The sequence below is a fragment of the Peromyscus maniculatus genome, chromosome 13 (genome assembly GCF_049852395.1).
Source record: "Peromyscus maniculatus bairdii isolate BWxNUB_F1_BW_parent chromosome 13, HU_Pman_BW_mat_3.1, whole genome shotgun sequence".
NCBI lineage: Eukaryota > Metazoa > Chordata > Mammalia > Rodentia > Cricetidae > Peromyscus > Peromyscus maniculatus.
Window position 1 is genome coordinate 59,901,869 of NC_134864.1, and position 576,716 is coordinate 60,478,584.

Below are 576,716 nucleotides of genomic sequence, written 5' to 3' on the forward strand. Positions count from 1 at the left end.
AGATCTTCTTTGATCCTGGTTCTCAAGGCTCCAGCTTGAAAGCGACTGGGTGGGGGAAAGCTCTCTGGGAAGAGCTCAGGACTGTCAGCTTCCTAGCTCGGTGATGTACATTGCCGAGTCTCACTGTCTGAGCTCAGTGTCCTCTGGAATATGGAGGGTGTGATGGGTAAGAGTTTTTAGCAGAAAGAACCCTGTCATCTCCTTTGATTTGTAAGAGAAAGAGTGCTCTAACCTAATTGTTTCATTTTCTTTTGACCTGGCTTCAAACACTATCCTCGGGTGGTTAAGTTCCAAAGGCTTCTGTGAAGGACGCCTGAATGACCTTGCTGATTTCCACTTGGTGGGATCCTAATGCCTTTGTTTGTGTGGGTTTTGCTTCTGTCCTTCCTGTCCTCTCTGGAATATGACACCGTTACTACCTATCCTTTTGGGCCCATGATCTTCGAAGGAGTTTTAGGGTGCAGTACTCTGAATCAAGCACAATTCAACTCCTTCCTCAAAGCAGATCTGCATTCAGGCTCTGCACTACAACAGTGTGTGATCCAGAGGCAAGGTAGATGTGATTCAGGTGCGTAGCTACGAGCTGTGAACATTTTGTGGCCATGGTTTACTCCAGGGTTTACTCTTCTTCCTGGTGACCATGTGTCCCCCTGTGGCAGATGTTAACTTCCTTTGCCCCCTATGAGTAGCTTCATTACAGTGCATTCCATGACATACCCAGCCCAGAATAACAACAGCAACATTCCATCTTCTATTTTGTCCTCTTTCTTTTCTCACGATGATGGACTGTGAAGCTAGCCATGTCCTTTGCAATGTCAACATGACATCTTAGAACACAGTATCCAACATCAACACAGGGACTTGCACACCCAACAGTAGTTAAGTTGTAAGCAGCTGTAGAAAGGAAAGAAAATAATCACTACCGCTCAAACCTGTCTGTAAACAGCAATATGCTGGAGTCAGTAGCAGGTGAACTTTGCTAAGCCCAATCTGTTTCCTTTGGATAACTTCCAGTATGAAGTAAAGAAAATGTCTGAACATGCATCCTGTGGTTTCTAGGATTACAAGATCTGATTTGTGATAATTGCTTAAATGGGTGTATTAGTCAGGGTTCTTTAGAGGAACAGAACTTTATACATACATACATACATACATATATATATATATATATATATATACACATACATAATCCCCTTTATATATATAATAAATCCCATACACACACACACACACACACACACACACACACACACACACACACACACACAGGCTTGCAAGCTGTGGTTCTGCTAATCCAACATTTGTGATCTACCAATGGAAGGTCCAAGAATCTAATAGTTATTCAGTTCATATGGTTGGATGCCTCAACTGGTCTTTAGTATAGGCCAGAATCTTGAAGAAGGAGACTTACTTGTCAGTGAGAGTGAGAGCTAGTAGGCTAAAAGAGCAAGCTTCCAATACAGGCCCAGCGGTGGCCCGCAGAGCCCGCAGAGGTAGACAGGCCTGGCGGTGGCGCCGGCGGCGGCAGCAGCGGCGGTAGCCGACAGGGACTTAGGCCCAGCGGCAGCCCACAGAGGTAGACAGGCCAGGCAGCAGTGACAAGCAGAGGCAGGTAGGCCTGGAGACTGAGACAAGCAGACGCAGCTTGGAACAGGGACGCCTCTAACCCCAACACCCGGGGAAGAAGCTATCTACGTGGGACAGAACCAGAACGAATCTGAACACTCCGTCTGAGGACAACCCAGGGCCCAGCTGCTGATCCTGTGAAACCCAACAACTTGGAGGTGTTGGTGAGACTACCCCGCTCAGCTGAAATCCATCTGGGAGAGGATTCAGATGCCTACAGTTGGAAGTCTGAAGAAACAAGATCAGCTGAGGAGTTGACAAATGAACAAAACATGACCTGGGAACACAAAAAAAGGTGCTGCCCAGCCACCAAACCAGATCACCAGAATCATAAGTATATACTTCACCGACTGAGATCAGGTGCCCCTGAAGAAACAGCCCAATAGCACCAATTTAATCAAGAACTCCTACTAAACCAAGACTAAAAATTAGAACAAGAGAGGCACTCTCAGACACAGACACCACCTGCACTGAGCAGAGGAAGAGATGAGTAGACGCCATTGCAAAAATACAGGCAACAACATAAAGACCTATATGGCAGCATCAGAATGTAATGATTCTACACCTGCAAGACCTGAACATACCAAGACAGAAGAAACAGAAGAAATCAACCTTGAAAATGACTTTAAGAAGATGATAGAGGCCCTTAAAGAAGAAATAAAACATTCCCTTACAGAGAAAATGAAAAACTCCATTAAAGAGGAAATAAAAACTTCCCTTAAAGAGGAAATGAAAAACTCCATTAAAGAGGAAATAAAAAACTCCCTTAAAGAAATGGAAGAAAAAAACGAACAAAAAATGGGAAGAAATCAAAGAAAGCCAAGAAAAAGCAATTAAACAGATGAAAGAAACATTCCAAGATCTGAAAAATGAATTTGAGACAATAAAGAAAACACATGCTGAGGGAATGCTGGAAATAGAAATCCTGACTAAATGAACAGGAACTACAGAAACAAGCATAACCAACCGATTGCAAGAGATGGAACAGAGAATCTCTGACACTGAAGACACAATAGAGAAAATAGATTCATCAGTCAAAGAAAACACTAAAGACAAAAAAATCGTAACACAAAACGTCCAGGAAATTTGGGACACCATGAAAAGACAAAACCTAAGAATAATAGGGATAGAAGAAGGAGAAGAATACCAACTCAAAGGCACAGAAAATATATTCAACAAAATCATAGAAGAAAACTTTCCTAACCTAAAGAAAGAAATACCTATGAAGATACAAGAAGCTTACAGAACACCGAATAGGCTGGATCCAAAAAAAAAAGTCCCCTCACCACATAATAATCAAAACACTAAACACAAAGAACAAAGAAAAAATATTAAGAGCCGCAAAGGAAAAAGACGAAGTAACATATAAAGGCAAACCCATCAGAATAACACCAGACTACTCAATAGAGACTATGAAAGCTAGAAGATCATGGACAAATCTCATGCAGACACTAAGAGACCACGGATGCCAACCCAGACTATTATACCCAGCAAAACTCTCAATCACCATAGGCGGAGTAAACAAAATATTCCAGGATAAAACCAGATTTAATCAATACCTGTCCACAAACCCAGCCCTACAGAAAGCACTAGAAGGGAAAATCCAACCCAAAGAAGCTAAACACATCCATGAAAAATCAATCAATAGATAATCCCACACCAACATACACCAAAGAAGGACAACACAACACAACCACAAAAAATAACAGGAATTAACAATCACTGGTCATTAATACCCATCAATATCAATGGTCTCAACTCACCTATAAAAAGACACAGGCTAACAGAATGGATAAGAAAACAGGACCCATCCATCTGCTGCATATAAGAAACACACCTTAACTTCAAAGACAGACACTACCTCCAAGTAAATGGACCTAAGAAACAAGCTGGTGTAGCTATCCTAATATCTAATAAAATAGACTTCAAACTAAAATCAATCAAAAGAGATCAGGATGGACATTACATATTTATCACAGGAAAAATCCACCAAGATGAAGTCTCGATTCTAAACATTTATGCTCCAAATACAAAAGCACCCACATTCATAAAAGAAACACTACTAAAGTTTAAAATGCACATCAAACCCCACACATTAGTAGTGGGAGATTTTAACACACCACTCTCACCAAAAGACAGATCTACCAGACTGAAACTTAACAAAGAAATAAAGGACCTAACAGATGTTATGACTCAAATGGACCTAATAGATATCTACAGAACATTCCATCCTAACACAAAAGAATATAACTTCTTCTCAGCACCCCATAGAACCTTCTCAAAAATTGACCACATGCTTGGACACAAAACAAATCTCAACCGATAAAAAAAAATTGGAATAACCTCCTGTATCTTATCAGACCACCATGCCTTAAAGTTAGACCTCAACAACAACAAAAATTATAGAAAACCCACAAACTCATGGAAACTGAATAATGCCCACCTGAAACATCAATGGGTCAAGGAAGAAATAAAGAAAGAAATTAAAAATTTTCTAGAATTCAATGAAAATGATAGTACAACATACCCAATTTTATGGGACACTATGAAAGCAGTGCTAAGAGGAAAATTCATAGCTCTAAATGCACACATAAAGAAGATGGAGCAATCCCATACTAAAGAATTAACAGCACAAACTGAAAGCTCTAGAACAAAAAGAAACAAACTCACCCAGGAGAAATAGATGCCAGGAAATAATCAAATTGAGGCCTGAAATCAGCGAAATAAAAAACAAGAGAACAATACAAAAAAATCAATGAAACAAAGAGTTGGTTCTTTGAAAAAATCAACAAGATAGACAAACCCCTAGCCAAATTAACCAAAAGGCAAAGAGAGAGCACCCAAATTAACAAAATCAGAAATGAAAAGGGAGACATAACAACAGACAACGAGGAAATCCAGAGAATCATCAGATCATACTTCAAAAACCTGTACTCCACAAAAATGGAAAACCAGGAAGAAATGGACAATTTTCTGGATAAATACCACATACCAAAATTAAATCAAGACCAGATAAACCATTTAAATAGACCAATAACCCCTAAAGAAATAGAAACAGTCATCAAAAGTGAGTACATACCATGACTGTCTTTAGCCCATTTTTTAATTGGACTGTTCAGTATTTTGATGTCTAGTTTCTTGAGTTCTTTATATACTGTGGAGATCAATCCTCTGTCAGATGTGGGGTTGGTGAAGATCTTATGAAGAAACAATGAAAGCATGAAATTTGCAGGCAAATGGATGGAACTAGAAAAAATCATCCTGAGTGAGGTAACCCAAACCCAGAAAGGCAGTCATGATATGTACTCACTCATAAGTGGATTCTAGATATAAAATAAAGAACAACCAGACCACAACCCATAGAACCATGGAGGCTATATATATAGCATGGAGGTCCCTAGGACGACTGTGGCTTATAGTAAATTTCGGTTCTACTCAATTACTGAAAAAAAAAAATACCCAAATGGATGGAAACACATGAACTATAAACCAAAGGCTGAGGGGCCCCCAGCTGGATCAGGCCCTCTAAATAGGTGAGACAGTTGATTGGCTTGATCTGTTTGGGAGGCAACTAGGCAGTGGGACTGAGTCCTGTGCCCATTGCATGAGTTGGCTCTTTGAAACCTGGGGCTTATGCAGGGATGCTTGGCGCAGTCTGGGAGGAGGGGACTGGACCTGCCTGGACTGAGTCTACCAGGTTGATCGCAGTCCTCGGGGGAGGCTTTGCCCTGGAGGAAGTGGGAATGGGGGGTGGGCTAGGGGAAGGGGAGGGTGTGGGAGGGGGGAGAACAGGGGAACCCATGGCTGATATGTAGAACTGAATGGTATTGTAAAATAAAATAAAAGGAAAAAAAATTAGGTGGCAATGTTAGTTTTTTACAGTGTTAGAGCAGTGATCCAAAAAATTGAACAAGAAGGGTATTGGGGTAATGACTGAAGGTATAGAATTTCTTTTTAGGATAATAGAAATGTCCAACACTGATTGTGAGGATGGTTGTGTGATGCTGTGGATATACTAAAATAAAACAAAACATAGAATTGTGCATTTTTAGTAGTGAATTGCATAGTAGTTGAATTATTTATCTATAAAGCCATTACAAAGAGAAAGTAGACCAAGATATATAATTGCCAATAGCACGTCTTTCCGCTGCCATAGCGCCGTCCTTTGCAAGGGCAAGGTGATGGGTGTGGCTGCAAGGGCAGCAGTCCTGAAGTTGATCAGTTGACAGAAGGCAGAGCCTTCTATTCTTAGCACTAAGATCCCAGAGGAACTGATGAGAACAGACACAGACACACACGCACCTGTCTTCAAACTCTGATCTCTCTCTCTTTTCCTCCCTCCAACAACTATAATGTTCATAGAGAAAACTTCTGATTTAATGACAACATTTTCATTTAGGGTAGGAAACAGTCCATATATCCCTATAAAACTAAGCTTTCTTAACAGTAAGGTAATTCTGAATGTACCCAACTATTGCCTCGATCATTATCCACTTGTCTTTTAGATCCATTTTCTATTCACCCTTCCCTGTCTGTATCACAGGAAACTCCTTATGGACATTTTCATACAGGCTTGGCTTGACTTGTGGAAAGCACAGACAGGAGGCTGGAAGAAGACTTGGACATTGCTTTCTTTCAGGCCTTGGTTTGGGTCACAACCAATATCATCTTCTAGAAGCTGTCAGCTCCCTCTCCCATAGATACCCTCACAGCAGGCTCAGAAACATCATCCCCTCCTCTCTAGTCTTCAGGTTGAGAGGGAAAGAGCTTCCCATTTTATTGTTCTTTGAAAGTGCCCATTCCTTGACAGCAATCCCCTTGTTATCCTCTTTTAACTCCCCCCCCACTTCCCCCTTGAGTGTACTGTAGATTTTTGATCCCCTGGGAACCTTCTTGATTGAACCACAGTATGTCTTGTATCTGCCTAAATAAATGAAGAACTCTAACAAAATCAAGTACAACAAATCCACACAGGGTGAGACTGCTACACACTCACTTCTGAGTAGTGCCTCTTTCTGAGAAAGAGCAAAGCAAGAACCAACTGGTCACTAAGTAGTCTCAATTCTGCTGCTATCCAATACAACCAAGGGTTTGAGAGAGTGTTAGATGTAGCTGAAGTTTTCTCCAGTCCTGACTGGTCCATGGTCAGGACAAGTCTCTCTCACTCGCCAGTCCCACAGCCGCTCAGACCCAATTGAGTAAACACATAGAGACTTATATTGCTTACAAACTGTATGACCGTGGCAGACTTCTTGTTATCTAGTTCTTCTATCTCAAATTAACCCATTTCTATTTATCTATACTTTGCCAAGTGACTCGTTGCTTACCGGTACTTTACATCCTGCTCCTCATCTTGGCGGCTAGCAGCGTCTCCTCTGTTCTGCCTTCCTGTTACCCCAATTCTCCTCTCTGCTAGTCCCACCTATACTTCCTGCCTGGCTACTGGCCAATCAGTGTTTTATTTATCAATCAACCATAGCAATACATTCACAGCATAGAGAACATCCTACTATTTCCCCTTCCCAGGGAAATCCATGTGTCCCTTTTAGGGTCGTCTTTGTTACTTAACTTCGCTGGGGCTGTGAATTATAGCCTGGTTATCCTTTGCTTTATATCTAATATCCATTTATGAGTGAGTACATACCATGTTTGTTTTTCTGGGTCTGGGTTACCTCACTCAGGATGATTTTTTTCTAGCTCTAGCATTTGCCTGCAAATTTCATGATGTCATTGGTGTGTGTGTGTGTGTGTGTGTGTGTGTGTGTGTGTGTGTGTGTGTGTATTAACCACTGAGTAATACTCCATTGTGTAAAGGTACCACATTTTCTCTATCCATTCTTTGGTTGAGGGGCATCTAGGCTGTTTCCAGGTTCTGGCTATTATGAATAATGCTGCTATGAACATAGTTGAGCAAGTGTCCTTAAGGTATGATTGAGCATCCTTTGGGTATATGCCCAAGAGTGGTATAGCTGGGTCTTAAGGTAGATTGATAACCAATTTTTCTGAGAAACTGCCATACTGATTTCTGTACAAGTTTGCACTCCCACCAGCAATGGAGGAATGTTCCACATCCTTTCCAACATAGACTGTCATTAACATTTTTTGATCTTAGCAATTCTGACAGGTGTAAGATGGTTTCTCAGAGTCATTTTGACTTGCATTTCCCTGATAGCTAAGGATGTTTAACAATTCCTTACGTGTATCTGGGCCATTTGAAAGTCTTCTGTTGAGAATTCTCCATTTAAGTATGTACCCATTTCTTTTAACTTAGTGTACTTTTGAACCAGGTAAGAAGAAACAAAGTCTTGGAGGGAGAATTTAACTTGTGCTTTGAGAATTTTTTTAAACATATGCAGTAGCTTCAAGCTTGTTAGTTATATCTACACTGTTTAATTTGAGACTAAAATGATTAAAAAAGACAAGCTCTAAAACACATATAGTGAGTAGTTATTGCTCATTTAATATCAGTCATGGACATTTGAATGTCTTCTGCATTTTTAAAATGTTAAGAAATGAAATAAAATATACTGTGTTTGGGGGTTAAATGAAAAACCTACCTTATGGGGTTGGAAGGTGGGGAGGAGCTGGGAGAGGGAAAAGAATATTATCATACTTTTCATTTTTAAAGTATATCTTATAGGTGTGTGCTTGTAAATGCAAGTACACATACATGTGTGAACATGGACATCAAAGGTCAATGTCAGGCACCTTCTTCTCTCGCTGTCCACATTACAAGGTCCCCCACTGAACCTGGAGCTCGTTGACAAGCTAGGCTGGCTGTTTAGTGTATTCCAGGGACCTACTTGTCTGTATCCCCAACACAGCACTGGGGTACCGAGGTTATCTCACTTTTATGTGGGTGCTAGAATCAAAACTCCAGTCCTCATCGACCCATCTTTACAATCCTCATGTTAAAACTTGCCTGATGATTTGTTAAGAGTGGTTAACAAGACAATGGGAGGAGTCGTTTCAAGACATGGACTGAGCTACACATCTGTTTCCCCTTTTCTTCAAACCCTTTGTGTAGCACGTTTTGTTGTCTGCCACCAGCTCACAAATAATGACACAGAGACTTCTTATTCATTATGAAAGCTCCACCTTAGCTTAGGGTTGTTTCTATCAAGCTCTTATACCTTCACTAAACCCATTTCTATTCATCTACGTGATGCTGCATGGCTCCTGTGTGTCCTGCTTCCTCTGTATCTGGCTGGCAACCCTGCCTTTCTTTTTTCCAGAGTTCTCTCTCTGCCAAAAAGTCCCACCTATACCTCCTGCCTAGCTATTGGCCATCCAGATTTTTATTAGACCAATCACAGCAACACATCTTCACACAGTGTACAAATGTTCCACAATACTTCTGCCTTGAAATAGATGTAACAGCCTAGTAACCATACTGGAGGAGGAGCGTAAGGTACTTGAGGAGTGTAATCCATGTCTAAAGTAATGAAGCAAAAATTGGCCTTTGCAAACCATGGCACAAACCTAAACTGCCAATCTCTGGATTTATTATACATGACAGAATAAAGTCTGGGACGCAGGCCACTGTTCTCATCTAGGTTACTATAAGCCAAAACAGCCCTCACCTAACTGAAACTGACAATCTTGTTTGGCCATGCTACCGCACCGGTAGCTCAGACTATTTGTTGAGAGTCACTGTACATTACGTGCGTCTGTGTTACTTGTGATATCGTGGTAGATTTGGCAAGGGTGGGGGTGGGCTCCTGTCACTGATACCTACATCAAGCTTTAATCCTTTGGCTCATCATCAGGCAAGCAAGGTGACTATAGCAACACCACCTTCCTCTTCTCCAGTTTCCTTAAGTACAGAGGAATGAAGAGGAAAACCTCTTTTCCTAAAGTACCTACGAGGTCTTCTTAGGTTGCCCTGGTTCTGACGAGGTTTGTGCACATGATGGTTTAGATATAAAATGATTTGTATCCTTGAGGCTTCTAGATTCAGGGAGAGGTGATTGAATCACAAAGGCTCTGGTTAAGCACATGCATAAGTCCGTAACTCAGTGGCATCATTGGGAAATGGTGAAAATGTTATAACTATATCTGATACCATCTTATAAATGTATTTTTTCCTCTGGAGATGTAGCTAACTGTAGTAGATAATCTAATGACTGACCAAATCTCTGATGCCTGAGAATGTTACACTACATATCAGAAGGGTTTTTGTTGATGCAGATGGAGCCAATAGCTTTGAAGATGAAAGCGTCACAAGCCACAGATATAGTCAACTTCTAGAAGGTTTGGAAAAGACAAGGGAATAATAAATAATTAATCCTCCCATAACATCTACAGAGGACAGGCATGATGAACCCTCACTTGAGTTCATTGAGACTGACTTCACACTTGACCGCCACCACTGGAAGATAAAACCCCTTTGTTTTAAAGCAAGTAAATCTGTGACACTTAGTTACCATAGTGATAAGAAACTAACGAAGTGCTGGGCGGTGGTGGCGCATGCCTTTAATCCCAGCACTTGGGAGGCAGAGGCAGGCGGATCTCTGTGAGTTCGAGGCCAGCCTGGTCTCCAAAGCGAGTTCCAGGAAAGGCACAAAGCTACACAGAGAAACCCTGTCTCGAAAAACCAAAAAAAAAAAAAAAAACAAAAAACAAAACAAAAAAAAAACTAAACTAACGTAGTATGTCAGGTGAATTCTTTTCTGACCAAGGAAATAGCCCTGTTGGTTTGTTATGCAGGGGGAGGAAGCCCATATCCAGAATGGCACGTGTTCTTCAGACCTCTTGTTGCTTGGGGACAGCCAGCTTCCAAGGCTGTACTTTCACCAACACCAGTACTTTCTTCCAATCCTAAAAGTATAGTTCACTTAAGAAGAGGCTTGTCTTGCACTAATGTGCTTTAAATTTAAACTCCAATTAGCCGTGAAGGACACAGTGTGTCAGTTGGTCAGTTCCCAGGGAAGATAATCTCTGGGTAGTGATGGCAGAGTGGTATCAAGATGTAATAATAACAGCTTCAGCTAACAAAGACATTTTAGTTGTATTAGAAAACTTAGCACTAAAAGCCTAATTGTCATGAATACAATGGTCACAAAGGGGGATATTTGGACAATCTTAATCATACTGTAATTTTCTAATTTTGTAATGTTGACATTAAATGTTTGGGGAATTTTTGTATGTTGACTAACCGTGGAAGAAATCATAATAACTAGAATTCTTCCTTAAAAGAAGAAATCTAGCCGGGCGGTGGTGGCGCACGCCTTTAATCCCAGCACTCGGGAGGCAGAGCCAGGCGGATCTCTGTGAGTTCGAGGCCAGCCTGGGCTACCAAGTGAGTTCCAGGAAAGGCGCAAAGCTACACGGAGAAACCCTGTCTCGAAAAACCAAAAAAAAAAAAAAAAAAAAAAAAAAAAAAAGAAGAAATCTACAGGGTGTTTCTGTTTCATGTGATAGTTAGGTAGTGATATAAATCTTATTTATTATAAACAAACTAAACCCAATCAATCAAATGCCTAAACTAATAAACTTCAGTCGTCATCAGAAACAATTGCATGATACTACTTAGAGAAAAACAACATTTTGTTTTAGAAGAGTTAAGGCAAAATAGAATAAAAGTCACCCCCCCCCCAATTCTTTATTGTATGGTTTCTTTAGTGCTCATTAGTGATGCATCTGAGTGCTGTTTAAAGGAAGGCTCCCCGGCATGGCAACTGTTGCCAGGTAGGACTCAGCTTCCTAAGGCGTTCACAGGGAAGAGGCTCTGACTCAACCAGCTGAGGCACCCCTTGTGGCCCGTAGGGTGAGCATGTAAAGCTTGGCTTCATGGTCTCTATTCAGACACAGTAAATAAGGACCAATAGGGAACTCAATGAACTCCACCGCCAAATGCAGAAATAAGGGGAACATTAGCCCTGTGTTGGGGGCTATGAGCATCTACAACATCGTGTTTCTTTGGAGGGTCTTGAATTTGATTTTATGTTCTTTACTTAATAGCATTAATCTTTAGCTTATTTTTATATAAAAAGATGAATAAGACTTCAGAAAACAAAGTTTTACCAACTTAATCATTTTCAGTGTACGGATAACACACATTCACACAGGTAGAGCCATTCATTTTCAGAATCTTTTGACCTTTACAATCTGAAACGCGGTTCCTGTTCAACAACAACAAGCTTCCCATGTCCCCCTTCCCAGCAGTTATGGAGACCACTATTCCACTTCCTGTCTTTGAATCTGATTACCCAAAGGACCTCATTATGTCCTGTTGTGTCTGCCTTATTGTATGTAGCCTAATGTCTTCGGCGTTCAGCCTTTTTAAGGCTACATAATACTCACCACATTTGTATCCCACATTTGTTTATGTTTCATTGTTTCTGGAGGTGACTTGCTTGCACACTTTGGCTAGTGTGACTAAAGCTGCAATGCCACTGGTGCACACGCCAGTGTAAACAGAAGTGAAAGAGAAGTGTGGACATGGTCCCAGAATTTGGACAAGATATCAGCAGACTCTCTTAGCCTGTGGATTGCTGTAACATAAACTGGGTAGCTGGTAGACAGCGTAGATTCAGTTTTCCCATTTCTGGAGGCTGAAAAGTCTAAGGTGGAGATGCCAGCAGAGCGGGCACCTGGTGAAGGACTATCTCCTTCACAGAAGATGATGCCTTTTAACTGCGTCCCCACAGATTGGAAAAAGTAAGCAAGTTTCTCAGGGCCAATTTTGTTTTTATAAGATTCTTCACTCATGCTCTGATTGCTTCCCTCCACAGACTGGCCTTCTAATATAACACACTGGGAATCGGGATTCAACATATTAATGGAGAAGGTATAAACAATGAAATCACAGCAGAAACTTCACATATAGTGAGGCTTTGAGTTGGTAAGTGCAGAAGGAAATTCCAAAACACAAGCATATATCCAGTTACAAATCACTGCTCTAATGTACCAAGAACAAAATGGGGTTTAAAAGACATCAATGGAACTTTTTTTTTTTTTAGAAAGAAATGATTTCTCAGCATTTACTTTGAATGGGAGCCGAGTGCTATTATTTGAGAGTGTTGTATTTCATCTGGAAAACATCCAACAAATATAAGATGCTGATGGGAAACTGCTGTGATGTGGGATCTTTGTACTTGAGATAATACAGTGTAAGCTTTTGATATTGTTGACTGGTACCCTATTTGTGAACTATAGCTGAGTGGTAATTGGCCAGTGGGTCTACATCATTCTTCAAAATAGGAGCAAGTGCTGGTGTTGTACTTTTCAGGACATTTTACCTGAGTATAATATAAATACAAAAACTCACATCCTATTATAAACATACCCATCAAGTTTTCACAAATGGGTCCCCCTTCATGGCTAGCGAAGGAAGGGGGGACTAGCCTCCAGGAAGGCTCCTCATGACCACTGCTCTACCCATAACCTCTACCCTGACTTCCAAATGACATTGATTGGCTTTACATTTTTTGTTGAACCATAGAGTATATGCTTTTTTGAGACAGGGTCTGATGTATGTAAGATCATAACCAATGATGATTTAAACTTCTGCTCCTGAGGGTGGAATTATAGGTGTGTCGGTAAGCCTGGCCTGTGTGGTGCTGGGAATCAACCCAGGGCTTTGGGCATGCTTGGGAAGCACTTAGCAACCCACCTACATCCCAAGCTGCAGCGTACGTCCTTTGCATGTGTTGCCTTTCATTCCCCTCTTGCTTGCAGACATCACTGATACTGTTGTTGAGAGGTGATTTGCTTATTCTCATCATTTGTGCACTCACTTTATATTCATTGAAGTAACTAATCAGGTGTGTGTGTGTGTGTGTGTGTGTGTGTGTGTGTGTGTGTGTGTGTGCTTTGCCTGTGTAGCTTGTGTATGTGTGTATGTGGAGGTCAAAGAACGACTCACAGGAACCTTTTTTTCTCCCTTCGCCATGGAGGATCTGGGCATTGAACTCAGGTCCTCGAGTTTGGTGGCAAGTACCCTTACCCACTGAGCCATCTAAGTCCTCCTTGTTCCTGCTTTAAAAACAAACAAACAAACCATAAACAGACACCTGAAGGACATGAAAGCAAATTATGCAAAAATGTCCTTAAAATATCCAGTGTCTGTAATTCTGAGTGTGATAACCACGATAATATGAAACAAATGTCTGTTCTGTAAAATCTTCCATCTTATTTTCTACCAGATGGCAGAACCTTGAACTAATGACCTAAAAGTTCTAATACCAAAAATTCTTTTTATTTATAGACCCGTAAGTGGAAATGTGGACATATAATTCAGTATCAAAACAGGTAAAAAACTCAATGAAGCTAGAGCTCTGGTTACCTGATGGCCATTGATTCAGGTTCCATTGATTTGAAATCTATTGATCTGAACTTTAAAGACTGTCTCGTCCAATAGCATTTCTGTGACTATCATTTCTCAAAGTGTGAACATCCTGGAAAATGTTTTCCAGGATGCCCTGTAGAAAACTGGAGGTCGCCTGGCCTTGGATGCTGTGGGGAACATGAAAAGTCCTCCACAGAGGCTTGGGCAGGGGTAGGAAGACAAGGGCTACTGAGAACCCAAGCAGCCATGGAAAGTTGCTGTGAAACATGAGCAAAGAGGGATAGGGGAAGGCATGTCCCTAGACTCCACGGGGGGCTGGAGCCGTGGAGGGTGGACTCCTGAGGTGAGAATAAAGGAGGGATGGATGTGAGGGACACTCGACCTCCAGTGCCAGTGACTGAAGGAGCCACTGTGTAGCCTATGTGGATAAGCCTCCCAGGACACAAGGGCAGAGAATGCTGAGACCCGAATCCCGATGATTGGCTTAATGTACAGAGAAAAGCAGGGTCAGAGGTTAAGTTTGATGGGGTGTCACATTAGTCCTGGACATAGGGAGGGACAACACTTAAAAGGGTGCCACAATCAAACTTCTCATAGTTGATGTGATTTCACTTCTGCTTTTAACTTCACAGTGTACTTTCTGTGTTCCCCTTCCACTTTAATTCTTACATTAATTGCTGTGTCACCTATGTGTGACCTTGAACTAAGGCACAACCCAAACTTCTTGGCACAACTGTCAGTAATGACACAGCTTCTGGGAAAAGTGTCTTGTCTTTGGCCAAAAGCTCTAGTCACAGCCTTCTCGGTAAACCGAATCATGTCTTGGGCTAGAATTTCCAACCAAGTTTGTACTGGGTTTTCCTGAAGTATTTGTCCACCAACAAGACAATATGCAAATTATAGTATACATATTGTATTTCCAAATCATTTATGGTATTTTTTAGATATATAATAAAGGTATTTTCTTCTTTGGTGATAACTTTCCATATCTTAACTTCTTTTACTTTTAATCTTCAGAAATTGTGAAAATACAGCCAGTCAGTCAACAAGAATGTGGGGACTCTTCCTATATGACTGAAAATGCTATCAGGGTGTCTCAGGGTCACTATGACTGAGACGAAAGACCAGGACCAAAGCAGCTTGGGGAGGAAACGGTTTGTTTGGCTTACATTTCCACATCTCTGTTCATCATCAAAGGAAGCCAGGGCAGGAACTCAAGCAGATCAGGACCCAGGACCCAGGACCACCAGCCCAGGGGCGGCACCCACAATGGCCTGTACCTCCTCCATTCAGCACTAATTAAGAAACTGCCCTCCAGTTTTGCCGGCAGCTGGATCGTATGGAGGCCTTTTCTCAGTTGAGGCTTCCTCTTCTCTAATGACTCTAGCTTGTGTCAAGTTGACATAAAACTAGCCAGGACAAAGAGGCAGCAAAAAGAAGCTGAAACCAAAGAATTCTGGAGACTAAGAGGAACATTTTTTTTTTTAATTTTATACAAGGTCTTGTTATATAATCCATTCTAGTGCAGAATTCCAATCCTCCTACTTCAGGTTCTCCAGGCTGGGACTCCAGACCCAGCAGAAGGGAACGACTTAACCAAATGCAAGGGAAATCCAAGTGAGCGAGTGATTTCAATGAAAGTGGGCTGATGTTAGGTGTCTTAAGGATGTACAACCTAGAAAGCAATTTAATAACTATCTTATTTTAACACAGAGATAATATACCATGATGTAAAGCACATCGGAGATGTGGTGGTTTGAACAAGAATAGGTTCAGATATTTGAATGCTTAGTCATCAGGGGGTGATACTGTTTGAGAAGGAATAGGGGTTGGAGGAAGTGTGTCACTGGGGGAGGGCTTTGAGCTTTCAAAAATCCATACCAGTCCCAGTCTCTCGGCCTGCAGATCAGGACGTAGCTCTCAGTTGCTGCTCCAGGGCCAGCAAGGAGGCCATGTTCCCGCCATGCTCCCTTCCATGATAATAGACTAAACCTCTGGAACTTCAAGCAAGGTCCCCAATTAAATGTCTCCTTTCATAAGAGTTGCCTTGATCACGGTGTCTCTATTAGAACAGTGACTAAGACAGACGAGGCCGAGGCACGGTGATAGTCCTGGAAACGACATAGCTGTTCTGTGTCTCAGTTTTCTCTCCCACCAAGCTATGATAACAGTGAAGCCGGCTGGTTCTCCTCCTTCTTGCTCCTCCTCTTCTCCCCCCCCCCCCCAGACGGGGTTTCTCTGTGTAGTCCTGGCTGTCCTGGAACTCGCTCTGTAGACCAGGCTGGCCTCGAACTCACAGAGATCCTCCTGCCTCTGCCTCCTGAGTGCTGGGATAAAAGGTGTACGCCACCACTGCCTGGCTGTGAAGCTAGTTCTTTAAATGGGACATTATATATTGAACTTACTGAGAAATTGAGAAATTCAAAGATATTTTGCCAGTAATACAAGGACGGCATTTCTTAAAGCTCTTCTAATTTTGTCCCTTTGAGACCTCCTTAGCGCTTGGTCCCACTACAGCATTGGGAAACCCAAAGGCTCTACTGCTAGCCAGAGGAAATCCTAGAGACAGAAGGAGGAGGGGAAAGGAACAGCTTCTCTGGCAGTTACAGCAGGTCGTAGAGAAAGAAGGCAGGCAGACACAGAAGAGGACCCTAAAGCCGCAGACGCAGTCCTCAAAGCAAACGCCCTTTGTTCAGTTTGGCCCAGAGTTGTGGATGGATATGTTAAAGCAGGAATCCTTGTGTGGATTATACTTAAACGTTAGTCAGGGGTGCCACAGGTTGCCGTGAGGTCAGCTGCCTCGCGGCAAATCCCAGAAGTACAGTGATGAGAACCAGATGATGGGAACCCCCGTGCTTAGATCTGCTGAGCTAGGCTGTGGAACATGAACACAGCACATTGGAGTGACGTGTAGAGGAGACGGGAGCAACCGTGGCAATTGAGAGGAAGCCGGGCTATCCCGGAACAGCGCCCGAGCCTCTTGCAAGCTGAGAGCTCGAAGGAGGAATCTCAACAGCCACAGGCTTCCCCACGGAAGCCCCCGCTGAATGTCCAGAGGTGGAGCCAGCTGACTTTCTTCAGTTTAGGCGGCCCAGATGGCCATCCCCCACGGAGGAGGTTTGCTGGAGGTTACCAAGACCATCTGTGTGGGAGAGGCACACAGCTGCTGCCACATAATCTCAGCGGCCACCTCTGTTAGCTTGGAGTCGGGAGGAAATGTGGAAATCCGAGCATTTTTTAATGGAAAGAATTGAGAATTAATTTAAAAAAAATCTCTTTAAACGTTTGAACTAATGTGACCAATTTGGCTTTTCTTTTAGATTGAAAAATGTTTGAATTAGAATCGGGAACTACCCAAAGTAGCCCACCACGGCAGCCTTGACAGCGATGATGCCTCTGCAGCAGGACGAAGCCATCCACACCATGTGCTGATATTTTATCTGTGCTCTAACAAATAAAACTTATCTGGGTATCAGAGGACAGAGCCAGCCACTAGATTAGACATAGAGGTCAGGCAGTGGTGGCACACACCCTTAATCCTATCACTCGGGGATGCAGAGATCCTTCTGGATCTCTGTGAGTTCAAGGCCACACTGGGAACAGAGCCAGGCAGTGGTGGCACACACCTTTAATCCCAGCGCTTGAGATATCATGTCTTTGCTTGGAAAGCACACACGCCTTTAATCCTGGGAAGTGATGGCGGGGAGCAGAAAGGTATATGAGGCATGAGGACCAGGAACTTTTAAACAGTTTAATCGAGACCCTCAGGGGTGAGGACTCAGAGGCTTTTAGTCTGAGGATTCGTAGAAACAGAATCGACTGAGGAGCTGGTGAGGTAAGGTTGGCTGGCTTGCTCTGTTTCTCTGATCTTTCAGCTTTCACCCAATATATGGCTCCAATTTTTTTTAAATTATTATTAATAAAACCATTCAGCAATTTGTGTTACAACACCACACTCATGTCTTTGAGGTGGTCTCTGAAACACTTAACTTGTTTGAATAAAATGAATGAATGAAGCTTATAGAAATAACACATTGAAAACAAAACAGTCTTCAGATAAGGAAAATTACTTTTAAAATAGCATCAGTGGGTGTGGTGGTACATAGGTGTAATCTTAGCACTCAGGAGGCAGAGGTAGGGGATCAATACACGTTCCAGTTTGATTGGCGAGAGATAAGTAAGACCATGTTTCAAAATCCTAACTAAGTGACTAACAGAAAGTTATTGTGGCCTGAGGCTGTAGTGTAGGAGCAAGACCACTCACACCTACAGCCTTGTTCAGGCATCTGTGAATCGTGGCCCGGTAAGTTAATCGTAGCTGCCGGGACAAACGCAGAAGCATCTCTAGTCCCTCTGGATCTACTGAGAAATGGGAGACAGAGAGAGGAGAATCCCCAGAAGATCCAGGGCCACCTACCTCACGTATAGGGAGGCCAGACCTCGTCTCAAACAAGATAGAAAGAAAGTAGAGAAACCAGAGGTTGGCTGGGCAGGTTGGCACTCAGGAGGCAGCACCAACAGACCTCTGGGAGTTTGAGACCGGCCTGGTTTATGTTGTTAGTTCCAGGCTAGCCAAGCCTATAAAGTGAGACCCTCTCTCAAAAAGTAGCAAACACACAGGTACACACACACACACACACACACACACACAAGCGAGTGTATGTGTGTGTGTGAGAGAGAATACACATACACACATATACACACGTACACACACACACACACACACACACACACGTACACACACACACCAAACCTACTATCAATATGTTGGGATGGAAAGATGGATCAGTGGTTAAGAGTGATTACAGCTCTTGCAGAGGACCTGGGTTCAGGATCCAGGACCCACATCAAGAAGCTCACAGCCACCTGTAACTCAGGGGATCTGCTGTCCTCTGTCCTCATGGCACCTGCAAGATCATGGTGCATGCAAACTCACAAAGGCACACAGACATACACACAAATCTTTTAAACAACAACAATGAACCAGCGCTGTCCTCCGATTTTCACACGGTGCCATGAGACAACCTGCATGCCTGCATACAATCTGCAGGCACGAGCATGTGTTCATGATACAAATGTATGCAGGCATTTAAATGGATATTTTTGGGTCCCCTGATTCCCTAGTTACAACTATTTCTTTACTTTCTTCTTATAGCTGATAGACGAACTGCTGCAGAAATGGATGCTCTAAGGCCATATTATTAAATTATTAATTTCTTTAATTTGAAGTTTCCACTTGGAGTGCTAGGATCAGGCTACAGACACAGGCGAAATTGGGAACAGCTATGTGGGAACTGGACAATTCACGATTCAGAGTAATCTTCAAGAGAAAAGGTATCGTGAATACAGGAGGAGGGTCAAAAGTATTTTATTTAGAATTTAAAACGGTTCTCAAATCACATTTAAGGACCTCACAATATTTTAAACTTATTTAATTCCTAATAGGCCTCTGTGATCCTTTTTTTCATTATACTTTTGGTTTATACTCCTGGGTTTCCTTTTCATATGACCAATTTCCCCCCCTATTTTTGGTTTCAGTGTTTCTTTCCAGTGCAAAAACCACTCCTGGGGATGTCATATGCATTTTTTATTTAGTTTTTTTTTTTTCAAATTTGGAAAGTGTATGCAGTTTCTTTGAGATGTAAAGAATGAAGGTGTAGGATTCGTCAGGGACCACATCCAGTTACTAAACTGAAGGAACGTGACTTCCCCGCGGTCAGAGCCCTCAAATGCTTTCAAACTCTTCCAGTTCTGCCAGACACGAGGAGAATTATGATGAAGGAGAAGTCAGGATGAGAAGAGACAAATCTGGAATCAGTACAGGCTGCATAGGCTGGTGGATTATATGCAACAAATTCCTTGTTCGTGGTTCTAAAGGTAGGAAGTTCAAGCTCAGGGTGTTAGCATGTTGGGCTCAGGAGGTCCTCTCTTCAGGATGCAAACTGTTTTCTTTATTCTGGTATGATATAAAGGGTAAGAGCCTCCAGGGTCTCTGTCCCAGCATTTTTCCTAATCCCACTCATTAGGAGTGCCTTCATGATTTATGACCCTTCCAAAGGCCTTATCCCCGATAGCACCTCATACTGGAGTTTAGGTTTCCAGCCTCTGAATTTTGGGGGCTCCTACACATTTACTCCACAACATATGTCTTGAGACAAAAATATCTTATGTTTTAAACTTTTATAAATGTACAAAACCACATGGACACGTCTCCAGGGCCACCTCCATGGGCCTCGGAGGTCTCTGCAGTTTGAATTTCTTGAAATATGCCTTTGAGTTTTGCTCTGGATAAGGGGTCAGGATAAGCACCCACGAACTTGCTCATGGCCACGGAGAAAAAGAGATAACCGAGGGAGGATTTAGGACACTGTCACACATGTGACGTTAAGGGCCACGTAAAAATCCCGAGAAAGTGACCATTAAATGCTTGGAGTCTTGCGAGGTACGAGAAGTATTTAAATTAATTACAAAGGAACATTTTTGAGTGTTAAGCTAGTTGACTAGTTAAGAATTTTCTTGGAATGGGCGGGACAAGAAAAAGCTGAGACCCAGTCAGGGGCCTTATCAGGGGCAACCCACACTGAGTAGTGGCGGCAGTCAGGCTTTGGAGTCTTACGATTTTAGAGTGTTTTTGCTATAAAAATTTATAGCAGGGTAAGTTTTTGTCACCAGTCACTGTGGTTGATATATTGGAAGTTTTAGGCAGTTCATACTGCTTTCTAAAAGCAACATCAACAAAAACACTCCCAACCCCCCATCCAAACCAACAAAAAACCCAAATCACCACCACCCAGGGCATCCACTTTACCGCTATTCATTTTCATACTTTTTAGTTAAAAGACAGGTTGTGAGGACGGTTAATCAATAAGGGATGGTAAGGGTCCAGGTGCTGGGTCTAAATTGTAGACGGGCTCATGGCATCCCACGGGATTCCTGGTACACACAAGGCTGACCCCGAGTCCAGTCAATAGAGACTGGAATGGGACTTCTGATAGCATGTGTTCCATCAATGATGCCTGCGATGATAGATTTAGGGGCAAAGGCATCAGGGCTGTTTTTGTGACCAGTGACAGAACATAAATAAAAAGGGAGATGATTTGACACGTTTGCCTCCTTCTCGGGCCACGCACCCTCTTCTTCTTTCCTACCTTGGTTGGCTTCTTGGCTAACTCTAGCGGTCCTTGCCGCCTGGCTTAGGTCTTCCAGCTTTAGTGAGACTAGTTTTAATAGCTTTACATTTTCTGAACAGACCCGAGGAAAGCTTCACACTGAATTTTTGAACTCATATGTCCACCCCACAGCCAAACATTGCGTTCTAGAGGATGATGGCTGGCCTGCCCAGGGGTCTGCCAGTATCCAAGGAACCAGAGACTCATTGTGGGTGAGGGACCAATAGGAACCCCTGTTACTAGAAAAGGAGAGTTGAGGAGATACATAATACTCAACACAGACATTCAAAAAGTATGCATATCCGTTTCTCGGGGTGAGGAAGTATTGTTTTACTTCCTGTATTAATATAGTTAATCTAGGAACCAAATAGCTCTTTCCCATGTCTATATAGGCACCATGTAAGTACCATAGGGGTATAGTCTTATATTTCAGCATTACACATTTATTTTTTTTTCTAAAACGAGACTGACTCACAGAAGATGCCACAGAAGAAACACATGGAAAGCGCCACACATCTACATAGCAAAACTGAGTTTTGAGTGTCCTCTCTGAGCCAAGTGCGATTTTAAGAATACATTTTTTTTTCATCTTGACCCCCACCCTGTGTGTGTGTGTGTGTGTGTGTGACCTACGTGTTACTGTCTTGCCCTTACAGATGGGGAAACTGAGGCATGGCGCCCCTGATTCAGCTTTTGGGGTAGAATTTAGAAACAAGACTTGTCTCCATGACCTCAGCGGGTCCCCTTCATCCTTCGCGAAGCCTCTAGGAACGCTCCTGTCCTTCGCTCCGCAGCCTAACTCGTCCTCCGCCCAGCAGAAGCAGCAGCGGCAGCAGCGGCAGCAGCAGCACCCGCCCCGCTCGCTCTGGAGCGCCGTCCTGAGGGAGGTCCCGTGGCCGGGAGTCTGGCCGCTTCTCCCCGGGGGCTCGGCTCGGTCAAGCTCCCGGGGTCCCCGACGTGCAAGCGCCCCTCCTCCCTTGCCCAGCGCCCCCAGCGCGGTGCGAGCAGATGCCGCCCGGGCGTCCGGCGGACAGGGCGGCGCGGCTGGAGGTGAGCAAGCCGGCGGGGGACCCGTGGCGATGCAGGGGGCGGGGGAGAGGAGGCGGGCGTCGGCGAGGGGACGCGGGGCGGCCGGTGCGCGGCTCGCGGGCGACGCCTGGAGAGCGAGCGGAACGGGCGCCCGCCCGGGGGGCCCCCCGAGCGCGGGGAGACATGGCTCCGCGCGTCCCCGCCGCCGCCGCCGCCGCCGCCGCTGACTCGACACAATCGGCGGGTCGCGCGGCGTAACCGCGGGTGGGCGGCGGCGCACAGAGCCGCCTCGGGAGCGCCGAGGGTCGGGTCGCGGCGTGCCGGGGAGGATGCGGGCTCCAAGGCGAGCCGGGGACGGTCGCTGAGACGCTCGCAGGGTGCCCGGGAGCCACGTAGGCTCCGTAGCCGCGGCCACCGCAGCAGCCCCGGAGCTGCCAGCTCGCCCGCCCGCCTGCCCGCCCGCCAGCCCGGCCGGCCGGCCGCCTTCCTCCGCGGCGCGCACTGGCGGCTCGCGCGCGCGGCGACTGCGGGGCGCGCTCCCGCCTCGGCCGGGTCCCCACCCGCAGCCCGCCCGCCCGCCGGCCCAGGTGAGTGCGCGGCCCGTGCCCCGCGCTCGCCCCGCAGGTAGCTAGCGGGCGGCGGCTTTGTCTGGCTCCCTCGCGCCCTGGCGCGGGGTCGGTCATTCATTTGACATTCTGCTCCCCGGAGCGCCCGGCAGACCGGCGGCGGGAGCCGGACGCGCCTGCTGATTCGGTGATTTCCCCAGGAGCTGGGACTTGGGGGCTCCTGTGAGCATCACTCGAGGGAGAGGAGGAGGCGGCAGCTTCATTTGCTTTCTGTTTGGAATGTGTGGTGAGCATCCTCTGCTGGAGCTTGGGGCCTGGAGGAAACCCGGGCTGCAGAATTAGACGTAGACGTTTGGGAGGACGTACAGCTGCAGAGGTCTGGCTCCTTATGCCTGTGTCTTCTTCTCCGTGAGCGGCGCTCAGCTGCTTTTCGTTTATTATGATTAATTTTAGGGACACCGCCACGGGCACAGTTTTTTCTTTTCGAGTTGGGAGCCTTTGGAGTCAGCACAGAGAGCTCGCGAGTAGAGTTAAAAGGGTTCAGTCAATAATAAACTTGGAAAAGGACAGCGTCGGTGATCGTATGGACAGAGGTGAACGAGAGGCAAACTTCACCGCGGCCTTTAGCCTTTGTGGATAAGATTTCTGCTTTGCTCCTCTTGAGTCATGCAAACTCGGAATTCTTGTACGTATGTCTTTGCCAAACTGTACAACTTGTTTTTGTTTCTTTCTTTGAAGAGTTGTGTGTGTGTGTGTGTGTGTGTGTGTACTTTGTCATTTAGTAGAAAAATTGAGTAATCAGTAGTCTTTTATTAGAAATTGTGAAATTTGGTGCATTTGTTTGCCTTGTAAATATGATTTTCTTTTTACTGCCTCTCCTATTCCCTGAAGGGCTCATTTCTTCTATTGCCTAGAGAGTCAGCCTCTCTCTTTCCCTCCCCCCTCCCCCCCCAACAGATGGCTTTATGTGCCAAGAGGTTATCTTTAAAATGTCAGTCACTTTACTTACAAACAAAGCAAGCTTAGTTCCTAAGTTTGTCTCTGGAGTTATGAGGGCCAGTGTCCTAATCTGAGGGGGATGTCTTTAATGGTGTCAAGATCTGGATGTTGCTAATCTGTTTGGTCATCAGAAGGTTCCTGCAGGGATTGTTTATGTAGCGTGAGACAGATGGTGCCCCTAGCAGACAGGAGGAGCCAGGCAGAAAGGGGCATTGCACACTTAGAGATTGTCTGCCGTGTTATTGGGAGGCGCAGCAAAGTGAGGCCAAAGGCAAGAAAGTCATAATGTTGACCTCTTAAAGGGGACATTTGTTATTCAGCAACCGACACAATTTCTTTCTTTTACACGTTTCAAAACTCATCATTGAATTGTTTGTTTTATTAGTACATTGGCATAGGTAAGACAGTTTAAACAGCTACAGCAACACAGATAGATGCCTTTGAACTTAAAAGTATCTTCCACCTTGGGGGGAATAGTCCCACTTCTCTTGGTCCCTGCGTATGTTTGGCACCTTGGACTCCCAATGTCTCCAAGCTGCAAGGACCTCAGTGTTTTCTTTTATATCTCCTTGGCAGGTGGTTTCCTGACCTCCACCTTTGTCCCCAAACTCTCAACTCTTGGCATTATTTTACCTCCACGATGATGTACCTGTCCCTAGACATTTGCTTCCCTGTGACACCCATCATAGGTTGGGGTGCCTCTTGGCAGTGCATCTTTGTGAAGCGTTATGATGTCAGTGAGGAACTCAAAGTCATTCTGAACATTTGATAATCTAGCTGTAGATCTTCTGCTTCTATAGATTTCATGCTCTAGATTGCAACTTGATCAAACATTGGTTTTCGTTTGTTATGAATGTGAGGGAAAATATTTCAGCAAATTGATTTTTTTTTTAACCAGCCACGAGACTAAACTTCATGATCCAATAGCGTTTGGCTGAGCTGTGCAAGAGACTTGAGATAAAGAGCTGGGACTCTGAAGAACTTGGGCCCTGTGCTCCAAGGAGGAAAACATTCATTCTTGCTCTTTTCAGACTCTTTTCACCACTGACACTGACCTCAGCAAAGGAAAAAGAAACCCAAGTTGTTACTGTATTTGAGGACAGATACAATGGCTTTCTTTCTTGGGGATTGTTTGCAGGAAGGGATGGCTTTGGGGCTCTGCTGGGTGTTGAATGTACTCTGTTATCAATGCAACGATCTGATATCTTAAATCCTTGCTATTCAGTCTGTGCCCGATGTCTGTGTCCTCATGGGTGGCCATCCATGTCGTGATTGTTCCTTTGAAAGAAAATACGCTCCTGGCTTGGGCTTGCTCCGGACCTGGCCTGTTGTGGCGCTCAGTAGTGAACTGCTACCTGCTTAATCCTGGGTGGAGGAGGTGGTGGGGGAGTGGAGGTGGGGGTTTGCAGGTTGAGGGGGGGTGGAGGATGTGGTGGTGGGAGGATGGGGTAGTTCAGCATGGTGTGTTGGATAGGAACTAGCAGCCTAAGACACTTCGTTGTTTCTAGGCCTGGGCGTGAAGTTTAGTTGCTTCAGCAGGGGCAGGGTCCCTTCTCCAGGCCCAAGAAGCTGCCTCAGGATGTGAATGATATGGAGGAGAGATTAGAAGGGCGACCAGACCTGTTTTGCCTGCAATGGTCCATTTTGTTACTACTGGCTTATCTCCACTTTTAAAAGTTTCCTGGTTCGGATGATAAATTATATGATCCCTCTGGAAATGAAGGCGTCTTGGTGATATTCACCAACCCTCTCTTGACCTCAGTTTTCCTTTCCGTTTTTCTTTTCTTCTCTCTTCTTTCTTTCTTTCTTTCTTTGAGACAGGGTCTCACCATATAGCCTAGGTTGGCCTTGAAACCAAGGTCCTCTTGTTTTCCAAATACCGGGATTGTTGGTGTGTACCACCGTGCTTAGCTGACACCAGATTTTGAGCGTGCTTAGTGGCAGTCTCTTACTTCTTAAATATTCAGTAAGAAAATAAGACAGTTGAACCTGAAAAATACAAAAGAAAAAGACATAGTGGGGAAAAATGAAAGAATGAGATCCATTTCTGCACGTGGAGGGAAGGCGTGCTAAGTCCTGAAGAGGCTGTTGTGGTTCTCAGCCCATTACTGTCTTCAAGACAGCAAGAGTTACCTCTTGCCCTTTATTTAAGGCTGACACAAATTGGATGACTTCTGCGATTTGGGAGGACAGTTGCTCCAAACCTTGATTGTAGATTGAGTGTTTACGTGGTGCTTACACACATGAATGCCTGCTCCACCATCTAGGGTGAGACACAGTTCTTGGATATTTGCTGAGAGTCCAGAACACAGATGCTTCTGTATAGTCTTGACTCCACATTCTTGTAGTTTCCCCGGACAATAGGGGCGCTTTTGTTCTCTGTACTCTGTTCTGTTTCCAGTGGGATTTTGGTCTCAGTGTTTCATAGGGAACGCGTAAGAAAATAAAATATAGAGCCTGTGCAAATTTTCATTGTGCGAGTAACCTGATGAGGGTTTGGGCTTTGTATATATGAAGTTTTGGGCCCCTGATTCCATGACTTTTGCTGGAAAACATGTCTGTTTCTGACAGTTCACTTGTAGTGCTGGCCAGGAGGTATTACTTATGGGTTGTCTCCTTCTTAGCACTCAGGCCACCAAAGTCCTTAACAGCTTGGTCAGCAGATCTGAATAAGAATAAAATTTATTTATCTTCTTTAGAAATATGATGACTAAGTAATTTTTTTTCCAGTCAAGGACATGTTTGTGAGTAGAATGTGGTACTAACTGGAAAGGGCACCAAGCCAACCAATAGAACTAGCTCGGATTTCTAAGTCATATTGCTTGTTGCTATGATCAAATATCTGACTTAAGAAGGAGGGGTTTATTACCTTTATAGTTAAAGGGCATAGTGTCCATCATGGCAGGCAAGATGGAATTTCTGAGGTGGTTGGTTACATTGTATCCACAGCCAGGAATCAGAAACTAATGAATAACTCCTGTTCATCTGGCTTTCTCCTATGTATTCAGTCTGGGACCCCAGCCCTTGGGAATTGTTTATATTCCCATATCACTTAAGCCCATTTAGGAAGTCCCTTCCAGATGTGACCCGAGATTCATTTCCATGATGATTTTAAAATCCAAGTAAGTAAGTTTACAGTCAAGATTAAACAGTACACCAGGGAAACCAGCATGTATGGCTATCCTAATTATGATCGTGAACTTGGGGAGCTGGAGAGATGGCTCAGCAGTTAAGAGTGCCTACTGTCCTTGCAGATTAGGTGTGGCCCCCAGCATCCAGTCAGGTGGCTCACAACCAGTTCCAGGGGATACAACATCATCTTCTGGCCTCCCCAGGCAAATTTACACATGTGGTGTGCACAAACACAGGCAAGCACACACACACATACACATGTATAAAGAGAATAACTAAACCTAAAAAAAAATTTGTGAACTTTGGTCTTTTAGGTGGCTTTGGTTGGCTTGGAACTCCAGTCGTCTGAGTGGACATACGTCTCCACCTGGATTTCAGATTGCTAGCTTTTATATAAAGAATATTCACCTTAGCTTCTTCTGGATTTGTTCAACTTGTATGTTTAGGTGTGTGCTTGCATATGTTAACAGAATATTTATAGTTATGGCTATTGTGTGGATAAAACAAACCACTAAGAAGCCGTGGTCGTTAGGAAATTGCATATTTAATTTCTTCCATGGATTGGCTTTTAAACGAATTCTCTGCATTTAGTCTTTCCAAATTTTAAATCAGTTCCTGATCTTGTCTGGTTTTAACACCATTTGTTGCTACAATGTTTTTGCTTAGAATTTCGATTGCCTACAATGTTCTGTTTTAAGTCTTAAAGAAAGATCCATCCACAGATCGGTGGTTACAGGGGAAAAGGAAGAATCCCACTTGTTCACGTACTCACTCAACTGGGTTTTTATGAGTTAGTGTCCGACGTTGGTGCTGGCTGTATGCCAGAGAATCAAACGAGTGCCACCCGTGTGGAGTTTTCATGCTATGGGAGGCCTGGAGAATAAGTCAAACAAAAAAGGAAATGATGTAGCACGGCGGAATGGCAAATGTGGCAGAGTGTGCTGTGCGGAGAAAGTGACCCCAAACGGAGACTTGAAAGGAAGTCCCAGTGTGCTGTCAGCATGTGTAGGGAAGTGGATATCAGTGCCAATATAAATGCGAATCTCTATGCATTAGAACAAGGGAATCTGTGTAGTGCATATGGAAATATGACAGAGTATATACACTTACGTATTTACAGAATGGAGAAAATTGCAGGTTGAGGAAAGGGCCAATCCAAATGTTTGGTCTGTTGGGTGATCTGTATTTGGATGTGTTCAGAGATCCACAAGGAGACTGGTATGATGCTCTGTAGATACCTGGGAGGACAGGATTGGGGTCGGCAGTGAGGTCAGAGAAGCAGCATGGTGTGGTAAGTCTTGTGTAGGGCCTTGAGACAGGAGAGTCACTATGATGTCAGCAGGCATTCTATTATGTCTTCTTTAAAAACATTTTTAACATTTTTATTGTATATGTATGGATCTTTTGCCAGCATGGATGTCTGTGCACCGCATGTGTGCTGTGCCTATGGAGGCCAGAAAAGGGGGTCAGATCCCCTAAGACTGGAGTTATAGATGGTTGTGAAACACCGTGTGGGTGCTTGGAATCGAACCCAGGTCCTCTGGAAGATCAAGCATGGCTCGTAACTGCTGCAGAGCCATCTCTCCAGTCCCCTATTATATTTTTGTGAAACTCACAAAGAAGACTATCAATCAGTATATATAACCTACATTTTGTTAATGGTCCATTTCATGTTTAATATATATTCCATATTATTTTTTTAGTTTTTATTTATTAAAGTGTGTTTTACAATTTCTATCTCTCCCGTGTGTGTGTGTGTGTGTGTGTGTGTGTGTGTGTGTGTGTGTGTAGGTTAAAACTGAACTCAGGACTTCATGCATGTTAGGGGAGCAATCTACCATTGAACTACATTCCAGGCCCCTACTATTACTATTATTAAGTTGTATTTCTGTTACATAAAATTTGGCCAGTCATTTAAAAATGGTCCACAGACAGAAGTGTAACCCACAGCGATGAAAATAACAGGTTGAACATACCCAATTTGAACTCTGAGATCCAAAATGCTCTAAATCTGAAATCTTTTGAGTACCACGTGATTCCTCAAGTGGAAAGTTCTGTACCATGAAGGGGTATTCAACCTGTATTGATCTAAGTGCCGTGGTCCAGTGTGCCATCACCATGTTTAGCGAAGGGAATATCAATGCAAAAATATAAATGTGAATCGCTTTGCATTAGATCGAGGGAATCTGTGCAGTACATATGGAAATAATGACAATATGACAAAGTAACTTTTTAGCGGGTTCACCGTCCATTCATTCCCGATCTCCGTTGGGAGCAAATCCTTAATCAATGCCTGTTACGAAACTGTGCCCAATAGTGGCGTGAGGCCATGGATGCGTTTGTGTCATTTTCAAACAAAGCACAGTGGCTTCTCTGTTACCCCATTGAGGTTTTCCAGGACAAGCCATAATAACGCTTCTCTTACCAATTCCACGTGTTATATGACTATGGGCAGGTCCGAGACCATAGCTCTACTAGTCTACTAAAGGACATAAGAATGCTGAAAACAAGTATGGGCATCTTATTGAAGAGATGCTTGGAAGACCATCTGGGAAGCTAAAGACAGACATTCTGCTTAGAAACCAGAAGTTTTGAACAGGATTTCCTCGTGGAACGATGCAGTCGGCTGCTGGACCACATCACTGGACTGGAGTGTGGAAGAGTGAGTGCCATCAAGCACACGATAGCAGACATTTCACTTTGTGCTCGGGTGGAACAGCGTGTCACGTGAGCGTGAATCGGCTTTTGGCGTCAGTTCAGGGAGGAGTGCTTGGTGAGGCTTTGTGACTGATCGCTGAAAACTTGTGCTACGAGGGATGAGGTTTTCATTCTGGTTAGCCACCATTTATGAGATTAGAAAAGATACTTCGGAGGGGACTGTCAGAGCACTCACTGGTTTAGATACATACAAGAATGTGGTGGTGGTGGTGGTGGTGGTGGTGGTGGTGGTGGTGGTGGTGGTGTGTGTGTATGTGTGCGCGTGCACCATGGTGCACATGTGGAGGTCACTCCGTGGTGTGAACTCTCTCTTTTCACCTCTATGTGGATCCCAGAGAGCAGACTGCCATGTTTGCATGTCAAGCATCTTTCCATCTTTACCCTCTAACCTGTCTTGCTGACCAAAGAATGTGAAGGCTTTGTGAGGGAACATTGTAACTAGCAGCCAACCACGTGCTACCAAGGACCATGCAGCACTTTCTCATCTCGAGGAAACGCTGAAACCAAGCATGGAGATTATGGTTACAGCCGAATTTTGTTTCCTGAACTTGGGATGTACTGTGCCAGCTGTTGGGCAGTGAGTACAGATACTTCTCCGTGTTGATGTACACTGGCTGAACAGATGCTTATATGATATTTTATCTGCAGAGTCAGGTAGTCAGGTATGTGTGTATTGAGAAAGTCTTCATCATGATGTTGCTGCAGACTGACTCTATCCTATCCAGTGGCTTATCTCAGTAATATACTTTGCTCACATTAAACCACGGCAAGGGCAGGGAAAGCGGGGGTGGGGTGGGGGGGGGGTGGGGTGGGGGGTGGGGGGTGAGGTGGGGGGGTGGGGGGGTGGGGGGGTGGGGGGGGCGGGATTGCTAACAACTAAAACAGCATACCACAAGCTTCCACATGAATTTCTTTACTAGTGTTGAAGGTCCGCATGACCCCAAAGGGTCAGAGAAGTAATATTTTCAGGCACGGATGGTCTTTCAAGTAATACACAGTAGTTTTCAGTGATTCACTGAAGAATAGATGCTCAAACGAACAGAGCGTGGTACCAGCAGATCGGGAGGATAAAAAGACGAAGGAAAGGACACTTGATATCGGATAGCCTGTAGAGAACTGTGGTGGGAGGAACCCAGCGGTTGCTTACTAGGTGGGTGGGAGGCAGGTGGAAGTTGGGCAGTGTGTGACGAACGAGCAGGACCTTTCTTAGGCTTTTGCCTTACTGCTTTGCTTCAGAGAAATGGACTTGGTGCCAAGGATTTCAGGGTGTGGTCTGTGTTGCTCTTGGCCCCACCTACAAGTGACGAATGATTCCCAGTGGTCTTCCTGTGCTGCTAGAGTTTCCCTGTGTATGCCTCCCCTCTTTCTCCCTTCATTCTCCTTCATCGCTCCCCTCCCCAGCTTCCTCTGCTGAGCCTGGAGTTGACATCTTTAAGCTAGAAAAGGCATTCCAAGCACCTGTCCTGTATTATCACGTTTGCCAGCTGCTCTCCAGGGCAAGCCAGCAAAGAGCTTCCAGGAGGGGAATTGTGTGCTTTCCACGCCTTACCTGCTCCAACCAGCAGGTAAAGCACACGTTGATATTTAACCCCGACTCTTAGGAAGGTGCATTTCCTCTCCTCCCTCCTTGGGCTTTAGTAAAGATGGAGTCATGGGCCCTTGGTCTAATGACTTTTTTTTGTAATGATGATTGTTATTGAGCGCTAGGCCAAAACTATTTATTTTTCTTCATTGAACAAATGTTGTGGCTCTTTTATGGGCTAGGCTCTGTGCTATGTGTGAAATGGGCAACAGAGACAAGGACAAGCAAGCATGCGCTCATGATTAATGCACGTGTGACGAGATGGGGCGTTTCAGTAGAATATAATGCACAACCAAGACCTCTTCGATGGAGTGGCTGGATCGACCTGAAGTTGTAGTCATCACTCACTGCATGAGAGCGGGAAGGGGAGCTTTGACGGGTTTCGGAGAAGAATCAGGATGCTTGAGGATAGAACAAAAATAAGGTCTGTGAGAGCTGAGGACCAGGGATGCCGAGGATGGCAGGGCCCGTCCAAGGGAGTGAGCAGGTGTCTCTTTGTGTTTGCTTATATAGACTTTCACACATCCACAGTCTTCCCATAGGAAGGGGAATGACTGGGGTGACTCAGGTAAAAATGATATGTTAGAGGAAAACGGAAGTTTTTGTCTGGCAGTTGAGGGAAAGCTGGAAAGGGCCCCGGAGACATACTGTGTAGCCTTTCTGCATGGAAATGCTCACCAGGGTTTGTTAAGGGTGCTCACCAGGTTCTCAGGAGATTAGTCCCATGCCTCCTTTACCCAGGATTCTTTTGGTGGGTCTTCTTTCATCTCACGAACACCCCAGACTCAGTTCTTGCTCAGTACTTCTGCGACAGGAAAGATCCAGAATGTCCATCAGTCCTACTTACCCTCATGCCTCAAATTGCCTTTTGATACACAATTGAAAACTAATGGTTCTCACCCCCCGCCCCACGCCATTCTGGACAAACTCCCTCTCCCTTTCCTGAAGACATTCTTAGAAGTCAAAGTCTCTTCTTTGTCAGTGATTGACAGGAGGGTGGGGGTGAGGTGGATATCCGTGTGAGGGGAATGAGTCTAGTTTGGCATGTTCCTCTTTGATATTGATATTTTCCTTCTTGGCCCCATTATTTTTATTAATCTATTAGTGATTAAGATTTAGTCATTTTGCTGCTTTGGAGAGTTGTTACCCATTCGTCTTTTTGTTATCTAGATTTGTAATCATTGTGAACATATGGAAGTCTAGCCAATGCTCTGTATAGTGCCCAGTATTGATCACATAGAGAACATACAATAGGCAATGCCTAAGGTAAAGGAAAGATCTGTTTCTTCTTTGTGGGTCTTTATAAAAAGGCAACTATGTATGTAAATGAGATGTTAGGTCGGCACGGAATGCTAAGAGGTGAGCGTTTTTGTATTTTAAAATCGACAGACTGTGACTTGGAGGTCTAAGTCATTTACATAACTTTCTCTCAGAAACCTTCCATCAGAGGCCTCTCGGCGCCTTGCTGCTGGAAGCGGCTCACAGCTACCAGCATCTGCACCACTCTTGGGCTTTCTGCCAGACCTGCCGAATTAGAATCTGCACCTCGCACACACGGAGTATTTCCTTTACGTATTAAATATATTTGCAAATTGTATATAACACACAACTGTACATATCATGGGGTAACACGTTTTGGTCAGTAAAGTTAAACATGCCTATTTCCTCAAACATAGATCTTTTTGAAAGTTTTTAAAAAGTCGTGTTTTGAGAAATTTATATGTGAATATACTATACTTACAACATTCCCACCTCTCCTGTCCCCCTTTCCAGTTCTTCCTGTGACCCCTGCTACATTCTCTCCCCAAATTCATGACTTCTTCTATAATTACAGACAGACAGACACCCACACACATGCACACACACACACACTGTGTGTATACTCTACTGCGTTGTGGAATATTATTTTAAGATGTGTTACATTTGTTTGTGCTGTGGAACATTTGTTTAATGATGCAAAGATGTGTTGCATTCTTTTATGTTGCATTTGTTGAACTCTGTGAAGCTGTGTTACTGTGCCTGTCTAAAACACCTGATGGTCTAATAAAGAGCTGAGCGGCCAATAGCAAGGCAGGAGAAAGGATAGGTGGGGCTGGCAGGCAGAGAGGATATATAGAAGAAGAACTCTGGAAGAAGTGAAAAAAGAAGAAGGAGTGAGAGAAGGAGGAGGATGCAAGGGGACAGTCACCCAACTGCACAGCCAGCCACGGAGTAAGAGTGAAAGTAAGATATACAGAAGGAAGAAAAGAAAAAAGCCCAAAGACAAAAGGTAGACGGGATACTTTAAAGTTAAGAAAAGCTGACAAACAAACAAACTAACAAACAAAAAAACAAACCAAAACAGAACAAGCCAAGCTAAGGCTGGGCATTTATGGTTAAGAATAAGCCTCCATGTTTGATGTATTTGGGAGCTGGGTGACAGGACCCCCAAAAGAGCAAAAACAACCATTAATGTTGTCAGTGTGGTACATGGGTTTAGAGCCGAGCACTTGGGCTCAGGTGACCTAATAGGGAGACCATGCCTGGAGGAAACCAACTCTCCCTCCTCAGCAGCTACCGACTGCTTATAGCTGTTTAACTAGGGTTGGGGTCTTGCCAGCCTCTCCCCAGCTATATTGTTATGCCAGCCGGTGTGCACGTGTACAGGTTTTGTGCAGGCAACCGTGTTCTTGAGAGTTCAGGGATGCAACGTCCCTGTCCTATCCAGAAAGCGCCCTCTTGCAGCAGTCCTCTGTGTCCTCTGGCTCTTGCAATCTTTCCAACCACTTCTGCAGTGTCTCCGAGCCTTCACTGGAGGGAGTTTGTTACAGATGTCCCGTGGGGGGGCTGCACACGTCACGGTCACTTGTCGTCTGTATTTTCCCCCTGCTGTAGTTTTCTGTGATAGCGCTCACCTGCAGCTTAAAGAAACCTCTTTGATGGGGAGGGTGAGAGCTAGTTATCTGTGAATATGAGCGTAAGTGTTTAGAAGGTTAGAAAGTGTGTCCGTTTAGTACAATAGTATTAGTGAGTGTTCCTTTCAAGTCTAGGATGTCTCTAGCCATGAGTTCTTGGCTAGGTTTACAGTACCAGACAGAAATTCCCTCCCACCGAGTGGTTCTTAAGTCCAACTGGACAGCTGTGGTGCCACTACTACACTGTTGATGTTATCTTTCTAGGCAGGTCTTGTAGTTTGCAGGGTTTATAGATAGGTAGGACTATTGATAACGTTTCTTCCGTAGCACTTACATGGTACCTTCTGACAGTCCTTAGGAAGGAGACTTCCCAGTTGGTACCAGCCCAGTTCCTCTAGGTTCTGTGACTGAATGTGTGGTGTCTTCAGTAATAGGGTTTTACCCTCAAGTTCTGGCAGACATGTCACTGTCATGTGTAGTGAGCCCAATACTCAATAGTACCCCAGACCTAACTCTTGCTGAAGTGCCCTTTACCTCTCCCCATCTCTCTCTGTCCCCTGCCCAGCGTCTGACGACTATCATCTTACCCTCAATTCCTGTGATGTCAGCTCTTTTAGAGTGTGTATGTGAGTAAGACCAGTACTTGTCTTTCTAGTACTTCGCTTACTTCACTGTACAGGATAGTTTCCAGGTCCGTATGCGTTGTCACAGTGATGGCATTTCATTCTTCCTGGAGCCACAAAGTGCTTCGTGACGAGGCACCACGTTTTCTTCAGCCATCCCTCGGTTCACGAACGCTTGCTTCTGTTTCTTGGCCTTGTCAGTAGTGGCGCAATGAACTTGGGGGTGAATTTGGATGTATACACGGTATTAGAATTTCTGGACCATTGGTAGCTCTTTTTAGTTTTTAAATAAGCCTGCATATGGCTTTTCATGGGAAAGAGTCCCCCCCCCCCGCCTTTTAACACACTTTCACCAGCGCTTGTTATATTTAAAAGTTGTTTTTTTTTTTTTTTAAATACAAACAATGTATTTTAATTATGTTCTCCCCTTTCCCAACTCCTTCAAGATCCTTCCAACTTACTTACCTGGTTAACTTCATATTCTGTCTCTCTTTCTTTCTCTCTGTCTGTGTCTCTGACACACACACACACACACACATACACACACACACACACACCAAAACAAGGAAAACAAACAATTTAAAAAATGCCCAAGCAAAACAAAAGTTCTGAAAAAATATCATTGAGTTCATTTGTGTTGGCCAACTATTCCTGGGCCTGGGGTCTGCCCTGGAGTGTGGTTGCTCTACCCAGTGACACTCCACTGGAGGAAAATGTTCCCTTTGCTAGCAGCTATACATTGCAGATAAGTTTTTGGTTAAGGGTGTGACTCTGTGTCCACTTCCCATCCACTCAGTGCTAAGAGCTCCATCTGACTTGAACCTTCGCAGGCCCTGGCATGCTGCCCCAGTCTCTGTGAGTTCATATGCGCATCATCTTGTTATGTCTGGAAGACACTGTTTCCTTGGAGTCTTCCATCCCCTCTGGCTCTTACAATTTTTCTAATAGATCCACGAGCCTTGTTATCTTTAGTCTTTTTAACGATAGTCATTCCTTTGGGGATGAGTGATATCTCATTGTAGTTTTGATTTACACTGTCCCATTGGACATTTTTTTAAATGTAGTTTTTATTTGTATGTCTTCTTGAGAAACATCTTTTTAGATCCATTGTCCGTTTTAAAATCAGAACTTTTTTTGTTAGTGAATTTCTTGATAAATTTGGAGAGGCATTTAAAAAATTCACCAGAATTCAGAAATTTAGGGGAAACATTTATTTCAAAGTGAAGAGTATCTCAAAAGGGTGAGTTCATTGGTCTGTGGGTGAGATCTCAGTGCCTTCTGCTCTGTGGCCTGGAACTGTTCTGCTTTGTGTAGGAGCTTTAAGGTTGAAAGATGCCATGGAGTCCTTTATGATTGTAGATGATAGGCCAATGTTAGCAGTGTCATGGGAGGATAGAGAAGCTATGGTACTGAAAGACTAGGAGAGGCTGGAAGGGGTAGAGGAATATGGATTTGCTGTCTAAACCTAGCAGTGAGGAGAGAGACCTTCCTCTGGGCATTGAGCACAGCTTCCAGGCCTTGGAATTCTCAAACTTCATTATCGTCAGAATTAGCTAATGACAAGTGAATCGAGCTGGATGGGTTGTGCATGGAACCCCGTGGGTCACAGACCTGCACACTCGTCACAGTGGGTGGGAATGTCATTGCTTGGCTTGCACCATTGGTGCCAGATTTCTGGAAATGAGGCTTAAAATGTATGTATGTAAGACATCTTGAATGCAGCTCATCAATAAGTCATTAAAATACTTTTGGAGTAGCTCATGCCAAAGAAAATTCATGTGCTGCCCACATCTGGTTTGCAACTCAGTTCAGACTCACCAGCATGCATCAGATGACGACAATCCTTGGCTCAGTCCGTGCAAGGCACCAAACAGTGTTTTAGACCTAGTGAGCAGAAGGAATCTCTACTAAGTGAAAGGGATGAAAAGATATAAAGTAGTGGAGTTGCGTTTGCTTTGACAGCTCTCCTCGAGAACCTTAGTAGTGTTTTGAAAAAACAGAGGACGTGCCTTAAAAAGTAAAGCCTCAGCCTTGGAGAAGCTGCCAAGGAACCAAGCTTGGGGTCGAGGCAGAAGCAAAGAAATGGAGACATGGGGAGAAGCAGGCATTGCCAGGTTATGGTTGCACACTGCAGCCGGGCAGTCATGGCCCCAGGTCGTAGCTCGCATCTGCTCCTGCTGAGGAGATACTGAGTTAGGTTACCTCATCACTGATAGTTGGCCCTAGGTGACTGCTGACTTACAGAGCCGGCCACTGCATCTGTGAACGTAGGAAGGAGTCGGAACCTTATCTAGGGGCTTGCTACTCATTAATTTCTTCTTCACCTAAACTCCCCAAGGGCAAGGGCAGTCTGTTATTAGTCTTTGTGGTGTAGCATTTGGTGTGGTCTGGCTCAGTGAGTGTCTGTTGAGTGGAACTGATGATAAAAGAGTAGTTTATTTTCTGTCGTGAAATTTCTTCTGTAGGAATTCACTCTCTCTGCTAGTTTAAAAAATTAACGGCTTTATTGAAATATAATTTATATACTCTAAAAATGCTATCTTGAAACAAAAATATGAAGCGTTTTGAAACATTGATGGGTTATATCTTTTTCTTTTCTTGAGTGAGGGTCTCTCTGTGCAGCCTAGGTTGGTCTTGAACACCTGTGCAGCTACAGATGGAGTCACACGCGTGATCCCCCAGCCTCTGCTCATCATCCATTGAAATTACAGATGTGTACCTCCATGCCTGGCAATGAGTCACACTTTTGTGGAAGAAAATTTTGTTATTTTCTTTCTTGTGTAATTATAAAATGTATTTTACTTTTAGCTGACTAATCTCAATAGTTTAGCAAATCAGACGGTTTACTTTAAACAATTATTCTTCATGTCTCTTTCTTTCCCTCCTTCTCTCCCTTCCTCTCTCTTCCCCTCCCTTCCTCCTTTCTCTCTTTCTGTGTGTGTGTGTGTGTGCGCGCGCGCGCGCGCTCATGTGCATCTAAGTATGGAAGACAAGAGACAGCACTAGATCCCCTTGAGCTGGAGTCACATGGTTGTGAGCTGCCTACGTACCGGAAACCAAACTTGAATCCTTTGAAAGAGCAACAACCCCTCTTAGCTGCTGATCCAGCCCCAAGTAGTTTTCCGTATTCATTTCCTCATTCATTCCTACATTCATTTTATTTTTTGAATAAGCCTTTTCAGTTTTATTCAGGCATGGTTTACAAATAGAATCACATGTATGTAGAGTGTATAATGTTTTGATCTATATGTGTGCTGTGAAATCATCAATGTAGTAATGCTTGTTCCGTGTTCATTGCTTGCATCCTTACTTTTTTTTTTTTTTGTGGTGAGACCATTTAGGATCTGTGCTCTGTCCAAGTTTCCACAATGTAGTGTTACTAGTTGGGGATGCTGCACAGTCAGCTGCATCTCTGGAACGTTCTTCGTGTGACTGAAACGTTGCATCCTTTGATCACCATTTCCTTATATTTCCCCACCCCCAACTCCTGGCAACCATTTTCAGGTTTGTTCTATCTGATCATTTAATTTATTTTCAAAATTTTACTTTGTGTGTGTGTGTGTGTGTGTGTGTGTGTGTGTAATGTCACAGGTATGTGAGTGCCCGCAGAGGCCAGAAAGGATCATGAGGTTCCATTGAGCTAGAGTTACAGACATTTATTTGTAAGCTGCCCAACACTGGTGCTGGAAATCATTCTTGGGTCCTCTGGAAGGGCAGCAAGGACTCTTCCTGATGACCTGTGTCTCCAGCCTGCCAGTCTTATCATTTAGATCACTCTGTAGATGAGTGATGCTGTGTTGTACTTATCATTATGTCTGGCTTGTTTCACTTAGTATAGTGTCTCCCAGCTTCATCCATGGTGTTGCAAATAGCCACTTTTCCTTCTTTTGTATATGTTCACACATACACACATACAGTAGAATATTATACATTTGTGGATATACGTACATGGAGCATATTTCCTTTCCCCTTCATCCGCTGGTGGACACTTTGGCTGTTGAGAGAATAATGTTGCAATAACTGCTTGGTAACTACACAGAAATGTAGTTATAGCTTCAAGATATTGATTTCATGTCTTTGGGATATATATCCAAGGATGGAATTGTTGATTACTGATCATGTGTTTATTAACAAGAGACATCTGTGTAGCTAGGGTTTTCCTGCCTGGCCCGTAGTCAGGACAAATCTTTGTCACCCGCCAGTCCCACAGCTGCTCAGACCCAGCCAAGTAAACACAGAGACTTATATTGCTTACAAACTGTATGGCCGTGGCAGGCTTCTTGCTAACTGTTCTTATAGCTTAAATTAATCCATTTCCATAAATCTATACCTTGCCACATGGCTTGTGGCTTACCGGCATCTTTACATGTTGCTTGTCCTGGCAGCGGCTTCAGGCGGTCCCTCTTCTCCTTCCTCCTTCCTCAATTCTCCTGTTAGTCCCGCCTATACTTCCTGTCTGGCTATTGGCCAATCAGGTTTATTTACATATAGAGATATCCACAGCACTTCTTGGAAGAGAAAGCTATCTTTGTTTGTTTGTTTGTTTTATTGCTTTCCTCTGCCTGCCTCCTGTTTGCCTCAATTGGCATGGCTGCTGTGGACACGCAGGGTTAGGCGGTGGAGGACTGTTGTTAGACGGGTATGGGAGTACTTTCCCATGGGGTGGTCCCCGAGGCACATTTAATAAAGACGAGTCTTGAGAATAGGTCTTTCCCTGATGACCGCCAGGTCAAATAATGGCGACTCCCTGGGATGCCCGGCCTCTTGGAGAAGCTACCAGCCTGTTCTGACTCCAGTAGCTGCCAGGGTGCTGGCTTCCATAGTTGCCATGGCTGTCGCATCCTGGCTCCAAGGGTGCCACGATATTGTGGACTGAATGCTGGACACAGACCAATTATAAAAAGTCATACGGCAGTGTCCTAAGACACAGCCCTTTTTTTTTTCCTGGAAGGAAATGTCCATTTCCAGAGCTGTGAAATGACAGAACGCTGGGCAGGGCTGTTGGTAGGTGTTCTTGGTGTCACAGAGAAGCACATTCCTGGAGGTACTTACGTTATTTCGGAAGTGTCCTTCCCCACCCCAAACTTTAAAGTAGCCGTGACTGTTTTTCTTTTTTACATTTTGAAGCAAGGACTTTTATTTTTTGTCACTTTTTGCATGTTTATCTCCTCTTCTTGTTCGCTCCCTACACTGGTCTCCATTAAAAAAAAAAAAAATCCATGTGCAGATGGATGACTTAGAGAATGGTGTCTTGTTATGTTGCTCAAGGCAGCCCCTGCCCCCTGCCCCTCCTAGCCCTCCGAGTAGCAGCAGGGCCTATGGGGACATGCCTCTGCTCAGTAGGAAACGTGAGTTGGGACAGAACACGTGGGTCTTAGCGCTGGCTACTATAACACAGCACAGATTGAGTGGCTTAAAGAGCAAATGTTCGTTTCTCATCATTCTCGACGTTAGAAGCCCAAGGTTAGGGTGCCAGGTGTTGGGGGGTGGTGGGGGCACTTGTTCTTGGTTGGACAGATGTTTCCCTGCAATGTCTTTGATTGACTGAAAAGGAACTAGTTTACCCTGTAATTCTGTTCATGAAGCTTCCTACCCTTATGATCTAATTCAGGTCACCAATGCTGTCATAATGGGTTTCAGTATGGAATTCCGGGAAAACACAAACATTCAGTGTATCGCAACACAGAGCAGAAATCTTAGCACCTTATCTTTTTTTTCCCCCCTCACCATGTAGCTTTGGCTGGCCTGGAACTAGCTATGTAGACCAGGCTGGCCTCAAATTCAGTTATCCGCTTGCTCCTGCCTCTGAAACACTTAGATTCAGGGTGTGAGCCACCAGTCCTGACCGTCTTACCTATTGTTAAATGTACAGTGCCCTAAGTTAAAATGTTTCCCATCCCGGAGAACCAATCACTGGACTCTGTGTGTCTGGTGAAGCTGAAACTCGGTTCCCTTGAAACAAATATACGTTTCCCTTCTTTCAGTTGTTAATAACTTTGGTTCTGTTTTCTTTGTAGTGTAGTGTGCTTGTTTGTGTGTGTGCGCGCGCACACGCGCGCGCGCGCGCGCGCGCGCGAGAGAGAGAGAGAGAGAGAGAGAGAGAGAGAGAGAGAGAGAGAGAGAGAAAGAGAGAGAGAGAGAGAGAGAGAGAGAGAGAGAGAGAGAGAGAGTGTGTGTGTGTGTGTGTGTGTGTGTGTGTGTGTGCCAGAGGGGCTTTCACTTTGACTTTTGAGAAAGGATTTCTTATTGGCTTAGAGCTTACTGGCTAACAAGTGAGCCCTGGGGCCTGGGGATCTTCCTGTCCCTACCTCCCCAGGACTGAGATAACAAACTGCACCACCACCATGTGTGGCTCTTTTCATGGGTGCTGGGGATGTGATTCAGATCCTCCTGCTCATGTAACACATTCTTGCCTGCCTGAGCTATCTCTGCCCCCCACTCCCCTGTCTGAGATAGAGTCTCATGTACCCTAGGCTGGCCTAGAACTCACTGTGTAATGATCTAGAATTTCTGATTCTCCTCCTCTCCCACCTAAGTTCTAGGATGACAGGCATGTGCGTTCCCCTCCCAGGTTCCGTTTTCTGTGTCTATGAGTTCAGTTAACAGCAGTAGTTGGTATAACTGTATGCCTACACTATTTGCCATTTTGTGATGAGTTTATTTTATTTAGCCTGATCCCTTTCAATGTTCGTGTACGTTTCAATGTGTGTCAGTCTCCAGTTTTTAAAGTTGTAGTTCAAGAGGTTGAACCTGCAACCTTGTGTGTGGAAGTCTGGTACTCTCCTCTAGGCTACTTTCCTAACCCCCCCTCTTCATTTTTAAGACTGAATGCTCCTCCACTGTGTGTTTAGTACATTTTCTTTATCCGTTCGTCCATTTTGGGACATAGGCTGCTTCCACCTTTAGTTATTGTGAGTAACGTTCCTATGAACAGGGGTTACACATACGCATTCCAGACTCGGCTTTCCATAGTTGTAAGTGTATGATTGACTTTTATCTTTGTATGGGAACATCTATAGAAACATCCAGCTTGACTCTTTTTTTAACAGGCTGGTAAATGCTGTTGACCAATTCTTCTGTGAAGAATACATCCCTCAGGAGACGTGACTAGCCACTCTTCTGGTTGTTTCCAGATATTAGACATTACCTCACTTGTCCCTGTTTTTTTTTTTTTGTTTTGTTTTGTTTTTTTCAGTTAAACTTTATGTGATAAAGTTCACTGGGGTCAGCAAATGAATAAATCACAGAGCTAAATGTAATCTGACCTCTGAATCCTGGTTAAATAAATTTCTGCCTTTGTGTTATTTTGACGAAATAAAGAGAATAAGGATAAAAGTTATTGGAGTTCTTTTGAATAAGCGGTGAACAGCATTTTGTAGTTTAAATTTCACTGATGAATTCGTAGGTTATCAGGAACCATGTTGCAGGAGGGGTTGCTGCTGGAGTCATGTATAGATGTGTGGCTATGCATTCATTGTATCTTCAGGATGGAAGCATAGAGCGCCTGCATGATGCAGGGAGGTAACATAAGTTGGTGGGGCGCAGTGGGTGAGAGGCTCACAAGTTGGGCTTACAAACACCTACTACTTGCTGCTTCAGGTTATTGCCCTAAAATGCAAGATAACGCTCATTTTCCAAGACAGTTCAGAAATAGCATTTATTTGAAGTCTTCTTATTTTAAAAAAGAGGGCAAATAACTTGAAAAATTTTAAACATTTAGCTGTCAGCCCAAGTGAGTTTGTAGGCTGCATTTATAGTTCTCAGAGAAATCACGAAGTTTTGGTAATCTGAGAAATTGAACTAAATTTTTTATGAAATAATTTCTCATTTTGGAAAGGACCATAAGCATCCCTCAGTCTCTATTTTATTTGCTAGTGAAGAAACCAAGCTTTTGAACAGCGATGTGACTTTCTGTGTCGTATCTGCTAAGCTCTGAGTGTGCTGGAAAACAAGCAGGAGGGGGATTGTTCCAGCTCCTCTTGCTGTGTCTTGAACCAAGGGCCTCATGGTCATTAGATAAGCACTTCTCTATCTGTGAATGGCCTCCCCAGCTCCTGTCAGTATTTCTTGTGCTGTTTTTTAGTGTGGGATATGTTCATGTGGCACTTTTACATGCACTTTCAAGTGTTATTTCCTGGGATCAGCACACTCACAAATTATAGCTGGTTTTGTTCAGTGAAAGAATTTCCACGTTCTAAAGTTCATAGCTTAAGGTCACACAGCTGGCTATCAAGAAGTAGTGTGTCCATTATAATTTCTCTTACAGCCTGGGACACAGTTGAGAATAATAATTACATTGGAGCATCAGGCACCATTGGAGTGATCTCAGGTAGACTGGGACATAAGGCCCCTTTAGTGACAAAAATTATATTGGTTTACTTCCTAAAAACCTTTACCATCCTAGGAGGAAGAATAGCACGATAAAATACAGGTTCCTCAAGGGGAAAATACGTATGTACTGAAGAGCACGGAACGATGAAATGAGTATCGTGGGAGAAGTTGATAGGAGGTGTTTTTTGGACAATTTTTGGTGTTTATGGAGAAGTTGACATTTGTGACAGTTTTTATTTCTGTGTTATTTCTTAGATCCTCCCCTTAGTGCTTTGTGAAGCTTTCTTTTCTTCCATTGACTTTTACCCAGAATCTTAGCCTCCATTCTGGGATAGGTGGGAGTGAGGGAAACGGCAGTGTTGGGTTTACAGGCAGGCAGCGTGAACTTTCAGACACAATTGTGTTATGTAACGGGAGCCCAGAGGTAACTACCCACAGCAAAGAGGGTGTTCCTGCAGGGATGTGTGTCCTATTGACGTTTCCCCAGTTCTGAAGAGAAACACACATACAACCTGACCTTGAATGAAATTTTAATGGATTCTTAGCTAAATTTGGAAATTAAAAAAAAAATGATAATAAGAAAGGACAGACCTGGCAAAATATGCAAAACCTGTGATTAAAACAGTTCAGTGTTTCTGAAGGAAACATGGTTGAAATGCATTGTATCAATTACTTTATTTTTAGATATGCATGGTATTAAAGTAAAAGGGAATTTCTGGATGCCTGTGATGTGGAGGATGTAGCTCAGGGGGAGAGCGCCTCCGTAGTCCATTAGCTACTCTTGTGTAGTGTTGATCAGAATACTTGAAGATCACTGTGCTCCTGGTTTCAGAGGGCTCACACCATGATTCCTTGGTCCTGTGTGCTTTGGAAAAACACCACGGTGTCAGGAGCATCTGACAGGGAAGTGTCTTCTTCACTGTATGATGGCCAGGAGGCAGTGAGGGACAGGAAGTGACAGGGGGTCTTCAAAGGCATGCTCCCATAAATTCCTTCCTTCAGTTAGTCCCTACCTCTAAACCTCCTGCCACGCCCTAAAAGAGTACCATCCATAGTGATGAAGTGTTCAATACGGAGGCCCATGAAGGACATTTCCTCTTCAAACCTCAGCACCCAGCATATACAAAACCCTAGGTTGGATCTCTAGTATGGAAAAAAAAAAAAGTTAATTTTCTTCCCAGCTTCAAAGACATAAAATATTTCATGTCTCAGTTTCCAAAATGAGATCTTTTTAGTATTTTTTTGTTTGTTTGTTTAATTCTCATTTCGGGAGAAAGGGAATAAATCTAGAAACATACTAAGACATCCTACTATTGATATTTTTTGTTGTGTAAGATGAAGAACGTAACCATGGCCAGGATTTGTCCCTCATCCGTATCAGTGTTCGATAGTTCTGATTGAACACTTAGAATCGCAGAGATTTCTTCCTCGACTTTCTGAATGCTTTCTTTGGTGTGGCAGGCTCTGTGGTACTGTCCACCCTCTGGGTGACAGGTGACGGATTTGTCAACTGTTTCACGGTGACACACAAGGGTCTATTTTCAGGCCCTTTCTAGATGCCAGCGTCTGCTGTCTTGTTAGCAGGAAGCCAACTGCCGGGCCAGTGCCCCGTCCTTCCTACTCATGGAAGTTCACGACCCCACTTCCGGTACCAGTTCCTGTGGCTGGGTGAGCTAAGGTCCTGTCCTGGACATGGTCATAACCCAGTATGGAGGGAGGCTTGCTTGGTTTTATCTCTCTGGCACTTCTGTCTTCTTTACGCCAAGGTGGACAAGTGGGTCAGGGTGGACAGTCCTGGGGACCAACCACCACTGGGGTCATCTGTGGCTCTGCCTCCCTGACTGCGATGATGTCTCCTGTGGGGTGGACGCTGCCTCCTGTCCACACGGCACACGTGCCTTCCTCGTGAGCCTTAGGCGGACGATGCCTCTAGGCTGAATGAAAGCTGGCCCACGCGTCTGCTTGCTGCGAAGCTGTGGGCCCAGCTAAGTCTTTGTGACTAGGAAAGGAGAGATTCAGTTTGGGCCAAGACTAAAGTCTTGCGATCTGTCACACTTTTGTGACATCTCAGGACCTTACTTTCGTCATTTCTAAAATGCCGTGATAACTGCGTCTGTTTAGAATGGTGTCTTGAGGGTGAAATGAAGGAATGGGTACATAGAAATTATTTATAGCTTTTGATATAGTACAATAGCCTTGATCAGTATAGGCTTTCAATTATGAAGTTCTTTTTCTTTTTTGAAGTCTGATTTTTTTTTAAATTTATATAAGAGATTTTTCTAGTCATTTTACATATCAGCCATGGATTCCCCTGTCCTCCCTCCTCCTACCCCCCCCTCTCCCCCCCCAATCCACCCCCCATTCCTACCTCCTCCAAGGCAAGGTCTCCCCTGGGGAGTCAGCCCAGCCTGGTGGATTCAGCTGAAGCAGGTCCAATCCCCTCCTTCCTGCACCAAGGCTGAGCAAAGTGTCTCAGCATAGGCCCTAGGTTCTAAAAAAGCCAGCTCATGGACCAAGGACAGGTCCCGGTCCCACTGCCTGGTGGCCTCCTAAAGAGTTCAAGCCAATCAACTGTCTCACTTATCCAGAGGTCCTGGTCCAGTTCCATGGGGGCTCCTCAGCTATTGGTTCACAGTTCATGTGTTTCTGCTAGTTTGGCTATTTGTCTCTGTGCTTTTTCCAATCATGGTCTCAATATCTCTTGCTTATATGATCCCTCCTTTCTCGCCAATTGGACTCCTGGAGCTCCACCTGGGGTCTGGCCGTGGATCTCTGCATCTGCTTCCATCAGTCATTGGATAAGAGTTCTATCATGACAGGGTGTTCGGCTGTCCAATCACCAGAGTAGGTCAGCTCGGGCTGTCTCACGACCATTGCCAGTAGTCTATTGTGGAGGTATCTTTGTGGATTTCTGGGGACCTCTCTAGCACTCTGCTTCTTCCTATTCCCATGGAGTCTTCATTTATCATGGTATTTCTTTCCTTGTTCTCCCACTCTGTTCCTGATCCAGCTGGGATCTCCTGTTCCCCTAAGCTCTCTTTCCCCCGACCCTTGCCCTCTATTACCCACCCCACCCCCAGTTTGCTCATATAGATCTCATCCATTTCTCTGTTGCTGGGCGATCCCTGTGTCTTTCTTAGGGTCCTCTTTACAAGGTAGCCTTCCTGGAGTTGTCAGTTGCAGTCTGGTTATCTTTGGCTTTACATTGAAGTTATTTTTCTAATGGTAAGGATACTTCTTTTTTTTTCCTTAGTAATCTATGAATTTAATTGGTATTGTCTCCAGGAACATGTGTGACTTCTCTTTTGTTTTTAATATTTAGAGAACTTATAATTAATTCTTATCTTACTTCAGGAAAATTAGACTATTTTAAGCAGTAAAAGTCGCAGAGTTAAACACATGGAGACTATGGATATTATTGTATGATAGCATGTAGGTTTTTCAAATGGTGTTATTAATGGAACAACCTTTCACACCATTTCTTGGAATGGTTTTTAATGTAGAGAAAACATAAGTAGGTTTTGGGGTAAGTAGTCCATTAGAGTAATTTAATTTCACTTGCAAAAATTTTTTAGTTAGTTTTTTTTTCTCTTTTAAAATGGGTCATCGCTGGAAGCAATTCCTTTATTTGGCAAGATGTTCTTAGCATATGGATTTGCTGCAGAACTGAGAATTCTGAGATGGCCATGTCAACATAAGGTTGCTTCTTCGTATTTGGCTGATGGGTGTAAACTACGAACCTGTTTTCTAACTTAAAGGAAAACAGAAGCTCCACATACATGGAACTGGAGAGAATGTGCTAATATTTCAGCTCTCACAGTAGGGAAAGTGGCCTCATAGTGTGACTAGCTGAGCTACCCATAGCAAGACCCAATGTTCAAATCAGTAGCAAAATATTCTAGAACCATATTATTTTTTTCAGTAGAGGGATAACTTCATTTTGGGGTTTGGTTTCCCTATTAATTTTAGCCTCTTAGCTGTTAAAGATCATTCCTTTCCTTCCTCCCTCCCTCCCTCCCTCCCTCCCTCCCTCCCTCCCTCCCTCCCTCCCTCCCTCCCTCCTTCCTTCCTTCCTTCCTTCCTTCCTTCTTTTTGTGTGTTTGAGACTGGGTCTCTCTCTAGCCTTCACTGGCCTGAAATTTCCCACGTAGTTAAAGTTAATCTTGAACTGTTATTTTTGCCTTAGCCTGCTGTGTACTGGGATTACAGACATGTATCATCATGCCCAACTGACTGCTATTTTTAAAAGAAATCAGTATTTTGTTTATAGATAAAGATGAAACATGACTAGGGTTCATGAATTTTCATGAAACTGTATGTTAATATGGTTAGAGTAGATCTTGTATCCATTGGAAATACGTTTCCAAAAAAATCAAGATGGGCCTGTGGGATGGTTCAGTAGGTAAAGCCCGTGATGATCAGGCTTGATGGCCTGAGTTCAGTTACCAGAACCATGTGAATGGGGAAGGAGAGAACCAACTTCAGAAAACTGTTCTCTGATTTCCATACACATGCAATGGCATGTGTATACTCTCTCACACACACCTATATTTTGCACTCTTTCTTGCTCTCTCTCTCTCTCTCTCTCTCTCTCTCTCTCTCTCTCTCTCTCTCTCACACACACACACACACATACGCGCGCACACATAAAATAAAATAGACAAACATTATTTTTAAATGGGCAAATTGTTGTTTGTTTGGGGCTCTTTTGGGGGGCTCGCCCCCCAGCTCCCAAATAAATGACTACATGGAGGCTTACTCTTAATCATAAATAACCGGTCTGAGTGTGGCTTGTTTCTTGCCCGATTTCCGTAAATTATCCCATCTGTCTTTGGCCTTGGGGCTTTTCCTGTTCCCTTACTTCTGTAAATCTTACTCTTACTCCGTGGCTGGCTGTTTAGCTGGGTGGCTGGCCCCTGATGTCCTCCTCCTTTTCTGGCTACCTCTTTTCTCCCAGATTTCTCCTTCTGTATATTCCCTCTGCCTGCCAGCCCTTGCCTATTCGTCCTCCAGCCTCATTATTGTTATTGACCATTCAGATCTTTATTAGACCAGCGGGTGCTTTAGATAGGTAAGTAGCACAGCTTCACAGAGTTAAACAAATGCAACATAAACAAAAGTAACACACCTTAAAATAAAATTCCCCAACAAATGACTGTAGTCGGAAGTTTTCCTGTGATCCCACCAGGCCCCCATAGTCCCGTGACCCACTTACACAATAATCACTCAGAAGCTTATATTAATTATAACTGCTTGGCCATTAGCTCAGGCTTATTACTGACTAGCTCTTACATTTAAATTAACCCATAATTCTTATCTATGTTTAGCCACCTTTTTGGGGTACCTTTTCTTAGTTCTGCCTTGTCATCTTGCTTCCTGAGTCTGGCTGGCGACTCCTGACTCTGTCCTTCCTCTTCCCAGCATTCTCCTAGTCTGCTCGCCCTGCCTATACTTCCTGCCTGGCTATCGACCAATCAGCATTTTATTAAGCCAGTGTCCATGGGCATTATCCCACAGCAAATGACTTTTAAGTCTTTTTGTTTGCTAATCCCTTTCTCCATGAGAAGATCACGAGGAAAGGCCGGTGAGGTGGGTCAGGGTGCTGAATGAATGAGATGTTCCCCATATTCTTGAACATTTGAATACTTGTCCCCAAGTTGGTAACTCTGATTGGAGAGGCTTAGGAAGTGTGGACTTGCTGGAGGAAGTAGTTTGCCGGGGGTGGGCTTTGAACTTTAAAAGCATCCCACCATCCCTAGGTCATCTCTCTGCTTATTGTCTGACATTCAGGACATGAGTTCTCAGCTGTTTCTTCTGCCATGGCTGCCTGCTGCCGCCACGCTTCCTCATCGTGATGGTCACAGACTCCTATCCCTCTAGAGCTGCAGGCCCCCAATAAACTCTTTTTTTTTCTATAAGTTACCTTGGCTTGGTGTTTTATCTCAGCAACAGAATCCCAACTAAGACAGAAGCTGGCACCAGTGTTGGGTATTGCTGTTGTCTTAGCTAGGGTTTCCATTGCTGTGAAGAGACACCATGTCCACGACAGCTCTTACACAGGAAGAACATTTAATTGAGGTGGTGGCTTATGGTTTCAGAGGTTTAGTCCATTATCATCATGGTGGGGAGCGTGGTGACATGCAGGCAGATGTGGTGCTGGAGGAATAGCTGGGAGGCAACAAGGAGTCGACACAGTGTCACACTGAGGGAAGCTTGAGCAAAAGGCACTGTAAAGCCTGGCCCCCACAGTGACACACTTCCTCCAGCAAAGCCAAACTTCCCAATAGTGCCGCTCCTTATGAGCTTCTGGGGGCCAATGACATTCAACCACCCACAGCTGTCAAGTATCTGACCGTGCTGGAGTTTGGAGGAATTGGAAGATTTTGGAACTTTGGACTAGAAAAACAGTTGAATTCTGTAAGGGCTTATGAGGCTGCGTCCTAGGAACCAGGAGGACAGAGCTAAAAGCAAAACAGGCCCTAGAGACCCATTCTAAGAGGTTTCGTATCGAGGGAAGCAAGGACCTTAACAGCAGCTGGGCTTGAGCCCATTCCTGCGATACTTTGGCAAAGAATCTCACTGCCTTCTGCCCGTGTACTAAGAATGATCTGAGGCTACCTCAAAAAGTAATGCATTCATTTCATTGGCAGAGGCAATTTCAAGGTAGCATCATACTGACTCTGCGGTGTGGTTATTATTAATGGTTCTCGTGCAGATCTACAGTGAAAAAGAGCACACGGGGCAGAAGGGAATCTAAAATGTTGGGTTTGAAGAGAAAGAGCACCAGAAAACTTGATGTTGCGGGCAAGGCTTGTGCCGTTGCTGCCCACCAAGTTCGCCATGAAGTCCCACTTACTTCGGAGGGAGGCTGGTGGCTGCAAGTCCTCTTCACCCTGTGTCATTACATTTTGTCCAAAAAAAAAAAAAAAAATGAAGGATCGAAATTGGGTGGTGGGAAACCTTTAAGCCTGAAGCCCTCTCCCAGAGAGGCACTTCCTCCAGGAGCAAGGCCACATCGTCTAAACTTCCCCAAACAATGTCACCAAATGCTCAAGTGCCCAAGAGTATGGGAGACATCTCATTCAAACTGCCACACTCAGCAAGTGAAAGCTGCCTGCTGCCCAGCCTGTATAGGTGAGTTTTGTCTCAGGAGCCACACGATGGAAGGAGAGAACTGATTCCCCTAACCATGGGATGTGTGAGCCCCCTTGCCCCAGACACACACACACACACACACACACACACACACACACACACACACACACACACACACCTGCACATACTTATAAAATAAATATGCAACACAATTTAAAGAAAAAGAACATAAGACAAAAATAAGAACATAAGAAGTTAAACATGTGAAGTTAAGATTTTGTTTTCTAAATTTAGCATCCCTGAAGCTTCACTGGTTACATAAGCACCTTCCTTTCCTTGGTTTGCTATTTTTTTTTTTTTTTTTGGACAAAATGCTGAAAGAGAATCTGCATGCCATCTGCTTTATCACCATCAAATTTAGATTAAGTTCCCCAAATTTAGATTGAATTCTTACTAACCTGAAGCTGCCAGTCTCTTCCCCCTTGACCTCTGGGATGGCTCCTGGCTGGCTTTTGAGTTGCCATGAGGCAATCTTGAAACTTAAGACCGAGTCAGGGTGACCACAGCCACCGGCCTTATCGTCCAGTTGGACTTCATTGTGAACTTGTGACAGCAGTGGCCCAAAGTCAGCTTTGAATTAGGGAGAAAACTCAAGGCACAGAAGGAGAAATTACTACCTGCCTTCTCCTGGAAGTGTCTGGACAGGGCGAGCGGGCTCACATATCCCATGGCCAATGGCTGTGGAGGTCAGAAGACAGGTTGGAGGAATCAGTTCTCTCCTTCCATCGTGTGGATGCTGAGACAAAACTCACCTTGCCAGGCTGGGCAGCAGGCATGTTTCACTTGCTGAGTGTGGCAGTTTGAATGAAATGTCTCCCATACTCCTGGGCACTTGAGCATTTGGTGACATTGTTTGGGGAAGTGCCTCTCTGGGAGAGGGCTTTAGGCTTAAAGGTTTCCCACCACTCTATTTCGATCCTTCCTTCATTTTTACACTTTCCAAGAATAAAGACATTATCCTTCCATTCCTGATATTATTATTACTGTAGTTGTACCTTAATCCAATTAACCATACTTAAATACTATTATCATATATGTATTTTATGTTAAAATGATCCTGTTGCATATTTTGGATTCAAGATCTACTAAGTGGTTATGTATCGATTTTATTGTCTTTTCTCATAATTTCTTCTAAAATATTTTATTTTGCTTTTACTTTATTTTATTTTCATTGTTAACATTTATTGTACAAGGTGCTATGTTACACAAGGACATTTTCTACAAGCATATATTGTACACTGGACACATTCCATCCCAACTCCCTTCTGTGACCCTTCCTCTTTCCCATTGGCCCCTTTTATTCCCCTAGATTATTATGACAATCTTTGAGAGGAGTCTAGACCAGTTGTAAAATATTTTAGGTTTGTTTACTTTTCCTGGTTTTTGATGTAAGTGGAGCGTGTTTGGCAGGAAGGCAGTGGAGGTGATGACCTTTGCTGCATGCCACCAGACAGTGACCATGCAGCAGGACTGCAAGGTTGAGTGGTGACCCTGAGGCTTCCCCCAGACAAGCCCATGTGGTTTGTGGAAGTCTTTGGAGCGAGCTTGAGGACACGAGAGCCTCCTGCTTCTTTGGTCTTTCCTGGGTACTTTCAGCACCCACAGGTGATTCCTGCCTGAGGCCACCATAGCAGGACTTGCCAGAGGTCAAGATATATTGTATGAGAAAGGGATCTATTCTCAATAAAAGGGGAAAAAAAGCTGAAGGTAAGAAAAAAATAGCACACATAAAAGTAACAGACATCTACCCAATTACATTGTTTTCATGATGTCGTCATTAGATGGAGGTGTGAGTCTCTGACATAAACAACCCAGAAGAAGGAAACTCATTTAGCGTATGAACTCACCGTTCCGGAGACTGCAGCCCATGGTCCCTGGCTCCACTGATTCTGACAGAACTCCTGCAGTTGAGGCAGGTGCTGGTGAAAAGTTTGCTCACAGCAGCCAGGAAGCAGAGAGAGGAAACAGAGAGCTAACGACAAGGCGGAGAGGCCCCGCCCCCGGGGTAAAGCCCCAGTGACCCGCTTCCTTCATGTGTTGCCTGCCACCTAAAGTTCTCAGAATGTCCCCAAACGGCACCCGTAGCTGGTGAACAGTTCCTAGCCCACGAGCCTTTTGGAAGAGACCTTCCTATGCAACCTTAACACAAGTTCTCTTATTCTCTAGCTTCGCCGATGCACGTGTACCTTTGATTCATCAAAGATTATAAATATCAGGAAGCCAGTGTTTGGTGTGGTCCTTGGAACTGTGTCTTACTCGATTAGTAATTCAGAACAGAGACTGCCTAGTGCTTCCTCTCAGGACCCTTGGTGGTCCAGAGATGCTGAATGATGTGGACGCTTAAGATGGGAAGAAAGTCCTGGGCACCAATCCTTGTATGTACTTCTGTTCTGTTCCTATACTGCCTGGGGATACAGTGTGAATCCTGGTGCTCATTTGTTCATGGTCTTTCCTAAATTTTAACAGAAAGACCCAATTGCTTCTCCTCATCCATTCTGCCTCTGTATTTCCACTCTCTCTTTTAAGCATCATCAGTAAATTCAGCTTAAATAAATAGTGCACACCAGGAAAATGCAATTAGATTTTCTGGTCCTGAGTTTTTTTTTTTAAGAAATAGGAATCCAGTGGCCTGGTGGACAAGGTATCTTCTGTCTGCCATGGGAGTTGTAGGCCACCCCACTGGGCTCCTCCTTTGTAAAGTTCAGGTATGAGTGACTTTACTTACCCTTAGAGTATCTGTAGGAATTTTGGTTTCAGAATATACCATTTCTGGTGTTTTGTCTAATGTTCATGGAAGTTGGGAGGGGTGCCTTATAAGTGGAGAAGGCAATGAACTGTGAAGGGACTTAGTTGTAGGCTGAAATTGTCACATCAGTCCATTTTCTCTGGATTGTCTTGTTTAACCACCTGTGAGTCTGTTCAACTCATTATTCGTTAGGCTTCATTTTTACATTATGGATCCCAAGAAAGTTTTATGTGTGTGGCATGTATGACTCTTTGTAAGACGAATTGCTAAACGTTCTTATTAATAAAAAACCCGGAGCCAGACAATGGGGTGAATGCTGAAAGATCAGAGAAACAGAACAAGCCACAGCCAACCTCACTTTGTCAATTCCTCAGCCTCCAGAGTGTGAGTTTTTCTTGTTTCCTCACACCTTAAATACATTTCTGTGTCCTGCCATATTACTTTCTGGGATTAAAGGCATGTGTGTCTTTCCCAAGCAAAGACATGAGATCTCAAGTGCTGGAATTAAAGGTGTGTGCCACCACTGCCTGGCTCTGTTCCCAGTGTGGCCTTGAACTCACAGAGATCCAGATGCATCTCTGCCTCCCGAGTGATAGGATTAAAGGTGTGTGCCACCACACCTGGCCTGTATGTCTAATTTGGTGACTGGCTCTGTTCTCTGATCCCCAGATAAGTTTTATTGGGGTGCACAAGTAAAATATCACCACAACTCTTAAAAAATAAATTTGAGTATTTTTGAGACTTTCATACATGAGTAGAGCTTTCTTTTATACCATTCCCATCTCTTCGTCTTCCCTGTTCAACACCTTCCCCCACTCCATTTTGGATTCATGACCTCCTCTTCTATAATTATTATTGCTACACACACACACACACACACACACACACACACACACACACACTACTGGACCCATTTAGTGTTGCTTATCTGTCCTTGTGTTTGGGCTTGCCACTTGGGATTGCATCGTCTCTCGGGGGTCTTGTCACGGGAGTAAACTGGTTCTCCCTCTCTCAGCATCCATTGACTGCCCATAGTTCTTCATCTCGGGATGGGGCCTTGTGGAATTTCCCTCTGGAAGATTGGGTGGAAAGTTTGCAAGAGCCGGGGGACCCAGGCACCTGCTTTGAGATAATGTCTTCTAGGCACGACAAGATGCGCACCCTGAAATCTCTGCAGTGTGGTTGCCTCAGATAGAACCCGCATAATGACCCCGCCGCAAGTGTTTCAAGAGACACAGATACGTTGCTGAAATCTGGGCATGCTGTTTATAGCGGTGTCGTAGCTTTCCGTTCCTGTATTCCTATCCAAAGAAACGCACTGTTAGGCTTCCCTCCTTCTGGGCAAGGCCACGTGGCTGTCCACCAAATGCCTCTTCTTGTTCTGAAGTTCTCACAAGCCGCTGACTCCACTTTTCAAGTTTGGAGGGCAGGGCATCAAATTCTGGGCTTTTCGGAATTTGTTTTCCTCCTGACCATTGCCAATTCCAGACACCTCGTTCCCCTCCTGAACCTGCACGCATGCTGTTCTCTGGTAATGCACCACCACTCTGATGAAGAAGTCATTGGATGGCACTGCTATGGGAGACATCATTCTCATAGAACCATAAAGGAAATGTCTCAGAGTCCATTCTGAGAAAAACTAATTTAGTTTTCTAAATAAAGCTCATTCATTAGTCCCATAAAAGAGAAATCTTGTCATTGACCTTAATATATATGCAAAATATAAAATTCTGTATTAAATATGTTACATGTAATATATATGAATAATAAACAAACAAACATGAATATGCTTTAGGGAACTTCTTAAAGCTCAATCTCTTGGGGACGGTTCACACTGATGTATGAGATCATAAGCACGGGATGACCTCAAACAGAGGAGATGATTTTGGCTGGAAAAAGGTGGTCACTGTGGCCACATCATTGTCATTGCCATACCCCCCACCCCCCATCCTGTGGGTGTTTGTTAGAAATGCAGTGTCTGGCCTCACTCCAAACCTAGTGAGTAAAAGTCTACAGTGTGGCCAATCTCCCGGAGGTTTTCCTAAGAGAGAGGTTTGAGATGTGCTGGGGAGAATTTTCATGTGACTGTCCAAGTCATTCAGGCTCACTGGTTGAGTATACAGGCATATACTGTGAAGTCATTGCAGATTCTGAGTAAAGGACTTAGGGCATCCTGTTTGTGAAAGAATTTCAGGCCTAACAACCACTGGCTTCCTGCCGAGTGTGTGTGCAGACTTTCTCACAAGGCTCTTTCCAGGATTTCAGATGTTTCTAAATGTGAAGGGTGCTGTTTTCAAACAGCGATTTTTGTGGTCATTGGGTTAGAATGCGGACCACAGCTCCCCCTTTCCTGATTTACGTGTCTTTGTGTGTGATACCACCTGGTTATCATTGCTACTCTGCTTCAGCTTAGAGAGTCGGAGCCGGTGCAGATGCTGTGGCCCTGCCTGTTTTCATGACCTGTGTTGGGGCTCCTCTGGGGGTTGACAACACTGGAGGGCTAGGGCTGAGGTTTTGGGACCCCCATGAGAAGCCATCAGATGGACTCTTACTGAGGATTCCTTGAATTGACACAGCATCACCATCAGTGATGTTGATGGGGGCTTGATGTAAATCAGGGCTTCCTGGTCTTTTGGAAGTCTTATTTATGCCTGAGGTGAGGACAGAGCCTCTTTCCCTCTTAAAAGACAGATGGGATGTAACCCTGCAGGGCTGGTTTCCATGCTGCTGAGGAAAACGCTTGAAAACGATGCAGGACTGATTATATGTTCCTCTGGTTAGTTAGTTAGGAGGGCCTGATTCCAGGGTGATGCTCTATCAGAGGGATATGATGTATAGCCGTATGCAGTAAAAAGAGTGCTGAGTTTGTTATCAGCAGAATGTAACTGCCTTGCTAATTAGTTTTGTGATCTGTTAGCACTCAGTTGTGCTCTATGGACTATGCTTCTAAAAGTAGAGTTACATCTTCCAGTGTTATTTATCATGAGGCTGTAATGAGATAATGTGTTTAGAGCCTAATACAGGCCAGGTGCTTGCTTCAAACCTGATGACCTGACTTCAGTTTCTGGGACCACGTGGTGGAAGGAGAGAACTGACTTCTTCAAGTTGTCCTCTGACGTCTACATTTACACCATAGCACACACACATCCTAAATGAATAATAAATAAATAAATAAATAAATAAATAAATAAATAAATAAGTGTGATTTTATAAAAGAGCCTAATGTAGTCCCCAAAGCAGAGTAACTTCCGTCTGATTTTAACCCATGCTATATACATTTAGTATAGTTAGAATTACTGACTGGTTTTTCACTTGTCTGCTGAGTAGAGAGTTAAGTAACTTCTTAGAGTTTGGCCCATGGAATATATTTCCAGTAATTCTCTGCTAGTTACTGTAATGATAACAGACATTGCCCTCCAAACGCAGTGTTTTTAGTCTGGCCAACCCGTCAGCTGGCTCATAGCCGGCTGGGATTATATGTCTGCACAGCTGAGAATATTCCATCTTGCACAAAGGATATGTCAACTTGTCAGACAGAGGCAGGAAAAAGAAAATGTGTGCTTAAAACAATGAGTGACGAAATAGGCTTGGTGCATGTATCAACTGTATTTGAAGAATCATGGTATGTTTTCTACATTTGAACATGAGTATTCCATTAAGAAGGATAGGATTGCCAGTCATGATGGTGCACTCTCTGTGAGTTCAAGGCCAGCCTGATCTATGTAGCTAGTTCTAGGCCAACTAGAGCTACATAGTGAGACTTTGTCCCTCCCCATTCTCCACCCAAAAGAAGGTATGATCAGGATATATTATAGACATGTATGAAAATCTTCCAAGAATTAAACAGTGAGGTTTAGAATGGGACTCTTGGTTTGAAAAAGTGTGCTCATGTGATTGCCTGGAAAGAACATTTTTCTTTACAATTTAGAAATGGTATAGCATCCTCTATAGGGCTCTTCAGGTCCAGAACCCTGCCTACACTGGAACATTGGAAGTGCCACAGACTCCAAATTTTTCTACATTTTAACATGAATATTTAATTATAGCTGCAAAATCTTGAAAACAGGTCATCATATATATATTTCTATGCCTTTTGAACTGTTGATTAAAGTGAAATTATGTGTTTGTCTCCTAACATGGTGTTAGTGTTCAGGAAGGTGCTACTTGGAGAATCCAGGAACTTCCTTTCTCTTCTTATAAGGAATATTTTAATGTATTCATTGACAATTTTGTATATTCATACAATGTATCTTGGTCATAACCATCCCCCACCTCCCACAACCCTGCAGACCAATCTGACGTGTGCCCCACTTCATGATCCTTTCTACTTTTTTAAAAAATAGTTCATTGTGTTGAGTCAATGCTGCTGCATGCACATGGTGTGGAGCCACCCATTGGAGTTTGAGCAACCTGCCAGCAGCCACACCCTCCAAGAAAAGTGACCTCTTCCGCACTCAGTAGCCAATAAATCAATATGGTGGTTTCCTAGCAAACTGGGAATCTATTTACCTCAAGACCCAGCCATACCACTCCTGGGCATATACCCAAAGGATGCTCCATCTTAGCACAAGGACACTTGCTCAACTATGTTCATAGCAGCATTATTCATAATAATCAGAACCTGGAAACCACCTATCTGTCCCTCCACCAAAGAATGGATAAAGAAAATGTGGTTCATCTACTCAGCTGGTGAAAGCAATGACATCATGAAATTTGCAGACAAATGTATGGAACTTGAAAAAGCATCCTAAGTAGGTAACCCAGACCCAGAAAGACAAACATGGTGTGTACTCACTTATAAGTGGATATTACTTGTAAAGGATAACCATCCACAGACCCGGAGAGGCTAGGCAACAAGGAGGGCTTAAGTGGGGGACAGGAGAATCTCCCTAAGAAGGGGAAATAGAATAGATTTCATGGATGGACTGGGGGAGGGTGTGGTTGGGAACAGGAGGGATCAGGAGGGGAGAAGAGTAAATCCTGGGAGAAACAACTGGTATTGGGGGGCACTTCAGGGGTGAAGTGGAAACCTAGTGCAAGGGAAACTCCATGGAATCTACTAGAGTGACCTTAGCAATGACTCCTAATAGTGGGGGACCAGGAGCCGGAACAAGCCATCTTCTTTGTCCAGGCAAGGCCTCAAGTGGAGGGATTGGGACACCAGCCCAGCCACATGACCTTAGACCTTCACCATGCCCTGCCTGCAGAGTGTTCTGGGACCAGAGCCTAGCAGAATTGTCATCACAAAGACCAGAGAGACTTCATCCAGCAACGGATGAGAACAGATGCAGAGTCCCACAGCCAAACATTAGGCAGAGCCGGGGAGTCCTGCAGAGGAGAAGGAAGGAGCAGAGGAACCAGAGGGGTCAGGGACCATGAGAGCACAGAGTCAACTGACTGGGCCTCATGGGGGCTCACAGAGATCAGGGACCTGTAGGGGTCTGGCCTAGGTCCTCTGCATATGTGTTATGGCTGAGTAGCTTGGTGTTCTGTGAGACTCCTAACAGTGGGAGCTGGGCAGTCTCTGACTCTTTTGCCTACTTATGGGACACTTTTTCTCCTACTGGGTTGCCTTGTCCAGCCTTGATGTGATAGTATGTGTCTGGTCTTATTGTAGCATGTTATGCAATGTTTGGTTGTTGCCCCTGGGAGGCCTGCTCTTTTCTGAGGGGAGATGGAAAAAGGGTGGATCTGGGGAGAGGAGACATGGGAGAGAGAGACTGAGGGGGAGGGGAGAGAGGGTGTCTTAGTTAGGGTTTCTCTTGCTGCGATAAAATACCATCACCAAAAGGCAGGTTGGGGAGGAAAGGGTTTATTTGGCTTACACTTCAGCATTGCTGTTCATCACTGAAGGAAGTCAGGACAGGAACTCAAACAGAGCAGGATCCTGGAGGCAGGAGCTGATGCAGAATCCACGGAGGGAGCTGCTTACTGGTTTGCTACCCCTGGCTTGCTCAACCCACTTTCTTTTTTTCTTTTTTCTTTTCTTTTCTTTTCTTTTCTTTTCTTTTCTTTTCTTTTCTTTTCTTTTCTTTTCTTTTCTTTTCTTCTTTTCTCCTTCTTCCTTCTTCCTTCTTCCTTCCTCCTCCTCCTCCTCCTCCTCCTTCTTTTTTTTTTTTTTTTTTTTTTTCTGAGACAGGGTTTCTCTGTATAGTTTTGGTGCCTGTCCTCGATCTTGCTCTGGCCTCGAACTCACAGAGATTCCCCTGGCTCTGCCTCCTGAGTGCTGTGATTAAAGGTGTGCGCCACCACTGCCCAGCTACAACCCACCTTCTTATAGAACCCAGGACCACAAGCCCAGGGATGGAACCACTTACAATGGGCTGGGCCCTCCCCCATTGATCACAAATTGAGAAAAAGCCTTACAGCAGAATCTCATGGAGGCATTTCCTCAACTAAGTCTCCTTCCTCTGATGACTCTAGCTTGTGTCAAGTTGACACACAAAAACCAGCCAGTACAAGGGGGAGCTGCAGTCGGGATGTAATGTGCGAGAGAAGAATAAGAAAGGGGGGAAAAAGAGAGATTTCAGCTGCTTTGTCTCTTCCAACACATGAAACACGAAAAGCGATAAGGTACGCACTGTAAACCAGAGAGGGGCTCCTGCCAGCTGGTGAACCTAGTAAATTGGGTTTCCCAGCATCTAGAATGATGAGAAGTTAATTTCTGTTGTCTACAAGCTACCTAGTTCATGGCATTTTGTTTCGACAGCCCAACTAGACAAACCATTTGCCTAGTTTGTCTTTTTTACTTAGTCTTACAAAGGAGGAGATCTGTTCATTCCTAATGCCCACCATGCTTTTTCTTCCTGGTGTCTTTATTCTGGGTGACCCTGTAGGTTTTTACAAACTCCTTTGGGACCCTTTGAGAGAGGACCGGTGCTGTGTGCAGCTTGGAATCAGCTGTTTTACCAGTCTTTACTGGTCACAGATCTGTTGTCTAGAACAAGGGTTTTCTCATCTCTTATCTCGGTTGTATTTTTAGGGTGGGAATTTATTCCTGTGCCGTGCAAAGGCATTAAGAGTCATTTCCTGGCCAACAGTTTTGTATACTGTAATGGGGTCTGTAGCTCATTGTTTTTCTTGGGTAAAATTTTCCAGTGGCCAACTTATTATTTGTGCACCAATGTGGCCCTAGTCTCATTGCATGCTGGGACATAAATTTGATTGAAAATGGAACAGAATTAGTACCAGAAAAAAAAAAAAAAGTATTGACATAGAATCCCATTCTCAGTCACTGCTTCTCTGTTGTGTAGGACCCAGATCCTGAAAGGTGGGGCACATGTTTTGAAGAGGTGGAGGAAATTCCATTTGCTCAGCTGCTACTTTCAGTTAGCTCTGGGCACTTCAAAAATTCTGTAGTTGGCAAATATGTTTTCAGAGTTTAAATACATCATTGAGTCATTTGCCAACTTTCCAGGACTCTGAAGACATCGATGAGATAATGAAACAGTGAGCATAAATCATTGAATTATATAGGGTTTGCCTCTATAAGCCAGAAGTCAAAAAAACAAAACATTTTATAGCCACATGATAAAACTTGGAGATACCATCTTCCTGTCTTCTGAGTCACTTTGGATTCCCCTCCCTCCCTCTTCCATTTCTGTTTGGTGGGATGGGATTGCATGTACCACAGACTAGTCTGGAAATCAGTGTGTAGCTGAGGGTGACATAAAAGTCCTGATCCGTCTTCCTCCACCTCCCAAGCTTTGTAGGTATGTGCTACCGTGGCCAGCCTGGTGAGGCTGGGTTGTTTGAATGAGGTGTCTGCTTGGTTGGTTGGAGACTTTTGTTGCCTCATTTTGTTTAAGTGATGTACCTGCTTTACCAGCTGGAGACATTTGTACTGTTTTCAAATACACGTTCTGAGGCTTGTGTGTATTGCATGTTGATGATTCAAGTTAATGGCCTTTTATGCTAAAACTTACACAGTGAATCAGGAGTGGTTGTTGTATACTTGGTATCTCAGCACTCGGGAGGCTGGGGCAAGAGGATTGTGAGCGTGAGGCCAGCCTGCCCTGTGATAGCGTGTCTCAGAACAAACAAAGAGTAAAAACCTTATGTAGTACGTGAGGCAGCCTTTTGGTTCAGTATGGAGTTCTATTAAGAAGCACTCATTTGTTTGGCAAGCCAGAGGCCTTAAAGGTGTCTCTAGACAGCGGTTTTGCAAGTAGAAATGCAATTGTGTCCTGCACCAGCAATTTGCTACAGTTTTCTACAACATTTCCATGGTCACTGCTCACCCTGTTGGGGAGCCTGGTAGTGCCTGGACATGTAATTCTACGGACTGGTGTAATGTAAGCATGTATTATCATTTGCGATGCTCCGTTTCCTTGTTTACTTACTTTCTGCTCCTCGGTGAGAAGTAGCATCTCTGATTTATTCTTCGCTGTATGCCCAGACTTAGTGCAGAACCTAGTGCCTTATCTGCATTTGCTGAGTGAATAAATAGACTTGAAGTAGCCTCTGTCCTGTCAGGTTACAGAGAAATTAGAGACACAATATTTTCCCACTAACTGAAACTTTGAATTCTAAGACATCTTTTAAGTTATTGCATGTAATCCACACTGTCAGGAAGACTCTGAACAAAGTGATATTTCTGGAGAGGAAATGTGTGAAGAACATTTTCTTATGGCTGGCAAAAGCAATCATTAGCTTCTAGCTGATCTAAATTGATTCTGAGGAAGAAGTGGTACTGAGGCCAGAGCCTATGAGCAAGAGAAATGTTTCTTTCCTTGAGTTCCTGGCCGCGCAGCATTTCTGGGGTCTAGGGCATGGCCATCTCCCTTCTGGGGTCTTAGCCAGGTGATATAATAGACACAGTGAGGTGGGATAGTCAACTGGGAAGAATTTTAGTTTAGAATATTTAGGATTTTATTTAGGATTGCGATTTGAGGCTGAGCCTGGGAGCCTCTTTCTCTTGATCCTCTGAAGAGAAAGGGCAACTCTGTCCTTGATTGCCATTCTGACCTGTTCTCTTTTTACTCAAGGAAAACCTAGTGGAGACAAGGAGTGGAGACTTAGCTGGACCCAGGAGAAGGCTGGAGGGAACCTGGGACTCAGGCTCAGGAGTTAAGACACTTAAGGACTCTTAACAAAGAGGGAGGAGGGAGTTTTCGTTTGCCTCTCAAGTGTTGGTGGCTGGCACTGGCAGGTGATGCTAGGCAGAGCGAAGGAGCTGCCTTGTGCCCTTCTGGACTCAACTTGTCACTCAAGAGTCAGACATCTCTGCTAATGGAGCATCAGTGTTTTCCCTGAAGCTGGAGACTGGGTCATTTCCCGAAAGTGAGACAGATTAGAGGTTGTTTGGGAAATCTGAAGACAAGAAACAGAGAGTTGTCACTAAAGTGGAACACAAATCTGCCTGAAGAAAATGCACAAGGATTTCCAGGCAGCCAAGGGCCTGAGGGTTCCTTTGTTGGGGGAATATAAATGTGCTTGGGCCAAACCTAATGTTGGTCAGCTTCTGTGGCTATATATCTTTTGAGTTTGATTATAACTGAAGTCTCCCCTCCCGATTGTCTCATGACAACATGGCCATGCCTTGTCACGTTCTGCGATGAACCATTGCTTCTTGCATCTGACTTCTCAAAGGCAGACATTGCTTTGCTCCCTCTCTGGAGAGGAAGCCTAGGCTTGGGGTGCTGTTTGAAGGAACTTAGGAGAGGAGGGTGAGACAGGGAGACTGTCAGGAAAGTTGAGAGATGGAGAACATTAGGAAAGGACTTGAGTCAACCACAAGAATCGCCAGGGAAAGAAATCAAGAACGAGAATGGCTGCATATGGTGTGAAGTCACTGCTGGCCTGGGAAGAAAATTTGAGGCACGATTTGGATTCTGAAGTTGGATGGCACAGGCTTATGGAAATAACACACAACTGCTAAACATTCTCTTTCCTCAAAAGTTAGTGTAATTTTTTCAACTCATCTTAACTCTCTTCCAAAGCAAGGAATAATTACATCTAAGTTTAAAAGAGATCGATAATCACGTTTCCGTAAACATTTAAGCTTGCTGTGTTTGGGTGACTTAAACTGCAGAGATGTAAGCTTGTCTTTGTGTAGTGTGTATGCGGGGAAAATATACACATAAGGCAGCACATTAAAGCCAGGCATTTGTGTGTTTTCAATTGTCATCTGGAATAGCGTTTAGGAAGTAAATAGAAGCCAACTTCTGCTAGGTCTTGTCTACAAATACTAGTCTTTCCTCCTCTGGGGTGATTTAAAAGGGAATCACAGATGGCCCTCATAGGCTGTATGTTTGAAGGTTTTTGTTCCACGGTTAGCAGAACGGTTTGGGAAGGTTAGGAGGTGTGGTCTTATTGGAGTTGGTGTGTTTCTCTCTCTCTCTCTCTCTCTCTCTCTCTCTCTCTCTCTCTCTCTCTCTCTCTCTGCCTACTGCCTGTGGACCAGAATGTGAGCTCTTAGCAGTCCTCCTGCACCATGCGTCTGCCCCCACACTCCCCACCATGATGATCATGGACTAACTCTCTAACACTGTAAGCAAAACCCCAGTTAAATGCTTGCTTCTGTGAGTTGCCTTGGTCATGGTGTCTCTTCACAGCAGTAGAACAGTAACTGAGATGATTTCCTAGAGTGGAGTAAAGAAAGTAACTATTTTCCAGGGTCTGCCACTTTTTAACAATAGCTTGATTTTTTTTTTAAGGTCTCATACAATGTTTCTGAGAAATAGTATAAAATTACTCTTTTTCATTTAACTGTTCCTTGTCCCTATCCTTGGTTAAGACGTTTTTGTTACTTTGTCATAAAATGAGATAATATAGTTGTGCTCACTGTGAGACATATATTTTAGTCTGTACCAGTGGTACAGTTAAAAATGTTCCTTAATTTCCTCAGCCTTTGGAACTAGTTACTTGGTTTGCTGTGATGGACAGGATGGACATTTGGATTTCATTTAATTTCATAGTTGTCATTGAAGACAATGGAATTTTTACTGGGGAAAAAGACAAACAGATTTCACCCTAATAGAAAGTTTGAATGTTTAGTGTTGTCTTGTGTCCATGGCAGAAATAAAATATGAAGCATTTAAAACTGTCATTCAGCTCATTAGAAGTTCCTTTCGGTTATTAACCTTCCTGATTGTAACTAAAGTTCTTGTAACATCTATTGTATTTGACCGTGTCTGGTCTTAAGTTGTGAACAGATTGCCAAGGCAGAGGGTAAGAACTAGTTATTCTCATTGATAATTTTACATCTTCTTTCATGAGTTATAACACATCCCTGCAATGGAATTCTACTCTGTAGAAATTAGGCTGGAGCAATAAAATTTACCATCACAATATTGTCCCTGCAATATTTCTTGTATTTTTTTTTTAAAGTCCGAGGATTGAAACGAGGGCCTCTGTATGTGCTCCTTATCCCGTTTGTAAAAGTTCTTTTTAAAGTTCCTTTCTGTGTTATCAATTGAATCCATGACCCCCCCCCCCTTTTTTTTTTTGGTTTTTCGAGACAGGGTTTCTCTGCGTAGTTTTGCGCCTTTCCTGGAGCTCACTTGGTAGCCCAGGCTGGCCTCGAACTCACAGAGATCCGCCTGGCTCTGCCTCCCAAGTGCTGGGATTAAAGGTGTGCGCCACCACTGCCCGGCCGAATCCATGACCCTTTAATGCTAGACAAGCATGCCCATTTGTCTGTTCAAAAAAAAAAAAAAAAAAACCTTGTGGAAAGGGAATGGGTTTGAGTTTCATGTGAGTGGTTGAGTGCCAGGGATGGAACCTAAGGGTTCCCATTGCCAGGGATGGAGCTGACATATATTTTTAAGGTAGTCACAAAGTAGTATTAATATCATTATTTTATTTGGTACATATTTTTACATCCATTTTCCTGTGTATTCATGAACGAAAAGGAAATTTCAAAAAGAATGTATGTTGAGATGTTAGCAGCGGTCATCTTTGAGAATTAGACTCAAGGGTGAATTTTGTCTTAGGACGCTATAATTAATGGTAATTTTGAAAAAAAAAAGCTGTTTCATTGAACTTAATGAAAACTTCATACCTATAGTAATTTCTTTTTTTCAATTGGAGAAAAGTTGTTTTTTTTCTTTAAATTCATTTTACATACCAACCACAGATCATGTAACTAAAATGCCAGTGGGACCTCCCAACTGCGATTCATTTTGTCGGGGTGAGGCAGGAGGGTAGGGCTGAACATGGAGTTGGGAAGATAATGGTAGACCCTTGTCCAGCATTAGAGGGCCATGGATTTGATTGCTAACACAGTAAGGTCCTCTAAAAAGGAATTTTAAAAAATAAGATTAAGAATGTGACCTGGGTAGAAAGTGTGCCTGGTATGCTTAAGGTCCTGTATGCATGCATGCACCTTACTCCCCCCCCCCCCCCAGTGAAATTCCATTGCAGGAATGCGCAATAACTCAGGAGGGTAGATGCATTAATTATCACCGAGAATAACCAGTTCTTACCCTCTGCCTCGGCAATCCGTTCACAACTTAAGACCAGACACAATCAAATCCAATAGATGCTACAAGAACTTTAGTTACAACCAGGAAGATTAATAACCGAAAGGAACTTCTAAGGAGCTGAATGGCAGTTTTAAATGCTTCCTATTTTATTTCTGCCATGGACACAAGACAACACTGAGGCATCCAAACTTTTACCCAAAGGCTGCACAACTGGACTAGCTGTGCAGGTACAGGGGCACTCCAGAGTGTCTGACTGTGACTCCGGTTCATTGTCATACTGAAATGTACATCGCTAGGTGGAGATTCAAGATGGTAACAGACATGCTGTGCATGAAATTGTATCTAGAATTACATAAAATAGAACATGCTAGGAAAAGTCCGTGATATGCAGATGAACCAACACAATCCTATACAAAGATCCCCCTGCCCCAAAGCCAGTGCAATGTGGCAAAACAAACAAACAAACAAAAAACAAAAAGAGAAACTTCCATCCTTTGTACTGCATTGCCCTCGAGGCATGAAACTTTCTCTTTACCCTAGCCCACTTCTTTTCTTGGAAGTCCATCTTTTTCTAATAAACTGCCCGTTTTGGCTGTTCTCCATATCTGTATGTCAATGCCTTATCTTAGGTGTGAGAAACCAGACCTTCCTCCATGGCAACAAATTCAAGAGACTCTAAGTCGCAACACTGAGGCAGTTTGCTCTGACTTCTGTAGAACCAGTGCCAGTCCAAACAACGGCAAAAATGGCTGAAGCGAATTCCACCCCCTGTTCCTCATTGGCTGAGTGCTGGGGGAGGCACACTCTTCCCATTTTCTGTACAGCTCCCATCCCAAGTTCGCCAACGTGTTTGTTCAGCTGGCACTCTGAGGACCCAGAACCTTAGCTGGTGTATATCCTGGGGCTCAAGATTACTTCCCCTTCCCTGATACGGGGTTCAGTCATGTAGCCGACTCTTTATAATTTTCAACCCAAAGAAAAACTAAAACCGGCCAGCAGGTGCTGGCTAATGATATCACTATTGAAGCTATCATTTGAGTTGTGTTTTGAGAGCATGTCCTCTGCTCATGCTGTCCTTGCCGCTCACAGAAGCCTTAGGGAGGCCACAGGGTGATGATGCTTCTACCAGATCAAAGGGAAATGGATCCCTGAGTCCCACTTGGAAGAGAGCTACTTCAAAATGCTGGTCATTAATGAATATCTTAGTAAGGATTGCATGTGAAAGAAACAAGCTTTTATTATCCTAAAAAAAGAAAAGAAACAGGTCATTGGGACCAGGAAATAAAGACTGGGTGGAGCCTTCTAAGCAGAAGTTAGCGTCTATATTTAGAATATTGGCATAAAGGTAGGCCAGTCAGTCGGCTTCTACATGGCTAGGTTACCACCTAACAGTTTGATTAATCACCCTAGTGGAATGCTAGCTGGGCATGCAGACTGAAACACCTCAGAGTGGTGGATGTGCATGGTCAGAATGCTGAGAAAATCTCAAACGGAATTGGCAAAGGGCCAGTTTTCCTTGACCATCGAAGACCCGCCAGGAATCGGGTTCAACTATTATCTTCCCTTTAAAGGACCCTGCTCACCAGTGATGCCTGTCAGTCAGGCCAATCAAATGCCTGTCCCCTCAAACAAGTGTCAGGTTCCTTTCTCTGGCTATTCACACTCCTCGCTGACATGGATGAGCCAGTTCAGCCTGGACCCTGCTCTGTGTTGTCTGAAATGGATCAGGTCAACTGGCAAATGGAGAGGTCCTCCATGAGTATCTTCAGTTTCAGTGGGAAAATGTGGAGGCAGTTCTAAAGTGAACAGCTCAGATTATAATTTGTCTACACAATGATTAAACAATTTTTTTTTCTGGGATGAAAACTGTAAACTAAACTTTTAGTCAGAATGAATTCTCTGTGTAGAGAAGACTTTGCTGTAGACACTGAAGGGTGTGGGGATGCTGGGAAAGGGTGAAATGGTGGTATCAGAAAGTGAAGTTTTGTAGATACGTTGGCCTAGGTGCATAGAGTAGTCTCTGAAAGTATTGAAATTTGTTTTCTTAAACATTACACACAGTCTTGAGTGAAAGGGGACCATGGATAATATCATGATATAACTCATCCCACATACAGTTAAAAATGAGGCAAGACCAAACTTTTTCATGAGGGAGGTGTTTAAAAAAGGCGGAGCTATGAAGGAAGCAAAGGAGGTCACTTCTGAAAGGACAATAGTGAGACTTCCTGGAGGGAGGAAGATGTGTGACCAGGCAGGGGACGAGGGAGTCCAGGGCTGTTCTTTTGACCCGACTGGTGGTTACAGAGATGTCCACTTCTTGATTTCATTATTTGTTGTGCTGTGCATTTGTGTCTTGAGCATTTTCTCTGATGTTTTTCTAATTAAAAAAAAAAAAGCCTTAGAAGAAATGTTATGACCGATGACATTGAGTACATACTTTTCAGCCTGGGATTTAAAGACATCTAAATTTCTGTCCTGGATTGAATTATGTCTCCCCAATGTTTCCATGTTGTGTCCTACCCACCCTCACCCCCCAGGCCTCAGATTGTGGCTTTATTTGGAGATAATGTCTTTTTAGAGGTAATCAAGTTAAAATGAAGTTCCTAGGTTGGGCCCTCCTCCAGTATAACTGGGGTAGGTATTAAAGAGGGAAAATCTGTACAGAGCAGGTGCTCAGAGAAGGGATGATAGGAAGAAGCCCAGGGATGAAGAAGGTCAAGGAGAAAGGGCCTGGAACAGACCCTTCCCTTGCAGCCCTCAGAAAAACCCAGCACTGCTGGGATTATGAGCTTCCGGCCTCCAGAGCAGCGAGACAATAAAAGTCAGTATTTTCACTGAAGCTGCAATAAAGCAGTGGTCTGGGAGACTGAGAGAGATGTTCTTTCTTCATCTCTTAATCAGCATCTTGACTTGGTACAGTGACCTGGTTGAGGGAATCTTCAAATTGGAACAGGCAGCTACTTCCCTGATATGATTTGGGAATTTTTAATGACATTGATTGAGGAAGATTAGGAGCCAGGCTGTGATTTATTCTCAGGCCACCTAGCTCTGGTTTAATTATTTTATTATTTGTTTTTATTTTTGACTTCTTTTCTTGTTTTGTAAAGCTCTGTTTTATGTATGGTGTTGTAGTTTATTTCTCCTTGGTGTTATCTAAGCAATGAATTGCTTTACCAAATGAAAATCATCCAAGGTCTAAAGATGACTTTATTCAGCTTTCCTCAAGTGTTGGGAGAGAAGGCCCCCTAGGTGTGGTATATGTTAGCATGGTTCTCTCCTTTTGTACCTCTCTTGTAGGCATAGAGATTGATTTCTTTTGAAACTAGTCATGATCACATGATAAAATCCAGCCAATGAGAAAGGGTATGTCCTCTATTACCCTTGCTTCCTGTGACGGTGAGACCAGAAATGAGGATGTGGTATTGGAAGTGGAAGCCTTTCAAGCTTGGATGACTAATCTTTGTCTACTCATCACTGTTAAATGGGAAATATTAAACTATCCTTATTCAAGGTGATTGACTTTTTAATTTGTGTCAATGTGGCCCTGAGTTTATACTCACAACTCATAATGGCAATGATTAAGGTTAGGTGAAGACTATAAATCACACAGCAATGATTCTACCCCACACATAAAGTAAATCTTCCTTGTAAGAGTGCATAAAAATACATCTACAACTTGTTTTGTGAATTTGATAATAGGTAGAGTTGATAGGTGTTCTTCGATTGTTTAAACGATTTGACTAAGAGACCTATGACATCATTGTAGAGAAAGGATTCAGGGGACATCACAGTTGACATCCAAAATCTTGCAAGCCAATCCCAGCTGAGTGCAGAATCCAGCCTTTTAAATATGTGTGGGTTATAGCCCTTCCCAGAATGGTTAGGCTCTCCTGATGGGTTTCTAGGCAATTCACAGGATCTCATGTAGTCCATGGTGGCCTCAAACTCACTGTGTAACAGAAGGTGACCTTGAGTTCCTGATCTTCTTCCATCTTCTAAGCACTGTGGTTGTAGGTGTGTGTCGCTACACTTGGCTTTCACAAGCCTTGATATCCATGTTTTATAACCGACAGTTGCCTGCTAGAAGTAAGGAGTTGAAAACAAAATTGCGTCCTAACGTAGTCTGCGTTACCCGGCCAGTCACTGTAGTTTTAATGGGAGCGTGGGACCACACAAGCCTCCCCGACCCTTGCTTCTATTCCCGGTCAAGTCCCGTTCTTTGTCTGCAGTATGGTAGGCTCCCTTCTCTGAGGACTCACAACCTTTACTCGCTCCCCGCTTCTGCAGCTTTGGAGTTTCAGTTTTACACCCCCCCACCGCCCCTCCCATCTCCTGCCTGTCTGACGGCTCTTTTTGTACATGTTGCATTTACATAACCTAAGAAAGTATTACACTGAGTCACCTAATCATTTCATCATCCCCTTTCCCTCCTGGGGTCAGCTCTCTCATTGGCCGGCTTGAAGGTGATGGTCTTTCCCACACCTAGTCTAGAGGTCACATTTTTAGGTCCGACACTGAGCCCCGAGGCAGATAGCTGTATCAGAGTCGCAAGATCCATTTTCAAAGGTTGAAAACATTATGTGCAAGAAACTATTTCTGAACTCTTTGTTCTTGAAGGGATGCTGATGCCTTGCTTCTCGGTTCACTGAGATAGGGTCTCACTATGTAGCCCTGACTGGATCCCAGCTCACAGCGCTCCTGCGCCAGCCTCCCGAGGAGGGCATTACAGGCCAGCATCACTATGCCTGACCCAGATACCACATTTCTAAAACTTGCAATGTTTTTCTTGATGCTTGAAACCACACAGCAACAAAGGGCCACAGATGAGATAGTTTGGTAGAACTCTGACTAGTGTAGTTATTTAAATTCATGCAACTAATGTGTATAGACTATCTGCCAGATGCTTGATCTACTCAACACCAAGTCATCCAAGGAAAAAGCCTGGTGGAGGAAACACATAAATAAATGATGTTACTTGATGTTACTTCTTAGGAGACAATGACAGTTTGCTTCTCTCGATGGAACTAGTTAATCAGGACAAGGAGCTGGAAAGTGTCCCGAGTGGTGGTCCTCAATGAATCTATCATAAACAAGATTTGTACGTACAAGGAAATGGAAAAGGAAAATAATAAAGCCTTTATTTGTACAACCAGTAGCTGTGATAGGAACTAAAAAGCAAAATGCATAGCCTTTTGCCTTGTTCTATGACTGTCTTAGGAGCAACTCTTTGTACCTGAAGAAAATGTGGGTTACAGAACTCCGAGGTCAAAGCATGAATTGTGTGGTTAACACTGTCACCTTGATAGGATCTAGAGTCATCTAGGAGGTAAATTTCTGGGCGTCTCTATGAGGGTGTTTCTCGATTGAGTTAACTGAGACGCAAAGATCTACCCTGAGTGTGAGCAGCCCCATTTCCTGGGTCAGAGTCTTGTACTGAATACAAAGGAGAAGGCAGGCAGAGCACCAGGATGAATCTCTGTGTCCACATTGTGGATACCATGGGACCAGCCATCTCATGTGGCTACCACTTACCTTCACATGCCTGCACAGCTACCCTGGACTGCATCCCCTCGAACTGTGAGCCAAAATCGGTCCTCCTTCCTTCCACTGCCTCTGAAGTTGCCTGTTGTCACCCATTTTGGTCACAGCAGCAAGAGAAGTAGTAGAGAGCTGCGTGTTCTCCTTCATTGAAAGCAGCATAAGCTTATCCAGACGCTTGGAAACTAATGAGCGTGTCATTTTGCTACAGTAATGATTTTTTATGCTAGAATTTACTAAAAGGGATTCATGGCATTTAATTCAGAGGATTTATGAGTTCTCTTGGGCACTATAGAATTCAATAATCTATTAAGAGGTTTTCAATTACCCTCAGTGCTTGGGATCCAGCGACGCATCCATCCCCTTAAGAACTTGGGAGCGAGGGAATCTGATGCCTTCTGAGTGGCACATTTTCAAATGGCTGTGTAATAGAGCACAGACAGAACTACAGCCACGATGGGCCGACTGACTATAGAAGCAGGGCGTACGAGAGAGTGTATCAGTGGTAAGGGGGATCGGGCAGGTGTCACACCCAAAAAGATGGGCCTCAGCCACCGGGGGTAGATACCAATACAGTTGCTACTTAAGACTCATGCAATATTATAAATTATACATAGAATGGTTCCTCTCTCTCTCTTTCTTTTCTTTTTATTTTCTTTCTTTCTTTTCTCTCTCTCTCTCTCTCTCTCTCTCTCTCTCTCTCTCTCTCTCTCTCTCTCTTTCTTTTTTTTTTGCAAGATGTGGAAACTCACCTAAAAGTGGTTTAAGCGAAGAGAATACATACGTCGGTTCTCGTAAGGGAAAGCTCTAAGTCTACTTGGTTTCAGGCACACCTTGACCTTGACATTAAAGGACACTATCACACACTTATGTCCCTCCCCCTCTCCCATGTCTGCGTGTATAAATAAATTAAAAAAAAATAGATAAACAAATGTCATTTAAAAGCCTCCCAGAGCCGGCAAGATGGCTCCGTGGACAAGGCACTCAACACAAGCCTGACAACTTGAGTGTGGTCCCTGGCTAAAGGAGAGAGCCGCCTCCTGCAAGTTGTCCTCTGACCTCCCTGCACGCACCATAGCAGAAACACACGTGTGTGCATACGCCCAGGAATGTGCACACATGCGTACACACAAGTCAATATCTGGAATGAATGGCACTGGTCAGGCCAGGTCTCTCTGTCTCTTCATCCTGCTCAGCGGTGAGGCTTCACTTAGAATCGCTACACTCTCCTCCAGGTGGCCCCCTACAAAGTCAAGCTATTCAGAGCCCCACAGTTTATTGGTCCTACTGGGGGATTCAGGTTCTAGGGCTAGCCAGTCCTGATATATGCCCACGTGGCGATCCAAATGTACATTCTCACAATGAACGAGAAGTTCCCAGAAGCGAAATGCTGGAATCCTAATACAAGGAAAGTCACTCAGAGAGGCAGGAATGACAGGTGTCCTCGGGGTACGTGTGTGACTACACCACCACCGCATCCATCCAGACGTTACGAGTTACACTGTGACAGGTGTGCTCTGGGGCATGAGTGTGACTACACCACCACATCCATCCATATGTTATGAGTCACACTGACCAGTGTCCTCTGGGGCATGTGATTACACCACCGCATCCATCCAGACGTTACGAGTTACACTGTGACAGGTGTGCTCTGGGGCATGAGTGTGACTACACCACCACATCTGTCCAGATGTGACGAGTTACACTGTGACAGGTGTGCTCTGGGGCATGAGTGTGACTACACCACCGCATCCATCCATATGTTATGAGTCACACTGACCAGTGTCCTCTGGGGCATGTGATTACACCACCGCATCCATCCAGATGTTACGAGTTACACTGTGACAGGTGTGCTCTGGGGCATGAATGTGACTACACCACCACATCCATCCATATGTTATGAGTCACTCTGACCAGTGTCCTCTGGGGCATGTGATTACACCACCGCATCCATCCAGACGTTATGAGTTACACTGTGACAGGTGTGCTCTGGGGCATGAGTGTGACTACACCACCACATCTGTCCAGATGTGACGAGTTACACTGTGACAGGTGTGCTCTGGGGCATGAGTGTGACTACACCACATCCATCCAGACGTGACGAGTTACATGCACGAGTTGATCTTACTGTGAAGATGGTAACTAGTCAGATTCCATCTCTCCCGAAGCTGAGCCAGAAGTAGAGACTTGAACAGAACAAGGTCTCAGGTCTCAGACCCTGAGTAGCCCCCTGCCTTTCCTCTTTTCCTCACTCTGTCTTTTACACTCCCGCACACCCTACCGCACTCTGTGTGTGGTGTGCCCGTTTTCAAAAAGGGCGCGGCAACAGGAAGATGTGGATCAGCACAGCAGATCAGACCTGCCGTCTCTCTTTGTAGTTAGTATCAGCGCTCTCCAGGGACTGCTGATGTCGCCCGATAATTCTCCCCTTTACACAGCATGCTGTGCAGGTACATCTTGGGATGAGAGTCACTTCTCAGGAGCGGTACCCATGGAATTGCAGGATAATGTTGCATCCCATACTGTGTGGGCTGAGGATTTCTGGAGCGGTGAGAGGAGGAGGGAAGAGGTGAGACGTTGAGGTGGGAGTTGGGGGCATAGGCTGAAACAGGAAATGGGGATCTGTTTCCTCTCTCTCTTTCCCTTTCACAAGGCAAGACTCGTGTTTCCTAGCTCACGGGCAAATGAAACCTTGACTATTCTAGCCCAGCCCAGATAGCAAACATATTTTAACTCAAAAAGTCTATTGGCTCACAGAATATTTAAGTACTATTAAATGTTTTTAAATTTTGCTTCATTTTGAGAATTTCATATGTATATATGTGTATATATATACATATACATATATATGATGAAATATGATATTTTCCTCTACCTCCGTTTTCCCTTCCATCCCTCACCTTTTCTCCCTAATATACCCCCTCCCAACTTCACGTTTTTTGTTTTGATAACCCATTAGATCTAGTTATCACTGCCCGCGTGTGCAGGTGTGAGGGAACATCCACCAGAGCATGGGAAACCTACCAGTGTCCACCTTCTCAAACAAGAATGACTACCCCCGCCTCCCCCCAGCATCTGTCCACTGATGATGGCTTAGTCTGGAGATCACCTACCAGTTCTGGCTAGCTTGGTCTTGTGTTGGTGCTGTGCAGGTCAGCACAGCTGCCGTGAGTTCATGTTGTGTTCGTCATGTTGTGCCCAGAAGGCATCGTTTCCTTATACTTCTTCCCATCCTCCGGCTCACATTCTTCCCAACTCTTCTGCCACAGCAGAAGCCTGAGCCTTGGTGGTGGTTGGGGTTAATGTTGATGTACCATTTAGGGCTGAGCGTTCAGTCTCTTCTTCTCAGCACTTTGTCCAGTTATGAGTCTCTCCAGTGACTACTGTTTCCTGATAACAGAAGCTCCTCTAACTAAAGTTGAGAGCATACCAGTTCTATAGAGATAATCATACATGTTTAGAAGGCAATATGAACGGATGGCCATCTAGCAAAATAAAAATAGAAGGTTCTACTTTGGGACCTGTAGTCTCCAATGCCGTGAACTTTGGACCAGGATTACAGTCCCAGACATGAAATCTCCTCCTGTGGAGCTAGGCTCAGTTCCCATCAGAACTACTAGTTACCCCATAACTGCATTGCCACTGCTGTACCAATGGGTTCATCTTGTCTAGCATGTCAGTACTGTAGCTTTCAGGGTCCAGCACTACATCAGAGCATCGCTGTCTTTTCTTTCCCACGTTCTTCAGGCACTATGAAAGCCAGCTATCAGGGAGGAAGTTTCCCTGGTGATTTGAGATTAATTTCTCTGTCTCCTACATCCAGTGTGAGCTGCATCTTCAACAGTGGAGTCTTACTGTGTAATTGTGGTAGATAACAAGATTACTGTGGGATGGTGTTTCTGTATGCTGTGGATATATATGTGTTGCTCTCATTGGTTGATAAATAAAGCTGTTTTAGCCAATGGCAAGGCAGAATAAGATTAGGCGGTACATTCAAGAGAATGTACAGAGATGAAGAAAGGCGGAGTCAGAGGAGACAACAGTGAGCTGCCCAGGAAGCAAGATGTGAAAGTACCGGTAAGCCACCAGCTATGTGGCGATACATAGATGAGTAGAAAAGGGTTAATTAAGATATAAGAACGAGCTAGTAATAAGCCTGACCCACAGGCCAAATAGTTTGTAATTAATATTAAGCCTCTGACTGGTTATTCAGAATTCAGGCACGCGGGAGAGATTCGTCCATCTACACAGGATGAACATTTTATTCTGACCTTTGTAAGAGGGTTGGTGGGGGGACAAAGGCCAAAAACATGAGCCCAGTAACTGATTTTGTGAGGGACTAAGCTAGACGCTGGTTGTCTTGTAGGGTCCTGTGTTAGGGTTTAGGAGCAAGAACACACTTTCTGTCTTAGATTGAATGGACCTGTGTCAATTCTCCAGAGAAAAATGGATCATTTTTCTGATGTTGGCTGTAGATATTACACACGTGTATTTTGAGAATTGTTGTTGCATTTGCTTGGCCTTGTCTTTGTACCCCCTTTGCCTGGCAAAGTCCTGAGATGTGGATTGTGGGGCTATTTCGTTGCCTGAATGCCAGTAGACTCCAAAGGTGGTCTATCAGGCATGTGTAACTTGTGGCCTATGGTCAGCATGCATCCCAGGATAGCTATGTACATGGCCTCACACATTTGTAGGTCACAACATCATGTCACAGTGTCAAAGATTATACATTTTTGCATGTTTACACATTTTTCTAAGGTTAAAAAAGCCTCAAGACAAAATGTAGACAAAGAGAAACAGGTTAATTTAAGTTATAAGAGCTACCCAGAAACGAGCCTAAGCTAAGGCCGAGCATTCATAACTAATAATAAGTCTTCTTGTCATGATTTGGGAGCTGATTGGCAGCCCAAAGAAAGCCTGCTACAGTATTCAGTCCTTTTAATCTAGTGCTGGTCGTCAGTGTGTTCCCCTTCATGGGTGTCTCCAGTTTTCAAGTGTAGTTGCCAGTGTCTCCAGAGAACAGCCTGGATACATGGGATAAGGATGTGCAGGGACTTGCAGCTTTAAGTTGTGACCTAAGGAGACTTTGCACAGCTCTCCAATTTCAGCATGGCTTCTCATCTTCCCTCCCAGAATAAAGAGTATACTACTTTTTTCTAAAATGGGAATAAACTACCTGAATATCCTGTTATGAAGTTTCCCATGCCAGTTGTATTTTTTATGACATAGTTTAACTTCTGCCAAATTTTCTTTTTGAGGATTTCATACAATGTATTTTGATCATATTTATTCCTCTCTCTCCTAACTCCTCCCTCATCTACCCTCGAATCCTTGCCTCCTTACCCACCCAACTTCCAAGAAGATAATTACCATCATCTCCTCCCTCCTCCTCTTCTTCCTTTTCTTCCCCCTTCCCTCCTCCCCCTCCTTTTCCCTTTTCTTCACTATCAAGTCCAGTTTGTGCAGCCCAAATATTCTTCTTGAGTGTGGGGCCTAACCTGGAATGTGGTCAACTACCAAGTATTGCATCATCGATGAAAACTGATTCCTGGGCCTTGGGAGGAGGTGCCATTTGTAATTTGTATCTTCCATTTGCGGCTGAGGATTCTACACTCTCTTATTTTTGTGGATGTCTGTGTTAATAACCACCTACTGCAAATAAAAGCGTCTCTGAGGAGGGCTGAGAGATGCAGTAATCTATAGATAAGATGATAAGTGATTAGGACTTGTTTTAATACTGTGTCCATTTAGTAAAATAGTGTAGATTCTCCCCTTAAGCCTGTGACCTGTCTAAACAGAGGTCCTTGGCCTAATAATGGTGCCAGGCATGGGCTTTACCTTGTGAAGTAGAAGTTAAATGGAATCAGAAAATTATTGGTTGCTCCTTTGATGTTCACACCACTGTTGTGCCCGTCAGTGAGTCTTACCAGGTCAGTCATTGTAGCTTCCAGGATTCACTGCTGTGCAATTGTAGCATGAATCTTAAAAGTTCTTATTAATAAAATCAAACCCGAGGCCAGTTATTAGTGTGAACACTGGAAGATCAGAGAGACAGAACAAGCCACAGCTATCTCACCTTGCCGGATCCTCAGCTGGTCTTGTCTCCTCAGACTAGAGGCCTCTGAGTCCTCATCCAGAATGAATCTCAGCTGAACTGTGCTGCTCCAAAGCCTGAAAGCTTAACCAGCCAAATGCTTCTAGTTTCTGGTCCTCACGCCTTATATACCTTTCTGCTTTCTACCACCACTCCTTAGGATTAAAGGCTCGCTTTCTGGGATTAAAGGCGTGAGTCACCATGCCTGGCTGTTTCCAATGTGGCCTTAAACTCAGAGATCCCAGATGGATTTCTGCCTCTGGAATGCTAGAATAAAAGGCGTGTGCCATCACTGCCTAACTAGTGGCTTTTCTGTTCTCTGACCCCAGATATAAGTTTATTAAGGTACACAATATTTTGGGCAACACAATACCACCACAGTGCAATGGTGTTGATTATTTTTCTCCTCCAGCAGCATGCACAGCACCTTCCAGATCTGTGGAAGGTAGCCAGTAGGGATAAAGTTTCCAGATAGTACCAGCTTGATTTCCCCATCCCGTATGAGCCAAGTGTGAAATGCTTTAAGGAATAGGGTCTTACTGTCAAGTCCTGGAGGGTGACCAAGAGCATTGGCAATGGCCTGTACTCTTTGGATGACCTATGGAGCCTCAGTGGCTAACAGCTTAATCCATTTCTAGCATTTGGGGTTTTTATTTGTTAGCCTGTGGTATGTGTAGCAGGCTTTCTCGAACCACCAGCCCCTAAATCGTGACACAGAGACTTCTTATTAGCTATGGTTGCTAGGGCTTGGCTTATGCTCATTTCTGTCTAGCTCTCATAACTTAATCTAACCTGTTTCATCTGCATTTTGCCTCAGAGGCTTTTACCTTTCTTTCATTCTGTATGTCCTGCTTTTCTGCTTCCTCCTTGTCTGTCTGTCTGGCAGCTGCCTGGCTGGCTGGCTGCAGGCATCTCCTTCTCTTTCTTTCTCATTCTCTTCTCTCTTGAGCCTAGATTCCTCCTCCTCCTTATTCTTTCTGCCCACCAGCCCTACCTATTCCTCTACTACCTAGATATTGGCCGTTCAGCTTTTTATTAGACCAATCAGGTGCCTTAGGCAGGCAAGGTGAAGCAAGTACAACACATCTTTACATTGTTAAACAAGTCCACCATAAATAAATGTTACACACCCTTACATAGTTAAAGCAATAGTCCATAGTATAAACAAATATAGCACATCTTTGCTTAGTTAAGGTAATATTCCACAACAGGGATGTCTATAATAGGGACATTGTTGCCCCGTTATAGGGTAACTGCATTTTAACTCTTTTTAAGCATATGTTATCTGTGTTTGGGAACTGTCTATAAGAGTAGGTTTTCATATGACCTTTTCAGAATGTCTTTAGTGTTAGTTATATTGCTTCATTTTCTTGCATTTCCCTTTCATGTCACTCATTCTGGCTGCTCAGTGTTGGCTTTGCCTTTCTCTCTGTCTCATATGGTCTTAATCGATGCATCTCTTGTGTTCTTTTTTGTTTGCCATGCTCCCCTTTTATTTATGCCTTTGTCTGTCTTTATGTAATTTAATTGCAACTTGGTCTGCTGTTTTTATGTGTTCATAAAGCATACAGATAACATAATTTTATTCTACCTTTTCTTCTTCCATTATTTCTCAGGTGATTCTTGGACACGATTGAAGATATTCAGTCCTCTGAAAAGATTTTGATGTTTTTTTGAAAAGCTTTGTTTTTAAGATGTGTAGTCTTTTTTTAGAGTCTGTGACTAGATCTTTGAGTGCTTTGTTCTTGGGATATTTAATCAGTTCAACAGAGCAGGAGATGGTAAGTTGGTGGTGCCTGAGTTTTGGGTGTAAAGTCACTACGCTTCTGGTGTGGGGCTGAGGAGCTCTCTGCCTGCCTGGGTTTTCTGTGGTTCTCTGGCTCATTGTTGCCACCACACCCAGAATGCCTTCTTCATGATTCCCAGTGTCGTTTCTTCATTAGAAAAGGCAGAAAGTACTTCAAAGATTCTTTTGATGTTGTTTGGTTTGGGAAGGGTCTGCATTGACTGGCTAGGATGGCTGGTCCCTGAGCTCCAGGGATCTACTTGTCAAAGACTTGAGAACCAACCTGAGATAGAATTTTAAAAATTTAATATCTCCTCAAATCTTATGGCTGTTCTTACTTTGATAGGAATAATTTTAGATACTTGTCTTTACCAAACCTTTCTGAAGAATCTCAGGTAGTTTCTTTGGCTATAGTTACTCTTTCTTTGCTCTCAAATTTCTGTGTAGTATTATATATGATTAAGTGATGTGATACTAGTTACCTGATTCATTCTGTAATTAAACTAACAGGCAGAGCTGGCGTAAAGCAGTTCTACGGGCCCACAACCCTGCTGGTGGGAATAGTGGTGTACGCGTGACTGGCAGGGCAGCTCTCAGGGGCCCAGCAGGCATCACCTACAGTTTTATGGAACAAGTGGACTGTTGGGTTCAAGCTTGGTTATAGGAGAATGGCAACAGAATTTTCCCTATGATGGTCTTAAAGAGCATCCACAAGCTGAGGGTAGTTTTGTATTCAGTCTCCTGCCACAATACTAACTTTCCAATCTTTTTTTCTTCTGTGTTTGTGACCTCCACATTCTCTTCCATAGCTGGGATGACCAATTATCTCTTGCTGCATTTGTTCTGCGGGGAACATTTAGTGATTGTACATACTACACTTCTCCATACTGATTTCTCTTCTTTGTTACAGAAAAATGGGCAATGAGAGAAGATGCCATGTGAAGTTTAGAGTTTAGATTCTTTGTGCACAAATGTTCCTCCTTCCTTATCTTTGACTGTGAAATTTTGATTAATGTCATCGATGGCTAAGAGCTTGGTCCTATAAGGGCTGAGCTTCTCTCAGAAGAGTTTGGGCATGGTCAGAGTTTTGCTACCAACCCACTTGGTTTGTTTGAGACAAGGTCTTTCTGTTTAACCCGGGCTGGCTTTTAAACTTGTTATGTAGCTCAGGTTGGTTTTGAACTAGGGATTCTCCTGCCTCAGCCTCCTGAATCCTGGGGTTACGGATAGGTTCCACCATGCCTGCTTTACTAATCCATCTGTAGTTTTAGCTTCAGACTGTAGTGTGCTTCTGGAGTCCTGCTATTGTTGATATTGGGCAATGGTTCTTGACTTTCGCAAGTTAAAAAAAAAAAGAGAGAGAGACTCTTCATTTACATACCGCCACTTTTCACAGTTCAGAGAACTTGATTTCTCTGTTCAGGGCTATTTAGAAAAGCCTTTATATACTTTCCTGCCTTCAAAGAGTGCTTCAGCTCCAAGAGAGCTACTGTGGAGGAGGGCTGATTTGGCATAGAGGAGACACCAGTTCCCGCGTGAATACTAAACTTTTGTGTCTGGTGAGCCCTGATGGACAGCCTGCACCTTGGCTTGTATTGTCTGTGCTTACTAGATTTGACCTTCATTAAAAAAAAGAAAAAGAAATGAAAGAAATGAAGATGCCTGGGTGGGAAGCTTATGCAAGCCAAATCAGAAGTGCCAGAATGTCTTGGCTCGTGTGACCACGGTATAGTTTTAAAAACGGAAAGTTGTTAAGAGAGCTAGCAACTTTTTCCTATGTATTCGAGGCTCGGAATGAAGGCCCACTGTCTAAGCTTTGTGATGTCTAAGCAGCAGGGTAACCACCAAGATACAAGAGCAATCCAAGTGGGAATCCTTGTCTTCCCCGAGTGTGATGTGGGGCTGAGACCTCTCTGAGGACTGCTGAGTCTGTAAAGTACCTTTATGCTGCCAGGATGGATGAATCAGGGCTGTGAGTCATTCTAGCTAGCAGGTCACCCTTCCTGCTGCCCCTACACCGTTCGGTGTTTGCCGAAGTGTGGCCCAGAACAGTCTGCATCGGAGTCTGCCAGGGTCAGCATCTCTTGGGGTTTCTTAATTTTTAAACAAGAGCTCCATATGTGCACACAGACCCTGAGATCTGATAGTCACCGGCTCCATCATTTCCCTGGTTTGTTTTGGTTAGCAGAGAGCCGGCATGCAATCACTCCATATCACTTGTAGAAGTTGGTGGCAGGGTACAGAGCAACAACCTATGCCATAGAGCGTCAGTTGGAACGCCTGTGTGCCAGACTCCTTATTCTTCTGCCTGGTGTTGGCCACACCACACCATGGCTTGTGTTCTGCCCTGACTCCTACCATCTCTGGTTTCCAACTCTTTGCATGAAGCATGTGTGCCTCTTTGGTGACAGGCCAAGAGCTTGCCACCTTCCGCTCTCCAGCTTCAGTTAGAATACACACCCCTTTGATCTTGCTAGCTGGTCTCAAGTGGGATGTTCAAATTGCTCTTGGCTCTATTACCCTCTGTCTATCTAGAGCCTTTCTGTACTCCCTTTTCCTATACAGAGACCCATGGACATTGCACAGACACAGACACAGTGGCCTTTCAGATTCTAACTGAATTGTTTCTTGGAAATAGGATGCCTGTAACATCTTCTTTTATCTTCATAAGGTGGGAATATTTTTAGGAAAAATTAAACAAAATTCCTTTTTTTTTTTTTTTTGGCCAGCATAAAGTCTCCTGTTCTCCATACTTGAAATGCATTGATGGAGGTGTGAGATGTGAATGGCATATGTCCTTGGCACATTTGAGGACTGCTCTGTGTCCTGGGCACCTTGGACTCATTCAGTTGCTACTGCCACGGTCCTCTGTCCAGCACTGCCATTCATGTAGCCTCAAAGGTCAGATGAATGGCTAGGGCCTCCTTGCCTGGAGGGCTAATACTCAGTTTGTATAGGCAGAACAATGTTGGCATGTAATGACCCCCTGGCACTCAGGACCTAGTTTAGAAAGTAGGATCATGTGACCCCTGAAGATTATTTTCTGTATGTATTTTTTTGTGTTGCATGATCTCTTTACCCTCTTCCAACTGGTGGTGATTCATGGGAGTGTGGCCCGGGAAGAAAAAGGCAGATTCTATTGGTTACTAAGAAAAACTGTGTTTATTTTTTTCTCTTCTTGCTTAGAATTTTGGGCATAGAGGGATGGAGCATCAGATACTTGTGTTGGACAGGCAGAGTTCAGTGGCATTGCTGGCCTTTCCAGCTCTTATGGGGTTCTATGGCAACCTGCTGGGTTCCCTCATGCAAAATGCTGTCGTAGTTCATTGTGGCAAGCCACATACCACGAAACAGATTCCAAATTGGATAAAGGCAGAGGGTCTCATACATTTACTAAGAGAATCCGAGTCATTTTAGATCAAGTTATATGCTCATAGGATCCATTAATAATCCCTTTATTCAGAGTGTCTTACATTCTGCTTTTGGCCATTAAGAAACACAGGTATTTTCCCCACCCCCAAAACCTTGGCGTCCAGGTGGCCATATAGCTCTGAAAGTCCCACATTACTTTCTTAGATTGTTCTAAACCTCTCCGCAATTACTAAGCCTCAATCATTCCTATGTCCCTCCGTGTAGTAGTTTTGGTGGTAAATGATAGAGCAGAAAGTGATCTCGTTCTCCACTTCCATAGTACAGAGACTCCTAGGGAGTTAGGATTTTTTTTTTTTTTAAGGGAGTAACGTAACTCAGGTCTTTAGTTGATGACGCAGTGTTTCCCAATGAGAGGAACAATTTCAGACCTTCTAGACAGCAGTGAAGGGACCACATACACCCGCTGTGTGGTAGGCAGTCCTTGAGGTCTAAGCTTCTAAGCAGCTCTGCTTCCCCTAATGTCCGGTACCATTCCTCCAAGCACAGCAGTCCAAGGGCTGGGGTAAGTATAGGGGTGGAGAGAGGAGGGAGGGGAAGAATGGCCATGGCTGTCCTGAACATTCAGAATGACTGACTGTGCCACAGACATTAGACCAAGAAAGGGATATGGCAGGGGGATAAGGGATCCAGACACAGCCTTCTCATATGTAGGCTTTATACACAGTGGGTTTATAATTCAGTTTTCTTGCAATTTGTCTTTAGCAGATCTCTTTATCTTTCAGTGGGGTCATCAGAAACATGACAGTGCTGTGACTTTTGGCGTGTATATTTACTGAGGTACAGAGTAAAATGTATGAATACCCATGTTTGGGATCTTATCCTTTCCTGCCCATTATGTTGGAAGCAGCACTCCAGAAATAAGCCTGGTGTGGGCAATCTGTGTTTCTCACAATGGTGAGTGTGGTCAACTCCTGTCTGGCTAGGACCGTCCTGACCTTGACTTTGCATTTTCTTCAATTAGAACCTTTGCCAGTTATCTGGGAAAGACAGAACAAAACAAAACAAACCCGATTTCTACAAACTGAGAAATTTGCTTCCCCCCTTTGGTGATGCTGTGAGAAGCAAAGCCAGGGAAGCTTTAAACATGGCCTCTTAGGGGTCAGCTGTTGCGGCAGTGGACCTGGGTGTCCTTCTTCTGATGACCTGATTCTACCTCATCATTGTGTTGGGCAAATCGGTACAGAAGGAAGGGGCCAGACCTGGAGACTGATTGTACTTGGTTAGTTAATATTTACCATTTTAGATTTCTCTGGCTGGATGTGGGGAGCTGTATGGGAACTGGACTAGGATCTGATCCTACCATCACAGGCCGGGGGTGAGCGGATCCCTGCACCCCTGTGCTAGGACAGGCGAATGGCTCCATGTCTGACAGTGGAGAAGGCTGAGGTGCGGGCAGGCTCTTGTGTTAAGAGGGTTCTTAGGAGCTACTTTTAGCTCTTTGAAAAATTTATATCTCCAGCCCCAAATCTCCCTCCTGCGTCACAGCAGCTGGCCTACATTCACCAGAATATGCGCATTCTCTTCTGATATTTATGGGAGATGGAGCAAGGCAGGGAAGACTAGGAAGATCTATCTTTGTTTCACTCTCTTCTCTGTGAGGCTGAAAAGATCCTCACGGCCATAGGTGTATCACTTAAAGGAGAGAAAGCAGCACATCTCCTCAATTGTCTCATGCTCAGAGAACTGAGATCTCACAGTATGTTGTTCTAATAACATGTGCCTGCTTATTAAGGCCAACGTGTAAGTGCTTAGCCCATGTGGCAAGGGAGAGTGCATAATTTAAGAGGGGAAGCAAGGTAAAATTTTTTTTTCCCATAGCGTATGGCCAGGAGGTCCTGACACCCACTAAAAATTCACTTACAGCCAGACTGATCTAGACTGATGCTTTCCTGTGGCCAGGAAATACATCTCTGAAATAAGACTATACATAGCTGATTATAAAAGATGTCAAAGGTTACACACCCCAATTTCAAATTGTCTGATCTCATTCAGTTTAGGACACAGTGCTGGGACTTCTTAGCAGACACATGATCAGTAAAAGCAAATGAAATCAGATTTCTGGAAATAGCACAGCAGTAAATGTGGGAGCACTGGTTAACAAAAACAAAACAAAACAAAACAAAAAAAAAAACAACCCCAGCCCACAGCGAGGGTCCGAGTCACAGATGAGTGTATCAGGTAGTTCATGGTCAGGCAGAGACCAGTTCTGTATATTCATTATTTCCAGCGAGGCGAATACTGGATTTGCCTTTATGCAAACGAAGTGACGTGATTGTAAAGCCTTCTTTTCATGCCCTTGGATCCCCAAAGATAGCGTTGCCCTCGTAGCTTTTATAGTGCAATAAGATGAACCAGAAAAGAGCCCATGCAGCTTAAGGTAACAGTAATAGATCTAATTGCCTAATTAAGCATTGCTAATGGAAAATCGGGAATGAAATTACACCTGTACAGTCCCTTTTCTGGGGTCGTGGATGAGGAGGGTGTGATTTTGCTGAGGTTCGGGAATAGGAGCCTTTACACGCCTCAGCCTGAAAACTGATGAGGAAAGCAAGAGCATGAAGGAAAAGAAGTGAGGCAGAAATCAAGGAGGAGGTGAAAGGGTTCAGAAGGATGAGTGGTTTGTGTTTTAAGGGGAGGGAGGACTAAGGTACCGTATAGGTTATGTAGGATAACAAATACAGGTTAGGCAGGTGCTGAGGCCGGTGCAGTTGGCCACTATACTTTGGACCTGAAAAAAAAAATAGCTATGGTGACTGTTAATTTTCCTCAACTTTCTCCTCCAAATACTTAGAATAATTTGTATGTATGTGTGTGTGTGTGTGTGTGTGTGTGTGTGTGTGTGTGTATTTATATATATGTATATATGTATATGTATGTTTGTGGGGATTGAAAACATGCTCTCAAGCATGCAAAACCTACACTTTTATAAATGAAGCACACTCTCAGGCATGAATGGTTTTTTTAAAAAATAAAATATTAGTATTTTATTTATGACAGGTATTTAAACAATATTTACAATGTTAGCTACATTTTTATACCAAAGTTTTAGAAAGTAAAATCACATGTATGAATAAAATAAAATATTGATACACAACAGAAGACCAAATACATCTTGGCCATAATTTTATGACTTCTAAAGTCTTGTTAGTTTTGAAAATAAGGGTAATTTAATTCACTGGGTTGTTTTTTGTTTTTTTTGTTTTGTTTTTTGTTTTCTAAAATGCCCTAATCAAGCTGTGGTAAAGTAAAACTAAACTGACGTCATGCTGACTTAGAGATTTTCAAGAATCTCAAATATTTGAGAAATGGGAAACATAACCTGCTGTAATTTTATATTGATTTAAAATACAAAAGAAGTTTCATTTTGCTTGCTGAAAATATTTGAGTAAACGGTTTTAGAGGGACCTTCTTTCAGAGACTTGAAATACACTTCTGCAGGGACAAATACCAGGCAAAGGACATTGACGCTTATTGTGTATTTTCTCTAGAGGAGTATCTTAAATTTTCTAAGCATGTTTGAATTTATTTTGTTGGTGTTTCTTTTATAGCTTACTGTCAGTCTCTTTCCTTGCAAGAGCTTATCTCTTGAATTATCCTGTCGAATGCATTCGGCAAAGCCATGATTTTCTTCAGATTGAAATGGAGCATTTGATGCAGAACTTCCTAATTCCCATCTCCTCTTTGCACCAGCAGTCACTGCCAGGGAGGATGGCATACTTGTTGATACAGGCCGAGAACCCTTAGTTTAAAATGAAGAAGACGCAAGCCTGTGTAAACTGTTTGGTAGTCATTCTTGTTCAGGCAATCAATTCTTCAAGCTCCTGATGTCATCATGCATGGTAAATATAGAGTCCAAATCCTGTTTATACCCTGTTCTCCTGTTGAGAGGTGAATCTCCTTCCTTCCTTCCTTCCTTCCTTCCTTCCTTCCTTCCTTCCTTCCTTCCTTCCTTCCTTCCTTCCTTCCTTCCTCCCTCCCTCCCTCCCTTCCTTCCTTCCTTTCTTTTTGTTTGTCTTGGTTTTTGGTTTTTTCGAGACAGGGTTTCTCTGTGTAGCCTTGGCTGTCCTGGATCTCACTCTGTAAGTCAGGCTGGCCTGGAACTCACAGAGATCCACCTGCCTCAGCCTCCCGAGTACTGGGATTAAAGGTGTGCACCACCACTGCCCGGCGAGGTTTTATTTCTTAACATAATCTTTTGAGAAGAAATCTAAACAGGAAGGCTCACTAAGCCATGAGGAATTATGCCTAATGAAATCGTTTCTCCTCATTCCTCTCTTCTCTTTGTTCCTTTGTCTCCTCTTTTCTTACTGGTGTTACTGTAAGTAGATATAATCAAAACCGGAGAGGTGGATTTCTTCCATTGATGTGCTGTGATATTCTACAGGTTCACTTCTGGTCACTTTTAACATCATGGGGGAAATGCTCCTTGAAGGATGATCCTTTGAGAACTCAGCTGGATGGTTCTGCTCAGAAAGTACTGGAGTGTTCTACTACTACTGTAAATGCTGCAGTTTAATTAGGTACAGGAGCATTGATTCCCTGTGGTGTGGTTTCTGTGAGTGGTTACAGCCCTCATCCTCATTCCGCCTGTTTCCGAGAACACTATTCGAGATAATAGAATAGCACAGAATTTGTAGAGACTTGACTGCCGTCGCTCCTGTGTGCCTAGGACTTTGAGTGGATGTGGAGAGCTGGAGGTGGAGCGTTAGAGGGATGTGGCCCCGTCTCTCTCACGGTGTCGGCATCGGGAAAAGAACCAGGCGTGATCACATGAGCAACTGTAACTGATGAAGAGTCGGGAGAACAATGGACAGTGATGCTCTGACAAAGGCGTGGATTCGCACAATAGAAAAGCCTTCTTTTATGTTTTGTTTTGTTGCTCATTTTGAAGGAGCATCGTGTTCTGGAGCCTGGGGTAATCATTGTAAGATATCAGGGTTCTAGCTCCCATGCTTTGGCCAACAATCTTTCAGCACTGATTTTGAAAATCTGTTAACTTTTGGTTGCTTTGGGCATCATTTTTAAGTGGGGGAGGTTGTACCCATTACATTTCCAAAACTGTAGGCACTAGTATTAACTTAGTGTTTAATTACTTGTTTGGCAGGATCTATACGTTTATGTGATTGAGTCTGTTAAACATGTGTATTTGAAAATCCAGACTATGTTGGTTTTAGGAAGCTCCTGGTAAATAGAGAAACGTGAGTCTTGATTAGCACCGGCATTATAATTGCCTCCAGTCGTTGCCGTTTGAGACTGCCATGGGACTCTGGAGTTGGTTGTTTCTTTTACTCTTTACTCTTTGGCTCTTTGGGGGCCCACCACTCAGCTCCCAAATAAATCACACGCAGAGGCTTATTCTTTCTTATGAATGCCCGGCTTTAGCTTGGCTTGTTTCTTGCCAGCTTTTCTTAACTTAAATTATTCCATCTACCTTTTGCCTCTGGGCTTTTACCTTTCTCTGTTTCTGTGTATATTTTCTTTCCTTCTTCTTCCATGACTGGCTGTGTGGCTCGGTGGCTGGCCCCTTCTTTTCTCACTCCTTCATCTCTCTTGTTCCTTCTGTTCATTCTCTCTGCCTGCCAACTCTACCCATCCTTTCTCCTGCCTTGCTATTGGCTGCTGAGCTCTTTATTAGACCATCAGGTGTTTTAGGCAGGCAAAGTAACTCAGCTTCACAGAGTTAAACAAATGCAACATAAAAGAATGAGACACATCTTTGCATCATTAAAGAATGTTCCACAGCATAAACAAATGGAACACATCTTAAAATAATATTCCACAACAGGACTCAATTTCTAGAAAAGAAGCATGAAGCTTAAGAAAAAAACAACTTAATCATTCACAGCCTCCATAAACAAAAGTGTAAGGAATCTTTATCATGTTTTAATGTAATTTAACTGTTATTATTGGTGTCATGTGATGTGGTGTGGTGTGTGTGTGTGTGTGTGTGTGAATGCAAATGCTGTTTGTGTAAAGGTCTGAGGTCATTTTCAGGAGTTGGGTCTCTCTTACCATGTGAGTTTTGGAGATCAAATTCAGTTTTCCAAGCTTGTGTAGCAAACACTTCCACCTGCTGAACCTCTGGCCCTTCCTTCCATGTTTTTAAAATGTCAAAATTCTCAAAGAGGAGACCAGATATTTGTCAAGTCTTTGAGCATTAATTTAGATGACTGTTTATGCAACTTCAACCAGAGCATAAAAATCATTCAACATGTTTCATAAAATCTTCCAAAAATCATTCATTATATTTTACGAAATCTTTCACTGATCTTTTTACTCCACAGCCATCTCGGCAGCTGCTCTTAGAAAAAAGTTGTGGCTGCAAAGAAGTTGAAAAAGTCAGCAGAGCTGGCGTATGTTGGGCCTCAGATTGTCAGGGACGCAAACATTAAGTATGCACCAGGCTGCTGGTGGACTCTGGAGATCAGCTGACCCGGCAAAGTGAAGTTGGTCATCTCCAACAACTTTCCTCCTTTGTAGAAATTGGAAACCGCGTGTCCTGTGGTGTTGGTAACACTTGTGGCCCTCGCTGTGGTAGGGATGCTGTGGAACTGGGAATGGTGTGGGGAAGACAATATTGAAGAGGCACCTAGCTGTTAATGGTCCCAGTGATTCAGTACTGTTAGAGAGGCAGTTTTCTACCTAGGGGGTCGACACCCCTTTGGGGTAGGACAACCCTTTCTCAGAGGTTGCATATCAGGTATTTACATTACGAATCATAAACAGTAGGAAAATTACAGTTATGAAGTAGCAATGAAATGATTTTATGGTTGGGGGTCACCACAGCATGAGGAGCTGTGTTAGAAGTCCGCAGCATGCAGAAGGCTGAGAACCATGGTGTTAGAGGCAGGCTGGAACTGGGGGGGTGAAAAGTGCCTCATGTAAATTTTTCCTTCAGTAAAACTTCCCAGAGCTTGTGTAGCCCCTCCCCCATTCTGAACCACTCCTGGGAGTGGACTCTCATCATCCAGGGCTGATTTTTTTTCTGCAAGTTTAAAGTTTCTCTGCAATGTATTATTTACAAAGTTTCATGAAGATGCAATATTCCCTGTGTAATACACATTTTGCTTTAATATAAAAAACACTGTTTTTAAATTATTCAACATTGGGTAAAATTGGACTCTCCAGGGAAGTTTTCTCGAGATTTGCAATGACCTTAGCATCCCTCGGGCCCAGAGTGTGAGCTCCGATGTGGTGCCTGGGATTGTAATGGAAGGTTCAAAGTGAGTTAGCCAGATTCATACATACGTTTTTAAAAACATTATTGAGGGAAAGTTTTTGAAGTCTGTTTCCTTTCAGAAGTTGTATGAATAAAATCAGGTTTGCATTAGCAAATGGCGGTGCATTTTCCTTCCTTTGCCGAGGGCGCAGCGAAGGGTTGCTGAGCTCCACCGAGGGGAATGCTTTGGCGGGAGCAGGCTCCGGAGCTGGCGCACCACTCCCCGGCTCTCAGAACTTAGCCCGGTGTTACCATGGTGTCCACAGTGGAGCTTCCCATGTAAAATGGAGCGATCATCTCTACTGCCCCCGACCGTGGAGGGGAATGGGTGCTTTTTTGTGCTCCGAACCCTGCCCACCCTGATTCTATGCCACTGGGATTTTGTAGAAAAAGGAGCAACATGATGGAGGAGATGGGAGGAGCCTTCTTCCTAGCTTCAGACTCTACTCTGTGTGAGAATCCCCAAGCCACACACTTGAGCTAGCTCCCTCCTCCTGGGCACAATGTATTTTGTTTCTGACCTTGTAGATAATTTATGTCTTAAGCGTGGTGAGTTATTTTTCTTTTGTTTTCTTCTGCACGAGTTGAAAGTTATTCTAAGCTGGTTTGCTTCCCCCCTTTTATGTTAGCTGCCTTCTTTAACTGTGAGACATTGCCAGTCATGAAAAGGTCCCGTTGGGAGCCTGTTTACAAACTGACACACGCCATCTTGGTTTGGCATGACCACTGTCTGGTTCTTGGGTTCACTTCCCACCCCTAACCTCCCACAGTTAGCGGTGACTTCCTTACCAGCTGATAACAAAGGCAGGTTTCAGACCTCTGACATTTCACACAAAGATACTTGTTAGCAAGCAAACACAAAACAGTCTCACACCTGAAGTAACTCCAGGCTCTCTGTCCTCTGAAGTGCTCTCTGTATCGTGGGCACGGCTGGGTCAGGCAGACAGAACCCCACTGGGCCAGACTTGACACTGGAGAGTCAAGACTGGTGTGAGGGTCCAGGCTCATGCCATACACTATCATGATCTCTAGAATTATTTTCTTGGGAGAAAGAATGATTTGAAATTTACAGACAAGTTTCAAGGATAATAGATATTTTTAAATATATATTTGCTTACCTGTGTATACTGGTTGTTAAGCTGCTACAGAGTGTGATTGTCAAAACTAAGAAATCAGTGTTGATATCTGCCTGTGTACAAGGCATATTTGTGTTTAAGAACTTGTGCTTAGAACCCAGAGGAAAGAGTATTTTTTTTAAATAATAAATTTATGATATTTTTCCATCTTATAAAAAGAAGTGCTTTTGAGGCAAGAAGATTATGAGTTTGAGGCTAGCCTGGGTTACTTATATATAATAAATTACAAAGCAGCCTGAGCTACAAAGAGAGCCCTTGCCTCAAAAAAGGTAATTCATTTGTAAGAAAGTTGAAAAATACAGAAAAATGTAAAGTAAGTGTATTTAATTCATATAATTCATGCCAAACATTTTCTTGGCTTAAACACTCACTTCCCCCTAAATCTGATTACTTCTGTGACCGCCCTGAGCACCAAATACAGCCTCAGAAATGCTTGCAGATCATGACCCCACATTTCTCTTTTCTCTAAGTGATTTGGTAAAATGCTTTTTGCCATCAGGGATGGCATGGTATGACCTCCAGGAGCCCCAAGCACTACTTTTATTTAAGCAGAATTAATTCTAGAAATGTCTGCTTCAGCGTATTAAAGGGATGGACACACTGGGCATCTGCTTCTGAGAAGGAGGCTGATTGCTGTTATCTCTGTTGGTTGTAGTTGTTGAGCGAGTGATGTGCGTTTGGAGCAGAAATGAGTGACGGTGGCCTTGCCTGTGGAAAGGAAAGTGGGTATCAGAGGGAAGTCAGTTCAGGTGAGAGAGTTTGAGGTTAGACGTGCCCCGTGGCCCCTTCTCATCCTGTTTCCTGCTTTGTAGCGGCCATAGAGTGATAAAAGGCCACAGGTTCCAAGAACGGAGATGATGGGTATCAAGCCCGTGGGCTTAGGGAAGCTGTGATTCGTTTAGAATGTATTATCTGGAAAGAGCTGTCAGTGAGACCATTCCAGGCAGCGGCCCAGCCCCCTCTGTGTGGTCAGCTGCGGGCTGGCCCCGAGGAAGCAGAGAACTTTCTGGTTCTCGGGTGTTGTGCATACATGCCATATCCTGGGACAGTGCAGGCAGATGGGATGCTGTTGGAGGAGGGAGGGTGGGTGACTGAGGGAGGGAGGGAGGGAGGGAGGGAGGGAGGGAGGGAGGGAGGGACAGGTCACCAGGGAGCTGGGGACTATAGGAGCCTGCATCCTGTGGGATGATGTAAATAGCTTTGAACACATGCCTTGACTGCTTAGCTCTTGTTAGTTTGGCCCAAGCGTTTAATTATTTCCCATCATGTTAGACCCTGGTGTCTCTGCAGAGGCTTTTCAGCATTACGTCTGTTTTCTCTCCTGTGGTGGAGCTGAGAATCACACCCAGGGCCTTGGGCATTCTAGGTCAGCACTCTGCAGTGAGGTCCAGCCCTAGTTCAACTTTTTCTTAACACTGTTTTGGATTATGAGAGCCCTATAAAGGTAAACCAGAGAAATTAAAAACAGAAAAAGACGGAAAGCCCCAGGGTCCTGGGTTGTGTTTCTGCAGTAGATTTCAGTCTTTCTTCATCTTATCCCCCATGTGTACAACAGCTCCCTTTCTATTTTAGGTTAGGAAAACTTGATTAATGCAAACATTAAAGAAAAGCCTGAATTGTAAATCACAAGTTCGCTAAAGGATATCAAAAGGAGGCGATTGCCTCGTGGTGAGATTATCCCATGAGCTTTTATTCTTGGGCAGTGCTTTGAGTTATAATGGCAAGAAATTATGAGCCTTTAGCCTAGCAGTCGGTCCCCTCCCTGGTATCTGGTGAACTGCCGTACCCTGAGATTTGGGGCGGCAAGGCTGGAGGTGGCTGGAACCGTTAGGAGTGTCCTAGCTTAGGACAGAACAATTGTCTTACGTTTCATCCCAGTGCTGATTCTTCTTTGATTCCGTAGTGTTTTCTATTTGCTCATTTCCACGTAACCTAAGGAAATTAATTTTAAAAGACAGTGCTGTGCCGTCCTTACATGATTAAGAGGAGGCAACAGTAACAGCCGTTACAGTGGAGAGAAAACAATAGAATGAGCTTCAGTGGGAACTGAGAGTTTCCAAAGACTCGCAGCCAAATCTCTGCTTTCTTATTAAAATGGACAAGTTAGCAAGGGTTGAAAAGTGTATTAATGGCATGTCATTCAACGGAGAATTTATTTCAGAATTAACTGGAATACAACTTTTTACATTGTGGGTTTGATGATTTAGTTTGAAAGTGCTATGGTAAAATCGTGGCCTCCTCACCTAGTTCTCTTCTTTCTTTTTCCTTATTATTACCTATAGTGCATCTTTAGTTATGAGTCCAAGTATCTCAATAAAGACTTAATGTATGACTCATGAATATCTAGAACTTCAAATATTCTGATTGACCCCCATCTCCGAGAATTTAATTAGCCTCGGCGATACTAGGAAACTACTTCCATCTGTAAAGTGAGTGCCAGATTGTGTGCACAAAACATGGAAGGCCAAGGTCACCACTGTTGCCTTGTCCCCAGATCAATGGCCTGGCCTGTCATCAGGACACCCTGGCAAGTCCCAGGACTTAGTCCTTCAGGTTAGGTGATGTCTTAGTTACTCTTCCTGTTCCGATGATAAAACACCCTGACTTAAGGGAGAGAGGAAGTGTTTATTTGGGCTCATGGTTTTAGAGGTTAGTCCATCATGACATGGGAGGCAGAGGCAGAGACCTGAGGCTGATTGTCACACGGCATCTGCTGTCAAGGAACAGCGCATGAGGACTGTGACTGCTCACCTTGATCTCTCCTTCTTATCCAGCCCAGGGAAAAGCTCTGCTCAGTGAGGTGCTTCTTCCCACCTCGACTGACCTCATCAAGATAATCGTAGTCCTTCACAGGCATGCCCGGAGGCTGTCTCTTTGGTGTTCCTAGATCCTGCCAAGTTGACATTATTACCTGTCATCTTTGGTAGCTGAAAGTAACTGCAGAACAATTGGGAGTTCCATAAGCTATGAAACATTTGGTGTCTTTGGCTGAGTTTAGTCCATGGATCCATTTCATTGTGATAGCTGCCCAGTTGTAAATCGTGAAGAATTAACTATAAGTGTATACATGGCTTACCTATGATGAACAGATTTCTATGACTTTATTCCTGTTGGATATAATATATTTAACTTTAGTCTGTTACCAAGCAACACATCTTAAATTTGGGGAAATATGGTCCTAAGGGAAAGCTATAATTGCACAACTCTGGGAGGGTTTCTCCAAATCTAGAGTAGAGGACTATTTCTCAAATAATATAAGTGGAGGATTGGGTTTTCTTTTTTAAAATTTAAATTCTCAGTGCAAGGGGGGGGGCTGTTACTATGAATTAGTACAAAATGTGAGCTCAAATCCTTGAATGTTAGAATCAGTGCACAAGTTACATTCCAACAAAATGAAGGCCAAATGAAAAGAAAAAGAAAAATTATAAAAATCACAATTAGAAATCTCTGTGCATGTTCCTTAAAGGGATATGAAGAGACGACATAGAGACTTACTGCTGCATTAATAGTTTTGCTGATCTAGAATTACACTTGAAGCAGTAGTCTTTAGTGAAATAGCAATCCCCTCTATTACATCTTTGCACGCATACTTCCCACATCAGAATGTGAACACTTGGTGAGCTCACATCTTGCTTATGAGCATAATGCAAGTTACACTAATGATGATACTTCTCACAGGGTATGATGTCCAGGAAGCAGGGTTTTGGGGTTTCTTTATTTTTGTTTTTGTTTTTTTCCCCTGTGGCCCATGACAGAAATACCACTCATGCAGAGGGGTTGACAGAAGCCAAAGACACTGTTGAAGCAATTTCAGCAAGTTCTGGATATTCATGTTAAATATTCATCCAAAATGAAGCTGGTTTTCCTCAAGGCTAATCTTCCATCTATTCTTAGCAATCTCAAATCTTTTGAAAAAAAATAATTTCTTGATTTTCCGTGTGTGTGTGTGTGTGTGTGTGTGTGTGTGTGTGTGTGTGTAAATAAGCGTATTTATTTGGGCTGAGTCTGTGGTTGTCAGTTAAGCATGATATGTTATTAAATGTTCTTGCTGCACCTTTTTGGTGGGGGGTTCATGACACATGTGCTCTCCCCATGTGTCGCAGATGGTCTTGGCTGTTTAGTGTCACAGTCCTTACGCCACAAGCTAGGATGTCAGAGCAGTCTCAAAATGCTGGAAAGGCATCTGGATCCTTGCCTCGACTTCCCCGAGCAATAGCAAGCTATTTGCCAGCAGACTTGGTTCTGTGGAGCGCTCTGGGTTGACCTGATGTGGGTGATCATCCCTCTCCCTCTACACTGGGCATTTCTCTCTCTCTTCTGGGTCTGTCCAAATCCTTCACAGGTCTACCAGGCCTCTCAGAATTTGAGGCTTCTCACCGTCTCCTTCTGCAGTTCACTGTTTAATTATGTACCGCTTTGCATTGCATTCTAGTTGTTTATGGGAGTATTTTCTCACTAATGGGAATCAAGGGGAGCTCCTCTACAGTAGGGAGTTGGAATGTGCTGACTATGTAGTAAATACTTTCGGACTACTCTGTGTGGCTCACTAGGAAATGTTAATTACTACCATCACCATTGCGGTAGATTTATGTTTCAAGACAGCAAAACTTACATACAAAATATAGACTATTAGAAAACATACCATCATCAAGGCTGGAGAGATGGCTCAGAGGTTGGAAGTACTTAATGCTCTTGCACAGGATGTGTTTTCGATTCCCAGCACCTCCATAGTGGCTCACAGCCATTTTTAACTACAGCTCCTGGGGATTTTATGCCTTCTTCTGACCTCCCTGGCCATCAGGCATGCATGTAGTGCACATACATACAGGCAGGTAAAACACTCATACACATAAAATAAAATTTAAAACATCAGAAAATAAACCCCTCAAAATATACCATCATTTCTATGAAGTTAATCATGCCTAAGGTATACATAAAGTAAAGTTAAAAAAAAAGACTTAGTTGTAGAGAGTGATCCTTTGTATCTTGCTAACTATTGTAAAATATTGGAGGAAGGTTGCAAAGGAATACTCTTCAAGCTTGCTCTATGCCTAACATAGCCTTAACAGCCTGGAGAGTTCAACATGAAAGGGAAAAGGTCCAGATATTTTAATTTTTTAAAAGACTTTTAACATTATTTTTAATGTGCATGTTGCTATGTTGCATGTCTTTGTATATGTATACATATGTGCACATGAGTGCAGGTACCCAGAGGCCAGAAAAACCAGATCACCCTGGGGTTGGATTTATGCTTATGAGCTGTTTGAGTTGGTGCTGGGAATTGAACTAGGGTCCTCGGAAAGAGCAGTGTGTACTCTTCACTGCGGAGTCTTCTGTCCACCCCGTTGACTGTCTTGAAAACAAAACAAACAACAAAAAACCTTAGTGCTTAGCTCTACATGGCCTTCATCCCCACGTGTTGCAGGTACTCCTGGATGGTCTTCCAAGTCCCACAGCCCCTATCTCGCACACAGGGCTGGCAAACAGCTTCCTATGTCCTCACCTGCCTGGTCCCTTTGGGTGCTAGTTTGTGACTTCTGGTACAGAATCATGCGCTAAAATATTTTGTGAATGATTAGCGTTGGGGAGGGACGCTGTGGGAAAGAGAATCCCTCAGGTTGCCTCACAAGCGATGCTATGACCCCTTCACCATGGGTGCTGCAGCTTGTGCTGAGTGATGTTCACCTTTACCTTCCCGGGTCCCCTCCCCCATTTCTCTTCTGCATCTCCAGAAACCTCTTTGTTCTATCCACCTTGAATCTTGACTGCCTGCCTTCCTCTTATAGCTCTGCCCTTAGATCACACAGTTTTCTCGTGTGATGCTGACATTGCAATAATCTGGTTGTTGCCTTTGGGTGTCTTCCTTGTTCTGAAATAGTCTTTCATTTCTATTTGTCTCTTTAGTCATACCTGTCATAGTTTGTACTGACATGCATTTATGCGCTTACTTGCTTAACCCAGGACAGGAGCCGGATCATGCCTCAATGCTGCATTGTTCCCTGAATTTTCAACTCCTCCCTTTGAGTCTGGTGTCCAGGAGACCCTGATGTCTGTAGGAATGAATGGAATGACTTGGTACAAGGGCTTGAAGGTAGAGTGTGGAATTAATTTGCACCTCTGCACAGCAACACAGCATTCAATCATAATTGACAGTTGATTTCTATTTTAACAGTTCTAAAAAAATGGATGAAAATGTTGATTGGTGTTTTCTTGTTTACTTAATTATATCTGCAGTTCTTGTGGTTTTATGGTTAGTAATTTGGTATTTTATGATTCCAAGAATAACTTATTTATTGTTCCCCATCATCATTGATCAAAGTCTTAATTTCTAGAGGTTTCCAAAGAGAGTGAGGGGGAGCCCTAAATGTCTTCCCTACTAAATGCTTTTGGGTATAATTCTGAGAGGGATAATGCCAGTGCTAAATTGGTTTCATACTATTAATTAAAACCAGTGCTGCACAATAATTAAAAATGTTTGTCCAGAAGCTCTTTTGGGTTTTTGATCACATAATAAAAAGATAGTTAAGTTTTAAAAATATATGTATAATAATACTCGTATTTGTGGAAAATAATTATGAAAACAAAAAAATGTTTTTAGCTTTGATGGATGGAAATTTTTTTTATGAAGTACAACAATTAATGTAGTCTATTCAAAGAAAAAAAACCACAGTCTCATTTAAACCATTTTTATTTTCATACATTTGAGCTGGAGGCTTATTTAAGCATTCCATGATTTATTTTTGTCTTGAGTTTGGTAGAAATATGCTTTACAGGGCAGTAATTGTGGTTATTTGAAATGTTCAAGGTGAAATACTCATAAAAGGAAATCCTATAGGAAATACTGGCGCTCCCTTCAGGCTTGACGAAGAAGGTAGAGAGGAGGGGAGGAAGGGGAGCCCCCATCCCCTACAGGGAAGCTGCAGGGACAGAGGGTGGCAGGCAGAAGTACAGGAGCAGGAGGCTGGGGGCACTCTGGCATGGTTTGCACATCCTCACCCGTCTCCGTGGGAGGCTGGGATGAAGGACTAGAATCTGCCAAAGGACCAAAATACTGTTCTTTCCTATTATACCCCCACCTACTCGTCCTACACAGAACCCTCTGCGAACACTGGAGCTTTTTATAGTCCAAGAACTTTGAAAGTCAGTCCTCCCAGCCCATGAGTTCCAGGGAGAATCTCGTAGCTTTCTATTGCCAGCTCTGAAATCGTGATCTTGAAGAAAATGCTCAGTGGTTCATATTTTCGCTGTGACGCAGGGTGGACATAGCCAGCTTGTCTTCAGTGTACTTAAACATTGATGGGCACACACAAGCAGGCCATTAATGGCTTATTTCTCCACTGTGCTGTTGTATTGAAGGGGTAGAAAACAGGTTCGTAAAAATAGGTCAAGAGAGTTAACAGAAGAGTGTAAAGTCGTGTGTGCATGCCTCCTTCCATGTTTCAGACAGCAGCATTCTTTCACAGCCCTTGCTCAGGGATAAAAATACCTGTGTAAAGTGGCCCAGATATTTCCCCCAATACATAAACTGTAGAAATAGCAAAAGCAAACACTATTTAAAACACACTCGCCTATTACAGTTTCCCATGACAGTTTTAAATAACAAATCAGGTTTCCAGTGCTTATCAGGATCAAAAATGCATGTCTGTGTCACAGGAGAAGATGGTCTGAACAAACTCTTCAGTGGACTGTCGTAAACCATCTGATGATGGACTGGCGGAGGAAACAGTGAGTTGACCTTCCTTATTGGGGTAAAGGTCCTCCTGTGGGAGGAATGCTCCCCACAGCATGCTGTCCTCGCTCCCAATTTCCACCTTTTGGTTAGGTGTAATGTTTATGTGCAGTTTGGAGTGGGTTGTTTGAAACAGAACGTGCATGCTTTTTCTAGGGGACCTTGTGTTAATCCAGCGGTAGCTCTGGATTAAAATCCACTTGGAGTTGGGTGCTTTGTTTCCTGAGTCAAGCTCTCTCCACCTGTCACTATTGATATATCTGTGGTTTCTATTGCTGTGATAAAACACATTGTCCGAAAGCAACTTGGAGAGGAAAGGGATTATTTCATTTATGTCTGGAGTACAATTCTAGCTGTTCCGATATTCTCTTTATTTCTGGAATAAGGTCTATTTTGTCTTGCTAAATTGTTCTTTGAAATATTTTCTAATATTGTATTTAAAAGTCTTTTGCACCTGGACTCATCATTGAGCTTGGCCTGTAAAATGTTTCTCAAATAATTCATCCATGTGCCAACAGCAGATGCTTGCAGAATGTGAGCTACTCTGAGGTAGTATTCAGATAGACAGTTTCAAAATTCTATTAGTTAGGCAATTAGCTTCATTTGGCAAGTGGCATGGATTTTCCAGTTATGATAGTGATCTGAATTTCTCTTTTAATGCTTGAGAGGTGATTTAGCTGTAAAGGCACTAGCTGCAAATTTATCTTTAATGTGGTCAATTTAAGTAAACAAATAATGTTTATACACACACAGGCACACAGAGAGAGAGACACTGACACGTAGACACACACACACACACACACACACACACACACACACACACACACACACACGAGTATTGGTGATGCTAGCAGTAATGAAGTTGATACCCAAATGACTGAGCCATGGAAACCATCTGTCAATAAAGCAGGTATGTATGTCAGGCAAAGGGGATAAGCCTGGGAAACAGAGCTCTTTGTTTAGTCTTGTCTGATTGACAAGATGCTCAGATACTGTGGTAGTTTGGATAAATTGGTCACTATAGGGAGTGGCATTGTTATGGGGTGTGGCTTTGTTGGCGTATGTCTGACTTTGTTGATGAAAGTATGTCACTGGGGGTTGGTCTCAGATGCTCAAGCCATACTCGGTGTGGCTGTCATGTCCTGCTGTCTGGGGATCCAGATGTAGAACTCTCAGCTCCTTCTCCAGCACCATGTCTGCCTGTGTGCTGCTCTGCTTCCTGCCGTGATGATAATGGATGAAACCTCTGAACTGTAAGCTGGTCCCAATTAAATGTTTTCTATATAAGAGGTGCCATGGTCATGGTTTCTCTTCACAGTAATAAAAACCTAACTAAGACAGATACTGTGTGTCTCATAAATGCTAAGTCTTTCCATATAGGGATCATCAGGCCTTCAGACTTTTCAGGGGATATATGTTCTTCCAAGGATTGGTGGAATTCGTCTGTGAAACCATTTGGATTTTTGGGGGTGGAGAATTTCCATATTTTAAAGATACTTTTCTAAACTCTTCCAAATTTATTGCAGTGTTTTTAACTTTTGAGTTTTTTGTTTGTTTGTTTTGAACTTGGACTGCTTCCTCTTAGAGGTAGATTTTGTCAGGTTGTCTCTTTGTGCCCCTCATCACTGGACAAAGCTCAGCACATGTAGGCCTCTTCCTTCTGACTTCCTCTCTGACTGTTATGTTGGAAACGCAGCCCTGTTTCTTTGTCTTTTACCTTCAACATCTCCATTTTCCTTAAATCATTATTCCCAGCAACACAATGCATATGTAGATATGCATTATCTGTATGCAGTAATTTCTTGGTAGAGCTCTCTACAAGTATTGTAATACTGAGTTAGCAATTATGTCACCTTTCTTGTTTTCAATGTTGTTTGTGTTTTTCTTCTTACAAAAATCTAGATCAGCCTGTGTTTGTCTTTTCAAAGTAGTCTTTTTTTTAACTAGTTGTCTAGTTTCTTTGTTTTCTCTTTCATTGACTGCTATTTTGAATATTCTTTCTGAAAGCTGTCTTGCTATTTAAAAATAACTTGTGGGGCGGTGAGATGGTTCAGCAGGTGAGTACACTTGTTTTACGAGCCTGAGAACCTGAGGTCAGCCTCTGGAGAAGGAGAGATCTGACTTCTCCCGAGGCTGACCTGGACATGCACAGTGTGGCACACATGTGCCCGTGCTCACACATCATACACGCAGTGTGTGCATGCAGGCACACACATGCAGATGATGACTTTAAAAGTTATTTTGCCGGGCGGTGGTGGCACACGCCTTTAATCCCAGCACTCGGGAGGCAGAGGCAGGCGGATCTCTGTGAGTTCGAGGCCAGCCCGGGCTACCAAGTGAGCTCCAGGAAAGGCGCAAAGCTACACAGAGAAACCCTATCTTGAAAAACCAAAAAAAAAAAAAAAAATTTCATATTTATTGTTATTGTTGCGTGTGTGTATGATGTATATGTGTGCATGATGTGTGTGTACATGATATGTATGTGTGTATGATGTGTATGTGTGTATATTGTGTGTATGCCTGATGTGTATGTGTGCATGATGTGTATGTGTGTATGATGTGTATGTGTACATGATGTGTATGTGTGTATGATGTGTATGTATGTGTGTATGATGTGTATGTGTGCATATGTATGTGTGCATGATGTGTATGTGTGCATGATGTGTATGTGTGTATGATGTGTATGATGTCTATGTGGGGTGTATGTAACATAGTGCATGCGGAGATCAGAGGTCAGCTTTCAAAAGTCTGTTCTCTCCTTTCAGGGATGTCAGGGCATCTGACATCCTCTTCTGGCACATTACTGCCCCCCCCAATTAAAAATAAAACAACATCTTTATAAAACTGGCTAATAATAATGATAAATAAAGTTGAAGAATAAATCAGGTGAATATGAAACTATGGCAAGCCTGTTCAGAAACAAATATCTGTTCATAGAAAATAAAAAAATAGTAACAGCTGCTGCTTTTATGTGTTTTGTATCTGTGTTGTTTTCCTTCTGAGATTACAGGACTGTCCCTGAGTAAGTCTTAATGGATACCAGTTCTCTTCCACTTTTCTCCCTTTAATTTTTCTCTGCTGGATTCTTCTGGGCTGTGACCACCACACCCGTTAACAGAACACTGGCTTCCCCCTTTCCTAGCTTTTGCTGGTATTGACCAATGGGATGTCTGGACGGGTCACATGAGGGTGTCTGGTGAGGGGTCACATGTTAGCGTTGGACAGTAGATTTCCTTCTCATGTTCCTGGTTCCTCTTCTCACCTTTCTACCCATTGCTTGACCAACACTAAGGCATCTGATCTACCACTACACTGTCTGAGGTGGTTACTACTCTTAGAGTTGAGGCAGGAACTTCTCCCTTTCTCTGGCCTCTTTAATCTTGCCTGTTCTCACAGAGTCACAGGGACTTACAGGGCCATAGGGCCAAAGGAATGCATTTACCTAGAGCTAGGTCCTGCCTTCTAGAATGGTATTCTACTAGAAGGTATTCTAGCTACTTTGGGTACAAGGATTTTCCTGATGAGAAACTCCAGGCCTGCTTCTACAGCTTGTTTGGGTGTCTTCCTAGGTTCTGTCTGTGGGTAGCCTGGTAAGCAGTGTGTACTTTCTTAGGCCTAAGGGATTTCTAATGGGCAGGTATTTGCAGGAAGCACAGATGATCTTGATGAGCCCAAAGTTATGTAGGGGAGGCGGGTGTTGTCCTTGTGCTGTTGGGTAGAGCTCAGAATGGAGAGAGAAGAGTATCTGATGTTTTTAGCACCTCTGCATTCTGGCTGGAGTAATCAGTTCTAACCTTGTCTTGCAGGTTCAAGATATAAAAATAGGAATATTTATTGGTTCAGTTTACAGCCTTGAAATATTTAGACATGGATGTAGGCCTTCACTTTTGCTCTTGCTCTGAACTTTGCAAACGGTAGGGTAGAGGTAGGCCTACCGAGAACATTGGCCAGCTCTCAGGCTGGCCCACCTGCTGTTCCTAGGAGGATCCAGCTCAGGTGAAGTGCAAGCTTCTCTCACCCATTCAGATGCTCCATCTGCCAGGAACCATTGTTCCTTAGCACAATGCCTGGCATATAATTGTGGAATGGAGGAAGGGTTGGGAGATCATGGCTGAGTGGAAGGGAAGACTTGCCCAGGGAAGTGCCTTTGCTAGTGCCACTGGCTACAGTGATGCACCATGAGCTGAAAGAGTCAGCTGTTCCAGGGTGCCCTCCAGTGACTGGAGTTTTTGGCTAATCTGAACATTGAATTTGGGGGATAGTATTAGGGCCTCCTCAGGTATACGAACTTGGTGTGTGTTTTTTTGTTGCCATTTATCCGTGGTGTATTTTCTGTCTGAGGGATGGACTTCATAGTAATTTCCTGATTTTAATTTTCCCCACAAATGCCCATTATAGAGTGATATGCAGTTTAATGAGATTGGAGGAGGGAGACAAACAAAACTCCACACTACACATGTGTAAGACAAAGTAGGAGACAGATAAGTAAGACATGCATGATCAAGAAGCTGTTGTGATTTTTATTGCCCATTGAAACTACTTTTCAAAAGAAAAATGAGACAAGTGTTATGACTTTTTTTTTCATATATGCACTGGAAATTTTAAAAGTATTAAAAACTAAAACCGAATAAGCCAGAGATGAGGAAAGCCAAGACTTTTCTACTGAAGGGCACTTAAATTGATGTCCTTGAGGGACTGTGCATGTCATGGAAGTGTTTGCACCAAGATTTTCGTGAGGTCTTGGTTCATTTGGGGACCTGTTTAGAGATGGAGGCTTAGAAAATTGTTGTAGATACTGTTGTTTCTAACCTGGGAGCTTGTGCAGGAAACTGTGTCAAATGCTCGGGAGAAGTATGGAGTTTCTGTTTCCAAACCAGGAGGCCTCTGGTCTAACATTTAATTAGAAGCCTGAGTCACTTGGTATGGGCTGGGACTTGTGAGTTAAGATATTGAGAGTCGTTTACATTTTAATTAATTAATCAACTAATTTATTTATTTAAGTAAGGGTTGTCCAGGCTCACCCCGAACTTTCCATTCTTCTGCCTTAGGTTCTGTGTGCCAAAAACAGGGCTGAACCATGCCTGACTCCCTTGACATTTAAAAAGAGTTAGTTTTTAAAATAAAAAGCAGAAGAAACCCTATTCTCTCCTAATATGAAGCACATGAAGAAGTTAGGCTCACAGTGTTAATTTGAGAATTGGTAGTTTGTTCCTAAAAAAAAAAAAGATGAAAAATTCTGTTTTGTCAACTCTGTAATTGTGTGTCGCTACTGACTGTCTCTCTGATATGCTACAGTATTTGAAAGGAGAGTTTTACAGAGAAGATTTTGAAGCACTAGTTGTCTTTTATAACTTGTAATTTGGTATTGTCATTCTGATATGTGTTTTTTTAAGAGGCATTAAAAATATGTTTCTGCATGACTGCCACGGTTCTTTCTATTACACACAAAAATTCTATGCTGTGATTAATATCTGAGAACTTATCTTGTAAATGATGGTACAGTCAGCAGCTTCATTTTATTGTTATTTTCTCTTTTCTCCCTCTGTCCTTTATGTTTTGATGAGAAAAAAATCTTTATTTTGGAGTATGATTTAACCTAGCCAATTAGGGCAGGAAAACAAGGCTGTTCTCACTGTTGGAGCCATGCTGCCCATCTGGGGCCTGGTGTCTGTCCATCCAGGCCTTCTTTGACCTTGGCTTCTGCAATCTAGTGTCTTACAAAGTGAGTGTCACTGACTTGTGGGAAACTTGGGGCATGGGGGAAGCCCGAGGAGTTAACAGGAACATGGTCAAGGGATGGAGATGTAGTGAAGGACCACCTTAAATCCTGTATGGTCTAGGCAAGTTCTTCCCTAGCACTGTCCTGAGAACATTTCAGTGAGTTTAGAAAAACAGAAAATGGACTGTCTCCCTTAAAGCTTACATTATCATCATAAGAAGCTAACCTGCAAAATGAAATTAATCATGCAGCCTTTGTTGTTACTGTTCCATTTAGCTTAGTTTAATTTTGAGACAGAATCCCATTATATGGCTCAGGCTCACCTAGAACTTGCTGTGTAGCCCAGGCAGGCAATTCTCCAAATGGAGATTCTCCTGTCTCAGCTTCCTAGGAGTACTAGGATTGCAGGTGTGCACCACGGCCTCCAGTGCTAATTGTACCATTTTAAAACATCTTTGACACAGTAAAGTACCTGGAAGATGTTCTTGGGTTTCTACTACTCATTGAAACTCCCAAGTCTCCCACTTGCTCTGTTAGTGAGCTGTTGTTTATGCGTGGGAATTATTCCTGTGCTTACATCCTTTATCAGTGAAAGATTACAGATCAGGAAGGATGTATATGATAGAGACATCGACTTGAGGTCAGGTGATAGGGCCTGCGGTGTATAGGGCCTTTTCTTCCCTTAAAGGTGACATCCAAGTGTTAGCTCTTCATTAAAAATCCAAGAAAGTTCTGGTGTTTAGATCGGGACTTCTTAAAAATTTTTCACTCATCATCCCTTTTCATCTGAGAAATTATATTCGACTCTGAGCATACAGATGTATAAGGTGAGTACAGAAATCAAACATTTACTGTTCATAAATTCTAAAGAAACTTATTTGCACACGTGTCCAAACATCCCATAGCACGTGTGTGGAGGTCAGAGGGCCGCTCTCAGGAGTCAGTGCTCCCCTCCCTCCATGGGTGTATTTGGTGTTGACGTTAGGTCAGCAGGATTGGCAGCAAACTCTTTCACTTGCTGGGCCCCCAGATTCTTTGGTATACGTATAACTTTACTATTTAGTGATGTCAAGAGCCAATTTGCATATTAATGAGATCTATTCACTTAATTATCTAACATAACATGTTGAACTATACTAATTTGATTCTTGCTGAGGAATGAAGACAGGAAAATGTTAAAGTTTTTGTTTTCCATAATTGAGTCATGACATTCCTGTAAGAGCAGAAAACTGTCGTAGTGCAGAGACTGCCGTTGACACAAACAGTGGTTTCAGATCTGAACTGTGGTGTCACCGACAACACTTGTGGATGCTGCGTGAGAGCATGAACAGTGCAGAGCACACATGTTGTGTGTCCGGACCCACGGCTACAGGGAGATTGTATGATGGAACATGGTGAGCGGTGCCACACAGTCCGGATTCACATCCTGCTTGATTTTGGATTCATTTTTGATCACTGAACATTCAGACAGGTTTCCCTGCTTCAACATCTTTTGCAGCCCTCACATTGGGTTGTTCAGCTCCACATTGGGTGGGGACCTGCCGATGTGAGAGCTGTGGGTTAGAGCACTTGCGTGTGTGTGTTAATTAATTGAGTTTTACAGTTGGAATTGTAAAGGTAAAGGAAGCACCGTTCATCTAGAAATTTTAATTATGAGCAAAGGGTTTGCATCACCAATTCTTTTTTCCTGGAAGGGGGCATTTTGAGGATACTTGATGATAAAACTAAATATATTGTAACTAGCCTGGGATGTATAGAATTTAACACCCCCGTCCCCGTCCCCCCCCCCCCCCCCCCCCCCGCGGTACTGCTACCACCACCAATAGTGATATCAACGAAGACAAAAAGAGGAGAGATTGAATATACAGGGAGATCCACTGAAACACAGCCAGCTTCTTCTGAAAGGTCATGGAACAGGAGCCTTAGTTCAGAACAATTGAGAACAGTGAACTTAAGCAAAGCCCTTGAGGAAAAGAACTTTCTTGAAGAGCTTGAGATCTTTAGGGAGGGGTTAGATTTTGGTCAGCATTAATACTTAGGTATTTAATGGGTGTGTTTTCAGTTAATTTTCTCTCTTTAAAAATACACGGATTTTAATGTATTGTTGAGCCCATCAGGGAGAAACAAGCCCAGGTATGCTCTTTAGTTCAGTGTGAGAATTCAATGAATGAAGACTCTAAGTTAGCCTTTGAGAGATTAGCAGTAGGGGCAAAGCCTATGAAGCTGCTTGTAGATGCTAAAAATAAAACTGGCACCACCCTCTAAAGTAAGCCTGGCCTAAATATTTGGTTTCCTCTTGTATTCTCAAGCCTTTAAGGGGTCTCTGCTTTCTAAGTGTTAGATGTGAAAATCATTATTTACATTTATGATGTAAATTTTATATTATCAAGATATGTTTAAAGCAGTAAATATTGCTTGAAACATTAAGAATAATACTGGGTGTTGTGCCTCACTTACTTATTCCTGGTACTCTGGAGGCAGAGGCAGGTGGATCTCCGTGAGCTTTAGGTCCCTCTAGTCTACTTTAATGAGCTCCAGGTGAGCCAAGGCTGCATGGTGAGACCATATCTCCAAAAGAAAGGAAGAAAGGAAGGGAAGAAGACAAAAAAGAAAAGTTAAAAGTGCTTAGTACTGTCAAAGGTCCAGTAAAACTATACTGCATAACAAATGGGAATGAGCAAACAAATGAAGGAGTCACGTGATGTTTGTATGTTGTTTTTTTCTTTAAATGACATATGCTGAAAATGTTTAACTGAGAAAATACAGTAAAATGACAAATGGAAACCAAAACCAAATTCTAAGATTTATGCAGCTTGAAGTTATTAAGAGTAACGGTAGCTCTTGTTGGTCCTGGTGGGTAGGAACACATTGCTCTCCTTAGCACTGGCTTGGAATTCTTCAATCAAGTCAGAAGTCATTCATGTCCTATCTACTGTGCCCAGCATTGAACAGGACTGAGATACAAAGATGGATAGCCCTAGAGCTTCAGTATTTGAATGCAAACTTGATATTTACTCGTAAACATTTACTGGTAAGCTGTAGCCTTCTAGTTAAATATCACAGTCCAGATGCCTTTCTCGGGTGAGAGGCTGTGTTTGTCTTAAGAATCGTGAAGGTACAAACCAAAGTTCAGTAAAAAAAGGAAGCCAGAAGGTTAAAGTTACCTCAGGAAATATTAAATGGACTTCTTTGAACATTTTTGGCATGCTTATTTTGGGGGCGAACAATAGATCAGATCCTAGAATTGGGATTTGGGAATAAAATTTGATGTTTGTTAATATACGCACATTTCTCCCTCTTTGGGAATCTTAAAGCCCAAGTCTGGTTTGTGTTCATTGATCGGCGCTATCGATTGGGGATGTGCCCGTCTTCTTCACTTAACTGAGAATTCCTAAAGACAGGTACCAACAATGACTCATCTTTTCCTCGACTCGAACTCAGCTTTTCAGAGTGTCTGTCAAGCTGTGGGTACTCAGTAGATGTTTGGAGACGTGCATTACTGATCTGTGTACAGCTCATGCTAGTATAGATCATAGAAGTGTGGAGAAAAGCAGTTTACCATTGAAGAAGCAGTGCCAGGCATGGGAAACTTCCTTTTGAGTTGTCGTCAAGGGTATCCACGAGACCCCCTTGCCAAAATAGTATAAGCTGCTATCATTGCCCAAACAGGCAGATATCACCGCCTACGCATGCTGTCGCTCTTCGGGGGTGAACTTCTTCCATGGGCCACTGAGGTCATATAGTATCTCATGCCTACTTTCTCACAGGCCTTACCAACTTGAGACTAATTATACAGCGACTTAAGCTACTTGGAAGGAAAGTGTCATGCGCATCTGAATTGGAAATTTGGTTATTTTTAACCCTGGTGGGAGTTCAGTGGCAAATAATGAAGGAAACAGGGCTTGAGATTTGGATGAAAACAGACTAAAAAGACTACAAGCTCTATGTGTGATAGTTATAAAAAAGTGCTTGAGATTAGTCACCCTGGTAGAATATAAACATGAGAATTACTATGTATGTAAGTGTGCATATATAAACATAGATATTCTATGTACATATTATATAGCTGTTATTTAGTACCCAGGGTAGATTGGTTACAAAGTTAGATACCAAAATCTGCAGATGTTTAGAACCCTTATATAAATAGTGTGGTGTTTACATATGTTCTATACATATATTTTTTGTATATCAGATCATCTCTAGATTAGTTATACCATCTGGTACAGTATAAATGCCATGTAAATAGTTATGCTATATTGTTTAGGGAATGATGACAAAAAGTTCAGTAGATATGTAATTTTTAGAACAATATTTTCATCCTGCAGTTAATTGAATCTAAGGATTTAAAGCCTGTGGACACAAAGTTCCAAACTGTTTATATAGAATGTGTGTGTGTGTGTGGGGGGGATGGCTCAGCAGTTAAGAGTACTTGCTGCTTTTCTGGAGGATCTGAGTTCAGGTCCTGTGGGGTGTGTACCCACCAACCCCACAGCTCCCCAGAGTTTTCTTGAGTGTGCGCAGCAGGAAATATTAGATAGAAGGATTTATATTGCAGAGATAAACAGATAGAAAATAAAGGATAGCCTCGAGAGGGCCTGGAACCTTTTCCAATGGGCCCTGTCTCTGCCCCAGGGTATTTATAGAGACGCCGAGGGGTGGAGCAAAAGACCTCCTCCCCCAGCACAGCCAAGTGCAGACCATCCCAGACACCTGCATCATGCCCATGGTCCTAATCATCCTCTCTATGAGGACCTGCTGGATAAAGCCATGAGGAACCTGAAAATGGGCTCCCACAAGGTCCCAGCACTCACAATGGCTGGCTCACAACCGTGACTCTATCTCCATAGTCCAGTGCCCTCTTCTGGGTTCCGTGGGCATGATATGCGTGTGACATATACTCAAGAAGACACAAACACTTACAAATAAATAAAAATCTGTTTTGAAAAAGAAAAGAAATCTTCTCCACCCACCTCATATTAATACCAGTATTGCATGGCTGTACTTAGAAAAACAAAAGTGAAATCAGGTGGGCACAGTGGTGCATGCCTGACCTAGGAGTCATCTAGGAGGCTGACTCAGGATTCCAAGATCAAGACCAGTTTGGGCTGCACTGTGAGAGTCCCTCCCCCAAAAAAAGCAAAGCCAAAAACATGTGTTAATATATTTTCTGTGTGTTCTGCTTCACACACGGTGCTAGTGTCTCAGGCCGCTACGCTGAAGAGGTTTTTATTCTTTCTTAATCACACAACACGTACCCGCATTCAACAAGTCAAGTTAAAAAAATTACATTCAGGCCAGCAGTATAGAACTTGTAGCTAGCTTAAAAGGAAAAGCATGTTTATAATTAGTATGTTCAGCTTTTGTGCATAGTTATTGAAAGCTTGCATGCTGCCAAGCATTGGGTGTGAAACAGATCATTCTATGATTAGAATTCCTCGTATTGTAAATAGAAAGTCTGGTATGGAGAGGATAAGGGGCATGCATTGTCCTTTCCTGCACTAAAGCCTTCAGCAGTATCATTCCTGTAGAATAAAATTCAAAATTTGCTTAAAAAAAATCTCTACAGTGTGTTTTTCACTTTATGCCCTTGGCTCTGTAAAGTATATGCTGTGGTCACCTTGATAGTCCCTGTCTCCCGTATTTCTGCTAAGTTCTATGCTAGCTGCCCTGTGCCCTGTGCTGAGGATCCTGTGTATTGTGTCATAAAATCCTAGAGGCCGCTGGATGCTGCTGTTACTCTCACGTGATGTTAGCGAATGTTAGTTTTGATGTAAGGCCAGGTTCTCTCACTAGACACGTATGCCTTGGCTCTCCTGCCCTTGCGTGTCACGTGGGAGGCACTTTGGGTTCTGTTAATGGACATGTAAATCCTACCCATGTGCAGTAGACCCAGAGGTCAGGAGAAGGTGTCAGGTTTCCTGGGACTGGAGTTGTAGATGCATGGCAGCCATCAGGTGGCTGCTAGGGATCTTCCAGTTCTTTGGAAGAGCAGTGAATGCTTTTAACCCCCGAGGCTTGTCTTCAGCTGCAACCTTACTATTTCGATGCCAACATCTTAACATTTATCTTAATTTCCACATTTGTGTTACTGTAACACTGGAAAGTTACAGTAGTAATAAAGTTCAGAATTTCATATATCCAGTTGTATCTTTGAGGCAAGCTTCCAAATACATTGTGACTTTCACTTTCTCAATGGCAGACACACCTGTGGGGAGCCAAGGACGCCTTGACTGAAAGTACAAACAGCAGAGGGAATCCTGAGTGAATGTGTATTATTGACATGGAAAATATCTCAGACTCGGGAGACTGGCAAAGCCTTCCCTCCAAGTCAGGCTCAGAAGGATGGCAAAGCCTTCCTCTGGTCTGAAAGCAAACGTTGACAGTGCATGCAGTTACAAGTGTTTACAAACGATTGACCAGTGTGTGCAAAATCTGGCAACTGCAGCTTCCTCCTCCAGAATGTTTACAGACTGAGACTGCTCACCTGGAGACTTCCTGTGGAGACTAGCTGTCCACCATCCAGTCCCCCCATTGCCCTGTGGGTGGTGTTGATACTACTCCATCAAAGTACTCACGGCCCACCAGATCCCAGCTTCCCTGTGTGTATCATCTCTGTGTGTCTTCCCTTTACTCCATCAACATACTCACGGCCCACCAGATCCCAGCTTCCCTGTGTCTATCTCTGCGTGTCTTCCCTTTACTCCATCAAAGTACTCACGGCCCACCAGATCCCAGCTTCCCTGTGTGTATCATCTCTGTGTGTCTTCCCTTTATGTCCTTTCTTCATTCTCCTGCCTCCCCAGTCAGGTTTCCAGGACCAAGGCCTGCTGGATGTGGTACCCACCCTTCTTCTGCGTGCACTACTTCTGCAAAGGGCATACTAGCTACTGTATTGACCTATGAAATCTGAAAATCTTTCAACACCTGTATTTCTGCGGCCATTTCTCCAGTTGAGTTCAATTCTAAGTACTGAAAATTGTGTGCATTTAAAACGGTCTCTTGAGTCTGTACCGTCTTCTCAGTTCCTCCGGGCTGTTGCAGTTGCCTTCGGGTTTTGCTTTACCATGAGAACCTAATCTTATCTATATGTGACTCTGTTTCAGTGCCTCCTCAACTCCAGCTAATTGTCACTTTTATGACCTGGATTCCAACTTTTTGCAACACAGAACCATTTTCCTGAATATGCTCTGCTATCATACTCCTCTGGTTGCATGATTGGAATTCCTTTTCCCTAATATATATATATCTACCTGGCTAATTTCTACTTATCCTCCAGGTTGATGTTTGGGAACATTATGAACCGCTGGAGGGGATTAGTCACGTTCCTGTGTTTCTGTCTCACTTCAGACTTGGAGCTGAATGCTAGTAGACCTGTTTACATGGCTACCTCTTCCCTTTGACTATGAACAACATGTCTTTGTGGCCCAATGTTGAGCAGATAACCGCTGAATGTTGTCAATCCACGCTTATCTCACGAATCCAGTGGCCAATGGTGATAGCTAGGATCCTTCTCCTCTCAACTGTAAGAGCTACCTGTGGGCTTTTGTTGATATATAACTGCAGTCTCACTCACCTCTAACCCCAATTTGCTTTTCCAAAGCATTCAGAGCACCTGGGAAATGTTTGTCCTGTTTCTAGCTTCCATTATGGTCAGGTAAGCCTTTGACAGACAAGAGAAGCATTGTCTATTTAAAGTATCACTGAAAGTTGATCGGTTTTCATCACTCTTGGGTGAATTAGTTTCCTCACAGTAGAACGACTATGCTTCCCATGAAGGTTGCATTGCCCCGCTCTTGCAGGGAGGAGGGTGTATGTTTTTTAAGAGAGAAATGGGCAATACCCAATACTCCAACATCCCTATTTTACTCTGAAAAATAATTGCATTGAGAAGTGATTAGAGTGAAGTTCAATAGTACTTCTCTTGCTGTCCCCTCTGCGCCAGAGACACGTCTGGATTTCTGTTTATTTTGTTATCTAATTCCGATCTCAATGGAAACATTCAGGCTTGGTCTTCTGAAATACCCTCGATGTACTGGCTTAATGGAGTCATCATTATTCTGCCCACCCGCCCCAGTCACTTTCAAGCCGCCATTATTCTATCTCCGGGTAACTTGAAAGCAAGGCTTTCGTCTGTTTTGTTTTCGAGCTCAAGGCCTTTGTTACTGTTATATCTCTGCTTGTTCGCACCTCAGACTTGAAGAGCCTTTGTTGTTTTGTCAGTAAAATAAGTCTATTCAGATTTTTTAATGAAATTTTTTTTCTTGTCGAGGTAGCGGGTTCTCTGTCTGCTTCAAAGGTGTGTAGTGCAAGATCAAAGATGCCCAGAACAGTAAAAGAAGCGACAGCCCTTTTCTTCCTACGCCTGGCGTCAGTCTCCTTAGAAGTTTCTCCGAATTTTAGAAGAGGGTGCTTGGGTAATAGAAGATGTTGTCTTAAGTGGTGCAGTCCGAAACTTCTGGATTCCGCGTATAGTCAGTTGTGTATCGGAAATCCTCAGCATCCAAAAGTATCCTCACTGTAACTTGAGCACCTGGGAAAGAGAAACGTGCTTTATCTGGGCCGTTACCCTGCTCCCTTTGCCCGGGGACCTTTGGCCTGTGACTGAAGGTGATCTACTGAAGAGACTAATACTTCGTCCAGCACTTTATCTGGTTTCACCTAAGTGGCTTGCGGATTTGCTCCCCATCTTTGTTTTGAGGGCCGAGTGTGGGCGAGGCAGGGCTGCTGACATCTCTTGCAGTGTTGTGGTTGTAGTGGGGTGTAAACTGGACAAAGGGTCGCACAGCATTGGCTTTGAAAGTTATCTGCCCCCCGAAGCGTGAACTGCAAGTTCGTTGGTCATCCGATCAACAACTGCGTTTCCTCTGACTTCTTGGCTCTGCTCTCTCTTGGCATTCTTCACTGTGGATGGCTACAGAATCTCCAAGGCATAGAGGACAAAAGGGCAGTGGGTCTTTATCCTCATCTGTTTCTATGGCATATATTCCTTAGGGTCTCTGGCTTATTTTCTCATTAACAAGACTCGCTCTACAAGCCGCGGTGGCTAGAGACTCTGAGAAAAGCCTATGAACCAGCTTGGAGTTCAGCCCCTTCCCACTCGGGGCCTGGTTGGTTTTTGAAGTTTTACATGGTATGTAGGGCAGGGTTTGGAGGACGTTAGCCTACCGAGACTGTCGTTTCGGTGTGGATTTGTGCTGTAGTTTCTTCAGATTGTTTTTCTTATGGTCACTCATTAGTCCCTTTTGGATTTAGCTATGTCCCTCTAACACAGCATGGAATCACAACAATGTCTCTGGAAATAACTAGCTTTGAAGACCTTAGGAGAAAAGCAGTGTTTGTTACAGAAAACCGTAGGTTTGTTATGATAGGGTGGGAACAGCTGTCTCCTTCAGTCCTGGGAAAACCTGACTGTTGCCCATAGCATCAAAAACAAAGCACACTTCACGAAGTGTGTGCGTACCCTCCTAGGGGCCTCCTAATTACAGCCTCATGCTGCCCCTGGCCAGCAAAGCAAACCAATGTTGAGGACTCGCTGCTTCTGTAATTTCATGTTTCTTGAAACCGTGTCCTTGGGTCTGAGATGACTGGAAGACAAGCTAGCTCTTTTTTGTTTCTGTTCTTCCAAATCTCCTGCATTTGTTTTAGTGAATGTGTGAGTTTTAGTATGACACAGCCTGAAGGTAATATCTTACCCTTCACTTTTGAAATTACTTCTTTATGAACACAGTTGCTTTGATACCGTTTCTTCAGGAGCTGTCTACCTTTTTTGTTAATTGTTTAAAATTGCATTTACATTTATTCATTGTGTGTCATGGTGTGCACGTGGAGGCCAGAAGACAGCTTGCAGGAGTCACTTCTCTCCTTCTCCCATGTAGAGGTGGAAGGGACCCAGGGATGAACTCTGGTATTCAGGCTTGGTGCAAACACTATTCAAGAGCCATCGTCATACCCCACTGTGTTTTTTGTTGCAGGGCCTGTCATTGAGACCTGTGCCCACCCATCACGCTAGGCTGGCAGGTCAGCTAGCCCCAGGGACCCTTCTCTGTGCCTCCCCAGGACAGGGGTTACAAGTGCCTGCCAACGTGCTCACACCTGTCATCATGACACTTGGAAAACTTAGCAGGAAGATTATCCAAGAGTTGGAGGGCATCCTGGGCTACAGAGAAACTCTATCTCAAGGAATCAAAAGAGAAAGGAGACATAGCCAATGGGATTTCAAAAACAGTGATTTTTAAGACTCAATGGTTAATTTTAAATGCATGTTTTATTAATTTTAATATATATCTAAAATTATTTTTTGAGAATTGCCTATGTGAGTTGACCATGTTTATCATTTCCGTCCTTTCCTCTCACTCTCCAACTCTTCTCATGCCCCCTCCCTCTTTAGTTCATGACCTCTTCTTCAATAATTATTATTGACTTATACGAACACACACATGTACACACATACAAAACCAGCTGTGGTGACTCTAGGTAATCAACTCAAATATAAAGGCGTATGTGGCATTTTTTTCTTTCTGTGTCTTTGTGACCTGACTCAGTGTAATATTTTACAGTTTTATCCATTAAGTTTCATGATTTCCTTTTTCTGTATAACTGACTAGAATTCAGTGGTGTCTGTCTACTGAATTTTTGTCGTCCATCCATCAGCTGATGGGCATCTAGGCTACTTTCATTTCCTAGATATTTTGGAGAGAGCAGCATGGTGGAGCTCGTATCTCTGGGGAAGGTTATCAGGTCCTTTGGGTTTATGCCAAGGAGTAGTGTCACTGAAGAGCAGTGTGCTTACTTTGAGCTTTTGGAGAGGTCTCCACATTGATTTCCATGGGAGTAGGTCTATTTTTAGCTTTTTGAGAATTTTCCACATTGATTTTCATAATGGCTGCACCAGTTTGAAATCCCACCAACAGTAAATTGGGCATTCTCCTTTCTCTAATTCTTTTTTTTTTATGGGGGGAGGGGAGGGGTGGGGGAGGAGGTGAGGGGTTGAGACAGGGTTTCTCTCTGTAGTCCTGGCCGCCCTGGTCACTTTGTAGACCAGGCTGGTCTTGAACTCTGCCTTTGTTGTTGATCTTAGTCATTCTGACTACGGTTAGATGGAATCTTAAAGTGATTTTGTTTTACATTTCCCTGATTGCTAAGGATGATGAACACTTTAAAAAGATATTTCTTAGTAACTGTGCTTCTTTTGAAAACTCTGTTCAGGCTCATAGCCATAGGGTTGTTTTTTTGTTTGTTTGTTTGTTTGTTTGTTTTTTGTTTTTGTACTGGGTCAATGGTTTTCTTTATTCTTTGTATATTCTGGATATTAATGCTCAATAGAATATGTAGTTGCTGAAGATGCCCTCCCACGTGCTGGGATTCCTCTTCATGTGGTTGGTTGTTCCCTGTGCAGATGGTTTTTGGTTTTATATACTTGCGCTGTCAATTAGTGGTGGTGTTCCTGAGTGAACTGGGTCATATTCAGAAACTGCCCTTTACTATACCTGTGTCTTGTAGGTTCCATTTTTTTGTTCCTGTTTTTTCCATTAGTTTCAGGTTTCACATTTCAGGTTTCACATTGAGGTGTTCGATCCATTTGGTGTTGATTTTTCTGCAGTGTGATAGATATAGGTTTAATTTCATTCTTCTTCGTGTGGACATTCAATTTTTCCAGCAACATTTGTTCAAGCTGCCCTCTTTTGTTCACTGTGTAGCTGGGGCGTCTTTGTCAAGTATCAAATGTCTGTTATTATATGTGCTTAAATATAGGACTTTTATTCAGCTCTGTTCACCTGCATGTCTGCTTTTTATGACACTACCGTACTGTTTTTATTACTATAGCTCTAATATAATTTGAAATCTGGTATGGCAATCCTCCTAGCAGGATTCTTTCTGCTTACGATTGCTTTGGCTTTCCAAGGTCCTTTCTGCTTCCATATGAATTTTAGGGTGCTTGTTTTAATGTTTGTTTTCCTATTTCTGTGAAGAATTTGACTGGCATTTTGATTTGGGTTGTATCAAATCTGTAAATTGCCTTTGATAGTGTGAAAATTTATTTTCTTTTAAATTTTAGCCTAACAAGGACTTGAATTTCTTCACCCTTCCCCTTCCTTTTCCCCTTGGTGCCAATGAGCCAATCATGTCAGACTTTGAAGGAAGGCTACCACCAACGGGATGAGGTGCGGCCATGGTGTAGAAAGTACAGCCCAGTTGTAACAAGGGACCCCAGCAGTTTTGGAGATGAGCTGCAGAGGGTGGAGCCAGAGAAGTGATCTAAGCCCTATGGAGGAGCCTGAAAGATCATGAGTGGATCACAGAGTAATTTACAGTTGGGGGTTGTTTATGCTTTATTCAGATTGTGACTGTGCCCTGGTTCTTCCCTCTTGAGTAAGAAAGTATTTATCTTATTTTTGATTTTACAAGAGCCCACCATTGAGAGACTGAATTTTTAAAAGAGAGTGTAGGTTTTAAAAGAGACCAAGGATTTTTAAAGAGATTAAATTTGTAAAGACTGTGGAACTTTATAAGTTTGTAAGATGTTTTATATTGTAATGTCAATATCAATGTGTGATCTTGGGAATGGATAAGAAAGAAAAGGTTGTGGCCTAACAGTGAAGTATTTGTGTGTCCAGTTGACAAGGGGCCAGTTGTGCTGGTTACTTTAATGTCAACTTGACACAGACTTCTAAGAGAAGGGAGCCTCAGTTGAGAAAATGCCACCGTAAGACTGGGTTGCAGCCGAGCCTGTAGAGAATTTTCTTAATTAGTGATTGAAGTGGGAGGGCCCAGCCCATTGTGGGTGGGGCCGTCCCTGGGCTGGTGGTCCTGGGTTCTATAAGAAAGCAGGCTGAGCAAGCTATGAGGAGCAAGCCAGTAAGCAGCACCCCTCCACGGCCTCTGCGTCAGCTCCTGTCTCCAGGTTCCTCTTCATTTTCTCTCCTCACTGCTTTTGGCGATGACTGTTCTATGGAACTGTGAGTGAAATAAACCCTTTCCTTCCCACGTTGCTACTTGGTCATGGTGTTTTATCACCACAGCAGTGCAACCCTAAGACAGGCCTGGATCTCTCTGTGTATCTCAGGCTGGCCTAGAACTTGCAGTCCTCCGGCCTCCATGTCTTACCTCTCCTGTGCTGGGGTTGCAGGCACATACCATCACATCTGGCTCGATGATTATTATTTGAGATGTATTCATTTTCCTAGGCAGCTACTTGAAGTGTAAAATACCCTAAAGAACCCGAGGGCTCCTGTTAGAGCTGATATGTTCTTGATGGATGTCTCTGGTACTGACCCAAAGGCTCCTGGTAAAGCTGGTGTGTTTTTGATGGATGTCTTTGATACTGGTCCTTAATACTGTCTGGTTAAATGTGCTATAATCTGTAAATTTTATCTCACAACGGTATCAAGATATGTGAGCTCATGGTCAAAGCTAAGTTGTTGAGATGGTTAAATTCATGAGTCTTTGTGCCCTGGCTTGTCAAAGTCACATGCTCTGGCAAAGCACTGTTTTGTGTGAGATATATGGTAGGGCAGTTATCCGGAGGCTCTTTTGGATGGCGTGCCTCATTTCCTTTCCTCTGAAGTCCCATGCCCACGCTGAGGTCTCACTCTCTGTGGATTGGGTGAGACACCAGTGAGCAGTGTCTGGCTGTGTTTAAAATTTGCTAGAAATAAACGGTGGGCCGTGTGTGTGTGTGTGTGTGTGTGTGTGTGTGTGTGTGTGTGTGTGTGTGTGTGTGTGAGAGAGAGAGAGAGTGAGTTGACATGAGCTTTAGGACCCATCAAGCAATAACACCAGTTTATTTAGATCTCTATGTGAGGATGGAAGAGCAGTCCCAATCTTCTGACGTCACCGAAAGGACTGAAGGTGCTTACGTTTCTCTTTCCATTGGAAGTCAGGTAGCTAAGAGATGGAACGCAGACCATTTCTCTCTGTGCTTAGCAGCTCCCTTGGATGCTCTGCTCTAGCCTTTCCTACTATGTTTAAACAGCATTTTAGTCATTCAGCCTTCCTAAAAATAGAGTTTGCAGTAATGAACATGGGTGCCTCCTCCTGTGTGTCTTCTTTCCCATCTCTGCCCCTCATGGGGCTGTCCCCACAGCATGGGTGTTCGCAGGATGCCCATTGCCACTGCTTGATTTCTGTGTTGAGCACACTCATGCGTGTCGTGCTGGCAGAAGCCGTGGCCTGGAGGGTTTTCCAGAAGCACTGTTTTGCCCTCAGCCCGGAGGACTTCATCTGGTGTGTGACCAGACGAAGACAAAAGGCCTGCTTTCTCAGATAATGAGATGCTCTGTCAGCCCCACCAGGCAGCATTAAGGTTAGGCTACAGGCTTAAGGCTCAACAGGGAGCCTCTGGAGAGCAAGAAAATCCCATTCAGTCTGCAGAATGGCATTGGGATCCTCAGGGGTTTCTTGCTGGACTTTCCTGGGATGCTTCTCATGCCTTTAACTGCTGCTTGCCCTCCCCATAAGTCTGTCTCTTCCTACTTTCCCCCTTGGATCTTGGGCCTGGGCTGGAATTTGCTCCCAAAAGAGACTATTTCAGAATGGAAGAATTGTTCCATGGAGCCCAAATCAGAATCCACAGTACCTCCATGCCCTTTACAGAATACATACGAATGTCATGCTTCCAGCTCTATGTCCGTGTTTAATAGTGGGGAAATTATGTGTACTATCTTGATGTTGCTGAGAGCGAGGAGGATGTGGTCTCAGAGCTCATTCTGAGGGTCTCTCTCCTTGTGTTTGCAATGTTTCTCTGCACCCTTCATACTGTTTGTTTGACTTTCTTGCTGTTTCATTTTAGATAGGGTCTCACGAGTCCCTGTAGCCAAGGATGACTGTTTGCTTTCACTTCCTGAGTCCTGGGATTTACAGAGAGGCATCACCATACCCAGTTGATGTGACCCAGAGGCTCACACTCAGGGCCTCGTGCATGTGAGGCCAGCACTCTGTTAGCTGAGCCACACCCACACCTCACTTTCTTGTTTTTCTGATTGTCCTTTTATGCCATACCTTTGATCATTTTTTCTTCTTATGATTCATTTGTTTGAATTATTTTTTAAAGATAATAATATAATTATATCATTTCCCTTCCCTTTCTTCCTTCCAGACCCTCCCAGATGCCCCTCCTTGCTCTCTTACACATTCATGGCCTCTCTTTTTATTAACTGTTGTTGTTGTGTGTGTGTGTTTTCCCAATACATAAACAAACCACCCACTCTGTGTAATGTTACTTGTATGTATGTCTTCAGGGCCGACCTTTGGTGCTGGATGACCAGTTGGTGCTCTTCCCTGAGGAAGACTTTCTTCTCCTGCAATCAGTATTCTTTTGTTGTCTTGGTTCTTTGTGTAGGACTGAGGCCTTCTGGGCTTTCCCCATCCACACTGACATGTCTGCTGTCATTTTTACTTTATTTTAATTATTCTTTGAACCCTGGCTTTTATAATAATGTCATCTCCATATTTTCCTGTTATCATAGTTTTTTTTTTAATTCACTTTTATAGGCCTATCTTCCTTCGTTTGCTTGTTCCGTGGTGATCTTTGCTATAGTATAAGCTTTTTTTTTTTTTAAAAAAAAAAATAAGTTAATTACCACATGAGAGTATGACAAAAATGTAGTTTTAGGATGGCCCTATTTGTAGATGATGTCATAGAGCGGTGAAGGGAACTGGCGTAGGTCCTTTTCTCTCTTGCCTTCTGCTCTGCTGTGGGAGAGCGCAGCCGCAAGCTGCCACCTTGGGAGCAAAGAGAGCGCGTCCCCAGAAGCTATCAGGGCAACTCATACCTTCGTCTTCAACGCTTAGTCATCAAACGAGGAGAAAGAAATCTCCGTTCTGTAAGTTATGTAGTCGCAGATGTTCTGAGAGAGCAGAATGCATAGACCAAGACAGTCCCTTCTTCTGTTCTTGACCCCTTTCCTCTTCCGTCCAGGATGTCAGCTCTGGATAATGCTCCTGTCAGTCCCTCTCCAGGCCTCACCTTTCTGGAAATGTCTACGTTTAAGGTTTCGCCAGATACCTCAAAGGGAGACTTAGCATTTTCCCTCCCCCTGTTCTTTATTTTGTGGCATTGTTCTTCAGAAAACAGGAAGTTGTTCTGTATTCGTAGTCCTCGTAGTAAGCATACCCTTCCCACCTCTGAGACCTGGTGGCACTTCCTACTTGGTAGAGGTGACTTCTCTTGTGAGTGTCTCCAACCCTCATGCTGAGTTAGACTCCTTCACTTTTGACTTAGAATTCCGACAGTTTCCAGTGTTGCCACCCACCCAAAATACAGACAGAACTCACTCGGCATACCCAGAGCAGCACTCGGCACACCGAGTGCAGATCTAGCGAATCTCTCAGGTGTTAAAGTTGAACGTCTCCACTGTGCCTTCGGAGCCTGTCGTCACTCGGCTTCTCAGTACTTCATCAGTGTTCTCTGTAGGTGCCTTGTCATCCATGTCCTTTCCTAAATCTGCTTGTACATGTACAACACACGTATGTACACAGCTAGTACATTCAGGTGAACACCACACACACACACACACACATACATGCACATACATGCACATACACACATGCACACACATGCACACACACATATACACACATGCACATACACACACATGCACACACACATACACACATATGCACATACACACATATACATACACACATGTACACACACACACACACACACACGTCTTTCCTTTGCAGACAAACAGAGCATTTCCATGAATGTACCATCTCTTCTTATTCTTTTGTGTTTGTCGATTGGGTTCTGACCACATACGGCTCTTGATCCTCCCTCTCCCTGTGACTGTCTTCTTGTGGTTTTCCTTTAAGACATTGTCTCTGCAGAGAGAAATTCCTTCGCATTCTGAATGCTAATGCTTTTATTCTCACGAAGTCAGAATCCTTAGACACAGAAAATAGAGTGATGTTTGCCAGGGATCCAAAGTAATTGACCAGTGAGTGTAGTAGTGTTGTGTCGTCCAACAGCGTGCACATTGTTAATGTTTGTGTCAGTTACGTTAGGCTGTTGGACCCAAATGCCTGACAGGGAGACTGCAGAAAGGAAAGGTTTGTGCTGGCTCCGGTTTTCAGAGGTGTTGGTCCATCGTGATGGGGAAGGTGTGGCAGGGCAGAGCAGTTCATGTTATGACTGTCAGCAAGCCGAGATGAGGGAGACGTGGGTGGTCTGTCCGCTTTCTTCTCTGTTGTTGTTGTTTCTGTCTAAGGTCCTTAGCTCATGGAATGTTGCTGCCCACATTCATGGTGGGCATTTTTCTGTAATAACAGATGAGTTTGATGTTCACTGTTTCTCCCATCCCTCCACACTAATGTAACGAGGAACCACAAAACCCCAATAACAAGTCATCCCTGGTGAGGAAGAGAAGGATGTGGGTCTCTGGGTACCCCAGGGCCCATAGAGTATCCAGGCTGTTTCTACTGTTGCACCTACTCTGGAAATGGATGTGCCATGACCGGAACCCAAGTTAAAAGTCTGTTTTATTATTTGGTCTTCTGCATGCTGGGATACCTGCTGGTCTGTGAGATTAAAACTACTGGCTTACCTCAACGGCCTTCTGTAACGATGGTCTTTGTACTGGGCTTGTCAGCTGCTGGGTTTGTTGGTATTTTCGGGTTTGTATGTCGTCACACTTGGTCCCACACTTCTGAACCAAAGCCACCGTCCTGCCTGCTGCTGCTTACAGGCTGGCTACTTCTGCTTTGACAGCCCGTGCTATCTGCTGCCATCCATGTTGCAGGAAGTCTACAAGTGCCGGGAAGAAGTTAGTGGGGCTTTGATGCTCAGAGAGAACCCCTGTCTTCTGTGGTCCTCTATGCAGTGTAGGTAGGCGTAACTCGAGTGGCCCAAGGGCCTTACATGGGAAGGGAATAGGACATCTGTCGTAGGCTGAGTTTTTGCTCTCCGTCCCTTACTTCATCTCTGAAGAGCGTTGTAATTCCTTAAGAATCTGTACTAAGTGCTAGAGTTTAGTTCATTCTGATATGTGACACAGTAAAGGACTTCTGTTAACGTAGGCAACAAACGCTCGAGCATGTGTGGTTTTTCGTTTGCTAATTATGACGTGCGTTAGTTACTGTTGTTGTTGCTGTGACCAGAGTCCCTGACGGGAAGCAGCTTGAGGGAAGGAAAGAGGATTTATTTTGGCTCAGGGTGTATAAACACGTCATCCATTACGGTGGAGAAAGAGCAGTGATGGTCGGTTACATCACCAAAACCATGAGGAAGCTGGAGGCCCAGCCAGTGGCGTGGCTGGAATCCTCAAGGCCCCTCCCCCAGCTACCCACTGCCTCCAACATGGCCCCCGCCTCCTAACCGTGGTACAACATCCCAAGACAGCATCACCCCTGGGGACCGAGTGTGCAAAACCATGATCACGTGGGGGGACTTGGACATGTAAGTGATCAAAGTGAAACAGTCCCCCCTCTGGCATCGGGCAGCTGCTGCTTTCCATGAGGTGGCCCCATTCTTCTTTCCAGGATTTTTTTTTTCTTTGTTTCACTCATTTGTATAATACCTGTGATTCTCAGGCTGTACTGCACATTAGAGTTACCCTGGGCATGTCAAAACTCTGCAGACACCCGGGCCCAACCCCAGAGAATCAGTTTTAATTGGTCTTAAGAGAGACGGAGGTCCCGTGTGTCTCGAGCACCCCACTCCATGTAATTGTTATGCCTAGCCAGCGTGAGGACCCCCGCCTTACTCCCCATCCTCTGTTAGAATGGCTTGGACTTCTGAGCCTACGGATACCAAGTAAGAACCACTCCACATCTTGTGGGTCAGTGATGACAAGTGGCTATTCAAGACATGCAAAGGTTCTAGGTGCCATTTCAGTGTTAATAATGCCGAGCCTTTGTGATGATGCAAACCAGGATATGTGCAGACTTGTTCCTGAGAGAACTTGCTTGGCAGTTCTTAGTCTTTGCCCACGTCATGATCTTTGCTTTCTGCTCCCACACACTGTTAGATTTAAACAGTCGAGTAATGTTGGCCTGGGCTGACCAGTTTGTAAGGACAAATTAAATATTTGGTGAATATAGTAATGATATGCATCGAATGCTTCTTGGTACTTTGAAAACACTGTATGCTTTAAAAAGTAATAGGAGATTATTTAAAATAATAATAAGAGATACTTTACACTGGTTATCTTAATCCCCACAAAAATTCAGTGAGTTAAATAGTAATACTTTCATTTTATAGATGAGATGCTGAGTCCCAGCTCTTTACATAGTACATACAAGAGAGAGAGAGAGAGAGAGAGAGAGAGAGAGAGAGAGAGAGAGAGAGAGAGAGAGATTTTCATTGCTGTGACAAAATGCCAGAGGACAATACTTAACCAAGGGATGATTTATTGTGGCTTGTGGCTTTAGGTGTTTTATGGAGCTTGTGATTACTTTGTTCAGTGTTACAGAAGGTGGTGAGGCAGAGTATCCTGGTGGAGAGGGCATTGCTGCAGGATGATCAGAGCATCCTACTTCCTGGTGTGGGGGTGGGGTGGCTGGGAGGGGGCAAAAACAAATAAGGAATATCTTCCCACAGTGTACCTCCCTACTTAAGTCAGGGAGGCCACACCCCTTGATTTTAATCATCTCCGGAACAGTACTGCCGAATTATGAATCCATCAGTGGGTTTGTGTGTTACTAAAATAGTGCTGTGCCGGGACTCAAGACGTCAACATGAAAGCTTTTGGGGGTGCTTCATATCACAACAGTTTATGCAGGAGACATCAGGAGTGGCAGTTTGCTTTTCTTCAGTGTGATAGCATGCACAATGCTGGGCTGGAAACTGGGAGATCATGCAGTAAAAGTACGGGGTGGTAAGGGTTTTGAAAGCTAGGTCATTTTGGAAAGCATACCAGGTTATCTAGAGCCTAAGATCTCATTTTCACTTCAAAGAGAAAAAAATTATCTTTGAAGCTAAACATTGCTTACATTTTTTTTTTCATCTTCATCTTGTAGTTTTCATTGATATCAGAAGTATCCTTAGAAGGATGCTCACCGTTTTTCTTCTTAATTAAGTTGTGGGGGATTTATAATTGAGTATTTTATAATGAGCTTACTCTGCATACCTGCTTGTCTTAGGCAACCGAGAGTCACAGAGTTTGGTGAAGGTGACAGACATTTAGCGTTACGCAGTGGCAAGCACTGTGTTCAGGTGCTTTCCATGTGTTCTTTTAACTATCATTGTACCCTGAGGTCAACCATTTGATGATGCAGCAGGAAGCAGTCCTGGGCTCACACTTCCTCCCATCGGGCTGGCTGTGGGAGGCCTCATCCCTGCACTAGAGACGCTAGAACTTACTTTAGGGTTTTGGGGAGGGTCAGCGGGTTGCCCCTTGTGAGCCCTACAGTGTCCGAGGCACCGTGAAAATAAAAAGCACATGCACTGAGGTCATGGGAGTGACAGTAGACCTCATCTAGTAGCATTTCTAAGTTTAGGAACAAGGCTGACAGATTTAGCCGTCTAGGTTTTCATTTAAAAGCTGATAGAAACAGCACACTAGTGAAGGCCAGGGGTGGCGGCTGCTTAGACAGGCCGGGGGTGGCAGAGGCAGGAAAGGTGAAAGGTGAGAGGCTCCAGACCCAGAGCTGTGAGTACTGTTTCAGTGAGGTACAGCAGTTCTGAGATGTGGCCTCTTACAGGCTGCAGGCTGAGGACCTCACTTTGAATAGGAGGAGTCAGGTTCCTTAGTGCGAAGTGACAGATGATGTTTAATCTGGTTTTCTTGTAATATGCTCAGGTATATTGGAAGGGAAAATATCTGCATTCCAGTTTTTAAGGTAGTATTTCCTCTGATGGCAATGTAATTGTTGTAGAAAGGCACCAGACAGTAACACATTTACCTAGACTCTCACTGCTGGCCTAGTGGATATCTAGTATCCTATCTCTATCATCTATCTGTCTATTATCTATCTGTCTTTCTGTCTATATGTCTGTCTGTCTGCATAGCTAATCTATCTATCTGTCTGTCTGTCTACCTACCTACCTTCCTACCTACCTACCTACCTGTCTATCCAATCTCTATCATTCATCTACATGTCTGTCTATCTATCATCTATCAGTCTATCTGTCTGTCCTTTTATCTATCTGTATATCTATCTATCATCCATCTATCTTATCTATCTATCTATCTATCTATCTATCTGATATCTATCTATTTGATATCTCTCTGATATCTATTTGATATCTATCTTCATCATTCTCTATTATCTACTGTCTATCTGTCATCTGTCTATCATTCTCTGGGAATTAAGTGAGTCAACCGTGGAAGAAGGCATTAGAAGAATTTATATGTGTAAGACACGAGACACATAAAGTTGCAGAACCACTGATGTAGATAAAAGGGAGGAGCCAGGGAGCCTGCATGTGGCTGCCTTGGATTCACACACCCTGCCTCCTGATAGCTCACAGCTAGAGGAATTCCACAGTGACCCAGCTGGCCTCCAGGAGTTACTCATTTTAATGTCAATATCAGGCTTTTATAATTCTCAGGTATTTTGACAGATAGATTATGGGGATTTATCTCAAGCAGAGATTAAATTCTAAAATCAAGAGTTCAAGCAAAATGTATCTCTGAAATAAATGCAGTGTAGTAGAATCAGTGGGGTCCTGTTGGAGTGCAGTTTGGGACATTTCAAGCTTGAAACGTAACTGTAGCTTAAAGGTTTGCCATGTCATTACATAATCTGAAGTCATTTCTTCTTCATGTGCCTCTAGGAGTCAATGTTCTTTCTAGATGTGTTATAAAATTATATGAGTATGAGCACTCAAATTGTTATGCAAGTCTTTAGGGAAAATTCCTATTCATGGACTTAGGTCAGTTTTTCATGGCAAATAATTTAATATACACAGCTAAATTTTTATCCAGAAATGTGATACTATTTTTCTTTGTTGCTATTGTTATTCACATATTAAACATAATGAAGTCATTGTTTTCATGAAATTAACTTAAAGTTCTGATCTAATTTTCTACTTAAATCATTATTTTTTTCTCCTTTAAGTCTATAATGAATAAACTTATGGACCCAAATGGGTGAACAAAAAGAATAAGGAAAATCACAATTATTGAGTCGTAGGGCTCACAACATAGTTGTAAGGCCATAGTGTGAGGTCTATAACCCAGTCAATAACCTGGTATTATTGATGTGGCGTTCCTCAGAGCACAGAAACATGGATGTGGTACTAGGTAGTTGCAGGCCCATGTGGGTGTATTTACTTCCTAAGTAAGGGAAAGAACACAGTCTTACTGATCTGAAGTAGGGAAAACCAACCTGAGCTCTTTTTAATCTAGATTGTCCATGTTTAGTGCTATTCAATGGCACCTGTTGCTGCTGAAGCCAATGAGTTTGTAGTGGAGACCGAGAACCTGTGGGCAGTGACCAGGATGAAGCTGGTCATTTGGTAGACAGGACACATAGAACAAAGTTAGCTCATTCCGTCCTCCACTTCTCATTTCTTTCTTATTTCCCACACTTCTTTTCCAAGACGGTCGCCTTATTATGTGTGGCAGGCATGTGAAAGATCATAATGAAAAGTGTGTGTCAGTGAGATGATAAGGGGCTGGTGTTTTGAGTCTTGTCAGTATTCCTATACCCATTCTATTGTCTGTCACAGAGTGGGTATATTTTATGTGCTGTCAGAATTTCTGTGTGGGTGTCCTAAGACCCAGACTGTCTTGGAATGAGTTCATTTGTGCTGTGGAATATTTAACTATGTAAAGATATGTCACATCTGTTTATGCTGCAGAATATTACTTTAACTGTGTAAAGGTGTGTTGCATTTGTTTAGTTATGAAAAGATGTGTTTCTGTTTTACCTTGCCTGCCATATAGGCACTGGACTGGTCTAATAAAAAAGCTGAATGGCCAATAGCTAGGCAGGAGAGGGGTAGGCAGGGCTGGCAGGCAGAGAGAATAAATAGGCAAAGAAATCTAGGCTCAAGAACAGTGAGAGGAGGAGGAGGAGGAGAGAAGGAGGGAGAAAGAGAGGGCGACATCTGGGGCCGGCCAGGCAGCGGCCAGCCAGCAGACACAGAGCAGGACACACAGAAAGAAAGGTGAAAAGCCCCGAGACAAAATGGAGATGAAGAGAAACAGGTTAAGTTATAAGAGCTATTAAGAAACAAGCATAAGATAAGGCCGAGCATTCATAACTAATAGTAAAAGTCTCCGTGTTATGATTTGGAAGCTGGTTGGTGGCCCAAAAGAAAAAGTCTGGCCCAAATTTGGAAAGAGAGTCTGTAAAGAAAGTGACTACATTACAATGAAGTCATGGAGCAGGGTCATAATCCATCTCTCTAGGTCATTACACCCCCTTCACCCCCCCACACATACGGTAGGGAGGGGATAACCGTTTATATATCAACAAGGGAGACCACAAACCAACCTTACTCTGACTCCTTGATTTTGGAATTTTAGCCTTCAGAATTTTGAGAAGACAGATTTTTGTGTTCAAGTCATCCAACCCTGCCTGGGGCACTTTGCTATAGCAACCTGAGGAAATACCACAGTGTGTTGTGAACATTTTTAGAATGAGTATTATTCTTTCAGATTTTCCCGTGGACTGGCTGCACTGTGGCATTTTCCCACCCTTCCCCCGCCCTCCTCCCCTTGGTTTTATATGCAGCCCAGGCTGGTCTTGAACTTGATATTCCCTCGCCTCCACCTCCTCAATGCTGGGATTCCAGGCATGCACTACCATGTGTGGTGTGAAACTTTCTTAGTAAGACTGTGGACATAGCTAAGCAGTCATCTTCCTGGGAAGGTATTACTAAGCCTTGCCGACAGTGATCGGATGAGGAAGCTGTTGGAGGAAGAGATACGCTCCCACAGATGGCCCCTGTGTAGCTTTAAGGACTGAACGTCTTGCTTCAGAGACTACTCCATGCTTCCATTCAGGTTCAACATACACGTCATTATTTCTTTGTGCCTTTTTCCCTTCCTCGCTTTCTTCTAACTACCTTCCTTGTTTTTAAGGTTTCTCATCCTGTGTGATGTCTAAGAATTGTAACCCCAGAATTTAGGACGTGGGTGCTGAGGCTTCGGTTTCAGTTTCAGAAATGGAAGAAGCTACTTTTGAATTTGTTGTGATTATTCCCTCTCTCCTTTAAAAACGCCCATGTCAGATCACTTTGCATAATAGTCAATGTATTCTCCTAATTCAAGTGTCATTAGCCCCTGAGACTGGCTTGGCTGTCCTCTGGTATGTGCAGGGCACATCTCTGTGTTGAGAATTTGTCTCTGTGCTCCAGCTGCTGATAGGCTGGTCCGTAGGCTCCACGATACAGGATGGAATTCACATGTTCCTGGACTCTGTACCTCTGATCATAGATGGGCACTTGCTATGTGACTAAATGATTAAGGTGTTGGCACCTGTGCAAATGATTTGGGGTCACCAAGAGAAGTCACTTTGTAAATTGCTTTCTAAGCACCGTCCAGTAGCTAAGGTGCCGGGAATAATTTAGGCGTGTTAAGCCAGGTGTTCAGCAAAACAAAGCCAATGTATAGATACTGATACATAAAAATAGATTTCATTCAAGGTGCTGGCTCACAATATTCTGGAATCTAGAAAGTGAAATTGCCTTCTCTCTATAAGCTGTAAACCCAGGAAAGTGGTGAGAAGATTCCATGTTTTGGAGCCCACCGAGGTTTCCCAGTGGCTGTACCCAGCAGGACTGCCTAAGAGGATGATTGGGCCACAGGCCTGGATAGCAGATGTGTGGAGGGTCTACACTTGGCTGTATCTAGCAAGGGGGAGGTCTTTTTGCATTGCCCCTTGGCATTGTCATAAAAAACCCTTTTCTGGGCTGGTGGGTTTTGACCCAGGCCCTCCTGAGGCTATCCTGTGTTTCTGTCTTTCCTCTCGTCATCCAGGTATCTCTTTCTATCTAAATATTTCCCACTTCTCCCTGCCCAAAAGTACCCTGGTCGTAAAAGTGGGGGCTGGTCCCCCAGCCATGTAAGATCAAAGGTCTCAGAACATGGTGTGGGGTGGGTGTGTGGCCATGTCTATGGGCAAGAACAGATGGCTGCCCGAGTCAAGGAGCCAGAGTGAAAATACACCCCATGCATGCTGGTTCTATTTGAGACACAAGCAGATTGAGCGATGCCCACTCATATTGGTGAGGGAGGATCTTCTTGATTCCAATCCACCAATTCCAAAGCCAGTCTGTCTCTTCCAGAAACACCACCATAGACACTTCCAGAAATACTAACATAAAATTAACCATCACACATGATCAATATATTTTTAGATTAAGATCAAAATAGGTTCATTAAACTATGAAGGTTATAAAAGAAGCCTTGTAAACTCAAATTGAGACTTATGGAGAATTTGCAGAATAACAATGTTGCACACTTGAAGCTGTGTATTTAAAAAACAGCAAAATTAGCTCAGTGTGTGTAAGATCATCTCCATACTCCACCACAGCAAGCCTGCAAGCATATCTGCTCTCATAACAACATGAAAATATTTAATATGAGTCATAAAAATGAAGCCATTGATATAAATAAACTGCTTACACACTTTATCCTGCAATATCTTAAAGGATAATAAGACAAACCTGTCCTTAATCAACTGATTACAACTAATAATCACATATAGACACACACACCCATATATATGTACATATACACACATATATATGTACATATACACACACACCCATATATATGTACATACACACATACCCACATATATGTATATATACAGACACCCATATAAATGACATATACACACACACACCCATATATATGTACATATACACACACCCATATATATGTACATATGCATACACACCCATATATATGTACATATACACACACCCATATATATGTACATATACACACATACCCATATATATGTACATATACACACACACCCATATATATGTACATACACACACACACACATATATATATAAAACTCGTGGTTATATGTGTGTGTGGTTAGTGTTAATTCTCAATGGCTGTAGCACGTAAACCGTTAGGCACCCTGTGAGGAATTGTCCAGATTAAGGCTAGCCTCTGGGCATGCCTATGCCAATTAATTGTTTTAATTGAGGTGGGAATTAATCTTTCCACTGTGATGGTCCCTTGTCCCTTACATGGTAAGCTGCTTCAAGGTCCTTGACTTCCCTTGAACTGAGAGTCCCTTTAGTTGCCTTTGTCAGGGAATTTTATCACAGCCACAAAAAAGTCACACACACACACACACACACACACACACACACACACACACACCATCGCCACTCCTACCCCCACCCACCAGAGGGAAGGTGCTACATTGTCGAATACCTAGGACATTCAAAGGTGAACACGAAGAAGTGTTTGTGGTGGGAACATAGATGCCGTAGAGACTGGCGTGGTCAGTTGGAGAGTTTCTGACCGATAGGTTTGGCACTGAGCTTCTGTCTTCCTGTGTTTAGTTCCCTAGTCTGTCTGTCTTTCCCTGCTTTGTAAGTGTCTGTAAGGAAAACAATGGCTGGGTGTAATTTAGGTGAAATTCTATGTGTAATCACTGCACTTAATCGGGGCTGGACACTAACATTGATGGTTCCTAAATTGTCAAGATAAGATTTAGCCGGAGAAAATAAGTGTAGCACGATCCTAATTAGTCTTAATAAAAACTCAGAGTCAGATATGGGGGTAAAGGCAGAAAGATCAGAGAAGCAGAGCAGCAGCCATACTTACCTCTTACCCCTCTGACTCCTCAGACTGGAAAAGGTCAAGCTCCTGCCTCCGCCTTGCCTTATCACTTCCTCTCTCCTGCCAGCCATCTCACTTCCTATCTCCTGTCTGTACAGGCCTCTGGACCTCTATGGTTAACTAGTGGCTAGCTCCACCCTCCGACCTTCAGGCAAGCTTTATTTGTCAGACCACAAACAAAATAGCGCAACAAATAAGAACACAAACAATGGGCAAGTTTTATTTTATAGTAAATAAATATATTTAACACAGCCAGGCTTGCTAACCTATGATACAGCCCACTTCCCCTCTCTAAATATTTGCATATAACCTGAATGCTCAGCAACATCAGAGCTTACGTTAGAGACCTTTTTTGTGTTTGTGCCTCAATTTCTCAGGTTTTAATTTCATTTTTTGCAGTGATGGGGGGTTGAACCCAGGGACTTGTGCATGCCAGACCTCTACATACACCTCCCTGCCCCATCCTTTCTTGTACCCAAAGCATAAACTAATGAAAGCCACATTTTGTTGTTGTTGTTTTGTTTTGTTTTGTAAAGTTCATAGAAGAGTAGATCAGAATGAGTTGTTTTATAGTTACTTAAATTGCTAGGCTTAAACCTCTTTGAAAATGGTCTTTACCTTAAGGGATTATGAAATATAAAAAGGATAAAAAGCAGTCTGTGTAAAATGATTGGCCTTTAGTATTTTAATGGATTTAATTTAATAGCCAATGAAGAGATGGAGGAGTATTTGTTCTCATTGTCAAGTCTTTTATTGTTGTTGTTTAGTTTTTTTTGTGTGTGTGTTTGTTTACAAATCTTAACTTATACCTTAGGCAGGACTGCAACTCCCTATGTAGCCAGGCTGGCCTTGAACTCCTGATCTTCCTGCCTCGGCCTCCTACATGCTGGGATGATGGGCACAAGCACCACATTGTCCAGCCTTTGTGGAAGGCATACGTCTTGAGAAGAGTTCTGGGAAGGACCTAGGATACAATGGAGGTGGTACGGAAGCCTAGTGCTCTGGAATCTTCCAGACACTACTCCTTGCTCGCTGTGCCAGACTTTAAGATGTTTGGACTTCTGGGCTTAGGTTTGAAGCTTTCATTATGCTTAATACAGGAATAGCCAGTGCTCGTGGGTCGTGGAAATGAAAGGTGTCTACATCTACAGAGTGGATGGAATAACACCCAGTACGTAGCAATGGCATGGGTAGTTTCACATGGCCTTGTGTTGAACTGTCATGTGAAAGAGGAATTTGGGAAGCCAACAGCATCCAGGCATATGTTATCAGGCTGTGGGGACAGTGACTCATTTCCCCGGAAGACTACTGACTGGGTTCAGCCACTCTCAAGTGTTGGAGAGAGTCTGACCAGTCGGGGCTGATACCATGTCTGCCCAGTTCACTGACACTTAAGTTTCTGTGTAGGTTACTGTGAGTTCTAAATAAGACAGGTTCAACAAATGCATATGGAAGTCTGCTGTGTGTATTGATTGGTATGAAGAGGTTTCCTGGGAGTCAGGATGATAAAGGGAGCGATGCTTACCATCCTAAAGAAGTTCGCGCTTTAGTGGACCTCCTCACCACACAGCATGGTGCCTAGCATGTAGCAGATCCTCAGTGAATGTTCTCCTTTTCCCTTCGTGGCGTCCCCTTCCCCAGGGGACCTGTGAAGATCAGACAGATGCCGGCGTGCCATGCATCTCTCAAGAGCTAGGAGCCAGCCTGTAGGTAATAAACATGATGGGGTTTGCTGGTGTGCTGTCCCTGTTACAGACGGAGAAAGCAACCACACTACTCAGTGTCTGAGCGAGTACATGGGAGTGTGTGCCAGCAAAATTTCACCTGTGACTCAAGGCAGCAGGCTATAGCTGTGATGACCCGGGCTGCTCCTGGCTGAACAGAAAGGCAGCAGGCCCAAGGGGGAATCGCATTTTAGCTGTTGACTCTGACCTCTTTACTCACAGTATGTGAGTTCATAAAAACAGTGCCTACAGTGGTAAATTCCAACCACATTAAAGGGGTCCGGCGTGAAACCGAGAGAGGAAGAGCTTTTCTAAGTAGGAAGGGTAAAATGACTTCCCAGGGCTGGGGCTGGGGTTCAGTGGTGGAACATTTGCAGGGCATGTCCAAGGCCCTGGGTTTGTGCCAACCTTGGCATTTGACTGAATGTCACAGATTCACACATGCTGGGTTCACAAAGGATTTCAGAGGTTGCTGGTTTCATCTTCTCGTTGCAGAGCTAAGGAAACTTGAGAGCCAGAGAAGGGCAGTGACTCAACCAGTCGAAGTCTTTCTTGATGTAGAGCTGGCTCTTGAGCCAGAGTATCCAGGTTTTCTTCCATTCTGTCTTGCAGTGGTGTGATGTAGAGGGACGCTAACTGTGGCTTGATTTCTGTCATCAGAATGCCGTTTCTCTGTGTGCGGCCATCCTTCAGTTCCCAAGTAGTGCTGCTGTAGCCTGTTAGGAGGGGTGGTGACAGTTGTAGCTTGATTTTTCTCCCGAAAGTACCCTCCGATCTTTATTATAGCTGAGGCAGATTTTTGCTGGGGCATTTGGCATATCTCGTCTTCATATGCCATAATAGCTCTGTGATTCATTGTCACGGAATTCCAAGTCCAGGTAGAAATGTAGATTCCAAAAAGGTCCCACTGGGAAGGATGCTGTGATGAGGTCCTTCCTACCAAATGGGCTGTGATTTTATTGACAAACACTGAATCTACTCCTTTTCCGTTTCCTGGAAACTTTTCTGCCTATGGTTATATGTTACATCCTTGGCTGCATTCTAAGATGTAGGTAAGCCAACCTCTGATGACAATAGTTCTTATTTATACCTACATTTCAGGGAACAGAGGAGAAGACATAAAAGGGTGTTCAGTTCAGCCGAGGCCACCTCACTGTAGCAAGTCACAGTCTCTGAAGTCTGACCAAAGTACTGTTGGTGGCAGAGTTCCTAATTAAAGGGCTGACTCAGTAGATGTTGGGTTGCCAGTCACACACAAATTATCATGATAGAATTAAGGCCATACTTAGTCTCCCAACATGGACTAGATTTTTGTGATAACAAATTATTGATCTTAAAATTATTACTGTTATTTTACTAGATGTTAGCTAATAATACCTATGATGTTTACACCTGCCATTCAAATGTCTGTATGGCAACTCAAATTTGTATTATAACAATATTAGAATTTATAGTAGTGTTGGTTCTTTTTAACATCCTCTGTAGTCATTAAATGTTTTTGAATAATGATTATTTTAAGAAGGGTTCCAGTGACTGAGTCTTGCTATATTGGATACAAGATGGAATCTAGTGGCTTTATTTTATTACTTTTATTTTTTTTCTGACAGGGTGTCATGTAAACCAGGCTAGCCTCTAACCTATGTCTTGAATCTATGACCATCCTGTCTCTGTCTGCCAAGGGCTGAGATTATAGGCACATATCATCATGCCCGGGGTCATGTGGTGCTGGGAACTGGACATGTGCTTCATGTTTTCTAGTCAGGAGCTCTGCCGGCTGCAGTGTGTCCCCAGCAGTTTTATTTATTTAAAAAATGTTTAATTTTCTTTTATTTTGAGACTATCTCATCATGTAGCCCAGGCTGGTTTTGAACTCAATCTTTTTTGCAATAGTCCCTCAAGTACTGGTATTATAAATATAATCCATCATGCCTGGCTAGTGGCATTATCTTTTATGTTTAAAATCATATTTCTAGAGTTATTAGGGTCTCTAGAGACTGTATACTTATATCACTTGGTGTTAGAAATTAGGCTTGGAGAGGTAAAGTCAGTCACTTGGAGGCCTAAGTAATTAATTAGTAGCAGAAGTATGACAAAGAGCCCAGGACTGTTGCTGAGGTCAGGGGTAGTTGGAAATTCTGGTTTGAGGGGAGCAGGTTTGATAGATAGATAGTATTACCCCCTTTTACTCAGTTCTCCATGAGTTATACATAATGTTTTCCAGACCCATCCAATGTTAGACTTGCCTTCCTTACTCAGCAAGGATTTCTGTAATTCTTTAGTGTGGAGGCCACCATTTAGAGGAATGACAGAGGTGTCAGCCAGTCTGATAGGTAAAGGACCCCCAAGTGCAGGACAAGGTGGGGGACTTTGAGACTCAGAAGATGCTCTGATAGCCTGTAGGCCGTAGACCAGCAGCAAAGGATGGATTTTGTGTGTCGCATTCCAGAACAGACAGCACAAGCCTTCAGTGGAAGAAGAATGAACTTGTTGCTTCCCAAGATGGAGTTGCAAGGGGCGGTTCCTGTATCCTTCAGCGCATGCTAGAGGGTGGATGCAGGACTGGAGAGAGGTTGTGCTCCGAGGAGGCTAAGCCTAGAAGAAGAACTGGAACCCTGTTTGAGAGACTCCTGGGATGGTACCATTCAAGTCCACAGGGGTGACGAGGGGCAGGAAGAAGCATGCACGTGTTTGCACCTGGAGACTAGTGGTGGACAAGGGGAGGGGCGTATGGAAGCGGTGGTCTGCTAAGTGATGCTCTGTAGGCTCTGGGTGTCCTAGACAGCCTAGGGTTGGAATCAGTTATTTTGGATGCACATTTTGAAGGAAAAGCTGAAATTTGGTGACTTAAAAGTATGTGGTATTTGGAAGATGTAAGAAAAATAGCTCAGCTCTGATAGAAAATTTGTGAAGCAGTTCTTAAGTACTCTATGCGTCCTACGTATTGAATGATATGTCATGGGAACCAGGCACATGCCCATGTCACACCTCATGGTCCTCCACTAATTTCCTGAAGCCATATTTATTATTATCACCCACTCCTTTTTTGGCAGGGGGAAAGAAGCCACATGGCAGGTTTCTTGGCTCATAAGCCTAAGGACATGGGCCATGGTCAGTTAATCGTAGAATGAGCAATACCTGTGGGTCTCCAGAGAGAAGGCGGTCGTCCACTGGTCTCCGCTGCAGGTTGCCAGCACTGCTGTGTGGTGGGGAAACTCTGCTCATTGTTCCCCAAAGCGTTTTCACCTCGGGCATACGTAAGAAGTGCATTCACTTGGACCTAGAACGGAGCAAGCCTGAATGCATCTCTTTTTTTTTTCAGCACTGAATAAGCCCGTGGCTGCTTAATACAGTGTCATTAATGTGGCACTTGAAAGGGTTGGGGAAGCCAAGGGAGAACGGTGCTATCCTACCCAATTTTAGAACGAGAAACACGTTTGTGGTCTTAAAAGATCTAAAAAAAGAATAAAATAAAATAAAAGACATTCGCTGCCAAACACCTGCTTTCCCATATGCCACCACGTACTTAAGCGATCTTGAAAGCAAGGATGAGTTTTCACAAAAAAGAGTTTAATTACAAATTTAAAGCCTTCTTGAGGCTCGCTAATGCCTGCCATTGTCTGCCGACTGCAAGTAAGAAGGCTAAAATTAAACCCGTTGTTTCCTTCCAGATAAAATATTGATTCCCCAGCTCATGTGGAAAATGTTGAGGAAAGCTCTTGATCAGTTCTGTGCATGGATGCCTATGCACACAGGTTTAATGTACAATGACCCAGTGGGGCTAAGCAAGCATGGAAAGCCTGGCAAAGGTCTTTCCATGGGAGGCGTCCCTGGTGGGCCTCTCTGGCTGTGAGGACTCCCAAACTCGCTTAAGCAGCAGGATGGTATTTTTTTCCCCCATGTCACTGGAAAGTCTGGGATGGATGTGGGCTTTTGACTGGTAGGGTGCAGGTGTCAGGCAGATCTTCTCAGATGTAGGCTTTCCGCTTTCCAGTTCTGTGTCCTGCATCCCATCCATCTTTGTATCCTCCCTAGTCAGCGGAAGAAAAGTCAGGGCTGAATTGTAACTGAGGAAGACTGTATTTCTTAGTCAGAATTCTCTAGAGCAACAGAACTGACAGAATGATTTTTATATATGGTCCATTAGAGTGGCATACAGGCCATGGTCTGACTAACAATGGCTGTTTCCTGGTGGAAAGTCAAGAATCCAGTACTTGTTCAGTCCCTGAGGCTGGATGTCTCAGCTGGTCCTCAGTGTACACCATAATCCCGAAGAAGTAGGCTCTAATACCAATGAAAGAATGGATTTGCAGGTGCTAGTTAGGGCTAGCAGGCAAAAAACAAGAGTTCTTCCATGTCCTTTATATTGCTACCATCAGAAGGTACCATCAGGCTTAAGGTGGATCTTCTTACCTCCAAAGATTGGATTTAGGATGTGTCTTTCCACTTCAAATGATTCAACCAAGAAAAATCTCTCGCGGGTTTATCCATCCTGTAGGGTTTCAGTTAATTTCAGATGTAGTCAAGTTGACATCCAAAACAGCCATCATACAAACTGAGCACTGTGTGATGTGCACAGAGAAGACTAGAAGAGCATGCTGCGCAGATGTGGCTGGGATCCTCTGTTCTACTCGGAAAGCCTTGGGGGAGGTCTCACCCAATTTGAGTGGATTGAGAATGGAAGTCATGGGTTGCCAAACAGAAACCAGATATATCTCTAGGATGTAAGACCCCAACTCAACAGCTTTTAGTTAAAGCAGATAAGTAACTACAAAGCAAGTACGTTATAGTGAGAAAGTATAAAATGTGGTTGGTGGCTGTGGTGGTACATACTTGTAGTCCTAGAACACAGGGACCGAAGGCAGGAGTGTCATAAATTTGGGGCCAGCCTGGGCTCTATAATGAAACCATATCTCAAAAATTAAAAATTAGGAAAAGCAAACTCAAGGAAGGATAATGTGTGTGTGAAGAGAGAAATAAATCTTACGTAGGGGAGGTTGATGATCTCATGTAAAGGATCCCTGAACTGGTGTGACTTGACTGGAAACGTGGAAAGAGTCATTTCAAGCAGTCACTGCTGTTCTGAGAGATGGAGAAAGTATGGCTGACATGGGCACTGGTTGGGGAAAATATACGGTATGGAGAATAGGTGTTTTTTCAGGCGTGGGGGTGATACTGGTGAGGACCCCTTGTGTCGAGTTATGAAGGGCCTGAAATGCTAGGTAAGTTTCTCGGGAGGCAGCAGGATGTTCATGAGTTAGAGGCGTAGGTAGCGCACAAATAATGATGGAGATGGGGATAGAAATGGATCAGTCAGTTCAGGAGGGGACTCAAAAAGTCGCACTTCCATTCTTGTCCTTGGCAAGAAGCAAGAAAGTCCTTGGTCCTATCCAGACTGGAGGCCGGAGCTACCACTAGAGTTCTGGCTTCTTGTTGTCTCTCTTCCCTAAATGAGCAGCCTTACCTGGAGGCTGTGCATGAGGGCGGGACTGAAACTCCAGTCCAGACACTGGCCCCTTCTGGTGAACGGCTTTGGAACTGAATTTTCATGGTGGTCATTTTTTCCCCCCAGCTTAGCTATCTCCTAAATGATTTTAGGGCCTCGACTCCTTTTTTTTTTTTTTTCTTTTAATTGAAAATGGATTCTTTTCTGATACAATACATCCTGACCGAAGTTTCCCCTCTCCCTGCTCCTCCCAGCCCCCACCCTGCCCCTCTCCCCCAAATCCATCCCTCTTCTGTCTCCCTCTTCAGAAAAGAGCAGGCCTCCAAGAGACATAAACACATCAAAACAAAATACAGTAAGATAAGGCAAAAGCCCTCATACCAGGGTTGCTGGACAAGGCAACCCAACAGGAGGAAAAGAGTCCCAAGAGCAGGGAAGAGAGTCAAAGACACGCCTGCTCCCACAGTTAGGAGCCACAGAAACACCAAGATAACAGCTACAGCACATCCCCAGAACCTGGTGCAGACCCCTGCAAGCCCGGTGTTTGTTGCTTCAGTCTCTGTGAGCCCACGTGAGCCCCGCTTCGTTGATTCAGGGGCCGTGGTCTCCTGGTGTCCCCCATCCCCTCTGAGCCCACATGAGCCCTGTGTAGTTGATTCAGGGGCGGTGTTCTCCTGGTGTCCCCCATCCCCTCTGAGCCCACGTGAGCCCCGCTTCGTTGATTCAGGGGCCGTGTTCTCCTGGTGTCCCCCATCCCCTCTGACTTCCTCAGTCCTTCAGCCCCCTCTTCCATACAGTTCCCCGAGCTCCAAGGGGAGTGACCTGATGAAGACCTCCAGTTCAGACTCTCAGCATCCTGTATGGCCTTTCCCATCTGCTGCTGGGGGAAGCTTCTCTGATGGCAGCTGGACAAGGCACTAATCTTATTTGTCTTTTGGGGTCTGAGTTATCTCACTCAGGATGATTTTTTTTTCTTCTTGCAACCATCTGCCTGCAAATTTCATGATACCATTTTTTTTTTAAACAGCTTAGTAATACTCTGTTGTGGAAATGTGCCACATTTTCTTTATCTGTTGTTTGGTTGAGGGACATCTAGGTTTGTTTCCAGTTTCTGGTTATTATGAATAAAGCCACAATGAACATAGTTGAGTAAGTGATTTTAGAGAAGGATGGATCGTCCTTTGAGTATATGCCCAAGAGTGGTATTACTGGGTCTTGAGGTAGATCGATTCCCAATTTTCTGAGGAACCACCATACTGATTTCCAAAGTGGCTCTACAAGTTTGCACTCCCACCAGCAGTGGAAGAGTGTTCCCCTTACTCCACATCCTCTCCAACATAAGTTGTCACTTGTGTTACTGATCTTAGCCATTCTGATGGTGTAAGATGGAACTTCAAAGTAGTTTTGATTTGCTTTTCCCTGATGACTAAGGATGTTGAATTCAGGTTTGGGTATCAGGTTAACTGTGTCCTCATAAAATAAATTGGGTAATGTTCCTTCTGTTTCTATTTTGTGGAATAATTTGAAGAGTATTGGCATTAACTCTTCTTCAAAAGTCTGGTAGAATTCTGTGCTAAAACCATCTGGCTCTGAGCTTTTGGGGGGGAACTTATAATGACTGCTTCTATTTCACTAGGGGTTATAGGCCCATGTGAATTGTTTATCTGATCTTGCTTTGACTTTGATAAGTGGTACCTAGTGAAAAAATTATCCATGTCTTTTAGATTTTCCAGTTTGGTGAAGTACAGGCGTCTAAAGCATGTTCTTACAGTTCTTTGGATTTCCTCAGTGTCTATTGTTGAGTCCCCCTTCTCGTTTCTGATTTTGTTAATTTGGACATTCTCTCTTCTTCATTTAATTAGTTTGAATAACAGTTTGTCTATCTTATTGATTTTCTCAAAGAACCAACTCTTTGTTTCATTGATTCTTTGTATTGTTCTTTTTGTTCCTATTTTATTGATTTCAGCCCTCAGTTTGATTATATCTTACTGTCTAATCCTCTTGGGTGAACTTGTTTCTTTTTGCTCTAGAGCTTTCAGGTGTGCTGTTAAGTCACTAGTGTGAGATTTCTCCAATTTTTTTTTAATGTAGGCATTTAGTGCTGTGAACTTTCCTCTTAGCACTGCTTTCATAGTGTCCATAAGTTTGGGTATGTTGTGCATTCGTTTTCATTGAATTCTAGAAAGTCTTTAATTTCTTTCTTTCTTTATGTCTTGACCTATTTTTCATTTAGTAGAGAGTTGTTCAATTTCCATGAATTTGTAAGCTTTCTGTTGTTGTTGATATCCATCTTTAATCTGTGGTAGTCTGATAGGATGGAGGGAGTTATTTCAACTTTCTTGTATCTGTTGAGACTAGCTTTGTGTCTCAGGATGTGGTCAGTCTTGGAGAAACTTCCATGAGGCACTAAGAAGAAGGTATATTCTTCTGTGTTTGGGTGAAATATTCTTTGTATTGATGAACAAATATGTCCATCCATTTGGTTTATAACATCTATTACCTCCAGTATTTCTCTCTTTAGATTTGTTTGCATGAACTGTTCCTTGATGGGAGACAGTTATTGATGTGCCCCATTGATTGATTGATCAGTGTGTAAGGGTCAATATGTGACTTGAGCTGTAGTTGTGTTTCTTTTACAAAAGTAGATGCCTTTGTGTTTGGAGCTTACCTATTAAGAATTGAAATGCCATCCTGGTGGATTTTTCCTTTGAGTATGTAGTATCTTTCCCCATCTCTTTTGATTAGTTTTTGTTTGAGGTCTGTTTTATTAGATATTAAAATGGCTAAACCAGCTTGCTTCTTAGGTTTATTTGTTTGGAATATTTTTCCCATTCTTTTACTCTGAGGTAATATCTATTCTTCATGTTGAGATGTGTTTCTTGGGTGCAGCAGAAAGATGGATCCTGTTTCCTCATCCATTCTGTTAGTCTGTGTCTTTTTATTAGGGAATTGAGACCATGGATGGAGATATATCAATGACCAATGGTTGTTGATTCCCATTATTTTGTTGTTGGTGCTGATAGTGGTAGTGGTGTGTGTGTGTGTGTGTGTGTGTGTGTGTGTGTGTGTGTGTGTGTGTGCACGTGCGCACGCGTTTGTGTTTCCATTCTTTTGTTTTTGCTGGTGTGAGATTATTTCGTGTGATTCTATGGGTGTAGTTAACCTCCTTGGGTTGGAGTTTTCCTTCTAGAACCTTATATAGAGTTGGATTTGGAGATAGATTTTGTTTTTCGAGACAGGGTTTCTCTGTGTAGCTTTGCACCTTTCCTGGATCTCACTCTGTAGACCAGGCTGGCCTCAAATTCACAAAGATCTGCCTGTCTCTGCCTCCCAAGTGCTGGGATTAAAGACGTGTGCCACTACTGCCCGGCAAGATAGATTTTTTTTAAAATTTTTATTTATTTATTTATTTATTTTATGATGGAATATCTTACTTTCTCTGTCTACAGTGATTGAAAGTTTTGCTGGGAATAGCAGTCTGGGCCGGCATCTGTAATCTTTTAGATTCGGCAGCACTTCTGTTCAGGCCCTTCTGAATTTTAGAGTCTGTTGAGAAGTCAGGTGAGATTCTAATAGGTCTGCCTTCACATGTGACTTGGCCCTTTTCCCTTCCAGTTTTTATATGCTTTCTTTGTTCTGTATGTTTAGTGTTTTGATTATTATGTGGTGGGGGGTGGTATTCTTTTCTGGTCTAATCTATTTGGTGTTCTGTAAGCTTCTTGTACCTTTACAAGCATATCATTTTTTAGGTTAGGAAAATTTTCTTCTATGATTTTGCTCAATATATTTTCTGGGTTTTTGAGCTGGAATTCTTCTCCTTCCTCTATTCCTATTATTCTTGGGCTTGTTTTTTTCATAGTGTCCCAGATTTCCTGGATGTTTTGTGTCAGGAATTTTTTGATTTAACATTTTCTTTGACTGATGTATCCATTTCTTCTATTGTATCTTCAATGCCTGAGATTCTCTCTTCCATCTTTTCCATTCTGTTGCCGAAACCTGCAGCTGTAGTTTCTGTTCAAATTCCTACATTTTTCATTTCCAGAATTCCCTCAGTTTGGGTCTTCTTTATTGCTTCTATTCCTATTTTCAGGTCTTGAATAGTTTTATTCATTTCCTTTAATTGTTTGTTTTCTCTTGGCTTTCTCTAAGGGATTTATTCATTGCCTCCAGTTGTTTGTGTTTTCTTGAATTTCTTTAAGGGATTTATTGATTTCCTCTTTAAGACCTCTATCATATTGGAATATTTAGGGTCTGCTATGGTAGGATAGCTGGCCTCTGGTGGTGCCACATTGCCCTGGTTGTCGTTGATTGTGTTCTTACTCTGGTGACCAGGCATCTTGGTTTATGGTGATGATAGGTCTAGGAGCTAATTTCTGGGTTTGTCTTTGTTGGGTGAGTGTTTCCTTCTTTGGTTTCTGTTTCCTCTCTGGGTTTTCAGAGTGGGGTACCTGTGTGTCAGCTGTTTTACTGGCCTGCTGGGCTGGCATGTTCACAAGGGATGCCTGCTGGTTTGGAGACTGGGCTGCAGGGACAAGTCGGCAGGGGTGGAGGGTGGAGGGGAGGTCAGAAGGGCGTGGTCTGTATGATCGTGATCCGCAGTAGATGTGGGCCGTGGGGAAGGGAGGCCGCAGCTGGTGTGTTCTGTTGTAGTGACATGGAGAAGCCTGAGGGGATGGGTCTGAGGGAAGAGAGAGAGAGAGAGAGAGAGAGAGAGAGAGAGAGAGAGAGAGAGAGAGAGAGAGAAGGTCTGCAGGCGGCCTATCTGGTGTTCTGGCAGGCGTGGCAGGAGGTGTTGAGTTGGAGGCTGGGGCCCTACAATGAGTGGGGGAAGAGAGAGAGCCTTAACTCTTAATGGGGACATTTTCCAGTTGCTTTACAGGTCATCTAGAAGGGATGCCGAATTCCCTGTTGTCAAAACATAATGTGCTTGGTGCAGCATTGGTTAGTGATGCACCCATGGAGAACAGAACTAGTAGCTGTGGTTCATGGTACTGCATAATTTTTCCTGGGGAGACGTAAGCAAATGCCTGTTCACCCCAGGTAGACACCAATAGCACCCCTAAGTACAAGTTCACCGAAGTCCAATTTGATGAGACCTGTGAGTTTATTGGACTTCCTTAAAGGACATGGGGTGAGGGGATACACAGAGGAACACATGTGACCCCCAAACAGCTGCATCACTGCAGAGTTTCACTCCTCCATGGATGGAAACCTCATGGAAGCTGCACCATGGAGCTCTGCCTTCAATGAACCTTCTCCTTACTATCCACTCAACATTTCCCAAGATTGCTTGCAGCTGAGGGATGGGATTGGAGGAACCATAGCTGGAATCTTAGATGAGGGCCTCTTGATCTTGTCTTCCCCCATCTACAAGGGAAGATTAACCTCTAGGACCATTATGGTAGACCTCACTATAGTTGTATCGGTCTGTTCTCGTTGCTTTGGCTGCTGGAGTAACAAAGCACCACACAGCTTAGGGACCCACTGATTCTCAGTGAGAAGCAGTCGGGTGACTTTAAGTGTGACTGGGAGTTGCTGCTGGGGGTTAGTGGGCACTGCCCTGTCTTACTCCATACATCCTACACAAGAAAGACCTGTGTGGCCCAAATGTCAGTAGTACTTCCCGTTCAGAGAGTGAGAACTCCTCAGCGAGGTTCGTCAGCCTCCGTAACTCGGCAGACAAGGAGCATGCAACCTTAATGCAAGCACGCCTTCTTGCTCTTGTTTATGGTTATGCCTATAAGTGGATTAGAAATGTTACACCAGGGACTGTAGATTCTTCCTGCTTTTGGATAAGAAGCTTCCTATTGGGGAAGGGGGAAGACAGCCAGCAGAGAGAGAGAGAGAGAGAGAGAGACAGAGACAGAGACAGAGACAGAGACAGAGACAGAGACAGAGAGACAGAGACAGAGAGGTGCTGAGAAAAGCTCCGGGTTCAGTGTCTCGTTCTCTGTCTTGTCCGGGCTCAGTCTCTGCACCTCTTTCTCCATCCTCTGCATATACGAAAAGGAGGGGGTGACTCCATGCACCGTGCACCCGGAGAGGGCCTCTGTTGTCCTGTGGCCTCCTCTCAGACACGCATCCCTCTCTTTGGCCGTGGTACTGGTTGTGCTGCTTTTACGAGCAGGGGTTTTAGTCGGTGTTCCTGGCGCCAGTCATCATCAGGGTTGGTGGAAGTTGGCCCTCCTCTGTATCCTGGAGGGTATGTTTGCCTTGGTCTTGGCCGCTGGCTGTTTCTACAGGGACCGTCGATGACTTTCCACGTGGAGGCCGGGACTGCCCCTGGATTGACAGTGTGGGTGCAAGACTGCCCTGCGTGTCTCAGCCTGCTCTGTCCTCAACTGCAGGGATGGATTGTTGCATCTGTTAAGAATTATCATTTCCTCTGGCTCTTCTGACATCCCCCCCATACCTATCTTTATGAAATGTCTTGAAGATTAGGAAGGGAAGCTGTTGAGAATAAAGGTAAAGTGAATAATGCTAAGAACAGTTCTTCCCAACTACCTCTTCTGTCCATTTAGTTGCCGGGTATTAGTAGCAGGGTATTTGAACACATGCTAAAGAACTATAGACAAGCAGCCGCTGCAAGGCTCCTGGGACTACAAAAGCTGCCTTTGATGCTACTGAACGGTGGAGAAAGTAATAGTATTGCAGGCAGCATCAGGAGAAGAGTCAGCAGAAATGTGTTTGCATCACTAGAACCACTGTGAGCTGAGCAGAGATACCAGTGTGGGGTTTTCTACCTCTCCGTTTTCCTGTCTAAATCTCTCTGCTCTTCAGAGCCTGGGTCGAGTCCTCTCTTTTTGCCCAAACCCATTCCCCATTGCTAGTTCCTGCTTTTAAATTCTCTGTTGTTTCTGCATATTCCTTGCTGGAACCCAAGTCTCACTGGGTACTTGGTTCCTGAGTGGGACTGTGCCCTCCGTGAGGTGCTGAGCTCCAGAGATGCTGGGTGGGCTGTACCTGCCCCCATCCATCAGACACACAGTAGGCACTGGTTTCATTTTAAGGGGGTAGGAAGCGTCCATTCAGGTGTCTAGGCAAGGACATTTGAAAAGAGCTGATGGGAAATCAATGAGTAGCAAAGACTCCCTTTAGATTACGGTGCCGTTTCAGTTCCTGTAACCCGTGAAGGGGCTGGAGAGTAAACGCCTTGTGCACGTTTGAGAGTTTTTCTCCTGTCACAAGTTTTCATTTCCAAAGAATAAAGCTCTCTGTTCATTTCCCCTTTCATACAAATGTTCTATTGATTTTTACCTTTAACAAACAAACACACCTTCAGATTGGGTTTGATTTTTGTTTTTCTTTTTCAGTGGCAACGATTTGATGAATTGAGTGACCAAAAAAATGTCATTGTGCAACAGTTGATAAAGTTTCGATTGCAGCATTTGCCTACACACTCAGTACGACAGGTTTCTCCCGTGTTTACACATTCGTTTTACTTTTAATGAGTTAAGGATATATTATTATTTTATATAGATTTTTTTTTTAAGGAGGAAAAAAACCCTCAATCTTTTAGTAGTTCAGAGTTTCACTGTTTGTGTACTCTAGGCTCTACAATTGTTTTCTGGGTTTATCAATAACTAAATAAGATAATAGATGATGCTGATGCTGCCTCCTCCTCCTCCTCCTCTTCCTTCTTCTGAGACAAGACTTCTCACTTGGCTCGGAATTCCAAGATTAGGCTAGTCTGGATGGCCAGTGAGCACTAGGGTCCCAGGTCTTTGATTCCCCGGTGCTGGAATTACAGGCCTCTGCAGTCATACCTGACTTTATAACCTGGGTTCTGGGGGTGGAACTGGGGACCTCATATTTGCACAGTAAGTACTTTATTCACTGAGGCAACTCCTCAGTCCTAAGATACCATTAATAGTTATTAACTGAAAATTTTTATGGTGACTCTGAAAAAGGATTAAGCATCATTACCCAGTTTGGTAAGGAGATAAGAAAACTGCCTCCTTTCTGTATTGGTGGGGAGTCTGTAAATTCGGAAGGATAATCTTAGAGAAAGTGCTCCCATTATGTGTGACCCAGTACTTAAGTTATCATTTCCTTAGGTGATATCTTTATACATTACAGATTTTTTTGTTTGAGACAGCGTCTCATGGTAGCCCAGGTCGGCCTCAAACTCTCCTGTCTCTAACTCCTGAATATTGAGATTGTAGATGTGTGCTCCCACACCTAGAGGTTCCGGATGAAGCAAACATGACCATGCTAAATGTTGGGTATCGGTACCTCTTATTGAGAGATAACTGTGTTGGGCACAATTGTAGGCATTTTTGCATGTGTTGTATTTTTTTTTTTTTGTCCCAGCAACTTGTATTTGCTACTGCCACCTGCCTTTAGTTGTGGTGGGGAAACTGAGGCATAGAAAGGTTGTGCAACTTGCTCAAGTGACAGAGAGAGAGAATGAGGACCTGGACCTTCTGACCTCGGGCCACTCCCTTCACCACATGGCATTTTCCCGTATTAGGGAAATAGTCGAGAAGTCCTGTGCTGAACAGACGCATTGGGGATTGAACGGTCCTGGAATGGCAGAAGTTTGTGAATGGATGGGAGACAAAGATGGCAAAAGAAGAGCCCTAGATCTGCTGAGGGCTGTCTAGTGCCCTTCTTCGGTAGCAGCACCCACCTGGTGTTTTTTTGTTTTTTGTTTTTTTTTTTTGTTTTGGTTTTTCGAGACAGGGTTTCTCTTTGTAGCTTTGCGCCTTTCCTGGTCTTTTGACGCTGCCCTTCCTTCCTCCTCTGCCTGGGGAGAGGGGGATGTGACCCTGTTCGGTCCCCATCAGGAGCGTCCTTGGTCCTCTCAGGCACACTGATGCATTTGTACGTGGTACCAATCCACAAGAGCCGGTTAGAACCAACACCTTAAAGCGGTTCTGTAGACAGAGAAGATCTTCTCACTGTATTGGAGGCCAGGAAGATGGGAGCTGCCGCTGCTAAGGCATGTGTTGCCATCACTAAGGTGAGACCCTTTCAGAAAGGGAGGACCACGGAGAGAGCAGCATCCTTGAGAGATGACGGCAAATCCAGATCTGCCAAGATCTGATCGAGCTCCGAGACCTAGCTGAGAGCTTCAGGACGTGACCCTCTTCCTTTGACCTCCTGATCTTTCTCTTCTTCTTCACCTTCTTCATCTCTCCTTCTTCCCGTCTTCCCTTTCTTTCTTCCTTCTCCTCTCCTGATTTCCACCTGAAACTGTTCTGAGATAGTGAATGTTTCTGAAGTATTTTGTGTGCACGTGTGTGTTACTGGAGCGGGGGTGGGGGGTGGGGGTGGGGGTGGGGTAGGGGGCTGGCGAGGGGGGTCCATGCACGTGTGTATTTATTAATATCCAGAGGAGGATATTGGGTGCCCTCCTCTGTTGTTCCCTACCTTCTTCCCTTGAGATCAGGTCTCTCGCTGACCTGAGCCTCACTTCCAGGCTGGGCAGAGGGCTCCTGCGATCTGCCTGTCTCTGCCCTCCAGCCCTGTGGTTACAAGCATTTGCAGTGTTTCCTGGCTCTTGCATGAGTCCCGAGGCTATGGATTCAGGTCCTCAGGCTTGCACAGCAATCGCATCTGAAGGATTTTTTTTTTTGAAAAGTACTTTTTAATCTAATTTGAAAACATATTATCATTAAAGTAAAATGTACTAAATTATGTATCCTAATAAAGACATCAATTTCCTTTAATTTATTACTTGATGACATTTGTAATATCCACCCACTTTTTTTTTCCTTTTGCTTCTGCTAGCATGCAAGCCTTTATGGTGGCTGGTGGATGTGCATATTGTTAATAAAAGGCATCCCATTTTTTATCAATAGGTATATTTAAATATTTGTTTTTCACCAATGATATGTTTTATGATGCTGTAGCTGGAGTTTTCTCTCCAGGTCCCACCAAGCTCCAGCAGTCCCACAGCCCACTTATAAAATAAATACACAGATGCTTATATTATTTATAAACTGTATGGCTGCAGCAGGCTTTTTGCTATCTAGTTCTTTCATCTTAAATTAACCCATTTTTTATAATCTATACCTTGCCACGTGGCTCATGGCTTAGCAGCATCTTCACATGTTGCTTGTCATGGCGGCGGCTGGCTGTCTCTCTGACTCAGCCTTCCACTTCCCTGAATTCTTCTCCTCCTTGTCCCGCCTATACTTCCTCCTGCCTGGCTACTGGCCAATCAGTGTTTTATTTATTAGCCAATCAGGGAAACACATTTGACATACAGAACATCCTACAGCATGATGCTTTATAAAGCATTTGATCAAACTATATTCTTTTTGCTGTGAATATAATTGGCAGTAATCACTATCACTGGTGTGCTGGCTATATTTGGTGTTTTGGTTATTTGGATTTTTTGTTTGTTTCTTTGTTTCCTGTCCTGGGGATCAAGCGTCAGGCTCAAGCGTGTTCCACAGAGGCTGTACCACAGGGCCACAGAAGGCTGTGTTTTAAAGTACAGCTTCTGTGAGCAGCTATTTATAATAAGCTGATGCTACTCTACTTCATAGAGTTGTTTAATAGAAGGCTATATTCTAACCTAAATGATTTAGGAAACAGATTTCTTTTCTGACTTAAAAAAAAAATTCTAGCCACATTGTATTAGGCAAAAATCCTACACTCCCACCCACATTTCCTGGTGATGTGCCATTTTCTAAATATGTCCTGTCTGTTCCAAAATGAATATCAATAGCTGGAAGCAGACTATGTTAAGCCGGAGAATGTTAATTTTGCACTTGCATTAAAGAGTGGCGCTCAGTTCCTAGACTGTACCCTGTTCCTGCACGGATGTTCCAAAGGACGCATTTTCCCTGTCTGTTCTTATTTATGGGTTGTTTGGTTGTGTTTCAAGATAGAGTCTCACTCTGTATCCCAGCCTGGCTTTCAGCTCTTGGTCCTGCCTCGGACTCCTGGATCACTTGCAATTCCACACCTGACTTTGGTATAGGAAACTTGAGTGAACAGTGTTCTTCGTTTCTTTAACTTTGCATCCTATCCATTAAAAACTTACTTTTTAGTTCCTTGAGAACTACAGCGTGCTTGGATCGTATTCGCCCTCCCCACTCAGATTCCTGCCTCCCCCGTCTCCCTTTTCCCTTTCCATCCAACTTTGCTTCTTATTTTCTCCCCTTGAAGGCCAGCGTGTGCTACCCAATGTTCTTGGATGTGTGGCTTTCTGTTCAAACATGGCTGGTTGTGGGGCGATACAGTCCTTGAGAAAGCTGACCCCCACCCCCCACCCCCAGCAGCTAACAACAGCAACAAAACTTCTCCCCTATGGCTGGTGCTTTATGCCCAGATCCCCTCACCATGCCGGGGCTTGGGCTGGGCTTACATCAGTCCTGTGCATGTTGTCACAGCTACTGTGAGTTCACGTGCGCAGCTGCCATACTGGGTCTCGAAGACACTGCTTCCTTGTAGCCATCTACCTCCTCTACCTCTTACGTTCTCTCTTCTCCCTTTTCTACAGTGAGCCTCATGGCCCTTTGGAGAAAGGGGTACAGTGTGCATGGTTACATTTAAGGATGAATATTCAGTCTTTTCTGTGCCTTGTCTCGTCGTGGGTCTCTGTGTTGATCACTATTTACTGAAAACAGTTGAGTGGTGCGTTAATCTGTGGGTAAAAGTAATTAGGAGTTGGTGTAATGTACATTTAGCAGAGTAATAGGACCCGTGATATTTATAGCCATAGGTTCTTAGTCTGATAATGGTGTTAGGTATGGATTTCATCTTGTGGGCAGGCCTTCCTTAAATCCAATCAGAGAGCAGTTGGTTACTCCCGCGATCTTTGTGCCAGCATTGCAGCGGTAGACATGTCTTACCCGGCTGGTCATTATGGTAGCTCACATACATGAGTCATAGACCATGGAGAAATCAGGCTGATACTGACAGGGAAGGATCATCCCTGCTGCTGGCTTTCATAGTGCCAGAGGAGAAAAGGAATCATCAATCAGCTATGAATCCTGAGAACTACAAAATTTACTTTTAACTGGCATATGCACACCAAGTAAGTTAATTCATAGATCTGTTTATTATATATAATAAGTAGACCAGTGGTATAGTGTTCGCCTAGCATTTGTGAGGACTTAGATTTCATCCCTACTTTGGAAGAGAAGAATAAAGAGAGAGAGAGTGCTGAATTTTTCTTTTTTTTAATTGTTCAGAGACAAGGTCTCATACTGTATCCCAGGCTAGCCTAGAACTCCAGGTGATCTTCCTGCCTCTGCCTCCTCAGTGCTAAGATTACAGTTATCAACCACCTTACCTGGTTCTCCAGTATTCTCCTTTAAAGACCATTACCATCATCTTTGGACACTACTGATATATGACACACACATACACAATTATTGATTGATTGTGACTGAATGGTTCTTAAGCTATAATACTAATTCTAGTTTGATTACAATAATTTACAACCATGCCGGGCGGTGGTGGCGCACGCCTTTAATCCCAGCACTCGGGAGGCAGAGCCAGGCGGATCTCTGTGAGTTCGAGGCCAGCCTGGGCTACCAAGTGAGCTCCAGGAAAGGCGCAAAGCTACACAGAGAAACCCTGTCTCGAAAAACCAAAAAAAAAAAAAAAAAAAAAACAAAAAAAAAAACAATAATTTACAACCTACCTGTATTAGTCAGGATTCTATAGAGGAAAAGAATTGATAGAATAAATTTATATCTAGATATATACATATAGATTGATAGATAGAGGTATTTATGATATAGATACAGATAGAGAGCTATAGATAGGGTATTTATTAGAAGAATAGCTTACAGCTATGGCCCAGCTCGTCCAACAGTGGATGTCTACCAACGGAAGGTTCAAGAATCCAGTAATTGCCCAATCCATGAGGCTAGATGTCTCAGTTGTTCTTTGGTACATACCGTAATCCTAAAGAAGTAGGCTCTAACGTTAGTGAAGGAGCAGACTTACTAGTGAGTGTAAAAGCAAGCAGCCAAAGAGAGCAAGCTTCCTTCTTCCAAGTCCTTTATATAGGCTGCCAGCAGAAGATGTGGCCCAGATTAAAGGTTTATCTTCAAGAGATCTGAGTTAAAGTTATATCTTTCCACCTCAAAACATTTGGACTGAAACTGTGTCTTTATATTTCGAATGGTTTTGCTGTGGATATCGCTCTATATAAATAAAACACTGATGGCCAGTGACTAGAAAGGAAGTATAGGTGGGACAAGGAGAGAGGAGAATTGGGGAAACAGGAAGAAGTGGGGAGAGACACTGCAGCCACCGCCAGGACAAGCAGCATGTAAAGACGCCGGTAAGCCACCAGTCAAGTGGCAAGGTATAGATTTATGGAAATGGATTAATTTAAGCTATAAGAACAGTTAGCAAGAAGCCTGCCATGGCCATACAGTTTGAAGCAATATAAGTCTCTGTGTTTACTTAGTTGGGTCTGAGCAGCTGTGGGACTGGCGGGTGACAAAGATTTGTCCTGACTGTGGGCAAGGCAGGAAAACTCTAGCTACAGGTTTAATTAAGGAAAAAAAAACCTCACAGGTATACTCAGTCACTTAGGCTTTAGTTAGTTCCAGATACAACCAAAAACACCAACTAAGTCATCACATTACTCAAGATAAAATTTAGGCTGAAATGAATCCTAAACCATTACTTTGTGAACCCCTAAGAAGCTCAGAGTCAAAGGAGGAATGAAGAGTGCTTATGTCTTAGTCAGAGGTGTGCAGTTAGTGTCCGGATGACCCAGCAGCACCCTTGACGTAGGTATGAATCCTGTGAGTCCAGCAAGTCTGCATACTGAGGGCTTGGGGTCGTTGGAGATCGTAAGTTTAAGGGCTGGAAAACAATGAGTTGAGCAGTATTTAAAATAATATTCGTAAAATACATCATTCCTCTTTTCACAGAATTCTGGAGGCTCCACCCACCTGTCCGTAGCCCTGTCCTATCCCTAAGTCCGTTTTCAGCTCATCTTGCTCCTCCTGCCTGTTTTTCCGTTTCTTTTTCCACCAGGGAGGACAATTTGCACTCTGTGGCTGACAGAATCCATAACCACCAATTACCATTGACTTCAATCCTTTTCCTCTCTGAACGCTCTACTGTGATTCGGATTCCTGCTGTCCATCACTCTCATCAACATGCCTCTCAATATAGTTCCTGTATCTTGTCCCTCTGAGTACTTCCAGTGTTCCTAGAGAGCTAAGCATTGTACTTTCTCCTTACAAGTCCCGTTTCTTAGGAGTGGCACTCTCCTAACGTGAGTAGTTACCCTCAGAGTGCCCCCAAATCAGCATCTTGGATAACGTTTTGGAGATGGGACCATTTGGAGGAAAGCCACACAAGTGCAAAGCCTTTCCTGGGAGCTTATTTCAAGCTGCCAAGTTAGGCTCTCTGAAGGCTAGGAAAAAATGGCTCCTGAGCCGGGAAGAGCCAGCCCTTTAGACCACTTTATGGCTCATTTACAGATGTAGTTATCATGATTTCCTGCATTATCAACACTAGAGAGTGGGGAGGGCCAGTTGTAATTGATCAACTGGCATATTTTTGGCATATTGTAGAGGAGAGAATTGCTGCTAAAACTAGTTTTGTGGTTTCTAAAATACATTTTTACACGATACTATGTTAGTGAGCCAATTAAGAGGTTATGGGATTAGGTTTGAACAAAGATTGATGGCTGTATATTTGGACACTCCATGGAAGCAGATTTCTTTGAAGGAGAGTACGGAACAGATGTATCAGTAAGTACCAGCTAGAGGATCATCTAAGGAAAGAGCCAAAGGAAAAACAATGATTCCATTGTATATCTGGTGGGAAAGAGAAATACCGTGGAATAGATTTTTTGTTTAACTTTGTAAAGGTGTGTTACATTTGCTTATGCTGCATTTGTTTAACTAGGTAAAGATGTGTTATATTTGTTTCACCTTGCCTGCCTAAGGCACCTGATTGGTCTAATGAAGAGCGGAACGGCCAATAGCTAGGCAGTATAGGGAGGGATAGGTGGGCTGGTGGGCAGAGAGAATAAGTAGGAGGATGAATCTAAATGTGTGTGTGTGAGAGAGAGAGAGAGAGAGAGAGAGAGAGAGAGAGAGAGAGAGAGAGAGAGAGAGAGAGAAGGGAGATACCTAGGGCCAGCCAGCCAGGCAGCCATCAGCCAGCCAGACATGGAGGAAGCAGGAAAGTAGGACATACAGAATGAAAGACAGGTAAAAAGCCCTGAGGCAAAATGTAAATGAAGAGAAACAGGTTAACTTAAGAGCTAGTGGGACAAGCACAAGATAAGGCCGAGCATTCATAATTGACAATAAGTCTTCATGTCATAGTTTGGGGGCTGGCGGTCCAAGAAAGCCTGCTACAGAGAAAGGTTGAAGAAAATAAAAAATTGCAAACTTCCATTTTTAGTCATGTCTTTTTGGATTAGTAGTCAACCAGAATGGGCACGAGTTTGTCTAGGAATCTTAGGGAGCTTGAGTTTAATACAGACACAAGTCTTGTAGAGAAAGTTTATTAATTTTTTTTTACCATGGACAATGTATACAATAAAACAGATTCCCTGAAAACGATTAATGTGGTTTTTTTTTTTTTTGCCTTGAGAACAACCCAAAAATCATGATTGGGCATGGCTCATCTGGTCTTGGGCACATGTTTATTTTTTAGTGATTCCTCTTGTTTTGTAGAAAAAATACACACACACACACACACACACACACACACACACACGAGAGAGAGAGAGAGAGACAGACAGACAGACAGACAGACAGACAGACAGACAGACATTCAGTCCAGTTTTATTTTAACTATTTGAACCTTAATTCCTGATTAAGACTAACTACTGCTTCATAGATTGTTCTAGATCAAAGTTAAAGTAATGGCTGCTGCCTTTAGTAAACACTGCTGAATTTGTAAGGTGATTATATTAGCCAAAATTCCATTTTTATAACTTGAGCTTCTAAAAAGCAATTCAAAATCAACCCCTTAGCATTTCCCAAAATATTCCAATCCATCTGCTTAAAAAAATTTATTGCCAAATTCTTTAATTTGTTAGTAAGAAATAAAACCTGCCTACTCCTACATCTGTTCTTGGGTGTTCATTTTCTACTGAGAGGGCCATCAAGCCATCTTCCCTGGAGCACTTGAGGATATAGGCAAATACACCCTATGTGAGGGTCATTCTCTTTCCTAAAATGTGCATGAAGAAATCATGGCAGGAACCTTTTTTCTTCCCTGAATTCTTACAGGGCTTAGCATTGCCAACAGGATAATTATAGCATTAGGTTTTGCATATTGTTTTAAAACGGTGGCCATTATACTTCAAGATTTCCTTTGGCTGCTTCTCCTTGATTGGTTTTGTAATAGAAAGAGGATGGAATGCCCAAGCTTAGTCACCAAAGCCTTGTCATTTGATACCTTGAGAGGCAGGAGGCCCTGCTTAGGTTTTGGTCGTCTTCATGGTTGGTAAACTAGATGAAAACAGTGTGTCTACATTAGAAGTCTAGCTCCTAGCATTCCTGTGGGGTTTAGCCCTCCACTAATTTCTACCCCCACCCCCCCATCCTATTCTACCTTTACTGTTTCACAGATGGGAATTCTGGGGTGTCGACAGGAAAGGCCTCTCCAGTGGGAGTTGTGCCTAGGCGATGGCAGCGGCTGACACTGTCAGCCTGTGCTCCTAGCCGCCATTTTCCTTGCATTTCATGTTGAAAGGCGCAGAATGAAATTGGAAGCCATTGAGTGGATAGTGGGCCCCAAAGTGGGAAGCAATTCACATGGACCTGCTTCAAAAATATTGGAAAATATGTTTGGGAAAACTTAAACAAGGGTTTGAAAGTAAAAAAAAAAAAGGGGGGGGGACTTTTTTTCATAGGAGGATGTGGAGGAGGAGGAGGAGGAGGGAGAGGAGGAGGAAAGGGAAGCGGCACAAGAAACTTTAGTTCCTTGGGTGACATTTCTGCTCCACTTGATTTTTGTTTCCTGGGTCAAAATGAAGCCCAGATGATGGCCTGGCCGCTGGCCTCTGGACTTGGCCGCCCCTCTGGACTTTCAGCGGAGGGGGAGCACGTCACAGATCCCCACCGAAGTGTCTCTGGGTGAGAAAGCCTGCACAGCGGCGCTCACAGCACAACGGGATGAGGGGGTTCAGTCCATTATCTCAGGAATAGTTTCACTTTATGACAGAAAATAGAATATTATATAAGCGGGGTTAAAACAGTGATGGAAATAGCTCTCTCTCCACAATCACTACCATTTTAGTCAGAACACAGACCGGTGCCAGGCTACATTAGTATTTTGAAAAAGCCCTGCACATGGTTCTGAACTTCTGTTTCTATTAAATTCTCTCTTTGCAGTTGCAGTTTTTATTTTCTTTTATTGCAGGGAAGGGGTTGGTAGTGGGTGGCGTTCAGCCTGACTTGCATGACAAATTTTCTTTGGATCGTTTTCAGCCTTTTCCCAAACATTCCAGGCACAAAGGCAGCTCTCGCTCATGTGCATGCTCTCTCTCTCTCTCTCTCTCTCTCTCTCTCTCTCTCTCTCTCTCTCTCTCTCACACACACACACACACACACACACACACACACACACACACATACACAGAGAGAGAGAGACATAAACAGAAAAAAAACAAATTAAATAAATAACACCCTTCAGAAAATCATACTAACAATTATGTTTGACAATGTAATGCATGTAGTCATAATTCCTGTTGCTTTTTCTCTTTATTTATGAGAAGAGGTGAAATACCTTTTTTACCCCCACAGGACTCATAGTGAGATCACAAGTGGCCATTAAGGAAGATATCATTTGGTTACTGCATACACCAGGATTAATTGCAGCTAGCCACTCTAGGTCCATTTTATAATCTGTGTGACCTTAGATAAAGCTGTCTAGTCATCCAACACCCATAGCATCAAGTAGCGTTATTCAGAAACATGTGGGTTTGGCCAGGCTGTCTGCGGGGCCTTCATCCTAAATTTCTGCATCAAGCTGAACTGATAGAATACCAGTGCGACTTGACGTGCTCAGAGTTTTATAAAATCAGAGGCAGACGTATCAGTGTCTCTCTAAGACATGCCAGCTGAGCAGGTTCAGAATTTTATATCTTTTTTTTTGTTTTGTTTTTTGTTTTTTGTTTTTCGAGACAGGGTTTCTCTGTATAGCTTTGCGCCTTTCCTGGAACTCACTTGGTAGTTCAGGCTGGCCTCGAACTCACAGAGATCCACCTGCCTCTGCCTCCCGAGTGCTAGGATTAAAGGCGTGCGCCACTAACGCCCGGCTCAAAATTTTATATCTTAATTTCATAGTGTATACAAAGTGGACACTATGGGTACCTTTTCTGAATATTTTTAATTTGTTAGGCTTAATTCAGGTATTTTTTTTTCTTTGCTTAGAGCTTAGACCAGGAATGTGAATTCTAGAAATCAATCTACATGGATCAATAAGCCTATTACTGGAGAATCTCTTGGCTCCTCCAACTATGTATCCACATTCACAGTAGATATATTAGTGCACTGGGGGGCAGAGGAAGCTAGGCTGCTTACATGCCCACTATCTTTGTTCAAAAGCATTGAGACTATTCTGTGGACTAGTTTTCTTGTTATGTCTTAGCTGATACGATTTCCTTCATTTGACATTCTGGACAATCTACAGATGATTAAGTCCAGTGCTTCTTAGCCCTGCTCTGTCTTGTTCAAAGGATGTGCCCCATGAGAGCAGTAAAGAAAGTGGAGGAGTCAGGAAGAGTGGCTGGTCACACTTGGGAATCATTGTCCCTTGCCTGCTTTCATACATGCTGGGATATGGTTGCTTCCATTTGCAGACTGCAATGGTCCCTGGGTAGTCTTTTATTAGCCCAGCTCTAGAAACTGAGGCCCTAATGCAGCATTTCTCAACCTGTGGGTCATGACCCTTTGAAGGTTGTTGACCCTTTCACAGGGGGTCACATATCAGATATCCTGCATATCAGATATTTACATTAGGATTCATAACAGTAGCAAAATTATAGCTATGAAGTAGCAGTGAAATAATCTTATGGTTAGGGGGTCACCACACCATGAGGTGTATTAAAGGGTCACAGCATCAGGAAGGTCAGAACCGCTACTCAAAGGCTTCCCCCACCTTTCTGCAGAAGACAGATGGTCACTTCTGACTCCCAGAGTGCCACTTGCAATCTGCTTATTGAAAGTGCTTCTGGAAGACTGTGTGCCCAAGACAAAGACAAGTCCATTTTGTGGCTGTTTCCTTATTGGAGGAAGGTAAGGTGGTGGATGATAGGTGTGATGATGTAAGCTTATAGCATAGGATCTGACTCACTTACTCAGATTAGTAAATATGTTTTCATTTTGATTTACTGTTGGAGCCCATCTAGGTTTCCTAGTGGCTTTACCCAGTAGGTCTGCGTAGAGAGGACAGAAACCTGAGTGCAGATGTCTAAGATGGTCTGCACTTGGCTGTGCTGGGGGGAGGTCTTTTGCTCTACCCCTTGGCATTCCTTTAAATATGCTAGAGCAGAGACAGTCCATGCCCTTCAGAATCTATTCTGTGTTCCTGTATCTCTCCTCTCTTCATTTCTAGCTAAGTCTCTTATTCCTCATTCCTCAAGAGTGAGTCCCAGGGGTAAATAAATGTGGGCTGGTCCCCCACAATTTATAATTTTTCCCTTAGATGTATGACCTTCTTTTGTGTATTTTATCAGGATTTATAGAAGATCTAGAATATTTGGTTTAGCATAGAGTTTTAATACAGTTGTTTAATAAAGCACTATTTAAATATTTTGTGACTATAGTACCTTGATTTTGGTAATTAGCAATTGGAAGTGTGCTGTGGGATGGTCTGTATGTCAAATTGCTCTGATTGGTCAATAAATAAAACACTGATTGGCCAGTGACCAGGCAGGAAGTATAGGTGGGACTAACAGGAGAATTGAGAGAACAGGAAGGCAGAGGAAACACTGTCAGCTGCCACCATGACCAGCAGCATGTGAAGATGCCGGTAAGCCACGAGCCACGTGACAAGGTATAGATTTATGGAAATGGATTAATTTAAGTTATAAGAACAGTTAGCAAGAAGCCTGCCATGGCCATACAGTTTGTAAGCAATATAAGTCTCTGTGTTTACTTGGTTGGGTCTGAGTGGCTGTGGGACTGGCGGGTGACAGAGATTTGTCCTGACTGTGGGCAAGGCAGGAAAACTCTAGTTACAGAAGTGTGATTCTTCCTGAAGTCTTTTATGTGTAAAAGTTCATGCTCCTTCTCAGGGGTGGGAATACAGGCTGTGTGTTGGGAAATGAGGTCTTCTGAAACATACATTTCTACTTCAGGATGAAAACCGAGGAACATAAAGTACTAGACCATGATCCCAGCTGTTCAGGAGGCTGAGGCAGGATGATCAATGTTTGAAGCCAGTTTGGCCAGCTTACTAAGGCAATCAGTGCTGGAGATACAGTGTGATGCATATTCAGTTGGGCCTGGGATGCTGAGGCTCTGGGGCCTGTCCTCAGTATTGGAGGCTGGGCACCGAAGTATAGCCCTCTATAAATAAAGGGTTCAATATTTTTGGTTGTAAATGGTGTTTTTTCCCCCCTCTTATTTATAATATACATTTGTTGAAAAAAATAATCGATTGCCAGTTCTTAGACATCATCCATCATCATCTTTTGGCTTTCTTTTGCCTTGCAAGTTAGTTTGAGTAGTGTATTTTAAATGTTAAAACCATTAATCTTTTGTTATGATCAACCACGTGAGTCTATTTAATGGGTAATAGGGATTTATTAGGATATAAATTGAGGAAATACACTCACGAATACAGAACCGAGTAGACAGCTGAAATCATCCTCTGTTCTGACTGGGAGCGGATCCACCTGGTAGTCCGATCATGCCAGGAAGCAGGAACCAGGAAGGAGGGCCCTTGTGACTGACCCCTCTCCTTTTCCTTTTAAAAGGTCACATAAGATGGCAAGAAGCATCACCTCCTTTGGGTCTTATAGGTCAAGGTCATGGGCAAAGAAAATCCACTACAATCCTTGGCATTCTTTTTTTTTTTTTGAGACAGGATTTCTTTGCGTTGCAGCTCTGACTGCAGACCCTCTGTAGACCAGGCTGGCCTCAAACTCAACAGAGATCCACCTGCCTCTACCTCCCAAGTGCTGGGATTAAAGGTGTGTGCCACCACTGCCTGGCAATCTTTGTCATTCTTAGTGTTTAAAAATTACAATAACTTAAGTGTGGTATGGTGGCACATACTTATCATCCCAGAACTTGGGAGGCAGAGACAAGAGAATTGCATGCTCAAGACCAGCAAGGGAGACACAGTAAAGCTATTTTCAGTTTTCAAAGAGAGACTGTTGTTGTTGCTAGGAAAATTTACTATAGTCTTTATTGAAAGTATACATTAAATTTGGTTAATAAAGATTATTTTAACTTAAAATATTCATAACTCCCCCTAAAACAATGCTCTAATTTAGAAATAATACAGTTTGTAGCTAAAGAAACTTTATAAGAAAACATACAGAAAAAAATATCTTACAACATTTTACAGTTTTATAGCTTGAAACATTTAGTGTTTTTTATTATATAAATGCATGGGGATTTTTATGATCACTGCTTTAGTCTATTATTTTAGAAGTTTAATGCAATTATCAAAGAAAAATAAATCAAGATTTAGTAATCACCTTTATTTGTAAATGATGATTGACTAATAGATGTGGTGAGGCTTGGAAATGAAGATAGTTAATAAAAAATTAATCACAGCACTCTATAATCATTTCCAGGAAGAATCAAAGAAAATACAGATTAACTTCCCCTAGTTTTTTTTAGCTGTTTGGCGGCCACCATCTGGTCTAATGAGAATGCAGTGTATTGAGAGCTTCGTGTATGCGGTGTCATCGCGTTTAATTCTGATAATGACCCGTTCAGGCAGGTGCAGTGCTATGAGCAGCTGAGGAAGATCATTGAGCTGAGTTACAGCAAAACTAGGATGTAAAGCTGGTTATGGTGCTACTTCTAGAACCACAGCGTGGCCACGGAACAGTTCCCAACCATGGGAGAACACCCCGCATTGTTAATGGTGTTGTGGAGAAAATAGTTCCACGCTCTGCATGTTCTGTGCTTCTTCCCTAGAAGGGATTGTAGTGACATTTATCCTAGCCAGGAGTTGGTGATTCCAATCCTTTTTTTATTTTTAGAAACTATTATTTATTTTTAATATTTTCATTTATTCTCTGGCAATTCCTTATATATACAATGTATCTCGATCGCCTCTGACCTAAATGCTTCTTCTCTTAGATTCCCCAAAGAATGCTTCCCTCTCTCACTTCATGTCTTCCTTTTCCTTTCTTTTTTAAAATAACCTATCTAGTGCCGCCCACATGCTCATGGGTATGGGACCACCTGCCAGAACATTAGCAACCTAACCGTGGTCGCACCTCCAGTGGCCAGTAGCTGCTAGTAGCTTCTCAGCTAAGGATGGAGCCTCCTTTCATGGTGGAACATCGGTTCATTCGATCTTGGGCTGGTGTGAACACCTGGGTGTGAACACATAGCTGGTGTGAATACCTGAGTGCAGCAGGCCATGTCTTGCACAGAAACAGCCTTCACCGCCTTCTTCTCCATCCTCCAGCTCTTACCCCCCCCCCTACTGTGTGAAACCTTCCCTGAGCCTTGTAGAAGGTGTTAGTGGACATCAATGTCCCCTTTAGAACTGAGCACTCGGGGCTGGAGAGATCGCTCGGGTGGTTAAGAGCACTGACTGCTCTTCCAGAGGTCCTGAGTTCAATTCCCAGCAACCACATGGTGGCTCACTGCCATCTGTAATGAGATCTGGTGCCCTCTTCTGGCCTGCAGTCACACATGTTATATACACAGTAAATAAATAAATCTTAAAAAAAAAAAAAAAAAAGAACTGAGCACTCAACAGGTACTTATTCTCAGCACTCTGAACAGTTATGAGTCTCTGCATTAAGTACTTGCAACTGCAAAAAGAAGCTTTTATGACAAGTGTCAAGAGTGGCATTAATCTATGGGTAAAACCATAAATATTTAGAAGGCAGTTGGTTGGACAACATGTCCATTTAGTGAAACAACGATGTTTCCTCCTAAGGCCTGTGGCTGCCCATGGGCTTTTGGCCAGATTTACAGTCCCAGATTTACAGTTCCAGATATACATTCTTTCCTGTGGAACAGGCCTTACATCCCATCAGGAAATGGCTGGTTACCCTCATTCGACTCAGGCTACTATTGCACCAGTAGACACCTGAGGTTGGCGCTGTAGTATGCAGGGACCAGTGTTGGTCAAGTCCGTTGATGGCTTCCCTTCTCTGTAGGCCGTCTGGAACTATTGAAGCTAGCCAGAGGGGAGGAAGTTTTCAGTCTGTTCTAGCTTGATTTCTCTATGGTCTGCAGCCAAAGTGTGTTCTGTTTCATCAGTAGGGTCTCATCATCCAGCCGTGGTGAGAAGCCCCTCCCTGATCATGGCAATGGCATTAGCCTGGATTTGTTTGTTTGTTTTTGTTGTTTGGTGTGTGTGTGTGTGTGTGTGTGTGTGTGTGTGTGTGTGTGTATGGAGGGCTACAGCTTTCCTGCTTGATAATTTGTAGGGAGGTATCCCACGCATGACATTAAGATTTTTTATTCAATAGTCCATGTCTTCTAGGTGAAGCATTATTTTCCACATCAGGTACTTCTGTCCAAATTTTTTAAAAAAAATTTTAATTAAGTTTTGAAGCAGTGGGTTTCTATAAGGCCTTTCCATACATCCTTAATTTTTACTTAACCTACCCCATTTCAACACCACCCAATCTCTACTCAAACTTTTTCCTTCAGTAAAAGCCAAAATGAAAGTATAAGGTTGTATTTACACTGATCATCTTGAGGGAGTTAAATTTGCTATACCGTATGATGACTGTTTTTAAGGATAGTATGGTGTGCTGTTTGTTAATATGAATATATGCATTACACTTTTGTAAAAAATAGCAAGCTCTAAAGTGAGTTAGCTTTGTAGTATGATCTCATCTATACATAAATAGCTGTGCATCTATTTATGGACCAAAATGCTGTGGGTTGTCATGTCTAGGGGCTGGCCTTAAGGAGTTTTCACTTCTTTTTTTAATCTTTTATCTTATTTTTTGCAGTGTGCATGTGTTATTTTTAAAATTGGCAAAGCATCCTACAAAGGTGTTTCTTTTCCCCATCTTACCACTCTTACTTTGTAATAAATTTAGGTTGGCAAGTTTTCATTTGGTTTATGACTTGGGAATTTGAAGTAAGTGGATATGGAGTTGGGAAAGAAGTTCCCTGTCACAATAGATTTTTTTTTTTAAGTTTTGACTCATAGGGCTTATTATTTTCTCCTCAGAAACTACCCCAGAAACTGGGATGTGCTGTCACAGGGTGGGGTTCCTCTGAACTTCAGGGCTATGCTCTAGTTGGCCTCCGCTCCTAATCTAAATGTTCCTCTGCTGTGAATTAATTTATACAAAAATAGAACTCTATTAAGTGAAATATAAGCTATCACTGAATATGAAAGCAGATGATATTTCAATGCAATTTAAGTCAACAAGTGTTATCAATAATCAGGGATGTTGTTCATTAGAATGCTCCTCTTGGGATTTTCTGTAGGTCTTGGTTGAAATTCCTGATGCGGACCTTCCATCACCCTACACAGCTCACCCTGGATTTGGAGTCTGCTGGTACCAACATGTCTGGAGAGTTTGTTTTCTGCCAGAGATTTGACACATTGCCTTAAAACTGGGTTTATTTGGCTGTATTCTTTGAAAGTCCTCTTGGGAAGTTAATTACTCATCTGACAGATTTTAACATCACTCTAGTCTGACAACCTAAATTTCTTTGGTGTTGAGGATGAGAGTTATTACTTATTTCCTACAGAAACTTCCAAGCTTGGGTGACAGAGATCTTTGAACAACGAAAGATTATTATTTCTGCATATGAAAGATATCAGTACAAATTAAGCCCCCACTGGCTCATTCCCAAGATCAGGGTGCTATAATTACAAAATATTGAAATATTGTTCTATGTTAAACAGCACACTGTATTAAAACTCTCTGTTAAGTCAAATACTCTGGTAGGTATTTTGGAAATCCTAGCAAACTACATGATGTTGGAAATGTGATGCTTGGGCCACATTCCATGATGATTTCATCAGTATAATGGTCAGTACCTGTGGGTGGGAGGCCTGATTGTGGTAGTTTAGCATGTTGTCTGTTGTCATGTGTAGGTAGTGATATTTGCTTACTTGATTTTTTTTTGTTTGTCCTCAGCCTAATTCCCAGGGAAACATGCGCCTCATACTTAATTTCAGCCCACAATTTCCCTTTAGTTTTCTTCTCTGCCCCTTTCTGGCTGAGCAACATGTTTTGAAGGTCAATTCTACTCCATCCCTCTTGACATGAGAGACAGACTTTAGTTTCTCAGCCTAGGATAGACTGTCTTAGCCACTATTGTATTGCTATGAAAAGGCACCATGGCCGTGGCAACTCTCGTAAGAGAAAGCATTTAATCGGGGGCTTGTTTACAGTTTTCAGAGGTTTAGTCCATTATCATTGTTATAATTTATAAACAGCAGAAGACAACCTTGGTGAGTTGGAGCCAAGGGGCCCCAGAAAGTCACACCACATGACAGAACTTACCTGGAGGGTTTTATGGGGGGGGGGGGGAGGTAGGAGAGAAAGGGAATGTAGAGGTGGCTTTAGAAGCAGTGAGGGGAGAGAGAGAAGAAAGGGAGAGGAAGAAGAGACAGGAGGGAGGAAGAGAAGGGGGTGCGGATGTGGCCCCTGGGGACGGAGAAGCTGTGGGAAGAAAGAGAGAGAGATGGGGAGGGGTTTGCTTTTAATAAGAGGATTTAGCACATGTGCATAGAGACTACACAGCGGCATACGGTATGTGCAGACTATATAATGATGTAGACCGAGTAAGACCCGGGTCTGTCTAAGAATTTGCCTGAATGTTAGCAAGTGCGTCCTGCTGGGTCCCCAAGGGGCAGGCCAGGTATGCCTGTCGGCCAGCAATCATTATGGTGGGGAGCACGGCATGGTAGATAGGCACAGTGCTGGAGAAGTAGTTGAGAGCTACATCAGCTACATCTTGATCTGCGGGCAGAGAAAGTGAGACTAGATCTGGCACGGTCTTTTGAAACCTCAGAGCCCACCCCTAGTGACACACTTCCTTCAAAAAGCCACCAAGTCCTAATCCTTCTGGACCTACCAACAGTTCTCCCTGGTGACTAAGCATTTAAATGTATGAGCCTAGGAGGCCATTCTTATTCAAACCCCCACATTCCACTCCCTGGCCTCCATAGTCTTACAGCCATATCACACTGCAAAATGCATTTAGTCTGACTTCAAAAAGTCCCCGTCATCTATCACAGTCTCAGTATGATTTAAAAGTCCCAAGTTCAAAGTTTCTTCTGAGATTCATGGCAATCTTTTAACTATAACCCCCTGCAAAATCAAAATGAAAATGCAGATCACACACTTCCAACATACAGTGGCACAGAATATACATTACCATTCAAAAGGGGAAAAAAAAAGGGAGCAGAGTGAGGAAATCCTGGACCAAAGGAAGACAAAAGAAATGAGCTAGGCCGACTTCAAACCCGGCCATCTTCATCTCTGATGTCCAAACACCCTTCAGATCTCCAACTTCTTTCAGCTTTGGTGACTGCAGCACACTTCTCTCTCTCGGGCTGGTTCTGCACCCTGCCTGTGGCTCTCCTTGGCTGGTATTCCCAACTCTGACTTCTCTAGTATTTTGGTGTCTCCGGCACAATCCAGGCTTCACCTTCACAGCTTCACACAATGGCCTCTCTGAGTCTCCATACAGGGACACCCCTGACACACACATAGCCTCATCATCTTTCCTCAGCCGTGGAGGAAGATTCCATAATCTCTTTTTTATATCTTTGACTCTGAAGCCAGAACCATGTGACCAAAGCTCCAAGTTCTGCTGCTTGATGGACCAGGAACTTGGCCCCCTCTTTGAATTACATTTGCACCAGCTTTCTGGTTTTTTTTTTTTTGTTTGTTTGTTTTGTTTTGGTTTTTTTTTTTTGTTTAAGATTTATTTATTTATTATGTATACAGCATGTATGACCAGAAGAGGGCACCAGACCTTATTACAAATGGTTGTGAGCCACCATGTGGTTGCTGGGAATTGAACTCAGGACCTCTGGAAGAGCAGTTGGCGCTCTTAACCTCTAAGCCATTTCTCCAGCCCCAGCTTTCTGTTTTTGATGGTTTCCTTCACTACTTAAGCTTTCCTTTCATTTCCTTTCTCAAGTTGGAAGCTTAACTGTGTGTGGTCTTGCCCTGAGGTCACCACTCCCTTTATTCTATTTAGCATCAAGCTTTCCTTTAAACACTGGACTTAGCTCGATTACACTTCCTAGCTGCTACTCCTTTCCTAAGAATGTACCTTTTGTATTTCTTCTTACCCCACATGCTCCTTTCCTTTGTAGATCTACATAAGAGTAATTACTGATAACCACAGAACACAGTCCATACTAGGTTGTCTTGATATCTTCTCTGTCAGCACCATTAATTCACAACTCTTTAGCCCCAGGCAAATTTTTAGGACAAGGGCAAAAAGCAGCCGCATTCTTTGCCAAAATATCAGAAGAATGTTCTCTAGGCCACTTACTAATATTTTCCCCCCTCTGAAACGTCTTGATCTGGGCCCCAACAGTTCAAATCACCCTCAGCACTGTCTTCCATGTTCCTTCTGGGATGACCCATTTAATCCCTGCTTAAAGTGTCCAACAGCTTTTCTAGTCCAAAGTCCTAACGTCTTCTGTATTTCTCCAACAAGCAGCATGGTCAGGTCTGTCGTCCCAGAAATACATACCACTCCCTAGTACCAACTATTCTATTGCTGTGAAGAAGCACCATGACCAAGGCCACTCTCTTAAGAGAAAGCATTTATCTTTTTTTTTTTAAAGTTTTTTTTTTTTAAGATTTATTTATTTATTATGTATACAGTGTTCTGTCTGCATATACACCTGCAGGTCAGAAGAGGGCACCAGATCTCACCATGGATGGTTCTGAGCCACCATGTGGTTGCTGGGAACTGAACTCATGACCTCCGGAAGAACAGCCAGTGCTCCCAACCTCTGAGCCATCTCTTCAGCCCCAATTTGGGGGCTTGTTTACAGTTTCAGAGGCTGAGTTCATTATCATCAGGGTGGGGGGCATGGTGACAGGTCTCACAGGCCCAGGAGTGGTGCTGGAGAAGCAGTTGGGAGCTACATCCTGATCTGCAGGCAGAGAGAGGGAGATGAGGTCTGGCATGGGTGGGCTTTTGAAACCTCAAAGTTCATTCCCGCCCCCACCCATGACACACTTCCTCCAACAAGGCCACACCTTCTAATTCTTCTAATTCTATCAAATAGTTCTACCACTGGTAACTAATCATTTAAACATATGAGCCTATGGAGACCATTCCTATTCAAACCACCACATAGGCTCTCTGTGTATAAAGTGATAAAAAGAAAACCAGAAATTTACTAAACCTAAGGACAAGGATTGGAAGCTAGAAAGAAGACCTCGAGCGAGGGTATTTGTCTAGGTTGGATGGTGTAGGCCTATAATCCCAGCTACACTGGAGGCTGAGGCAAGAAGATGGAAAGTTCATGGTCTGCTTGGGCTACAGAGTAAATCCAGGGCCCATCTGGGCAACTTGGTGAGACTTTGTCTCAAAATTAAAAGCAAAAAAAAAAAAAAAGGCAGGAGATGTAGCTCAGTCAGTGGTAGCACACTTACCTGGCATGTGGAAGCCCCAGGTTCACTCCACACTACTGTCCTGCAGAAATTAGGGAAGGTAATCACTGTTGAGCTGTGAGTGAAGCCAACAGAAACTATTTTACATTTCTAATTGTATATTGAAAGCGTTACTTAATCCCATCATAACCCAGGGTCAGGACCTTGGTACCCTGTTTATACATAAACAACCCGTCCACCCCAGCCAGTCCAGTTCACCTGTGGACTGCCCACCTATCCCAAAGCCTTTTCTGTTTTACATGATCCCACCTCTCCACTATAAACGCCAAATGTCTTATTTTTCAATTCTTCATGGTAAGAAATTTCTGTTAGCTCTGGTCCAGCTGCTGCTTTGTTCTGATGCTGAGAGTTGTGGTAACTTGGTCCCTGAACCAAGTCCTTTCCCTGGCTAGCATCTATAATGACTCAAGAAGGTTTTCTGAAATCTCTTTTTCCCCTTTTCAGAGAAGCGTTGGCCTCAGTAATTGGGTGTAACAAAATGTCCATGTGTCTAGTTTACTTCTGTTTAATGCGTCGTTGTTTTAAAGTAAGATGTGTGAAAGGGAAGGGGCAAAACCATTCTGACTTGTCTTGGTGTTCTTTGGTTGGCCATCAGCAGAGCTTCCTTTAAGCCCATCAGTTATGCCTGAAATCAACGAGTAGTCGGGTCCAGGGAGGCTGTCCTGTGGTAGAGAAGTCAATGCCCCTCGGTAGCCTTACAGGCATATAAAGTTGACAGAATAAATCTGTGGCTCACAAGGAATCAGTAATTATTCTTTCTGTGTCTGCAGAGCACAAGGATGTGTGGAGATGGGGCCGAGATGGAGTGGTTCGTGGGCTTTCTGTAGGTAGATTGGGCTTGAGATTCAAGGTGTTGACTAAAGTTTGTAAGTCATTTATTGTGTTTTTCTTTCCGAACTTTGTGTTAATCTGGGCACCACAGTGCTCTGGTTTGAATGTGTAATTCCCAAATTATGTATTAGAAACTTAACACCCAAGTTCATTGCCGGTTCTGTTTAGAGATGAGGCTTTGGGGAGGTAAGTAGGATTGGGTCCTAGTGATGCTCTTTGTGGCTTTAGAAGGCGGGGACCCAAGTTTGCTTATCTCAGCTGGTGATGCTTTCTGCCCTGCTACGATACAGCTGAGGAGGCCTCACCAGATGCCTGCACTGTTCTCCTGGACTTCCCCACATCCAGAACTACCAGCCTGATACACTGTTATCAATGAACTACCAGGTCATGGGTGTTTTGTTATATCAAGAGAAAACAGACTCATCAAATCCTAGGCCTACAGAAACCACACAGAGCTGCAGACCTTGGGAAACTTTAATGACTCAAACACTGGTCTTGGCCAAGTCACCCTCCGCTTTGATATCCTCATCTGGAAATCAAACCTGGGATTAGAAAATCCTTGTGGCACTAAAGGGAGAGTGAGGTGGGAGCAGCATGGAGGCAGACATCATCAAGCTAGTTCTTAAAGAGACTCTGTACCAGAGAGCCAAATTTCATAATGACTAGGAGAAAAGGGGTTTGAGCCTTGCAAGTGAAAGTTCAAATGATGTGTATCTGTTTATTTTATCTTACAACAAAATCTAGATTATAATCATAAATGTAAGCTCATGGTTAGAAGGAGCAAATAATAAGTAAAATGTTCAATTTTTAGAGGTTTGGAAGAATTAGTTTCTTTTAAGATTTCTGACTTTCATCAGAATTGTAAAGGAATTTTTCATTCAGACACTATACCAGGATTCTGTGGCAGAGTCCTGTGGTGTTGCTCCCTTTGGGGGAGGGGGCCAAGTATGCACAGAGTCAACAACACAGACTCTGGGAGAATGTCGAAACAACAAGCTCAGTTTATTCATGAAGAGGCAAGCCTTATATACCCTCCACCCTACCCTGGGGGGAGATCTGATGAATATGCATCTGCTGGTGTGACATGGCTGCCTCTCATTGGTCCAGGTCATCTCCAGATCATGTCTTAGCTGCTGTTGTTAAGGCCCTTAGGCAGAACCCAGGTTGGCTCTCAGAAAGTATCTTTTTTTTTTTTTACCGGTTTGGGCCAGCTGGCCCTCAAGCCTTTTAGGGATAAGTCATCCCACAGGATTCTATCTTTCTCTACTTCTTTTTAATTCCATGATCTTTAGATTATTATTTATTCTTCAATTGTAAATTGCTCTAGTCTTCCCAGGTCCTCTGGACTTAGTGGTTTTGCCTGGGATCCACAGAGTTCTTCATGGTTACTTTCTGACTTAAGAATTTCAGTGTTTCAGCAGTTCATTCAGTTTCTTTTTGGTTTTCTGAGACAGGGTCTTCCTGTATATCCCCAACTGGCCTGGCACTCATTTTGTAGCACAGGCTGGCCTTGAACTCATATTATCCCATCTGCCTCAGCCTCCCAAGTGCTGGGATTGCTGGCTCATTGTCCCTTCATAGTCAGGGTACAGTTGGGACAGCTGGCTTTCTGCAGAGTGACTGTCAGGATGGACTTGTGGCTGCTTGGACAAAGCAGTTGAATGAAAATTAACTTTAAAAGGCTCCAGTGTTTTGTGCTACATTTTGCTTTCATTTTCTACCCCCTACGAAGATAATGAGTCTGAACAATGAAGACAGAGACAAAAGGATTTTAAAAATAAAAATTATGTGAAAACAATTGTGTTATCTAAGTGGTCTTTTTGGAAACAGTAGTGGTGATTTTTAAATCCTAGTACTTATATTAAAATTTAAATTTGGCATCAATAAACAGGATCACATTACTGAATAGAACTGCTTTCTCACTACTCACACACTGTGTATTGATTTTTCATTTAATTTTTTCATTCTTCCAAGTGACTCTGTGTAGGATGGAGAAACCTCCCTCCTTCTCTCTCCCTCCCCCCACTTTCTCCTTCTCTTACATTCTCCCTCCCTCCCTCCCTCCTTCCCTCTCCTTTTGAGACAATCTCCCCCTGTGGCCCAGTCTGCTCTGGAGTTCCCCATCTTCCCGACTCCACAGTATTGGGGTCACATGTGCCATTACACCTGGCTAAGATGCCTCCTTTGTTTCTAAGGTAAGTCTCGCCTCCGTTGAGACTGGTGTCTTTTTCGTTTGTGGTGTCCCTGGGAGCTGAAACAGGGCACTCACTGCCCTTTGCAGCAGTCGGTAACTGTCATCCAGACACTCTGGCAGGCCTGGCCCTCCACATCTGTGACTCATGTTTGCTTCCAGCCCCTGACCTGATTGCTCCTTATTACTTTATCTCATTCCGTCCTCTTATTTCAAATATAGGTGTGTTTATGGTGTATGTGTATGTGTGTATATGTGTGTATATGGTATAGTTGCATGTGTGTGTGCAGCTGATTTCAAATGCCCTGTTCTGTCCCTTTGCCCCTTTAGTTTCTTGAGACATGGTCTCTCACTGAACCTAGAGCTAGACAGATCCCCGACAGCTTCAACCACCCTCCTGTCTCTAACCCCACAGCACAGCATTTACAGGCACGTGCAGGACCACACCTGCCTCTTTATATGGACTTTAGGGATTTAATGTGACTGTGTGGCGAATAGACTTATTCACTGAGCCGTCTCCCTGGTCCCGTCTCTTTGTTTTTCAGCTTTAATGTATCTTTTATTAATTTATGTAGTGATGATAAACATTGGTCGGTAATCTCTGCCATTGAAACTTAGCCTGTGCTTGGCCCTTTCTCTGGGCGAGGTGGGGCAGCCCCTGGAGGATCTAGCATAGAGAGCAACAGGAGCTGACTTTTATTTGAGTGAGTTCCCTCTGGCTGCTGTGTTAAAGCTAGCCTGGGCTGCGTCACAGAGCACCCCCCCACACACACACACGCACACATACATACACACACCCTCCTCTCCGAAACCCAGGCAGACAAACCTGCCTTCCCAACACAAATGAGCTCTGTGCCTCTCTTGCATCCTGCTCAAGTCAACATTGTAAGGAACAAAGATTGAACCTCATCATTTGTCTTTTGATAGGTATCGCTGGGGTGATGGATGGTGGCAGAGTGTGACTGTTGGAACTGGGATGTATGGCCACAGGACAGTCAGTGCAGGGGGCTGGATACTTTGAAGGACCAGTGTAAGATGAGAGACAGTATGCAGACTCTCTAGCTGCCTCTTCTAAAGTATTTCACAACTATAACTTGTGGAAGAAGACTTTAATTCTTACAGAAGATGTAGCTATGAGACAGAGAAATAATCAAGAATTGTTCCGTTTCGGTGGAAGAGCGAACTCTGCTATTTCCTGTGCTTCGGTAGCACTGAGGGTCTTCTGCATAAGCAATGCATTGAATAAAATTTCCCGGGATTAGAATTGCAACTTGAACATTGAGAATGCTTGGGATTTATTTTCCCCCATTTTTATATAACTTTACAAAGTTTTTTGTTTTTGCCTTCTTTAAAGGGTGGAGTGGGGGTGGGGGGGTGGCTTTTTCCAGACAGGGTTTCTCTGTGTAACAGCACTAGCTGTCCTAGAACTCAGGCTGGCCTGAACTCACAGAGATCCGGCTGCCTCTGCCTCTCCATTGCTGGGTTTAAAGGCGTGCGCCACCACACCTGGCTACAAAGTAATTCTGCATGTGTTATTTATTTAGTATTACAGAAAATGAACTCTAAAAAATACATTCCATTTTCTATGTGGGAGAAATCAGCTTTCAAGCGGTTTTGTAAACAGTTCCTCGTGGTCAGTGGTCATGCAAGCACTCCTGTGTTATTCCTTTTAAAACTGATGTCAGCTGTGAGAGTAAAGCATCATAAGGAAGATTTTAAAGCCCTGCTGAGCTCTGCAGGACACATTGGCACAGTCTATTTTAATTCATGCTCAGGCTGTTGTTAGGCAGGAAGTTTCATGTTGGTCTTTGTTTTATCCCTCCTTCTATAATTTCTGGCAGTCGTGGCCCTGTTGTAAGAGTGCTTGGAACGTACTTGTGTGTATCTCTCATAAATGCACCCAAAAGGCTCATGTTTTCCTCAGTCTTATCAATGTTTCTGGGGTTCTGTTGTCACTGAGATTGCAGATCCTTTGTGCTCTTTAAAAAGAAAAAGAAAATCTTGATTTATGATTCCTTTCCGTGTTACTACAGCCCATTCTTCCCAAGTGTGACTCCAGGCCCGTGGAAGCTCAGGACTGTTTTTGGCATGCTGGAGGCCAGGAGCCGTGGGGAAGAGGAGGAGGCAGGGAATGCCTACTGTCTTCTGCTCGCTGAGGCCATCCTGAACTAGGCAGCACTTGGAGGAATCAAAAGAGACATGATTTTTGTTTTTGAGACAAGGTCTTACTGCGTAGCGTAGGCTGGTCTTTTTTGTATGTAACCTTTTGACATTATGATTACATCACTTCTCCCCTTCCTGGTTGCTGTGCCTCTTACAGTCTTCCTACCCTCTCTTCCTCAATGATTTCCCAGCCAGAGGAGCAGGAGATGTATTATAGATGGAACATTTGGGACAAGGCTCCACAACCTGGTCTCCATCTCTTGCAAAGAGAAGTTTCCTTGAGGAGAGAGAGGTGAAAACCACACTTGTCTGTGGGTATAAGGAGTTAGCCTGGTCTTGAATTCACAATCTTCCTGTCTCAGACTCCCAGGTGGTTGGGACTATAGGCTGATACCACCTTAGAGTTTTCTGGTTAGTGTATCCTAACTGTAAAAACTAACCAGCTGGAATGCTGGGCATGTGGCACACAATTGTAATCCTAGAACTCAGGAGACAGAAGCAGAAGAATTAGGAGTTTGAGCCCAGGCACACCTACTTTTTGAGCTCCATTTAACCTGGTCTACATGAGATCCTGTTTCAAAAAACCAAAACCAAACCAAACCAAAGGCAAAACTGCCACCATCTCTAATAGGAGCAACACGAAATGGGTTTCTTTATGATGTTTCCATACATGCATATAATACACTTCGATCTTATTTACCTCTCTCTACCTTCTCCTCCTCTTCCTGTCATGTCTGTCCTCTTCCTAAATAGTCCCACTCCCACCCTCATGAGTTTTTCTAAATATGTAGAATATTCCACACTGGAAAGAAATGATGTGATATTTATCTTTCTGGTTTGTTTACCTCAATAGGATGATCTCCACTTCTATTCACTTTCTCTCTGATGATATCTCATTCTTTGTGGCTGAATAAATCTCCGGCACTAGCTGCTTCTGTGGGATATACTTGCACACTTCCAATCCATCTAACTTCTACAGCCCTTGACTCCATGTAATAAATGAATATATTGAAGCAACGTGAAGTTTATACTGCTGCCATTGGTTTATGAGTGTGGTACTTACAGTTAACCTGTGTTCTCTATATGTTTTATATCTAACTGGGTTATTTATAGGTGATATATTGGTAAGCCACTTAGAAGGAGTAAGTGCTCTATGAGTTTTTGTTAAAGAAATCCGCAGATAATCACCATCATTCCACTGCTTTGTTGGCTTCTCTGTCACAAGCACCAGTGGGCATTCTTTACTTGAAGACTGCAAGCTTTGAAGTAGGAGCTAGAGGACAGCATAGGAACCACTGAGACTTGCCAGCATCTCTGTCTTCTAGTCTACTCCGGGAAAGCCTTCTCCACAGACTGGAAGTCCTCATCCAACGGGAGAGTATGATCCCCAGTTAGAGATCTGACTGAAAAGGCGTCTTCATGCCAAGATGCACCAGAAAGGCCCTTGGGCAGATTAAGGAGTCCATGCCCACTCCTGGTTATATCAGCTAGCTCAGCGAAGATGCTTTCCTCTCGGCTGTGTGGTGACTGCTGGCAGTTAGCGGAAAGGAGGAGAGCTGTGTTAGGCAATATGAGCACCTTCACCATTTAGGTCTGCTCTGTGTGGGTCCCTCAGGAGCCCCGAACCCACATGCACCCATCGAGTGCTCGGGATGTAGTTAATTCATCCCGTGTTTTCAGTAAGACAAAAGCCTTGGGGAGGGGGCACAGGGGGAGGAAAGATTTCAGTAAGACAAAAGCCTGGGTGGTGGTGGTGGTGCTGGTGAGAACAGAATGTCTCACTTGTAATGGTTTATATTAATGCTGAAATAGCAGCATTGTATATATTGAGTTAAAATAAATTGTTAACATTTCTTCTTGTTTTATGTTTTTAATGTAGTTTTTAGAAAATGTAAAATTACACATGTGGATTGCATTGTATTTCTGTTAGACAGTGCTGGTTTATACTCCTTCACCTTTCTTGTGTGCTCTAACCTGTTTTTTGTTTTGTTTTGTTTTTTAGTTATCTTACTCATTGTATGCTTCCTCTTTCCTACATATTCTCTTCATTACGTACTTTTCTTTCAGTTTCTATTCAGGCAACTAAAACATCCTGAGTTTTTTTGTTACTGTGCCAATACTATAAACACGCAAAACTCCCTGTCATCCCAAGTCACAAGCTGACTAGCCCAGCTCTGTAGTCATCCACACTCCTCTCTCCATGCCCTCTCTTTACTGTGCGTTACTCTTTTAGGGGAAGGACTTGTTACCCCATTTCTCATCCTAGCCTCCTTCCTCAAACCTCAACAATCTGGCTCTTAGAAATTACGTTTACTAGTCTATTAAAAGTGTTGTCCCCAACTACGCTCCTAGGTTCCTAGGTTCTTTTACCTTAGCCGTGACATTTGTCTGTCCTCTGAGAATCACCCCTCTTGGACCCCCAGTGTCCCCTCATTTATTTGTGTCTGTGCCTTGAGGGTCAGTCTCCAGGGACGTCCGTGTGCTCTGTGCCAAGCTTGGGTTCACGGCGTCAGCTGCCAGCACCAGCCCGCCCCGCCCACTCCAGAGACTTCCACTTGAATTCCTTTATAGCTTTCTCATCAGCTTCATGATCCGTGGAGCCTGTTTTTCCTTCCTTTCCCCGGTCCTCTCTCTTCCTTGGTAGTTCTTCTGTCTCCATGCCTCCAACCAAAATGTTCTTCATACTTTTTGTCTAAGGTCCACCTCAGATATTTTCTGTCTCTTTCAGTCAACCCTTTGCCTTCTGGGTCGATTTTCTTATCTCAAAAAAGGTGATGATGAGGACAATGAGGATGATGAGGATGATGAGGATGATGCCCTCAAGCTGAATTCACAGTATTTCGGGGTCTCCCTTTGGACTGCGGCTATCATGGGGCTTTGGAAAACACACAAAACGTGACAGATCTGAGGGGGCCACTGTGCTGATGCTTCACAGCGTTTGTTGTCTTTTTTTTACATGTTTGTTGGGACAGATTGTGCGTGTGTGAAGTGATATTGGTAGCATACTGAATTCTCTCATCTATGAGCTTTTGGTCTTCTCAAAAAAACTCAAGCTCCTAGAAGGTGAGAGCCATACCATATGCTGGAGGAAAGGAGATGATCTGGGGGGGAAAAAAAACCTCTTAGGTTTTTATTGTTTAACATTCTCTCTGGCCTGATACTAGGCACATAGTAACACATGCTTCAAACATGAGGCCCTATTCCATTAAGATAGTAAATTCACCTATCAGCTTTTTACTTTTTTACTGAGATACATCATATATGATGTGTTCAGGTTTTGATTTTTTATTTTATGTCTTTTCTTGGTACAGTATGGTTCCATGGGTGGGACACTTGTCTTTTGTTCTTGGCATCCTTGACACCTTCCAACTGGAAGGTGCTCACTTTGCATTTTCTGTGGGTGAGAAAGTCAAGTCTCAGCCTTTATTGCTGGCTTGAGCACTGGAGAACAGGGCTGGCTTGAGGCAGGAGCCCTAGACAGGTTTCTTGAGAGTTGAGTTTCTCTGTACTGCAGGACTGCTCTGTCTCTGCTTGGTCCTGTCATTTGGGTAGGTATGATATTGACAGCCTGCTCTCCCAGTAAGTAACAGACAAGGGTTGGGAATAAGAGCCTGGAGAATCATGGGAATGTGCAAACCAGTTCTGTTTGGTGAAATTAAACTAGAATGCAGTGATGTGATCATATTAGTGGCTAAACTTCATTGAACACTTAGTTTTTGCTAGTCATTGTTTTCAGTTTGTTTTCCTACAATGGTTAATTTAGTTTTCTCCAAAGTCCTGGGGGTAGGGATTAATGACAGTAGGCAAACAGAATGTCACAGATTTCAGAGGGAGTGAATAGTAGAGACATGACCAAAATCCAGGTACATGGCTTTGGACCTCATCCCCTAATGCACAATGCTAACCCACTTCTTTGTCTAAATATAGGTCATGCTAAAACACACAATTCAGTTGTGTGTCTGTGTCTTTTCATTCGTTTCTAGAGCAGAATAATTGTCAGTTGTGGTCTGTTGTGTTTCTAAGCTTTGAAGGCTCTGGCCTATTTCTTTCAGGAAAATAGTTTTATTATGTACAGCATGCATTTGCTGTTTGCCTGCAATGTGTTAGGAGTTAATTATTTATAGTTCTTGCCGGAGCTGATGTGGCACTTGACTCGAGAGTTTATAAAGAAATAATGGCTTATGGAAATCCACTGAACTAGAAGTGGTGAGATGTTGACCTAGGTTTTAGGCTTCATAGGTCAGATACTGTCAATAGTCCTGGAGAATATAATAAAGTCGGAGTTCCTGCATAAACCAAGCAAAACAGAAGTATTCACGTGAACAAGCACAGAACTTAATGCCATTTGTCTGGAGAAACCAGCTTGTCTGTTTTTATTTTTGTCCTTTCCACATACAGCTTCTTGCCTACCAACCCAAGTTACTTTACATGTATTTATTTATCTGCTGAGCCACCTCACTGCCAAGTTATTTTTGACTCAAGGAATAGTGAGTGCTAAAACCATGCAACCAGCTTCATGGCGGACATTACTTGAATATATTTGCGAGTACAATAGCTGTATTAATGGAAACATGAGCACTGGGATGGCTAGTCTTGATTGCCAACTTGACACATCTGGGAAGAGAGGACTGTCTTCATGAGGGCTTCTCTTGCAGCGAAGCAACACCATGACCAAAAGCAAATTCAGGAGGAAAGGGTTTATTTTCCTCACATTTCTACGTCCTAGTCCATCATTGGAGGAAGTCAGAACAGGAACTCAAGCAAGGCTGGAACCTGGAGGCAGGAGCTGATACAGAGGCCATGAAGGGGTTCTGCTTACTGGTTTGCTCCTCATGCTCATGGTTTGCTCAGCCTGCTTTCTTATAGAACCCAGGACTACCAGCCCAAGGGCAACACCACCCACAATGGGTTGGGCCCTCCCACATCAACCACTAATTCAGAAAATGCCTTACATCGGGATCTTTTGGAGGTATTTTCTCAATTGAGATTCCCTCCTTTCAGATGACTCTAGCTTGCGGGGTCAAGTTGACATGAAACTAGCTAGGATAGGAACCTCAACTGAAAAATTGCTCCTGTCAAACTGGGCATGTCTGTGGGGCATTTTCTTGGTTGCTACTTGAGCACACTGTGGGTGGCAGCATCCCAACCAGGTGGGCATGGGCTGCATAGAAAATGGAGTTCGACATGAGCCAGGGAGCAAGCTAGAAGATAGCCTTTCTCCATGGTCCCTGATGACGGACTGAAACCTGCAAGCTGAAGCCAAGCCTTCCCTCCCCTGGTTGCTTTCTGTCATGGTGTTTGTCATCATAGTAGAAAGCAAATCAGAACAGGCATTTCCCCAACAGCATGAAATGGACGGGGAAAGGGGAGAAGTTAGGGAAACTTTTCTCCTCGTCTCTCTGCCCCCAGACTCAGTGTCCAAAGTTGGTAGCTGTGGTACAGTACGACTCTGGAGGGTAGCTGGTTTGCTTTCAGGTAGAATCTCATGCTGACTTTCCAGGAGTCAATAGGTTAGCTTTAAATGAAATATATTAAAGATTCCAATAAAGACTGGTGGTACAGAATAAATGATAAAGCCTGTAAATGTACAAGTGGATTATTGTTTGGAAAGGAGTGTACAAGAGCAGATTGACTCTTTATAAACCCAGTAGGATCTGGATGATGTCAAGTGAACCCATGGGCAGGGTGGGTAAGTACTAGGAGACAGAACCTCACGGGGACCGGGCTAAAGGACAGATACCTTATCCAGGGGCTCATAAGCAGAGGAGACTCCAGGGAACAAGGAGGCTGGAGGCAAGGCCCAACAGGGAAGTCCGTTCCTTCTTGGAGGCCAGATGGGAGCTGAAGGAAGTCACTTATGATCTGGGCGGTAGGAAAGGCTTCAAGGTGACAAGAAGCAGGCTCAGAAGAGAGACTGGAGATGTAAGTCATGTCACAGGGTCTCTAGGATAAAGATGCTGTCCATTCTTCACCTGTTCAGTTAACAATGGGTCCCACCTGCTGTCTTCCTGACACCATTGTGGACCCTGGGAATTAAATAGTGACAAAGCATGAAAATCACTGCTTGGTGAAACTTACTAGACAGTGGCCAGATAAGTAGTCATAGGGCAAGTCAGATCGTAGAGAAACATGAAGAGGGACTTTCAGGGTGTTGCCATTCTTCATATAACACCCCCCACCCCCATACATTTAAGCGCAGAGGTGACATTTGATCAAGCTCCTGGAAATGACTTCAGGGAGCTCCATTCCTCGTGGCAGGGAAACTGAAACAGTGAATGTTACACCAGTAGCATATATCCACTGTATTTAGCGTGTATCTCGCTTGTTGGACATTTAGTTTTAGTGGGATTAAAAAAAAAAGGGAAAGAGGATGCTGGAATATGTGTGGATGCATAGATCTAAAAGGGATGCTAGAAAAATCCTTCTTCCTCAGCTTCTTGGAGAAGCTATGCCAAAAGAAGCTGGGGGCCACAGGTGTGTGACGGCCTGGCCATCATGCCACCTCTGTCTGTAGGAGTTATTTCTGATATCATCCGGGGACAGTAGCATGGCGTCGTCATTTCCACAGCAGATTATTGCATGCTGGGGCGTTGATAAACTCAGGCTTCATGTCCGGGATGATTAATCCTAATTTCTCACCTCGTAGCACTAATATTTTATGCTTGTCTGTCTCTCGCAGCATCGTAGGAAACCAACCTCAGAGAGGCAAACAGGATGGCTAGCTCCGCCCGGGAGCACCTGCTTTTCGTGCGGCGTCGAAATCCACAGATGCGGTACACACTGAGCCCAGAGAACCTCCAGAGCCTCGCAGCCCAGAGCTCCATGCCGGAGAACATGGCCCTGCAGCGAGCCAACAGCGACACGGACCTGGTGACTTCCGAGAGCCGCTCCAGCCTGACTGCCAGCATGTACGAATACACGCTGGGGCAAGCCCAGAACCTCATCATCTTCTGGGACATTAAGGAAGAGGTAGACCCCAGCGATTGGATTGGCCTCTATCACATAGGTGAGTCAAAGCAGAGACCGGCGTGTGGCTCGCGCTAGATTTTCACTCTGAAGTCGAGACACTCTGTGTTTTCTCCTGGCATGAAAAGTTCTTCAGACACAAATAGACAAAGTAGATTCTGGGAGCTTGCTTTCTTACTTGAGAGGAGAAGCAACTGTGTCTTACTTATAGGCATCCTGTGGTTCTATTTCTACCAAATTAAATGTCAAAATCTGCAAGCACCACAGCATTCTCTTTACAGTGTCTCACTGCCCTTGAGACATACTCATGTCTTGGAAAAAGAGAGAGGTTATTAACACTGTGAACACTGTTCAATTGATATGAAAACAGTGTGCTCTCTAAAGGTTGACTTTCTCTTAGAACAGTCTGGAGTCTGGCTATCTTTTTATGACTGGGAAGTGTATCTACTTGTTTGGATAAAATAGTCCCAGCTTTGTTTAACCATATCCAGATCTGTTTATTCATAGGTGAATGAGTGATGAATGAAACATCGCAGAAAATAAAAGTAGGTATTATTTGAATAAAAAAATGAAACCTACCAATTAAGCATAAATAAATTTTAAATCTAACACAATAATAAAAATCTCACATTACTTAAAGTTGGAAGCTTTTGTCTCCGAATGAAGAAAATTACTTTACAGTTGACATCTGATATTACTTTCAATGTCAGTTACTAGTCAGGCATTCTTTTGATTGTTGTTTAATGAATAAACATGGAGAAGTAGCATGTTGATGGCCCATATAGCTAGGGCTTCTTAGGCAGGGCCGACCTTGCCCCCTGGAGGACACTGGGAAGTGTTTGGACACAGTTTTGACTGCTGCATTTTGATTTCCTCTCTGTAGAGGGATGAGGCTAAGAGGATGCTCCACAGCACTGCATGTACAGGAGCACTCCATCCGTCCTAAGAGTCGTCTGGTCCCCGATATCAGTAGTCCCACTTTGAGAAACCTAGTTTAAGGCGAGCCTACGTCCTTGCTAAAGTTTTGTTGGAATGTTAAACCCACTGAAACTTGCATTCTTTTGGGACTGATTAATCATGATGCATAGAAAAAAAGATCTAAAATAACAAAAATTTCAATGAGTTAGTAGTTTTCATTCCCCCCCCCTCTTATGATAACTGAAGGGATGACGGCAAAAGTCTTAAATTGCATATTTTCCTTGGTGTATTTAACTATATAGTCAAAGCGAGGAAGGCATACAATTGAAAGTTCTTGTTCATATTGTTATGACCATAAAAGAGCGTGTAGATTTTGTGGAATGTCGGTCTCCCTTTGGGCTCCATAAAACTTCGGTATTTACTTGTCTTATAAATTTTTTTCTTTTAGATTTTATAACAAAAAAAGTCTTCCTATGATATTGCAAAATAGAATATGGTGGTTTAAAATGTTTTATATGATATTTCTTTGGAAAAATTATTAATGTTTACTTTCTCATGTAAGATTAATTTTCATATTTGGGTCTAACAGTGTGTAAGATGCTAGAATTATGCCAGTATTAACTTGCATTATTTAATATTTTCTCACTCTTTCTTTTTGTTACACTACTCAAACTGTTGTGTCTTCCTGTCTAATCAGGAAGAACTAATGAATCAGAGCCAGGTGACCAAAGCCATAAGGTTCCAGTGGTCTTATATTTTACCGTTTAGAGGAAGTAGTGTGTGTCGGAGTTACATGTCTTGAATTAACCCATGACTCGAGCTAGGAAAGCAGAAATGGGAAGTGAATCCCTTGAGGACTTAACTCTTCTTCAAGAAGCTTCTATATCTTCCTCACATAAATCAGCACTGCTTTGGAGTGGCCGTGTGCAGCACACTGCCAGCCCCCAGCCCTGGCCACTTTATATTTGCTCTTTATTTTGGTTTCCATCAGTGTGACTATGACATTTCCAGGTGTGATTTTCATTTTAGCTATCATGGTTGGAATATATGAAATTTATGTTAATGCTTTTGATAAATCTTGGAAACCTCTTTGCCTTTTTTTCTTAAAATGCATTTTTCTGACTAGCCTTACTTTTTCCTGAGACCTGTATTATATTAATTAGTTCACATTGTTCTACAAGGTACTTGTGCTTTTGATCCTTTTTTTGTTGATTTATTTCCTCCATGATATTCACATTTCATAATTTATTCTTATCCATCTTCCTCCTTCACACACACACACATTGGAAACAGGGTCTCATGTGTCCCAGGGTAGCTTGGAATTGCTGCAGAGCTGAGGATGACTTTGAATTCCTGCCCCTTTTGCCTTCACCTCCCGAGTGCCCAGATTATCGAGTGGGCCACCACACAGACTCTATTTATCTATCCTCAAGTTGATTATCTTTTTCCTGTATTCTGTTGTCAGTCCTGCTTGGTGGATTTTAAATTTTCAGATAGTTGACTTTTAACTTCCAGAATTTTCATTCAGATCGCTTGGCAGGACAGAGTAGCAAGAAGCAATCATCTGAAACCTCTCAAGAGATGGGGCTGACACAGCCTGGGATGTACATTGAAATGCCAAGTGCGTAGACTGAGCTATTTGGTATTCTTGCACATGCTGTTAATCTTAGGAGATCTTCCACAGTAAATGGTCTTAAAAGGTGTGGGTGCCAGGTCTGTAGCATTCAATATGATTTATTTCTGGAGTTGCAGGGCTGCTGCTGTATTTGAAAGTGAGGGATGGGTGATTTGATTTACCTGGGTCCTCAAACCGAGTGGATGTGGATGGAGACCAGACTTTAAGCAGAGGCAGCCATTTCTCTCCAGGGATGGAAGGTGCTCTTTCCCCCTTACTTCAGGAGGAGACTAGGCAAGCACAGGCATCCCTTGTGGAAAGGGGTAGGAGGCATTAACTGATAGCTGTATCCTACTGTTTCCTATGTAACCTGTTCAGTCTGTTTAAGGTTACTTGTGTGTATGTTTTCAGGACTGACCATTTGGTATTGGGTAACCAATGGATGTGCTCTTCCTCGGAGAGGCTTTTTCTCCCATTCCCAGCATTCTTTAGTTGCTTGTGGTTCTTTCTGTAGGGTTGAGGCCTGGTGGGCTTCCCTGTGTCTATCATTGTCCTTGTTCAGTTCACATTTGGGTAGCCATGTTGGTGAGACTTTGTGGGTGTAGCTTCTGGTGTTACCAGGAGACACAGTCTCAAACTCCCTATTCCTCTGGCTCTTCCCACCTTTTGGTCCCTCTTCTGTCACATTCCCTGAGCCTTAGGCATGGGAGTTGTTTTGTAGACGTATCCATTGGGACTGGGCTCTACCGCTTTGCAGTTTGGGTTGGTTGCAGTTTTCTGTAATAGTTTCTGTCTGTTGTACAGAGATGTTTCCTTGGTGAGGGGTGAGAACATCTGTGGGTGTAAGGACAAATATTTAGAATGTAGTTGGGCATTATGCTGGTTTAGTAATTTGGTGGTTATAGTTTTATGTCTATTATCTGTGACTTCAATCATCCTGGGTAGTTGGCTAGAGTTTCAGTAGAGGTGTGGTTTCCCTCTTGTTCAGTGGGTCTCATGTCCAATTAGACAGCTGTTGGTTTCAGCCAAGGTATGCATGTCCACTGTTGCATCTTGGGATTATCATGCCATGCTGGCCATTGGTGTGATTCATACACAATATGGCTGGGTAGGACTATTGGTTACTTCCCTCATTTGGAAGCTTACATGGTGCCTTCTGATACCCTGAAAGCTAGCCCTCAAGGAGGAGGCTTTCAGGTTAGTTCCAGCTCAGAAAACCTCTGGGCCCTGTGTCTGAAGTGCAGGGGATCTTCTGCAGTAGGGACTTACCTTCCACCTCTGGGAGGGGGGCTACCAAGGGAAATAGCAGTAGTCTGTAATATTCTGGGAGCCTCTTGAACAACCCTGACTGCCTTAGGTAGGGTCCCTATTGCTGTGAAGAGACACCATGACCACTGTAACCTTTATAAAGGTAAACGTTTCATTGGGGCTGCTTATATTTTCAGAGGTTTAGTCCATTGTTGTGGTGGGATATGGTGCTGTGCAGGCAGACATGGTGCTGGAGAAGGAGCTGAGAGTCCTACCTCTTGACCCACAGGCAGCAGGAAGTGGTCTGAGCATCACACTGAGTGAAGCTTGAGCAAAGGAGACCTCAAAGCCCCCCTCCACAGTGACACACTTCCTCCAACAAGGCCACACATCCTAAAGTGTCACTTACAATTGAAAGACCCTAACCCTTCAGGCTTACACCCCCAAGCCCCAGGAGAATAAGGAACTAAAAAGAAAATTAGTTCCAAGGACAACCGGACTCAGCCATTATTCAACCACCCCTGCCACAATATAACAATGTAAAGAGATCTCTGTTAAGAGATGCGCTCAACTGTGACTGGGATAGTTGCAGGTGTTCCAGGAAGGACCACTGTGACCTTTGTGTAAACTCCACTCCCGCCCTGATACCCACCTTGAGGTTTTGGGAAGAATGTACATGCGGACGTGACTGTACCCACTCTGTGACCAGACCATGATCTTGTGAAATGAAATTGTATGGGAATTGTAATCTTATGGCTTTTGTGGGTTTTTCCTTTAAAAGTACCCATGTGATTGCAATAGGCGCGACTCTTGCTCTTTGGAGCTGAGTTAGCCTGGCTGTACAGCCGCATTAATAAACACCTCTTGCTGTTGCATCAACTGGATTGGAGTCTGGGTTCTTGGGGCACCCCCTCGAGAAGGTAGTACCCTGGGTTGGGGTCTGTCACTATGAGCTTATGGGGGCCAATTACATTCAGACTACTTCACTGGCCAATGACTCAAAAGAAGTCTTTTAATGTTCACTGTTGGGGCTTTTGTTAGATGGTCTTTGGCTCTTGGAGATAGTGAAGATTCCATTTAAACTATATATGTGTACTTATCATCAGACGTGTGTAGTATAAACTTATTTTTAAGCCCATAGTTAATATGACTCCTTAAGACCTTTTCAGACCTCCTATTGTTATTTTACTCTCTTCCTTCCTTTTGTATTTCTCTCTCCTCCTCCCTAATGAGAGACCCTCCCTTTTTCCCAATTCTGTAATCAGATCACTTGTGGTCTGCTGTTCCTCTCACTCCCCACCCCTTCCCTGGCAGTGATCCCTTTTCACTTTCCTGCTTTCTGTAGTAATCCAGGATATGTATTCACATTTGGAGATAGGAGCCTCAGGTGAATGAGAACATGTGATATTTGTCTTTCTAGGTCTGGGTAACATCACTCAGTATGACCTTTTCCTGATTTCATCCACTTACCTGCAAAGTTCATGGTTTCATTTTTCTTTGCACCTAAATAGTGTTTAGGGAATCCTATGCACCACGTTTTCATCATCTAACCATCTGCTGAAGGATGTTTATGTTGTTTTCATTTCCTAGCAATTGTGACTAGAGCATATCCATTGATGATAACTGAGCAAGTATCTGTGGAGTGGGCAGTCCTTTGGGCATATGACGAAGGAGTGGTACAGCTGGGTCATATGGAAGGTTTATTTTAGCTTTCTGAGAATTCTCCACACTGGTTTCCATGGTGTCTGTACGAGTTTGCGATCCCACCAACAGTGAGTAAGAGTTCTCTTTTACCCCAATCTCTCCATCATTTTTGTCGGCTGTTTTGTTGGTATTTGTCATTCTGAGTGGGGTAAGTTGAAGTCTCAAAGACAGTTTGACTTTCGTTTCCCTAATTGCTAGGGACTATGAACATTTTCTGAGACACTTCTTGGCCATTTTTTTTTTTCTTCATTTGAGAACTCTCTGTTCAGGTCCCAGGCTTATATTTCAAATGGGTCATTTGTTTTTGTTTTTGCTCTGTGTGTGTGTGTGTGTGTGTGTGTGTGTGTGTGTGTGTGTGTGTGTATGTGTGTGTGTGTGTATGTGTGTGTGTGTATGTGTGTGTGTGTATGTGTTATGTGTGTGTTCTTTGTATATTCTGAATATTAACCCTCCATTAGATATATAGCCAAAGACTCTCTCCCATTCTGTGGGTTTCCTTTTTACCTAGTTGATTGTTGTTTTAGCTGTGCAGAAACTTTTTAGTGTTATGAAGCCCCTCTTGTCAATTTTTGGTCTTAATTCTTTGGCAAATAGAGTCCTGTAATAAAGTCCTTTCCTACACCTTTGTCGTGTAGGGTACAGCCATGTTTTCCTCTGTCCGTTCCGATGTTTCAGGTTCACATTAAGGTTTTGATCCATTTGGAGTTAGTTTTGTGCAAAACGATAGAGTCTAGTCTAAGTTCCTCCTTCTGCATGTGGACATCCAGCTTCTTGGCACTAGTTGTCGAAGATGCTTTCTGTTCCCTAGCATGTTGTTGGCACCTTTGTCAACTATTAAGTGGCTGAGGTTATGTTTGGGTCTTTGATTTTGTTTCCTTGGCTTACATGTCTGCTAGCGCTGTGCTGGTTTTGCCCAGGATTGTGTTCATTCTCTGGGGTCTTTAGTGGTTTCATATGAAAGCAGTTTCTTTCTATTTATTTATTTATTTATTTATTTATTTATTTATTTATTAGGGATACAGCACTCTGTCTACATGCATGCTTGCTGGCCAGAAGAGGGTACCAGATCTCATTATGGATGGTTGTGAGCCACCATGTGGTTGCTGGGAATTGAACTCAGGACCTCTGGAAGAGCAGTCAGTGCTCTTAACTTCTGAGCCATCTCTCCAGCCCCTGAAAGCAGTTTCTTAACCCCCTCTTTTACTTTTCTTGAGGCTCTTGGGAAAGGATGTGATGTCTTGAGCTTCTCTGTCCATGATGAAACTTGACATAGCAATCCAGAAGATAAAAAGCTAAGGATTGTAGAGCAGGATGATAAAGTTTGGAATGGCACTCCAAAGTTTGTGTTATATGTAGAAGAAACACCCCCTCTTTGTCTGCATCATCAATAGTAAGATGTGTGTGTATTTGTAGCTATCCCTCCCCTAAGCCGAAAGCACCACTAGACAGACGAGAAAAGGCCTAGGTGGGTTTCTCAACCACTGCATTCCAAGGAAGATGGAGGAGATTGTTGCTTCAGTATTTAACGACTTCATGGAATGCTTGGGACCACGTTAATATTAAATACAACGGAGCTGGGGAAGATGGATGGGCAAGGACCTCAATTCAGGTAGCCAGCATCCATGTAAAATCCCAGCAAGGTGGTGTGCCTCTTTAATCCCAGCCCTGAGGGCAGAGACAGGCTGTTCTTAGTGGATTTCTGTCCAGCCACGTTAGCCAAATGAGAGAGCCTCAGGTTGAGTGACAGACTCTCTCGAAATGGAAGGAAGACATGCAGTGTCAGCCTCTGGCCCTTACACGCACACTCGTAGATGGTACAAGTGCGTGTGCATGTGCACAGCGTTTCCCAACCCCTGCCAATTGAGAATAACAACTGTGGGGCCTGCAGAAAATTTCAGAAGATCAATAGGACCCATAATGTGATGGGAAGAAGTTTTCAGTAATTAGGCTTTGAAAATTCATAAGAATTTATCGGTCCCGTTAAACAAAGGTAGAGAAATGATACATTTGGAACAAGTAAAGAGAAAAGCAGAAACACAAGGCTAGTGTGGGAAAAGATGCACTGCAGGTTAAATCACAAATTTAATGCTGTTACAGATGAACAGGAAAATGCACAGTCAACTTTTGTTGATTCTTGCCGGGGTAGGGGGGGCGGTGGGAGTTGGGGGTGGGGGGCAGGATCTTGGCTTGGTGCTCAGGCTGTCCTTGAACTCTTAGGCTTATGCTGTCTTCCGCCTGAGCCTCCTTGGAGGCTGAGATTACAGGTATGTGCCACTGCACCTGGCTCCGTCACCTGTTCTTCTTAGGACTGGAAAATAGATATTCTGAGAACCCAGGTTTCATAACAATATCACGTATATCAGGAATAGCTTTAGCTCTCTCTACTGCTGGGTATGAAACCACTGCACCCCTACAGTTGTGTCTTGAGAAGCTAGACTGTCTCCTAGCAACTTCTGGTTTTATTTATGGAGCAGAGAGATGGTCTCTATAGAAATAAGTCCCAAAGGGGAAGGAGTTTAGTGGAACATTTAGCTGGTGACGTGTGGCTTATTGGCACAGACTACATTTTGATTGTGTTTCTTTTGGCTTACACTTCCTACCAAAGTGTGAGGTTGTGTTTTGTTTTGTTTTGTTTGTTTTTAATAGTGTTTGGCACTGTACAACTTACTCCAGATGACCTTTAGGAGTATTAATCTGAAGGGAAAACATATACCCCTGGATCAGAACAATAAATGTCTTAGAAGCATGTTAGTTAGTAAATAGGTCCTATTGGAAATACAAAGGAAGAAAAAGTTGAAAATATCAAAGCACTATTTTCAGAAACTTTGAGAGTGAATACAGCATTCAAAGCCATCCTATATTTTCTTTCCAGCAAATCTCACATGGACCCTGAGATTTTTAGACATGATTTCCCTACAGATGGTTTTCAGAACTCATGGAGTTTGTGGTTTACTGTTGTTATACAAAATTAGAATTGATCCCTTACAAATTTGATCGTATTACTCATTGAGTTCTCCTGATCTCATGAAATAAAAGCCACAGAGATCATGCAAGGACAGGGTACTCAAAGGACAGGTACTGGGTTAGCTGCCTCCTGCTGCAACAAAAATGCCGGATAAAAAGCCACTTCTAAGGGGGGAGGCTGTTCCAGATTACAGTTCTGGGGGACACATTCCAGCATGGTAGGTGATCGCCATATGACTTACAGTTGGAAAGGAGAGAGTGAACAGGAAGTAGTGCTGGCCTCTGAAGCCTCAAGGCCTGCCCCAGTGACCCACTTCCTCTAATGGTCTTGACATTGTAAAGGCACAATTTTCCCAAAGAGCACCACAACTTGGTGACCAAGTGTCCAACACATGAGCCTAAGCTGGTGTGGGAGGGGCCCAGGGACATTTCACATTCAAATTACAGCAGCACTGATAACTTCCTCACAAAACCAACTTTAAAGAAGAAGCTGACACTTGAAATTAGGTTCAGCCTCACTATCTAATTCCCTTTGACTTTGGTCTTGTGGAGTATTTTTTTCCCCATGGAGTATTCAAAAGAAAAAACACTTCAAAAGGCCTGATTTGTCATTTTCTCATTTCTGGGCAACTTTCGGTACCTTACAAACCAGGAAAATGTTGCATTATGAATATTTAAAGCTATGTACTGTGCTCTGAACTGATGCTGCCCCGCATGCTGGTCTGTACCGTTGCTGATCTCTGGCTAGTGTAAGCACTTGCTCCAGCGTGTGAGTCAGTGAGCCTTCATTAAGAAACACTTGGTATCAGTGAGAAAAATCACCTGAACTAAGGCATGATGTGCATTTTGTATATGGCTCAAGTTTCTTCTGTCAATATGGATCAGAAATAAGTCATTGACCACTGTTTTTCCAGACTATTTGAAGTAGTGTCTATGCATTGATTATATAGTCAAGGATGGATGATAAAACAACTGTATTTTGACTGTTAGTCTCCAACAGGTATTGTGGTTGGTTAGTGTATCATGACACTGTTCATATTTCTTTGCCCTTGGGGACTACATGAAGTAAGATTACAAAAGTGAGCCAACGCTGAGATCATTTACTTAGCTTTAAGATCCCCAAGTTTAAGGAAATGTCTCATTAACAAATAAAGCCTGGCGTGGTAGTGTCCTGCAGCTTGTTCAAGGTCATCAAGGCCACTCCAGTGTCTATGCACCAGTTTTCATTTTCTTTCTGTCCATGGAAATTTGGCCAAGCATTGCTCATTAGTTATTTTCCCACTACCTTCTTGATGTTTTGCAAAGTTGGATTATTAACAGTTCTGTCAACGTTTTAAAGTCATATGATCAACCAGAGATCTGAACGGATGTTTATCAAAAGAAAGCATCTAGGTGACTAACAAGTATATGAAAAAGTACTTAATACAGCACCAGCCATCAGAAAAGTGCAAGTCATAATGACAATATCACCTCACACCTGTTTGACTGGTTCCAGCTGGAGGAACAACAGCTAAAGAATGCTAAGGAGGAGATGGAGCCAAAGGAATGTTTGCACACAGTGAGAGTGAGTACAAACTAACCTGGCCACTACCAGAAACAGTAGAATGACCCTGAAAACTAGAAATAAAGCTAGCATGTGATCCTGAAACAGCACTTCTGGAATAGCCAAAGAAGATGAAGTTTGTTTGTTCAAGAGACATCTAACATCTATGCTCATTGCATTATTCACAGTAACTAATAAATATAAATAAATCACTTACATGCCTGTGGTTGTTGGAATAAGAATGGTTTATGTATTTGAATGCTTAGTTATCAGGGAGTGGCACTACTTGAGAAAGAGAGGAGGTGTGGCCTTGTTGGAGGAAATGTGTCACTGGGGGTGGGCTTTGAGGTTTCAAAAATCCAAGCCAGGTCCAGTGTTTCTCTCTTTCTTGCTGCCTGCATATCCAGTTGTGGAACTCTCAGCTACTTCTCCAGCCCCACATCTGCCTGCATGCTGCCATGCTCCCCACCCTGATGGTAATGGACTAAACCCCTGGAACTGTAAGCCACCTAAGTAAATGTTTTCTTTTATAATAGTTGCCATGGTCATGGTGTCGCTTTACAGCAATCGTAACCCCTTTAAGACCATGTCCATTATCTGCTAAAGGAATAGGAAATATGGTACCCATAGGCAATGGAATACTATTAGCTGCTCTTTCTTTCTCTTTCTTTCTTTCTTTCTTTCTTTCTTTCTTTCTTTCTTTCTTTCTTTCTTTCTTTCTTTCTTTCTTTCTTTCTTTCTTTCTTTCTTTTTTCTTTCTTTCTTCCTTCCTTCCTTCCTTCCTTCCTTCCTTTCTTTCTTTCTTTCTTTCTTTCTTTTTCTTTCTTCCTTCCTTCCTTCCTTTCTTCTTTCTCTCACTCTTCCTTCGTTCCTTCCTTCATTCCTTCCTTCCTTCTCTTTCTTTCTTTCTTTCTTTCTTTCTTTCTTTCTTTCTTTCTTTCTTTCTTTCTTTCTTTCTTTCTTTCTCTCTTTTTTTGTTGTTTGTTTTGTTTTGTTTTGTTTTGAAACAGGGTTTCTCTGTGTAGCTTTGCGCCTTTCCTGGATCTCACTCTGTAGACCAGGCTGGCCTTGAACTCACAAAGATCTGCCTGCCTCTTCCTCCCGAGTGCTGGGATTAAAGGCGTGCGCCACCACCGCTCGGCCCTGCTCTTTCTTTTGTAGTGATATGGATGAACTTGGAAAACATCCCATCTAGTGCCATAACCCGCTTGAGTGGAAGAGAGAGAGCCTGTGAGGTGGGGAGGTGTCCCAGTGGACGACAGTACTTGCTGTGCAGGAATGAAGATCTGAGTGAGGATCCCCCACCCATAGAGAGGCACGCAGCACCAGTTCTGTGTTCCTAGAGCTCCTGGATGGGAGGTGGGAGGAAGAGTCAGGAGATTCCCCAGAAGTCCTTGGGCCAGCTAGCCTGACGAATGCAGCGGAAGAATGACAAAAAGATTCTGTCTCCAACAAGGTAGACAGGGAGAGGCTGAGTCTGTCCTTTGACCTCCACATATGCGCTGTGGCACATACATGCCTGCACTCACACATGAATGTGATGCACATGTACACACACACACACATACACACACACACACACAGACACATACACATACACACACACAAACACAGACACACACACACACACACACAGCAGAAATATAGGACTAATTTCTAGCAGGCTTGCTCTAAGCTGGGGTGTTAGGGAGAGGTTTTCTGTGTTGGGCATGTTTCTCTCTAACATGCATTATCTGTTAAGAAATGGCCTTTGCCTGTGACATCAGAGGAACATGACAAACAGCACACTTTGGGACACGCTGAAGTTATCAGTGGCTGAGAAGCTGTGACAATCAGATAGGTCTGTAACTGCAAGGAATAGGTAGCTGAGTGACCGAGAACAAATTATTTAACCATTTAAAATGTCAGGTTCCTCCTTCATTAAAAGTGACTGAGCAAATGTACCCACAGCAAGCGGATGAGATGAGATTCCATGCGGGTCAGTCAGGTGCCTGGGTTTAATGATTGTAAACAGTCATTGTTTTGGCCACTATGAATGACAATGAAAACATAAAATAATTTTGCCGGTGGCCTAAAGCGCCAGCACAGGTTGTACAATGAACCACAGGAAGGCGTTTGTGGGTAAAGTAGTATACTGGGCCACATTTATTACAGACGACACAATCTGTTGATTTGAAACCTAGCTGATGGGGGATGGTCTGGATGTCAAATCTGTCACTCTGATTGGTCAATAAGTAAAACACTGATTGGCCCGTGGCCAGGCAGGAAGTATAGGCGGGACTCACAGAGAGGAGAAAAGAAAGAACAGGAAGGCAGAAGGAGTCACTGCCAGCTGCCGCCATGACAAGCCGCATGCGAAGACGCCGGTAAGCCACGAACCACGTGGCAAGGTATAGATTTATGGAAATGGATAAATGGATTAATTTAAGCTATAAGAATAGTTAGTAAGAAGCCTGCCACGGCCATACAGTTTTTTTTTTTTTTTTTTTTTTTTTTTCCCCGAGACAGGGTTTCTTTGTGTAGCTTTGCGCCTTTCCTGGAACTCACTTGGTAGACCAGGCTGGCCTCGAACTCACAGAGATCCGCCTGCCTCTGCCTCCCAAATGCTGGGATTAAAGGCGTGTGCCACCACCGCCCGGCTCGGCCATACAGTTTGTAAGCAATATATAAGTCTCTGTGTTTACTTGGCTGGGTCTGAGCAGCTGTGGGACTGGCGGGTGACAAAGATTTGTCCTGACTGTGGACAAGGCAGGAAAACTCTAGTTACACCTAGCTCTAGAAATAATACCGGCATTTAAATATGAATGCTCAACAGGTGTGGTGGCACATGACTTTAGTCCCAGCACTGGGAAGGCAGAGGCAGGCAGACCTCTATGAGTTCAAGGCCACTCTCAACTACATAACAAGTTCCAGACCAGTCAGGTCTACATAGACTCTGTCTCAAAGAAAAAGAAATCTCAATAATAGAATATTTAAAATTCAATATTATGTAGGCTCTAAATCAGTACACTTTCCATGATGATATGAAAGCTGAATTAATTTAATTTCAGACACATTTGAACTTACATCTTACTGTAGATGAATTGCTAAACAGTCTTATTAATTAAAACCTGGAGCCAGATATTGGGGTTAAAACTAAGAGATCAGGAGAATAGGACAAGCCGCAGCCAACCTCACCTTACTGACCTGCAGCTTCCAAAGAGACCTACTTCCTGTCTACCCACACCTATGCCTTTCTGTTCTGCTGTCTCATTTGTTCTCTCTGTCCAGCTACATCACTTCCTCTTCCTGCCCAGCTCTGTCACTTCCTGTCTGTCTGTACAGACCTCCAAACCTTTATGGTTAACTAGTGTTGGAATTTAAGGCATGTGCTACTATGCCTGCTCTGTCCCAGTGTGGCCCTGAACTCACAGTGATCCAGACAGATCCCTGCCTCCCAAATGATAGGATTAAAGGCGTGTGCTACCACTGCCTGACTTCTATGTTTAATATTGTGGCTTTTTCCTCTGATCCTCAGATAAATTTTTATTGGGTTGCACAAATAAAATATCACCACCTTTCCCCTTTTTGTCTAATAAAAAATTATAACTAATATAAGAAAAACTATATACAATAAGTACAAATAACTATATACAATATATACAAGTAATAAATACATCAACAATGTCTAATCCATTTGCATTTGACAAATTCAACAAAAATATTCCATTATCTATTCTATTTTGGTGAGTCCAAAATGTACCTAATTCACTTTCTATCCTATCTTGTATTAACAACAGAAAACTATCTTATGATGTCTTTCAAATTTATACACTTTACACCTCTTAGTGAGTTTCTTTTCTGAAATTTCTTAGCAAGGAAAATTATAATTATTGAATCTTCAACCTCCACAGAGACCCAAGAAGGAAATAGTATTACCTATAAGTTGCATACAGTGTACTACCTGTTTACTTAGGTAATATTGTATCCTTCTGAGGTCTTTGATGTAGTTGAAGACTAAATAGTTATCATTATAATTTTCCTTGGCTATGATAAAAAATAAATTAGATATGAAACTTTAGACTCACAAATATAGGCTAGATAGAATGTTTTCTTTAATTTTGCCAAATATAAATAGACTAGATATTGTAACTATAATTTTTGCTTGATAACTGTTCTATTATATGTAATTTTACTATGTTAAAGTTAAAACCTTTTTTGATTAGACAGAAAAGGGGAAGTGCTTTGGGATGTCTTTCTGTACACTGTGAATATGTGTTGCTCTGATTAGTGGATAAATAAAGCCCTTTGGCCTATGGCAAGGCACCTTAGAGGTAGGCAGGAAATACAAGCAGATGGACAGGAAGAGAAAGACAGAAGGGAATAGATGCAAGCCAACCACCCAAGGAGCAACATGTAATGGTAAAGCCATGGAAATGTGGCAATACATAGATTAATAGTTATGGGTTAATTTAAGATGTAAGAGCTAGCTAGCAAGAGGCCTGCCATGGACCATACAGTTTGTAAATAATATAAGCCTCTGTGTGTTTACTTAGACCCAGCTGCAGGACCAGGCAGGACACAGGAAAACCTTCTGGCTACATCTTACTTATTCTGTGTATCATGACTTTTAGGTATTAATTTCTCCTGTTTTTCTGCCTCCTTTGGGAGGATGAGTTTTCTTTCCTCTCCATTCCTGCATTCTTTCCCAGTCTGTTTTCTTGACAGTTAGACATGCTAGTTTAATTCTGCTAGGAGTTTTCCTTTACATTTTGACATACGTAATTGAGCTAACAAAGGCAGCAATGTGTTGGTGTCTACAAATGCCCACAGTCTATCAGAACCTGAGATCTTCTTTATTCAATCACTTCCCTCCCCACCTGCTCTTTAGTGTCAACAGCATTAATTCTGTTCATAAAGTATCTTCTGCAACACAGGTTGTGATGATGATGATGAAGATGAAGAAGATGATGATGAAGATGATTTTGATGAAGATGATGATGATGATGATGATGGTGATGACTTCATGAATTATCTCAGTTACATCATCTGTGTAACAAACTTCAACAAAACAGTGGTTTACAAGTCTATTGAATAAACAAATCCTTCAAAGACTTACAAATATAATACCCTCCAAAACAAAACCAAAAATCTCACAAATGACAAAAACCCTTAGACAAAAACAAAAACTGACCTAGTAGAATACCCTAGGGTGATTTCCTGCAGCGGGAATTGTACTGCGGGGGGGGGGGGGGGGGGGGGGGGGGGGGGTTCAAGAAAAACATATAGGTAGGAGGCATTTGATTAAAATTAAATGTCAGATTCTGTTGGTTTTCCAAGAACCACCTCACACTGCCAATGTGGGTTTTGAAAAGGATGTTAAATATGCCTTCAATCCTCTTTGCTCCAGGGGATGATCCCCACGGGGCTCTTGTGCATTTTCCCTTTAATTTTGCACCACTGTTTTGTAAAGTGGAACCTTAAGACACCCCTGCATAGGCTATGCTGGGCTACAGTAGAACTGTGATCACCACTGAGGTTTGTAAAGACGATAAACATGGTGAACTGTGATGTGCACGTGACCCACTGGATCCGTTGGTTGGAGCAGGGTTACAGGTCAGCAGATGCTAGGTGAGGTGGGGCTCTCTGAGTGCCATGTGATTCCTTTCTTGAATGGAGTACTGCCAAACTAGCAAAATTCTTGTCAAAAATTGATATTAATATTGTTCCAGGACATTGGGATTACTAAGCTACACAGTAACTTAGCCTTTGTGTTTATGTGGGATTCTTCCTGCTAAGGAAGTTTCACTCAAATGAAGGAAACTGTATTATTTAAGGAAGTGGGAGGCTGCATTTTTCCCCCACTTGGAGTCATTAAATATTGTATATCATTTTGTTGAAGTTTATTTTATTTAATTTGATTTTTGAGCCTCTCCTCCCCCCCCCCTCTTCCCCAGGCTCTCTGGCCTGGAGTTTACTCTGCAGAGAGGTTGGGACAGCACTTAGGGCAAGCCTCCCTTTCCTGCCTGGAGTGCAGGAATTACACACACATATAGCACTATTCCTGGCTTGAAGTTTGTTTTAAAATTAGTCTTAGAGTTTCTAGGTTTAGAAGGGAAATTGGATCGCTTGCTCTACTGCCCGCTCCCCCTTGCTGGCTTTACTCTAAAAATGAAACTGACAACTCCATAAGGAATGCGCCCATTTGTTTGTTTGGTTGTTTTTTTGTTTTTATTTTGCTTTTTGTTTTCAGTAAAATAGTGAAGAAAAAAAATCCTACTGTCTACCTTCAGAATATCCTTCTGAGGGGACCTCGGGAGCTGATGCTGGCAGGTGATTTTTAGCACAGCAAGACTTTCCCTTGAAAAGCTTTTTGGAAGCCTGGATGGCTCAGGGCCTAGTTAAGGCCAGGCTTTCTTCCAGAGAAGAAGCTAGGGTATGGTCAGGGGCAGGATTCATTACAACGAAACAGAAAAAGACCCTATTATTAGAAATGGACGCTCCACCTGGACCCTGAGGATGCTTAAAGAATTTCCAGGTCCGGTTGCTCTTAGGGTGGCATGCAGGCAAGTCTGGGCTCCCTGTGCTCAGCCTTCAGCTCGTACCTGGTGAGCACATGTGGGTCAGCTCTCCTGAGCATTTCACCTTGGAAGATTTCAGGGAGGAAGGTGATTTGATTCCTTAAACCAAGACTCATCAATTTCATTTACTTTATTTCATTAAATTATTATTTTTTTAATTTTTATAGCACTGTTTACAATGCACTTGTGTGTATCTGAGAGATATGTCAGTGAAATGAGCTCTTCATTTTTGATGTTATTTTTTTTTTCAGGTGATTTTATTGTTAAACATGCAGGGGTAACATATCTTACATTTCCTTTTTAGTATAGTACCAGTCCTCAGGATTCATTCTGTGTGTGTGTGTGTGTGTGTGTCTGTCTGTCTATCTCTCTGTCTCTGTCTGTGTCTCTCTCTCTCTCTCTCTCTCTCTCTCTCTCTCTCTCTCTCTCTCTCTCTCGTGTGTGTGTGTGTGTGTGTGTGTGTGTGTGTGTGTGTGTCTCTCTCTCTGTCTCTGTCTGTGTCTCTCTCTCTCTCGTGTGTGTGTGTGTGTGTGTGTGTGTGTGTGTCTGTCTGTCTGTCTGTCTGTCTGTCTCTGTTTCTCTGTGTCTGTCTCTCTGTGTGTCTGTCTGTCTCCCTCTTGTGTGTGTGTCTGTCTGTCTGTCTCTGTTTCTCTGTCTCTGTGTGTCTGTCTCTCTGTGTGTCTGTCTGTCTCCCTCTTGTGTGTGTGTGTGTGTGTGTGTGTGTGTGTGTCTGTCTGTCTGTCTGTCTGTCTGTCTCTGTAGCCCATGGTGGATGTTAGGTCTCTTAGTCTCTCCACCTTAAGTTTTGACACAGTCTTCACTGGACAGGAAGCTTGCTAATTCAGCTAAATTAGCAACCAGCAAGCTCCAGGGATTCCGAGACCTCTGACCTCGGAGCACTGGGATTGCAGGTGCAAAGTGCCATGCCCAGCTTTTCTGTTCCGCAGCTCCTGGGATCCGGCTCGGGCCCTCAGGCTCGCAAGGCAAGCCCTTGGCTGACTCAGCTCCGGCCCCAGTCCTTCCTTAGATTGTGAATGAGCCAGGCACAGAAAGGCTGATATAGACGAAGATTTACACAATACAGAAACTTCTTCGCATAAAAATGCAAACCTGTTCATCTTTCTTTAGCCTGCAACTGACCTAATTTACTATTTTCTGAAGTAATCAGTTTTGTGACCGGTTCCCAAAAGCATCCAGGAACTGAGCTATTTCAACAACATTTTTTTTGTATCTCAGTTAACAAAAAAAAGATAATGAAAAAATTAATGATGATTTTATATATGGAAAGTCCATATATATGTGTACATGTAATTCTTACATATGTATGTTAGCGCCCCCATTCTTACTATTTACCAGACCACCACACACCTTGGAGTTGTCAGTTCTCTGGAAACCCCCGTCCCCTCCCTGTGGCCTCGGAGGCTGTTTCCTGCCCCCACTGGTGAGCCTCTTTTTCTGTGGTACTGCCCTAGATCCCGTTTCCTGGCCAGTCTTTTCCTCTGTCCTGAGACTTCCTTATTTCCTCTCTCTTAGCTCTTCAGGCATCTGTGGATTTCCTTCCCTTTAACCCACCGTCTTCCTGCATGTGCCTTCTGTCTCTCTTGGTGTGAGCCGGTTCAAGCAGGAAGTTTCATCTCTCACCACTGTAGACCAGAGCACTCTCTCTTCACTCATGGGATCTGGTCCCTACATCCCCCGGACCAACCAGCTCCTCATTTGTGCCCTCTGAACTTGCAGTCCACTGCCATGGGAGCATTTATAACACGAAAAGCCCCAAACAGCTAACACTTCATGTTAGCTCTTCCTCCAGACAGTCAGAATCCCAGCTCTCACCCACAGGAGACTTTCTCTGTCTGTCCTACTCATGCCTTAGACCCATGTGTTCCAAATAAATTGATTGACCCGACACACCAGCTCTTTATTTCTATATTTTATTAGTAGAAATGGATATTTTAGTCACTTGAGCTTGGAAACCTTGCCCATATTTTGATTCTTACCCCACTTTTTAATCTACTCAGCCAGTCTGCTGCTGAATGATATGTGTTCAGCTGAGTTTATTTCTCTGTACTGTCTCTGTAATTCTCATTGCTGAGGTGTTTATTATTGGCTACCTAATCTCAGCTTAACACCCTCTAGTACAATCAATGTTTCCTGTCACTGGAAAATATTTAATTAAAATATATTTTTATTTGGGTATTAAACTAAATGATTTATGCATCTTGCATTATTTAACCCTTAAAGCAATCTTACGGAATGGATAATCAGGGATGTAATAACTAATAACAAGTGTAGCCCTTCCCTGCATCAGTTGCTGTGACCAAGAGAACAACATATGTACATTATTTTCTGAGCCTTCAGGGCCTATTAGGGAGTCAATGGGATTGATGATACATACACCATAGTGTGGAGAATAGGGTGGGATGGATGCTGTGGAATACAATAAACTTTTATTTAGTGTAGTTATCATTCTCTCCATTTTATTGCAGAATAAATAGATCAAGATTTTAATGAACTTCTCCAAGTTGTTATAGTTACACCAGTTTTCCTCAGTTGGAAGGTTGCCCTCTTGGTTTTCCTTTATCATGTTTCCCAGCTTCCCGTCGGAGTAGAGGCCGATGGTACAGGGTCTGGCTTTGCCGTTGCTGTCCACTGTGACACTGGCCAGTTGCTTCCCCTAACATTATCAGTGAAGCAGGAAGCAAGTATTATCTATCCTCGGTAGAACTTTCCGTGGATGGATTTTTTTTTGAGCTGGAAATTGAGACATGACGGGAATGGAGCCTGGGTGTGGGTTCAGCCTTGGAGTCGGAGCTGAAGTTGAGCCAGCCACAGCTGAGTAAACTGGGATACAGAAAGGTGCTGCCGGGAGAAGGGTACTGTTTTTCTGCTCCGTTGCTTCTAAGTTGAGCTGACCAACATCTGTGCTCAAGTCTCCTGGAGAGAACCACTTTTGAAGAAGCATTCATGTGGCATCACGCTTTGAACTATTTATGGGAGAGCAAAGCATTCCACTCCAAAGCAGCCAAGAACAGAAAACCGGGGGATGGTCATCTCAGAGCTTTTGGATGACTTTTTATTAGTGGAGACATCTGAACCTGAAGGGAAACCACAGAGTAGTGATCATGGCCAGCCAGCACCAAGGGCAGGACCCCGCCCCCGTCCTAGGCATGAAGCTCAGAGTGGTTGAAATGAGGTCACTTTCCCTTAAGAATAACATTGGCATCCTTGTAGGGACCAGCGCCCAGGCAGGCTAAGTACAGGGAAGCATGAGGGGATGGCTGAGCAACTGTGTGAAACCTTAGAGAATGCAGAGCACTGCAAATTAAATTGTGGAAAAGACTGTGGAGCAAAGGGTTACGTCTTTGCCTTCTGTTTATCCACGGGGCTATTTTTATAATGCTTTTGTATTTAGAGAAGTCGTTCAATAATATTATTTTATGTCATTCTCCAGGTAGGTAGATGGGGACAAATTTTGACCAGGTGTCTCACTATGTCCTAAGTCAGAGGGGTCTTTCAAGTGTACTTACTGCCTTTTTTTTTATGCTGAGTTAAGATGGATGAGAGGATTTCAGATGACGTGTAAGCAACATTTTAGAATTTCATAGTACTACCATTATTTTTAAGGTTGTCTTCTGTTGGTCAAAGATACTGGTTTCTGTTAGACTGAGATAGAAGTGTGTATGTAGAAAGGGCAAAAATTGAAAAGTCTCAGACAGACAGTGGTACCAAGATTCTGTGGGACTGCACAGGTGACACTGGCCGAAACCTGGAGCTTATAACTTGAGTACGTCTCTAAGTGTTGTGTCCTGATGTGTCCCGTGGCTCGATCCTGACCTCACAGTTAGATCATAAACTGACCGTGCGTGCTGTGCAGTTGGCGAGTAATGAGTCGAACTGTGCCCCTCCCCCACCTTTCATTCTGTGTGGCCTTAGTTGAAGATGGAGTTCTCGTGGGGAGTAACCAAGCTGAAGTGAGGCCATCAGGATAGGCCTTCATCTACTTGTACCTTTCTTGTGCACATAAAGGTGTCATTTACAAGCAGAAGAGATGGCCACTAGCAGAATCTCCCTCGCAGCCCTCAGAAGAAAGCAACCCTCCCAACACCAGTATTTTGGGCTTCCAGCCTCTAGAGCTATTAAAAATACATTTCTGTTGCGCATAATACCCAGTTTGTGATATTTTTTTTTCACAGACCTCATAAGATGGCACTTTTTTTTTTCTTTTGCTTAAAAACCAGGAACATGGGATTGGTGAGGTGGCTCCGCATTTAAGAGCACTTGCTGTTCTTAAATTTGACCTGCTCCCACATAAGATAGCTCACAGCCACCTGTAACTCCAGTTCCAGGGCATCTAATGCCCTCTTCTGGCCTTCATGGGCACTGCACACATGTGGTATACATAAACTCAGGCACATGCACATACACATACACATAAAGTGAAAATAAAGGTTTTTAGAAACTAGGAACATAATAACAGCCCCCTCCCCTTCTTATTTTGAGGTAACTTCCTTTCCATGGGAGGACTCCCATGACATGAGTCTCTCTTCCATGGGCCTCTGGGCATTGAGGTCCCAATGAGTTGAATAGCTGTCTTCTTCCAGAGTGGCTTTCTTCAAAGCATTCCAAGTTTCAAATTAAAAGCGCCTCCTCCTGGGCTTCAAGGCCTTCCCTGCCTGCCTTTCCTCCCCCTGCTTCAGAAGGCTGCCTCCTCTCGGAGCTGCTGCGCAGCTGGGGTGCCTCCTGCTGGAGCACTTTTATGTGCAGTTCTCTAGATCTCCAGCCTGTGTCACCCTGCGTCATCTCAAGGTCTTTGTGTGGAGCCAGGTCTGCTTGCTATCTACATATCCTGCTTCCTGGTTTTTCCATTGCATGTCTGGCCCAGAGAGAACTGTCTCCTTTAGAAGTGGCACTATCCCCTAAAACTGAAGAGCCCTGCTTGAATTTCTGCAGAATCTGGCCCTTCATTACAAGCTGCTTCTGTTCTAGCTGAGCTATCCCAGTCTGTCTTCTGGTTGAGTTGTTATCCTGCCTTCAACATGTGGTATTTTCTTCTTCCGTGGACCAGTTCCCCTCTTGCTAAGAATCTAGGATGGCCTGTTGTAATCATGCTTGAATCCCCAGAACCTATTTTCTGATACAAATTCAATAAGGGTTTGCTAAACCCGTAAGGAATTTTTTTCTTGGTTGAGGGGGGTGGTTGAGAAAGGCTTTCTCCATGTAGCCCTGGCTATCCTGGAACTCACTCTGTAGACCAGTCTGGCCTTGAACTCGGAGATCCGCCTGCCTCTGCCTCCTGAGTGCTGGGATTAAAGGTGTGCGCCACCACGGACTGTCATAGGATTTAATGGAGAACTGAGACTCAAGGTCCTCTGCTCCCATTGGACATGCACCTGAATGTTCTTCTAGTGTCTAGATTCAGAGTCTAGTTAGTTCTGGACAGTATTTCCATGACTGTGTGGACCCTCTTCTTAGGGAGCTTTAAGATTGTTCTGAATGATTTAAGCAATGATCTGATTAGATATAACAGATCGATGACATAATATTTTCCTTTTCCCTATAATCTCTCTTTCTCTCTCTGTGTGTGTGTACACATGGGTGCATATTTATATATGAAAGCTAGAGGCTGATGTTGGGTGGTTTTCCCGACTCTTCTTCACGTTATTGTTGTTGTTACTATCATTACGTGTGTGTGTGTGTGTGTGTGTGTGTGTGTGTGTGTGTGTGTGTGTGTGTGTTCCATGCTCTCAAATGTCTGGAGTTTAGAGGACAGCTTATAGGAGTTGGGTCTCTCCTTCTACTGTGTGGACTCGGGGGACTTAACTCAGGTCACCAGGCTTGGTGGCAAGTGTCCTCGCCCTGGGAGCTGTCTCGTCTCAGCCCAGCTTGTTTTTGGACAGCAGGGTCTCTTGCTCACCCTGGAGCCGCACTAGATGGCTGGGCAAGCCCCGTGGATCCCCCTGTCTCATCTCCCAGTACACGCGCCACGCCTCCCTTTGTCACGTGGGTACCAAGGCTCGAAACTCTTCGTCCTCACGCATGCACGGCAGTAGCTTTACCCTCCACCCATCTCCCCAGCCCTTTCTACTGTGGTCTCTTAAAATTCCATTTCTGGGAGCAAAATCAAGTACATACCATTTCCTAGAATCCCTTCTACATTGAAGGTACTTTGTCTGCTTGCCGCATTTCGCTCCCTGTAACCAACACTGCTGTGTGAGGTTGAATTTCTCGTCACTCTTAGTTTTCTATGACCAGATGTGCTGTTGCCATGTACTAATTACTCTCTCTCTCCAAATGTGATATCTGCATTTTTTTCCTCTGAAGAGGGAGATGATGAACAATAATGGTATTTACAAACCTAAGGGGTGGGAGAGATCTTACCCTCAGGATAAGTCTGAGCCAGACCATATCTCAAGACAACAAAGAGAATGTTGAGGAGAAGGAGTAGGATATCCTTTCGTCCATGATCAAGCCTTGTGTGGGGCCAGTGCCCTCCTCTGTGATAGGCTGGATCCCCACTGCCCTCCTCTATGATAGGCTGGATCCCCACTGCCCCGTCGGGGGAGGGAGGCTATTTTGAGGGGTCCTTTGTTTCTCTGGGAAAAACATCTGATTAAAAGTTAATTACTGTCCACAGATCAGGCTCAGGCTAATGAACTCCGACCCAGAGAACTGACCTAAACAAATATTTTTGTGATTATTGTGCCACTTTTGTGAGCAATACCCAGTTTTAGTTACAATGGATTTCATGTAAAATTGACTCAAGTTGGTAACTCGGGACCAACACTAACCTCAGGCTAAGACATGAGATTCTGTCTTCTAGCAGTGTGGCATGTCTGCCACATTGCTAGAAGAACTTCATGCCTGAAGTTCTGCTTAATGGATGGTAACTCTGCCTCAGGTTATAGATATAGCATGTAATAGACCGCATACTCCTTTGTGGTCTTTTACAACAGGTGGGGTCTCTAGACTAAAGGAAACCCTTGGGTCAGCTGGTGGATTCTGAAATTTTCTTTTATGTGTCTCAAAAGCTAAGAGATCTCGAGAACGTTAGAACTGTGTGCAGGTGTGAGGATGAGAGGTGGCCGGAGAGCATCAGGTTGACAGCACCAAACTGTGGTCTAGGAACTAGAGTGAGGAGAATTCCAAGCCATACCAAGGAATAGAGAGCTCTAATTTTTATGTCCTAAAGACATCTTTGAGATTACTGATTCAGACTCTTACATTTTATTCCATAAGAGAGAGGCTTAGATACTTGCCTCCGTTTTCATGGCCAATTAGTAGAAACTTCAGGACTAAATCTCAAGATGGGAAAGTCATGAACCTTGCCTGTGTTCTCTCAAGGTACAGCCTAGGCTGTTTTCTCCAGAGCTTCCTAGCCAAGCCTCCTTTTGAGGTGGGTTGCTGAGGAATTGAGAGTTCTCTAACACAAAACAAAACAAACCCCCCATGGTTTTGTACATAAAATTTCAAGTCACAAGTAACCAGCTCCAAAAATCCTTGAAGCGGATGGCAATAGGTTCTAGCTTGTCATGATTATAGTCTCCTGCTCATTGCGTTTGGCATTGTTGGGAGCATGTTGTTGCCCATCGTCTTGTGAGATAGGTAGGTAAGTGATAGGAGATGAAATAGTGTGATTAAATGAAGGTCTTGCTCACTGATTCGTTCCCATTACCTGAAACTGCATTCTCTGGCTTCTGATTTCTCGACACATTTCTGTAACTTTCTGGCATTACGATATGGTGGTAGATGTAACTGTGTGGTCACGACACGGGTGTGTGGGTTCTCACAGCTCCCTGGAATGAAGGCTCAGAGGCATCTTAAGAATGAATCTAGCCTTTCATGGCTGCAGGGGGTCCAGCCTCCAAGGACTGAAGCACTATCCCTTTGCCTAGGGGATTTTTATTTCTCTCTAATTACTGTTTAGCCAGTTAATTTCCTTACCTTCAAAGCAACCTAAAAGGAGCTCCCAGAGACCAAATGCCAAGTGCAAATTACTTGATTTCTCAGGTACCAGGGTTTTCTGGTTTCCTGGACCAAGTTTTGCATAGGCCTTTGATCCTTGGGGGACACTGTAGCATGAATCTTAAAAGTTCTTATTAATAAAATCAAACCCAAGGCCAGTTATTGGGGTCAAAGCTGGTAGATCAGAGAGACAGAACAATCCACAGCTATCTCACCTCGCCGGATCCTCAGCTGGTCTTGTTTCCTCAGACTGGAGGCCTCTGAGTCCTCATCCCAATGGCTCTCAGCTGAACTGCTGCTAGAAGCCTGAATGCTTAACCAGCCAAATGCTTAACCAGCCAAATGCCTAACCAGCCAAATGCCTCTAGTTTCTGGCCCTCATGCCTTATATATCTTTCTGCTTTCTACCACCACTCCCTGGGATTAAAGGCGTGTGTCACCATGCTTGGCAATTTACAATGTGGCCTTGAACTCACAGAGATCCAGAGGGATTTCTATCTCTGGAATGCTAGGATTAAAGGTGTGAGTGCCACCATTTTCTAGCCTTTGTATCTAGTGGCTGTCTGTTCTCTGACCCCAGATAAATTTATTAGAGTACACAATATTTTGGGGAACACAATACCACCACAGGACACTCTGATCCTTGACTGTCAAGATTCATATAGGGCAATAAGAGAAACAAAAGGTGTGGTTAAACAAAGGAAGGATTGGGGATAGGTGCTACTCTCTGGAACCAGCAGCTCAGCAGGAATGCACTAGAGCAGATTTGGGATTCTAAGGGGGGATGGTTCCTTAGGCTCTAAAGCATTCCAAAACTGCTGTGTTGTATAACTCAGAATGTGGTGTCCATAAATGCTTCTGCCTTGCATCAGGACAAAAGATCCAATGGAAGAGTCTAAACATTTCCCAACCATCCATTCATCCATCTATGTTTTTCTTTTACTGATGTAACTGGATGGGGTGTGGCACTTCCCCACCAAGTATAACAGGTCTAGAGACTAGAGATGATAAGATCCTGGAACACTGTTATTAAAATCATGACCTTTCAGAGAGTACCAGGTTTCAAAGCTGGAAGTACCCTAAAGATGATCACCTCTCTAATGACTTGTAATTGATAAAGTAAAAAGTGGACTGTGTGTCTTGGGAAGGAAAGTCTTCTGGAGCAGGGATACTGGGGCTGGAGGGCTGGGAGATCTGGGGTTCAAGTATAGAACTGTGCTATAATTGTCGAAGTATGCCTACTACTGACTGGGGTGGCATCAGAAGACTCTGAATCTGGAAAGTCAGGAAAGGTTTATTGGGTTTAGAAAATGATAATAATTTTCTTCCACCAAGAGATCTAGAAACTTGATAGAACCTCTTTATTATACATAGCCCATGTGATATAAAGAGTATGATGGATGCTTTGGACAAGTAAGTAATCATGGGAAGGATCAGGGAGTGAGTTACGCTATTTAACTATTAAAGTGCACTGGCTGGGGCACACACCCCATCTCCAAATCCACTGCCATGTTTCTCGTCAGCTGTTCACAGTGGATGAAAAGGTATTATCCAGGTGCCTTCAGGTTGCAACAGGCAGCCCGATTCAGGGAACTAAACCCCGGCCCTCTGGAAGAGCAGCAGCAAGTGCTCTTAGCTGCTAAGGCATCTCTCCATCTGGTATGTTTTATATCTTACGCAGCATGGTTGGGTACTTCCCATGCTAGGTACCACTCACAGCCCTGGGGTCACAGGGGAGGCTAGGGTTCTGCAGCATGGATGTTTTCTATGGGGATGTTTCAGGGTCAGACAGCCCAGTTCGAAAACATCCCTTTATTATATGAATTCGGACTTTCCCTTGGAGCTTAATAGCGTTTAGAGAAAATCAATGTAACAATGTTAACTGACTACAGCCATCAAGTGCTTGCATTGAATATTACTAGAATGTCGAGCTTGGGTGAGTGTGAGGCCGGAAGTGCACGGTGTGGCTGGATTTGTAAAGAAAGTCTGTGTGCTTTAGAGAAACAGCTAAGATGAGGAAATAGGGCAACATGCTTGGTGTAAACCTGAGTAAAAGCCTTAAAAAAGCATCTGCTATACAATCCGCTACATAATTAAAGCTGGGAGAAAAATATGTTCTCCTCCCCGCCTTCAAAGGACCCGAGGCCCTGTTACATTTGGTCACTCTTCCCTGGGTTCTTCCTCAAGCTGACAGGTTTTTATAGGCATGGTTATCTTATCTTGCCCACAGAGAGTGAATTTTCCAGAATGTTTTGGTTCATTTCCTTGAGAGCTTTTGAGCTTTAGGGTTTTGTTTTTTGTTTTTTTCACTGACAAGAGATAGCTGTAGAACTTCAGGGAAGTGACTCAATCTCCGAAAATAAATCATGCAAGTTGCGAAGGGCTTTGTAATCAAGTCACACTCTGCAGAAATGAGCTGCAGAGTATAAATGTCTTTATAAGGACATTTAAAGAGATGGCATCTTCAAGATGTGACGGTTTGCAGTTACCGAGTCTCTTTCATATGGGATGAATTTTTAATGATAGTCTACCTTTCCCTGGCACTCCTTTTTTCCCCTTTCCTCTTTGAGATGCTGAGTGGGAACCAGATCTTGCCCATGCCAGACAAGCCCTCCATCACTGAGCTATATCCTTTGCCCCCTAGAAATCTTTTTAATCTCATCTCTGTGTATGGAGTTTATCTGAAAAGCAGACATTTTTAATGTTTTATCACTTCAGTGGTGTGATCATGTTTCTTAAAATACATCTATTAAATATATCTTTCCTGCACACCACCTGTCACCAAATAAAGTATCAAAATGAACTCAGGTCCTCGTACATGCAGGGAAAGTATTTTCCTGACAGAGCCATCCACACCCAGAAATGGAAAATGTTTACATTTCGTCTTTAAATGCATAGGTATGCAAGATCTCTGTGAAAGGTATGTTTTTACTTGCCTGGTATTTTGAAATATATGGTCAGAGGCATGCCTGATACATGTGTTTAGAAATAAGGTTGTGCCGGGTGGTGGCGCACGCCTTTAATCCCATCACTTGGGAGGCAGAGGCAGGCGTATCTCTGTGAGTTCGAGGCCAGCCTGGGCTACCAAGTGAGTTCCAGGAAAGGCACAGAGCTACATAGAGAAACTCTGTCTCGAAAAACCAAAAAAAAAAAAAAAGAAAGAAAGAAAAGAAAAGAAAAGAAAAGAAAAAGAAATAAGGTTGTTAAAGAAAAAAATTTACCCAAACAATGTTACAAGAGAACTCTGGTTTTTCATATACAATTTGTCATGATACAAATGATCCTCCTTTCTCTATCAGAGTAAAGAAATGTTAACAATGGATTCTATATAGTGGACACATCCACAAAAAGACTCCTTTTTATTATTTGGTTTTGAGATAGAACTTTCCCTCGGCAGCCTGGGCTGGCCTTGAACAGTTTTCCCTCGGCCTCCTGAGCACAGGGTTGATGGGACGGACTCTGGCCACAACACCTGACTTATAAATGTACTTGTAAAGAACGTGTATCACACTGCACATTTTTCTCTAAATGACTCTTGTTTTCTCTTGACCACCTAGCCGTCTGAGTGGTCATTGTTCTTCACGTCTTCAAAGCAGTGAATGTGACAGTGCCATCGTTTATTCAACCACGACCTTACCATTGGGTCGGCTCCACATTTGACGGAATACGTACAGTAGCTCCAGCTGCTCCATTCATGATTTTTGCTTTCTCTAATTTTTAGATACATAGGTAAAACTGGGATTAAAATATTTAACCCCCCCAGAAACAAATAGTTCATCGTATATTTGAAATCACACATGACAAAATCTTGTTCCCCTCCTTTCTTAGTCAGGCTAGAGGAGAACAATCTCTTTGTCCACTGTGAGTACGCTACCCGTCTGCTGGCCACTCAGGGGCCATCTGGGCTGTAGAGGGGACTGCAGCAGTTCTGCGTGCCTGCGTTCAGCCACCCTTATTTTACTTCATTCTGGCCACAGAGTGAAAGGTAGCGATGCTCGGGACCTAGCGTGCTAGAGAGGAGGCAGGAGCGGCTTCCCTCAAGAGCAGAGGCATGGGTACCGTAAAACAGGAGGTGATGGGAAGGCACTGCGTTGGCTTGGCCTTCGTTGCCTTGTTGTGATAGCTCTATTGTTAGTCATTATTCCTGTGAAGCTCCTACTGTACCTCAGTTTAGATGAAGCTTTATCATGTGTGTCCAACAGTATACAGTGGAGCTGGTGGAATGTGCAGTTCCGGGTGTCCACCGGGACTCCCAGAACATGTCTTCTACAGATACAAGTGAATGGCCAACGTGCTCCTGAACAACCTGCACTCATGTTTTTGGGCATTCACGCCAGCACCTCCTTTGTTTGCTATTGCCGTGTGGCCCAGCCTGGCATCCCACTCAAATCTTTCTGCCTCTGCCTCTCATGTGCTGGGATTACAGGCGTATGCCATTATACACAGCTCCTGTGCTAATATTTCTAAACAAACTTAATTTCTAGGCATGAAATTGCTAAGGCAAAGTGTGTGTGCATTTAATTTGAAGGATACTGCTAAATCTCTCTTTGGAAATGTCAATTTAGTAAATCCTTCATTAAGCATGAAATGAAATAGGTGAGAAATTTCTCTAATAAGAATTACAAGTGAATAGCCAAGGCATGTTCTGTAAACTAAGTTGAATAAGGTTATGCCTTGTGGCAGTATAAATTTTGTAGTTTTAAGTATATACAAGTTGAATATTAAAAAAATGGAAGTTAAACTTTGTATTTTACATTTTATGAGAATGCAAGTTCGTGGTTCAAAGAGAGGGCAAAAAGTCACTGCTGGGTCTTGAACCCCGAGCAGGGTTGGGTAAAGGACAGTCTGTATAGGAAGATAGGGGCAAAATGATACTTAGTGAAGTTTTCATGACTTTTAAGTAAACCAACTAACGGTGACTGGGATTCAGTCCAAGAAGGTCTTTGTGTCAGGACAATGCAGATCTTTAGACTACGGAGCAGAAGGAGAATAGCAAAATTTCCTGTGCATATTTGCTTTATAAAAATAACCTTCTCTTGAAAGCACATTTACGAGTTTCGAGTGTCCGTGCTTCTGAACTATTTCTAGACTATCCTGTTGCAGTCAGAGGGCTTGGTCTTAATACAATGCACAGGCTTATCTTTCCACTCAGGAGCTAAAGAGTACTATCTGTCCTAGAGGCATGCAGGCATTACTCATCTACCCTACCCTTCCCCAACATGGAACCCCTTCCTCTGTCTGCCCCATTTCCTTGCTGATGTACATAACATAACCGTGCTGGCGGTTATAATTAGGCTGCCTGTTTGAGAAAGGCCTCGAGAGCCCCACCGTTAAGGCTAGTTACTAATGGACCAACCACTAGTCAGACTGAGATCAGGGAAACTATTGTAAACTTGATGATGTTCTTTATATCTAGGAAGATCCTGCAGAAGGGTCCTGTTACTTTCCAGTGAGACAGAATCTCCATGCCTCCACCATTTTTCATAACTACTCTTGTAACTCTGTTTGTTATATAATTCTGTCATGTCGGGATCTTCTCTGAGACCAGAAGTGATTATTTAAATCCAGAATACCTTTTCTTGTGTTGAAAGTTGGGTTTGGCAATACCCAGTGTGCTTTCTCCTGGCTGAAAATGCCAGTAGACCTCTCAGGGGTGGGCAGCAGTGTGAGCGGTTCAGAGAGGACAAAAACTTTATTGGTATTCAAACTGTGTTCAAAATGTTATTACTATCTGCTAACAATTTGAAATGAGTTAGGCCTGAGAGTCCTCGTATGTCTGTTCTACCTAGTAGACTGTGGCTGGAAGGAAAACTTGGGATGTTCAGATGGGCTCCAGTTAACCCCAGCTTTGTCAGTGGCTTCCTGCTTGAACTGGAACAGTGTGCTGTTACCCAGCAGGACGGTGGAGAGGGATGGAGAGTATCTAACGAGGGTCTTGTGCCGTGCTTGACTTAGAGGAAGCTCTTGAGTGACAGCAACTGTTCTCGTGGGTGGCACTTCCTTCCCAATTTTATAGAATACTTAGAATAGTCCCGCTCAGAGTTCTCCACCAGAGTATTCTGACTTCGAAGATGGGAAACACATAATGCTGGTCTATAGTTTAGCTCCAGTGAAGCTACCAGTAGGTCCAAATTATTTGAAGTCTTTAACTTCAGCTCTTTGAAATGCACAAGTATGTTCTTGTAGTAATGCTGTTTTGAAAACATCAATTAAATTACATCACTTGAAATCGAACATCAATTAAATTATTGTTATTTGGAATGTCACCCTCTTCCAACATTGGGAGAAAATAGTAGCCTCCAAGAATGTGGTCTGTATTTCTGGTAGATTTGGGAATGGGAAATAGGACACCTCTGTGTGCTTCTGGAATACACTTTACCCCACTGGAGACATGTAGCCCGAGAGAAGCTTTAGGGCTGTTGAAATTTGCATGCAATTGACATTTCATAGTTAAATGTGGATTTGGGGAGCCGGGGTATTAAGTGTTGGAGTAACATACTATAATACTGGATTGTACAAATTCATTGTGAACTCTACTTTCCATTTCAATTTTCTTTTTTCTCCTTTTCCTTGAGACAGGATATCCCTCTGTAGCCTATGAACTCATTAAGTTGCTCAGGTTGGCTTCAAACTCACAGCAATCTTCTTGCCTCAACCTCCTAAATCCTTGGACTACAGGTGTAAACCACTGTGCTCAGTTTTGAACGGTGAGGTGAGGTAGCTGTGGCTTCTTTTGGTTCTCTGATCTTCCAGTTCACCCCAGTACCTGGCTGAGGTTTGATTTTATTAATAAGACTCTTTAAGATTCATGCTACAGCACAGTCCTCATTAGACACTGGTGTGCTGGTTCTCTGATCTTGGACTTCCATTTTCAGAATTCAAGTCACCAGGTCATGATGCAGTGTCCCACGTGAACCAAGAGTGCCAGCTCAGTCTCTTTCCTGTGGATAATCTTGTTTTTCCGGCACTACATGTTCAGAGACCCTCCCGTTGAATGTGAAACAATATGAAAGTGAACATTGTCCACCCTATTTTTATTTCTCTCAGAAGAGGGATTGTGGTGTCTTGGGTGTTGACATTATGCCAACCGGAGTTTATGTCCTGCTCTGCTCCTGGCTGTTTCCCAGTGCACTAGTCTCCTTTTTCTGAGTCAGTGTGCTGGAGGAACTACCATCTTCAAGGCTCTTGTGTGTGCCGGGCGATCTGAATTCTCGTGGTCTAGAGGTGGTGAAGTTTATTGTTTTGTTAAAACTACAAAACCAGTCCAAAGTTCAGACAGAGAAGGGGGAAGCACTTTGTTCTGAAACTGAAGAGTCGGCATGTTATTTCCCCCTTATCTAACGGATTTATTTTATACCTTAGCTAATCGAACACATAGAACATGAATTTTCTCGGGCTTCACTCTTGTTATTGGCTGTATTTTCCTGGCATCATTTTCTAGGTGTGACGTTTTGCACCCACAGAGTGATGTTCTCGTGTTATTGTTTTCTCCATTGATTTAGAATCTCGTTTCTTTGTTGACTTCCATTGCTTTTGTATTTCTGTCATGCTTGCCAGCAATATTTCTGAAACATAGTGGTGGCATTTGGCATTTTCACATTTTATGTTTTCTTAAGGAGAATGACTCATTTTTCCCCATTACCTTCTCCAACTTCTGAGGTTCATAAATTATAATTTGTGTTTTAGAAGATGGAATAGACTTTACTGACAAAGCAGAAACAATCTTCTTGACTTCTCTGACTTAGATATTTATAGTTAACAATTAAATTGCATTTCCTTTATGCTTCTGTGCATAGATTTCAATCAGTGAATATAAAACTGAAACTCAAGTAGCTGGAAGGACCCTTGGACATCTCATAGCGCGCGTGCGCGCGCACACACACACACACACACACACACACACACACACACACATACACACATACACACACACACACACACACACACACATACACACACAAATGCCTTCCTTCTTGTATGCTTGTGTGAGGTGAATAATAGAAAAACCTAGAATGCTAAGTGCAGTATGACTGAAGTTTTATTCTGGAAAGAGTTGTGTAATCAGTTAGCAGTGTTCAGAATGGGCAAGAGATGAAGAAAAACATCACTTGGTTTTATTATCAATGTTAGTTTTTTACATATAATAAATCGGTATCTAGCTGGGTGATGGTGGAGCACAACTTTCTTTAATCCCAGCAGAGGCAGAGGCAGAGGCAGACAGATCTCTATGAGTTTGAGGCCAGCCTGGTCTACAGAGCGAGTTCTAGGACAGCCAGGGCTGTTACACAGAGAAACCCTGTCTCGAAAAACCAAAATGTGTGTGCATGTCTGTGTGTGTGTGTATGTCTGTGTGTGTGTATGTCTGTGTGTGGGCATGTCTGTGTGTGTGCATGTCTGTGTGTGTATGTGTGTGTGTGCATGTCTGTGTGTGTGTATGTATGTGTGTGTGCATGTCTGTGTGTGTGTATGTGTGTGTGTGTGAGCATACATACACATATGTATCTCTTGTGCATACCTACCCAAACCTCAAAAACACAACTTTATTTGGAAATAGGATTTTATAAATTGATTTGGTGATGATGAGGTCATAGTATAGCTTAGAGTGAACCTTAAACCCAGTGGCTGTCTGTCTAAGAGAAGGGAGGATGAACAGAGAGGTGCAGGCGAGACCCCTGGTGACCAGCAGAGATCAGTCAGTGCAGCCACAAGCCAAGGGGCATTCCAGACTGCGTGTAACCCAGGAATCAAGGAAGCGACAAGGCAAGGTTTTTCCCTTAAGAGGAAGCCAGGGTTGCTACTATCTTAGTCTGTTCTCCGATGTCCCCAGAACTGTGAGGAACTAGGTTTTTATTGTCTTGAGCCAATCTATTTGTAGGGCTTTGTTGTAGTAGTTCTAAGGAATTATGTATTATTTGAGACTAGAGTCCATACTTTTTTATGTAGCTCCCAAGAGTTAAGTAGATCATGAGAAGGAAAACAGGGGATCTAAACTTTGAAAAAGTAGAACTATGATTTCATACCTGATAGACTCTTTGACCTCTAAGTGTGAGGTCCTAGAACGTAAAATATGCATTTGTAAGAATTAAATACTATAACGACAGCAGTATCAACCTGTCTTAGACTTTCCTGTTGCTGTGATAAAATACAATTTATAAAAGAAAGCATTTAGTTTGGGGCTCCCGTTTCCCAGGGGTAGTAGAATCCATGACTATCACGATGAGGAGCATGACATCAGGCTGGGAGTTTCTGTGTGATCAACAAGCATGAGACAGAGACAGAGCCTGCCAACTGGAATGGTGTGGGCTTTTGAAACCTTGAAGTCCACACCCAGTGACACACCTTCTCCAACAAGGCCACACCTCCTAATCCTTCCCAAGCAGTTGTACCAGTTAGGGTCCAAGCATTTAAACATATGAACTTATGGGGGCTATTCTCATTCAAACCACCACACAACCCAATTAAAAATGGTTTGATAGGATTCTTGATTGAGTGCTGCACCAATCAGACTTTCTGAAGAATACAGCTTCTCACCTCAGTGTAGACCTCCCAACTACTTCTCCAGCTTCATGTCGGCCTGCATGCCACCATGCTTCCCACCATGATGGCAGTCTAAACCCCTGAACTGTAAGCCAGCCCCAGTTAAGTGCTTTCCTTAATAAGAGTTGCTGTGGTCGAGTGGACTGGGTGTGGGGGGTGGCAGAGGGCGAGGAGTGGGGGATGAGAACATAGGGAAATGGGAGGGTCAAGCTGGAACAGGGACAGAGTGGGAGGGCAGGGAGAAAGATACCATGACAGACGAGGACATCATGGGAATAGGAAGAAGCAGGGTGCTGGGGAGGCTCTCAGGAATCCACAAAGTTGACTCCACCTTGGTCCGCTGGCAGTGGTCCAGAGGGTGCCTGGACTGGTCTACTTTGGTGACCAGCCTAGCAAATAACCTAGCTGTCATCATAGAGCCTTTGTCCAGTGACAGATGGAGGCAGATACAGAGATCCACGGCCAGGCACCAGGCTGAGTTCTAAGAATCCAGTTGATGAGAAAGAGGAGAGATAATGCAGGCGAGGGATGTGGAGATCATGATGGGAGAATGTGCAGAGATGACGGACCACATTGGTGGAAACCCATGAACTGTGGACTGGTGGCTGTGGAGCCCCCATGGGACTGGACTAGGCCCTCTGGACACAGAAGACGGTTGTTTGGCTTGAACTGTTTGGGGGGCACCCAGGGGGATCGGGATCTGTCCCTGGTGCATGGGCAGGCTTCTGGAACCCAGTGCCTGTGGTGTGACACCTTGCACAGCCTTGGTGCAGTGAGAAGGAGCTTGGACCTGCCTAGGCTTAGTGTACTGGGCTCTGATAGCTCCCATGGGAGACCTCGATTTGGGGGATGTGGGGATGCGGGGTGGCTTGGGAAAGAGGGCTGGGGGGTGGGAGGAGGGAGGAAGGGGGTGGTCTGTGGATAGTATGAGGAGTGAGTAAAAAATTTCCTAATAAAGAAAAATAAAAATTAAAAGAGTTGCTGTGGTCATGGTGTCTCTGCACAGCAATAGAACACTGACTAAGTTGGTGCTTAACCTAGTCCAGCCACAAATAACGTTCTTATCTGTTGTAAAGCCTTAAGACATTGTTTCTGTGATGGCAGGTTTTATAGAGGCAGCATGCGTAGTTGTTTTCAGATTCACAAATGCATGGCCCCAGCAGGCTTTACACACGAAAATGCTGCATTGGTGAACAGCAAGAAGGTTGTAGGTGGGTTACTCCCCCCACCCCAGAAAGCTAAGAGCACATTCGCTGAACTCCCCCACCATGCTATGAACCAGTGCAGCTTCAGTTTTGCGGGTGAGAAAAGCAAGGTAGAGAGCTGACTGGGTCTCCTGACATTTATTGTTCCACGCAGAGACTTCTGATGCTCAGGTTCAGATGAGATCAAGAGGCTGCTGTGAGCTCACGCGATAATCTGGGGGCCGAAAAGGAACACTAGGAAGGACGTTAACGTCATACCCCCCTGAGAATTGAATGATGAAGCTCTGACATCGTTTGAAACAACCCTTAAAACTCGGCAGGGTCCTCGGGTCTTTAACTCAGAAAGCTGCTGGTGAAGGGTACAGACCCCAAAGATGGGTGGCCTGCCTGTGAATTTTGAGTTGTCCCTTTTTCTATGATTTTGAGCCAGCTACTGTGGTTTCAGTTACTGCACAAATAAAACATGCTGTAATGAGATCTACCTGATGGAGTCGTTGGGAAAATGATGAGCTAATGTGATACAGTATCTTAGTATCATGATGGTTCTTCACACGGTACCCAACACTGAGGAAATATTAAATATTATTACTCCGAGTCCTGACTCTAACAGACTTACAGTCTTGAAATATCTAATGATATTATGAAAAATCAGAAAGGATCGTGGGTAGTTACAGAGCTTCGTGTGAGCAGTATAATCCTTGGAAGGACCCAGCTTAGTCACTGTTTAGGGAGATAAAGAGCTCCTGAGCTGGCATCTGTGTGGTCACGGGGACCAGAGGTTCATGAATTGGATGGCTATCAGAAACCTTTAATCCAGAAGTGTTTCTGATTTCTTGCTCCTTAGGAAACTCATGCTAAGTGTTTTTCCAAAAAGACCAGAGGATGCAATGCAGCTCCCAGTAAAGCTTTTATTCTTGGTCCTCTGGGTCTACCCTTTCGATTCTTACCCATGGTTCTTAGAACCGAGAATCCTTCAGAGCCGGGAGACAGATCCAGCATAGTGGCTATTCATCAACTCACCCTCTCCAGGTACATTTTCCAGGTGGTTCTATTAGAAAAGTTTCCCTAGGCCAGTCCGTTCAGGACTCCATGTGAGTCGGAAGGCTTCTAGAGCTTTGGTAGTTCCTAGTGCAGTTTATGACCTTCTAAGTAGGGCACAGATTGCTCATTCCATTCTGCTCTTGTATTTCCAGGAGCATCTTTTTCCTAGTAATTTCTCAAAACACTAGAGTTTCTAAAAATGTACTTTAGAAAATGATGCAATGAGGAAATAACTCTCTCAAGGCTACTAGCTGGCTTGTCTGTCTGCGTGCAGCAAGACAATTCCGAGACGCGACAGTTAATTTCATGCACGAAATATTCTCCAATTAGTAGTGTTCAGTGGCTGTGCCTGATGGAGAGAGAAACCAGATATGGATGAAGCATTTGTCCTGCATGGTCCATCAAATGACTAATCTACAGCAGATTGCCAATCAACCACATTCTATCATTTACCAACACAGTACATCCGTGCTTCACTTCCTGGATGCTTCTAAGGGTTATCCTGTAGTTTTATAGTCTGCTCCTTTGTCAGAGAGTGTTCCTCATAGTGTGAGTTCCTCATTTTGTTTTCTTGTCAACAAAAGTTAACTCATAATAAGGAAAAGGCAGATGTGGACCGATGTTCCTGGACCTGAGAACTGCACACATCCAACATCACAGGTTGTTTTCACTCTGAAAAACTCAAGAAACTATCAAGATACTTGGTTGTGGTGGGTAGAAAAATTAACCCCTTCCTTTCTTTTAAACTTCCATTCTTATATATTGAGAAATCATCTGTATAGTTGGATGCTATACAGATATTAAGAGGGAAGAAAAAGGTGTAGGTTGAAGGCCCGTGAGTGCATATAGGGCAGCATAAGGTAGCATTTGTACATCTGTGTAGAAGTCAGAGATCAGGGCTGAATCCTGGCTCTGCTGGGAACTGACTGTGCGCCTCCTGTGGGCATCTCTACCCTGCAGGATTCTTGTCTGAGTTAAATGGAGTTATAAAGAACAGCAAACAATGCATGGCAGGTAGGGAGCATTAAAAAGAGTATCTCATGTCCTTAAAGACATGAAGAATCGAGAAATTAGTCTTTATTAAAAATTTTTGTGTAATCATAACAAATTTTTATTTTAAGAGGTGTTTGTCGGTAACAAGGTTGATAAGCCTTATTTAGGCTAATATTTAGGGTAATAAGTCTAATATTAGGATTATGACCTTGAAGCTGATAAAACTCACAGGGGGCCTCTCCAGTGAATAAGTTAATGATGACAGTCGAATAGTCACAGCAAGGTGGACACACGCTCTCATCCACATTCTTCTCCTACGCAACCACACAAGCCCGAGGAATGCTTTCTCCACCATTGAACTGGTACCGTGAGAACGCAGCTCTGGAGACTCTTTCCTTATTTATATCTCTATCTGTATTGATCTGTATTTAAGGCTTCAGCCATGAGATAGTTCCTCAGAGGTGTGATTTTGACAAGTGTTTCAGTTTTGTGTTTTGCTCGAGTCGCTGTAGCCAAGTAACTTAGCTAATTTATGAGCAACAGGAATGTGCCCCTCATTGTGCTGTGGCTGGCAAGTCCAAGTTCAAGGTACCAGCGGATTCGGTCTCTGGTGAGGCCCGTTCTCCTCGGTGCCACCTGTGTACCCTCCTGTGCCAGGAGAGCGGAAGGGCGAGAAGAGATGAGCAGGCTCCCCCAGCTTGCTCTTTTGTATGAAAATCAATCCCTTTGACCAGGGTTCCACTCTCCTGATGGACACAACTCCTAGAGACCCCCCCCCTCCCCTTACTGGGGATTCAGTTTCAACATAGGGATTCGTGGGAGAACACAGGCATTCAGATACAGTGCTCTGCAAGGTATTTCAGCCCATGCCCACTGGTAGAGTTGAGATCTTTTTAGTATGTGTTCCTTCAATATTACTGCCACCAAGAAAATTGTCAGAGGTTCATGGGGAAAGACTTAACATAGCTTTAATATGTAAGTTATGATACGTTTGTCCTGAGAAAGGACAAAGATCTGATGGTACATTTGACAGAGAAAACGCGAGTTATCACTCGGCCTTGTGTGTTAATATCACAAGGAAGTCTATCCTCTGCTGCCAGTGTTTGGAGCTAGTTTCATTGGAAGCGTGGTAACTCAGTCCCAGCAAACCAGCATCACCAGTCAGAGCAAAGGGGTGTTGTTAATTAGAATTCCAATAGTTTTCTGTTTCACTTGTAGTTAGTACAATTTTTTTTTTAAATTTTGTAGATTTGTTTAGGACTGTTGACACATATCTAGGGATCATAGCAGAAGACTATTCTCTGTCATGTGACAAATCTATTTAAGTTGCCTAAAACAAAATAATAAACAAAAGAACCCACTACATGGGAAGGAGATGGTCTTGGATGTGGGGCCTTTGTTCTGTTGAATGGGGATTCAGGGCTTGCATTTTCTGCGCTGGTGTGAGTGAGTGTTCTTGTGATTGCAGTGTTCTGTTGAATGGGGACAAGAAAAGCAAGCATTAGGAGCATGTCACCTGATTCTGATCAAAGCTGCACAGTGGCTGCAGTGTGGGCCAGCCGGGATGGGTACCTGTTTCTTTGTACTGCTCTCCAAGTCCTTGTCCTGTGGCTGTCCCTGTTGTTCCTCAGCAGGCCTGGCAAACGAACCTGAGTTTACTCCCAGCCCTCACTCCCGCCTTAGTCCACACCCCCACGTTTCTGTGAGGCTTTCTCTGCTCCCCAGCTCTTGGGCCCAGAATCCAGCTCTCGTTCCCCACTCCTTCACACACGGTGTGATTTACAGAGCTCGGTCCTCATTGCTCATTGTCTCTCTCTCTCTCCTCTTTCTTTTTTCGGCTATAATATAAACTCTGTAGACACAGGAAATTTTTGTTTGTTTGTTTTTTTAATTTAGCTCATTCTTTTATCCCAACAGTGTGAACTTCTTCCTGGCACAAAGTAGGCATGCAATAAATAATGACTAAATAAATTTGTTATTCAATTTTTTTCCGTAGTCCAATTCTTCATGAAATTATAGCCCAAGTTTATGTTTCTCAAATAACTTTGGGTTTGTGGGTGAAGGGGGCTCCTTCATATATATCAGTGAGAAGTTGAGCGTACGCAGTTCTTTACTGTTTTAACATTTTTACATCGCATGATGCATTTTAAATGAAATAGAGCATATTTAGTAAATATTTATAAATAAGCTTTCAATCTGGTAAGTTTCCATTGGACTAATTTGAAATAACTAATTAAGAAAATGAGACAGGCTGGAGAGATGGCTCAGTGGTAAAGAATACTGACTGCTCTTCCAGAGGACCCAGGTTCAACTCCCACATGGCAACTCAGCTCACAACTGTCTGTAACTCCAAGATCTGACACCCTCACACAGACATACATGCAGGCAAAACACCAATGCACATAAACAAAAATCGAAAAAAAAGAAAGAAAATGAAACACATCTGACCTAGTATAGCCATTCTCTTAACCTGGTTGAATTATCTTTTAATAAATAATCTTCATGTGGATTGTGACTTAATTTTGTTTGCTATGATAAGATACCCTGGGCAAAAGCAACTTAAGGGCGGAAGGGTTTATTTAGCTCATAGTTCCCAGTTACAGTCCCTCAGGGAGGGAAACTGGGGTGGCAGGAACTTGAGGCTGCAAGTCACATCACATGCAGAGTCCAGAGCGGAGAGCGATGAGTTCATGCATGCATGCCAAGTGCTCATTTCATTTGGCCGTAGCTTTGTCTTTAACCTTTGCAGAATTGAGTAGAATTGAATCTGTTGATTTCACGTCTTCTCTCTTGAAGAGATATATCCTTTGGGCTCCTGAGAGCTTATTCTGTGCTCTCTGCCTGCCTGTGGGTTTGTCTTTCACGGTCTCTTCCGTGTAAACCTTGGATTCTTGGGGCTTTCCCCCCCGGACCACTTTCTTCCACTTCTGCCCATGGTGCTCCTGCGGTCTCATCCCTTCCCCAAGGCGTTAGCCAGACACCTACGTTTGAAGTCCCAGCTGTAGTCCAGATTGAACTGGACCCACTTTCCTTTCTTCAACCAACCCGCCTCTTCCCTCTGATGTTACTGATGGCAGCAGCTGCACTCAGAAGGCTCGTTCTGATGGTTTTCTTCATCATCCATCTGGCCCTTGCTCAGTCCACCTTTCAGTCCACGTACCACTTGACTGCTTCTGCTCTGACTTAGAGCATGGTCATCTCTTCCTGAGTTTGGACCACTCTCTCCTCCGACTGATGTCCCTAGTGTGGTTCTTCCTTCACAGCATCACTGGAGTCGTCATCTCATGACAGAGACAGTTTTTGCTCTGATGGTGAAAGTTAAATTCTGTGAAAAACATGGAAAATAAAGAAAGGAAAAGAGACTAAAAGTTTCTTGCTACCATCTCTAATACAGTTGCTGCTAACATAGAAGCCAGTTATAGTACAGTATGATGACGTCAGCCATCCTGGTTTAGCACATTCGCCGTGGAGCAGGATGGTAGTCCAGCTTCATTTAGCGTCTGTGTGTACTTTGAGTTTTTTAAATTAAGCTTTAGTTTTTATTTATTAGTGGGACTATTGAAGATTTGTTTTATTTTATATATATGGCTTTTTGCCTTTATGTATATGTACCCATGTGCTTGCCTGGTGTCCATGGGGGCCCAGAGTATCCGGTGCCTGGAACTGGAGTTATGGACAGTTGTGAGCCACCATGTCAGTGCTGGGAATTGAAACCAGGTCCTCTCTGCAAGAGCAGCCAGTGCTCTAAACCACGTATCTGTTAGCTCTCGTTTTCATTTGTTTAAATGTAAGGTTTCTTACATATAAGATCTGTCAGCCGTGGATAAGGATAGTTTTTCAGTTTGGGTAGCATTTATTTCTTCTCTCTCTCTCTCTCTCTCTCTCTCTCTCTCTCTCTCTCTCTCTCATTCTCTGGTTAGCACTTTTAATACAATGCTGAGCAAAAGTGGAGAATGCAGACACCTTTGTTTGTTTAAAAAGTGTCTGTTAGAAAGTTCCATTCTCCCACCCCTGATGTGATGTTACCCAAGAGGGCTCTACGTCAGGGTGAAGAAATGCTTTTTCTTCCCAGGTTGCTAAGTGGTTTTTGTTTTGTTTTGTTTGGAGGGGGGGAGTGTTTCAAGACAGGGTTTCTCTGTGTAGCTTTGCGCCTTTCCTGGAGCTCACTTGGTAGCCCAGGCTGGCCTCGAACTCACAGAGATCCGCCTGCCTCTGCCTCCCAAGTGCTGGGATTAAAGGCATGCGCCACCAACGCCCGGCGATACAACTGTTCTTAATCCACATATAATTAATCTGTGGTGTGGGTCTTCACAGAAAAATTACACACATGCATGCACACAAAGTATACCTACAATTTCGTAGGCTTCATGTTACCCCAAATACCTAAGCATGTAGATTAAAAAGGCTTCATCCAAGGTTGTGTGTCAAGGTTGCTACAGTTATATTAAGGGATATTGTGGTTTATCCATTTACCTTTTTTGGTCTTAACTTCTAACAGACTTTTGCTTTGTTTTGTTTAATGTTATGTTTAATTGTACTTTACTTAAAGCTAATGAAGTATGCAATACCATCCACACCCTACATCAGATGGCACCCTTGTAGCAGTTTAGGAACTTTCTAAGACACTAAACTTATAAGTCTTGGTCCACAGAGAGCCTTGCCTAGGAATGCTGTTCCTCGATTGACCCTTCTAAGCCCAGTGGGTCTGGATTCAGGGAACCTCTTGTTAGCCTAGTGGGAGTTAGGTGTTTGCTTCCTGACTTTCCAGAACTTCTCATCTGCCTTTATTTATTATGATATGTGGTGGTATTGTGTTCCCCAAAATATCATGTACCTTAATAAACTTATCTGGGGTCAGAGAACAGAAAAGCCACTAGTTAGGCAGTGATAGCACACGCCTTTAATCCTAGCATTCCAGAGACAGAAATCCCCTCTGCATCTCTGTGAGTTCAAGGCCACATTGGAAACAGCCAAGCATGGTGACACACGCCTTTAATCCCAGAAAGTCAGCCTTTAATCCCAGAGAGTGGTGGTAGAAAGCAGAAAGATATATAAGGCGTGACGACCAGAAACTAGCAGCATTTGGCTGGTTAAGCTCTCAGGCTCTGAAGCAGCACAATTCAGCTGGGATTCATTCTGGATGAGGACTCAGAGTCTTCCAGTCTGAGGAAACAAGACCAGCTGAGGATCCGGTGAGGTGAGATAGCTATGGCTTGTTCTGTCTCTCTGACCTTCCAGTATTCACCCCAATAACTGGCCTCGGGTTTGATTTTATTAATAAGAACTGTTAAGATTCCTGCTACATCTGGCGCCCAACATTCATGTTACGAATTCATGAAAAAGCTGTTTGCCTGTGGCCTTGTGAGCCCCAGCTCAGGCCCAAGCTACACTTGGCTGGTTGTGGTGGCGCACGCCAGTAGGATTTCCTGAAGGAGACGGAGGCAGAAGGATCCCGAGTTTGAGGCCGGCCTAGGAGGCTTGGGAGAAGCTTCGGCCAGGGCCCAGGCACAAACGGTGGCAGTGGGACCATGGAAGCAGTGGCTGCTGCTCCGAGTTGCCAGCTCCTTCTCATCGTGTTGGTGACTACGGTGATGCTGCTACCTGGGACGAAGGGTTTACTGCTGCTGGTTCAGAGAAGAATTGCCAGGACCATCATGTTACAAGAAAGCATCGGCAAAGGTCAGTTTGGAAAAGTTTGGCAAGACAAATGGTGGGGAGAAATTGTTGTGAAGATTTTCTGTTCTAGGGAAGAATGTTCATGGTTCCAAGAGACAGACATTTATCAGACTGTGATTGCTCCAAACCACAGAGGAGGCAAAAAAAAAAATAAAAAAAAGTCTGCATGGAACCATGACCACACCTGACAGCAACTTTGAAATCTTCAAAAGGACTATGGTAAAGCTATTAAGCTGATTAACACCACGGAAAGATCTGCTTTGGACTACAAACTGCTTAGGACAATTTTGAGATGGCTAGCTGAGATGATCCAGCCTGACAGACTACTTGAACAAGGACTTGAAACAAGCCCTGAACTTTCCTTTTATGCAGAGACTGGACAAATGATACAGGACTTGGCAATTAACCTAATTTTTTTCTTTTCAAGATTCCCTAAAGATATCTTCACCCCTAGAAAGCAAAAAGAAAAAGAGAATATAGATATGAGATAGATCATCGAATCTACTCTGAGAAAAAAGATAAAGAAATAATAGGATAAATAGGTAGATCATTGAATCTACACTGAAGAAAAGGGGAAGATATAAAAATGACAAAAGGTAGACTACTGAATGTATTATGAAAAGAAAAAAGAGAGAATATGGATATGATAAGATAAAAAGGGAGATTATGGAATCTACTTTTAAAAAGGAACTACTTGTTTTAAATAAGATAAGTAATGAAAATTTTTTGGTCTGAGTTTATCAGATGTTACTGGACTGGACATTGTTAATATATATAATGGAGTTTTTATCTCAATCTGTCAAATGTTAATGGACTAGACAACATTAATGTTATTTTTGGCTGTATATATTGTATGTACTTATTGGATAGCTTTTCTTGTATTAGTTATAAGCTTTCTTTAATTTTAGACAAAAAGAGAGGAAATGTGGTGGTATTGTGTTCCCCAAAATATCGTGTACCTTAATAAACTTATCTGGGGTCAGAGAACAGAAAAGCCACTAGTTAGGCAGTGATAGCACACGCCTTTAATCCTAGCAATCCAGAGACAGAAATCCCTCTGCATCTCTGTGAGTTCAAGGCCACATTGGAAACAGCCAAGCATGGTGACACACGCCTTTAATCCCAGAAAGTCAGCCTTTAATCCCAGAGAGTGGTGGTAGAAAGCAGTAAGATATATAAGGCGTGACGACCAGAAACTAGCAGCATTTGGCTGGTTAAGCATTTGGCTGCTTAAGCATTTGGCTGGTTAAGCTTTCAGGCTTTGAAGCAGCACAATTCAGCTGGGATTCATTCTGGATGAGGACTCAGAGTCTTCCAGTCTGAGGAAACAGGACCAGCTGAGGATCCGGTGAGGTGAGATAGCTATGGCTTGTTCTGTCTCTCTGACCTTCCAGTATTCACCCCAATAACTGGCCTCGGGTTTGATTTTATTAATAAGAACTTTTAAGATTCCTGCTACAATGATATGAAGAAAGTTCCTGGCTCTTCTTTGAGCCTGTTCCTTTATAACCCCTGACATCATGAGAAACCAATAGCTAGCTTGGGAATTTCATTGCTATTGACTCTTGAATAGTGGTAATTTTATATGAATGTTTGTTTCGCTTGATTTTGTTGACTGATTTCCAGCTTATTAGCAATAGTGGATAGTTTTATGTCAACTTGACACAAGCTCAAGTCATCAAAGAGGAGGGAATCTCAATCAAGAAAATGCCACCATAAGATTGGATTGTAGACAAGCCTGTAGGGCATTTTCTTAATTAGTGATCAATGGGGAGGGCCCAGCCCATTGTGGGTGTTGCCATCCCTAGGCTGGTGGTTCTGGATTCTATAAGAAAGCAAGCTGAGCAAGCTAGTAAGCAGCACCCCTCTGCATCAGCTCCTGACTTCAGGTTCCAACCCAGCTTGAGTTCCTGTCCTGACTTCCTTTGGTGACAGACTATGTGGAAGTATAAGCCAAACAAATCCTTCCCTCCCCAACTTGCTTTTGGTCATGGTGTTTCATCATAGCAATAGTAACCTTACCTAAGGCAATGCATTAAAGTATTATGACATAAAACCGTACACCGTCAGTTGGTGGGATGGCTTTGTGCTCACACAATCTTTGGTATCAGTGAGCCAGGTGGGGTTTTCAGTGAAGTTGGCGCTCACAGAACAGTGACTGGGAAAGACTTAGGACTTTGAGGGCATCCTCTTCTGAGAAACTGCTTATTGTAAACAGCAACTAATGGAACTGAGATGCCCCGTAGGGGGGAAAAACACTATAATTGTCAAGAGGTGATGTATTAGTTAATTTTCTGTTGTAATAGAATGCCCCAATAAAAAGCAACTTAGGAGACACAGGATTTATTTTGGCTGGCAGTTCCAGAAGGGCTGCATCATGGCAGGGACGGCATGGCATCAGGAAGGTGAGGCTAGCCTGGCAATCAGGGAGCAGAGTGAGAACAACAGGAAGTAGGGCCCGCTGTGCAACCTCAGAGCCTTCCCACAGTGATGCACTTCCTTCAGCCAGGCACGGATTCTAAAGGGTCCAGCACCTCGCTGAGCAGTGCAGCCAGTTGAGGACCAAGTGCGCCAACACGTTAGCCTGAGGGAGAAATTTCAGTCAACTTCACCATAGCAGGTGGCGTTGACGAGACAGACTTAATGGGATGGTTGAGGTGGGAACTCTAAAAGTCTCCTCTAAACATCCATAAGAATGCTGGGAGAAACTGTTGATTGCCTTTTCCAGAACTCTGGAAATCAACCGAAGTCTTTCAGTCTACTCAGGACACAGGTCGAATTTCTTTTCACACAGTAGGCTTCGGCCTTACAGTGCTGTACGTTGATGTAATGTATCTCTCTCCCCAGCGTCACGTAGTTCTGGAAAGCTACAGCCTTACAACCATAATAGCAGTGAAGACCGAACTGAGCTGTCCCTAAAGAGGCCATCATGTGCTGAGAGCTGCCCACAAACCACATCTCTAGCAGGCCACCTCCCTTCAAAGAGTCCAACTACTCTAGGGAGAAGCCTCATTCGTACGGCTCTTCTTTAGCTATTAAAAAGGTTTATTTTTGTGTTGTATTATGTGTGTATTTGGGTATGTGAATATGAGTGTAAATACTCAAAGGAGCTGGAGCCACAGGTGGTTGGTTGTGAGCCGCAAGACAAGGCTGCTGGGAACTGAACTCGGGTCCTCTGCAAGAGCAGCAAGTAGTCTCAACCACCAGCCCATCTCCAGTCCCTTACAGGCCTTTTCTTAGTTAATCTGGCTCATGGATCACTTGGTGTAAACAGCCCTGCTGTCTCAGTTTTCTGTTTTCTGTTGCTGTGATAAAACTCCATGGCCAAGGCAACCTAGAGAAGGACGGGTTTACTTGGAGCTTACGGTTCCGGGGTATTATAGTAATTCATCACCGTCGTGGTGAGAACATGGCGGCAGGCAGACAGGCATGGCCTAAAGCAGCAGCTGAGAACTCACATCCCGAGATACAGAGCACACTTGAAGCCCCAACTCCACCCCTGTGGACAGACCTTCTCTAAGAGGACCCCACCTCCTGTTTTCCCCCAAATAGTTCTGCCAACCGGGAACCAGGCATTCAAACATAGAAGCCTATGAGGGCTGTTCTCACGCAAACCCCACCACACTTGGCCCCAGGATGTCTGCTGAACGCATGCAGTGATGACATGCCACACATCATCGAAAGGGGTGACTGAAAGACATGTAGAAACGATATGGGGCAAAAGGTCTCCACAGAAGGCTTTGAAAAGCCCTAATAGAGTTCTGGAAATCATATGTGCATGGCTCCAGACATGCCCAGGAAAAATGGAAGGTCATGCTTCCTTCTGCCTCACCCGAGGCTGTGTATAGGGAGGAAGTAAAGGTTAAGGCAGGTAGAATGTTGATGATGTGATCTACTGTGTATACAGCCCATCAGCAAAGGAGACTTACAGGGTACTCTGTGTTTAAGGGAATCTTTGTCTAGATGTTAGCTGATATGTAAATGAACTGAGCAGACATTAGTGGCCACACACAACAGCTGTTTAACAAAGTCTTTATTATGCCTGAGACAGTAAACAAGAATTGTCTAATATTAAGATTTCAGCCTCTTTCCCCCATCCTACTTCGCCCTCTTAGGGAACAACATGCCAAGAAACAGAAAAGTACAACAATGATGTTTTCAGCTTTAAGTGAGTGTATTTGTTGTAGCAGCACCTGAATTAAAAACAAAACAAAACAAAACAAAACAAAAAGCATTACTTCCAGTACCAGAGGCTTGTCTGCTGTTTCTCCCAGTAACGGTCCTCATCTGAAGGAGCCACTGTCCTGACCTCTCTCACCATAAAGAACTTAGTGACCCTTTCATTAGTTTTACTGAGGACTCACACAGACGACCCTGGATGCTCTCATCTGAAGTGCGCAGTGTTGTGAATTTTAGCAAACACACAAGCCCTGTAACTGCCGTCAGATGAAGACTTAGGGCATTTTCAGCATCCTAAACCCTCTCCTTCCCCTTCCATTTACAGTGCTCCTAAGAGTTGGCTTTCAAAACTCTACGCCAAATTTGCCTAGTTTGGGACTGTGAAAACAAAAGGAATTCCGTAGCCGTTATTTTGTGCGGCATTTTTTATCATCTTCTTGCCCAGTCATTGTCTTAGTGATGCTGAGAAGTCTCTCGTTGGTTCTCTAAGATGCCGCACTTTCTAGACTTCTGTTTAGTTCCCTGGTAGTGTCTTTAAGTCTCTTCCATGGTCTTCTGTGTTTCTTGTCAGTTGGCGATTACCACAAAGATCTTGACTAGGATCAAGCTGAGCTTTCTATGTTGTTGCTCTGTGGTGCACATTTGCCAAAAGGTACGTAAGATGCTTGGTGACGACCTTTCCTATTCTTTGATTTTTTTTTTAACTTTAAAAGGTTATGTTTATTCTGTTATATGCATGTAGGTGCATGGAGGCCCATGTACCACATACCATGTGTGTGGTCATCAGAGGACAACTTTCAGGAGTCAGTTCTCTCCTTACATCATGTAGGTCCTGATGATTGAACTCGGGCCATGAGCTCAATCATTGGTCCTTCACCCGCTGAGCCATTTCTCAGGCCCGAGGCTCTCCTGTTATCTGTGATGCTGCACTGGTTTGGGTTAATACCCACATTGGAAGTTTCTCAACCATTTTTCATGTAGTATTTCCAAACGTATTGTTCTCTTCCGTGCTGAAGCTCTGCCAATGGTGACTAAATGAAGTTGCCCTTTTTGGTGAGTGGCAGTATGTGTTTTAAGTTGTTCTAAGCTCATGTGTTAAAAATATTTCATGTGTTTTAACGAGTAGCAGAGTTTTGGAGGCCAATGTGAAAAGCCATAAAAGGAAGTATTTTAAGAATAGTTTCAACATTTTCGTACATCTGATTTTGTTTATTAAGTCATAACAGATGCTTTTTTTTTCATGTGTAAAGAAATCAATACCTTCCTGGCACTTCTTTTTTTTCCCTCTTGTATTCTTACTTTTTTTTTCTGAAGGAAGTTTTTAAATTGGAAAAAATTGCGTTTTTCAAACGTTTGATTGAGATGTTTATATAGAATCATTGAGGCAGGTTAGAAGGTAAAATCACTGCATCATAATGAGAGTATTTTATAATGAGAATACAGACTCTTAAAATGTAGCTTGTCAGGAAAGGGCGGAAGTGAACCAGGTTGTTACAGTTTGTTCCAGGAAAGGCACCTTGGACGGATGCCATCTACTCTTACAAAGATGTCCTATGACTTCAGTTTTATTTGCTATATTTAACCTTTCCCAAAATGACTATGGAAAAAAAAAGGAGTGTGTATAATAAAGAAATTAGCACAGTTCCTTTAGTTGGTTGAAAACAGGCAATTCTTCCCTTCCAAAGATGTTGCTTCCATTTCAATGAAAATTTGAGCGGGGATCTCTCCCTATGAGGTAGCTGGATCGGGGTTACCCCAGAGCTCACTCACCCTAACCGGCTGCTTTCCTGGTGAGCTGCCACTGGTCGGCCTAACGTATGTGTCATAGTGAGAACACTAAGACTTTACAGCCAGGATTCGGTCTTTCCTGCTGGGCATTACGGGGCACTGACACCGGAGAGGAGCCAGAGAGCAAGTGTGTGCTCTGTGCCTGGCTCCTTCCTGCTAGTGTCCCTGCCACTTCACAATCCTTCAGGATGGAATTAGCTTTGTATTTTGTTGTTGTCCTGCATGTGCGGACAAGGAACCAAAATTTAGGAAGGTTAATCATTTGACTAAGGTGTCTGCTTTGGAAAAATAACCAGAGCTGTCCTCACAATCTGTCAGAGAGTTCTCAGTCATATAATTATGGGAGAAAATGTCTCACATTGAACTTTAAACAAACATTAAGGAAATGTAATGGCCAATTTAGTATGCAAGCTAACAAGCTTACCGCTTAGAGGAAAGAATTTGGATATGTAAAGGTTGATCTTACTCTTTTCTCAATAGGAGATATAATAGTGTTGGGGGATCTCTTAGTTTTCAGTCCTCCTTGGGCAAAGGTCTTGGCAACTAGGATGTAGTAGTTATTATGGTGACGTTACCCATTGTGTGGAAAGATTCATATTTCCAGGGTCTCCATCTTACACCTTTTATAAACACCATGTTTAACTTGGAAGTGAAAAAAGTTATTCTTGGCAACATTCTCATAGAAAAGTAGACACTGTGGGGGCCTCCGTGCCAGCTCCTCACCAGGAGCAGGAACTCTAAGGAATAGATCCACATCTCACTTTGATCCACTGAGAACGCCAACCAGTCTTTTCAACTATGGCTCAAAAATTGGCTGTATCAGAACTGCATGGATTTGTTCCTGAAAACACAGATTCCTAATACCTATCCTGTTTTGATTGTGCAAGCGTCCCAGATGACTTTAATGCATGTGCAATCAAATTTGAGAACCATTTCTTCAGGGCATAAAAATCTGCAAGGTATGTTTGACTCTGACTCATACATATACTATTCAAAATTCTAATGCCAATTCTGAAAATGCTCATTAATGCAAAGATGTTGGAGTCTCCTGTTGCATGCGTTCGGCAGCATACCTCTTGGATGTATTCCTAGGTTAACTGTTGTCTCAATGATACGTAAAGCATCACTGGAAAAAGATAGTAGTCCATATTGTAGATCAAGGGAATAGATTCAAATAAAATTATTTACATTATTCTCCACTGGTTTCATTTTAATTACAGATTTTTACATGCCTAAAATCTATGCCAATATCCATCCTGACTTACAATAATATTATATTTGTGATTAAAAAAAAAACAACAGCGTAATGTCTCTAACCAAGGTTGGAGCTTCTTTTTTTTTTTTGCAATTGACAGCAGTCAGTGGAGAGATGTGTAACTGGCCAAAGTGCTGATAATAAGAGATTGAGCGCTCAGTCCTAAATTAGGCATCTGTATTAACCCCGTGCCCCCAACACACACACACACACACACACACACACACACACACGCACACGCACACGCACACGCACACGCACACGCACACGCACACGCACACGCACAAGCAGACACACACACACAACCACCACCACCACCACCACCAAGGCTCAGAACATCAAGGAAGTGAAGACAGAAAGAACGTAAGAGCTGAAGGATGAGAGGAGTGTTGTGAAATATTGTCTTCTGGACAGATGGGGCTGTTGCAAATCGTAACCTCACCCCAGCTGTGGTTACCCGCATAAGACCTAGACAGAGGTCCAGCCAGCCAAAATCCTGGTACAGACAACCTCTGTCTCTTTGCCCCTCAGGTCAGGGACTAAAGAGGTGGTCTGGAGAGTTACTGAAGGATTAGGCAACGGGTTGTCTATGAAAATAACAGTGCTTGTGGTGAATTCTTGATAGGTAATGGTCATTCTTTTTGTTGAGTTTGCTTGCTTACCACTTTCTAAGCTAAATTTTATAAGCCATGCATTTCATATATGTATATCAACTTCGGTTAAATTTGAAATCCTATTTTTGATTTTTTTTTGAAAGTCAGGGATCTCACTTTTCTGAAAATTAAAATAAGCTTTCTGATTTATGTAGAAATGTCTTTTTCATTGGGAGATTTGGAAATCTGAAAACAGAGTGAGGAGAAGTGAGTGTTTATTTGGCTGCAGAGGGAAAAGCCACCAATCTGAAGTGCGGCAGAGGCGGGCCTGTGAGGTGAAGTTCCAGTACCTCAGACTCTGGCATGCGGGGCTGGCTTGTGAAGGAACACAAAGGAGATCCATAGAGGCTGTTCTGGAGAAGGGTTGTTCCGTCCTGGTGTGCAGACCTTGGTGCTGTTTTGCACTTGGCGGCAGCGTGACCATCGCTGGGGAGACGCTGCTGGACTTGGTTGTCAAGTTGTATTGTAATCTGAGGATTGTGTCTTCGCTCTCTCCAGCTTTACTGCCAATAAGCAAAGCATCCCGCGAGCTTTGGGGAATAAGCTACTTTAGTTAAATGGTGTCTTTAATTTTCCAAGATTAATCCATTCAAAGGCCACAAACCACAGTGCTTCCCACAGGCATCCTTTCGAATCAATAGTTTTGAAAGCGAAGGACTCTAAAAATAATCATTTGAGGTGTCAGAAAGCGATCTCATGGCACTGGGGGCAGAACCGGTTTTCGTTCTTTTGTGCTTGGCCTCAGGCTTCTATCTCTCCCCGTGCACTGATACTTCAAGTTCCTAGAGCTTGCCCTCCCTTCCTGCTCTCCCCCCCCCCCCCCCTCCGCCCCGTCCTGCCCTGCGTTCTGGTCACTCTGATCCTCTGCATTCCTGGAAAGTGCAGCCCTGCTTTGCCCCGCTGGGCCTCTGCCTGGCCCTTCCCCCCATCACCTCTGACTCCTCCCCTCCAAAGCCAGCTGCTGGGCGGCATCCTTCAGGGCTCAGTTCTCACTGCCTCCTGGAGTGAGCTTCCTCTTGTCTGTGGATCAGGTCATTTGTGCAGCCGCTCACTCTTTGCTCCTGGGGCCTCCTCTTTTCCCCTGTATAGAACGTACTTTTGTTATAATCTGTGATTACAGACTCTGTTTGTACCACGCTATCTGTCCCTGCCCAGTACCACACGAAGTCCCTTTATCCCAGTCAGTGGACACACAGAGGACACAGGAAGGAGCCTCCCCATTTTAATGCTGTCGTTGATTTTGTTGGCTTTCTTCATAAACAACTGTAGGCTGGAGACAGAAGTAACATGGGGAGATTCTGGGCCCGATACTGGATACACCTGCTCAGTATGGTTGTTTACTGGGGCTGTGTCTGAATTACCTGTGTTTGAAAAGTTCCCTCCGTGGGGAGGATTATGTGGTGGCATGATACCTGAGCCCCAACAATTACTGTCTTCCCGCACCCCACACTTTAAGGTTCTTTATTGTCCATTTGGGAGTTTAGTTTCTGCTCTATTTGCAGTGTTAGGTATAGAGTAAAAATGTTAAGATATTTTAATTATGTGTACGCATGTGTGTCTGTGTACCTAAGTGAAAGTGCCCTCAGAGGCCAGAGGTACTGGGTCCTCTGGGGCTGGGACTACAGACGGTTGTGAGCCACCTGACCGGGGTTCTGGGGACTAAATGTGAATCTTCTGCATGAGCCAACTGCACTCTTGACTGCTGAGCCGCCTCTCCGGCCTGTAGTAAATTTTCCGATCCATTGCCATAGTAATAGTGCTCGGGTCCAGTAGGTGTATTCATCCTTTATATAAGAAAGCCTGTTGGATGCTGGTAACACATGGATGGACCAGGACCTGTGAGTCGGCTGAAGTATTATATGCATTTGGAAGGCCAGGGATCATGGCGTGGGACACCTAACCCGGCTCTGTGAGCCTCCCAGTAACGGAAAGAGAATCTGCCGGTTCATCACCACAAAATAGCCAAGAGCTCAAGGTTTTGAACTATGTTTTGAGTGGAAATAAAACCAGAGATGCTCTGTTATTAAGTTTGTTATTAATTGGCTGCAACCCCCTTTGATGCCCATAATGGAAGTGAATCCGTATTTCCTATTAGCCTGTTTCACTGATCTGTTAGTGACTGAGGCCATTATGAACCCATCGGCAAGTTAGTGAGGTTGAAGTTTTCAGGAGCATTGCTTGAGGAGGCACAGTGATGGAGCAGCACTTGGCTCTGGGTGTTATTTAGATCTGATTTCAAGTCACAGCATAGTGAGCTGCTGTAAGAGGCATCCCTTCCTCCTGTGGACTTCATCCTTAGAGCGGCATGGTAGTGCTCTTCGGCATGGTAGTGCTCTTCGGCATGGTAGCACTCTTCGGAAGGTTGCTTTGTTCCTGCTGTTTGTTTTGTTTTGACCAAGAGTCCCAGTGCCTAGGTCAGGCTGGCCTCAGACTTGAGCTCCCTGCAGCCTCTTTGGTGCTGGGATTGGGATCGCAGGTGTGTCCCAGAGACCATTTTAAAAGCAAAGTCTTTGTGTTCCTGGCATGCTGTAAGCACTCTCTGTGCACCTGCTGTCGTTCCCCCAGACCCCAGAGTCACAGCGATTTGTCCCAAGACTGTGCTGGGTCTGTCAACCACAGCCGCTGGTTTACCCAGTGTCAGAACTAGCACAAAGCTCTTTGGCCCGTCAGAGCGTCCAGGTGGAAGGTGTTGGGATCAAGGGAACCGCAAGGAGGAAATGCAGTTGCCAGCTCTAAGGTGGAGCTTACAGCCTCACCCCACAGGAGACTCACCAGGAACAGAAGGACAGTTCACCTCATTTCCCTGCATGTGTTGGGAAAGGTTTTGCAGTCTTAAATTGCATTCAGCAAGCAGTTAATAATTGCAGAGTCTGATACAGGTGCACTGACACGTTCACTGCACTCTGTTCTTCAAATACTAGTGGGTCTGAATTGGGTATTCCCCTACCCAGACTCTTTCAAGTATAAGACAAAGGTACTAGCTGTAGATTTTTGCTTTTTGAAATCCCCCCCCCCACACACACACCTTTCCCGTGCACTTCCCTGCTCTCTCTCTAATTTATGGTCTCCACTTCTTTAATTGTTGTCACACATATGTATACTAGTCCTAAATGTATAAATCGGATCTGCTCAGTCTGCACGTATGCGTGTTTTCAGGGCCGATCGTTTGGTACTGGATAACCAGTTGGTGTGCTCCGGGGAAGTCCTTTCCTCCTCCTCTCAGCGTTCCCTCATGTTTCGAAGTTCTTTGTCTGAAGTTGAGGCTCCGTGAGCCGCACCCCAACCCCATCGGCATGTCTACTGGTGCCGCCTTCCTTCAGGTATTGTTTAGGCAGCCACGCTGGTGAGTGATTCCTAGGAGAAGAAATCTCACAGCACCTTCCAGTTCTCCTGGCTCCTGCCATCTTGCTTCCTCATCTTCCGCAATGACTCCTGACGCTTCGGTGTGGGAGTGGTGTTGTAGTTGTATCAGGTGTGGGAGTGGTGTTGTAGTTGTATCAGGTGTGGGAGTGGTGCTGTAGTTGTACCAGGTGTGGGAGTGGTGTTGTAGTTGTACCAGGTGTGGGAGTGGTGTTGTAGTTGTACCAGGTGTGGGAGTGGTGTTGTAGTTGTACCAGGTGTGGGAGTGGTGTTGTAGTTGTACCAGGTGTGGGAGTGGTGTTGTAGTTGTACCAGGTGTGGGAGTGGTGTTGTAGTTGTATCAGGTGTGGGAGTGGTGTTGTAGTTGTATCAGGTGTGGGAGTGGTGTTGTAGTTGTACCAGGTGTGGGAGTGGTGTTGTAGTTGTACCAGGTGTGGGAGTGGTGTTGTAGTTGTATCAGGTGTGGGAGTTGTGTTGTAGTTGTATCAGTTGGGGCTTGGCAACACATAGTCATTTATTCTCTGCACTTTGATTAGTGGTGATTTTCTGTGCCAGTCTCTGTTGCAAGGAAATGGTTCTTTAATGAAGGGTGATAGCTATACTTCTCTGTGAGTATAAGGATGTGTATTTAGAGTATAGTTAGAAATCGTTCTGGTTCAGTAAAGTGGCGGTCCTAGGTTCTCCTTCTTTGTCTAAGACTAGCCTTGGATAGCTGGCTAGGCTTCCAGTACCAGACATGATTTCCTCTTGTTGAGTGGTTCTTGTATCCAATTAGAGAGGTGCTGGTTACTGCCGAGGTCTATATACCATTATGACTCTGTTTGGGCTGTTGTGCCATGCTGATCATTGCTGTAGTTCACGGGCATCATAGCTGAGCAGGACTATCAGTTGCTCCCCTCCCTTGGATGCTTATATGGGGCCTTCTGACATCCTAAAAACTAGTCCCCAGGGAGGGTGTTCAGGACAGGGCCGTCTCAGATCTCCAGGTCTTGTGTCTGAAGTTCATGGTATTTGCAGCAGTAGGGGCAGACTTCAGACTCTGGGAGGCAAACAAGGGTAACAGAGAAGCTTATACTGTTTTGGGGAGTCTCTTGGACAATCCTGAACAACAACTCAAAAGTGGGGCTCATCGTGCCTTTTGCTTGCATTTTGTTAAATAGTCTATGGCTTTTGATGGGGGAGCATTGTCAGCCCAGATGGGAATACACACACACACACACACACACACACACACACACACACACAGAGACACAGAGAGAAAGAAACAGAGAGTGACAGACACACACACACACACATACACACACACACACACACACACACACAGAGAGAGAGAGAGAGAGAGAGAGAGAGAGAGAGAGAGAGAGAGAGAGAGAGAGAGAGAGACTTGACCCATCTATACCACTCCTCAGCACGTGAAGGACTCAACATGCTACTCCACGGACACTTGCTCAGGCATGTTCATTGCGCTCTGTTCACAGTAGTTCGGGAATTGGAAACAAAGTTGGTGGCCTTCAGTTGAGGAGCAGAAAATGAAAATGTGACTCATATACACTGTGGAATAAGACTCAGCTGTAAAGGAAAATGCAGTCATGAAAATTTCAGGTAAATGGATGAACTGTAGAAGATCATATTGAGTGGGGTAACCCAGTCCCAGAGAGACAAACGTCACACTTTCACCCTCATCTGAGGCTCCTAGCTCCATATCTTCAGATGTGAAGATTTGACCAAGTCTGGGTAACTGCAGAAACCAGGAAAGCAGAAAAGGACCATGGGTAGGGGAGAAAGAGAAGAATAGCAGGGTACAATTGATTTGTAAGGGAGAATGGGGCCTTTAATTAGGGGGGGGATAGAGATTAATACAGAAGAAGGGAGGAGAGTGAATTAACCGTAAGAATGCCTAAAAAGTTAAAAGGAATCATTTTATTCTCTGGCTACCTAACCATTATACAATGCATATAAGTCTTGGTACTAGCTACATTGATCATCATAGCCATTTATGCATTGAAAGTAAGGTCAGAAAATAACTTCTGAATTGATGACTGTTTGGAGATTTTCATTAGAGCCATATAATGTTTGCAAAGGCTTTAGTCCTTTTTAATAATTTGAGGTGATAAGTCTACAGATTTCGATCTGGATTGGGTTGGTGAGCCTCACGGAGGGCCATAAGCTGACAAAAGGAAGTGGTGGGCTGGAGATTGTAGATAGCAACTCCTCTGTTCGGAGTCCGTCAGACTGCAGGCTTCCGTGTGGGACAGCAGGTTGTCTGTGTGACCGACCCCAGCCTACTGTGTGTGTGAGTGTGCGTGCACATAACTCATTCCCTGGAATTCTCCCATGGAAAAGCAAAGGAAGGAAGCTGAGGGGAGGATGGGGCGATCGCATCCTGTCCCCGTCCCAGGGAGTGGCCCACAAGCGCCTCAGCAGAAGGGACATAATGTGATCAGCTTTTTCACTTAGGATGCCCGAGCAGTAACAAGACTTGATGTGTGGCCAGGGTGGCTCATTGTTGTTCTTAGCTGGGCAGGACTGTTCTGTGGAGGTCACCGCAAGTCCTGTCTAGTGTTCCATTTCTGGAACATCCGAGGGAGCAGGGAGAGGCAGGGGCATCCGTGAAGTGGACCTGGCAGGCTCCGAGAGCCACCTGAGGACTCCAGGCCTGCTGCGGCTTCGGTTCTGGGTGCCGGGTGATGACGTTGCCAAGTGGCTAGGCCAGGTGCATGGTTTAAGCAGAATGTGACATATCCCTCCTTGCGGCTTCCTCTGCCTGGTTTGAGCTGATGGACTCTACCCCGAAAAGGCAGAGAGGAACTCTCTGAGACTGTTAAAGGTAAGGTACAGGAAGATCCTGTGGAATGGATTTCACTCTGGCCTGATTTCTGTTCTCTCTGCCTTTCGCTCTGAGAAGTTCTTCAATGTAGTCCTCTCTGTTGGTAATGGGGGGTTATTAGTGAACGGTGTGGTGTCTTTGTCACAGTTAGTCACTTGACAGCTCAGGGCAGGAGAGAAGTGCTGGGGTTAAGACAGGAAACTTCCGTAGTAAACAGGAAGTCCCCTTACTGCATTCTAGAGCCCCCAGTTGGAGTGGGTTGCTTTACTTGTGTGTGGCAAGTACAGCTTCTCCCTCCAAGAAGACTTTTGGAAGTGGCCGGGACTGAATCTAAACAGGATTTATCATCTGCCCCTTGAGAAAGTCATTTTTTGATGAAATTTAAAGCTTTTCTTTCAGGGCATGGGGTGTTTAAAGCACATTGATTTTCAAAGGAAAGGGTCAGTGGACAAGCATGTGGAGACAATGCCCTACAGACCGTGGATGTGATGATAATCTGAAAATTAAAACTAAAAGAGGATTATCTTTGAGTGACAGAAGGAGAGAGAGACAGAGACACACAGAGAAAAACAGGATTTTATGTAGTTCATGCTGGCCTTGAAGTTGCTATATAGCCAAGGATGACTTTGAACTTTTGATCCCCTGCCTCTGTCTCCTGGGTCCTGGGGCTCACAGATGTTGACACTCTGCCTAATTTATGTTGTTCTAGAGTCAAACCTAGGGCCTTATGTGCTAGGCAAGTGCCCTTCTAGTTGACTTATACTCCCAGCTCTGAAAAGTATTTTTTTAATAGTTAAAAAAAGGACAATGTACAATCAAAACCCATTATCATTGCTGGTGACATTTTTATACACATGCTGCTGAAAAATTAACCTGGTTTCCTTGTGTGGGGTGGTGAGGGCATCTCCATGTGGTTCTTAGGGAACTGGATTTAAGACTCATTAAGCACTGAGTGACTTCATTGCAGAACTGGTGAAGTCTACCAAGTTGTGTGCTTCAGGGCAGTTCCAACTCACTATGGAGCACACTGACATCCAAGTACATGTCCCAGATGTGCGGCCTTGTGGCAAGTGTTGGTCAAAGAGCCGAGGTTTGGGCTGGGGAGATGTCTCCATCAGGAAAGTTCTTGCCATGCGGGTATGAGGACCTGAGTTCAGATCCTCGTGTTGAGTGCAGCAGCTCATGCCTGTGACCCCCAACACTGGGGAGGCAGAGATGAGGATTCCTGGAGCACACAGCTTGGCCATTCTAGCCAATTGGTGAGCTCCAGGTTCAACGATGGACTCTGTCTCAAGAAAATAAGACATGGAATGACTGAAGATAGTCAGCGTTGACCTCTGGCCTCCACAGACATGCACACATGTGCACATGTATTCCCACACTAAAGATATACACATACTAAAAAAGAGGAAGTTTCGGAAACAAAAATAAGCATGCTTTTGTTTTTATTAATGGGTATTTGTGAGAAATTAGACAAAATTAAAAGGGAAAACTGGGAAGCTGGAGAGAGAACTCGGTTGGTAAAGTGCTTGTCTCCCAAACATGTGGACCTGAGTTTGATCCCAGAACCCTTGTAAGAAAAAGAAAGTTTGGGTGTGGTGGGGTGTGCTTGTAATTCTTTGCTGAGTCAACAGAGACAGGACAATCTCTGGGCTCACTAGCCAGCTATTCTAGCCCAAATGGTGAGCTCCAGGCTAATGGGAGACCTTGTCTCTGTTTCAGAGGGTGGCATCTGAGCTTGTCCTCTGGCTTCCAGATGAATGTATCCAAACATACACACACACACACACACACACACACACACCACAAATCAGAATTAAAAACTAAACCATGAAAACATGGGGAATGAGGTTGAAGAAATGTGCTTTTGCATATGAAAATCAGCTCCCTTTGAAAGAAGGTTGAAGTAGACGAAAATTTATACAAATGCATGTTTTACTCTTACGATGTTCCTGGCTTGCATGGTTTATTCGTGTTCTCCTTGCAGCCCTTCTAAGCCAGGTACTGTTAGTATTTTCCACACTCAGGAGACAGAGCCCATGCCATAGAAAGGAGAAATGAGGCTGAAACATTGAGCTGCTGTAGCCACACTGCTGCAGCCAGTCCAGGGTTGTGGTACCCATGGCATCTGCAGCATGGACTCACCACCTAAAGACAGAAGGCACACATCTCTGGCCATGTAGAAGGTCCAGTTGGACTCGGTGCCAATGGTGTGTTGCATTGAGGGTTCTGCTGAGTGATGGAGAGCAGGAGCTTTCTGTCTTGACTAAGGTTGAGCAAGGGGAAAGTTGGACTTTGAGGAACTGTTTGGGTAAAGAGAGGGGTGTGTGGTAGACATAAAGAATGAGATTACAGGATGGTGGACTGATGTGGAGAGGAAAGAGATGGGTGAGCCACCTTTCAGAGCTGCAGAACTAAAGGGTCAGAGCTTTTGTTTTAAGGGTGGCTATTTACATGTCCCACTGCTTTCTGCACATGAAGGATGACAGGAAGAACTCTATGTCCAGGTTATGACTGTGGGACTAGTGTTTGCTTGTTCGTAAACACTGGGGACCGTCCGCTTTCCTTCTATAGGTTGCTCTGTGGCTAGTGTTTGCCTGTTTATAAGCATCGGGGACTGTCCTCTTTCCTTCTACAGGTTGCTCTGCATACAACAGACGGGGTTGTTTGTTTATTTTTAATGCATATCACTTCAGTCCCCTGCTTAAACTTCCAGTAAGTGACTTTCCAGCGTCCTCAGTTTGGATGCTTGCTGTGATATGGACAGACAGTGACATGTAGCATGTAGTGAAGCATTTATCTAATTATTCTTTATCAATAAAACTGGGGAGTCAGATACTGAGATAAGAGCCTGCTCTCTCTCTCTTGTTCCTGGATCTAAAAGAGGCCGAGACCCTCTCTAAGCCCCACCCTACTACTTCCTGTATCTCTCTATCTGTCCTCAGCCCTCCAAAACTTCTATGGCTAATTTTGGTCATCTAGTAGCCAGCTCCATCCTCTGACTCAAGGCAAACTTTATTGGCAATCTTGGGAGTATCAGAGTGAGATCAAAATATCACACAACATACAGGAACATAATCTTTGGAGCAAGGTGCCTGGACTTACTATGTGGGTACTATAATACACACACACACACACACACACACACACACACACACACACACACACACACTAAGATATATACTATCTTAGACATGTTTCTTAACACCACTGACATTACCTCAGAGAACTGTTGGTGATTTAAATGAGCTAATAGAGTTAAAATGCTAGGACTGTGCCCGGCACCTGACATGAATGTATTTGTGTATCTAATTATGGCCACTTGTCCCATCAGAACAAAATCTCCACAAGAACGGAGCCTTTCCATCTTTTTATCCCGTCTGAATCCTTACCCCATGAATACTTCCCAGCAGATAATGGATACTCAGTAAATATTTGTTGAATTATGCTTTAACACATGTCATTTTCTTTATCCTATCTATAATTTCTTTTATTATTCCTTTGAGGCTTAAACTGTTTAACTATCTCTGACCTATTACCATGTTGCCCCAAATTAGAGCCTATAGAAAATGTATTTTTTCTGTATTTTTAATTACTGTTTTCATTAGTATACAGAATCATAGATTATGAGATGAATGTGCTCATATGTCATTATACTTTGCACATATTCACTCTCTGAATTATTCTCCCTTGTCCTTTCTACCTCCTGCTGCTCTGTTTCCTTCCTGTACATGGTCTTTGTCTTCCTCCTGCTTTTACATTTCGTGTGTGTGTGTGTGTGTGTGTGTGTGTGTGTGTATAAATATATTAAACAGTGTCAGATATGTGTATACTTAACTGATCTATAATGTTTTAGTTGATCTTATATATACTGACTGAGTCTAATGTGTGAGTACTTTTCTCATCAACGTGGTAGTTCAGGGTATTCAGTCTACCATGACAGAGAAGGAATGGTGTCATGACAGCTTCATGTCTGTAGTGGAGTGAGTGTGTGGCACTTGCTTATTACGTGGTACTGACAGGGCAGTGAGGAGAGATTGGCTGCAAATGGTTGTGCTATAATTCCCAGGCCTTGTCCCCAGCAACCAACTTCTTCTCAGCCCTGCTTCCTGAAGGTTCCACAACCTCCGCAAACAGCGCCACCTACTGGGCCAACTGTTCCTATATGCGAGTCCATGGAGGACATTCCACATCCACACCCAAACATTGGAATCTCCATAGAAGAGAAAATGCATATTGCCCTTCATTTTCATTCATATTACCCTCTGTGTGCCTGCCTCCCTCTACATCTAGACTCTCTCTTTCCTCCTGCTTTGGTCCTCTTCTGCTTTTATCACAGGCACACACATACACAAATAACAAAAAAACAAAAACAAAAAACACAGACTCTGCATGTGATGAAAGCGTGGTGTCTGTCCTTTTGAGTCTGACTGATTTTACATCTCTAGTTCTACTTCCCTGAAAATTGTATAATTCTGTTTCTCTTCATAGCTGACTAAAACTTCATGATGGATATTCTGTATTTTTAATCTATCCATTCAGTGATGGTCACCTCAGCTGATTCTGCGCACTGTGAATAGTGCAGTGATAAGCACGAAAGTGCAGCTATCCCATAGTTTACTTAGATTCCTTCAAGGGTATGCTCAGAAGTGGGACTGCCGGGTCACATGGTAGTTCTGTTTGTGGTTTTGAGGAACTTTCTTATTGATCGTTGTGGCTGGACATGTTTACATTTCTACCTACAGCGGGTGAGGATTTCTTCGCCCTCCCTCCCCATCACATCTGTGCGAGCATTTGTTGTATTTGGTTTTCATGATGATAGCCCTTCTGTTTGGGGTGAAATGAGCTCCGTGTAGTTTGGACTTACATTTCCCTGATGCTAAAGACGGTGTAATTCCCCCCCCCCAAAAAAAGTGTATGGGCTATTTGTAATTTTTTTTCTTACTTTTAAGTTGGATGATTTTTTGATATTTAATTTTTTAGAGTTCTTCATATATTCTGGATAGTAATTCTATCTAGAACCCCCCCCCCATTCTGCAGCCTCTCTCATCACCCTGTTCACTGTATCCTTGGCTGTGCAGAAGCTTTTTAGTTTAATGAAACCCCATTTATTGATTCTTACTATTATTTCCTGACCTATTGGAGTCCTTTTGTGGAGGTTTTGGCCCAAGCTTATATCTTGAAATATTTTCTATGTTTTTCTCTAGGAGCAGCATGTAATGGCACACAGGTAAAGCCACAGAACATGTGGCAGCATATAGATTAATAGAAATGGGGCTGAGTTTAGTTAGATCTAGCTAGCAAGAAGCTTGAGCCATAGGCCCTGGCCATACAGTTTGTAATTAATATAAGCCTCTCTGTGTTGATTTGAGTCTGAGTGGCCGTGGGACTGGGCGGGACACAGGAAGACTTCTGACTACACAATCTATTGCACATAACTCACTCTGCTTTCACGGTGTTATTTGTTATAAATTTTTACAATAACCAAATAAAATGCAGGTTTCCTGGCTGACATACATAAACCTTTAGTCACTGTTTCACTTGAAAAATTTCAAAGAATTTGAGTTTTGCCAGCCTGGTGTCACAGAGCTATAATCCCAGCTTTTGGGGACGCTGAAGAGGGGATTACAAGTCCAAGGCTGCTTAGGCTGTAGAGTGAATTTGGGCTCAGCCTGAACAACTCAGTGAGACCCTGTTATCCCAAATACAAAAGGTAAAAAGATAAGCGGATAGCTGTAGCTCAGGGTTAGCTCTTGCCTAGCATGTGCAAGGCCATGGGTTCAGTCCTACCCACAAGAATGCTACTAGATATTCACTTCTTATACATCCTGCACAAGAAAGAATTCAGTTGGAAAAATTTGTAAGTCTTTTAGAAATATTCCGAATGTCTTTGCTAAGAAGGAGCTTACTGAACTAGTGATATGTCTCCATGGTAGAGTCTTTGTCTAGCATGATGAAGCTTTGGCTCGATCCTAAGCACTGCAAAAATTAATAATAACAATAATAATAATAATAATAATAACAACAACAACAACAACAAAACATATTTAGGATGTTTCAGTGGCCTTTGTGTGAAGCTTGTCATGTGATCTCCTTGTGTTCTGGTGTGTCCTGACCAGTCCTTAGAGGACATCAGGACGTCAACATATCTAGTGGATTGGGGAAGAGAAGAAAGGTAGGGAAATGAAGCCAGAGCCATAACTGGAGAGGAGTGGGCGGCCTTGTCGTGCAGGGTGGTGCAAGCCTTCATTGGAAACTTGGTATCTCCAGAAACTGAGCTGAGCAGAGCAGACACAGCTGCAACACGTCCACATCACGTCTGTGCTTGAAATGGATTCTCATGTAAGCCGCTGCTCACCTGCTTCACATTCTCTCATATCCTCGGCCGCAGCTGAAATTCCTGGGATGCATTTGCTGAAAAGAGTCCAGAAGAATCCTCTCACTGATCTGTCAGTGGCATCCTCCCTTGTCAAAGCCATCATTTGATGGACTAGTTTAAGTCGCACACTTTGTAAAGGAAAGTGCTTGGCAGAGTTCTTGCCTCTGCCCTGAATGTCCGGAGTGGTATACGTTCTGGCTGCCTGTGGTTAGGACTTGGCTCTGTTCCCAGCATGGATCTAGTGAAGCATTTCATTTTCTTTGTGTGCTCCCTCCCTTGTGGATGACGTCCTGTATAGGAGATATCAATAAGGCATCTCCCCTGACAGGTGCCATTAGGAGCCTGCAGGGGCATTCCACTCTGTTCCACCCCGCCAGGACTCCCATCCGGAGCAGCAAACGGCGCTGTCCACCAGGCATCCTTCCATAGTCCTGTTGTTGTTGTTGATGATGAGATTTTTTCATCTCTGTATATGGGTATTTTGCCGACATGTGGGTGTGTACAACATGAACATGCCTGGTTCCTGCAAAGGTCAGAGGAGGGTGTTAGACCCCCCCGAACTGGAGTTGTAGATGGTTGTGAACTGTTGTGTTGGTGCTTGGAATCCAAACCAGGTTCTCTAGAAGTGCTCTTATCACTGAGCCCATCCATAGTCCCTTTTAATGCACAGATGTCTCCAAGCCCAAGTCCTGTCAAGGGCTCTTCTTAATTAGCCTGCCCCTCCCTCCCCCCTACCTCCTTTCTGTTTCTGTTTTGTCTTATGATATACCATTGTCCTTTCTTACCATCTCCAGTGTATTTTTCTCAGACTATTGTTCTGGCCCCTAAAATGTCCACACAAGATTTTGATGTAACAAATTGGGCACGTAGGGAGACTGGCTTAAAAAAAAAAAAAAAAAAGCTAGGTTTTACAATTCATGAGGAAGTTTGTTGGTGCTTTCTCAAAAGATGTGATAAAATTGATGATCTGTTCGGTAAACTCAAAGGTGAAAACCCCTCTCCCCTCTGTCTTGGGCTTCAGATCTCCATCAAAGTCAGTGTTCAATGTCAGGGTGAGAGTCCAGTAACCCTCTACCACACGCTATAAATCACAACTGTTCTGCAGAGCCCTGCAGTCTCTGCCGAAGATGTGTGCCTTGCTCAGATGTAGAACAACAGTTTTTATTCACATCTTAGCTTTCTTCAAACCTCTAACTAGATTGAATGCCCAACTCCTGAATGCAGCCACAACTGAGCCTGGGTTTTTGTGACCCACTGTTGAGGCATAGTTATCTTCAATTTGTGTTCAAGGGGTAAATTGAAAATCATCTTATGTTTATATTCCTATTTCCCCCTCCAAAATATGGAGAGGAGATAGAATTATTTTGAAGCAAAGGAATATTTGTAAGCATGGCTTTTCATTAATCTGACACAGACTATCATGGGAATCTTTCTTCAGAAATTTCGTGTCTATTTTTGACTCCCCGAGTTGGTTGGCACTAGAGTGGGACCTTTGAAGAGGTTTTGTTTGTTTGTTTTTACTATATCTCTAGAACCTGGGGGGCGGGGATGAAGAATCTTAGAGATATTCCTGTGGATATAGAAACATTTCAAAATCCAAAATATATTTGAAAATGTTTAATATGCCTGGTCGTATTTTCTACATATCATTATGGTAAAAGATAATTTATTGTAGGTTTTCTGTAAGTCCAAAGCTTATATATAGGAAAACATGGATCTTTTATAAATAATTTTCACACCCATCTCTGTCTCTGTTTTTGCGTTTTCATGGTATTTTGAGAATAGAGCTAAAAATATTCTTTACAATTACATGGTAGGTTGATTCATTAAATCTCTAGTCCTTTGTCCTTTTGGTTTGTGCTGTAGTTTCCTTCCTAGAGAAGCAGTATATACTCCTAGACTAAAGCAGGAATTTTATTCCTGGTAGCAAGACAAATGGGAAGGAGATGAGAACAGGAACAGGGAAGAGAGTGGGCAAGGAGCAGGGCAGATTCATGGAAGCTGACATGTCTCCTGGATGAGGAATAGGAAGGCCCCTCTATGGGGAGAGGTTAAAGGCTAAAGTGAGAGAAGGTGATGGATTGGGGGTGGGGGTTGGATCAACAACACTGTCCATGAGGGGAGTGGAACCTTGAACAAGAAGGAAACCAGGATGCATGAACATATACGTGTGTGTGTGTGTGTGTGTGTGTGTGTGTGTGTGTGTATAATCTTGAAAAGGCAAGGGTGATCAGGCTTCCTGTCTTCCATCAACGTGACTCTGTGCTACACATTAGAGGGTAACTAGACAGAGAACACAGGGAGGTGGGGTAGATTTGGAATTACCTTTAAGAGATCCGGGGAAGGAAAGTGGCCAACTGCAGACAGAACAATTTGTAATGGATGTTAACGACTAGGTATTTTTCACTTGATCATAGGAAAAACTGGGCTTTTAATCTCTCTATATTGCACTTGTAGAGAATTTAGAATTCTTTATACTTGATTACTGTTCTTCTTTTGGGGTGGGGACATCTTTACATGACAGAAGGTTTATATTTTGTTGGGCATAATGACTTGGTCTGGGTGTGTATTTCAGTGAGTCAGTGCTTGCCTGGCATGCATGAGGCCGTGGGTTTAAAGATCACCTGCCCTGAAAAATAAGTTAAATAGAAAAAATAAGAAGGAATGGGTTATGAGAAATGTGATTTCTTTAGGGAAAATGTCAGAATACAGTAACCACAGTACTAACAGCATGTCTCTCTCCTACTTGACAAACTATGGTGAGGGATAACCCCAAGGATCAGCCCTTCACCACAGCTTTCTACTCCATATCCCATCCTGTGTGCACTGTGTGCATTCTTTTGAGCCTGAGCACTCACGTACGGTGTGAAGCATTGGGATTGAATGGTCCGATCTTTTCTCCACATCCCTAACAGTATCCTGTATTTATTTGTTTGCTTCCCACCCACATTCCATATAAGAGAAGAAAACACAAGGCGATTCCCTGTAAACAACATGATTTCATTCTTCTTGGTGGCTTAATAAAACTCCTTATGCATCTCTACCACATTTTTTTTTTTTTTATTCAGTCATCTGCTGACGGGCACCTAGGCCAATGCCATAACTTGCCTCTGGTGTTTTAACTGAAATGAGCACGGGGATATATTTAATGTAAGCTAAACCTGGTTCTTGTGAGTATATGTTCAGAAGTAGTAGAGCTAGATCATACGGTATTTCTCTATTTAGGAACCCTGCATACTGATTTCCTTACAGTTGTGAATATTTACATTCCCATCAACACCCCTCTCCCCACATCCTCGCCAGCGTCTGTTGTGTGTTTTCCTGGTGACAGTCCTTCTGATTAGGGTAAGATGGGCTTTCCATGTACTTTTAATTTACATTCCCCTAGCCGGTAAAGATGGTATGCGTTTCTCAAGTATTTATTAGCCACCAAATGGAGTTTTCTATATGGAGTATGAACCGTTAAAGTCAGAGATGATATGATTTCTTCTGGTCCACTTGACCTGGTGGGTGAATTGAATACCTGTAGTCAACTCTGCCTCCTTCCCTCGTCCTGAGACTGGTGTTTCTACCTCTCAGTGAATGTGGCTGGGTCGAGAGACGCCCACCCTGGTTCTCCGTCCCTGCCCCCCTCCGAGGATATGTAAAAGATGATGTAACGCCTCTGGATTCCCCCGGTCTTGGAGATCCAACCCTTGAGACAAATTCTCTTCCTTTATTACCGTCCTCGCTCTCCTCAGCGGTTGGCTCTGCCAGTGTTGAGTGTCACAGTGTTGAGTGTCACGGCGTCCAGCGTCACGGCGGCGTCCAGCGTCACGGCGGCGTCCAGCGTCACGGCGGCGGCCAGCGTGTACTTAGTTCAGTTTCATTGGTTGTTTGAGACAGAAAAGCTCAGTGGGACCGAAAGCGCAGATACCCTTGCACAACTTCCTCACGGGCACGTTATAGTCAGCGCAATCCTGGTCCTCATGCTTACTCTGGTTTTAGCTCTGTCTACCCTCCCCCTCCCCACCTTCCTGGGGTCAAGGGTGACGGCCACAGGTTTTTAGGGGTAGCCCGTGTGCTTCACCACTCTCATGTTGACATTTTTGTTGTTGATGTTCTTCCGAGACAGGGCTGTGCTATAGCAAGGCTAACCTGAAATTTGTAATCCTCCTGCCTCCGCCTCCCAAGTGCTGGGATTACAGGCGTGTACCACCACACTCAGCTGCTTACCACTTCCTCTAAAGAAGCTTTTGGAGCAGGCAGACCCTTGCTACGACTCCCTTTTCTCCTGTGTTTTCCAAGTGAGGAAGAGTTAAAGTCAGTTTGTAAAAATCTGAGAAGTCCCCAGGTGGCGGTGGTGGCGCACGCCTATAATCCCAGTTCTGGGGAGGCAGAAGTAGGCAGATCTCTGTGAGTTTGAGGCCAGCCTGGTCTACAAAGCGAATTCCAGGACAGGCACAGTGAGTACACAGAGAATCCCTGTCTCGAGGAAAAAAAAATGAGAATGCCTCTCCCCATCTAAGCAGGTCTGATTGTTAAAAAACAAAAAACAAAAAACCAAAAAAAAAAAAAAAACAAGTGAAGTAACTATCCTTGTCTAACCTAGAGCATTGATGCAAGCCCGTTATTCCTGGGCATGCCAGTAATGATGAGTCTAGATCACTAGTGGGTCTTATGGTGAATATACCCATCAGGAATAATGTTTATCTGTAGTTAACAGACACAACCATGGTATCTTAGCCAAACAGGAACTCCCTTGTTCCTAGGTAGCAGGAAGCCTAAATACAGATGGTTTCAGAACTCTCCAAACTGTCACAACTGTTTCTGGTTCCTTGCTCTGCTTCCTTAATGTGCGGCTCTCATCAAAGAGACTTGCAGAGGAACAAGCAAAAGGATGCTGAGCCCTTCCCCGCCCAGTTCAAAGCAGAAAAATCTTACCTGAAGGTCCCGCCAATAAGCTCTCACTTCAGTCTTACTGGCCAGATCTAGGCCACGGGCAGCTTTCTTTAGCGGCAAAGGATGGTGAGGATGTGAGTATTTTTTAACCAGGCACAACTGTTGCCTTGAACAAAATCGGAATTAAGTTGGCAAAGAAGTTCAGTGGCCAGGCAACAAGCAGTCTGCCCCAGGCACCGTATACACCATTTAAACCCAATGTGGAGTGATTGCCTGAGCGCCTGCTGCATAAGCAGCTGCATCACATCTTGTGATGGAGTCGGTTGTCTGATGGACTGCCCAGGAGAGCGAGGGATGTCCCAGATGGGACATGCTTTCCGATTCCTAAGAATCGTTCTTAGGAACTGTGGCCTTTCTTGCTCTTCCATCCTAAAGAATCATTGACTTACAATGTGATAAAGTCAAATGACATGCCAAGACCAGCCCGCCCAGAGCATTGTGACTTCTAGAACCCTGAACCCCAGCCCAACATAAACAACAGCAGCAATCCTCCTGAGCCCTCGATTCTGGCCTGTTTCTGATTTCTTTCACATTTAGAAGAGGACTGGTTTCCACTTGGGACTGTTCCTCTGTTGATGAATCATTTCTCTGTCTTCCCATCTTTATTGCAGGCTTTACTTTATCCCATCCCTTTCCCCCCAACTCTCAGAGGTATGTTCTAATGTTCTTAAACATAGCAGTTGCAAGGTGAACTGAGAAGCCAGTGCCACTGTTTTTCAGGCATTAGACGAAGCTTCAAGCTGGTCCACTGTGAACGGCTTGTAGCCTGTCGCTCTTTCTGGCCTTCGTCAGGGCAGGGCAGAGCCAGATGCGGCCAGAGCATCCCTGCTTCTCCTAAGCACAAGCATGTTGGCTTTTGCTGTAGAATGTGAGGTGAATGTTGCAGGTTCTGTGTGGTGTGATGAAAGCCTGGGAGATGCTGTCTGTCCACTGGCCTGTTCTCTGGGCCCCTCTTGGTCCTGCCTCTTACTGTTCTTAGATTAGCTCAAACTTCACCCTCTTTGTCCTGGAAGACGGGCCAACTTCCTGGAGCCTCTTAGCTGTGTTCCCGCCAAGCTGTGCTACAGCCCGGCTCAGCTTCCCTTCCTTGAGTCCTTCGTTCACCCACCTGGAGTTCTGTTGAATTTTCCTGGTTTCGCTCTTTTCCTACATTTGATAAGGATTTCGTAGATGGAAGTTTGCCTCAGCCCCTTCTTACAGCTCAGCTCAGCCCTGAGGCTGCAGTAGCTCCCCACCTTGTGCTTCGCAGTATTATCTTTTGGCAGCACCCTGGGCAGACCCAAAGGTGCCATCACCTTTCCTGTTATACCTCCAGTTTCCTCAAATAGATGCAAATGCGGAAACTTGGGGTGATAATGTGCAGGAGGCGGCCATTAGAAACAACGTTCACTGATGTACGCCCTCTTTATTATCTTCTTTCTACTGATTTTAGAACTTGTGTTAATCTTTGAGCTAAGAAAAGGCAGGTTGTAATTAAGCTAAACGTGTTTCCTTGGTCTTTTACCAGATGAGAATTCTCCAGCCAACTTCTGGGACTCTAAAAACAGGGGTGTGACGGGAACCCAAAAAGGACAGATTGTATGGAGAATTGAGCCTGGACCCTACTTCATGGAACGTAAGTAATCAATGAGCTTGATACAGTCTTAAAATTGTACATGTGTGTTGAATGTATAGAACCATATCTGAATGTTATTGTTACTGTTTTGGACTCTTATTTATATATTTATGTCATGAAGCCCCATACTAGGAAATACGTTGTTTTAGAAAATGCTCATTGGTAGCCGGGCAGTGGTGGCGCACGCCTTTAATCCCAGCACTCGGGAGGCAGAGCCAGGCGGATCTCTGTGAGTTCGAGGCCAGCCTGGGCTACCAAGTGAGTTCCAGGAAAGGCGCAAAGCTACATGGAGAAACCCTGTCTCGAAAAACCAAAAAAAAAAAAAAAAAAAAAAAAAGAAAGAAAGAAAGAAAATGCTCATTGGAGATTGAGCATTTAATATTGGGCAATTGATATTGACTTTATTGATTTTAGGAATCAGAAAGGACAGTTCAGTGTGTTGATTAACTTAGGAATTCTGTTTGCTTTGGGTATCCCTCATTTCTTACTGACAGATGGTTACCTTTTGTACATGCAGGTCAACAGAGTATGGATAAGGTAGTCTGGGGCATACTTCCAACAATGACAAATACTAACAGTCAGGAACTGGATGCAGAGAATCAACCATTATCCAATCAACCCCGTGCTCTATTTGTAAATACAGATGCTTATATAATACAAAGTTCATTAGAGATACCACATATGTTTATTTTTAGTAAAGTGTGACAGGGTGTGTGTGTTTATATTCACCACTATATTCCTGAGTATACAGGAATTCTCGGTGTATTTTTAAGGAATGGAAAGAAAGCAGGTAAATAAAATAGGATTGGTGATTTGCTAGTTTACTAGTCAGTCCAGGTCAATTTGAGTATCTTCAGAAGTTTTTTTTTTTTTAAACATATGGGGAAACATGGGCTTTTGAGACTTTTTCAATAACGTTGAGCTCTAAGGATTAAAATTTTTACATGCAAAGGATTTATTGTAAGTCATTCTGTGAATACTAGAAATAAAAGGATTTATCGAGACAACATATAAAGTGCAGTTTGAACAGATGGGAACTTGATGCAAACATCTTTAGTGAAGCTTCTAAAACATCTGTAATATAAAATGTTATTTTAGAAGACCAGCTTCTCTGACTTTAATCAGTGTTAAAGTTTCTTCCTCCGTCCTTTCTGCTGGGTCAGCACTCAGTAGCCTCCTCTCATCCTGCTTCTGCCCTGTAAGGTGTATCCTGTTTCACAGTCTGATGCTCTAGTCATATTGTCTGTGTAAGCCTTGTCAACACAAGAAACACAGCTGTGACCTCAAAGCGATAAGAGGTCATTTATTTTGGAGACAAATGTGGTGGACTATGGCTCTGGCACCCAGTCTCAGGTTGGTCCAGATCCTATGTCCCAACATTGCAACTGTGAAATTTTATCGTAACAGAATGAAGAAAATCATAACCAAGACAGTCTTTCTTCCTTCTTTCCATTTATTCATTCATTCATTTGTTTGTTATTTTTCCTTTGGTTGAAAATTTAGATATTTTTCTACACAATGTAATGTGATTATGGTTTCCTCTCCTTCTACACTTTCCAGTTCCTCCTCACCTCCCCTTCCATCCTGATCCACCCTCTTTTTGTCTCTCATTAGAAAACAATAGCATCCAAGAAATAATAATAAAATATATAATTTATGTAATATAACAGGACAAAACAAATAAACAGGAGAAGACCCAAGAAAAAGCATAAGAAACAGACATAGAAACACTCATTTGCACATTCAGAAACCCTATAAAAACACTAAACTAGAAGCCATGATATATATGCAAAGGACCTGTAGGGTTAAAAAGAGAGAAGAAAAAAATATATGAATGAAATAAAAGTAAAATGTATGGTAAAATTAAACACAAAAACCGAAAAGCCCTGGCATAACGTTATGAGACAAGGGACCTCCAAAGACACCATCCAGCTCGCTTCTGTTGGCCATCCGCTGCTGCGTATGCAGCCTGTCCCTAAGAGAAGTTTGTTTCCCCCATTTCCAAGTGTGGTGCTGGACTCATCCCATGACAGAAACATGGGGAAATATGTGGGCCTGGGATTCTAATCTGAGGGCGTTAAAAGGAAAGCGAGAAGAACATGCAGGAAAATACAGCAAAAGAGCTGATTTTACTTCTAATACTATTCTTTCTTTAAAAGGATCCCAAGGTTTAAGAAATTGACTAGGTGAACATTATTGCCAACTAAATGCCAGGGCAAAGGTAAAACCGGTTTCCTATTAGCTCCTGAATGCTGAAGACCATGCTTGTGCTTGCCTGGAGACTGGGGGCACAATCTTTATCATAAGACAATCTGGTCTGAGGAAAACCAAAAACATGCTCAGAGCATCACCTTTTCTGTCTGAGGTTCATACTGCCCTGGCTGTTGAGGCTATCTTAAATAGTCAATATGGCAATTATAATATGCCACATAGCAAATACTTGGAAAATGTAGTCTGCAGACCTCTTCCTGCTGTTCAATGGGCTTGGACGTTGAAGCTGGATTAGAGAAGGCACAGAAGAGTAGGTTCCCCTGTTCTTCATTTCTTTTTTCATGTGTCAACCTGTGGGTACTGCAAGCAGGATTGTAGAACAAAAACTCTCCGGTGTATGTAAGGGCTGAGAAGATAGGTGGCGTTCAAGTCTAGACAGTGTATCGTGATTCCAGCAGTCAGAAAGATGCCCCTCCCCACAGGCATCCCGATCCACAGAGTGTAAAACATTAAGTAAGTGGAGTGTTTATCTCTGAGCCTAAGGAATGTCAAGGGTGTCCTTTTAACATCATCTTAAACCAGTGTCTGACTCGGACAATCTTAAGAGAGCTTCGCAGCATAATGCAATCTTATGTGGATCTTTGGCGCTAATGGCATGGAGTCAGGAAAAAGTGGGTGAGCATTTAGATAGCTTCTAAAAATTCTGGATATTGTCAACCTCTGGCCTTGAAAATATAATATTCAATTTTTTCTTTCATCTTAAGAAAGAATTTTTTTTTTTGTCTTTAACTTACTAGGAATCCAAACAAGGTAAGAGTGTTTGAAAATTGATCTGTTTAAGTTAGAAGCTAAGAAACATGCTCCAGGTTGTCAGGTAAACCTTGGAAGATGCAGACATCCCAGGCTTATACTATTTTAGCCTTCTTGAATGGCTCTGAAGGAAAAACAAAATGGATTTAATTTTTGATAGATGACCTTAGGCATCATGGATACTTACTTGTTTTTGCAGGGGCTGGGGGCACAGTTCAGCATTAAAGTGCTTGCTGGGCAAGCAAGAGTTGTCAAGCTTGAGTCCCTGGTACCTTACATAAAATACCAGGCTCTGCAGGGCTTGTGTGTAACCCCAGCACTGGGTAGGATGAGGGATGTCAGATACTGGGGCATCCCTGGGGTTCATTGCCTCACAGTGAAGCCCAATCAGTGAGCTCCAGGTTCAGTAAGAGACCCTATCTCAAAAGATAAGGTGGGCATTGGACCTCTGGCTTTAACACCCGTATACAAAGTTGTTAAATATATATATAAAGAAAGCCAAAAAAGAGGGTGCTATAAAAGTTGTCAGCTACCCTTCCAGTAAGCATATTGCCTGCAGTGAGTTGCTTGTAGAAACTAAGTGGATCGTCTTTGCAGTATGTATTCTTCAGTTTTAAAGTTTTAAGGGGTTTCAGCAGTGTCCTGGCATGCCAAGACATGTATTTGATTGAATGTAATCTGTCATAAACATGGTTCTTCTTTTAGTCATTCATACTTAGGTGGGGTTTTTCTGACTTTACTTTTCTTCCTTCTATACATCTAATCATTTCCCCCATCATTATGAAATATTTATTGATTACCAGCTTGGAGACTCTGTTTTAGCCACACACTAATTTTGGATCAATGAGTGAACTTAGAAAATTTGCACTTCAATTGTGTGTTGCTGAATATCGAATTGTTTTGTGATTGTTAAGGAAAAAAACAAACCACTCATGTTTGCATTCATCTTATAGTATTTTTTTTTAATTTTTATTTATTTAGTATACAGCATGTATGACTGCAGGTCAGAAGAGGGCACCAGATCTCATTTTAGATGGTTGTGAGCCACCATATGGTTGCTGGGAATTGAACTCAGGACCTCTGGAAGAGCAGTCGGAGCTCTTAACCTCTGAGCCATCTCTTCAGCCCAGTATTTTTAAGTGATATATCTGTCTCAGCCCTTAGAAGCAGCATAAGCAATGTAAGTAGTATGCATGACCGTCACACCACTGAGGAGTCGGAGGGCTTAACTTAGTGCCTTGATAAATACGCACATTATAGGATGGTTTTTCTTGGGAGAGATAGTGGTCTCAGCCTCTTGCTTTCACTGCTAGGCTCCCTACCCTAATGCCGTCATTTTTCAGTCCCTTCTCACTGACACATAAGCATGTTCTTGCTGCTTGGAGACTTGGTACTTTTGGCTATCATTCCTCTTACACTGTTCTGGGTTCAACTCTCATCCTTTAAGATTTCTGCCGTGTCTACAATGATACTGTCCACCGAGAAGGGATTTCCCACTGCACAGACCCTTATTAAATACAAGACAATTTGTAGTAATGTGGAAATGGAGACTGAGCATGCTACTGGGATTGTGGATAAATGTCTTCAGAAGTGTAAAGATTAAAGTGAGCTCTTCCTCAGTTTGTGGCTCTTGACTATAAGGGCAATGAATAGGGCCATTTCATGACAGCATACTGGGCAATGGTGAAAATTACGTAGTAGAATAAATGAAATTATATGACATTTCCTCTTATAGTTAGAGATTACATGTTGAGCACTAGCCTTCCATTGTCTGTTGCTGTGAAGAGACACGATGACCATGGCAACTCTTACAAAGGAAAAAAATTTAATTGTAGGCTGGCTTACAATTCAGAGAATTTAGTCCATTTTCATCATGGCGGGAAGCATGGCGGCATATAGGCAGACATGGTGCCAGAGAAGTACCTGAGAGTTCTACATCCAGATCTAAAGGCAGCAGGAAGAGAGAGTGACACTGGGCCTGGCTTGAGCATCTGAAACCTCAAAGACCACCCCCAGTGACACACTTCCTCCAATAAGGCCACACCTCCTCCAACAAGGCCACACCTCCTAATCCTTTCAAATAATGCCACTCCCCCATGAGCCTATGGGGGCTGTTTTCTTTCAAACCACCACAGTTGCCTAGTTACTAAAATCTTCAATAAGAGCAGGTGGCACCCTTTAACCTGAGAGTAAAGGGAAGATGTCTTGCTAAAGCACACCATGTTTATTGAGAAGGGTCTTACTTACTCACCACGATGTGATTTATGAGTACTCCTGCTGGCAGATTCATACAGATGCCGGCTCTCCAGTACTTGGAATATGGTGTAGATGAGCTCATGCCCATAGAACTCCTCTCAAAGGCCACTGAGCTTTGCTCTGCTCTGATGGCCCTCGTGCATGTGACTTGGGCTTGCTTTTGCAGAATATTGTCACAGAAGAAAGCTAGTAGGGGAACATGCTTTGCTCGCTTCTGTAGAGTTCAAACATGTCCCCAAATTTGTGTTAGTGTTCAGGAAAGTCGTTTGTAGGAGTGTTCCGAGTGAGGCAGAGCAACAGCAGAGCCAGGCATGCAGTTCTGCAAACCCTGCACTCACTCCTGCCTTCTAGTTACTCATTAGTCCTGACTCTCATCCTTAGACCTGCTGGTCCTGAGACTCCACCATGTCCTTACTAATCTCCTCCCTGGTCCCCGTGTTCTTCCTCCTGGTGCTTTTTTTTTTTTTTTTTTTTTTTTTTTTTGTGTGTGTGTGTGTGTGTGTGTGTGTGTGTGTGTGTGTGTGTGTGTTTTTCTTTTGTGATTTGCCGTGCCTGGAATTGTCATCTCAGCAACTAAACTGTAAAATGCCTGCTAGGCCAGAAGACAGTCCTGGAGTCCCTTGCACTCTCTGGCACAATGGTGGCCATATATATTGCTGGATGCATAGTACAATCTTTTGATTGGTGGTACTAAATTGTGAGTTATTGGGCGGTGATGAATGTATATAAAAGGAGTTGATACTTTGGCCCATGATGGAACTTTTTTGGGTTTAATATTTGGTCATTCTCAGAAGAGAATTTTACTTGTATGATTCTCTTAAAGTAAGCAAGTCAAATACTTCCCAGGATGCTGTTTGGGATGTTCAGGAAAGGAAATGGTAAATTAATGTACTTGGGAAAATACATGGAACAGCCCCATTTTAACAATCCTTGTAGGCGGAAGTTTCTGTCCCACCAGCAACTCCAAAATAATTGACTTGGAGGCTTAATACAACTTATAAATACTCAAGTAGTAGCTCAGGCTTATTACTGACTAGCTCTTACACTTAAATTAGCCATAATTTGTATCTATGTTTAGTCACATGGCTTAGAACCTTTTCTGAAAACAACATTCTCATCTTGCTTTCTCTGTCTGGCTAGTAACTCTCACTCTGCCCTCCTTCTTCCCATCATCCTCAGTTTGGCTTTCACACCTGACTTCCTGCCCAACTACTGGCCAATCAGCATTTTATTAAGCCAATTTGAGTGACAAATTTTTAAAGTGTATAAGAGGATTATTCCACAGCATTTCCCCCTTTTTGTCTAATTAAAAGGAAGGTTTTAACTCTAACATAGTAAAATTATATAAAACAAAAAGAGTTATTAAGTAAGAATTACTGTAACATTAATCTATTTGCATTTGGCACAATTTGAGAAAATACTAAATTATTTTCCTTATCTTGGTCAGTCTAAAGTTTTGTATCAAAGTTATCTTTTATTATAACTAAAGAAAACTGTAACTATAACTAACTGAGTTAATAATTGTTTTTTGGATTAAAGTACGTTCAATAATCTACCTTTTTTTCATCATCATAATTATCCTTTTCCCCATCATTTCTATATCATACCCCCCTTTCTTCTTTAGAAAGAAATTGACTATGACAAATAACAATTTATAACCAACCCCCTAAACAAAGACAAACATCTATAACTGTAGTGGGTAGCTATTCTAGCTTGGATCTGGAAGTTCCAACCCCCATTGAGACCCCGGCACAGAGAGAGCTCTGGCCCATCCAGCTCTTGGGTCTCCAGGCGCCTCCCCTCACCCCGCCTCGCAGGCGTGACAGTTGCCAGAGTCTCAGTGGGGGTTGGAACTTCCAGATCCAAGCTGGAATGGCTACCCACTACATCTAACCTATTTTGGGGGGAATGTGGGCATAGTTTTCTAGACTACTTCCTGTTGATTGGGAGCACTGGTAATCTTTTTGGGACCCTGAGAAAATTTAGGATAATTGTTTAGTCTTGGCTGTATTATTCTGTGAGGTTTGATCATCTCAATCAGTAACATACATATCTGTATTAATACAAATATAAATTGTGCATTGTATATAAACCAGCTAAAGATAATTTTGTTTTGTTTGAGCAGGTAAAATATATGTTACGTGCCTTGTAAGTTACTTTGGGTTTAATTTTTCATGTTTGTAGTCAGGATTTCAGGGGGTCTTCCTCAATCAATCCTGATTTTCCTTAACCCAGAATGAATCCATAGCCTCTCATTTCCTGTGGAAATAAAAACACAACTTCTCCCCCAAAGTGACATATCTTTTGACTTAAAGTTTGGAGTCAAGGTACTTTTTCAATGTATAGGTTGGTTTAATATAGCAGTTTCCATAATTCAAGGTCTCTTAGTAGTTAATATTGGTTCATTAACAGTCAAAAAATATAAACACAACACATTAAAATATAGAATCCAGACTCTCTCTGTATTTTTCATCTTTATCTGACTTAATCATATTTTTATTACTCTATTACCTTTTTAAGAACTTTACTTATTATTTTTAAATCTTTGATGTTTCTACCCTTTTTATTCTCTCTCAAGCCTGTGTATATTTTAAAACACACTGCAACCCATTTAGAGGTTTTTGTTTGTTTGTCTGAATCTTTTTACTGTGAATCTTTAACCCTTTTTGTCTAAATGAGCAAAAGTCCTAAATCTGTGGTGCACTCAATATCATCTCTTGTGTGAGATGGTGGGATTCCGCCATGTTTCAGCTCAAGTTGCATTCCGCATCCCCTTGTATCGTGGTCCACATGAGAGACATGAACTATGAAGCTGCTCTTGGCTCCTTTTTTGTATATCTAGAACCCTTTCTTTTAAGCTTTTTCAGGCTATGATGTGGATTTAAGTGCCAGTTCCTGTCCCACCAGCAACTCCCAAACACCCAGCAACCTCTTCCCAAATAATGATTGTTTAATATTACTTACAAATATCCAGCTGGTAGCTCAGGCTTATTACTAACTAGATCTTACACTTGAACTCATAATCCTCATCTATGTTTAGCCACATGGCTTGGTACCTTTTTTCAAAATGGCCTTCCCATCTTGTTTCCTCTGTGTCTGGTGCCTCTCTCACTCTGCTCTCCTTCCCATCATCCTCAGTTTGGCTTTCCCACCTGACTTCCTGCCCAGCTACCGGCCAATCAGCATTTTATTAAACCAATTTGAGTGACAAATCTTTAAAGTGTATAAGAGGATTATTCCACAGCAAATCCTGGTGACTCAGTTGAGAGGCGCTCCCCCTGAGGACCAGATCTGCCCCTCTGTGGCCTGTGGCCTCTCCTGCCTGCCAACCCATTGCCTCTGTAGAAGGACACCTGAGGGAAAATATTCATGGTGATTCAGGCCTCAGTGAACAGAGAAACTATTGTGACCCTAGTTTTAGGTTGAAACACTTTTCACTTCATGCTTTTGAAAACTAATTTCTTTCTAAAAGCTGTAATTGGTGTATGCATTGCTTTTTCTCAAGGTCAATTATTTGAACCAATTTATAAGGCATATGAGTTTCTATATGTTTAGCTCTATGGATCTGGTTCCTAAATTTAGTCCCTATTTAGTAGTTCATTTAAGTCATTTGGAAATTTAAAGTCATGTGGGTTCCTAGAGAGTCTACCCAGTCTATACTTTGTTAGACTGATTTGCTTTTTATATTTCTAGTAGTAGCTACAGTCTGTTTATATTAAAGAGATTGAAAGTAAAGTCTGCAGAGTTCATGGCTGACTTACAGAAAATCTGAACAGCTCACCTGTCACCCAGAGCAGGCTGGAGTCGAGGTTAGCTAAGAACACAGGCCTGAGGCTTAGCCCTGCCTGGCACTGTGAGTACATGGCAAGTGTAGCAGCTGGTCACGTTCTTATCTCTGCTCTACAGAGTATATTCAGTATATTGTTTGTGCATTGTTTTTCTGATACATTTGTGATGTTCTTATGAAGTTTCCACAAGGCAGATAAAGCTGGGCATGGTGGCGCATGTCTGTAAGCCTAGCGCTTGAGAGTCTGAGGTAAGAAGTCTCAGAGTTCAGGGCCATCCCGAGCTTCAGACTAGCTTAGCTGGCATATTAAGACCCTGTGAAAAATAAGGCAATAGAGAAAATCCCAATAAGCAGAATTCGTCAGGAATTGTTAAAAATCGATTCTGGTTGGAAAAGAAGGCATTGTCCACAGAAAGGATTGCCTGAGAGGGATGTGGCCTTTCTCTGGCAGATTCACTGTTTTTTCTCCCATTGCTTTGCAGCGGAGATCAAAATCTGTTTCAAGTACTACCATGGCATCAGCGGAGCCCTGCGAGCCACAACCCCCTGTATTACTGTGAAGAACCCAGCTGTGATGGTGAGTTTCCCGTTTGCTGGCTTCCTCCTGTAGCCCATGAAGAGTTCTATTTTTGCCAGGGCAGCCCTGTCAGGGTCATGAGGAACAATGAAAAGGAAGCACACGACGGTGTGGGCACTGCTTTAGGAACGGAAATGTGTGACAAGGCTGACATGACTGCATCTGCGATCCCAATCAGTGGAAAAACACTTGCCACAGAGCAGTCCTGTGTATCAGCGACTCTTCAAGGGAACAGAGTGAACCACAGTGTGCTGTCGTGAAGGCTTTTGCACGTGGTTAGTAGGAAATGGTGATGCTGTATCTCGGATGGATTTACATGAATGTGGTGTGTAAAGGGGGAAAAGGAACCCAGTTAAGTCACAGTCATTCTGCCTGCCAGTCACCTCAAGGAGCTTTTACCTGAAGAGACTGTGTGATGGGAGTCATATACGGGCAGTTTCCTCAGAGGTCTGAGTTTAAATCTCTCACAGAGTGCTGAGTGGGAATCTACTGTTTGGCAAAATATGGCCACTCTGGGAGCCAACTTCTTCATCAAGCCCTCAAGTGAAGAAAGATAGCCATTTACTTTGAAAGAAAAATTCTCCATTTCTAGAATGGTAGTTCACTTTACTTTGGATTGCTTTTACAATTTTCTGACTTTTTTTCTCTTGGTAGATCAGCTTTAAAAATCTAAAGTTCTCATAATTGGACTGATTGATGGTTTAGGAAGATTACCAGACTCTGACATATGTGAATGCTTGTAGGTTTTTGTCATTAGTAAAAGTAAGATTGTAGCCAAGTTGTTGTGGCGCACACCTTTAATCCCAGCACTCAGAAGGCAGATCTTTGTGAGTCTGAGGCCAGCCTGGTCTACAAAGGGAGTTCCAGGACAGCCAGAGCTGTTACACAGAGAAACTCTGTCTTGAAAAACTAAAACAATTATACAAGTCTAGGAAAAAATTCAACTCTTATGACATAGAATCTTCACTGTGTGTGTGTGTGTGTGTGTGTGTGTGTGTGTGTGTGTGGTGTTGCTATTTTGGAAATAGACAGAGGGTCAGGTTAAATCCCCCCAATTGAGGAAGTAATCTCTATAGATGATATTTTGGAATTGTCCAGTCTCGCTGTGTGCTGTTTTTGATAGTGCCTGAATCAGTCAGTCATTTCCTTTCCTTCATTATTCTGACGTATTTCCAGTGGGTGTGTCTGCTGAATGCCAGGCCCCCTGCTGGGAATCAGATGGTAAGAAGAGCAAAGTTGTCACTTGTCACTGCTGTAGTGAGGGGGTGTGGCATCGATCAGATCACTTAAGTGATCCTTGTATGAGGAGAGACGTAGACCTGTACTAGCTTGTAGCAGTAGGACCTGTCATGACCAGGAATGCTCTGAGCGAGGGCGGCCTAGAAGACGCTGCTTGGGTGAGGAGGGAAAAGATGTGAAAAATGGTTAAAATTATGTCTGAGTCTCTGTGATATAAAGCTAGTGTAGAATATAGGAAGAATAGCCTGCATTACTGCATAAGACTTTGGGGTGTCACAGAAAGGTTTACAACTGTTGACCACAAAGTCTGCCATGACAGTGTAACACTGGACTAGCCTGTCTCCTCCTTAATGTTGTAAAATGAAAAGTTGCACACCTAGAAGATAAGGCTGTGTCTAATCAAACCTCTGAAAACCTCACTTTGAGTGAAATCAGACAATAAAAGTAAAGCCAACCCTTCCTGAATTCAGAGTCATTTCGACTTGAGCAGTACTAGAGCCCAGCTCTCACCGAAGGCAGTGGGAATGGCTAGTCCCCTGCCCATTGAATGCAGTGTAGTGACTTTCCAGTGAGATCACTCTGCCAAAGCCTGCGGTTTGGGAATCACTAATGTGCTTCAACATGACCCCAGAGCTTTGGGTAGACATCAGCACCGCAATCAAGAGAGAATGTTTTGATTGAAAAACTCATTAGTGGAAGTGGTGGTCAATAGATTTCTGAACAATCTACAAGTACTTGGGTCTGTATTCTTGGGTCTAACCTCCTTTGGGGAGGTCAGTGCTATGCCGTGGTCCCCCCGGCCATACAGCATGCATTTAGATGTTGTAAGTAACAGCGCAGTGTTTACTGTAAGTAAATTCACAGTGCTTGCTCAGTATGACTGTTCCATGCTAGATGCGAAGAATAGACCTGAGGAAGACAGCCGGGAGTCTCCCCAGGTCAGGAAATGGGCCACTGTCCTGATCCTGTGACCTTTCCCACCTATCCTTTTGTGATGAATCAAGGATGAAACCCGCTGCCTCCTCTGTCATTTGTATGTCGACACGTTGACATCATTGTCATTCATCAGAATACACCGTGAGATGTGTGTCAGAGCCTTGCAATGGGAAACCCTTCAGCTGCAGGGCGGGCTCTGGCACTGTGTTGTCTCAGTGCTTGGTTGACAGTGTCCTTCTGGGTTTTCCTGGAATGGATCTATGGAGTGAGTCTATTTAAAACCTCCCTCTAATCACTGCTGCAGACATGCTTATTACGATAAATGGCCCTGTATTCCATGATAATGGTTGGCCTTCCGTGGCCTTATTGCAGTGTGAGATAAAGTTGTATTCTCTGAGTGTTATTTCAGTTGAGCATTTTGCCAGAGAGGTGGCACTGTTTTTCTATGAATTTTTTGATAATTGTTTTTAGGTGAGTCTTACTACATGAACTACGATTTTTACATTGAAAATTGCAGGTGTCTTCTTTTGTTCCTGTAGCTCCTGAAGATATTTTAATTAGTTTATGAGGCAGGTGTGGTGGTATATGCCTGTAATCTTAGCACTTGAGGAGGAGGTAGAAACAGCAAGATTGTGAATTGTCAACCTGGGCTACATAGTAAGACAGTGTCTCAAAAGAAAGAGGGGAGAGAAGAAGAGGGGAGGAGAGAATTCTAAATGAAGGCAGTCCATTAATCTTTTCAGCCACAAATAACTCAGCACAAGCAAGTGCCTGGTTAGATACAGATGCTCTATTCCTGGATGGACGTGTCTTACTTACTAGACAGTGCGTTCTACTCAAGGCAAGGCCCCGTTTGGGGGACCCACGATCCTAGTGCAGTGGGGAGTGTAGGTTGCTGCTGTCTGTCCCAGGGGAAGTCTGTGTCACCTGTCATAGTCTAGGTCCTGGGTGCTGAAAGCAGGATGAACGGTCACAGATCTGCTGTCTAGATTTGCTGCTGCCTCCACCCCGGTGAATCTGGGAATTGTGAGTCAGAGGAATAAAATCCATGGTCATAACTCACGTTTTTGTTGAATGAACGCTCTATGATCATCAAGAGGTTGGGATTACGGGGGCCGGGAAGGTACATAACTCCATCAGAAAAGTCCTCACCTTGCGAATGTGGGGAACCTGAGATTGATCCTTAGAAAACACATAAAAAATGCTGGGTGTGATCACACGCACCTGCAGTCCCAATGCTGAGGAAGCGAAGACAGGCAGATCCTTAGGGCTTGCTGACCAGCCAACCTTAACCTACTTACATGGTCAGTTTTAGGTTCATGAAAGTCCTTGTCTCCAAAGAAAAGGGGAAGAGCACCTGAAACAGTGACTGAGGCTGTTCTCTGGCCTTTCCATGTACACACCCACACACAGGAGAGTGAGGAGGAAGGAAGGAGAGGGAGGGGACAGAAAAGGGAAGAAAAAGGTGTGATAGATAAAGAAAGGTCCTAACACAAAATTATCAGGCAGTTGGTTTTCACACAATCTTGTCTAATTGTCACATAATCTTGTCCAAGGTGCAGAAGGTAGAAAGAAGACAGTAGAGTTGACATTGAACTTGACTTGGCTCGGTGATGGTCACATGTGACGCTGTGTGAGTTTTCCATGGGGAGTACAGCAGAGACAAGGGGGTATCAAAGACCAGAGACACCCAGCACCCGACGGAGGTTCAAGAGAGAAAAGCAGAGTTTGTTCACATGTTGTTGCAGTTGGGGGAGACTGCTAAGTAGAAATGACTCAGTTCCAGACATGAAAAAGGAAAATGAGGATTTATACTCAAGAGGCAGAGTCAGTGGGCGAAAAATTATTCAGAGGGCCAAGAAGATGCAGTAATAACTCTTGATAAGCTAACTTAAACATAATTTTTGCTGAAGGCAGGCCAGGGTGATCAGGTGGAACCTGGAGCCTGGTAAGAGATGAAGAATTTGGTCCGGTATCAAGAGTGATGTCATAGTGAGGATAGGGATTCTCTCTAGATGAAGGAGAATTTTTATAATCTGTGAAGCTAGAGACAAAAGGCTAAGGTGAGGCCTGGTTGAGCTGAGGGCGCACATGAGCTTGACTAAAGTTTGGTGAAGGAAGGAACCTTGGTAGGGTTTAATATGAAATTCTGCCTCCGTTCTGTCCCCTGGTAATGTGTACTTCGTTTTCAGAGTACCACAGATTTCTTAGAAATCATAAATTATGTACTAATTGTATACAAATGGAGAGAAAGATCTAAATTTGACTTGTGGTCTATAAATTACTGCTTTTGTGTAAGATATAATTTACTCACAAGTTTTTAGGGAAAAATGATTGTACAATAACATTACACGGTCCTATCATTGCTAACTCCAATAGCCAAGTACCCACACTGCAATACAGCAGAAGCCTGGATGTAGGTCGGACACCTGTGTGGTCACTTAGAGATAGGAGATAAGGGAGGGTGACTTGGTACATGTTAATGAATCTAACATAAGTCGAGAACTTATTCCTTGCTTTCTTATTAAATATGAGGAAATTTAGTGTTTAGTTTTAGTAGTAATATGAATATATTCCTCCAGGCATGGTGGTACATTCTAATAATCCTGACACTTGAGAGGCAGAAGCAAGAGGATCATGAGTTCAAAGCCAGTTTGGGCTGTGTAGAGATGGATGAGAATTACTAAGAAGGTGGGGGGTGCGATCTGCGATCACAAACCAACCTCCAAGAATTCTTGCTGAAGACAGGCCAGAATGGTAGATATCACCAGGGTGGGGGAGAGGCCACTGATGACAGTTGAGAAACTTGGTCGGATATGAAAAGTGATCTCGTCTCAAGGGATGGGATTCTCTCTAAATGAAGCAGGCCAGCCTGAGCTGTATAACAAGACCCTGTCTTAAATATAACAGAAATACTGTTACCATTAGTGTCACCTACACATACGAACACACGACAGACAGACAGACAGACAGACAGCTGGCCTCAAACTGGTGATTCTCCTGCCTCATCCTCCTGAGTGCTGGGGTTATAGGAATGTATACCATAAATACCTGTATTCATACTAAGAGGGAAGACAGAGCAAAGTAGGTTGGTTATATTAAGGAAGATTTCAAAGTTCACATTTTCTTTGAATTTAAAGATTAACTTTAAATATGGACCTTTGGTCCTATATTTTGTAATCTACATTTGCATATCTGTTCTAAGATTTGAAATTTTGAAGACATGCACTACAATGCATTTTGATATAAAAATCACTGTATGTCCAAACAGATGAGGGTCCCTGGACCATTTGATAGCATGATTCCCATATGAAATTTCACACACATTTTTCTTCTCAGATGGGAGCGGAAGGCATGGAAGGAGGTGCTTCCGGAAGTCTACATTCTCGGAAACTCGTCAGCTTCACGTTGTCAGGTAAGTGTCTGAGTGTGGCCTACAGTCTGAGGATATGTAGTGTCAATGTAGGCCACAGTCTGTTCTTCGTAATGTCACATGTGGCCTAGAAAGTAGGTTATTTTGAGTTCTTTTGATCATACTTCTGGAAAGTCAAGTACATATCTTACCATGATAAAATTAGATGATTATTATGTTTAGAAAGTACTCTTTTTTTTTTTTTTTTTTTTTTTTTTTTTTACCAAGTATCCTCATGGAAGGACTGTGTGAGTATGGAAGGTTATTGAAAGCGTGTGTAAACTGCTAAATAACTCTGCCAAGGGAGCTTTGGTGATTTTTAAACAATCTGTGCTTACTTCAGCTAGAGAAAGAAAAAGTTGTGAAGGCCTGAAGTAAAAACATGAAAGGCATACTTCTCTCTGTGAGGATTGCACATGAAGCAGACAGATAGCTGTTTTCATGAAATTAAAAAATATAGTAAGTAAAAAGATAATGGTTTCCTGTTAAAAAACATCCCACCTGCTTGCACGTAAACCATCCAGTTACAACACCGTTCTCAGGCTATGAGTTTTGTTTTGCAGTTTGAGAAGCCGACTGAGCTGAAACTAGCATTAAAATAATTGGGGCTTGCTACCAAGGGGAAGATGTTTTGATAAGACATCAGTTTACACAAATTGACATTTTTTAAACAAAAAGAATATATGTGCGTGGATGTGTGCACTGGGCTACAGCGTCAAAAGGTGAAATTTATTTTGTGCATAGGGCACTGTGCTGGGGAAATGTCCATTCGACCACAGCACTCTCAAAAGATCTTCAAAAGCCAGCGACCTGGTGAGAACGCATTGGCAGTTATGAAACTGAGAATGCTCTATGAGAGCCAGTGCTTGAATTGGAGTTTTCAAATAGACAGCTGGATGAGAGTTTATACAAGGTCTAAAGTTTACCTGGTAAAAAAATAAAATAAAATAAAAATCAGAAGGTCTGTGATTTAGCTGAGATTCTGTTTTCTCTGCTTTAATACTGTGACTGAGCATCAGCATCTAAACGCTGATCCTTGGTATCAGCCACAAACCCTAACCGTCGGGTCAGACCAGGCTGTGCACATCCACTCACTGCTGGCCACGGTCTTCTTTTCGTTTAGTTCTGTGTCGTCCTTTTCGCTTCCTGGGGGGCTGTATGTTTGAGGGCCTCCTTCCCTTCCTTCTGCTTCCTGGTGAATCTCAGAAGTTGTAACCTGGTGGCTTATGGTTCAGATCGGGCCAATAAATATAGTTTGTTTGGGGATCTTAGGGATTTTAAATACTTTTCAATACTTTAAAAGCCCCATTGTCGCTGGGCCGTGGTGGCACACGCCTTTAATCCCAGCACTCGGGAGGCAGAGGCAGGCGGATCTCTGTGAGTCAAGGCCAGCCTGGTCTACAGAGTGAGATCCAGAACAGGCACCAAAATGATGTAGAGAAATCCTGTCTCGAAAAAAACAAAAACAAAACAAAACCAAAAAAAGCCCCATTGTTTGTGATAGCATTTGTCTTCACACTGCTTCCTGTTGATGATTGACAGCTCGTGCTTTAGACCTGGGAAGTTGTCAGGAGTTATGGACACTGAAGCCTCTGGTGACAATAGGGAGCAGTTAGCCACCCCCCCCCCCATGACAGTGTCTATACTCTATCGATTCCGTAGGTTAGCACTATTGAGCTTTGTGTTTGGTTGATGTATATCACTTTAAACATGGCAGTCACACATGGATTTTGACTTCAGAGGCAATGCTGTTAACCCACTGTAGTAGGCGGATTTCTGTCCGTAAAGTACAATCACAGGCCATCTTCCTGAGAATGAGAAACAAGCCCTTGGCGGACATCAGCGAATCCATCTTGAAATACTTCTGTCACATCCCACCTCTGTTCACACGGAAGCTGGCTGCCTTAGATGTGCTTGTCTTTTAGATAGGCATTTGCCGAGTGTTACAGAGACGTGTAAAATCATGGGAGGCGAATGGATTCTATAAGGTTGATTCTACAACAACTAACATCATTGTGGACTGACAGTAGGTGACACATGTGTCTGAAAGATGATTGACAGACCGGGACAGCTGCCAGCAGAGGTGCTCTGCCTGATTATTGAAGGATACGCCAGGGCCCAGAGACTTGAACTCCACAGCCTCAGCAAAAACTGCCTTGATTGATGTTTTAAATCTTATCCAAATGGGGCTGAAGCCAGGATCTTTAGCACGTGTGCCTTTGTGGCGCTGAGTTCTTCCTTGGTCGGCTGCGTGATGTGGCTGTGTGTGAAGAGTGAAACAAAGGGAAATAAAGAGAAGCAAGAACAGAGATAAGATGAGTAAAGGGAGCCCAGTCAACAGATTACAAATAATGGGCAGTTTATCACCTGTATTAATGAAGATGCATTCATCTCTGCAGCGTCTCGCTGTGGAAGAGTTGGCGTCAGGGTTATCTGATGTTGACATCCTTTATCACGGTGACGGTAATCTGCTGGTGCAATGCTTTTGTGTTCAAGGGAGTGCTTGTCTGTGAATGAATTGGTTCTGTCAGACTTTGTAGCAGCTATTTTTATTCACGTTACTCTGCATCTACTTCAAGGAAATCCCCTGCTTGGAAGTAAACTTAATATCTAGAGGCTATCAATCTGTCTTGAGTCTGAGGCAGGAATACTCAAGAAGGGAAAGAAAATGAGTGTGTGAGCTGCGTTTTCTCCTCGAGGCTACTTTACACCAACAGGGAAAACATGCAGTTGGTGAACAGCCGAATGAAAATCTGCATTTAATAATGACTGCACAGTCGATGAACACAGTCTATGAAGTGTCAACAGTGGGATCCTGGGATAATGACAGCAGCTTCTCAGAGTGTCTGACTCATCCCCTACTTATCCCTTTCCTCTCCTGCTGATTTCTAGATCAGCAATCAATGTACATCTCATGCAGCCTTGCTAACGTGAGGCCTTGCTGTTGACTGGCTCCATATTTGCTGACATATTGCCCTATCTCTTCCAAGGCTGACTGTGTGTCATTAGACAGCCCCGGTCTGTTTTCATCACATGTATCTAGGCCATGAGTTCTTATGGACCAGGCCATCTTTCCCAGAGAGTGAGCTCTGCCAGTACATAAAACCCAAAGGCCTGTTGGGCAGTGGTGGCACACACCTTTAATCCCAGCACTCAGGAGGCAGAGGCAGACAGGTCTCTGAGTTCAAGGCCAGCCTGGTCTACAGAGTGAGATCCAGGAAAGGCGCAAAGCTACACAGAGAAACCCTGTCTTGAAAAACTAAAAAACAAAACAAAACAACAACAACAAAACAAAAAACCCAAGGCCTAAGTAAGCCCTATTGACCTCCTCTAATTCGGAGCCATGACATAGCATCTCTTTCCCTGCTGATCTAGCTAAGGCAAGGGTCTCTCTGTGCATAATCGCTCTCTAAGCTGGAGCGTTCAAGACCTCCCTATTGATCTGAATCATACAAAAATGCAGTCTCTTCCACAGCTTTCAAGATGGTTTAGCTTCAGAGTTCCATTAATCCTGCTGCTTAATTAATACCACAACAGCCTCCGAAAGGTGTTGTGGGCCCAGCTAAGCCAGCTTCAGTTCTAGACATTTGTGTACCTGTTAGCCTGACCATTTAAATGTCTCCTCGCTGAGCAGATTTCAGCTACGACTTTTAGCAGCTCATCTCATGTAAAACATATTGTAAAAATAAGGTAAGTTGTAAGTTATAGTCACTGAATATTTAAATTACTTTATAGGTTATGGAAAAAATAACTGAAGAATTATTTAAAATAATTGCATTCACATATTGGACTCCTTATAAAATATGTATGACATTTAAGATGTAATACAAATGAATGTGTGTTTTAAATTTTGATCTCAAGTTAAACTTGGTTCAAACTTATACATACATCCATGCATACATATATATAGTATAGATATATGTAATTTTATGTATGTGGGTCTTTTTTGTGAAAGGACATGTTTGTGGAGATTGATTATTGAGGATTTCTATACAGAGTTGTCTTACATTCTGGCTGACCAACCACACTGCACCATGAAAAAGATGATGAGGACCCACAGGCACAAGGCCTGAAAGAGTTCCAGGTGCAGGGGCATGAAGTAATGAAAAGGGGCTGGCTTTAATTTGGCCACCTTGGAGATTCCCCTGCTGGAATTCCTTTCATGACCTGCTTGTCATTTTCTGTGTGCGCACAGTGTGACTAAATGCTCTGTGTGACTGGCCCCTTTCCGGTTAGAGCGTTGGAGTAGTTAAGGACACCCGAGTCTTGTGCTAACTGGGATGTCTGGATCCCCCTCCTCTCTTCTGTACCTTCCCCACCTACCGCCTTTCCTCTCTCCCCCTCCCCCATCTCCTCCCGCCTCTCTCTTTCTTTAAAGATCTCAGGGCAGTTGGGCTCAAGAAAGGGATGTTCTTCAATCCTGACCCTTATCTTAAGATGTCCATTCAGCCAGGGAAGAAGAGCAGTTTCCCTACGTGTGCCCACCACGGCCAGGAGAGAAGGTCCACTATCATCAGCAACACCACCAATCCCATTTGGCACAGAGAGGTAAGAAGGGGGTGAGGGTGGGGTGGCTTCTGCTTGACAGTTCTTGACAGGCACATTTGTCTTTTCTCTCTGAACGCCGTGCGGCCTTGGGTTGTTAAGGGGTGAGGTGGGCAAGATGGCTCCCGGTGTCGAGTGTCGTTGTCTCGAAGCTGTATATGAGCTGTTTCCTTCTTGTTAGGGCCAGGTATGTGGTAAGACGGGTGAAGTAAGCGGTCACTTCTAGGGTACAATTTAATGGTATGCTAAAGGCTTAGTAATCAAAATATCTTAATATTTTTTAAAACTGAAAATTAATGCAAAAAGTTCACGAGGAACAAAATATAGGAGAGTTCTTGCAAGAGCAGGAGAATTAAAATGTTACCTTGCAGAGTCACAGCAGAGCCTGAGTTGAAGGGGGAAAGGCTGGTTTATATTTAAATTTTTTATCTCTTGCTCTAGCATATCGTCAGTCCAAATTAAAGGAGTTTCTCTCCATGGGCTTTAGCAAATGTTTTTATGAACTTTCAGATTTTTGCTGGATGAGCCATCCAGGAAGTCGGCATCCCTGTGAAGGCAGATTATGTTGATGGTCCCATAGAGTTCCTCACAGCTTCGTTATCCTACCCATCCAGCACAGAAAGACACATCCCCTGAATAGTCCTGTGGCTTTTTTGAATAGCAGATTGTTGCTTGCGTTTTTTTTTAATACCTGTTCTAAAATGATATTATAATGGCAAAAGTCACAGCACCTTATCTTCTATGTCTTGAAGCCTAGAAAATATAAAATATTTTTCAGTGTGAGCTCTAGAAAGCCCATAGTAGATACAAAAACAAAACAAACCATAGTGCTCTATGTGAGGAAGGAATCTGGTGGAAGATCCACCTCAGCTCCCCCACCATCTCTTTTTGGGATCCGCCCCCTTCAGAACTGGCCAAACACAGCTCCTCCCCCAGAGAGGCTCAGGATGACTCCCACAGGGAATATATAAGCAGCATCCCAGGAAACATACTCGTGGGTCTCATCCCCTTCTCCTCTCTGTGGAGCTGGGGAATTGCCCAGGAGTGCTTTATCCATTAAACCTGGGCTTTTCCTGATTCAGTTTGCTGCAATGACGGAGAGGCCTTCAGGAGGCCTAAAACTTATCACTCTGTAGCACAAATCTTAATTGGTCTTAATAATAAAAACCCGGAGTCGGATATTAGGGGGTGAAAGCCGAAAGATCAGGGAAGCAGAGCAGCCAGCCACTAGAGTTCTTATCTCTACTGAATCTTCAGAAAGAGACCGAGTTCCTGTCTCCTCCTGCCTTACATTCCTCTCTTTGCTCAACCATATCGCTTCCTGTCTCCACCTCTCTAGTGCTGGGATCAAAGGTGTGTGCCTCCACCGCCTGGCTCTGTTTCTCTCTTAGACTGGATCAATCTTGTGTAACCCAGGGTGGCCTTGAACTCCTGATCTTTCTGCTTCCTCCTCCCAAGTGCTGGGATTAAAGGTGTGTGCCACCACTCTCTGGCCTCTCTGATTAACTAGTGGCTAGCTCTGCCCTCTGATCTCCAGGCAAGCTTTATTTGTTAGAGCACAAACAAAATGTCACACCGCTCTTTTCCTCTTTCTTGTCTGTCTTTTTACACTGCCCAGCCCAGAGCCAGGGCTGCCATACATGCTAGCCAAGCACTCTACACTGACTATATAACAGCCTGCCCAGCCCAGTGCACTTACAAACTTCTTGACCTGATGGAGTAGCTGAGATTATGATCTAACCATCTCTACCCGTGGTGATCAGTACACTCAGCTTCAAGTATTAATGTGACTACCTACTTAGATGCTTACGTGGAGCCTTCTTATTCTCAGCAAGTACTATTTTCCATTAAGCAGATGACCAAATTCCTCTGCCCTTTGGAGAACTCTAATTATTATACTAAATAGACTAAAGGTGCCTAAATGTCAATCAGGCTAGTAGTACTGTTCACATTGCTGGAGATGCATGGACACCATCAAGGAAAAGTACAGTGATTCACACTCGCTTCCTGCCTCCATCATTTACTAAGGTCAAATTTTTAAATAAAAACAGAATCGGTATTCCTGATTTTTCCTTCTACTTTGGTGAAGTGTTGTATGCATAATTTAATACTTGATAGTATCTCCTGTGACTGCTGAATCAAGAAAGTGGATGAAAAGTGGCTCATTGGATGAAAAGACGTCTGCTGTCCTTCAGATCTTAAACCTTTGTTTTAAGAATCATGAATTTCCGTAGTTTTATGTGAGTACAGGATTGACAGAAGCTGGTAATGTGGACTCTGCTTGTCATTAGAGTTTCAGGAATAGCACTTTCTGTCGATAAAATGATAAAATGTTCCATTTGTCTTCTAAGCCAACGTGGTGCATGTTTTTGATTTCAGAAATACTCCTTTTTTGCACTTTTAACTGATGTCTTAGAAATTGAAATTAAAGACAAATTTGCCAAGAGCCGCCCCATCATCAAGCGTTTCCTGGGGAAGCTGACCATTCCGGTGCAGAGGCTGCTGGAGCGGCAGGCCATCGGGTAACCAGCCTCACTTTGGGGGACCTTGAGATCAGTTGATGCCAAGGCAGCGGAAGTAGTGCTTGGCGGTCCTGGGGTGTGTCTTGCTGATGAGAAGTGGGATGTGTCTCTAAACAATAAAAGTGCGCTTATGCTCAGTAGAGTGCACTGGACCCAGATACCCCATTTTAATGATACACTTTCTTGTGGTATCAATTCCCTTTCCAAGATTCACCTAGGTAGCAATCAATGACAAATCTTAGAGTGTTCAGTTCGTTTGGGGGCATGTTGAAATTTTGCTATAATATCCCCTCGTGAGCATCATGTTTCCTTCATCTTCTCCTGCTGAATTCAATCCACAGAGCCTACCTTTATTCCTGAAGCACAAAAACAAACTTATATGGGGACTTAGTTTTAGTTTTTCATTCCTGTGAGCTGTCTATAGGTTGTGAGTAAAGAAATACAACACACCCTCATCCATTGTTATGTTATGTATTTTTATGTCATACGTACTAGCAAATTTCATACAACAAGTACTCTGGGATAGCTCAGTGAGAACATTTTGTGTGTCTTTTTTCAGTGCAGGGAAACCTTTTGAATACACAGTAGTGGTAACAGCAAGAGTAATCAGTGTGAGTGCCATCCTTGTAGTAGTGGTGAGGGTGACCCCATGAGAAGCTGAGTTCACACTCTGTCAGCAGTTAGACGAGTACACGGATTTGCCGATGCAGCCTCAGTAACTCCAAGAGGTAGATGATGTGATGTCAACCATTTCAGAGATGAGGCATCTGAGGCTGACAGGCCAGTAGTAGAGCTGAGGTTTGAGCTCGGTCCTTCTGCTCCAGACCCTCTGTTCTCAGAAACATCTTGAGTACCAGTTGGAACTGTTTCCAATAGTGGAAAGCCAACCCTGCACCTTCACTACAGTTTTCTTGGGTTCTAGTTTCCTCATCTGAAAATAACTCTCCAGATTACACATTCCCGCTAGTCCTTCAAACAGAAAACACATAGGTTCTAATGAATTGTCCTCCTCCTGACTTGAAGAGGTGAATGTTGTGGTTGGACCGACCGCACAAAGTAAAGAGATAATACGAAATTCTAGAGGCTTGTTTATTTGATAAAAGCTGAGAAATGACAGTTATATATTAAAGGAAAATAATTATAGCTTCTAGAAGATTTGTTTTGAGAGCTCTTGAAATTATTTTACCATGTATCAACAGTGAAAGATTATGGTGAGGACTGACTACAATAAATCTAATACCTTTCCCATTTGATTTATATTAATTATAATCATCCAATTCATGTATTGTATGTGTATCAGTTTTGTGTACTGACAGCAAGAATATGATCAAGAAAGAGCTCAATCTTGTCAGTACTCAAACTGCCGTGAACTCTCTACTAGTTGAGTTAGTCTCATAAAGAGCTGGGCACCCACAGGAGCACAGCCCCAGGCCCGTGGTATTTAGTGGAAGAAAGTCCAGAATACATTCATAAATTATCAGAACTGAGATGTTTCTCTGTGAGTGGGTTAAAAGCATTGCCATCATACCAGATACTGGCATATCTTAATATTTCTGACCTGATTATTTTTTTCTATCTACTTGATTAGTTATATAGTTGGTGAACTGTGGCTATCTGAAATAGTTGAAAATGTCCAAGGTATGGCTGTATGGGATCAGCCACATGCCCTAATCTCTTTTTGAAGCATCTGTTTAGATGCAACATTGTTCATGGCAAGGCTGGATTTCTTCCTGAAAGACATGTCATGGTCCCATGTTTAGCAGTTCCCCTGATCAGTAGAAAATGCCTCAGGCATCTAAGGAAATTCTTTATTGTTCATTTTTTATAATAGTAATGTATAGCATATTCTTCATAATGATATATCACAGCAGGAAGCAGTTTGAGCCAGAGTAGGACTGGACAAGCCCAGGAGGAGGACCAAGCCCCCAGACTGGCACTCCATACAGTAGCACACTCTTCCCAGAGGATCTGAGACATAGGGAGCTTTTCCGAGCTTTGATGTGAAATAGATGAATGGAGGACTTTTCTACGTTAAAATTTTTCCAAGTAAAGGTTCTCATTTGGCAGGTGGTTGTTATGTATACAATCAGTGCCTAATGAATGTCAAGAGCTATGTTGAGTATTAGAGATGAGACAGTCGCGGAAACAGTTGGGCACAGTCCTTTCCATACAACTCTTACAAAGCACTCACTCTCCACCTTAACCCTTGCTTTTGTGAATCTTCCATCAGCAGCAGCAGCATTTCAGGGGAGAAGAAGGGAGGAGCCATCAGTCTCTTTAACAAGGAAGTGGTAGCTTCATTAGAAGACTGAGTGTCAGAAGAGATGAAACACCAAGAAGTAGAGACAGGGCCATAGGAATTGTTCCCGGGCACACACACAGGAGTGTGCAAGCACTCCTAAATGCTGGGAACACAGGAACTCAGCGGTGAGGAGCCGAAAGAGGCGGCCCTGCCTTTATGCTGTTTATGGCTGCCATGCAGGTCTGCCAAACATTCCAGTGTAATACATGTTTCAACTCCCAGTCCAGCGAGAGAGTATTGACAGCTGTATCATGGTCAGGCACACCACAAGTAAGAATGGCAGTATGAGGAACTCCACCAAAAAAAAATGGCCTGGAATCACAGACTGTGTAAGATGAGCTCCTGCTTTAGAGGCTGCCTGGCAGGGGCCTCTGCAGCAGGATGATGCATGTCTCACCCCAGGTCTGCCATCCAGTAGCTTCCTGGCTATGCCTTCATGTCTTCCTCTAGAAATCAGGGTTGATGCTCCCTACCAAGTGGCCAGGGAAGTAAAGAACGATGTATTCCTAGTCCTCAGCAACGTGTGCATGTCACTCAGTAAACGCTCCGTATGAGGAAGCAAAACATGGATAGTATCAATCTAGGCCAAAAACCATGACATCAAAAAAAAAAAAAAAAAAAAGAAACATCTAAGAACTGGACTGTGAATTCAGGTGAATTACCAATTGGTAAATTGTGAGTTGTGATTTTATGTATACACACACACACACACACACACACACACACACACACACACACACACACACACACACGTCTCTTTCAAAAACAGCCAGTAGAGGGCAGTGTAAGAGCAGAAATAGTGTGATTTCATTAGCCTTTTTGGTTGTTTTCTGTAATTAGTAAATCATGTGACTAGAGTTGCTTGCATTTGAATCTGGGAAGTAGATGCGTACTTGAAATAGCTGGATAATTCCATCTTTGGGAAAGCCAGTAGCCTAAGACTAGTGCTGAGACAGGCCAAAAAAAATGAGCAGTCCGGTTGTGGTCCCCTCTAGCACCAGACATGGGGTATGGTCCTCTCCCTCACTACAGAACACCTCGTTAGGACCTGGGACTCAGTGGTAGGCCAGGCTCCCCGAGAATGGCAGCCAGCAGCCCCACTCCTTATCTTGTAGGTGAGGGGGGTGAGGTCAGCTCCCCTCTCCCGCTCCTTCTCACACAGTTGGGGCTGCCGTCTGGGAGTGGCCCAGTTTTTGTGTGTTCTCTCTCTCTCTCCTTGAATGTGTCCTATAGCAAGACTTCCTTTTGTCCCTGGGTCACTTGTGCAAATGGGTCATAGAACACACCGGGTCATTTTGTGCCTGGGCCTGTATTTACTTAAAATTCTGAAAGTCCCGAGGGCAGTCTGTGGGGCGTGGGGTGGCCTGTGGGACGAAGGTGGAGGTACAGTCGGGGTGAAGGGCCTTTTCTCCTCCCACAGTGATCAAATGCTCAGCTATAACCTCGGCAGAAGGCTCCCAGCTGACCACGTGAGTGGCTACCTCCAGTTTAAAGTAGAAGTCACATCTTCTGTCCACGAAGGTGAGGTGTCTGTGTAAACATGTAAGCGCGTGTTAAATTTACTCGGTTGGTAGTTAGCATGTAAGCAGGATTGTTTTGTGTCCAAGGCTAAAAATGAAATGGCTTTCCAAGCACTTAGGAAAGTCTGCTTAGCAAAGACCGCTCCAAGATTTATGCTTGCGTCCGAAGCTAGGCTGAAGTTTCTTGCAAGCGAGCGTATCTACACCTCCTGTACCAAGCTTTACACAGGATACTCATTTAGTGAGGGGTGGTGAACCTTAGCAGCTGGTGATGATGCCCAGGGTCGTGCGGGGTGACGGAACGCAGCAACCTGGTTAGTTTCAGGACAGTAGATCTTTCTATCGTCTTCCTCCTGCTCACAAGTGCTACTTTCTCACTCAGATGCATCTCCGGAAGCTGTTGGCACCATTCTCGGGGTCAACACTGTTAACGGAGACCTGGGCAGCCCTTCTGACGACGAGGATATGCCAGGGAGCCACCATGACAGTACTGTTTGTGCTAATGGGCCCGTGTCCGAGGACAGTGCGGCTGAGGGGACCCCCAAGCACTCTTTCAGGACTAGCTCTACTCTGGAGATGGACACAGAGGACTTGATCTCTACTTCCTCAAGAACCTCGCCTCCCAGAGGCCGCCAGGACTCGCTCAATGATTACTTGGATGCTATTGAACACAATAACCCCCCCAGGCCAGGGGCAGCCGCCCCCTCTGAGCGGCCCATAGGAGCCTCTCCCAAACTGAGGAGTAGTTTCCCCACCGACACCAGACTCAACGCAATGCTTCATATAGACTCGGATGAAGAGGACCACGAGTTCCAGCAGGACCTAGGCTACCCGTCTTCCTTGGAGGAGGAAGGAGGCCTGATCATGTTCAGCAGGGCATCCAGAAGTGACGCTGGGAGCCTGGCATCTCAGACCAAGCCAGAGGACGACAACCCCGTGGAGAATGAGGATGCCTCTGTGCATGAAGCTGCCTCCTTAGAAGAGAGGCCTGAGAACCTTCCAGAGGTTGCAGACAGCTCCTTGCCCGCAAGTGCAGCCCCTGAGGACCACGAAGCCAGCCTAGAGCCCCACCCCAGTGCTGACCAGGGCGGCACTGAATTGTCAGGCTCTCAAGAGGCCGATCAGCCCGCAAGTGGCGCAGACACAGGAGGAGCCTCTGACACGTCTGGAGGGAGCCGCAGAGCTGCCAGTGAGACCGAGTCCCTGGACCAGGGATCTGAACCTTCCCAGGTGTCCTCTGAGACCGAACCCAGTGACCCTGCCAGGACAGAGAGCGTGAGTGAGGCCAGCACCAGACCCGAGGGGGAGAGTGACCTGGAAGGAGCTGACAGCTCGTGCAATGACAGCGTGACCACGCAGCTGTCCTCGGTGGACACCCGGTGCTCATCTCTGGAGAGTGCACGATATCCAGAAACCCCAGCCTTTTCTTCTCAAGAAGAGGAAGATGGGGCCTGTGCAGCCGAGCCCGCCAGCAGCGGCCCTACAGAGGGGTCGCAGGAGTCCATTTGCACTCCAGGCTCTTTACCTGCTGTGCAGGTGCCCAGTAGGGAAGAGGAGGGGCCGGGGGCGGAAGCCGCTGCTCTATCTGAGCAGGGGGAGCTGGGGGAGGTCTGGCAGAGGAGGGGAAGTCTGGAGGGAGCTGCTGCTGCTGCTGCTCCTGCTGCTGACGCTGCTCCTGCTGCTGACACCGAGAGCCAGCTCCAGGAAGATGGGGATGCTGGGGACACCCAGGGTGCCTGCGAAGGGGCCACTGCCCAGGAGGAGGGCGCCACTGGAGGTAGGCTATAGAAGACAGCATGGCTCTTGGCTTAAGCATAACCTCTCAAAAAAGAAGGCTTCCAGTTTCCCTCCGTGTAAATGATAATGCAGCTTGCATGTGTCTGTGAAGAGAGAGGCGAGTTCCTCACCTGGAGTTCACCAATTAGCAAAAGGGTTAGGAAGGGGAAGAGATGGAAACAGATGCCCTTCTCGTGCATCTGGTCTACCAGTCCAGATCCGGAGAGGCCAGCCCGAGAGGCTTAATCGTTTACCATTCACAGAGCTGGGAAGGAAGATGGCGTGGTTCCCATGCCCAACGGCCTGGGTTCCAATTCAGTCTTTTTTAAAACACGGATCATCTGTTGCTGCCATAAGAGGCCTGGCTAACAGCAGACCTCAATATTAAGGTTCGAAAATGAGTCACAGCCTTATTGTGATATGTAGGGGTTATCAGGAGCACCTCTTTCCTAAAGCCCTGGGACAGACAGTTAGTGTGGGCTTTGCATGAAAACTTGGTCCAAGAGATGTCGGCTGCGTTCAGTGAGCGTCCCGATGCGTGAAGACGGAGGACAGGAGGAAAGACGTTCAAGTTGCAGGTTCAGACCTAAAATCGGCCCCGAATCTCAGTGATCGTGGCTCCCAGGAATGGTTTATTCCAAATGTTCTAGAGAAAGGGCAGTTTTATGTGACTGGATAGCAAAGGCTCAATTAGGAATTACTCCTTTTCTTCTGGAGTGGGGATTGATGCTAGAGCCTTGAGTTGACGTGCTAGGCAAGTACTATATGACTGAGGTCCATCTCAGCCCTAGGGATTGTTTTCTTATTGTGAGATTTATTTTTCTACCTAAGTTATCATTTTCTTTCCCTCGGAAAACTCTTTTCATTTTCAATAACCTGTGGTCACTTTGTGACCCTAAAGTATTAGTGCATGAGCAAGTTAGAGGCAGTCAGGGGCAATGAAAGATGCATGCTGGGACATTTCTCTTGGGTCACCTCTTCTGAGTTCCTAATCCATGTGGGAAATGAGATAAAAGAGAGCATAGAGCATAGCCCTACCTGGAACTGATGTTTGATTGGTTTGCTTGCTTTTTATTGTGACAGGGTCTCCCTGTGTGGCCCAGGCTAGCCTAAAGCTCTCAATTCTCCTCTGTCAATCTACTGAGTCTTGGGATTACATATTTAATCCCAGTACATCTATCTTAGATGTGTGTTTTTGTTTTGAGTGTGTGTGTGTGTGTGTGTGTGTGTGTGTGTGTGTGTGTGTGTGTGCATGCATGCACACATGTGCACATGTGTGCATATAGAGAGACATCCGTCTTGACACAAAAGGGGAAGCAATCCCCGAGTAACTTGGGTAACTTTTTACCTTTAACCCTAGGTTCCCAAGCCAATGGCCACCAGCCGTTGCGGTCACTACCTTCAGTGCGGCAGGACGTCAGCCGGTACCAGCGGGTGGACGAGGCTCTCCCACCAAGTGAGCGGCTGTTAGCTAAAGGCTTACCCTCCTGGCAGTGCACAGGGGTGGCAGGCAGCTCCGTTCCAGGGGTCCTGGAGAAGGAAGTGTCTGGGAGATGACCAAGGGGCTGTGATCCGGGATGCTCTGCATGGTCACTCCTCTCTGGTAGTCTTCCGAACGAGAGGGCAGCTAGGAAGAGCTGTTCCGCCTGTGGCGTAAATGCCGTAACTGTGACAGTAGATCCGCATGTTTGCAGGCACTGGTTGCATAAGAGAATCTTTGCAATTATTCTTCACGGCAGCGTGGTTTTCATTCAGTGAGTGGGCAAGTCTAAGAGTTAGAAGGACCTCACTCACCCTGTAACGGACTGGCTTTTCGTCCCTTCCATCTGTTTAAACTATTAAGCACAGGGATCTTAGTTGTTCTTTTTGTTTTGTTTTTGTTTTTTTTTTTTCCCTTAAGGATATATGGGACATGCTATTAATTTCGGAAATCAGCCCATAGTTTTGGGGGAGAATATAACCACTATTTAAGGATTTCAAGGGTGTTTCATTCTTCTACTCCCGGAAGACACTGAGCACGTTAATAGACGGTTGAGGACTAGGGGTGTGGAGGAAATGATTCACAGCCTAAGTGACACTTGCCCACTCATAATCAGCATGGAAGATGAAGTCTGTTTAGATCTCTGGAGCCCCTGACAGCAGTGTGTGGAGAGCAGCCCGCTGTGGTGGCTGAGCATGGGGCTCAGGAGATGCAGCTGGAGAAGCAGCTGGAGAGGCCCTGGTGAGGTGCAGTGTTCCTTGTTCTTCATCCTCTTCTCACCTCTCCGCTCACCTGTCCTGTCACGTGGGGGCCTTCATATACCATATATATATATATATATATATATATATATATATATATATATGTAAAGAGAAGGCAGCAAGCAGTTCTCACTGGCGAGATTTGGAGGGAGCTGGCAAGAGAGCTACATGCTACTATTGTAGTTTATAAATAACTGGCTTGGTCCTCCTGGAATTCTGCTGGACACAGATCCCTCCATTTTTGATACATCTGGATAAAAATCAAATACCACTCTTGGGGGATATCTTGGTATAATTGGAACAAAGTGGGTTGGGGACAGCAGAAGAGAGTTGGGGCAGAGTTTTGTTTGTATATGTGGATCAATCATAGAGTTTCTGGGCATTGGAAAAGGAAGCGTAGCATTGCATGAATGTTCTGGTAACAAGCACCCTCCAGTCACATCGAGTTACTCTAGTATTTTTTTGCACATAATTTTGATCTAGAGTTTAATTTTTTTTTTTGGTTTTTTGAGACAGGGTTTCTCTGTGTAGCCCTGGCTGTCCTACAACTCACTCTGTAGACCTGGCTGGCCTTGAACTCACAGAGATCCACCTGCTTCTGCCTCCTGAGTGCTGGGATTAAAGGAGTACACCACCACAGCCCGGCTGACAGTTGTACTTAAAGAAGTAATTTTTTTTTTATAATAACTCAGAATTATGCAGTGCTTTGCAACTTTACACTTTATAAGGCACATACTCTCCTTATTCTGTGTTATAATAATTTTGAAAGATAGATTAAGAAAGTCTTATCTGTAGTTTATCAAAGGAGGCATAGAAATCAGACAGGGTGATTCTTGTACTGTGCGCATGAAACCCTGACAAACTCAAGGATTTGTTTATGGTCCCATACTAGGAAAAGGTGAATCAGAGACATTCCATCCCCCAGATCTAGTAGTCTAATCCCAGGTTAGAAGAGAGGCGAGCTGTGTGGGTAGGTGAATGTAAAGCTGACCTTTTGTCTATACAGGCACTAAGGGAGCTTTTGTAGCATGAATCCTAATTGGTCTTAATAAAAATCCAGAGCCAGATATCAGAGTAAGTGCTGAAAGCTCAGAGAAGCAGAGCAGCCAGCTACCACCTCTTACCTCGCCAACACCTCAGTCTGAAAGAGACCTAGCTCCTTTCTCCTCCTGCCTTATATTCCTTTCTCTGCCCAACCATATCACTTCCTGTCTCAACCTCCCTAGTGCTGGGATTAAAGGCATGTGCCTCCCAAGGACTGGGAGCAAAGGCATGAGATCCCAAGTGCTGGGATTAAAGGTGTGTGCCACCACTGCCTGGCCTCGATGGCTAACTGGTGGCTGGCTTTGCCCTCTGATCTTCAGGCAAGCTTTATTTGTTAGAGCATACACAGAATATCACCACAGAGTTAGATGGTGGCATGCTGTTTATTGGGTGCCAGAAACACTCCAGGCACAGTAGAAAGTTTGGGGATTTGCTGCAACCTCATTATGTTGTGTTTTGAGGTCAGACCTGGGGAGGGTGCACCTTTCTCTTCTCATGGGAGAGGCTTATCCAGTGGGACCCCGTCTGGGGACATCCTTGTCTCCTGAGAGGAGTCGCGGTGACTGTGTGAGCCACCTTTAAGTGATCCAGATAGATGGGCCCTGCTCAGCGCTGTGTCTAGATGAGCAGCACCCTTTGCTCTGCATGCACCTTGCTGTCCCCATCCTGGAGGGACAAGCCATGGAACCAGTGCACTTTGGGCCTGGATGCTTCTCAATGTTGGCTCCTCTTCTTTTTTTTTATCTTGTATTTTTTTCCTACCAGATGCTGAGAAAAGTACCTAGCCAACTTACACTGCTCTTCAAAGAGTTAAAAAAGCCAATTAGAGCTGGGTGAAGGCCATGCACACCTTTAATCTCAATACTTGGGAGGCAGAGGCAGGCAGATCTCAGAGTTGGAGGCCAGCCTGGTCTACAAAGTGAGTTCCAGGACAGCCAGGGCTACACAGAGAAACCTCCGTCTTGAAAAACCAAAATAGTAGTAATAGAAGTAGTAGTAGTAGCAGCAGCAATAAAATAAAAACCCAGTAGGGACTCACTCAGACATTATCAGCTCAGCACTGTGGCTGGTCACATGGTAGTCTACATGGCCTGGTGATAGTTTCTGAACATCTGTCTGAACTGTTTAATTTAAAGGAGGTGTTTGTGGCTGCTTCCAGTCCCTCTCCTGTCCCTGGATCCAGGCACAGACTTGAACTCAGTGTCCGTTGCTTATCTGTCATAATGACCTACCAGCTGGTCCTCAAGGGCTTACTCCTGCTTGGCGCATGAACGTGATCTTAGACGCGAGGGCCTCCCATCATTGGCTGAGAGGTGCTCTACCAGCTGCAGGGAGTAAGAAAACTCTGGGCCTTGGAGTGCACATGATAGTTGGGAGTTATCTGGGGTCTTAAAAACATGCTGTGTCTTGTCGTGATCAATCAGTGGTGCTGGCACATAGAGGAGCTTCAGGACTGAGGCCACCCAGTGCATTATCAGGTTGACCCTCTGGGTCTCTTTAGTGTAAAGATCAAAGGGAAGACAGGCCGGCTAACATAGCCACTCTGAAAAATGGTTTCCTGTCTCTTCAGATTGGCTCTGGGGTAACTGTGGCTTAACTCATGGCTGCACAGGAGGCAGTGTAGAATTGACGCAGATGCACCCCCCTGCCCCCCAAGGATAGTTTTGTGCTACGAACAGATCCTGGAGGAACAGTCAGGGTCAGGGACAGTAGCTGCCAGTGGCTGCCTCCCGGTCAGGGTGACGTTACTTACATGGTGGGTGTAGATAGACAGGGCTGGAAGAACACAGTGAGAGGCACTGGCTTTTTGTGATTTTTCCCTTTCATGGTTAAAGCATCCTTCAAATCAAAGACCTAAAAGCAGTCAGTGACTCTGAAAACTATAATTACTCTCAAAATTTTTAGGGACTCTGTCCTTGGAGTTTAAGATTGACTTTTATGGAAAAGAAGATACATTTAATTTCAAAGATACTGCTTAAAAACCAAAGACTACAGAAGGCCTGGTATTGCCCACTTTCAGTCTCCACACTCAGGTGGGAGAGGCAGCCAGATCTCTGTGGGTTTAAGTCCAGCCTGGTCTACTTAGTGAGTTCTAGGCTAGCAAGGACTATAATGAGACTATGTTTTAAAAACAAATAACAACAAAACAAAAACCCTGAAGAACAAGGAAAGTATGCAGCTGCTTGAACTTTTAACACTTTTTATTGGAATAAATATAACACCAAAGAGTAAGTTCAGACCCCAATCTTTTGAGCAGGATACTCTATGCAACCTGTACCTTAGAAGATCCTTTTGTGTCCTCAGCCACTGATTTCCTACCTCTCCTGCTGTCCTGACTGCCCAGATTACATATTTTGCACTTTATACAAGCAGCACAAAAACTCTGTATTAAAATAAAAGAAAATGGTGATCCGTTGAGACATGGTAGCTCTGTGAAGGTCTTCCAGCAAGGATGTAACAAGCCACAGCTGGAAACCAGACTTCTTTAGTTTAATGTACTACTTCCTGAGACCCACTGCGGCCATGGTTCTCAGTCTCCTTCCATCCTGACGGTTCACTTTATGCTGCCCTGTGGCAGAAGACAGGAAGGGTCCAGACCTTGCCTTCTAACTCAGCCCATCCCTGTCTAATTGCATCCCTCTGAAAGAAGCGATGGTGGTGCACAATGAGTACTCACATGCATTCTTACGTGAAGACCAAATCAGATCCAACAGAAAGACACACAAGAGGCTATACCCTTCAGAATAACTTTGCTAGTGATGATGGTAGTGAATCATCCTATAGATATTGACCACTTGGGCAGGAAGAATGCCAACAGCATTAACAGTCTGTCCCAATCCAATGCCAAACACCCACTTGAAATCAGCAGTCTTGCAGATCTGAAGATGTGCTATTTGATAAGAAGAGCCTTCAAAGTACATTCAGTTTTCTATCGTCTTAGAGAGCAAATTTGTGGTTCTGGTTTCTTTTTCTTCCAATTGTACATAAAAAAGTCTTTAATGAATGGCAAATTAGAGTTGTCCCTGGTCTTCGTTGGAAGGTAAACAAAAGGATCATTACTTTTTGTAGAATTATATCATTTAAAATTATTTGTTCTCTTATTATATGGTTTGCACAAGGCACAGTGGAAACTGTATTGGGGGATCCTTCCTCCAGATGTCTCCATTTGGCTACCTATGTAAGCTGTTGAACAAGCTGCATACACATCTAGTTAGGTTAATCTTTATTTAGTTATTTCCAAAGAAACAATTCCATCGCTGAAGGGTTTTTTTTTTTTTTTTTTTGAAGCTTTCTTTTGTCAGGAAGTGGAAAGTATGCAGCAATGTGTTTTCTTTCTGCTTCAGCTGCCAGAATTCCAGGGCCAGCTTTTAGTAACAGCCTTACCTTGTACACTTGGCCCCATTTCTTTCTGACTCCTCTACTTAGCTTTCTGTTCTTTTTTCAATCTCTGATTGACCTATTCTGTACTTTTTTTTTTCTATTGAGAGCTACTGTAAACAGTCTGTGGACAAAATTGCTAATTGTTTTCATGTGAATTTGGCTTGACATGCTGTCAGTAGGTAGATTTCCCAGCTCTAACAAGATAGGCATGAGATGGGAGACATGGGTTCTTGAGATGTCTGAGATAGACAAGTGTGTGTGGAAGAAAACAGAACTGTAGGGCAGATCAAAGGGTTTTTGAAAATACTTCCCAGACATGCTTGCCATGTGTCCATGAGGCACACTGAGCGTGAGATGAAGTCTTCCAGAAATGTCCTGTTGATGAAATTGTAGCTGCACCCAAAGAATCCAGTTGTATAGGGAGCTTCACTGTACCCTCCCCCCACCCAACCTTGGAAGTAAGTGGCATTGAGAGGCTATGGTGCTTTATCTCTACTCATGTTTTCTTTCTCTTGGCAGTTGTAACCGTGTGGCCTGGTCAGTATAAGATGCCTGTCCACCCGCAGCTAAAGCGGTAGTGTGATCTAGTGCAGGCAGGCCTACAGTGCAGGGCTTCGCAACCATAAGGACTGGATCGGGGTATTGGTTCCATTCACTTCTGGCAAGCACATCACAGGTCATGAGGAAAGCTCATGCCTTCCTCGCAGGCTCCTGCACCAGATTCAGGGACTCAGTGATGAGTTTTGTGATAACCTGGAAAAGCTGAGCCAATTGAACTTCTCAGGAGAAAAGTGTTTGTTAATTGTTAAATTAATTTACCCAGAAATATAAATTTAGAAAGATTTTTTTTCTGAACAAAGAATGGGTCTCTGATGTTTTCATGTTTCCTGTATAAAGTCCTCCTCCCAAAGGTATTAAATTCTGAAGATTTGTCTTTTGAAAAGATCAGACCATGTTCTGTCAGTTTAAATAGGAAAGGGTCACCTAGACATAGGATCAGGACACCTGGTCCTGCAGACTAGACTGTTCTCCAGTTTCACTGAACGCACATTTTTACATTGGTTTCCAGAGACCAACACATTTGCTATGATACTTAATATACAATTAGATAGTCTTTTTAAGCATTATATTTATCTAAAGTTGGAGGGGAGAAGTTGTCCTTGCTCTAAAAATATGTTTCTCTCCAGCAAAGAGCAGATTGATATGCGTAGATAATGATGCTGGTTGATTACTGTGAAGTGTGTGGATGGCTAGCTAGCTACGGTCCATTCAAAAACCTACATGTACCACTATTGTGTCTAAATACACATGGAAATGTCTGCTAAGCCACGAGAGAAAGGGAAAAGGTGCAGGCAAAGGAGAATGAAACAGATAAAATTTGGGTGAGAAACACCAATACCATTTTTGGTGTGAAACTATCAAAAATATAATGATACCACCCCACGTGTACTTTTAAAACAGATGCTTATGTCTAAAGGATGATGATGTGGTGGGCAACATGAAAAGATCCTTTACCTTTAGAAATTCTTTAAGAGTTTTGTATCATCCATTCTGTGGAGACTTAATAACTAGTAACAACAGTTTCCCAAGTGGACTGGGGAGGAATGCTGGACTACGCTGTGAGGTATGTGTTATTAGCCACAAATTACAGTGTGTGAGGGAGAGAAAACTCGGGCTGAACTTAATGAACCACCTCTCTGGCCCGGCCCCTCCTCTCATCCCTCTTGCTACCTTTCCTGCTCTTTAGACTGGGAGGCGCGCATCGACAGCCACGGCAGGATCTTCTACGTGGATCATGTAAACAGAACCACGACGTGGCAGCGGCCGACAGCTCCTCCTGCCCCCCAGGTCCTGCAGAGATCTAATTCCATACAGCAAATGGAGCAGCTGAACCGGCGGTGAGCGTCCACCTCCTGCTGTTACTGCTCTCTGTTGGGGTTGGGTTTTTACAGGGTACGGAGTAGGAGACTTGGCTGCTGCTTTCAGCTTTGATGTCCTGTCCACTGGGCCGTGTGTGTCGTAGACGCCATTGGACTTCTCTTGGGAGAAAGAAAACAAAATGTAAACATATAAACACACTTGCATTCTGGGAAACTACAGAGAAAATAACCTTCACAATGCCTATCATGCATTGGGTTTTTAGTAAGGCACGTATAGACATTTAGGATCTGAAGCCCGACTTCTGACCTCTAGAGTCTTCCCTTGAGCTGCAGCTGTATCCACCTAACCTTCCAAAGCAGCCATTCTTTGCCAAAAAACTAATTGCTGTGGAACAGAAACCTGTTTTCTCCTTCATTATAGTTTTTTTTTTCCTTTGGTTAAGGGACACAGTTTTAAGTTTTATTAATTTGTCAGGAGAACAGTCTAGAAACAGCTTCGATGCGTTGTCATTTACTTAAGCAACAGGTAGCTCTGTGAGGTGGAGGATGGGAGCCTGAAACCTCGGGGCTCTCGGGCAGCGTCCGAGGGCTGCAATGTAACCCCAGGGCCACGCTTTCAGTTATCAGAGCATCCGCAGGACCATGACTGACGAGAGGCCCGAGGAAAGTGCCAGTGCCATGGACGGGACAGGGGAGGAAGCCGACTTCCACCAAGCCAGCGCAGGTAAGCGAGGGCCTTGGGCTGCACCTCAGAGATACAGAAAAAGAACAGGGATTCCTGAGAAATGAGCTCTTCTTTGAGAGAACTCCTGTAGATCTGATAAGACAACTTAAAAAGAAATAAATAAATAATTTGACAGAAGTCTTTCCTAATACTTCACCTCTTATGGGTTCTGAGAAAAGTATCACAAAAACCAAATAGGTTGAAAAACCGCCACAGTCTCAGAACCTGGGTCAATGTGGAATAAGAGCCTGGCCATTTTTTAAAAGCTGTGGATGCTTTGTGACATGGGTAACAACTAGAAATGATATCCACTAGCATTTTAGTGTCATTAAGAACAGTCAGGTTTAGGCATGCATTTTTTTTTTTTTTTTTTTGGCAAATAAAATGTGGTTTCAGGGAGTTGAAATCATAGCACATGATGCAAGTGCCGTTTGTATTGTTCGGTTCTGAAAGCCTTTGGTCTGTCTGATTAGACTTCCGCCGGGAGAATGTCCTGCCTCACTCTACCTCCAGATCCAGGCTCACGCTGCTGTTACAGTCGCCCCCTGTGAAGTTCCTCATCAGCCCAGAGTTCTTCACTGTGCTGCATTCTAACCCTGTGAGTAGAAAAAACAAAAAAGGTTGAAGAAAATGGCCCTCGCTCCTGTAATGATTGTAGGCCTCGTTGGAGTATTTCCAGAGCACTTGGTGTCTTCCAAACTCTGTGTTAAGTGACTTGCGTCTTAAACCACTGAGCCCATATAACCTGCCTACTGTATGTAACAGATGTCTGTAACTGGAGTATTCCTGTGTCCAACCGGCTCCTGTAGCCGCTTAGGCCCAATTAAACACACAGAGACTTATATAACTTATAAACTGTATGGCCGTGGCAGGATGCTTGCTATCTGTTCTTATATCTTAAATTAACCCATTTCTATTAATCTATACCTTGCCACATGGCTGGTGGCTCACTGGTATCTTGCATCATGCTTCTCCTCGTGGCGGCTGGCAGCATCTCTCTGACTCTGCTTTCTTCTTCCCCCCTTCTCCTCTCTCCTTGTCCCGCCTATCCTATACTTCCTGCCTGGCTACTGGCCAATCAGCATTTTATTTATCAATCAATCAATCACAGCAACATATATTCACAGCATACAGGACATCCCACAGCAGGCATCCAAAACCAAACAAACAAAAGCAAAAGCCTTTAGAGCTGACTGGCTTATAATAATAGCAAGAGTTCATTCATTTTCCACAATCTCGGGGGCAGGGAAGTCCAGGATCGTTTTGGTTGATCTGGAGTCAGGCGATGTCTTTCATGGGGTTGTGCGCCTTCCTGAAAGGATGTGAGGGCTGCCTTCGGTTCTGCTTTTAAGAGGTACTGATTCCACTCAGGAGGATCCTCACTATGCTTTATCCACTACCGAGCTACCTCCTGATGTCGTCATATTGGTGATTAGGTTTCAGCAGGTGAATTGGGACGTGGGAGGGCCACACAATCAACCATACCAGGAGGATCATTCCACGAGTTTCTGGGTGTTGAGGGAACAGCTTTGCTGAAGATGTTAATTGGAGAAAGGCTGTCTTAATTGTATATGGAATGGTCTACAATAAAGGATATATTGTCTATAAGTTCAGCTGGGTAGAATCCATTCATCAGGACCTGAGAGGAGCCTCAACTAGAGAAGGCCCCAGCAGGAGAGGGAGCAATGGAAAGTTGGCAGGATTTGGTGGGTTAGAAACTGAAAATTGGATACTGAGGATGGCCCTGAATAGTAGTGATCTCACATTAATAACTATAATAACGGGAAAGTTAGAATGGAGGGGAAAATACTGAATGTGGAAAAATAAATTAAACATCTTAGGAAAATCAGACTAGACCAAAGGGAAAAAGTAGACACTGGCATAGTTCTAGTACCTGGAGGTGTCTGTGAGGTAGTTACTGTGCACCTATTTACTGATATTCTTGTGTTTCTGTCTAACCTCGTTAGTATGTGCGTCTGCCTGATTTACCCATCATTATGTCCCAGTTTACAGGTTTATCTTGGAATAAAAATGACTTGGGTGGAGAGAGAGCATAAATAGCATGGTATTTGTCTTCACAGCTTGCATGAGGGCTTAGGCATTTGCACATTTGCCAACTTTCTATTAATTCCTTGTTATATAGTAGGCACTGAGCTAAGTCCTAGGAATGTATAGATGACAGCACCCATGGGTCTTGGAATCTCAGCCTTGAAAATACATTGCCGTGTTTTGATGATCATGCAGAAGGGATGCACAGGAACAGTGAGTGTGTAACCCCACTGGGAATGCACAGGGAAGGGGTCATAGATGGGAATGCACAGGGAAGGGGTCATAGATGGGAATGCACAGGGAAGGGGTCATAGATGGAATGCACAGGGAAGGGGTCATGTAGATGGGAATGCACAGGGAAGGGGTCATGTAGATGGGAATGCACAGGGAAGGGGTCATGTAGATGGGAATGCACAGGGAAGGGGTCACAGATGGGAATGCACAGGGAAGGGGTCACAGATGGGAATGCACAGGGAAGGGGTCATGTAGATGGGAATGCACAGAAAAGGGTTTATAGATGGGAATGCACGGGGAAGGGGTCACAGATGGGAATGCACAGGGAAGGGGTCATAGATGGGAATGCACAGAAAAGGGTTTATAGATGGGAATGCACAGGGAAGGGGTCATAGATGGGAATGCACAGAAAAGGGTTTATAGATGGGAATGCACAGGGAAGGGGTCACAGATGGGAATGCACAGGGAAGGGGTCATGTAGATGGGAATGCACAGGGAAAGGGTTTATAGATGGGAATGCATTTGCAAAGGGTTCTGAAGGCCGAATAGGAATTTGACCCACAAACACAGACATCAAGAGCAGTCTACATAGAAGGAGCAGCATCTGTAAAGTAAGATCCTCGAGATTGTCGTGGTCATGGAACAGATGATCACTGAAGCTGGGCTAGCAGTACAGTAGTGTAGTGCTGGTGTGTAGAGAGAATGGGATGCAGGGAAATCAGGCTTGAATCTAGGAAGTCAAACTTGAACCTAACCTTGTGTATGGCATGATTCTAGGAGATCACAAACTTTTCGACAAAGAGGAATAGACTAACATTTAGAATTGTCACAAGACACAAAACCTCTCATACTGCAGAGGAAAAGAGCTTTGGGCTTAAAATCAGATAACTCAAGCGTTTGTTTGTTTATTCATTCTATTCATCAAATCCCTGTGATTTCCCTACAACGATCTAGACTTGGTGGTAAACAAGACAGACAGATATAGATAAGAGAATAATGAACAAAAAGACAATTTTGATGATGCAGTATGACAGGGTTGGGGGCAGGGCACAACCAACTTTGACTTGGGGAGACTTGGGTAGCCAACAGGCATCCCAAGGGAGCCAGCCACATTTCACACTGTCGAAAAATGTCAAGGGACAGCAAAGCATCTTTACTAAGCAAAGCAATGCCCTGGGGACAGGAAGAAGTTAAGTTTGGAGAGCTATGTGGGAATACTGACTGAATAGAGTGTTTACATGATCTGGAAAATGAATTTAGGCTTTGTATGAACTTTGTTCTCCATGTGTTGCTTTCGTGGGAGAGCCAGGGTTTCTCAGAGTTCATTCTTGATGCTCTACAGAGAATGGGTCTTAGGAGGCACCAGGGGTGTCAGGGCAACAAGTGAAAAGGCCCTGTGGTTAGACCGAGAGGTGGCTTGGCCTAGTGCATATCACTAGCGATGAAGACGGGTAGATCGCTATGTGCTGTGTTTTGGAGGGGAAACTAACCAGTTGGAATATGTGGGAGAAAAAGACTCCCAGGGCTGGAGACATCGCTCAGTTGCTTGAGTGTCTGCCTGAGCCCTGGGTCCCAACCCAGTTGAACTCAGTGTGTTGTATGTCTGTAACTGTCCCTAGTGGGAGGTAGAGGCAAGCAGAGGATCCCAAGTTCAAGGTCATCCTTGACTTCCTATCAAGCAGAAGCCAACCTGGGTTGCTTAAGACCCTGTGGTCTGTGGGAGGAGAATGTGTGTGTATTCATGTGTGTATGTGTATCTGTGTATTTTTTTTAAAGTAAACTTGTCAATATAACCAGGCGGTGGCGGCGTATGCCTTTAATCCCAGCACTCGGGAGGCAGAGGCAGGCGGATCTCTGTGAGTTCAAGGTCAGCCTGGTCTACGGAGCAAGTTCCAGGACAGGCTCCAAACTTACACAGAGAAACCCTGTCGGGGGCGGGGGGGTGGATATTTGTTGATTTTTGCCACCCCATTAATGTACACGTGGTGGAGGACAGGAATGGCTTTGTGTTGACACAGGAGAGCTGGACCCAGACCCCTGCCAGGGAGTTCATATGGGAGCTTTCTTGATGTAACAGCTTACTTTGATGTGGGATGTTAGCATGTTATTGTCTCTAGTGAGTTCTTTGGTTTACAGAACTTTCTCTGTGAAGGGCCAGAGAGAAAACATTTAGGACAAGGACAACATGTACCTGGATGGCTTTAATAATACCTTGTTTGTTATAGTCAGACTGTCGGCCTATGGTCTGGACGGGTCACAAAACAATGAATCCTGAGGCCTGGTTTTCATTTACCATTTTCTACAGTGTGGATGCTCTCCCTCACTGAGCTCAGACTACGAGAGAGATCACCAAGTAGGGCTTCTGACTTCTCTGTCTGGGCTGGTCTTTGCTGCGAGCTTCTCTGTGGTATCATTAAGCCGTTGATGAGCTGTGGTTTTTAACTTGATAGGCTTTTTCAAATAAATGCAAATGATTGATTCCTTGCAGGTTCTGCTCTAGCAGGGTGGCAGGGAGTCCTGGGAATCTGTGTGGTCCTGTAAGTAATTAGTAAACATGACCTCACTGCCTTCCTCACAGCTGTGGCCTGTAAGCGCTGGGCACTGGCTGGAGCAGCTCGGCCCAGGCTTTCCTGCCCAGTCTCTTCAGGTGGTGTGACTTTCTCTGGTCTATACTTGGGCGTGATTTTATAATTCCTTTCTCTGGAAAGCCCAGCTGGAGTTAAAAATATTCTTCTCTAAAGGCTTCATTTTATTATTATTATTATTAACTACCCAAACTGTATTCATTACTGGTTAAAAAGATGTGCATGTCTACAAAATTTAAATTCTATAGGTTAGGAAATCTTATTTTCTGACTTACAATTGGTGTAAATTGAAGTAGCTAGCATTTTCCTTATTACGGTCTTGAGCTATAGATGAATACAAATAACCTTTATGCAGAGATATAGATACTCTTTTTTTTCTTATTTGGAGATTAGTAGAAAATATTTTAAAGTAAACTTTCTTGAATTTTTTAATTTACTTTTTATTTTCCTAGTTTTTGATTGAATTCTCTTAGCTTATAGGTGTTTCAGCAAATCCTTATTTATGTTATTGTAAATATGCAGCATGCCAAAGAAATGTTGACATTTGAATGTCTCCTTGTTCTCTTCTAGTAAAACAATTTGAAGAAATGAGTTCGTGTTGAGAGATGAGCATGAGAAACATACCCCGGGTAGCAGCCATCACCCAAGCACGTGTGCTAGGAAGAATAAACATAAACAGGCAGACAGTTGACAGGACTGTGAAAAAGCTGACAGATGTGTCCATACTTCTCTTTCTAGCCATGGTAACTTTCAGGTAGATTTTACTGCCCTCTGCTGGATGGGATCAGGTCTCTTCCAAATTGTCTCCAAACTAACCCGGGATTTAGTTACCAGCACCCAGTCTTTTAGAGTTGAGATGCTTGTGTTTGTCTCACTTATGTTATACGTAAGTACATTTAATTATATGTAACCAAATGATATTTTCAAAGTACACGCTAAGAATTACTACCCTGACTTTTAATTAGCTTTAGACATACATTCATTCAATTATCTAAATTCCTTAGTACTTACTGAAAAAAATATTAATGTGAAGTTTATTAATAATGTCTTAAACATACTCTTAAAAATCAAGAGTTACTACTGTTACGTAGTAGGTGAGCTGATAGGTATTTCTGCTAATAAACATAAGTTTCCCCCCATATTATTCTTTAGGTAGGCGAAAACAATTTAAAATTATTTAAAATCAAATTAATTAATAATAGTACTAATGCAGACTGTAGCATACAGAATTACTTCCATATGCTGGCTGGCCTATTACGGAACCAGTATTTCTTGCTTTTGCTAATAATAATTTTTGTTTAGTGAGTCATGCACAACATCACTGATATTTGCCCCATGAACACGAGAGGCATTTGCTAGCCAGTCAGGGATGTTGTTTTCCAAATCTAAATTTGGAATACCTATTCTTGATGAGGAATTTCTGAATAAAATGTGTTCTTCATTAGTAGAGTATTCAGTGGTGTTTTTGAAGTGGACAGAACTGGGTGAAATTAGAACAGCAATCGAGAGCTCTGGCCATCACAACTCTGAAGAAAAACTTCAACACCGATAAATCAGGGGTTAGCTTGGCACTGGCCCTTGCGTTAGAGCTGATTCCTAAGAACTGAGTGTTTCGTATTTTGCTGCCAAACAGACCAAGGCATTGCCTTTAACTCCTTTCAATATTTTTCTCTTCTCAAACCTCAAACACTTAGCCAAGGAAGACACATTTAGGCTCCAGATTTAACACAATTCTGCTAAGGAAGCCATTGCCTCAGCCACTGAGAATCGATGTCTTACTAAGGAAGGTGGGTGACGTGGAAGAGGGAGGCTGGGAAAGGCAGTTTGAGACTACAGAAGAAAGAGCTAACCAGGCTGTTACCTCCCATCCAGGGAAACCCAAAGAGTCTGTTGGTCAGATCCCATGCAAAGGTGCTTCATCTCCCATTGACGTTTCCCTGCTCACTTCACCGCATTGGAGTCCACATCCAGAGCCCCAGGGAGCTCATCCTACGCAGTGCTCTGAGGCTGTGGCACGAAATGGGCCCCATTCACTCTTTTCTATGTTGCCATTGTTGTTATGGGCAAGGAACCCAATCCACTTACCTAGTGAAGCGCGGCCTTACCGACATCACCCTCCACTACAATGCACTCATCCAGTCTGAGGTCACCTGCTGGGTGTCTCTTGACTGGCCTTAGTCTTAGTTCTGCTAGCTCTGCTGGTGTGTCCTAGCGTGTCCCCCACACCCGTGACCTCTGTTCTTCCAGCCTGATCTCCTGTCTACAGTCCCTCTCTTCCCACTACTTTCCCCGCAACGGACCCTCTTCCTGTTTTTGACTGCTTAGGTCTGTATCCTCGGGGTTTCACACAGGCAGAACTGAGCGCATAGTTAATGATAGGGTAGGAGACCCTTCGGTTAATAGAGAGTGGGCTGCTGGCCCCCAAGCTTCAAAGGCTAAAAGTAGAAACCAGTTTCACTCCTGTATTGGTCTGTTCTGACATAGCTAGATTGGGATACCCTCCCTCCCCAGATAGTTTTTAATTACATATAGTCTGTATTCTGTAATTACCTTTACTTCTTCAAAGCAATTTTATATCCTTTATTCTCCTGGTTTGGGATCTTAGTATGTTTTGAACAAATCAAGAGACTTCTTATTACTCCTCACAGCTGAGTGAATCCAGGCAAATGAGATTAAGAGTCTTTGTCTCTGTAACTGTGACAACAGAGTTCTGTGCAAGCTGGAGAACAAATCCTCTTTTTAAACTTCATGTGTGTGTGTAGCTCACTCTGCATCATACATGGATACAGATGTACGCACTACCGTGTGTGTATTATATGCGTACGTAGATGCATGTTTGAAAATACTTAATGAGAATGTAGCAGTCTGGAGAGGTGTTGTCTTTAGCCCCTGACAGCCATGTGCATGCTTTTCAGGCTTCTCAAAGGCTATGGTTCTAAAGGTTGTTTACTGCTTACTAATGAGAAAAGAAGACTTCTTGTGCTTAATTTACTTTGATAGATGCTTTTTCCAAGATCAGTCAAACCTGGCCCAGTGTTCCATGTGTCTCTGAGTGGGGAGGAGGAAGATAAAGGGTATAATTAATTATAAGACCCACATAAGATTCCCACGCTTAAGGAGCTGTCCATCCACTGGGAATTACCTCAAGCCCAAGGCTGGCAAGGGTTCCTGACCCTGACTGCCACGTCCTGCTCTACTGGAGTTCTGCTGCCTCTCTTTGCAGAAGGGAGGAACGTGTTTGGTGCTCTATATTAGGAACCACTGCGTCCTGTCTACTTGGCTACACCCATTTAGAACAATGGCCAGTGCATCTATTCCACACAGTCATCAGGCAATAGTTTGTCCCCGGAGAGACTTGTTACACAGTATGACTTGAAAGCTCTTTGTCATCACCCACACAGACTGGTGTGGTCTCGGGCACCAGGCCATGGCCATGTGAAAACATGAGGAGCGTGGAGCCAGTGCAGGAAGCATGTGCCCGCTGATGGCAGTGAAAACTTCGAGTCGGGCTAACCACAGGATAAACGGTTAGCTAGTCCAAGTTTCTCTCTGGCAACCTCCGCCTTATTTTGTTAGTCCCCTCTGTTTTCACGGGGTCGTTTTCCCATGCTCTCATATTCCCTGAACGCCCGCCGGTTTTGCGGTCCTGAGGCTCTGGACCACACGAAACTTCCAGCCATCAAAAACAGTTCTCATTTAGACTGGCAGGTTGAAATACCTCAGCGTGTTTAAGATTCCAGTTTAAGGAACTAAGATCTGAGATTGGTTCATTATGGCTGATCATCCTCCCTCCCTCCTTCCCTTCTATGTATTTTGATAGGGAAAAAATATTTTATGCAAAGCAAAAACTAACTATGACAAGGAGCTGATAAGAACACTTTTTGTTATACACGAAGCCCAGGAACTATCAGATGCCAGTGACTTAGGTTAATAAAGGTGTATTCTCATTCCAAGTGGAATTATTAGAATTCTCCAGATCCCAACACACTCACAAACCAGGCTGGAGAGTTTCTACTTCCTGCGCTTGCTACACCAAAGGGAAGAGAGCTCCCTGGGCTTCACCATGAGCCATCAGTGTGTGGGCTGGATGTGACCACTCTGAGGGGCCCTGGAGAGACTGCTGTCACAAGTGTTCATGTTTTGTGTTAATTATTACATAGCACTGATGCAGCACAGATGGGAAATAGTTGTTGACACTGTTTCCAGGTACTCTGATGTCTGTGGGAGTTACTTGGGGCTGACTAAGACTGAAAGAAATAACAAAGCCCATGAAAAGAAGCTCAAAGACCTCCAGACCCAATCAATCCAAGTATCTCTGGATGCTGAAAATAAGGAGAGTTGGAAGCCCTTTCACTGTGTCAGTGAAGAATAGAATTCCAGGATGGATCATTCATAGCCTAGTCAATTTCCTGGATATCATCTTCTGATGATTCATGAGCATAGATCCCTTTCTGCTGCTTAGCACACATATTAGCTCACGCATTTGTGGATTACCTGAGGTGTGGGCAGTCTGTGACACAAGCAGTTTTTGCAATCTTTGATGATGAGTTTGAACAGTAGTATTTGTGACAGGATCATCTTCTTTTTTGTTTTTCTGGTGGTGGTGGTAGAATGGTACTTTATTAAACTTGCATTTTAATAAGTGCAGCTTGTATATGTACAGCGCGGTGGGGTTGGGGATGCCATAAGAAGACAAAACGGTGAGGTATGATCTCCAAGCTGTTCTAACTACACTCCAGTTCCCTGAGCATCGCCCCCCACCCCAGCCAGGGGGGTGCGGGGGTTGAGATGAGTGTCCCTGCCTACTGTGGTCTCCACAGACTTGGCTGATGGTGAGAGTTACTCACCTTGTTAGTGTGTGTGTGTGTGTGTGTGTGTGTGTGTGTGTGTGTGTGTTTCTGATGTTCCAATGTATGGCAAGCATTTACAGACAGCTTGGCCCTTAACTCTACACTTCCACACTGTCTGTCCCTCTGAGCCTGTGACCTACCTGGTCAAAAGCTGGAAGAAGAACAGACTATTGGGGTTCACTGTCAGGTGGTATATTTAGCCCCAACATCACATACTTGTGATTGTGTGTTTTGCTAACCCTGGGACCTAATGTCCCATGTGGAAAGAAATGCCACAACGTGCTTGTTCTTTAGAAAGCTAGAAACCAGGTCGGGTGGTGGTGGTGGTGGTGGCGGTGGCGGCGGCGGCGGCGGCGGCGGCGGCGGCGGCGGCGCACGCCTTTAATTCCAGCACTCAGGAGGCAGAGGCAGGTGGATCTCTGAGTTCAAGCCCAGCCTGGTCTATAAAGGGAGTTCCAGGACAGCCAGGACTACACAGAGAAACCCTGTCTTGGGAAACCAAAGTGGGGAGGGTGGGGGAGAAGAAAAAGAAGAAGAAGAAGACAGAAAGCTAGAAACCAGTCGTGGAGAGGGCCTCACTTTCTACAGTTTCTGTGTGTCCCAGTCACTTTGCTCCTTCGGCTGATTCCCTATGTGGGTCTGGAATTCTGTAGAAGCCTGTATGCATACATACTGAGAGAAGACCTGGTTTCTCCTATGCCTTGTGTGCACAGGCAGCCTAACGGTTGTTCTCCATCTTTCCTCTAGAGTGCCTACCGCATGTTTACAAACAACACGTGTCTGAAGCACATGATCACCAAAGTCCGGCGGGACACCCACCACTTTGAACGCTATCAGCATAACAGGGACCTCGTGGGATTCCTGAACATGTTTGCGAACAAACAGCTGGAACTACCAAGGGGCTGGGAGATGAAACATGATCATCAGGGCAAGGTAACCTGACGGAGCTACCCTAGTGAGCAGCTGAGTGGCCGTGGCTGCACTTACGGCCTCCCTCTACCTTTGCGGTGAGGGCAAACTTTCTACCTGCTCGTTCAACACAAACCTGCACAGGCAGCTTGTTGCTACAGTCTCCAGATACCATATTTGGAAGTAGTATATGGCGCCAAGAGGCATGGGTTTGGTGGAAGCCACGTTTCCCTGGACATCCTTCTGTCTGTGCTCTGTTACCACTTCCCACTGACGAGAGAAAAGAACTCGGAGACGCTTGTTCTCCCGAGTGGTGTAAATTGTTGTAGACAGGAGAATAGGAAGTGGTTGTATTGCTTAGAGAGCGTATTAGGAATCACTGAGCCATTGTGCAAGACACTGGCGGAGTCTGAGCCTCAGTTATAGTTTAGAACCCTGGCCTGTTTGCACCTTGAACGACTCCCCTAGTTTATGATGAAAAGAAGCGCATAAAGACCAGAGTGAGGACATCTTTGCTTCCTGTGTAGATGGTGAACCAGAAAGCCCAGTTTTAATCAGGAAGTCGTACATGAGTGAGGAGTCAGAATGAGCAGGTTGGGTTTGTTAGAAGGTATTCCCTGGTGAATGCTTTATTTCTATTTGACATTGGCTTGACACCCACTGTGAACCATTGACTGTTTAAGGTCTTGACATATACATAGAGGCTTCTCACATCACAGTGAAGCACCGTTGTGGGTACCACCCCTTAAAGGTAAGGAATTCTGGAGCCAAAATGGCTCAGCAACCTGCCCTACATCACCAAGTCGGGCTATGGCTGACTGCTCTCTGACCGAGACCATCTTGATCTGTGAAGCCTGCTCTTGGCTGTGACATTGTATTTCCTAAATTTTGCATAACCAACCTCAGTTTCTCGGTCTATATGGAGTATTGGTGTGTAACATGTAGAAAGGAGGATTAAAGTGGCATGATATTTAAAGCACATAACCATTAGAGTCATTTTTGCAAAGCCAGTCTTCATGGCGCACCTATACAAAGCAGGTAAGCCTTTCACTTTAGAGGAATGCCATTCGAAGAAAAGAGACAGGCAAGAGGCAGATAAATAAACTGTCGAGAGGTGATTAATACCATATTGTAGACTGAAGCAGAGGGCAGAGTCTGTGGGAAGATAGGAATGGGCGGTGTTTTAATAGGTAGTTGGGGAAGTCTCCATGATAGAGAGGGAAGCATGACAGACATGAGGTGAACTATACAGGGGAAGAGCGTTCAAGGCAAATGGAACATGTGAAGTGTGTAGTACACACTGCTTTCCCTGAAGTGACCGCTAATACTGTGGAAACCTTTCCTCTTCTCAAATTCAGCTCCCAGAAATCTTATTAGAGAGCCCCTTGCAATCAAATGCAATCGAGGCATTTGTTTTAATGCGAGGAAGAACTCAAAGACTCATTAGACTACTGACTTGGTTTCTACAGGGATGTCTAATAAGTCTCTCGCTTCCAAGCAAGAGTTTAGTAGTGTGACGCATGAATTTAGAGGAGAGGAAGAGGATGGATTTGTGATTATGTCCCTGGACCACAGGTTAAATGGCAGTGAGTCAGAATCGTGACAGTGAGACTTGCCAGGCGACTAGGAAGACAGAAGAAGGGACACCAGGGCGGATATGAGATTGCTGTAGCTGAGACAACTTCACTCGATGGAAAGGATGCTCAGCAATGACTTAGACTGACCAAGACCCCATTGTTAGGTCCACGTGTGATGACTCACGTCTGTAATCTCATCACTGGCTAGGCTGAGCAGGATTGGCATGAGTTAGAGGCCAGCCTGGGCTACATAGTGAGTTCAAGACAAGCCTAGGATACATAGCAAGATAATGTCTCACAAAAAATGTAATGTTTAGTGAGCAATAGGTTTGGGTATGCAACGTCCTCCTCCCCCCAGACCCACTGGTGAGCAGGTGGATGACTCTCCTTTTGAATTGTGCCCATAGCAAGGACTTGCCACGGGGAGGTCCTCATCCACCTCAGGATATAGTTATTAACGTATCCTTCCTCCTAGCTCCCCTAGCAGAAGATCCCCTTGTAGCAGGAATCTTAGAGAGTCTTATTAATAAAACAAACCTGGAGCCAAGTATTGGGGTGAAGCTTGAAGATCAGAGAGACAGAACAAGCCACAGCTAACCTCACCTGGCCAACTTCTCAGCTGGTCTTGTTTCCTCAGACTGGAAGCCTCTGTGTCCTCATATCTGAATGGCTCTCAGCTGAACTATGCTACTAGAAGCCTGAAAGCTTAACCAGCCAAATGCTTCTAGTTTCTGGTCTTCACGCCTTATATACCTTTCTGCTTTCTACCACCACTCCCTGGGATTAAAGGCTCACTTTTTGGGATTAAAGGCATGTATCACCATGCCTGGTTGTTTCCAATGTGGCCTTGAACTCACAGAGATCCAGAGGGATTTCTACCTCTGGAGTGCTAGGATTAAAGGCGTGAGTGCCACCATTTTCTAGCCTTTGTATCTAGTGGCTGTTCTGTCTCTGACCCCAGATAAGTTTATTAGCGTGCACAGCATTTTGGGGAACACAATACCACCACATCCCCTCATGAGGTTTCTTCTATTTATGTCTGGGTCACTCGCCTGTATCCCAGTGCACGCACAAAGAAACTTCTCAAAACAAGTGAATGAATGAAACATCACCTGTGGTTTCCTACAGTCATCTTCACTTTGAATGAAGCAAGAAGCTTCCAGGCTCTCTTTCTATGCCCACCCCTCCATCTGCTCTCTTACTAGCTGGAGCTCTCTCTATTGGCCCCATCATCTCCCCCTTTATTTTGTATTTTATGTGTATGGTTGTTTTGCCTCAGTTACCTCTATACCACGTGCGTGAACTGCCCTTAGAGGTGAGAAGAGGGCCTCGGATCCCCTGGGATTGGAGTTGTTGAGTGTTGTGAGCTACCATGTGGGTGCTGGGAATTGAACCTGGGTCCCCTGGAAGAGCAGCCAATGCTCTTCACCTATGAGCCATCTCTCCAGCCTTTCATCTGAGCTCTTTTAATTAATCCATAGCTTGTCTTGGATTGCTTACATTACACGTTTGTGATGTGTGCTTTAGATGCTTTTAATTTTGGAAGAGATTTTCCTTTTTGGGTGGATGATTTTTAATTAGATGACTGTGAGATTTCACAGGAACATAGATCCAGTTTGCTTTGGGAGTTATAAGGTGAGAACGATTTGAAAGTCACACAGATGGAGGGACTAGCATAACACATTCATTTAAGATGAACAGGGCTGGAGAGATGGCTCAGTGGTTAAGAGCACTTGTTGCTCTTGCATAGGACCTGGGTTTCGTTTCTAGCACCCATTGAAGTTTGCAACACCATAGCCCGAGTTCCAGAGGAATCCAACACTCCCTTCTTACCTCCTCAGGTACCAGACTAATGCATGGTAAGCATACATACATACATGCAGGCAAAACACTCATATACATAAAATAAAATAAACAAATCAATAAATAATTTTAAAGATTAATAATCAAAGAGTAAGAATATCACATTAAATTTTGCACTTGGTGTGAGGAGAATGTAGAGGGGTTGGAGCCCTCAGATACTGCTGGTAGACGCATAAAATGGTCCATCAGCTTTGGAAGTAGACTGGGAATTTCTGAAAATATTAAGCAAGTAACTGTCATGTACTTTGACAGTTCTATATATACACCCAAGAGAAATATGCACCCAACATAAAATCCTGCATTTGAATGTTCATAGCTGTATTACTTATAAACCAGAAGTTAGATATAAGCCAAATGTGTATCAATAAATAAATAAAATGTGGTGAAAATTCCCATTTTAAAGCTCTTAGGTTGTATAGGTTTCTGCTTCCTTGACCTCTGAGGTTAGGTTACATGGTTCTAAACAGATTTAAAATCAATTATGTAGTGGTCTTGGTTTGTTTTTTTTTTTAAGTACTTTAATAAAATAAAGAGTGCCTGGTTTACACACAACAGAAATTTGTTCCTCACAGTTCTGGAGGCCGAGATGCTCAGGGTCAAGGTACTGGCAGGTCTTGTGTGTCCAGGGATGGCCTGCATTCTTCTAAGTGGTAAAAGTCATAGGTAGCTCTCTGGGGGCTTCTTTGAACAAGTACTGATCCCATTCATGAGGGTCCTGCTCTTATTGACTAATCCCCTTCCAAAGATGCTGTTTCCTCTGCCATCATTTCTGGGAAGTGCAGGTGGGGTGTGGGGGAGCATGTATAAACTAGAGTGCAAATGCTTTTCTTCCTGATCTTGATTTCATCTGGAGAGGTCTCTTGTTCAAAATTCGATTATGGTATTTGTTTTAGCTGTACTTCATTCTGTTATTTCCATAATGATTTGTGTTCCATAACTTTGAAGCTGACAATTAATCCAGGTTTAGTTTTATACACAATTGATCTTTCAAGACTCACTCTGTGATCAATTTCTGTATACATCTGTTGAATTTAGGACCCAGGATTTTCCCCTAGCACACAAACATATTCTCCCCCTAACCCACACTCTGGGCATTAAACCAGGGTCTTGTACATGTTGGGCAAACACTCTGTGACTGAGTACCTGCATCTACTTCTAGTTCTTTTTCTAATTTTTGAGACAAGGTCTCAAAAAGTTGATCAAGCTGACCTTGAGCTCACCCTTAGTCCAGTTAGGCCTTGACTTTGGAGTCTTCCTGCTTTAGGCTCCCAAGTGCTGGGTCTCCAAGAATGTGCCGTGGTCCCCAGTGCAAAGATCTCATTTTGAAGGAATCATAAACAAAGAAAAAGAATTATTATTAAAACACTTTTTTCTTGCTTCTTATAATAATAGTTTTTAAACTTTGGCACACTCAGGAATATTAAAATCAAGGGTAATTTGAGATCTGAGTAGCAGTGCTGATAAAGGTTTTATTATTTATGTGAGAAGAAATATTCATCAAATAGTATTAAAATATGACTTATTCAAAATATCTCTGGTTCTTGGCTGAGTTTAGTAATTAGTGAGAGCTCATGGCAATAGCAGCTAGAAAACAAAAATATACCTTCGTAGGGAGAGCAACTGATTTTAAATGCCTTAGCTTTTTTCCCTGTTTTTTGTTTTGTTTTTTTTGCTTTGTTTTGGGTTTGGCAGTGGTTAATTTGATGGATTTGAGAAAATTATGTTGAATTGGGAAGATTCTTGGATTCATAGCTTCTTGGCATGACCTCAGTGAGCCTGGCTTCTTTTTATGTGAGCATTTGTACCCATGCTGTCCTGCTTTAAGAGCTGTGGTTAGCACCAAATCCCACTCCTGGTTAGATGGTAAGGCTTACAACTCATCCAGCATTTGATTATTAGTCAAGTTTCAGCGTAGAAACTCATATCTGTATGTTCATAAGCCTTTAGAAGGTATTTCATTTGGGGGCAGCCGTGATAGGAAACACACAGACATCTGCACAATGAACTGGTGGCTGCGGCCGGTTCCTGTTCCTCCTCGAACCTGGTGCAGACCTGGGCAGAGCGGGGATCTCAGTACAGTGTAAGTGTAGAGACTGATATATCTGGGATTTGTGAAAACGATGATTTACTCATGAAGGAGTCCTTACTTGATCAGTGAGTGCTCGGTGAATTACAGAGGGCCCTGTAGGCTTCACATCAGTGTCTCATTCCTTTCTTCTGAGGACCGCTGTTTTCCTTTACTGTGGTGGTCCCTTGGAATGGCCTTTCACAGCAGGGTCTGTTCTCATCCGTTTGTTTTGGGTTATGTGTGCTGTTCTTGGTCACTTCAGGACAGTCTGGCCCGGAATGTTTGCTTCTGTCTCAAGTCTGCAGAATAACCCAGAGTGTTCCCCTTTTCTCTATTTGGTGTCTCTTGTCCTCTTGTGGAATCGGGTGTCTTCTTACTCTGGTGGCATCAACCTTGCTCATTAAAGCAGACTTTTAAAAATATTCTTGAAACACAAGTAGTTTTGAACTAGAACTTAAGTCAGGTACATTCAGTTGCACAGAATGGTGGACTTCGGAGTAAGGGAGCCAAACACAGCTCCTCCAGACAGTGCCGTTTAACTCAGAGTCCTCTGCTTTAGATGGCTCCAAATATGTGCAGGCAGGTGGCAAGGCTCAGAGTGAAGGTGTCTGTTGCCAAGCCTGATTGATGACCTATTCAATCTCTGGGATCCACATGATGGAACAAAATATCCAACTCCTACAAGTTACCCTATGACCTTCACATCCCTCCCTCCCTCCCTCCCTCCCTCCCTCCCTCCCTCCCTCCCTCCCTCCCTCCCTCCCTCCCTCCCTCCTTCCCTCCCTCCCTCCCTCCCTCCCTCCCTCTCTCTCTCTCTCTCTCTCTCTCTCTCTCTCTCTCTCTCTCACACACACACACACACACACACACACACACACACACACACACACAAAAATCATCCAGTCTAGAGAAGCCTGCTGATACATTGAACGCTGTCATAGTGAAGATGGTATTTCAGCTGATTAAAAGAGGCTATAAAGGGAGAAAATAGGAATCAGTGGGGGAGAGAAAATCCAGAGAAGACACAAAGCAGAAAGCCCCAAGTCGACACGGCTGGTTCCCATGATGATATAGTGGGTGAAATTTAAGACCCCGTCACTGGGAAGAAGTTGGTGGAGCCCCTGCGCCGGGCTAAGACCAACACAGACTGGTTTCCTCCCGCTTCGTTCCTTTGCTCTGTACTCTCAAACACAATCAACTAATCCAAGGTATTTTCCCGGTTATTTCACCTGGGTCTAACTTAAAACACAAAGAAACTTCAAACCGTAAAAGTGATGTATCATAAACTCCATGTTTTTAAAGTAAAAATGTAAAAAGTAATAGTGTTTTTTTATTTAAAAAAAAAAATCTTTCCCGTAGTTTGTTGTGTTCCCCTCCGTAACTCCCAGCTGATTGTAAACCTGTTTCTATACCCAAGTCTGTACCCCTGGGAGCTGTGACTTTGAGAGTGACATTGGGAGTTTTGGTGTCACAGTGATCTAAACAGGCACCTCGAGTGACCACCAATGTTGCAGTTGATGTTTGGAGGGCAAATTTGAGAACAAAATAAACACTGGCCTGCCGGAAGTTACTAAAGGCTTGAGGATGTTTGTTTGGCCAGAGAGGTAACCAAACTGTAGAGTGGTACCAGGCATCGGCCCTGGTCTCCATCCTCCGTCATTATTTACTGGGTCAAGTTTTTATTCAGCTCAGTGGGTAAAAGGCAACTTGATACTTGGAACTCTCACATGAATTCCAAAAAAACTCCATTCGGAATATAAGCTCCTCTTTGCAAAATTATAGGGTGGTTGTTTTATTATATTTTTCTTTATTTTGTTTTATTTCTTTGACGAAACTTGTTACTTTTGTGGCATATCTCCTTAGTTGTTTTTCCACAAGTAAGGTCATTTGTGGAATGGCCTGACTTGATCGTCTCAAGCTATTCAGCAGCCCAGGAGATGGAATGAAAGGCTGGATGTATAGATAGTTCACTGCGTTTAAGGACCTCTTGCCAAATTGTTAAGTGGTAAAACATACCAAGTCAAAAAAACCCACAGGGAGATAAATATGACCAAAGTATATTAGATGTGGTTACTAAAGGAACACAATGATACCCATTATTTTATATCATTGATATAGGTTCATAATACCTTTCTGTTGTTAAAAAACACAAACTAGTAGATACAGAACGCAACTGACAACGTAAGAGTGTCGTCTTTCTAGGGCTGTGTGACGTTTTGAGCGAAGGGATGGAACAAACTTGGGCTTCGTGGATGTTTCTGAGTAAAATGCCAAGTCTTTAAACTCTGGAAGGAATCACCTAAGTCAGGAGATGGATGTTCCCTTTCTTTTTAAGTTCGCCTCGTGACTTGCATTGGGATTTTAAAAACATACTGTTTTCAGGGTCAACAGCAATGCCTCTGTTTTCCATGGAAAATGTATTGATTTGGATAACTCCATTTTTAGTCCTCCAGGGCGGTGTGCTATTAAATAAGAGAATGGAAAGTGACAGGAGGGGCCGCCCGTCTGTAGTGGGCTGGGGCTGGGGCTGGGGCTGGGGCGGCGGCTCGGCCTTTTGCTTTGTTTACATACAAGGCCTTTCATTTAGATTCCTGGTTTGGCAGAATATTAACTGGAAACAATTCCAAGCTTCTTTAGCTTAGATTTGTTGAGCCTGAGGTTGGTATTTCTTCACAAATACTGATGGCTTTTCCTTGGCTTAAAATAATAGAAGTTTTTTTCCTTAAAAGAAAAGAAAAAAGAAAAAGAGAATTGTGTAAAGAAAGAAATGTATTTTGTTTGGCCTCGCAAAAAACCACTTGGCTCCAAGCATCCCATATTTCTTGACTCTGCCTGTGCCCTGGAGCTGTGCAGGGGTAGATGTTTTTAAAATGAGATTGGAGTTTGTGGATTTGCATTCCTCTCAGTTTTTGTACTGTTGTCTTAGTTGGCCCTGCACCGAAAAGCCTGAGTGAATTTCCTTAATGAGACCTAACAGTAGGGAAGGGTGGTGTAGAAAATGCCCTGCGAGCAGCTAATTGGGAAAGGACTTACTTCTTCAGATGATTGCTTTTTAAATGAAATTTCAGACAATTACATGCTAGATAGACTCTCGTAAGTCATTGCAGGCTATTCAAAAGTTGTGACATGAAAGTGACCCAGAATTTAAAAAAAGGACCAGGTCAGCTTCATTGCTCATTTGAACTAGTTAGCATTCCCCGTGGAAAGTGCTCCACTTTTCTGATATAATTGATGTGTGTCACCGATGGAACCAGCCAGCCTACAAGGTGCACGATGATTTTTCCTGCCTCTTATGCTTTCTTAGTCGTGGTGGTGCTGGGGATGAAACCCAGGCCCATTTCACTTTAAAGCAGCCTACATTTTTCACAACTTGGCAGTGACCTGAGTCACCCCCCTTTACACATATAAAGCAAAGTGCTAAGGAAACCCATCCAGGGTTACACAGAGGACCCTAAGCAAAGCCAACACACATGCAGAGTAATTGCTCCTGGGTGCTGTTTCCTGTTCGTGCCCTAGATCTGTGGTACTGATGGAGATTTCCAAGACCTTTCCTCTCAAGTGCTTGAGCCTGGAAAAGCATGTGTACACAGTATACGCATGCCATTGGCTCTGAAGCAGAACCCCTTGTGATGGACGCATAGCACTCACTCCCGGCCCGCGGCCATGCCTCCAACATGGTAGTGGTGAGAGTTGGTCAGGTCCTGTGGACTCCTGCATCAGTAGCAGTCTCTTCAGCTTGCAGCAACAGAGGAGCCAAGTGCTGTGAGTGATCGGCCGGATTCTCAGCCCAGTTCAAGGTCTACTTAAGTGCTTTTCCAAAAGCAAGTTTGGTATGACATGTGAGGGAAGCAGGAAGGACCCAAAAAGGAGGATATTATGGTAGGCAGAAAGTAGCCTAGAAGAAGAGATATGAGAACGAGAGAGGGGGGATTGGGTAGGCTATGAGTTCAAGTCCCAGCTTTGTAAGTTCCCAAGTGCGTCACTGAAATCTACTGCTGTGACACAACTGTGTTCATAGTGACCAATAACCAGATGTCGTTATTTATCAACTAATGAAAAATCCCTTGCTGAGAGGGTGGCTCCAATTTGAAGTTTAGAGAGGGCACGCTTGCTTTGCGGTGGAGATTTTGAGGGGACCAGCTGGGGTTGGCTTGTGTGGACGGTGATAGAACACCTACACAGAGTTTACTTGAGAGTGTATTACCCCCATGTCCTCCCCCCCTTCCTGTTTCTTTCCGTCTTTGGCTTATCCATTCCCATTGTTTTAGTGGGTTGTCTGTTACATCCTTACTCTAGGGGACAGGATAGAGGATGAGCACAAGGACCCACCTATGTCCCTAACAAATAGGTTTCCTTCAAGCGGCATGTTCCACTTAGTCGTGAACCCTCAGATGCCAGGGGCCAGGGGGAATGGCTTTCACTGTTTCTCTAGGGGTCCATGCGGTTTGTTTCCCCACCCTTGTGCGTGGACTGACTTGCGAGAAACTATGGCATGTTTAGGGAAAACTATTTTTCATGATAATAGCAGTAACTCATATTTGAAATGCCATAGAAATTGTGTTTAAAAATGTTCATGAACCTTCTCATCAGCTTTTTTTAACTATACATGTAATGTCATAATTTAATTAAAAAAAAAAAATGGAGGTAGTTTGCCCCAAATGACATTAGTAGGAAGTGGCAGGGTGGAGCTGAGAATGGACATGTCCTTTCGGGGTCCCAAGTGCTCGATGATTACTTTGCCTCCTACTTTGAATGTTTTCGTCTGAGAGTTTATTCATGTCTATAACTTGAGTTTCAAAACTTTCTCTCCTATTTAGTTCTTCTTAAGTTTCCCAGACCTTATGTTTCATGTTCCCCTTTCATTTCTTTTTAATTTTTCTCTTTAACTGTTTTTGTGTTTTTCATAGATTTTTAACTCTTGGCTAGTTAAGTTGGAGCTGTCACTTTATACTTTGGTGGGGATTCGGTTTGGAGCACTTTGTTATTTATTCACAGGTCAGCCCTAAAAGCTATTGAGAATGACAGGGTGAGTAAGAAATAGTCCCTTCCCTGGAGGCATTTACATAATTCTTTAGAGAATGGGTTTTAAACAAGCCTGTTAACATCAAATTAGGTTCTGACATTATATGCAAATCGGCATTGACCTACATGCAGACACCCATTTGCGCTTGTAATTACGAGTGCATCATGGTGTCTCTGATCGCCACCCATCTCTTGAAAGCATTCCTAAGGTACTAGATAATTAGGCAATACTATTTTAGCACTTTTTATAATTTCCCTTAAGTAACCTGGTTTATATTGTTATGTTTGTAGTAAAATCTTGATGCTAATTTATACAAAAAAGAGACTTGATAATATCTGCTTTTTAAAGGCAGGAGTTAAACATGCTTATTTGTAGAAATGATTGCTGCTTCACGACATTTTGAATAATGTCAGGAATAATGAACAGGTATATTAGACACCAACATAAAATGAAGGCTGGCATGAAATGTGAGGCCAAAGCCTGTCAATACAAGGCTATGGGGCTCTGCCACCCATGTACTTTTCACAGCATTGAGAAAAAGGATGCTTTGTCTCTTAGGATGAGGAAGAACTACTCAGTGTGTGGATGTAGAAATCCCATAGTGTGAGAAGGGATTGGAAGCATTCTTGTTCTGTCCTTTTTTGGCTTTGTTTAGTTAAAGAAGGTGAAAAATCAAATACTTGGATTTTTTTTTTTCAGGAACTGTGAAAGCTATTCAAAGTTTTGGGATGACCAAAGACAGTGGGTAGCCATTAGAAACTTTGTTTTAGAGTGGTGGCGTCACCAAATCTGAGAAGGAAGGGTCTTCTAAAAGATTTGAGGAATAAATGTGTTTAGGAGACAGGAAACTAGTGGTATGGTACTTATGTAAAATGAGGCCCTCAAATAGTGGGGTCATGCTGGGGCTCGGAGGGAACAAAGAGGACTGGACACTGGGAAAACAGGAAGAGAATGATAGCTGACTGCGCTGGAAAAGGAAGAAGGAGGAAGTCATTGGTGGTGGCGTTTCGGATGGTTAGAATTTTATAACAACCAGGTATGGAGGGGGGGCCTGTGAGCACCGGTTAAAGGGGTGCCAATGCCCCTTTACTCATCGTTATGATCGTTGTTGCGTTCTGAAGCAGGACTCCCCATGTAAAGCAGGGTAGCCTCCTCTTGGGATGCCTTTGCTGGGTGTCAGGGTGCTGGGACTACAGGCATGTACCACCACACCCCGCTCCAAATGGCCACCCCGTGGCATCCTTGTAAGGTCACCTCTTTGGTGACTGTCTCAACGCTCTGTCCTGCCTTTCTCCACCCCGCCCTTTCTCAGCGGATATCAAGGAATTCTTCCAGGGATTGGAAACTATGAGAAAATGCAACTAAGATGATTACTCCAAAGTGGGTAGTCTCCTGACTGTGCGATGCTCTAGGTCTCCTGAGACATGTATGTCGTGTGTGCTGACTGCTCCCCTGACGCAGTGGATTGTATCCTAGGCATTTTTCGTCGACCACAACTCCCGAACCACCACGTTCATTGACCCTCGGCTCCCGCTCCAGAGCAGTCGACCCACGAGCGCGCTGGTTCATCGGCAACACCTGACGAGGCAGCGCAGCCACAGTGCCGGGGAGGTGAGTCACGGCTTTTCGGGACTGACCAGTTGATTGACAGGAGCTGCTGGGATACGGATGTAGTGCTTTGTGAAACCGTGTTGCCTTGTTGCTGTTGTTGTTTGTTTGTTTGTTTACTGTTTTTACTTTATTTTATTTTGGTTTAGTTTAATTTAGTTTAGTGTATCATTTAGAGGCTTAGAAAGTTTTGGAATGTTGCTGGGCGGTGGTGGCGCACGCCTTTAATCCCAGCACTCGGGAGGCAGAGGCAGGCGGATCTCTGTGAGTTCGAGGCCAGCCTGGGCTACCAAGTGAGTTCCAGGAAAGGCGCAAAGCTACACAGAGAAACCCTGTCTGGTAAAACAAAAAACAAAAAACAAAAAGAAAGAAAGAAAGAAAGAAAGAAAAGAAAAAAAAGAAAGTTTTGGAATGTTGGCAAGGTTTCTCTGAAAATACCTCTAGGCTAAATTGCAAATTTAATAGTTGGGGTATATGATGAAAGATTGAAGAATAGAGTTTCATATTTAACTCAGAGGGAATTGGTAATGCCAAGTGCTCACAGAAGACAATGCTCCCTTTGCACACCCAAGGACAGTCTCGGAAGAAAACAATGAATGAACTTTTAGTGGGCTCAAATTGTGTTAACTGCAGGGAAGAATTTCTTAAATGAGGTGTACTGGATGCCATTAAGATATCCATCCAAGGGCAAATCTGTAGGGCTGTGGAATCCTCGCTGGCATTGTCTAAAGTTAGAATGTATTTGACGGAAGTGATTTATATGCCGGCTGCCCAGGGAAAATGGTCTGACCTGAGACCGACCGGACTCCTCTGCATTCTACTTTGCCAGTGTGCAGTGGTCTACGGTGACCACACGGGGGCGCACCAGTACCCTCGCCCCAAACACAAAAGTCCCTTCTTGTCTCACTTTTCTTTCACCCACCTACATGCATGGAAGGACTGTTTGTGGTTGAAATTTCTTCTCCTTAATATAAGTTTATGCTTTGAGTGCACACTGTGGTTTGGCGTACATAATTTCTAAAAATTCCCCTAGACAAATGGAATTAAGATTCTTTTTCCTGCCTGCCACTTCTAAATGCATATCGTATTTCTAATACTATATTGTAGGTCAAATATTCTGAGGGCTTTATTATAAGAAAAAATTATGAATGCAATAAATAATTGGATTGAGTTCATCAGAATTCCACCCCTGGAATTCCCCCTCATGCTGTTCATTCTGCTTTAATGCATCATGTGCTCACTGTTTATAGAAGAGTATACATGAGAAGCTCATATAAAAATGATATATAAGTCTAATGCAGGGTGAGGTATGCATGAAAATATTTATGTTTTATGAGCAGCCAATAAATCTTTATCATGCTGTCCTGTAAACCATTAGTAGTGAACTGGAGGATACTTACAGCATTCGTCTTACCAAATACAACCGAACTCTCACCCTTGGACCTTGAGTGGATGTGTACCATGATTAGGGCTCTGCCTGGCTTTATCACTCGGACAGTGCACTTTAACCCTTTCCTGTACGGTGACCTCACAAGCTGAGGTTGGCTGTCCTGTCTAGCCGGGGTGATGTTTCTGGGAAAAGCAAGAGATTCCTAGCTGTACTTGCACTGTCTGTTGGTGCCTCTGCCCCAGAACTTTTAATTACTTTCATGGTCTAGGAGTGGAAGAGGGCCCCTCGAGAGTATGTCAGCAACCTAATGAACCTCTCTTCCTGTTGATGGGAACGGAACAGTGAACCAGAGAGTGGCCCAGCATGCCGCCACGTTATCGCCCAGCCTTTCTCAAAGAATATTCTTTGTGAGCCAGCACTTCGGAAGCATTACAGCTTGAGGCATTACCTGTATTTCTTGGAGGAATTGAGCACTGTCTTGTGGTCTGGTTTTAAGAAGTGAAGTCTTCAAGACCTTTGGCTGTTCTAGGAAGTGTTGACACACGGCCTCCTACTGACTGGAGGGAAATTACATAGACTGGTGTCTGAAACGCTAAGTCCTCTGCCTGAAGATGGGTAGATAATAACTGGATCTTCTCAGAGTGGCCAGCTGTGTTCCGTGAAGCCAATAACCCTGAAGAAGCAGGCTGAGAAACTTCTGGTAATGCAGTGGGTCTTCATGGACGCCGTCTCAGCTGCGTTCAGCAGTGTCTGCAATCAGTAGACATGCCAGTGTCTCTGCTGTGGAAACAAACACTGTCTGTGGTACAGACGCATTGTGGTTGAGAGTGTGAAGAGTATAAATAACTAACACTTACTTCCCACATTCTTAATGTGGAGAGAAAATTTAAAACTATCTTTTAAAGGAATGAGAAGAAGAGTGAAAACCCCTGGATAAACTTTTGAGGGGCCCACGAGGATGCTGGGGCAGAGGGTCTAAAACTCTTGCTGCCCAGGTTGGAGGCCTGACTTGGATCCCTGGAACCCATGAAAGAATGGAAGGAGGGAACTCACTCCCCAGACTTACCCTCCGACCTCCACGCCCACACCGCGGCACCCTCACCCCACCACCCACAATAATCTACAACATTACAGTTCTCCAGGACCTGAGAAAGAAAGCTACATCTTAGTCACTCTTAGAGATAATAATGTGGGCTTTCTTGTTTATTGTTTCCAGCTTTATTGGACCAGGGGAAACAAATCGTAAAACTATTAGTAATAACAACTAGTTTTGAAATAACAACTAGTTTTGAAATACGCGCCGAGCACCATGGGAGCTCAGAGGCGAAGGTTGTATTTAAGCTCCGCTTGAAGAGAAGCAAAGGCTGCGTGGAGGACGGGGCTGTTTGAACTGTACTTTGAAGAGTGAGGGAGAGCATTCCTGAAGGATAAGCGGGCAGGGGAAGGCAGAAAGGCTGTTTCTAATGTGAAGGGGCTGTAGGAAGGGCCTCAACAAATATCCAGCAGATGCAATGTGATAAAATGGCAATGACGATTTCGGCGGGAGGAGATGGGAGCTCCATTTGAAAGGCACCAATGTGTCAATCCAGTGTCACCTCCTGTCCTCTCCTCACGGCCATGATACTTGTCTCAAACAACTTCTAGAACGTGAGAGAAAATGCTAGGAAAGAGGCCAAAGCAATGTTAGCGTTTCCCGGTAAGAGCACAGATGAGTGGCTTGGGGTGTCTATTTGTAGGGGTTTCTAAACCCGGGAGAGGTACAATGAATAATTCAGGCGAGGGAAGCCATTTTTAGAGCTTGCACACCTGCTCCTGTTAGCTGTCTGGTGTGGGAGGCTCAAACCAGAAAGAGCTGTTACGCCAGGGCCTCTAATGGGCATATAAAATTGCCTCCGAGGAGATAATGTCCTAATGCACAGCCCCACAGGAAGATGGCTGCTGCCGCTCAGCTCCTCCTCTGCTGAGGCAGGGAATTCCCTCGTCTACCTGGCTAAGTAAAAGAAGGAATACCCTGGCACAGTCCCAAAACGAGTTGTATCACCCAGCTCTTCCCTTGGACTGCATTATGGCAGTTGGGGTTCTATCCGAGCACGTGATCCTGAGCAACAAGTCTACGATTTTGCTTCTGCAGACTTGGTAATTACAAGCAGATTGAACTACTGAGCCACACCTGCTCACTGACCCCCACTTCTGTCAAGGATAGACCTGTGTCCCTCACCAGCATCAAGCCTTAAGAGCAGACCTTTCAAAGATCTGGTGTCAGCCCCGTCGCTGGCACCCGTTCTGGTCACCGGGTTATTTTCCTTAAGTGTTTTGAACAACGCGGTTTTGAGATGCCAGCACGAAGCCCTGTGGCTCTTATGGTGTGGACATAAATGTTGCTTTGCATTCGCAGGTAGGAGAAGACTCTCGGCATGCGGGACCACCAGTTCTTCCCAGACCGTCCAGTACGTTCAATACAGTCAGCAGGCCGCAGTACCAGGACATGGTTCCAGTGGGTATGTTAGCTCTTACTACAAATCTTTCTCTGTGCCACCGTGGCATTGTGTAGAGTGCATGCTATGCTAATGTGTGCCTCCCGCCAGCCTTCCACTCTTTACCGGGTGTCAGAAAACTACTGCGTTATCCTTAAGAAACGTACCACAAAACCCCGGTCTCTTGAGTCTCTGAGAGCTTCTGCCTTATAAAATCCCGTAGTCCTACTTAGCGAGTATTGGGTTGCTGAAGGTAAGAAAAACTAATGAGATAATATGCAATCATTGTAAATTAAGCATTTGAACAAACATATAATTAGAATATATCGCATCCTGAGATAGAATTTAAGTGGTATGTGAGTCTCTGGTAGCCTCATACACTAGCCACATTCTTAAGGGCTTTTATCACAAGTAGAAAGCAGCGAAGCCTCCAGAAGAGTAAGCTGAGATAAGTAGATGTGGGCTTACAGGTCTGAAAACCATTTCGAGCTGTTGTTAAAATGATGAAGCTGAAGTGTGTTCACAGTCTCCAATCCAGAGCCCCTCAGGCATGCAGAATGGACAATCTGCTGCAAGGCAGACGGACTCTCTCCCCACCTTAAAGCAGAAGAGCTTTCTCTTTGTTTCTGCATCAAAAACAGATACTTCCCTGGCAGGGGAGATACTGTGATCGTGAAAATGGTTTTCCCAGGGCAAGACACATCCTCCAGATGAGCTGGCCCTGTGATTTCCCAAAATGTGGGGAACTTGACTACATCATTTGTGGTGTTGGTGGTGGTCGGGGTGCATTGGCACTCTACCCTAGAAACACACACACACACACACACACACACACACACACACACACACACACACACACGCAAATCCCTTCGTCACAAATACAGTGTAATACTCATGACCTAAAGAAGTTCACAACCACCAGATAAGATATGTAGGGTTGATGTCTGTCTACATTTACAATGTCATTCATTATTAATATGTAATGTGTTAATAAATACTACATACAGAACTTTCTCAAGAGCTATAAAATTATTGCATAAGAAGTATCTCATCTCTGATTTTGGGTGGAATATAAAAACAATTCCATTGCAAAAGTGTCTTCCGTTCACATGTCATGAAATGTCCCTTTAGGGATCCCTGGTATTAACATTAGAATTCTGTCTTAACAGATAGCATTTAAAAGCCTTTAAAACACTTAGCTAAAATATGTGTGAATAGACAGTGTGGTGTTTCCAATGCAGCTACCTATAGAATTACTGGGCTTTCTGTTGTTTTGTGAATTCAGGTGCTCCAACCTTGGTTCTCTGGGTCATATTTATTACCTACTTCTGATTACTAGTAATATAACTAAGCAGAATAATCTTAAGTATACGGATTCATTTTCCTGACAGAAGAGGTAATAATGGAACCCCTAATAAATGTTCGTGGGCAATTTTGACATGTCTACAGCCGTGTTAAGTAGGTGGTAGATTGTTTAAAGCTGTGTGTTTTACCTGGAGTTGGTGGATTGTGCTGCAGTTGTTTAGACAGTGTGTTTGGGGCGGAGCTGTCGCATTTGCCATTTATTTCCACGTGGAGTTAGAGAATGGCTGGTCATTAGCACCATGGCTGTAGCGGTCGCTGTTACTGGTGACTATTATTTGATGGGATCTCTAGTTCTACCTCTTTACCTCTCTGGCTAGCTCCTATTCAGCCAGAAGATGGTTTCCCACTTCTTATGGTTGTCATTTCTATGAGGTTGTCTGCTGTTGTTATTTTGGTGGTGGTGGTAGTTTTGGTTTGGCTTGAATTTTGAGACAGAGTCTTACAGTGTAGCCCAGGTTGGCCTCGAACTCAGTCTTCCTTCTTCAGTCTCCCAAGTGCTGGGATTATAGGCCCATACCATGATGCCTGGTTTTCAGGTTGATTTTTGGTAACTTTAAAATTATGAATATCTAGAATCTAGTTAGTAAACTAATCTTGTCTTTGAAAGTAAAAATGGTTCATCAGATGAAATGAAAAAAGAATAGCTCTTGATCTAAGTGGACCTGTGTCTCAGGGAGCTGCTCTTGGATCGACCCAAACTAGTTGATTCTGTGACTCACAGATCCATTCTTGGTCTTATCAGGGCTCTTGATCCAGTCAGAGCTGACAGATTCTGTGTTTCAGGAAGCCTCTCTTGGTCCAATGAGAGGTGGCAGATTCTACTTCTCAGAAAGCCACTCTTGGTCTAATGAGGGCTGGCAGATTCCCTGTCTGCTGAGGTTCCTCTTGGTCCAGTGACGGCGATTTGTTCAGTGAGAGCTCTCTCACTCTCTCTAGGTCCAAACAGAGCTGGGGGTTGGTTTCCAAGCCCCAGGAGGTGGCTGGGGTCCCGGGTGGATGGGTATGGGGGCAGGGCGTCTAGATTGCAGGGTCTGCTGTCAGGTCTTGGTGAAGGGGGAGCCTTCCTGCAGGAGCCCTGCCTGGCAACTGGTAAAAAAAGAACAGCAGGTAGCATGTAACAGTTGTAAACCCGAGAATCATGTAACACCTTAGACAGAATTGGAATGTAAGCATCTATGGCCCCAGGGGCAGAACAGCTCCAACCTGAGGACTTGGGTGAAATGAATGTTAGCCATAAAACATAGTTTTTAAAGTCTGAATTTATATCATCAAAGAAGTAGTAGTAGATTTTTTTTAAAAAGAATTATTGTTTTTGTTTTTTTTTCCAGCCTACAATGACAAAATTGTTGCATTTTTGCGTCAACCCAACATCTTTGAAATTCTCCAAGAGCGTCAGCCTGATCTTACTAGAAACCACTCACTCAGGTAACCAGGGTGTTGGGATTTGTTCCAAGGGACATTAGCACCAACATAATAAAATCTTAGTGGCCCCGCCAGTCATCTTGATTTCCTTCTGACGTTTACAAAGATAGATGGAGATGCTCTATCATCAATACCGGCTTGTTGTAGTCCCAGTGTCTCTGCTCAGGACAGGGCTTGAGTCAGACTGGCTAAATAAACTAGAATCTTCCTTACAGAGGAAATAGCAAAAGGAAACAAATGCACACGGCCGAGAATCCATTGCAGCTTGAAAAAAAAAACAAAACAAAAAAACAGACATTTTAAGTGCAGCTTAAATCAACAAGAGTGGGTTTCAGTTGAGTTGGGATTTATCAAGTCCCAGACTTGACGTTCCACTTTTCCTTAAGGAAAACATGGTGGAACCCAAGGAGAGAATCGGATTCCTCTGTGTGAATCCTCCTCCAATGTCATGCTTCGTGTCTCTGTCCCTTCCTAAATATGTGCTCCTCTTCCCTGCCACCCCAGCTGCTTTGTGGGTTGTCAAGCAGGGCCTTTCTTTTAAAACTCTCTGCTTTTGAAACCTTTCAGCTCCACGGTGGCTCTTAGATCCTGATACAGGATGGGGTTTCCCAGTTTCAGGGTGCTGTGCGTCACTGGCGGCAGCAAAAAGGAAATCTTACGTTAACTCGGTGCCCACTTGATTTACACAGTACCTTTAATGGTAGAAATGCATTTGCTGATGATGTCATCCTAGTGTATAGCAGTGGTTCTCAAAACTTACCCACCTTGTGTTCACCCAAATAATGTAGGAGCTTTAGAAAATGCAAAGTGCTGGGCCTCTCCCCCAACACCACACACACACACACACACACACACACACACACACACACACACACACACACACTTCTCTCCCTTCCATACCGTCTCCAGAAACGCCATCCCAGAAGCATGGGTAAAGCCCAGGCACTGTTTTCTTTGCCTCTCCATGTAATTCTACAGCACAGCCAGGTGTAATAACCTGGCTAGACACTAATTTGATGATTAATCGTGTGATGTGTGAAATCGTTCTTTGTATTCTTGACTATGTGACTTTCTTGCTCTAATTTGAATTTTCAAGTTCTCATTTTTCAATTAGATTCGTAGATCCTTTCTGCTACAGATCACATCTAGCTTACCTGTCCCTTGAGGTCTGTTCCTTGCTGCTCAGATAGCTAAAGCACTTTCTATGCAGTGAATAAATTAATTGCCATTATTATTACACAGCCCTTACCTTCAGAAACTTTATGTTTCTGAAGACTAGAAACTAGGCAAAATTTTAAGTCTGGCATGCAAATGATGCCTGTGTTAGAATCCTGGTTCCACAAAGTGAGCTCACAATGGAGTCCCAATGCTGTCTTCACATAAACATGCTGTTCTTCATCACCAAAAAAAAATGATAAAAAATGAAACAAAAACAGATTTTGAATGTTTCTTCCTTAGGGCATCCCCTCAGCAATCCATGATCCCCTAGAGATTAATAAAATTGCAGAAGTGAGTTTAACCTTCAATTCTAATTAAGGATCGTAGAGATCCTGGACCTCCTCAAAGCAAAACAAATTCCTCCTCTCTTGTTAATCATGAGGTTAAAAAATTCCATTTCCTCTCATTTTTACTTCCTACACACACACTCACAGAGAGGGAAAGGGAGGGGGAGGGAGAGGGAGAGAGAGAGAGAGAGAGATGCATCCCATCCCCCACAAAACAGACTAAGAACGTGAATACTTAAGAAGTTTTGTACTTTTTTTCCTCTGCACTCTAGGTTATTATTTAAAGTAATTAGCATATCTTTAAATCTCCACCTTGGGGGAGCTGAATGATTTAATCTACCTGAACAGGGCATCTGACTTACCACAAGTCTGTAATGACTTAGAAGAATGGTAACAATCTTATTAGAGGGAGGGTGGGAGGCTGCAGTTGATAGCAGCCAGCTTTTTGATTTCTTTCTGCTTTTTACTCTAAAGAAGGCTGAAGATTTTAGCCTTTTCAGTGCCCTTCAGGGTCCCCAGTTAACCATAATTCTGCCTAGATCTCCCATGGTAATCTCTTATGGAGAAGTTATTTCATAATGTTTGAGATGTTTCCATCTGTTTATGAGTCGAGGCTGTGCAGATTGTGGCCACAGGAAGCATCAGCAAGCATGACAGCCCAGTGAAGAAGCAGGAACTTAAATCGATGAGATAATGCTGTTTCCCCCACCCAGTATGTATCACTCTGTGCCTTCATGTGCTTATCATAACACCCTAAAGGAGAAGTCCGCATATCTGAGAGAACATTCTGTCTCCTATAGTTAAAAACTGCATCGTAAGGAACATTCCCACCAATGTAGGGATGGAGTCTAAGTTGGGGTTTTTAATCTCAGATTTAAGTGATATTTTTGGTACTACATTGTGTTAGTCAGCTGTCATTACAAGATACCCGAGATAATTGATTTATAAAGAAAAAAAGCTTATTGTAGTTGTAGTGTTTCTAGTCCTTGATCTGGTGGACCTACTAGTCTTTGGTCCTACTAGAGGGTAGGTGTCACCAGATGGGAATGGCAGAAAGCTAAATGCTCACCTCACAGCTGGGAGCTGAAAGCAAGGTTTAGGAGCCAGGGTCTCTCAGTCCCCACTGGGAGCACAATCCTGATGACTTAAGAACTTGCCTCAAAACATCTTCTGGAAGTCCACAGCATTTCCCAATAGCACCGTCTTGAAAACAAAGACTTGAACTCCCAGACCTAACAGACATATGGAATGGAACCCATGGGTAATTTGTGCTCACAGGTGTCTGTAAACTCTGTTTCTGCCTGGCCAGGGACGACCCACACCAATACAGATTCCCATGCATTCCTCCTCATTGATAGATAGCACAGCCACTGGAGAGAAGCAGAAGTCTTCCTTGTCCCTTGAGTAAGGGACACCACTGGGAGACTGAAGTGGGTATCTCTTTCTTTGTGCTTTCCTTGTGTTGTTTGTGATTCCTCCTAAGTCAGAGCAGAGCAAGCAATCGATTCGGCTTTACTGAGACCCAGTCTCCCTTGAGATTCCATTTTTCTCCTTTCATGTAGAACGCCTGTGGTTGTCCATGTCCAGGATGACGTTGGTTCTCTCTAACCTCTCAGATGGTTAGAATGGTGCCAGTTTGTCACTCCAAATCCCTAGTCCTGGAAGGGGTTTATTTCTCCAGTTAAGAAATGAATGTCCTAGGGGGGTATGACTCAGTAGTTAAGACCGTGTACTGCTCTCTCAGAGCATCCAGGTTTGGTTTCCAGCACCCATGTTGGGTGGCTTACAACCACCTGTAACTCCAGCTCCAGGGCATCTGATGCCCTCTTCTGACTTCTCGGGAAATTGAGCTCACACATGTACATCCCAACCTCCACATACATATGCATAATTAAAAATAAGATAATTTTTTAAAAATATGAGCATCCAAATTTGCTACCACTTCTGTTTGAGGGGAAATGCCACTATTGGACTGTTAAATTATACTACATCTTTGCATTGGAAGATAATAATCATACCAAGATACCTAGTGTATGTGAAGATAAGAGCCAAAATGAAAAACTCAAAAGATTGTATCAAAATATAACTATCTTCATTCAAAACATCCTTTTATAATACTTTGAGTGAATATAACACATAAAAATTCCATACATTTTTTTTAGTTCTGGCATTTGTATACTACTCTGTTGTGAACAAGGATCATGAATTTCCCTCTGTGGTGGTTATTAGGCCCAGCCAGGAAGTCTGATCCCTACCAATACTGTTTTCCCAGGCAGCAAGCACCAGGCTGCAGACTGACTCTTCTTCGCACACAGGCTTTGTATGGAGAGTCCATTGCCATGAGAATGGTCTGTGAGATTTTCTTTCATTTTATGTAAATATATCCATTTTGTATTTTAAGTTACTAATAAAGAAATGACTTGGAAGTCCCAAGAAATTCTGAGCCACCAGAAGCAAACAGGCCTGTGCCTCAGCTCACTACCCAAGACTGAAACACAACTGTGGACCTTTTCTGTTCCTTTCTATCTTTTTTTTTTTGGAGAAACTTGCAGGTTTTTTTGTAGTTTAATTTGGCTGTGATTATATTTTAAAATTACATTTGCCTTGAAACTAAAGAAAATTATAGAATTTGTAGAGTTTAAAAATTAAAAGTTTCCAAAAGCTAGCTTAAGTAAAACCAATCCTGGTGTTCATAATTGCCAGTCCCAGCAGTCAGGAGGCAGAGGCAGGAGGACCTCTGAGTTCGAGGCCAGACTGGTCTACAGAGTGAGTTCCAGGACACCCAGAGCTGTTACACAGAGAAACTCTATTTGAAAGAGAAAAACAAACCAAAACAAACAAACAACAAAAACTGAGCTGGAAATATTAACCTCAGCTATCATCTGTACTCTCTGTCTAAGCAACTTGAATTGGCCCCTGCTGATCCTGAGGCCTGCTCCTGCCAGGGTCTGCCTCCCTCTGCCTCCCAATCTCCTGTGACTTGTTTGCTGATCACTTAGATGCAAAGATGTGAACATAGTGATGTTGTGATCCTTGCTGCTGGACTCAATTTAAATAATAAAAAAATCTAGATAGGGACTGTTATTTCCCCGCAGACCGTTTACATAGGGATAACTATTGAATTTTTAAAAGCATCTCACTAAAATTATTATAAACAATACATATTAATGGTCATTAGAAACTTTGGTAGAAGATTCTCATCTCTCACTAGGAGACCAGAAGTTATGTCTCTTGGGAAGTAATTAGGTACATGTCTTAAGAATTCACATTTGTGGTTAGACAGACCTACTTTTGAATTCTGACTCTACAGTTTACTTACCACTCAAGGGGACTTTGAATGAAGCTGTTGAGAGTCTTTCAAGGCATTACTCTGAGAGAAGGATACTGGTTTCTACCATTCACTTTTAAAGAGCGGATGAGTAAGGATCATGAAGCGCTGGGTAGTGTGTAAGCAAAGCAAATGCGCTGTACATGAAGCTAGATGTTAGCTGTCGGTCATTTTTCTCCTCGATTGCATTGCTGAGACCGAGTTGAAGATAATTTGTCTTTAACGTCTCCAGATTTTTAAAGCCACTAGCTTTGAGACACATCATACCTATTAATGCAACCATGTAATTCCGTGCATGCATTTGAACTGCAGCTAGGGCCTCTTAGGTCATGATTAACTTCCGTGAAGGATGGCTTGCTGGTGTGATTTTCACCAGTTCCTATCTCTAAAGTCTTTTATATACATACAATGAAATCAATCTGAGAGAGAGAGAAGGCTGAGTAAAATCCAGAAGAGATTTCTGAGGCCTAAAGTTTCACAAAAGAGTTGCTATTCACACCTTATTTGAATATATGTGCTAACTTATATGTGTGCGCTAGGCTTTTGACATATACCTGTGTCTCATTTTTTGCATTTTGAGGATATGTTTATTTGAAAGCCAAAGTACAGGTAGTTATAGTTTCAATTTATGAATATATTCTCAATTAAAATACTTATCAAATGCATAACAAAATATTATAATTCATAGAAATACAAAACTCATCATACATTCTGGTTTTCATAGATGTTGATTCTTTAGAATCATGGGCTTAGAGTTCAAGCTATGAAATGCCTTCAGAAAGATGTATTGTAACTAGATGTTTTGGCACATAATAGTTAAACTCCTTTTCCAGAGTCCAAAATTGTTTGGTTGTTCTGAAGTTTCTTATGATCTGTAGAGACGAAGTTCTAAGAACCTAGTATTTGCCTGATGGTTCCCATGGAAAAGAATTCTCTATATACCACGATATATATTTGTGATAAAATTTGACTTAGAAATTTGACACAGCAAGAATGTAACAATTCCAAAATAAGTAGGACAAGTATAACAATATGCTTTAATAAAAGTTGTTTAAAACATGAATTTGTTTATCTGGGAACTTTTCATTTACTGTTTTTGAGCTATGGTTGACCATAGGTAACAGAAATCTAAATAAAAAGCTTTGGGGCTAGAATAATGATTTTGTTTTAAGAGTACTCGCTACTCTTTCAGAAGACCTGAGTTTGATTCCCAACATTTGGTGGCTCATAACTAACTGTAATTCCAATTCAAGGGGTTCCAATGTCCCTGGCCTCCATGGACACTGGCACTCACATACACATACATGTAATTAAAACTAGAAATAAATATTTTGAAGGCATTAGCATTGTTATATTGATCCTTGCATTATAAGGAGGGAAGGGAGGGAGGCGGGGAGGGAAGGAGGGACCATAGAATTTTACTGGATGCATGATTCCTGACACCTTTGAATTGTGAGAAACATAAACCCTTCATATGAACTGTCTGATACTCATAGCATCATTCTGACTTTATGGAGAGGTCAGTGTCTAATCTACTATTCCTCACAGAAAGCCTCAATACAAATCTGTGGAGTGAATGAGCAGTATGATTTGAATGAATTGCCAATATCAGCACAGAAAAGAGTAGATCTCCAGAAACCTAGCTTGCCTCTCTTTCCAACAAAGCCTTCTGTTGAAAAAAAGCACAAATATTTATGCTGCCCATCTAATAACAGGCTTGCAAGTTTAAAATCTTTGGAGGGCCTACAATATAATAAGCTCTAGGCTAAGTATTTGCATCCTAAAAATGCTTGTTTTAAGATGAAGAAACACAGTTAAGCAAGTCTTAGTCCTTGGCCTATAGATGATTTATATCCATCTCTAAGATATCCTCAACATGTGGCTAACTCATGTCATTTCTGTGTGTCCAGAAGAGTCACATTCTAAACCTACAACCTACAGAGTGGCAAGTAGGGAAAAAAAAAAACGAACCTTTCTATTGTGGGTCATCTGTCAAGGCGGACCGTCCTGTGACTGTGATAGCCATCCATGTCCATCGCTAGTTTTCCTTTCTTGGCTCTGTACCACTAGGGAACGCCAAGCAGTCCTCTAACACCACCACCTCAGGCAGTTTTAAAAGCACATGTGTTTGCAAGTGTGTTACTGAGTGCTTTGCCGGAACCCAGATATGCAGAGTCTGCACTGATCCTTCCTCAACACGTGCCCTTCTTAAACTGCAAGACCAGAGAGGGGACTGGTTTCTGTGAGAATGTTTTCTGTGGGAATTCCGGTCTTAAGACAGTGCTCGTTGTCCTCAAATGACCTCCTTTCTGCGAGAGAGTCACTCTCGGGAGGCAAATCTGTGCCCTGGGAGGAAGTGGTGACTGACTGAGTGTGAGAGGCAGCACACACAGGCCACTGTCCCTGTCGTCAATGCCGTTTAGCATTTTTCCTTTAATCCCTCCCGTACCTGCCTCTTCGCTGTCCTAGGTGGATTCCAATTTAGTCTGGAATCTGAAGCCAGCCCCCTGATTGTGTTGGTTTTCCTGCCACAGCAGGAAATGATAGCAATATTCTTCATGACCAGCATGGAGTGTAGGTGTTAGGAGTCTGTTATTCTGGCATTAGCTGACCATGTGCCTGGTATTTTACTGAATTCTCCCTTGTATAAAACACCATGAAGCATGTGGCCAGAGGCACATAGGAGGAAGGACCTTTGCCCTCAAGAAACTCATATCTCAAAAGGAATCTATAATCTTCATTATAAACCACTAAGATTGAATAAGATCCTTTTTCTTTTTTCTTTCTTTCTTTCTTTCTTTCTTTCTTTCTTTCTTTCTTTCTTTCTTTCTTTCTTTCTTTCTTTCTTTCTTTCTTTCTTTCTTTCTTTTTGTTGTTTGGCTTTTTTGAGAAAGAGTTTTTCTCTGTAGTCCTGGCTGTCCTGGAACTCACTCTGTAGACCAGGCTGGACTTGAGATCTACCTGCCTCTGCCTCCTGAGTACTGGGATTAAAAGCCTGCGCGCTACTGTGGGGCAAAAGGGTTTTTTGTTTGTTTTTTGGTTTGGTTTGGTTCGGTTTTTGTTTTTTAGGATCCTTTCAATTCTATACATTAACAGAATAAATTTGAATAAATATGTTAAAGTAATATTCAGAATCCTCTAATTATAGTCAAACTATATTAATCCAAATATTAAGTAGCTTTATGGAAATTCATATGAGTCAAAACCTCATTTTCTAAAAGGAAAAGAAGTATTGTAGGTCAATCACATTGACTGCAGCCACTTTTATCCTGAAGAAACTTAAATATGTTTAAATATAAAATGCATATCAATTTCCTGTGATTATAATTTTTATGAACCATAAACCAAGAGATGTATAAATTTAAGTTAAAACTAAGAAAATTAATATGATGTAAATTAATTCTTTTTTTTGTAAGTCCTCTCTGAAAGGTGTGCTATTTCTGGAGGTACTGTACTACTAGGGTGATGTGTCGAGAGAGTGGGTGAGCTCCTGTCCCGTATTCCCGCTTCCAGTATCCACTTAATATATTGTCCAAGGGTAGATCTGCGCATTATCACATGTTCAACGGATACACACAGATTCTAGACTTGCCTTTGCCAAAATGCTGAGAGGCAGTAGAATTAATACTTTACCTGAGGTGTTTTTGTTGTTGTTGTTTTTGTTGTTGTTTGGTTTTTTTCAGGAGTCAAATAATTGATGTTGAGACTGTTGCCAGTAGAAAGAGCCACTGGCCTTGCGTTTCTCCAGTGTTTGACTCAGTCCTCTGCTTTGGCCTCGGTGGCCTGTGCCGTGCGTCCTTGGCACTCTCCCAGCCGCCATCTTCCCTCCTATTACCTGGCTCAGTGGGTTAGCCCACCAGTTTACTTAGAATACCCCCAGATCTCACAGTGACAATGTTAGGGAATGTATCCCACTGTGTGTGGATCCCACCTCCACTTTTCTATTTGCAGGACACTGCACAGCTTTCCGTAGGCTAAGACACGCCCTCTTCCATGCATTATTTAGCATAACTGTATAATATCCTTTTTAAGTCCATCTCTTCCCTTTTCTCTTCAGCCTGTGGCAACTCATATTACTTAGCTTCCCTTGATCATTTTCACGATAATCAATTCATGGTGCAATAGAGAGGTTCTGTCTTTCCGATCGGTATCAGAATCGTGCGTGAGCAGCGAACAGCTCCTGTTCTCATACTTGACGCCGAGGCCCTGGGGGCGGACGGGCGGACGGCCCTGCTTGCTAGCACTTGAAGAGTCCATGTTGAATTGCCTAGCGCTTGTCTTGTAGCTGCACGTCATGGGACGTGGAGTCACAGGGTGGTAAACAATCCTGCCTGTCACCCACAGTATCCACAATATGTTTCTCTCGTCCTCGTGGTTTTCATCACCACAAGGAGAAGACGCCTAAAACTCGCTGCAGAATCTGGGACCATGTCTGCAGATTTCTAGTAGACGAAGGTAGCAGTTTGAGGAACACTGGTCTATAGGATATTGGGCAAATCATTGATTACCAAGGAGCGTTTCCTTCTTCATTCTTGGGAAGTATGTGCCATTTCTGAGACGCTGCTGAATTCTTTCTTCCTCCCCCTTAGTCCATTCTCTTAATCATCAATAAACTAGGCTCGTTTTTGTTTTCACATGAAAAGGCTTTAGAAAGGACTCCAGCTCAGGCCCAAGACAGTTCAGTTAGATGAACAGAGCACTTGACATGGTTTTATATAATACTGGGAATTGCCTTTGGTTTTCTATAGCACCATAAGCTCCAGGACAGACGATTTTGTGATTTTCTTTATTGGATTCCAAGTCTGTGGAAGACTGTGCCCAGCACAACTGAGTGCTTGAGAAATCTTTGAAGAAAAGATGTGTGACTATTAGTATAAGAAAGTACTAAGGAGCCGGGTATGCTGGCTCTTGCCTTTAATCCCAGCACTCAGGAGGCAGAGTCTTCTCCTTTCAGTGATCAAACCCATGGAAAAGGTAGAAGCATATCTTGGATACTGTAGATGACAGTTGTGGCTGTTTATCATCATGTGACTAAGTTTGAGGCCAGTCTGGTCTACAAAACGAGTTCCAGGACAACCAGGGCTACACACAGAAAATCTGTCTTGAAAAAACAAAAGAACAAGAGAGAGACAGAGAGAGAGAGACAGACAGACAGACAGACAGACTTAATTCGGCAGACACCAGATGGTGTGCTCCAGTGCTTTCTCCTGGAAGCATGACCCATAGCTTGTCACTGTGACAAACATGCTGGCCTGGTAGAGAACTAGTCTCAGCCTGCCTCGGTATGTTCTCATCTGAAAAATCAAAACCAGTTGTTTTCGTTGCCTAGTGGTTAGTATGTAGAAAGTGATGAGCAGTTTCCCCCTGACATCCTGCCTCCGATGCCAGCCTCTTTTCTCCCCTTCACTGTGTCTTCCTTGTGACTCAGATGAGCGATATGATGTCCCTCTTATTCACAGGATGTCTGCAGGCCGTGCTGCGGCCTAGAACACAGCATCTGTATCGTCGCTCTGCCCGGTTCCAGTGAACACAGTTAGGGCGAGTGCCCGCCCATCCTTTGTTTTCGCTCCATTTGCCTTGCTTCTTTGTGGTGATGGACTGAAGAGATAAAGCGCATATTTGTTAGAGACAGCTTCACGATCAAAGCAGATCCTTATCCACCCTTACACAGGACTTGACTTCTTAGGTTAAGGAGTTGTTCATTTTTCTACAAGATAAGATTTTTTTTTCTAATTTAGACTTTTTTAAAGCTAATTCTTAGATCTCTTATAAAAGAATTCGCCAGATAATGAATGGGCCCTGATTTCCGTCACGTGCTTCCAAATGTGATGCTAACAGTCTTGGGATGGTGCCCTTCCTGGTGCCGATCTTCAAGGTGAAGTGACTTTGCAGGGAACTGGGCATCATAAGCATATTTCTTAAAAAGCAATGTCCAAGTCTCATGTCTTCATAGTCTCTTGCTGACTATAAAGGACAGAAGAGAAAAGTTTCTAACAACAATGAAAGTTGGGCGCTTCCTGTACTAATAACTGTGAAATAGATCTACCCAGAGGACACCAGGGCCTGCACCCTGTTCCCTAACCCTCAAAGCTGTGTGACTAGAGACAAGTCAGTTTCTTTGTGTCTGGGGACTTTTCATCTGGACAGTTGAACCTCAGCTTCCCCCTCATGGCTTTCAACTCTGTAGAGAATCTTAATAAGGCAACTCGGATCTTAGGAACCTAAGATGCAGGGAAAATGCCACATAGAGCAACGCGGCACTCTACCGATAAGAACTAAATCTCCGTGAGTAACCAGAGATGCATCCGGTTTTATGCTGCAGTTCTCAAAATGCCTTATCCTTAGCACCCAAATGAAATGATTCCAGTGCCATAGCTTATACTTTTATTTTCCTCTCTTATACATCGCTGTGGTGTGCTCTGAAATAACATGAGATAAAGGAGAAAAAGAACAAGAAAACATTTAATTCGTACAACCAAAGGTGTCACCACATGACGGATAATGGCAGAAATAACGTATCATGGCAGTGTGTGTGTGTGTGTGTGTGTGTGTGTGTGTGTGTGTGTGTGTGTGTACATACTGTATTAGGGGTCTAGCCCAAGGCCTTGTATGTTTGTGCCAGCCGAGCACGCCACCACTGATTCACACACCCACTAACAGCATTGTATCTGGTGTGTGAGGTCTGTTTACATTTGCACAATATACACACAATCTGCTTTACAAGTCTTAATAACTAAGAGTGTTTCTGTTTTTCGTTATTTAACATAGCCATGTTCTTTACAAGCACAAGTACTGTCTGTTTTCAACTATGAAAGAGCTTGCCACACATAACTTACAAGTTCATTTTTCAGGAAAGTAGGTGGATGTTCCTACATGACACCTTTGGAACGGCAGAAGACAAATCTGGGTGGCGGCTCTTTGAAGAACAGGGAACCGCCCTTTAAAACTGTTGCTAGATTCAAACTCACAGGTGGCCTTAACCCAGAAAGGGGACTGGTTTTACTAGCTGGGAGCAGTACTGTCTGTCTATAAGGAGTGTTCGAAGCAATAAAATAACTATTTTCTCCCAACATTAGAAGTTGTTGCTGCCCATGGGCTTCTTTCCCTATATGTTTTGTTTTGTTGTTGTTGTTTTTTTTGTTTTTCTTTGTAGTGCTGGGGATGAATTCAGGACCTTCTGCATGCTAGGCATGCATTCTACTACCTCATTCCAGCCCCACAAAGTTCTTCTCAAAAGCAAGGACTGTGTCTGTTGGGGATTTGTATTCCTAAGGTTCCATAGCACAATGCCATTTAATAGGTACCCAAAATGCTGCGGCCATGATAGAAAGTGTGGTTATGTAATAAGTTACATTCCAAAGCCTGATCCATACACTTGCACTGTTTCCTTGACTAAACAGGGAGAAGATACAATTTATCCGAACTGAAGGGACCCCTGGATTGGTGCGGCTTTCGAGTGATGCAGACCTGGTCATGTTACTGAGGTATGGAACACTAAGACTTCAGGTAGAAGTTCTCTGCTGTCAGATACTGTGGAACATTTTAGAAAATAACATGCCTGTGTTGATAGCCTAAAAATGGCCCCCTCCTCCTCAAAGTCTTAAGGAAATTGTCACATTGAAGATTTAGGATGCAACTTTCATAATAATTCATCTCATATTATGTCTAGTACCCCCAAGACTTGCTTACTCAGGCTTTACACCACCGGGAAAGGGAGAGGTTATAAAGACAAACCAATCACATGTCCCACTCCTTAAGTGGGACAGAAGGCAGCCACCCCTCAGCCCAGAGCAGAGGTCATGTCTATATTTTCTTTCCACTTTTTCTTTTTGCTTAAAATGTGCTTTGTCTCCTTTTGCTAGATTTTAGGTGTAGCTTATTTACTTTATGGTTTTGAGAGTTTAGGTTTGGGAAATGAAAAGGTTGAGGTTTGTTCAATGGTCCTACCAGTTTGATAGAGTTTCATGGCACTGACCCATTGCATTTTCCTTCACGGTGGTTAAATTGGGTTTGGTTTTAAATTTTAGAGTACTTTGGCAGGGCAACTGTAAAGTTTTCACAAAACTTTCTCGTGTTTGAGATCATCCATCAAGCATAGGCAAATCACAACTACAACAATGCTTTGCAGGACCCACTGGCTGGGAAACTGCCCTGGAGGTCTCCCTGGGATCAAAGGCAACAGTGACAGCTGGCCACTCAGGCAGTGAGTTCTTTATCCCTGAGTGCCAAAGGCCACAAGGTGTTGTAGGTTTTGTTTTGTTTTCTTTTCTTTTTCTTTTGACCCTGACTCTGATTCTCTCCTTCCTAGTGTTTGTCGCCATATTTCTTGCTAGTCCTTGGTTGTGGATGAAACAAGATTCCAAAGGTGCAGTCACTCCCCCAGACTGTTTCTCTTCCCTTAACTCTGAAGACCCTTGGGGGCAGGGTGTCCCTTCTCAATCTATCAGGCGACCCTTTTAACTGAGGTACACTGAACTAGTTCTGCAAATGGTATAGCTTATCAGATAGTCAGGAAGACTATTGGTCTGTTAATGCCAGAACATGATGTTTCTGTCAAAGCGTATACTTTCATTATAAAAATAAATTAATAAAAAACAAGAACAGCCGGGCGGTGGTGGCGCACGCCTTTAATCCCACCACTCGGGAGGCAGAGGCAGGTGGATCTCTGTGAGTTCGAGGCCAGCCTGGGCTACCAAGTGAGTTCCAGGAAAAGGCGCAGAGCTACACGGAGAAACCCTGTCTTGAAAAACCAAAAAAAAAAAGAACCAGACGTCTCTGAAGAGGTCAGTATCAGGAAAGGCAGACAAGGAAAGAAGCAACTTAAGACAACACAGGCTTTTATTTGGGAGAAAACAGCTCTCTAGAGGGGAATCCCTAAGAAGGAGAGCCCCCATGTGCACACACGCTGGGCTAGTTACAGGGCAGAGGGGAGGCGGGAAGGAGGCTGAAAAGTGAACCTTGGGCCTGAAATCGCCATTACCAGGAGTGAAGAAGAATGGTGAGGAGTAGGTAAGAGAATGTCAGGTGATGAATAAACAGAGCAGCCAGCCATTAGCAGGGTGTCTGCAGGGGGCAGAAGCAGGGATTAAGAAACTAGGTCTGGAATTCGGATTACTGTGGTCTCAGTGACACCAGACCAAGAGCTTTTCAAAATGGTGTGACCATGGCTAATAGTCTTATTCTCCATCTGTCTTTAATGAAATAATCTTTAGATGGTATAGTATTAAACATTTTAGTTAATTATAGCTAAAATGTTTGTACTTTGTCAAAGGCCATCATCTACATGAAATTCTTATATGCTACATGGTTGAATTTGGACGTGTTTAAAAATCTCACAAATAATGAGCAAGACTGCATTGTCTTTTGCTTGGGAAAATTAGCATGTTCACGGAAACTAAAGGGCCTTTGAAGAAGTTGAAGACCTAATAATTCTATAGTTATGACATGTTATGGAGTCAATTCTAGACCATCATTTCATTTGAGTTATTAAATGTACTTATTTATAGTACACAGTGGTACAATATACTATCTGTACTTACCTAATAAATAGTATTTACTACTTACTGGAAATGTGGAATTTTTTTTTGTCACATTTTGTTTTTTTTATACACTTAAAAGATATACTTGCTGTATACTTACTGGGTGAATCTGTGTCTCTTTGGGGTTGTTATTTCTTAGAGAGCAGAATCAGTTCTGGTACAAACGTATTTGATTGTCAGTGAGCCACAGTGTGAGCCTGTGTAGCTTTGAGACATTATTCAAATCAAATTGAACCCATTTAAAGGTATTTTTCTATTACTATTATAAAACATAAAGAAATTAAATGATGTTAACTTTGTTATTGATTATTCATTTCCTATATTCTTTCAATAACTAACTTCATTAAAATGTACCTTTTTCAGGAGTCACATAGGAAATAGTTAATAAATTTGGACATAGGAAAACATTTTAAAGTTGTATAACAAAAGATGCCACAAGTGAAGGCATGAAAAATGTAGCAAGCTGGAGGGGCGATTTTGACAACAGATAATGAGCAGGTGAAGAATGACTTTCAGTTATTTTAAAAGAAGAGAAACAAAAACTGGGTGAAGGAAATGGGTGGCCTCTCACAGGAACTGAAGAGGATTTGGTTAATACATGTGTGGGAAGACGCTGGTGACCTTAAGATGCAGTTTTGTACAATGAGCCACCATTTTACGTGACATTTGTAGAACTTAATGAAATGATAAGCGGCGCTGGTCGTGAGCCACGACAAAACCCAGTATCAGAGCTTTATTGTGGGGAGAGAGCCACAAAAGAACCAGGCCTGGGGAAGAAGCACATGCAGAGAGGAGAGAGAGAGAGAGAGAGAGAGAGAGAGAGAGAGAGAGAGAGAGAGAGAGAGAGAGAGAGAGAGAGAGAGAGAAGGAGAGAGAAGGAGATGGTGGGGGCAGGAGAGAACAGAGAGAGGAGGAGTCTGTGTCTGGCTTTTTAAGGATTCCCGTGCACATGCGCAGTTAGGCTTACAGAGCTACGCCACGCATGCGCTGATTGCATGATTGTGCAAGTGTACTTGCAGTCACGTAGCACAGGGATGATGTAAGATGCAAGACCCCTTGCTTAGCTCCTGATCTTAGCATGTGCGGTCATGCAGCTGGAGTGGCGGCAGAATCCTAACACCTAAAAAGTCTGATGATGCCCAGTGGGGCTGAGGCACTCTCCTACTATTGGGTTTGGGGAGATTGAAGTTTCTGCTGAGACAACTTCTCTGGTACACAAATTGGCAACATCTTGTATGATTAAAAAGGCTAAAAATGTTTTCATATTTTTAAGAATTATGTATCTGTTTTTACCTGTCTGGGTGTTTTGCTGGCATGTGTGTATACACACTGTTTGTGGCCAGTGCCCGCGGAGGCCAGCGAGTCAGGTCTCCTGGTACTAGAGTTATAGAGGGTTGTGAGCCACCATGTCGGTACAGGGGACTGAGTACAGGCCCTCTATGAGAACAGCAAGTGCTGTCAACAGTGAGCCATCACTCCATCCCCAATATTGTCATATTTCAAATACATTTTCATAGTCTTTGCAGATTAAACACTTAGAAAATGTCATCATCTTTGAAAGCAGATAGTGAAAAATCCATGTTAGAAGATGTAAATATACGTGTAGGTTTATATTAGAATAATATTCATAAAAAATTAAAATATAAGAAGAACTGGATTCAAATAATATTAGTTTGTTTGTTTGATTTTTAAGGCAGATGACCTTATGTCTGCACTTAATAAAATTCCTTTGTCCTTAACTTTTTACCATTGTGTGATGGTGATTTGGTTTATTCCCTCATTTTTTTTGTAAACACTGAAGTCCACCAAAGTGAGTGTGTGTGATTTTTGAAGATGTCTTAACCACATACAAAATGTCAGGGTGAATGTTTGGTCAAATACCATCCTATGTGTAGATATGTAACTAGCCACAATTCTAGTTGGACTGCAGGGCTTGCTGTGGGGGTTGGGGGGGCTGGATTGGGTTGGGTTGGGTTAGTATGTGCTTTTACTAAGCAACTCTTCTTTTGTGTGTATATCGCGTTCACAAGAAGAAACTCACACATGAAGAAGATTCCATGTAGAGGAGGACATCCATAGTGCCATTGATGATAAAAAGCAGACACTTGGGATGTCTTAGGGTTTCTATTGCTGTGAAGAGACACCATGACCACAGCAACTCTTATGAAGGAAAAACATTTAGTTGGGGTGACTTACATGTTCAGAGGTTCAGTCCATTATCATCATGGTGTAACATGGTGGCGTGCAGACAGACATGGTGCTGGAGTAGAATACATTTTGATCTGCAGGCAACAGGAAGTGGTCTGAGATACTGGGCAGTACCCTGAGGATAGGAAGCTTCAAAGCCTGCTCCCACAGTGACACACTTCCTCCAACAAGACCACACCTACTTCAACAAAGTCACACCCCCTAGTGCCACTCCCTGTGACCTCATGGGGCCAGTGACACTCAAACTACCACATGGGGAAAGGGTAAATATTAAAAAAAAATAGGAATAAATAAACTAGTATGTTCATAGAATGGCCTGATATACAGCCAGCGAAAGGAATATTCTAGATCCTTATGTATCCACACAGATATCAGACCACAGTATTGTTGATTGAGGGAGGTGGGTAAAAAACTCTAGCATAATAACTACTTACAGAGAACATTAAAAATGCCACAACAAAATTGTGCTTTACCTGTACATGGATGTTTCCAGGTCTGAAACTGTGGAAGGAAACTACCTGTTAAATCGTCATGGAGGAGAACACAAGAGGCTTCACAGGAGGCCTCCTCCTCCTCCTCCTCCTCCCCTACCCCCACCTCCCCTTCCTCCTCCCTCTCCCCCCTCACTGTGGAAGCGGTCTTCTGGGCCTCTTTGGCTAATGTGTATATTCTATTTTGTGTCTTTCCCTAGCTTGTTTGAGGAAGAGATAATGTCATATGTGCCTCCACATGCCTTACTCCACCCCAGCTACTGTCAGTCCCCGCGAGGTTCCCCAGTGTCATCTCCCCAGAACTCACCAGGTGAGTCTGTCTGTCCGTCCGCTGTACATGGGAATGCTCTAAGAGCACAAGCCGGGTGAGTCTGTCTGTCTGTCTGTCCGCTGTACATGGGAATGCTCTAAGAGCTCAAGCCGGGAGTGCTCTGCCTACAGGTACACACTGTGTGATATTTGCTACTTTTTCCCTTGTGACTTGCTTCCTTGCACGTTCATTGACTGAAAGACAATAAACAGGAGGATAAATGTTAGTAGTATAATGTAAAAAGTGTTCTCGTCGGACTTTCTTGGAACACCAGCCTGCAAATAATGACATGGAGACTTATTATTAATTATGGAAGTTTGGCCTTTAGCTTAGGCTTGTCCCCAACTAGCTCTTCTAATTCAAATTAACCTGCTTCTTTTATCTATGTTCTGCCATGTGGCTTTTCTTTTTCCTTAGTACGGCAAGTCGTACTTGCTCTGAGTCTGGCTGGTGACTGGCCATTCTTCTTCCCAGAGTTCTCTCTTTCCCCAGAATTCCTGCCTATCCTTTCTCCTGCCTAGCTATTGGCCATTCAGCTCTCTATTAAACCAATCAGAAGGTGACTTGGCAAAAGCTGGGGGTGTGGCTTAGTGGTAGAAATGCCCATCTGGCATGCATGAGGCCCAGGGTTCAGTTCTCAGTATCACAGAAAGTGACTTGGCAAAGATTCATCTTCACGGTGTATACAAATATTCTGCAACAGTATAATGCATTCCACTGTAGAATTTACTTTGAATTTTGCTGCCTAGTGTCTAACGTTTCTTGGAAAATATTAGGCACAAAATACTAGGTGAGCTCTTTTGATTTTAAAAGTTTGGTTGAGGGTACAGTTTTGATAGACAATAAAAACAATGTCTCCACTCTCAAGAAATGATATAGAATTTAAATTATTTAGCACAATGGACTTGGGTATCTTCCCCATATTGTATGAGATGGTATGAGGGAGATGAATGGGCAGATGAAACGTGCTGATGAGTGAAAACTTATCTGAATTCTTTTGGAAGAGATAGACGTGAATTGAGGGTAGTGAGTGGCTGGGTGAGTAAATGGTGTAAGCGGAGCTTTGTGGAAGTGAATTTTTAGGGAAGGTAGCCATGATGCTGGCAGAACATCAACTACATCTTTATTATAGGCGGTGTTGTTCAGACTTTTATAGAATTTAGAACTGTTTCGGTAGAAATCCCGACTTCAGATGTGTCGCTGGAAGCCGCCATGCTCTTTAACGTGTAGCATGTGTTCTCACACGTTGCTGTGGTAATAAAGCTGCAGTCTAATTGAACACCGCAAACAGGAAAAGCGCTATTAATTTGTCTGTGTAACACAGATTTATTGAGCATCCAACTATGATCCAAGCACTGAACTAGACCATGTGGTTTAAAGATGAATAACATCGTCTCTGCTCTGGAAGGGTTCGGGGTGAGGTGGTGAGTCAGCAGTGACTCTGGAGCTCAGTGGTCAGTGCTGTAATGGTGAGACATCTGGGAACGTGTGGGTGTGGGAACACTTGTTAGGGAGGATTAAGATAACAGGTATGAGGGAACCTTGGAGGATGGGTGAATGAGATTTGCCAGGCGGGGCTGTAAATTTCATTGGGTGATAATGTACTGCTTTGCTCTGGGATTGGTCCCCAGCACTAGGTGGGGTGGGGGGGGGGGCAAACAGGCAAACAACAATCAAGAACTAGAAGTTCCCCACATGGACCAAAGACAGAAGGACATTCTGGCTAAAGGGGTAGCATGTACTAACCACAGACAATGGGAATAGTGAGGAGAAAGAACAGAAGCGGAAGGCAGTTCTGGAAATTCGGGCCAGACTAAGGTGTTTCTATGTGACCCACTCAGTACAGACCCTGCTTTGGTAAAGGTCATTAATAAATTCATGAATCTCAGCCCACTGGCCTGTCTTTGGACTGCATCTTTAGCATTTGGCTCTGCTAACCATGCCTAGGAAATTGGCTTTTGGAGAAACCTCTGAAACTCTGCAAAAAGTAAGATGCCTGTGATAGCCTGTTGTCTGAAGATCAGTTTGACGGCAAACTGGATGGGGCATGTAACATGCTGAGACGTTAGGACTGAGCCAGGTAAGGAAAAGCCAAGGCAGATTAGGTCTTTTTGCTCACAATGCCCCGTAGATGTTGGCACCACTTGCCAAGAAAGGAAGAGTGTTTGTTTAACTTGTAGAGAAATGTAAGATGAGTTTGACTTGTTACATGTTTTATTGAGACATTTGGGGGCTCTCATTCTGAGATACCCAAAGACAAGTGGAAAATATAGTTAGGAAATACCAAGGACAATTGGACCACACAGATTAATTGCCAGGAATTCAGTGTCATGAGAACTGCAGTCTGGAGTATAGATCGGAGGAAGTATCGAGAGGATAAAACAGGATGAACTCTGGTATCTAAGGCTTGTGCTTAGGTGGGGGAGTGAGTGAAAGGCAGAGTGGATCTGGAGTAGACTTAGGAAAATGTTTCCAGGGGAGTCCATTTCCAGGGAGGTGTGGTTAATGCAGCCAAATGCTCAGAGGATTCAGAAAGAATGAAGTCCTGAGAGAGACCATGAAATGTAAAACTCAAAGTTATAAATTGTCATTGCCAAAGCAGGCTATAAACTAGTAGGTGATACATTGGATTGGGCCAGGTGCAACATGGTACGTGATGCTCAGTGATTGTCACCAGTGTAGAATGCTCTTTTTATAAAGTATAGTTGTCACAAACAAAGGTGGACAGTCATCAGAAGCAGAAAACTGAAGGAAGGGACTGTCTGCCGGAGAAGGTGAACATGTGTGCACTCGAGTCTCAGGATGGCGCTGACTGAGACAGGAGCTGCCATCCAGCCTTTGAGAAGGTGGTATACCACAGGTCACACACACACAGGTCAGCATCGGAGCAGTTAGAGAGAGACACATAGTGGATGAGACATGAAAGGAAATCAGTGTAGGACACTTCCGGTAAGTTTAAAGGTGTTGCGGACGGACGTCAGAATTCACAGCTGGCCTCCATGAGTTCTTTAACCAATGGAGAGACTTTGGACAATTTATCTCTTGGCAGAAATTTCTTTCCTTTTTTTAAAATAAATGGATGTATTAATAATCACCTCACCTCTTGTGGTTGGTTTTTTTTTGCTTTGGCAATGGCGTTGGGGGGGGGGGTTCCCTTGCACTGCAGATGTCCAGTAAACATTAATGTATTCTCTTTTTCTTTCTTTCTGGAAACACAGAAGTACACCTTGCCCCTCCATGAGCCGTTCATTACTGGCATGCATGAGTCTATTTCTTCGTGACTTGGCGAGCTTGGCTGTGTTAGGCATTGAATCATTTGGAGAGGTCTTTGTTTTAAGTAGGGTGCCTGCTAAAGCTTTTTGTGGACTGTCTTTTTGTCTTGCTTTCTTATGATTAAACGTGTAGAGCCATGTGGAATTGGGCTCATGCCAGCCACAACCCTTTTTTTCTAGGCCTTTTCCAAGGTTCTTCCTCCCTGAGAACAATGTAGACCACCAGATTCTGTCTTCCGAACCCCCGGAGAAGTGTGCTCTTGAAGTCTGCCTAAGCGTTCTTTCATCCTGTGCAAACATTCTAAATGGTGACAGAATGCACATCTTCATTTAGCATCACAGATGCCCACAAGTAATTCATGGCAGTAATAAAGTGTGTTCTGGGAACTCAGAGTTAAAACATTTTCCAATGACATGTGTAATCCGGCCATATCTAAATTGCTAGCAGTGTTTGTGGTGGTTTTAATTTGCAGGAAAAAAATCATCTCCATATTCTTGGCGGGGGTTTGGTCTGGTGATGAGAGCGGGATGGACTGCCTGATAGTAGTGGAAGCGGCCGTCAGGGACTCCACGTGAGAAGAGCCGGGCCTCACTAACCTCATTTTCCCTGGGGAGGAATCTGTTTTTCAGAAAATGGCTTCTGCTTCTCCCAGACCTTTTGCTGGCTGCGTAAAATCAACATTTCAAAAATAATTTTTTTAAGTGGTCCGGTCTTTTTCTTGTGACTAGAATTTCACCCGTTTTAGTGGTTTGAGAATGATATTGTGAAAATTATGACAATAATAAATTTTAATGATCTTCACTCTGAATGCCTAGGAACCTGGTAATCTTTCCATATTTTCCCTCATTCCAAGCACATTTACATGTCTTTTCAAGAGAAAAGGGACTTTGGAAAGTTTGACTCACTGCTTTCTGCAGCTGTGAGAGTGTTCACCTAAAACTCGTCAAAATTTTGGAATGTGAAGGTTTATTTTTCTAGGGCCATTATAATGCCAATCCAACCTCAGCCATGTCCAAAGGAAAGGATCCCTGCAAACGCCATATGGTTCACTATGCCAAGGAGGAAACCAAGGAGTTTGCCTAGGGCACATCTCTAGGAATTTAAATGCAGTGACACCTAATTTGTCTAAAATATTGGAGATGTACTTTCTTGTGTGCATTTTCCAGGGGACTAAAATTATGGTGTCAATGGCATGAGAATTTGTTTAACACCCCATTATTGAAATTCCTCATGCATATTATTTTTCTCCTTGTTTTTGTATTTGTGGCACATTGAGGTGTGCTGCGTGGTGTATGGGGTGGTGTGGGGGTCTCATTGGGTCTGAGCGTGGTTCACAGCTGTGGTGACCACTGGAGTGCAAGCAGCATTAGATCACTGGATGGACTCACAGCACTGAGGAGCCTCCTGGGTCTTCATCAGGGTCGACTCAGTGGAATGGACCACGAGAAGGGTTTATTTTCCCCAAAAGGATCTTTTCTTCCCACAAAGACTTGAATATTACCGGCCGCGTATGTTACCTCCTCCTCTTAGAGACATGTCTCTCTGTTCCTCCCAGCCCTCCTCATCTTTTCCCCCTCTGCTCAGCCAGTTATGATATAGCTATTGATTTTTAATAATTTTTATTCTTTGGAAATTCTGTACATTCATATAATATATACTGATCAAATCCATCCACTAGTACTGTCTTCTGTCTACCCCTTGTACCTCACCCACCTCCCTCTGAGCTTCATGTCCTCTCTTTATTATTTTTGTCATTAATAACCCTGAGTCCAGTTAGTGTAGATATTTTGGTTTTTGTTATTAATCTTCCTTGTCCTCACCCCAGTACTGCCAGGATGGGGTGTCTGTTATTGGCATACCCTTCAGTGTTCCCCTTTTAATAAGTTACTTCTTGGCCAAGTCTGAAAAACCAGTTATCAATTTGTTTTCGGTAAATGGTTTGAGCCAAACCTGATGACCTAGACCTGTAATCCCAGTTACTTGAGAGGCAAAGACAGAGAGAGGGCAAGTTAAAGGCCTACCTGGGCTCTGAAGTGAGTTCAAGGCTAGCCTGGGCAACTTAGTGAGACCTTGTCAAAGTAAAAGTTTAAAAAAGTAGGCTGAGTAGATGATAGATTACTTGCCTGGCACATACATGGAACCCCTCATTTTTAATCCCCAGGACCAAAGAAAATGAACAGTGAAAAAAGTAAGTAGCATGTATATGAACATCCGTAGATCTAGGACTTTTGCTGCTCTTAGAAAATAGGAGATAGCCGGGCGGTGGTGGCGCACGCCTTTAATCCCAGCACTCGGGAGGCAGAGGCAGGCGGATCTCCGTGAGTTCGAGGCCAGCCTAGGCTACCAAGTGAGTTCCAGGAAAGGCGCAAAGCTACACAGAGAAACCCTGTCTCGAAAAACCAAAAAAAAAAAAAAAAATAGGAGATAGATATGAGGACATGCACATCTGTGCACATGTGTGCTTTGTCCAAGCTGTCTCCAGGGTGTTCCCTCTTAACAGTGTTGTGTTTTGCTCCAGAAGATGAGGCTGTCTAGACATGTTGCAGTGCTCATTGGCTTGCTCATTGTTAGCAATGGGGCATTGTTGTGGAACACTGTGAAGATGTATTGCTGTGATTGGTCTAATAAAAAGCTGAATGGCCAATAGCTAGGCAGGAGAGGTTAGGCAGGATGTCTAGGGAGAGAGAGGAAGAGGAGGAGTAATCAAGGCATGGAATTCACCATCAGACAAACATGTTGGACATGCTGTACTGAAAAAAGGTAAAAAGCCAGATGGCAGAATGTTGATTAATACAAAGAGGTTATTTACATATAAAGGCCAATTGGGGAAGGCTAAAGGCCACGCTTTCATAATTATAAAAAGTCCCTGTGTTGTTCTTTGGGGTCTGGTGATCCAAAGATAGTCTGACAACAAAGCTTGTCACAGGGGTTGAGGGAAAGTGTATGTGTGTGTAACTGGAAAGGGCACCAGGGAAAGGGTGGGCCTCTAAACTGAACTAGTCCAGAGGCCTGGAGCTGTGTAGTCAAGGTTCAGCTCCATTCAGAGCAGAGCAGAAAGCCAACTGGATTCCAGGACCCAGAGGCAGAGAACTACAGGCTTCTCCAGAATTGGATGCCAAAATTTTTCTCGTGTCACCTGAGATACTTTGTCAGATAGAATTTTATAGTTTGTAATTATGCAGTGTTGTAACAGTGTATTGAAAACATACAGAGCGTCTGAAAGTTCTTCAGATCTACCTAGCAGTGACAAAGAATAACAGCTCTAATAGCTGTTACTAAAAAAATATTCCTGCAAACACTTAACATAGTACTAGCCATCCATGAAGTTCGTTTTCCAATTGGTCACTTCCTAGAAGCAACCGACCTTTTCCCATGCAATTCCCTTTGGTAAGACTCCAAAGACGGAGAAAGAGCTCTCTGAGAGAAAGGGCCCTCGATTGTGGTTGTGGTTCCCATACATTTCTATCAGCTCAGTCTTCCAAGAACATTTTTTGGTTTCTGGAACCAAAATAACCTCGTTCTTCCCCTGGAAGCTCTTGGCAGTTGAAGCTGACTTGTACTAATTATGTGACAGCTGTTTTGGGGTATGGCTGCTCATACCTATCATCCCAGACCCAGGAAGGTGGAGGCAGGAAGATTTCTGGTTTTTCAAGTTCCAGGCCAGCCTGGGCTATATAACAAGACCCCGCCCCCATACTTCTTAAAATGCTACTATTTTAACCATAAACAGTCTTGTAAGTTATGTTAAACAACATAGAGGTAAAAATTTCTATATTGTTTTTTAAATTTACTCTAATAACACTATCCTTTCCCAAAACAAAAGTAACCCCTCAGAATTAATAAGGATAATACTTCTTCAAAACTATAGATGGTCAGAATTCTATCCATACCTTAAAATGAGGAACACGGCTTGACAGTCACCACTGAAGCAATTCCCATGAAGCTCCAGTCTGGTTCTGACTTAGGATAACTTAGCTCCTTGCGTCTGGTGTACATATTAAAGCCAGATTAATCTCATTGAGTGCAGTTGAGCTTGCTTCCTGTAAGTGATTCTTCAGCTTGGCTGTATTTGGGAATCATCTGGAGAGCTGTAGAAAACACTGAGGCCTGGTACCTACCCCCACAGGTTCTGATGTCATGGTTTGGGGTGTGGCCTGAACTTTTTGGAATTGTTTTTAAAGTTTCCTCAGAGATTCTAATATGCACTCAAGATTGAGAACCCCTGCTTGGGATTCTCTTTTGTTTCCTGGGTTTTGTGAGGGTGAATGCATTTGTTTTCTTCATGACTTAACTCTTAGCTCTTTGATAAGCCTCCAGATTGCTTGTGGATATCCATCCCTGAAGCTCCAACATGTTTGCCTGTGTGTTGAGTATGTATGCACATAACATTAACAGCCAACACAGAGAGAGCTTCTTACGACGTAGACGCTGCACAGTGTCATATACACACTAACATTTCACCCACAGGAATTAACTGATCTCTCATACACACTAACATTTCACCCACAGGAATTAACTGATCTCTCATACACACTAACATTTCACCCACAGGAATTAACTGATCTCTCATACACACTAACATTTCACCCACAGGAATTAACTGACCTCTCATGCAAACTCCAGAGCTCCCCTGTCCAGGGTTGGTAGAGTATCCATAACTGTCACATCCAACTCAATATTTACACAGCTTCCTGTGTCCCTGGCTACCAACATCATTCCCCACACTGCTTTTAGCCTCCAGTGGACCTTGTCAAATCCCACATTCCTGTCCCCGGCATAGGGTTTGGACAGGAAGCTGCTTCCTCATTTCCTTCAGTAGCAAAGTGATGATGAGAACCTTTAATAGCCACTTCATAGACTCCCTGTGAGGATTTCTCAAGACTCCCCCTATGGAAAGCGCATTATCCCTAATGTATGGCAGGTGCTTATCAAACAATAGCTATCATTATCATTAAGAAACGCTGCTATCATCAGAGCTTCCCATTCCTCCCCCTTGCTTTTCTCCTAATTCGTATTTCGCATGCTCGGGGTTCCTCTGAGTCACCACACTCCTGACTAAGTTCTTGTGCCCTCAGGCCTCAACTGCAGGATGAACGCCTGCTTCTCCGCCCTTCCGCCCTTCTTCCTCTTTCCCACCCTTCATCTGCCCTACACCCTGCGCTGAGAATTTCTCTAATCAAATACCACTTGAGCATTATTCCCTTTCCTTTCCTCGGTATTCTGTAAAGGTGCGCCCCGCGCCCCGCCCCCATTCCCAACACCAGCATCAGAATTTCTAAACCTCTCTTCTGATTGGCTCCAGCCCCTGTCTCTCCAGCATGCCCACCATGCTCTCGGTTATGGAGCGTCTTCGGCATCTGTTGAACACACGTTCAGTATTTAGTCTAGTTCTTGCCTCTCTGAACCAGAATAAAATTCAGACTCTTTTCTATTTATATGTTTAGTGTTACTTAATTTTCTCATTGCTGTGACCAAATACCGGACAGAAAGGAACTTAAGAGAGGGAAGGTTTGTTTGAGTTTAAAGTTCAAGGGGATCCAGTCCATCGTGTCAGGGAGGACGGGGCAGCAGGAGCAGGTGGCTGTTCGTATTGCATCCCCAGTCAAAGAGCAGAGAGATGGATTTCAGGTACCAAGCCCTCTTCTTTTAATTCACTCCCAGACCCCAGACCCTGGGATGGTGTCACTGACATTTAGGGTGGGTCCTCCTACCTCACTTAACCAGAACTAGAAATTCCAAATCCCAGACATGCCCAGAGGCCTGTTTCCATGGTGACTCCGCATCCTATGGACTTGGCAATTAACCACTTAGCCTCCAACTAAGCTCCTCCCTGCGGCCTTGTCCATTCTGATCTCCGCACACACATTGCTTTTCTGTGGCATTACTATTATCTTCTCTACCACTGATCTCAAAGGCGAATACCCAGGAGGTCAGGCAGCCAGCCTGTGTCCCTGAGTGGATGTGAGGGAGTGGAGTCCATGGGAGCATCCACCTGTCTCCTCCAGGAGGTTAATGCCATTTGTAAGATTCCATCTAACTTTCAAGAGAAAAACTTCTTTTTCTTTTACTTGAAATCTAATAATAATTTTTAAATGCAACTAATCTAGCCCTTTTTTTTTTTTTTTTTAATGTAGGGGGCAAACAGTAGACTGTGAGGCTGGGTATAGCCCTAGGGCTATGGTTTTATCTCTTCTGTTCTACAGTTTGTATCCATTCCAGTTTAAGACTTAATTATTTGATATGTTTCATTTCTGCCTTCTCAGCCAGGGCATCCATTATTGACGATAACACCAGATTAGCAGTAAATAACCATCCTAGCTAACTCATTTGTTAAGGAAATTTTTGCTAGGCACCATGGCTCAAGCCTGTAATTGACGCACTGTGAGGCCACGGCAGGAGGCTGGAAAATCCAAGGCCAATCTAGGGTAACTAGCAAGCTCCTGTCTCAACAAAACAAATAACAACAAACGCACATACATGACAGACACACACACCCAGAAAAAAAGGAAGGAAAAGCAATCTCATGGAACTGGCATGCTGTGTAAGGACAAGACTATAATTTAGTTTCTGCCTTTGTCCTGTGTCCAGGCTGACATCCCAGCATGCTACCTAATCACCTGTGACACATGGATTTTTCTGTGGAAAGAGGAAGAAGCCATGTCCTATTTATACCTTATAAATAACACTTTATTAGTAATAAACGGCATACTTTTAATATGTAGCTATTGACAGTATTTGACACATTGAGAATGCAGTAAATATTTTTTTATTAAGAAAACTTTTTATTCATTTTACATACCAATCACAGGTCCTCCTCCTCTTCCCTCCTCCCGTTCCTCCAGCCTCCCCTCCCCCAACCAACCCCCTCTTGTCTCCTACTAGAAGGTAAGGCCTCCTGTGGGGAGTCAGCAGAGCCTCATGTGAGAATGCAGTAAATAATAATACTGCTTATTCTTTGTGCAACTCCAAGATATGAATTCCTCTCACAGCTAGGCTTGAATTCTGATTTTAGAATAATCATTTTATTCTGCAGTGTAAAATAAATGTAATTGTATCTCTAAAAATCATCCTTAAATGTCATGCACATCTAAGAACATCTTCATGGGGCTTCCTGTGACTTCCTTTACAGTTTCCATGATACTGTTTCAACAGCAAACAGAGATATTCCGCCCTGAATAGTTGTCCTTAGACATGAATAACTCTTTGACTCACTCTGGTTTGGATGGAAAGGGGAACATATCTGAGAAACACGTGAGCATATTTGGCAGTTTAAACAGGATCTTCATTCTCAGTCGAAAAGCGACAAAGAGCCTCTCATAAGACCTTCCTTAAGCTACGTTCAGGCCTTTGTGTGTGTGTGTGTATATGTGTGTGTGTGTGTGTGTGTGTGTGTGTGTGTGTGTGTGTGTGTGTGTGATGCAGAAACTGAAGGCAGTGCCTCAGTTTCCTTTGCTAACTGTGGTGGTCTTTCATGGTGTTGTGACGGTGCTGGCACAGGGCACAGATCCAGATTGTTCTTCTGTGGTTGCCTGCAGGTACTCAGCGTGCCAATGCCCGGGCGCCAGCCCCTTACAAGAGAGATTTCGAAGCCAAACTGAGGAACTTTTACAGGAAGTTAGAAACAAAAGGATATGGACAAGGCCCGGGGAAATTAAAGTAAGTAGAAATGACACAAACCACGTTTATAGATGGTGAATGGGTAGGAAGCAGTCTTTATTTTAATGGGCATGGTTATTTCGGAGTTTATAAATTATACTGTAATGATGTAAAATGTTCAGGAGTTAAGCACTAGTAAGCTTATGGTTTTTTTTAATCAAGCTAGGACTGTGTAAAACCACAGACAAAGCCGGGCAGTGGTGACACACGCCTTTAATCCCAGCACTTGGGAGGCAGAGGCAGGCGGATCTCTGTGAGTTCGAGGCCAGCCTCGTCTACAGAATGAGATCTAGGACAGGCCCCAAAACTACACAGAGAAACCCTGTCTCAAAAAAAAAAAAAAAAAAACAAGCAAGTCACCCTGTGCGCTGAGTGCCCAAGGGAGGACCAGCCTCCATGCTTACTGCCCAGGCATAATCAGTTCCACTTTCCTGGACCTCCCAACACATCCGCCCAACCCCAATTCCGTATCTCTCTGAACTGTGCTTTTCTCATACTGGAATCACCAAGGTCTTCCCAAGTCCAGGCTCCCTGTCATCACCGTTGACACTGAGAGGGAGTCGGCATCTGTGGAAGATGACTTTGCCGTCATCACAGTAGATTGTCACGAGCGTCGTCCATTTTCATCCTCCCCCTTGGGGAGTCTCAAGATTCACTTAATTTAAGTACAATTGTAAACTCTCTTGCTTTGTAGGACACATGCACACGCACACACACATGCACACGCACACACGCACACGCGCGCGCGCGCACACACACACACACGCACGCACGCACGCACATGCACCCTCCTTTGTCTCACTGAACATTCAATAATTGAATTCCATGCTTAGGTGCATTCCAGCCTTAAAGGATTACTTTATAGTGTTGTTCTTTCTTTAGTTCTGTGTGTGTGTGTGTGTGTGTGTGTGTGTGTGTGTGTGTGTGTGTGTGATGACCTCTTTCTTTCTAGGATAAATGCCTTGGCCACTCAGAAAGGACTCTCGGGTTTTTTACAGGCCAGGGATTGACCCGTGATTCTCTTGTGTAACTTGTGCTCTTGCTGTTAAAGTGTTAGAGACAGACGTGTATTCAAGTGCAGACAGCAATGGCATTAAGCAACCTCACTCCTCACCTAGTTAATTGTGGTAAATAGACATTCAGTGTCAAGAAAGATAAGGAATCGGAAATCATCTCTTAATGCACTTTTCACATTGTCTCTCTGGGGACAGGTTAATTATCCGAAGGGACCACCTGCTGGAAGATGCTTTCAATCAGATTATGGGCTACTCCAGAAAAGACCTGCAGAGGAATAAACTGTATGTCACCTTCGTCGGGGAAGAAGGGTAAGTGGAACAGAGAAGTGGTCTATGCTGCACAGGCTGTGGCTACAGAGCGGATGTTTCTCTGCATCTGCGGTTCCCAGAACAGGAAGTCCTTCTGGCAGGAAGTGTGCTCAGACGCTTAAACATTTGCCTTTTTTGTTGTTGTTGTTGTTGTTGTTGTTGTTGCTTCCTCTGGTTTGTAAATCATTTGACATGTAATTTTTTTTTTTAATGAAAACAACTGTTACCTATAATTCATTCTTTCGATGAGAAGGCCGGTTTGGTTGCTCTTCTCAGCGTCTGTCCATCTTTTGAAAGGGAAAACGCTGGAGCTTTGAGGGGCAGGGAACAAGGAACTGCAGTCTACATCTTGGTTTCCACCCTGGCGCTCTGAGTAGAACGTGTGTCACCTGTTAAAGAAGCCCCAGTTCAAAATCACAGATCCTGCCGCTCTGCCCAGAGGTGCCCACAGCAGCCACGCCAAGGCCTCCGCTCCGCCCCCCCCCCACCTCCAGTTCTCTTCCTTTGGGAGGGCGGCATACCTCCCAATATAACCACCTACTGTAAACAAACCTTGCAACATGACTCCTCCATGAGTGTGCTCATCTAGATAAGGGTTGGGAAACAAGGGCTGGGGCTCCCACACTGAGTCTGCGGCACCCCAGGTGGACCTAGCATAGCCTCGGACTGATAGCTAGCATCCCTCACAGGCCCCTCCTCCTTCCTATCTCAGGACTCAGGGCTCGCTTTGTAGCTTGTGGCTACTAGACACAATTTAAAAAGGCCATGCCCACGCTTAATACATGGGGAGGGGCTTAGTCTTACTGTACTGCAACTTGATGTGCCATGTTTTATTGATACTCATGGGAGATCTGCCCTTTCCTGGATGGAGACCGAAGAGGAGGGGGTTGGGGATGGGAGGTGGGGGAGTGGGGAGAGGGAACTGGGAACAGAGAATGGAGTGGGGTCGGGGGGAGAGGCTGCTGCCGGGATATAAAATAAATAGATGATTAATTTTTTTAAAAAATGCCACACAGTCATCCAAACTCTGGTTGGGTTGTGTTGGACACTGTTGGCTTGGATATTGGTTTATTAAGCAGTGCTGAGGACTTTGGGCCTTGTACCGATGCTCCATCAGTACTCCGAGGTCTAATCCCCAGCCCTTTTCTAGCTTTTATTTTGAGAGAGGGTCTTAACAAAATGCTCAAGCTGGCCTTGAACTTAGTCCATAGCCCAGTGAGACCTTGAAAATTGCAATTCTCCTGTCTCCACCCCCTTGTCACTGGGGTTCCAGGCCTGTGCTACCAAGCCCAGTAGTTTGGATAGCTTTAAGAACACCCCTCTGAGTCTTAGCCAGTAGTGAAGAAGGTTAAGGAGCCATAGTAGTGATAGCCAACCAACTCCCCCTCCCCCCCCCCCCCCCGTGTGTGGTAGATGGATGGAAGTTGAAAGCACAGTGCGACTTACCTGTCCACGGAACTAGAGAAGAGCAAAATCAAGACCCAAGCCCAAGCCAAAGGCTGTCTTCTGACGCCCATGGACCATACCGGGATTTAAGAAGCACCCCTTATCTTTAGTCTGTCCTGTTGTTTTTTTTTTCTCCCCTTGGAATGCATTTTAACATTCCAGATAGTCACTGAAAACATGAAGTTTGGGCTTCAGTGTACCTGAGACTTCAGCCTCTCATGACTAACGTACACATGTAAATAGACTCGGAACTTGTGTTCGTCAGCTTAACGCTGCAGGTGCGCGGTTGAAAACGGAGGCAAGTGTCCTTAGCCTCCTCACAGGTATGCCAGGGATGTCAATTATTTCCTCACAGGATGAGTCGGGTTTGGATGAGAATGTTTTCTTCTCTCAGAACTCCAGCTGCCTCCTTTTATTATTAAACCACAGAGGGTTTTTTTTTTTTTTTTTGACACATGATCTTGCTATGTGGCTCAGATTGGCTGTCAACTTTCAAGCTAGTGACCTCAGCCTCCAAAGAGTTGGTAGCTGGGTCTACAGATGGACATCAGTACTTCTGGCTTGGGCCAGAGTATGTTGAGATACCAGACATACACTTCAGAAGCCCTAGTGGGTCCGTTTGAATAGAACACATGATGGTTGTCATCCTGAAGTGGTCTACCGTTTTCTGAACTGATGGGATTAGAGTTCCAAGCAGAGCTAGATTCCTTTTTGTTGGATGACCACTGGTAATCAAGTACTTCCTGCCCCTGTCACACGTCTACTTCCCATGACACCAAGGGGAAACAGAGAGAGTGTGTCTGGGGAGGGTTCTCAGTTACCAGAAACAGTCCCTTAATCTACTCCTCTATGCATGGGTTATTGATACCGAGTTTCTGGACTCAGGCTCTATCATGTAAGTATCCTTTAGACAGGACGTAAGATATAGGGTACTGAGAAAACATCTGCTGGCTTTGGAAAAAGAAAACTGGTCTCTTACTGAAAAACACAGAAACCCCAAAACTACATGAAAGTTTAAAAAAAAAAAAAAAAAACCTTTCAAAGAATGACTATCACATGAAAGCATATTTCTTTCTAGATTGTAAAACATGCCCACAGTTTCCCATTGAATTTTAGAAATGGAACTTTTCTGTTTCTCCAGATTTAATGCTGTCAAAATATTTATTTATTGTTTTAAGTTCTTTGGGTTTAAGTCTACTGTTTGGCATGTAAAAACAAATATGTTTGTTGTTTGGATTTTGGTTCCTAGTTTTTCTTCAGTGCCAAGGTTCCTTGAGGAAAGTGTTGACTCTAGGCCTGGGACAAGAAGAATATCCAAGATGGGGCCTGAAGTGTCTCCTAGTACCTTCCACAAAGTGGGGAAGTTTGTCACCAGCCCAGAGCCACAGAGCCACACGGCTCAGGAGCCAACAGAGTCCTCACTGACCAAAGTGGGAATAATCTCAGCTACAAAATGAATGAATAAAGGGATACTGAATTGTAACTCCGAGTGAATGAACACACGCTCAAATGAGGAAATAGATGGGAGAAAGGAAAGTCTCTCCAAATAACTCAGGAGAATTTCATAACTGTGGGTTGCATAGTGACTTTTCCCTAAATAATTCAGAAAGGATATGGGGTAGAGAAGTGAGTTTGTTTTGTTGAAACCTGGCAAACATTGCCTCAGTCATAAGTCATGTGGACAGTGTGTCCTTCATGTGAGAACAACACTTTACCCAAATCCGTAATCACGGTCTTGCTACAGGAAAAACACGGACAGTTCCCAGTTCGTACAATATATCGTAAGAACCTCTCACCAGTAGTAATCTCGAAAATCATTGAGGACATTGAAAAAACAAAAGAGTTTGAGAGAATGCTATAGTCAGGAAGAGATGAGATGCTTAAGTGAAATGCCACTTCCTGGATGAGACTGTAGAGAGAGCAGGTGAGAGAGAATGAAGTCTGGATAAAGTACGAATTTTGTTAAGAGTTGTCCAGCAGTAATGGCTCGTTGATGTGACAGTCGCTGAACCAAGTTTTGCGAAAGAGTTTCTTCCCAAGAGACGAGAGCCCTGAGTCACAGTTACCCCTGCCCAGGGGTAGGATTAGCGGTCTTAGGAAAGAGACAGGGTGGCCTGGAGTGTAGAGAAACAAGTGAAAATAGTATCCACTCCAGGCATAGTCATCCTCCTCACGGGACTCGTGCTGAGGAAAATCACACCATTAGTGTGATCTAAAAAGTGTCAAATACGTCACACTGGTGAGGCCCACTTGAGGCAGACAGACATGGCTCCAAGTTCCTGAAGAACAACTTAGGCGACCGTTGCCTCTGAGTGCTGTCAGCAGAGGGGATGGTGAGGGTACTGGCCAGCTGCCTGGCTAGCTGGTGGTAGGGCAGGTGAGGCTAGAGGCCTTCTTTAGGGTTCCCGTCAGATGTATTGATGAGGAATGCTCTGTACTGATAAGAGGAATTCATAAGGGCTATGCAAGAGCTCTTTGCACTATCTTTTTTTTTATTTTTATTTTTTGGTTTTTCGAGACAGAGTTTCTCTGTGTAACTTTGCGCCTTTCCTGGAACTCACTTTGGAGACCAGGCTGGCCTCGAACTCACAGAGATCCGCCTGCCTCTGCCTCCCGAGTGCTGGGATAAAAGGTGTGTGCCACCTCTGCCTGGTTGCATTATCTCTTCTTATAATTCTAAAATAATAGGTTTAGCAAATGAAAACATTTGTTCAGGATTTGGAAAGATTTAGCTGATGGTTCCTTTTTTTTTTTTTTTTTTTTTTTTTTGATTTTTCGAGACAGGGTTTCTCTGTGTAGCTTTGCGCCTTTCCTGGGACTCACTTGGTAGCCCAGGCTGGCCTCGAACTCACAGAGATCCGCCTGCCTCTGCCTCCCGAGTGCTGGGATTAAAGGCGTGCGCCACCACCGCCCGGCGATGGTTCCTTTTTGAGTTTTCTTGTTGCCTTGTTGTTAGATGGCTGACTTCTCTGGGATTATTTTCAGTATAGGCCTCTGTCATCACTTATGGTCAGTAGAGTAAGTACATAGAGTTAATTTTGTGACAAGTCTAAATTAATACTAATTTTGGCATTCAAAGAGTATTATTGTATATCAACTTTATAGTAGCCAAGAGGGATCAGTACTTTGCAGGTATTGTTGATACTGTCTCGATTTTATTTCCAATCTGACAACAGTCAGTCTAGCTTTGCCAAACCATAAAGAACAGTGCATTTACTTTTAATGACAGTGCATTTTCCTGTCTTCCAAAATAAGGATAGATTAGCGGCTTCACAGAAAGGAGAGCTATGCTTTATGCTGAGTCTTCACATATATCTGAAACACAATATATAGATTGTTCCAGAAGTAAGGAATCTGTAGGATAATGTAGATGCTATTTGAGGTAGAAAAACAACCCAGACCATTGGAAATGCCTGTCTTCAGTTACATCCTTGGGCCTATAAATGTAGGTGCGTTAGAACAACTTATCTCTGTGATAGCCTGGGTTTTCACAAAAGGTAGATGTTTCCAAGCACCTCTTGTCATTAGTAGTTTCACCAGGGTAAAGCTGGAAGTTGTGTTCTAGGCAGTAGGATCCCCACCACGCTTGGTCCGGTTATGTTGTCTCGCAAAGTTAGGGGAGGGAGGGGAAGCGAGCAGGGGCAGAATTGCCGAAAACACTCACCCTCCTCAAAGGTGGGGAGAAGTGGTTTGTCCCTGTTTCTGAGGAGCCTTGGTCTGCCTAGCAGTTGCTTCTGGGATGGAGGAAAGCGTGGGAGATGCTGTATCTTCTTTGGTGTGTTGCTTTTGTTAATTAACGATCCTAGCAGCCAGAGCTCACGCGGTATCAGAACTCAGGTAGATTCTGATAAGGCATCCAGGCCGTTCCCTAATTCCTCGTACCTCCAAACTAAAGAAATAATGTCCTAGACAGAGATGATGTTGACTCTGGGATTGTTCCGCCTCCTTTTTTTTTTTTTTTTTTTTCTCGGCAGCTCTGTAAAGGGCACCTTTATTTAAGAAAGAATGAATTCATTATGTGCAAAGTGCTGTCAAGATGACATCAGTCATCAGTCTCACCAGCCACACTTCAACTAGGAAGGGGTGTATGCAAATAGTTTTCCTTTGGGGACCTGTGTGTAGGATCTTTCTGTATTCCTCAGGGATAGGGACATAAAAATAACCAGGGGTTAGGGGGTGACTTGAAATAGGCCCCCGCTCACTGCTTGTTAATTAACCAGTAGCCCTCACATATAACCAAACTGGGGTCTGAGCTGTAAAGTTGCAGGGCTTCCTTTGACCTTGGGTTGCTGCTTTCTCTCTGCAGAGAGGTAGCCACATCATTTGAATCATCCTAACCTGCCAAAGGTGCATGCTGTGTAACCACACTCTGGCTTGGTACCACCAAGTGGAGCCGTATCTTAGGAGACCTCCTTCCTCAGCTCCAGTCCTTGTTAAGTGGCTCCAGAGCTAATGCTTCTCTTCTCTAAATGCCTGTGGCTGAGTCAGAAGGTGCCAAGGCCATGTGTGCTTGGACAAGCCTAGGGGAAAAGATAGTGTGACTTCCTGAGGCTCTCGTCACATTCTCTCATCTTTTCAGTCTGTTTCCACTGGTCAAGTGTTTTGGTTTTGGTGATTTTTAGTTGAAATATAAAGAATAGGAGAATAAAATTGACTATTTTAACGCATGCCAAATGCTGCTAATAACTCATGTGGTGGGCCAGGCCAGCAACGTGATGATGGGTAAAGTGCTTTGTCAGCAGGCTGTGCTTGGGACACCATGGCCACCCTACCGACGACATCTGTGCTTACTCAGAAATGTCCCCAGATGCAGCTGTTATGTGGCTACACACCCGTTGTCCGGAGTTTCTGTATTTCCTTGCCAAGCCTTTAGCTGTGGAACCAACCTAACTGGATAAACAGGAATTTAACAAACGATCCCTGTGATATGAGTCACGTTAACTATTTATATGGAAGAGGTGTTATAGGAGCTGCGTGCCCACATGCCCTGCTGTGACATGTTGCATTGAATTTGCTAGACCTAGATAGTAAGTTGCAGCCCACGACATACTCCTAAATATGCAGCTCTGCATTTGGAGTTAAAACCAAATTAAAGGAGAATGACTAGCTTGACTTTGGAGTGACTCTATTCATGTTTCAAGAGTTGAAAAAAAAAAAAAAAAGGAAGATAAAACGTTTCCCAGTTAAACGTACATTTCCTTCTAAAGGAGCTGTTTGTTTTCTTCTCTTCTGAGGTGAGTTTAACTCCTCAGAGAAGATATGTTTGTCTTCAGCCATAAGAGGAACGGATCAGTAGGGTCATTGTTGTCTTTACAAACTTGACCATGCTAGAAGACATTACACTGTGAACTTTCTAAGCCAACTCACTTGTGTGACAGTAGTTTCAGATTGAGTCATTTCTTAGGGATTAACACAGTTCGCTCAAGGCACTGAATTAGTGTACCACCACCCCATAGCAAACTGGCTCACATTCATTCACACAGCCTGATGCCAAATAACAATATAAGTGATGCTGACTTTCTTTAGAGAGCATCAGAGAGCTCTGTGTATTTAGCTCCCACTGAATATCATTCTGCACAAAGGCGTGTAGTGTCTTAGTTAGTGTTTCTATTGCCGTGATGAAACACCATGGCCAAAAAGCAAGTTGGGGAGGAAAAGGTTTATCCGGGTTACGATTCCACATCACAGTTCATCATCACAGAAATCAAGACAGGAACTCAAGCAGAGCAGGAACCTGGAGGCAGGAGCTGATGCAGAGGCCATGGAGGGGGGCTGCTTACTGGCTTGCTCAGCCTGCTTTCTTGTAGAACCTAGAACCACCAGCCCAGAGCTGGCACCACCCACAGTGGGCTGGGCCCTCCCCCTATCAATCACTAATTAGGAAAATGCCCTAGAGGCTTGCCTACAGCCTGATCTTACGGAAGCATTTTCTTAATTGAGGATGCCTCCTCTCAGATGCCTTTGGCTTGCGTCAGGTTGACGTAAAACTATCCAGCACAAGGAGTATGACAAAATCACCTGCTCTCAGTGTGGTCAGAATCTAAATTTATGTACGGGGGAGGCGAATACACATGGGTCCTTAGAATGTACTCTGGTGAGTGCAGTATCATTGAAATATTCAAAGTGAAATCTTAGGGACCACCCTGTAATTTTTAATGGAAAATCCACAGTAGAGGCACGTTTGCTTATACCAGCCATCCCCAAGAAAGCAGGCTCACTTTCTTGGTTTGCCTATTATTTCAGCTCCCTGTGGCCCTGGGGTCCTGTGGGCCTCTGCAAAGTGAAAAGCCCAGCAGAGGAGAGACCACAGCAAGTCAGAGAGTATTTATGACTCCTTGGAAAAGTCACACTAAAGATGTATAGTAAGCCAGATGTTTTAAGAAAGCATTTCCCTCCTTCCTGTTTTTGTAACAGCAGTTGGCAAAACTTTTCTATACAGAGACTGATAGTAAACACCTTTAGACTTTGCCCAGCGTACATTCTCCGTGGCACGTACACAGCTGAGCATTTTATCAGAGCACAGCAACAGGCTACACACAAGCCAGCCCGGGGCATTTCAGTATAGCTTTATTTACGTATCCTGGGCTTCGGGCGGTTTGCCCTCAGGACAGAGTTTGCCAAGCCCTGTTCTATAAGCAATATTGTTTTCATCTTGATGGACAGTTAAAATTTACTGAAGGGCAGGACATATCGGATAACCTTAGAATGAAATAAGGACACTTGTTTAGAGTTCAAGACCTGGCCTCAGTCTTCTCTATAAAAAAAAAAATGAGGTAATTTAACACAATAACTCCCGTGATGTCTTGGACAATTGGTGTCCTAGCTCTATTTCTGTTGCTGTGATAAACACTATGATCAAAAGCAACTTGGGGAGGAAATGATTTATTTCATCCTATAAATTATGATCTGTCATCCAAGGAGACCAGGGCAGAAACTCTAGGCAAGAGATTGAAGCAGAAATCACTGAGGAATGCTGCTAACTAGCTTGCTTGAAATCTCCCAGTCAGCTGTCATACACGACCTGGACCACCTGTCCAGAGGTGCCATTGTCCACAGTGGCCTTTCCACATCAATTAACAGCCGAGAAGCTACCACCTAGACGTGCCCACAGGCCAATCTGATGGAGGCAATTCCTCAGTCGAGGACAATGAAAAGAAGTGGCGTCCCCAGGAGGTGCGGTAACTTCAGCCCGCTTTAGCGAAGGAAAGTGTCCGGCCTTACTTAGCTCCTTTGCCACACCTCAGGGTTGGGGTCAGTTCCAGGAGACGAGGAAATCCCCACCTGTGCAGTGAGAAAAGGCTAAAGCAGGTGACCTGCTCAGGAGTAGAGAAGGAACAGATCCCAGAGACCAAGGCATCCAAAGATGGAGTCCTACCAGGAGGAGCTTGTTGGAAATCGTTCCCCTTCAAGACCTGGATGAATGCTTGGACTGGACCTGGCATTTCAGTCTTTGTTGGAAGGTTGTGTGCAAAGACCGTCCAAGTGGAAGGCTGCTGCTGCTGCTGCCGCCGCCGCCGCCGCCGCCGCCGCCGCCGCCGCCGCCGCCGCCGCCGCCGCCGCCGCCGCCGCCGCCAGCCTCCGAAGCCAGAACTAGGAGAGGGAGAAGAAGCCACAAACATGCTGCATGATGGTGGGGTAGCCTGAGCTTCCAGGTACCTCTGAGCGGCCTGAGGATGGCCTTCCTAGCCTATCCTGGAGCCACACGTTGACTTCCTTATAAGCATTTATAATGACAGGGCCACCAGGCCACTGTCATCATAGCCTGATTGGTCCCTAGAGTCGCAAGTACCTGCCCCTTTCTGCCCTGGAGGTTTCCCACAGGTGCACTGTGGGTATGAACTGAGGAGCTTGCAGTCCTTACCCATGCTGTGCTGGACAGCTTTAACTGTACCACTTAGGTTTCTTTTGACGCAGATTAGAAAAAAAGGTTGAACTAGCACTTGGAAAATTCAAAAATGTTATGTAAGACAGTGTGCAGTGAAAAAAAAATCCCAGTTGATTTATTGAAAATAGATATTAAGTAAATAATGGTATCGATAGTCAGATATAACAAAAGTGGGAAATTAATATGTGAATTGTTGAAGTCCACACTGTGCAAATTCAGTTACACTATCACTACATAAAAAGGTCATTTTTATTTTGTCTACATTTTTATTTTTCCAAATCTTCTGCCTATAACAGGATTATTTTCTAGGTCATAAAATTCTGTCACTGGAAAAGGCCCAGATGATTCCACTTTCATTAAAATAATAATAATAATACAATAATGGAGGCCAGGTGAGGTAGTGCATGCCTTTGTTCCCAGCATCCAGAGGCAGAAGTAGGTGGATCTCTGCAAGTTTGGAGTTTGAGATCTACATAGTCAGTTCCAGCCCAGCCAGGGCTACAGAGTGAGACAGGATTAAAGGGCCTGGAAAGATACCTCCGTCAGTAAGTAACAGGAAGGCTTGAGTTCAATACCCAGAACTTGTTCAAATCTTAGATGGTCTTTTAATAAAAAAAACCTGGAGCCTGATATGGAGGTGAAAGCTGAAAGATCAGAGAAGCAGAGCAACCAGCCACTAGTTCTTACCTGTACGAAATCCTCAGCCTAAAGAGAGTGAGTTCCTGTTTCCTCACGCCTTATATACCTTTCTCTGCCCAGACATCTCTTCCTGGGATTAAAGGCGTGTGTGCTTCCCAAGCAAAGGCGTGAGATCTCAAGTGCTGGCATTAAAGGTGTGTGCCACCACTGCCTGGCTCTGTTTCTCTCCTAGACTGAGTCAATCTCATGTAGTCCAGGGTGGCTTTGAACTCACAGAGATTCAGACAGGTCTCTGCCTCCTGAGTGATAGGATTTAAAGCATATGCCACCACTGTCTGGCCTCTATGTCTAATCTAGTGGCTGATTCTGTCCTCTGATCCTCAGGCAAGTTTATTAGGGTACACACTATATCACCACAGGAACTCACTGTTTTTAAATTGGTCCAGGGCTGTTAGCTCATGCTTATAATTTTAGCACTACTGGGAGTGCAGAGACAGGTGGATCCTTGAAGTTCACTGGTCACTTATCATAGCCTGTTTGGTGAGCTCCAGGCCAGTAAGAGAGCCTGTCTCAAAAAGCTAGGTGTCACCTGAAGACTTGTTGTCTGGCCTCTGCATACACACTACACACACACACACACACACTCTACACACATACATACACACACACTACACACACACAGTGCAATAATACCCAAATAACAGATTTGGAAGAGGTCGAGGTGGTGGGAAGGATAAAGCAAACAAAAGTCTTTGGAGTTGCTGGCTACCCACCTCACTCCCATCGTTGAATCTGTGTGTGTACTTTTTATAAAAGGGCTGATATAGTGTATTCATTTTCAATTTAGCATCTCAAGTGGCCTTATATTTCACATTTCTCTTTATTGCGCCCATCCCACTTGGGCATCGTTGGCCACTTGTTATTTCTCAAACCCTTCACTGTCTTAATTCCACTTCCCCCCCGACCCTGAAGCTATTGCAAGTCAGGTGGAATCAGCAGTGTGTTCGGGGTCTAGAGCTCCAGCCCACCCGAGTACCTCCGTAGAGAGCTGACTGCACCCTCTTTTCCCTTGTCTCTAGTTTTCCATGGTGTTTTATGATTTATACCTTTCACTGTATCCTCTTATTCCTCTTTTTCTTTTCTTTTTTGGTCTCTGATCTCCCTAAGGAGACTTTTTTTTTCTTCCCCCATTCAGAAAATTTCCAGAAATCCCTGAGGCCTGCCTTTCCTTTAAGTAGATGTAACTGCTTTCCTTTGTGTGAATGAAACACTCCCATGACACGCCTTTCCCTGCTACCTGGCATTGGACATTTAAGAAATGTATATTTGTGTGTGTTTGTATAAATCATGAGTGCACTGAGTATTATTTACATGTCTCATGGGTAGCTGTAGTTTTAGATATGAGTTGTATAAATGTCTAGTTTGTTATTTTGGGTCAAGAGTACAGAGATAAGAATTTTTTCACTTCTGTTTGGATAGCCCTGATGTGTAGAATGTCACTGTAATAGTATTCTTTAGAAAGTTTAAAAACAGAAGAAAATATACCCAATACCTAGGAAAAGTTAAAGCTGATTATTCTTCATGTGGGTTGTTGTTGTTGTTTTACAGGTTGGATTACAGTGGGCCTTCCAGAGAATTCTTCTTCCTGGTATCCAGAGAACTCTTTAACCCCTATTATGGCTTATTTGAATATTCAGCCAACGACACATACACAGTACAAATAAGTCCTATGTCTGCTTTTGTAGACAATCACCACGAATGGTAAGGACTTTGTTTCTGTGACTGTTATCCTCCCCTGTAGTAGCTCCCCTTGTCCCCCCCAAAAGGAAGCCACATTTCTATTGGTGAAATTTTTAAGGCCACTCCACGTAGTTAAAAGGAAGATTTATTTAATGGCGTAACTTACAAATGAAGGGATAGGTAGGTCACAGGGTCTGGGGAAGGTGTATCACAATCCAGTGGTGTTCTCTGGAGCTCTGCTCGGTCCACTCCACCGTCTAGGGTCCAGGAACAGAGAGAGTGCTCGCCCATCCAGATCCAGGGTCTCCAGGCACCTCCCTTGGCCCCACCTTGTAGGTGTGACAGTTGCCGAAGTCTCAATGGGGGTTGGAACTTCCATATCAAAGCTGGAATGGCTACCCACTACACATTTCTGTAAACATTTTCCCCTCCTGGTTAAAAATTACATTATCAGTCATACACCTCATTTGGATTTTATTTTTGTTGTCAAAAGTTAATTAATTCAAAAACTTTTGAATTGGAGAAATGTTACAGGGTGATTCAATTTTTAGCGAGACCCAAGTCCAGTGGTTCTCAACCCCTCTAATGCTGTGACCCTTAAACACAGTTCCTCATGCTGTGGGGACCCCAACTATAACATCATGTCTTTGCTACTTCATAACTGTAACTTTGCTACTTTTATGAATCATGACGTAAATCTCTGATATGCAACCCCAAAGGGGTTATGACCCACAGGTTGAGAACCACTGCCCAGGTCCTTCTGGTAGAGGCCAAGCAGCTTTGCTAACAGCCTGGGGAAATCTGGCTTTGGATGAGGGGAGCTGGAACAGCCGGGGCCCTGGCTGAGGCCTGTTCATATTTATCAGAGAGTGTGTGAGAGTGAGTGTGTGTATGCTCGAGTGAGTGAATGTGTGTGTGTGTGTGTGTGTGTGTGTGTGTGTGTGTGTGTGTGTGTAGAGGGTCCCCTGGGGGAAATGCAGGCAGCTCAAGTGCAGGAATGGGAAGTGGGTGTGCCACCCCCTCACACACCAGCACGTGTCAGCCACTTAACGCTGGAAAGCAGAGATTGCCTTTTTCTTAATTGATCACACTATAAACCAAGGCAAACAATTTCAGGATTCCCATCTGGAGGTACTTATTCTGAAAAATCCCCAATTACACTCTTTCCAAATGTCCTTACATCTTTTTCAAATCCCTGCATTTGTAGACTTTAAATATTTACATAACTTCTATTAACTTGTTCCCGGTCGCACGCCGCGCCCCCCCCCCCATAGTAACAGAGAAAGAACCTAAGTGGGAAGGGTTCTTGGAGTCATGCGGCTATCGATGGTGAAAAGCATTAACTCTGAGGACTTGCTCCTCAAATGAACTGCTTGTTGTTTAGTCACACCTTTGGCGGCCTCCTAACTCTGGCTGTTAACAGCTGTGCTAACCTAAGTGGAAATAGAGAGGAACCAAGCTGCCTGCGGCCACTGACCTCAAAGAGCTTCCTGACTAAAGTTAGAGAGCCACAGTCCTCTTGTAGGCATCAGACTTTGAAGATCTGGAAACCAGGAAACTTGTGATGGAGAAAACAATCGTGTACCTCAGGCAGAAACCCCAGTCTGAACAGATCTGAATAATAAAGTTTCCAAGTTGATTCAGAATAGCATTTCATTTTGGAGAACAGAGTGTCTCATGAGGAAAGCCCCCCAAATGCCTGCATGAATACTGTGTGAGTGATGGTGTTTACCATCAGGGTGAGGCTGGAGAGAGCAGGGATGAATGGATGGGAACCTCCTCAATCTGCATAAGGGCTTTTCATCGCAAGGGAATTGCTCCTCGTTTGCATGAGAGACATCAACTAATATCCATGCACACAAACTGAAGATGACATTTTCTCAACCTTCTTAGTCTTTATCAGGATCTCTTGGGATGGTTTGGGGAAATTTCACTGAAAGGCTGTGGGGAATTCATATTGTCACATGCGGGGCGATACAGGGTGACATTGCTAACATGGACTAAGGATAGGGTGTCCCTAAATATTAGAGGAACAGATTTCCTCCGCAAGTAAACACTGGCTAATGAAGACATACTCTAGAGTACCCCGAATCTCTCACAGAGCTGGTAGGCAGGTAGTCCTGGACAAACAGAGTTGAAATTCATTCCAAGAGGTAAACACAGCCCTCAAGACGCTGCTCAGTAGTATTCAGCTGCCTCGTGTGTCTCCTTCACAGGTTCCGGTTCAGTGGGAGGATCCTCGGTCTTGCACTAATACACCAGTATTTATTGGACGCCTTCTTCACGCGACCCTTCTATAAGGCTCTTCTCAGAATGTAAGTGAACGTCTATACTGGCGTAGTCAGCATGTAAAGCTCAAAAGTCCTTTCCTGAAGAGCTTTTTTCCAAGGACCCTGTTTATCTGCACACTGTCACAAATCAGTTGTTGAGTGAATAGCGTTTAGATTTCGAAAACAAATACAATTTCAAACATAGTTATTAGCTTCTAACCCTTTATTTCTGATTACCCACCTAATCTTAGTGTTTTTTTTTTCCTCTCTGAATAGTTGGTCCTCATCTGCGGCAACACATGTTTCTTTAAAACAACTGTACTTCAAACAGCCCTGAGATTCTTGCGGCATCGATGCTGATTATTAATAGAATAGTTGTGGATTAGTCTTGGTGACTCACAGCCTGTGCCCTTTATGAAGTGCGTGCTGCATTTTGCTCTAAGCACTTCCAACAGCTTGTTCTTGGTCACAGGTTCATTTTCTTTTGTTTAATTTCGGTTTTATTTTTGGTTTCTTTGTGAGGCATAGACAGTGCCATACTTCTTTTGAGACCTTCCTATATCAAAATAGCAGTGTATGGGGCAGATGAAAAATTAGCATCCGTAGAACTTTTTCTTTGTTTCTGTCACAAGGAAAGATAGCAATTATTGTAACAATGTAGAGCAAAACCAGCCCTTATATTCAGTCTGCGGTCACTTAGAAGACCAAGCAGAAGACAAATGGAGGGGGAGGAAGCTCGACATTTGACTTAAACTGCAAAGTTCTCAAGTACTGAGTCATGGCCGGGAGCTGTCTGGCACATCCTCCCATCAAGCCCATGGACCTCTTCTTTCCTAAAGTGAAGAAGTCCTGACCTCAGATGAAAACTAATGTAATGTTTCTCATGAGACTTCAGTGTGCTCAGTGGGAAGACTTTCCTCCTGGGTGACAAGGACCAGCGACTTGCCACCTTTGCCGGCTCCCTGTTGTCTTCTCCTGGTCTCCTTAGGTTTCCTGAAAGCTGTACCCACTGCTAAGTCACACCCTCCACCACGTGTGTTGGTTCTGGCTCCTCTCCCTCCAGGAACACGTGCGAGCTACTGACGAGCGCTTCTTAGCCTTATCTTCTTAAATCATCCTGCTACTTCTGATACTAATATTCAACTCTGGGGTAGCAGAGGCAGTCAGAAACCAAAAGTTCTCTCTGTCACCCTCGAGTTTATCCCGGGTCTTTCCTACCCTGACACTCGTGACACTGGGTCCTCCCTCTTCTCAGTCCTCTGTGGGCCTTTCCTCTGACATGCCCTTCACCTTGGAGTTCCAGAAGCTTCCATCCCATGCCCCAGCTTTCCTCTGACAGAGGAAATTTCTCCACTTGCTTCTTCTCCTAAGCACCACGGAATCTAGGCCCCCCCCCCAGTCTTGCTTTCTTTAGATGCAGGCTCATGTGGACCGTCCTCTGAACATCGCTTCTTGGGTGTTTCAGGGGGATCCCAAGTTTGCATAGTTCAAGTGGAACTCATTATGGGCCTTGAAGTGAAACTTCTATGTGTCCACCAGAAGTTAATGGTACACATGTTCTTGGTTATTATGGTTAGACATCAGAAGGGACCCTTAAACAAGTGTAGCAGACACACAGTACAGGTTTTCAAGTTGCGTTCTCGGTGCTGTGACAAAAATCCTTGGCCAGAGCAACTTAGAGGTTTGTTCTAACTTACAGTTTGAGGAATGCTGGCCATCCCGGCAGGCCAGCTGGTCACATTCCATCCTCAGGCAGGAAGCAGAGAGAGTGCCCAGCTTGATTTCTTCTTCTTATTCAATCCGGAACCCCAGCCCATGGAAAGGTTGGTTCTGCACACGTTTAGGTGGGTCTTCCACTACAATTAAATTAATCTAGAAAATTCCCGACAGGCACACCCAGAGGCTGTCTCCTTGGTGATTCTGCATCCTTTCAGTGGACACTATTAACCTTCACTGCATCCTTTACTGCCTCTGTTCCCATCCCGTGGTGGAGTACTTTTAAGGGACCTGCGGTACTTTTTCCACCGAAATCATGTGACCTCAGAAGTCTTTTCGGTTCATTTCACTGAAAATTGTTGATCGGCGTAGGCCGCGTGGTTGAGGTCAGAGTGACCTTCAGAGTTGGCCTGTGGCGTGGATTCATTTGCTGTCCCTATTTTAGATCATCTCCTCTCTACTCCTTTTCAGCATGACCGTTTCCTGGTTTCTGTGCTCCTGCCTCTACCCTCTGAAGAGCCTTGTCCTCCTCAGAACGTGTCTCTTACTTTGACTACGTTACTGAAGTAATGTTAACTGCTTTCCATCCCATTTTAAACAGTCTCTTCAGGATCTTCCAGAAGAACTGTTTATCACTCCTCTCCCTCCCTGGTCACACCATTCCTTGTCTTGAACCCGAATTCCCGTGAGTCTTAGAATGGCATTCAAGACTTGCTCTCAGCTACTTCTCTGTCCTCATTCTTAGGCTGCTGAGAGTGTCTTATGTTCAGTACTCCAGGGCTTCCCATGTGCCTGGAGTATTCTGCACTCTATGCCTTTGGGTTTGTTTCCGTTATTCTCTCCTCCATTCCCCCTTTCCTCCAGCCCTGTCCCTTTCTATCTCTGGAGTTTCTTCATCCTGAAAGGTGAAATACAGGCCCCATCTGATCTCAGCTCTTTCATGGTTTTGGTACTTCCTTTTCTTCCTTTTTTCTTTCTTTTTGAGACAGAGTTTTACTCTCCGGCCCAGGCTGGGCTCAGACTTGCAGCCCTTACCCAAGCCTTCCTAGGGTTGGAGCTGTGGCGTGGATCGCCACGTCCAGTCTTATTTGATTATTAATGAAGCAGCGTACATTTTCAGCTGTGCATGAGTGTTACCACTGCCTCCTCTGCCGTCAGCCCCCACTTTATGGGAGCTCAGCTACGGTGTGCCGGTCTCCCCAACAAGACCACTTCCTTCCCAGAGCAACAAGTTCACCAAGCGGTTATTAATATGTGTGGCCTACATTTGATACCCTAATAAATACCTAAAATAAACCAAATGAGACAACCCTTGAAATTGAGCTGAAAGGCAAGACATTTTGAAACAAATTCATCACTACCACCTTACACCAGGGCGTGTAGGAGTAACTCTAGCTCAGGTAGCTCTTGTCACTGCTAAGAGAATGAAAACATCAGTGGAGTGAAGTATAGGAAAGTTTTGTGGTCGTAGAAGAATTCTTTGGCTATTTTTATAGTGGTAGGGTAAGAACCATGAGAAAAGGGGAAATGGATGGACATCAGTTACAGCATCCAGTCTTTTTAAAAAGACAAGTGAAAAACAAAGGTAAAGGGTGGTAGAGAAATCAATAAAAAATTTCAAATTGGGAGTACAGTAAATTTTGATAGGATAAGATAGTGAAAGAGAATTTTGGTGCAAGTTTTCAACCTGTTCCAGGTCCAGATCTGGCACTGGTTGTGGATGACCATGTAAATGGCAGCCATTCTTTGTACCTCCGGGTTCAATTTTTGAGAGAAAAGATGGGTAAGTGGTTCCTGTGGCATTTTATGTATCCAGGATTTAAAAATGTACGCCATAATTCTGTCTTACTTCAGTAGTGTAATTTGCGAACTCGTGAATATTCCAAGTACCACACACAGCCTGTGGAATGAATGGGTCTTGTTCCTTCCTTGTGATTCTGGAGTTTGCTAATAACGAGGCCTGTATGTTTGCTTCTGTCTGCCATCCTAGCCTGTGTGACCTGAGTGATCTAGAGTACCTTGATGAGGAGTTCCACCAAAGCCTTCAGTGGATGAAAGACAATGACATCCATGACATCCTAGACCTCACGTTCACGGTGAACGAAGAAGTTTTTGGACAGGTCTGTTCCATGCTAACTGAAGGCTGTCAGCTGATGAAAAGTTAATTCTATGACTAAGATAAAATGCTAGTCTATTTGTGGCTTATTAAGTGATTGAACCCAGGACTACTAAATTGTAGTAAGCTTGAAAACAGAGATTACTCTAAGGCCAACTATAGTTTAAGATGTTCTCATTTATAGATCGTGAGAAGCATTTATTTATTATAAATAATCTTTTTATTTCCAACTCAAATGGATATGAGAAATGAGCATATCTAGACATATCTAGAGATATGAGAATGTATCTTATACAGAATTCATATGGATAGTCTCTGCTATCCCTGAGTTGAATATTAAGTTATTTAATTGTAATATAAAATTAAGATTCATTTAGATTTAAAAACTGTAATTGGTTGCTTTGAAACAGAGAGAATATTTGGGACAATGTGTGAAAGCAGAGACCATACTGGTTTTATTAAATTTGATGGAAGGGAAGACTAAAAAATTTCAATCAGGGGCTGTGTATTAGTTCTCACTAGGCATTGGGATTCATCTGAGTTTCCTGCAGTTTACGTGCTTTGAAAAATGAGCTCTCAGTTTAAGATTTACTAAGGTGTGTTTCTATTTTCCTTAAGTATATCTTTTATACTGGCTCAGTAGGTGTAGTTGATTCTAAACCTTAGATCAGCGGTTCTCAACCTCTGTGGGTTGTGACCTTTTGGGGATTGAACGATCCCTTCACTGGGGTCGCCTAAGACCGTCTGCATGTCTGACATTTACATTATAATTCATAACAGTTGCAAAATTACAGTTTGTAAAGTAGCAATGAAATCATTTTATGGTTGGGGGTCAGCACAACAAGAAGAACTACATTAAAGGGTCACAGCGTCAGGAAGGTTGAGAACCGCTGTCTTAGATGCTTCTCGCTGCTGTGGGATGCTCCTGAGGTGGAGAGGAGCCAGACGCCTGACCTCAGCTCATGGGTAGCGGTTAGCATCAAGTGCATTGTTTGCTGATCAGCTCCTTTGCTTTTTAATGGCAGATCACCGAGCGAGAGTTAAAACCCGGGGGAGCCAATATTCCAGTCACAGAGAAGAACAAGAAGGAGTACATAGAGAGGATGGTGAAGTGGAGGATTGAGAGGGGCGTGGTGCAGCAGACCGAGAGCCTGGTCCGCGGTTTCTATGAGGTAAGGCGGCGTGGCAGCCGTCTGCAGTCCACGTCTGCAGTCCACAGCTGGGCTGCCGGTCTGCTCTGCCGGCCTTCGAGTATAGGACATTTTTCTCTTCTCTCTCGCTGAGTCTACTCTTGCTCTTTTCATTCAAACTTTCAAATCTATCCCCATATATCTCCAAAGCACACATGTGAAAGCTTCCTGTGCATGCTATTAGAGATCACCGACATGAGTGGTATTCTGACTCTAGGCGTACCATTTTAATGGTTTAATGACTACTGATAACATGGAAGTTATGATTCTTACTCATACTCAGGTCTGCATAATCAAATCTCATACTTGGTATGTGCAATGATGGTGTGTACAGGCCAGAACTGATCACATATATCCCATGTCACTTTCTCTGTAAGATCACTGGATCTTTTTCAAAAGAAAAACTACAAACAACTGGATTAATCAGTTGTGAAACAAAGCCCTCCTATTCTAGTCCTCACCAGACCCTGCCCTGCTTAGCTTCTGAGACCAGAGGAGACCTAGCATGTTCAGTGGGATATGGTGATCAACCCACACAAAAACTCTAGAGGCTCAGCCTACCAGCTTTGAACGAGAAACACGCCTTCTTCCATCTGTAGAGACCACGACAAGATTCACATACTAACGCCGAGCATAACCACAGTGCTCTTGAAATTCCCCATGTCCGGCATTTCTGATGAGGCTTCCGTGGGGCTGGCATTTCTCCAGGCTCCTAAGCCCGGGCTCCCTCACCTCCACAGGTGGTCGATGCCAGGCTCGTGTCTGTCTTCGACGCGCGGGAACTGGAGCTGGTCATCGCGGGCACAGCTGAAATCGACCTCAATGACTGGAGGAACAACACCGAGTACAGAGGCGGTGAGGCTGGGTTTGTGAATGTCTAGATGTACGTTACCCGGGGTTCCTGCTTCAAGCACAGGGCTGAGCACAGAGCAGACGAAGGCACTTGTTTTAATCACTGGTCTGCTGCTGTTTTCCTGGAGACCTTGGGCAAGGTCAGTCCCTTCCGTACCTAGTGACTTCACTAGTCAAAAAGGGGAGGGCCTGTTTACACCCCAGTCGGAGGATGTCATAACTCCTAATTGCTGGTGAAGAAATGTGATCCTGAGAACACTGATTAATATTGGGTGACGTTGTTGATGAGGCATGGGGAGCTTGTATCCAGCTGGTCAAACCCCGCCTGACTGATCTACATTCTCCACCTCCAGATACCACACCCTTTGAGCTGCCTGACCCTCCCCAGGCTGGCTACAGTTCCTTGAGCTATCGCTCAGTTATAAGTCACAGTTAAAACACCAACAGGAACAAGACAGGGCTCTCAAAATTCTAGCATGTCCACCTGCAAGGCCCTTCTCAACTGGAACGTCGAGTTTGGCTGAAAAGGGAACCGTTGAAAACTCATTTTGAGTGGGACTCTTTGTAGATCAGTACACAGTTCTAGTTAGTCATTTGGACCACCATGATTGGGTTTGTTTCTTATTAAAAAGCTGAAACCTAAGAACAGTCCAGAGCTTTGTCGCATAATTTTAAGCCAAGAAAGTACGCATTTTCTGGGATGTGTTGTAGTGTTAGCGTTTTCTCTGAAAGGCCATGTAAAAGTGAGGTTTCCATCATTGCTATTTCTAAGTCCAACTGTGCAGTAAATCTTCTCTGGCTGGACACATGTAGCATCCATGTACGATGTTGGTTATTATAGGTAGCTTTATTAGCTGAAATATTTTTTACTAATTAAAATGTAATTTCTCTGATACCGCACCTAACTTAAATTTTGTGGTAAATATTATCCCCTTGTGCCATACTCCAGGGGATTCTAATAGCAAGGCGGTCATCAGATTACTCAATTTTGTATTTACACGGCCTAAGGTTTTTATTCACTATATGTGAGTAAATCAAGGACTTATTTTAGTGGTAAATCTTCCCGAATGAGACCTTAGAAGAGACCAGATAAAGGGCGAGATCCGAAGCTGCCATCTTTGCCAGTGCGGCTAGTTGGCACCACATGAAAAGAAGTTAGGCTGTCGTCTACCATCTGTTCCTCCAGCAGCTGCCTGTGGATGATGTGATGGGACAGTCATTCTTCTTTCAAAACAGGCTTAGCACAAACTGTAAAGGCGAAGCAGAGAAGGGTTATTTCATAAGGGCAGGGAACTTTAGTGCCTCAGAGGGTTGATGCACTGGCCTCTGGCTCACCAACCAAGTCTTTCCAAAGATTAGACCTGGACACCATGCTCGACCTAATGCTGTTTCCCCTTCACTCAGACTCTTTCTTCTTTAAGGGGCGTAGGTACTCTTGATGAAATGGCAGACAGTAAAGGGAGATTTCCTGGTCAATTTGACAGTTATGGGGCCGTGAGGAGACATTCAGATTAATTTCTGCTCACCTTCATTTTGGGAGTACAGCACAGAATTAAATAAAGTAGTTTTCATACAATGTGACTATCAATGGATTTGAATCATTGATTGCTTATGAATTCCTGTCAGCCTTCTTTTTGATCTTAACTATCTTTTGCTGAGACATTAGAAAACCCATAACCCCTGCTTTAACCCAGACCTGTGAGATGATATTGGCATTTTATGTGAGATAATACTGACATTTATTTTACATAAATGTGAGATAATTTTGACATTTCATTACATTCTTCTAATGTATGAAATAAAAGTAAAACTGTGATAATTAGTTGAAAAAATAAAGGTCTCTTCCTATTTATTAATAAGTAGTGTGAAAATAATTTGGTTTTATTTCTGTTTTAATTCTTCTTCTGTTACTGGGGACTGAACCCATGGCCCTGCCCTTGCTAGGCAAGTGCTTTGCTGTTGAGCTACATGCCCAGTCTCAATAATTTGATTGTATTATGAATTATGAATAGTATATACAGCTTTTAGGGAAGCGCTTGGGGTCAATATGGGAAGCTTCAAAAAACACTTCCAGCCGGGCGGTGGTGGCGCACGCCTTTAATCCCAGCACTCGGGAGGCAGAGGCAGGTGGATCTCTGTGAGTTCGAGGCCAGCCTGGTCTACAGAGTGAGATCCAGAACAGGCACCAAAACTACACAGAGAAACCCTGTCTCAGTAAACCAAAAAAAAAAAGAAAAAAACACTTCCATTCTTTGTATAAATTGTGTGACTAAGGTGTCCATCATCAGAAAGTCCTGCGAGGGTCTGTTAAGCATTTCTCATCGTAACAGTTGTATTTTTTCAGAAACGATGGAGCTTAAAGGGAGCTCATTGGTTGTTCTTTTCACTGCTGAAGGAAAGCAGAGCTATTGGTTTCACTCGTGCTGTCTTGTTTAACTTTTGAAACCGTACAGTCATATTTACAGTGTTGTTCCTTCATCTCAAATTATAAACAACATTGAAAGATGTCTGTCTGTGCATAGAGTGGTGAGGTTGTTTTATCTTTATTTCTTGGTAGTTGAAGATGGAAGAGTCCAAGTAACGTGAGCTTTCGTGGTGTTTTGTAGGGTACCATGACAATCACATCGTAATTCGGTGGTTCTGGGCTGCTGTGGAACGATTCAACAATGAGCAGCGACTCAGGTTGTTGCAGGTAAGATGCCGTTAGTGCCTCGGTTTGTAACACAGTACTATATTGTTGGAGGTATATATATGTATTAGTAATTGCTAAATATTCTTCATCAACGCCAACCTTGTTTATCTGGCTATGGTATCTCCATACCCTTCTGACTGCGTGTCCACGTACTGGATCACCTGCCGAGTCAGAGCACTTCTTGAGGGTTGTGGGGAAGTGCCAGTGCTAGTCTGAAAACACCCGGGAATGGCATAGTCCCTCAGGACAGTTGGGTCCTTGTAGTGACCACCAGCGGCCTCCTTCATTCGGCATCCGTATCAGAAAAAGAGATGTTCAGTCTGTAAGAAAGGACCCTGTTAGTTAAAATACTCCTTTTCCTTCATTTGACTTGCCATACTTTGTAGAACCAAGGACATCTTAGAGAAGAAGTCGCTGTGTTTTGTGGCATTTATAAAAGCTCTCCATCTGGGGCAATGCTGGTAAGGTGCCACTGAATTATTAGACAGGAGGAAGCCCCTTGGATGCTAAGTCAGGGCCTTACATGTGGGTTTGGACTTTAGTGCTTTTGGATTAAGGATCTGGAACTCAGATTTGCAGGCCACAGAATTCCTAAAATTGATGCCAGATTGATGGCGGGCTGATGCTCAGTGGGTTTAGGTTAATGAATAGACCTGTTTCGTTCATCTGTCATGGGAAATATGCCTGGTTGAAGCATCTGAGCAGGTCAACTGCACGGAGTGCTTTATTTTCTGTGAATGCTTTACTTCTCATTTCCCCATCAAATTCCCTTTCTCAGTGTGGCTGAGTGGTTGTCAGAATCTGTTTTCGTTGTCCCATGTTGAGGAAACGGTGACTCCTGAAGCTCCCTGCTTGTGCCCCCTCTTGGGGGTGCTACCCAGCAGTAATGAAGTTCCTGTCCTGGATGAGGTCTCTGGCTTCACCTTTCCTTCTGTTTCTGTGGTTGATAGTTCGTTACCGGCACATCCAGCATTCCCTATGAAGGATTTGCTTCTCTCCGAGGGAGTAATGGCCCAAGAAGGTTCTGTGTGGAGAAATGGGGGAAAATCACCGCTCTTCCCAGGTAAAGTAGAAAACAGCATCCTTTACTCCCAACTCGGTGCGGGGAAACCTCAGTTTAATTTATATTTTATAGTAGTCTTATTTACATGAATGAATATATCTGTTTATGGATCAATCACTGTTTTATGTGAAGACTAGAAAACTGGAAAGTTTGAAAGATGAAATTCTCTCCAATTACCTTCTTTAACAGAGTGGGGAGAGACGAGGTGCCCTGTTTGGTCATGTGTAAAATACATTCATCTGTGTATCAAAGTTCAAAACACAACAAAGGCAGATTTGCTAGCTTTAATAAAGCAACATCTGTCATCATATTTGTGGCTTGACTCCAAGTCAGTAGAAGATTGTCTTAGTTAGGGTTTTTGTTGTTGTGATGAAACACCATGACCACTAGCTATATTTTCTTTAAGTTTGGGTTTTTGGATATACACTTTTTTTAGGAAATTTTAGGAGGCCACAACCCTAGACAAAGAACTATAGGCAGCTAAGGAATTCTGAGAGTGGAAGAAATTGTCTTCCCCTAGGAAGAGCACACCAATTGGTTATCCAGTACCAAATGATCAGCCATGAAAACATGCGTACAAGTAACAACATTATATAGACTGAGAAAGTTGTATTCATGTTTTTAGGAATACATACACACACACACACACACACACACACACACACACACACACACACACACAAAGGCAAAGAAGCCATACATTTGAGAAAGAGCAAGGAAGAGGGCATGGAGGATTTGGAGGGGAAAAGAATGAAGGGGGTGCCATGATGTGATTATAATCTCAAAAAAAAAGTGCTTGAAAATGAATTTAAAAAGACAAGCAACAACAAAACCATAATGACCAAAAGCAAATTGGGAGGAAAGGATTTATTTCATCTTACAACTTATAGTCCATCACCCAAGGGAATCCAGGGCAGAAACTCAAGGCAGGAGCTGATGCAGAGTCCATGGAGGGGGGCTGCTTACAGGCTTGCTTCCCATGGCTTGCTCATCCTGCTTTCCTATAGCACCCAAGACCACCAACCCAGGTGTAGCACCACCCACAGTGGACTGGGCCCTCCATATCAATCATCAATAAAAAATGTACCATAGTCTTGCCCATAGGCAACGTGGTCAGGGCATTTCCTCAACTGACTTCTAAAATGTTGCTAGCTTTCGTCAAGTTGATCAACACTAACCAGCACAAAGCTCTAGTGTTAAGGATAGGTTGGTAACTGTTGAGAATGACTTCCTAGCAACTCTGCTGTGGGTGAAGAGGGTTCAGTCTTGTGAATATACTCGACCTCTCTAGCATATAGTATCTGTGCTGTTGTTCCTTGTGAATACCCTGCAGCCGACTCTCAACACCGCCATCCATCTCATGAAGGTGGAGAAGCATCGCTTTATTGCCGCTAGCGATAAATGTACAAGGCTGGCAGGTAGCGTCTGTGCGGGAAGGCATGTATGAGGGTAAATGGAGACAGCCCAGGGGCTTGCCTAAGCACCTTACCTACCTATGCATATCCCAAACTGGGCCTGGGAATTCTGCAGCACAGACTTAATTAGTATCTTGTATATTTGACACTCTAAACTGGATGACTGTGACTTTCGTTACTTAAAGAACTAGCTTGTTTTACTATATTTTACTTGTGCCTGGGCAGTGAGGTTCCTCCCTCCCCTTAATGCATATTTGCATCTTAAAAACAGATTTATCCTATCTTAATATGGTTTTTCACTCTTCTGAGAAACTTAAGAATTAGCATAGGAGAGGCAGGAAAATTCAGGTTAACTGTGCGCCGCATTTCTAATCAATCAATTTTCCATGAAGCCACTACAGTTTATGGAACTGACTGCAGTAATGATGGGTATAGCTGCTATAGTTCACAGTCACTGGAACTTTCCTGAAACCTGATAGCTTGGTTACAGCCGGTCCCCTCCTCTGCCTTGTACTGAGGATTCACTGAGGTCATTTACACAAGACACTTTTTTCATGGGCCCTGCATTTGCCGCTGGCTGTCCCTGTGGCTGTCACTGCAGTGTCTGTCCACACCATCTGCAATTAGGCAGGGACATCGGAACAAGCAGAAGGCTGGAAGTGAGAAATCCTGGGCCCTGGTCCACTTTGTCACCATCAAACTCTGGGATCTTCAGAACCACTGTTCTCCGAGTCTCAGGGTTCCATGGGCTTATCTCTGTACACCTGGAGGGGGTGCCGTGTTGGGTTGCTTGAGTGAGAGGTAACACCAAAAGATTGCTGTAGAGTCTTGGGGGTTGTCTGCACTGGCATGTCTACTTCCCCCTGGTAGTTCCAGAAAGTTCTCATGCTGACTCATTGTAGATGGAGATGTTCCTCAGAAACATTGAAACACACCGTTGGGTAATAGCCATGACCATTCTTCCTCTCTTCCCGGGCAGCACCGGGGACTACCCTGATTATAACGTAGCACAAATAAAGTGGTTATTTTCCATCTCCATAGAGTAGAAATAACAATGCCCGGCTCAGAGATTATTCCTAACCCTTGAGTGAGATAATGTATTGGAAAGTCCTTAGGGAATGGATACTTTCTTGTTTCTTTTTAAGCCTTTAATCCTTAACCTCTGTAGCCACTGTACTGCTCAGGTGAAATTCTCTCTCTCTCCCTCTCTCTCTCTCTCTCTCCCTCTCCTCCCCTCCCTCTCTTTCTTACACACACACACACACACACACACACACACACACACACACACACACACACACACCAAGTTTAAGCAAAAGCCTAAGACAAACAACTTCAGTGCATGACAGTGTAGTTTTGCCAGAAGTAATTTCTTCACTGACAACCCGGCCATTGCCCTTTATGAGATTTAAAGCCTCACTGGGGTGTAAAAAGATCTGTCAAGTCAGTTCCAACTCAAAGACATTATTTTCTATTTCTAAGACCAAAACATATGCACTAAGCCGTTTTCCTGCCACTTCCTGTGAGTCACAGAGCTGAGGAGTTGGGTCTGTCTCAAGCCGGTCAGCTCCGGCGTATCCTTTTCCCTCTCAGTGATGCTGTGTCTGATGTTTAAATTGTGGTACTGTACATATAAACTAGATGGAACAGACGGAGGTCCTCCTTACTAAAAGTAAATGTGTGTTTTTTAAAGTCCCCTCTAACGAGTCTGGCCTCATCTTCACCCGAGAGTCTGTAACCTGCAGAGTTGGAAGGGTGGGAAGGGTGACAATAAGCTGTCGTTGCAGGCTAGAGTGATGGCAGAGCGCCGCTTGGTCTGTCCAGACAGACAGTTCCGTCTTTCAGCCTTCTGAGCGAGCAAGCGTGACTCCTACCCTCTGGTTTCTTACTCTCATTTTGTGGTAGCCCTCATCACGCTGTGCCCCAAGAAATGGATTGAAGTACATATGGTCGCCTCTGAAGCCAGAACAAGTTGCATCTGTGTCCATGACTTTGCCCCGACTTCTATCGCAATAAGTAACCAGTGATTTAGCTGACAAATAATGATAGAGACTTGAGCCTTACTCAGTGGTGTCTCCATGGAGACCAGCAGCCTGAACACATTACTGCACTTCCTCTGCTTTGTGGTTGGTGGTTGGGCTAGCTCCGCATTTGCATCTCTGTGGAAGACTTCCTGCCCCCTGGAGCTCTGATCGATTTTATGAGTAAAGAGTAAACTTACTTTATGGCATTTCCTCTTAACAGTCCAAAAAAAAAAAAAAAAAAAAGACTGTTCCAGTGCCAGCCTGCAGAGTACAGGGCAGTCCTCTCTGCCATCTGGATACAGAGCTCCTAAGTTCATCTGAGGTTTTTGCCAATGGAGTTGGAGAAGAAGAGTTAGGGTGGGGTTTGACAAAGAAGAAATTTTAACTTGGGAAATTAGTTGTATTGGGAGACTATTAAGAATAAGATGTCAACCCCAAAGTTAGGAAATTAAATGTCAGAGCTCACTACGAAATAAGTGTCTCAATGAAGCAAATTTTACACAATAGAATAGAACTGTTATTTTGTGATCTTTGAGCTCAGGTTAACCTTGAATTTGTGCCACCCTGCCTTAGCCTCACTCTTCACGGGTGCTGGCATCCTAGGCACACACTACCACACCCAATGGAATAGACCTGGAAAAATATAATGGTTTGTTGCCCTCTCTCTGTCTCTCTTAATGAGAACCATTTTCTCACTGTAAAATTCTACTCTTTATTCTTGTTATAAAAAGAAAACTTTTTGCAAACATGCCAAGAAAAAAATGCTTAAATTTTAAAAATTAAGTGTGTGTAAAGTCTGCACATAAATACCAGTCGACAGTCCAACAGCGAGGTGAGTTCTGTTAAGTTTGGAGAACGTGCTTCTATCATCCTTCAGATGCCCGCCTGTGTGCATGCGTGCACACCAATTCAAAGGCAAAAATTGCACTGCCTGGCCTGTTTGCAAGCTGCTTTTTGTGTGTCACACCATTAATTATGACCCTCTTTCTGTGTCTTCAAACACTGCTCTGTGGTATCATCAATAATGCAGTTTTTCCTCCTCCAGTGAAAGAGCGTTGTCCACCATCAAGGCAAACCCTCGGCTAGTCGACAGGTAAACAGCAGAGGAGTCCTGAAATAAAATGCCACTTTGCTCGATTAAAAAAAAAAAACTAATCAAACAAGGATGAGCCCTGGAGACACCCTTGGGCGCCACTTTTGTGTCTCTGTCTTGAAGTGCCCAGCTGCCGGTGTCTGGGGTGGCCGTGCATGTGCGGAGGACTTGGGGGATGGCTTCTCATAGCTGAATCTCTAATGCAGTGGCCCGCTTCAACACCGACCCCCACCGCCCTCTCACTCAGTTCTGTATAACAGCACGCTTAATGATCTTACCTTATTCTGCCATTTCATCAACGTAGTACCACATGTAAATGTGATAGATCTTTTGGACTGGTCTTTACTTGGGGAGGTAGATTGTGAAGTCAGGCTAGCGGCGCCTACCTGCAATTCCAGGAAACAAAGCCAGAAGGGTTGACTGTTCAAGACCAGTTTCAAAGTCCCTATCTTAAAATGGGGGGAGAGGTGGGGGGGAGGGGTAATCTAAAAATGGACCCAGGCAAAAAGTGAAACACTTAAAAGAATTGGCCAGTTTTTAACGAAGAATTTCCCTAGCTACCTGCAGTGGAGGATGACATAATCCAAGTCAAAGTAACCCACAGGCCTGGAGGGCTGTTTCATAAATCATCCTTTACGTACATTGGTGGGCAGCAGACAACACAGCTGTTAAAGGAAATGGCATTCCTTTCCTTTGGCCTCAAGAGCACAAACTTGGTCTCTTATCACCAGCCTACTCCATGACACACTCACCTCTCACCTGGATCACTGCAGCAGGCAGCCAGCCGGACTCCTTCTGTTCCATCCACGCTGACATTCATTCATCCTATCTCTTAAGGCCGTCTCTCTCCCCTGCGCACATCCTTCAGCTGCCTAAATAAAATTCTGACTCCTTCCCCAGTACTTGAGGGTGGGAGACCTGGTCATGGCGCCGCCTCCCGACCCCCAGCTCTGACCTCAGCCACTGGCCTCTCGGTTAGTCTTCAGACATGATGACCCAGTTTCGTTCAAGACTGTGGGTCTGTGGCCCAGCTCCCCTTTCTGCTGGTTCTTTCTTATCCCTGAGAGTTGGGCTGAGATGGGGACCCCATCAGAAAGGCCCATCTGACGTCTTCGCTCAGCGAGCCTGTCACTCACTCTAGCCAAACTTAAGTCAGATGACTTCCCCTAATCCACTTACCAAGTTTACTTGTTAGCATGCTTATGACTGTTCCCACCTCTAGAATATAACCCTATGAGGACAAGGGCCTTGTTTGAATTTAATATGGCTTTGGTCTTAGCAGTGAGCTGAGCACCTGACACCCGAGGCATGTTGTTTGTGGAATGTTTTTTAACTTGACTTTATGCTCATCTGTAAAGCCGAGGGCTGCTGCTAGTGCTCACATTATAAAGCTTTGAAGTCTAAATGAGGTTCTACACACAGATTGAAGGCCAACACAGCACCAGTAGGTGGAGGTGAAGAAGAAACTTGCTTGGAATGCATAGTTTGAGGCTAGTTATCTGCAGGACAGGAGTTCCTGCTGCAGTAGTATTCCACACTGTACTCATAGCTCAGGCATCTCCACCAAGGTGACCTCATGACACACTGGAATGAGACTTATGTAACAGTAATTCTCGACTACTTGCTTTGAGTAAGTTCTTATGTGACGTATAAATTGATCTTTGTCCATGTGGCCTTAAAACATAAGGAGAAAAGTGATAGGTCTTTGCATGAACAAATAGTTAGCATTTTTGTCCACCAAATAATATGAAAAACAGGTAGTTGGAGTAATAAATACCATAGATCTCCTCCCCGTTAGTTCATATTTATTGAACACCTAGTTGAGTGTGCAATAGGTTAAATAGATATTTATGACTTTAGTGTCAGCAAGAATTTCTATTCTAAACTTCCTGGCCCAAGCAGATATTAATAAGGATACTAGAGAAATTATTAACATTTTTAAAGAATTAAAATAATAAGTTATGGAAAAATTATACCTTTGTTTGTGCTAATAATGCTACCCAGGCTAAGAAAACTGGCACTGGGTACCTGTACTGAATCCTGTCACTCTAGGTGATTGGTAGTTTTTGGTGATTTTTCAAGATGATCACAACCAGACTTCACCTTCTGTCCTTATCTAGAGCCTATGTTCCCTGCCTTGTTTAATGGCACCTCTGCCATCTCCTTGCACACCCAACCACTGTTTCCTTTCACCATGGAATTAAGGCTTTTGCAGACGCGTACCAGCATCCGCCTGGCCCACCCTCCCTTTCTGGCCTTGTCCAGCCGTGGACCTGCCACTGTCACTTCTCTGGTTTCTCGGTGACACAGTGCTTTCTCTCCCAGCCCATCTGTTGGGAAACATCCTTCTTGTTGATCCAGAAAAGCCCTGCACACCTACACATCCTTCTAATCTTGGCATAGACAGTATCCTCTACAGAACCTTCTCCAACTTTGCTGAACAGACTTATAACTCATTGTAGGCTCACTATCTGCTGAACCATGGATAACCCATAGGAATCTTTTGGATTAATTAGACAAAGGTGTCTCAGTCTTCAGGAAAAAATGCAGCCCAGATCTGAGACTAAGGGTTTATCGCCAAGAGCCAAAGGCATGCTGGGTCTCTGAGCCACTTGCTCCAGGCAGATTCCCTAGTATAGAGCCTAAGCTGCTTGCCCTTTAGACTTCGGTTTGCTGTGCATGTGAATTCTTTCAGGACAGAGACCAGACCGTTCTTCCTCATCTCCCTGAACAGCTCAGTGCTTGACATACAGTATCCATTCAGTGAGCATTTGTTTGGCAAGTGAAGGACAAAGGAAGGTGTCGGGCAAGTGGAACATTTAAGTTTTGACCATCAAAGGCACTTTGCATGCACAGGGCAAACGTTCATGATCTGGGACCCTCACCTCACAGGGGAAGGCAATATGGGTATTTTTCAGTTAGCGAGACTCTAGAAGTGAATGGATTAGATTCTTCTTGAACACCCATTGGTCCCTGAATTAGAACCTTGAAAAGCCAGAAATGGGGGAGGGGGTTGTCTGAGGCAGTACCAGAACCCTGAATACACCAAAGAAGCCAAGAATTGTCTCCTCCAGTCACAACAGCTGATAGAACCGGGAGCACGCCCACTTCCCTTGGAGCATGCCTGCACCACACTTGCAAATAGGCAAGATTTGGACTTGATAAGTCAGTTTGAGAACAAACACATGGCCAAGGGAATTTTGACATTGCAAAATGATACCTCTCAAGATCCTTGTGTGACTCTCCTGGGTGTTTTAAGTATTTGTTTTTGACTGGTGAATGTCTCGATGAAAAAGTATGAATAGGAATAAGAAAACTGAGATCTGAAGGGTAAGACGTCACTGCAAGTTTAAGATGAGAGTGTCAGCGATTCTAACTGACAAAGCGCACAAAGGATTTATTGGATGCCCACACATTTTATTTTTGTATTACACCTGTTACTTAAAACAAGAGTCCTGGTTTTCTCTTCCTCTCTTTCTCCCTCCCTCCCTCCCTTCCTCTCCCCTTCCTCTCCTCCCCCCCCCCATTTTAAAAATCTTGATCTTAATTTTTTCTTTGTCTAGCATTTTGGGTGCTTGAACAAAAAAGTCACTTTGGGGTACAGAATAAGTGACTGAGTGAGGACATTCAACACAGACAGAGAGATGCCTTAATCAGCTAAATGGCTTGTGCAAACCTAACGGATGCTCACTGAGTTTAGGAAACTGACTGGCCATAGGAAGCGCAAAAGAGGGCCAGCCTGGGACCCTGTGTTTAATATTAGAAAAATCCAGAAAGCTCCAAGACTTCCATTAAGTCAGACCATAGGTCCTGGGGTTGGGGGTGGTGGTAGGGGAGCCTGGAAAGCGGGGAGGACTTACCCTCCTTGAGTGTCTGGCTGCATAGGTCGAGGTGAGGTAAACTCATTATGGCTTCAGGGTGGCTGGCTTTGGAAGATTTGAAAAAACATTCTCCTACTGAGACTGAAAAGCGGGGTGTGCTTTTGCTGCCAATATCAACACAGTCCCGAGGCCCTCCTGGTATTTTCTACTAGCTTTTTTAGGACATGGAATGGGCTTGGTGGGGTGGGGGGAGTATGAAAAGTCTCAGACGATTTTCTTTTTGTTCTTTCTTGTACTTGGCTCCTACAACAGGCTGATGGTAAATATTGGGCAATTTATTTAACCACACTATTCCTCAATTTCCTTGTTAGCAATGTTGGCCTGTTTGTATGCAGTTTTGAAATATGTGCAAGCACACAGAATGTCAGTGTGGATATCCAGTTTCGATATTGTGTTTCTAAAATTGGTGTGATGTCTCTCCAGTGGTGGAGACCCCCTACATCAGACTCATTTGGAGTGGATCTTTAAAATGCAGATCACCAGGACCCCTCCCCGCCCCAAACCATCTGACTGAGAATCTCAGGGACAAAACCCAAACTCTCTGTTGTACATAACTTCTAGGGTAATTCTGAGTCACTCCAAAGTGCCCCCACAGAGTACCTCCGTTCTCCTGTAAGCCTGAGATTCAGCTTGATGTTTTGGTCACTAAAAAAATCCCCTGGTATCTCCCAGAATCTTCTGGATTGACCCAAACTTGAGCATTGTCCCCAGAGATACTGCATACTGTCACTGACCAGCTCCTTAAAAATTCCCTGAAGCTTTTTGTCCCCCGATCCCGTTCCACACACATTTGTGACTATAGCGCAAAATGCGTGCAGAACTCACGCCTGAGCCTCAGGGGTTTCGTGGCACCCACAGAAGTAAAGAATGCAGCCCGTGAACAATAAAAGTCCCCATTTTCAGTTGGACGTTGGGCTTCCTTGAGGAGAGGAGGTACTATTTTTTTGGTTGGGCCACTTTCTTAGCTTTGACCTTAGGAAAAACATTTCATCTTTCCACATAGCTTCACCCTCCAGAATATAGGCTGTCTCTAGTCCCATGGGACATTGTCCAGAGGATCTGCTTATTCAGAAGGAAAGTCAGGTTATGCTAACTACATGTTATACAACCAGATGTAACTTGAGAAGCAACGATGGTATTACATTATGGAGCAGTAATGGTGATTATGTCTCACCAGAAACAAAACAAAAAAAAAACTTATTATTTCAAGATGAAGTGGTAGCTTACTTGGAAGATTAAGACAGGAGGTTTGCCTCGAGTTCAGGACCCGCCTGAACCCTAACTCAGTCTCTCCCTCTCCCTCTCTCTCTTGCGCGCACACACACACACACACACACACACACACACACACACACACACACACAATTGTTCAGTCCTTTGTATTGAAAACTGAAAATAGTACACAGGCTTGTGGAAATTCCTGGATAAGATACAATAGTAAAGATACCACAGGAACTGAAAGAGACACTCATGGTTCCTGTCCTGCCTTGCTTCGGCATTGGCCCTGGATACGTGAGTATATCATATTAAATCATCATCACATCCCATGCTTTCCCTTGTATGTTTGGTGACCTTGACACTTGTTACTAGTTTCTGGTTGCTGCAAAACAAACCATGCGAATGTGGTGGTTTAAAAGGTGCCCATTTATTGCCCCTAAGTTCTTGGGGCAAGGATTCAGGCCTGGCTTAGTGAGATCATCTCCTCGGCCTCACAGCACTGGAAGTGGGGGTTCTTTCTCATCCGAAGACTCAGCCAGGGAAGGGTGTGCTTCTAAGCCCCTTTAGGTTATGGTGACATTCATTCCTCTAGGCTGCAGGCTTCATGGTAGATTGCTTCTTCAAATCCTACAAGAGAGTCCATTTTTATTATGCCACATTGAGACAAATCAATAAGAACCCTTCAGAAAATGAATGATTTCATGCCCATTAGGATGACTAGTCTAAAGATTAAGAAATATATGACCCTTTGGCAATGAACATTTGCAAGTAGAGATGAATGGAGTAAAGGGTAAACTGTGACTCAACGGGCCACACTAGAGCTTCCAGGACAAGACTCTTCTCTTTTGTTTGTTTGTTTGTTTGGTTGGTTGGTTTTTTGCTTTTAGTTTTTCTTTTAAATTTGATTTTTTTTGTGGGGTGGTGGGAATGAAGTTGTAAGGGCAAATGCAAGGAGACAGGGAGGTAAGTAGGATTGGAATGCATGATGTGAAATTTACGAAGAACCAATAAAAGTAAAAATAAATAAATAAATAGATACATAGATAAATTAATTAATTAAGAAATATAAAAGTGCTGGATAGTTTTAGGTCCACTTGACATAAGCTAAAGTCATCTGAAAGGAAGATGCCTCTATAAGATGGAGCTGTAGACAAGCCTGTAGGGCATCATCTTAATTAGTGATCCATGGGGGAGGGCCTCCTCCATTTTATGTGGTGCCATCCCTGGGCTGGTGGTCCTGGGTTCTATAAAAAAGCAAGCTGAGCAAGGCATGAGGAGCAAGCCAGTAAGCAGCTCCCCTCCATGGCCTCTGCATCAGCTCCTGCCTCCTGGTTCCTGCCCTGTTTGAGTTCCTGTCCTGACTTCCTTCAATGATGAACAACAATGTGGACGTGTGAGCCAAATAAACCCTTTCCTCCCTGACTGGCTTTGGTCATGGTGTTTCAGTCTAGCAATAGAAACCCCAACTAAGACAATAAGTAAGATGTAGAAAATGAATGCTGGTGAAGATATCAAGTGATTAGAACTCCTGGATGCCGCTGGTATGAATGGAAACCGTGAGAACATTACGGAGCACTGGTGCTTCAAATATGAAATACACATCATGTTCCCATAATTCTACGTCTGGATCTCCTCCCCTAAAGACTGAAAGCAGAGATTTAAACAGGAGTGTGTGTGTGTGTGTGTGTGTGTGTGTGTGTGTGTGTGTGTGTGTGTGTTCATAGCAGCAGTATTTTTAATAGCCAGAGGTGGAAACAAACTGTCAGTCAATGGGTGAATAGATCAACAAATCATGGTATTTACACATAGTGGAATTATTATTCAGTATTAAGAATGAAGGAAATTCTGAGCCATGGTTACAGCATGAACCTTTAAGATTCTACATAAAGTACACAGAGTAATAAAAAAAATCATGGACAGAAAACAGAACAGTGAGTTCCAGGGGCACAGGAGGGGGACAAACAGGATGGATTTACTGCTTGGCGGATCGAGTTTCAGTTGCAATATGTAAATGTTCTGGTGCTGGTTGCTGCTCTGTGTGTCTTAGTTCCCATTCCTGCTGCTGTTCTAAAATGCCCTGACAAACGCAGCTTAAGGGAGGGGAAGCTGGTCTGAGCTCACAGTTCAAGGGACACATGTGTCCTGGTGGCAGGAACTTGAGGTGGCTGGTCATACTGTATCCACTGTCAGGGAGCAGAACAATGAATATAGGTGCTCAGTTCTCCTTTTCACTCAGTCCAAGATTCGGACTCTAGTACGAGGTCTCCCCTAGTGAGGGTGGGACTTTCTCCTCACTTAATCCAATCTAGATGAGCCCTCCTCGACACGCCCAGAGGCCCATCTGATCTTGTTAATCTCCGACAAACAGGCCCCAGTCTCCTAGGTAATTCTCATCCCTTCAGGTTGGCAATCAATTGTAGCCATCACACCATTTGAATGCACTTAACGCCACAAACCTGAGCATTTAAAAACAGCTACAACGGTCAATTTTACCCCAATAAAAGCATTAGAAAGGAAAGATAGGCAAAGGAAAAGGTGGGGATCACAAAATGGTGAACGCAAAGAGGAAGTACACTGCTTAAGCAAAGAAATGACGTTTAAAATGGTGACGTTCCTGCCATATTTCAGTCAAAGGGAGTAATAAATATTCCCTGGTTGTCACACAAAGCCTGACATGTTATTCTCTGCAAAATGTCTTTTACTTCTATACTTATCCCTCACTCACCTTCCCTGGAACAAAAATGAAACCAGTCATATATATATATATATATATATATATATATATATATATATATATATATATATATATATATATATAAATTTTAAATTTTTATTATTATTTTCTTATTGGTTTTTTGAGACAGAGTTTCTCTGTATAACAGCTCTGGCTCTCCTGCAACTTGCTCTGTAGACCAGGCTGGCCTCAAACTCACAAAGGTCCACTGCCTCCCAAGTGATGGGATTAAAGGCATGGGCCACCACCGCCCAGCCCAGTTTTTTTGTTTTTTTTTTTTTTTTTTTGGTTTTTCGAGACAGGGTTTCTCTGTGTAGGTTTGCACCTTTCCTGGAACTCGCTTTGGAGACCAGGCTGGCCTCGAACTCACAGAGATCCGCCTGCCTCTGCCTCCCAAGTGCTGGGATTAAAGGCGTGTGCCACCACCGCCGGCTTCAGCCCAGTTATATTTTTTATTTCAGAGTTTCACACCAGATAAATTTTAAGCCATTCCCCAGGGCTCTGTTTTGGCACATTAGCAAAACCTTTGCCATGGGGTCTAGGTCTGGGCTCCATTATAAGGAGATGGCAGAATTCTGATAAATACAATTTTAGGATGTTTGGTGGTGGTTTTTTTTTTTTTTTTTTTTTTGTTTTAGTTTGCCTGCAAAGATTGATGAGGTGATTTCCACCAGTGGTCCAAGAGTTTGAGGTATCAGGATTGGAAACCCTGAGCCTTCATATTCCGTGTTATTTTAACAGAGTCCCTCACAGTCCTGTGTCGCAGTCATGTGAACATATGCCTGCTTTATTATCTCTTTATTATGTCATCTTTTCCACGGGTCATTGTTATCTTTGGGCAATGTAGTGAAGGCGATCAGCATGAAGTTCTCTCGTGACAAGGAAATGTGTCTAACAACACAGCTCTGGTTTCTATAGTCAAACACTATGGGCCGGCCATTCTTCGAAGCGTGCTTCTGTTATTTCTGTGAATCCTCACACCTTTCTGAGATACATTGCCTTATTATATTAACCCCCCTTTAACAGGAAAGAAATTTGAGTCTCATACCCCAAATCACACAGCTGGTGTGGGAGGTAGAAGGGGGACTCAGACCTAAATCTCTCCAACCCCAAGGTTTTAAACCCCCCCCCATGTTGTATTGCTTATAGAAATTTTCTATTTCTATAGGAATAGAAAAAAAGTAGTCACGTTTATCTCAAGTTGAAAATGACTTATAACGAGAAAATTTGCACATTGCTTTTGTACAGATATCTGACTAATAATCATAGCTTCTCAAATTTCATGTTACTTCAGGGTCTTTTGGGTTTTTTTTTCTTTTCCTTAAATCTAAACTACTTAGCCCCAGAAAACAAACTGTTTTGCATTCAGGACAGGGCACTTCCTGTCCCGTGTCAAAAGTGCAGATCTGGCCCCCTGATAAGATGTACTATTTGGAGACTTTTTATTGTGAGTCAGGTGCAAATAACAGGAAAACAGCCCCCCTGCCCCCTGTCTTGGCAAAAGAGCAGGTATTTCTAAAAAAGAATGCTGCACAGAACTGTGATTTAATGGGCATTTTTTCTGCATTGTGAACGGGGAGAAGGCAGATTATCGTGTGGAATTCAAAGCAGTCACAGTGTCTACTGACTTCCACAGACAGGCCTAGCCAGGGACTTTCCCCAAACTTGGAGCCACAGTCTGGGCTTCAGACACAGTTGCTGTTCTCGCTGCCCAAGAAAATGAAAAGCTTCGGAGCCGTGGACTATCGGAGGGGGACCAGGCGACTGGCAGTGACCAGGCCACTGGCAGTGGGGAGGGAATCACTTTACAAGGCCTGTGTTCCTGTCTTTGCACAGAGAGGAAGAAAACAGGCTGAGCTTGGCTTTTTCATCCTCATACAGCTCAGCAAATAATACTATGCACAGAATACAGAATGCGTCTTTTGTTTGTTTGTTTGTTTGTTTGTTTTTCGAGACAGGGTTTCTCTGTGTAGCTTTGCACCTTTCCTGGAACTCACTTGGTAGCCCAGGCTGGCCTCAAACTCACAGAGATCCACCTGGCTCTGCCTCCCAAGTGCTGGGATTAAAGGCGTGCGCCACCACGGCAAGAATGCGTCTTCTAAAGGGTGACATGTAAAGAAAATTTTCATGCGTCCTACTCATCTAAGAAAAAACGCAACGCTGAATTTTTAAGTTGAAATAGCCTTCACTTTTCCCAAAACAACTGTGAAAATGGTAACAAATAAATTTGAATATGAAAGAGAAAAGCACACTTGTGGGTACACACACACACACATACGCACGCACGTGCGTGTGCGCACACACAGACATGCACACACATGCACATGCACAAACGCACACTCACGCACGCATGCGTACGTGAGCCCATGAGCGTGCGTTTTCATTTTCCCAACCCCCTGCTAAACTACATCCTGCTTCTTCTGTTTGCAGAGCCCACACGTGTTTTAACCGCCTGGATCTTCCTCCGTACCCTTCCTTTTCCATGCTCTATGAGAAGCTCTTGACCGCGGTTGAAGAGACCAGTACCTTTGGCCTGGAGTGACCTGGGAGCGTGATGCTCAGCTCTTCGTGCTGGACAGGCAGTTTCAGAAGCCGGCCTTCAGAAGAGTGGCAGAGCGTTGGAAATCCCAAGCCTAGGGTTCTGTTAGAACAAACTGAGTGCTGCTCTTCGGGAACACGTGCTCGTTCGTGGGTTTGGGGACTGGCCGTGAGTCCTCTGGCAAGGACGGGGTGAGCTCGGTGCCCATGGAACAACCCAACAGTCTTTCAGTCAACAGTTCCTGACTGCCAAACCTTTCCCATTTGTTATGTTTGAAGATAAAGGGGGAACCTGCACATGATCAACTCCATGGTGACTTTTAGGGCCTTGGGAGAATCTTGACACTCTCCTGGAAACATACTTCAAGCCAAACTGGCAGCCCTTGACCCCATCTCTAAATTAGTGCAAGTGAGAGAAAAACATAAAGAAAAAATATCTATTTCCTGACAGTACCTTTGTTTAAGCCCTAAGTTATAACAGAATATTCATTTCTTGCTTACGAGTGCCTGCATGGTGTGCACTATAGGTTTCATTATTCACGGGACAAGGGTGAAAATGAAACCAGGTCAGTATGAGGTAACTTTAAAGATTTGCAATAAGGTGGTCTGTAACAATGTATATGCAAGTGTATGTGTGTACTTCTGGCTGAAGACAAACTGTTATTCAATGAATTCACTAATGACAGATTTTATGCTTTATAATGCATGAAAACAATTTTAAAATAACTAGCAATTAATCACAGCATATCAGGAAAATGTACACAGTGAGTTCTGTTTACTTTTTATAGGTTCATTATGTTTCTGTTCTTGAAAATGTATATAAGGACCTACCTACCATGTTGTATGTACCACCTCTCCATTTTCATGTTCCATGCTTACTTGGGCATCTTGCTAGTACGTATCCTTTGAAGCACGCTCAAGGGAACTAAAGGGCCTTTTATTTTTATAAAGGGTAAAACAATTCCCCAGAATATTTTGCACTGAACGTACCAAAGTCGAAGGGACATTACAGTATGACCAACAGCCGCGCCGTCACTTGATGGGTACAACAGAAGTAGCTTCTAAGTCAGACTTCCTTCACAGTGCCATGTCAACCACTGCAAGGACTGTGCATCTGAGTAATAATTTTTTAAGACTCACAATATGTGATAGTATGATATGCATTTATTTAAAATGCATTAGATTCTCTTCCATCCATCAAATACTTTACAGGATGGCATTTATTATAGATATTTCGTATTCCCCCACTGCTTTTTATTTGTACAGCATCATCGAACACTCAGCTTGGTTAGGGAGCCATTGGCAGTGCCGGGGAGATCAGCTCTCTTAGGAGTAAGAATTCCACCTTCCCTCATCGGTGAAGATCCCGTGAATTGAAACTCTCAGTACTATATTTCTAAGCCCGCAGTTTCACTGATGCATAATTTTTCTTATTAATATCAAGAAAAAATTTTTCTATGGTCTCTCAGAAACTGCATGACATCCCTGACAAGACTTCTTAATTTGATGAAAGGATTTCCTTCATTTTAATTGCTTTGGGGACTGTCCCATGCCATTGTTTGTTCCTTGATTTGTGACATAACTAATCAGACACACAATACAGTCAAGTGAATTGAGGGTGGGAAAACCATTGGGTTAACATTCAGTTTGCCAGTCTGGGGGGTTACAGGCGTTACCTGAACATTGCTTTGAGAATCTTGTTTGTAAGTGTCGTTGACTTCCTGTTGTGGGATGGGGGTGACTTTACATTTCATGGGGTTCCATGCACAGTCCGCAGAGGTGTTTTGTAAGAACAGTTACTCTCCTGCTAGTTAAGTAAGCTGTGTTTACTGTTGGGACCCTCAAGAGGAATGGCACCTCATGTTGTGTTACTGTGTTAAAGATAAGTACTGGATGTGGGAGAACGTTCCAGGAGAAAAAAAAATGATAGAAACCTGGAAAAGATATATAGAATATTTATTTGTATACCATAATTGGGCCAGAAAAAAAGATCGACTAAAACTTTTTGACTGGAATTATTAGTTTGTACTTATTTGTCATGAATACAAGTATATATTTAATTTTTGCAAACTTCTTTTTCTTGTTTGTGTTTTTTCATCATAAGGAAAACAGCACGTTAACATACTTTTAAAATCACACTTTGATGCATCAGAGCCGTCCCTAATGGCTGTCACAGGGGCTGGTCAAGAGAAAGCTGCCTTTCTTTCAGAAATAACATTGACAGACCGTGTTAATGTTCATTTGGTTTAGGAAGCTTCGTCATCCACAGTATGCCGTATTGCTGGCAGAAGACATGTGAAACAAATTGTACCTCTTTATTTCTAATTAATGTTAGTAATGCTATTGTTGTTGACACTGGGCAGCCAACTTCTCGAATAACCACTTTGAATGTATTCAGGCGTTCTTAAAGGAGTACAGTTTAGTCTAGTCGGCACTGTCCTGAGAATTGGGAATTATCAAAACTGTAGCTAGCATATCAGAAAACCAGATAACCTATCTGTTATTCTTCATGGGTAAAACGAAAAACACACAATAATAGCTCTATAAAAGCTAAACAACATCGCCACAGAATAAATTAGATGCTATTGTACTCCACAATCAGAAATATTCATAAATGTGTTCTTCTGGACTGGGAACCCCACTACTTGGCCCTTTGGTTTTGTCTTAAGAAATGTGTAAGTGATGCTACTAACCCTGTAAAAGACAGTTTCGATACCCCATGTGTGTACCATCTTTCAGAGCGCAGGCACACTGTTGGCATTCTCTCCCTGCCAGTCACTGCATTTGATGACGGAGCTACAAGATTCTGAATCTGGCCTTCAGAAAGACGCTCATAGTCGGCCAGAGGGGGCATCAAGTGTCCAAAACAAATTTAAATAAAGGACAAAGTTCTACGGTTAATGAAGAGAGACTTTCCTGTTCCGCTCCAGAGGCTTGGTTACAGCTTCATGTGTGTGAAACTGTGTTGCTAAAAGACATCATCATATATGTGCTATTTCTCTTGGTAACTACAAGGGTGTCATAGAATATTAATGCTGGTAAGTCTTGAGACCCAAAATGCACTCATAACAATGAGGATCTAAAGTCTGTAGGTGGGGGCTGAGCTGTGAAGGAACAAGTCAAGGATCTTCAAATCATCCAAGAAATGCCAAAATGAAGTCTGAAGATTTCCTCCAGTCACTGCGCTACATTTTCAGTGTGAAATATCACAGTTCCTGAGCCCAAACTACATGTGGGATCACATCATTTTTTCTTTCGTACAAAATGAATGGAAGTCACAGTTTTCTATTATATGTTGTATTTATGCCTCAATGGTCAAAAGGACACAGTTGAACTAGAGAAGGAATACATTTTGCAAAATCAAAGTTCATCTCCTCCAGACATTCTCATTAAATTAAACTCTACTCTTCATGACTGAGATCTGTTCACAGCCACCATGGTGAAAAGGCCCTGAAGCTGGTGACTGTAGATATGTTTGCACAGTGCTGAGGTATTTCACAGTGCCTTTGAGTGCATTCTCTTTTGGTCCCAGTGCTCGCTTAGGGAGAAGTATCAAGCTTCCCCTGGGATCAGGCTGGTTTCATGAGTCACTGGTGAGATGGGTCTTCCTACTTTGTTGTTATGATCCTGGTTTCATCTCAAGAAATAGGAAGGCTAATAACGTTTGTACTCATGTACTTGGCGTTCAGATGCTTTACTTTCCCAAACTCTCACTTCCTTAAACACACTTCAAAGGTGGCACTCCTGCAAAGCCCCCAGAGAAAGGAGTGTGTTCGTGGAAAAGGCTCTTGACAGATGCAGGGATTATATTCACTGCCTGTGGAAGGAACTGAAAGCTAATCTGATTGCGTGAGGTGGCTTTGCACAGCACGGGCGTTTGGCTTCCTTGGGATGATGTAGAAGCAAGAGAAAAGGTACCAACCAGAGGCCTGGCTTCCATTATTCATTTTTGATAAACCCGAGTCTTCAGAGGCCTGGCTGCTGAATCCCAGTGACATGGAGGAAGGGACCACCCATAGTTCTGGTTTTGTTCCTGTCATTCTGATATTGGTTCAAATGACTTTTTTTCTACTTTTTTGCACAAAGCTACTTCTAGTAAGGAACATAATGTATTATGAGGAGTCTAGAATTTTATTCAATTTAACTTCATTCAGGAAATTTCAGGCACAGGCAATGAGGCCATTTTATCGTTAAAAGGCATCACTAACCCCACATCAGAAGCAAGGTGCAGTTGAAGGATATAGCCTAACCCACACACACACATACACACACACACACACACACACACACACACACACACACACACACACACATCCGGGTACAGTTGCGATTCAGGTCAGCTGTTGATGAGTGGCATCCTCAATCAGCCATCCTACTTCCGTGTGACTTGACTTTAAATGAATGAGAATGTCCCTTGGCAGCAAATTCTAATCAGAAGAATTTATTGGCTTTGTAGTTAGTTCTGTTGCATTTTCAGATAGTTTGGCACAGAAGCAAAGGAATACCAGAGACAGCAGAGGTTTCTGAGCTGTCACTCAAGGTCAACCACTACCATTAACAGGGCGACTAAAGATAAAAAGTAGAGGAGAGAGAGCTGGAGGCTTCACCACCCTGCTGATCTACATCTGACCACTGTCAAGATTCAGGAGCAACAAGTGCATTCCAAGGAACCGGCATTATGAATATAATGAATGTTTTTGGCTCTGTCAGGGCCATCAAGGTTAGGAGTAAAGACACATTGAAGATCATAGAATAGCCACGGGAACAATGAGACAATGGTACAAACATCATCAGACTCAGAGCATGCTAGCGGGGGGGATGGGGGGGTAGGAATGTGTTCCATTTTGGTTTCTGAGTTTTGAGAACAATGCTTTCATGTTTAGTGAAGGCGCTGATTGGCCATCTACCTGGTGGGAAATACCCTTGTTGTATGATTTCAGTAGGCTAGTATTTCCTGTATTGCAAAATGTCATTTAGTCCCAAAGTATTAAGGCTAACCATAGCTTTATCAGGAAGTTCAACAGTTCGCATTAAATTATTACAGTTTTGTTTTAACTCGAAAGTTATTGTTAGTACTATCGGACACTATCTGTGAAAAAAAGTGCTTTTATTTAATTATGCTTAATTTGTTTTTACAGCATATGTTCACATAACTCTTGGGATGTTCTCATTCTCAAACCAGCTATCTAATGTTGATTTAAACATTCCCTGTTAATCTGGGAAGCAAAATCCTAAGTGTGAGGTTACTAAATTGCAAAAGGAGACCTAATGAGTGTTTCCTGTTGAAGAAGATACATTTGCTTCGGTTTTGATGTTCAAGGTACTTTATTCAGATTTCATGACTGAATAGCTCAACAGAACAGGATGGCTCTCGCTGTATATGATTTATATGTCTGGTGGCCTTGGGCAGGTGATATCTTCAAATCTAATTTCCTTTTAAGATATTACAACCCTGAGGAGTGTTGATAGGTATGTTGTATGATTCAAACTGAATCAGCTATTACTCGTGTGGGTAAGAAATCATCAGTAAATTCTGGTAATTATCACCTTCTGTAAAAAAAGGGATGGGTAATGTTCAAGAAACACCTTGGAAAGGTGAACCAGGAAACACACAGAACAGAATGTTCTGTTGGGACCTTAATGCCCTAAGATGTATAATTACAGCTTATTTTTCTTTATGTAATATCATAAGTAAAATATGGGGGCTGTTAGCACATTGGAAAGTGCATAAGATTACATGTTTTTATAACAGGGATGCAGGCATTCCAAAATAAATAAATAAAAATACATGCATCTCTCTTGCCTCTTACTGAAAGTATTAATCTAATTTTATAATAATGCTCACTTTTTAATATCAAGGCTCTGTAAAAAACGTTTTATTTCTGAAATTTCAGTAGAGCACAGGTGGTGTATTTTTTAGGCCTTTCCTCTTCACCAACTCCACTCATTACGTCCACTATACCATAGACCACAGTGAACAGTTACATGTCTGCTTTGTTGAGTGGATTTAAGCTTTGTATTTATTCAGTGTAACTTTTAATAGAGAATAATAATGGGAGGTATTTGATATTAGAATTAAGATTATACAGCCCTCATTCTACCTTCCATTTACATTTTTTAAAGGCACATAATAAAGGTTGTTGGTGGCCACCCTAGAAATGGTTCGTGAGTGGCATTACATGAGGCGTAGGACTGAATTGTGGACCAATTGTTCATTTTCTGGGAAGTCTGTATTCTTATCCTCACCTGGGCCCCCAACTCTTGTGTTGTATTTTTTATGATTATGAAATGCTTTGACAGAAAGATATTTTAATGTGTACAATTTGTTTTATTTTCATACTGATCTCTATTTTTGTTTAAAACCATGTTACATCACGAAATCACTTAATCAAAAATAAATCTTCTTTTAAAAAATGAATGCCTTTTCTGTCATAGTTTGGGGGAATAATAAACTCAGGAGAACAGAAATAGGGATAAACTACTTGGGATGAGCATACAGTTCTGCAGATACGTTAATTTCTCCTTTCATTGTATTTATAATCAGGAATCTGTTTTGTTTATCTTTACAAGAATGCTTTACTCTCAGTGGTGTGTTGATGGATGTTAGAGGAATGAATTAATACAAATCATAGGGTTTTCACTCATATGAGTTGAATCTATTTGATAGGTCATGTTGAATCTTTAATTCATAATCGTGTGTACACCACCTCCGCTACTACTACCCATATCAACTTAATCTGAGGGTCATGTATTCATGTCTGGAAAAAGCGGGTAGGAAAACTGGATGAGCATGAGAAACAGACCAATGGGGCTTCCAAATATCTTGTTCCATCAGATCCTAGCCATGTGTAATTCTGGCCCAACACTGAAAATCCATTGACTTAGAAAGAGAAACTCAGAAATTCAAATGGCAGTATGGTAGTTCCTAATATCTTCATCTATTGGGTGGATCAAATCCACCACATTCACATGTTGAGTTTGCCTTATAGGTCAAGAGTCTGGAACCCTTGATTTAATTAAGTATAATTTATTTAATCAAGTATAAATTAGTCCTTTATACTTGACTTATGATTGACATCAATTAACTGTCTACATAAAGAAAATGTTTCTAGGACACAGTAGTTAATAGGAGAAGAGGAAAGGAGAAGAGTGAATATATGGTATGAAGGTCATCAATTTGTGCCAGGACAGTATGGAGGCCAGCAGGCAGTCACTGAAGTTTGTATTTGAAAATGACATTTGTATCTTTCTGAAAAATCAACTTGTGTCAGATCATGTAAGAGAGTCCTTGTCAAGACGTCACGAATCTTGAGATATCATTAAACTCTTTATTTGATATTCTAGATTGGGGATCAACTTCATGTATGACATGAAAGCAGTTGAAAACAGAAGATTCCACTGTTATAACTTCACACTACTGCCAAAACATGGCATTCATGCCACCGACTTCTTTTCTGGGTCGTGGCATTCCTGCTATGCCTTCTGACTTCACCGTGTTTTTGTTTTCTTAATGTAAAACTCAACCCACTTAACTGGTGACTATATAACAGTCACTCTCTACTGACCTTTGCTGATGCTTTCTTGTAACACAGTGGTCCTGGCAATTCTCTGAACGAACATCAGTGAACCCTTCATCCCAGGTACCAGCATCACCGCAGTCACCAACACGATGAGAAGCAGCCGGCGACTTGGAGCAGCAGCCTCTGCCTCCACGGTCCCACCACCATTTGTGGCTCGACCCCGGCCAAAGCTTCTCCTAGACTGGCCTCAAACTCGGGATCCTCCTGTGTCTGCCTCCTTCAGTAAATCCAACCAGCATGTGTCACCACAACCAGCAATGTGTAGCTCAGGTCTGAGCTGGGGCCCACAATGCCACAGGCAAGTAGCTTTTTTGAGAATTCGTACCCAAAAAGTTAGGCACCAGATGTAGCATGAATCTTAACAGGTCTTATTAATAAAATCAAACCCAGGGCCCGGTATTGGGGTGAATGCTGGAAGATCAGAGAAGCAGAACAAGCCACAGCTTCCTCACCTTGCCAATTCCTCAGGTGATCCTGTTTCCTCAGACTGGAAGCCTCTCAGCTGAACTGTGCTGCTCAAAAGCCTAAAAGCTTAACCAGGCTATAGTTCCTCATCCTCACATCTTAAATACCTTCCTGCCTCCTGCCATTACTTCCTGGGATTAAAGGCGTGAGTCACCATGCTTGGCTGTTTCCAGTGTGGCCTTGAACTCACAGAGATCCAGATGGATCTCTGCCTCTGGAATGCTAGGATTAAAGGCATGTGTGCCACCATTTCCTGGCCTCTATATCTAGTTGCTGTTCTGTTCTCTGACCCCAGATAAGTTTATTAGGGTGCACAATATTTTGGGGAACACAATATCACCACACATACACACACACACACACACACACACACACACACACACACACACACATATGAAGCATAGGAATGAGGACTCATGATACCTGCTAAGACACCAAAGTGTAAGTCTATAACCCCAGGGCCTACCTCCGTGTGACTACAGTGAGGAGAAGTAAAGACGTCAGCAGTTGGCAAGGATGTGGAACAGTGAGCATTCTCTGCCCTGCTAAGAAGAGTGTAAGCTCATGTAACCGCTTCATGAAACTGGCAGTTTGGTCTACATGTAGACATATGTAGAGCTCTGACCAGCAATCTCACTGTACAGAGCAGAAATGAGTCCTTTGTATATACTGTCACCAAAATAAATGCTGAAGAATGTCTATAATAAATTTATTAATAAAACTAGAAATAATGAAATGTCCATCCACAGTAGAATAAATTGATCGTGATTCAGTGATTTAACTGAACTATAATAGAGATGAGAGAGAATCAATTACCACAAGAGTATGGGTGAATTCCGCAGAGTTCAACATCAAAAGCAGGGCATACAGTACAATTCCATTGATGTAAAACAAGAGCCTGTGATGACTGAAGTCTAAACGGTGGCTGCCTTGAGGATACTGACTGGGAAGAACACAAGAAGGCCCAACATGTCTTATTTCTTAGTCTGGGTGATGATTAAGGGGTTTATCCGTCTTTAAATTTTATCAATTGTATACTTAAAATATGAACACGTTTTATATTTAGTAAAAAAGAATAATCTGGTTTTTTTTGTTTTTTTTTTTTTAAAGCGTGGCCTTTGATACCTAACATGTCTACTTCCATATTCTGGTGCTGTCACTGTGTGTGTGTGTGTGTGTGTGTGTGTGTGTGTGTGTGGTGTTGTGTTCAGGTACATGTATGTATTGGGGTGCATATGCATATATGTATGTTTGCATGACGAGACCAGAAGGTATTCTTGAGTAATGTTCCTCAGGTGCTGCCCACCCTTTTGGAGATAGTATCTATCACTAACCTGGAACTTGCCAAATAGACTCAGCTGGTTAGCCAGTGAGCCCAGGATCAGCTTGCCTCTCAAAGCACTGGAATTATATACCTCCCAAACACTGGGATTATAAGTGCATGTCATTACACTGGTCTTTATTTTGGGTGCGGGGGCTGGGGGGTGGGGGACGTGGTCCTGGGGATCAAACTCAGGTCCTGGTTCTCAAGAACATTAACCAGGCTAAGCCACCATCTCCCCAGCCCCTCTGTCATTTGTTATCTAACCTCAGACAACCGCACCAACCCATGCCTCACATTTTTACTTGTAAAACAGGGATCATTCTTTTCTCTTTTCCTGCTCTTTGTGTTAAGGTAGAACATATGTATGGCATTGCTTTGTGCTTGGGAAATACTTTGTAGATGCTGCCTCCCATCTCTCTCTTTCCCAACAGGCTATTTTTATAGTTCCTGCATTTTGTCATTGGGGGACTATCAGATCTCATCCCTGTTTTTAGGACATGTGATTGACTTTCTCTGATTTATAATGTGATTCATCCTGTCCTAATTATATGATCAAACAACCTACTTCCTCAGATCCCTTTGGGAACTTCAGGAAGTGATCTGCTCATCCATCCATCCATCCATCCATCCATCCATCCATCCATCCATCCATCCACCCACCCACCCACCCACCCACCCACCCATCCATCCATCCATCCACACAACCACCCATGCATTCATCCACATAACCACCCATGCATTCATCCACATAACCACCCACCCACCTGTCCATGCATCTAATGAACATTTACTGAGTTGCTGTTTTATTTCAGATACCATGGTATGTGCTTGGGAAACTGCTGAGTTGAGTAGACATATGCTCATGTGAGACTCCCTTTGGGGAGCTCACAGTCTCCGAGGGATGACCAACAATAATGAACTGTACATGTGATTACTAATTGTGATTTTTAAAAAGTGCTATAAAGAAAAGGGAGCAGCACTGGACAAAAAAAAAAAAATAGCTCTCAGAGGATGCCACACTTGGGATGGGAACAGAAGGGGAAGATCAGAGGGAAAGCTGCTGCTGCATCCTATCATTGTGGTCCCATAAACATCCAAAATAATTACAGAGCACACATGAAAGGCAGAGTCTCCTCCAGGAGCATCTTCTCATGAAGACTGAGCACTGTAACATCCATCCTGTTTCCTTCGACCAGACCGCCAGGTAAGTAGGTTTCCCTACAGTAATCGCAGGCTCTTACATAATGGAGCTAGGACATGGTGAGAAGGAAAACGTGAGAACATTTCATCTGCACTTAGTTGTTCTGTAAAGTACTAAGGACATGAGATTGGTAGCCTGGACGGAAACATCTGTCTCCGTTGACTGGCTCTGTGGTCCCAGGCAGGTTAGTGAGCCTGAATATCCCCAAATGAAACTGCTTTAAATCTATGCTCCAAGAATTCAAAAAAAAATGGCATATACATTTTATCGCGTGCAAGAAAGTATGGCAAACTTTTCTCAGTTTATTACAGAAGTTTTATTCCTTTGTATTTTTGTTTATCTAGTCTTATTTTGGAAATGCTGATTCTTAAGAATAAGTAGACTCCCTTGGCTGCTGATTAGTTCAAAGACAGATCATTCCTGGCCTACCAAATGCTCACACACAAACTCTCAGGCCATCTAGGACGGGGTGGGGGGGTGGGGGGTGGGTGGGGCGTAAGCTTGGCCCAGCCGGTAGAGAGTATGTGATCACCAAGAGGCCAAGTCTCAGGACTCTGGTTCTACACGCAGCCGTGTGTGAGACAGCCACACATTTTCCCCTTGCTTGCCGTCTGCTGACAAATTATGCTTTCCTCCCCCCCAACCCCCCCACCTTCCTCCCCACCCCCACCGCTGCTGCCTGTGGCTGATGTCAGAGGACCTCCTGGTATGACTCAGAACAGGCTGAGAGTGGGCAAGGGAGGCAGCCCAGCAGCTTTACCCCTGCGCGGCCCTCCCTTGGGTGTCGCCCCAAAGGGCCTGCCATCTTCGACGCCAGCCTGAGCCCTGGCCTCCATGGGCAGCTCCCTCCTCTCGTTCCTTTTCCCATCCGTGGAATGGGAGAATGCTAGCCTTCCTTGCAGTCATCCTAGGGGTACCAAGGCTCAGCTAAAGCCCTGCCCGTGGAGGCTGTCTAGGAGCTCTAAAACATGACTGTTAATACGGATACACCCTGTTCCACATCCAGCATGCTGGGCTGCCCGAGAAGCCCTTACACCACCCGCTCAGGGCTCAGCTACTCAGTGGGGATTTTTATAGGTCAAGAAATAATGGGGAGTGTCTCGGAGGAACTGCCTATTTTTACTTTGCTAGAGCAGCCTTCTTAGGGGCTGGTTAATAGCGCGGAGAACTCAGGGGTTAGAAGAGTGAGATAATTAAATGCTAAATAAAACAGGCCTATTCTGATCATTTATATAACTGAAAATACGTATGTGATGTTGCCTAGGTCAAACTGAACAACGCTCACAAAAGTAATGGGAACAGATCAAAAATATTTTTTTTTTTTTGCTGTTCCCTGTTCTTAGCAGGCAGAGAAGAAAGGCAGACATCCTGGGTGAGAGACAGGAAGAAGCAAAGACAAATGATTTTGTGTCTGTGAAGCTTCCAGTACATCGAGATAAGAAGCCGCAGAGCGCTCAAAGCTCTACTGTTTAGTAAGATGCACCCATAATTTAGATTTGCAGGAAGCAGGTTATCACTGGTCATTATAAAAGCCTGTTTTTTTCAATACGTCAACCTGGTCTCAAGTTATGTTGCTTTATATCTTCCTGTCGTGTTGTGTCCAGGACCCAAGCCTGTCTTCTGACAACACAGGGATGCCCCCCCCCCACACACACACACCTCAAACCCAACAATCAAAGTGCACAAAATGAAAAGAAAAAAAAAAAAAGCAGCGTTTGCTTCCCTAGTTATGTTTTTTTCTGAATTATTTCAAGACTTCAAAGAATCTTTAATCTTCAGTAGTATTTCAGTTTCAAGCAGTATTTCTAGTTCCAAAAGAGGATGCTGTTTCCAGTCAAAATTAAAATTTAAACCCCTAACAATTTGAGTTAGGACGACTTGGAAAGATCTGAAGGACCTAATCAGCCTGCACACCCTTCACTCTTGATGTCTAGCAGGAAGATAATTTGAATTAAAAAAAAAAAAAGCAACTTTAAAATATACTTGCAAAATTTTAGAAAGCAGAACCATCCCAGGCCCAAGCAGCTCAAATGGAGTGTTATTTTATTGTATACATCACATTAAATAACAAGAAAGAAAGCTAATGGGAGCCAGGTCCTGCATCCTTTCGGGATAATTCGCCGCTACATTTGAAACCTAGTATGGCTCTCATGGTGCTCTTAAGCACTCTATAAAATGAGATGCTCTCAAACATTTCTGTTTTGATTGGCTCAGAAAGACTGGAGGAACTTGAAATGGTTTCTAAGGAACTAAGCACACGGCATGGCGTCACCAGCTGCTCACCTCGGAGCCTCTTGCTCGTGTGTAGAAACTGCATAGCTGAGAAGTAACAATGCAAATCTTACAGTCTACTGGTTGAGAGTTAGTTAGGTCATGGTTCCAAAGTCTGGGTAAAAGTTCGCTGCTGGAGTAGAGCGCCAGCATTTTTTTTTTTTTTAAACTCTGAAAATGTAAACGTTTTAATTCACTTAAGCAGTTTTTTTGTTGTTGTTGTTGTTGTTTGTTTTTTTTTTAATGGCTGACAAAGGGCTAAAGAGTGTTTATTTTGTTTTCTCTTCTTAAAGTTAATCGTTTATTGATGGAATTGCAGAAAGGCTGATTGATATAAACAGGATCAAGATCCGTAATGACAGTTGTTTGTAGGATTGGTCAGAGTTCTTAGTCACAACAATGGAGCATCTCTGGATGAGTGAAATTTTAATATTAGCATGGGGGATGTGAACAGGAGAGCCAGGACCAGGATGGATTAGCTATGAACAATATCCAAAGTCCTGTTTGCAGATGTGAGTACAGATTCTGCCACTCCCAGACACAGGAGTCCAAGCTGCAGCGTGTGCCACGGATGCCACTCACAGTGGACACAGAGGCTGCCTACAGAACCTTTGCTCCTGAGAGCTGATATTTCTGCCACTCCTTCTGCCCTCTCAGAGTGGGTCGCAGCCCTATGGGAGTAGCTCCAGATTCAAAGTTCAGATGAGTACGTGCGGCTGATAAGCCTAAGGTTGCTCTGCCTAAGCTGCCGGGGAGGCTGGGACGCACTGGGCACTTTCACTACTCCTTCCCTTCAGACTGGGTGGGTGAGGAATTCTCTAACCACAGGACAGGTTAAGATTCAAGGTGATCTGCAGTGAGAACCATTCCCCCTGACAGACCACTGTAATTAGAACAGAGGTTTCCCATGCTTTTCATTCTCAAACTTTATACTCTCAAAAATGACTAAGGGCCTTCAAGGGATTTTGTTTTATATATGTTATATCTACCAGCGCTCACCATGTTAAAAATGAAAAGACATATTAAAAATATTTATAAATTCATTTAAAATAACAATTCTATATGTATTTAGCATATTTTATGAAAAGGGCTCTGTGATCTCAAACAAGGTAGTGATAAGCAAAAGGCTTCACATCGAGCAGTGGTCTTTTGTAGATACTTTGTGTTAACTTATTATAATATTGCATATCCTGCAGCCTCTGGAAGCTCCAGCATATCTTGAGAGACTAAGAATGAAAAAAGATCAACTCGTTGGAATCATTCTGAAAGCAGTTTTGACAGTGGTGTCTCTGAAAAGGTCCTGGTGTCTCTTCATAGTTCTAAAGCAGCTAGGTGGAAGATGCACTTTGTGACTGAAATTAGATGAGATCTATTCAATGGAGCACACAACTGTTGGGGTATCTTGCTTCATTCCCATCATATGTTTTTTGCACAGAGGTGGACAGGATTGAGTCTCCACCAAGTTATTAAAATGATCATGTTTTGAACAGATAACAAAACCAAGAGCTGGACTATTGGTTATTTTATTGGCTTTTTTTTTTATAACTCTCTCCTTCAATCTTGGAGATTGGTTACTTCCATCTTTAATTTCTGAAACTGTAGTTCTCATATTTGGATGTCTTAAGAAATGGCAGACAAGTTATTTTAAACAAGCCATTTTAAAAGATATAGATTTCTAGAATTATTGCAAATGTTAAGATGGAGGTCCTGTGTGCTTGTGACCAGTTTCCCCTGTGGCAGTATTCATTTATCACAGCTAGTGCATCAATACAAACTCGTGGTGATTAGCTACAGCATATTGTTTATTCAGGTTCTCTTGTTTTTCCCAATCTCATTTTCCCACTCTAGGATCTCATGCAGGATATCATATTCAATTCAGTCCTCACAGCTACTCAGACTCTCCTTCCCGGTGACTGTTTTTCAGATGTCCCTTATTTTTTATGTCTTTAACTGTTCTGAGGATCACCATTCAGGTATGTTACAGAATGCTCACCAGTCAGGCCTATCACATTGAAGGTGGAAGGCTCCAGAGGCAAAGGCTCGTTCTCATCATGTTGCAGTAAGGGACACAGGTTATCTCCATGACGTCACAGGGTTCTTGACTTTGATACTTACTGGCTTGAAGGGCAGTTATCACGTCTCTCCACAGGTAATACTGCACTGTCTTCTCTCTTCCGTCATGAATGTCTGGAAGAAAGTCATGGACAGATAGACCATAGCTAGAGTGACAGGTTACATTCCACCTTCTGCCTGGAAGGTATTGCTTTTTTTCCCCCATTTATTGATTCACTTGTTCATTTAAGTTAATATCAACCCACAAATATGTATCTCATACTTGGATGTGTTGCTCAACATCCCCCAGTCTTGGCCACTCAGAGCACTTTCACTTAGCTTGTGGACACATCCTTGAACACACTCCACTTTGTGTGACCCCACTTGTCTATCTACACTTCTTTTCTAGACTACATGCTAACTTAGGACCATCTGTTCACCATTGTCCTCTACAGAACCAGCCACATCCATAAGGAGCTTCAGCTCTTTTTACTGGAGAATGGAATTAGAAGCCAAGACCTGAATACTAGTTGCTTCTTGGGTGTATTATTTTTAGGCATCGTTATCGGACAGTCCAAGGAGAGGAATGTGCATACTATAAGCCTGTGCATATCAATGAACATTTATAGAGGTAAACATCTATCTACATGAAGATAACCATGAATTCACACAGATGTGTCTGACTCACTGCTACAGGGAATATTCTAACCTCTATTTCTTACGTTTTTATACTGTTGCAACATTATTTTAGTAATGAAGCAATTTGAGGATGGTAGGTGTGAGGAAGCCAAAGTGTGAGAAGAGCGGGAACTCCAGGGATACTTGTGAATGATTTATTTGTAGTGGTGGAGACTGAACCTGGGGTCTTACACCTATTAGACCTGCATCGCACCACCAGCTACACTCACAACACCGAGGAGAGTTAAACACCTGAGGAACGGTGCTTCCGTGTTTGTAGCTCTGGTTAGCCGAGACACAAAGAAAAAGGCTGTGGGGTGGAGATGGGTTTGAATCCTGGACTCGTGTATTACTACTTCAATTATGTGGGTAAAACAGAATCCTCAAGTTCTTTGTCTTCAAAGAAGGAAAGTATAGCACTTGAATTCATGAGATTGTCTGAGCGGTTCACTGAATTAACACAGGCTACACACATTTAGAGTTGGCAGCCTCATTATTTGTGAGTTGTTATCTACACTGTGGGGCAAGTATATTATTATCTCCATTTTACAGATGAAAATACAGAGGTACAGAAACTTTCTGTCTTGCTCAAGGTCTCCCAACTTGTAAATTAGAGAGCTACTTTCCCGTAAACTGTGACCTTTAAAGGGCTGCTGAACATGTCTGGACTTATTTCTCTTTCTATAAAAATAACGTTATGAACTGCTGCTCTCTCTGTCTCAGAGTAGAACGCACCATCGAAAAAGATTTGGATAGTCATCATGCCAGAGACACCACGACAACGGCACTAAGGGACTCAGTGAGTAGAGTGCCTTTCTCAATGCTTGTGACAAGGCCTTAAACCAGATGAGACAGAGATCACGCCTAAGAAGGAAGTTGGTTTAAAGGTAGCTGGACCCAGCTCTACCCGCCACTGCCTGTTGTATGAAAACATAATGAAGGAAGCGTAGGTATTTCTTTCCCACTCTATACTCCAATACAAGCGTTAGTAGAGGAAGTCTCTTAGGAAAGTGAAATGGAAGGAGACCTGCTGGGGAGGGCTGGTGGGATGGATTAGCTTCTCAAATCAAATTGATAACCGTCTACACCTGCATTTACTGCTTTGATCCACTCGTATTTGTGTCCCTTAAATCCTAGTGTCTAATTCCTTTATCTCACATAGCACCCCGACTTCACCATCTACTGAGTTTAGAGCTCATGCATGAGCCAGGCAAACACTGAAAACAACCCTCTCCTTCGCCCCTTCCCTTCCAGAGACTTCCTTCACTGTGTGTTCTTCCCACTAGTGACCTCTCGTGACTATTAGATGCGTCCTTCTGTTACACCTTCTTCTTCTCCAGCATTTGACAGCCATGGGTACAGTAACGACCTGGCAAATATGGCCCTTCTCTGCAGGGAGCCTTCAGACCTCTGGAAACTATATCAGGTGATGCAAGCCATGTTTAATCTTGTCTGGCATTGTTTGGTACTCATTATCACATCTAAATCTTACAGAGGTAGCTGTTCCTTTTATTTCCATTTTAATAACAAGAAAACCGAAGACTTGCCTAAGTCACACAAGGAACTGGCAGATGACACCACACCCCGAACCATGTCATGTATACATCCTTTCTCTTTCTCACCCTCCTCACAGGGTCCCCGGTGTTCGAGGCTGGGGTGGCAGCTCTTTTACTGCTCTGCTGCTAAGTACTGAGTACTTTGGTTTGCAAATAGAAGGAGTCTCTGAAGCACAGCCTTAAACAAAGTGTGGCCCACACACAGCTGGGAAATGACAGCTGCAGAGAGAAAAATGTGGCCGGATGCTCTGGGGGTGGGTGGGATGCATGTGCAGTCAGGTGACTCCCAGAAGAGGAAACAGTGACAGACAGGCTGAGGTAAGAGGCGCCGCAAGGTTCAGGCACCCTGGCCTCAAGCTACAGTGTGAGTGGGTACCAATGCCTTTAGGATACACATTGTTTTCATTTGTCCACAGCATTTGATCAAGTGTCCAAACAAATTTGATGTTTTTTTTCTCCTGCAGTGTATATGTGACATAAGAATAACAAACCATCTGGAGATGAAGAAGCAGGAGATATTGGGCTCAGGCTAGACCGCTTGTGTGCGCAAGGCCCTGCCTGTGAGCTTCAGGATTGCAAAATGCAACATAAATAAAAAGAAACAAAAATATTTCTTAAAAATGAGTTCAGATATGCACTAAGGATGAGTTTAGGTTTGTGATCCTTTTCAAGCCCATACCCTCTCTTGGTCCATTTTATTTATTTTTTCTTTCTAAACCAAGGAAATTGGGCTGTTGAACTTAATGATATCTGAAATTCCAATTTTTCTGCTACTGTGACTTACTGAACGCTTGTATTATCTCTAGTACTGAATCAGACAAGGTGAGATTGAGAACCACTAAAAGCACACTTCCAGCTTTGTAGACCTAGGTAGGAAAGCAGCCACCACCAACATGTGTCTATACAGCACTTGAAATGTGGCCAGTGTGACTGAACTTTCATTTTATTTCTCTTTACTTAAGTTTAAGTAAGAAGTGGATACTATGGTCATTTATTTTAAAAATTAATACTCAGAATAACTTATACATGTGAATCTGTTCTATTCCATGGCAAATATTGTGAGCTGTAAACACATTTAATGGTTGATCTGGAAAGTGCTATTGAATGTAAAATAAAGATACTATAAAAAAGAAGCAAAATATCCCAAAAATTCACTCCACATTGAAATGTCAATACTTTAGATATACTAAGTTAAAAAAAATGGAGTATCAAAATCGACTGAGCTTATTTTTTAAATATGGCGATTAGAACCCTCAGAATGACTAATGTGCCTGGTATTTCTCTCCCATGGATCTGTAAGCCCTCCCCTGTAAACTGTAGTGGGTGGTTGGATTGGCATAATGGCCTCACTCCGTCATGAATTGTGTCGTCGTTTGAGGAAGCCACCTGACTCATCCTGAGTCACTGTTCTTCGCTGGAAAGACTTGCCCCAGTTACTTTTGCTAACAGGGTCTAGGAGAATCAGGAGATCTGGATCGGTATCTGTGGTTTGAGGGGCTTTCACATTCATGATGTGCGTAAGTCCCGTGGATTAAAAGCGCTCTAATGTCTTCACCTGATATCTGAAAGTGACATCCGTGCCCTCAGAGTATGTGTTTGGAGGCCTGATCTCCATCCAGCCTGAGTTCCTCCGCTGGGTGGAAGTTTATGCCACACCTCTACAGAAGTGGTTGACTCCTCATTTGTCTGGCTGCCTTCAGTCTGGCCATAAATGTCCAGACTATTTGGCTGTGGATGGATGTGCTGGCTAGTTCCATGTCCTTTTGACACAAGCTAGAGTCATTCTGGAAGAGGGAACCTCAATTGAGAAAATGCTTCCACCAGATTGGCCTATGGTACATTTCCTTGACTGATGGTTGATCAGGGAGGGCTCAGCTCACCTTGGGTGGTCCCACCCCTGGGCAGGGGTCCTGGGTGCTATAAGAGAGCAAAATGAGCAAGCAAGAGGAGGCCAACAGGAAGCATTCCTCAATGGCTTCTCCATCAGCCCCTGCCTGTAGGTTCCTACCTTGATTCCTGCCCCGACTTCCTTCCATGATGGACTATGATATGGAAGTACAAGTAAGATGAAATAAACCCTCTCCTCCCCAAGTTGCTTCTGGTCATGATGTTTTTATCAGAGCAATAGAAAATACAAGCTGGGCAGTGGTGGCGCACGCCTTTAATCCCAGCACTCGGGAGGCAGAGCCAGGCGAATCTCTGTGAGTTCAAGGCCAGCCTGGACTACCAAGTGAGTCCCAGGAAAGGCGCAAATCTACACAGTGAAACCCTGTCTCGAAAAATAAAAATAAATAAATAAATAAATCCAATTTAAGACAACAGTTAAGAGTGTTTTTTTTTTCCTCTTGCCACATAGATTGAACTCTAGGTTTTATATATATATATATATATATATATATATATATATATATATATATATGCATTCTGGGTATTCTTTTAAGGAGGATGTGGCGGAAGTTGGAGTTGGCAGCCTTCTCTGTGTAGAACACTACCCTCCTCTCCCTCTGTAGGTATTAAACGTGAGATCAGGGAGAATTACTTTCTCTGGTCAATATGTGATGGTTGGCCTCATTGGACTGGGGAAGGTCACTTTTCCTCTTATGGTGGACACAGTGGCATGATCAAAGCAGATAAATGAACATTTTTGGACATGGGCATGATTAACTGGAGTGAACAGGAAGGGCCACCTGCTCCTGGTCAGCACGTGAGCCCTAAGCCGGAGTAGTCAGGGAGGACGACTGTATTGATGTGTAAGGGCTGCCCTGACAGACACCAAAGTGAGTAGCTTAAACACCTCCCTACAGTCTGCAGCCTCGGGTCAAGGTGTCAGATTGAGGGTCTTCTGAGGGGTCTCCACTGGGTCACGGATGGCTACCTTCTTATAGTGTCTTTACATGGCTGCCCCTAGGTCTGTGCCATGAGTGAATCTCTTCTAATCAGGACATCAGTCATACTGTATTAGGGTCATCTTATGTGACCTTGTCTTACTTTAATTGCCCATTTAAAGGTCACATCTCCAAATCCAGTCCTATTTTGATGCTCATGTAAGGTGCAAATGAATTGGGAGAATCCAATCAGTCTAGAACCACCACCATGCCTTGTTAGAGGTGTTCCAGGGTATCTGCTCAATAAACAGGGCAGAGGCAATGACAACAGGATTTCCATCACATTACTGAGTGCTCTGAATCCCCAATTTTCTTGAGAGGCCACACACAGGTGGTTACAGCGTCCTCCTTAGAATAAGATACTCCTTGTTACTTGAATCACAGTAGCAGAGACCAAGCAAATGTAGATGAATGTCTTTGGAAGAGGTAAGCCCAGCATCAGGTACAGGGTTATGGAACTGTAATGGTTAGGTTTGTTAATCTGACCTAGAATCCCCTGAGAAGTTAATGAGAGATTGTCTACACTGGATTGGCCAGCAGTCCTGCCTGTGGGATTATCTTAATTAATAACTGGTGTGGGGAGACCAGGCCAGTGTGGGCAGCACTATTCCCTAGGCAACAGCTCCTAAACTGCTTAACAGTAGAGAAATGGAGCTGAGCACAAGCAACCAGGCCAAGTGTGCACTGGTTTCTCTCTGCTCTTGATCGTGACTGTGATGTAACTCGCTGTTGGAAGTGTCCCGCCTTGACCTCCCCACAATGATCGGCTGTAGCTGGGATTGTAAGGGCAACAAACCTCTTTATTCCGTAAGTTGCTTAGGGCAGTTGCTGGGGTATCTTTAGCACAACAGCGGACATGACTCTGGGACAGGAGCATGAGAGTAACACCCGGGTCCCATCTGTGCACCAGTGAGCACGGGGTGACCAGTGCAGGACGCACAGAGCACAGCTCAGTGAAGAGTTCTGAGTGCTGGAGAAGGCAACCTGTGCACAGTTCAGAATGAGACGGAATGGGAGAAGGCTGCTTCCAAGCCGGTGAGGAGTGGGTGGCCGGGGCAGAAAAGTGCCTCAGTGGTGAAGAGCACTTGTAGAGCGCCAGAGTTCTGTCTCCAGTACCCACATGGGGTGGCTCACCATATCTAACTCCAGCTCCATGTGTGTGTGTGTGGGGGGGGGGGCAGCACCTACAGCCTCCTCTGGCACCACAAGGGCCTCAGCGCAGATCCCCATGTAAAAAAAAGCTGGACACCATGGTGCCTGAACCTGTCCCCTGTAATCCCGGTGCTGGGGAAGTGGAGACAGGTGGATGGATGCCCAGAGCTCACTACTGGTCAGCTGGCCTAGCTGAATTGGTGAACTACAGGTTCCGGGAGAGACTGTCTCAAAAGTAAGGTAGAGAGCCAATGAGGAGACTCCTGGCCTTCACATGCACCTACACAGATGTGCACAACTCCACATAAACACACAAACACACCCCTCCAACCCAAAAATTGTTGAAATTAAAAGGGTCCAGTTAGATGCATGTATACACCAAAAACTACAAGAAACCTTGAGAGGGTACTGGCTCCATGCTGAGATTTTGGGAGGCAGCTGGTGTTTCCTGAAAGAAAATATGGAAACGGTCTCATTGGTTTGTGGACTTGTGGACGCCTGACAAATCTATTGCAGTGTGTGACTTTGTTTCTAAACTAACGTTAGGCTTCCCTGGAAAGATGCAATTTCTCAATTTAACAAAGCTCAGAGAGTCAGTATGTTATACCGAGACCTGTCTCAGTAACAACGGGCAGACTTCATGAAATAGCTGTGATGCTTTAAATGCATGTATCTCAGTATGCATACTGTTTGGAAAAGCAAAAGATGGCTTGGGGAAATCTTGGTTAAATATGACAAAGAACGGCTGCCCTTAAAAATGTTGCTAAGATCTTTTAAAAGCAAGAGGATTCCACTCACAGTATCTTTCCCCAATGGTTTTTCACACCTACTAAAACTATACTATTCCACCAATCTTAGATTCTATGTGTATATACTACACATTTAGTAACCCGGGATCTTATACACACATAAACCCACTGTGTCTAGCACAGAACTTTCAATTTTTTTTTTAACTCTTCAAGAAGTAACTGATCCTTGGGGCTGGGGATGGAAGTCCCTGGTGGAGCCCTTGCTTAGCATAAGAAAGGCTCTAGTGTTCTCTGGACTCTAACACTGCCAAAATAATAATAATAAAATAAAGTTAGCAATGCGTGTTGAGCGGATACAGGTTTTCATCCTTTCCCTTGGCTCAGTAAACTAGCAATTAGTTCGTCTACGGACTCTCCTACAGTGCCTTAAGCCAGCGTCTCAGGACACTCAGCAGGAGAGACCAGGGGCTGTAAATCCCGGAGTAGTGTTTACGGTCCCAAGAACTACTTCCGAACCGGTAGCAAACTGGAATCTCTGTAAGGTAGGTTCAGTGGTAAGGAAGAGGAAGACTTAAAAGATGGGACTTCGGTCGTCCCAGCAGGGACGTTTCTGACTTCTTTCCTCTCTGGAGGCCCAGTACTCACACCTCCGGGGACCCCTGTAGGAGGAAAACGTCGGGCCCGGCCACATCCCTCCCCCTCTCCAGCCCTAGACTGCCAGCATCCTAGCCTTCCTGCACCAGGCGCCCTGCCCAGGCCCCGCCCACTCCCCCGCCGCGGCCCCGCCCCCTCCAGTCCTAGACGGCCAGCAGCCAAGGCTTCAGTCACCAGGCGCCCCGCCCACTGCCTCGCTGAGGCCCCGCCCCCTCTCCAGTCCCAGACTGCCAGCAGCTAAGGCGGCAGGCAACCAGGCGCCCCGCCCAGGCCACGCCCACTCCCCCGCTGCGGCCCCGCCCCCAGCACGCGCGGCCCGCAGGCGCCCCGCCCCCGCTCCCCCACGTGACAGCCCCACCCGCCGCGCGCGCTGCGATTGGCTCTTGGGCCCGAGGAGGCGGGGCCAGTCGAAGTCCTGCGCCCCGGACGCGGCTGCACTTTTCAAACCTCAACTGTGAGAAGCGCCCGCCGGTCGTTCGGTCGGCGTCTGTGCGGTCGCCGCCGGGAGTCGCCTCACCCCAGGGGCCTGGCTGACGGCGACCAGCCGCTGTGGGGGAAGCGTGGAGCGAGCGAGCGAGCGAGCGAGGTGAGCCAGAGTAGCCGCGGCCCCGTCCGAGGGCAGAGCCTGCGGCGGCGCGGAGCCGCGGCCGAGCGGACGGTCCGCCGGCGGCGGCGTTCGGGGGTGCGGGGCGCGGGGGCACGGCGGGGAGCCCCTCCACCCCCGGGGGCCGGCGTCCCGGAGCGTGGCCTGCCCCGATCGCCTGCACGGAGCGCGGCGTGTGGCTCCCCGGCGGGCTCGCGCGCCGTGGACGCGGACGCCTGTGCACCGTCCCGGCGAGCGGACGCGCCCAGCCCGCCGTCCCCGGGAAACTTTGCGGGCCATCGCGTGGGCCGCTGTCAGTCCCGGCGTGGGGAGCCCTCTGTGCTGGGGACCCATCCTCAAGAACTCAAGAGAGCCACATCGCGGCCGCGGTTGGGACCTCTATCCCGGCCCGGCCTTAGCGTGGGAAAAAGCGCTTCGGCTGGCTCCCCTCTCGGGAGAGAGAGGAGTGGAGCGAAGTCGTAAGAAACTTCCCCGGCCCGCCGGCCGGTGGCTAGGGTCTGTGCGGCTTGGGTTGGGACTGGAGGCGCTCTGGCTTCAGCTTTGCAAGTTGGAATTAAGAGAGAGACGTCCCGAAAGCCTAGTGATTTTCAATCCTACTCAATCAAACCTTAGGTCTGGGGATGACATTCGCCACCGTGGAGTGCTGGGCTGACGTCATGTTTACCTCCGCGGTCCAGAGGTAAACCTCGCTGGCAGGTTTGATACGGGGTGGACTTTTTTTAGTTTGCAGGTCTAGGAAGAGAGACTGTGTGCCGCGATAACTCAGCAAGCGGAGGCGTACGAAACGTGGAATTTTGAACTAAGGAGCACAGTTTTATTACAGAGAGATATAAACTCACTTTCTCAGTTGGCACTGCGTTGTACATACAGTCATGACGGGGGAGATGCCCAGACATGGTCTTCAACAATTTCATAAAAAATTGAATCACGTTGCCTTAAAACTGTGTATATTTCAAAAGGCAAGTGACCAAGTTTTAGACCTGTCTTCTTTCCCAATCCTTTTCTGATATTAATTTAGGGTTTTTTTTGGATAGTTTTAATAGTTCTAGGAATTGTTCATTTTTTGAGGTACCACATACATTTTAGATACTTTTCTAAAATGAAGGTTTATTATTAAAGTGCATTTACTTACATGACAGTGTGTTTAAATTAGAAATATAACATTTCTGTAATAATTTGAAAATCTTTTTGTGTGTGTGTGTGTGGATAGAATGGTGACAGTTTCTCTTGGGTTTTTAAGTAATATATTACAGTTCTAGGTCGGGGAGGTGCTTGCCACCCACCGAAATCCTGATTTTCCAGGACCTACATGGTAGAAACAGAGAACCTACTCTCACTGACCTCTCCAGTTGCATGTAATAAAAAATTAAGAAAAAGGGAAATTACAATTTGGTTAATGTGGAAGTGGCATTTTAGTAGAGACTTCATTAATCAGTGTGAATAACATCTGTAAAAAATGCAGGCATTTAATGGCAGATATTTTTAATTAATTTCATTTTTAAGTTTGTACTGGCAGCCAGGCAGTGGTGGGGAATGCTTTTAATCCCAGCACTCAGGAGGCAGAAGCAGGCCTATCTCTGTGAGTTCGAGGCCAGCCTGGTCTACAGAACTAGTTCCAGGATAGCCAGGGCTACACAGAGAAAACCTTGTCTCGAAGGAAAAAAAAAAGTTTGCACTAACAATGAACAACTTACTGGTATTAAGTGAACATATAAACGTGTTTCACCGCTTTGTTTTGTAGCAGTTTGATAATTATAAAGGAGAATTTCTGTGTCAAAATATCACAGTGTTAATTTGAGAGACTCAACTTAAAACTTACAGGTCAAGGAAATCAATTACAAATTTTTTGGCTTTATCTAAGGATAAATGTATTTCCTAAAATATAATACATTATAACGTGTATTTCTTGTGTCTAAAGTTCCTGCTTCCTGAGTCTTGTCATTGGCTCTGTTGCTGAGCCGTACCCCAAGCCTTACCAACCAGCTGTGAAGGATTTTTGCTTTTTGAGACAGTATCACTCAGAAGAACTGGGCTTTGCCTCCCAAGTGCTGAGACTCAAGGCTTACACACCATACCAGCTCAGTTTTGATTGTTCATTTATATGGCAGTGTTGGGGATTGAACCTGTTGCTTCATGCATGTAAAGTTGGCACTCTACGTAAAGAGCTATATATGCAACCATACATAGTTTATATTTTTTGTACCAGACTACTAGAAAAAGATTGGTGGGTTTTTTGTTTTTGTTGTGTTTTGGTGTTTTGGTACTGGGTTCAAAGCACAGAAATACTCTTTTCAGTTAAGTTACAAGTGTATATTTTTATATGATTTTGTTGTGATAAAAGTTGCAATTTTGAGTGCATACTTCATTAAATTACCATTTATCTTTTTCTCAAGCATTTAATTCATACTTAGTTATTCTGTACACGTAAATGAGTCCTCAGATATTTATACATAGTGTGTCTTGATTGATCCATCCCCTTGCTCTTTCCAACTAGTCCAAAAGAGGACGTACTTAAGCACTGAGAAATTTTAATGCTGAAGTGGCAAGTCTTTTTAATCCTTTAAGGACTAGATTCATTTTACATTGTAATAGTTACTGAACAAACAGTACTTTGGTGCACTGTTAGTAAATGTTATGGTAATTTATTTTACAACAGAAACCCAATTTTCCATCTGATGAGTGACGAGCTCTGTGTGATTGTTGGCCCACCATTATTTCCGTTTGTCAACATCTTCTCATCCGACTTCACAATTACAGGATTTATTCTTTTCTGAAGGTGGAAAAGGTGGTGGCAAGCCTTACTGTCTCGGCCCAGGGTCAGGCTAGCGTTCCTTGCCTGGAACTGTAACCCTGGTGTAAACTATACCCCAGTGCTTGGACTAGAATCAGTTGGCTTCCTGCTGTGATTTTCAGGGGATTAAATTATTGAATTGTGCTTGCTGTTGAGTATTTAAAAACAGACATAACAGTACGACACTGTGGGTACAATCCATACCACGTGGAGGTCATCACCTGTTAACGCTGGTGCTGTCTTCTGGTCCCCGGCCACTAAAACAGATTCCTCCTCAACATGGCAGAAAGTTCTTTTTTTAATGGATGCGAAAAAAGTAAATCTTCAGTTTATCTTTTCATAGACACAACTTGGTCTCATTAGCGCCCCACGTAGAAGAGAGCAGTTGCTTCCCCGCCATTTTTATTCACATTTGGTTCATGAAGATGTAGATTTGTCAGTCTTTGGATAGGACAAGTGTGTGGCTTTCCGGGTGTTCTTAGCTAACATAGATTCTGACATGAAAACAAGTGGTTGTCTATTGTCATGCAAACAGTTACTAAGTACAGACTAAATGGTTTTTCAATCTTGCATTACAATAGACGATAAAAATAATTTCATTCACATTGCTGGGCCATGTGACTACCTTGTTTTGAACTGAATTTCTGTAAGAACAGTTTTAAGTGTTTCTGAGTTAGCCAACTGCTGAAATAAGCAGAGACTGTGTCGAAAGCTTCCATGCTGCAGTTTCAGGATGAATCTCAGTTCAGCTAATCCCTTTAGATGTACCTAAACGAACATTTTGCTGTGTTTTATTTTTTATCGACTTTTATTCAAACATTTTTAAATTCTTACCGGGGCATCCTGCTGAGTTGCTTAGCTCAAGTGTCCTTTAGACACAAAATATGATTGCAATCTCACATTAAATTTCCAGGTGAAGGAGTATGTCGAGAGTCCTCCTGTTTGAAGCATTTAGTCAGCCTGTGGGTTTTCGGCAAGCTCCTGGGGCAGGGCAGGGATGAGAAGGAGCCATTTAAGGGAAGGCAGAAAGGGTGTTTCAGGCAGAGAAGTAAAGCAGAGTGGAGATAAAATAGGAGACTGAATTAGGACAGGAAATGGAGCATGGGTATACTGAGTCGTTGAGTGTCATGCTACAAAGGACTACGGAGGATTTTAAGTTATAGTTCCTAGGGCTAATAAAGGAATCAAAGCAGGCAACTTATTTCTAAATGCTTTCAGGATTGTGTTCTGTAATTTCTGCATTCATAAGCTCTCATCATTTGATAACCTTGAAATGAATATTGCAATGAATAACTTCAGTGGAGCTGGTTAGAGGTTTCAAAGGATGTTTAGTGTTCATCATACTTGCTCTCTCCACTCAGTTCAGCCAAGACACAGCTCAAATCTAACACTTCCCTCTCTTCCTTCTTTGATTCATATCTGAGTTCTTATTGTAATTATTGTAATGGGAGTTAATGAAAAAACTGCAAAGAGTAGGACACCATACTAGTGTATGATTGAAATCTTACTGTATCTTCTGTTAGACATTTATGCCTTCTGGCATTGTGCCTATAATGGTTTATAAACACAAATTTACTAAGTCCCTTAGATATTTTTATTGATAAAGACTGATAAAATATTAAATGATTTCAATTTGAGTAAGATATATTGGTAATGTGTGAATTTTAGATGTTGTATTCTTGTTTAGAATTGGCTATAAGTCTATGAATTGTAGAAGAGAAGATCTATGGATTGTTTATTAAAAGTGAGAATTTGGTGATAAGTTTAGGACACACAAGGAGAGACAGAGTGATTGGTAGCCCTCGTGTGTATTACATGCGGGCACTCCGTCTGTGGGGACTTTGGTAGACAGAGGTGCCATTGGTGCTCCATTATAGGCAGACCTGGCTAGAGGAGCAGAAGTAGAGAACACCCGGACTGACAACTCTTCTGAGTGAGGTTAGTAAACAGAAGGAGGCAAGCAAGAAAGCTGTGTGGATCCTTAAACAGCTTTCGGGGCAGGGTGTGTTAGCTTAGGTAGATGTGCCTATGGTCTGGTCTCCTGAAATGTCTTCTTCTGAGGCAAAGCTTGTGTCCCAGGAGATACACAGCCATAACGAGATGAGTCATAGCATCAAAACCCACCTGTGTCTTTAATGTATTTGGAAAACTACAATTGCCCAACACTGTTTTGGCTACATCTATTGTCATGGAAGACCTGTGGTGTGTTCACCCATTATAATGGCCATCAGCTCATCTGAGTGTTAGAGGATTCATTAGGGTATGAAGTTAGTGCATGCAAAAGACCAGTTAGGAAAGTCCTTTATTTAAGTGGGCTGTTTAGTAAGATCTGGTTTAGACTATCATTATGCATTTCACTTCCTTTTATTAAAGAAAGAAAAAGAAAACTAAGTTCCTTTCCTCCTCATATATAACAGGCCAAACTTAATTCTCAGTAGCATACTAGGATGTCACATTTTGGGCTCTTGAAGGATCTTAGTGTTGAACTTTTCTCAATACTACCTCCTCCGTGTGTGTGTGTGTGTGTGTGTGTGTGTGTGTGTGTGTGTGTGTGTGTTTGTGTGTGTGTGTATGTGTGCAGAATTATTCTTTGAAAATTTCATTCATGTATACAGTGTATCTTAATCATACCCATGCCCACTGCCCACTTCCATCTTCTCTTAGAACTCCATCACATCTCCCTCTAACTTCACGTCCTTATTTGTTTAATCTCACGAAGTCCAGTTAGTGCTGCCCACATATACGTGCATGGGTATGAGGTCATCAACATGGGGAATCTATCAGTGGCCACACTCCTAAAGAAAAGTGCCCCTCTCTCTTTTAATAGTCATCAACTAGTAATAGCTCCTCAGCCAGGGATGGGCCATGGGAGCATCCCCCCCTCTCCCCTCCATGCTGGAATTTTTAACGGCTTAATCTTGTGCAGGTAACCATAGCAGCTCTGAGTTGATATGTGCAAAGCCATCTCTTGCCTAAAGGACAGCATTTCCCAGCATTCTCCTTGTTCCCCAGTTCTTATTCTGTCTTCCTAAATGTTCCTGAGAAAAATATATATTTCAAAGTTACTTACTTACTCATTTTGTAAGAGTTAAAACTAAGTTTGGTCAAAAACTCCAAGTATTTTTCTATGTAACGTTAAACAGTATACTGGTTTTTATTTAGTATATAGCCTGAAGTTGTACAGGGTCTCTGCATGAGATCTAACCTATGATTTGGGTAATGAATACTATCAGCTTTAAGTAAATGCAAAGAAAATGTTGAGGCCTTGAAAAACCTAACAGTGGCTCTTGCACTGATTTATCATACTATTTTTGAACTTTTATGCCTTTACTTTCATACTTAGTGAGATAAAAAGTAATCTTTGAAAGTACAACTTTGAGTGTACTAATACGTGGATTTCAGAGTTTGTGAATTCGCCAGGTTTTTGCAGTGTTTTAAACTTATAAATCATGCTTAATTGAACATAAATCTTTGATGCCCTAAAAGGATCATACTGCCTCTTGAAAATTGAGTGTAGAAAGTGCTTATTCATAAAATGTTTATTAGTTTTAGCTTCTATAAAAGGCAAACATCCTAGAATCTAAAATCTATATGAAAGAAAAATGAAAACTCATAAACTTGTCTCTCTGATTAATTGCCTTGTTTTTTGTTGGTGAGAAGTGTTGGGAAGATAGCCCACTTGTACCAGTGATGAGGCCTGCCCCTTCTATTTGTAGATTTGAGAATAAGTGTAATCATAAGCATGAACTTTTAAGTGTACAAAATTCTAAAATCCAAAGGTGATACAGAAAAGCCTTACCCTAACTGACTAAATATAGAAATTGATATCTGCATTGATTTTTCAGACAATAAAATGTGACCAGTGAAACTGAATGTCTTCAGAAATAAGGAGGTATGAAGAAGTTAACTGAGCACCAGGTGTGATGCACAGGCCTATAATCCCAGTATTGGAGAGATAGGATTATAACTAGTTCAAGGTGAGCCTGGATTACACAGAGTTGTCTAGGATGACCTGGACTGCACAGTGAGACCCTTAAAAACAAACCAAACTGGACAGCTGTCCACTTTGGTCACTTTCTGCTGCCCACGTTATCACTTGTCTCTGTGTGTTTGTTTCTTTTTCTTGTAGGAACAGCAGTCTTGGTGGACTAGGGCCTGCCTTAGTGGTCTCATTAACCTTAAAGTCCTTATCTGAAGACAGTTTCAGTGTCAGGTACTGGGGGTTAATATTTCACTAACAAATACGAGGAAGGTGTAGTTTGGTCTTTAATGGTAGCTGTCAGGATTTGAATATATTGTCTTCTAAACTCATGTTGAATTACCATTGTGAGGTGCTTTCTTTTCCCCTCTTAAGACAAGGTTTTCTTGTGTAGTTTTGGCAGACTTCATACTCACTCTATATATCAAGCTGGCCTCAATTCTTAGCAATCCTGCCTGCCTTAAGCCTTCGAACTCTTTTAGCCTTCTGAGTGCTGGGATTATAGGTGTGGGCACCACCACACCCAGCCATTGTGAGGTGTTAAGAGGGTGAGGACCTGAAGTCTGTGGTTAGAGCCACTGGGAAGTGATTAGGATTAGATAAGGTCCTTAGGTTAGAACCCCGTGGTGATGAAGCATCGCAGTGGCTTTATTAAGGAGGGAAAGAGACCTGTGCACACACTTCTGTCTCTTGCTCTGTGATGCTTTGCGAGATCTCTGGACTCTCCAGCAAGAAGGCCACTATCATTTGAGGCTCCTTGGCCTTGCACTTCCAGAACTGTAAGCCAAAGTAAGCGCATTGTCTTTATTAATAGTCCAGTGGACTTCCGACATAGCCACAGGAACCAGACTGGTACAGTAGGGAACTTAAAAGACTGTGTGGCCTCAGAGCTGTAATGAAGAGTGAACGGAACTCATGTGTCAGTGCACTGCCTTGCGTACTCTTAGACTACTTAGAGAAGTGTTTCTCTGCAGGACCAAAGGTTACAGAAAAACAATTTACAGGTTTGCAAATCCGTACAGAAAACTGTACTCCAGGCCCTGCCTGTTTGCTAGGTAGAAGATAGTAGTCGGCATTTGAATGAAGCAAAACAACAACAACAACAACAACAACAACCAATTGCTCTCAAGCAGGAAGTGAGGGGGGCATGTGGCAATGGGGACAGTCTTGAGGGCTATTACAGGCGCGTGATAGCAAAATAATTCCTGATGTCTCATTAGGCAGATGTGGCAGAGAGTCCACCATCATTACATGAATTCAGTTAATATGAAATAGTAGTTTGATAGTAAAACTTAATACAGTTTTAATATTAGTTAATATGAAATAGCAATTTGATATTAAAACTGGTTATATAAAGTACCAGAAGTTGCAGATAGTATGAACTTCAGATGTGGATTTGAACTCTGGGTTGGTAATTTATTTATGATCGTCACTGGCCCAGGAAAACGACTGAGTTTTCATGCACGGCACGGTCAGCATTAGGCTCCGCCAATGAACTCTTTGGTCTAGGGGAGTTTCTAGATTTAGTTTTAGAAAGTGGCCAAACCATGAACAAGATCTATTTCTTGTATTTCAGAGGACTGCAATATAATTCACAAAATGTGGGGAGTTTGCCGCCAAGTTTGTGTGGCCTGTGAAGTTAAAACAAATAGTCGTCACATTGCTATGCTAACTTACACGGGTGTGTGGAAATGTAGCATTAAAGAGTGATAGTTCACAATCATATGAAAATGATCACCTCGGTCCGTCCATTTTTACCATAATGATTTCTTAGTATTTTATAGTAATTTCATTTTGAAATGAAGTCCGTAGCTTTGTTGAGGTGCCATAGAGGAGGGGATACCAGTTTCTGCTTCTGGCGTTTTCTCCCCGTGACCAGCGTAAGCTCCTGAAAGCCTCGCTGTCTGCCTTCTTCTATCTCAATACTATATTTGGAGTTGTGCGATGTAGCGCACATCCTGCCTGAGAGAATGTCTCTTTTTCTTGTTACTTTTAAGTTACACCCTCTCTCTTCCTGTCTCTCCTTACACAGGTAACAGAAGTGGGTGCCCAGAGAAGCAGACCTGGCAGCCACCAAACATGTCCCGGAGAAGATTCGATTGCCGAAGTGTCTCAGGCTTGCTGACGACCACTCCTCAAACGCCAGTGAGGATGGAGAATTTTAATGATTTCTATACACTTACATCCAAAGAACTGGGGAGGTAAGGAGACTTCGATATGGGTGCTGCTTTGTTTCTGTCTAAACTCACTTGGAGCCCTTCTCAGAGATCAGAAAGAAAAGCCGCCCTCTCTGCTTCCCTAGCTGACTAGAAAAATCAAATCCGTGGAGGGTTCACATGGCACATCCCACCAGCTTCCGATCTCATTTCTTTCTGCATCTGTGAATGGAAAAGGACAGCCGAGATGCCAGGTCCCCATCTGGGCTCTGCCATCGGTGCCCATCTGTGTGACTTTTGTTAAATTACTCTGGGTGCGAGTGTCCTCTTCTGAAAAAGGGAGGAGGATAATTGCGTTTAGTTATTTAGATTTCTTAAGGGTTAAGTTACTGAATATTTGTAAAGTGCTTCGTATACTGTTACATGTTTTGGCTTTAGTACACTTGTTTCCATTTCTAGCTACTATGTTTGTCTAGAGGAGAAATAGAGGGGTGCTTCCCCATTCTACACACATACTTTCATCAATGAAGAATCTTTAACTCATGTCTGATATCACAATTATAAAGAATTGGTAGTCTATAAATAGAAGCCTATATAAATTCTGCCTTGGCTCAGCCAAATATACATTTCTTATGGCCAAGGGTGCCTTTGACATTTAGTACTACAGTAATTTTAATATGTATGAGAATTAGAAAAGCTATGCCAATATATTTATCTGTTGTGTCTTCTTGGGTTCAAATTAAATGTGATTGTGAAGGGTTAGAAGACAGTGGTCATATATATATACATACATATATATGTATGTATTATATATATCTTCAGTTGTTTTGCATGTGGCGGTCAATGTTTTAGCTCATGCTACAGTGGTTCACAAAGTTTCTTTTTATCAGTGGATGGACAATAAAACAGTATGATTAATTCTCACCTGAAAATCTCTGTGGAATCTCAGACTGGCTGACTGTGAAGGTGAATCCTTTGCTTGTGTCTTTTATGTTTAGTAGAGACAAGCCCTGGCCTTTCCACGTTGCAGATGTTTCATGCAGCTCTTCTTTTATAACATAAAGATGAATCCATCTCATAAACATAGGATTTTTTGCTTTCTGTTCTGTTAATCTCTACTTGATGGACACTGTTTTCTTTTTGTAGCTGCATGTAATATATACTTAAGTAGTAGTCTTTCATATATTTAAACAAAGCTGAACATCACTAGTTCCCTTAAGTGCTCATCATATGATCCGGTATCCAGAAAGCCTTCCCTGGTGCAGTTCACCCTCTTCTGGACCACTTTCTGCTTCTGATTGTTTCAGCTAAAATGAGAGGCCTAGTATTACAAGCAGCACTGTTAATCCCTTACTTTTGGGTTGTAAGCAGACTATTGCAGAAGCCCAGCATGCCCTCAGATGCCTGTTGGCCTCCTACACTGTGTCCCTCTCTCCTCCCTTTCTTCCATCCCTTTTTATCACTAGATATGCCCAGTCTGTGTCCTATAGCATCGTACTGTTCGGCCTGAGCTGCCTTTGTTCTGGATCAGAATTTGTGTGACGTTCTTAGATGCGTGTTATCTTTTTTTCTTTAGTTGAGAAGATAGACTAAGTGTACTCAAGTTACCTTTTATTGCAAGACATTTGGAACTTGTTCTAACAGATGCTTAGAGGGTGACTTCTTAATCTATACAGCAAGAAGCATTCTTACCTACTTTTCTAGGTTACTATTTGGATGAATAACTTTATTAACTTTGCAAAATACTAGGTATAGTAGCTAATGAGAGCTTTTTTTCCTTTAACTTCGTAAAGAACTTGAGTGGGCCCACTGTTAGCTTGAAATTGTCTTACAGAGGTGATGTCATAAGGAACCATCATGAATTGAAGTTAGTTTACTTTTAAACATTTTAAAGCAAAAGCTCATGGTAGGATCTGATTCAAACAAAGTTAGATTGCTAAAGTCCCAGCATCCGATGTCTTCATGGAAGAGACTTAAATTGCATCTTTGAATCGCTTGGGGCTAATGATTCACATGGTAGATATTGGGGCATTTAATTAATCTTCAACCCTGGCAATTAAAAAAATCATATATATATATTTTTTTAAACTTCCATGAACTTTAAAATCCTTTCAAACTTGTAACCAGTCTTAGTGTGTGAGTCTTCAGAAGTGAGGCGGGGGTTCTGAGCCTGTTTCTCTGGGAGGCTGGTATACTTTGTAATATATAAACATAATTCCAGCTTGTGGAACACTACAAAGTTATCTTTCTTACCAGCTGGGTTTTAAATTTCAATTTTAAAATGTCAGTGTTTGAGAATGTATTTCCCTTTAGCAATACAGAGGAAGCCATATAAAGTAAATCTAAGTTCATTTTTCACTATTCTCAAAAAACTGCATTGTTCCTGTTTTTTAACATGTTGGGTAGTTTTTTCCACCCCTCCCCCAGCTGAGGCCGAGTTTCATCGGCTTGTGGTTAGAAGGGTAGGGCAGATTCAGAAATAAACGTCAGCTTCCTTTGTGGCTTACCCTCCCCATCCCTTCATATTTTATTGTGTGTTTTAGAATGCAGAGGGTAACGGCTAGACCTTTCACTGCTGGGAAATCTAGTCAGCTTTGCCCTTTGAGGATGTGCACTGACTACTATTATTATTAAAGTTTTAAGTTTTCTTGACTGTCTTTTAAATATGGTACAGGAACGTTATATATTGAAGACTATTGTTATACTTCTAAACTACAACTAGCATCTTAGAATATAAAATAGATACTTAATTTTTCTCCTTAAAGCCTCTAATAGTTATGCTCGAATATATATCTTGTTTCACAGTATATATGAATATATGCATGTGTAATTATGTGTTAATATATGGATATAACTTTATCAAGATCTCAAATTTTTAAAAATGCAGATGTGGGCCAGATGGTGGTGGTACACAACTTTAATCCCAGAACTCGGGAGGCAGAGACGGGCTCTGAGTTCGAGGCCAGCCTGGTCTACAGAGTTAAGTTCCAGGACAGCCAGAGCTACACAGAGAAACTCTGTCTCTAAACAAATAAAACAACAACAACAAAAAAATCATATGTGGATTTAAAAACATAGCATAATGTGTGGTATTATAGTAGATACACAAACCCTGACGCTTATTCAGAAGCATTTCAGGTGCTATTGTGTGTTAGTTTGCAGAATATAGATTTTTATAGACTTGATTAATTAGGTCAGAGATGTTCCTTGTCCTCATAGGGCTTTTCCTTAGCAGTGAACATGTCAGTCAGATGAACCTTTACAAGCCATGACATTTGGTCAACTTTTTCCTGGCTCATAAGTATGAGGGTAGTTTAAGAAAGTCTCAGGAAGGCCAGAAACAGTAAGGAAAATATAGATGAAGCTTGGTACTCTTGCTGCTTGGTTTTGAAGCAGTTGTAGTTCCTAGCTACTGTCACATGACCAGTGTGTAGTGAAGTATTCACAACTGTACACGGGCTTCCTGGTTTGTTCCTGAACTTCACAAGGTGAGGTTTTTTTCTAAAACTCCAAATTCTCTTTTTGTTTTACACAAGGTTTTGCATCTATATCTCAGTAATCGGTAAATGTTAAACTTAATAGAGAAGCAAAGCCATTTTAAGGGGAGAGATTATTCCATAGTTGTGAGACAAGAAAGCTAGAAATTCATATTCCATGGTTTAGTTCTTGGCACTTAACAGTAAAGGATCAGGTTTGTACATGTAGCATTATTTAGTTGCGGTATGTTTTAATAAATGTAGGCTTCAGATCAGAGCTTGTGTACTTTATTTTTAATTATTAGCTATATATTTTAGATTATTGGCATTGATTTTGAGGTAATTGGGAAGTGCTGAAGAGGAATCTGTCATTTGGGTTCTTGGGAGTAAGAAATAAAATCCGGTCTAGCGCTTGTCCTCCTCACCCCTCCCCCCCCCCCCCCCCCCCCACTGTAAGCACCGTGTGGGTTCCGTGGCTGGCCCTGCTCTCAACTGCCCATCTGTGTTAGAAGTGTATTTCTGAGTCACTGCTGCAGTGGAGTTAAAATACCACACTTCTGGAGATGGATTTGTACCTGTTGGTATCAGAAACTAGCGTGGGGTTTATTCTTAGCATGGAGGTTATTAAATTGGGATCTTTTAAAGTAAAGCCTAGAAGGTTTATGATAGGCTTCAATCTAAAAGCCCTCTGGAATTGAATGCATTTTTGGGGGCATGCAAATCAATAGCTTTTATTAGTTCTTAAAATAATCCTTGCTTCAAAGTAGCTTTGCATTTTTGTAAAACTAAATGCTATAATACCTGCATGTACTAGGAGGAATAATCTTTGTGCTTTAAGTTTGGGTAGGATGTTAAGTATTTCTGTTAGTGAGATAAAAGCATTTGTACTTTCCTAGAATGATTAACGTGACATTACTGGGTGTGCTTATGCTAAACTGTTGATAACCCTGAATTTTCTTGGCTGATCATAAAATGCATTTGAATACTCACTATAGGCTCCATATCCCATAGGTGTCTATTAGAAGCATAGAGTTAGGTTGGCAAAAGAAATTACCAGGTACACTGAAAATGTGTCATACTAATCGTAAAAGTGAATGGATCATCCTGCTGTGATAGTCTTCTGCATCTGTGTGGTGGCATTATAGGCTTTATAAAAGAACATGTTATTTGATTCAGTTTATAGAGAAAAATAGTTCTTAATGGCACAGATATGTGAAAGAGTTCACTTTAAGTTGAAGGTATGAAATTGCCCTTTTCTTTCTCTCTAGAGGAAAATTTGCTGTGGTTAGACAATGTATATCAAAATCGACTGGCCAAGAGTATGCTGCAAAGTTTCTGAAAAAGAGGCGAAGGGGCCAGGATTGCCGGGCAGAGATTCTGCATGAGATAGCTGTGCTGGAACTGGCCAGGGCCTGTCCCCACGTGATCAATCTACATGAGGTCTATGAAAACGCAACGGAAATCATTTTGGTGTTAGAATAGTAAGTATGTGCTTTCTCATACATTTAAGGTGTTTCATGGATAGACTATGGCATGACATGTCAGATAATGATAACTGTGACAAAATTTATAAAGATGCCTGTTGATGAATATTAATTTATAATTGTACATTTTTGACAAGGCTAAATTTATAGCTTCATACGTACATACCAAAACTAATTAACAGCAGGTATTAAACAAAAGACAACACACTAATTTGGGAATGTAGTTGCAAGAATTTAATTCCATATTAATAGTACATAAATTGAGGTTTTCTTCTAGGAAATAATCTAATGACAAATAAAATTGAAGCCATTTTTATGTTTTAGTAAAACCCATTTTAATAAAACATGTCCAAGAAAATGACTCAAGCAGAAGCTTACAGAATGATGTGTCTCCAACACCATTAAGACATTTATAGTACTTACAATGTGAAAAGAATGTCAGGAACTTTGGCCAAAAGAGACAGAAATATCTCTTGTCAGTGAAACACTAAAAACACCACAGTGCTCGGTAATTGATGCAGTGTGTTGGGCTAAGATTGCTGTGGCCTGCTAAGCCATAGATTAACATCCGGTGAATACAGTTACAAGTTTTGGTAATTGATGCAGTGTATTGGGCTAAAATCGCCATGGCCTGCTAACCCATAGATTAACATCCGGTAAATACAGTTACAAGTTTTGGAAGATGAACAACATTGGAAAGAGATCAGGTAAATTAATACTGAGTTCACCTCAGGTTTTGATATGTTTTAATAAAGTAAATCTAATTTAACACAAACTGAAAAAGAAAAGTACTATTTTAGAGAAAATAATGCTACAAACTAGAGCGATTCTTTTTACCTGCCAGTGTACATTGTTACCCTTTGAATTTAAAAGTGTATTTGTGCTATTTTATTTTATTTGCACAGCTGTGTGTATAGAGTGTGTATAATGTATGTGTTCACGTGTGTGTGTGTGTGTGTGTGTGTGTGTGTGTAGCCACACAAGCATGTGGGGACCAGAGATAGAGTTCAGATATCTTCCTCGGTTGATCTCCACCTTCTATATCAAGGCGAGGCCTTTCACTGAACTGGCCTGCCTGGCCTGCTGGCTCCTTAGATGCCCCGTGCCTCCCCCTTGCGTTAGGACTGCAGGGGCCACCACACCTGCCTGGTGTCAGAACTCGGTCCTCATGCCTGTGTGGCAAGCCTGTCACCTGCCGAGTCACCTCCCCAGCACCCAAGGGCTTTGTTTTAGTATTTATATTGTAAGGAAGTAGAGATTTTTTATATAGTTTTTGAAAATCATTGTTTTGTGCCAGGAAATAGACTTGGCTAAAATTAATTTGTGAATGAAGTGCTGATTGTAAAAGGTTAAACTGATGTGGAGTTTACTGAACGGTGAGTGGGGTGTGTGTCTCACAGAACAAGACCCCTTAGGAGAGTCTGTTAGAGAACCTTCAGAGTAAGGGAGAATAGCAGAAAGACGAGGATACTGCGCCATTTCATTTTTCATGGATTGTATGATTACTTTGTCCAAGACCCTTCAGCTGCTTTCTTCCTCTCAACAGTTCCTTCCTGTGAGCTAAGGGAAAGGGAGCTAACATCCAAACAGTTAACGAACTCTAGGTGTGGAGGATGCATATGTACAGGACATTGGCTGTGTTAATAAAATCCTGTTTGGAGTTCATGTGAAGCTACAACAAGATTGCTCAGAAACATGATGTATTTTATGCATAGTTCGTGTTTACAATCTTTAAATGGATCTAGGAACCTTACCCAATGAATTAGTAAAACTGTTGGTGATCTCACTACCTCTGGCTGAAATATAACTAGCTCTCAGCAAGTGTTTGAGTAGATTGGCATATTAAATTTCTAGAGTGGCTAAGACTAAAATTTATTCTAGGATTGGGGCTTAACCGTGTCCACCACTTTTGGGGTGGCAGTGCCATACGGGGCATTTTCATTTAATCCTAACAATTTGGCCAGGCAGATTAGTTTTAATAAGGAGGCATATGTTTTATATGGTGAAAATAAAATAGTGTTTTACTCTGATAACTTACAGATTAAATTACCACCTCAAACCATCCCATGTACTCATTTTTATTTTACAAAATTCAAGTCTATGAAAACTTGGAAACAGTTGACATTCATCTGTCCTTCACTTTGATGCATCAGTTGTTGACGTTTTGCCGTCTTCACTGAACCTCTTGAAGACCGCACACGTTATTTCTCTTTTGCATACTGCAGTTGTTGTTCTGAAGAATACGGCAGTTTTCTGTGTATTGAGCATCAGACGTAAGAAAGTCAGCATGCTATAAGTAAAGCCATTTATAGCCCACATTGAAATGTTGTTGGCTGTCTCCAAAATGCTGTATAAGGACTATTTATTTTTTTTCCAGTTCAGGATCCAGTAAAGACTCAGGCAGTTATATTTACTTGTGAAGTCTCTTTAATCCTTCTATTTTTATGGCATTGACTCTTGGGAGTGGTGTCATTTGTCACAGGAAATGTCACTTTTTCTAGGTTTGTCTGATGTTTCCCCGTCACTAGATGGTAACATGTTTGGCAAGGACAGTAGTAACATGGGTGATAACGTGTGTCTCTTAATATGTCACATCAGGTGGCATTAACGTCGGCTGGTTTTGTCACTAGGTTGTTCCAGTGTGAAGATGAGAAGGGTGGTCTGCTGGTCTCCATTCTTTATAAAGGAGCAGCCTCCTCCCTCTGCAGTTACCCACTAGTCTGAGTGATGACCTAGCAATACCCTTCTCTTTGACAGACTTTCCTCCCAGATTCCAGTGCCCACTGACATGCTTGCTTGAATTAGCAGTTCCAGTGGAGGTTGAGACACCGTTCTTTCTGATTCCATGGTTCACTCTCCATTTACTAAGCTGCACTCTTGTGATAAAGTGTTTCTTTTCCCTCTCTCCCTCTTTACTATTACTGTGTAGTCAACTGTTTTGTAAACTGTTAAAGTAGCATTAATTAAAAATAACCCATTATGATCAAATTAGTGAGCCTTAATCAGTTTCTTTTGTTATTTTTCCTTCATGCCAAATTTATCAAAGACTAAAGTTTGTCAAGTAAGCTTTAAATCTCCATCCTGTATCCTTCTGATGTGATCCAGTGAGTGTTTGAGGACTTCCTGGTTCAGCACACTGCTTCTTCTTGATCTTCGCCAGCTGAACCGAGTCAGTCCACTCTACATGACACTCTGGTTTCCACTGGGGTGCTATCTGGCAACTCAGCATAAACCTGCCAATACCACACCCAGCAGCAAGTGACTAGATTTTTCCCCAGCTGCGCCCCCCCCCACCGCCTTTTTTTTTTTTTTCCATTCTTTTAAATTAAAGCATTGCCCAATATGGCATATATTCAGAGTCAGAGTTACAGAGTTAGGTTAGGTACATTTGCTCCTGTTTATATTCAGTGTTGGGATTTCATTTTTTAAAACTCTTTCTTAAAAATCGTTCTAACTATTAAAAAAATGTTTGCACAATTTAAAACTCAGACATGTAAAAATGTTTGGCACTTGTGTACGTGTGTGTGTACTGACAGGGGTTGGATCCAGGACCTCATTCGTTATAAGCACATACTGTGTCACTGTGCCGTGTCCCCAGCCCCATGTGTGGCTAATTTCCAAAGGACTCCATTGTATGACTTAGCATCTTATTCAGCCTATCATACATAAGTGCTGTTATTTGTGGTGGTGGTGGAGCTTCAGGATAAATTCCTAGAAGTTGATTGCTGGCTCAAAGAATAAATGCATGTCTAACTATATAGACCGCGTCTGAATAATCCCCCACGGTCATGTTAAAAAGTACTTTTTTGAATTACTGCATCTGCTAACTTGATAAACACATGTAACACTTTCTTTAGCAACTAATGTAGCTAGGAGTTCTGATAGTTCTATTTTGTCTTTGTATTTTGCTGTTTACCTCAATCCAAACCTGTTTTCAACCAAATTGTTTACTTTTGTAAATTAAACAGAAGTTCTTGTAGTCACCTTGTCACTTTGAAGTGAGTTTCAGAGCTTTTTATTTTTATCAAAATACATAGCCCATGTGAAAGTATATCATTTAAGTTATACTGTATCAGTGACTGACTGACTGTTTTAGGCCTTTTTGGCTGTTTAAATAAATCAATGCATGCTACTTTTCTAGAAGATAGTATTATTACATCTTTTTATAAATTGGGATTTTAAAAATAGATGAGACACTACATTCCCACTCTATGTAGTAAAGACTTTGCTCAAACTAAGTGCTTTTAAAAAAAGCATATGCATATAATGAAGGAGAATATCTTCAAAAACTAATAAAGGGGACATGTTTCCTAAATGGGCATACGAAGCTTTTAATAATACTGAATTTTCAGCAAACTAAAATTGATTGTGGCATATACTTATTAATTTTTTGAAGACTATGAGACAAAAGCTTCCCTTGAAACAGCATCTTGAAAGGGGAACTTGCTTATAATTTACAACTTTGCAATTTTGTAGGACAGAAATGAGATAGCCCTGTTGTTAGGAAATTACAAAGTTCTGTCAGTTACATATGTCAGTGTAGAAGATCATTTTAAAGTCCGGTGTGCTAGCTAATGTAGCACCAGCCAGAGCCTTCAGTCTTGAGTTCTCTGGTACTTCCGTGAACCCTGCAGACCTGTGTCTTGCTTTCTGTGATTTTTCTCAGTCCATGGTATTTTCTGTTCCTTGTAAAGTGCCTAGCAAACGAGTTTCCAAGAGCTTAATGTGTCGTCTCTTTATTTTTTACCTCCTTAGAGTTGTATTTGTGGTATTATAATTGTTCACCTTATCTTGGTGCCATTGAAGGAATGTAGTTAGCCCTCTCCGTTTTTGAGTGGGATTTTTAGTTGAGTAAATAGTGTAACTTAAAAGGAAGGGGTAGATGTGTGTTGCCAGCCTGCGCCATGGATTCCTACTCCTCCTTCAAGAGACCTTGGGGAAGTATGTGGAAAGAAGTGGCCAGTAGGTTAAATATTCATGAGGATAATTGATTTCTTTTTTCCAGACTGCAGTTTTCCTATATTGCCTTCCCATACCTGATTTTGTAATTTACTACTATAAATGCAGTAGTAATGTGAAATTCCTGGTACTTACATTGCCTTTATCATGATAACTCGAGCCAGACAATAAAGTTCGTTTCTTGTGAATTTTCGGGTTTGGGTGAGTGAGGTAGGATCGAAGTGGAGTTTATGTTATGGGCACCTTCAGACATGTTCCTAACCAGCAGATATCTGTTCCTGTGCTGTCATAAACCAAGTGTCAGCAGCAACTTCTCATGGTTTTCCTTGGCATGCTCTGTACAGATCAGTCAGTGGCAGCTTACAGCTACAGTGTAAAGCGTTGGTGCTTGGAACTTCCAACTTGGAACTTAGGTTCGAGGCCACCGTATCCTACATACAACATGTTTCTTAGTCTTGGCAGCCACCGAAATGGTATACACACGTGGATGTTTATATGGACATTTTCTTAATGGGGATACAATATTTAAAGGTTATTTTTAGATAAATGATTTTTAATAGTTGTATTTGAATTTTCTTTCAGTGCTGCAGGTGGAGAAATTTTCAACCTGTGTTTACCTGAGTTGGCTGAAATGGTATCTGAAAATGATGTTATCAGACTCATTAAACAAATCCTTGAAGGAGTTTATTATCTACATCAGAATAACATTGTTCACCTTGATTTAAAGGTATGGTAATGTGATTTAAACTAACATTAGCGTTCCTTCTCTGTTCTTGGTAGTTCAGTGTCAGGCTGGTATTGGTAGAAATAATGGTTCTCTAGACCAGTGGTGCCTCTGCCTGTGTAGGGCTTCATTGGGCTTTACTTTGTGTTGGCAGACAGGAGAGGGCTGTACTCATGGTAGGCTTGAATTAATCCACTTAAAATCCATCACCTTATGTAATCCATCCTGCTGGAAGGGGCACATCTCAGACCTTGCCTAGCACCCCTCCCTTTGAGATGATTGATTCGGATCACTGTCTGGTACCCTCTTATTGTTCCTCGTTCCTCTGCTTCCATACCTCGCTCATCTTCCTCTGAGACGTTATGGCCTCTGTCTCTGTGTGGATTAGTCAGTGTCCCACCGCAGTCCCCAGAACCATGGTCTTTGGTGGTGGTGTTCCTTGTCTTTCCTCGACGGCTGCTCCGAGTCTTAAAGACTGAAGTAACCTGTTTCATGTTTGCTAAAGGATGGATTCCGCTCTGTCTGTGCAGTTTACCTGCATGAGCCTTTGGGTTCCTCTGCCACTTTCATAATACAGTTCCAAGATCACTGCCTGTCATAGCCCAGGCCTGTCTCCATTTCTAAATCTTTTTCCACCTGTGGATTCACTACCACTTTGAAAGTTGTGTAAATACTTTAAAATGTACACTGCCCAGCTATTCACCCTGTCCCTTTAAAATCCAATCAAAACAAAAGAAAACCTGCATCTGTGTTTGTTTCCCTGGGGAGGGGGAGGAGGTTTTTGCCGTCTGGCCTCCCCACCGCCTCTCCTGTAATCACGTGGCTGAGAAAGAGGCAGCAGAGTAAGTGCCAGGGTGATTATCTGTGATCAGCACCTGTCTGGTCTTTGCCTGCGGAAGGCAGACTATGTCCCAGCATCGCAGAGCACAGGACGGCACGGTGGCTTTAACACCACAGCCATGGAACTGACAGCAGAGCTTACTCGTTGCCTGTAACGTGAAGTGTGGCATTGTTCCCAAGAGAAGGACTGTTAGGATTTTTGCACAGACTTTGTGAGCAACGCGTCTGCATTTTTAATGGTTCTGACAGGGCACTTTGTCGTCGTCTCTACACCTGCAATGATAAAGTCCGGTCATGTGGCTCTAGGAGACGGTGGAGGACACACATCTTACTGTCTCAGCTGTAAACCTTGTCAGGCCAGCTCATCTAGAACCATCCCACTGTGTAGAAGCACTTTCTACTCTGGACATGATGTGCATTCATTCTTCCATGCTCACCCTTCTATTCCACAGAACACCTTTCTAATTGACAGATTCCTTCTTTTCCTGTAAGACTCAGCCTGAGCATCTTCTCTACTGCTAAGACTTCATGTGTTTGTATGTACTCCTGCAAGTGTGTGTGTCTGTGTGTGTCTGTGTGTGTGTGTGGGTGTGTGTGTGTGGGTGCGCGCGCCACTTGAACTTTTTGTGGGCAGAATTTGGTGCTCTTGTCTTTATTACTATATAATCTGTATCTCATAATCAACCCAACATCTTACAAACTAAAAATCCTTCTTGACTGCCTTTTTAATTTCTTCATTATTAAATAGTACTCCTCCTAATTGGCAGTTCAGTGGATGTTGGATAAAGTACTCTAAGAAATGTGTACGAGCTAAGCAACTCACTTTCCCTTCAATCTAGGACAAGCACCCTTTTATTGTCTATTGCTTATCCCTTTTTATGTGCTCTGTTTAGCCACAGAATATACTATTGAGCAGTATATACCCACTTGGGGACATAAAAATTGTAGATTTTGGAATGTCTCGAAAAATTGGGAATGCATGTGAGCTTCGGGAAATCATGGGAACACCTGAATACTTAGGTAAGAAATCCATTTTATTTTTTAACCATTTTGAAATTTAAATGTACCTCTTTAAAACTATATTTTTGTGATAGAGATGTAGCTTTTGTTTGCTTAGCACCAAGAACAAACAGAAAAATCCTCACATATTTTTAGATTACACAATACCAGGCTTCAATCGATTCAAAAAGTGTAATGCATTCGTATTTGGCTATGACTCATTAAATGAGTTACAGTGAATAAAGGAATATGTTAGGCATGAGGAACAACTCACAGGACATTGGCTAAGTGTAGACGTCTAGTGCGTGTCTGCACTGCCTGTGTGTGAAGTCAGGAGCCAATGGGCAGCAAGAGGAGAGAAGGAAGCAGTGGTCCCCAGCCTCCGAGTCTGGCTGCGACTAGTTCTCACTGCCGCCCCCGTCTGCCCCCGCCCCGGAGCTGTGCACAGGGCGGTCTTTGCTTTTGCAGGGCCCTTCGTTGTTTTCAAGTGTAAGAGTTGTTAATGAGGCAGTAAAGGGAGGACGTGGGGGAAGGGTACAGAGAAGATGGCGGGGTGGTATCTGGGGGTGATGGACTGAGTCAACAGACTTGACTATGCCTGCAAAAGATTCTGAAGAGCGGGAAACAGCATATGAGCTTCAAATATTTTGAGATAAGGGTGATATTTTTACCTCTGTTACTGTCCAAATGGACATCTCCAATGAAAAGATAAAGCGACGCAGAGCAGGCCCATGAGCCTAGGCAGTTACCTCCCAGGAATGAAAACTGAACTGTTGGATCCTAACGTGGGCTGTAGTGTCCTAGAGTACATCTCTGTAGTGAGTGATAACAGGGAGGTCATAGGGAGTTTGGCGAGGCTGGCAGCATGTATGTTTCAAAGGTATCATTCATGAAAATGTCAGAGTTGAGAAATTTCTTTTTGAAAAGATTATAAAACCATATTGAGAAACAGTCAATTTTCAGTTGTAAATACTATATGGGACTTTACTAATTGGAAATTCACCGTAAAGTTTAGGAAGTATAGAGAATTTATTTTGCATTTTGGGAAGGACAAAGAAAGAGACAGTCGAAAATTGCTTAGGAAGTTAGGTTTTGATAATTTCAGAATATTTACTCTGCTTGAAAATCTTAGCATTTGTAAGAAGCCTCACCTTTTTCTTACAATGTCATTGTGAGAACATGATCCACTTTACCCTGGAAAGATAAGTGTACCTGAGGCTGACAAAATGATATAAATTAATAACAAAGTAGTAAAACTGCAGCTGTAATGATCGTGGCTCTTGCCAGTTCGTTTCCTCACAATGGCTTTTCTGAGGTCAGCTTTAATGCACTGGCTCTCCACATGCACAGCTGCTGGCTAGGAGCACAGGAGCGCCTTGGCCCTCTGCCTCTGTCCTCATACCATTTTCACAACATTAGATGTGCTTACTGTATAATCTCAATTAATTAAAACCCCACTAAATTCCTATTGGCATTCTATTACTCTGCCTTCCATAACCAAGTCAAATTGTAATTTAATGCAAGATGATTATTGTGTTTTAAAGTTTGCGTATGTTGAGTCTTAACTTTCTCTTTCAGCTCCAGAAATCCTCAACTATGATCCTATCACCACAGCAACAGATATGTGGTAAGAGTCTATGGATGATCTAAATACCATCTTTCAAAATTGGATAATAGATACTTAGCTTTTTAAAAAAAAAATTTAATAGTAAAAATAAGGCTTTCTTTCAAAGATTTTATTCAAAAGATATCATTGAAGACTTTTACCTGCCTCTTTTTCAGTAAGCTCTTGAGACAGAGGCATAGAAATAGAAACTCCTTTCTCCAGTCACCTCAGTTGAGCAAGAATGAGGCAGCCTCAGCCAGGCGGTGGTGGCGCACACCTTTAATCCCAGCACTTGGGAGGTAGATCTCTGAGTTCAAGGCCAGCCTGGTCTACAGAGCGAGATTCAGGAAGGCGCAAAGCTCCACAGAGAAACCCTGTCTTGGGGGAAAAAAAAAAGAATGAGGCAGCCTCAGTCAGTGACGCATAGTCTGTAGTCAAGTAAAACGCTCAAGAAGCTGGGATGATGTGTCAGTCATAGCTAGACATCAGTCATAGCCAGACGTGATGCTCTGCCTAGCTGTGCAAGTCTAGAAGGGTAAGGCGCAGCAGTGGCTGGGCAGGAAGAGGTCAGATACACAGGAGCTCAGTTTGTAGGGTTCACCTCTAGGGAGTTGTGAGGTTTGCAGATATCTCAGACCTCCCCCCAACCCCCCACCACACCCCGAAAGCAGCACCAGGATTGGCACTGGAACTTCTCCTGTGATAACAGACCGACGGACTTCCTAGGCCAGGCGCAGACTTTAGCCCTATTCTCCAGGCTTTTTGAAACTAATGGGTTTGCAATGACACAGAAGATCTGGTGACTAGTACATGTGTAAAGCATGCTGTGTTGCCTTGTTCTAGCTCCCGACCAGCCTTGACCTCAACATATTTACAGCTTTGAAAATTGTGCTCATCCAGCCTTGTGCTTTGCCCATCTTTCAGACTGAGTTTGCACAAAGCCCTGGTTACATCACTCAGATCATTATTGTGTCATTGGATAGACTTTTACAAATACAGCTGTTTTATGTACCCAACACGTGTCTATGCTGAAGGTTATATAGACTGTAGATAAAATATTTTCAATGGATGATGTTGATGTTGTATGTGTGGACTCCCTGTTCTCTTTGTGAGGCAAATAAAAGTAACATAACTGTTTGAGTTGTTACAGTACAGTAATCTCTAGAATCAACTTAAGCCTTTTTTTTTTAATCTGTGTTAGTTTTGAGGACAGGAACTTGTAGACTATTATTATAAATATTAAGTTAATGTACATTTTAAGTTTCCTTCTCACTTACTTGTTTTTCAGGAATATTGGCATAATAGCATATATGTTGTTAACTCATACATCGCCATTTGTAGGAGAAGATAATCAAGAAACATACCTGAATATTTCTCAAGTTAATGTAGATTATTCAGAAGAAACTTTCTCATCAGTTTCACAACTGGCCACAGACTTCATCCAGAGCCTTCTAGTAAAGAATCCAGAGTAAGTAATGACATTAATTAAATGCTGTTACAAAGCAAATAACATGTACCTACTAAGAAGATACATTCTACACACAAAAATGCAAGTAATATATGTTTTATCCCATTGTTTGAAAACCCTGGTAGGGCGATGTGAAAGCTGAAGGGAACTACTAGGAAAGTGGACGGGGTTCTGGGGAAGAGAGTGAGTAAGAGCTCTCAGGAATAAAAACTGTATTAGGTGCATGCATGGAATTATTATTGCAAAACCATTTGCAAAATTAGAAATGCCAGTAAAATAAAATACATTTAAGTAACAATAAAGGTAATCCTAAAGTTATATAAAAGTATTACACATCTGTTCAGATTTCTGGTAAAGTATATAGAGAGTTGATATGAAAGACAATTAAATAACTAAGCAAAAATCACACAACAGGATATTTAGAATAAAGGTGAGATTTGAGTTAATATTTTCTCAACCAGCTGCTAATCCTTGGCTTACTATGATGGGACTTGAATGTGAATGATTTGTAGTTAAATCATTCTGTTACTTAACAGACACAAATTACTGATTGCCAGATCTTAAAGGATTAGATATCTGCTCATGTGTGAGTTCATTTTTTTATATAAGAATGTTCAAATTTTGATTGCTTAAAAAAAGAAAACCCTGGGCCACAGAGTATCTCTCACCCTGGCATATGCTGAAAATGCAGTGCATCATGGGATTTACTGAAGAAAGGACCCCATGCTAACTCCAGATCCTTAATTATTAGCAGCTTCAAGGCAAGGAGAGACCCAGCTCTTCTTCAAGAAGGCTGGCTTGTGTCCTGGGGGGGCCAGTGGTCTCACTTCTCAGACTTCTGTTAATGGAAATTAATCTCCCGGAGGACTCAGTTTCTTTATTGGAAAGAAGAAAAAATAAAACAAACAACAACAACAGCAAAACACTGGCTTCTGAATGTTTTACTGGATTAATTTGAATCCAAACAACTCTTTCTAGGTATATTTTGGACATGAATACTTATTTCATATAAAGAGTAATATTGTGGTTTCTGTTTACAAGCCATATTTGTTTTCTTAAATAGTCTTTGCCTATAGTCTAAAGATTCTGTACTGAGCACATAAAGACTACACACAAACAAAAGACCAGAAATATCTACCAAATGATTCCTATTTAACCTTTGAGTGTCTAGGTGTTTCTCCTTCTTTTGAATAGTAGAATTTTAAGTCTTAAGCAATTTTAAGACTCAAAGTATTGGGTAAACATCATTGAAGAAGATCTTTTCAAGATTTAGCAGTTACTATTTTTAAAAGCATAAACTAGTGCAGAAAATAAATTCCCAATTCACAGTTCCTCCAGAGGCTTTCTAAATGGAAGGGATTTGATCATTTCACTAACGTTTGTTTGCTTGGCCAGCCCTCGAGCTTGACGAGATTTTCATCTCGTTCTCTGACACCTTACTGTTCAGGATAGGTCAGGGTGAAGGCATCTGCGCTCCAGTTTTCCTTTCAGCTCTCATGAACAGGAGCATCTTCATATGTAAAAGGAATCTCCCTATGAGCAGACATCAGGTGTGGAGGCCGGGAGGAAATGGAAAGCCATTTCCATCACCTTTGTCCAATTCTCTCGATCCTGTGCTTTCGGGTATAATTGAAACAATACAGTATTTTTTTTAAAGATTTATTTATTTATTTATTTATTTATTTATTTATTTTTTTTTTTTGGTTTTTCGAGACAGGGTTTCTCTGTGTAGCTTTGCGCCTTTCCTGGAGCTCACTTGGTAGCCCAGGCTGGCCTCGAACTCACAGAGATCCGCCTGGCTCTGCCTCCCGAGTGCTGGGATTAAAGGCGTGCGCCACCAACGCCCAGCTGATTTATTTATTTATTATGTATACAGAAGAGGGTGCCAGATCTCATTACGGGTGGTTGTGAGCCACCATGTGGTTGCTGGGAATTGAACTCAGATCCTCTGGAAGAGCAGTCGGTGCTCTTAACCTCTGAGCCATCTCTCCAGCCCCCGAAACATACAGTATTTAAGCACTTTGTTTACTAGCACATTCACACATATATTTCAGTTGAACTGACCAGTTTGACTTCAGAAAAAAAAAAATGATTGTCTTAGTTAGGGTTTCTATTGCTTGAAGAGACACCGTGACCATAGCAACTCTTATAAAGAATAACATTTAATTGAGGTGGCGGCTTATAGTTTCAGAGGTTTAATCTATTATCATCATAGTGGGGTGCATGGCAGCTAGGAGTGTGGCGGTGTGCAGGCAGACATGGCACTGGAGAACTCTACATCTTGATCCACAGACAGTAGGAAGTGAACTGAGACACCAGGCGGTATCTTGAGCATATATGAGCCTCCACAGTGACACACTTCCTCCAACAAATCCGCACCTATTCCAACAAGATCACACCTCCTAATAGTACCACTCCCTTTCGGGGCCATTTTTTTTTTTTTTCAAATTACCACAATGTTCCTTAGAAAATAAAGAAAGAGTTTATTGTGTTATAATGGATTTTAAAAATTAAGTGCAATTCCCATTGCTCAGTAACCAATGGCAAGCAATCATAGTCATTGACTAACGTTTTCTCTAAGAAGAGATTTATAGAAACAGCTATTTTTTGTATTGCCTTACACAAATATGAATTTATGGGCTAAGGGTGTAGCTAAATGGTAGAGTTTCCCTCATTCATATGAGGCCCTAGGATTGATCCCCAGCACTGAAAACTAGTATGTATAACAAAGATTAAAGAAGAAAGGTCTAAGTTCAGAAAGTACATCCTGAATACTATAAAAACTTAATTGTTTTCCATAATCTTCTAGAAGATACTGGTATTAGTGCATGTTAGAGGTAATTGAGAGGACACCTAAAACCATGTTTCAAAATACAAAAAACAAATTCCTGCTCTGGACATAATCAACCAAGTTTCTAGAAAGCATTTCCTCAGTGTTCATCAGACCATTGTTTATAACATCAAAATTTTGGAAGCACCAGTAGGGTTCTGGCTAAACAGATTGTGGTATACCAGAATGGAAGAGTGAAAAATAAATAAAATACCTGTCAATTCTGATGTAGAAAGATACTTACGTTGTATGATCTACTTTGAATTAGCCCCTCACTCAGTCGGAGTGGCTATCATCAAGAAATCTGATAGCTTGTGTTGGAAAGGATGTAGGGAAAGAGGAATCTTGTTCATTGCTTGTGAGATTGCAAATTAATACAGTCATTATGCAAAGTAATTTGTAGTACATGACTCAACTATTTCACACCTGGACATAGACCCAGAGGAACGCCATATCCTACCATAGAGCTATTTTGTATACCCATGATTATTGGTGCTTTATTTATGATAACAAGGAAACAGATCAATCTAGATGTTCATCAGTAGATGAATCGATAATGAAAATGTGGTACATATACAAAATGAAATATATCAGTAATAAAGAAAAATCATGAAATTTGTAGGAAAATGGTGCCTCAAACTAGAAGGAGAAAAACCCCTATATTCTCCCTCATGTGGATCGTAGACTATAATAAAGACATGTAAAGATGTAAACAGCGCCAAGTGTAGGTATAGTATAACATTTCGAAAGGAGACCAAGATAGGCTGACCTTAAGTGATGAGGAAGGGCGAATGCAGGCCAGAGGACACATGAGTCATGGAAGAGCATATCAAGCCTATTGTTTTTCTAGTTTCAACTCTGCCACGATTTCTCTCTTTCTCTCTCTCTCTCTCTCTCTCTCTCTCTCTCTCTCTCTCTCTCTCTCTCTCTCTCTCTCTCTCTGTGTGTGTGTGTGTGTGTGTCTGTCTGTCTGTCTCTCTCTCTCTCTCTCTCTCTCTCTCTGTGTGTGTGTGTGTGTGTGTGTGTGTGTGTGTAGGGTAGTGCATACAAATGTAATTGACAATGAAAATGTAAAACCCTAAGTGACCTCCATGGCTTCAGAATGCTCTCTTAACTATGTAGAAGGTCACTGGGACACATAGTTTGTGACTGGGCAAGTGTTTGTTTGAGTGGCTACTTAATCTAGCTGCATGAGATTTTTATTTGTAAGCTCATTACAATAAGATGGTTTTGCTTAATTAAAGTAAAATGGTGCAAAGAAAGCAGATGACAGAAGTGATCCTAGAGAAACTGGAGGAGACAGAATAATTGTACCTTTCACTTCCTTGGAAAGACACTGGAAGGTACAACTGTAGATCAAGGCTCCTCTTGACCGTTAGGCAGGTTTCCATTACCATAACAAGAGAACACAGACCTTCAGCTACAAGCAGGTGAGGCTTCAATCAGGACCTCTCAGTGTGTGCCCCTTGTCTCTGTTGTTTGGGGCTGTGGTGAGATGGCACATGACGGGTGTATGAGGAAGGCAGGTCATGTGATCTCCAGGTTCATCCTCAGTGCTCTAACTGCCTTCAACAGGTTCTGTTTCCTAAAGGTTCCACTACCTTCCAATAATGTCACAGGCTGGTGGCCAAGTCTCTAACATGGGGCCTTTTGGCGTTCAGTATCCAGACTGTAATATGTGACACTGACAGCCTGGGAACATTCGCCTCAAATGCAAATCTCCTTCGTTGATCTGTTAAATGGCAGCCATGGTCCTATTTCTTAAGTTTCTTGTGATTATTCAGTAATATATTGAAGCATGTAAAATAGCCCCTGGTAGATGCCTAAGCAGTTAATAAAAGTTAGCTGTATCTATTCTACTGTTTGGACTTCATGATAAGTGCTCCCTTTGTGTTCATTTTAAAACATAGTTGGAAGATGTCCTCAGCTTGCCTCAAGTGCTCACCTTTCCTTTTCTGTTTTCTGCAAAGGAGAAGACCAACAGCAGAATCCTGCCTTTCTCATTCTTGGCTACAGCAGTGGGACTTGGGAAGCTTGGTTCACCCTGAGGAAACTTCAGGGTCCTCTCACATTCAGGATCATCCCCTCAGGTCCTCCGAAGACAAGACCCCCAAGTCCTGTAATGGAAGCTGTGGAGACCGGGAGGACAAGGAGAATATCCCTGAGGACAGCAGCATGGTTTCTAAAAGATTTCGTTTTGACGACTCCTTGCCCAGCCCCCATGAACTTGTTCCAGATTTGCTGTGTTAGCACTTTTCTGTGACTCATCTGGACTGACTTGGAAATTTGAAATCTTCTCTGGTGTGAGATTGTGTTTTTGGCCTCATATATGATATGTTTATATTACAAATGCACTTTTGCTTAGAAGAACTTAGGGAACAGTTTAAATGCTAGGTTTTTGTTTACCAGCATATCATTTCCTGTCCTGAAATTGTTTTAGAGAAAATATTTAAATATATGACAAAAATGTAAATTGTGCACATAACTTCACATGCAACTGAAAGAATTCAAGTGCAGTTGAACTTATAAAATGTTTTAAATATCAAGAAAAAATGGGTTATATTATGGTTAGTGGAGATTGAACAAAATGAAAACATTGGAATATAGTAGGTTCTCCCTAAGGTGAGCCCTACACCATGACTCTATTGACAAAATTTGTTTGGGGAAATAATGCCAAGTATAAACCACAACATGTACTGAGACATTATTATTAATACTCCCGAGACACAATTGAAAATGCTGCCCAGTTACCAGTAACTTGAAACTATGTAAGATTTCCTTTGTGTGCAGTATGTTCTGTGAGAGGTCCTGTCAACCAGAGCAGAGAGGAAGCAGGGCTGACCCAAGCTGTTTCTCTGCACGTTGAATCAAAGCATGGCATCATTTCCCAATTCAGATGTATTTTTCACACACATGATACATCAGATCTAATAAGGTCTGGAAGATGGATATTCATGGTATGCAAATAAAAGATGTCCTCCTCATCCTCTAGAATTATTAGAGTAGAGAATTGGATAAAACCAAATGTGTTCTAATTTCAGTCAGTTAGGCATATTCATAAAGGGAAATGGTAAGTCCAGGCAGCTTACTTAGTGTTGGGTATCTCCTAAGTCTGAGAATGCAAGCCTGTCATTTAGAGTCCTCCACAAAAGTACCAGAGCATTGGTAGAACTGTTAACACCAGAGTCCTTAGTAAGTAACATAAAGCATGATGGCTTAGGCACTGCTGGAGTTCTTAGGTAAAATTCTTCGTTCGTGAGGAGGCTTGGTATATCAGGGTCCGTGTGTGTGTGTGTGTGTGTGTGTGTGTGTGTGTGTGTGTGTGTGTAACTACGTTCAGTCCTGATTGGAGGAGGCTTGGGGAATGTTCTGGTGATTTCACATTTGTGTCCATCAAAAGGTCTATAATAATGTCGTATTAAGATAACTGGTCAAATGAATATTCTACTATATTAAACTCCATTCCCCCCCCCCAAAAAAAATGAAAACTAAAAAGCCTGAAAACTAATAAATCCACATTGAAGTGGGTTTATTCTAACAGCCTGTAAATTGTCAAAATTGTTAATCAATTCTGAATTCTTTAGATAACTTTACACTATTTTAAATGAGCATCGGGTGTTTGTTTGATAAACATTGCGTTCCTTCTATCTTTGTCATTTTTAAAGGAGAAGTTGTCCCTTGTATATGTGTGAGCATATATGTATGTGTACAGGTGTGTGTATATATGTATAGATAGATACAATAGAGCCTTTAAGCAACCTCACATTAGTATTGTGCTCAACTCAGGTGCCAAAGGAGCCCACTCTTATGGATAATAAAGATGCATTCTCTAGGAAGTCGTCTATTGGCCCAGTAAGCTAAACATTGAAGATGCTACATTTAACTCTTGTGTGGCTAAAACTGAGATGGTGATAAATTAGTGATTGCTTGTGTCTTTTCCACCAGTGTTAATTCAGGTAAAGTCATTAGTTGGTCATTAGGGAAGGTTGTGATTACTTTCCCCAAAGGTGGTATTTTATTATAAAACTTTAAAAAGTATTATGCCAGACCCCAAAAGTAAACATTTGAAATTTTAATTTTAAACCACTTGTTAAAAATCACTTTTAATTGTCTTTCTTTCTCTGAGGAATCCTGAGATAGTTTGCCTGTTCTTCTTAACGGACTACCAAGTTTTAAACTCGCAACACCTATTCTTGAGATGTTGTTTATTGTAAAACAGTAGCTACTGGTTGTACACAGAATATAAAAACGGTCTTTCCATCAAGGTGAATTTAAGTACTTCAAATGTTGAAATGTGGAAATAAATGTCTTTTGAGAGAATTTATTTGAAAGCGCCTTAATTCTTAATCTTCTCTCTGCAAGACCAAAGAACAAGTCTATCAAGAACAGATGATGTATCTCATTGCTTGAGTAGGAATCTGGAGAGCCCGCCCGAGAACCACCGTCCGCAGCTCACACACATCTGAGGATAGCTATTGAAGTGTGATGGTCCATAAGACTCAAGTTGCTGTTTTGGGGAGATCTGGACAAGTAGGATTTTGGAAGAGGTGGTGCATAGTAGGCAATGATTTGTCATTTTAATTACTTCCCCACTGAGTGTACCCAGGTAACAGTGGAATTAGAACCATCCTCGACAAGTCGGCAGCACCAGCTCTGCAGTCAGTAAGGAGAGAAGGTGCTTGTCTTAGGAGTCGGCACTTTTCCTGTGGAAAAGGTCAGCTGAAGCAGGCGTCTGGTGACAGTGTCACTGTGACGCAGCTCCTTCATTTGGGGTGGATTACAGATGGTCCATGGGCTGTAGTTTAACCTACACAGCGTTTGCCAGTCTTGGTACTTTAGAACGGTGTGCTTCTGCTAGCCTGAAACTTGGGATCAATATCCAACTTAGAATCATGTCCTTATTGTTTTGTAAGTGATTAATCTTAAATTTCAAATTATGTTAAAATTATCTGACTTCCAGTGGGGGGGGGGGTGTAGCTGGAGAGTTTCTCTCCAGGTCCCACCAAGCCTCCACAGTCCCATAGCCCAGTTATAAAATAATCACTCAGACTCTTATTATTACTTATAAACTGAATGGCCATGAGTCTTCTTGCTATCTGTTCTTATATCTTAACCCATTTCCATAAATCTATACCTTGCCACATGGCTCATGGCTTACCAGTGTCTTACAACATGCTTCTCCTCACGGTGGCTGGCTGTGTCTCTCCAACTCTGCCTTCCTGTTCCCCCAATTCTCTCTGCTAGTCCCGCCTATACTTCCTGCCTGGCTACTGGCCAATCAGCGTTTTATTTATCAGTCAATCATAGCAACATGTATTTACAGCATACAGGACATCCCACAGCAGGGTGGGGGTCATTACCAATTTATAAATTTACAAAGTTATTTGAGTAATATTGTAAAGCTCACATAAAATTGATTGCCCAGCTATCCTTTCATTGAACAAACATACTGTTTAAAGTATGTAACAAATGTTATGAATATTCTAGATTAAAAACCCAAAGGCTGCTTATTGTCAGCTTAATGGTCCTTGTTGCTAAGAATTGAAAAGTACTTTTATTGATCTGTTTTTCTTTACATTAGCCTTGTGTTGAAAGCATTTGAAAACCTGCTGTTCTCAAAGCCATCCCCGGAAGGCATAGCTTTGACATGGGCATCCTTGAGCTCTCTGCCCAGTACAGCTGTGTTTATTTGGTCCTGTCCACTGGAAAAGCCACACAAGTTTGAAAACAAACAGGCCTGTCCCCTAGAAATAATACTCTATAAGATATCAGTGCATGATAGTGCGGTACCCACTGCATGAAAGGTAAGCGTTGGAGGTCCTACATCTGTGACTGAGGTGGCCTGGACCCCATTATTCATGATGTTAACAGTTACATTCTGTGTAAAGTTTCCACCCTTGCTGAGTTCTGAAGCTTTGCTCCCCAGGAAATGCAAGGGTGTGTTTCTGTAACTTCTGCTTATAACGTTTTTCTTTGGCAGCCAATCTGTATACATACTCACTTATGTGTATCTCTGTTTAAAGACTGTATAATCTATATTGCTGGTTCATTAGCTTTGAACTGGCTGGAAATAGTAGTTTATGCCTGTAATACCAGCACTGGAGAGACAGAGGTAGGAAGGGTCTTCTGCACATTCAAAAACAGCCTGGTCTGTAGTGAGTCCCAGACTAGGTGGGCCACGTAGTGAGACCCTATTTTGTAAAAGCCAAAACAAAAACCTGCGCCTAACATTAATGCTGTACACATGGCTGCAAGTGTGAACTCCTGAATCTTGCTTGTCTAACACTAATTCTCTCCACAAGCCACATCACAGTCCTCTAGGTATAGGGACCAGGCGCACAGCAAGCCACTTCATCCTGTTAAACTGAAATCAGTGAAAGTCTGTGCTTTTTAAAAAGGATATTGCGCCGGGCGGTGGTGGCGCACGCCTTTAATCCCAGCACTTGGGAGGCAGAGGCAGGCGGATCTCTGTGAGTTCGAGGCCAACCTGGGCTACCAAGTGAGTTCCAGGAAAAGGCGCAAAGCTACACAGAGAAACCCTGTCTCGAAAAACCAAAAAAAAAAAAAAAAAAAAAAAAAAAGGATATTGCTTGACAGTATGAAGTTACCTCAGCTGAGAACAAGTTCTGTCAGGTGCATTTTTCTTTGAGAAATTGTCAAAACAAGATCAAGGCAGAAGCCACAAATTATGTTTCTGGCAATTTTAGACTCAGAGCCTTACCTAGGAGACATTCCTTATGTGAACTGTTCTAAACAAAAAGTAGCAGGTGACCAAGACTGTGTGGGCACAGGATAAAGAAGGCCTCTGCTTCCCTTGGAAAGACCTGTCTTGCAGAAAGGAAGGAGGCCTAGTTTGGTGGGAAACGCTTTAACTTTAAATGTTTTAGTTATAACCACTCCCCAAAAAAGAAAACCCATCATGTAAGCTGTCATCTTGATAAAAAGAAATCAAAATGACATTAATGTCAAAGCATCATTGGAAATCTATCCATACTTAGCGTCTTCACTCACAAGAGCTTCAGACATGTAAAATGTGGGGTTCAATTCTTAGCACCAACAAAACAAACAAACAAAAAACAAAAATGCAACCCCACCCCATCCCAACCCCACAAAGAATGAAACAACAGAAGCGAAACCTTTAAGGTTGATTTGTCAGCACTGAAAAAAATAAGACCAGTTTTCTCAGGAACTTTGCAGCCAAACCAGAGTAAAGACAGTTTTATTTAAAGTGCACGAAAGGACTCAAGAGCCAGTCTGTCCTGGCACAGGGGCATCCTTTCAATGCCAGGGCAACATAGGCAGTGGTCCAGGAGCCGGATGCTGGAGGAAGACCATCAGGCCAATCAAAGAGCAGGGAGCCTCCAGGATGCGAACTCGGCTTGGTTTCCCTTTGATTCTGTAAATGCCCACGAAGCACCAGGATTGTTGCTTCTGGAGAAACAAATTTAAGCAAGTAGATGAATAATGAGGTCAACTGTACATGATAAACTATAAACTGTGCTGAGAAAAATGGTGTGCGGAACCTGGCAATTCAGTCTGTGGTAAGAAGAAATTTCCGTACAGGGATACTTGGAAATTACATGGCTGGCCTTGCGGTGTTCAGGCTTCATTGTCTTGTCCTGGAACATAAGCACTTTCAAACTTTTCTTTTTAGCTCAGATTTTCCTCCTGGTCCTTAAATCATGTGTATCATTTCTGTTGGGTATAATCTAAGCATTCTCAAATTGACATATATTTAAACAAAATCATATCTTTTCCCCCTCGGTATCACCTCCACCTTTAGGTCCTTGGCTGTGTCTTTCCTTGGTTACCCATATATCACAACTGGAATCTCTAGGAGTCGATTCTATTTTTGTATTTCCTTATTGCACCCCTTTCAATTAGCCATTAACTTATAATTCATGTCTCCCTACTGCATCATGTAATCATCTCTTGATGCTTACCGTTCAGACTCCCAACACTGTCTTCTGACCTCCCTGGGCACCTGCACATGAGTTTGCATTCTAGCACATAGACACACTCACAAGGTCACAGAAGTAGAAATTTTAAAAATCTTTTACAGGCCAGTTGTTAAATATTGCAGGTTTCATAAGCGAGACGGTTTCTACTATAACTACTGAGCTATCAGTACAAATGCAGCTATCAACAATGTGAACTATGTTTCCAATAAAACTGCATTAAGACAGACAGAGCATTTAGTCAATCCCAATCTAGATGTTCATTGCAATGGTGTTTTACTTAGTCTTCTAGCTCTAATGTGGTTAAGATGTGAGGAGAGGCCAAAAAGAGACAGGGTTGGGGCTGAAGAGATGACTCAGCAGTTAGGAGCAGTTACTGTCCTTGCAGAGAGCCAGAACCCACATCAGGTTTCTCATAGTGGCCTCTAACTCCAGTTTCAGGTGATCCAATGCCCTCTGGCTTCTGCAGATACACATGGTGCACATAAACTCACATAGCACACATACATACACATAAATATAATTTTATGAAAGGGCATAGTCATGTCAGCAGCCAAGGAACAAAATGACTCCTCTGTGTTGACTTTGTCCAACAAGTGGACCTCTAGGAAGAAGATGAGCAAACAATCATTGGACCTAACAATTTCAATACAATGGAAAGTTTACAAGGAATCGAAGAGGGAGAATGTAGTGGTATAGGTTATTTTCCTGAGAAATCTGGAGGAGAATAAAAGTTGGAAGTGTTTAACCAATGCTACGAGGATGGAGGGGGCTTGAGGAATGTTTATGGGCGAGGGGAGTCTACTTGCTGTAAGCAGCAAATATTTGTGATTGTAAGATGTTTGGTGATTAAAACGTGCCAGCAAAAATGATGACACCATGATCACAAGTAGAGGTGTCAGGCTTGATAGAACAATGTTTTCCAGAGATAGAAACAGCGTAGAGAAGTTAGAGCACGATGTAACCTGAAGGGTGAAAGGTCAGCAAAATGTGGGCAACAGAAGAATTCTTTTTAAACCATGTTTTGTTATTTCAGACAGTTTTTAAATTTAAATGTATTTTGAACATATTCTTGTCTCCCAAGTCCCTCCAAGTCCTCCTCTCCCCCTTCTTATCCACCCAACTTTGTTCTTTCTCAAAAAAACAAAAACACAGAACAACAAATCCCCCCAAGCCAAGAAAACAAAATCACACCCCAAAAGAAAACGAAGAGCAAAACAAACAAACAAACAAACAAACAAACAACAACAAAAATAAAATCCCACCAAACTGTAACCAAATAAAAGTAAACACACAAAAAACCCTGTGGAGTCCATTCTTTATTGGTCCACTGCTCCTGAACATGAGGCCTGTCCTGGAGTGACTCATGGACCCCTGGTCACTCTATTGGAGAAAACTGATTTTCCCTCTCCCAACAGGTGTGACAGTTCAGTTGTTAACCTTTACCCTAGTGTCTAGGTTCTCATGGATTCGTTTATTCATTTTATTTTTTCTAAAAAAATAAAATTTTTTAAAAATATGACATAAAACATACTATCACATCTAAATTGGACAGGACAAACCACCAGAATGGCCCAGGAATGCTTGAGTGGTGTTATCAAATTTATGGTCTACCATAAGTACTGAACATCTTTGTGTGTGATTCAATGGCTTATTGTGTAGAGTGTGCCTATGCCATCTTCATAGTGCAAATTTATGATGTCTGCCAGTATTTTTCCCTTTCATATTATTACTTCTGCATTCTAGAGGGGAGGTCACTGATGTCTCCCATTGGAACTTCTATTTGCAAATTTCTGAGCATGTTGAGGGAAAGGCCTTTTAAATGTGGGAAAGGAAATGAGAGATGTTTGCATTTTAGAGTGAGACCTTGCCTAGTTCCCTAATCTAAGTTGAGAAAAATCTCAGGACTTTGTAGACAGTGATCTGTTGGGAGGTTCCAAGGCTAAAGCAGGCCCCAAAGGGTTACGTGGTATAGCTATACTTTTTTGATTGAGGAACACAAGGCATTAAAAAAAGAGTGCTGATCTAGGAAGTGTCAGGGAGTCATATTGTGCATTCCCTTTAGTGTGGAAAGGCCTCGTGAATGGAACTTTGGTATTATAGGAAAAAAATGCAACCTTGTCCAACAACCCAGAAGCCACCACCGTGAGGCCACAGTGCAAGTCGTTAAAGGTGAACATTGTCCCGAACACTGTCCTATGCTCTCCTGTCGGCCAGAGTCAAGTCCTTCCTCCTTTTCCTCCAGCACAGGGGCTGTTCCAGCTCTTCTGGAATGGAAGATGAACTGGAAATCCATTGGGTGGTTTTTGGTTTATCGAGAAAAGCCATAAATAGTACTGACTGTCCCCGACAGCTCACGTGTGGACGATTTCCGTCATCCTGTAACTAAGAGAGGAGGGACCAAGAAACCCTGGAGGTGCTGGTGCTGACAGAATTGGTCCCCTGAAGCCACGGCAGGGACGGAAGCTGCCATCTCTTTGACTTTTCGATGTGTGATAGATATAAAGCCCCGTAAATAAAGTTAAACCGCTTCTGTCAAGGCGTTCTGACATTAGCAGTTGAGAGGACTTTAATTTACACAGTCTGTTTCCTGAACTCTCATTCCTCTTAGCGGGGCAGAAGTGTGTGACAAAGCATTCTGCTCCCATGTGCATTTTGCAAACACACATTTTCCTGTATGGCTACTGCTGTCTTTCTCAGGGGCTTTCCTTTGCCCTGGCAATCCCCAAGTCAGACATCTAATGCATACTGTGTTTCAATAATTACTTTGACATAACTAACGTTTCTTTGCATATTATCCTTGGGTACTTAACATGGAACATAGCACTCAATGGCAAAGCAATGTGGTTCAACGGTATTCAAAATCTAGCTTCTCCAGGGGTGGGATTCAAATTGTTTTGAAAGAGCCAAATCATTTCCGGCTGTCCATCAGTTACTTCTCTTGTTGCCATGACAAAATACCGGACAAGCAACGTAAGGGAGGAAGAGTCTGTTTGGGCTTTACGGTTCATCTAGGTGGCAGAGGCAGGGTGACGGGGCATGAGCCTGCACGGCGTAGTTCAGCCACGGTTAGAAAGCGGAGGTCGGACAGGAAGCGAGGACAGGCTGAGAGCCCTCGAAGACCATCCTCGCTTCTTACAACAGCCTTCCAGAACTGCCTGGGACCCGAGTGTCCAAACACGCGAGCCTCAGGAGAGCCACGAACCCGCAGTGTAGGAAAGGAATGTGACGGCAGGCCCTTGACCTGAGAAACACCACTTTCAACCGCTCTCTGTAGCTCTGTGAGCTTCAGTGTGTGCATCTTGGGAATCAGGAGCAGATTCCGGCGCGATGTGCACCGGTTCTCACGCTCCCTCGGTATGCCACAGATGGTTCCTACAGAGAAAGCCAGGGCGGTGGAGGTTGCTCAAGACTCAACCTAACCATGCCTGGGCTTCCAGAACTTTCACTTCCGTTGCCTCTCTACCACCAGCACCGTACTTCTTTGTGGTATTCCCTATAACTCAAAATGAAGGTCTTTCTATATCTGTGTTCTTGGCAAGCACAGTTTCTGACAGCAGAAAACCTCCAACCTCTTCCTCTGTGGTTTTCTTACATATGTGTACATCCTTACGTCCATTCATTTCTATCTTCTTACACGGAAATACATAAGGTTTTCTTAGTAGGAAGTAAATCAGTCTTCCACCTTGATGAAAGTATAAACGTCTTCCCCTTAGGATGCATTACTAAAAAAGACCAAAAAACAAAAACCTTCAAAAACAGCTCCAATGGGGACAAGAAGCATAATCATAGCCAGAATCAAATGAATAGCCCCCATGTGTAGGCCTAGGCCAGCCTATATTGTAGTCCACCCTTACAATAAGCAAAAAAACAGGGGGGAGGGGATTATTTTATAATTAGTTCAGAGGATTCCACCCTCCGTGGTTCACCACTGGAATTTAAATTTAGTGATTATAATACCCCTTTGAAAGACCAAAGGAAAGATAGATGCTAATTATCCTGATACCTCTAGCCAGATTGTAAAATGAAACCGGGTCACCAACCACACAGTTGCAAGTGGACGATCGGCCCAGGTACGTGGAATGACAAACAAATGCTTCCCAAATATATTGGTGGCCCTGTAAGACAGAGTCACTGAACAAACAAGACCACAGATTCCGTCCTGAAATGTATACCCCAGCCCTATTCTGTCCTGTAATGTATACCCCAGCCCTGCACTCTGGAAACCAATAATCGGGCCTCTTGATTTTCTGTGGTTTCACCCTTGAAACCCAGGTTATTTTATACCTAGATTTCATAATTTGTCTAACCGAATAAAACTGTTTAAATTGTCTTGCTCCGAGTCAAATTTTACGGGTGAAATATGATGGTTTATTTCTCCCTTTGAAATCAGTTGTTAGCCCGATGTAATTGGAACGTGATTAGGTTTTAAACTGAGACGTGCACAAAAAGGCCTCTGAAGTAAATGAATATTTAAGGAATCGCAGACTAAAGACCATTGAAAACAAGTTTAAAGGGAGAGAAAGCGCCTGGCCGTTCACCGAGAGGCCTTCTTGGCTGCGGTAACCTGTGTGAACATCAGCTACTCCTTTCTCTGGCGGAAGAGCAGTCGTCAGCTGTTCGCTCCTTGGATTCGTTCTGGTCCTGATTCATTTAACACTGATGATTAAGCACGGAACACCACAAATGCCCTGTCTCCTTTCTCCCCAGAAGCTGAGTGACTCCACTGGCCGATGGCTGGGACTTCGAGGTTACTAAATTTGTTAGAGATTTAATGACTTTGGCTCGGCTCCAGTATTCCTGAACAAACATGGCGAACAGCCCCACAACATTGGGTCTAAGCAGTCAGCCTCATTTTGAACTCTTCACTGAGTGTGTTGTCACGGAATGGGTGTCTGTATGTCTATGTAGACAGTACTGCCTGTGGATGTATCTGTGTCCGGAGATAAGTGATGCATGAAGAAGAAAGAGTGGAGTGTGTTGGAGGACCTTCCGGGTGTCCTGATTACAGTTGGACCTTTTTTATTTGCTTGTTTTTTCTATATTTGGCTCTTTTATTCATGCTGTTTCGTGTACTTTCGTGATCAGCCGGCAAATCAAATGCTGTGACCGTGACCCTGTGTGTGAGCAGGGAAGCAGGTCCCAGACAGTTAGGCACCCTTGTAAAGTTCTCCAATTACCATGTGCTGGGACCGGTGTTCAGGTCCCCTGACTTCCAACGCCTGCCTTGCTGACGTCCCTCCCTCCCCAGTTCTCTTCCTGCCTGCCTTGGAAGTCTCCTCAATGAGTTTTGAAAAGACATCTCTCATGCAGTCTTTGCCCTTTCTGCCTTACCAAAAATAGAACTGAGTTTTCCAGGGACAATTTGAAAGCTAGAGAAAGTGACTGGAACCTGATCATTCTTTGAAAATGGATTAAAATTTTAATGTTTGCATGATTAACTGAAAATATATCACCAAGTCAATGAAATGTATAGTGCAGTATTCTAAATTGCAGTATCTGTTGCAGTACCCAGTGTGGTAGGTGCTAAGCAGAGATGTGAACAGTTCACTGTCCTGCGCCATTTACACTGTACACAGAGAGCTGTTGCACTGAGGACTTGTGTCCATTTACTATTTGCTACACTTGATTCAGAAATAGGTCAGTGTTGGTCTCTTTAATCTCCATGTCTGAGAAATATCTGATAAGCATAGTTCTCACTGGCAGACCTACTTCAGGAAGGACGATCAGCATTTGCTCCCAGGCAAGAAATGCCTGACTCATCCAACCAATTGAGAGTCTCCAGAAGGAGGTGAGAGGGAGCAGAGCAGTGTGGGCGGGGGATTGGGTTAACAAGCTTAGCTTTTCCCTCAGGGCCATGAGCTCCTCTTCAAAGAGTTTTAAGGTCGAGTGTGACATAATCATATTTCATGTTTCAAGGATCTTCCTTTGGGTGTGGCGTGGAGGATGGGTCGAGAAGGATTGGATCTAAGAGATGCCATCTAGGAACAGGGTTCCACACATCCAGGCAAAAGGATGGGGGTGGGACCGAGATAAATGGGGGGACTCCAACAAAACCTGAGAGAGTGAACTGATGGAGTCTCCCGATTATTTGGGTGTGCCCCATGGGGGAACGTGTCTTATAAGGATCCTGTCCAAGGTTTCATTTTTTAAGTGAATTTGCATGGTTGCCAATTTGGGTAACACAGAGACCGTGGATGGAGGAACAGGTTATCCTCAAGACAGTTCAGTTTGCCTTGCATTGTTGGAATGCTGGTTTTAAAAAAAGAAGGTCTGGTGAGCATGAGAGCATGAATACAGGTGTCGTCTGCCACTGCCAGAGAACAGGGCGATGAGCTCAGATTAAGGCAGAAGGAAGCCGAGCGAGTGCAAAACACCTTCCACAATTCAGTCCTGCACGTCTCTCCTAGACTCTTCCTTAAGATCCCACATGCGAGGAGAGAGATAAGAAAAGATGGAAGGAAGTGACTGGAGGAAGAGTGAAAGGGTGAAGAACCCGTTTTCAGGGAACATCCGCCATTCCTATCCAGAGAGGAAAAGCTACTTCTCTGGGTAGGTGGGCGCACCCTGACATTTAAAGGCTGCTGGTACATCTAGGGTCTCTGCTGCCATCCATGGGACCTTCCCTATCCATGTAAGTCCTAGTATCCAGTTCTTTCTTTGTTATGAAAATCCCTTGCTGGACTAACTGGGATATGCTCATATAAAAGTGGAAGTGACTAAGTGTAAACTATCCCCAGAAACAGGTGAGCTTTCCCCCAAAATGGCCACAGAAACGTTTGCGATCTCTCACGCTCCTCTCACAGTCTGACCTTTCATTCACTCTCCAACCCCTCCCCCATTTCTGTCACGTCACTGCACAAACAGGCAATGTGTGTGAGCTGTCAAAATACAAGTGACAAGAAGTGCCAACTACATCAAGCTGACAGGGGGAATTTTCCCCCCTCAGGAAGGCTAGGAATGGGAACAACTGTACACACGAGCATTGTACAGGGCTATCCTCTGAGCCAAACAACTACTCTCTTGGGGAGTTCAGCTGTGCCCACTGGCTTGTTTTGGTCACTTACATGCCCTCACAGATGGGCAGGGAGGATCGTGATCCCCTCTCTCTACAACCCGTTATATACCATACTGTCTTGATTAGCTGAGGTCTTGGAGAGGCTAGAGAACAGAAGACGAGGAATGGACCCTTTGTAGGAGGCTATAGGAAGGTTAGTGCCTGTGCTGGTAAAGACATTTTGCTGTGGCTGTTCGTGGATAACATCCACACCCAGTAACCTCTCACCTATACTCTGTAAGGAACCCCAATAAGCTCACTGGTTCCCCGGAGTGAACTTAGGTAGAAATGTGCCTCGGTTTGTCTTTGGAGCCTTGGGAGGAGGGGAAGATGCTCTTTATGTCTCTCCCTGGGGGGAAAATGTATCAAATGATGAAACTTGTAGAATTATTAACCAATTTGTTATAATACACCTTAACCTTTGGATGTAGATAAACCTCGTTCTAGCCTCTAAACAGGGTTACTCTGTATTAGCTCTGAACCTACAGTAAAAGCCAGTGAGTTAAAATTTCTGACAATGGTTCCCTAGCTTGCCTCAATGTAAACCCATTGCCCAAATGCTAGGCATGTATGAGTCCACGGTCTGAAACTCTACCTGGAAATGGCAGCAGTAGTAATATTGCTAGAATATGGTATTCCTGTTATTACACAGCATAATGTACTACTTATAGGTCTTTGACTTTGTGTTTGTTTATGTTGTATGCACATATTCATGTGTGTGCATATATGAAAATGAGCCTGTAAATGTAAGTGCCTGAGACTGACATCAGGGGTATTCCTAGGTCACTGTCCACCTCATTCATTGAGGTGGAGTCTCTCAACTTAATCCAGAGCTAACCCACAGCAGCTAGTCTGACTGGCTAGCTTGCTAAGGGAATACTGCCTCACCTTCCCTGTAATGGAATCACAGGCAGGCCACCACACCCACTCAGTGCAAATGTGGGCCCTGAGGAGTCTGGATTCCTATCAAATATTCCTCCTTATTTTATGAGACAAAGTCTCTCCCTGAACTTGAAGTTGGAGATTTGGCCAGACTGACTGGCCAGTGAAGTCCAAGACCCAGGCCAGAGCTGGGGTAACTAGCTGCCATACTGGAGCTGGATGTGGTTGCTGGGAGACTGACTCAGGTCCTCACTGATGCTTACTGAAGGCATTTCTTCTCGGCTCAAAATTAAAGTTTTATAGAGGTATAATTCACACATTTTTAAATTGATCCACTTAAAGATTTAAAGTTTATGTCAATATTTTTATTTACTGGTTTATGTAACAAATGCCAGTAATTCCAGAACATTACATCATCCTCAATGAGAAATCCAGCATTTGCTAACAAACACATTTCCTGTAAACCTCCTCATCCTGTGAGAACCACTACTCCGTCTTCTGTCACAGTGGAGCGGCCCATTCTAGACACTTCATGTAAATGGAATCCTAGAAAGGTCTTCTGTGACTGGCTTCTTACACTTAGCATTTTAAAATTTATAAATCTTGTATCATAAATCGGTATTTGCTTTCCTTTTTCTTGCTAAATAATATTCTCTCTATATACAGATATATCATTTTATTTATCATTAGTTGTTTGATGTTTGACTCATTTCTACATTTTGGCTAAAAATAAGTCCTGATAATCAGCGACATTTACATACAAGTTTTTGTGGGAATATATGATCTCATTTTTTTGGTCATATACACAGAAGAAGTGCCAGGTATTAATGGTAACCAGCTGTTTTCTGGTTAGCATCTGCACTACCAGTAAACCTACAGATTTAATGTTCTTCTCTGCCTTTGTGACTGTCTGTGGTATGTATATGTGGTGTGTGTGTGTGTGTGTGTGTGTGTGTGTGTGTATGTGTGTGTGTACCCCCTAGTGGGAGACAGTGACATCTCTGCATAGCTTTTATGTGTCCTTTTTTTTTTTTTTTGGTTTTTTCGAGACAGGGTTTCTCTGTGTAGCTTTGCGCCTTTCCTGGAGCTCACTTGGTAGCCCAGGCTGGCCTCGAACTCACAGAGATCCGCCTGTCTCTGCCTCCCGAGTGCTGGGATTAAAGGCGTGCGCCACCACGCCCGGCTTATGTGTCCTTTTATGATGTCTTATGATCTTGAAATTTTTTTCATGTGCTTCTTGACATTTGTATATAACCTTTGGAGAAATGACTTCAAATATTTTTGCAAAATTTAAAATGGAACAGTTTTCCTTTCTATATACAATTTTTGGGACCTTCATCAAGGAAAATAAATATTAGATAAATGAAGATAATCTGATTTGGACACAAAGAAAAATGTATGTATACATACATACATACATATATATACATACATATGTATTTATATACATACACACATATATATAGACATATATATATGTAAGCTTGAAGTGTTTACCTAATTATTCTTTATCAATAAAGATTCAGGGGTCAGATACTGGGGTAAGAACCCAAATGATCAAAGAAGTGGCAGAAAAATGACTAGTGAGACCTCCACTCTCTCTCTCTTCTTAATGAAAAAGGGCCAATAATCTTTCTAAGCCCCTCCCTACTACTTCCTGTGTTTCTCTATATGTCCTCAGTTCTCCAGAACCTCTAAGGCTAATTTTGGCCAGCTAGTAGCTAGCTTCACCCTCTGATTCAAAGCAAACTTTATTGGCAGTCTCAGCAGTGTCAGAGTGTGAGCAAAATATCTCACAACATTTCCTCCTTTATGTCTAAATAAAAAAGGAAGGTTTTAATTCTAACATAGTAGAACTATATACAACAAGAACAACTATCAGGTAAGAATTAAACTCACAGTGTCCAGCCCATTTGCATTTGGCAAATTCAGAGAAAACACTTCATTATCTATCCTATCTTGGTGAGTCCAAACTAATTCACTTTATAGTCTAACTTGTATTACCAACCCCAAACTATCTTTTTAGACCTCAAAACATTTTCTTAGATCAACAGTTTGAACTTTTATGTCTCTCAACCTTATCTACTTTATACCTTTTTTGTGAGTTTCTTTTCTGAATTAGGTAACACAGAAAACTGTAATTATAACTCTCTTGTCTTTAGCTCCATCAGAGACCCAAGAAGGATAGATTATTACCTGAGTAAACAGCAAGTGTAGAGCAACCAACTTCCAAAAGTATAGAAATGTCATAAACAGCTGGCTGCCTTGACAGTCACCCAAGGTTCCTCTGCAACACTGGGGTGTCCATCCTTAGCCTGCAGGCCTAGGCTGTCAAACAGACTTTTCTATGAAAAAGACATTTTATTTCTTTTTCCCCCGCCAAGACAGGGTTTCTTTGTGTAGCTTTTGGAGCCTGTTCTGGAATTCACTTTGTAGACCAGGCTGGCCTCAAACTCATGGAGATTCACTGAAGCAGAAATTTTAAAAGACTGTCCTACCTTATCTTGGCATAGTTGAACAGTCACATTCTTTTGTGTCCTGCTTGTCCAATTTAGACATCATACTGTCAGCAGTTGAGGCAAGGGCAAGTTTCTTGCCCAGTTGATAACTTTGCCATAAAGAAAGCAAACTCCATATGGAGATTCTTCAATAGTCATCATCTTCTCTGAAATAGATTGGTGCTGCTAGAAGCAGATGTGTCTCACTGTCATGAAAATCCTTATGTTACTAAAGCATCTTAAATGCCATATTCTGTAGGTTTCTGAAGTGTTAGAAGACCACCTATCTATCTAAAATATATCTCTGTTTAATCTTGAAAACATATCTAACATGGCTACAAACTTGATTGTTAGATGACTAACTACTAACCTGCATTTCCTAAATTATTCTAAATAGTTTGTAATAATACTTTCAAGGACTGGATATTTACATTACATTGTTAAATGAGCTGCATAGGTACAATACTTTAAGAGTAGAAACATATATACAGTATAACATAAGTAACCTTAAGTTTGTATCAATACACAAAAATACCTTTAACAAGAGTAGAACATTATACTGTATAATAAAAATAACCTTAAATTTAAATTTGGATCAATATACCAAAATCCATACTGATGTTAAATATTTGAGATTAATAGTTTTTTTTAAATTTAAAGTAGATTCAATAATCTGCCCTTTTATCCTATCAGTCCTGTATCCCCTCTTTTTAGTTTCAGAAAGAGATCCTAACCTCCCTTGTTTAGTTTCTATGACCAGTAACAATTTGCAACCAACCCCTCCAAATGATGATAAAAATCCAAAATCCACCCAGACAACCAAAAACCACCCACACCACCTCTTGAAAACGTGAATGTGGGCTTTGTGTTCTTAAAATTACTTCCTGTTGTCTGGTGGCAAGGGCATCTTTAGGGGACCCTGAGAAAATTGAGATAATGATCAAGTCCTGGGGAAGCTAGCTGTTGTCCAGTCTCCGTGTGATGGGAAAGTAAAGTACTCATCTGAAGTCCTGGCTGGAGTAGTCTATGAGGCTGAACCATATTAGCTGATCTTTGGTGATGTTAGCTTAGTGACATTACCACAATCAAGATGGAATAGTCATTGTGGGGCCTCATTATCCTTTTGTAGATTTCAAAGGTAGCTGTTAGGAACAGTCATGGTTTACTGCAGAAAACTTAAACATTTTAAATGTCATATGCAGCAGATCTTGGAGAGGTTAAAGGATCACAATCTATTAAATATATGTGGGCTACACAAGCTTAATTCCCAGTTACCTGATTCAGACTCAAGTCCAAAATCATGTACAGGAAGTTAGATGAAGTCTATTTCTAGTATTAGTTAGTACTCTATATGACCATTAATATCATGACATAAAATTTAAATATATGTATTTATAAATCTTATAAATTTTGAGATATTTTTACCTTAAGAAAAGTTGTAAAGAGTCAAAATAAAACCAGAGGATTATAAGATTAGTGGCAATAGAACAGTCCCTTAATTTTGATTTTTCTTCTGTCCCATACCTGGTGGCTCTTCTGACACAAGACTCAGATCTTGGATTTTCCTTTAACAAACATGCTTGGGTTTAGAGAAGGAGAGAGCCATGCTTCAACTCCAAAACCAGCTCTGATTTTTAATTGAATTGGGACTACAAAAAGACAATTTGTCTTATATGTCTGTAGAGAAGACCAGAAACAAACAATTTTGGAATATTTATGAAATTTTATCTTATCAGAAGTGTGCTATACCATTAGATCTGTTTACTCTTTTTCTTGGGATGTTTTCTCTGGATGATTTGTCCTTCTTCAGATGTCTTATTTGTTCAGTCGTCTTCAGATTCCTTAGTTGGACTTTTATTCTCCTAGAAAGACAAAAGCGAAACCTTGCTCCAACCCTAACTTTGAGGAGTTTCCCTTTTTGTCAGGTTATATCTGATCAAATGAAAGGCATTTGTTAGTCTCATAAGTTAGTTTAGATTGAATGGCAAGGCTGTTTGATGAACTCTCACCTCTCCTAATCAAGAGGTCTCTCCTGTTCAAATCTATCAATTTTGATGGTATCCATAGCTGTTCTTCTCCTGTGGAAACAAAAACAAAACCTCTTCCCCGATGTAACATATATGATTTCCATTCTGAGGTCAGCACATCCTTAAAGCATGTAGGCTGATTTAATTCTGTAGGGGTTTTTTCTATTACCCAATGTCTCTCCGCAGCTGTTGTTCCTTTCTCATTAGCATTCAAAAATTTAAAGTTAATAGAGCTTTGTGTAATCTGTCTCTGAGAGTCTTTATTGCCCCTTTCTGTTTTTTAAGCATATCTTCTAAAGTATGATTAGATCTTTTTATAACTTCCTGTCCTGTAGGATTGTGTGGTATACCTGTAATATACTTTATATTTTGATATGCAAAAAAATGTTTTATTTTACTAGAAACACATGATGGAGCATTGTTAGTCTTAATTTGTACATGTATTCCCATGATGACCATAACTTCTAATAAATGTGTAATTGCAGAGTCAGCCTTTTCAGAACTTAAGGCAGTTGTCCATTGAAATCCTAAATAGGTATCTATAGTATGGTGTACCTACTTTAATTTTCCAAACTCTACAAAATGAAACACACCCTTTTACGATTTTTTTTTAAGTACACTTTGGGTTACTTCCTTCAGGGAGTGGAGTTTGGTTGTACAAAGAACAAGTAGGAAAATTCCTTATAAACGCCTTGGCTTGTTGGCAAGTGATAGAGAAATCTTTCTTGAAACCTTTGCTATTGACATGTGTTTCTTATGAGATTCTGAGTCTTCCAGCACATTTCCTACCAATAGCTGATAAATTTCATCATTACCTTGCACTAGAGGGCTTGATAGACCCCTATGATCTGATATGTGTTATATACAAGGGGTGATTTCTGTTTCTGGTTATTTCTTGTAATTGAATAACAAAGTTATTTAGTGGCTTTAATATGTAAAACAACACACTCTGCATATTGAGAGTTATATTAAGAGGTTTAGGAAAATCTAACAATACCATGAGAATAGCATATAATTCTGGCTTTTGAACAGTATCATAAGGCTTTGTGTGGTGGTATTGTGTTCCCCAAAATATTGTATACCCTAATAAACTTATCTGGGGTCAGAGACAGGACAGCCACTAGAGATAAGGCTAGAAAATGGTGGCACTCACACCTTTAACCCTAGCACTCCAGAGATAGAAATCTCTCTGGATCTCTGTGAGTTCAAGGCCACATTGGAAACAGCCAGGCATGGTGACACACACCTTTAATCCCAGAAAGCGAGCCTTTAATCCCAGGGAGTGATGGTAGAAAGCAGAAAGGTATATAAGGTGTGAGGACCAGAAACAAGAAGCATTTTGGCTGGTTAAGCATTTGGATGGTTAAGAATTCAGGCTTTTGAGCAGCACAGTTCAGCTGAGAGCCATTTGGATATGAGGACTCAGAGGCCTCCAGTCTGAGGAAACAAGACCAGCTGAGGATCCAGCGAGGTGAAGTAGTTGTGGCTTGTTTTGGTTCTCTGATCTTCCAATTCACCCCAATACCTGGCCCAGGTTTTATTTTATTGATAAGAACTTTTAAGATTCCTGCTACAGCTTTGAGCCACTTTATTTAAGTTTCCTGACTTATAACCTGCCTTTCCTTATGTATTTACACCAGAATAGAAAGTAGGGGCTCCAGAGATTGGTGTTCCTTGTACAATATGAGGAAGGATCCAATTAATTCTCTTTATAAACTGAAGTCTCTTGCTTTTGGGATATTTGTTGCCAATCTCTCCAAAAAAATTAGTGCAAGCTCTTTGTCAGTTGTCATTTTCTGTGCATAATGAGGCACTTTCAACATAAAAGGTACCACAAATTTTCTGCTGGGTCTAATTCTTCTGATTGACAGTCTTAATTTTTCTTATGGAATTTATTCAGAAAACTTTTCTGCATAGGTCTTTAATTTTTTACTTTGTTTGTGTGACAAAAATATCCATTATAAAATGTTGTATTCTCTCTGCATAAGAATTCCTGTGGGAGAATGTGTAGAAGGTAAAATAACTAGAATACAGTCAAGCTCTGGATCCAAACAATCCACATCTGCATCCTGTAATTCCTTTTCTAATAAAGCCAATTCTCTCTCGGCCTCAGTTGATAATTTTCTTGGACTATTTAAGTCCTTATCACCTTGTAAGATTTCAAATAAATTACTTACTTCTTGAATTGTCAATCCAAATGTGGGCCATAGTCAGTTAATATCTCCCAGCAAATTTTGGAAACAATTAAGAGTTCATAATTGATCTATCCTGATTTGTACTTTCTGTGGTTGAATTTTTTGTAAACCTATCTTATGTCCTAGGTAATTAATAGAATCTCCTCTTTGTATTTTTTCAGGAGCAATTTGTAATCCCCAACAAGGCAAAATTTTCTATAACTCCTCAAACATTTTTTTCAAGGTATCTGAGTCTGAATCAGTTAGTAAGATATCACCCATTTAATGATAAATTGTAGTTTGAGGAAATTGTTTACAAATTAGTTCCATTGGCTGTTGTACAAAATATTGACAAAAGGTGTAGCTGTTTAACTTTCCTTGTGGAAGAACTTTCCAATGGTACCTTTTAACAGGCTGGGAATTATTATAAGTAGGTACTGTGAAGGCAAGTTTTTCTCTACCCTGTTCTTGTAAAGGTATAGTAAAAAAGCAGTCTTTTAAATCAATCACTATAATAGGTCATCCTTTAGGTAATAAAAAAGGCAAGGGAAGTCTAGGCTCCCATTGTCTGGATCACCTTATAAGCAGCTCTTAGATCTGCTACCATTCTCCATTTTCCAGATTTCTTTTTAATGACAAATATAGAAGAATTCCAAGGATTAGTCAATTCTTCAATAAGTTGAGCATTTATCTGCTTCTGTATCAGCTGTTCTAATGCCTATTATTTCTCTGATGTCAAAGGCCATTGTTCCACCCAGATGGGTTTGTTAGTTAACCATTTTAAAGGTAGGGCTATTAATACCTTTGAAAGATCAACAGCTGTTGTGCCTTGTACAACCTGAATGGCCCGTGACTGTTCTTGGTAATACTTTCTAATATTTCTCTCAGGAGCATACTTTATTTTATGGTTTGTTTCTGAGATTGGAGAAATGTTAATCTGGGTTTTCCATTGCTATAACAAATCATGTCCCCATAAATTCATTGTTATGTTAGTTACATATGGCTTTAATTTCCCCACCTGTCCTTCTGGCCCTATACACTTGACCAGTCTTTCACTTTGTTTTATCTGAGATAAAGTTCCACTTCCTAGAAGCTGAATATTTACCTCCTGAAGAGGTCAATCCAGTTGCCAGGATTTTGGTGAAATTATTGTTATATCTGCACCTATGTCTAGTGAACCTTCAACCACAATACCATGTATTTGTATTTTTAGCTTTGGTCTTTGATCATTTATAGAAGTTTGCCAAAATACTTGTTTTATGGTCTCTTCTGAAATTTTCATTTTATCTGCTGAAGCTGTTCTGTCACTCAGAGTAGTATGGTTTTTCACAATAGGCATTAAGTCTTTTAATTGTTCTATGGATAAGTTTTTCCCAATGCTGATGGGGAATAATTGTACCAAATTTGACATGGAGGCCTGTGAGAGGCTCCCTAAGGTATTTCCCAATGGCAAAGGGTTACCTTGCCTGTCCCTTGTTTATCTGCATTCATTAGTCTGATGCTGTTCTTTGCTACACTTCCTGCATACTCCAGAAGGTTGGGGCCATCTGTTTGGATCATCTCTAGAATAAACATTGTTTCTAAGAGTGCCTTGCTTATAATCTCTTTTCAGATGACCTAGTTTACTACAATTAAAATGTCTAACCTTTTGATTTTTCTTACAATTTTTAGAAATCACTTCTCTTATGCAAGAATCATCATAAATGTGAGAGGTAATATCAGCCATATTTTGGATCCATTTATCTATGGGTACTTGCCTAGGGTAAAGGCCTAATCACCCCTTTGCATTCTAAATTAGCGTTTTCAAAAGCCAAAGATTCAATTAATATTTGTCTAATGTCGGGACCAGATATCATTCTATTTACAGCTGAAGTCAATCTTTGTAAAAAGTCAGTGAAGGTTTCTTTTGGGCCTTATACAATCTTAGTAAATGACTCAGTCCTCTTTCCTGATTCTTCAACCCTGTCCCAAGCATTCAAAGCTGCTATACAGCATAGGGCCACTGTGTGATCATCAAATGTAATCTGCCTTTGCAAGTCAGCACACTGACCTTCAGCAAGAGTTGATTCTTGGGGTATTTCAACACCTCTAGCCCTGCTTCATTGTTCTATGACCCTAGCTTCCTCTCTCCACCACGGTTTCCATTGTAACTGAGGACCAGCTTCCAATATTGCTGTAGCTAAATCTTTCCAGTCTGGTGGAATAATAATGTTCTGAGTTGCCCATGAATTTAACATCAGCTTCACGAAGGGTGAATGCACACTATATGAAACTACTGCTTCCTTAAATCTCTTCAAATCTAACATTTCTACAGAATTCCAATTAACTTCTGAATAGCCATGGGATGCCCATCATCTGGCAGTCATTCTTGAATGGTAACTGGATAAATTAAGGTTGGTTTTCTGATCATCTTGGGCTGCTCGTCTTCAGTTTCATTACACAAAGGTGAGGGAGGTTCTGCTCTAAACTCCTCTATCTCTGTGTGAATATTTTTCTGAGTTTTGTTAGTAGGTCTTTCTAAGGATTGTATCTTATCAGTCAATTTTTCTTATTTGGCACCGATACCAAGTAACTTTTTTAAGGATAAAACATGAATTATCAAACTGACAATGATTATAAGCGACATTATGCCAATCCCAGCTAAATTGATCATCCCTTCATTTAATTTTCCCATTTTCAAACCATCCATTGTGGAAACCACGCCGAGACCTAACTCCCTGCATTGTAATCTTGTTCCCCATTCTTAACGTGGGTAAAAACTACTGTTTTTAAAAAACCTAATTTCCCCTTTAAGAATTCCCAGGTGTCAACTGCTGATGACACAGCGGAGGGTGAGCATGGCTGTCGCTGCCCAGTGTGGCTGCTCAGAGGACACAGGTGGTGCACAGCCTGGCCGAGGACCGCGGCAGCTGCTCACGTGCAGCTGGGGGCTGCGAGCGTGTGGCAGTGGCAGCCGCAGTAAAAGCCCAAGCAGTGCCAAGGCGGCTGACCTGGTGTGACAGCCGTCTGAGGAAGGGGTCCAGGGGAAGTCCGCAACCCATGGGGAGAGGGAGCCAGCCGTCTGAAAAGTGGACGCAGGGATGCACGGAAGAAGCCCGTGCTGTGAACTGAGGGCATGGGACCACCCGAGTGACAGAGCTAGCCGGCATTGGGCAGCTAACTCTGGTGGTGGGTGGTTGGGACCCAGGGGCCTGTGGCATTTGGGGCCGAGGTTGGGCAGCAGCTGGAGTCTGCTGTAGAGAGGCTGCAACAGGAAAACCCCAGACTCTATGAGGTCCTGAGGGGAGGGAGGGAAAGCCAGCCAAAGTGGCAGGGGAACTCTGGAGGCTTCAAAGCCAGCAGTGAGCAGCTGCCCTGTGAACTCGTGCCCTGTGTTACATACCAGATGAAGCATTTATCTAATTATTCTTTATCAATAAAAACTCAGGAATTAAATACCGGGGTAAAAACTTATATGATCAGAGAAGCAGCAAAGCAACCAGTGACCTCCTCTCTCTCCTTCCTCCATCCAAAAGGGCCAAGAATCTTTCTAAACCTCTCACTACTTCTTCCTCAGTCTCTCTGTACGTCCTTGGTCCTCCAAAACCTCTATGGCTAATTTTGGTCAGCTAGTAGCTAGTTCTGCCCTCTGATTCAAAGCAAACTTTATTGCTGGTCTCACTTGTGTCAGAGGGCGATCAAAATATCCCACAGCATAAACTAATTCATTTCAGGTACGATTCTGCTTGTGTTTTATCAGAAGAAGCTGCTCATTACTTGCAAAAACAAAGCATCTTAAAAATGTGGAAATACACAAAATAGAGAAACCCTCAGCAGATTCTGACATATTTTTGCCTTAAAGTACTACTGTCTTCAGAACGAACACTGTGCAGTATCTCTTTAAACTGGGTCATGAGCATCAACAGAGAAATGGACAATAGTCTCAATATAGACAATATATGGACAATATAGTCTCAACTACATCTAGAAGCACGCACAGCAAGGTATGAAAAGGAAGTGACCCAAAGGCCTCTGTTTGAGGCTTGCTCACCAGGCTGTATTCACCCTCAGGAGGTGGCAGAACCCTTAGTGGAATGATGTTAGGTCACGGGGGACACTTCCTGCAAGGGGGCTTTGGGGTCTGGCCCTTTCCTCAGTTCCTACCACTCCTTGCTGTCATGAGGTGAACAGGCCTCCTCTGCAACATGTCACCGTCGACCCAAAGCACAGGGGCCAGTGACCATACACTGAGCCTCTGAGTCAGAAGCCCAGATGTACCTTCCCAATTTGTAAGTTGATCGTCTCAGGGATTTTCTACAGCCGCAGAAAGCTGACTCTGGTCTGATTTTCTGTTTCTGTGACAAATCCTTGGCAGAAACAGTTTAAATGGGGTGGGGGCAGCTGGCTGTGTTACTTGAGGTCTGAGGAGAGATGGAAGGAATGTCATGGCAACAAGAATGTGGCAGAACATTGGCTCCCCTCGTGGTGTCCAAAAAGCAGAAAGAGGGAACAACATGAATCTGGGGACGGGATATGGCGCACAAATGCACACCCCCTAGTGATCTGCTTCCTCCAGTGAGGCCCCAAGTCCTGGTGCCACTACCTCCCAATAATAAATGTAGCCAGAAGCTTCTCTGGTCTCACCCAGCCCCACGGTCCTGCAGCTGCTTACAAAATAATCACTCAGAAGCTTATATTAATTACAAACTGTATGGCCAATGGCTTAAGTTTCTTGCTAGCTAGCTCTATCATCTTAAATTAACCCATTTCTATTAATCTAGGTTTTGCCACATGGCTGTGGCGTTACCGGTCTGCTGGCATGTTGCTCCTTGGGCGGCGGGCTGGCCTCTCCCGCCTCTGCCTTTCTTCTTCCTGTGTCCCTCTTGGATTTCTCACCTAGCTGTAACCTGACTCACCCTAGGCCAGAGCAGCCTCTTTATTAACCAATCATAGAAACATATATTCACCGTGTACAGAAAGACCATCCCATAGCACCCTTGAATCCTGAATCTGGCAGTGGACTAATTTACTGAAGACAGAACTCTGGTGGCTTGATCAATTTCCTAAAGCCCCACATTGGGACATTGCTGCATTAGGGACTATGATGTGACCTTCTCCTGGAGAGACAAGTATCTTTTTACTCCAGAGAGAGTACCAACCCAGACCAAAGAAACAATCGGGTCCAAGTCTAGGTCGGTAAACCAGTGATTTTAATTGGGGTTTCTTTCGGGTGCAATGGGTGTGGAGTTATTTCTAGGAGCACGAGCAAGATACAGGAGGCTATCCCATTGAAGAAAAGGTCTCCCAGTCACCACTAACCACCAATGTCTCCTCTCCTCGGAGAGGAGTGGGCCACTTGAGCCCCACTTCCCAGTAACTGTTATTGCCCGTATGCTGGTGGGGAGGAGCAGGGTCTCAGAAGTCCCTCTCTACTCTCTGCTGGGGCCTCATTGGCCCAACGACGTACAGGTTTCAAGTAATAATCACACCGCTGATGTTAAAGAGGGCCAGAGCGTATCTTGCCGGGAGAGCCCTGTCCCACCAGGGGATCAAGTCTGCAGTAGATGAGCCCACGGGGGCATTTCATATCCACACCACCGGAACACAGAAGAGCCCACTGCGCCACTTCAGACTGAGAACCTGGATTCTGCACAGTGGAATCCAGGTTGTACTGTTCCCAGGCTTTGCAATGATCTATGGTGAACATGCGTTTCTTTTCTAATCAGGCCTTTTACTAAAGTGGGGGGTGGGGTGGGGTGGGGTGGGGGAGAATTGTCTCAGTGGTAGCATAAAAAATTGTAAAATTAAAGTAACAGATTATCTCTAAAGATCTGTGATGGTTTTGGAAGTCTGAGATGGTGTTTCATGGCACTGTATTATACCTTTTTATAGTAGAGCCAGGAAATGAGAATCATTTACCGTCTAGTGTTCCGTAGCCATTTTTCTTGGACTGTATTTCTCCATTGCAGTTGCTTCTTGGAGGGGAGCTTGGGAAACTTAGCTATATTTCCTCATTGAGAAACAATACTTTGTGGAATTGGTACACCCTTTATATGTTCCAAGGTCTGGGAAATCCTGATCAAAGACTGTTTTGTTTTCTCACTGTTTATTGCTTCGTGTGTCTTTGAAACAGAGGCACATAAATCTCTGAAAACATTTTTTTTTTGGTATGCCATAAAATTCTCCGCAGCATTTTTCTCTGGGGCTGAAGATATTCCCATGAAGCAGACAAGACATCGGATCTCTGGCCACAGTTCTCGAAACTGCTGCCGTTTCAAGAGAAACCACTAATTGCGGAGGAATTCACTCGGAGCTAAAGAAGATTGCCCCCGCAGAAGACTGACTCCTCGAGACTCCTCCCCGATTCCCCTTGTTCTGAACTGTCGTGGTCCCTGGGCGCTGGGGTCCTCCCCTGCTCTCCACGTGAATGTGTTCTGAGACAAAGCCACTTCTGAAAAACAGAATGTTCTGGTGGGTTTGGCCGCACATCACCACAGAGATGCTGGCACGGGGCTGCGGACACACGTCCAGAAGTGCTGTTTGCAATTGTGATAGCCATCTTACTAAAAATAAGGACTTTCTTTGCAGTTCACAGAGGTGTGGGTAGGAGAGGGGTTACTGCTGTCCTCCAGCCTCCCAGAGGCCTTTCATTTCCTGTTGGATGTTGATGTTACAAAGCCTTCACATGAATTATGGGAACATCCATAAATATTTTTCACTTTGGTTTTTGTTCTTAGCAGAAAGTATTGTCTGTAGTTATCCTTTCCTAAATTATATCTTTTTAAACTCTGAAACATGAACTTTTGCATTTTTTTTTAAGGAAGCAGACAAATCTTTTTTTTCTGCTTTGTTTAAGGCCAAGGAATTTTGTGGAAAGATCGTGCAACTAGTTCTTTATGACTATCTGTACTCCAGAGTGACTTGGTTCTAATGTTTTCCCTTTTAAGTAAATTTTCCTGCATTATTTCTTCGGGTAGTCATTGCTCTAGCTGTGGATTATTTACCACATGGAGGGGGACTATTCCTGTGTTTCTTGCAAAAAGTCTGTCCGGTCATCCCTTGTGTTGAGATAACTCATCTCTGGGCTTCAGCAAAGTTTAGGCAGAGATTTTCACCCAACCTTTAAAAACTATGGTACATTTGCATCATTTTTAAGGAGAAGAAAAGCATCATGGCATTCCATTCCTGATGTCCAACCCTTGATGGATTCTGGCTAATAAGTGGCCAATTTATTTACAAAATGCTACAAGCTGAGTAGCTTAAACACCAAAAAATTACTTTCCTCAGTTCTGAAGGCTGAATGTCCAAGATCAAAGCCAACTGAGTTCCCGATTTTCAGACCGATGTCTTCTTACTGTATCCTCACATGGTGCAGAGAGCCAGATACCTTTCTCATCCTGACTTATCTGCTAATGGCACCAGTAATATCCATGGGTGTTCCATTCTTATTACCTGCAGAGACCTCAACTCCAAATACCATCACTGGAGGCGTCAATCCGTGGATTTTGAGAGAGACAAAATATTGAGTTCACAGTAACAGACAATGTAGAGCAGGGAAGGGATGTGCTGAAGGCCACCCTGAGTGTCAGGGCTGCTTCTGCTGTATTGCCCTTAGTGACTCACCCATCAGTTCCCTTCCTTCCCACCTGCTTCCCATGGAGCAAGGTTAAAATTTTATCTGTCTCCCACTCACATGATCCCTACTCATGCACCATAGAACCATCTAAAGAGAGGCAGTGGGAGCCTGAGCTCGCCGAGCTTTCAATAATTATTGCATTTGTTGTTTTAATCACATTGATTAAAAACTAATGGATTAAGCCGGGCGGTGGTGGCGCACGCCTTTAATCCCAGCACTCGGGAGGCAGAGCCAGGCGGATTTCTGTGAGTTCGAGGCCAGCCTGGTCTACCAAGTGAGTTCCAGGAAAGGCGCAAAGCTACACAGAGAAACCCTGTCTCGAAAAACCAAAAAAAAAAAAAAAAAAAAAAAAAAAAAAAAAAAAAAAAATAGTGTATTGTATTTTTTACAGAAATATTCTATTAATAACAGGTTATAAGGTGAATTTTCATATCCATTTGACAGCATTTACCAGTTTATATTAAAGAAACATAATGTTTTACAAACCGCTTATTGAAATCATTCTATTACATTTTATTGTTTTAATTAAAGCAGAAAATGCACTGACCATAGAAAGTGCAACAAAATAAATTCAATTTAAACCTCTATTTATAAATTCAATTTAAACCAAGGGATCCATGCAGTTTTAGTTAACACATCACAAGGTTATTCTTATCACAAAAGGTCTTAACATGACATTATTTTCAATAATACCATTACCTGGCATTTGGTGGGTAGCTCATCTTTTATTTAACTAGTTCTCTCACTTTTGGACATTTCATTTTTAAAATATTCTTTGTTGAAGACAAGGTAGCTATTATCCTTAAAGGTGATTGTTTTCATAATCTCACAATTATTTCCTTAAGATAATGTTTTGAAAATAGAATGTCAAGGTTAAAGAATGTGTAAATTGTTTTTTTCCTTTTAGAAAAAAAATCATGATATTTTAAGGCCCATCAGCTGAGTTCCCATTTTTATTTTAAGTTTTATAGGAAAAGAGATCTTTGTTTATTGCTGTTTACCCTTCGATCCTATGTGTGCCTTCCGTCTTTCTCCCTTTACTTCATATTGAGAAATAAGATTTTAAAATAATTTTGGCTCAGTCTAAGCAATACTAAACCCCAATGACAGATTGAAAACGAGTTTTAGATTTTTTTTCCTGGATTCTTTTTCTTTATTTAGATACAAAGACCAAGGCCTTTGGAACTAGACTGTCTGGTGTTTTCTGTTGCTGAATCATAGTCTTCAACAGTATGTGGGCTTTTCTGCTGCGGACAGACACACATGCTGGTCATTGGATGAACGTGTGAAGAACTGGGTAGCAGAGGTAGAATATGACCCACAGTAGGCCTTTTCCTCATTTGACTTCAAATCTTAGCACTTAGTAGTCACGTTACCTGTGGCTACAAAGCTATTATTGGCAGATAGTTTCGAACTATCAAATTCAGCTTCATCTGTAATTGAATCAGAGACCCACATTCTGTTCTCCGAGGAGAATGGTGTCCGATCTTGTCTTTGACAATGATCAAAATTTCTATTTATGGAAAATGTCAATGATGGGAAGCATGAAAGAACAGTGATATCTTTATTTTCTATCTAACTTAATAATCAATCATGAAAGTGAGAAAATTTCTGCCAACTATTGTTTAGGAGGGATATTCTGGGCTGAAGAGCTGGAGTGAGGTCTGTGGAATTTTCAACGAGCTAAAATAAACACAAACCCAACTTTTATGATGTAGACAAACGCAGTTAGAAAATCTAGTGGAAATATGTATATGTCTCAGTCATAAAAAAAGGGGGGGGGGAATCTGTTCCTGCATGGTTAAGATTAACGCCAGCTATTTTCCATTTGAGGTTGGGGGGTTCTTCAAAGTTTGAAAGCTGTCATTTGCAGTTGAGATAGCCGTCTCTGTGTGTGTGCACATCTTCACGAGGGCACGCGTGAACACTTGCACATGCACACCCACCCACACCCACACTGACTCTGCACAATGTACATCTACTGGTGTAGGACTGCACGTCCCTCCTCTGGGGGACTTTGTATGTCCAATGCTGTATGCCTCCAACTGAGCCTAGCACAGAATGCATACCCACTAAGTACACATGTGTGCCATGTGATGTCAAAACAGGGCCACCTGAAGAACGCCAGGGTAGAGCACTGAAGGGTAATGACACCATTGTCATCTCTACCTGTCAGAGCAGAGCCCAGGACTGATAGAGCTGACGCTCACTGGGGACAGCTAACGGTGGAGGCCACGTACTACCCCACGTTCCTAGACATATGTTCCTTCAACTGCAAAGGGACATCAGCTGTGTGCCATTTTGACTTGCTATTCCACAACATTAAAATGTTTCAAATAATACCATAAAGGTTATTGTCCATTCTGTATTTGTTTGTATCTTGTTTCATTTCCCAAATATTCCAGAGCAACCTATGGACTGTCCAATGAGGAGGATGTGGTAAGGCAGAAAATAGAGGGACAGGGAGAATAAAGTAATGTCATGAAAATTCATGCTAGAATTACAACAGCTGGTATGGTGGTATTTTATTTGTACTGAAATGTGATTTTATTTGTATGTTAATAAATAAAGTTGCTTGGGGGTCAGAGCTAATAGCAAGCCATAGCAGAGCTGGGCGTTCGTGGCGCGTGCTTTTAATCACAGCACTTGGTAGAAGAGTTAGGTAGATCTCTGTGTGGTCAAGGATGCAGCCAGCATTGGAGACACACGCCTTTAATCTCAATACCATAGAAGACCAGGAGGGCTGTACATACAGGCAGTGATGAGGCAGTCATGCGTTTGGGTTTACAACCAATGAGAAGGCAGAACAGAAAGACTATATAAAGACAAACACACAGGAAGTAGGTCCCTTTTTTGGAGAGGTCTCATGGCTAGCTGCAGCAGGCAGGTAAGGCTCTTAGCTCTGATCTCTTGGCTTTCTTCTTTGCATTGGTTCTGTGTTTCTTATTTAATAAGACAGTTGGTTACATCTACAAGCTGGCACCATGAGGCAGCCACACACCAGACATTGCTCCAAGTGCCCCACAGATGGGAATCTAATTAATGTACAGCATCTCTGTCATCCCAGGTTCGTGGCCATGGGAGTGGAACTCCAGGGATCCAAGTCACAAAGCTCAAGGGGTGGAAGACAGGATAGAAACCTAAGCAGCTCCAACCACCGGACTCTTCCCTCCCTGGGCATCTCTGCATCTATCTCTAGCCATCTCTGGATGCCCCCTTGGGAAACCATGAAGCTAAACACCCTCACATGCGGTTCTAAGACCCAGATACCTCTCAGTCTGTGCTACCCAATCGTTTACTGGGGAAAGTGATCTTAGACAAGGCATCATCACCCTTTGTGCTCCAATTTCTCTATCTGTCAAATTCTAATGGCATTGGAAACGGCCATATATTTAGTGTGAACATTAAACTGGCCATGGGTAGAAAATACTAAGCCTAAGACCTGATACAAAGCAAATCTAATTTTATTTAAATCAAATTGATGTTAGCAATAATAATATAAACCATAGCGCTTTGAGGTTGTTATAGGACCCGGTTTGATCAGATTCTCAGAGAGGGATCTGAATTATCAGGACTAAGACTATAAAGTCAAGCCTAGATAATAAAACTACTCATTGTTTGAATCTCAGTGTTAAATTAAACCATAGCTTTTGGTCTCTTTAGACTCAGGTATTTATATCTATTGATTTTTTTTTTAATCTGTGAGGTTCTAGATAAGTTTCTCATTTTTATATTTGAAAAATGTAGTGTTACTCACCGAAATTTAGAAATCATGGAAGTGTGTGAAGCAAGGGCACTCATCTCATGTTTTAGCAACGTGAAAGTGGGACAGATCATAATCCTTGTCTTGTGGTGCATTTTTGTCACTGGTCCATAGGTGTCTGTTTTATCACACTTATTCACCATCCAGTTACAGAATGAACACCGGGAAGTGGATCAGATGCGTGGTGTGGGCAACGCCATCCATGCCTGGTGGAGAAGTGTGAAGCTGATAGTCAAGACTCAAGAAGACACAGTTGGTGACATGGCCAAGACCAAGAAGAGGAACGCTGCGGACAACTGCCCTCTGTCTGTTGTTCACCCCCAGTTCACTCTGATTCCACGCCTTCGCCATGGAGGTCATCGTCCCTCACATTTCATGTGTCTTGTCCTTCTTAGTTCCGTCATGCATGCACAAAAATGTGTGTATATGAGTGTCCAACATGTTAATTCCTGATGTCTCAATTAGTGTAAAGAGTAATGTTAACACACACATGTGTTATTATTATATAATATTTAGAATAGCATTTGTTAGCACGCATATGATATATAGCATAGCAAAATTAGAATATATTGTAATTATGCCATTAATCTATTATTAATTAGTAATATATTGATTAGACATATTGCTAAGATATAAACATTAATTCCTGTCGCCTTATACAGCTGAAGGCCATTAATTTAAGGTATTTAATAATTGACCATGTGGCTGTAGCACAACTCATTGATTTCCCTTCTTAATGGGCATTGGAGATACAGCTCTGTCAGTCAGAAAGCTGATGCTCCAAGGATCCTTGAGAGAGAGCAGACACTGTTCTCACTGCTCAGCCACACACAGTCTTCTCTCTCTGTCCTTTCTTACAGAAACCAGAAAGGGGGTCACCAAGCCCTTCCAAGGGGCCAGTGGGCCAAGCTTGAGTCCTTCCTTCTCTAGCAACTGGCTTAAGGATGGCACTGTGCTTCTGAGGACATCGTCCCACCGCTTGGGAAGGAATACATAATGCAGCTAGCTGTCTCTCCGCGCTTTGGGCAATACCGTGTAAGCATCAAATGCTTGGAACTGAAATAAGCAAAACCAACCAGGAGCAGAGCAACGTGGCCTTGAGGCTGAGACAGGTGTGAGCTCTGGACCTCACAGTCAGGCTGTCAGGTTGGCTATCCTGGAACAGGCTGACTCACTCTCTTTTCGTGCGTGAGACAATAGATCATATTTAAGCCATTTGGAGTTGTGGCTTCTGTTCCTTATAGCAGAAATATCCAAGCTAACATCACAGCACATCATGCCTGGCTATCTAGGTGTAATGTTTTCCTCTGCTGCTGCAAAGGATGGCCACAGATGTGGGGCTCACGACGCCACTCATTTATTCTCATACCGTTCTGCTGGTCAGAAGCCTCAACTCATTTTGCCAAAGGCCTGTGTTCTTTCTGGAGGCTCAGGGAAGAATCTCATTTTTTCCCCTTGTCAGATTCTAGAAACTGACTATATTCCCTGGCTATGGCCTGTTTTAGTCTGTTTGAACTGCAATCCAAAAATACCTTACAGAAATTGACTGCCTCCAGCTCAGGAGGCTAGGACATTCAACATCAAGATGCCAGCTGATTCCTGTGGCGGAGGCTCCTTACCATAGATGGGCCCTTCTTGCTGTGCCCTTACATGGTAGAAGAAGCAATCTGCCTGTCACGGGCCTTCTAATTTACTCCAGAATGAGGAGCCTTGCCTGTCAACTCAATAACAACACTTGACAACTCCGCTGAGTCTTTGCTGTGTGCTATTTTAAAGTTTTTAACTGTATATGATAATCAGGGCATTACTTTGAAATTATTGTCACTGTTAGACACCCATTCTGCACAAGGGCAAATTCAACTGTGAATGCTAATTTTGTCTACTCATAAATAAATCGAAAGTCCACGGATTTTAGTACTTTCAAAAAAAAAAAAAAGGGCAAGCTTCTCCAGCTGGGACTGGCTAGGGTGCATTTAGTTGTGACTTGACTATATCCAGGAGGGCTTGGACAGCAGAATTTATCACCTTTCCAACAGGAAGTCCAGAGGGAGGTCTGGCGGGACAAGTTAATTGAGTAACTCAGTCAAGTGAAGCTTCCTTTTGTTAGGAAAAAAAAGGCTTTATTTGCAAAGCCCCCAACAGTGTGTCTTTATGGGCTTGATCCCTCTATCATTTCCTGGCAAAGGGGGAAATGGCCAAGCCTGACTCTGTCAGGTCTGAGCCCTGAACAAAGCCAAGAAGAGTATGTTAGTGAAAAGAGAAGACCAGGTGCCTGGGAAGCTCGTCCTCTTTAGAGCGTGCCTACCTGCAGAATGCAAGATGTTTGCACACTTATGCAGAAAGCCAGCGGTGTGCCCGAGCCAGTGGTCCCCAAAGCCTCTGACCACTTCCTGCTGTAACAGACTTCAGAGCTGCTCCCTAGCTGGGGCGGCTGGGGCGGCTGGGGCGGCTGGGGCGGCCGGGGCGGCTGGGGCGGCATGCTGAGGCTCTGCTGAGCAAAGCGGCAGGGTCAATGGAATTCCACTTCTTATCTGCCCGGCTCAAAGGGTCTGGGGAGTAGCAGTGCCAGATAACTTTGAAGATAATCTTTTATCTCGCGGAAGGAAAAGTTCCCGTTGCAGACCCAATGTGTGTCTTCTCAGACACAGCCCTTTCATGCTCACTGGAATCTAAAAACAAGTTTCCCTTTACAACCCCCACTGTAAGGGTAAAAGCACGTGACAATTTATCTTCCCCAAGCACAGCAGAGCTGAGTCACCCACCCAGGGACTCAGACTTGCCCTGCAAAGCAGCCTCCTGAGCCTCAGCCTCCTGCTCCCCTGTCCTAGAGAGGGTCCTACAAGTCAGCACGCTGGACAAGTATTTCATAGCTGTTGAATAGCCTGCTCCGTACGCATGTCCTGCTGCAGTTAGAGAATTTCCAGGCTTAGGATAAGCAGGATTATTTAGCTTGGAGTTTTGGTCAGATGGATGCACATGTGAAAACAAACTTTCTAACTTCAGTTGAGTGCAGCTTCCTCATCAGGAATCAATAGCCAGACACAAAGCTGGCTGGAATATGCTCACAAAGCTTGGCATATTCCAAGTGATGGGGAACACCTCTTGTTATGACTTCTCTTGCGGCTTTGTGCCTTCCTCATGGCTCTTCTACTTCCCACGTGGACCGAAGTCTCTGGAGTAGTTGTCCCAAGAAAGTGCAATGGTGTCCTTTGTACGGAAGGACGCAGCCTTGTCGTGTGTACCAGAACACTGGCGTTGTGTAAACAGAATGTTGTATGAAGTCCAGGAGGATTTTACTGCTCCTCAGAAGTGCTCTTGGGGGTTAGCAGTGCCAAGGAGTAGGCTACAAGGGACAGTTTGGGGGACAATTAAGAGCTTTTTGGTCGATTTGGTACCAATTGCACCATCTACCATAGATGTAGACTAGTGCCCATGCTGTGTGCTGCCTCCCTCAGCGTTTTCACTGATCCCTACGGATCCTGAATGCCACCTGCTGGCATGCTGGCCCTCTAGGTAGAGGCTAGGGCAGGTGTTCCAAGCAGTCCAACTGTCCTGTAAATCCCACAGGGTGCAACCTCCCACCCTCTCCCCCGAGTGTAAGATAATTTCTCTAGTTGAAAGCAAAAACGCTATCAGATTTGCATCCTCTCTTGTGAGTCTCTTGTGCGCCCGAGGAATGAGCTTGGATCCCAGGTTATTGATGCTGGATGCTGCATGAAAGGAATGAGTCCCTGGAGTTGAGGGTTCACTTCATGAACCCCCCCCCACCCCCCCGCCCAGTGGTGCCGGGGCTCTTGAGAAGGATGGAACAAGAGTCAAGTCTCTAAGGAGGAGGTTGTTATGAAAGATCTCAGACCTTAACAGGGAGGTGTTTTGAGTACGTAACATATTGAACTTTAATACCATGCACTTGAAGGGAAAATATTTCCTTTGTAGCAGCAGATCCCATTATGTTCTAGAGGAATTTTCCAGCAAATCATCTCACAGCTGCTTTACTGGACAGGCCTTGAAATGTTATCCTTTCTTTGGTTACACACACTTTTGCTTTTGGAAGCTTTACATGCTTTTCTTTACCAATAATATTTTATTCCCCCAAATATCAGCTCCTGGGGACAATTTAATAAAAGCTGACCCAACAAGAAACACTTTTGCACAGGCCTTCTCGATATCTTTGGCTAGACACCATGCCTTATGTAAGTACATTTGGTGTAACATTATCACTAAAAATCCCAACGACAATCTTGGGATTTCATGACAAAAATAAAATGTTAGTTGTTGCTTCATAGAAAGGCATTTTGTTCTTGTGGACGTGGAAGTAGGGGATACATCAGTGCTTGTGGCTGGGGTGGGTGGGTGACGGGACAAACAATGGCAGAAATATGACCAGGAGAAACTCCTTTACTTTGTAGTTGACAGTTCCCTTTACAGAGCGAACCGTGTTCAGTAACTGCCTGTAGCTTCAGGTACTTCCCTATGAAAGTTACCTGGAAGGTGCCTGTGGTGGTTTGAATGAGGATGTCCCCCACAGACTCTAGAATTGGAATACTTGGCTCCCAGCTGGTGGCACCGTTTGGGAGGCTTAGGAGGTGTGGCCTTGTTGGAAGAGGTATGTCTCTGGAGGTGGGCTTTGACAATTTAAGGACTTGGCACATTCCTAGTGAGCTCTCTGTGCTGCCTGCTTGTGATCCAAGCTGTGAGCTCTCAGCTTGCTATAACAACTGCTCTGTCTACCCCTTCCCTTCGATGACGGACTGTCATCCGTTTGGAACTGTAGGTCCGAACAACCTCTTCCTTCTGTAAGTTGCCTTGGTCATGGTGTTTGATCACAGCAAGAGAGAAGTGACTAATACGGTGTCCGCTCCAGAGCAATTCATGATGTGATGCTTTCTAGAAGGAGCTCCTAGCTAATTAGGATTGAAAAATAGGAAACCATGTAGTCTGGAACCTCACCAACTGTAACTTCCGATCACTGGGGCAGAGCTACCACTAAAATCCTGTAAGAAATGAGGATGCTGCATGGCCAGTACAGGGAGAAGAGAGCTGGGGGAGGAGCGAACTGTCCGCTCCAGGGCTCATCTGGCACTGGTCATGGTGTCTGTAGTCCCAGAATATAAATTAGGTGGCTCAGACTGGGTATGGTCAGTGATCAGAGATTCTTAAGGAGATAATAAAGTGACAGCTTACACTGACAGAAGGGGAGGGGACAGTTGAAATGTTTGCACATCATTGGAGAACCTGGTGTTAAGGTTAAATGTGTACTCCAAAAGTTCATTGGTTGGAAACTTAATCCTAAAATTCACACATTGTTGGCGTTTTGACATAGAACCTATGATTGGTAATTAAGACCGATGACGTGATGAGGGTCCTGTGATGGCATCTGTGGTCATGTGATGGCATCTGTGGTCATGTGACATCATCTGTGGTCATGTGAGAGGAGGGACAGAGACCTGAGGTGAACTTTTGCTCTCTCACCTTGCGAAGCTCTAGGCTACGTTTTGATGCGACAGGAAGGCCTTTGCCAGATCTCCTACATTCCCAACCTTCAGATTTGTAAGAAACAAATACATTTTCTTTATGAATTGCCCAGACCGAAGTATTAAGTTTTGGTAAAGAAAAAAATGACTAACAAACACATTTAAGTTCTATTTGACTCATCTACCAATTTTGAGTCACTTCGGAAATTTTCTGCGGTGGCACATTGGGAGGTCAATCAATCAAATAGTTCTTCCCTGCTTGGATCCTGAACCTGTTGGTACACTGGAAATAGAAATACAAATTAGATTACTGAAAAAAAAAAGTTATATTTGAAGACAAATAATCTGACTGTCATTAATCCCACCAGAAGGAAATTTAGATACTTTGACCCAAGAGTCTTATATCACAATAGTTCAATTAATTTAGGGCATGGAGAAAAGAATAGATTCCCAGCAGTTCCAGATGTATGCATTTTCAATATACTGGATCTACTTAAATGAAGACTGTGTAAGTAAAGACAACACAGTTACCTCTTTAAGTGAAGATTATCTCAATAAAATCACCCCCAAATTTTAACTTTTCACATGATAGGGCAATAAGAAAAGTGGATGAGTCTTCCTAAAGTTAGAGAAGCAGCTAGTCTGGGGCTTTTGGCCGTCACAAGTCCTCCTGAGGCTTGGTTCACCTGTCACCCGTTGTGGGTACACCATGTGAGTTTATGTTTACATTTCTTTCCACAGATCCCAACACTAACTACCCAGGGTTAGCATAGACTCTACAAACTGGTCAGCCTCACAAAATCACCCTCTGACACTCATGTGTGCTTCTGACTAACTGCCTATAAATTTGGGGATTCCCATGGTCTCCCTGCATGGGTAAAACAATAATTTGCAAGGATGACTCAGGCCCTGGGAAAGCTGTGGAGTTATAATCACAGTTTTATTATAAAGAATCCAACGAAGGGCCAGCCAACTGGAAGAAACGCATAGGGCAAGGAACAAAGAACCTTAGCAGAGAAATGGACTGCTTTGAGAAGAACAAAACAGAAATTCTATGGCTGAAAAATATAACACAGAAAATGAAACTATTACAAGGAAGCCTAAGATTGCAGAAGAAAAATGTGAAAGTTGGCTCACGGGAACTATTAAAACCGAAGGACAAAATAAAACAACAGCGAAGATGAGAACACAGACGGCACACACACACACACACACACACACACACACACACACACACACACACACACACACTCCTGCACATGCACGCACACACAGCCACGTATGATACTGCACATTTGAACTGCCTGCACAGAAGAGCTTGAGGTAAGAGGATTGTAGCTCGAAGCCAGGGAGACTATGACTCACAAGAGAAAAAAAAAAAAAAAAAAGCAAATAGAACCTTGGTGACCTGTGAGACATAAGCAGTCACACTACCTTAAATAGTAGGAACAGATAAGGCTTTAAGGAAATACCAGTCAAATGCTTTCAGAATCACATGACCATCTCAATAGATGAAAAAAAAAAAAGGCTTTGACAAATTCCTACATGCCTTCATGATAAAAGTCCTAGGGAATGTAGGGCTAGAGGGAACGTGCCTCAATATAACAAAAAGCTATGTACAAGAAACCCACAGCCAACAACATCCCAAACGGGAAAAAAGCTTGAAGCAATCCGACTAAAGTCAGGAATGGGTCGGGGCAGTCTACGCTCCTCATTCCTTCCCTTTCAACGCTGCCCTGGAAGTGCTAGCTGGAGCTATAGGGCAGGAGAAGGAAATTAAAGAAATATAGATAGGAGAAGAAGTAAATAATAATAATAATAATAATAATAATAATAATAATAATAATAATAATAATAAAATCACCCTGTTTGCAGATGACTCGACATTGTTCATTAAAGATCCCCAAAATTCTATCAGAATTCTAGAAACAATGAACAAAAGTATTTGAGCAATATGGCAGGATGCAGACTCAACTTACACAAACCAATAGCTTTCCTATACACCAACAACAAACATACAGAGAGAGATCTTTGATACATCTCCACTCACAATAGCTTTCATATTGCATGACGTATATAACCCAAGAAAACTGATCCCTATGAAGAAAGATGATATATGCAAACTCATATCAAACCTTCTCATTTCACATAGATGAGAGATGGTGAGAAAGATGTGTGACTTCTCAGTAGCAATGCAGGCAGAATTGATGGAGAGTTTGGCCCATCACTTGGCTCCGTTTAAATCTGCATGTACCAATTCAGAAGCTGTCTTTGATGTTGCGCAGACATCCTTCAAGGTGGTACCTCCTTCCTCCTCCCCCTCCTTCTTCCCTTCATTTTCCTCATTCTTCTTCTTCTTCTAGCAGTAAGGATTAAATCCAGGGCTTCTTATAGAAACAAGTATTCTACCAGTGATTTAATTTCCCAAACTATTTTTCACTTTTTTAGTTTGAGACAGGGTCTCACTAAGTTGCCCAGGCTGGCTTTGGACTCATTCTATAACCAAGCAAGCCTTAAACTTGAAATCTTCTTGCCTCAACCTCCTAAGTAGCTGGATCAAATTCCTGAGATACGAGGCCCAGTTTTGCATGGTGTTACTTCTAACCTGCCTCTATTATGAAGCATTTGGTATAAGTGAACACAACCAGGAAGCCAAGAAAATGCCATATGGTTTGAAAATGATGCGTCAGATATAAAAATATTATATCTATCATGAATCTCTGCTTTACATTTAAAACCACTCTTGGCTAATGATGTAATGTGCTCAAGAAAGAAATGTTAGCACAGTAAAAATAATAATAGTTCAGAGCAATGAAACTGCCACAGGAGAAGTCAGAAAACATTCCATAGACCTCACTCTAAACATTTTGAGAAAGGAAGATCAAGAACCCAAATGTATTTGCATTACAGATCAACAAGCCACGCTCTGCCGATGAGCATGATGTCCGTCAACAGACAGGTGGACAGGTGAGCACCAGGCTGGAAGGAAACTAAAAATTTGGCAGTGGTAATGGAGTGGGCCCTGAGGGGGATTTTTATTTTCTTCCCTAGACATGTGACAGTATAGAGTTTTTAAATGGCTTTGAGATATTCATGACTTTACTATTTGGAGCAGTTTTAAGTTCACAGAAAAACCGAGCAGAAGATAACGACTTCTCATGTGTGCCTTCCATTGCTCTCCTCAAACACGCATGGCCGGCCTCCTGCATGGTAGGCACCCCCCCTCTTCCCCCCTCCCTGGAGTGACATGTTTATGACAATTCATGGACCTGCACAGACACATTATCATCCAAATCCCCTGCATGTTATTATTCTGAATTGATATTCCTTAATTATTGTTTGTTCCTGCTGACTTTAGGTTTACAGAATAATTACAATGGTAAATACAGTTCCCATAGACTGTCTTAATATTTTCTGCCTCACTTTCCAATAATGATACCAGTATTAGCGTGGTCACATTTATAACTATAATGAGCAAAACCACAGATTTATGATAACTATCAGAGGTCCTCAGCTGACATTCACAAAGATTCACTCTTTGTAGTTTCCAGTCTATAATTCTGGCAGATGTATATTGACGCTTATCTACAATTACATTAGAAAATCGGAAGTTATAAAACGATGTTCATTTTATAAGGATAAGGTGGTAAGCATTTCATAAACATAAGCTATTTCTTAACTCCACTGGAAACAGAACACCACTGGGAGTTCACTTTTATCTATTACTTATACTCATAACACTAATGACCCAATCTAGAAACAGACCGTCCTCTATTAATTTATGCATATATCCTTTGGGTCTGAGAAGGCAATTGAAGTCATTGTTCTTCAAAATATAGAACTGTGATATTTTATTTATTCAGTTAGATATGTGAGACTACACCCGGTAAATCCAGCAGTCACAAATACCTAGAATGGTCAGGAAAGACTTGAAGAGAGAATCTTTCAATTGGGACCTAAAGAGTAAGTAAAAATTGAAATTATAAATATACATATGTATATATCCAAATATATATGGAAAAGAGATTAGCATTCATGCAAACTATAACAGTTAGTAAACGAGAAGATTCTTCTGTGGAAATTCTTATTTAAAAAAAAAACGAAACCATTATGGTTGGCTGTTTGAACAGAAAGCTCAATTGATGGAGCATCACTGAAGTAGGTATAGTATAAAGCTAATATATATATATATATATATATATATATATATATATATATATATATATATATATAAGAAGTCTGCCCAAAGGTGGAGCTCACCGTCTGACTAGAGGGTCTATGATGATCAGTACAGAGTTCGCTCTGAGAAAAAGCTAGTGAGAGATATGGCTGGGTAAGGAGGAGGGAGCTGAAGAATCGTCTTCTGGGTTATATTGGTATTTTCTGCTTTCAAAGTCAGATGTGATGTAGACCAGGGACAGGGAAAGACATCGAGGACTCATACAATTACCTAGGTGCTCATCACCCAGGAGAATTTAGCAGGACGGGATGATCTGTATGGCATTTCCGTGAAAGGGTTGTAAGAGAAACTAGCGCTGGACTGGGATTCTAAGACAGAGAAAACAAAGGTGATCTCAAGATACCGCGCTTAGCAAACCGGTGGGGCTGTAAGTCAACTGCCTAAGGAAACAAGGAAGGGACCGCTTTGGACCCATAGTTCTGAAGAGTGAGGCGATGAGAGGGGGCCATTGTGAAGGCACTTGGGCACCAGAGACTGGTGTTCAAAGCTGAGCGAGCACAGCATCTGGAGTCATAGCACGGGGGTGGAAAACGGAGCTTCAAAGGTAGATGAGCCTTCTGTGTGGGGACGATGGAGGGAGGAAGAGAGAGAGAGAGGCCGGCGGCAAGGTCTTTGGGAGTGTCAGGGAATGTCCAGGGACGGAAGAAGTGACAGGAAAGGAAATGTCAGAGAGTTGAGGGAATGACCAGGAACAGCAGGAACACATTCTGAAGAGCAGTTAAGGAAAACGAAAGCGTGGCTCCAGGTCACTAAGGGCAGGGAGGCGGATTGTATGGACCATGGAGATGGGAGTCAGGTCCTAGAGGGGTTCAAAGGCAGCATGCTAAGGAAGGGTTTGGGTAAAGACCACCCGTTTGGGGACCTGGGATAAGCAAAGGGGACTATGTATGGATTTAGAGGCTGCTGTTTAAGCATGTATGGCGCAGCTAGGAAAGTCATCCGTCATTCGTTACAAGCAGACCAGAAGGAATCTGCTTCCATATTCTTTTCTGCATCTGCTTTTCTGGTGTGTCCTCTTCTGGCTCTTTTTCCATCCCTGGCATGGGTACCAGAGGAAACCAGCAGACAGAAGCCTGCCATTTCATGCCTCTTGGCCCTTTCTTCTTAAGAATCTATAATTTGAAGGAAAGGGGTAATTTTTAGAAGCTACCAACAAAAAAAATATTCCAGCTGTATCTATACTTACTCCAACAGGTTTTATTGTCAAACAGCACATGACAGAGAAAACCGAGGGAAAGCTGGTGTGGAAAGTGTGTATTCGGTGCCGACTTCATCCTGGACGCGGTAAAATGTGTTAAATGAAACACGGCAAGACCGGACATGATTTCCTTTCTGGCTGGTGAGACATACAAATGAAGTGACTAAGTCGGAATTTAAAACATGCCTTCCCAGATAATTGGCCTGGGAGATGTGAGGAGTGTTAGGTGAATTCAGCGAGCCCGAGTGGAAAACAGGACTCTACGGAGACAGGACATCTGTACGAGTAAATTCCTGTCAGAAGCAGCCCCCCTCTTTGCCCGAATTTCGGTTACCTCCCTCCTGTTTCCCTCCTCCCCGGCCCGTATCGAGGAGAGGTTGACCGTGTACCATCTGGGGTCCTGGTGAGCCCATCATCTTCGGGAATGGAACGGAGCCCAGGGCGATACAGTTCTGACCATGTCTTACAAATGGGACCCAGGCCACACTCTGTATTTAACACCAGTGCTTGACCTAACTTCAGAGCACATAACATACAAAACATATGCTCTCTAGGGGCCTCTGAGATGGCGTATCAGATGGAAAGCATGGAAGACACGGGAACTGGAAAGCCGGCCCAGCACCAGAGCAGGGTGCATTTAATACACTGTGTGAATCAACCCCCACAATTCTGAAGGGGTGCCATCCCACATCAGAGACACCAAAATAGTCATGGAGAGATTCAAAGTCACTTGCTAACATTCATCAACCAATAGAGACTAAGGTTTGATGAATACCAGCTCTGATTCCAGAAAGTGGACTCCGTTCACCTGCCTTGGGGGTAGAAAGGATGCTACCATCTTCACTCACCAGAAACATCTCAGTGTTGGAACTTATGGGGTGGAAGATTTATAGAATTAGTTTATAAAATTACTTACAAGGTCAAACAAAGCTCTTGGCAGGCTGAGAATGGCTGGCTGGGATCACACTCAACCTTTGATCAGGAAAAAAAAAATAGAACATCTGCAGAATGTTCTTTGGAAAGATTACCAAAGCAAATAAAGAGAAAGTTTTTTTAGTTGCCCCAAGCAATCACAAAAACATTACATATCTATGCGATTACCAGGCAGAGTTGAAAAGCATTTTATTGGGCAAATAAAAGTCCAGAATGATCTTTGTGCCAATGACCTTTAAGCCACCTGACAGGCAAGAATGTGGTGAAGTATGGTGATTCGAGCATCCGCAGACACCAGTCTCTAGAAGCTTATAACTATTTAAATTACAATGTGAAAAATCCCCTGAGTTCCCAGGGAGGAACAACTGATGTGTATCCAAACAAAAACTGGCTAGTTTATGTTCTCTCTGCTTCATATTGTTCAAGAGGAAAATGACTTAAGGTATGGCCTGAAAATATAGCAGAGACTCACCCAATCCGAAGCAACCTGTTCATAAAAATCCTGACAAAGAAATCAGTTTACTTTCTAAATGTGTGCCATTTGCTCCAGTCTTAAGACATGTCTGTGTTTCCTGGTGATTGCAAAATTATCAGAATTTTAAATAGTCCACATTAAAAGTTCCATGTTGAAAGTGAAGGTCTATCTAAAACAAGTTTCTCTTCCCGATTTTCGAGTGAATGTATCTCCCTCTAGTGTTGAAAGAAAATAATGCAGGCACTCACGTTTGTCTGGTTGTGATTAGTAGAAGGTCAAGTGTGGTAAAAAAAGCAACGTCCCTGTTTGTTTTCCTAGGAACTGGTCCACATATATTTCAATGTTTTCCTGAACAAATACCACACGCATGAATTGCCGACCTCACTTCGCAGGGTTCTTTTCTATCTAATCTATCTGTTCTAGCTTTGACTTTGTACTTGCATAACTTCGTGAAAGAGTTGAAAAATGTGTGATTTCTAAAGTCTCCTGAAAGAGAAAACAAGAGCCCAGAGTCTGTCCTCAGACTCCCTCTGTCCTTCTTCCCCTCTGTGATAAAATCATCTGGGCAACAAAATGAAACAGTAACAACAAATCACACTGTGTGGAAGATGTCAAGATTGTAAATCCAACTGAACTTGATGTTTAGGGAGCCAAAAATATAAACACAGTTTCCCTCCCTCTGCTTTCTCTCTCTCTCCTTCCCCCCTCCTCCACCCATTCCTCCCTCTTACCTGATGGCATCATCTGTCTCCATGGCTTTAGTGACCATCTGTGCATGAACGTCCAATCAACACCCTGGCTGGTAACACACACAGAGTTGAATGGCTTCTTTCCCTGCCCTGACATCTTTCTTGGTCATCTAAATAAGCATGTTAAACTCCAATATATTTAACATCAAATATTTCATTCCTTTCTCTTTCCACACCATGCCCTCTACATCTCCCAAATGGTTAGGCCAAGAGACGAACCACAAACAAACCCTAACTGACATTGGACCTTGTACCTAGTGCATCAAACAGCCAGTGCCCTCGGTTTCTCCCCCAGAGCAATGCCTGGCTTGTCTTCTTTTCCTACCTACTGCTATCCCGACTGCTTTCAGTCACCGTTGCTCGCCCGCTGCCTTCTCCAGTAGGCTGGCCTTCCTGCCTCTGCGTGGACCATGCCTCATTTCAGTGTACAGTTCTATGCCCTCAAAGGAAGATAAACACCGCCATTCACTGTTTCCTTCCACACGTCCACCGTTTCAAAAACAAGAGGTATAAAATCAAGTAGCAAAGAACATCACGCACCCCAGAACTCAGTAGTTCGAACTTAGACAATACGATTTGTTTTTACATTTACTTATGATATTGTGTGTGTGCGTACCACAGGTCAGAGGACAATGTTGGGGAGTAGGTTCTCTCTTTTCACCACGTGGGACCTGGGGATTGAACTCAGGCCATCAGGCTTGGTGGCAAGCGCCTTCACCTGCTGAGCCATCTCACGGTCCCTTATTTGTTTTCTTACTTGAGACACGATCTCACCTGGCCTAAGCATCCCCTTCCTTCCCCATCCCTGGCCAAATCTCCACATAGTTTGGGTTGGTTGAACTACTGATTCTCCAGCGTCTGCCTCTGAAGTGCTAGGATTAAGACAATATATTCTAAAGGCTAAAAAAAGTCCTCTTACAAAAAAAAAGATTCTAGAATCAGCACAAATTGGGGTATACAATCTTTAAGCATTTGGTCCATATTCAATAAAAATCATCTTACCAACAAAACAGAAATAATATAACACCCTAAAGTGTGAAGAGACCACAGAACCACACAAATCCAGCCAAAAACAATGCTAGAGGAACTAAAATATGAAGTCAATTTCTGTTCTCCATTTAGTCTTTCCTAGTTAGTTAGCTGGGAGCCAGCTAGCGTTACCTAAAGTGCACTTCCACATTTATGGATTAGTAAAGTATACAGATAGCTCTGCCCGAGTGAGGCTCCAAGTAGCTGATGGAGTTGATGCAGGAGACAGATAACAGGACTGAAATGATGCCTCCCCATCGCTTGACAGACCGAGCAGCGCAACATCCCCGTTCTAAAATTCACTTTAAGAAAGACGCTGATGCCTGTCAGAATTTTGAGCTGGTCTTAGCCGAAAGGCAAGGAGAAGGAATTACTTTACTTCTTTGGTGTCTGTACTCTGTTTGTGGCATCCCAGACAATGAAGAGAATTGCTGTGCGAACCCGGCCCTGGGTGCCACGTTCCCTCAGCTTGACAGAGTGCAGGACAGACAACTGGCCCGCAGAAAAACACTGTCTTTGTCGAATTTCATAAAACAGTTTTCTTTCCAGAACTTTGGCAGGGTGCCTTGCTGAAGACAGATTTAGAAAGAGGGCTCTGCAAATGAGAAGTTGCCTGGGGAAGAAATGTGAGTGAGTGGAGGCTGCAGAAGCCATGTAGAGAGTCACAGTAATGTGACATCTTCTGTAACAACCACGGACAGAGAGCAAAGCACTGGAGAATGCTTATTGATGGGCAATTGTGGACGGCAAATGGCTGGCGATCCCCAGCTCTTCTCTGTCTAGTGTGGCTGCTGTTCATCCCTAGCTGCCCCCTGGTCTACTCAGGAGGTCTGTGAGCCTCCATGAAGTTGTCCGGTTGAGCTTGGGCTTCTAGCAGGAACCCTCTGGTCCCGGGAACTTCTTGGAGAAGACCTTGTCAGCTGCCAGCCATGCCTTCCTTTCTCCTGCTCGTTGTCTGGAAAAGGCCTCAAGGTCATTTTTTTCCTCTTCTTCTATTCTTACCTTCTAAATGTTTTTAATATTTCTATATGGGTGACTCAAACTGCTACACTTGACTGACTTTCCAGTCCTCTCCCTGGGCCTCCGGAGCACAGAGCAACAGCTGCTGGGTCTCCGACTCATCCTCAGACCCTCCTCCCTCCTCCAGGCCTTGGTGGCACTTGTCTCTTCCTGAAATGCCTGCTTTCACTCTCCAGATTTGGGATCTGCAGCTTTACATGTTAGCGGCTGCGGGAGGCAGGTAGCGTCAGAGCCGAACGCACATGTGAACACACTTGGGAGTTGCCAGGTTTTCATTTTTTATTTTTGTTTCGACTGAGACTCCAGAGGAACGCACCAGACATAGGCAGGGTGACTGAGCCACCGTGGGTCACTTGCAAGGTCATGACAGTAAACTTGGCTCATTGAAATATTTGACTGGCTGAGTGTGGTGGCACACGCTTTTGATCCCAGCACTTGGGAATTAGAGGCAGGTGGAGCTCTGTGACTAGGCTGCCAGCCTGATGTACAAAACAAATTCCAGAGCAGCTAGGACTATACAGTGAGGCCCTATCTCAAAAGGAAAAAAATGCTGGCAAGGATGTAGAATCGTTGTGTAATATTGGTAGACATTTAAATTATAGTTGCTGTGGAAACTGGCATTAGGTTAAAGAGGGTGGGGGCGGGGGGGGGGGAGATGTAGATGTAACCAACCGTCTTATTAAATAAGAAACACAGAACCAATGCAAAGAAGAAAGCCAGGAGGTCAGAGCTAAGAGCTAAAACCTTACCCTTCCTCCTGCAGTGGTCCTACCTCTCCGAACCAGAACTACTTCCTGTGTGTCTGTCATTTTATAGTGTTTCTGTTCTGCCTTCTCATTGGTTGTAAACCCAACCACATGACCGCCTCATCATGGCCTGTCTGTATAGACCTCCAGATTTTCTATGATTGGTATTGAGATTAAAGGCGTGTGTATCCAATGCTGGCTGTATCCCTGAACACACAGAGACTTACCTAGCTCTGCCTACCAAGTGCTGGGATTACAAGCGTACGCCACCACTGTCCTGCTTTCCTATGGCTTGCTAATAGCTCTGACCCCCGGGCAACTTTATTTATTAACATACAAATAACATTTTAATACAAATAATATATATATATATATATATATATATATATATGAGAGAGAGAGAGAGAGAGAGAGAGAGAGAGAGAGAGAGAGAGAGAGAGAAAGAATGACCTTGAAGGTAGAATGGGAGCTACATGATCCATCTGTATGACTACTGGGTACATACCCAGAGAAACCATAGTCAGCATGCAATACAGGTACTTGTGCATTGGTGTTTACCGAGACACTGTTCACACTAGCCAAGCTGTGAAAATCAACCGAAGTACAATAGGTGAGTGCATGAAGAAAAATGTGATACATGGAGTATTACTTAGCCACAAAAAAAAGAATGAAATTGTGTCATTTGCAAAAGAAAAAAAAAACAAAGCAAAAAGATTTGGGGGATGTGGGGTTGCGGGGTGGCTTGGGAAAGAGGGCTGGGGGTAGGAGGAGGGAGGGGGGTTGTGGATAGTATGTGGAGTGAGTAGAAAATTTAATAAAGAAAAATGAAACAAAAAAGAAAAAACAAAAAGATGCGACTGGAGATCACCACATCAAGTAAAGTGAACACGGCTCAGAAACACAAATGTCGCGTTTTCTGTCAGAGCCTACTGAGGTTTCCTAGTGGCTGTACCCAGCAGGACTGCATAAGATGATGATTGGACCACAGGCCTGAGTACCAGGTGCTTGCAAGGGTCTACACTTGGCTGTATCTAGCAAGGGGGAGGTCTTTGCCCCTCCCCTTGGCATTGCTATAAAAAGCACTTTGGAATAAAGTTCTGGGCCATTGGGTATTGACCCAGGCTACCTTGTGTTTCTGTCTTTCCTCTCGTCATCTAGGTACCGCCTTCTATCTAATATTTCCCACTTCTCCCTACTCAAGAGTACCCTAGGTCGTAAAAGTGGGGGCTGGTCCACCACAATTTTCTCTCATCTAGATTTAAAAGAAAAAAAATCCATAAAATTAGAAGGAATATTTGGCAGGAAGAAGAAAATCGAGGAATTGTGGGTAAAATAAAATAAAGTGCATGTTGTTACACCTCGCTTGTTACACGCCACGAGGAAAGAGAGAGACAACATTTACGGGTTCAAAAGATTTTTAATAATTCACTGCATAAGCGGGTCGCTGATCAGTCAGGGCTGCAGGACAAGGACTCGGAAGTCTTTGTTTCTTCTGACAGCCCCGAGCAGGGGCAGAAGCCGGGGTGCAATCATAAAATTCACAAACGTGTGTTGCCAAGTTACAGTTACAGTTTTCACCAATCACAAGTCAAACATTAGGGGCTTTCTTGTGTGCTTCATCATTGTCAACCGGCACACCATGCAAGCCTTTCAGTCCAACCAACCAGATTCATTTCTTCCTTCTGTTGTTAGGAACAGCAATAACGTTTCTGGAGAACGAAAGATGCACAATGACTATTTCTAACTATTTCTGTGGTTTAGGGAGGAGGTGGGTCAGCCAATGGAAAGTTCTCCACTCCCCTGGGGCTTGGGAACCTGAACTATATTTCACCCTACAGGTAAAATGGAGTCTGAAGTCAAAATGGCAGTACTCAGGCCCAGGGGCTTTTGCCTGCTCCCTTCAATGTAGACATATATGAAAATGTTGTAATGAAATTCATTATTTTGTACAATTAATATATACTAAAAATAAATGATTTTTGAAATGGGACTGAGAATGCCCAGAAGCATGCTATTCATCATTTTTATGCCACTGAGCTGAGGAATGTGTGCACCCCCAAAGTGCCCACCTCTATAAATATGCAGATCACAAATAAAATCCCCACGTCTCCTTTGTTCAGGGATGCATTGCTTTCAAGATAGTTCTAGTGTTTCCATGCCCTTTGCAGGCAGTACGTCTTTCTAAACTGTTGTGCCTCCTGGTTGCTGCGTTTTGGCTTTGCACTCATGTGGACCCATTTCGCTTAGCCGCACACCCATTTTCTAGTACCAGTTCTTACCAACTGCCGCCTTCTTGTATCCTCTGAGACCTCATGTTGCATTCCCTGAAGACTTGCTCAGTGTTCCTCCTGCTCTGCTTTTTACTATTCACATTTGACTTTCCATGGCCAAAGTCTTTCCCTCAGATGCCTCCTTCCAGGACCAAATGTGCTACACTTCTGCAGTTGAAGTCCATGCTTGACGCTTATCCTTCGTTCTTTGAGAAGTATTTTCTCCCACATCGTCATCCTTACCGAGGCTCCTTTCTTCCTCTATAGATTTCGGGTTCTGAGGCTCTCCTGGTCTCCCCTTGTCAGACTCTTTCATGCTCTTCCCCATCGTCCTGTTGTGGTACCAGCCATTGCAAGATGCGTTTGTCTCTCTGAATTCAAAGCCTGTGCGATGAGCTCTTTAGAAAGCGGCTCAGGGCCCTTAGGGATGGCAGCCCTCACTAATTGAGACACTTCCCCCATCGTGGGCGAGTCCGTTCCTCTCATCTCTCCCATTCTCGCTCCTTTCCTGTCAGCTACCTGCTTCAAACCTTCCTTTCCCTTAACTTCTTCATCAGTCGTCCCCTCCTGCCTTTCCTACTGCTTTATTACAGGAAAACGAAGTTCATTTTCCCTGGTAACTACACACTATCAGACTCACATGGATACATCTCCAGCCACTCTCCCCCTTTCCCTCCCCACCTCCTCCTCATTACCAGACGCCCTTTCCAGGGGTGTCTTTATTTGAAATTAATGTCCCCTCCTCTCACTTACTGCTCTGTTTCCTTTTCACTTGGGTTTAAACACGAACGAAACTCACCTGTTTAAAATAACACAGTTCTTGTTTGGGGAGATCCTCCAGGCCTGAGCTTCCACCTTTCCTTCATAAAATGTTCTGAAGATTGTTGGATGCTGTCTACTCTTGGTCCTCTTCCGCCCCCTCCCAGTGTGGCCGTCTCACTGCGCCGTTCTGAGGATCCTTTGTGTGCTCACCACTGACTACCTTGAACTCATTCCTCACTTTTCAGAAGCCTTTGATATCATTTATCACATTTCCTTAAAATATCGGCTTGCCCAGGTTTCCATTGTTCTATATTCTTTTTCTCTCTGGTCATTTTTTTTCTGAGTTACTTTTTTTAGGCTCCCTTCTGTCCAGCTTTTAACTATTGATGTTTAGTCTTTAGGTTTTTTTTTTTTTTTTTTTTTTTTTTTTTGGTTTTTCGAGACAGGGTTTCTCTGTGTAGCTTTGCGCCTTTCCTGGAACTCACTTGGTAGCTCAGGCTGGCCTCGAACTCACAAAGATCCGCCTGCCTCTGCCTCCCGAGTGCTTTTTTTTTTTTTTTTTTTTTGGTTTTTCGAGACAGGGTTTCTCTGTGTAGCTTTGCGCCTTTCCTGGAGCTCACTTGGTAGCCCAGGCTGGCCTCGAACTCACAGAGATCCACCTGCCTCTGCCTCCCGAGTGCTGGGATTAAAGGCGTGCGCCACCAACGCCCGGCTAGTCTTTAGGTTTTATACACACACATACATGTGTTTTTATTTGTTCTTGTTCTACACACTTTGTGGACTATTTCATTGGAGCTGAGGGATTTGACGTCATCTTTATATTAGCCTTGGAACCATAGTCTTTGCTTCATAGTTATTTTCGGGGTTCTGAACAGTATCTAGCAGGGAGATACGCACTCCCATGTCCTACAGTTACCCCACAGGCCACATGGCCACCCTTGAGTCTTCGCTGTCTCTTTAAAGTCTATCCCCCTCTTTTCTCTACAGAACGATAGTGCCATCCTCTAGGGTATCAGAAGTGATCGTCAACCTACCTCGTCCTGTTCTACATCTACATCTTAATGAACCGTCTCCTGGACACCTCTGAATCTGTCCACTCTACTCCATTCTCCACCGCTGCCATATCCCAGTTCCTGTTTCCACACCAAATTCTTGAAGTAGCCCCCCCCCCTCCCTCTGCTATGTGGAAGCTAGGGTGGTCTTTCTAAAGTGAATATGTGATTTGGTCATCATCATTGTTATTTCATCCTTCTCCTTCCTCCTCCTTCCTTCCTCCCTCACCCTCCTCTCCCTTCTCCTCCTTCCCTCCCTGGGGGCGGTTCCAATAAGAATGTCCTCCATGGGCTCACTTACTTGGACACGGAGCCTCCAATTGGTGGTGCTCTTTGGGAAAGTTTAGAAGAAGGAGGTCACTGGAGGCAGGCTTTGAGAATTTAAAGACTCACCATTTCCTGTTTGCTCTCTCTGCCTCGTGCATGCATCTGTGAGCCAAATCAACCTCTTTCTTCAGTTGCCTTGGCCAGGCTGTCGTACCACAACAGGAAAGTAACCAACACTCTCCTGCCCACCCCCCACCTCCCTTCCTCCCAGTCTCATTCATTTTCTCTTCCCCATTTCATCTCTCTCCTCCCTTCCCCTCTTCCTCCTGTTTTTTTCTTTTCTACCTCCTCTTCTTCCTTTTTCTCTTCTTTTTTCCTCTCTAGCTTTCCTTTCATTTTAAGGACATTTAAAGCAAATCTTTGAAGTTATATATATATAGTTTACATGTTTTATACATTTACCATTTAATCATGTTTCAGTTCATAGTTTGGTGGGATTAAATCTCTTGAATGGCTGTGCACTGTGGTGATATTTTATTTGTGCTCTAATAAAGCTTGCATGGAGATCAGAGGACAAAGCCAGCCCCTATATTAAACATAGAGGTCAGGCAGTGGTAGCACACTCCCTCAGTTCTAGCACTGGGAAGGCAGAGATTCATCCCGATCTCTGTGAGTTCAAGGCCACACTGGGAACAGAGCCAGGCATGGTGGCACGCGCCTTTAATCCCAACACTAGTTAACTGTAGAGGTCTGGAGGTCTGTACAGACAGACAGGAAGTGATAGAGCTGGGAAGAAAGAGCAAAGTGATGTAACTGGTGGGGAGAGGAAGTGAGATGGCAGGGCACAGAAAGGCATATAGGCGTGGGTATACAGGAAGTAGCTCTCTCTGGAGGCTGAGGAGTTGGTGAGGTGAGGTTGGCTGTGGCTTGTCCTAGTCCTCTGATCTCTCAGTTTTCACCCCAATGTCTGGCTCCAGGTTTTTTATTAATAAGACTGTTTAGCAATTCATCTTACAATGCACCTACCACCACCCATCTGCGAAGCTGTTTTTTTTTTTTTTTTTTTCATCTAGTAAGACTGAAATTGTGTAGCATTAAACAAGATCTCTTCATTCTCAGCCACTGGCACTCGCTATTCTCCTTTCTGTCTATATAAATTTGACTGCTCCACACATGCCATATGATTAGAATAACACAATATTTGTCCCTTTGTGGGGCCTATCTTTTGTTAGCAGAATGTCGTCACAGTTCATCCATGTTGTAGTATGTTTTGGAATATACTATATTTTGTTTTATCTATTACTCCATGTACACACATTTGGGTTCCTTTCACTTTATTATGGACATTCCTGATAGGTGTACCCACATTTGCTTGTGTTTTAGCTGCTAATTATTTCGGTGTATGTATGCAGGAGTAGAATGTTTGGGTCGTGTGGCGATTCTACTTTTCTGAGTTACCGTCAAGCTGTTTTATTTTCCTTAGGAGCTATACCAGTTCACACTTCCCTGTAGTGTGCAGGGTTCTAGTTTCCCTGTGCCCTTGCTAGTCTTTGTTAATATTCTGGGTATAAATCTGTATAACATGGGTATGAAATCTGTAAAACATTGTTCTTATTCCATTTTTAGGAATGGTATTGCCATTTTAGGTCCTTTGGCGTTTTAGTCTTCTGATGGTGTTCTTTGTTACATGAAGGATTTAAACATGAATAGAATTGTTTTCTTGGCTTCTTTTGCTGTTTTGGGGGATAAGTTATCACAAAATCCAATGTCACCGAGCCAGTGGAATGGCTCAGTGAGTAAGGACACTTGCTGTCACGCCCGATGAGCTGAGTTCAATCCTGGGAACACACATGGTAGGAGGAGGGCAGGACAGCTCCCTTAGGCTGTGCCCTGACCTCCCCATGCTCTCCTCAGTAAAGTAAATATACAAAGCAAAAGGAAATCAAATGCCACAAAGCCTTCCCTCTGTTTTCATTAAAGAGTTTTAAGCCGGGCAGTGGTGGCGCACGCCTTTAATCCCAGCACTCGGGAGGCAGAGGCAGGCGGATCTCTGTGAGTTTGAGGCCAGCCTGGTCTACAGAGCGAGATCCAGGAAAGGCACCAAAGCTACACAGAGAAACCCTGTCTCAAAAAACAAACAAACAAACAAACAAACAAAAAGTTTTGGCTCTTATATTTAGGTTATCCACGTGAGTCCCTTTTTATACGTGACATCAGTTGTCTACTTCATGTTTGTGTTGTGGATATCTAGTTTTCTCACCATCGCTTGTTGAAAAGGCATCGTTTCCATTACTGTAGTTTTGTACTACATTTTGAAATCAGAAATATGAGAGTTCCAAATGTGTCATTCTTTTTAAATATTGTTTGGGCCATTCGAGATCCCCTAAGCTGTCACATAAATTTTAGTTCAGGAGCCTGCCATTTCTCAACAGAAGACTTTACAGTCAGGTTTGGTGGCCTAAGTCTGTGATTCCAGCACCTGGGAGGCTGCCACAGAACGACGGAGAGCTTGCGGCCAGCCTGGGCTGTGCAGTGAGACCATCCCAAAACCAAACCCAAACAGAACTAAACAAACAGAAACTTTTCAGTGAAGACAGTTTCCCTTGAAGGCTAAACTCCTCACCATATTTTATCAGGTCTTTAAAATATAGCGCTTATTTATCTCTTCACCTTCATCCCCAGGCTAATCCGTTTTACCCCGCTCCTCCATCTGGTAGACTTTGTTCCTCCAATAGCCGCGCAACGCCTCAGGTTTGTGTATGTGATCTTCTCTCTGCCTGGAGCAGTCCTGGCGCATCCATGTCTCCTCCTCCTTCAGACCTCAGCTTTCACATCGCGTCCACATCTTCCAGGAGAAGTGAGGAGAGCTGTGACTCACAGCACTGTCTACTCTTGCCTGATGCGCTCCCAAGCCTGCGCCTGAGGGACTGTCTTGACACAGAGTCTTTCCTCTAGTCAATCACGCGTCGATTTAATGAATCTCTGAATGCTGACTTTCTAGTGTCAACAGAACTGAACACCGATGCATCTGGCTCCGGTCCTGAGTGCCTTCTCATTACTCCATTTGTCCACATTGGCAATGAAATCTGCAGAAACTGCCGGGTGGTGGTGGCGCACGCCTTTAATCCCAGCACTCGGGAGGCAGAGGCAGGAGGATCTTTGTGAGTTTGAGGCCAGCCTGGTCTACAGAGCGAGATCCAGGAAAGGTGCAAAGCTACACAGAGGAAACCCTGTCTCAAAAAACCAAAAAAGAGGACCTCGCCCACCCAGATTCGTTGAAAGGTGCAGAAGTCTGAGGACCCACTTCGTCATCAGCGGGTCTTCGCTCCTCACAGCTGCCTGCTCACCACCCTCAGGTGGCCCCAGGAAGCCACTCTCCTGGACCGCCCAGAAAGTTCTGGGCCTGATCACAAAGCAGCTCCGGATGACCGGAAGTGGAACCCGCCAGCTTGTTGCCTAGCAACAAGGGAGGCAAGGACGCTAGAGCTCCCAGCTCCGAGAAAGAGAGAGAGAGAGCTGAGACTGAGAGAGCTGTCCAGCGGTGCACACCTCTGTCCCTGGGTCCGGGGGTCCCGCAGCAGCGATCCAGGCCGGCCGTGCACGGCTCGCAAGTCCTCGCAGCCATGAGCAGCGAGCAGGTGAGAGCGGGGCGGCCAGCCAGGGTCGCGGGTCCCGGGGTGGGCCAGGCAGACTGCGGCTCTCGGGGACCCAGCCTCGACCCCTGCGGCACCCCGGGTACTGAGCGTCTTCCTCCTGCTCCCTTCCCAACCGCGGGACCTCGCTGTCCCGGTAACTACGAACACACCTCCTCCCCGGGACGAGCCGGCTGCGGGAGCGGCTCGACAGCGACCCCTGCTGCTCTCCCGGGGTGTTTGGGTGGCAGGAAGCCGGGCGGGGTGTCAACGTGGGCCTGGGCTTCTTAAGTGTGTGACTTTAGGCAAACCACTTAGTCTTTCTTCTTTCCGAGGAGACAGAGACTCGCTATTGACCACACCCCTCCCACACCAGTTAGTCCTGTGGTGTGCAAAAAAAGATGCATGCCACAAGAGCTTGTAAAAATAAGTAGTTGTGAAAACGGAAGTCTTTCTTGGTTGATCTTAAGAGTAACCATGGTCCATGGTTTTGATGCCAGCACGCCACAGGAAAGCTGTAGCGTGGACATTTTTTCCTGGGAAGCTGGAGAAACATTCCAGATCTCTACACCGTGACAAATGAGAAAAGGACTCCGTAAGCAACCCAAATAAAAAGAAGTTGATTTTCCATCTGAAAATTTTAACTCAGCTTTTTTTCTTCTTCAGCACTTCATAGTGCTTTCTTTTGTAAGTTGTGTTTGTTGTGAAAATGGTATTAAGAGGTGACTGAGGCGTTGAGGAAATGGCTCAGTGCTTAAGAGCTAGATGTTAAGCCATGAAGACATAAACTCAAATGCCCAGCACCCACATCAAGGTCCAGAGTGACTGAGCTTGCCTGTGATCCCAGCACTGTGAGGCGTAGAGACAGGAGGATTGCTGGGACTTCCCACCCATCAGCTTAGTTTCTGGTTCAGTGAGAAACTCGTCTCAAAGTAGTAAGTCAGCGAGCAACTGTGTGTAGGCAGGGGCACCCCCATACACACGTGGACATACTGAACACACACACATACACACATACACATGAACATACCACACACACATTCACACTCACACACATACATACATATACACGAACACATGGACATACTACACACACATATTCACACTCACACACATGCAAACACACACATGGGTATGCCCCACACGCTTACACACAGGCCCATACTTATATACACACACTCACACACATACACACAGAGACACAGACATACACGTACACACACACATACACAAAGACACACTCATAGACACAGACACACACTCACATACACAATCACACAGACACACATGCACATAAAGTTTTTAAACCCTTGTTACGCTGGTCAGGCTTTTTGCTGTGACAAAGCCGAGCAAGGCAGGTCACGGAGGAGACGGTGTATTTTGGCTCAAGGTTGTAGGGGTCACTTGGCTCTGGGTGTTTCTGGGCACAGATCCAACACACTACATCAAGGCAAGGAGGGCATGAGGAGAAAAGCTGCTCACCTCGCAGCAGCCAGAAGGCAGAGAGCCCCGAGGAGGAGGCTGGAGAAAGATGAGCACACTGAAGGCAGACCCCCAACAGTTCATGTCCTTCAACCAGGTCCTACCTCCTCACAGCACATTCCGTCATACGCTTACGTTAATGTGTAGATGAAAATAGCATCCTCATGAGCATCACCAGCAGGCACCGTGCCTCAACTCGGTGAGCCTTTTGGAAAGACACGTCATATCTATATTATAACATCTATAGTTCTAGATTATATGGGTTATAGATTAACAGCAGACAACGTCAAGCCTCTAACTTATTAACCAAATCAGTAATAGCTACCTAAACGCTCAAGAAAATTTTATTTCAGAATTTTTGAAAAGTCATATAATAAATTGAGAAGGAAGAAACAGGTGCTATGATTCATATATCAAAGTATAATTAGCCATGAGTGGTACAATAACAAATGAGCAAAGATCCACCCAAATTTCAGATACACGTGACAAAACATAAACAAAAACAAACAAAAAACCACAACACACACCCGAGCATGCACTAGACCTCACTGTGTGAGAGCATTGTGCTCCCACGTCTTAACAAGATCGCAAATCATTGCCATCCATAATTGAGTAGCTCCTTTGCTTAATGGGCAAATCAGTCTTTGGCCCATCCATGGAACCACAGTCTATACTGTCAAATCTAAAATACTTCTTTTATGCAATAGACAGTGGTTTTTCTGGAAAGCTAGTTCCCATAATTCCTCCCACCTATCCAGCTAGAGCTCAGAAACAGCCGTTAAACAATCACTGGAAGCTGAGCATGCTTCCTCTTTCTAAAAGTGACATTGGGTACCAACGCGATTGTCTTGCCACAGCCTCCAGAAGGGCCATGTTCCATTGGAGAAACCTCGGAATCCACAAGAATGGGCATTATTAACCATCTGGGATTCTTAGCACTGTCTCAAGCAGCAGAGGGCTCTCTCCTCCCGTTTTTGGTTGATTTTGTAATTTTAAAAGTCATCTTGATGCTTTCCTCTATGCTAATTTGGAGTACAGTTTTCCTTTTGAAAAGATGAAAGTTTTATACTTTAATCCAAAACAAATAGAATGGATTAAATTTTCGGAAATTCCATTTTAACGTGGCATTTGCTTATGTATTCATTCCATTTGAAGAAGAGAGCCGGTGGCAGAATCGTATTTACCGAGGAGGTTTTAACATATTCATCTCATTAGTGGAAGGTTGAGAGGGACATGGCATTTTTCAGAGATAGCTGTCTGGGTTTTTCTCTTAAGTTAGGTATTTAAAGAGAAATATAAGTCTTTTGTGGTTGCTCATTTCATTTTTAAAACTAGTATTAAAAAAAAAAACCCAAACTCCAGACACTTAGAGATTCTGTTGAAGAAGTTTCCAGAGTTTAAAAGTGTCACTATTCAAAGGAAAGTCCTCTCAAATTGACTGTTGCTTGCAGGCAGCGGGGTGGGAACTGCTGTAGCCTTGCCGTGCTTAGCACGTTTTAAAGTTACACACGCAAGCGGTTGTCATTTGTCTGCCATGGTCATCCTGTTTGCCTTCTTCTTTTAAAGAACTACTTTTATTTTTTCATGTGCATGAGAGTTTTGCCTCTGTGTACACTGTGTGTGCAGTGTCCTGAGAGGCTAGGAGAGGGCATTATAGCCCTGGAATTAGAACTATAGACAGCTCTGCACTGCCATGCGGGTGCTGGAAATGGAGCCCAGCAAAAGCAGGCTCTCTGCAAAAGGAACAAGCTCTCTTAACCTCAAAGCCATCTCTCCAGCCCCTCATCATATCATCTTAATATCATCAAAAAGAAGCTGTGAAAAAGTTTTCTGTAAGACCAATGCCATAGTGGCAGCTTTATCAACCATAGCTCTAACATGAGGCACTCATGTTTTTAACTAGCCTGTTAAATTTTATTCTTGAAACAAAGTCTTACTATGTGGTTGAGATTGACTTTGAACTCAAACAATCCTCCTGTCTCAGTTTCCTGAGTACTGGGATACAAGTACACGACATCATGTCTAATAACCCTATCACATTTTGAGAAGCTATTGTCAACATAACAGAAAAAAATGTCACTTTAACAGAAACCTTTGCTTGCCATGGCTAATGCTTTGGTTGTATAACAGATTTTTTACAATATCTCTTCTAAGAGGCCAGTAGATGAAAACCGACAGAAAAATCTGAATGCAAATCTGGACTTGACTACTCAAGGAGGAACTAGACTGTTCAGCAATTTCATTGTGGAATATAAATGTATACCAAAAGTTCCTACAGAAAACACATGGAATATTTAGAAAGAGACCTTCTGCAGAGGTATCGGTGGGGTTCAGGGAGCACCCATGAGGTGAGGCAAACTTTACTTTAGAACAGTAGTTCTCAACCTGTAAGTTGTGACCCATTTGGGTGTCAAACGACCCTTTCACAGGGTTCACATAGCAGATATCCTGCACATCAAATATTCACAGAACGATTCATAACAGAAGCAAAATCCAGTTAAGAAGTAGAAACAAAATAATTTTATGGTTGGGGGTCACCACAACACGAGGAACTGTATAAAGGTCGGGGACTGCTGATTCAGCTCCACAGAACCACAGAACTTGGACCTAAATATCCCAACTCCCTTTTCTCCTGGTGGTCAGGAATTTGGGATGCAATGAGAGCATTGATTATTCCTGTCCGGAAGTTAGAAGACTAAGCCCTCGGATGATGCCCTTATATATAATCTACCTTCTCTATCACAGAGCAGGAAAACGGTAGAGGTTCAGCCTGGGGCAAAGAATGTAACTATCACAGAAGTTGTCGAAAACAGATGAAGCCATCACAGAAATTGTCATAAGCAGATGCATTTTCCTGTTCACAAACCATTTGGGGCCTGGGGATACAGCTCTCTGGTAGAGTGCTTGCCCAGCACTTTGAGACCCCAGATTCAAATCTTCTTTAATGATACTTTCTTTATAGCTTAATTAAAACATCTTACATTTCATTTTCTTTCCAAATTAATTCCTGGGCACACCAAGGGGAGCCAAAGGACAACTAAAGAAGTCTATTCTTTCGTTCCATTGTGGGGTCTAGGCGATTAAACTCAGGCTATTGGCTTTAGTGGCAAGGGCCTTAATTGCAAGGCCATCTGTCCTGGTTAAGTGGTTTTAATTTTATTCAATTAATTTTGTCAACATGACATAAGCTAGAGCCACCTGAAAAGAGGGAAACTTGGTTGAGAAAAGGCCCCTATTGGCTTGTAGGCAAGTCCATGGGGGCGTTTTCTTGATTGATGTGGAAGGGCCCAGCCCACTGTGGGTGGCGCCATACCTGGGCAGGTGGTCCTGGAGTATATAACAAGGCAGGCTGAGTAAGTCAAGAGGAACAAGCCAGTTAGTGGTGTTCCTCCATGGTCTCTGTTTTAGTTCCTGCCTTGGTTTCCCCTAATGATGGGGTATAACTCGTAAGCCAAATAAGGTGTCCCTCCCCAAGTGGCTCTGGCCATGGTGTTTGTCATGGCAATAGAAACCATAAATGAGCCTCCATCTTACCAGCCCTAAAACTGTTCCTCAATTTCTTTTTTTTTTTTAAAGATTTATTTATTTTTTATTATGTATACAGTGTTCTGCTTGCATGTATGCCCGCAGGACAGAAGAGGGCACCAGACCTCATTACAGGTGGTTGTGAGCCATCATGTGGTTGCTGGGAATTGAACTCAGGACCTCTGGAAGAGTAACCAGTGCTCTTAACTGTTGAGCCATCTCTCCAGCCCAACTGTTCCTCAATTTCAACTTTGGACTGTGTACTATAGTGTCTAAAGTGTGTATGCATGAACTTTGTATCCTACAACCTTCTGAATGAACTAATAGCTTTAATAGTTTCTTGGCATATTTATAAGATTTCTAGATATAAGATCATACCATCAGTAATTTGTGTTATTTTGGATGATATGGATATGGATAATTAGGATATTTTGGATGATATGTGGTTGACTTTATAGAAAATGTAAAATTCGGCTGGGTGAATTAAATTTAGCAACAATAAGTAAACAGTTTTTCCCCCCACATAGGATAAACTATCCGGCAAAGAAAAAGGCAAGGCACCGGTGAGATTCCTGCCACAGTTGTCTACGGTAATCTGTTAATGTATCATTATGTTTATTCTGTTATGATAGTCTTGCTTGCTACTGTCTGATTTCAAATTCTGTGTTCCAGCTGATTCTATCTTGGCAGAAAAATACAGTGTGATACATATCCTAGGAAAACCACTTTCTTAATAAAATCACTGCATTTGTAATTTCTAGCATGGATGGAGCTAAGAATTCCAAATGACCTCAAGGGGGCAGTGTGTGTGTGTGTGTGTGTGTGTGTGTGTGTGTGTGTGTGTGTGTGTGTGTGTGTGTGAGTGTTGGTGTCGGTTTACAGCTTCATGACTGGCTTTGTGACCTTCAGGAGCCACTTACTTTTCTGAACCTCCTTTGAAAGTTTAAAACTGAGAGGATTTGTTAATATCTGAGGAGATGGCTCTCCCAGTGCTAAATGGCTGTACTACAAAAGATTTTTGTAGATCTTGGCTTTTATTTTCATTATAAATTATCACTGTCTATGGAAAAGGCAGCTAATAGGCATTGTTAGTGGATAACACATTGCAAAAGTTAGATCCCACTACAGTAAACTTACCATGTATTGATTATGTTGGATTTAATGGCATTGAGTTACATTCTTATGACTCCTAAGAGTTGGGTTTAAGTAGAGTTTTAGAACAGATATTGTTTTGAAACATATTTTAAAGACTCAGGATGAAATACATGATGGAATATTTGCATTGCTTCATATAGGGAAGATTCCTAACAATTTGAATTTTCTTCAGTTAAAAAAAATAAATGCAGCAAAACAAAAACTTAAATGAAACATCAAGGGAATAATCTCAAACATTTCAAAGCACTCATGTTTTAATTTTCAGTCTATTTGCATTGTTAACAGCATATTTTTAGAAGTTTTATAAAGTAAAATCGTAAGTTTCTTATATCTATGAATGACTACTTTATGTTTTCTAGTTCACAAATCAAAGAACTGAAGTGAAATAGACAGTTTCTCTTTAAAATTTAACAAATTATAAAATCAAAAGTGTTGCTGTTGGGGTGCCTGGGTCTGTTAGACTCATGTTCACTCACTGAACAAATATTTGGAGCTCAGATGAATGATTCTTTCAAGCCAACAAACCATACAGTTATTTCAAATATGTTTTCTGGCTGACTTAAAATCTTACAATGTGCTCATATTTGAGAGTATCTTAGAGTTTTTCCTTTGTAATCTCAAGGCATTTATGCTTTATGAGAAATCATACTTTTGAGATACTTTAGGAATAATCTATTGCCTTGTTTGTATTTAAACATCAAGTTCACACTTGGGGCAAAGCACTCCAGCAGCCCTAAGACTAGAGTGAAATCCTTCACAGGTGTTCAGGTCTCTGATCGCTCCAGTGGAAATCAAGGTTGACCCAGCATTGGTGGCTGCAGCCTCTGAGCTTGGGAACCATTTCTCACCTTTCTTTGCACACTTCACTCTCACCACTTCTGTAAACTTTAAATCTCCTATGGAGAAAGATGAGAGTGGAGAAATGGAAGGGCAGAGGAAGGGCAGGAAGGTCTGCATTCTGTCAACTTGAGGCGTCATGACAGGAGTATCTGACAGGAAGGACTTGCATACAGCTAATTTATTTGGGACATGATCCCGAGAGCAAGAGAAGGGAGAGAATCAAAGAGTTAGTGGTCTGAGCCTCAAGTTGGTTCTACCAGTAGGAAACTGAGGCAGTCCTGTCATGATCGGAGATGACAGAATACATCCTGGAATTGTCCATCTTTAATCCCAGCACTTGGGAGGCAGAGGCAGGTGAATGTCTCTGAGTTCAAGGCCAGCCTGGTCTACAGAGCAAGTTCTAGAACAGCTAGAGTTACACAGAAAACCCCTGTCTTGGAAAGAAAGAAAGGAAGGAAGAAAGAAAGAAAGGAAGGAAGAAAGAAAGAAACAAAAAAAGAAAGAAGGAAGAAAGGAAGGAAAGAAAGAAAGAAGGAAAGAAAGAAAGAAAGAAAGAAAGAAAGAAAGAAAGAAAGAAAGAAAGAAAGAAAGAGAGAAAGAAAGAAAGACATTTATCTAACTCCCTTCATCTTGTATTGATAGAGAATTGCTCCTGGGGATACCAATTCTTACACTGTTGTGGCTGCTTGTGTGTGGGGACAGAGTGTACTTTTCCTAGAGCTTATGCTATGGCATTAAAGTAGCGCCACCTCCCTCCCTCCCTGCAGAAAGACAAATACATTTTTGGGGGGGGCAAATAGTGCCATAAATTGAGTGTAGAACAGAACTGTTTACTACAGCCATGCTTGTAGTGACTGGTGAGACTGTGAAGATAGAAATGATTTGAAACACCAGAGCTATGTGATGCTCTGGCTTAGATGTGGCTACTGTTTTTGGTTAGTCAGAAAACCATCCTGCATAAACATTCTGCAAGATACATATTCTACACTGAAGTATAATAAGGAAATATTAAAGTCCTCCCTAACCTTTTCCACCTAGAAGGCTAATGAACCTGGGAAGAATAGCCTGGTGGTACATAGTCTGTAAGTCAGGTCTGTGAGGAAGTTTATGTAGTAAACTGATATTGATAGGTGTCTTCTGGATATTGCCTGTTCCCTGACATGAAAGTTCCAGAGCAGGTAAACCATAACATCTCATAGAGTTCTTTTCATTCTCCCCAAAGGGGAGCCTTCCCCTCTGAGAATATCTATTATATCATTCATCATGGAAATATGCTCATTCTTCCTCTGTCATCATGTGGTCTGTGAGGAATTGTAGCAGTGACATCTGGGATACAGTACTGGGAAGATGACAATCTGGTATTTGTATTGTCTGGAGCTCATTGCCATTCTTTAATCCTCTATACCCCTTTTCTTATGTTTAAAAAATGCCTGGTTAACAATTTTGTAATTTTCTAATGTAAATGTAAAGTCGACATTATTTTAGCATCAGTTTATCGAGTTTACTTAGTAAACCTAGGCAGACTGAGGGTATGAGAGAGCAGGACTAGGGATGTGCACACGTATGATTCAGAAATAACTTAAATTGTAAAGAATGGTATGCACATTCAGAGGCGATCGCCTACAGTTGGAATTAAAAAGAAAAACTAAACCTTTAAAATCCCTATCTTGAACAAAAGTTCAGATTTTTAACATGGGGATACTATTAGAGTAATGCAGCCGAGTTTCTCTGGTCCCATCCAGCCCTGTGGTCACATATTTCTCTGGTCCTGCCTGGTTCCAGAGTCCCACAGCCATTTGTAAAATAATCACTCAGAGGCTTAATATTAATTGCAAATTATATGGCCTGTGGGTCAAGCTTCTTGCTAGCCAGCTCTTACAACTGAACTCAACTCATAACTATTAATCTATGTATCCTCATATGTTCCATGGCTTTAACTGTGTCCCATTACTTGTTGTTCCTTGGATGTGGTTTGGCGTCTCCCCTTATTACTCTCATTTCTCCTCTCACTGTCTCTCTTGGATTTTCCCACCTGGCTCCGTCCTGCCCTGCCATAGGCCAATGCAGCTTTATTTATTAGCCAATGGGAGTAACACATATTTACAGCATACAGAATGATATCCCACAGCAATTTCCTTTTTCTGTCTAATCAAAAAGGAAGGTTTTAACTTTAACATAGTAAAATGACATATAATAGAGCAGTTGTCAAGCAAGAATTGCAGTTACAATATCTAGTCTATTTGTATTTGGCAAATTTAAAGAAAATAGTCTATCATCTATCCTATATTTGTGAGTCTAAAGTTTTATATCTAATTTATCTTTTATCATAACTAAAGAAAATTATATCTAGTCCTCAACTCCATCAAATACCCCAGAAGGATATGATATTACCTAAGCAAACAGGAAATGCATTATAATCAACTTCTAAAATTCTGGAAATGACAGAGACAGCTGGCTACTTGGATAGTCACCTAAAATTCCTCTGCAATGTTGGGCCATCCATCTTCAGCCTATAGGTCTAGAGTTTCTCAGTCACTTTTCCTGGTGTCCTGTAGAATATCTGGCAGTTTCCTCTCTGAAGCAGGAAACTGAAGGACCATGTCACCTTGTTTTGGTAAAATTTAATGGTCATTTTCCTATGAGTCCTGTATGTCCAGTTTATACAACATATTATCAAGCAATCCAGGCTAGAGCAGCTTCTTGCACAAATGGCTATTTATGCCATAAAGAACGCAAACTCCATATGAAGTTTCTTCAATGCCCATCATCCTCTTTGAAGTAATTGGTGCTGCCAGGAGCAGACAAGCCTCATTGTCCAGAAAAGTCTAAGTTCTTAAAATATTTTAAATATGATATTCTGTAGGTCTTTAAAGTGTGTGAAGATTACCTCCCTAACTGAATTATATTTTTGTATATCTAAAAAACTTAATTTATAGGACTATAAGTTTGATTATCATAAAATGACTATTTTGTATTTTTAATTATATATTACAATTTTAAATGAGTTGTACAAACATAATACCTTAAACAAGAATAGAAATATATATATAGTATAACAAAATTAACTTTAAATTTGTATCAATAAAATAAAATCCATAGCAATGTAAAACATTTCAAACAAGTTGTTGCTCTTTAAAAGTAGATTCAATAACCTACCCTTTTATCCCATCATATCTATATCTCCTTTTCTTTTTTAAAAAGAGATTGCATTTATAATAAATCTCCTTTAAATAAAAATAAACAATTTATAAACAATATTTTGGGAATTTGGGACTAGCTTTTCATACTACTTCCTGTTGGTTGGGGGTGTTGACAATCTTAAGGAGATCCTGAGAAAATTCAGGATAATGGTCAAGTCCTGACTGGAGTAGTCTGTGAGGCTGTATTGTCTGAGCTAGGTGCTTTGAAGCTATTTTGGATGTTGGATCATCTGGAAACCTCTGGGGGGGGTCTTCCTTGATGGGACCATATTAACTTGGAAAGAATCCACAGGTTCTATGGAAACAAAAGCAGAACCTCTTTTCCAAAGCAACATATCCTTAGACATAAATTTTGAAATCAAGATAACTTTAAAATATACATGTTGGTTTAACTTAGTTGCTTTTACAATCAAATGTCTCTCTCCAGTTAAAAATCCCCAAGACAATATAATAATCTGCAGTATCCAGATTCTTTGTGTAATTTTCATCTTTACATGGCTTAACTTCTATATTATTCTTATTGTCTCTTTAAAGACTTTATTTTTTTTAAACTATTGATTTCTTTATATAACTGTCTATATTCCTTTTTTCTCTCTTTCAAGCCTGTGTATATTTTTATATGTATTGTAAATCGTTTAGAGTTTTATGTCATCTGAATCTGTCTTATTGTGAATCTGTAATCATTTTCTGACCATTGATTTAATCTGTAGTGTGGCTAGAACCAAAGTGGCAGCCTTGGCTGCTGACTGCCTACCTCAGCTTCCCAACATGGTGGAGGTTGCCTACCACCAGCAGTGGGTCTATGCCTCTGACAAGCAGCGTGTAGTCCAGAAACTTTTTTTTGTCTGTACTAGCAAAAGCTAAATTCACCATGCAGTGTGCTGCATGGTGGGACTCCGCCATGCTGTTGGTCAAGCCCACACACTGAGGCATCTCTGTATCATGGCTTGCCTAAGAGACATGACTAGGAAGCAACTCTTGGCTCCATTTTAGGAACCCTGCCCCTTTTAAAGCTTTTTTGGTTTTTGGGTAGAAATTTCTGCCCCACATTGGGCGCCAAATGTAGCTGAAAGTTTCTTTGGTCCCACCCAGCCCTGCGGTCCCATGTTTCTCTGGTCCTGCCTGGATCCACAGTCCCACAGCCACTTATAAAATAATCACTCAGAGGCTTAATATTAATTGCAAATTATATGACCCGTAGGTCAGGCTTCTTGCTAGCTACCTCTTATAACTGAACTCAACTCATAACTATTAATCTATGTATTATCATGTGTTCTGGGCTTTACCTGCATCCCATTACATGTTGCTCCTTGGACATCATTCTGGCATCTCTCCTTTCTCCTTTCATCATCTCTCTTGAATTTTCCCACCTGGCTCCATCCTGCCCTGCCACAGGCCAATGCAGCTTTATTTAATAGCCAATGGGAGTAACACATATTCCTAGCATACAGAAAGATGTCCCACAGCATAGTAATTAACTTCAGCTGCTATAACACACTTTCAAATTTTGGAGATTTCACCAGACACATTTATTCCTTGCCATTATGAAATGTGACAGACATCAAGTAGCCCTCCTCCATCTTACAGTTGTGCTTCTGGGGGCACATGGCCTTCATGCTTGTGGGTGCAAGGGTGAATGATGGAGGACACATTCCCAGCTCTTGACCATCTTTGTGTCTGTGCAGTGCAGGCCATACTGACCATCTGCTATGTCTATGCAGTACAAGTCATACTGACCATCTGCTATATCTACTCATTACAGGTCATATGTCAACAAAGAGGAGAATTGGAAGTCAGATAATTTGGATAATGTGAATGAGTGCTTTGAAGATCAAGCTGAAATTTTGTTTCTCCTTTACTAGGAATTTGTTAATGTTTCTGAACAGTGCTCTCAGGAAGGCTGGGGTGGCCTTCTGATACATCACTGTCTGTAAATCAAGACTCAAATCTTCTAATGCCTGCCTTATTTAAAAATAATGTCACCCTAGCTCCACTGCTGACCCTAGTCTCTTTATACATGTGTGTTTACTGTTTCTAGAAATATGTATAGAATAGCACTTTGTGTGCCCTTGTATGGTCATAGGGTAACAGAATCATTTGTCCTTAAACTGACATACCTTTGAAAGAGAAAATGCTACTACTTATGCATAGGCAAGAGGTATAAACTGGAGCTGTGTCCCATAAATTATTATTAAGGTCACCATAAGAGGGACTACAGTAACTTAATGTTGCTAGCCAGAGCCAAAAGTCCATGTCCTCCATGACATAACAGCACCCATCCATGCAGCCCTGCCTCCCCTTTCCCTGCTCCCCCCCTTTTTTTTTTAGGTTTCCCACTCAAACATAACTTTTCAGTGTCTTCCTCTCATTCCTACATGGAAATCTAGCACACCCCTATCTCTTCACTCTGATTTTCTCTATTGTGTTATTACTTCTTGACATTATTTGATATATCCATCCTGAAATCACTGCCCATAGGTCCACTAGAATGCAAGTATCATGAGGGGAGGACCAGACTGTCCATCAGTGTAGACCCACCGCTTGAGTAGAGCCTTAGTAATTAACTTCAGCTGCTATAACACACTTTCAAATTTTGGAGGTTTGACCAGACTCTCTCTCTCTCTCTCTCTCTCTCTCTCTCTCTCTCTCTCTCTCTCTCTCTAATATATATATATATATATATATATATATATATATATATATATATATATATATATATATATATAAATCAGACAGACTACTATACAGTAGTTACTTATTTAAAAGAAATGCCTTGCCTTTGGCCTGAGTTAACCCAGTGCCCCATCACCCACCCCAACATCCTCCCTCAAGCTTGCTCTTCTTCTTTGACCTCTAATTCCTGATGCTCTCCCTGTCCTTAGTAAGGGCATTGTTATCCTTCTCTGCGGAAATCCAATTGTGTTTCAAGGTTGGCTTCCGTCAGTTTTTCTTCTGAAACTCTCCTTGACTGTTCTCCTCTGTATTCTGTCCTGGATAAAAGACATCATAGTTTATATGTGAGACAGGAAACATGTCATTTCTCATCTGCATAAAAGGCATGAAAGTGGTACAACAGTACTTATCTCAAAAAATTTAACTATTAAATGTGCTACTTTATATAATAATCTATGGAGTATGCCAAAGAGAATATAATCAACATAAAATATGATCTTATAAATTTGAAGAATTACAGTGAGATAATTTACATCCTCTGTTTTGAATTTTCTTCAAAATCCAGCATATGTTTTATTTGTAGATACATTTCAGTTCCATGCAGCCACATTTCAAGTGACTAGCAGCCACAGATGACTAATGATGCGACCTGGGCAGTACCAATGTAAAGAATGAGGTGGAAAATGGAACCACCACCCTCCATAGGTCTGAAGGAGAGTGCTCAAGAAACATGCTGACAAGAGCCATTGCTTCCACAAAGCTCAGACTCGGACCTCACGGGAGATGATGTGGCTGTGGCTCACCAGAGGTGGAGGCATTTGCTAGGTGGTGCAGGCCTGCAGGAGGGTAGATGGCACCTGCTGGTGTAGGCAGATTTTTCTGTCCCACCAAACCATGACACAGAGATTTATTATGAATGATGAAAGCCTGGCTGTTAGCTTAGGCTTGTTTCTGACTAACTCTTACAACTTAAATTAACCCATATCTTTTAATCTACGTTCTACCACATGTTTTACACCTCTATCCCATTTTATGGGTCTGACTCATTCCATGTCTAGTTGGCTTCTCGTAGCATCTCCACCTTTCTTCTTCCCAGTATTCTCTCTGCCCTAAACACTTTGCCTAGCAATTGGCCCTTTAGCTTTTTATCAAACCAATCACAGTGACATATATTCACACAATGTAAAAGAATAGTCCACAACATGCTGGAATGCTGAAATCTTAAAAGGTGTTCCCTCTCTCTGGCACTTAGTGAAACCTGTGGAGAGCCACCATGAAATGCCAGTGAAATGTGCTGGAGGATGTCTGCACTAGGTCAGGCACATGCAAGTGGAGAGGGCGCCCACCGACCAGGGCGCCGATTGCTGGCAGTCACACTAACAGAGTATGAGAAAAAACACAGAGACCCGGAAGAAAGACCCTGTCTTACAGGTCTCCTTAGCATCTTCTGATAGGGTACTGGTGGCAATGGAGAAACATTGAGGGTACCGTTGAGTATCCAAGGGGAGCAGAAAGGGTCAGTTTGCAGCTGAAGGCCATAGCATTGGCAGCTGGCCCGACACACAACTGGTATCTGCTTTAGACACCCAAACATTCTGTCCCTAACCCCAGCAGTGCGTGTCCGTGTCATCCCGTCTGCCCCCCCCCCCCCCCAGGGACAGAAATTTGGGAAATTGCAGAAAAGCACAACTGTTACTCACGGCCATTGGACACATTAACCCAACATGTCGTAGCTTCAGGAAGGGCTGGTTCTGGTACGTCAGTGAGGAAACTGTGGTAAGAGGTGTAAAGCTGAGTGAGCCATGCACACTAAGGTTAGATTGAATTCTCAGCAGTTGTGGTGTGTGAAAGATTTTACCTGATTTGGAAGGCTTTTGGTGAGTCTTGCTGCTGCAGCACATGATTTCTGTTTACTTTGTTTCCCTGCACTAAAGAGAAAGCAATGTTAAGACAAACAAGGGTCTCTCTACATATCAGTGGCTGGTCTGAATTTGTTGTGTAGACCAGGCTGGTCTTGAATTCCCAGGGATCTGCCTGCCTCTGCCTCTGGAGTGCTGGAATTAAAAGCACCACCATGCCTGGCCCAAACAGTGAAGACTCTGAGTACTTGAGTTTACCTTTGAACATTTTGGCTAAAATGTACGTTACTTTATATTGGACAATATAAAATTTGTGTTAATGTTTTTCTTTTTTCTCTCACATATTTTGTGCAGGATAAACCGCCCGGCAAAGAAAAGACCAAACTGCCTACAAGAGTTTTACCCCAGTTAGCTTTGGTAATTTATCTATATAATTTCTAAAACGTTGCCATTTTCAAAGGTTTATAGGATCCAAACTTAAAATGAAATACCAAATTTTGATTTTGTGCTCTGATTTACTTCCTCTTTGATAGAGAAATTCCCTTAGCTATATCTATTAACAAATACAAGTGTCTAGTAAGATCACGGTGTCAATAATTTCTTAGTGTGTACAGAATATTTAAAGGTAAATAAAAGCATTACCAAGCTGAATTAGCAGAGTAATGTCACTGCCAGGAAACAGGGGCTCTGAGCAAAACTCCGGGACCCCTGGGGAGTCATTTTCCTCTCTGGCCCTCAGTTTCTGGACCGAAAAGGGGAGGATTTGGTTATCTCTGCGTAGATGGACCTCTCAGTGGCGAAAGGCCTTCTACCAATGAGCTCATGGACCATGGCTTCCTTTTGCATTATTTTGATTTTGAATGATCATTGTCCTAGGGGAAAGACAGTGGGCGTTTCAGTTAATAAAGCCCTGACCTACTTACTTAATGTTTATTCTTTCAAAGCTATCTTGAATTCAATACCATTGAATTATCTTCTTGTAGCTCCTGGGATTGAAGTTTAAATAGAGTCTCAGTAAAAAAAAAAAAAAAAAAAAAGACAAAAGAAAAAGTTTTTTTTTAAAATGAAATCATACAGAATATTTGTTTTCTAGCCATAGTGCAAAAAACCTGAAAAATTGCAAGAAAATCTTGGCAAATGACACAAGCCCTGGGAATTGAACGAGCTGCTTTCGGACAGCAAATGAAAGAAGGGAAAATCAAGAAGGAAATGTAAAAATTAAACGAATCTGGGAAGATAATATTCCAAATGTGTGGAACACAGCGCTAGGAAGTCTATACAGAAGTCAATGCGCACAGCAGCCACAAACCCATCTCTGTGTCTCTGCAGCAGAACCCTGAGAACAAACCGAACCCCACGGAGCTTAGGGAAGAGCAGAGCACAACTAAATGGGATGGATACCAAAAAAATCAACCCCAAAAGATTAGGGAAACAAACCTTTGGTTCTTTGAAAAGATAAGAAAACCTTTTAAAAAAGCCTTTGCCACTAGGAAAGGAGAAGATTCAAAATGAAGAGGGAGATACCATAACTTAACCACACAGAAATACAAAAGACGAAAATATTTATTACATTAATCGAGATCATTATGAATAACTGTGTGACGATGGACTTGACAACTTAGACAGAACAAATGAATTCCTAGACACCTATACCCCTTACTCAGGAGGCGGGGATGGGGCACTAAGTTACAGCCAGACAGGCTGAGGTGTCCCGGCCTGCCAGTGTACAGCAGAGCCACTATAAATAACTAGAATGCAATGTGTGTTTCAGAAAGCTAACAGACAGACTTGGAAATCTTTCACCGTCAATGATAATTTTTCACGGGGTTCGTTGCACCTCACTTAGATACTATACAGTGTATACAAGTACTAAACACTGCACGGTGCCCCATTGGTATGTTTTGATATGAAGACTTCCATGCTCTTATTCATCAGTCAAACCATGCTGAAGGAAATTTTATAGACAGTGGTAGACACGGGCAATGAGCAGACTGTGTGGAACAGGCACTCTGGGGTTGGGTAATGGGCACTCATAACCACATAGCGGTGGGGCTATCCTTAATTTTCCTGGTAATGCCCAGGCAAAGGAAGGCCCATTGCTGATGGCTATGCATCTTCCCAGAGGTCCTGATGTGCTCGGGACAGTGCTAGAGCCGCTCCCAGAAATAGTCATGGGTTAAGTGGAACATCCTCTACACTACTTCCTGACACTATTTCAATGTTCTGTTTTAGACGGGGGTCAAGCCCCAGTGGCAGCAGGCTGCTCCGTCATTCCATCTAAATATCAAACAGGAAATCCCGGTTCCAGAACCCTATACTGTTAAAAATGAGCAGTCATATGGTAAGAACTTTGGTTTTTGAGTAAAAAATATGTATAGTTAATAAGGCCATAAAATTATCAGGTGTTACATGTCATATAGAAAGTTTCCTTCTATACATTTTCCATCATAAAACAATTGTTTCCATTTCCTTGTTATTTAAAAACCATTGTAATTGCTTTTCATGAAATAGTTACATTTATTTTAATTTATCCTCTCACCATTTCATTGTATATATAAAACCTCATAATATACAAGTAAATATATATATATATATATATATATATATATATATATATATATATATATATATATATATATATAATCTTATTTCCATCCTATTCCCCTCCACTCGCTTTTCATATCCCTTTCTCTCTCACATGGAACCTCAAAGCCTTCCTCCCAGCAAGTCCCTTCTGCATTCATTTAGGGTTGTTTGCATGAGCATGGGGAAAGCAGCTTCCTGGTAGCATACCACCCCTTCTCTACCTAAGCAACCCTTGATTGCTGAAGGCTTCCTTGTGAGGCCTTAGGAGCGCTCTGACTCCACAATGTTGATGGGCCTTTTGTGTCAAAGGCTGAGAACTTTTTTTCTAAGAACGTCCTAAGTTGTAAATAACATTTCCAAATTAGTCATTTAAAAATAGCTTTCCTCTAGGGTCTGAAGAGATAGCTCAGCCAGTTAAACATGAGGACCTGAGGACCCGAGTTCACTTCCCATGTCCACATAAGAAGCCAGGTGTAGTAGCTTGTCCTTACAATCTCACTGGCTGGGATGAGATTCAAGGATCCCTGAGGCTGGCTGGCTAATCATCCAGGCCCAACTCATGAGCTCCAGGCCACAAAGATCTGGCCTCTGCATACATGTGCACACACAGCTGCACACACACATTTTGTTTCACTCGAATGTATAGCACTACCAGACTGATTACATTTAACATTAAAATGTTTTTGAAATTATGGTGCTTTTAAAATTTTCTTGAACAGTGTGACTTTGTTTTTATCATAGTTTAAATCTTAATCCTTTAAAGAGACTCATACAAATACAATTGAAAAATATTATATCAATCAAAGCACCACACAATTCAACAATATTCTTAGAGTAAACAGATGCTCCTATTATGATGATTTGAAATAGGCATTTAATAACTTTTGATAGTAAAACAATATTCATTAGGATTCTTTGAGATGAGAACGCAAAGTATGCAATGTTTTTCTTGATGGTGCTGCAGTGCCTTATTCTAAGGACTTACAAATTTTAGCTTACCTTTCACATGAACAACTTGTTTTTAAAATTTAAGCTGAATACATGGAGCACTTTGGAAGAAAAGGCAAATTACTGGATCAAATTGATGATAGCCGAGCTGGACCATCAACTTCCAGATCAAAGGTCAAATCTCCACATAAGGAGCGAGAGAATTTTAGAAGCACTCTCGTCAACGTCATTATGTGAGTTCCACAAGCTGACCAGCTTGTTACCCTAGCAAAGTCTGGGGAAGTAAGAGCTGAAAATATACGCACTCTCCCAATCTGTAGAGGGTGCCTCGAAGCCTTGTCACAGTAGGGTTAGTGTGAAAACAGAAACTGGGAGAGTTTGAGATTACCCCTGTTGAGCACGTCACACTTCTACATACCATCACTTGTAACGGTGCCCATGCTAATAGTTGATGCCAGCCGAGTGTGAGCAGAGACTGTCTGGGAGTTCGGGCTGCCATCATGGTAGCTGGTAGAGGATGTGGATGTGGCTGCCCCTCACCTCCCCAGAGCTGTCTGTTTAGGGGACAGGGTGACTTCTGTGATGTTGAGGGTCTCTTCATGCAGAGCAGGAATTTGGGTGGAATGGCGAGCCGTATGACCATGGCTGGCCTCACCTAGCCCGAATTTGGGAGCTTTCCATGGAGAGCCATGCTGGCTCAGGTGACTCCCTCTTTGCCGTTTCCACACGGCTTGTGCAAGGTGTCTAGCGCCCTCTCTTGCTACACTCTGACTCTCAGGGTGCTAATGACTACTTGTGAAACACATGGGATCTCATGAACCACTGTGGTGAGTGACTCCCTGGGCCGCTTCACTACCCGGACCTCTTGAGGGGAGCAGTGGATGCTGAGTGCTTACATCTTACAGCAAGCAAGGTGTATATACATTCTCACAGGTGGCTTGAGAACGTGGTCTCAAAATGCGTACAATGCAAGAGATCTACAGATCTCTGGGAAGAAAATGCATTCACTAAGGGATGAAATGGAGGTCACGCACTTACTTATACAACATGAAGCAACCCTGTTCCCTCTCTGTCTCCCAGGGAAAGATGAGGAAAGCTCCAGACCAGGTCACCAGGAAGCCTTCCACATCCAAGGGAGCTCAAGACCCCCTCCCTCTTTCCTTTTAAGAGGTCACATAGGCAGGCAAGAAGCACCTCCTCTATAGGGCTAGCTAGCCCGAGGTCATGGGCGAAGTGAATACCCACTACATACCTATTTATTTTTTCACTTTCAGCCTGGATCTTACTATATAGACTCGGATGGAGACAAATTCACAGTCCTGCCTCTGCCGGCCAAGTGCTGGAGGAGACGTAGGCATTTGCCTTTGCATCTAGCTGTGTAGAGGTTTTGAGTTTGCTTTTGACAGATGCCATGGGAATATTACCAGCTTATCCCACGCATGTTGCCTTTGTTGTTTTTTGTTTTGTTTTGTTTTGTTTTGTTTTGCATGAGCACATTCAGTGTAAAATCAACACCAAATCAATGGGAGAAAGAGCCTGTAGTTGTAATTCTTAGAGGAAATGCTCTTCTCCCTCTACGTCCTGTATTGGGAACCCCCAACACTAGAACCCAAGGCATCACACATGCTTAAACAAGCCCTGAATTGCTGAACTATAAACCCAGTCCTCTTTTAATTTTTTTTTTTTTTTTGGTTTTTTTATTATTATTATTATTATTATTTTATAACACCATTCAGTTCAACATAATAGCCACAGAATCCCCTGTTCTCCCCCTCTCGCCCACCCCTCCCCCCAGCCCACCCCCCATTCCCACCTCCTCCAGATCAAGGTCTCCCCCGAGGACCGGGGTTGACCTGGTAGACTCAGTCCAGGCAGGTCCATTCCCCCCTCCCAGACCGAGCCAAGTGTCCCTGCATAAGTCCCAGGATTCAAACAGCCAACTCATGCAACGAGCCCAGGACCTGGCACCAATGCACAGCTGCCTCCCAAACAGATCAAGCCAAATGACTGTCTCACCCGTTCAGGTGGCCTGATCCAGTTGGGGGCCCCTCAGCCTTTGGTTCATAGATCCTGTGCTTCCATTCATTTGGTTATTTGTCCCTGTGCTTTATCCAACCTTGGCTTCAACAATTCTCGCTCATATAAATCCTCTTCTTACTCACTAATTAGACTCCCAGTGCTCCACCAGGGGCCCAGCCGTGGATGTCTGCCTTCAGATTCCTCAGTCCTTGGATGGGGTTTATGGCACCACTATTTGGGTGTCTGGCCATCCCATCACCAGAGTAGGTCAGTTCCTGCCGTCTCGCGACCATTGCCAGCAGTCTTTTGAGGGGGTATCTTTGTGAATCTCCGTGGGCCTCCCTAGCTCTCTGCTTCCTCCCCTTCTCACCTTCTCATGTGGTCTTCATTTACCATGGTCTCCTATTCCTTGTTCTCCCTCTCTTTTCTTTATCCAGCTAGGATCTCCCACTCTTTCCCTCGACTGTCGCCCTTCATTGTTCCCACTCATGACCAGGCTATTCATGTAGATCTTGTCCATTTCTCCGTGTCTTTTTTTGGGGTCCCGTTTTCCAGGTAGCCTCACTGGTGATGTGAGTAGCAGTCTAGTCATCCTTGTTCCACATCTAGCATCTTCCTATGAGTGAGTACATACCATATTTGTCTTTCTGAGTCTGGGTTACCTCACTCAGGATGATTTTTTCTAGATCCATCCATTTGCCTGCAAACCGTGTGATGTCATTGTTTTTCTCTGCTGAGTAGTATTCCATTGTGTATATGTGCCACAATTTATTTATCCATTCTTCAGTTGAAGGGCATCTAGGTTGTTTCCAGGTTTTGGCTATTACAAACAATGCTGATATGAACATAGCTGAGCAAGTGCTCTTGTGGTATGATTGAGCATTTCTTGGGTATATGCCCAGGAGTGGTATAGCTGGATCTTGGGGGAGATTGATTCCCAATTTTCTAAGAAAGCGCCATATTGATTTCCAAAGTGGTTGTACAAGCTTGCATTCCCACCAGCAGTGGAGGAGAGTTCCCCTAGTTCCACATCCTCTCCAGCATAAAGTGTCTTCAGTGTTTTTGATCTTAGCCACTCTGACAGGCGTAAGGTGGTATCTCAGAGTTGTCTTGATTTGCATTTCCCTGATGATTAGGGAAGTTGAGCAATTCCTTAAATGTCTTTCAGCCATTTGGGATTCCTCTGTTGAGAATTCTCTGTTTAGTTCTAAAGCCCATTTCTCAATTGGACTGTTGGTCCTTTTGATGTCTAATTTCTTGAGTTCCTTATATATTCTGGATATCAGTCCTCTGTCAGATGTGGGGTTGGTGAAGATCTTTTCCCATTCTGTAGGCTGTCGCTTTGCCTTGTTGACCGTATCCTTTGCTCTACAAAAGCTTCTCAGTTTCAAGAGGTCCCATTGATTGATTGTTTGTCTCAGTGTCTGCGCTACTGGTGTTATATTTAGGAAGTGATCTCCTATGCCAAGGTGTTCAAGACTATTTCCTACTTTTTCTTCTAGCAGGTTCAGAGTAGCTGGATTTATGTTGAGGTCTTTGATCCACTTGGACTTAAGTTTTGTGCACGGTGACAGATATGGATCTATTTGCAGCCTTCTACACGCTGATATCCAGTTATGCCAGCACCATTTGTTGAAGATGCTTTCTTTTTTCCATTGTACACTTTTGGCTTCTTTGTCAAAAATTATATGTCCATAGGTGTGTGGGTTAATGTCAGGGTCTTCAATTCGATTCCATTGGTCCACATGTCGGTTTTTATGCCAATACCAGGCTGTTTTTATTACTGTAGCTCTATAGTAGAGCTTGAAGTCGGGGATTGTGATGCCTCCAGAAGTTGTTTTATTGTACAGGTTTCTTTTAGCTATCCTGGGTTTTTTGTTTTTCCATATGAAGTTGAGTATTGTTCTTTCCAGATCTGTGAAGAATTGTGTTGGTATTTTGATGGGGATTGCATTGAATCTGTAAATTGCTTTTGGTAAGATTGCCATTTTTACTATGTTAACCCTGCCTATCCATGAGCATGGAAGATCTTTCCATTTTCTGAGATCTTCTTCAATTTCTTTTTTCAGGGACTTAAAGTTCTTGTCATATAGGTCCTTCACTTGCTTGGTTAGTGTTACCCCAAGGTATTTTTGGCTATTGTAAAGGGTGATGTATCTCTAATTGCCTTCTCAGCTTCTTTGTCCATTGTATATAGGAGGGCTACTGATTTTTTTGAGTTGATTTTGTATCCTGCTATGTTGCTGAAGGTGTTTATAAGCTTTATCAATTCCTGGGTGGAATCTTTGGGGTCACTCAAGTATACTATCATGTCGTCTGCAAATAGGGAAAGCTTGACTTCTTCCTTTCCAATTTGAATCCCCTTAATCTCCTTATGTTGTCTTATTGCTCTGGCTAGAACTTCAAGTACTATATTGAATAAGTATGGGGAGAGTGGACAGCCTTGTCTCGTTCCTGATTTTAGTGGAATTGCTTTGAGTTTCTCTCCATTTAATTTGATGTTGGCTGTTGGTTTGCTATATATTGCCTTTATTATGTTTAGGTATGTTCCCTGTATTCCTGATCGCTCCAAGACTTTTATCATGAAGGGGTGTTGGATTTTGTCAAATGCCTTTTCTGCATCTAGTGAGATGATCATGTGGTTTTTTTCTTTGAGTTTGTTTATATGGTGTATTACATTAATGGACTTTCGTATGTTGAACCACCCTTGCATCCCTGGGATGAAGCCTACTTGATCATGGTGGATAATTGTTCTGATGTGTTCTTGGAGTCTGTTTGCCAGTATTTTATTGAGTATTTTTGCATCAATGTTCATGAGGGAGATCGGTCTGTAGTTCTCTTTCTTTGTTGCATCCTTGTTTGGTTTAGGAATCAGGGTAATTGTAGCCTCATAGAAGGAGTTTGGTAATGTTCCTTCTGTTTCTATTATGTGGAACAATTTAGAGAGTATTGGTATTAACTCTTCTTTGAAGATCTGGTAGAATTCTGCACTGAAACCATCTGGTCCTGGGCTTTTTTTGGTTGGGAGACCTTTAATGACTGTTTCTATTTCCTTAGGGGTTATTGGACTATTTAAATAGTTTATCTGGTCTTGATTAAACTTAGGTATGTGGTATCTATCCAGAAAAATGTCCATTTCTTTTAGGTTTTCCAGTTTTGTGGAGTAGAGGTTTTTGAAATATGACCTTATAATTCTCTGGATTTCCTCAATGTCTGTTGTTATGTCCCCCTTTTCATTTCTGATTTTGTTGATTTGGATTCTCTCTCTCTGTCTCTTGGTTAGTTTGGATAAGGGCTTGTCTATCTTGTTGATTTTCTCAAAGAACCAACTCTTTGTTTCATTAATTTTTTGTATTATTCTCTTAGTTTCTAATTTATTAATTTCACCTCTCACTTTGATAATTTCCTGGCGTCTATTCTTCCTGGGAGACTTTGCTTCTTCTTGTTCTAGAGCTTTCAGATGTGCTGTTAATTCACTAGTGTGCGATTTCTCCAACTTCTTTATGTGGGCATTTAGTGCTATGAATTTCCCTCTTAGCACTGCTTTCATAGTGTCCCATAAGTTTGGGTATGTGGTGTCTTCATTTTCATTGATCTCTAGGAAGTCTTTAATTTCTTTCTTTATTTCTTCCTTAACCCATTGGTGATTCAGTTGAGCATTATTCAGTTTCCATGAGGTTGTAGGTTTTCTGTAGTTTTTGTTGTTGTTGAAATCTAGCTTTAAACCATGGTGATCTGATAGAACACAGGAGGTTATTCTGATTGTTTTGTATCTGTTGAGATTTGCTTTGTGGCCAAGTATGTGGTCGATTTTAGAGAAAGTTCCATGGGGTGCTGAGAAGAAAGTGTATTCTTTCTTGTTAGGATGGAATGTTCTGTAGATATCTATTAGGTCCAATTGGGTCATGACATCGGTTAAGTCCTTTATTTCTCTGTTAAGTTTTGATTTGGGAGATCTGTCCAGTGGTGAAAGTGGGGTGTTGAGATCTCCCACTATTAATGTGTGGGGTTTTATATGTGGTTTAAGCTTTAGTAATGTTTCTTTTACATATGTGGGTGCCCTTATGTTTGGGGCATATATGTTCAGAATTGAAACTTCATCTTGGTCGATCTTTCCTGTGACGAGGATGTAATGTCCTTCTTGATCTCTTTTGATTGATTTTAGTTTGAAGTCTATTTTGTTGGATATCAGGATGGCTACCCCTGCTTGTTTCTTAAGACCATTTGATTGAAAAGTCTTTTCCCAGCCTTTTATTCTTAGGTAGTGTCTATCTTTGAATTTGAGATGTGTTTCTTGTATGCAGCAGAAGGATGGGTCCTGCTTTCGTATCCATTCTGTAAGTCTATGTCTTTTTATAGGTGAATTAAGTCCGTTGATATTAAGGGATATTAATGACCAGTGATTCTTCATCTCTGTTATTTTTGGTGGTAGTGTGTGTGTACTTCTCTTCTTTGGGGTTTACTGTTGTGGCTTTATCTATTGCCTGTGTTTTCAAGTGTGTATCTGACTTCCCTCGGTTGGAATTTTCCTTCTAGTGCTTTCTGTAGGGCTGGGTTTGTGGATAGGTATTGTTTAAATCTGGCTTTGTCTTCGAATGTCTTGTTCCTTCCGTCTATGATGATTGAAAGTTTTGCTGGGTATATTAGTCTGGGCTGACATCCATGGTCTCTTAGTGTCTGCATTACATCTGTCCAGGTCCTTCTGGCTTTCAAAGTCTCCATTGAGAAATCGGGTGTTATTCTGATGGGTTTACCTTTATAGGTCACTTGGCCTTTTTCCTTGGCTGCTCTTAATATTCTTTCTTTATTCTGTACATTTAGTTGTTTAATTATTATGTGTCGAGGGGACTTTTTTTGGGGGTCTAGTCTGTTTGGTGTTCTATAGGCTTCTTGTATCTTCATAGGCATTTCCTTCTTTAAGTTGGGAAAGTTTTCTTCTATAATTTTGTTGAATATATTTTCTGTGCCTTTGAGTTGGTATTCTTCACCTTCTTCTATCCCTATAATTCGTAAGTTTGGTCTTTTTATGGTGTCCCAGATTTCTTGGACATTTTGGTTCATGACTTTGTTGGCTTTAGTGTTTCCTTCGACTGATGGAACTATTTCTTCTACTGTATCTTCAATGCCAGAAATCCTCTCTTCCATCTCTTGCATTCTGTTGGTTATACTTGCATCCGAAGTTCCTGATCTTTTACTCAGGTTTTCTATTTCCAGCATTCCCTCTGTTTGTGTCTTTTTCATTTTTTCAATTTCCCTTTTCAGATCTTGGACTGTTTCCTTTGTTTGTTTCATTGCTTTTTCATGATTTTCTTTCAGTGCTTTATTGTTTTCTTCCAGGATTTTAATGTTTTCTTCCAGGATTTTATTGTTTTCTTGGAGGGCTTTATTGTTTTCTTCTAATTTGTTTGCCCTTTCCTCTAGTTGTTTACAGCGTTCTTCCAATTTTCTTGTCTTTTCCTCTACACAAGCCTCTACCTTCTTCATGAAGTTACTCATAAGGCTACTTTCTTCTGCTTCTTCCAATTTTTGGTGTTCAGGTCTAGATGTTGGAGGCGAGCTAGGTTCTGGTGATGCTGTATTGCTCTTCATTTTGCTGTATGTACTTCTGCTTTGACGTCTGCCCATCTCCTTGTGATTCCTTCTTGGTCTTATCAGTGGACTTGTTTCACAAAGAGCTGACAGACTCAGGAAGACTCTCTCTCTTGTCCAAAAGGGAGTTCACTTGTCCAACTCTTTGGTCCAGAAGGGAAGTCAGGGGCAAGCTCTGGTCCAGAATGGCAGTCGGGGACAGGCTGGGAGCTGGGGGCCGGTCTCTAAGTCTCAGGAAGTGGGTGGGGTCTTGGGCAGATGGGCGTGGGGGCAGGGCGCGGAGACTGCAGGGGCTGCCGGGGGCTTGGAAATGGGGATCCCTCCCGGTGGGGCTAGAAGGGGAGCTGCCCGGTGGCCCGAACCTGGTGCCAAGTTGGGCAGGCCTCTCAGGAGTGGCTGGTGGCCAGGGATGGGGTCCTGGCTGGACCCAGGCACTCACCTCTAGTCCAGAAGGGAAGTCCTCAGGGGCAGGCTCCTCTTTTAATTTTTATTTTGAGGTAGTGTCTTGTTTTATAGGCTAGACCTTGGGATCATTTTTTTTTTCCTTAGCCTCAGGAACAGCTCAGGCTGTTGACATGTGCCATCACACCTGGCAAGGAGTATGATCTTGCTTTTCTCCTTCCCATCCTTTATGCCTTCCTCGTTCCTCCCCTCCATTACCTGGATGGATCCTTACGGCATGCTGACTGGTCCGTCACAAGGTCCCAAGTCAAACCCCACAGGTATCAGAGCCTGGAGCAGCTAAGATGTACTCTCCAGATGCAACTCAGTATGGTTTCCAGGCCCCATTTCATTGAATCTTGGGTTTCAGTTAATGCAAGGTCTCCATCTGAGTTCCCCATTTCACTTAGGCTTATAGTACTAGCTTCTTCTTCACTGGAGTGTGAAGACCCAAGGCCCCAGCCGGGCAGGCACAGCTACAACCTCAGTATTTTTGCTAGCTCTGCCTTGACATTTTCTTTTTGATTCAACAAACTTTGTATCATTTTCCCATTTCCTCCCTCCAACCTCTCCCAAGTTTCTTCTCCTCAACCCTTTCATGACTCCCCTGATTCCTCTCAAATTCACGACCTTTTTTATTATTATTGTTTGATACACACACACACACACACACACACACACACACAAGTGCATGCATGATGAGCACATAAATAAAGACAATCTGTTGAGTCCGTTTAGTGTTGTTTGCATGTATATGATTCCAGGGCTGACCCACTGGTATTGAGTCACCCCCATTTGGGGGCTCACCCCCAGGAAAGACAAATTCTCCCATCTCAGCAATTGTTGGACGTCTAAGGGTGGGCCCCCATGAGATTTTCCCTTCCATGTTAGTACATCAGTGGGTGTTGGCCTTGTTCAAGTCTGGTTTATGCTGCCATATTATTGAGGTATTGTGGGTGTAGCTTCTTGTCATTTCTGGGAGACACAGTCTCATAGCAGACCTCCTGGTCCTTTTGACTCTTACAGTCTCTCTGCTCTCATTTCCTCAATGGTCCCTGAGTCTTAGGTGCAGAAATTGTCTTATAGATATATTTATTAGGGCTGTGTACCCCATGATAAGTTGTTCTCTGCATATTGACCAGTTGTGGTTTTCTGCGATGGTCTCCATCTGCTGCCAAGAGAAGCTGTAGCAGGCTTTCTTTTGGGCCACCAACCAGTTCCCAAATAAAGACACAGAGACTTATTATCAGTTACGAATGCCCAACCTATCTTAGGCTTGTCCCACTATCTCTTATAACTTAATTTAACCTTTTTCCCTTCGTCTATGTTTTGCCTCAGGGCTTTTTACCTGTCTTTCATTCTGCATGTCCTCTTCCGTGTCTGGCTGGCTGACAGTTGCCTGGCCCTGGGTGTCTCCCTCTTTTTCTCCCTCATTCTCTCTCCCCTTGGGCTTAGATTCCTCCGTCTTATTCTCTCTGCCCGCCAGCCTCGCCTATCCCTCTCCTGCCTGTCCATTGGCTGTTCAGCTTTTCCTTAGACCCACCAGGTGTCTTCAGCAGGTAAAACAGCGCATCTTCACGTCGTCAAACAAATGCAGCGTAAACAAATGTAACACATCTGTGCATCGGTAAAGTATTATTCCACCGCAAGAGGCTACTTTGATGAGGGGTGAGCACAGCACTTACCTGTGGCTGCAAGGCTAAGTATTTAGAATGTAGTTAGAACTATTCTGATCTAGTGAAGTGGCAGCAGCAGGTTCTCCTCTAAGAGCCATGACCTCACTAGCGCTGGGTAGTTGAACAGGTTTCCAGTGCCAGACGTGTTCTCCCTACTGTTGGGATGTCTTTAAAGTCCGCTTAGGAACCTGTTGGTTACCACCAACCTGTGAGTGCCGCTACATCACCTGTTGTGACAAGCTGGTTATTGTGGCGGTTCACAGGCCTCACAGCTGCGTGGTTGCATAACTGATTGCGTTCCTCCCTTGGCAGCTTCTGATGCTATGAAGGCCGGTCCTCCGGGAGGAGGCTTTCAGGTTAGGCCCAGCTGAACCTTCTGCGTCCCGGGTCCGAAGTATGTGGTGTTCCAGCAATAGGGACCTACCTTTGCTCTCGGAGAGGCAACTGAGGACAGCAGCAGCAGCAGCAGCAGCAGCAGCCTATATTGCTTGGGTAGTCTTTTGGACTCCCATCACCAACAACTTCGAAGAAGGTTTCTCTTGCCTGGTGCTGGTTTTTTGTTAGATACTCCATGGCTCTTGAGGGGAGCATTGTCAGCCCAAGGGGGCATTGCTTTATTTAAGACACAGATGTAATTTTAGGTAAATAAAAAATAATATGATTCCTTAAGGCTTTTTCAAATATCCTTGGTGTTATTCATCTGTCTTCCTTTCCTGTCCTTTGGTATTGACCGTTTTTTTTTTTTCTCCTTCCCAATTAACAGCCCCTCCCCATTTCCCCATTTCCCCCTTTATGAGACTTGTATTCGGCTCTCCCCCTCTCTGGGGCTTCCTCTTCCTGTGGCCCTGTTTTGCTTACTTGGTGTCTGAAGCTACTCCAGGATACATACTTGCAGCTGAAGATGAGAGAGGACAGGTGGCATGTGTCTTTCCGGGTCTAGGTTGCCTCACTCTGTAGTGGAGGTTATCTCTGGCTGGAGGGAGTTTGGGCAGATGTGAGATCACGGAAGGGCACAAAGCATCACTCACGCAGGAGGGACAGGAGGTACTTTTCTTGGAGAATCTTTGCAGAACAAGGGAAAATATAGCAAGTAACAACCGAATAGCTAAAGATCACAGAGGCGAGTAGATTTCAAAGGTTTTATTCTGAAAAAAAAAAAAAAAAGAGTATTGGAGGCAATTTATGTTATTAGATTTAACTGTACACTGTATTGATAAATCATAATGTCACCTTTTGCTTAATAAATATATCATCATAAGTTTTCCACTTATAGTGATAAAACATACCTAAATTAAAAATGAAAACTTGTAATTGTAACTTCTGAACTGAATATGTAAATGAAAATGAAAGGTGACCTTTACGGGTTGAGGACGTCTCCTTCCTTGCCTACTTTGTGAGAGGCTTTATTATGAACAGGTGCTACATTTTTGCCAAATGCTTTTTCCATGTCTGCTGAGATGACCTCTTGGCCTTTCTCCTTTATTCTATCAATCTATGATACATTTCACTAATGGATTTCCTAGGCTTCACTCAGTCACTGTACACCATCTCTATAAGAAATATTACTGGGTTTTCTTTGCTTCACTTTTGAAGGACAATTTAAAAATTACATTTATGTCCAGAAGACTCAGCAGTGAGCCTCTAACTCAGTGTGGTGGCAAGTCCCTTGCCCTTTCCTGCTTGGCAGTGCGGTCACACACTTTGGATATTGCCTCACCGCGTTTCTGGTGTGATTGGTTCTGGTAGCTTCCACCAGCTTATCCAGTTAACATGGGAAAGCTTCAGTGTTTCGGGTGTTTCCCGTGCACCAGCTGCCCAGCCTGGCCTGCCCCTGGATGGTGCAATAGGTGCCCCCAGGACAGACCGGAAGAACAACAGCTGGAGAGGGCCACATCCGGTGCGACCAATGCCCGCTGAGCCCCTTGACCTCTGCCAAGGTCGTAGAATTATTGACCTCTGCTTGAAGGACTGCTCTCTTCATCAGGATGGCCTCTGTTTCTCTTGCTTTTCTCTGGCATAAGCAGCAGGACGCTGTTGGACAGTCCAGGGCCCAGGGAACGGGTTAATCACAGGAGAGACTTTTGCTGTGGCAGCTGATGCAGCTCGGCCGCCGGACAAGGCGCTGGGGACCACCCCCACCCCCCCCACCCCCCCCACCCCCGTTGTCCTGGCCAGTACCCTCGTTCCCAGGCCCTTGCTCACACAGAGGACTTGCTACCCTTTGGGCATCACAGAAGCAGGTCTTAGCCACTGTCTTCCTCTCGGCCTCCTTTCCTCCCAGCATCTTGCTCGGCTGGAGGAGAGAGATTTGCTATTTCGCGATGGGTTTTTAAACAAGGTGAACATTTGGGCCTGCCACGTCATGTCTCCAGCTCGGTTATTAAATCTCTCCTATCCTCATAAAATGAATTGTGACCGTGAGTTTTTTCCCTTCTCTGTTTTCTGAAGAAGTTTCTGTACAACTGGTTGGATTTCTTCCCTGACAAAATTCATTAGTGAGGCCACCTGGACCTGAAATGTCCTTTCTGGGAAATTATTAATTACTAATGCAATTAATTTGCTTGATATTGATCTAGTCATGTTTTCTATTCTGGAGCTGTGTTTGGAACATTTTTGCCTTTGGGGTATGTGTTGTTCCCATTTAGCTGCCTAATTTTCTGTATAATTAGCTATCAAGATAGCCTCAGTTTCCACTGCCTGTGGTACCTGCTGACTCCGGGGGGAGGGCCTTTCTGGAGGCTCCAGGCCGATTGCTCACTTCCTTTGTGACAGATGAGGTACAGTGTTTACACTGCGTTTTCTACCCTCTGTGGCCTGGCTCCTCGATGGCTGACTTTTCGCCCTGTCTCCTCATAATCACAGATTAAAATACTTCCACTTCTGTTTTCACACTTGAAGAAGGGATTGCTGAGCTGCTATTGTGAACCAAAAACCTTTTAATCTTATAAACAGAAAAATACCAATATTTTTATTTTTCACTTTTGAGAAATAAAGTATATCCTGTTTTTCTTGAACTAGGCAAAGGATCTACTCAGATTTTTTTAGTTCTGAATGGAATGCTATTCTCCTGGAAAGAGCATGGTTGCTCAGAGTCACACTGTGATACACTGGTCCCTCTTTCCAGACATCCTTAGCTGTGTTACTGAAGGAGAGCTGTTTCTTCTCTCTGACACTTAGTTTCTTCATCTGTGAAGTGGGGATAATTACATCTTTCAACAGTACATATGAGGCTTAGAAATAATACTTACAAAACTATTAAGGGCTTGATTGGCGATGAATAGCTCTTATAATTTCTGCTGAGTAGACAAACTTTGCCTGTAGCTCTAGAAGGATAGAATTATGGGATCGTAGAGCTAAAAGGATGTCGATAACACACTCAGGATGTCTATAGTGGTTTCTACAACCCTAACATCCTTCTTCCCCACCCCTGGCCTTATTGATGGTATCCGTCTAGGCATTCTTCTCACAGAGGATGGAAGGGTAATGCCCAGGATGCAGGGAGGCTGTAGGGTAAGACTAATGAGTTAAAAACAGCCACAAACACCATTTACTGAGGTCACGCACCTTGGAGCGGCAGGATGTGGACCCAGTCTTGATGACCTGAAAATACAATATTGTCACCTTGGTTCCTTCCTGGGCAACAACAGCCTAGAGAGATTACATTTGTGGTTAGAGTAACCGATTCTTGTCTTTTTGGCTATTTAAGACTTTGAGGATTTCCCATTACTTTTGTATTCACATTCTGTTATTTGTTAAAGATTTATTGATCACCTATCATGTATCAAAATAAATGGACTCTTCTTACATGTTTTAAAAACACAAGTATGAAGTTCACAGAATATTGGGTTCTTGGAGTTAGGAAAGATAAATTAAAAGATGTATCTTGGGTACCGACTTTGTTATGGCTTCTGAGAAACATATTCAATAAGCCTTCTGCATCTGCTCTTCAGTCAATGAGGGGACAGGTGTTTCTGATTCAGCACCATTGATTTGTATCGACAGATCACACTGGGCTCTGGAGCACAGTGCAGAAGTTAGAGCTAGCCCAGCACAGCCTGTTATTTGTGCTGAAGCTGTAACTACGCCCACTGTACAGTGGAATTTCAGAAATAAGTCCCAGAGTGTGGCTCCTATTTGACATAGCACTTGAATTAAATTATAATCATCACAGGAGTTTTATAAACACACACTCAATAAAAAAAAATGCAAAGGGAAATATGAGTGCCAGTGTTGCTTGGTGTCAATGTGTATGTCTCTAGAGATGTGAGAAAAGATCTTCATGGAATGTGTCTGTGTTTTCTGCAAAACAGCACTTGAACTTTCTATCATGGTTTCATTTCAAACAGATGAAAAGCAACTATACATATTTTAGGGATAATCCAAGAAGATGCTTTGCAAGTTCAAAGAAAAAAAGAACTCGATCTTGTAGTAGCAGAAGCAAACGAGCAAAGCCCACTTCAGGGGATGCTTCCCGTGAAGTAGGTCTCAGAGAGTACGTCTAATTGTTTCCCCAGGCATAAAGAGAAAGGGACATTCTAAGAGGAGTGTGGCACCGAGCAAATATGTTCACCCGTTTACTTTCCTGGTGATTTAGTAGAGTAGAGTCCTGTGTTTTTGTACCAGGGTTCTGTGTTTGGACCATCTCTGTATGTTTTTGACTCCTCTGTGTTTATCGCTGTCTTAGGCAACAAGACGGGCGTTTAGACTCCATCGTCCCTGATGAGAGCATCACAAAAACGACCACTTCTGCAATAGAGAAAGACATCTTGGTAACAACTTACTTCTCTTGTTAGTAGAACTGCATATAGAGGGAGGGCCCAAAAATGTTGTATGTCCTCGAGATCATTCTGTCCTTCCTGCCGCATTGCTGTGTGTGCAGGAATGGACAGAGGATTGCATCAAACTATTCTATTAGGTTGATGGAAGAAAAGCATTCTCTTCCTTGCCACCTAAGACCACAGTGAGGGAATCTCAGTTCTGCCTGATCCCACCTTAAAGCCTGTCTCTGTCATAGGTACCTTTGTGCATCATTATTCTTTTATGAGTAATTTTCTGAATTATGATAATATACATTTTAAAAAGTACATTAACTTATTTTAGAAGCAGCAATTCGGGTGTTTCAAATACATAAGAAGGTTTAGAAATATAAACATTAAAAATTTCAACACTGTTGCTGGGGCTGTGGTGGCATATGTCTTTAATCCCAGCACTTGTGAGGCAGAGGCAGGTGGATCTCTATAAGTTCAAGGCCAACCTGGTCTACAGAGCTAGTTCTAAAACAGCCAAATAGACAAACAAGCTAGACATAAGACCTTGTCTTGAAAAACCAAGACCAAACCAACCAACTAACCAAACAAACAAACAAACAAACAAAAATGTAGGAGAGATAGCTCAGAGGTTAAGAGCACTGCCTGCTCTTCTAGAGGACCTGGGTTTACTCCCAAGTCCTCACATGGCAGCTCACAACCATCTATAACTCCAGTCCCAGGGAACCCAATGCCCTTTTCCAGATTCTGTGGACACCATACACTCATGTATGAACAGACACACATGCAGACAAAACACTCTTGTACATAAAATAAACAAACAAAAACATTGTGAATTTGAAAACATTTTGAAGTTTAATTTTTGCCCTGAGTTGTATGCGAATAATTATGAAGATTGGAGAGCTACCAGGTTTTTTAAGTGAGCATTAACACATATAGTATTTATAATATTACAATAAAGAATAGAAATAGGCTGTCTTAGTTAATGTTTTACTGCTATGAAAAGACACCATGACCAAGGCAACTCTTATAAAGGAAAACATTTAATTGGGGGCTTGCTTACAGTTTCAGAGGTTTAGTCCATTATCATTGTGGTTTAGAACATGGGAGCATGCAGGCAAGCATGGTGCTAGAGAAGTAGCTGAGAGCTACATCCTGATATGTAAGCAGGCAGGTAGGCAGGTAGGCAGACAGAAAAAGGGAGGGAAGGAGGGAGAAAGGGAGGGAGGGAGCGGGGGAGCAACCAGCCAGCCACTGGGCCTTGGCATGGTTTTTGGAATCTCAAAGCCCACTTCTTGTGATACATCTCCTCCATCAAGGACTCATCTCCAGCAAGGCCGCAGTTCTTAATCAGTCCCTCCAAAGAGTTAATCAGCTAGTGACTAAGCACGCAAATCTATGAGCGTATGGGGCCCATTCTCGTTCAAACCACCGCATACGCCAACCAGAAAATTCTAACTCTGTTGTGTATTTCTAGAGTTAGTGTGGAATGATATTGACTTGAAGGCAGCTTTTAAGACTGACTTCTGATTATCAAAAATCAAAGAGCAACCCTACCAAGGCCTTCCAAACATTTGTAAAAGCACTGAGCTGTAATTCAGCATGTGCTCTGTTCAATACATCACATATTTGATGATGTAACTTTGATGCTCATGGCATTAGTTATGGACTGAGGAGAAAGCTTTCACTTCTAGGAAGTAGCATATAAATAGCAAATATAAAAATTAAGAGATTCCCAAACAATGCTTACATGAATTACACAAAACACTTTATGATTCAAAAATTCCTTCTCACACACAGCCTTGCATTTCCCCTGTGGTTCTGTGTTTTGACAAACACACTCCCTTATTGTAATACTAATTCCCCTGCCTCCCTCCTCATTCATCCAGAGATATTACTACTACATTCATCATGGGATTGATACAGATCACGTGGCCCCGATGGAGGACTCTTGGCTGGAGCACGTGTTGGATTTGGTTCCACAACACCTGAAAGTCCTCACCGACAGCATAATGGTCTTGTCAGATGAAATGAGAGAAGATTATCTTCTTAGTGTCAAGAAATCCATAGGCAAGTTGCTGAAGCTCTTTGTTTTCTAATTTGAGTGTGTGTTGTTACAGGTAATTTTTGAATGGAAAGCTACTCACTGTCCTTGACACTTTCCACTTTGTTCATTATTGAGTTTCTTACCTCACTGGTGTGTGTGTTCTTTAAGACCCCAGCCAATGGGCTGGAGAGATGGCTCAGCAGTTAAGAGCACTGGCTGTTCTTCCAGAGGACTTGGGTTCAATTCCCAGCACCCACATGGCAGCTCACAACTGTCTGTAACTCCTGTTCCAGGGGGGTCTGACACCCTCACACATGCAGGCAAAACATCAGTGCACATCAACTATAAATAAATTACTAAAAAAAGACCTCAGTCTGCTTTCGTTGATTAGGTATAAATTGTGTTTTAAATAAAATTTTCCACTTAAAAGGATGTTGTCCCTCATTTTAAAGGACGGCACTGAGAAAAGTAATAAGACATTATTTTCAGCTCCTCATAATATGTATTGTCTCAGTCAGTAGAAAGCATTGGAAACATTAGACACTTGGGAAGCAGTCTTTCTCTTTAGGATGGTCCCTTGTTTAAAAATTCCTTGGTATAGGTATGAGAGACAAAGCGTATGCATGTGTTGGGTGGGTGCATGCATGTGTGTCCATGTGCATGAGTGTGTTCATGCATGTGTGTGTGCATCCATACATTTATGTGTATAGGTGAATAATTACCAAAGGTTTTAATCATTACCAACTTACACTAACATTACTGATAAGAAATCCAAATATGGTTGATTTACATTTTTGCTACAGACCAAAAGGTGGCCAACTGTGGCTCAGAAGTCCTACCTGACCGCTGCCTATTTTGTGAATCAGGACTCAGTGTACACAGTCATTGTATTATATTTTTTAACACATTGCATATGGCTGCTTTTGAGTTACAACAGAGCTGAGCCGCTGAACAGAAGAAACCTGGTGGCTCACAAGGTGTAGGGTTAGTGACCGTGTGGCCTTTCATGTAAGAAGTTTGTTGAGTCATGGTGTGGACATAACAGGTTGATCTCTAAGTATGAGTAGGTTATAAGAATAATTTTTTAAAAATAGCAGTTTCTGGCCCAACCTAAACTAAAGTCCCTGAAGGCAGAACCTTGGAATACATTCTTTCGAGAAAGTTCTCCAATTGTTTGTGACATTAGAGCACGCACAATGAATGCTCCACTAAAGGCTGGTGGAATCACAATGCGTGGAGTGGTTTAACCCTCTAGAGAACAGGCATCCACCGCATCCCTGGTGCTACAAGGTCACAGTGAGAGAGAAGGCCAAATCTCCAAACTGTAGAGCAGCCTGCCTAGCAAGTGCAGTCAGGAGACCAACAAGAGAAGGAGGCCACCATGCCTTAGGAAGGACTCCAGAGGCTTCTGAATGGAGTCTTCTGAGTGGTGGGATGGGAGCTGGGGAGAGACAGGGTCTGCCTAAGTAGCCAAGGCTGCCCTGAATTCACTATCTAGCCTAGGGTGGTTTTGAACTTGTGATCCTCCTGCCTCTGCCCACCTAGTTCTTGAATCACATGTGTCTAACAGCATTCCCAGCTCCTGAATGGATTCCTGAAGCACGTCTACTAGACAGCATACTTGGTCCAGACAATGGCATGTGCAACAGCAGACATGTTTCAAAGGCTGTTCTAGACTTGCGAACCACTGTGATGGCCAAAGCGTAAAGTGCATTTGGAGACAGGAACAGCATCTGGGAGGGCATAGAGTGCCTCTTGAAGGCATTTTAAGGTAAAGGGACAGTCTGAAGAATTTTTTAGCAGAGGGTAGAAGTGTAATATTGCGTTGCAGAAAGTGAGTCTTGAAAGACAGGCAGGAAAATGGAGCCAGTTGTGACTGAAGGCCCAGAGGCAGGCGCAGAGGCAGTCTCTTCCACTGATTTTAGAACGAAATTTCAAATGCAACAAGGTGATGTGTGCCCTTTCCCAGAGAAAGAAAGTCTTCCCTTCTGCTGACCCACAATTCAACAAGAGCACTTTGGACAGAGTACCTCTAAAGGAAAATGTAATGTTAAAGTCAATTATCGCTTTCAAAGGAAACCATAGAAACACACTTTCCAAGACAGACTTGATAGATTCTTCCCAAACATGTTTCTTCATAAACGCACAAAGTTTTCTTTATTATAAAACTAACACAGTTTAAGTGATTAATTTTAATAGAGTTTTTTTTTTTTTTTTTTGCTGGAAATATGGTGTCATTAATGTAAGGTTATTTATCCAGACTTTTCTCTTTTCCCTTAGTTGATTTCGTTTTGAAAGATCCCAGAGAAAAAGAGGATGACGGTAAAACGGCGGAGCTCCCACCGCATCGCGCCGAGTGAGTGAGCAGGGTTCTCTGACGACCATCCCTCTGTACGAGCAGCAATCTGTAACCCCTGCCACCACACCAACAACACCCCCATTCACGTCCACATTCCCTCACACGCGCGCTTATCGTTTATATGTTACACCTGTCTGCGTAGTTTTCCCATGAGTGAGTCTGAGGGCGGTCTGAGGTACGTGAGTCCCTGTCTCAAAAACCAAACCAAACCAACCAACCAACCAACCAACCCACCCACCCAGCTGAGAAACCTGCCGCGGAAAGGAGTCGACGTGGCTCTTGCGCCTCCAGGGCGCGTAGACCAGGCTTCAGGTGTGGTAGAGCCATGAGCATCTGGTGACAGGTTGGACCAAAACAGTTGGGACATTGAAAACAATCAAATGCATCCCTGGAATATTTCCATTTACTTATGGATTAAATTACAGATTAGATGGGAAGAAACCACTTGCCGTCCACTTTCCTTAAAAGCAGCATTTAGGAGTACAACTCTTAAATATTTGAAAGATAAAACAGATTTTTAAAAATTGTTTTTCCAACAAAAGCATAAGTTTTTTGTGGGGAAGCTCCTGTGGAGGAGTTCTCTGGTTTAGGCTCGGGAGGCGGTCACCCAATCGCAGGCTGGGGGGCTGTAGGGTAGAAATGGGGACGGGCAGAGGGAACAGAAAACGTTCCTGTCTGCTGTTTGCAGAGGCGACACCGTCGGAATCAGGGTCCCTGGGCATCCGTAGTCTCATTAGTAAAGGAATTTAAGCACGGACTCAAAGGGAGGCTTGTGGACCATTTTATCGGGGGGTCAAAAGAAAAAGACCCGAGAGGAGCAAACTTTGGTGACTCTCAGCAGAGGAGAGCGAGAAAAGAAGCAGGAACAGACCACGCCCTCCCAATTGCCGCGGAGGTCGGTCACATGGCAACAACAAGCAGCCACGCAGCAGGGAAAGGAACATTCGAGCAAGAGAGAGGAAGCTCACAGGACAGAGAGAATTTCAGGGCGGCTTTAGGGGCTGTGCTGAGGTGGGAATGATGGGGAGAAGAGTATACTACCTCAATCAAAGGGGTAATTACTGGGACCATCCTTTCAGCGTGGTTTGAGGTGAGCCCACCTTCCCAGAGGAAACCCCGTTTTCCCAAGGGGTGGCCCTCTGTGATTGACTGGCCCAGCCGTGGGCCACTTTGAACACCGTAATTACTGAACTCAGAGTCTCCCATAGTGGGCTGCTATCACACTAAGGAAACAAAGCATTTCTCTTGGGTGTCATTTAACCAAGAGCCGGCTCAGATTTGAACCCTCCACGCCACTCTACCCGTTTCCTGTTGTCCTGTCTGTTTGTTGCATGAGTCGGAAGCCGGTCCTGCCTGAATACTGTCTGGAGATGCTGTGATTCTGTTTGTCCTTGTTTCTGTCTCTGTGTGTATGTCCCGGTGTGTGCTTGATCCTAACAAAGGGCTTCCTGAGTGTTGTCTTGGAATCTGGTCCTTCCCCACACCCCGTGTGTGTGTGTGTGTGTGTGTGTGTGTGTGTGTGTGTGTGTGTGTGTGTGTGTGTTCCAAATAAAGACCTTTTTCTTTCTCTCACTCTTTTATTGAACAGCACAGAAAATATCACATGGGAAAAGGAATGAGAGATATTTTAACAGAGTTTTCACAAGAGATTAAGTCACTGATTCCAAATGACCCAGATAACAAACAATATTATAGATACCATTATTTATCAAGCAATAAATGTATGCTGTCTTCAACATTTATGGAGGATACTCATAAGGCTACTAATATCCTACTTTCATGGAATTGTTATCATTACTCATGTATAAACACACATGCATTACTCTTGGGTCAGGGTGTGATACGGTATATAGGACTACAGCTATGCGTTAGCTTAGATTGTAAACACTGATTGCATAGGAAGTCTAAGGCACATGAGGTTAGTTGTTACACTGTTCTCTTAGAAGCAGGTTAAACAAACAGATTGAACACAGAGTAGGACAGCAGTCATGTCTTAAGTGTCATCTAGGTGTGTTATTAATTCTGACTGTGAGGTCCAGCCAAAGTTCCCATCTCTTTGAATGTAAGAGTTTTTATGCTTTTTTCCCCCCTCCAAAACGCGTTGCCACACAACTGAATCAACCCTTTTATGTTTTCGTAGCTTGAATGTCAGGTCTCTTCCCAGGCCAGAGAAATAGCTTCCCCTAGTGGGCTGCCACAGAGCCCTGATCAAGGACGCTGTAATATCCTCCCTCTTGAATAAGTGGCCCTAAACTCATTTAGGAACAGATCAAGGATCACACTCCCCACACACGTCTAGCATTTCTGGCCTCTAGCTAGGACAGAACCAGGAGTGTTTGGGGTTTCTGGACTAAGACAGGAATGCCTGTCTCATTTCTGTCTCCTGTCCTCATCACCCCTCTCTAAAGAGGCAAACACTAACTGCCAGTTAGGGACTGGGGACACACCTGAGTCTGACTTTCCTTTGTTACGTGGGATATCATGCATGGCAATAGGGGTGCCCTCCAGCAGGCCCATCTAGGAGACCTGAGGGTTGTGTCAGCGGTTAAATTTATACGACAACCAGGTACAGGGAAAGGAGGAAGTCTTGACTGGCGTCTGAATAGAAATTCGAGGCAAAAGTAAAGCAAGAATTCCTAGCATTATAAGCCCTAGGCGCATAGAACCAGGAAAAGCTAGAACAAAAGACATTTTAAATTATGTGAACTTAGGTCCATTAGAATCACTTGATGGACTTACAGGAGCACCCACCCATTGGGTTCCTCCCTGTGTTTTTCCTCCAAGGCTGGACTTGAGAGTGATGAACCCGGAATCTGCTTTCAGGCACCTTGATAGCTGTTGAGTGGCTAGATTCACAGTGTGAGTACCTCCCAGATGGCCTCTAAGGAGAGAGAGAAGAAGTTTAGCCATCATTTTTTTTTCTTTTTAAAGTTAGGACACTAGGCTTCCCTCAGCTGCAGGACCCGTGCACAGGTTAGGTAGTGTTGAAACTGAGCCAAAGTCCAGTCAAGCAAATGGAATTTGATTAAAATCTTTAACACATAACGTAATTGTGTCAACTGGAAATGCTTCAAGTCACATACTTAAACCAAGTGTTTAAATAAAACGGGTGATAAAATTTATAGCCACAAAGTGGGCACGTTTAAATGTACAGATGCTTGAAAATACTGTGAATCAAAAGTGCATTTGGTATCCCTGACCAACTCACGGCTTAGTGAAACGATACTCTGCAGGTCTCTCCAAGCGGATCCTACCTGCTGGAAAGCAGGCCACTCCACAGTGTCTAGCATCTTAAGAGCACTGCCTGGAGCCTATTCGAGAATACTTTAAATATTTAAAGCAAATTTCATGATTATTATCAAAATTAAGTTATGCTAACCACAGGGTATATGTTTTAGAATATTATTATGTATTTTGTAATTTCTAGGAGATCATATTAAAACAAAAATAATTATTACTCAAAATATATATTTATTGTAAAAAACAAAAAAAAAATGTTTTTTAGTGCTCAGGATCAAATCCAGGATTTTATGTGTGTGAGGCAAGTGCAAATGCCCAAGCCAATTCCCCTTTTTATTTTTGAAGAGGATAACTTAGTTTTTCCTTTTTGTTTTCAGAATGGAAGTTTTGCCAAAGCCATGGAGGAGATCGTTCCTATCTGCTTGTTCTTATATTAGGGATCACTTGAATGCAATGAACCCCACAATGCTGGCTGTGCTGGATCTGTGGCACAGCACTTTTAAGTGAGTGTTTCTGGCTTTCCTGAAACTAAATTTGTTTTAGGTTTATTTATTTATTTAATGTGCATGAGTGTTTTATCCCCATGTACGTATGTGCACTGTGTGTGTGCCTGGTGCCTGGGGAAGTCAGAGGAAGGTGATGGATTCCTCCAGGGCTGGAGTTACGGTTGGCTCTAAGCCTGCCATGTTGGTACCAGGAGATGACCTGAGTCTGTAATCGAAAGAGCTCTTAACCATCCAGCCATCAGCTCCAGCCCTCAGACTAAAAATTGTAAAAGAAAGTTATTTTTAATAATACCTGAGTTATTTCTTTTACTATTTTAACTGTAAATTAAAATTAATTGCAAATACAATGCTGCTGTGGGAAGGTCTTTCTGTACACTGAGACTATGTGCTGCTCTCATTGGTTGAAAATTGAGCTGTTTTGGCTAGTAGCCAGGCAGAGCAAGGATAGGTGGTACAATCAAATTAGAGATGAAGAAGGGCTGAGAGGGAGAGACACCAGCCAACTGCCAGAGGGACAAGATGTATTAGAAGACAGGTAAAACCACGAGACACATGGCAAATCATAGATTAATAGAAATGGGTTGATTTAAGTTGTAAGAGCTAGTTAGTAACAAGCCTGAGCAATAGACCAAGCAGTTTGTAATTAATATTAAACCTCTGAGTGATTATTTTAAAAGCAGCTGCAGGACCAGGTGGGACAGAAAAGCCTCCATTTATATAATGCAAGTATTCAAACATGGTTTTAGTAAATGATATTTAATGTGTAGAGTAATAAGTGAACACTGCCTTTTACATCTAGCTCATTGTACCTGTCTTATCCATATAAACACCATATATGCTTTGCGGATAATCTCAGCTAAGGGACTCGGTGTCCATACCTTGTTTTAAGTGACCTGGAACATTAGCTGCGTCGGTGCTCTGAATAGCTCAGAAACAAGGTAAACACGGCCCAAGTCAGTGGCATGCACTGAAGACCCCTGACAGCCGGTGAGGAGCATGGCCAGCCTCACAGGCATTATCCTGGTGGGACAGAGGGCCTGTGGACAGGAAGGGCTTGGCGGAGATGGAAATAAAAATTGCTTGGTACACTTGGAGCAAAGAGCTTTTCCCCTTCAGGCTGAGGAGGACCTGCCATGCTGTCTGGGAGCTCCAGCTTCACGTTCCCTCTCTTGCAGGCTGCTGCAAGTCTCAGGGAGGCACTCAGCAATATGTTGACATGGACATATGCTTCAAAATCTACCAAAGTAATACAAATTCAGGTTTCTTAAGACGCCTTCTCTTGAGGCCTCCGAAAACTTGGGCCATGCCGCATCTGTGATAAATGGATGCCCCCTTTTCCTTCCTTCATGCTTGACTTCTTCCTGCCAACCCAAACATCGACTCACAGTTGCAGTGAGCGGCCATGCCCTATATTGTTTTGTACTATTTAACTACACACACTTGAATGCCCACACACATACAGACACCCCATAGACACACACGAACTTGTCGCAACACTTAAAGTCTTTCTTTAACATTTTTATATAAATGAAGATATATCCTTTTTCCCTCCCTCAAAACCATTTTACAAACCTCCCTGTGACTGAACTGGACTTCTCAAGTCCAATGTGGTTAGAAACTCACACAGGTCCCAAGGATTTGGAGGTTCATTGGATTCCATCCACCCTGGGCTCCCTGCTCCTCAGGGCTGCCCCGCCCCCTTTGGAGAAGGCTTATTTATACTTGGTTTAGAAGTCAACCCTGTATACACTGAACCTTACCACCCTTTCTGTTTTAATTGTTCTGGCTTCAGTGAAAAACCAGTCTAAATTCTCCACCGAATCCTAGTTACTAGGCTCTTCTACTTCATAGTGACACTTGACAGTGTCACATTCCTGTTGAATCTAAAGAGAAACATTATTCTAAAATTTAGTCATTATTATGGTTTGAGTCTGAAAGGTCCCCTCCAAGGCTCATATGTTGAAAGCTTGTTCCCAGTGTGTGGGAGCCCACAAAGATCCCAACTTGTGGTTTGCTTCTGTTTTGACTCAAGGTCAGAGAGTCAAAGTTTATGTTGCTGTATAATAGGATGTTTTGGCCAAAGGCATGGTTACCAGAGTCTTATGCTTCAAGGACTAATCACAAGATGCTTTGCGTTAAGGCATGGTCAACAGGTGTTTAGAGAATTAAGAAAGGATCCACACTTGTTTGTGCTTTGTATTTTGATCTTGAAAAGGGGAGCTCTCTTGCCTGTCCCCTTGCCGGTGTATAAAAAGCCCATTAGGAATAAACCCCAGGCGACTGGGTATTGACCCAGAGCCCTCCTGAAGCTATCCTGTGTCTATCTTTTTCTTCATCTACAACTGTATTTTTTCCTATCTAGTGTTTCTCAATTCCTCACTCCCCCCTTCAAGGAGCGTTAACAGATCAGGACTGGACCCCAACACCAGTGTCTCAATATTCAGAGGGATTTGATCGCAGGGCCTCTGACCTCAGTGGATTAGTCCCTTCATGAGTTCACCATCTGTACACCTACTAGGAGATGATGGGAACTCAGGAACTTAGCATGTGGGACCTAGCTGAAGAGAGAGAGTCCTGGGGGCACACCCTCAGAGACTGTACCTTGTCCTTGGGCTCTTCACTTCAAAAGCTCTTCCCTCCCCCTCCCTCCTTCCCTCCCTTCCTCTCCCCCCTCCCTCCCTCCCTCCTTCCCTTCCTCCCTCCCCCCCTCCCTCTCCCCCCTGCCTCCCTTCCCCCTCCCTCCCTCCCTCCTGACTGCCTTGAGCTGAGCCCTTCTGCTTTACCACAGGCCCCCAAACAACAGACTGAAACCTTTGAAACCAGGAGCCAAAATAAACCTTTCTGTCTTTGTTTTCTCTCTCTCCCTCTGCCATTTTGTCACAGCAACAGAAAGCTGACCCACACAGAAAAACCTCAAATTCTTGACCATTTAATTGTATAGAGCACAACTTTTGATGATAAATCTAGGAATATAGCATTTATTTCTGGAACAGGCAAATTAGCAAAATCATTAAATCCCCAAATATCTTGATCTTAAATTGCTGTTTCTTTTTGTCCCTTGCAGGAAATTACGTTTAGTTGACATAGAAGAATTTCACAACCGACAGGATGCGTTGGAGCTCTCAGGCTTCCAGAACATTGTCATTAGACACATGGAGTCCGCCAAGGAGACGCTGCTTAAAACGTAAAGTTCCGAGCTCTCACGTAGGAAAGCCTAAGTTAGAGATGTGATGGGTGAAGTGTTCCATTTCAACTGCTTTTAGAAAATCAATAGTTTGATTTGTCCTGAATTATCTTGGTCTGTGACATGCTCAGATGTTGCAGACAGGGACAAGCAGAAAGACGTTGGAATGCTCATTACTAACGGTGTTCTTTTTGTAAATGTGTGGCTATCGCCTGTGCTCTGAGCTCTTGGACAGCAGGCAGGAAAGACCATGCACTAGTCAGCACCAGATGCCTCACCTGACATCTGCACCAGGCACAGGCTGAGCTCTGTCATCCTGACTTTGGGTGAGGGACACAGAAGCATTTGAAGGATGACCCAGAAGGGAAAGTATATGGCTTAAAGGAGTTTATAACCTCAGTGGTATTAGGGTTACCAAAACATAATTAAACATCTGCTTGGATTGGTCCTTCAGAATGGAATAGACAGATATGATAATTAATTATGTAGGTGCCAGACAATGCACTCTGGAGCCACTTAGGACAATTGTCTCTAACGTGGTCATTAATTTATTAAAAATAGGACAATAAAATTAGGTCAAATTAAAATTAACAAAAGACACAAAAGTCTGGCCACCCTCATGATTTCTAAAAGTTAAGAAGAAATGTATGTTGATCATTTAAGATTAAATATAATCTTTTTTTCTCCAGTAAGTTAAAATAAGATTAGTTTTTAAAAGTTTGCCCTTTATTTCATATTATATGGAGTTGACAGAAAAATATAAGTAGAGAGCAGATAAAAAAAATGGAATGGTATAATAAGTACAGAGAAGAAGGTGACCTCTTCAGGATGGGACAGATGAATTCCCTTAACATATAACTCTGGGGACAAACTGCACCGCAGACTTCGGGAGATGGTGTCACAGAATAGAACAGAGCTGAAAACTTCATTGGTTTCTTTTCTGATAGAAATGTAGATTGGTTAGCGGTGTGCCCTGGTGTGTTCACACTGACTCTAAAGCACCTTTTGGTGGGCCCGCCTGTGTTCGTCATTTCCAAAAGGCAGGAACGAGCTGACAGGGGACAAATGAGTGAAGTAGTGACTACAGCCTTCTAACCCCGGGGTGGGGTGTTCTCACAGTGCCCTGCTGGCTCCTGCTCCTCAGCAGCTGACATGTCTGTCCACCTTCTAGACACCTGGCTGGGTGCTCTTCTAATTCTTTGTCCTCACCCTGCCTCTTTCCTGGCTCTGCTCCCCTCATTGTCCTCTAAAAGGGGGATCTCCCTAGGTCTTCCTAGTTGCCTTTCATGGTTACACCCACACATCCATTCTATCATTTCACCCATCTTCTGAGCTCTGGGCCCTTACAGAACATGTACTGAGTGTATCCAGCTGAACGCCCTGCCCGTGGATCACAGCAGGCTGTAACCCTTGTTCCCTCTCCCAAGCCTGTCCTTCTTGTTCCGGACCATTCCCAGAGCACCTGAAAACCTTTTGGCTTCTAAAAATCCCTTTTGTTCTCCAATCTGCATCCCCTCTGATCCTAGCAGAGTGTTATATTTTTGAGTCTTTTTTTTTTTTTCTCTTTCTCTTAACTTAGCACAAATTCACCACTTTGCTGTATACGGCGCTGTGGCTTATATACATTCATAAGGCTGTGCAGTCATCACCACTAATTCCAGGATGTTGTCTTTGGCCCCAAGCAGTCTCTTCCTCCCTTGGCGGCCACTCCTCCACTCTCCTTCCCACAAGCCCCTGCTAGTCCCTGACCACATTTCTGTCCCTGTGGACTTCCCTGTTTGGGAAATTACATTTCAGCAGAATAACATACTATGTGGCCATTTCTTCCTGGTTTCTCACAGGAAGCACGTTTCCCAGGCTCATCTATGGTATAGCCTTGCTCGCGCTGGTGAGCTTTGGTCCACTTGATACAAACCGGAGACGCTCGGGAAGAGGGGACCTCGAATGAGAGCTCCCCTCCTCTTAAACTGTGGGCACGTCTGATTTATAAGTTTCCCGGTGTTGTTGGTTCTTTCAAATAAATCATTTTTAGATCGGTTGGCTTTTTATGTTCTGTCTTGTCTGTGTTATTTCTGCCCTTCTTGTCTTGAGTTCAGTTTGCTCTTATCTTTTTATCGTCTAGTGGAATTTTCTTGTATTTTAATGTGGGTGTTTAGAGTTAAAAATCCCCTCTGTTTGCTCACTTTTGTTCACCCCTCAGTTTTAGAATATAATCATTTCATATTCACTCATCCTAAATTATTTGCTAACTTGTCTTGTGAATTTTGGATATTTCTATTGATGTTATTTTATATCTGCATACTTCTAAATATCCAAGTGTCATGTTATTGACTTTTAATTTTGAAGTTCAATCTTTTATATTTATTGAGACCTGCTTTATGACTACCATTTGTTTAGATGACTTTTTAAAACATATCTTCTGTGTCCATTTAATGTGTATCCATTTGTCTTAATTCCCATTGCTTCTACCACTAGCAGGCCCATTTTTTTTTTTTTTTACTGTGTGTGTGTGTGCGCGCATGCACATACGTACATGCAAGCAATCATGTGTGTTGGGGTGAACACACACACGCATGTGAAGGCCAGAGGACAACCTCAGGTGTTGTATTTAGGTGTCTGATATTGTTTTTGGAGACAGGTTTTCCCATTGGCTGAGGCTTGCAGGTTTGACTTTAGTAGCTCTTCAGGGTCCTCCTGTCTCTGCCTGCCCAGCACTGGGATCTGAAGCGCAGTACTTTATTGGTGCTTTCAGTGTGAGTTGTGGGGATTGAACTCACGCTCTCGTACTGAAGCTATCTTCCTGGCTGGCTGTTACCTGCCATTTGGACAGGCCATTGACAGATAGAAATGACGTAAACGATGTAAACTTCCCCCTTCAAACAATCCTGTGAACCTTCATCTTAGCGTCTCCCATTCACTGACAACTAATAAATACAAGTTCTTTTTTTTTTTTTTTTTTTTTTTTTTTTGGTTTTTCGAGACAGGGTTTCTCTGTGTAGCTTTGCGCCTTTCCTGGAACTCACTTTGGAGACCAGGCTGGCCTCGAACTCACAGAGATCCGCCTGGCTCTGCCTCCCGAGTGCTGGGATTAAAGGCGTGCGCCACTAAATACAAGTTCTTAATTGGATTTGAAAACTTGCAGCACAGCCCTCATCTCTGTGTCGTCTCCTCTCAGCATACCTCCTTTCACCTTGGGCCCACGGAAACACTTGATGAATTCTTGGTTTTTAGCTGATTTCTACCTCAGATACTTCTGTTAGGACTCTGTAATTACCGTCTTCGCTAGAAAGCCTTCCTCCGAGATTTAAAGGTAAAGCGTCTCCCTGTCCTCTGACTTCCTAGCTAGTTTTCCATGATGAACATCACTTCCATGATGAACTTCATCATTAAAAGAGAAAGGATGGCGTAATATCTTTCTATAACTTCTATAACACTATTCCTAGGACATAAGTGCACTCATGGTACGTATTGTTAAAAAGGCAAAAAATAAATTGTATTTAAAACTTAGATTTCTCCCCTTAGAACATTCTGGTCACTCCTATCAACTATTGTTAAAGAGTTCATTATCCCATAAGACAGAAAGCAGCAGCATTCCTTAATCTTGCAGCGTTGACAGGGATTTTATAAGCCGAAAACTTCAATGGTTTTCAGCATGAGGTTCCTACATATGAAATTGCCCTATTATTCTTTTATTACAAGGACACATGGACATTCGAAACTTCATTTTAAATCAGTCATTCTTTCAGGATTACGCATTAAAGGAAATTGGGAAAATAAAATCCATGCTGTTTTTGATTTGTGCCTTGTTTTTAAGCTTTTGTGAAGCAGTAGCTTGGCATAGCATGTGGTTTTCACTTGGTGTAAGCTAGATTCTGGTTTGATCAGTTACTCACTCCACAGTTTTAAACTAACAGATATTCCACAGAGACCATTTAAGAGCCTGAAGAGAAGTGTCCAATAAAGTTATTTCTCATATTTCTTCAAAACTTGCAAGGAACCGTAATTGCAGGGTTAGATTTATGTCTTACAGCACCACATCACTGAGTCATTTTCTGTTGGTTACGATTTAAAATTTCTTTTCCTAGGAGAAGTGAAATACTCTAGCACTTAGGTCTCAGAGGGTGGGTAATGTCACTTAGCAATACACCTCTTTATGAAGACCTTTGGGTGTCTAGAATTTACTGTTAATGCTTAATGGGAATGGAGTAATTCACTGCGAGTATTGACTTCTAAATGTCTTTTGTCCTTTCAAGGTGGTTTCCAGAAGTGCAGAATATTTATTACCAAGGCAATAAAAAAAAGCAGCTGCCCACTGGTGACAGCAGCGCCAAGCTGGACTCTTTCTTCAACTGCGCGGCCACGCTCATGACCTTACAGCTGCAGGACCTCACTCTGGTCTCCATGCAAGACTTCACAGACCTCATCGCCCAGCCCCCTGTGAGTACCGCTCAGCTGGGTGGCTGCGCCTTTGATAACGGATTTTCAGTTTCACAGCTTTTCTGTCAGCAGAAAGTGTGTCTTCAGACCCATGACACTTATCTGCTGAAAGGTTAGGTCAACTTGCATAGTTTGGATGAGATGATCATCACAATGGTGAGGACTGAGGTAAATCCTCGGGGGAAGATTGAGTCCTGAAGGCTTGGGTAGAGCTTGCATGAGGAAGGAGTCCCTCTTTGGTCTGGAAGGAGACTGTTTTGTACAGTGTCAACAATGCCTTGGAATCACAATGTGTTTCTTCTTTAATAACCCCTAGGTCCAACAAGGCACTCAGTTCCAACCAGTCAGGATGGCAGTCACTCCTGCTATCTTTCCAGTAGGTTCTCTGGCGGAAGTGTCTCAGGCACAAGAGGAAGTGTGTTCCATGTATTTAATTGGGGCTAGCCTACTTTTTCATTCTTAACAATTGATCTCTATATCTCCAAGTATACCTATAGTTATTTTATTTATTTTTTTATAGGAATCTATTAGAGCTTTTGAACATCCAGGTTTCATCATGAGGCTGATTCTTGATAATAACAGCATTAAGTTTGAACCTGAGTTTAGTGACTACATAGACATCCTGGTAAACGTTTATGAAGTCATGATTAAGGCTGTCAGCTTTGTGCCAAGAGTCGAGACAAAATTGTATTCCAAGTGGGTAAGTAACAAGGACATTCTGATTGCTTGAATTTGCGTGATGCCATTCACCCAAGGCCTAAGATTTGACAGAGACCCTCCACTTCAGGGGTAGATTTCCAGCACCTACACGGTTGCTTACAACCATCTCTAACTTCAATTCCAGGGGATCCCATATCCTCTTTTTTTTTGTTGTTTTTTTGTTTTTGTTTTTGTTTTTGTTTTGTTTTGTTTTTCGAGACAGGGTGTCTCTGTGGAGTTTTAGTGCCTGTCCTGGAGCTTACTCTGTAGACCAGGCTGACCTCGAACTCACAAAGATCTGCCTGGTTCTGCCTCCCCGAGTGCTGGGATTAAAGGTATGTGCCACCACCGCCTGGCCCCCGTACCCTCTTTTGTCCTCTGGCTCTGCATGCACATGGGGCAAGGGCATACATGCAGGCAAAACACTCACACATATAACACACGTATAACATTGTTAAAAATATCACCTCCCACTACCTTCTTTTATGAAATATACATATGTTCCTAACCTAATCCTCCACTGGATGTAGCAGAAAACTTTCTGAGTGGCAAGAGGCCAAGCTGTGATGGGGTTGGAATGGCCGATGAGTGCTCTATGTCTCATGCTGTTTGCTGAACTACTCATTCAGTGTCGTCAACACAACCCCAACTCTGTGAAACTGTCCCAGGCGACCCTTCTCCTAGATAGCGTTTTCTATCAGTAGCAAGCTCCCGCCTCTGTCCTCACAGGTCCCGCCTCCACATTTCCTTGGTGGCCACTGCCGTTTGATCCACCACACAGGCGTGCCCAACAAGTTATTAACTTGCAAGGTTTTCAGGTGTCACAGCTCCAATCAGTAGCTTTCCTTTCCCCTTTCTACTTGTGAAGTAGCTGGCACGTATTTCACATGTACAAAAAGTACAGGCAGGGTACTAGTCTTAAAGGCTTCAGTGGCCTCAGAGTTAACATCTGCACAGTTGCAGCCCATCCAAAGAACGGAGTGTCACTGCCCTGAAGGCTCTGCCCCACCACTCCTTACTACAGTGCTCCCATTCTCAACTTAGCTTCCAGGAGAGAAGCGTCACCAGCCTGAGTTTTAGAGTGACTATTTTAATTTATAAGAGAGAGAGAGAGAGAGAGAGAGAGAGAGAGAGAGAGAGAGAGAGAGAGGAGAGAGAGAGAGAAGAGAGAAAGGAGAGAGGCCGGGGGTCGGGGGTGGGGGTGAGTTACTAGTTTTCTGTATATTCCTAAATGATTTCTTTTTATATGCTGCATATGCTTACCTAAATAGAGACATATGTAATTCATGATCTGATTTTGGGCTAGCTAATTTCATGTCAACTTGACACAAGCTAGAGTCCTCTGAGAGGAGGAAGCCCCAACTCAGAAAATGTCTCCATAAAATCAGTCTGTAAGGCATTTTCTTGATTAGGGATTGATGGTGGCATCCCTGGGCAGGTGATCCTGGGTTCTATAAGAAAGCAGGCTGAGCAAGCCATAAGAACAAGTCAGTAAGCAACACCCCTTCATGGCGTCTGCATCAGCTCCTGCCTCCAGATCCTTTGCTGCTTCAGTTTCTGCCCTGACTACCTTTGGTAATAGACAGTGCTGTGGAAGTGAAAGCAAAATAAAGCCTTTCACCCCCAAGTTTCTTTTGGTCACGGTGTTTCATCACAGCAACAGAAATCCGACCCAGGACAGGTTTAGATTACTTGACATTTTGATTATGAAATTATGCACTGGCTGTTCTTTTCTAATGAAAGACAGAAAGGGAGTGGATCCGAGTGGGAGGGAAGGTAGGGAGGATGCGGGGGGGGGGGGGGAGGTGTGGCCCGTAAGGGCAGGGAAAACTGTATTCAAATTATATTGCATGAGAAAAGCATCTATGTTTAATAAAAGGGGAAAAAGAATTAAAAAAAGAAATTATGCATTGGGAGGACAATATCCCCTTCAAGATGTTCCTATTTATTATTTCATTTTCTAGAAATTATATTAATTCTTTGTACAGATTTAGACTTTTTTTTTTGACTTATTTATTTATTATATGTGTACAGTATCCTGCCTGCATGCCAGAAGAGGGCAGCAGATCTCATTAAAGATGGTTGTGAGCCACCATGTGGGTGCTGGGAATTGAACTCAGGACCTCTGGAGGAGCAGCCAGTGCTCTTAACCTCTGAGCCATCTCTCCAGCCCCCAAATTTAGACATTTTTATGGTCCTTTCTACTTATTAAGATACTTTTGTCTTTATACATACTAATTCTTCTTCATCCTGAATTTAAGAATTCCACCATCTTTTCATGGGTGTGTTTAATTTCCTTAGGTTGGATTTTTCCTTCTAGTGTTTTCTGTAGGGCTGGGTTTGTGGATAGGTGTTGTTTAAATCTGGTTTTATCATGGCATATTTTGTTTACTCCGTCTATGGTGATTAAAAGATTTGCTTTATGTTCTAAAATAGAAAGTGGTGATGGTGTCATGCATGAGTCTATGAGGCTGCTGGACTAAAGTCTATCAAATTGTGCAAACAGGCAAATTGTACACTATGTGAATTATTTGTCAATAAAGATTTTAGAAAATGTAAAAAAAAAAAATTCTACTGCCTGTGTTCTTGGCCTGAGTGATTCTGCTGGTGGTGAAATCCTGCCCATGGTGGCTAATTCCTCCGAGTTCTTTCCCTTTGTGACTATGGGGCAAACAGAAGAGCTTTACTCGGGAAGTCTTTGTGGCTGTTGTTTGGGTTGGCTTCTTAGGACTTCCGTAATGGTTTGAAAGCTCTGGAAGGCTCAGCTTTGACTGGATTATTTTTGACTTAATGATATTTTGAACTCACTGGCTATGTGCTTATCCAAGTTGCAGACTAGAATTCTGGTCATGGACTGTTAAGGCAACTGTTTTGCTCTCACAGGCAAAGAACGGACATTCCTCACTCCTACTCTACTCCCTTCAAGGATTCTATCTCCTTTAGTTTCGTCAAGGTCTGTCTCCCAAGAGCCCTGGTTGTTAACTTTATGTGCAGGTGTGAATTACTGTGTCCCACTTTGCTCTGCTCTGGGGGCTTTATCTTCTGGTGTCAGACCCTGCCCCCCACTCCCTCCTTGCTGGGGAGTCGGAGCCGAGCATAACCTCAGAGATGAGTGACGTTTGCAGGCACCTGCACACTTGTGACATCTCTGAACTGAATTTCTCCCATCTTGGCCCTGTAGACTCTGCCTTTATCCTTTGATCCCTCGGCCATGCATTGGAAGAGGTAAATTTAATAATTATCCAACATATTTATGTATTCCGAAATAGTTGTTTTCTGCTTACCAGTTCTTCATATTGCTCCGTTTTCAAGTCTGTCAGAATTCACTGTTTGCTTTACCTTTGCACAACCCCAACTCATTTATCACATTCATTTCTAATACTTTACCTGTTTTTCAAAAATGGGAAATGTCAAGGTAGCTTATGAAACGCATTGATATAAGCAAGTTAGTAAGATAAGAATTATCCAGCTCTAAGTACTGATTATAATTATCCAAATGAATTCTGTTGCTATGACTTTATGATTATAAAGCATGACTCTGTAACTGAAGTTTTCTCCAGTCCTGCCTGGCCCATGGTTAGAACAAATCTCTCTTACCAGCCAGTTCTGCAGCTGCTTAGACCCAACCGAGTAAAGAGGATATATGATGAGTTTAAATAAGTATGAAAAAATGCATAATAATTTAGACTTTTCAAGAAGAGAATGATATTTGCTCTGACATCAGATTTTAAGAAATAGAACTTGCATGAGGGCATTGTATGTGGAGTAATGGTTTTGTCACATTTTACTTGGTCACATTTTAAAAATAAAAATTCTGGGGTTCATCATAATGACCATCCCTAGATAGCTATAGGTAATTTGAGGACCAGCCAGATTTGAAAATCAATTATAAAACTACTTTGAAATATAAAATAATTACATAGAGAGTCTCAATGACCTTCAGCAGTAAGTGCAGAAGCAGATTCATATTGATCTTCATTATTATATTTGATAGGAATGGAAACTAGATTAAAATACACCTTTATTTCCCATGGAAGGCAAATCTGGTAAGGGCTAATGTACCCTGAGCCCAGACTCATAACTGCCTCATGATCTGTTTGATATTCTTTGAACACCCGAGGTATTGCACAAAATATCATTTTTCTTAACTCTCAATGGGCACTAATTAAATTTAATATTAGAAACTTTCTAAGGTACTTCTCAAGTCTGAGAATCCAATTATGTCTAGAAAGATAGCTGTATTTTAGAAATTAGATAAGCTGCTAAAAATGTAAGAAACATTTTATGATGAGTCTTAATGACCTTTACATGGGAACCCATAAATCCACGTAGCACACAGCCTGTTGTATGGACTGCATTATTCTTAAAGCTGTTTCGTAGAAGAGACAACACCGAGAGTCAGTTGAGTCCAGGAATGAGGGACCTGTAGAGGCAGCAGCATTTGGGAGTGTCCCTGTGAGCAATCTAGCTTTAAGACAGATCATCTTCTGAAGTGCCCATTAGGGGGCATAGCAGACAAATACTCATGGATTACTAAATCAGTGTGATCAATTTCAACATCATAGAATACTCACTACAGACTAGGATTTCTGTTCATTGCAAGTTTAAAAATCTGTCCTTCTGGATGTCAGAGTACAGATGTTTCCAAGAGTGACTGTGCAGATTATAAACTACGTTAACAGTCTTCTCTTATTTGCAAGGGGAAGGAGTCAAGCTGTTGAGATTTATCTGCTTGTTTAAAATTGTTGTCTCACACATTCTCTCTCGCTCTTACCCTAACTGTGGTAGCAGAATAGGAATTTGGCAATCAAAGATCAACATTAAAGGTCACTAGTGAATGGCAATCTTTCTCTCCACCTTGTGGATAGGTTCTATGATTGTGGAGTGTGACAGTGTGACTCTATGAGCATTTTCTTTTTGAGAGTGCAGGCCAAGGCCAGCCTTAGAACGCTAGCACAACTACCTGTGGGCTTTGTGCTTTTGTGCCCTAGGTCTTATTTCACATGTATTTTCCAACAACCACTCTCCCAACTATACTGAAAAGAGAACACAAACAGCTAGCCTTTAAGGACAATGAAAATTACACACAATCTCCATTTTACAACACTCTTTGAGTTAGACTGAATATATTTCTATTGATTGGAGACTAGTAAATCACAGACACTTATGAATAAAAAAGACGATATAATAAGATTGACACTTTTGCAAAGATAGTATCATAGGGCTAGTTTAACTAAAGGTACTTAAAGTAACATTGTTTTCCTCCTCTGGTTAGGAAAGTAAATCTAGGCCAACAACCTTGAAGCCCATAATTCTGAGTGAAATTATAGACGCTCATAAAGAAAAGATTAAGGAGGTGGTAATAAGAGAGAGTGTGGCGCCCATCGAGCACCTCAAACTCTACGACAAGTATCAGTTCTTGATCACCAGGAAAGCCGAGCACGATGTTGACGAGTTCCTGCTACAAAATCAGAGTTATGAGAAACTAATAGAGGAAATTCGCAAATACCAGAAACTAATAGAAGACATACAGTATACGTCTCGAAAGGTAAGTGGCCCTTTCCTCTGTGGCTCCTAACTGAATCGCACGATCGTTTCTCAGCTGTATCAACATCTAAGGTTAAAACCCACAGGGAAAAATTCCGAGTGCTTGTCAACAGGGACTGACGGGCAGAACAGGTGGCATGTGCCAGGCGTGGCACAAGCCTCGGTGCAGAGCAGCCGGGACACATGCAGATCCTGTGCCCCAGTGCCCGAGATGCCAGCACTGCTTGCTGACCTATGCCATGTACCGCCCCTCCTCCCCGTTCCAAGAACCTGACTTTTAAACTGCATGCTAAGGAATCATTTGGAAACCACAGCGATGACCCCAAAATGAGCTTACTTCCATTCCTGAGGATACTAAGGACTTAAACATCCTCCCTTAGCCTTGTTATCAAAAAAACAGTTTTTTTCCCAATTCTCTACCATGCCCATGTATTATATTTAAACATAGAACAGATAAAATACTTGGAACCCATCCTACTGCTGAATGTGATGGTATGCACCTGTAATGCCAGCACTCAAGAGGCAGGAGGACCACAAGTTCACCGTCAGCCAGTCTGGACCATAAAGTAAGACAATGTCTAAAAACAAACAAAGGGAAACAAAACAAAAGGAAAATAAATGAAGTCCATTTTTACTGATTTGGCAGTAGCCTAATTTCCTGAACTTTTAAAATCTATTCTTCTTCTTCTGGATTCCAAGATAACCAACTTCAAGCTTATTTACTCACAAGGTATTTGTAAAGTACAAAGAGCAGGGAATAGGTATCAGAAACTGCCCATGGGAATTTGTGGTTGTCTTCTGTTGTTTGTTTTTGGGACAGGATAATGCGTCTAGCCTAGGTTGGCCTGGAACTCACTGTGTAGCCCAGGCTGCCCTCAAACTCACTCAGTCCCAATTCTACCTCCCACACACATGGGATTATAGACCTGAACCAGCATGCCTGGCCCAACAACTCAAAAAACCAAAAACCAAACCCCCAAAACTCAAAACTTAACCACAAACTGGTATCCAGAGAATGGGAGAATTAAGAGAATTAAGAGAATCTCTTACTTATTCTTGTTCCTGTTCGTGTCTATTAAGTCTTTATCACCCTGCAGACGGTTCGTTTGGGAATGTTTGAGATGCATTGTGAGGAACTGATCCGAGCTTTGGTGAAGCGAGCCGATGTCATCTGTGGCAGACTGATAGCTAAGATGTTCCGTGATCACCAGGAAGTGAACACAAGGTATGGAGTGAGCGCCACTGCTTCTGTGTGTGTTTTAGGAGCGGGTCATTTCATTGTGTCACTCAACTACAGCAGCGGACCAGAACGGTGTCACGAGGGATTCAGAAGAAAGGATTATGCTAAACGTACTTCTACATGGAGTGACATTTTGTGATGTGATTGTCATGATGATTTCTCTCACAAATGTGCCTTCCCAATTGTCCATTAATTGTAGCATTAAAACATGTTTTCATTCTTTTGCACAAGTCAGGTGGACATTGATTTCATATTTTAAAATGTCTGTAATCAACATATAAGTTAGTTTTCAAAGCAGATTTATTTACTTAGGAGCTATGGGTGGATTTTTAAGGACTTGTCAGATTTGGAACTTGGTCAAATTATCATTATTCTTCAAGGCTTTGATGAGCTGTTATCTTAACTGGACAGTTATTTGTTGACTAAACAGGGTGTGGGGGTAGGGAAGCTGGTTAGTCTAAACTCAGAGAACACCAGTGAGTGTAACGCTGAATGCCCTCTTATCTAAGCCAAGAAACACAACTAGTGTAACTCCTCCTCAAACAGGGAACCTCGCTTCTAATACGTTACGAGGTGGAAAGCAGAAATAACCAGGACTTTCCTTGTAATGCTTTTGAGGGCAGGATGTCACTAAGTCCCTGTGCTGGCCTGCAAACCATGGTACTCCCAAATACTCATCTCTCACTATCCTAGTGGGATTGGAGATGTGAGTCACCCTACCTGCCTCACAGAACATTTCTTACAACTCTGATATCAGAGAAAAACAAGATCATTAGCAATTGTGTAGAAGTCTGAAGGAAGCTTCATTTACCTAACCTGTGCTACACGTGAGACTAGGGTTAAGTTATGAATGAAATACACCGAGAGAAGTTACAGTGCAGAAATGGAGATGAAGTGCATTGCAATAGCATGTAGGAAGTGCCGCACTCAGCCTGGAAGGTAGAGCGGGGGACGATACAAACTGCCTTCTCAATGTGGTGCCGGGAGGAGAGGAGGCAGCGAGGGAGGGCTGCGAAGATGTTGAAGAGGAGGAAGGATCATAAGAGCAAGGAGGGTCAGCATCATGATGGGAAAAACCACAGAAACAGCTGGCCCAAGCTAATGGGAGCTCATGGACTCTGGACTGACAGCTGGGGAGCCTGCATGGGACCCAACTATGTGGGTGAAAGTTGCGTGCCTTGATATGTTTGTGGGTCCCCTGGCAATGGGACCAGGACTTACCCCGGGTACACACACTGGCTTTTTAGACCCTATTCCCTGTGGCTCAATGCCTTACTCATCTGTGATGCAGGAGGGAGGGGCTAGGTCTATATCAATACAGTATAACAGCCTGTATTGACTCCCCGAGGAAGTCCTTACTCTCTATGAGGAGGGGATGGGGGTGGGATGGGGGGGGGAAGCGGGAGAAGAGGAGGGAGGAGGAATAGGTTGGTATGTAAAAGGAAAGAAAATCTTTTTTTTTTTTTAAATAAAAACATACACATACAAAGTGGAGTAGGAATTCCATTTTAAGGATGAGTCTGCCAGGAGAGAGGCGTGGGCAAATTATCCCAGATAGAAAGGGAGTCTGTAACAGACAGCAAGCAGGTCATTGGTGTTGCTATCCACCAGGAAAAAGCCAGTTGCCTTGCTTCCGTAGTGAGGAGCGGGGGGGTGGGGGGGGGGTGGGGGGGCTGCAGAGGGAGGCACCCGAAGAAGAGGTGGGGTTTGTGAGGCATCTCCAGGAACCACGCTGCATTTTTATCTTAAAGCACTGGTCCCTCTGAAGTACTGAGGAAGGGCGGAAATGTCGAGCATTTTGTGCTGGGTGAAGCCTTTGCTTGAATTCTGTTGCTGTCCTCTCCTCACGACCCTCTGAGCCTACGGCAGCTCTCCCTTCTTCCCCCGTTATTTTTAATGACGTCACACTCACTGGGTGTGCAGAGGGCGCATCAAAGCTGTTGCAGGTGTCTTGGTGGGGATCACTCAGCTGCACCACAGAGGTCTCACACCTCTCTCTCTGCCTACCAGTCCCTCCCCACGGCCTCTACCTGTATCCCTTAGTGGACAGGACACACCCGTCTGTCTCTGTTGAGTCTGCCACTGAGGTTTGCAAACATTCAAAGGGCTCACCCATCTCCCATCCCACCTTCAGCTCAGTGTGGTCCACGGGCTCTTCCTTCCCTCCACAGCCAGTTTTTGTGAAGAATTTTTTTTTTCCTGGAGTCCCTTACCTCTGAACCTTTTTCTTTCTTCCCAGTCCCAAGTTTGTTCATTATTTTTATCATTCAGTAGGAAATATTGGAGTATGCCAGTCATTTCTGGGCAACAGGTCTTTTTAAAAAAAAATTATTCCCTATAAGTAGAGTTAATTACCCCCTCCCTCTTTACCATCTCAGTGGGCTGAGCATGGGAACCGCTCCTTGAAGGAACTGTCTCAGGCGTCAGACTGTGAACTGTGTGGGGGTCATTATAAAATCGTGTTCATTTTTACGTCTCCGTCATTTAATACTGTAGCTTGGAATATGACAGGTGGTCATTAATTTATATTGAGCAAATAAGTACGTGAACACGAATTTGTATTTAATTCATTAGATGTCGTATAGATAAATCACAACCTGTTTTTCATGCAACAGAGCATTAAATAATAGATACGTGTTGGAGTGAAATTAAATCACAAATCTGTAAGACGGATTTTGTCTGCTGTTTCAGATTATGTGACGAGTTTGAGAAGATCGCTGAGAAGGCCCTGAGCACGCCTCCGAACACAGCCGAGCTCATGGAGATGAAGGTATCGCTGACGAGTCTGGGTCTCTGTGAGCGGAACTGTCACAAGAGCGCAGGGAAGCAGGTCCCGCTGAAAGTTAAGACAGAGGCTTCCAAGCCTCAGCATGTGTCTCATCTGTCTCATTCACGAACTTGCTGGCCTCTGCGTGGTCACTATTGGGCCACCCGTTACAATACACGCAGTTTTCTCAGCCGGCGGGCTCTCCGTTGAGCTGACTGGTGTAAATGTTCTCGGGCAATGGACTCTGCTCCATTTGTCTCTCAAGCTCCAGCGGGTCCCCGCACAGGTTCCCCTGGCAGGGCAGACGCTCACGCACGCCTGCTGTCTACATGCATTTCTGTAGCTGTCACCTTAGCTAATGACTCACTGACCAAACCAGGTCAGAGCGAGGGGACGCAAGGGGCCACGGGATGCCGAAAGTATCCGAGTGATGACGCAGTCCTCTGCCAGGTGGTCTTGAGAACAATGTTACAATTATCAGCGAGCTAGCACACGTTGGCCAGGACTGGTCAGGGTAACCTGAGATGCACGTGTACACTCACTCATTTTAATCAGCAGATATTCAATCCTTCAGCAGCGTTTTCTTCTGTTTCTGAAAAGGCTGCGCTTTGCGGTGCACTGACTGTGATGGTCAGCTGAAATGTTCCCAGCATCAAATCTTTCCATTTCCCATTGGTTAATTTGCCAGTTGCTTCTGTTTGTTTGTTTGTTTGTTTTTTTTAACTCTACCTATAAAGTAACTAATAACCGCCCCATTTTATGCTCTTTCTGTTCTTATAACATTTAACTTTTATGAGATTCTTTGTTTTTTTTTTTTTTCATTTTCTATACTTCCCCAAATCCAACTAGAACCATTTACCTTTAGTTTTAGATATTTGACTGAACTTGGAAACATGTGAAATCGTTCAAAACTCTGTATAAACAGAAATTATAAAAAGAATTAGAATGGTTATGTGTACAAATTCTTCCAGTTATTGTTTAAACAAACAAAATTTATTAAAATTATTGGAACTAAATTTTACATTTATTTTTAGGTTTACTCAGAGATTTTTATTTTCTTTAAAGTTGTCTGTGTTTGGGCAGGAGTTCTGAGTGTGTGAACACATTCCCAGGCTAATAGACTTCAAGGGGACACTTTCATATTTTGTTGGCTATTATCAGTCATCAAATAATTTTTTGGTTGGTAATTGTATAGATAATTGCTGTGTCATGTTTCTTTCTTGTTAGAGGAAAATTCCTGTAGAAAGATTTAGGATTATTCAATATTAGTTTCTATTGCATATAATAATCTTTAACAAAATTAGCAAATAAAATTCATTACTTTGTATTTAAAGCACCTCTGCACTTTAAAAAGTTCATTCCAATAAGAGCAAACAAGTTGGTAAGTTTAGTCAATACATAAATTAGTCATGAATGATAAATAATTTCTAAATTTAAAAATATGTATTTTGACAAGACATTAATTGCCTGTGAAAACTATAGTTTCTAAATCAATCTGTTGCGTGTGTGTTGTGACATTGTTGGTTGTGTGTTTTTACTTTATAGCCATACATCCTAGACTGACTCTGCAATCCCTACCACTTAATCAGCGTTTCCCCCATGCAAGCACGCTAGCTAGTTTTGTGATAAACCGGAACTAGGAGCAATCTTTCTTCCTTCAGTTGACCTGGGCAACTGACTAGAGCCCAGGAGGTCCTATGGGATCTGACTTAATTTAAAACCATTTTCCTGGGACTGGGAAGACGGCTCAGCTCTTAAGAACGGAGAGGACCCGAGTTTTGTTCCCAGCACTCACTGTGGGGTGCTTGCAACCACCAGAGACTCTGACTCCGGAGGATCAGAGGCTCTTTTCTGGACTCTACGGGCACCCGTACTATGTGACTTCAATCTTCCCCCACACTCATGCATATACATAATTAAAAATAAGACTAAATCTTACAAAATCAACATTCTAGATTGGTGCCCCTGGCATCTCTTCGGACCCTCACACCAGTTCCCTCACGCCACGGGGGCCCCATGCTCCCTCTGCTTGCCCCTTCCTGCCTGCCGTGGCCCATGGCCTCTGAGAGCTCCTGCTCCTGGCTGGCTGGCTCCGAACTATGGGTGCCATGGTGCAAGCGGCAGCAGCAGCAGCAGCAGGGGGCCTCTCGTGGGAGCACTGTCCATGCTGAGAACCCCAATTTTCACTTATTTGGCTAACCAGCATCTCTCTAATTAGATTGCAAACTCCATGAGGGTAAAAGCCCGGTAGGCTTCATGGCCGCTTCTTTGCCAGCACCCGGAACACGTGTCGGGCAAATTTCTGGTGCCCCAAAGCACTGTAAGAAGAAATGAAATCACGCAGGCAGGCACGTCTGCTTTTATCTTCCAGGGATGCACGGCCTCCTCCTTGGTCTTGCACTGATTTTTTTTTCTTTTAATGTATTGTTAAGTATCTTCTCACATTTTTTTTTCTTTCTGTTGCTGTAGTGACAGGGTTGGGGTGGTGAGAAGTCCGTGGTGCTGGGCTCCCGAGTTTGGAGCCACATTCTGCGGTGCTGTGTGTCCTCACGATGCTGTCTGTAACCTTTGCTTGCCCCCAGGCTCACATTCAGAAAGTGGAGATGACGGACATGGTGGAGCTGGGACAGAGACTGGTGGATTCTAAAAACTGCCTGGCCTTCCTCATCGAGTGTGTGAACTTCTCACCTGCGGACATCAGGCTGAACAACAGCGTTTTCCAGTGGTATGCCAGAATGGGCGAAGTTTTTGACGAGCACAGGAAAATCATTAAAGATAAAACAGAACAGTATCAAGAAGGCCTTAAGGTTGGTACTGTAGATTTTTTCAAATTACTCTCGTCTTCTAGAAATGTTTGGACTTGAACACAGTATTATAGGCTCCTTTGTTACCCAGGCCACACATTGTAGCTTTCTCCCTGTCATCTCAGTAGAAGATTGGATCTTTTCTTTTCTAATGGATGATTCAGGAGTGGCTCAACAGTGCATTGATTGACGTGGGCTCAGTTTTGAATTTTAGAGGTAGTATGAAGAAAATGTTGCTCACAAGTGACCATTAATAAAACAGTGTTTATTTTGTGCCATTTATGGTACTAACTTCAGGGTTTTTTTTTTTTTTTTTTTGGTTTGATTTGGTTGGTTTACTATTATTTATTTATCTATTTATTTATTGGTTTTTCGAGACAGGGTTTCTCTGTGTAGCTTTGCGCCTTTCCTGGAACTCACTTGGTAGCCCAGGCTGGCCTCGAACTCACAGAGATCCGCCTGGCTCTGCCTCCCAAGTGCTGGGATTAAAGGTGTGTGCCACCACCGCCCGGCTTTTTTTATTTATTTCTTATTGCGTCAACATCAAGATTCCCTTGATGACATGCTTCTTTATATTCATAATCACTCAGTGCCCTGACCGGACATTTTTTTCTGGTAGAAGGTTTGTGGCTTACCTCTGCCTACTGTCTAGCCCAGTTTCCTGCTTTTTGGTACACTCCTGATTTTGTTAACTCCAAGAACCTTCTAGTTCTCTGCTCTGTGCATCTCTCATGTTTAGTATGTTATCTCTGCACTCTGCAGCACACTGCCCCGGCCACACCAGTCACACCCAGCTGGTTTTTATGAGACACCTTCTAGACCTCAGGGAGATTCTCTGTTGTTCTTTTACACACTGCCGCTAGACTAATGTCCCCATCAAGACTATGACTTTCAGTTCTGTCTGCCACTAGATGGTCAGCTCCCGAGAGTCTCGTTTTTATTTATTCTCTATGTTTATCCCACTGGCTAGCACAGTGACTGACCCACAGTGTCTCAGCCCAGTTCGTGCTGTTAGGAGATGTGTGACTGGGTAATTTATAAAGAGAAGTTTATTAATTACATTTCTGGTGCCCGCGAAGTCCAAATTCAAGAGAGCGGCATCTGCTAAAGACCTCACACCGATTCATCCCTTGGCCGTAATGGAAGGCGAGAGATTATGGGGCACATTTGTAAGCAAGAGAACAACAGAGAGGAGAGGGGGAGAGGAAGTGGCCAAACCCACCCCTTTCCTCGGAGCCAATCTCGCGTTAACTCACTTCCAGGACAGCGGAAATCACTTCGCATGTGAGGCCAGCACCTCAGGCCCTGCTCACTCTTAGGGTTCCATTTCTCACCATGTTTATTTCCAACGCATGAATGTGGGGCACATTTAAACCACAGCTTTCAGAGGGCTATGAGCACTCCACAGAGTTTTATGAATGAATTACCTAAATTTTTCAGTTTCGTTTTATAAAAGAAACTAAAATTCTTAAGATTGACTTAGGTCATCCAGTCCAGATGTTCTTTGATCCCAAGCTACCTGTTTTTCTACCACACCCAAGAAGATGCAGTTCATAGATTATGTTACTTGGAGAGTCATTCATAGCCTTAAAATAGTTTATTTTTAAACTCTTGTTACTATTTCTCTTTTACGACTAGGCTATTTCCAACATTATGAGTGTGGAAAACATGAAAATGAATATTAGATACTTAAATCATAAAATAATTGACTCTTAGAAAATTCTTTGGTGGCCCAGAATTATCCCTACTTGATTTTAAAGTGTCCTTTTTCAATAATCTACATATAATATTGATGCAATCTTCTTCTTTTCCCTCACCCATGAAGTCAGAGCAATGAATTCACTGGGAAACAAGAGACTCGAGGACAGAAACCAACCTAGCCTCTATGAAATAGAAAAAAAAAAAAAAAAGATCCTACTTTTGAATAACCTAGATTTGACTTTTAGATATTTCATTAATAGATATTTTTAGCATCATTTAATCTGGGATGGCTTACCAATGACAGTTTTATAAGTGTTTTTTTTTTTGTGAAGCACACACACATCTGTTTTATGTTGGGATATTAAAATATTAATATTTCACACCTAGATTTATTAGCTTTGCACATTTCTTGTCATGAGTGCTCATGGGAAAAAACAGTAGCGTTGGGATAGCTTGGTTCAGTGTTGCTAACTGAAGAGCTACCTTGGCAACAGCATAATTAAGTAGTTCAATTTTTCACAAATGCTACGAAAATGATATAGTTATTCATATAGCCCTTAAGTAAACAGACCTTTCTTCTAACTCTCTCCTGGTTCTTAGCAATCTTTCAAATGCTCAGTCATTTGTTTGCATCAGTTTTTCAGCCCACTAAAGAGTATAATTTTAACACAGTTTTTAAATGAACCAAAACTCCTTACATTGTTTAGGGCCAACTTATAAACTAGGGGACTAGAGGAATTTTAGTGTGCTTATTTTAAAATTATTTTTTTTCATATTTTAGATTCCAGTCATTCTTGAGGCTATCTTTCTTTATATTTTGTCATAAAAATATAATAATAATAATTTTGATAAGCCTTTCAAATAGTGAAGATTTCTCTTGATATCCAGGGGTTTTCATTTTGTAAGAATAGTAAGCACGTGCATTGTTCCCATCAGTTGCGGTGTGAGCGGTTTGTGGAGGAACTGGAGAGCTACGCTAAACAAGCAGAAGAATTTCACACATTTGGGGACCTGCAAGACGTGCAACGGTACCTGAAAAAGGCTCAGGTGCTGAATGGCAAGCTGGATGCCGCAGCAGACAAGGTATAGTTAAAATCTCCAAAGGATGCGGCCACCTAGAGAAACAGCAGTGTTTGCATTCAGTAGTCACTCTTAAATAGACCCATCTGGGCATGGTAGGACATGCCTCACTCCCATACTCGGGAGGTTGAGGTAGCAAGATTGCGAGTGGGAAGCCAACCTAGGTTACAAAGTGAAACACTGTTTAAAAGGAAAAAAGGTGGGGGTTAAAACAGTTGAATTACATTAAACAAGAGAATAACAGAAGCAATTCAAACTTCTGGTCGTGCTTCAAGGAGACGCAGCAGGGTGGTTCTCCGTGGGCGGCAATATGTTTCTGTGGTCCTCAGCTTTTATTTTAAAGATAGAGTTATCTCTGCCGGTTTATCACACACCGCATCATCTAATCATCTGCATCACAGTTCTACCGTAACTGTTGAGAGAAGGGCGCATAATAGTGTTTGATTGCGGTTTAGTGTTTTTGTATTCAGATGCCTGCTTAGATGGCGCAGCTGTTTTAAAATTGGACCCATCATTGCCTCTCGCTGAGCCGCTGCGCGCACACACTGCTGCGTCTGATTCAGCTCTCTTACAAGAACCTGGAAGAGGAAAGCTAGATCCTTTGCCACACATAATACAATCTTGATTCTGTTTCATGATGAAAACAAACTGCACTTTTCTTAACATTAAAAGGCCTGAATATCTACTGAGGTGATTAAATAGTTTATAATCATCTCAAATAGGTCAAATACACATTAAAAAAAAGTAGAAATAAACTTTTAAGATGGTTTATAACCAGAGTCACTGAAATCCTAAGTCACCTGATTATCTGATGTATCCAACTAGATTGCGCAGTCCACGTCTTCACATAGTCCATGACTAACTAAGAGAAAACGCTTCCTCTGCCTCTTCCCATTCATCCTGCTCTGTGGTCTGCGTGCTTCTGCACACTTCTGATGCATAGCACATACATGTGCACACATAACATTATATGTGTGGTTAGCAGCTACTGGTCTACAATATTTCTCCTCTTTACTTTAAATTAGTATTGAATGACTTCTCTTTGTATTTCCACTTACGTATGTCTTTCCTGAGCTAAGTCAAGAACTCTTGGGAATCAGACCTTTTGCCTGTTTTCCACAGTATCTAACACAGGGATCTTCTTATTCCAAGCACTTAGATTCTTTCAGTGAATGAAGCCAGATCTTCAATATGTCTTTGGGGGTAAAACTTCCTTCTATTTTTAAATGTATTTGACTGTTAAGCTAATGCAACAAAACACTGCCCCAAAACATGATCACAAGGAAACAAGGAAATGATATTCAATCTTTAAAAAAAAAACATAAATCATTTCATTTGTGACATGGATTAATCTGGAGGGGATGTGGTAAGTGAATAAACCAGATACAGAAAGATACCCAGTGTGTGATGGGACTGCAAAGAGTCAAGCCTGGAGAAGCAGCGCCCGATAGTGGTTACCAGGGAGCAGGGGTTGGAGAGATTGATTGAAGGATAGGAAACCTGAGTTAAATGGAGGAATACGCTGGTTAGATTTATTAGACAGCGTGGTGGTTATATTTAATAGCCATGCATTATGTATTTGAAACCTGCTGAATGAGTAGCTTTTCAGGGTGAGGTAATGCACGTACCCATTAGCTTGAGCTACTCATTTCAGGATGCATACATGTGTACACCATAAATACATACATTCAATTAACTTTTTAAGAAAATAAATAAGAACTAGACTAATGCTCAGTCCTTACACTTACTGAATTTACTGTTAGGGCTCAGGGAGAGCTGGTGATTAACACCTTCAACATCATTCACTTTCAGAATCACTTACTCAATGCCCTTCTTTTCAGATTGAGCAGTTTAATGCAGAGGAGGAGGCCTTTGGCTGGATCCCATCAGTGTATCCTCAACGTAAAAAGATCCAAGATGGTCTGAACCCTTATCTCCGTCTCTATGAAACTGCTGTGGAGTTTAGTACCAAACACAGAGCGTGGACAGAAGGACCATACCACAAGGTGAACCCAGACCAAGTCGAGGTCGACGTTGGGAATTACTGGAGAGGACTCTATAAGCTGGAGAAGGCCTTCCATGATTCTCCCAATGCGCTCGCAATGACAAAGAAAATAAGAGCGAGAGTGGAGGAATTCAAGCAGTACATCCCTCTCATCCAGGTCATCTGTAATCCGGGCCTGCGCCCCAGGCACTGGGAGGCCATGTCTGCCATTGTTGGCTACCCCCTGCAGCCAGCCGACGACTCTACCGTTTTCTCCTTCATAGACATGAATCTGGACCCATTTTTAGACAGATTTGAAGGCATTAGTGAAGCAGCCAGCAAAGAATATTCTCTTGAAAAGGCCATGGATAAGATGATGACTGAATGGGACACAATGGAATTTGTCATTCATCCATACAGAGAGAGTGGGACACATATTTTGTCATCGGTGGATGAGATTCAGATGTTGCTGGATGACCATATTATCAAAACACAAACTATGCGAGGATCACCTTTCATCAAGCCTTATGAAAAGCAAATGAGGTAAAATAATATGACATGTTGATATGACGTTACCCAAGCCACGTGCGTTCAATCTAAAGTTCTTCTGGGGACTGATTCTTCATTTCACATTTAATATTTTTAAATTTATTATTCCATTTCTAGTTCTCTCTCTCTGTCTCTCTCTCTCTCTGTCTCTGTCTCTCTCTCTCTCTCTCTCTCTGTGTGTGTGTGTGTGTGTGTGTGTGTGTGTGTGTGTGTGTGTGTGTAAGAGAGAGACAGAGACAGAGAGGAGATATGGTCTGTGGAGGCCAGAAGAGGGTTGTAGGAACCTGTGGAGTCTACTGTAAGGAATGATAGCCTTCATAGTTTTGAAAGATTACGGATCCCTTTAGATAACATTCAGATACTCATTTTTATTGCCAACAAACTGATCTTACTTTTTTTTTTAATCCTTAGAAGTAACTTTGTGCCCAAGCATAGTTTAAAGAGAGGGAAGTGTAACACTAAGATGATGCCATTTCCCAAATTTGGAAACAGAAGGTCAAAGACAGCCTACTGTGGTTTCACCTTCTATGCGTGATAGCTGGCAAATAAGTGCAGATGAAAAAAAACAGACACCAGACATTCTTAAAAGAAGATAGCTAAATACGTGGAATTCTTACTCTGCTCCTCACTGTTTTCATTTTTTTTTTTTGAATGTGTATTGAACAGTTTAGATTTTACCTTAAGAAACAGGCAGCTAAACTAGACGGCCGTATTCGGTGTGTGCTTGACTGGCAGGGGAAACTGACGGGATGGTTCCTGCCTCTGGTTCCCCCACACCTGAGAGATGATCAGAAACCCTGTGGTTGGCTCTTCCCCTTCCACCTAGAGTCGTTTTTGAGGGACTCGGCTTGATAGCTTTATGCAGTGGGATTTTTTTTTCTGCGTCATAAAGGCATTAGAGGAAAAAAAAGATAAAAACGCCAGAAGAAAGCAGAGGCATTCTTGTCTTCTTAAGTAAAACAGATGCCCAATTCACAGATAAACGCTGGGGAAAATCATTTTGAAAAGACATTTGAAAGCACCCTGTAACCAGGAAGAACAATTAGACTTCTTTGTGTTAAGAACTGAAAATTACAGATTATCTCTTGTAAATAAGTAAGGCGTTAATATACAAGCAAAGCTCTTCCCTTCCAAGTCTCACTGACTAATAAGGCATTCTTCCTTGTTTGATTTCTCGGACAGCAGTCACATCCGGGGGCTCTGTCCTTTGTTAGCTGGGGGAACTGGCGCCTGGCACCTAATCTTGGCCCCCCGACTTGTGCAAAGGAAATGCTTTGTACAGGGTTATTGCAAAGGTGGATGAAAATGCAGAGAGATTTTAAAATTGCGGTGATAAAAACGTTAATTTTGGAGTGATGTTTCTACATAAAGGAACTTCAGTCTTTAAGTTTTTGATATTTGGAGATGAGCTGATAACCTACTGTAATTTAAATACTACCTCTTATGCATGTATGCCGCATTGCATTTGGAGGGATGGGAATTTTGTGAATATAGGCTCTATCTTAATGATTGGTTATAAGCTTAAATATTGATATAATTATTCTGAAACAGGCTCTACTTAAAAAAAAAAAAAATCCTGGCGATTTCCCTTTGAATGCCGCCAGAGAAGCAGAAATTAGAGTAACAGTGTTCCATGGGTGGTTGGCAGACAGATGTGGGTTTGAACTTTGCTGTCTGGGACCCCGCCTGGCTTGCTGGTCTGAGACCACTGTGCTTGTCCCACAGAGAATGGGAGGGCAAGCTGCTGCTGCTGCAGGAGATCCTGGATGAGTGGCTGAAGGTGCAGGCCACCTGGCTCTACCTGGAGCCCATTTTCAGCTCTCCCGACATCATGTCCCAGATGCCGGAAGAAGGCAGGCGGTTTACAGCTGTGGATAAAACATGGAGAGATGTGATGAAAACCGTCTTACAGGTAGGTAGAATTCTCTGAAAACGTGATTATGTAACAGAAGTGGTACGACTTTTGTTTTAAAAAAATCCACATGAGGACTGGAGGGAGAGACAGCTCAGCTGTTAAGGGCACTTGGCTGTTCTTCCAGGGGACCCGAGTTCAATTCCCAGCACCCACATGGCAGCTCACAACTGTCTGTAACTCCAGTTCCAGGGGACTCGACATCCTCACACAGAGATAAATGCAGACAAAACACCAATGCACATGAAATAAAAACAAAATAATTTAAAAATAAATCCACGCAAACAGTTACTGTTTCTAATAAGCCATTACTCCCCACAATAGACATTATCTTTTCAGCTATTCTTTTAGAATTTCAGGAGAAGGAAATGTGAAGATCAGAAATGGGTGCTTTGCCCGGATCTCTTCTGGAGGCCTGCACTGCACGGAGTTGACTTAGTGGCCTTCGTTTGCTGGTGTGGTTTTTACCAGAGGCTCTGGCAGGAAGCCAGCACCCGCTCTGGATGCCATGTCCATCCTGGCCTTGTCTCCCTGCTGTGGCCTCTCACTGTTCTCTAATGCACTGCGACAGGAAGTGACCAGCAAGCTTGCTGGCTGCTCAGGCAGGAGTATCTCTCCCAGGGAGCTAAAAAAAATGCAAAGAGAAGTCCATCCAGAGAGTCTAAAAAATGCAAACAAAATGCACTGAAGTCATAAAACACATAGATCCTGGAGAGGCGAACTTGAGCCAAGAAGACATGTAATAAAGCATAGTCACACTGAAGGACATCACGTACAGGATTTGGGTACAAAGGTGATTGTTTTATTATTGCAGAACACAAACATCTCTGTTGATATTTTAATCCAAGACCCTGTAAGCTAGAGGAACGGCACCTAAAATGTCCTAACCTGAAATAACAATACGTACATATTTATTATTTAAATTTACAAAGTTATGCCTATAGGCCTAACTACTGATCATCATTCATTGATGGCAATTATGTATTTGACAGGAGAATATCAGGAAGATGGACATGGGTTTGTTTAGTAGGCTTGCTTCAATTTTGTAATAATATTATCAAATATGTACAAACCAAGCTGTAAAATTAATCACAATGTAATTAATTCTACACTTAATAGGGCTATTAGTGAATTATTGTGTAACGCTGAGTCATTTCTAATGTAGTTCACAAATATAATCTGTCGAATAGTTTCCTTACCACAATGCAAAGCCACTATAATGCATATTAATTTCATTAAGAAAGGTTTAATTAGAATTTTTATTGTTTCCCCAAATTTAAAGTAGATATTTCTATTTATCTCATTGATATAATTTTATTTATATATATTTTATATATGCACAGTCTCATTTTGTTGCCCTGGCCTGGAACTTGCTGCCAGGCTGATCTCAAACTCACAGAGATCCATTTGCTCCTGTCTCCTGAGTGCCAGGATTAAAGGCGTGCGCCACCACTCCTGGAAAAAATTATTTTTGGTATTTGATGAAAATATCCTTTAAAATCTCACAGTTCTAAGGAATTGCATACATTGCTCAGTGTCTAGAAGGGGAAGCTATGCTGGCACGAGTGAAGAGAGAAGAAGTTATTATGGCCATGCGGAACTGTGCAGCTCGAATATGTGAACAGCTCACGCACTAATCCACAAACGAATACGTTTGGGTTTTGTGGTCACTGTGGTTTGTTTTGGTGACACTTCATTAGCATTTCCTGAATGATGTCACTGTCTTCCTGAGCTGCTCGGCATGCTCTTGTTCTCAATGTTAGTACCCAGAGAAGATCTTGTGCATACTCTCCAAAGCTTTGAAGACAAGCACGTGGCCATATTCTCTCAAGAAGCCTGATGAGATGATCTGTGCGGTAGAAGCAGTGAATTAATGGCTCGGTACAAGAGGGTTGCACCTTCATGCTTAGGAGTCCTAGGAAAGACTCTTCATGTGGTGGACTTTTCCATGACAAACTTCCAGAGGTTAGGAACAGAACATCACTGCTTTGGTTAGCATGATAGGCTTGATTGACAGCTCAGTCTCTTATCCATATAATGGCCAATGTGCAAACATTAAGTAATTTATGTTTTTTTTTCACTGTATACATAACCCAAATACCTTCCTCATTCCAAGACTTTTCATTGCAATTCTAGAAATTTCTCTTTGGTTTTGGTTATTAGTACAGTTTTGTTTGTGAAGACTTGCCTGTCTTAAAACTTCAGGCTCATATTCTGCCGGGACTCCTCTCCCAGCAGCACAGGTAAACCCGAGGCTCTGGAAGAGGAGGGGACTCCTTTTCCACGCTGTAACATGAATCTTAAAAGGTCTTATTAATTTAAAAAAGAAAGAAAGAAAAAAAAACGGAGCCAGATATTGGAGTGAAAGCTGAAGTATGAGAGAAACAGAACAAGTCAGCCATGTTCTTATCTCTACGAAATCCTCAGTCTCAAGACAATGAATTCCTATTTCCTCACACTTTATTTATCTTTTTCTGCCCTGCCATATTACTTCCTGGGATTAAAGGCGTGTGTGCTTCCCAAGCAAAGACATGAGATCTCAAGTTTTGGGATTAAAGGCGTGTGCCACCACTGCATGGCTCTGTTCCCAGTGTGACCTTGAACTCACAGAGATCTCTATCTGACCTCCATGTCTAATCTAGTAGCTGACTCTGTCCTCGGATCCCCAGATAAGTTTTATTGGGGTGCACAATGTATCACCTCACCACTCTGCCTCTGTCGTTCAGATGCCTATGATCTAGGGTCGGGACGAGCACTCTGGTGTGCCTCAAATGGGCTGTTCCTCATGTAGGTGGGTCATAAAATGAACAGCCTCATATCAAGGATGTTCAGGGATTTCCATTGCCTTAAACACCCATCATTTCTTTATGGTGAGAGCTTTCCAAGCTATTTTCTTCTATTTGAAATACAGTTTATTATTATCATCTATAACCACGTTATTATTCAGTAGCATACCTGAAACCTTTGCTCCTGCTTTATTCCAGTGCACTGTACATCGGTCAAGCCTTCCCCAAACCCCCCCCCTCCTCTCTTCTCCTCAGCTTCTGGTAACCACCAGTCCAATCTCGACTTCTACATGGCCACCCTTTTTAGGATTCCACACACAAGTGACAGCACACAGCGCTTGTGTTTGTGGGCCTGGTTCATTTCACTTACTATAGTGATCCCAACACATCATCATGCGTACCGTCACGAATGACAAGATCTCAGTTCACCTACATACATGTTCAGCTGTTTGCCTTTCCCGGCTCAACAATGCATGTGAGAGTGGAGATGTCTGTTCAGAATGCCGACTTCAGTGTTGGATGGGTTCTTCGTGGATTCGTGGGATCACGTGTTGCTTCTGTTTTGAGCTTTTCCCAGGGATCTCCAGTCTGTTTCCCATAATGGCTGTATGAACTTACATTCTCTCCGTGCGAGGGACCCTTGGGTTTTCCTGTCATTGCCCTCACCGGTTAGCTGTACACTTTCCTAAGCTTTCCACTCACGGTGTGTTAATGTCTCCTGAAGTCCGATGAGCTGCCTTTGTTCGGTTTCCTTTAGAATGTGTCTAGCAGAGATCTCTTCTCACAGTTTCCGTTTGTCTGGGGATGGTTTTATCCCTCCACCCTTCCGAAAGGATAGTTTGGATTGGGTACGGTATTTTGGGCAGGTTTTTTTTCCCCTCAGTGTCTGGGAATCTCATGCTGCTGTCTCTGGTGCACCAGGACACTTCATGGCTATTTCCTTCCCTCACTCACCTGGGAGAGCTTCATTGTTATCTTTTTAGAACTTGACACTAATGTGGGGTACACTCGAGTTCAGTCTGTTGGACGACATTTCAACCTCCCTGCACCTAATATTTGTATCCTCCTCTATATTTGTCCATTTTTTTTTTACCTTTAATAAACTTTATACTCTGTTATCATTCTCAAGTATCCCTTTAAATCCCAGCACCCCAAGTCTTTGCTATTTGAACACAGGCCCACTGTTCCCGAAGTTTCCTCCATTCCTCTTCATTCCCTTCTTGTTTCTCCTCCCGCCTTCCTTCCCTAATGTTTCTTTGGGGAGACCTAGCCCGCTCTTGATACCTTCAATCACATTTTAAATTTGACTTGTTCTATTTTCAATTAGATTTTGGGTTGAGTTTTATAAATTGCTTTCATCTCTTTTTCAAGTTCCTTTGTAATAGAACTGAATTGCTTTTGTGTTTTCTTGGATCTCATTGAGTTTTCTTAAAGCAGCTGGTGAAACCTCTCCATCACGGCCCCAGTCACCCACAGCAATGGCTGTCTGGTCAGTTCCTGGAATCTCACGTTGACTGTCGTGGGAGAGTGCATTTCTTGAGAGCCTTGGTGCCTGTTGGTATATGATGTCATCTGGGCATCGGGGGAGTACAGACTTGCTTCGTCTTCCTGACCTGGCTTTGCACCTGTCATTCCAAAACCTCGAAATGGGCAGCTTGCCTGCTTCCGAGGCATTAGTCACTTCCCTTTCAAGTGCTGGGAGGCAGCCAGGTCCAGGTTGTTCAGGAGTCTGCTGCTGGTGTATGGTGGTGTATGGTCACTGTCTGAGTACCAGAGGGTGAGCCGCAGTTGGATGTGTGTCGGGTGTGTGTTGTTCTGATGAACTAGTGGAACATGTAGTCTATTCCTACAGGACTCATTCTAGGGAAATAAGACCCCAGGCCCACATTCTCATCTATAACCACCAGGCTGTGATCAGGAAGTATAGACTGGCTCCATGTAGAATCACCACGGATGAACCAGCCTCAGGCTTCCATGTCATATCCACAACCAACAATACTATCAAACTTGGTCACACTTGGTCCACAGACAAGCACAGCCCTGGTCTAGGACCAAAGCCTGAAGTGCTATGGACTGCTTACTGCTAAGGTAGACTCATGCATGACCCAAGACTGCTGCAAACAGCTCCGGGAAGCAGGGTCTGATGAAAGACAGGGACTGCATGTCTTCCCCCTGTACTGGGCCTATTGAGAGGCCCTGTGCACCTGCATCCCGGAGATGAAGGCCACTTGATCTGTTAAGTATAGACGACTCGTCTCAGTTGACTCAGTGTGTATAGGCGAAGAGCTCAACCCAGCTCTGACTGCTCGTGGACTTGACCCTGACCACACCCTTTAGGGTTGGGCTGCATCTTGAAAATTAACTTCCACTGGTGACTTTTGGCACACATCTCTGATGCTATAGACTGTACCTGGTAGTCTGTGCTGGTTGTCCCTGCATGCAGTTCAAAAACTCCCTCATTGAAACTGCACTGTTGTTCTTGTCTATTCTACAGGCGAGTCTTTACAGTGGTTCCTGGAACAGGTCAGTAGGGCAGGACTTTGAAACACAAGAGCTCTAAGAGGGAGTAGATTTTTTTTTTTTTTACAGCACCAGAGATTTAACAAAATGGCATCATTTAGTATTTTAAATTCTCGCCTTAAGATGTATTTAGAGGACAAGGAGTATCTGTGATTGTTTTTCTCAGAGCTGTGGTTTGACACAACCCAAAATATTGCAGCGTCTAATCCAGTGACTGGCCGACTTAGGGTGTAACTGTACTGTCTTTCTGGACTCATGGTTTACGCACTGAGAAAGGAGGATGGCGAGAGCTGGAAAGGGGACATGTGAATGTGTTTGCTTAACACCAGGTACTGAGCACCTCCAATTCTGCTGACCCTCCCTAGAAGTCTCGGCAGAGCTCTGTAGAAAATAGGGGTAGCAATATATTGTGATAGTGCTTGCCTCGGGGGACAGACTCTCTTAGGTATGGTCAAATGTGCTGATGCGAATGCAGTTATCAGAGACTCAGTCTTCAGTGTGCTGGTCAAAGAGGCATGAGTGGTGCTGTGGACCAAACAAGCTCCATGGCTTATTTCAGTGAGAGGAAATGGTGGAAGAATCTTTGACATGGCTGGACATGGACTTATAGACACTTACGCCGTCTATGCCTGTACCTTCCAGAAGTGGGCAGTGTTACTCCACTTAAGTGCATCCTGTCAGAAAAGTAGGAAGGGGATCCCCCTCCACTGTGCCCAGTTGAGTTTATTAGTGTCTTTACTTTTTAAACCTTTTCTGTAAGAGAGATGGTCCAAAGTGTGACCTTCCATTGAGCACGGTCAGTAATTTAGGAGAAACTAGATGGAAAGGATTGGTTTCAAGATTTGAGGAGGAGGGCTCACGAAACAGACTATGATGTGAGCAGACTTATGTTCCAAATGAATGCTTAGTAAAAGGCACAACTGTAGAAGGGCATACATAATTACCTGGTTGACTAGTTGACGTATTTTCTGAACATTAGGTAGTGTATTCCAGTGTGTGAACAGTGAGCTATGAAATACCGTGATCATGTAATATATTATCCCACCTGTGAGTCAAATGTGGTGATGTTTTGTTTGTGATCTAACAAATAAAGCTTGCCTGAAGATCAGAGCGTGGAGCTAATCCACTAGTTAGCCATAGAGGCCAGGCAGTGGTGGCGCACACCTTTAATCCTAGCACTCGGGAGGCAGAGGCAGACAGATCTCTAAGTTCAAGGCCACCCTGGGCTACACAAGATTGATCCAGTCTAAAAGAGAAACAGAGCCAGGCAGTGGTGGCACACATCTTTGATTCCAGCACTTGAGATCTCAGGCTGTTAATTCCAGCACTAGGGAGGTGGAGACAGGAAGTGGTATGGCTGGGTAGAGGGAGGGATATAAGGCGGGAGGAGACAGGAACTCAGTCTCTTTCAGGCTGATGAGTTGTCAAGGTAACAGAGGTGGTGGCTGTGGTTCACTCTTTTGTCTCTCTGATCTTTCAGCACTTACCCCTACATCTGACTCCAGGTTTTAATTATTAAGACCAATTAGAATCTGTGCTACAGTTAAGGGAACTCATAATCAATAGAGGACAAGCGTGCACCCAAATGTAGACAAATTTCTAAACAGTCTTATTAAATAAGAACCACAGAGCCAAACACAGGGGTAACAGCTGGCGAGATGGGAGAAATAGCGAAGAGCCACGACTAGCCTTAACGTACCACCACACCGTAGCTTCCCCAGAGAGAGTTTCTTCCTGTCTGACCTGTTGTTTTATTAACATACAAATAAAATATCACATTTCAGCACAAATAAAACATCACCACACCCAAAGGCTCCTCACCAAGTGCATCCGAGGTCACTCTAAACAAAGAATGAGGAAGCCACAGCGGCCGGCGTGGGCCTGTGTGGAGGCTAACCACTGCAGAGCCCGCCCGCTCTTCAGGATTGCTGACCACCCTAGCCTCCCACAGCAGAGGTAGCACAGCATTTCTGAGAGGTCGCCCAGGAACCAGGGAGCCATGCAGAGGAGGCAGACACGCTGCCTCTCTTTCCGCATGGAGGGGGGCGGTGATTTGTCAGCAGCGGAGAGATTTTTCTTCCTGCGTTGCCTGGCTTCTTGGAGCACTGTCACTCACCGGCGCACCGACCGACTTATTCCCTTTCCGCTCCTTCCACACAACATTGCTTCTCCTGGGGAACTCACATTACAAGGGAAATGAGGCAACATGGCTGACACTCATGAGATTTATAGGTCCTACTACGAGCACTGACCTCATAAAAAAGCAGATGGTCTCACATAAGTAGAAACACTCATTCATTTGCTGTGCCGAGGGGAGACGACAGACAGTCTGTGGGTGTGGGTGCGTTTCAGGGGTGTGTTCCTTATTAGCTCCAAATATACGGCTTACGGCACAGACAGTGTGTGTCCCGGAGTTGAGACATGAAAACAGGATTCCCACCTTTACCAATTCATTATTCAGTAGGCTACTCGGAACAAGTTTGCTTCTAAATGCCGGGCCTTTGTTGTTGTAATGCAGGACTGTCTTACTAGACAAAGCATGCTTCGTGTGGGGGAGATGTCAATGGTTCTTCCACTGGGTGGGAAATCGGGACCGGCTGTGCCATCCCTTTACCCTTCTGTAGACAGGTGACTCCACCCTTACCTGCTCTCTCTCAGCTGCCTGCCTTCCTCCCTTCCTCTTCCTCCCCCCCTTTCCCTCTTCCTCCCCATCCTCTTTCTTCCTCCTCTCCCCTCCCCTCCCCTGCCTCCTCTTTCTGTCAGGCACACTGATTCTCTCCTTTTCCTGCAATGTTCTCTCTACACTCTTCAGAGCAGCACCTTGATCCTCGAAGTCAGCTCGCAGATCACCTTCATGAAGAGACACACACATTAAGCACTGTATTGAAAATGAAATTGCCTTTTTGTTTGGGTGCCTCCTGTTCCCCCACCCCCTTCCTTTTGTGGTGTCTGTCTCATAACTTCCTACAGGCATGCCTCAGAGCTATCTCGGGCTCTGTTCTAGACTACTGCACACAAAAAAATTATAATAAATCAGGTCATGACTATAAGAAGTTTTTATTAGCATATATCAATTAGTTATATTAATGAGTTTCATTATAAGATCTTCACACACGTATATAACGTGCTTTGACCCTATTCCTCATTATCCTCTCTTGTGCCCTTCCTGTCCGGTGATGCCTTTCCTCCTCCCAGCAGGTCCCACTTACAGTTTCATGTGTGTCTTTAAGGGATCCATGGTGTTTCACTGTTTTCAGTTTCCTGGTGCCTCTGAAAGTCATGTTTACCTCTGTAGTCTATACACATTGAATCCTATTTCACTGTAAAGAAAAATTAAATCATGACATTTTCAGAAAAAAAAAAGGGGGGGGGGAGTATATGGAGGGTGGAGGGTGGAACCTGGGACCTGGAGATCATTGTGTTAAGCAAAATAAGCCAGGCTTAGAAAGACAAACACTTATGCTTTCTTCTGTCTGTAAAATGTGTGTGTATGTTTAGAAAGGAGATCATGAGATGGGAGAGGAGGGTGAGATAAGATAATAAAACCCTTGTGGTGTGAGAGCAGAAGAAAGGGACCAGCAGAAGGTGGCAGGAGGCACGGAAGAGGAATTAGAAAAAGAAAAATATCCTACATGTATGAAAATGTCGTTGTAAACTCACTTAAAAAACAATTTAACGAAGAATGGGAGCTAAGAAAGAATGCATTGCAATTTGTGAAAAACAAGGAAATAAAAGAAAGACATCTGGACAGAAATGTGTTTTTAAAAAAAAGAAAAAGTCCTTTGCTGCCAAGCAGTGCTAAAGAGCGCCCCGGTCTCGGGGTAATCATTTCTGGCCTCACTGTAATCGGGGTTTTTTTTGCTGGTGGAGCCTCCCCATGTTGATGGGAACTGCTGCCTGATGGGGTGGTGGCTGCTGAAGCCTGTCGTGCCCCAGGGAATTCTTTTAAAACGCAGCAACACTGAAGTCGCCATTCACAAGAGACTCCTCTACAGCACCACCGCGCTGCTTGGCTTGGCAGTCTGGCATTTTGCTTTTTACCCACAGTAGAGCTTTTAAAATTGGAGTCAGTCATCTCAGTCCCGGCCACCACTTTTCCAGCTAATTTTACGCAACAGTGGAAACCCTCTCTCTGTCTTTGGTTAGTAGTTAACAGCATCTTCGCTGGGAGTGGGCTGCCCCCCAGGAAACCACTTTCTTTGCTCATCCTAATCTGTTAAAGCATTACGCTGTCAAGAAATTGTTGCACTCTGTCACCTCTTCAGGCTCTCGGTCTCTTGCTGTCTCTATCACATCTGATATTTCCCCACTCAAGTTTGGAACCCATGGAAACATGTCTCCCAAGCACCTGCTAATGTTCATGTTCGGTCGCTCCCCATGAGTCACAGATGTTTTTAATGACACTTAGAACAGTACCTCCTTTCTTGGGTTTCTGATTTTCACCATCTCTGGTAGCTCTGTGTGCATGTTTATTTTTTAAGTGTGTGTGCGCGTGCGTTCATGTGAACACGAGTATACAAGTGCGCATGTGCATACGGAGGTACGAGGTCAACTTCTCAGTCATTCTTTAAAGACTTTAGTTTTTGAGACAGCATCTCCCTCTTCTGTAACCAAAAACAGTGGGCTTGAATCTCGGTACATGTAGAGCTAAACACATGGAAGACGGGAGAAAGATTGATTACCTGCAGCAGGCAAGGAGAGTGTGGGATTCACTTCCGATGTGGTACGCTTGCTTCCCCAACCAAGCAAGCATGGGGGTTTTATTCACAGAGTCTTGGGGCAGTTCCTTTCTGAACATGCTCATTTAGTACATTCCTGAGCATGTTGATTGCACCATCAAGTTTCAGCTGAAAACAAAGAAGAGGACGTTTTGAAGGTGCAATTAGTACAGGAATCTGCCCCTGAAAGTCCCCATGTTGCTTAGTCGCTGACACTAGTTGGCCAGTGAGCCCCAGGGATCCCCCTCCTGTCTCTGCCTCCCCAGGATTGGAATAAAAATGCTTGTCACTCATGACTGGCATTTTCATGTGGGTTCTGATGACTGAACTCAGAGCTCCGTGCTTGCCTGGGGAGCACTTTGTTAACTGAGGTCCTTGTGGCAGCTAGAACCTTTACAAAATGTCCTAAAATAATGACTTACCTGTAAAAATTGCCCTTCTATCCTTGGGTTGTGGGATAGGTGTTATGGTAGCAGGCATGAACACATTAATTTTATTATACACCTCTTGGATGAACAGATGCATTGCCAAGGAAAATAATATTCTGAAAGGAATCTTTTTTGTTTTTCCTTCCCAGCCGTTATTCTTAAGAGTGGGCTTAAATACTAAGTAATCCATGCTGTAAAAGTACCGTCGCCAGGGCTCTGTTGTTCCATTTAGAGAGCGCAGGCTGAGAAGATTTAGTATAATCCTCAAAGGTCCTAGGGTTTCTGAATGGTAAATAAGCACCAGTTTCAACTTAGAATCAGCTTCTCACAAAGGCAGGCAGCCTGCTCTTTGTAGCTTAAGTCTTGGCACTGAGTTTTTCTTCATAGCTGCGAAAGTCTTAAATGACAAAAGGCTCATTTTCCTTATAGTGACAACTCAGCCGTGTGGTGTGGCCACCTTCATCCTTTCCCCTGCTGGAGCTTCTGGTGACCTGCGGCTTCGGCATCGCAGTGGCCTTTCCACTGGTCCCCCCAGGTCTCAGAGTCTGCTCACACATTGTGGATCCAGACCACGTGAACTATGAAGATGTTCACTTTCCTGTCCGTGTGACCACTGTGGTGGCGTTTTTAATTTCCCTCTGGAACTTTCCCTTTGAACTCACAGTACGGTTAACCATTTGTCACAGGGATCTTGGCTCCGCAGCCTATCCCAGCTTCCAGTGGCTCTTCTTTGCATCCCCAGCTTTTGATTTAAAGCGGGAGACGTTGGCTTCACTTCCATTAGACAGTTAGAGACCACTGTGAGGTTATTAACTGGCCCAGTTTCAACATTGCTGCGTCTAGGGTGGGGGTGAGGGGACGGAGCAGCTGGATTGGTTAAGTTGCCATTTCATGTGTTGTGATCACACTCGCTGCTCATCAGGATAGCAGAGTTGAGTGATCTCAGATGACCACAGCAGTGGTAATAAGAAAGGCTTGAAATACTGTGAGAACTACCAAAGTGTGGCACGGGGGCAATAAGGGACCGCCTGCTATGGAAAAATGATGCTCATAGAGCTGCTGGACACAGGGTCACCACAAACCCTTCATCTGCAGCGTATCCCCAGTGTGGTAATGACGTGGAGAATGGGATGGGCCTGCAGTGTGTCGACCATTATCTTTGCTATTTATTTTATGCTCCTCGATGTCCACTGAGGCTGGTTGGTATCTTTGTCTTGTCCATGGCTGTCACCAAGCCCCGAGAACTGGCTCACACAGAGCAGGGCCTTTGAGAGAGAGAGAGAAGAGAGAGAGAAGAGAGAGAAGAGAGAGAGAGAGATGTTGAAAAATCAGGACTGATCCTGGAATTATTACCAAATTTCTGAGTTTATCCTAGAAAAAAAAATCTGAAAATTCAATTCTAGGTAAGTGGTCCCTGGGATCTATCTCAGTCCCAGAAACGTTCTGGCTCTTCAAGCTTTCCATTCCCAGCAGAGTCAGAGCCTTGGAGTCTGAAGAGTCTGACGGTTCTGGGCAGCCTACTTCTCTGAGTGCCACGACTTTAATGAGGTCCTTACCGGGTTTCTGTTGTCCAGGGATTTAAGCTGAGGAAGGTAATTCCTCTAGCTTACTAAGAAGTTGGAGCTTAACTCCATCGAGCATGTACACATTCTATTTCCCATAAAGCTCTTGGCAGCAGGGATGGGAAATCTCTCTCCATTTGCCAAGATGATAGCGCTCTGCACACCCCAGTCACTTGGCTCCATGTAACCTGGTCACTTGGTCTGGACATCTCAATCAACTCATCAGTCCTCACTTGGGCTATCCAAACTGGCGGTGGTTATGAAGAAACGCGCGCGCGCGCGCGCGCACACACACACACACACACACACACACATACACATACACACACATACACACACACAGAGAGAGAGAGAGAGAGAGAGAGAGAGAGAGAGAGAGAGAGAGAGAGAGAGAGAGAGAGAGAAGTTATAAACATAGTTCCTTTACCAACAATTATGAGAAGCATAAAGGATCAAAGGAAGTCCTACCAAATTTCAAATTTCTAGTAACACCTGTTAAAGCACTTTGCTAGTGTCTCTAAGACCTCAGCTAACCACCGGCATCTGGGCACAGTGTGGAGGGCTCATGCTCTCTGATTCTCTATGTTCATAGGTCTAATGCACCATTTAACAAACTGTCCTGGAATGCCTGCTCCATGTGAGAAGTTCATAATAACAGTAGAAGATTAAAGGTCTTCTTGTTTGTTTGTTTTTGTTTTTCCAGAGAGGGTTTCTCTGTGTAGTTTTGGAGCCTGTCCTGGAACTCACTCTGTAGACCAGGCTGGCCTTGAACTCACAGAGATCCACCTGGCTCTGCCTCCTGAGTGCTGGGATTAAAGGCGTGCGCCACCGCTGCCTGGCTCAGTCCTCTTTATGATAAATATTTTTTTCTAGCAGGCAAGATGGCTCAGTGGGTAAAGGCACCTACCTCAAAGCCCGATGACCTGAGTTTGATCCCTGGGATCCATACGGTGGAAGGAGGGAACCAACTTCCACAGGTTGTGCTATGACCTCCAAGTACACATGGTGCTGGCTCATTTATGTCAACACAACACAAGCCAGAGTCATCAGAGATCAGGGAGGCTCAGCTGAGAAAATGCCTCCATAAGACAGGGCTATAGGCAAGCCTGGAGGGCATGCTCTTAATTAGTGAGTGATGGGGGAGGGCCCAGCCCATTTTGGGTGGTTCCGTCAGCAGGCTGGTGGTCCTGGGTTCTATAAGAAAGCAGGCTGAGCAAGCCATGGGGCCCAAGCCAGTAAGCACCGTCCCCCCATGGCCTCTGCATCAGCTCCTCCCTCCAGGTCCCCACGCCATTTGAGCTCCTGTTCTGACTTCTTCCAATGATGAACAGTGATGTGGAAGTGTAAGCCAGATAAACCCTTTCCTCCCCAATTTGCTTTTGGCCATGGGGTTTCAGCACAGCGATAATAATCCTGAGACACACATTGTGGCATAGACATGCCCTCCTCAACTTTAACGGAATAAAACCGATAACATGTCTCATTCTCCTCCTCCCCAGTCTCTCTCTGCCCGCCATGGGTGGGAGAAGAAATGAAGTGTGGTTTTAAATGTGTGTGTGGAGGGGAGGGTATAGGCATTGTCCTAACCACTTCAAACACGTTCTCTAACCTGAGTGTCCCACCAACTTTGAGAAAGACCCCTCTTCCCCATTTTAAAACACGGAGATGAAACAAGTGATACAAGATTGCACAGGCACTCAGGAGAAGAGGGCAGGATTGAAAGCAGTGTGTCTGTCTCCCTGGGGGCCTTGTGCTACCCGAGGCCGTCTTCCCCATGTCTCTCTGCTCCCGAGTTATCTTCCAGATGTGTAAAGATGGCTTCCCCATAAGCAAACATATGCAGACCATTTGGAAGTGTGTATTTGAATCAGAGCTATTGACCTCTCTGGCTGAGGAGGATGACCTCAGGAATTTAGAATAGCTCCAGCAGATCTAATGTAAAATGCCCCCAAATCTGAAGCTTTTGTTTTGGATTTATGATTTTCAGATTTAAGATGTTCAGCCAATAAGGCCTAAGGAAATATTATACAGTAAGGACTAAGCAAATATTATACAACCCAAAAAGCTTTGAAATATAAAACATGTCTGTTCCTAAGTGTTTCCGATGGGAGATGTTTAACTTACCAGCTCTATCTGAACGTCTATTGTCCCAGAATTTTTTGATTTGTTGTTGTTGTTCATTGATTATATTTATTGAACAAAAATAAGTTATTCTAAACTGCTTTCAAATATCAGATAATAACTTTGACACATCAGATGTGATAAACTACCTGAGTTTCCACTGAACAGTTATTGTTAATTTGTGAAAGAAAATCTTCACTTTTATTAGCAATAATTCCTTTTTTTTTGTTTAAGAGAATGACGTTTTTTCCAGAAGGTGGCGCTCAAAGAACACTATTTTGGATTTTAGATTTAGGAGCATGAGAATGCTAGTCCGCCCTGCATGACTTGCACATTTAAAAATTATGGTCTGAGTTTGTCACCGTGTGTGTGTGTGTGTGTGTGTGTGTGTGTGTGTGAGAGAGAGAGAGAGAGAGAGAGAGAGAGAGAGAGAGAGAGAGGTGTGGGGAGAGATAGTGTTTAATGTCTATTTGAAGCACAAAAACGTGAGAATTATCATAAAATGTTTTTGAAAATTGGAGATTACTCATCCTTGTTCCATACTTTTGTTTTATTGATAAAATGGCTATTAATGATAGTTATTTCTTTCTACTAAATTGTTGTGTTTCTAAGTTACATCATCCTAGTTCAAAGCAAAGCAGAACACGTCATCCTTTCCTCCATGATCTCATTACTAACAAAGCCCGGAGTATGAGAGGGCTGCGATCTTGGCACGTGGGAGGCAGAGGCCCAGCCGGAGTTCAAGGAGTCTGTAGAGCAAGTCTGAGGTCAGAAACAAACAAGAAAGAAGAAAAGCCGAAAGCACAGTAACAAAAAACATGTATTTGAGATTCTTGAAAAAGAATAAAGTTCTCAGCGGGGCAGTGGTGGCGCAGGCCTTTGATCCCAGCACTCGGGAGGCAGAGGCAGGCGGATCTCTGTGAGTTCGAGGCCAGCCTGGGCTACAGAGCGAGTTCCAGGACAGGCTCCAAAGCTACACAGAGAAACCCTGTCTCAAAAAACAAACAAAAAGAATAAAGTTCTCCTTTTGCTGGTGCTGGGAATTGAAGCTAGGGCCCTGAACATGCTCGATCAGTGACTTATCCGTAAGCTCCATCTCCAGGCCTAGAATGAAATTCTTACATGAAACTGTTTACCGCTGATCATTTTGGGTTACCTTTTAGCCTTTGGTTGAGTACAATTCAAAAAATAAGTAATTGAGTTAATCTTAAAACTCAGTGTTTCCTCTTAAAGTGTCGGCCTCTTATTTTAATTTCAAGCAACCTTCCTAGAATCTCCTGCTCTATCAAAAGATGCCTGCTGGGTTCTCAGGAGCTTGGACGCACGGTCTGATTGAGATTTCTATTATGTTTTAGCGCCTCCGCCCCTTACATATTTTAAGTTTATTTTGGAAAGAACTCTACTTTTGCTACTGGTGAACACCAAGACTGAGAACAGACTTGGATAATATGAGTCATGTGCTAGAAAAACAGAGAGGAAGCAGGGATGCGCGGTATCCCATCACATGTTAGGAAAGCAGAGAGGAAGCAGGGGTGCGCAGTATCCCATCACATGTTAGAAAAGCAGAGAGGAAGCAGGGATGCGCAGTATCCCATCACATGTTAGAAAAGCAGAGAGGAAGCAGGGGTGCGCAGTATCCCATCACATATTAGAAAAGCAGAGAGGAAGCAGGGATGCGCAGTATCCCATCACATGTTAGAAAAGCAGAGAGGAAGCAGGGGTGCGCGGTATCCCATCACATGTTAGAAAAGCAGAGAGGAAGCAGGGGTGCGCAGCTCAGGACAGCACTTGCTATAGGGGCATAGAGGCCTGAAATCCGTCCTTGTTTGCACAGAGGAAGCTGGAGGCTGTGCTGTGCCCTGTAGCCCCACACAGGAGAGGGGGGCAGAGATAGGTGGAAACCTGGGGCTTGTGGGTAGCCTCAAAATCAGTGTGGGCAGCTCCCAATGATGAAACCAGGTCAACACAGGTTGACCTCTGTGCTCCTCACACAGGCACACTTGTGTATAGACAGAGAGAGAGAGAGAGAGAGAGAGAGAGAGAGAGAGAGAGAGAGAGAGAGAGAAGAGGAAAAGAGGGGAAA

The 576,716-nt window shown here is 43.2% G+C and overlaps 3 protein-coding genes, 3 long non-coding RNA genes and 1 other non-coding gene across 15 annotated transcripts in view; 4 read left to right on the top strand and 3 right to left on the bottom strand.

The window, feature by feature from the left end:
* Nucleotides 1-22,016: 22,016 nt before the first annotated feature.
* Nucleotides 22,017-385,449, top strand: Hecw2 (HECT, C2 and WW domain containing E3 ubiquitin protein ligase 2). Of its 4 annotated transcripts, none has more exons than XM_042260383.2 (29): nt 22,017-22,137; nt 178,403-178,729; nt 248,545-248,652; nt 258,199-258,293; nt 263,808-263,883; nt 268,259-268,428; nt 270,805-270,947; nt 274,670-274,770; nt 275,152-276,546; nt 277,906-278,001; nt 284,959-285,109; nt 285,712-285,815; nt 286,289-286,413; nt 296,281-296,466; nt 308,450-308,584; nt 312,367-312,469; nt 315,139-315,235; nt 327,466-327,549; nt 332,504-332,613; nt 343,422-343,542; nt 344,754-344,867; nt 356,446-356,598; nt 358,794-358,892; nt 362,554-362,683; nt 363,705-363,851; nt 364,610-364,724; nt 367,328-367,413; nt 368,364-368,476; nt 383,272-385,449. In XM_042260383.2, the coding sequence occupies exons 2-29, from the start codon at nt 178,438-178,440 to the stop codon at nt 383,381-383,383; spliced, it is 4,761 nt and encodes a 1,586-aa protein (XP_042116317.1). In that variant the 5' UTR covers nt 22,017-22,137; nt 178,403-178,437; the 3' UTR covers nt 383,384-385,449. The 4 variants fall into 4 exon arrangements, with proteins under 4 accessions (XP_042116317.1, XP_076406516.1, XP_006974931.1 ...); XM_076550401.1 differs by lacking the exon at nt 22,017-22,137 and adding an exon at nt 22,860-22,968; XM_006974869.4 differs by lacking the exon at nt 22,017-22,137 and adding an exon at nt 23,228-23,367.
* LOC121822162 (U1 spliceosomal RNA) lies at nt 313,087-313,248 on the top strand. The gene has a single exon (XR_006063181.2). It is a non-coding gene; the product is annotated as a U1 spliceosomal RNA (small nuclear RNA).
* On the bottom strand, nt 353,180-353,828 carry LOC143268327 (uncharacterized). The gene is made up of 2 exons (XR_013044169.1): nt 353,689-353,828; nt 353,180-353,594 (listed from the first exon to the last, which is right to left on the bottom strand). It is a non-coding gene; the product is annotated as an uncharacterized LOC143268327 (long non-coding RNA).
* LOC121822111 (uncharacterized) lies at nt 378,609-406,429 on the bottom strand. Its single transcript, XR_006063138.2, has 3 exons — nt 406,394-406,429; nt 398,336-398,407; nt 378,609-378,734 (listed from the first exon to the last, which is right to left on the bottom strand). It is a non-coding gene; the product is annotated as an uncharacterized LOC121822111 (long non-coding RNA).
* Nucleotides 406,284-438,186, top strand: Stk17b (serine/threonine kinase 17b). Of its 6 annotated transcripts, none has more exons than XM_042260387.2 (8): nt 406,284-406,532; nt 415,353-415,521; nt 420,221-420,433; nt 425,978-426,122; nt 427,853-427,979; nt 429,537-429,585; nt 430,853-431,032; nt 435,833-438,186. In XM_042260387.2, exons 2-8 carry the CDS (start codon nt 415,400-415,402, stop codon nt 436,110-436,112), a joined length of 1,116 nt encoding a protein of 371 aa, XP_042116321.1. In that variant the 5' UTR covers nt 406,284-406,532; nt 415,353-415,399; the 3' UTR covers nt 436,113-438,186. The 6 variants fall into 6 exon arrangements, with proteins under 6 accessions (XP_042116321.1, XP_076406518.1, XP_042116323.1 ...); XM_076550403.1 differs by having other exon boundaries at nt 406,393-406,522; nt 415,351-415,521; XM_042260389.2 differs by lacking the exon at nt 406,284-406,532 and adding an exon at nt 407,120-407,229.
* Nucleotides 438,187-441,049: 2,863 nt separating this feature from the next.
* LOC143268328 (uncharacterized) lies at nt 441,050-442,934 on the bottom strand. The gene is made up of 2 exons (XR_013044170.1): nt 441,386-442,934; nt 441,050-441,293 (listed from the first exon to the last, which is right to left on the bottom strand). It is a non-coding gene; the product is annotated as an uncharacterized LOC143268328 (long non-coding RNA).
* A 48,581-nt stretch (nt 442,935-491,515) lies between these two features.
* Nucleotides 491,516-576,716, top strand: part of Dnah7 (dynein axonemal heavy chain 7) — a 257,387-nt gene continuing 172,186 nt past the window's right edge. Inside the window, exons 1-19 of the mRNA XM_042259698.2 lie at nt 491,516-491,689; nt 497,218-497,280; nt 506,772-506,834; nt 508,650-508,758; nt 510,037-510,184; nt 524,361-524,445; nt 526,332-526,512; nt 528,770-528,845; nt 532,466-532,591; nt 535,659-535,778; nt 540,032-540,215; nt 540,736-540,915; nt 546,190-546,462; nt 547,559-547,686; nt 550,393-550,471; nt 553,051-553,275; nt 555,910-556,056; nt 557,895-558,580; nt 560,312-560,498. Of these exons, the coding sequence (XP_042115632.2) occupies nt 491,675-491,689; nt 497,218-497,280; nt 506,772-506,834; nt 508,650-508,758; nt 510,037-510,184; nt 524,361-524,445; nt 526,332-526,512; nt 528,770-528,845; nt 532,466-532,591; nt 535,659-535,778; nt 540,032-540,215; nt 540,736-540,915; nt 546,190-546,462; nt 547,559-547,686; nt 550,393-550,471; nt 553,051-553,275; nt 555,910-556,056; nt 557,895-558,580; nt 560,312-560,498 (3,075 nt within the window). The 5' untranslated portion in view covers nt 491,516-491,674. The remainder of the gene's footprint in view (nt 491,690-497,217; nt 497,281-506,771; nt 506,835-508,649; nt 508,759-510,036; nt 510,185-524,360; nt 524,446-526,331; nt 526,513-528,769; nt 528,846-532,465; nt 532,592-535,658; nt 535,779-540,031; nt 540,216-540,735; nt 540,916-546,189; nt 546,463-547,558; nt 547,687-550,392; nt 550,472-553,050; nt 553,276-555,909; nt 556,057-557,894; nt 558,581-560,311; nt 560,499-576,716) is intronic.

Coding starts and splice junctions, on each gene's coding strand:
- Hecw2 (XM_042260383.2), top strand. CDS start 178,438: ATGGCTAGCTCCGCCCGGGAGCACCTGCTTTTCGTGCGGCGTCGAAAT. Junction 248,653..258,198: donor TGGACCCTACTTCATGGAAC/GTAAGTAATCAA, acceptor ATTGCTTTGCAG/CGGAGATCAAAATCTGTTTC. Junction 274,771..275,151: donor CACATCTTCTGTCCACGAAG/GTGAGGTGTCTG, acceptor TTTCTCACTCAG/ATGCATCTCCGGAAGCTGTT.
- Stk17b (XM_042260387.2), top strand. CDS start 415,400: ATGTCCCGGAGAAGATTCGATTGCCGAAGTGTCTCAGGCTTGCTGACG. Junction 427,980..429,536: donor GGGAACACCTGAATACTTAG/GTAAGAAATCCA, acceptor TTTCTCTTTCAG/CTCCAGAAATCCTCAACTAT. Junction 429,586..430,852: donor ACCACAGCAACAGATATGTG/GTAAGAGTCTAT, acceptor CTTGTTTTTCAG/GAATATTGGCATAATAGCAT.